Source organism: Chiloscyllium punctatum, chromosome 6, assembly GCF_047496795.1.
Source record: "Chiloscyllium punctatum isolate Juve2018m chromosome 6, sChiPun1.3, whole genome shotgun sequence".
NCBI lineage: Eukaryota > Metazoa > Chordata > Chondrichthyes > Orectolobiformes > Hemiscylliidae > Chiloscyllium > Chiloscyllium punctatum.
The window spans coordinates 51,150,002-51,692,858 of NC_092744.1; the positions used below are offsets into that span (position 1 = coordinate 51,150,002).

Here is a 542,857-nt window from a genome sequence, read left to right on the forward strand (position 1 = left end):
GTTTGAACAATTTCAATGTTCTTTATTGGAGAGGTGTGTGAGCGGTGGATGATATAAAAAAGTTAATGCAGAAGGTGATTGTGGAGCATTTCAAGGAATGTCGTGCTGAACAACTACACCATCCCTGGCAACCTCTGGTTACGTGGTGTTTTTGAAATCCTTTCTTTTCTGTTCCTTTTATACTTGTACTGATTGCCCTCATCAATTATTGTGAACTCCTCTGCCTTTCCCAGGTGCCATCATTTTTGGATCACAATATTTTTCAAGATGCAGCACTCCACCACAAGTTGTGCATTTTTCTCTGGTGTGTACTGAAGTGAACGCCTGGGTTCTCTGGACACCTTGCTTCAGGAGGCATCTGTTGTGTTCAATAATCATCCTGGATCTCCTGAGACTTGGGTTGTCCCTCAGCCAATCACACTTGTTCAGGTTAAGAAGTTCTGTGGTTATGATCATTCTTATCTCTAAGAAAACATCCCGAACATTTCTAGATGGGTGAAATATTAGTGACATAACTGACTCTCGCCTGATAAAAGAATTGAGCTAACTTTCTGCATGTGAGGGAAGTCAGCAAATGCAGTAAATTCCTGAGGCATTGAATTTTGATTGATGATGTTCATCTGGCAGGCTAATATATTCATAGGGCTTAATAAAGGGATATTGGTCCAAATCTTTTGGTCTCTGGATGATTGGAAACCAGGCATATGCCCAAAGATATGTATCAGATTTGCTTGGAAGTCCTGATACAGATTCTGTGAGAATTGCTCAATGACCCTATGTTTATGTCTCTGACACTAAGGCATGATTTGGAGATGCCGGTGTTGGACTGGGGTGTCCAAAATTAAAAACACACAAAACCAGGTTATAGTCCAACAGGCTTAATTGGAAGCACACTAGCTTTCGGAGCGTCGCTCCTTCATCAGGTGGTAGTGGAGGGGTCAATCCTAACACACAGAATTGATAGCAAAAATTTACAGTGTAATGTAACTGAAATTATACATTGAAAAATTGATTGTCTGTTAAGCCTTTCATCTGTTAGAATACTGTGATAGTTTCACTTCTTTCATGTGTAAATTACAAAATCTTTTTTAATAAGAAGTTGCATGCTGGGGTGAGCTGTTAACAATGGTGATAGTTATTCAATATGTTGAAGGTATTGGCCCCCTGTGTTCTTTGCACTTTGCTCAAAATCTGCATGCATTCATGTAGAACTCAGTTATCTCACTTTTTAGATTAGAATCAATCTAAACATCATGGCATAGACAGAGAACACAGGGGGCCAACACCTTCAACATATTGTCTAGCTATCACCATTGTTAACAGCTAACCCCCATGTACATTGGGGAAACTGAGCAAAGGCTACGGCAACAGATGAATGAGCACCGCACAACAATCAACAGACAGGAGTGTTCCCTCCCAGTTGGGGAACACTTCAGTGGTTCAGGACATTCAGCCTCGCACCTTCGGGTGACCATCCTCGGGACAGGCAGCAGAGAAAAATGGCCGAGCAGAGGCTGAAAGCTAAGTTCGGTACCCATTAGGGAGGGCCTCAACCAGGACCTTGGGTTCATGTCACATTACAGGTGACCACCATTGCACTATACACACTCACAGATAATCCCACACACACACACACACACACACTCACACACACACACACAGGCACTCCTATACACACATACACACGGACACACATATACACAGACGTGCACACAGCCACCCACATACACACACATGCACCACCTCACAGACATAAGACACTCTGCACTCACTACATACACACACATACACCTTCTCATACTCACAACCTCCAACCCAGACAGACACACACACACATGCATACGTATATTTTGTGGGGTGAATTTGTACTTTCAGGGTTACATTGTACTTTGCTCAAAACTTGCAGGCATTCATATAGAACTCTGAGCTCAAAAACTGCATGAATTCATGTAAAACTCCATTATCTCACTTTTTAGATTTGAATTAATTTAAACATCATGGCATAGACAGAGAACACAGGGGACCAAAACCTTCAACATATTGTCTAGCTATCACCATTGTTAACAGCTAACCCGAGAATGCAACCTTTTTAAAAAAAGGTTTTGTGATTTACACATGAAAGAAGTGAAACTATCACGGTATTCTAACAGATGAAAAGTTTAACAGACAATCAAATTTCCAATGTATAATTTCAGTTACGTCACACTGTAAATTTTTGCTATAAATTCTGTGTTAGGATTGAGCCCTCCACTATCACCTGATGAAGGTATGATGCTCCAAAAGCTAGTGTGCTTCCAATTAAACCTGTTGGACTATAACCTGGTGTTGTGTGATTTTTAACTTTGGACACTAAGTCAAACCCTTTAGCCATATAGCTGACTGATCCTGTTATTTGAGACCCAGTGATGTAAATCAAACAGATTACTTAGCCAAGCCTCAGAATGCATTCTTAGCTCGGAGTTCAATGATTACTTACTCAAGAGGCTTTAGATGCTTGTAGTTTCAGTTTTAATATTTTATTGGTAACTGGACATTCTTTTTACATAATAGAAAGTAATGAATAACACACTATTTTTAAATTTTATTTTTACATGACCAATTATCAGTCTATAGGCTTCATTAGTCCTGTACAATGTATAATGAAAATGGAAGTATCATAACTTGGCAAAGGGGATGTAAGAAACCATGGAGGTGGGTGAAGGGCTATAATCTGGCATAGGGGCAAATGAGATCTTGGGTGTAGATGAGCTCTATGGCCTGGAATTGGGGACATGTGGTAGTATGGATGGTGAATTGCTATTTTATGTTGTTGTTGAGAGTGTGTGAGGAGTAAGGTCTAGAGGGCCTTTGTATATTTAGATAATTGGCATGAAGTCCCACAACACTGAGATGAGCTTTTTAAGCAACCCACCTTAGTATTCAACAGTCCTGTCTCTGCCTCTCTCCTGAACTGGCTAGCCTGAGTGCTGCCTATACCTACACCAGTCTTTGCTTCCACATTCTCCCAAGGCAGGCACACAAAGCTGAGCATTATTCTGAATCCTGAACTGCTGTTGAAAATCCAAGCTAATCTTCCAAAATCTCTCCCTCAACTGATCCAATTGCTGGTGAACCTTCCTTCATCTCAGCCTTTGAATCCTGAGTTTCTTGCCTACTGATCATTTACTACTTTTCACCCATTTTGGGTGAACAGCTGACCAAGGAGTTATCTAGATTAAAAAACGTTTTATGAAAAGAACAATTCTGCAACAGCTGTTACAACAATCCTAATAGGAAAAAGCCAAATTTATATACTTATAATAGTGTTCAGTGTACTAAGTTACTATTTTTGTACATGTAATATCTTTTATTCAATTCATGTACTCAATGTTAAAAGCCCTGAATTAACCAACAGATTTCAGATTGTAGAGCAGGTTTAAGATAACAGAAGTGGTTTCACTAAACAAGACAACTATAATTTTCACAGTGTATTTTAAATGCATCACTCTCTGTAAATTTGTTTTCTGTGTGATATTTTTGGGTAATGTTTCCATCACATTTTTGAAGTGTTTTCCAGATGTGATAAAACATAACAACTTACGTATTATATGAAGAGGGAATCAGATTGCTTATTCACTGTGCAAGTAATTTACCCTTTTTAAGAAACAAAATCTCATGGTACATGCATCAGGTTATACGAAAGTTATGCTTTGTTCGACTCCCAAGAACCCTATGTTTGAAGTCCTGTGTATATGTGCGCCAAACAAATGAATGCTGGCAAGACTCACAATTGACTCAGGCTGTTCTAATAATAGAGTAACAAAGTCTAGATTCACCAATTCTATTCAAGCATTTCTGAGAATGGTGTGTGAAAAGGTAATGAAAAGCAGTCATGTTAACAGCTCAAAGGCAAAATGTCTGGATGACTGCAGAACTTCAGAACCCCTAAGGATCTACAAAGTTTTAGGTAAGGGAGAGCTTATTGTGAAAGTCTGTTTCACCTAGAGTGCAGAATACTGACCTTGTTAACTCCCACTTGCATGATCACATTATGTCAGGAAACAAAAATTACATGCCATTTTTCATTCAGCAACAGGCAGGACATTGCTAAAATGCTAAAATAGAACAAGGCATTGTGAATGCTGGAGATCCAAAACAAAAATGAGAAATTGCTGGCAAAACGCAGAATCTTCTGATGAAGATTCATTGGTCTTGAAATGTTAACTATGCTTTCTTCCTACAGATGCTCCCAGATCTGCTGAGTTTCACCAGCAATTTCTGTTTTGTTTATAGCATATCGTTGGAAATAATGTTTAGTTTTCATGATAAAGCCTTTGCTTTCAGCTCTGGTGCTGGTGTAGCTTTCTTCTTTTTACAAATGTGTAATTATTTTCCAACCATTATTCTGGTTGGTGAAAATCACAATTCCTCCTGATAATTGTAAATATTGGTAATACTGACAGAGACCAATCTTTCAGTTTCAATTCCATTTGTATCCTAATGTCTCTGATGTCCATATCAAACATTTTAGGGAAATTAGTATGATAGGAATAGATTAGATTAGATTAGATTAGATTAGATTAGATTACTTACAGCGTGGAAACAGGCCCTTCGGCCCAACAAGTCCACACCGCCCCGCCGAAGCGCAACCCACCCATACATCTACCCCTTACCTAACACTACAGGCAATTTAGCATGGCCAATTCACCTAACCTGCACATCTTTGGACTGTGGGAGGAAACCGGAGCACCCGGAGGAAACCCACGCAGACACGGGGAGAATGTGCAAACTCCACACAGTCAGTCGCCTGAGGCGGGAATTGAACCCGGGTCTCTGGCACTGTGAGGCAGCAGTGCCAGAATAATTTGATATTCTATATCTGAGTAACATTGCAGCACAAATAATCTCTGACAATGCAGACAATTGTACAATGTTTAAAGCCTGCTTGGATAATATTTAGTGAGCTCAAGTATACTGTTAAGATTGTTGCAACTTTTGACACTGACAATGATTTGATGCTTTAGAGGTATTTGAAAATTTGAACAAATGTAGATCTTTAGAGGATAATGAGTTTTAAGAATTTCATGTGGCTTAGAACATTCAAATGCAATTTCCTTTGACTATCCATGCTTTATCCAGGTCAGGTAGCAATTGTTCTCGATTTCAGAATTTTTTTATTTAGGAGAGCAGCAGGAATCAATTCATTCATTCATGGGATGAGGGCACCATTTTTTGTGTAGACTAGTTGCCCTTGAGAAAGTGGTGGTGATTATGGTGGTTAGATTGGCTCTTATTGGATATAGTCAGTCCCTGGCATTTGCGTGACACAAATGTTTCTTGTCACTTGTCACCTCAAGCCTAGATATGGTCCAGGTTGTATTGCATTTGAACATGGATTCTTCAGTAGCTGATGAATCACACATTGTTTAATCAACGGTAAATATCCCCACTTCTGACCTTATGATGGAGGGAAGGCCATTGATGAAGCAGCTGAGGATGGTTGGGCCTAGGACACTACCTAAGGAACACTGCAGAGATTTCATGGAGCTGAAATAATTGACCTCCAACAACCACAACTGTCTTCTCATATGCTGGCTATGGATCTAACCAGAGGAGCGTTCTCTCCTAATTCCCATTGACTCTGATTTTGCTATGTTTCCTTGATGCTACATTCAGTCAAGTGCAATCACTCTCACCTCAGCTCTGGAGTTCAGCTCTTTTGTTTGTGCTGGAACCAAGGCTGTACCAAACTTAGCCTCAGTGAGCAGGTTACTGCTGAGCAAATGTTGCTTGATACACGTTTGACCAGTTACATCACCTCGCTGAAGATTAATAACAGATGACTGGATGAACCTGAATGGACACTGGCATTCTGAATCTGCCCTGTTTGGTCAAGTACAGAGTCGGAATGTGGTGAAGAAGCAGGAAATGTCACCACAATTCTCTGACTGGAGGTACTGGTGCCTGACGTGGTTCAGAAGAGAGATGTCCTCTTCCTAGTGGATAGGCAGAGGTGGCACGCTGTCAGAATCTGCCAGCCTAGCCTGAGGCCACCACCTGGCTCAGTGCCATCTCCATTGTACAAAGTAATGGCCAGCAGTGCTTCGAAACCAATGAACGTCTCTGCTCAATTAGAGGTGGTGCTACAATCTGATCTCTACCACCTCCCCCTTCACTTTATTATCATGAGCACACCCATCTCCCACCAAGGCTGATGCCCTTTTACTCTCACAGTTGCATGAAACATCTTCTCTTATTTGCTCTCACCTCTAACCCCACACCTTTTGCACCACTAATGAATGAAATCTTAGTTTTGATTTGTGTTTTAAGAGTTTTCTGTTTGCTATATCTAAGGTTTTTTTTTGTTTTCATTTTTTGTTTAACAAACTTTTTTTTGTAAATATATTCAGTGGCAAAATAAATCTTTTTTGACTTTACAAAAATATTAAGTTATGAAAAATATAATAAATACCAGTATAATAAAATATGCAAATTACAATACAACTACTGTCTACTAACTACTAACCTACCCTATAAAACAAAACACAACCAAACACTGTGCAAAACAACACCAATAAATAAGTGTTTAAAAAAAAAGAATGCACAAGAACAGAAAATAACAATGTTCGGCATAAAGCTCCCAAATTAAAAATCAGAGTGTTGTACAAATACCGTATTAACTCAGGAGTCCCCCTTCCAGGGCCCAGAGCTCAGCAAATCTAACCATCCTGGTTAAACAAGTGCCCAAGTTAAGATAGCAGACAAATCTATGTCCAAATAATTCAAAAAGGGCTGCCATATCTTATAAAAAAAGGTTATTTGTGTGGTGCGCCATATTTGTGAAAAAGATCCAAGGGAATGTGCTCCATAATTAATTTCCATTATCCCAGCAAGCCGGCGCTTTCTTAGACACCCAATTCATCAGAATGTTCTTCCATGCACAGTAAGTAAGAATATAGAATAGTTTCTTCCCATGCCTACCTAAAGATGATAAATTTGGTAAACCCAGAAGGAAAGATGTCGGGTCTACTTTAAATTTGGTCCTCAATACCCTCCCCATCTCTCCCGCCATTGAGCTCCAATAAACATGGAGCCTGTGGCATGTCCAGAAGCAATGGGTAAGAGTACCTACACTTATTTATATTTGGGGTACATTGGAGAGGCCTCTTTTTAAAACCTGTGCCAAATGAACCCTGTGCAGAACTTTTAACTGCATAACCTGAGGGCACAGTTTCAGATGAAAGAAATTACCTTTTAAACTGATGTGAAGAGGAATTTTTTTTCAGTCAGAGAACGATTAATCTGTGAAAGTCATTGCCACAGAAGGCTGTGGAAGCCAAGTCATTTAAGTGTATTTAAGTAGAGATAGGTTCTTGATTAGTCGGGAGATCAAGGATTACAGGGAAGAAGGTAGGAGAATGGGGTTGACAAACAGATCATCTGTGATCGAATGGGGGAGCAGCCTCAATGGACCAAACAGTCCAATTCGGTCTCTGTATCTTTTGATATTATGATCTTATGGAAAGTCATCAGTCTTTTCCAGATATGTTGCAGTCACTTGGGCAGGACTACATAGCAGCATGAATGCAGGCAAAGGAATATTACTGCTGGTGTGATGCTGGTTAAAAAAAAATCATACAACACCAGAGTATAATTCCACAGGTTCATTTGGAAGTACAAGTTTGGAGTGCTGCTCCTTCATCAGGTACCTAGTGACAAAGGAGCAGCTCTCCAAATGCCTGTACTTCCAAATAAACCTGTTGGACTATATCCTGATGTGTAATTTTTAACTTTGTTCACCCCAGTCCCATATCAGCACCTCCACATCATGGTGTGATGCTAGGCATGTAGGCCATATGTCCCAAACAGTTTCATCTGAAAACTCGATGAATTCATGGTGATATCTGAATCTCAGTTATTGGGTTGGATCTCCAGCATCAGTATGTGGGAACTTCACTGCGGACATCTCACCACATCACTGTCAACTACTCCAAATATTAATATTTACTTTGTGCTGACAAATTACTTGTCTCTGTCTAAAATTGACCTTACATCTAAATATTTTGGCCTTTGAACCTTGTCAAGGAATCTTAGGAAGATCATACATGCTAAAGGAAAATAGAAATGCCCCTCCAGCAGTGGGGCTGCAGGTAGGAGCTACAAGACTGCAGTTGCATTGACACATGTTTTTGCACTTTTTGAAGTAACTTTACTGTTCTGTTGACACACACCATGCCTGAGGTTACAGAACTTGGTGATGTAAATGAAAAAATAATTCTCTACCCAGGGACATTATCATCTACATCAGGGAGCATAGATAGAAATGCTGGCAAACAGGTGCATGAACTAAATAAACAGAGCAGTGCTCATAATTAATTTAATCACTCAATGCTATGCCCATGAGATCAAAGTGTTGAGCTTCACCTGTTTAATCCCACGCCAATTGCTTTTTAAAAAAAAACTGCAATTAAAGGGTTATTTAACCAATTGATAGATAAAAATGTTTTATCATTGAAGGATAAAAATGCAGAATGAAGTGATTTAGAGAGAATTAAAATCTCATTGTGTAAACGTCAACTAACCTCTTGCTAACCAGTTTTGTTAATTCTAGTTAAATGTTACAGTATGCATACATTTACTTAAGGAATGCAATACACAGGTATTATCAAGGTATGACAGAACTCATTACAATGCAATAAAATGTCAGCAGTTTAAGAACAGTTGTGATTTATGCGAATTAGCACTGCATGATTCAGGTTCCAGCCCAAGCTTTGGTTCCTCTATGTGGATGATACCTTTGTCACCATGAAACGGAACAAATTAGAAGAAACCCATAAACATAAAAAAAAATTCTTGCTGGTATAAGGTTCACCAGAAAGAAAGAGAACAACAGACTCCCCTTCCTAGATGGCACAGTAGAACGAAAAGCCAATGGAGAGCTGCAGGCCAGCGTTTACAGGAATGCGACACAGACAGACCAGATACTTAACTACAGGAGCAATCATCCCAACCCACAGACGGAGCTGCATCAGGACATTATTTAAACAAGCCACAACACACTGCAGGACCCTGGAACTAAGAGAGGCTGAAGAAAACACCTCTACAACGTATTCGAGAATAATGGGTATTCAATAAGCAAAATCCACCAATTCTTAAACAGCAAACCTACCAAGAAGGCACAACATGTCCAGAGACTCTAGCCACACTACCACAAATTAAAGATGCCCCAGAGATAACGACCAGACAACTCCGGCCCCTTGGTGTAATGGTAGCCCACAAACCTACCAACACACTGAAACAGCTATTGATGAATCTAAAGGCCCTTGTACCAAAAATCAGCAGAATGAATGTCATACACAAAATATCTTGCAAGGACTGCAACAAACATTACAGACAGGCAGGAAACTAGCTACCAGGATACATGAGCACCAACTAGCCACCAAAAGACATGACCAACTATGACTAGTATCCTTACATACAGATGAAGAAGGACACCAGTTCAACGAGAGCACTACATCCATCCTGGTACAGGCTGAACAGAGACACACATGGGAATCCCTAGAGGACTGGTATTCAAACGAGAACTCCATCAACAAACATATCAACTTGGACCCCATTTGCCCAGCCTCTGAGAAAAACGACCAGAAATGGTATCACCCACCCTACCAGACCAAGACACATAAATAGAAAGCAGGACAGAACACCAGACTCACTAATGATGTTACCTAGCATGGTGATGAAACATCTGAGAACAAATCATCCAGCTCATTGAGCAAACTTACAACCTGGACCACAACCTAAGCTACAAATCTTTTAAAAAAAAAACTGCATGATTGCACTAGCATATCAGGGTTTAGATTAAAGTGGTGCTGGAAAAGCACAGCAGGTCAGGCAGCATTAGAGGAGCAGGAAGTTCAATGTTCTGATGAAGGGCTTTTGCCCGAAACGTCGATTTTCCTGCTCTGCGGATGCTGCCTGACCTGCTGTGCTTTCCCAGCACCACTCTGATCTAAACTCTGGTTTCCAGCATCTGCAGTCCTCACTTCCGCCTGCACTAGCACATCAACCATGAACACATGCAGACCAGGGGTTGCAATTGATTTTCAATACCACTTTTGTATATTCCTGGAAGACTGAAACAAAAATGTGTCTTCAGTTTGAGCCATAATCTGCCAAGGATGATTTTCTGAGAAAGGTAGTCAGCATGATAATGAGGACATATATCTTAATGACACAATTTGTTTGTAAGAAATTGGCATTTGTAAACTATCACTCTGACTTAAACTACTTATCAAAGCTTTTAATTTTTCCTTTGATTTTCAATCATTGGTGGATGTTGCCTTTCTTTATTCAGAGAAATGTATTCTTATTCATTGCCTGACACATCTGAGAAGTTTTCACAGAAGAAGCAGTATCCCTTTGTTATGTTGTACAGATATGATCCACTTTAGTTAACATTGGAACATTTAGGGGTTCTTTATATCATTGGAGATTATATTCATTTTATCCTTGGAAGTTCTTGGTCATTATCATGGTTTACGTGATTTATCTTGTTAAATACGTCATTACAGTTGATAGGTTAAAATAACTTGGAACCTGTGAGATCTTTGTCTCCTAGACGTTGATATCATAACGATATTTCATAAAAAAATGTTAGGTACACTGTTTATTTTGGAGGAGATCTTACAGTACCATTCCCTATACACTAAGCCTTCTGTTCTGAGAATGTTTACCAGCTGTTTCCCCAACTGAGAAGATCTTGACCTTATTAAACATGATTCCCAACATCAAAATTACAAGATTACATGTTAGCTGACCATTTCTGTTGATTTATTCATTTTTATTATGTTACAAGCAATTAAGATTTCTGGAACTTCTGCAGTTAATGAGGCCAACAACAAGTAATAATCCCCTTTGACAGGCATCTCTCTACTTTCCAGCGATAATCTCATCTTGATGTCTTGAACTCTGTAAGAAAATTGAGCTAGGGACTTTGAATGTCAAGATAGGCTTTGCTCATTTCCCATGCACATGCAACTCTCCCACATTGTCCAGATACCTTAGGCTGAATTTTACCAGAAATCATCTGTGTCAGATCTGGCCTGTTTAATGATGTGCTTTCGTCCTTGTGAAATAGTGATTTCTTATGTTATCTTCCCAAACTCACCTTATTACCTATGCGCAATGTCCTTATGGTGCCTCCTCATCATTTCATCCTACTTGCCACTGCCAGGCCCTACTGGGATTCCTGGTGCTGGACCCACACTAAGAGTCCTACTGGGATTCCTGGTGCTGGACCCACACTAAGAGTCCTACTGGGATTCCTGGTGCTGGACCCACACTAAGAGTCTAGCCATGCATATAGTCAAGAAATGTGTGGAGCTGCCTGCACACAGTTCCTGTCAATTGCCCCAGACATGTTGGACAAGGGGAAATTTGAAACCAGTTTTGCCAATAGGGACCTGGAGGCCATGGTAGACAGGATGTTGTAGAGGAAGGCCATTTCCTTCCATTAGGACTGGCAAAGGAGACAGCAATATCACCAGAGGTTGCCAGCCTGAGGTGAGGCTTCCATCTGGATCATTGTGGTGTCCATGGTCTGGAGAAATGCTCAGCCATGCAGGAAGTAATGACCTCCTCCACTCTGCGAGAGAAAGTGCCATTATCTCCCTTCTGCTACTTCATACACGTTATCATTTATACTGCACCCAACTCCCACCAAGGCTAACGTACAGCCATGTTCATTATTACATGCAACAGCTTTCCCCTCTTGCTCTAACTGACACAAGCCCCACACTACTAACCCTGCATGGCACTCAGGCAGTTCACCATGTTTTCCCTCTTGCAGTAGAGCGAACAGCTGTGTCAGTCACTTCCACCTCACTCAATCCCTTTCCTTGTCTCAATCGAGGAGAGAATGGTATACAACCAGGCAGTAAGAGACAATGTGTATAGTGGGGTGCCCAATATTTGGTTTCTCAACTCCTACATATAGGGGGTTCTCAACTCCAATCATCCCAACTAGCCAACTGACCAAGCCCAAGCCTAATATTGGGCTGATAATGGAGACTGACCTTGAATTACTGTGTCAGGTCCCCCTGACTGTAGAGCATGATTTGACTGAAGACTACTCCCCAGAGTTTGAGATTTGGCCATTCGGTTGAAGCTATTTAGTGCGTTTGCAAAGTTTGCTGCTGGCACATGAAGCAGGTGTGAGATTGGCATAGAACGGTGACATACAACAATATGCATTCCACAAGCTTCTGTATAGTAGACTGGTTAGTAAGGTTAGATCACATGAAATCCAGGAGGAGCTAGCCAATTGGATACAAAATTGGCTTGAAGATAGGAGGCAGATGATGGTGACAGAGGATTGCTTTTCGGGACTGGAGGCCTTCACCAGCAGTATGTTGTAAGGATCAGTGCTGGGTCCACTCCTTTTCATCATTTATATAAATGATTTGGGTGTAAAAATAGGAGGTTTAGCTAGTAAGTTTGGGAATGACACCAAAATTGGTCATGTAGTGGCTAGAAGGTTATCTACAACGGGACCTTGATCAGACAGGCCAATGGGCCGAGGAATGGCAGATAGAGTTTAATTTAGATAAAGGTGAGGTATTGCATTTTGGTAAGGCAAATTAGGGCAGGATTTACATAGTTAATGGCAGGGACCTGGGGAGTTTTGCCGAACAAAGAGACCTAAGGGGTGTAGGTACATCGTTCCTTGAAAGTGGAGTCACAGGTAGAGAGGGTGGTGAAGAAGGTGTTAGGTATGCTTGCCTTCATTAGTCAGTGCATTAAGTATAGGAATTGGGAGATCATGGTGCAGCTGTACAGGACATTGGTTAGGACATTTTTAGAATCTTGCGTTGAATTTTGATCTCTCTGCTATAGGAAGCATGTTGTGAAACTTGAAATGGTTCAGAAAAGATTTACAGGGACTTGAAAGATTTGTGAAGGTTTGTAGCTCAGGTTGAGGTTTAGAGTGTAGGTTTGCTCACTGAGCTGTAGGTTTAATATCCAGACGTTTCATTATCTGGCTAGATAACATCAGCAGTGGCAACCTCCAAGTGAAGCGAAGCTGTTGTCTCCTGTTTTCTATTTATATCTTTCTCCTGGATGGGGCTCCTGGGGTTTGTGGTGATGTGATTTCCTGTTCGTTTTCTGAGGGGTTGATAGATGGTATCTAGATCTATGCATTTGTTTATGGCACTCCAACCATAACGCCATAAACAAACACATAGATCTAGATGCCATCGATCAACCCCTCAGAAAACGAACAGGAAATGACGTCACTACAAACCCCAGGAACCCCATCCAGGAGAAAGATATAAGTAGAAAGCAGGAGACAACAGCTTCGCTTCACTTGGAGGTCGCCACTGATGATGTTACCTAGCCAGGTAATGAAACGTCTGGATATCAAACCTACAGCTCAGCGACCAAACCTACACCCTAAATTTACAGGGACATTGACAGGGTTGGAGGGTGGAGCTACAGGGAGAGACTGAATAGGCTGGGGCTGTTTTCATTGGAGTGTCGGAGGCTGAGGGGTGACCTTATAAGCGATTTATAAAATCATGAAGGGTATGGGCAAGGTGAATAGTCAAAGTCCTTTTCCCACAGTAGGGGAGTCCAAAGCTAGAGGGCATAGGTTTAAGGTGAGAAGGGAACCATTCAAAAGGGATCTGAGGGGCAACTTTTTCACACACTTTTTCATGGAATGAGCTGCCACAGAAAGTGATGGAGGCCAGCACAATTACAACATTTACAATACATCTGGATGGGTATATGAATAGGAGGGTTTTAAAAGGATATGGGCCAAATGCTGTTAAATGAGACTAGATCAGTTTAGGATATCTGGTCGGTGCAGACAAGTTGGACTGAAGGGTTTGTTTCTGAGCTGTATAACTTCATGACTCTATAACATGTCCACCCTCTTGACTGATAACTACTGACAACCAGAAGAAGCTGCCTGGCTCTGTGTTTGCATTAAAAGGCAAATTGAGAGAGAGGTAATGTGCACATGTTAGCTCTGAGTGAGGCAAGGCAAATGAGGGTGCTATTAGCATCCAAATGAGCACATAGTGGGTGAGCACTAACAGAGCAAGTGATGATCCATGAGCCTGGTTCAATTGATGAGGTTTATTTCTGTCCTTGTAACCAGTGTCCTGGCAGCAAAATTATAATGAAAGATACTGGCATGCCTTAAAGTGCAGCATTGAGGAACAGAGCCATTGCACATGGATTGGAGATGTACCATGAGGGTGCAGTGAAGATGGTATATATCCAATGCCAATGTACATGGATGGGAAGTGCATTTGGTCACTGCCCATGGAGTGTCACCTGAGATGTTGCTGACTAGTGTTTAAGTTGGAAAGCTGAAGGATCAAACAATGAATAGGAATCAACTGGGAGAAAGTGAGGAGTGCAGATGCTGGAGACCAGAGCTTAAAAATGTGTTGCTGGAAAAGCGCAGCAGGTCAGGCAGCATCAAAGGAACAGAAGAATCGACGTTTTGGGCATAAACTCTTCTTCAGGAATCTTAATGAGTAGGAATCGCCAGGTACTTGGTCTTACTTCCATGTTGAGAATTGTCGCTGGCTAGTTTCTAACTGGTTAGTGGGAGAATGTGAAACTGCATTTAAATTAGGTTACATCAGCCAAAAATGAGAAGTTAGTATATGCTAATAAGTGTAAATATGCCACTCTCTATGAGAATCTTGTTTTGCCATTTAACACTCTTGGTGAAAAATGTGACTTTACTGGTCTTGATGTTGGAAATCACCTCAATGCTGATCTCACATGATTTTTCTCACTTTCTCACCAATGCCTCTTGTCATCTGCACATGGTCTTCTGACTTTGCCATCTATAATTTCAGCACAAGATATGTATAGAGCTGCTACAAGTACACTTGCAATAAAACTCCATAGTTCAACACTCTGAGAATAATTCCAACTTTGTTTATTATGGTTGGATAAATTTGTTTAAGAACTGATGCACATATCTGCCTTATATATTCTTCACCAGGCACACACACTGTCACAATAAATTGGTCCTCTGTGCGTTCCATAAAGCTCAGTTTGATAAGGTTGTCACATTGCGTCTTTCAAAATATTACATATCTGCCACATCAAAGAGCTTCTTTCTTTTTCTATGTTTCAATAGCACACATAGCTGAAATCACACAGCACACTAGCATACACTCCTGAAAAACAAGTCATGCTCTTCGTTAATATTCATACTCTTTGATGCAGGCAGCTATCTGGATCAGCATTGGCTTTGATGTGACAGACGGCAACTATGTATATACAGGAAGTACACTCTCTGCAGCAACAACTTTACTACACTGTGTGTTCTGGAACAGACAGAGGGACAGTTTATTGTGACACTGTGTGTGCATTGTAACAAATATATAACGAGATGTGTGTAAGCTTTTTCAACAAATGTACCCTACTATAATAAATAAATTTTGAATTATTCTCAGACTGTTAAATTATGGAGATTTAAATCAAGACATTTTTATATGACTATCAATTGTTAACAGTGGACCTGTTTCTGAATTTTTTTAGGGGCGTTAAATAATATTATATAGCAGCACAGTGGCTCAATGATTAGTATTGCTGTTCACTGCATCAGGGACCCAGGTTCGATTCCAATCTTGGTGACTGTGTGGAGTTTGCACATTCTCTGTGTCTGTGTGGATTTCCTCCTGGTACTCTGGTTTCCTCCCACAGTCCATTGACATGCGGAGGATTCGCATGGTGGATTCGCCATGGGAAGTGCAGGATTACAGGTATAGGGCAGTGGGGATGCTCTTCAGAGGGCTGGTGTGGACTTGATAGGCCAAATGGCCTGCTTTCACACTTTAGGGAATGTATGAATATGAATGCTTCTGAAATTTTTTTAGATTAGATTACTTACAGTGTGGAAACATGCCCTTCGGCCCAACAGGCCCTCCAAAGAGCAACCCACCCAGACCCATTCCTCTACATTTACCCCTTCACCTAACACTATGGGCAATTTTTTTTAGCATGGCCAATTCACCTAAGCTGTACAGTTTTGGACTGTGGGAGGAAACCGGAGGACCCGGAGGAAACCTACACAGACACGGGGAGAATGTGCAAACTCCACACAGTTGCCTGAGGTGGGAATTGAACCCGGGTCTCTGGCGCTGTGAGGCAGCAGTGCCAACCACTGTGCCACCATGCTGCCCACAAAATGTGGGCTGATGAACCATGTTGCTCAGTTCAGCCCCTCAATCACACAATGTGCGCCACCCAGTGGAATTTTGGAACTATTTTAACTATTGATTCCTACAGTCACCTATATCAGAGCAGGACTTCAGACTTTTGGAATAGCCCATGCAGCCACTCATCAATCAAAAATTTCCAGGTAGATTAACCTAATTAACAACAGCACCAGTGATCAGGATGGTATTACCAGTGACGTTTGTTGTTAAGAAAACATAAAAGTTAATCTGAAATAAATAAAGGTGTGGGTAAAGTTGCCACAGTCCCAGGGGACACCAGGCTGCTCTTCCATTCGTGAGAGATGAGTGGTGATGGTTTTAACCTGAGGTTCACCACTCCCCAGGTGAGAGGGGAGGTGGCGAAGGTGGGACCTTCATAATAACCTCAGCTGGTACTGCAATTGAACCTGCGTTGTTGTGTCACTCAGAAAAAAAAGCCATATTTTTTAGCATTACACATGCATGGTTCTTGTTTCGTTCCTACTGTTGACAGAAACAATGACTGCAGCAACTGCTGAGTGTGCAGGTAAATAGGATCACTAACTGTGGTTGCTATTTTAAGATAGTGATAGGTCATATTTCATTTATTTTGTAACATGTCTTTTTTGGCATAGGCTTTCTGTTAATCGGCAAGATTAGAGATGTATTTGAAGGTGTGCAATTACTTGTTGTATATAAATTTCAAATTACCAAATCATAAATGTTGTTAGTGAATCAACTACAAACATAAACATAAAAATTGCAGTATTAAAAGAGGGACTGGGCTTGAAAACCAAGTACAATAATCACCCTATGAATAACTTGTGTATTTAAGGAAAGCTCCACTGCTCTGTGACCAGTCATCACAGCAATACAAGACACTTTGCAGAAGTTGAAGTTGCTTTGTGCCTTTTCTAATCTTCCAAACCAGGTCAGCACTGAGTGGAAATAATGCAGGGCATTATGCCAACATACTACCAGACAACACAAAGTTAGTGTCTGAATTTATTTTGCAACAAAGTTCTGACAGAGAGACCTGAAAGTCACATTTGAAGAATATGGCACAAGAGCTGAATGGAAATAGAAGGAGCAGAACACCTTGGTGATTCTTTTGGGAACACATTCTCTCAGGTTTTATTTCCTAATTTAAAGAATTAGTCTGCCATGATCTACCTGCAAGATAATTCACACTGAGATTATTGTCTGAATTGCAAAACTATTCAGAACCTATTCAAATCTTCAAATGATTTGTGAAATCAGTGGATCCAAGAAAAGTTACATCTGTATTACTGTTTCACTGAAAGGTATTAAGAGGAACTTTATATTTATTCAAATCTTGCCTATCTGTGACATTTGCAGATAAATGTGGCACCAACCTAAATCCCTGTAACAAATTATTTGAAAGGGAAGATTATTGGATAGGCACTATTGCTCTTGACAAGTAGCACAAAAAGACAGTTCTGACTTGTCAGTTCTGAAGATGAGTAATATTTAATTAGAAGAAGAGGTGAAGGTGAAAAGATGTGAAGGAGAACAGAACAGGAGAACAGAACAGGAGAAATACAAGTGAAAGGAGCAAAGCTACTACAAAAGTAAAAATCTGTATATATAGGAAATCGAAACTAAATATAGTAAATGCTAGAAATCCTCAGGAGGTCTCATAATGGAGAGAGGAACAAAGTTGACACTTCAGATTAATACCCTTTCTGATAAATGTTATCCTAGGCAAAGCAACTAGCTAACCTAGTGATTAGGATAGGCCAGATAGTGACAGGTTTGTATTGTTGATGCTTTTATTTTATGTGAACGATTGCAGTCCAGATAAGTTTAACATCTTGAAAATTTATCAATGAGTGACATCATTAAAACATTGGCCACCATTAGCTAATTTTCATGGTGACATAGATATGCCTCACTGGATGCAGATATGTCATGAAGAATTAATGATTTCACAGGTACAATGGCAGATACAATGACCTTCTCTGAATTCCATTGTGAATTGAGAGCAGTGTTTAAAGTCAACGTTAAAACATTGCACTGGAGATGGAAAAGCTGTATTCAATTAAATTTGGATCATATTAATATGAACATAATGCTGTCAGGTTCTGTTGTGACGTATAACAGTGGGTTTGGAACATATATCTAGTGGATATTTTATAATCATAATGCTGCCATTCCAGATGATTCAAGTATGACGTTCTTGGAATTGGAATTTATTGCATTGTGCTGGTTTAATATTATTCATATGTCTAATTTTAATTTATTAGTTTAAGAATTCATAATTTTCTATTGTGCTTCCAGTCTACCAAGTAGAAGAGCAGATCATAGGCAAATTCATCAAAATAAAAAGTTTGTGACTTATTATTTACTATTTAATATGAGCTAGTAACCTGAGCAAGATTGTCAAGAAAGTAGAACAAATATGCTGAAAATAGATAATGTTCTGTTTGTGGCACATCTTGAATACCGAACAAATATAATTGAACTTTAAAACTGTTAATTGTACAACACAGTTAGAGGATACCTTGTTGAATAGTGAAATGATTATAAGTGAAGCACACCATAAAGACACCAGAAACATTGGCTGGGCTACATTGGAAAGTCTCTGACTTAATATGATGTTAAAATTACTTCTCAAACATGTGTATTTGAGGATCCACCCCCCCTGCTAATTTAAACACAACACGCAGAGGAGCTCACCTTGGGCCGTAGTCTGTTAAATTTCAAAAGGCAAAGAACTATCTCAGAGGTCACTATTTAAAGAAAAAACTAACAATTTTATTCTTTGAGTCCAGCAGAGAACATTAAAACAATAGCTATTTACACCTCATTTCTCTTAAACCTATCTTTTACTTCCCACTCTACAATACTGGTCTGATAAAAAAAACAGATTAAGATTTACAAAAAAAAGTTTCAAAACCAGCCAGATTTGTCAATTCTCCTTTGTAGATTTCACTCTGTAGATTTTTCTCTGGGTTTTTCTAGGTTGTCTCTTCTTCAGTCTTTTGCCACACAATTTTTCTTATGGAGAGGTACCTTCCAGAGAGCTATTTGGTTAGCAGTCTATATTGTTGGTTTCTTGGCAGTTCTCCCCCTAACTGTTCAAAAATGTCTGCTTTTATACCCCAAAACATCGGATAATTTCATTGGTTTGATGTCATAAAACACTATCTTGGGGCATAATTTAAACTGATTGGCCAAATTTGAATTTGTTGTGTTTTATGACATCTCAACAAATTGAGATGGTTTCACAGTCAAATATTACATTTTAAATTCTTTCAGCACACTCTGTGCCTCTCTAAGTCTGTGCCAGCTTCCAGTCTGTCCCAAAGATACAGTACTCACTTACACCTTCACAACAGTAGTAAATAGTGGGATTATTACAGACTGCTCTAAATTAAAGGCAACATACCAATGCCAGGAGAAAGTGAGCTCAACTCTGTGGAGAAAAGTCAAACAAATTGTTGACATTTGTACACATTGAAAAGAAGCCCTTTTAGTTTGTATGTACGAGAGTAAATAAGTGTTATACATATGAAATGAATGAACTGAATTCGTGAAATACATGAAGTGGGAAATCTAATAGTTGAAAGAATCTTAGAGCCTTCTTCGTTTAGACAATAGACAATAGGTGCAGGAGTAGGCTATACTGCCCTTCGAGCCTGCACCACCATTCAATATGATCATGGCTGATCATCCTTAATCAGTATCCTGTTCCTGCCTTATCTCCATAACCCTTGATTCCACTATCCTTGAGAGCTCTATCCAACTCTTTCTCAAATGAATCCAGAGACTGGGCCTCCACTGCCCTCTGGGGCAGAGCATTCCACACAGCCACCACTCTCTGGGTGAAGATGTTTCTCCTCATCTCTGTCCTAAATGGTCTCCCCATATTTTTAAGCAGTGTCCTCTGGTTCGGCACTCACCCATCAGTGGAAACATGTTTCCTGCCTCCAGAGTGTCCAATCCTTTAATAATCTTATACGTCACAATCAGATCCCCTCTCAGTCTTCTGAACTCAGGGTACACAAGCCCAGTCGCTCCAGTCTTCCAGCGTAAGGTAGTCCCGCCATTCCAGGAATCTCACTTGTCTCAGGGAAAGTAATGCTTGTTATTGTAGACAAGGTATCACCCAACTGTTTTATGCAACAATGCACTGCAGGGATGACAATTTGACATGGTCTAGTTCTAATCCATGAATAAGTTTATTATGTGAGGAGGAGTGGTTAGGATTTCTCACTGACAGAAATACTTCCAGAAAATATTTCAACACAGGAGTTGAATGCATCTTTATTTATTTCCACTTAGCTAGTACCAACTTGCATTTGAGAGCCACATTGTCTTCACGAAAATGGTAATAAGATTTCTTTGTTTCGATATTAAGAAATTCAGTTTTATCACAATTATTATGTGCGTAGTGATTCCATCATGTTATAACATTATATGAAAGAAAGAGAGATGCTGGAGATCAGAGACAAAAAAAGTGTGGCCCTGATGAAGGGCTTATACCTGAAATGTTGAATCTCCTGCCCCTCAGATGCTGTCTGGCCTGCTGTGCTTTTCTAGTGCTACACTTTTTGACTTATAACATTGTATGTCTATCACTTACATGCAAATGAAACATAAGTTGACCACCACACTCCGAAGGGTAGTGCCTCTTCAAGTTCAGAGGTAGTTATTGAGTTGTAATATATGCCAAAAACAGTATACCAATTTTTCTTGACTCATTAACTACATTTATAATGCTGACCATTTTTGAGCTCTGACAGTCCGACATAGCAGGAAAAAAATGTTCTGCATAAAGCAGAATAATAAAATGTTTACTTAAAACAGTTACATCATGGTCTGTTAAATTAAATCATTTAAAATTTTATGATTGTACCATGGTAGAAGTCTGACAACCAGACAGTCGGAGAGCTTGTACCATATCTCTATGTGTAGAACTATATGGTGTCTGGGTGATTTATGCTTGCTTATTATTCAAGTGTAAAAAATGTGATACTAGGAATTGTAACCTTGTTCCAATACTAACAGTTTCCTTGAAATATTTGTTTCCAAGGAGTTTAGTGATAAATCAATATAACAGTGTTATGAAGATGTGGGTATACTGTATCTTCAAGAGAGTTAAAAGCTAGCACCAAGTGTTCTCAATAAGATACGAGTAAACATGTGGTCCAGCTGCTGGGGTAGCTAGGGTAGTTAGTTGCCTGGAGACAAAAACAGATTTAGAATTAGGCCAATCAATTTAAATATATCCCAAAACAAATACCAAACTCCAATCCAGTTTGGATTTAATATATTAACAATCTTAAAAACCAATGACACAAGCCAATGCTTTGGGGGGTATAAGAACGGAGAAAATTGAACAGTTGAGAGAAGAACTGCCAAGCCAATGACATCTCCACACTGTCCAGAGAATACCTCTCGTAAAAAGGTACCTTTATCGATCAGTAACCTATGAAGCAGAATCCCCAAGAAGAAGAAAAGAAGATAGGAATACAGAGAAAACTGAAAGCTGCCTAGTTTTGAGAAGTTTTGTATTGAAAATCTTAATCGTGGGTTTTATGGGACTAGTATTGTAGAAGGGGAAGGTAAAAGATAGATTAGAGGGAGGAGTTGTAAATAGTTGTTAGTTAATTATTCTCTGTTATACTTTAAGAAATAAAATTGTTAATTTTTACTTTAAATAGTTCTTGGCCTCTCGAATTTTCATAGATTACTGCATGGGATAAATCTTTTCTGTGTTGCTGATTTAAATTAAATCAATGGCACTGAATGACATAGGGTCAGATGATGTGGAGTCTGTGTGGGTGGAGTTGAGGAACCACAAAGGCAAAAAAAAATCAGAACCAGGGATGAAGATGTACCAGGAAATAAATAGGGCATGTCAGAAAGGCAAGGTCAAGGTGATAATGGGGAACTTCAATATGCAGGTGAACTGGGTGAATAATGTTGCCGGTGGATCCAAAGAAAGGGAATTCATGGAATGCTTACAGGATGGCTTTTTGGAACATTTTGTGATGGAGCCCACAAGGGAGCAGGCTATTCTGAACTTAGTTCTATGTAATGAGCCAGACTTTATAAAAGATTTTAAAGTAAGGGAATACTTAGGAGGCAGTAATCATGACATGGTAAAGTTCAGACTGCAGTTTGAAAGAGAGAAGGCAAAATCGGACGTAATGGTGTTACAGTTAAATAAAGGCAATTACAGGGGCATGAGAGAGGAATTGACGAAAATTGACTGGAAGCAGAGCCTAGTGGGGAAGACAGTAGAGCAACAATGGCAGGGATTTCTGGGTGTAACTGAGGACACAGTACAGAGGTTCATCCCAAAGAAAAGAAAGATTATCCGGGGATGGGTTAGACAGCCGTGGCTGACAAAGGAAGTCAGGAAATGTATCAAAGAAAAAGAGAGAGCCTATAAAGTGGCCAAGAGCACTGGGAAATCAGAAGATTGGGAAGACTACAGAAATAGAGGATAACAAAGAGGGAACTAAAGAAGGAGAGGATCAAATATGAAGGTATGCTAGTCAGTAATATTAGAAATGATAGTAAGAGTTTTTTCCATACATAAGAAATAAATGAGAGGCAAAAATAGAAATTGGGCTGTTCCAAATTGATGCAGGAAGGCTAGTGCTGGGAGATAAGGAAATAGCTGAAGAGATTAATTAATACTTTGTGTCAATGTTCACAGTGGAAGACATGAGTAATATCCCAACAATTAAGGAGAGTCAGTGGCAGAGTGGAGTATGGTAAGCCATTACAAAAGAGAAAGTGCTAAAAAAATTAAAAAGGTCTAAAAGTCGATAAATCTCCTGTGCCGATTGGCTACATCCCAGAGTTCTGAGAAAGAGGTGGCTGAGGAAAGAGCAGAGGCACTGTCTGTGATCTTTCAAAAGTTACTGGAGTCAGGGAAAGTCCCAGATGATTGGCAAATCGCTGTCGTAACCTCCTTGTTCAAGAAAGGATCAAAACAAAAGATAGAGAATTATAGGCCAATTAGCCTAACCTTGGTTTTAGGTAAAACTCTAGCATTCATCATTAAGGATGAGATTTCTAATTTCTTGGAAGTGCAGGATTGGATTAGGACAAGTCAGCATGGATTTAGTAAGGGGGGGTCGTGCCTGACAAACTTGTTAGAATTCTTTGAAGAGGTAACAAATATGTTAGACCAAGGAAACACAGTGGATGTTATCTATCTAGACTTTCAAAAGGCCTCTGATAAGGTGCCTCACGGGAGGCTGCTGAGTAAGGTGAGGGCCCATGGTGTTCAAGCTGAGCTCCTGGCATGGATTGAGCATTAGCTGTCTGACAGAAGGCAGAGGGTTTGGATAAAAGGTTCTTTTTCAGAATGGCAGATAGTGACAAGTGGGGTTCTGCAGAGTTCAGTGTTAGGGCTGCAGCTGTTCACTTTATACATTAATGATCTGGATGAAGGGACTGGGGGCATTCTGGTGAAGTTTGCTGATGATACAAAGTTAGATAGACAGACAGGTAGTTCTGAGGAGGTGAGAAGGCTGCAGAAAGATTTGGTCAGTTTAGCAGAGTGGTCTAGGAAATGGCTGGTGAAATTCAACATGAGCAGGTGTGAGGTCTTGCACTTTGGAAAAAAGAATACAGGCATGGACTTTTTTTTTAATGGTGAGAAAATTCATAAAGCCAAAGTACAAAGGGTTCTGGGAGTGCTAGTCCAGGAGTCTCGAAAGGTTAATTTGCAGATTGAGTCCGTGATTAAGAAAAGCAAATGTAATGTTGTCATTTATCTCAAGAGGGTTGGAATATAAAAGCAGTGATGTGCTACTGAGACTCTATAAAGCTCTAGTTAGACCCCATTTAGAATACTGTGTCCAATGTTGGCCCCACACCAGGAAGGACATACTGGCACTGAAGTGTGTCCAGTGGAGATTCACACAGATGATCCCTGGAATGGTAGGCCTAACATATGATGATCGGCTGAGGATCCTGGGATTGTATTCATTAGAGTTCAGAAGGTTGAGGTGAGATCTAATAGAAACTTACAAGAAAATGCATGGCTTAGAAAGGGTGGATGCTGGGAAGTTGATTCCGTTAGGCAGGGAGACTAGGCACAGCCTTAAAATTAGAGGGTGTCAACTTAGAATGGAAATGAGGAGACATTTCTTCAGCCAGAGAGCAGTGGGCCTGTGGAATTCATTGTCACGGAGCGCAGTGGAGACTGGGATGTTGCATATCTTCAAGGCAGAGATTGATAAATTCTTGATCTCGCAAGGAATTAAGGGAAACAGAGAGAGAGTGTGGGTAAGTGGAATTAAAACACCCATCAGCCATGATTAAATGGCGGAGTGGATTCAATGGGCCGAATGGCCTTGCTTCCCTATGTCTTATGGTCTTACGGTTTAAAGGGATTCCTCACTTCATACTTACATTGGAATTTCGGATTTCCTGCTAAGATAAGGACCTCTATTCCTGATACTCATTTATCTGTACCATTCATTTCACTGAAAACCTATTCTACTACTACTGTAGGTGCTTTTTCAATATTCGACATTCAGGAACCATAACCTAGTGAAGGTCAATGACCTTGGGAGAGGAGAGGAATAAATTTTAAGACGCAAAGACAGACATTACAATGCATTCTGTCAATATTGGACAAAGAATTTATACAAACGCAAGATACTCTTTATTTAAATAATTTATGACAGATTAGCATTTTAGTACATGTATCCCCCTTTTCAATGTTATGTTGAATTTTCCAGATACAGCTTTTCAAAGGCTGGGTAGGGGAACTTAAATTGAATGGGAGACAAAAAATTCAGTTTCTCCTGTAGTGGATTGTGTGATGGTGTTTAGGTTTCAAATCCTTTTAGGCAAATCACCTTTCTTAACATTATAGTTAGAAACCTCATATGCATTCATTGACATGTTCTTCTGGAACTATGTTCTTGCATACAACCTTGGGAAGCAAAGTGGGAAACTGTCATGTTCATAAACCTGACAATGTATCAGATCAAAGCTCTGCTGTTCTGCCAAATGCAGTCAGGTATGGTGGTAGACAATTAAACAACAAATAGAATAAAAGCTCCACAAATATCTCCATTGTCAATGCTGAGTGAGGGAGCACATCAGTAGAAAAGAAAAGGCTGAAGAATTTGCACCCATCTTCAACCAGAAGTGCTGACTCATTAAGCCACTTTGGCCATCTCCAGGATCATAAATGTTAATCTTCAATCATAGAGTCATAGAGATGTACAGCACAGATGTACAGACGCCTTGGTCCAACTCGTCCATGCTGACCAGATATCCCAACCTAATCTAGTCCCATTTGCCAGCACTGGCAGATATCCCTTGAAACCCTTCCTAATCATATACCAATCCAGATGCCTTTTAAATGTTACAATTGTACCTGCCTTCATCACTTCCTCTGGCAGCCCATGCCATACACACACCATCCTCAGCATGAAAATGTTGCCCCTTAGATCCCTTTTAAATTTTCACCTCTCACCCTAAGCCTATACCCTCTAGTTCTGGACTCCCCTATGCCATGGAAAATACCTTGTCTATTTACCCTATCCTTGCCCCTCATGATTTCATAAACCTCTACAAGGTCACACCTCAGTCTCAGACGTTCCAGGGAAACAGCCTCAGCCTATTCAGCGTCTCCAACCCAGGCAACATTCTTGTAAATCTTTTCTGAACCCTTTCAAGTTTCACAACATCCTTCCAATAGGAGGAAGACCAGAATTACACACAATATTCCAACAATGGCCTAACCAATGTCGTGTACAGCCGCAACACGACCTCCCAACTGCTATACTCAATGCTCAATCTAATTTATTAACATCAGCTGGGATCATAACAATTGAGGTTCAACAGAGATTTATATTCACTAGATGTCAGAAGGATCTGTGCCTTTCCTTTTAAAAGAATGGATATGTGATGGTTCTGGACATAATATAAATGCATTGTGGAAGTTTATTGCATTGAATTTGAAGATGGCTTTGAATGTTGCTAAGAATTTTCTGGAAGTGGAAGATATAACATTGGATTATTTGAAAAAAGATACTAAAGCTAAACTGAAATAATTCAAAACTCTTGTAGAAGTTTATGTTGGCCAGAATGTGAAATTTTGAGGCAAAAACTCAAAGATTTGTTATATCGCAAGCAGAGACCATTACCTAAAGTTTTGTCAGTAAGTTGATGCTTTATGTACAGCTGGGAATAGTAAATTGGAGGCTTTCTTATTAAATGGCTTTTGACATTTAATTCCCCCTTCAGCATATGCTCCCTTGCAGTGTGTTCCTTGAAGAGGAACAGGGGTATTAGGATCAGGCATAACTAAGAGATTTTAAAATATAAACAAAGCGTGGCCACGAACAGTCAGTCTTCATTACCTAGTACATTCACCCTGGCAATAGAATTACTAATCAGAGTTCACCTACCAGCCAATCAGCACTCTCCTATTTACTATTATGTCATAATCCCCTTGCAATAAAGTTCAACATACTATTTGCCCTCCAACTTGATTGTTGCACCAGCATTTTAAAGTTATGAACAATGACAACAGGTCCCTTTGGACATCAACATTTCCAAACCTCTCATCATTGAAGAAACGTTCTATATTTCTGTTTTACCTACCAAGGTAGCTAAACTTAGATTTATCCACATTAGTTCCACCTGCCACATTCTTACTCACTTATTTGCCCTGTCTAAATCCTCTTAAAACACATTTGCATCTTTGTCACAAGTTTCATTTCCACTAAGCTTTGGGTCATCAGCAAATCAGTAAAGATTACATTGGTCCACATGATTTGATTTGATTTGATTTGACTAACTGGGGTCCAAGCACTGATCCATTAATCATAACCTATATGAGAATGATCTGATAATGCTGACTCATTGTTTTCTTCTTTACACCCTCAAAAATCTTCACAGGTTCTTAAATAGCCTGCCAGAATACAGACTCAAGTTAGCAAGAGTCCCACTAGGCCTGAATTGAGGAGGAGAACTCATAGGCCAGTAGCCAGAAAAGTGCACACCCTGAAAAATCAAGCTACAGCTGGTTTGGAACAATTAAATTGCAGAGCAACATCCAAATCAGAACCAATCAAAATAAGCATCAGGTTAAATAGTCACCCAGTTCTAATAGAGGTTGATACTAACACAGCTGTATCAGTGATTATGGAACCAGTCTTTACCAAAATTTGCTCTGGACTCCAATCCTTAAGCTTGAGTAAGACCTTGGCCAGGCTGAGAACCAATACTAGAACTGGTGATTAATAATTATATCCCAAAATCTATTACAATGTTCAATCTTTGCAAAGAAAAATTCTAAAATGAAATATTTTGGTTGATTTTGTTAAAATAAATCATTATTTGCAAAACTACTAATGGCACAAATTCCAAGTGTGGTATACTTGCAAAAGTGCTGTTACAGATACCTCTGATGAAGGCTACAGCTTCTCCTTCTATTTGAGGCATGATTATCCACCTATCTTGTTACATTTGTGGCACAGGTTAGGTTATAAGGGGAGAACTGAGTAGCCCAGTCACTTTAAACTATTTTACGACTATGCCATTTTACTAAATGGTGCTGTCTTCTCTAGGCTTAATTCAGGCAAAATGCTGGCAGCACGAACTGGATCTTCAGGAATCCAACTTGATGAAATCTCCAAATTAAGAAAATATTCCATTAATTCTTTGAACAAGGAAAGGCAGAAGTTTTCTCAGGACAGTCGAAATAGTACAGCAATCCAAACGTGGCAGAGGTTTCAAAAATTGGCTATTATACGTGCATCTGAAATGAACTGGTACCTGAAAGTATATGATTTATCATTAGAAGATACTGTGGCCTATCAGACTCGAATGATTTACAGGTGAGAGAAGTTTTCATTAAACAAATACTCTCAAAATGAGTGGCTTGTTTAAAATTAAGGGAAACCAGAACTGGTCTTGTCTAAAACTTTTAAATATAGACAATGGAACAATTGTTACAATTTAGTTTTGGAAAATGAGGTCCATATATTTTTAATTTAATGCTGCAAGTCTAATTGTTTGTGCAGGGGCACCTTACTTGATGCTGACAATATGGTATTATAACTTGTTCATTAGATTCCTTCTGTACAGAGATGAAATACCAGATTATAGTATGTTAAGATGTGAAAATATGCTAATGCAAGTTGAATCAATTGTTTAAAATATGAATGTTTCTCTAAAGTAACTGGTTGGACTGAAGAAGCCATTGTGAATTGGTGCTTTATTTTCTACCTAATCAGAAAAGGTTGATTAGATATGTTTAGTGCAATGTATTTCTAAATTATTGTTCTTGGTAGTGAAGAACTGAGAGATTACTATGAATTCTTTTGGTAAAGTGAGTATTCCTGCTCCATAGACCCAACTTGCACTGCTGCTTTTGTTCTGTTGCTCATAAGGACTGATAACTTTTAAAAGCAAGAACGTGAATTTCCAGTGATCAATGCAAATAATCAAACAAGATTTCATGTTTTAATATTTTTTCCATAACAAACTAAAATCAACATCAGTAGACAACAAATGTACCAACCTACAGAAAAGGTATCCCTTGTTAACTTTATTGAAAACCTCACAGCACGTTTATATATTACACTGCACTCAGATTTAGGGTTGGATGTTTAGACTCCTCCAGGAGTTAGAATGGAAATGGGTGGAGGCAGAATTCCACTTTGTGCAGCTGATGTGTCGGTTCCTCAGGTCTATGCTACTCCTAGGTTTCTTTTTCTAGACAGAACCTATTTGGGTGGCAAAGCAGTGGCTGCTAACTTACCTGGTTAATGGCTATTTAATGGCAATTGTCAGAAACCAGTTAAGATCTTTTCACATAGACAGCAAAGGGAGGATAGTTTTCATGTCAGGAGGTGACCACCCAGCATCAAAATAAATTGAGTGTTTATGCTCTATCCAATAATTTATAAACTTATGGAAAATCACCGGTGAGTGCCAGTACCTGATACTAACTGGAGCCAAGAAATTCCTGTTCCGTGTTTACATGGTGACCAAATTTGGGAAATACATTTTGCAAGATACAAACTACTTCAAAAACTATAGGTTGTAAGAAAAAAATAAGCATAGTAATCCTGATCATTGATGACAGAAGGAACCAAAAGAGAAAATGCTGGAAAATCTCAGCAGGTCTGGCAGCATCTGTAAGGAGAGAAAAGAGCTGACGTTTCAAGTCTAACTGACCCTTTGTCAAAGCTGAAAAAAGGGAGAAATAGGGAGGTATTTATACTAGGCTGTGAGAAGGTGAAAGTGAGGACTGCAGATGCTGGAGATCAGAGCTGAAAATGTGTTGCTGGAAAAGCGCAGCAGGTCAGGCAGCATCAAAGGAGCAGGAGAATCGACGTGTTGGGCATGAGCCCTTCTTCTCACCTTGTGAGGTGAGTCATGGCTCCAGAAGCAAAGGTAGAAATAAAGAGGTGGTAATGACAGTGCATTGAGAGATTATAGGGAGGTAGGAGCTGTGAATGACCAAGGCTGAAGCCAGTGCTGTGTGACAAAATATGTGGGGGATGGGTGAAGCAGAGGCAAAATGGAAAACAGGGGCGAAGGGTAGCAATGGGGGAAGAGGAGAAGAAAAAGGTGATGAGTGTGGGGAACGAGAGAATGAGAGACAATCAAGAAATAAGAGTTACAGAACAATGAAAAAAATTTTAAAAAATAAATGAAATAATTTTATGGAGCAGAATAAAAACAGAGAGGTTGAGATGGGATAATCATCTGAAGTTGTTGAATTGAATGTTGAGACCGGCAGGCTGTAATGTGCCTAGTCAGAAGGTGAGATGCTGTTCCTCCAGTTTGCATTGAGTTTCACTGGAACATTACAGCAGGCCAAGGACAGACATGTGGGCATGGGAGCAGGATTGTGTGTTGAAGTGGCAAGCCACGGGAAGGTCCGGAACCTGATTACGTACAGACCGAAGGTGCTCAGCAAAGCAATCACCCAGTCAGCGTTTTGCCTCTCTGATAAAGAGGAGACCACATTGGGAGCAATGAATGCAATAGACCAAATTGTAAGAGGTACAAGTGAAACGCTGCTTAATCTGAAATGAGTGTTTGGGGTCTTGGATGGTGAGCATGAAGAGGTAAAGGGACAGGTGTTGCACCTTCTGCGATTGCATGGGAAGGTGCTATATGTGTGATGGGAGAAGTGTTAGGTGTGATGGAGGAATGGACTAGGTTGTCCTGGAGGGAACGATCTCTGCGGAATGCAGACAGGGAGGGAAGGGAAGATGTGTTTAGTGGTGGCGTCATGTTGGAGTTGGCAAAAATGGCGGAGGATTATTCTTTGCATGTGAAGGCTGGTGGGGTGAAAGGTGAGAACAAGAGGGACCCTATCTTTGTTCTGGGAGGGGGTGAGGGTCGTGGCACAGGAGATGGATCGCACGCTGTCGAGAGCCCTGTCAACAACTGTAGGTGGGAAGCCACGGTTGGAGAAAAAGGAGCACATATTAATAGCACCACTTTGGAAAGTGGCCTCATTGGAACAAATGCGGCGGAGGCGAAGGAACTGAGAGAAAGGGATAAAGTCCTTACAGGATGTAGGGTGAGAAGAGCTGTAGTCCAGGTAGCTGTGGGAGTCAGTGGGCTTGTAATGGATATTAGTGGATAGACTATTGCCGGAAATGGAGACAAAGGTCAAGGAAAGGAAGGCAAGTGTCTGAGATGGACCAGGTGATGGAGGAATGGAAACTGGAAGCGAAGCTTATGAATTTTTCCAGGTCAGGATGAGAGCATGAAGCCACACTGAAATAGCAGAAGAACAATGGTAAGAAAGGACCTTGGCTTACCAGATGAAAAACTTGAATCAGAATGAATTGAAATTATGAATAACAAGGGTCATAAAAAGCTGATGGAAGTAATTTATAGGATCCCTTGAGAATAGTTATGTTGTTGGACAGAATATTAAGAAAGAAATAATTAAAGTTTGTAACAAAATAATACAGAAAGCATGAAGGGCTTTGGTTTTCTGATGCAGTCAACAAATTACATTGTTTGTAGAATATGGAAGTAACTAGGGATTTATTTGAAATCTAGAACTGTGTAATTGTTGGGTTATTAGAAATATCCTGGCAAAAGATTCTCTGTGGAAAAGATATGATAACACAATTGAATTTCATATTAGGTTTGAGAGTTACTTGTTCAAAACAAGAATCTTAAATTTAAACAAAGCCAATTACCTCAGTATGATGAGAGAACTATCTAAACTGATGATAGATAAACAGGAGAAAACATTTAAAGAAAAACTTAAAGAACTCAAAAATCTATTCTAATTTTTAAAATCCAGTGAGTAAAATCTGTCTGTGCCTTACTTGAGAACTTAAGGATCACATTCCATTAAAAAAGGCTCATTATTAGTCATTAAAACTGAAGATTCAGGAGGCTTTATAAATCAGTAAAAGGAAAAGTATAGAATATAATAGGAAACTAGCAATGTAAAAATGTATTGCAATAGTTTTTTAAAAGTACACAGAAAAACAGGAGATTAATTTAAATAAAAGGTCCTTTAGAGGCAGTGGAAGGAGAAATTATCATTAGGATTAAGAATATGACAGGTGTTGAAGAAATATTTTTCATCAGTACTCCCAATAAAAGATACAATTTGCATGTCAGAAATAGAGGGTAATTCAGGAGCTAATAAGAAAAAGGAACTTCATATATGATCATTAATTAAGGGACACAAAGCAAAGCCTAAAGAAGGCTTTGTTCAATTTGGCAGGGTTGGCATTCCTGATGAAGGGCTTTTGCCCAAAACATTGATTTTACTGCCCCTCTGATGCTGCCTGAACTGCTGTGCTTTTCCAGCACCTTTTAATCCAGAATCTGGTTTCCAGCATCTGCAGTCATTGTTTTTACCTAGTTGATTTTAACCCCACTGTGAATCCTCTTGCAAGGATGCCTGCCTTGAAGTTTTCCTCCTCTCTCTACAAGAATCTCAGGGAGTCCCTCTCCCACTGCAATTCCCAGGTCATTTCCTCTGCCCTGAAGTTCTTCAACCATGTCCTGAAACAGACTCGCTGCTGCAGCCACATTTGCTTCCTCAGTGCCTGCCTCCATAACCAACTCATCCCACACTGACTCCGGATCACCTTTATATCAGCAGAGTTCGGAATCGAACAGGACAAACAGTACAGACTACAGAGGCATTCCTGATGAAGGGCTTTTGCCGAAACGTCGATCTTACTGCCCCTCGGATGCTGCCTGAACTGCTGTGCTTTTCCAGCACCACTAATCCAGAATCTGGTTTCCAGCATCTGCAGTCATTGTTTTTACTTAGGTTGTAAATAGTGAAGAACTGCAAGGATCAGCACTGGAACCTCTGTCATTTACAATCGATATTAATGACTTGAATGAAAAGACTGGGATAAATAGATACAAATTAGTTGACCATACAATTGTTGTGACCCACTTAGAAAAGTGTGTTGGTTTTCCAGCCACATTACTCCTGGGGTCACCATAAAAGTTAATGATCTAATTAATGTCCTACCATCATAAATTTACCTGGCTGATGGATTCAATTAAACAGAAAACAATGACCAGGTTCCTGTACTTAAACACTAACGTTTATTACAAACAAATAAGTTCTATCTATAGGTAAACAAACTGTGAATTGTCAACATGTAACTCAATAACTGTGTTGCTGATTTTCCCTGTATCCTTTTTCTCTTTCAGCCCATATCCTTTTTAACTGCAAGTGCTATAGCCAACTCCTTTTTTTAAATCATACAATGTTTTGGCCTTAACTCTTCCTATGGTAGTAAATTCCATAGACCCACCACTTTCAAGGTGAAGAAATTTCTTACATCTCCGTCATCAATGTATCATTCACTGTAACTGCTGGTTCTGTACTCCACCATCATCAGGTGCATCCTTCCCTGTCCAGTTCTGTTAGGGTTTTATAACTTTTGTATGAGACTCCCCTCTCATTCTTTTTGAACTACAGTGAATATAATCTTAAATGATTCAACCTCTCCTCATATGACAGATCTGCCATTGCAGGAATCAGTCTGGTTGCTTGACTCCATGTGTAGCAAGAATTGTCTTTGTCAGATAAGGAAGCCAAAACTCTGCACAATATTCCAATATTCTCACCAACACACTCTATAACTGCAGCAAGACACCCCAGGACCTCCAGTTGAATCCTCTCATTATAAAGGTCAACATATCATTTACCTCTTTTTTTTTTTACTGCCTGCTGCACCTGCATGTTTACCTTCAGCTACTGGTGTGTGAGAACACTTACATCTCATTGCGCTTTCATTTTATACCTATTTAATCTGTCTTACTGGTTTTGCTCCCAAAGTAAATAATCTCACATCTATCCATATTATACCGCTTCTGCGATGCATTTGGCTACTCACTCAGCCTGTCCAAAACACACTATAACATTTCTGCATCCCCCTCATGGCTCACCCTGCCACCCAGCTTTGTGTCATCTGCAAATCTGAAGATATTACATATAGTTCACAACTGTATTAATGACTTTAATTAGGGAATAACTGGGACCCTAGCACTGATCACTGTGGTATCCCTCTAGTCACTATCTGCCAGTTGGCAAAAGGCCTGTTTATCCCTACTGTTTATTTCCTGTCTGCCAACTAGTTTTCTATCCATCTCAGTACAGAACTTCCTGTCCCGTGTGCTTTAATTTTATATGCTAATGTCTTACGTGGGAATTTGTTGTAAGTCTTCTGAAAATTCAAATAAACAACATTTACTGGCACCCCCTCATTAACTCTACTAGTTCCATCCTTGAAGAATTTCAGAAGATTTGTTAAGTATAATTTTCCTCTGGTAAATCCATGCTGACTCTGTCCAATCCGGCCACTGTTTCGCTATTTAAATCTTTTTTTTATTGGACTTTAGTATTTTCCCACCTACCAATGGTCGGCACTGTGGCTCAGTGGTTAGCATTGCTGCCTCAGTGCCAAGGACCCAGGTTCAATTCCAGTCTTGGGTGACTGTCTGTGTGGAGTTTGTATGTTCTCCCTGTGTCTGTGTGGGTTTCTTCCCATAATCCAAAGATGTGTAGGTCAGGTGAATTGGCCATAATAATTTGCCCATAGTGTTAGGTGCATTAGTCAGAGGGAAATTGGTCTTGGTGGGTTACTCTTCAGAGGGTCGGTGTGGACTTGTTGGGCCGAAGGGCCTGTTTCCACATTGTAGGGAATCTAATCAATTACAGGCTAACTGGTCTATGCTTCCTAAGTTTCCCTCTACATCCATCATTAAATAGAGGGGGACATTTTCTATCTTCCAGTCCATAGGAACTGTTCTACAGTCTATAGAATCTTGAAAGGTGACCACCAATGCATCCAATATATCTGGGGTCACTCCCTTTAGTATATTGGAATGTAGACTATTGGGCTCTGGGGATTTATTGGCTTTTAATGCCGTCAATTTCCCCAATGCCATTTCTCTACTAATACTGATTTCTTTCATTTTCTTCCTCTCACTGGATCCTGTGTACTCCTACATTTCTGGTATGTTATTTGTGTCCTCCCTTGTGAACACAGAACCAATGTATGTATTTAGTTGGTCAGCCATTTCTTTGCTTCCCATGATGAATTTCATGCTAAATGGTATGAATAAAAGGAAACTATAGCACCAAGGAAGAAAATGTGAAAAACATTCTGGTGACCCAGAAGTTTTCAAAAGAAGCATATGACTGATAACAGTGAATCCCACAAAACCCATGACAACACTCCGTACAGAACTTTCTTCAGAGAATGGGACAGAAACATTTGAGCTGACTAGATATTCAGGACCAGGAAGAATTTGTAGCTCTGTGAGAGACTGTTTTCAGGAGTGTTCCTGAGGTAAAGTTCAGTAGTTTCCCAAACAGACATCATGGTCTGCATGATGTAAAGTGAAAACAGATTTGTATAAAAGGCAACATATCAAATTGTGCAGTAATTCAGGCTGAAAGGGGAGTAATTTCTTTTTTTAAAAAAACTTCCAATCAGGTGTCACTGCTCTAGTTTGTGGATATCATGAGGAAGTACTGGGAAAATTAAACTGCAGGCCACAAGAGAAATCTCATTCTGGGAGTGGAGAGCCAGGGAAATGACTGAACAAGTCACTCAAAGATTTTTTTTTTTTTTTATTTCAAAAATATACTTTATTCATAAATGATTTGATGGTCTGTACATTGGATCATGCCATAGATATGTCCATATTTACAAACACAGATTCGACTTTATTCTTGTCCTTTACAATCCTGTGCATTTTTTCAATCTTGTATATATACATATATTTGGCTGAGGCATCAGCAGAGCCCAAAAAAACATCTGTATGGGCCCCCTGTTCTTCTTTCGGCAGGCCGATCTTACACAGTGGTCTTTCCCCACCGCGCCTTGGCGGCAGCTGCCCCAAGCTTCAGCGCGTCCCTCAACACGTAGTCTTGGACCTTGGAATGTGCCAGTCTGCAACACTCGGTCGGGGTCAACTCCTTCAGCTGGAAGATCAACAGGTTTCGGACCGCCCAGAGAGCGTCCTTCACCGAGTTGATGATCCTCCAGGCGCAGTTAATGTTCGTCTCGGTGTGAGTCCCGGGGAACAGGCCGTAGAGCACGGAGTCCCGCGTCACGGCGCTGCTCGGGACGAACCTCGACAAGCACCACTGCATTCCTCTCCAGACTTCCTCTGCATAGGCACATTCCAGAAGGAGGTGTGTGACAGTCTCGTCCCCCCCGCAGCCACTTCGAGGGCAGCGTGCGGTGCGGCAGAGAGTCCGGGCGTGCATAAAGGATCTCACAGGCAGAGCCCTTCTCACCACCAGCCAAGCCACGTCTTGGTGCTTGTTGGAAAGTTCTGGCGATGAGGCATTCTGCCAAATGGCTTTGACAGTCTGCTCAGGGAACCGCTCGACAGGATCCGCCCTCTCCTTTTCCCGAAGGGTCTCAAGGACGCTACGTGCTGACCACTTCACTCAAAGATAAGCATTGAGTAACTTAGAGGCATGACATTCTGGAATAACACTCACATTTTTGTGAGAAGACAAGGTGCAAGTGTTGTGGTTGATAACACTTTTTAGTAATGACCAGGAGATGCCGTGAATTCCTTAAGGTGATAAGCCTTTATTTGCAAACAACAGCTGTGGCCATCAGAGCAGACAACCCTGAAAGCCCATGAGCAGCATGAGTACTCTAACGTTTTTGTTCTAAAGGCCATGCCTTATCCCTGTCACATTAGCATAACCAGTTGCACTAAGCCTACATTATATCACCTTAACCAATCAGACACTGCCTGGGAGACTATAACCTGGTGGTGCGATTTTTAACTTTGTACACCCCAGTCCAACACCACCGGTATCTCCAAATAAAGACTCTGCCACAATTGTCTTCTGGACTGCTGCAGACCATTATGTTGTGCTGTGGTCATCTTTCTTCACCTTTTGTCACCTGACAGACTACAGTCACGCAAGGCTGACTTGAGCACATAACCCAGACTTTACACTTGCGCAACATCCCAACCTGCATTACTTTGCAGTTATATATTCCTATCTAATCTAAATGCCTCCCTTTGAGATCTATTGGTCTCACACAAAGAAAGAACACAATGAGACTAGATCTTCAGAACCCAATTCATATCGCTGCAGGCCCGAAAGTGGGCAGAAGAAAATTGAGATTCAGTCCTCAAAGGGCTCTTCCTCTATTCCTGGAGTATCTGGGCCAAAAATCCATCCCCCATTGTCTAGAACAGGAAAAAAATACCCAGACACCTTTACGGACTAAATTTAAGGAAAAAAGAAACCAAAAACAAATTCAAAAACTCGTGTCCCCACATGCTATCTGCACTTCAGTGGACAGTGGGTCAAAATTATAGAGCGCTGGAACCTTTTCTGCAATGGGAGATGACTCAGGACAGACTGGCACGACTGGCTGTGTTTACATCTGTATGCTGTGCCTGGTATGCTGTTATCAGTTTCTCTCAGTCTTACCTGAAAAGTTTTAAAATTTCTGTCTCCTGTTCCCTTTTCTGATTCCTCTTATTAGAATGATCTTTTGGTTTGTGGCTTTTAATTAATCATTCCATTTCATCAGACACATTTATAACAAAGGTACCTGATTTTGGCCACTTAGTTACTTAGTTCATTCTTGCCATTTCTCTGAGATCCTCACTATGTCACACTTTGAAACAGGGAATTTTTTACCCAATATTTCAACTGCTTTCCTTTGTTTAGCTGAACTGAAATTTATGTCAGGATAATCTATTGCCTCTGTTCTCACGGTCCACTCCCCTTTGCCTTAAGAGTCCAGTAGCACCTCATCAATTATGAGTATTCCCTAACTCTACAGTTTGTAATCATCCCTTATCAATCTATTAGTCCCTAAACATTCTTGATTTCAACTAATTAATAATGACTATCTATTTGCGGTATGAGGCAGGAACTTTCAAAAGCTGACTGGGAGCAGGCGTTTGCAGTTAAAGGGGTGGCTGGAAAATGAGAAGCCTTCAGAAATGAGATGACAAGAATCCAGAGAAAGTATCATCCTGTTAGGATGAAAGGGAAGGCTGGTAGGTATAGGAAATGCTGGATGATTAAAGAAATTGAGGGTTTGGTTAAGAAAAAGAAGGAAGCATATGTCAGGTACAGACAGGATAGATCGAGTGAATCCTTAAGAGTATAAAGGCAGTAGGAGTATACTTAAGAGGGAAATCAGGAGGGCAAAAAGGGGACATGAAATGGCTTTGGCAAATACAGTTAAGAAGGATCCAAAGGGTTTTTACAAATGCATTAAGGACAAAAAGGTAACTAGGGAGAAAATAAGGCCCTTCAAGGATTAGTAAGGTGATCTTTGTGTGGAGCCACAGGAGATGGGGGAGATACTAAATGCGTATTTTGCATTAGTGTTTACTGTGGAAAAGAACATGGAAGATATAGAATGTAGGGAAATAGATGGTGACATCTTGAAAAATGTCCATATTACAGAGGAGGAAGTACTGGATGTCTTGAAATGCATAAAAGTAGATAAATCCCAGGACGTGATCAGGTGTGGGAGGCTAGGGAAGTGATTGCTGGGCCTGTTACTGAAATATTTGTATCCTCAATAGTCACATGTCAGGTGCCGGAAGACTGGAGGTTGGCTAACGTGGTGGCACTGTTTAAGAAAGGTGGTAAGGACAAGCCAGAGAACTATAGACCATGAGCCTGATGTCAGTGGTGGGCAAGTTGTTGAAGGGAATCCTGAGGGACAGGATGGACATGTATTTGGAAAGGCAAGAACTGATTAGGGATAGTCAAAATGGCTTTATGCATGGTAAATCATGTCTTACAAACTTGATAGAGTTTTCTGAAGAAGTGACAAAGAGGATTGACGAGGGCAAAGTGGTAGATGTGATCTATATGGACTTCAGTAAGGTGTTAGACAAAGTTCCCCATGGGAGACTGATTAGCAAGATTAGATCTCATGGAATACAGGGAGAACTAGCCATTTGGATACAGAACTGGCTCAAAGGTAGAAGACAGGGTGGTGGAGGGGGGTTGTTTTTCAGACTGGAGGCCTATGACCACTATTCATCATTTATCTAAATGGTTTGGATGCGAGCATAAGAGGTATAATTAGTAAATTTGCAGATGACACCAAAATTGGAGGTGTAGTGGACAGTGAAGAATGTTACCTCCGATTACAACAGGATCTTGACCAGATGGGCCAATAGGCTGAGACGTGGCAGATGGAGTTTAATTCTGCTAAATGCGAGGTTCTGCGTTTTAGGAAAGCTAACCTTAGCAGGACTTATATACTTAATGGTCAGGTCCTAAGGAGTGTTGCTGAACAAAGAGACCTTGGAGTGTGGGTTCATAGCTCCTTGAAAGTGGAGTCGCAGGTAGACAGGATAGTGAAGAAGGCAATTGGTATGCTTGCCTTTATTGGTCAGAGTATTGAGGACAGGAGTTGAGAGGTCATGTTGCGGCTGTACAGGGCATTGGTTAGGCCACTGTTGGAGTATAGTGTACAATTCTGGTCTCCTTCCTATTGGAAAGATCTTGTGAAACTTGAAAGGGTTCAGAAAAGAGTTGCACGATGTTGCCAGGGTTGGAGGATTTGAGCTATGGGGAGAGGTTGAATAGGCTAGGGCTGTTTTCCCTGGAGTGTCAGAGGCTGAGGGGTGACCTTATAGAAGTTTATAAAATCAAGAGGGAAATGGATAGGATAAATAGACAAAGTCTTTTCCCTGGGGTCAGGGAGTCCAGAACTAGAGGGCAGAGATTTAGGGTGAGCGGGGAAAGACTAAAAGAGACCTAAGGGGCAACTTTTTGATGCAGAGGGTGGTAAGTGTATAGAATGAGCTGCCAGAGGAAGTGGTGGAGGCTGGTACAATTGCAACATTTAAGAGGCATTTGGATGGGTATATGAATAGGAAGGTTTTGGAGGGATATGGGCCGGGTGCTGGCAGGTGGGACTAGGTTACTCTCTCGCTCGCTCTACTCTCTCTTGACACATGAACATTTCTGCAAGCAGCTGGGAACTCAGCGCTCTCTCTCACTCCAGAGCCCTGCCTGTGCAGGCCCTCACTGCCGGTGAGGCACAAGGACTCACTAACCCCACATGGAATTTTTGACAGACAATTTCTACTTTCTCTTTTTTTTTAAGATTAGGTTACTTAGTGTGGAAACAGTCCCTTTGGCCCAACAAGTCCACACCGACCCGCCACAGCGCAACCCACCCAGACCCATTCCTCTACATTTATCCCTTCACCTAACACCACGGGCAATGTATCATGGCCAATTCACCTAACCTGCACATTTTTGGACTGTGGGAGGAAACCCACGCAGATACTGGGAGAATGTGAAACTCCACACAGTCAGTCGCCTGAGGTGGGAATTGTACCCGGGTCTCTGGCGCTGTGAGGCAGCAGTGCTAACCACTGTGTCACTGTGCCGTCCACACTATTCTCACTCATTGCACAGCGCAGTGACCTTGACCAATCCTCTCGGTCTCCTAAAATCTCAATTTATTACTGGACTCTTTTGATTCTTTGGACCAGAGAGAACTTTCAGCAGCTTTTCTGCACTTCTGCTTCCCCGAGGACCTCCTTCACTCAACAGAATTCAATCCAAATTGTAAGCAAAACACTGATCTCTTTTTGTGGGTGGCCAGTCTTTATTCTGTCAGGCTCAGGGGCATCCCTGATGGACCAGGAAGCTCCCTCAGGCTGCCGCCTGCTTTATGTCGGTCTCTTTCCCACCTGGTTCACAACGCCAAATTCTGTTGTGGTAGCACCTTTTTGGGAATGACCAGGCGATGCAGCAAATTCCTCAAGGTGATGAGCCCTTATTTGCAAACAAGAGCTGTGGCCATCAAAGCAGACAATCCTGAAAGCCCACAAACAGTAAGAGTAGTCTTATGTTAACTTTAACAATTAGCCTGAGAATATAACTTTTTAAAAAAAAAAGTTTTGTGATTTACATATGAAAGAAGTGAAATTAACATGGTAGTTCTAACAGATAAGAGATTTAACAAACAATCAAGGTATTTTTCAATGTATAATTTCAACTACATCTCACTGTAAAATTTTGCTTGTAAGTTCTGTGTCTTATAATTGTGTACTCCACAACCACTTGATGAAGGAGCAGTGCTCTGAAAGCTAGTGCTTCCATTTAAACCTGTTGGACTATAACCTGGTGTTGTGTGGTTTTTAACTTTGTACACCCCAGTCCAACACTGGCATCTCCAAATCACGACACTGCCACAATTGTCTTCTGGATTGCTGCAGACCATCATGTTGTGCCATGGTCACCTTTCTTCACCTTTTGTCACCTGACAGGTTGCAATCATGCAAGACTGATTCGAGCACGCATCCCAGACCTTACACTTACGTAATATCCCAACATGCATTATTTTGTAATTATATATTCATATTTACTATAAAATCAGCATGAATCATAGCAAACTACATTCCAAACTGTACGGTGTCTGCTCATACGATCCAAGGACTTCAGCAAGTTAAGAAGGCAGCTCACCACCACTTTTCAAAGGCAATTAGGACTGGGCAATCAATCCTGGCCAGGTTAGTGGTGCTCGCAACCTGTGGTTGAGTTTTAAAAATAAAAGGAGTAATCAAATGATACTGTTGTCTGCCAAGGAGTTAATGAAACATCACACAATTTCAAAGAGTTATGGAAAGTCGTTGACAATTATTTCAACCTCAGAACCAATAATTCTGAAAAGGGCAATATTCAACACAAGACTGTAACATTTAGGTAAATCAATAGATGGTTTTATTAATGGTCAATAGAGGATGGAAGAGTGATGCAACTATGGGGACAAAGTCAGATTCATAACTGACCAAGTTACTGTAGGCGTTGCAGAGGAGTCTGTTTGATACATAATGGTCCAAAGAAGACCTAACTCTAAAGAAAAGCATTTGATATCGAATGAAGCAGAGCTCTGGAAACAAAACTGGTCTATCCTTAGAGTAAATATAACTTGGCACAGAAGATCTATAGAATCTATTTATTTCTTTCAGGTGCCAACTACAAAAGACAGACTAGATAAGCCATTGCCTTGGGGAGATTAGAGATGAGACTCTAAAAGTCCTCCCAATGCTGTGGAGCAAAGAAACCTCCCATGCATGAATACTTCCCAGCTTTAAAAACTGAATACTATTATTGTGAAACAGTAGATCAATTTCAAATAATGTATCAAAGTAGCATCTAGGCAGAGAAAAGTAAAGGACTGAAAAGTGACCAAAATATAGAGATAAAGTAGATTTCTAGTAGAAGACAAACCTAAAGTTTTCCGAAGGGAAATTAATAACCAAGTTGAAGCAATTTGATATCTGTGTTTGACTCAATGAGCATCTCATGAATTTCAAATTTAAAGTGTTACAGTATTATCTTCTTAGTGAATTCAGATTGACAAAACATTAGTTTTGACAAAGGTTCACATACATGGTCTAAGGGGCATTGCATTTCGTGTTCAAGTTATGTTAGAAGCAAATCTCCAAAATGCCAAAATATTAGTAAACCTCTATGTTGCATTGTCCCAATCTCATTCAAAATGTGGTAGAGATTACCACAGAAACAGAAACCACAATGTTCTTTTGAAAACAAATTCCCCAAGTTTTTCAAAGTAAGGTTGAAAAATCAAATACAGCACTATATTGAAGAAAGATTCCAAACTACTACAGCCAGGAAAATACTGCATCCCTCAACAAAACAATCTCCAAATCAAGAGATGACCAGAATAGGAAACATTTCCCTCCTCATGAAGCAAGTCGAATGATGTTAGAGCCTGATACTCAAGTCAAAAGGTGCAATTTGAATTTCTGTTGACATCACACAATTCAACAAGGAGGTATCAAGAAAAAAATTACCCTCTGTTCAAACTTGAAATTCCAGCTAAAATATCCAACAGCACAGTTTTTTAAATATAGGTCACATCCCAGAGGTAACTATAAATCAGAAAATGGAAAGTAGTGAGGAACTGAGAAAAATCACAATCAGTAGAAAAATGGTACTGTGAAAATTGTTGGAGCTGCAGGCTAACAATGCTTGGGTCCTGATGGATTTCAACTGAGGGAATGGAATGAAGAGTTTGTGTGATGGTTGATGCATTGGTTTTGTCTTTCTCACATTCCCTTTATTCTGGAAAAGTTCCATTAAATTGGAAAGCGGTAAAGGTTATTCAAAGATATTTATTTACTCAAAAAGAGAGGGAAGCAAGCAAGCAAGAAAAAAAAGTCACTTAGCTTAATATTTATCATTGAAAATTTTGGTAACTATTATTAATAAATTATATGAGAGCACTTATTTCAATTCAAGGTAATCAGGCAGAATCGACATAATTTTGTGGAAGGAGAAATCATGTTTAATCTATCAGAGTTATTTGAGCAAGTAACATGAGGGTGTATGTATTCTCTTGTTGATTCCTTGGTGGCCAACACACCGGTGAAGTGAAGTGATGGCACCATTGGTATGGAGCTCCAAGAGCATCTTAAAGCATTTAATAATTCCTCCAATTCTGGACTTCCTGCTCCTCAAGGAAATTCGGACTGCAATATGGCTTGGAGCACCCTTTCCCTAGCACTGATAGCAAGTTACTACTCCTTTTTGCTCAGGTATGTTTTAAAAAAAAACTCTGCAGCTTTTACAGTTTTGCCACTGAAGGTGGAAAAAATCCAATTGTCTCCTTTCATTTCCTCAACAGCAGGGAATGGAAAATACACGGCCATTTGATTCGCCGGTAATTCAAAGTTACAGATTTGTTGATTTTTAAAACCTTTTTATTTCTTCCCTCCTGTTTCTTTCAGTAGCTGGCTCTTGCATAGTTCTGAAAATACACAACTTTCTCAGCAGCACCACCCCGACAGCATTTTTTAAGTGACTGCCCCACATTGCATACAAAAGTACTTCCCAAAGGAAAAACCAGGAAAACCTACAAATGATCTAAATGATTCAACATGTGTTGTATATCTCAGAACAATGTTCCAGTGCACACAATATATTTATTTCCAGGTATCGCATCTTTTTAAAATTGTTTATTCCATCTGGGTTGCAGCCCAGGCAGAGGTTACATAACTATAGCAATCCAGCCATATCTTAAACACTGTTCTATTTCTCAAGCAAGTGTCTGCTCAGTTGCAAACTCCCTGGGGTCATTCAATTCAGTTAAGTTTACAGATTTAGCTCCATTTGCCTGAGAATCTCTGAAGAGTTGGTTTAGATTCATTAAGAAGGCAGAGGTGGAGTCATACCATCTCTTGCAAACTGATGTGCAAGTTAGATGTTATGGCAGGAATGTACGTGTCAGCAACAGTTCGGGTTACCACTGCTCTGAGTGTTTCTGCCTCCGCTTCCTTTCAAACTACGAAAGAAAACATTTATAATATCTGTCCACGTGGTGCAGGGAATAAATGTAAGCCTCAGATGCTTATCGTCCAAACATTATCCTCATGGGGTAAAGTTTAGCAGGATGAATTCACATCTTTTCATATTGCAAGATTCCCCAAGCTCTAAGGGGTTACTGCTGGAAGCTACATAGCCACCTGGGCCCAGTTCAAATGAAAATTGGGCCAGTTCTATGCTAGGATGGTGATTTTAAGTACGAGCTTAGTGCCTCTTTGGCTCTCAACAGAATTTTATAACATTAAATTCAAAGACAACTGTGTTATAGCTCTGAATGAATCTGAGCAATTTCAGCTCATTGTTCTTTGCTAGATTGAAGTATTAGAAGTAAAATGCATAGAGATTTCAATTCAGGACAAATGATATTTCACAATTAAATTCAGTGCATGCTGCAATTTCAATTTCATAGTTATATCACTCTCTCTAGCATATTTCTGAAATTGAACCAAACTGAGGATTGCATCGACAATAAATTCTGTTGGTTGTGAATCCTATCAGATCAAATGGATTGGTGGGAGAGACAGTTAGAGGCAATGAGGAATTTACAAGAGCAAGGGGGATGTGATGGGTGACAGTTATAGGAAGGGGGAAAAGTTGCATGGTTAGTCGTAGTTAGAGGCATGGATAGGAACATGGGACTGGGATATCTTAGCAATTACAAAAACATGGCTCAGGGATGGACAGGACTGGCAGCTTAATGTTACAGGATGCAAATGCTACAGGAAGGACAAAGGGAGGCAAGAGAGGAGGGGGAGTGGTGTTTTTGATAAGGGTTAGCACTACAGCTGTACAGAGGGAGGATATTCCTGGAAATACATCCAAGGAAGTTATTTGGGTGGAACTGAGAAATATGAAAGTGATGATCACCTTATTGGGATTGTATTAAGAACTCCTATTAGTCAGAAGGAAATAGGGTGGTTATGGTAGGGGATTTTAACTCTCCAAACATAGACTGGATTGTCATATGTTAAGGGTTTAGATGGAGAGGAATTTGTTAAATGTGTACAAGAAAATTTTATGATTCAGTATGTGGATGTAGCTACTAGAGAAGGTGACCTACTCTTGGGAAATAAAGCAGGGCAGGTGGATGAGGTGTCAGTGGAGGGGGTGGGAGGGGGCACTTTGGGGCCAGTGACCATAATTTTATTAGCTTTAAAATAGTGATTGAAAAGGATAGACCAGATCGAAAAGTTGAAGTTCTAAATCGGAGAAAGGCCAATTTTGACAGTATTAGGCAAGAACTTTCAAAAGTTGATTGGGGTCAGATGTTTGCAGGTAAAGGGATGGCTGGAAAATGGGAAGCCTTCAGACATGAGATAAATGGAATCCAGAGACAGTATATTCCTGTTAGTGTGAAAGGAAAAAAACTGGTAGGTATAGGGAATGTTGGATGACTAGAGAAATTAAGGGTTTGGTTAAGATAAAGAAGGAAGCATATGTCAGGTACAGACAGGACAAGTCAAGTGAATCCTTAGAGTATAAAAGCAGTAGGAGTATGCTTAAGGGGGAAATCGGGAGGGCAAAAGGGAGACATGAGATAGCTTTGGCAAATAGGGTTGAGGAGAATCCAAAGAGTTTTTACAAATACATTTAAGGACAAAAGGCTAACTAGGGAGAGAATAGGGCCCCTCAAAGATCAGTAAGGTGGCCTTTGTGTGGAGCCGCAGGAGATGGGGCAGATACTAAATGAGTATTTTGCATCAGTATTTACTGTGAAAAAGGATATGGAAGATATAGAATATAGGGAAATAGATAGTGACACATTGAAAAATGTTCATATTACAGAGGAGGAAGTGCTGGATGCCTTGAAACAGGTAAAGGTGGATAAATCCCCAGGACCTTATCAGGTGTACCTGAGAACTTGGCGGGAAACTAGGGAAGTGATTGCTGGGCCTATTACTGAGATATTTGTATCACTGATAGTCACAGGTGAGGTGTCAGAAGACTGGAGGTTGGCTACCATGGGGGCACTGTTTAAGAAGGGTGGTAAGGACAAGCCAGGGAACTATAGACCATGAGCCTGATGTAGGTGGTGGGCAAGTTGTTGAAGGGAATCCTGAGGGACAGGATGTACATGCATTTGGAAAGGCAAGGACTGATTAGCGATAGTCAATATAGCTTTGTGTGTGGGAAATCATGTCTCACAAACTTAATTGAGTTTTTTTTTGAAGAAATAACGAAGATGATTGATGAGGGCAGGGGAGTAGAAGTGATTTTTATGGACTTCAGTAAGACGTTCGACAAGGTTCCCCATGGGAGACTGGTTAGCAAAGTTAAATCTCATGGAATACAGGGGGAACTAGCCATTTGGATACAGAACTGGCTCAAAGGTAGAAGGCAGAGGGTGGTGGAGGAGGGTTGTTTTTCAGACTGGAGGCCTGTGACCAGTGGTGCCACAAGGATTGGTGCTGGGTTCACTACTTTTCTTCATTTTATGTAAATGATTTGGATGTGACAGTAGGAGGTACAGTTAGTAAGTTTGCAAATGACACCAAAATTGGAGATTTAGTGGACAGCGAAGAAGGTTACCTCAGATTACATTAGGATCTTGATCAGATAGGCTAATGGGCTGAGAAGTGGCAGATGGAGTTTAATTTAGATAAATGCGAGGTGCTGCATTGTAGGAAATCAAATCTCAGTAGGACTTTTACACTTAATGGTAAGGTCCTAGGGAGTGTTGCTGAACAAAGAGACCTTGGAGTGCAGGTTCATAGCTCCTTGAAAGTGGAGTCGCAGGTAGATAGGATAGTGAGCAAGGCATTTGGTATGCTTTCGTTCATTTATCAGAGTATTGAGTACAGGAGTTGGGAGGTAATGTTTTGGCTGTACAGGGCATTGGTTGGGCTACTGTTGGAATATTGCGTGTAATTCTGGTCTTTTTCCTATCGGAAAGATGTTGTGAAACTTGAAAGGGTTCAGAAAAGATTTACAAGGATGTTGCCAGGGTTGGAGGATCTGAGCTGGAGGGAGAGACTGAACAGGTTGGGGCTATTTAGGGTTTCAGGTGAGAGGGGAAAGATATAAAAGAGACCTAAGCGGCAACTTTTTCACGCAGAGGGTGGTACATGTATGGAATGAGCTGCCAGAGGAAGTGGTAGAAGCTAGTACAATTGCAACATTTAAAAGGCATCTGGATGGGTTTATGAATATGAAGGGTTTGGAGGGACATGGGCCGGGTGCTGGCAGGTGGGACTAGGTTGGGTTGGGATACCTGGTTGGCATGGTCAAGTTGGACTGAAGGGTCTGTTTCCATGCTGTGCATCTCTAGGACTCTATGCTTCAGCTGATCTTCTGCCGGAATCCTCACCATTGCTTTGTGCTTCTAGACCTAACTATTTCAACATATCCATGGTCAGCCTTCAATTTCACCCTCTGCAAACTGAAGTTTATTCAAAATTCTGCTGGCCACATCCTTATTTGCACCAAGTGCTTTTCATGCATCACCCCTCCATTCACTGACCTATGATGTCCCCAGGTCATGGAACCTTGCCAATAAGGTTCTTATCCTTGTCTTCAAGTCTCTTCATGGTCTCACTGTTCATTATCATTGTGTTGTCCTCCACCTTCTGAATCATAGAACAGAATCCCTACAGTGTGGAAACAGACCATTCAGCCCATAGAATTCATACTGACCCTCTGAAGAGCATCCCACCCAATCCCTGTATTTCCCATAGTTAATCACCTGGCCTGTACATCCCCTTGACACTATGGGCAATTTAGCATGGCTAATTCATCTTCGGATGATGGGAGGAAACCAGAGTAACCCAGGGAAATCCACGCAAAGACAGGGAGAATGTGCAAGCCCCACAAAGACAGACCCCTGCGGCTGGAATTGAACCTGGGTCCCTGGCACTGTGAGGCAGTCGTGCTAACCACTGAGCCACCATGCTGCCCCACTATGCCCCTGTTTTGAGATACCCACAATTCTCTAATTCTAATATCTTGAGTGTCCAAAGTTCAGTTATTCCATTAGTGGCAGCACCCTCTGTTGCCAATGCACTAAGGTCTGAAATTCTCTCCCTATACGTCATCTCCTTTCGACCAAACCTTTCACCTTAATACTCACAAGATACACCTTAAAACCAAACTGATTGGCCATGCTGTTTACCATTTGCCTTAATTAATACATCTTTGTGACTCAGTGTCTGAATTTGTCTTACAATACTCTTGTTCAGTGCCTTAAGATATTTTATATTTTGTAGATTTCACACTGGAGAAGACAAGGCACTGTTGTCTCTCGAAGTTGTGACCAATATTCATGAACAGAAAGAGGGATTCAGTCTGTAATACTTTTGCCATCGACTCGGAGTATGAAGAAAATTTTAATATTTATGCAAATATCTGCACTTCCTGTAATTACTAACTGTACCATGATGAATTTGTAAAAATGTATTTGGGATGATTTGATTGCCTATATTCCCAAACGAGAGTTAGAGAAAGATCCTGATTGATTCACTTAATTATAACAGAGCCCTTAAGAACTGTTCCAGCCAACGGGAAAGCTTCACACCAAGCTAAAAGATTTTCAACAAGGTATTTCTTAAAAACAATTTGATTCATTCCTGTTTCTTAATCTTCAAACAGCACTAAAACATTTCCACCTACACCTGAATGTCCCACTGACTTGGTACTTTCCAAGTTGATTCCATAATACATGTGTTAGAGAGAATTCTAACCTGATTGGAAACTCACAATTGTCAAATGCACTAAGACATTAGAACTATTGTTGTAAAGTATCAAATCCTAAACTAGAAAAAAGATGAAAAAGTACAATTTAATTAAAGAATAGCTATTGTGCGATAATACTACGTACAAAGCCAATTTAATTGTTATTTTATCTGTTCCTTAGTACAAACAATTACTATTTTAACATTAAATAATTTCATTTTTTGATCATTTGGCATTCTGATTTAGAAACACTTAAAATGTAGATAAAATGTTGATTTTTAAAAATTTTTTTGCAATCTGTTGAGAAATTCCATAAAATTTGTTCAAGGAATGTCCATAAAATAATTCAAGAAAACAATAAGAATATTATTGGCCATGGGGAGCTAGTAGGAGACTGGGATTGCTGATATGGAGAAAAGCAACATTGATGTGCTATGTGGCATGAGTGGTGTTGTATTATTTTATGATTCTGTTTGTTGGGCTCTTCAGCAATAAGAACAGAAAATTCTGTCAATTTACATAATGTCCATCAGCATCTGGATAACATTGTGGGTATGAACTTGTTTTTTGCAGAACTGATTAGTAATGTATTTAAAACTCTTTGTCTCTCCATGGCCTTACCCATCCCTCTGTGTAATCTCTATCCCCACAACCCTCTGAGATAGAAACATACGTAGAAGCATAAACATCTCTCTTTAACAAGCATCACATTTTTAGTGACTCCAATGACCACTTTCTGGATATCACAGACAAGTGTCATCTCATCTGCTCTTATCTGATTTACAGTATCAGATCAATGACTGTCTTTCTGTTTCTGTTTCCAACAAGTGCTTTATGAAGCACTTCTAGCAGTCTTACTTCTATTCCAATTAATTAATTGAGTGCTTAAACTCAGGACCTGACTACTTTATACCATATAGTCCAGTGTCCCAACTTAATCATAGATCCACTTTGTTGCAATTTCATCTTTCAATTAGTCTGGGTTTGAGATGGAGTGCATATTTAATGTTACTGGACCGGCATGAATTCTGATGTAATGTTGAGCAATTTGTGGAACTCATGCTGGATATTTAATTTTTCATGCAAATATAGTGTCCCTATTTCTAATCTGACAAAATACTTGAAAATAAATGAATTTAATCAGAGGCAAATGTAATTAGTCTTTATTCACAATATCTCTCCGTATTCATGAAGAAGGACAATCTTACAGTTCTTGTGTAATGTGGGCAAAGCATCTATAAATCATTTTTATGAAGGACTATTTTTAAATGTACTTATCTGAAATTAAGCACTGTTACAAAACAACATTGGTGTGAAGTGCTTTTTATTAATTCAGTGTGGAAACCAAATTAATTTTTCACAAAGGAAAACAGGTGAACTCATTAAATCCTCAAGTTGTCTTGCATAATGAAGTACTTTACCTGTTTTTTTTTCCATATGCCTTTTTTACAGCATCAATGCAAAACCAAAGTATTTCAAGTGAACTTTTAATTGCTTTACTCAATGCTAATAAATGCAAAACAAAAAAAACTTAACCAGTTAAATGAACAAATTAATTGAACAAACTTATTAAAATGATTGATTCTCTGGGTACCTTCTCAGTGATCCTGTTCTACTAACACTAACCGGAAACATAACCTAATCAAAGGATTAAGTTATATTTTATATTATGATTTAGAACATAGAATACAATGAAGGGGCACATATGTCTGTGATAGATATTGGTATAAATTGTACATAATCTTAAATTGATTATGATGAATAATATTCTCACTGTCCAGTAGCAGAATAGTTTCTAGCCAATGCATGATTCGTTCCTTCCATAGTTGTGCTTCTTTTATCAACCTCCATTAAAATGAGGATCTGCTCCAAATAGAATGTGTATTCAAAATGGTATTATATTGCTGAGAAAATATTTATGGATGAATTAAAATGTTGATTTCATTGTCCAGACCATAAAAACACATACATGATTTTTAACTCTTCAAATTCTACAAACAAGTACCATTTTGCTAAAGTTTGTGTTGCCTCAGCCTTTGTATAGAGCATGGAAAATACATTTCTACATCTAAAATATTTTTAAAAATCAATTTAACATCATATTCTTGTTATTGGAGACTCTTTACATTGACTTAGTTAAGAGGTTTGCTTCCACCATATCACAGTGCTTACATGTGGATTCATGTTAATATGTTTCAAACACAATCACAATAATATTGTCCCTGGGAATTAAAACTAAACGTGTTTACTGTGAAAATAATGCTTTATGTGAATTTTGTACATGTAATATGACAAGTTAGGGTAAACTTTATGTAAGACTGAGAAGCTATTTCAAGGAGATCATCAACTCCTGGTCAAAATGGCTGCAGAATCAACCCAGCCATTTCAGAAGTTGAGATCACATTAAACATAGTCACATTAAAATGCTAGCTTAAATTGAATATAGTCAGTGAAGGTGTTAGGCGGGTAGTCTGTTCCAGCTCACAAATTTTGGAAGGTTAGGAATTGTTATAGCTCCCACATTGATTCAGGCAACATTTGGATTTGGAAAAGAAGGAGGTGTTGCCATAAGGTGCCCAATATTGGGACACAGATTTTAGTGGTTTGAGAAGGAGTACTCTTTCTATACCCTGCACCAGAAAAAAATTTCCAAAATATTTTTCAGGCTTTATGTGCCACTACCAATGATCTTTTATAATGGCCACTGGCTAAGCAGGTCACCACATATTAAAACTTGGTTTGTACTACCTACTTGCAATTTAATAATGCGTAATCCTCAGTTCACAAGTATAAGCACTTTCTACCAAAAAAACAGGTGTACATGCTACTTTTTTCCTTTTTAGACCTATCTGGAATTTGGACATTGAGCTTTTTGTTCAATGCATTAATAGTTTCCAACTGCACTGCTTTACACGCCACCCATACTCGCTTCTGACCACACCTCTCCACAACCCCCCCCTCCCACCCCCCCAGCCTTTCCTCACCCCCACTCCCTATTTCATGCCTTGCCCTTCTAAGTGTCTAATTCTCACCTGCAAGTAGCTGGCTTTTCAGTTGAAAGTGGCCCCCATTGTGTTTATCTTTTGTCTGACATGAATGAAACCTACCGTTTTGAAGGGTGTTCTGGGCTTACTGAAATCTATATGGGAAACAGTCATAACCATGGTATTAACTAGCTGCTAATTACACCAGAAGAATTTGATGTCCATTGGTCAGAGAGCTTTGCTTCAACGCGAGTCTATTTAAATGCTTGCTAAATTATGTTAGAGCACTCAAAGACAATTATGAATTGAATTTCTAATAAGTTGCAGTGACATTATTGTACTGATAATCAAAACTAACTTGTGCCTAATTATATATAGATCAATAGACTTCAGGCATTTCCAATAAGCATTGGTTGAGAAACTTGCAAAAGCCATCTGAACCCTGACATTGAATTATAACCTTCAATTTTATGAGTGTTATGTTTATCATTACACTAACCAGAAGAGTTCAACATTGCTTTAGTGTCCAAAATAGTACTCAGCCTTTACTCCTGAAAACAGAATTGTGATCTTCATTCAACTAAATCTAAAGATTCGTAACTTATGTGCACATAGTTTCCATATGGTGGAAGTTTTAACATATTTTAGTTCTCTTCTGTATGAACATTGGGAATTTTGGCACTGAAATTGAAAGTGACTGCTTCAGGTTGCAGCTTCTCTCAGTTTGCAATGAGAGACTGGTATAGGTTAAAATAATCGTCAATAATCATCATTGCATTTCTAAACACTACCAACTTGAATTTGTTATAGACCCTTTAACATAGTAAAATATCTCAAGGTGCTTTACAGGAGCATTATCCAATAAAATTTGATATTAGGCCACACAAAGAAATTAAGGCAGATTGTTTATTAATCACTCTTTGACCTGTTTAGTCCAGAATTTGAAATATTAAATTTTATCGACTGGAGTTTTCCTTATTATTGCAGATGTATACATTTCAGGCCATGGAGAAAAAAAATCCTGCATGAATACAGCCTGTCAGCATACTTTCCTTCCCTACCACATTTATTCATGTTGCTGGATGTTGCTAGCCTAAGAATGAATATTTTAGAGGCCACTTGAAACATTAGCAATTGACTGGCCTCCATGATTGCTCCACCAGCACTTCAAAGGTACTTGTAGCATATACATAAAGACAGCAATCGTTTCTACCAATAGAGACCGAAAGTACTGTTTCAAATATCAAGGTCTACATTTTTGTTGAAGCGGGAAACTCTCCATCTTAGTGAAGTTGGCAACGAAGGCACATATCTGGAAGTCCAGTCCCCAAATCACTTTTTACATTTCACTTCAGTTAGCTCTGCTTTTGTTGTCTCATAATTGCCTTTATTTAAGTTTAGAATAATAGCCTTAAATACAGTCTTCTCTCCCTCAATTTATTATGATCGCTACTACATAAGCGTGCTTTCATTATAGGTTTGTTAATTAACCCTAGCTCATTAAACAATTTTGTACATCTTGCTGTTCAGTTGAGCTCACAATAAACTGTTCATAGAAACTATTCTGAATGTATTGTATGAACTCTTCATCTAGGTTACCTTTGCCCATCTGATTTTTGCAGTCTACATCTGAATTAAAATGATACCATAATTATCAGCCACTGGTTCCTGCTATTTCTTCCTTTTATACTCAATCATACCTTTATGGTTACAGTTAGAGGGCATGCGCACAAATCTCATAAATGGTTCATCTTTTTTTTTTCTCCTCTCTAATCAAACAACTTTGACATTCTGTGTTTTGAACTTAAAGCTCCCTATTATACAAATAATATCACTAATTATTAGAGCAACCTTTCCGTGTTTTCCTGGTTTCCTGTACACCTTGAATGTTAAGGACCCTTCATTATTCAGCTCCATTATATGTCATCCTACAGTCATGTCTCTATAATGGCTAGCAGATTGTATCATATATTTCTATTTGCATTATCAGTTACCTCTAGTTTTGAGTGCAATGTGCATCTAAATAAGTCTTTAAGTTTATCCTTTTATTATTTTTACAACTTCTGGCTTTATTTATTGATTCACTCTTAGATTTGTACTCTCTATATCTTCCTGTTATGGTCTGTCTTTCATTTCCCATACTAATAACATTTTCTCTTGCCTTGTTTCTACTCTTTAACTTACCGAATGTTCTCAAATTTGATCCCTTGCCTCCACTCTTTTAGTTTCCTGTGTTTCATAATTATTTGAACCCCAAGGACACTGGTCTCTTTCCTCAGTACTGGCATCAGTGCTCTAGGAATTGAAATTTATTCTTTCCACATCAATCCTTGGGCACACATTCACGGAAATGAGGAGAGATTTATTCAGCTAGCGAGATGGGCCTGTGGAATTCATTGCCACGGAGTGCAGTGGAGGCCGGGACGTTAAATGTCTTCAAAGCAGAGATTGATAACTTCTTGACCCCTCAATGAATTAAGGACTACGGGGACAGTGCGGGTAAGTGGCTTTGAAATGCCCATCAGCCAGGATTGAATGCTGGAGTGGACTCGATGGGCTGAATGGCCTTACTTCCACTCCTATGTCTTATCTCTAAAATTCTGAGACTCAGCTTGCCAACTAATTATTACGATCAGCTTATACATTATAAATTTGATTTTCCCAACACTTTGGTATTTCTTGTAAGTTGCCCTGATGAGTGCAAGACAGAAAGTTTCATCAACACATGTTTTGTTCAGTGAGATGTTCAGCTCTGTATTAAAATGACAATTTTATTTACTCTGTCAATTTGCTCGTGATTCAGGTAATAATATAGAGATTATTCCTCTTGAGGGTCTGCTTTTTTAAATTTAGTCCCTAGCAGCTCACTTTCTCTCTGTAGAATATCCTTTCTGGTTCCACCTATGTCATTTGTATCTACACAACTAATGGAAGTTCCCATTCCCAATGCAAGTTCCTTTCCAGTTCATAGCAGGTGCCCGAATTTGGCACAAAGGGTAAGCTTTTGAGGATGTGTGTCAAGAATGAGGTAAAATATATTAGCGTAGATGGTGCATGGGGTATTTGTTGGAATGTGAAAGACATAAAAGGTGAGTACTGAAGGCTTTTCTGTTTAATTTTTTTCACAGCTGCAAAAAGTACTGGAGAGCTGAGGCCAGCCTTTTGCCCGGCTTGCCTTTGAACCAGCAGCCCCTGAACTCCTCTCAGGTACAGTGGCTATGACTCCTATAAAACCCAATTTCTCCACGACCAAAACCCAACTATTGGGATGGTTTTCTTGGGGCATGGTAAGGCCCACACCTGGAATATTGTATGCAGTTCTGGTCTCCTTGCCTGAGGGAAAATATTCTGGCTGTGGAGAGAATGCAACAAAGGTTTACTGAACTGAATTCTGGGATGGAGAGATACTGGATCTCAGTAATCTACAAAATAGAAACTTGACAGGATAAATGCAGGAAAGATATTGCCGATGACTGGAGCATCCAGAACCATGAATCACAGTCGAAGGATATGGGGTAGACCATTCAGGACTGCGATAAGGAGAAATTTATTCACCGAGCAAGTGGTGAGTCTGTCACAGAAAGCAGTTGAGGACAAGACGTTGCATGTTTTCCAGAAGGTGCTAGATCTAGTTCTTAGGGTGACACTGATCAAAAGGTATGGGGTGAAAGCTGAAAATTGGTCCTGAGTTGGATGAGCAGACATAATGATATTGAAAAGTGGGGTAGGTGCAAAGGGATAAATGACCTATTCCTATTTCTGTTTTTCTATGTTTCTATGTTGATTTGTGTAGACAGGGTTTGTCCAAATTCTGCACTCCCAACCAGGAGCAAAAATTCAGGTCCCAGTCTTTGTACGTGCATGTTTTTAGAATAAAGTATTTCAGAGGTGCCCAATCCCATGGGACAAACTCAGCATTGCTTGCATCAAATCTGCATTTGTGACTTGATATAATATTGATTTGTACTGTTTTCTTCTATAATTGTGAAGGAATGTTAGCACACACTGTGAGTGGTACTTTCCCTTTAAACATTTCAGTGCAATTCCAGATTGTGGCATATATTGTGTAAACTCTTGAAGGGTAGGAGATTTGTTGCAGAATATAGTGAACTTTAGAAACATCTTATATCATACTCCCTATACCTAACTTCATTTGGTAAAATGAAAATCAGAGAAATAGACCAAAATTGCATTTCATTTTTAGTGCCTCATTTTAAAATCCTATGCCCTTAAATTAGTGACACTGAACCTGATGTCTACTTTTCCATTTGGAACTCTGACTAATTTCAACTCAGAATCTTTTCAAAATGTATATTTATGGTGTACATCACAGGAACTGAGAGCCTCAATGATAAACATTTTAATCGGCAAGATTAGGATTTAATGGATTCCATTTTATTTAGTTTACTTTTACAATAGGAATAGCCATAAGTAATATCTATTTTATCAGTATTTGATTATCCAGGTATGGATTTATGTTGAAGAAAAAGGTAGCTGTTGAGTAGACTTTTTCTAATATATTTCTGTTTGGAGGAGTTCTTACACTATGATTGCTTGTTTTTATGTTCTCATGGATTTTTGGTGAATTCTTGCTGACAATTCACATTTTATTCTATGACCAGTCTGCACATTTTACATTATTCCAACATATTTTAATTTAACATTTTACAGATTTTAAATTAACACCATCCATCACCACTCTTCTCACCCCTCCACCTCATTGATGTTTGGTCAAGAACTACTCATTATCAGTGAGGTAGAAACTTAAATTGATTCCAATAATACTCTATCTCATATTTTTAAACACTGTATGTCTAAACTGGTGTTTTTGTTTTTCCTTTGTAAAATAAATGCTCAGTTACAAGGTTGCCAAAGAATTTTTGTTACAGACGGTGTTCCGCAAGGATCTGTTTTGGGACCATTGCTGTTTGTCATTTTTATAAATGACCTGGAGGAAGGGTTAGAAGGTTGGGTGAGCAAGTTTGCGGATGATACGAAAGTCGGAGGAGTTGTAGACATTGAGGAAGGATATGGCAGGTTACAGCGGGATATAGAGAAGCTGCAGAGCTGGGCAGAAAGGTGGCAAATGGAGTTCAATGTAGCTAAGTGTGAAGTGATTCACTTTGGTAAGAGTAATAAAAAGATGGATTACTGGGCTAATGGTAGACTACTTGGTAGTGTGGAAGAGCAGAGGGATCTTGGTGTCCATGTACACAGATCTCTGAAAGTTGCCACCCAGGTAAATAGTGCAGTGAAGAAGGCATATGGCGTACTGGCTTTTATTGGTAGAGGAATTGAGTTCCGGAATCCTGAGGTCATGCTGCAGTTGTATAAGACTCTGGTGCGGCCGCATCTGGAATATTTGTGCAGTTTTGGTCGCCATACTATAGGAAGGATGTGGAGGCACTGGAACGGGTGCAGAGGAAGTTTACCAGGATGTTGCCTGGTATGGTAGGAAGATCCTATGAGGAAAGGCTGAGGCACTTGGGGTTGTTTTCATTGGAGAAAAGAAGGTTTAGGGGTGACTTGATAGTGGTGTACAAGATGATTAGGGGGTTAGATAGGGTTGACAGTGAGAACCTTTTTCCACGTATGGAGTCAGCTATTACAAGGGGGCATAGCTTTAAATTAAGGGGGGGTAGATATAGGACTGATGTTAGGGGTAGGTTCTTCACTCAGCGAGTCGTAAGTTCATGGAATGCCCTGCCAGTAGCAGTAGTGGACTCTCCCTCTTTATGGGTATTTAAGCGGGCATTGGATAGGTATATGGAGGATAGTGGGTTAGTGTAGGTTAGGTGGGCTTTGATCGGCGCAACATCGAGGGCCGAAGGGCCTGTACTGCGCTGTATTCTTCTATGTTCTATGTTCTATATGGAAATTTGATGATTACAGAGATTTTGGGCACATTAATAATGTACTGTGATAAACCACCAGTTTCGGTGTATGTATATAATTTCTGATCATTACAATGCTGGTGCATTGGTTAATATTTAATATTAAACAAAATGCTTAAAGAGGTATGAGGAGTTTATACATGGATGGAATTACACTCTCTAAGACCTGTTTAATGGTTACTTTCCACAATGCAGTCTGTTTCAGATATATGTACTGATGGAGGTAATGAACATGTTTTTGAAACAATCGAGAAGGTGACGTCTCTGGGCATGATCCATATTTAGGCACTATTGCATTTTAAAAAAAATTGAATACATTTTCCAGCACCAATGGATCTGAACAAAAGTCATGGAAAAGTATTGTTGAGACATATTCAGTAAAACAAAACTAATAATATTGAGACATTTATACTGTTAAGGGCAATTGTGACATGACTATTAGTTATATTTTTATATACATTAAAGATCATTTTGATACTTCACATGTATTCCAGTTGAATAGGTAGTCATCCAATCATTTAAAAAAAAAATGTTTTGTATATGGTAGTTGTCCAGGCTCCCAGTATTTCTATGCCTATCAACTGAATTGGGTTTCTCTGATTCTATTTGGGTGTATGGTAGGATTAGGCCTTCATGTTTGATAATGTAATGTAGCCTATCATCCTATCACCCCTGAAGTAATCTATAATGAATAATCCAAAACTCGCTTGCCTGACCATACTTATTGCTTGAATTTTCTGATTAAAGTCAGTATCATTCATGCTGATAATTATACAATAAACATCAAAGTGGTCTCACAAAATGCACACAGGCCACCAACTCAGTGAAGACCGCCTCCATGTCATTGGCTCTGTGTCTCAATAACAAGCCAGTGGGCAGGAAAAGACACATCTCTGATCCAAATGATCTGTGCAACAAGGTTTCCCCTCTACTCGATGGTAGTATACCTGATTTGTTTCCCCAAAATTATTTAATTTTACACATCCAAGAGTGCCTCCCTGTGGAGGAGACTTTGCAATGCCCAACTCTCCCAGTGCTACCATCATCCCAGAGCTGCTACTCTTGTGATTGAAGTGGCATCATCAAGAGCCATCCCTCTGCCCATAACAGGAAAGCATTCAGTGGGAGCAAGATTTTACCACTTGTCTCACTCCCAGTCAATATGGGCTCAGGACCCCCACTTTGTAGTGGGGTTTGGGTCCCAACACTAATGGGAAATGTCCATTAAGTTGTACTGTTTCATCCAGATGTGAAATCACTTATCTTCTGTGGAAACACTAGTTGACTAATTGTGTCAACTCAACTATTTTACAACCATGTATGAAAGCTTATTACATTCAGGAACTATTTTTGTCAAAAAATTCCAGTCAAAAGTCAGGATGCTGTGATAATTTATTTGGTTTCTTTTATCTGGTGGGATAATTAGCACTTGCCAACTGGGAAAATAAGCTAATTTCTCCAAAGAACAAAAAGGTTCTTCAGAAATCTAAAACTTGCAACATTTATTAAATGTAAGTATTCAACATGATACCATGTTGTCAACACATGGATTTCTTTTGTATGAAATTTCTAATTTTAAGTAATTTTTAAGGCCTTGATTTGAACATTTTTAAATTTGTTCCATACTAATAGTGGCAAAGAAATCTAAGTAATCCTTAAACAAACCAGCAGGCGGAGCCATTCACTTATAGTGCAGCAATGGTCATATAAAAATTTATTTCAGTCTAATCCAACCATAAATTTACAGCCTTATGTTTTAATTGACTAAATCATAATTTCTTCACAGCAATCTCATCTCTGAATTCCCTTAGCATTGGCAATAGTGTAAATGGAATCAGAGTGTGGTGCTGGAAAAGCACAGCAGTCAGGCAGCATTCAAGGAACAGGAGAATGAAGGGCTTGTGCCTGAAACATCGATTTCCCCTGCTCCTCGGATGCTACCTGACCAACTATGTTTTTCCAGCACCATACTCTTGATTCTGATGTCCAGCATCTGCAGTCCTCACTTTCTCCTCCTTAAAGAATGGGAAGCAGATACTGATAATAAGAAATGTTTGAATTTAAAATATCTTTGAACTTTTTTGAAATACTTGGTTAATTCTGATAACCTGTAGGAAGCTGTACCACTTTGACATAAACAACAATAAACAAATCTTACCATATATTTTCAATTTCAATTTCTCAAGAGCTTATTTCACTCCTTCCATTTCAACTAGAATGCTACCTTTCCTTCTGATCATATTTAAGCCAGAAGGGTCTGTTTTCATGCTGCATAACTTTGATTCTATATTAAAAGCTTAGTTTTGTTGAGGTTGTGAATGTAGATATTAGCACACTTAGGATTGTGCAGCAGGTGCCACCCCATCATGGAATAATATGCAGATGATTTGTAATTGCAAGCTGGTTGAGTGAGGTCAATAGTCTTTCAATTATGAAGGACCAGAGAAATATATTTTGATTTGATCAGCTTATTGTTCAGACATATGGTCCATTTTTCTGGCGGTGCCTCAGCAAATCACAGATGATTTGCTAACTAATCTGCACCCATTTTCTTCAGCACTATAAATTATGATTGTTTCAAATTTTGGCAATCTTGTTTGTCCTGATGAGTGCACGACAAAAAGTTTCACCAACATGTCTCTCTTTTCAACAATATTCATGTTTGTACGACCAAGCAACAATTTCAAAGTGTCTAGAAGTATTGTCAAGCATTGGGTTCCTGGATTTGACAAGGATTGTTATTGTGCCCTCTTAGAGGAGGCAGAACTATGGAGGGCAGCAGTTGCACAGACTCTTAATCTATAGTGTGATCGGGAGATGCAACAGAGGCTGTCGAGAACGTGAATTCTGCATCACTGCTTATTGGAAACTGGACTCCATTGTGTTGACTGTAATGGTAACAGAATTATGCCTGTTAGGGCAATCAATGTACCCAGCATCTCAATGTTTGCATCAATTGACATTTTCCTCATCTAAGTTTTCTAACTGGTCTATGATTCCTCGCTACAGTGTTTAACAAACTTTACCTTTACCCCTGGCCTGCTGCAGTCCATGCTTTTCTGTATGACCCATCAAATATGGGTCCCAATTCAATTCTTGTCTCCAAGTTACATAGTGCCAATACCTTAGCTGGAACAGTGAGGGTCAAATTAAATGACAGGGCTGTTATCATTAATATTGTCCTGTCACTCATTCCTTCTCGTGGGACAGCTGTGATCGGAGCGGCAGCAGTTCTCAGATGCCTGAAAACAGGAACCCAGTAGGACGATGCTGCTATGAGGAAAGGCGGGAAGCAAGAGATCCATGCTCTCTCAATCAGCAACTTGCCAGATAGTAGATTGAGGATGAGGTGGTAGTTGAGAAAGGGCATAAAGCAGGAACATTCCACTGTTGAAAATATTCTCAGTGACATTGGTTGTCATGGCTTGTCATTATAATAGCAAACATGACTATCAATATTCAAAGTTCATCATATGATTTCAACACTCTAAGACCATTATGGACTAGAGTGATTTTCAAAAATGACAAATGCTGACCTAAAATGGCTGCTATGATCACCTGACCACAGATGGAGACAAACCCAGAAACTCCACATGGAATACACTAAACTGGTGGTACAGAAATTACTATTTCATCCAAGGACATGAATCGTTATCAAGAAATTCTTAGCACCCTTCAAAAAGATACTGTTTTCAGGATTGTAAAAATTAGCTCATTTGAGGTGCTGAGACCATACTATTATTTTAAAGATCACTAAAGGAACACAGTGGGACTTAAAAAAAAACTTCCTTACAATTAGATGTCTTCAACTAACTGTTGGAGTTGTCAGAAATCACATGCCTGTGTTTATGGCTGACAAGAGTATGGGCTTTTTAATATTGTTTTGGAGTTCAGTATGGTGGAGTCTGTGAAGTGGTAGGATCCCTAGCTCAACCATTGTCAGGTATTTAAAATTAGAAAGAGTTTTTGTGGGGTAAATAAAATGAAATTGCCTCCACTAGCGGAAAAGAGTTTACACAAGTTGTCATCTGGAATTCACAGCTTGAAAGGACACGCTTCTAATAACAATACTCAAAAGGGAATATGACATGTACTTACAAAAGAAAAACTGCAGAGGATAAACAAATGGGTTTTGGGGAAACTAATAGGGTAGTGTTTTACAGAGATATATTTTATTTATCTTTCGGTTTGAGATGAAAATCCTCTTTCTCCTTTCCAACCAATGCTGCCGTTTAAGATTAATAGGACAGCAGATTTTGAAATAGTACCCTGTTATATCACTCTACTTTGTGGAAGATTAGCCGGATGGAAAATAACAAAAAAATCCAAACTCTGCAGCTTACATATGCAACTCTAGTCATTGTTAAGAAACTACTTTACTGTATATTATCATTAAGATGGATTAAACCCTAAAGACCCTGAACTGACAAATCTTATGCATTGCGTCAGTAGCTTTCTAACAGAAATCCATTTATTTGTGGAAATGGGTCACAGTGTAAAGTTATATATACATTTAGGAACCATTTCAACTGTGAGCACAAAAAAAATCATGTGGCATTGTATTGACTTATTGCTTTTTTGGAACACAATAATGTGCCATTCTGCTCAAAAATAGACTGCAGTGTTGCAATCAGTAAATTATGCTGTTATTGTTTTTCAGTAGAAACCACTTAGGAACTGACAGATAAGGAATAAATTGGTGCAAATTCAAAGAAGCGAGAATACAAGTAAAAATTCCAAAGCTCAGAGTCTTTGGTTTTTTTTTGTGTTTGAGGTAATGCATGTGCTGAGTAATGTTTATTGATTTGTAGTTGTTTTGTTGACTTGATTTGAAATTACACATATTTTAATAATTGCAGATATTCAATCGTCATGATGCCTCTGAAGGAATTTTGTTTAATTTTTTTTGAGCAACAACCGGGATACAAACAAACTTGTTTGATCATTTTCTTCCCACATTCATTCCGTCCAATTGAAATCAGCATTAATGTTGTGATATTGGTATCTATAAGTGATGTTATAGCATGGCAAGCTTTGAAGAGGCAAAAAGCCAGGGGGTATTTTGTTGAATGAAACACCGCCTTGCAGTACATACATGACTACCTGCATGCTTGGGCAGATGGAAAAATGAGGCAGTCCACTAAGTTAGAAAGCATTAGGGCCAGACCATTTTATTTTGTGAATGCCCAAATGCAGTATTACTACTGCAGCTGTCAGCCAGTTAAATCTTGGCAAAGAACTGTGCGTTCAAAAGCTATGATTAATTGGGGATGCAATCCGTAAAGTGTGATATCTCTTGGAAGTAGATGTGAAAATGGTAAGTAAGAAAAGGTATGAAGTTATTGCCAGCTTTCCAAGGAATGTTCAAAATGCATAGTGATGCAATCAGTTTTGATCTAACTCTTCTTCCAGAAAAAATAAATGGGAAGTTGGATCCCATTTAGTATTTACTACAAACAGAGCTAATAGAACCTTCTAAGATGCACATAAAATAGTATACCTGTTTGAAACATATATTGCATACATGGCATGCATTTCCAACTTGTCATTAGAGTCCAAAACTACCGTTATACATAGTTGCCGATTCCTGACTCTGGTAAGACTTGTTCTGCCATCATAAACGGATTTTGAGATGACCTGTTGTCTCCATAATGTTTTGTCAAAATCTTGTACTATTTTATTTGTAATTTAAACAAAATGAATGACCACAGCCTTCACTGTGATTTTAATTTTTTAAATTTAACCTATTTTTATGATCAACCTGTTCAGAGAAGTAAATCCACATCTCTGGAGCAGGTGGGGCTTGAACCCAAGCCGCCCAGTCCAGGGAAGAATGAGAAATTGACATGAAACTGAACATCAAGATAAAAGATAATTAACAGGGGTTTAGTGCAGTAGAGGAGATAGTGGCAGTTGAAGGGTTAGGTCATGGGAGAGAGGCAGGAAGAAGTCTGGGTGGGGCGAGGCAGTGGGGTGGGGGCTAGAGCAGTAGGAGCAGGAGAGGGAGGGAGGTAGTACAGATGGGAAAGGTCACAGGGGACGAAGTGTGGGAGGGGGAGACCATAGGGGAGGTCATTGGTGTTGTGAACGGTTTTAGGGGTGGGTACATTAGCACTGCACCACAAAAAAGCCCTTTACGTAGGAATGCATCGCCTCATATTTTATGTGAAAATGCACCTTCAAAGTTAACCCTTTCAAGCCAACTGTCTTACACAACAGGGGAATGAAACACAGAATTGTCCAATCATCTCTGTATGCAAGGATCAGTTCATTACTACAAGGAATTGGACCTTCTCCTTTATGGTTATGTCTACTGTAATAAGTGTGTTAAAGTCAGCTTTAATTAATTCTATATTTTGGACTTCAATGTCTGATTATCATCAGTGAGCATGTTTGTGACAGAGAGCTTGAGCGATAATCATCTGTATGCCTGAGATCTGCTTGCAGGTGCCACTGATGCACAACAGACATTCTGTTGAATGGTTTTACACAACCGGATGGTAGAATTTGTAACATTTACTAAGAATACTTCCATTCTGATTTGAGAGAAGGTATGTGCTATGCTCACCATCTAACACAGCTTAAATACAATAACTTGCAGTAATGGTGGCAAAATAAGTTTTTTTTTAATTTTACAGCTTTTCCCTAACATGCAGAAACAGAAAATGACTCACTAGCCATGGGCTCATGGTTATGCAATTTCTTTTCCAAATTTCCATTTATCTTTTTTCAGCTGTGATCGACTCTGTAACCCCTTCTTAAGGTCACGAATAACTTCTGACAGATGCATTTCTAAACTGGTGTCTGTTACATTATGGCTACAATGTAAAGTGTTGAAATGATTACTAGCATTTTAACTGCTGCCTTCCCCACTTAGCTTCCATCTTATCTGTAAAATTTAGGATGTTGCATTATGAATATTACACAATTTGATGCTGTACTAACAGTAAGTAATATTTTATACAATAGAGATTAACATTGCAGTTAACCTGGTGAAAATGCCATTCATTGGCACAAGCTGTGCACAAACCAAGAGAATAGCCAACTTTGGGAACTTGAGCATTCCTTAGAATTGCACCACTTATACTGAGCTTCTTACCTGAAGAAGAAATCACCTGTCAAAAGCAATTTTTGTGCAAAAGTAAGATTTGTATTGTATCAGAGAAAATTCTGCAGTATGTATATTCATGGGCAAAATAACATAAAATACTTTATTGGCTAAACATTAAAGAGCAGATCCTAATGGTGTTCATTATCTCTCCTTGGTGCTGTACTACACAGTATTGATGGACTAATTTGATTTAAATCCTTTTAAAAACACTTTGAACTTATTCAAGCAATAACACCTGACCCTAAAATGTAGGGAGTTATATGCTTTGCAATTGTGCTGATTTATTTTAATTCAATTGATTTACAAAGTCATTGTAAAAGATTGTGGGATTTTGAGCACAGATTCTGCTCAGAGCAAATGGAGTTTCACTATTGGTCCTTTTTCTTTGCTGGATGTTGTTTACTTTGCAATATTTATATTGTAGCAAGATTGTTGAGTGCAGCTTTTTAAAGAAACAGGCTCCATTTAAGAAGACAGTGAGGACTGCAGATGCTGGAGGGTCAGTTGAAAAGAGTGCCGGTGGAAAAACGCAGCAGGTCAGGCAGCATCCGAGGAGCTGGGGAATCGATGTTTCGAGCATAACTCCTTCATCAAGAATGTAGTGGGGGAGGGGGCTGAAAGATAAATAGGGTAGGGGTGGGGGAAAGGTAGCTGGGAAGGTGATAGGTGGATGCAGGTGGTGGGGGGGGGGGGGATAGAGTGGAGTGGGAAGGAAGATAGACAGATAGGACAGTTCAAGAGTGCAGTGCAGAGTTGGAGGATTGGATCTGGGATGAGGTGGGGATGATAATGGGAGATTTGGAAGCTGATGTTGATGTGATGTGGTTAAAGGGTCCCAAAGCAGAAGATGAGGTGTTCTTCTTCCAGTTTCCACTAGTTTCCAAATCTGCCTTGCCCCTCCAGCTCCAGCTCCAGCTCCAGCCCCAGCCTCAACACTACCATCCCCTCCCTCCCACACCCCCTCCTCCCATTCCTGATGAAGTGTTTATGCCCAAAACATTGACTCTCCTGCTCCTCGGAAGCTGCCTGACCGTCTATGCTTTTCCAGCGACACACGTTTCGACTCCCCTGAAGAAGAGTTAGGCTGACTGTGCCATTTTCTTTGTGAACAATCCTTCTGGGTCCTCCTACAGAAAGGATGCGAACAATGTTTAACAGTAGTCAACAGCCTGACAGTTACTTGGGTCAATACCACATCATGAAGCTTGCATACTTGGATCTGAACAACCATGGCCAGATCATAGATTCTGATCAGGAGAATGTGAGGACTGCAAATGCTGGAGGTCAGAGTTGAGAGTGTGGTGCTGGAAAAGCACAGCAGGTCAGGCAGCATCCAAGGAGCAGGAGAATCGACATTTTGGGCATAAGCTCTTCATCAGGAATGGATGATGATCCTGTCCCCCATGTCCAGAAAGAGTGGCTAACCGATTTATTATTGCTTCATTTTTACAAATAGAAATACAGAATTCAAAAACAGTGGTAATGCTTATTCAAAATCATTAATTAGAATATTGTTGGGGGGTGTGTGTAGAATGGGGGCAGGTGTAGAACATTTTCCAGGCACCTGCTAACAGAGTAATCTTGCCTGGTTAATATTTTCGATGTTTTTCAATGAAAAGACACTACTGAGAACAGTCTTCAAAGCTACTAAATCTGCTTAATTGAAAGGCCTAAATCTAATAGCAGAAAACTACAACTCAAATATTGAAATCTGTTTCATAAGGAAGCACTCCTGGCATTTGCCGTTATTTGGTAGAAGTCCAGTTTGGGATCTCTGCTCAAGTGTACACTTTGCCTTCTTTATTGAGTGAGGCTCTGCACAAGTAAACTCTAAATTGTAAAATCAATCCTCATCTAATGTAGTTTGGAGTGAAGAATATTTTATACAAATTGAAAGAAATATTGACAATTTAACCAAGGAGCAAAGAGAGATTTCAATGTTTGTTATTCTATGGTGAAAGGATTAGTTCCAACTAAGATGCAAAGGGCATGCTGTAATAACTGGCATGCTTTTTCCCCAATTCAAATAAAAGATTAAATTAAATATGAAGTGATTTTAAAATAAATGACAAATGAATAGATTTGGAATAAAGATTTGAGAAATCAATGTATTTAGTATTTCAAATGTGATAATTCTCCTGTGAATCTTTGGCACCATATCATAAATATCTCAATTAAGGAGCGATTCTGTAATAAACTCTTATAAATGTCCACCAACAAATCATCTGAAGGTCTGTATTAAAAATATGAAAAATTTGTATCAAGGGTAACTCCTGTGACAGCTGGTGAATGAAACATAACTGTTTTAATAGACCTGTAACATTGATCTGTTTTTTAAGGGAGAGTGTGAGGGTTAAACTGAATAGCCCTGTTAACAGATGCAGGAATCACAACACATTAAACATGTGACTATTGTTCAACACAGGCAGCAAGCCAACATTGTGCTGCCTATTCATTTGAATAATATCTGCACCCAGCCAGCCTTCACAGCAGTGACCTTTGGCTGGACAGACGGAGGAATAGTAACATGAATGGCAACTAACAGTTAATTCTCTCCTCTGCCTCTTAAACAGAGAGTGCATTGTGGCTGAATCAGTTGCTGGGAGTCATAATTGAAGAGTATTAGCTCTTGAGAAAGAGTGAGGAATGGAACAACATAGGAGAGAGTGGGTTCTAAAGTTTTCCGGTGCAGCAATAGAGTCCTTGGTGAAGGAGGTGGAAAGATGGAGGAATGTTTTTGAATATAATTCAAGGAAGGAGGCCCTTCAATACACAGTTAAAGACAGCTGGAGCAAATGGCCTTTGCAACCAGGGTAGGGGAGTCCAAAACTAGAAAGCATAGGTTTAAGGTGAGAGGGGAAAGACTTTAAAAGGGATCTAAGGGGCAACATTTTCATGCAGAGGGTGGTGCATGTATGGAATGAACTGTCAGAGGAAGTGGTGGAGGCTTGGTACCATTACCACATTTATGAAGGTATTTGAATAAGAAGGATTTAGAGGAATATGGGTCAAATGCTGGCAAATAGGATGAGATTACTTTAGGATATCTGGTCAGCATAGTCGAGTTGGACCAAAGATACTGTATATGTCTATGACTCTATAATTCTAGCTGTGTCCAATAGGTTATCAACTGCAAATCCCCATTGGTAGAGTCATAGAGATGCACAGCATGGAAACAGACCCTTTGATCCAACTCATCCATGCCGACCAAATAGCCTAACCTGATGCCCAAGATCTCGTTCTTTCCATGTGTTCATTCGGTTCTGAAGAAAGGTCACTGGACCCAAAATGTTGACTCTGCTTTGTCTTTTTAGAATGCTGCCAGACCGGCTGAATTTCTCCAGTAATTTCTGCTCTTGTTTCTTTGTTATGCAGCAATGTCTTAAAAAAGAGGCTGATGCTGGCCAAAAATGATCCATTATTTCTGCAACTTCCAAGGGTATTGTGGGAGGAGTGGGCTATCATCTGTCATGCGAGTTGAACGATGGTCTGTAGCGAATACAGTAATACATTTCATGGTTGATGTAGGTCTGGGATTCTGGGATGGAAAGGGGCAGCAGACATTCCCTTTTGATATCATGTACTGGTCACTCAGTCAGCATGACACCTTCACCAAATTGATGTCTATCCTTTGGCTGAAACTGAACTAATGATAGAAACCTAGCCTTCACTATTGGGCATTGCACATCTCACTGTATGGAGAAGTGTGCTTAGTCCCCATTTGCAGGGTATACCACCAATGACTCTTTTGAGACCTAAGGATCTCTTTCACTCTTTCTCTTCCCAATGTAGATCATCTCTACCAAGATTTCTGTGCCCTGCAGATGGTGACTACCTTCTTAAGGAGGTGAAAGTGCATGCAGGAGGTCCAGGGCTGACCACAAGTTCAGGAACAATCACAGGCTGCTGCAGAGGACAAGGACCACCCAGCTCAGGGAAATGTCACAGTCACAGGGCCCATTAGGATATGTGAGTTTTACAGGCAGCCCAGACCTTTTTTAGCCCCATTTCCTAGGAATGAGTGCATTTCAATGCCAGTGTAGGCTCCATACATATTAGGTGCTAGAACAGGAACGGATGGCCATAGGAGTGAGAGGCCATCCTCTCCCACTGGCTGTGAAGGAGACAGATGCTTTGGATTTCTATAATCATGACTACTTCCAAGGAGTGATGTGTGATGGTGGGGTCTCTCAGCTGTGCACAGACAAATAACTAATGCCATCTGTGTAACATTCCACTGCTTAATTTCTCTTTCCCCATGATGAGGTAATTGCTGCAGACTTGGGTAGTAAGATTCAGAAACATAGTGGGGTACTCCGTGGTTCAGAGTGCTATTGCCCATACACCCATTGAGAGGGAAGTAGTCAACACTGTGGACCTCATCCTCAGGAGGGGGCTCCATTTGATTAATGTTCAAGGAACCTGTGATCACCAATACCACTTCCGAAAGGTATGTGCCTGGTCCTCTGGCAGCTGCTATGATTCCTGCATCCAGGAGTACTCTTGCGTATCTGATGGGTTTGAGGAACTAGGATCCTTAGAAGGGAGATAAGGGATAACCACTGCAAACTTGGCTCATGACACCAGAGCACAATGCCCCCCCCACTCCCACCTGATTGATGCAAACACAGGTACAATACTGCTCATGCCTCAACTAAGGACCATGCAGAACAGAATATAAGGATGTTGAAGATGCTGATCTGTACCTTGGACTGGTTTAAGGGGCCATCCAGTTGTTGCCCGATAGTATGTATGTTGTATCATCCTGGCGTGTTGTGCATTGCCTGCTCCAATTGTGCAATGAGATGACCTGCTGGATGCTGAGGAACTGAAGGAGCAGGGGCAAGGATATTGGAAACAGATCTAATGTTACTCAGAGTAGAGGTCAGCTGTGTCAGATGCTACTAGGCCAGACAGAATCTCATTGAGACCGGTTCCAATGGATAAGAGTTTGGAGTAGTAGACCGTCATGGAATGTAAATGGTCATTGGTCATAATGTGAGCATTTGGTTTGTATTGTAGGGACAATTGTGTTCCCTTTTACTGGCTGTAAATAAAAGTTCATGCTTGAATTTGCCTGTGCGGTGTTCCCCTATTGGACAATGGCAAGATTTGGGTCTACAGTCAAAACTGAAGAAGATTCACATCAGACTCCAAACTTAAACTCTCGTTCTCTCTCCACAGATGCTGCCAGACCTGCTGAATTTTTCCAGCACTTTTTAAAATATAGTTAATAAGGTGAGTTTTTGAGGTGAGGGATCCTGCTAGCCTCCTGGTGAAAAGCCCTCAAAATCCAACACGTTTAGCCAAAAGAACATAAGTTTCAGCCTTAATACCCTTGTATTATAGCTAGGAGAATCCATTTAGAGAATAGGAGCAGTTTTATTAGTGGCTGTAAATTTTCTAGTTATATTGAGCTTATATGTCACAAGCAAAGCTCCTTTCAAGCAGCCATGGAAATCTTCGTTACATCAACAAATCTTCAGTGTGCACTTGAGATATGCAAGTCACTGATGTTTTATTTGCCACAGTCCTTTTTCTAAGCAGCTACCACTCACTGAGTATTGATGAATTCTCATCATTTCATTAGTTCATTGGCATCCTTCATCCTACAGCAGTCAGTAAAAGATCACTGACAGTTGGGGGAAAGGTTGTGAGGAGAATCAAGGAGACCCACAGTAATTGATTATAACATTGCAAACTTCAAGGTTAATAAAACATCTGAGATGCAATACAATGTGCTGCATGTTTTCATCAAGGTCTTGTCTGATGTACAATGTTAGCATTCTTAAACAGTGAATCAATTTTAGGATAGTTGTTAGAACATTGTACCTGACCAAGGTCTCAGCTTTTGTCGTGGTTTAGTACTTTTTCAATTCAGTGTTACATAATAGCCATAGAAAATGGAGGCAAAGGGAGCTCTTGATGAAATGCTTTATCTTGTGCTTTAAGTCAAAATTGTTATGTACACATTGAGGTATTGACTGAAATATCTTGGATTGTGGTTGCCTGCATGTATACTGTTCCTGAGGCTGCTTGCCCCTCATTATCATGATCCTTGTGTAGTGTAACACTTTTTTTTTAACATCTATATCCAATAGGTTATCAAATGCAACTCCTTTGCAATGTCCCAAATATGGCGCTCTGTCTGTCTGTGTCTCTCTCTCTCTCTCTCTCTGTGTCTCTCTCTCTCTGTGTCTCTCTCTCTCTCTGTGTCTCTCTCTCTCTCTGTCTCTCTGTACCTGTCTCTCTGTACCTGTCTCTCTCTCTGTCTGTCTCTCTAATCTTCGTTCAGTTCTGAATAAGGGTCACTGGACCCAAAACATTAACTTTTCTTGCTCTCCACAGTGTGTTGCCAAACCTGCTGAGTTTCTCCAGTAATTTCTGTTCATGTTTCAGATTTCCAGCATCCATAGTTCTTTGCTGATGGTATTATACTGTGGCTGGAGTTGTATGCTCTGTTCACCATTTAATGCAGGATGGGCATGATTGTCCAATATCTGGTATTAATCAGCCTCTCTCATCTCATGACTCCAGTGAGATCAATACCTTCCTGTTCTTTCTGAATGTCGATTCAGATTTTCTGATAGTATAAGATCTCTGTTGTTCCGTTTGTCTGATGTCTGTAGCTTCTGGCTTCACATCCTTCAACCAGACTCTCTGCACTGGCTTTAAGGTTGACAGGGTTTCCACTCTGAATACGAAAGGAAGCTAGCAGAAAGCATCAGCACAAATACCGAAACCTTTTTTTAAGTATATAAAAAGGAAGAGAAAGCTGAAAGGATTCTCTCCTTTGAGGATAAAAATGATAAGGTAGTAATGGGAAACTCAGAAATGTCAGAGGAACTAAACCAACATTTTGCCTGTTTTTGTAGTGGAATATAATAACGTCTTCCCAAAAACTGTAGTTACTACAGAGGGATAAAGTATTAAGTAAACTAATGGGATTAAAGGCAGAGAAGTGCCTGGGGCCTGATGGCTTGCTAGAAGCTGGCAGTAGAGATAATGGATGCATTCGTTAAGATTTTTCAAAATTCCCTCGATTATCAAAAGGTACCAGTAGTTTGGAAACATGCTAATGTGATGCCCTTTTCAAAAAGCAAGATAGGCAAAAGTGGGAAAATATAGACCAGCAGGTTTGACTTGTGGAATGGGAAAATTGCTGGAATCAATAATAAAGGAGAAGATAACTTGGAAAAACAAAGCTCAATTCACCAATGTTAGCACGGTTGCATGAAGGACAAGTTGTGCTTAACAAACACGCTGAAGTTCTTTGAGGATGTAATTTGCACAGTGGTTATTGGAGAACTGGGAGATGTGGTATATCTAGACTTCCAGAAAACACTTGACATGGCCAGAAGAATGAAAGGTTTAATTATTTTTAAAATTGAAAACAGAATCAAAATGCATCAGTGTAGAGAGATCTGGACATTTCTGTCCATAAATTGTAGAAAGTGGGTATACAGGCGAAGCATATAATAAGACAGGCAAATGGAGTCTTGGCATTTATTGCAAAAGGACGGGTTTATAAAAATAAAGAAGTATTATTGCAATTATATATGGCATTAGTGAGATCACACCTGGTGAATTGCATCCAGTTTTGGTCTCCTTACTTGAGGAAGGATGTGGTGGTACTGTTCAGAGGAGGTTCACCAGGTTGATTCCAGTAATGAGAGAGCTGTTATATGAGGAGTGGTTGATTAGTTTGGGCTCGTTCTCACTTGAAATCAGAAGAATGAGGGGGAAATTTGTTGACATTTATGAAATAGTCAAGGGGATTCCCAACATCGACATTGAATAGATGTTTCCCTTTTGTGGGGAGCGAGGGTCAAAAGAGGTGAGGAGAAACTACTTCCCTCAAAGGGTTGTAAATCTGTGAAACTCACTGCCTCAGAGTACAGTGGAGGCAGAATCAATCAACAGATTCAAGAAAGAAACTTATGTTTCTGATGAAAAGCAGGATAAAGGACCGTGGAGAGCAGGCAGGAAAGTGGAATTGAGATCAGGAAAAGATCAGCCATGATCATAAATGGTGGAACAGGTTTAAAGGGCTGAATTGCCTACTCCTACTCCCAATTCCTATGTTCCTGTGAGTAAGTTTGAGATTTATTTTGATCCCAATGATATTACCTAAATCTTGAGATCTATCTCAATTAGGAATTTCAGCCCACTGAGATAGTCTGTGAACCTTTTACATTTCCTTCCCTATGGTTGCATACTTCTGTCAGTCTTCATCAAAGTACTCAATGCAAAATAGATTGGCTTCTGTGTTCCATTAGTTTGCATTTGAATAAGGACTGTTTTTAATCTTCTGAGTGATGCATCTGCAGCTACTGTAATGAATAAGTTTGGATTATGATGTGCTGAAATATCAGTAGAAAGTAAATTCTCTTTAATCTTTTCAACAACTACACTCTGCTTCTGTCTCAATTACGATCAAAGTCTAAAAATTAGAATCAATACTCTAATACCTTATGGGCTGAATAAGTGTGGGTAAGTTGGAGATAAACTTTCCCACTTGATTCATCAAGCCTAAGAAGTGCTGTTCAGCCTTATGCACTTGGGTATCTTCCTTGGATCCACTGTGATATATTTATTTTTAGGCAACATGATCTAGACATGCAATTCTTATTTTAGAGAATTGACATTCTGTACTGCCTTTACAAATTCTTGATCATGTTCCTTCTTTGTTTTACTATGCACTAAGATGTAATCTAAATGGCAAATTATTCCAGGATTTTAGATATTGCTCTTTGGAAGATACCTGGAGCAAAGGAGATCACAATTGGCAGATGATTATAGCAATGCCTTCTGACTTGTGCAAAACATCTCGAGGTAGAAGGGCAGAAGATCCGTGGGACCAGCACCATTTGCAGGTTCTTCAAGTCACTCACCATCCTGACCTGTAAATATATTGCTGTTCAGTTATTGTCATTGAGTCAAGATCCTGGAATTCCCTCCCTAACAACTTTGTGGGTCCATCTGCATCAGATGCACTGCAGTGGTTCTGGAAGGTAACTGACCATCACCTTCTCAAGGGCAATTGGGAATGGATGATAGATGCTGGTCCAGCCAAAGAAGTCCACATCCCATGTGTGAGTGATTTTTTTAAAAAAGTATCCAACAATCTTGATCTGAGTCTGAAGAATTCTGAGAGACCCATTGTTGGCACCCAGGTTTGTGAAAAAAACTTGTTTGCTGTTGTTGACAGGTAAAATTTGGTGGATTTCCCTCCTATTCTTTGTTCAACTGAATGAGATCCACATATAATCTTAGTTGTCTATTTGTCTTGGGAACTGTTACTAATCCTTAGCACCACTGTGCCAGCTCTGATTCTGGCATTATGACCCTGTTTTCAACTATGTTGTCCAACTGAGATTTTACTTTTCCCATCTGAAGATGAGGAATTTTCCTGGAAGTGTACAAGCAAGTGGCTTTATCATCTTCATACAATGTGACTTGATAATCTTTCTAAACCTTTGAAAAGCTTTACAAATAATTCTTTTCCATCTTGAATGAAATATTGCATCCACCCTAAGACTCCCAAACAAATTGCAAGCATTTTTGCTCAGCAGTGAGGTATTCTGATTCATATTGTGTTTCATTGATGTTTCTCCATATGATTTGCCAACATGCCTGAAGATCAATGCGTCTGGTGCTTATAGACTCTCAGACATTTACAGAACAGAAGAGGGCCATTTGGCCCATTGTTTCCACACTGGTCAACAAAGATCTAACTACACTAACTGCATTTTTCACCTTTGGCCCCTAGTTCTGGAGGTGAGAACAATGCAAATAAATGTCTAAATGCTGCGTCAGTAGTACAAGAGTAAATATTACAAGAGTAATGAGAATTTCAAGTAGTTAGCTAGTCTGACTCTCGCAGACTTCAACCATGAAATCTCAAATGGAAAGACTAAAAAGGAAGAGAAAATGGCAAGCTGAGTACCAAACTCTCTCTTCCCCTCCACCACCCCCCACCCCCACAAACCCCCCCCCCCCCCCATTAACTAAAGACTTGTTTGTGCACATTTTTCTGAAAAAAAAACAGATTATTTCTCTCCACAATATGTCCGATGACAGGGCCTCCAATCGTTTATTTTGCCTTAAGTGCAGGTCAATTTGAAGGGATGAATAACAAGTCTTTGAGACCACTTAATACTCAATATTCTCCTCATGAGCATGTGGAGCTCCTGGTGCAGCATGCATTGATTGACCAGAATGTCCAATATCTATTCTAATGAGCTGCCATAACATCATAGCATGAGGTCAGCTGGATGCACTACATAATGCACTGAGCCAAATGAGAAGCAAGCTGGGAGCACTATCTATCTTCTTGCTTATTCATATTCAATCTCAGTGCAAAGAACTTAATGTACAACAGGAAAAGATTGTTTTCAGTGCCCTATGGTCAAAATCAACAGCAATTACCCAGAACTGACAATATTAAAGTTAATAAAAACTAGAATGTTAGAGATCAGTGAAATTTGTGTTCCACAGTAATGCTTTGGTCACCTCACTGGTCAGAAACTGCAATGCTGTTCCCAAAACTTGTGGGACAATTTGAACTTTTCTTTTTGCAGGTAACAAATGGACAATATTGAATAGATCACTTGTTTTGTGTGGTGAAGGAGGGAGAAAATGAGATACAGTGTACACATTACTCGCATATCCTTTGTATAATTCTTAATGAGTATTTGATGTGAAAAGTATTGTAAGTATATAATGTATTACTGCATTTGGAAAATACAGCATTATGGTACATAGCATATACAGATGATACACCAAAATATGTTCCATCGATTAGCAGAAATCGCAAATAAGTAACAGGCCCCTCATCTATTATACCCGTGCAAAGACTATCTTTTCAACTGTACCTATATACGCTATTCTCATTCTCTGTTATTTGTTCATCTGGTTTTAATTTTTTTTATTAACCCCCACACTACTGCCTAACTGCAGTAGTGCTTATTTTTCCCCAGCACCCATGGTGTGTGTGTGCAGGTGTGAGACACAGTGAGAGACACAAGGTGCACGAATCTTTATTCAATTTCCACCACCAGGAAGATAGGAAAACACCTGAGTGGCCGGTGACATCATATGGTTTTATATACTTCCATTATTATATTAATTGATTTGTACTGATTTGTATGTGGGGCGGGTTCGGGTGGGGTGAGGTAACGGAGTTGGGAGGGAGTTGGTTTGTGGCAGATTACCTCAATTGATCAGTGACTAGAGTGTGATGCAGAATAAAAGCCAACAATGCAGATTTAATCCCTGCACCAGCTGTGGTAGTTCAGAGGCTAGCCTCCTCCCCTTCCCCCATGCTTGTGGACTGGTTACCCTTCAGCTTATAAAACCAGTTGTTTCTTTCTAATGGAGAGTGATGCCAAATAGCCCATTTGGGACTATGGCTTTTTATAAATAGTAGCCCATTCAGTATGAATAAGAGGAGCTAATTCCAGCTGATAAATACTCAAATAAATGTCCTAAAGCTCTCATTCACAGAGTAAACCAGCTGGGCAGATATTAGTAGTTTCACTGTTACAGTTATCTAAGTATGAACCAGTTTCAGAAGTAGCAGTATATCTCAGGACCTGGATGTCAGTGTGAGAACTCTTGACAAACCAAAGTCAAATGTTCAAAGATGTCTTTTGAAACCATCTTACAATGGTTTTCAATGTTATACATTTAATTTTAGAAAAAAAATGTTTGTTTCTATTCTAATGATAGAGATTAATTATCCAGAAAATTCAGGAATAAGAGTGGACTATGCAGCCATGCAAGTCTATTCTGTTGTTCTGTGTTCCTCAACTCCCTCCGGAACACCTGTTAACCTTTGCCACCAATCAGAAGAATCTCTTTACCTAGCTGCTCTTGTTCTAAATCCCAATTTTTCCCTACAAACATGTCTTTGTCTTTGTCTTGAAAATTCCAATTAACAAAACATGCTCAGCCTTTGTTAGAAGTTTCCAGATTGCCACTCCACTTTGTGAAATGGTCAAGTTCCCTTTTGCTTTGGGTTCTTAATCGCTTTAAGGAAGTGAATGACACTTCAACATTCTCAACTCAAGGAATTCTAAGTCAACTTTTATGGAGCCTTTCTAAATAATTTAACGAGTCTTGGTTTTATTTTAAGGAACCTGTTTACATTGTTCAAGACTTAAAAAGTATCCTATCTGACGTTTGATGCTGAAAATGAATGCAGTACTTTAAATGGGGTCAGACCAAGTTGCTGAAAACCTAGGAATATTTTTTCTACTTTCAAATTCTAATTCCATTGAGACAAAAATCAACATTTCATGAGCCTTCTCAATCACACTTACCTGTGCACCAGCTTGCATTATATTTAGGTGTAGAAGTATACTAGCATATAGATAAAAAGCTCTTTGTTCTTCTTTAGCATACTGTTAAGAAAGTACTTTGAATTGACTTGCTTAGATGCAATATTTTTCCACATAGAACTGTATCTGCCACAATTTTGTCCACATACCTAAACATTGATGCACTTTTGTAACTTTTTAATCTCATTCAAATCAATTAATGTGCCTCCTAACAAATGTCACTTCCGAGTTTGAAGAATGAATTCTATTCTTTTATTAATATTTATTGTGAAATGGTGAAGCCCAGTTACAGATCCCTAGGGAACACCAGTTTACACTTGCCACCAATAAGAGAACAATCCTTTATTTTGACTTTCCATCTACTCCTGATAATTTACTGTTTTCCCATGTCATAAGATTACATCCAACTGTATTCAATTTCATTTCTGCTAGTAAGCTCTTGTGCTTACCAATTTGTCTGGAAATCTTTATAGACAACATTCACAATCACTCATTATTCGCTATGCTCAAAATATTTGACAGAGTTTACTCAGATATAAGCTGCCCATCACAGATCGATGTTGACTTTCTTTATTCAGCTGATGCTTATCTAAATGCTCAGGCACTCTGTCTCTGATAAAGAATTCCAATAACTACTCCACCACTGATATGAAATTGACATATCTGTAGTTTCCTCCTTTATTTCTATGGAGTGACATAAAATTTTCCACAAGGAACAAGAAAGGCAGAATTTATTAATCAATACTGCCTTGGAAAAAAAACTGTTCATTTCTTTCAAATATCCTTGTGTGGAAAGCTGCTTGTTATGTGTTGTCCTTTTCCTTGATGATGAAAATGTATCCAAAATATTTAACTAAAAGGTCTGTCATCATTTTATTGTCCCATTATAGTCTCATCTATACCCATCTTTATTGGGTCTTTTACCGCTTTCTTTAAATATAATTTTAGTACAGTTTTATAAAGCTTTCTCATTTACATTTGTTATGACCCCAGTGCAGGCCGATTAGAATTTAATTTTAAAAATTAACTTCTAGTTAGCAGAAAGAATGGCAGATCAATATTTTATGTTTTAAGATATTTACTAAAACAAGTGTCTGAAAATGCTATTAACTAAACATTATATTTGTGGACATTTTATATTTGAAACCATATAATGGAATATCCATTTTCTGACTCTTGGCCCAGTCAATAAAACACTTTACTCATTCTAGTAATTGTAATTTAGAACTGTCTGTCAAAGTGAAGTTTTCTTTTCCTGGAGACACTCTCTCTAGCCCAAGATAGGTAGTTCTCCCAACCTTGTTTCAACTTACAATGGATTTTATCTTTTGAACCTGAATTTAACTCTCACCCATAAGTACTCCCAGCATACTTAAGGACATGGCCCTGGAAGTGTTGGATACATTAGTGGTCATCTATCAAGATTCTGTAGACTCTGGGACAGTTCCTATGGATTGGAGGTAGCTAATGTGACTGTGTTTTGTTTAAAGAAAGAAGTTTGAATAAAAAAACATGGAGTTATAACCTGGTATCAGTAGCGAATCAGTCGGAAAGAGGCCATTCAGGACATCGTATCTACACTGAACCTCCAAAAAATATGCCACCCAACCAGCCCACCCATCCCCATAACCCTGCATCTAGTTTAGATTCCCCACAGTATGGAAACAGGCCCTTGGACCCAACAGGTCCATACCGATCCTCCGAAGAGTAACCCATCCAGACCTATTCTCCTTACTAATGCATCTAACCTGCACATCTTTGGATTGTGTGAAGAAACCCACGCAGAATGTGCAAACTCCACACACAGTCACCAGAGGCTCAAATCAAACTCAGGTCCCTGGCGCTGTGAGGCAGCAGTGCTAACCACTGAGCCACCATGCCACCTGAATCTACCATGGCGAAACCACCTAACCTGCAGGTCTTTGGACTGTGGGAGGAAACCAGAGTACCCAACAGAAGCCCACACAGACATGGTAAGAATGTGCAAACTCCACACACAGTCAATAACAGCTGGAATCAAACCCGCGTCCCTGGCACTGAGGCACCATGCTGCCTACAGAAAGAGGAGGAAATGATCCGGTTGATGATGAAATATTTAATTGGGGAGCACTTGGCAAAAATATGCAGCATCAGAGAGAATCAGCATGGATTCAGGAAATGACAAATCTACTAGAATCTTTTGAGGACACAATTAATACTGTTGATGAGGGAGAATCAATGGATGTGGTTTACTTGGACTTCCAGAAGGCTTTGATAAGGTCCCGCATAAGGAATTAACATGTAAAATTAAAGGGGAAATGTACTGACATGGATAAAGAACTGGTTAACAGACAGGAAGCAAAGAGTAGCAATAAAAGAATTATTTACTGAGTGGCTGGCAATGACTAGTGGGGTACTGCAGAGAGCAGTGCTTGAATCCTACCTATTCACAATATGTATTAATGATTTGGATGAGGCAAAAAATGTAATATCTCCAAGTTTGTGGGAGGGTGACCTGTGAGGATGATGCAGAGATGTTAAGTATGATTTGGAAAAGTTGCTTGAGTGTGCACAGGCATGGTAAATGAAGTGTATTTTAAATAAATGTAAGGTTATTCACTTTGGTAGCAAAATCAGGAAGGCATGTTATTTTCTGAATGGCAATACATTGGGAAAGGAGACAGTGCAAAGAGATCTTGTATACCAGTCACTAAAAGTAAGTGTGCAGGTGCAGGAAGTAGTGAAGGCAGCAAATGGTTAGCCTTCAGAGCGGAAGGACTCGAGCATTGGAATCAAAGGGATACAGAGAAAGTGGGAACACGATATTGAGTTGGATGGCCAGCCATGATCATATTGAATGGCAGAACAAGCTTGAAGTCCTACCTCTGCTTCTATTTTTCTGTTTCTATATTCCTATGGAACACATAGTAGTGGCATATTTAGTCTCTGGCTGCTTCCTCTGTCCCAAATACAGGCAAGCTTGAAACACTTTGAGATATTCCGTGATATTTAAGTAGTCCTGCAACCCAATCTTTACAATGTTTTCCACTATACCCTTCACCATGGCAATGGGAATCACTTGGGCCCTGTATCTTGGTGAAACTGTGAATTGCTATCCTTTTGACAGCTGTTTCCATGACCTGGAGGAATGCCCAGCAATGCTCTGCATACCTTCTGTATTCTGTGAGGGAATGTGCCACCATCATCTTGCTGTAACCTTCTATTCACTCCAACTCTGCTATTGCACCCATCTCCCACCTAGGCTCATGGTCTACTACTCTTACTATTGCATACAATATCTTTCTTCACACTCACCCCTCAATCCACTCCCAGTACTATCTCTGCATGGACTCTGCACCTCCTACTTATTGACTTGAGACACTTCACACCTATTTCCCACTTTCACCAGCACGAACATCTGTGCCACCTTCTTTCATCTCACTCAATTTCTCCTTTTGTCTCATTCCAGGAGAAAACAGTCACAATAGGGCAGGAAGGGAAACACTAGGAGAGGGTGCTTGACCTAGCTGGTGAGAACCATAGTTGTGGTGATGCTGAAACTTCCACATCATGGCAATCAAGGATCATTGTCCATTATTATTCTACTCTCCTTAGTAGTCCTAACATGCCCAGTGGTCTACCTACCTCTATTTTATTATGTGTCCTCTTTGTCTCCTGCACAGTCTCTGCCATCAGACAATGGCTCTGTAAGACATTCCCTCCTTACCCATGATGCCACTCAGAAGATGCATTGGCAAAGCTGTCGCTTAAATGCTCTGCCAGCTCAGACACTGACACCTTGGTGGGTATTTGCTCTCGATTAGAATTGGGAACACATGCTAGTTAGTGCATTGCTGCCACATTTCCTCAGGTAATTGAGGAAGAAATGGCCTGGGTCACTAGCACCTATGGGAGACTGTCGGAGACTAGGCCCATACTCAACTGAAAAGCAACATGAGGTGAGGGACTTTGCAATTTGGGTGACTTTCCTCACAAGCATATAGGGTGGTGCTAGTAGGCACCCAGCAGCAGGAGGAGGATAGACTGGTCTCCCAGCAATCTCCTCTTACAGTGCACCTTAAGTAGCTGGATTTTCACCTCTACCTTGCCTGCTATCCTCAGATCTATGGGAAGACAAGCCGAGATAAATGAATATGCCTCTGTGGAGGAAAAGATCAGAACATCTGGGCCCTTTAGCCACAAACACCCAGAGCCACCAACGAACTCCAAGACAATAAGAGGGCATGCTGTCTCCACCCTAGCTGCAGACCTCAGGAGTGCACCAAGACACTGTGGGAGAGAAATGAAAAAGATAACACTTCATTGTAAATATGTTTCCACCTTTGTAAATATATATTCACTTTTTTCCACCATTAGCTGCGAGAGCAAATGTCATTCTCCCTACAACTGCAAAAATAAAGCCAAGGAACTGTTCTGAATGCTACATAAGGAATAAAGTGAGTTACTCCTGAACCATGTGCAGGTATTGGGACCCTTAGAAGATGGTTGTTACTTTGGAAACCAGGGTGAATCTTTCTATGCCATAATACCATTATGGCCATTAGTAGCCAGTGCAGGATATAGTACTTGGGGCCAGAAGTTCAACTCCACAAATTAGGTCAATGTAGAATGTTCACACAGCATTTTGTGATCACTGATGTCTTTCGCTTGTCTTGTGTGAGTGTCTGTTTAATGCTATTGCCCTTTAAAGACATCACGAAGCATAGATATGGAGCCCCCTCCCTCACAGAATGAAATTTTTCCTCTGCCCACTCTGGTTACCATAGCAGCCATTTACATCTCCACTGTGCACTTGTTATTTGGATGATGATGGAAGGAAAATGCAGTCGTACCTCATGGAGTGAGTCACAGATTCAGCCTCAGTCCAGATGAATGCCCAAATTTCCCTATTCTCTTCTCAATTACCTTCTCAGTTAGTTGCATTGACATTGTTCTCCCCCCTCTGTTCCCACCTAGGGTATTTATTTAACTGTTCATCTTCCAAGATTATCCCTGAACCCCAGCATACAGTATCATCATGCCACACACACACTAATCCAATATCCTCTCATTAAAGCCAGTGTGATCTTGATTGTCACTGACTCCTTCCCCCTTTCCCTTTCATGTTTTTTAGTTTCCCCTCATAAATATAGCTTACACCCTGTGCGACATAACCTGTATGCCGTCTAAGTTGCTTTTTCATTCAATGATCTGTATGTCTTTGCTTACTGTGATCTGTCTATACTGCTTGTAAACAAAGCTTTTCACTGTATTTAGGTCACTTGGCAATAAATAAAATATATATTGCATTGTCCCCTTCACAGTTGTTATCATCTTTGCATCCCAATATGCTGCTCAGATCCCCACAACTGAGTCTCACAGCTTTGCTTCCAGAGCAGAAGCCTCTGATATTTGCCATAACCTTTAATGCACAGACATCCAGGACTAACTGTGGCCTACCTCATTGGCTAAATTAAATGACAACCCTACTGATGACTGACCAGACCCTTGATTGATCTCTCTGCTGCTCGAGTGACTGGTTGAGCTTGGCCCACTTCTTGGACTGCAGAGGTATGGATCTACTGACCCTAACAAAATCAGGCAGCTGATGGACCCTGTCCCAGTTCCTGGACTGATATCAGAGACTGACCTTGACCTGCTGTGCTTAGACAACCTGATTGAAAACTATCTTCTTGGATTTGATTGAAAACTGCTCCCCTTAGAGTTTGGGACATCGCCATTTGGTTGAGTCTCATGCAGTGTGTTTGTTGTGTCCCCTGCTGGCATATAGCACCTTGACATAGCATGGTGCTGTACAGCAACACATCCAATCCCCTGACAGATGAGTGCTGACAAGCTGACTGGTTTTGTCTGCCCTAAAAGGCAAGAGAAGGCAGAGCTACTATAAGTCTTCAAATTCTGGCTGAGGTGACAAATCACTAAAATACAATGCAAAGGAAGAGAGAGATGCTGTGAACATCAAAGGAGGTACAAAGTGAGTGAAAGCTAAGAGAGCAAGTGAGGACTGCTGACCTCCATGTTAACCGAAACCATGAGATAGGCATATGTCCCTGCATGAAGAGTGTCATAGCAACAGCATTACAACGAATAGTGCCAGTGCGTTCCAAAATACACCATTGAAGTGTGGAACTTTCTTGCAGATAGATTGGAAATGGAAAATGCAGTGAAATTAGTACACAGTGATGTCAACATCAATGGATAGGTGTGTGGGCAGTCACTGCCCATGGATAGTGTTCTAAGGTGTTAGTGATAAAAGATGGAGGCCACAAGGAGCAAGTAGTGAGCTGGAATTGCCAGGTAATCTCCCTGACTTTCATGTTTGGAAATGCTCCATCTGGTTCTGGTTTTTTTTTCAAGTGTGTAGGAAATGGGAAACTACATATACATGAAATAGGATTAGGGAAAAATGACGTATGCAAATATATGCAAATCGCCTTCTCACCACTCACCAGCGAGATTCTTGTCTTGTTTTTCAACATTTGGTTGGAAGATAGAAAGTTTTGATCTTGGCGCTGAGAATATCATTACTGTCAAACTTCCCTATATTCTCCACTTCCTCGCCAATGCCTATATCTTTCAGGGTCAAAGATCACACAACACCAGGCTATTGTCCAAAGGGTATATTTGCAAACACTAGCTTTCAGAGTGCTGCTCCTTCAACAGGCACTCCTAAAGCTAGTGTTTTCAAATTAAACCCGCTGGACTAAAACCTGGTATTGTATGCTTTTTGACCTTGTCCAATCCAGTCCAATACCAGCACCTCCACTAAATTGGTTAGGACTTGGGAAGATGCTGCCTTCAAAATCAGCCGTTAGTAAAGAGGCTGGTACCATTATCTTCGAGTGTAATTACATAGCAGTGGGTTCAAGAGTGTGATACTGGAAAAGCACAGCCAGTTAGGCAGCAGGAGAGTTGATGTTTCGAGCATAGGTTCTTCTCTGGAATGTGAAGGGCTCAATCCCGAAATGTCAACTCTCCTGCCCCTCAAATGCTGCCTGACCTGCTGTGCTTTTCCAGTGCTGCACGGTTTGACTCTGATCTCCAGCATCTGCAGTCTTCACTTTCTCTGCATTGAGTATAAGAGTTGGGAGGTCATGTTGCTTCTGTACAGGACAGTGGTTAGGCCACTTTTGGAAACTGCATGCAATTCTAGTCTCCCTGTTATAGGAAGGATGTTGTGAAACCTGAAAGGGTTCAGAAAGGAGTTACAAGGATGTTGCCAGGGTTGGAAGGTTTGAGCTATAGAAAGAGACTGGATAGGCTGGGGCTGTTTTCCCTGGAGTGTCGGAGGCTGCGGGGTGACCTTCTAGCGATTTATAAAACCAAAAGGGACACGGATAGGGTGAATAGCCAAGATCTTTTCCCTAAAGTGGGGGAGTCCAAAACTAGAGGGCATGGGTTTAATGTGAAAGGGAAAAGATTTAAAAGGCACCTTAGGTGCAACGTATTCACACAGAGGGTGGGGCTGGTATGGAATGAGCTGCCAGAGGAAGTTGTGGAGGCTGGTACAATTACAACATTTAAAAGGCATCTGAATCGGTATTTGAGAATGGAGGGTTTGGAGAGATATAGGCCAAATTCTGGCAAATGGGACTAGATTTATTGCGGATATCTGGCCAACATGGACGAGTTGGAGCGAAGGGTCTGTTTCTGTGCTGTACAACTCTATGACTCTATTTTTACCTGCTCTGGCCGATAATTGGTTCCAGACCTGTAGAAATGTGGTTGATTCTTAACTGCCCTCTGGGATGGGCAAATAATGCTGGACTAGCCAGTGACACACTCATCACGTGAATTAATTTTAAAAAGTGAATTGCGGATTATCAAATCAACTATGATATCATTGAGTGGTGGAGAGGACTCAAATCACCAAAGAGCCTACTTCTTTTCCTACCACTTATGTTCTTTCTTCCCAGTAAAAAGCTGACACCTTCCTTTGATTATGAACAATCATACCACAGAGACTTATTGTCAGCAGACTTTAGAACAGGTCACAGGATCACCTTCATTGTGCCCTAAATTTACAGTCCCAAAAAGTAACCCTTTTATCAACCTCATAATTTTAACACTCCTAAAACGTTTTCAAATTCTCTTCATATTCTCTTCACTTATTATTTCCTTTATATTTCTATATTGCTTTTACAGCTTTTTCTTACCTGCAGTATCTTTTATATTTATTTAAGCCTGCATCTTCAGTTTGATAGAGAGCGTTTCTTATTGGTTCATAATGTTTGCTTATTGCACCAGTGAAGTTTTTGCCTTGGAGTATATGCTGGTTTTGTATCATGCCAAATTCTTCCTTCAACACTTTTCCCATTACCAGTTCAGTCCAATTTAGCGTGGTCATCACACTTCCGATTCTTCGAAATTTGCCTGATTTAAAATTTACACATTGTTTTGTGACTCTCCCTTTGCCCCCTGAACTGTTGTATTAAATTCACATACACAGTTCAGACCTGTATGCTGTTCCTTGCCATCAGATTGTAGACTAATTCTGGATCCTTGGTTATCTGTAAGTTAAATACAACATGTCCCTTGTTGATTCCAAAATACATTGTTCCAGTAAGTTGTCCCAAATCCATTCCAGAAATTAACTCAATTTATTGGCCTTTATTGCAAGATGATTTGAATACAGGAGTAAAGGTGACTTGCTGCAATTTTTAAGAGCTTTAGTGAGGTTGCACCTGATTACGCTCCTTTCCTAAGGAATGATCTATTTGCTGTAGAAGCAGTGCAATGGTCATTCACCAAACTAATTCTTGGGAAGCTGGGATTCTGTAACAAAGAGAGATTGAGAAAATTGGGACTTAGTTCTCCAAAACTTTACAAAATGAAATGTGATCTGATTGAAACTTAAACGACATGACAGGATATATAAATAGGATGTGACTGTGTCCCTTGGTTATACAATGTCCCAATAAGAAGTAGCCTATTTAAGACAGAGATTAGGAGAAATGTTATCCCTCAGTAGCTGTTGAACCTTTTGACTTCTCTGCCCAAGAGACCTGTGAAAAATCAAATATTCAATAGGTTCAAGATTGGAAATTTTAGATATTTGAAGACTAATAACATCAAGAGTTCCGAAGATAGTGAGAAAATTGCTTTGAGGAAGATGATCAGCCATGATCTAGTGAATTGGCACAGTAGACTTGAACAGGTTGAATGCCTATTCCTGTTCCTATGTTTTTTACCATGTGATCTGTTATGCTCCTAGTTTGTGTGGACACTAAAAGGTCTCATTGTATTACCTTGCTTCATCATATCCTTTCCTAATATATGTATTTATACATTTATTTTCACATCAGTACTATCAGAAAATCTACCATTTTGTGAGAGGCAGCGCCTCGAAAGCTAACACTTCCACATACACCTGTTGGACTATAACCAGGAGTTGTGTGATTTTTAACTAAATATGTGAGATGGCTTAGTGGTTAGGACTGCTACCTCACAGTGCCAGGGAGCCAGGTTTGATTCCATTCTCACGCAACTGTCTATGTGGAGTTTGCACATCCCCCCCCTCCCCCTCCCCCCCCCCCCCCCCCCCCCCCTTGTCTGTGTGGGTTTCCTCTGAGTGCTCCAGTTTCCTCCCACAGTCCAAAGATGTACATGTTAGGTGGATTGGGTGTATTAAATTGCCCATAGTGTCTGGGGGTATGCAGGCTAGATTGGTTAACCATTTAAAAATGTAGGGTTATAGGGATGCGGGGGTGCTGGTGGGTCTGAGTGGGATGCTTTTTGGAGGGTCGGTGTTGATTCAGTGGGCCAAATGTACTTCTAACTGTAGGGTTTCTATGTATGACTCTTTGCAGACTTTCATCTGAGACTGATAGCTGCTCAATAACTGAACTGAGACCTGCATTTTCATTTGTCAGCCGACGATATAGTGTTTCCTACACTGATAACTTTGAGGTCAAAGGTTTCAGATTAGTTGATCTTTTAAAAATTCATTCAGAGGAGGCGGATATTGCCAGAAAAGCTAATATTTATTGCCCTTTCCATTGCAAACGAATGCCTTGTTTGGCTACTTCAGTGGGCAGTTGAGGGTGAATCATATTGCATCCACAGAACAAAAGTTTCTGTTTTAATTCCATTTCAATTTGCTGCTATCCTAAGAAAGGATGTAGTGAATATCCCTAAGAAAACAGTACTCCTCTGTGCATGAATATCATAAAACCAAAATCACACCTATTGCAGAGATTTCCCAAAGCCATGTTACCGTGGAAACCGTCAACTCTTGTGATATAATTCACAAGAAATTTTGCTCCTACAAAATTAGAATTTAATAGTAAATACACTGGTTCAAGTAATTATTCTTAATTTGAATAATGAATAGGTTACCTCAGTTACAACATATATTATTTTCTTCTACTCAAAAGATAGAAACTTCCTTGTTCACCTTTATTTGGTGCTTTGGAGATTTAGATCTTTATCTTCATTGAATAGATTGCTACCTGATTTATTAAGTCTTTGGTAGGAAGTATCGTGAATGGGTCAGCATTATTGAGATAGCCTAACTGCACCAGTAATGGATGATGATCAATGCAGGTATTACCAAAGTTATGAAGGATACTAAGAATCTAGGTTAATAAGTGAGGAACATTTGGATCAGACATGACATAGAAGCATAATGAATGAAGATGACAGCTGCGCCGAGGTGGCAAAAGTTAGAATTTTTTCCTAGTTTATGTATTGGATGTGGGCATTGCTGACTGGGCTAGTATTTATTCACTATCCTTAAAAGCCACGTGAACTGACTGACTTGTTCAGGCCAGTTACAGCCAGCCATTTTTTCCTGTGGGTCTGGGATCATATGGAAGGCAGACCAGGAAAGGATAACAGATTTATTCCCTTAAAGGCATTAGTGAAACAGATGGATATTTAAAATGCTTAACAATGGTTACAAGGTCATCATTAGGTCAGCTTTCAATTCCAGACTTTTAATTTTTTTTCAAATTTCACCATTTGCTATGTTGGAATTCAAAACCACATTATCAAGAGCATTAACCTGGATCTCTGGAGTACTTAGGAAAAAGTGAGGACTGCAGATATTGGAAATCAGAGTCTCGATTAGAGTGATGCTGGAAAAGCACAGCAAGTCAGGCTGCATCTGGGGAGCAGGAAAATCGATGTTTCGGGCAAAAGTCCTCCTTCGGGAATGAAGTCAGGGAACCTCTGGGGTGGAGGCATAAATGGGAGTGGCGTGGAACTGGGAAGAAGGTAGCCAAGAGTAATTTAGGTGGATGGAGGCAGGGATGAAGGTGATAGGTCAGAGAGGAGGGTGGAGTGGATAGGTGGGAAGGAAGATAGGCAGGTAGGACAAGTCATGGGGATGGTGCTGAGCTAGAAGGTTGGAACTGGGGTAAGGTTGGAGGAGGGGAAATGAGGAACTGGTGAAGTCCACATTGATGCCCTGGGGTTGGAGGGTCCTGAGGCAGAAGATGAGGCTTTCTTCCTCCAGGCTTTGGGTGGTGAGGGAGTGGTGGTGGAGGAGGTACGTCCTTGGCAGAGTGGGAGGGGGAGTTGAAATGTTGGGCCATAGGACAGTGCGGTTGATCGGTGTGGGAAATGTTCCCTAAAGCGTTCTGCATGAAGGCGTCTAGTCTCCCAAATGTACAGGAGACCGCATCGGGAGCAATGGATAAAATAAATGAGATTGGATGTGCAGGTGAAACTTTGGATGTGGAAGGCTCCTTTGGGGCCTTGGATGGTGGTGAAGGGGGAGGTGTGGGTGCAGGTTTTGCAATTCCTCCGGTGGCAGGGGAAGGGGCCAGGAGGGAGGATGGGTTGTTGGGGGCGTGGACCTAATCAGGTAGTCACAGAGGGAATGGTCTTTGCGGAAGGCGGTGGGGAGGGAAATATACCCCTGGTGGTGGGGTCTGTTTGGAGGTGGCAGAAATGTCAGCAGATGATGCAGTTGATTACTTGTCCACTGACAGTATCACTATACTGCCACCTTACCATGTGATAATTAGCATTTACCAGAAGGGACAAGATATTGACTGCACAATTAAATTGAGAATTGAAGCAAAGATTAGTGAGGAACTTTAATTTACATTTGATATGATGCATTGTGCTGTGCTGTGCAGCAACGATAACACTGAGGAAATAGGAGATCTGGAATCTGTGCTATAAATTCAGTGTAATTATATGTAACCTAGAAAGCGTTGAGATGCAAGTTTGGAGATTTACGAGTGAAATAAAGTGGATAGACAACAAAAGTAAGAGTTGATAATGATATTGAATGTTCAATGCATATAATTTTAAAGCAGAAACAGATAAATTAATGTTTCAGGCATAAATCCTTCTTCGTCAGGAATGAGGCTTGTGGGCCAGGGGACTGAGAGATAAATGGGTGGGGGGGTGGGGTTTTGGGGAAGGTAGCTGAAAATACAATAGTTAGATGAAAGTGGGGATGATGGTGATAGGTCAGAGAGGAGGGTGGAGCGGATGGATGGCAAAGGTGATGGACAGGACAAGAGAGCGGTGCAGAGTTAGAGGCTTAGGGCTGGGATAATGTTGGGGAGAGGAAATTATGAAACTGGTGAAATCCGCATTGATTCTGTGTGGTTGCAGGGTCCCAATGCAGAAAATGAGGTGTTCTTCCTCCAGGCTTCAAGTAGTAAGGATTTGGCGATGGAGGAGGCCCAGGACCTGCATGTCCTTGCCAGAGTGGGAGGGCGAGTTGAAATGTCCAGCCACGCGGTGGTGGGGTTGGTTGGTGTGGGTGTCCCAGAGATATTCTCTGAAACAATCTGCAAGTTGGCATCCTGTCTCCCCAATGTAGAGGAGACCACATCGGGTGCAATGGATACAGTAGATGACACTGGTGGAGGCAGAGGTAAATTTTTTGTCAGATGTGGAAGGATCCTTTGGGGCCTTGGACGGAGGTGAGGGGGGAGGTGTGGCGCAGGTTTTACATGTCCTGTAGTGGCAGGGAAAGGTGCCAGGAGTGGAGTGTGGGCTGGTGAAGGGGTGTGGATCTGACGAGGGAGTCGTGGAAGGAATGGTCTCTCTGGAAAACTGATAGCGGTGGGGTGGGAAATATATCTCTTGTCGTGAGGTGCATTTGTAGGTGGCGGATGTAGTGGAAGATGATGTGATGTATATGGAGGTTGGTGGGGTGGATGGTGAGGACCAGGGGGGTTCTGTCCCTGAATTAGAATTAGAATTAGAACCATGGAAGCAGCAATGGGACATTGAACTTGTTAAATCCTTATTAGAACCTAATCTAATCTACCTGTCTCTGCCTTCAATCCTGTAAGACCCTGTGTTTGATTTTACCTTTTTTGCCAAGGGGTGTTTATGAGGATTGTTGCAAGTATTTGGATCAGCACCATTAAGTTGGGATGATCTGTTGCGTCTTCAGAGTGCTTAAGTTTTAGGGAGGTTTTGAGAAGATTTATAGCTCAGGTTGTGATCACGGAGTTGGAAGGTTCATTTTCAGATGTTTTGTCATCACATCATCAGTGAACCTCCGGTGAATTGCTGGTTTTATATCCTGCTTTCTATTTGTGTTTAGGTTTCCTTGGGTTGACGATGTCATTTCCGGTTCTTTTTCTCAGAGGATGGGAGATTGGGTCCAAATCGATGTGTTTGTTGATAGAGTTCCAGATGGAATGCCATTTTTCTAGGGATTCTTGTGCATGTCTCTATTTGGCTTGTCATAGAGTGGATGTGTTGTCCCGGTCATAGAGTCATAGAGATGTACACCACGGAAACAGATCCTTCGGTCCAACCCGCCCATGCCAACCAGATATCCCAACCCAATGTAGTCCCACCTGCCAGGACCCGGTCAATATCCTTTCAACCCTTCCTATTCATTATACCCATCCAGATGCCTTTTAAATGTTGCAATTGTACCAATCTCCACCACTTCTCCTGGCAGCTCATTCCATTCACGTACCACCCTCTGTGTGAAAACATTGTCCCTTAGGTCTCTTTTACATCTTTCCCCTCTCACCCTAAACCTATGCCCTCTAGTTCTAGACTCCCCGACCCCAGGGAAAATACTTTGTCTATTTATCCTATCCATGCCCTTCATGATATTATAAATGTCGATAAGGTCACCCCTCAGCCTTTGTTGCACTAGGGAAAACAGCCCTAGCCTATTTAACCTTTTCCTATAGCTCAAATCTCCAACTGTGGCAACATCCTTGTAGGTCCTTTCTGAACCCTTTCAAGTTTTGCAACATCTTTCCTATAGGAAGGAGACCAGTATTGCATGCAAAATTCCAACAATGGCCTAACCAATGTCCTGTACAGCCACAACATGACCTCCCAACTCCTGTACTCAATACTCTGACCAATAAAGGAAAGCATACCAAACGCCGCCTTCGCTATCCTATCTACCTGCGACTCCACTTTCAAGGAGCTATGAGCCTGCACTCCAAGGTCTCTTTGTTCCGCAACACTCCCTAGGACCTTACCATTAAGTGTATTAGTCCTGCTAAGATTTACTTTCCAGAATGTAATGCACAGAATACTTTGATCTACTTCCAGCTGGAATACAGAATGAATATATAACAAAATGACTTCAGTTCTTTCCTAGAGTTGGTCCCAATTCATTTGTTAAAACATGCCTTAGTTTGACTGGAGCTTTGGTTGTAACCTGATGGGTCAGAATCATTGGGTAATAATGATAGTGGTCAATTATTTCCCAGCAGGAATCTCATGTGGAAAAATAGGTCAGGCGTCCGATGTTAACTAATGGCTCTTGATTAAATGCCACTGGCAAGAAATTTAACTTGGGTGGGAAACAAAAAACCAAGTTGTCCAGAAGTTGACCCAAGGTGTTAGAATTAAGTCTGTCAGCAACATTACAAATCTGGTAATGCTAATTGTGGGGAAGGGCCTTTGAAGGGTCTCAGGCTGGAGAGGGGAAGAGAATGTGGAAAAGCAGGGGCCTGGATGTTATTTGTGGTTTACAGATATGAATCTTATATTTTAATTTTCCTCATTCACTAACAGGGGCACTCATGATGAGCTCTTTACTCAGTGGCCAGCCATAATTCAAAAGGGGTATCCTACGTATTAAGGGACACAATCTATTTTGTACTATGATCCCTACCAGAGTCTGGTGTGAACCAGGATCATTAATGTTATACATATAAATCAGCAATAATGGATGGGAGAAGAATGCTTCCTGATAATGGTTTCATTCAATCTTTCTTTCCAGATTTTTTTATTGGATGTAAATTTCACCATCGGGACATGGCAAGATTTGAACCCAGGTACCCAAAGCATTACCTAGGTTTCCAAATCACTGGTCTAGGAATAATACCACTAGGCCATTGCCTCCCCTGTCACTATGCTACTACAAATTAGGGGGATTAAAATCGCGTCCATCGCTTCTGCAGTTGAAGTTTATACAGTGCTTGTTGGTAACTAGTGGAAGCTCTTCTACTCAGCGAGCGAACTTTGCATTACTGTTTTGTTATTTAAAAACACAGTCCACTGATGCTGCACCACTTTGACTTCAATTTGGCACAGTTCCAAGTATGCATTAATGTGAAAGTGGTATTAAATTTTAAGAGGTAAGCTCTGGTCTGTCTTCTATCAGCAGTAAAATTACGCAATGTGGCAATTCATCACGAGGTCATCTCATAGCACTTTGCATCAGCCACAATATGATTTCATCCCAGTAGAATTGTATTTTAAGTGCCCAAGCAGTTTGTTGACACTCTTAGCAATTTTCAAAACTTTGTATGGATTCTTTCTAATCTTATTCCTGTTAGAACTTTCTAAACAAGAAAAGTTTACTGCCTGCGAACAGGTTTTCACACTTGCAATGAACCATTCATGCTCAATGGTTCTTTGTTGTCAACTTTAGTACAACGGGCAGCAATGTACAACCAGCTTTACAACTCCACTTTGTTGATATCACATCTTATTGCATGGTTATCTCTCTGAGAGTTGTAAATGCAAATAATTTTAGCTTCAAAGGAGAGTGTTACATTTAAAATATTAGCTTGATGGCCCCTTTTATTATTTTAAATGTTCATTGTAAATCAAAGACTGCATTTCAAATACTGCTGCCTTGTTTTTTTTTGCATGAACGTTGACGTAATTAAGTGACAAAATTCTAACATTAACCAATCCATAAGAAAAATCATTTCACCTAATTTAATCTATCCAGAACAATCATGTATTTTCTGCATTTCACCATTTGTTCCTGAACATGATTTCAGTTCTTTGTCTCCACCACCATGAAAGTCTTTTCAAAGTGTCCATCGTTGTGAAATAAAAACTCCTGACATAGGTTCTAAAGTTTTTTTTTGTATTCATTTGAATCTGTGACCCTTATTTGAATAGTTGAAAATGTGACTTCTCATCATATAATTTACAATAGCTTTTGTATGACCTTTTCTCATACTGTTACAATTTTGTGCGATTCTATAGGATCGCCTCCAATAACTTTCTGCTAATTCACAGGTAGTTCTCTTAGAAGCTATAGTTATCTTCCAGCGAAACCTCACTTAATAGAAGATTATATAATATAAATAATGGAGCCGCTGGGTTTGGGGCAGACCAGCACAAAATATCACTTATAATCACTCAAAAATCACCCAAACGTTGAGCATAAAGTATAGCACAGCATGAATGAACGTATAAATCATACTTATCAATGAAACAAAAGTAAATTTAACACTATACATTAAAAATATCGTTAATGCAGGAATAGAGGGTCTTCATGCTGCATAAGGTAGACTCCCTCATTCCTGTTAGGCGAGCTATATCTCGTATCCTCTCCTTACACTCCAAATGCTTATAATATCTGGCTTCTTTTTCAGTGTTATAGCCTAACTTTAGTGTTCACCCCCAACAATTTTATCACCAGGAAGCTTCTTGCTAACATTCTTGTCATTTTGCCCCTCCATTTCTTTTTTTAAAAAAGGGATAATCTAGGAGTAGTGTATCTTTCACAGGAAGCTGCTCAATATGTCTCTCACAGAAAGCTGCTCTCTCTACAGTATCTCTCACAGGAGGCTGCTCTGTCAGCAGCTGATATCAGTGCATGTGCAGAATGGTACGGACATCAGTGTATATGCAGAACAAAGTGCAAAAAACCATTACTGCTGGAATCGCACTGTTGCAAACAGAGGTAAGCGTTCTCGAAAATGTCGTTCCTTAATTCCTCAGCGACGTTAATAAGCAAATTGCGCTGCCAGAATGTGCATCATCCAAGAACTATCTGTACAAATTTTATTTAGCATTTTCTGTTAATTTTAGATAATGCTCTTTAATATTAATTGGAAACAGCAGTGATTCTAAAACTGAGCTCTGGGTTACTATGCTCAGTACCACGACACTACAACCTAAAATTAATCCTCTAACCACAACCTGCCATTTTTTGATCCTCAACAAATTCTTATCCATATGTGATTTGTATCCTGAAGCCACACATCTTTGAGTTTGCCAAATAGCATTTTATGTGAAACATTATCAAAGTATTTTTAGAAGACTAAATGCAATACCCTGTAGATACTTCAGGGATGTAGTCTCATAAGTTATCACTCAACTTCATCATTCTCTGATGATTGGTGCTCTTGTTAAATGAAAGAGAGAATGCACTTCAGGTGAATTGGCCATGCTAAATTGCCCATAGTGTCAGGTGCATTAGTCAGGGGTAAATAGGGTAGGGAATGGGTATGGGTGAATTACTCTTTGCAGAGTCGGTGTGGAGTTGGGCCGAAGTGGCGGTTTGCAAACTGTAGGGAATCTAATCTAATCACATTGTAAAGCAGAACGCCACATGTCGGCATTCAATACTCTGATTTATTTCGTTGGCAAGTAAGTGTTGGGTTTTTTTCATTTCTACTCAAAGAGTAGAAAAGTAGTACTGCAGTAAAATAAATCTATAGCAACACGACTCTTGCACTGAAGCACTATTACAGCTTCAGTTGTTGGAAAGAATCTGCCAAAGCAAAGGCACACACACACAAGGCTTTATTTTTGAGGCAAGCAATTTATTTTTTCTTCCTATGGAGCGGACCCTGGCAATGCAGAGACCAGGTGACTGTCGCATCACGTACATATAGACTCTATCACCTATTTTTCTAACCATTAGCTAATATCTAACTTACAACCAAAATCCCATCATCCAATTGTATGGATATTGTGTATGACAGCATTCGATTATTTAGGTGTCAGATCTTATGACTCTTGCAGCACTTACTTTTGGCTATGTGCCTCTCCTTATTAGGGAAGTCATCTTTGAGCTCTAGGTCAGTCTACCAAGAAATCATAGTGTTCCTTTAGAGAGGCATCTATCATGTTTCTCAGGGTTAACAACTCTTCTTTATGTTTTGTTTATTCACCCCTGAGTCATGGATGTTGCTGGCTGGTCATCCCTAGCTACCCTTGAGAAGGTGGTGGTGATCTACTTTTTTGAATCGCTGCAATCCATGTGCTGTAGATTGACCCATGTAGGGAGGGAATTCAGGATTTTGACCCATGTGTTTATAACATTCCAAACAGAAGCAACCTTGGTGCAGGTAGTTCTATTTAGTTCAGTGTCTCTGCCTATAAGTGTCTAATGTTCATCTTCAGTCTGCTGTCTGGATTCTATTGATCCTTTTCCAGCCTAAATTATGAATGCAATTTAATTATCTTAGTCCAGCTTGTCCATCTCCCATGTTTATTTCAGCAACATCATCAAGACTAATTATAATAATAACTCCAATAGGGTTAAAGGCATACTGCAATATGAATAGGAAATTAACTGAGGGAAAGAAAGAATAAAGTTATGGTGAATCATTGTTTTACCAACTGAAGAGAACAATACAACAGTGATCCCTAGGAACAGGTAATAAGAGCATTCTCCTTTCTGATATACTGTATATTAATGATTTGAGTATATAGGGCATAATTTCATTTTTGCAAGTGACATGGAATTCAGAAATGTAGTAAACAATGATGGAAATAGTAACAAATTCTTATCCATATGTAATTTGTATCCTGAAGCCCCACATCTTTGAGTTTGCCAAATAGCATTTCATGTGAAACATTATCAAAGTCTTTTTGGATGACTAAATGCAGAAGAAGGGAAGTGAACATTGAAATGTGCAGATTCTTGACCGATCAAATTTTATGCAGAGACCCATGAAGTGAAACATTTTGATGAGAAGAATGAGGTAAAATAAAGTAAATGCTAAATTTTCAAAAGTGTGAAAATGTGATACTTGAGCTATATATTCACAAAGCTTTGAACATAGCAGGACAAGTTGCGAAGGCTGTTAAAAAAGCAAATAGGATCTTTGAATTTATTAACAAAAATCAAAGTAAAAAAAAAATGTGTTTAACCTTAAAAAACACTGGTTAGGACTCAACTACATATTGAGTTCAATTTTACTCAATATTTTAGGATGTCAAAGTCTTAAAAGAAGACATTTATTCGACTGGTATCAGTGATGAAGGGCTGAAAATATGTTGCTGGAAAAGCACAGCAGGTCAGGCAGCATCCAAGGAACAGGAGAATCGACGTTTTGGGCATAAGCCCTTCTTCAGGAATCAGCTTCAGGAAGGGCTTATGCCCGAAACGTCGATTCTCCTGTTCCTTGGATGCTGCCTGACCTGCTGCGTTTTTCCAGCAACACATTTTCAGCTCTGATCTCCAGCATCTGCAGTCCTCACTTTCTCCTCAGTGATGAAGGGATAAGGGATGAGGGACTTCTGGAATGTGGAAAGACAGGAGAAGCTTTAAAACAGTGTTCAGAAGGAGAAACTGTGTTTAATATGTGAAAGGTCAATGACCAGAGGACACAAGATTAAAGTGATTGATAGAAGGACCAAAGGCAGCTGGGGAAAATTAGAGTCATAGAGATATATGACACAGAAACAGACTGTTCACTCCAACTTGTCCATGCTGAGCAGATAGCTTATATAAATCCAACTCTATTTGCCAGCATTTGGCCCATATCCCTCCAAACTCGTCCCATTCATATACCTATCCAGATGCCTTTTACATGTTGTAATTGTACTAGCCTCCACCACTTCCTCTAGCAGCTCATTCCATACATGCACCACCCTCTGTGTGAAAAGGTTGCCCCTTAGATCCCTTTTCAGAACTATGAACCTGCACTCCAATATCTTTGTTCAGTAACATTCCCCAGGGCCTTACCATTAAGTGTATAAGTCTTGCTCTGACTTGCTTTCCCAAAATGCAGCACCTCCTTTTTATCTAAGTTAAACTCTATCTGCCACTGCTCGGCCCATTGGCCCATCTGATCAAGATACCATTGTATGTGGAAACCACCTTCGCTGTCCACTACACCTCCAATTTTAGTGTCATCTGCAAACTTACTAAGTACACCTCCTATGTTCACATCCAAATCATTTATATTAATGACAAAAAGCGGTGGACCCAGCATCAATCCTTGTGGCACACCGCTGGTAACAGGCCTTCAGTCTGAAAAGCAATCCTCCACCGTTTCCCTCTGTCTTCTACTTTCAAGCCAGTTCTACATCCAAAGAGCTGGTTCTCCCTGGATTCCATGTGATCTAATGTTGCTAACCTGTCTATCTTGAGAAACCTTGTTGAACGCCTTACTGAAGTCCACACAGATCACGTCCACCGCTCTGCCCTCATCAGTTCTCTTCATTACTTCTTCAAGAAACTCAATAAAATTCGTGAGATCTGATTTCCCACGCACGAAGCCATGTTGACTATCCCTAATCAGTCCTGCCTTTCCAAATATATGTAAATCCTATCCCTCAGGATTCCCTCCAATAAGTTGCCCACCACCAATGTCAGGCTCATCAGTCTATAGTTCCCTGGATTTTCATTACCACCTTTCTTAAATAGTGGCACAACATTAGCCAACCTCCAGTCTTCAGGCACCTCACCTGTGGCTATCGATGATACAAATATCTCAGCAAAATGCCCAGCAATTTCTTCCCTCACTTCTCACGGGCTTTTAGGGTACACCAGATCAGGTCCTGGGGATTTATCCACCTTTATGCATTTTAAGATGTCCAGCACCTCCTTTTCTTTAATATGGGCATTTTTCAAGATGTAGTTATTTATTTCCACACATTCTCTATCTTCCCCACAGTAAACACTGATGCAAAATATTTGTGTAGCATCTCCTACAGTTCCAAATGTAGGCTGTCTTGCTGATCTTTTAGGGGTCCTATTCTCTTTCTAGTTACTCTTTTGTCCTTAATGTATTTGTAGAATCCTTTTGGATTGTCCTTAACTCTATTTGCCAAAACTATCTCACGTCCCCTTTTTGTCCTCCTGATTTCCCTCTTAAGTATACTCAGATTGCCTTTAGGGAGTTACTCGATCTCTGCTGTCTATACCTGACATATGCTTCCTTTTTCTTGACCAAAACCTCAATTTCTCTCCTCGTCCAGCATTCCCTACATATACTAGTCTTGCCCTTCACCCTAACAGGAACATACCGTCTCTGGACTCTTGTTATCACATTTTTGAAGACTTTCCATTTTCCGGATGTCCCTTTACCTGCGAACATCTACCTCCAATCAACCTTTGAAGTTCTTGCCTAAAGACAGTCAAAATTGGCCTCCCTCCAATTTAGAACTTCAACTTTTAGATCTGGTCGATCTTTTTCAATCATTATTTTAAAACTAATAGAATTATGGTCACTAGCCCCAAAGTGCTCCCCCACTGACACTTCAGTCACCTGCCCTTGCCTTATTTCCCAAGAGTAGGTCAAGTTTTGCACTTTCAGTATGTGGATGTACCTACTAGGGAATCAGAAAATTGTCTAGTACACATTCCTCTCCATCTAAAACTTTGTCACTATGGCAGTCCCAGTCGATGTCTGGAAAGTTAAAATCCCCTACCATAACTACCCTATTATTCTTACAGATAGCTGAGATCTCCTTACTATACCAGTTGTAATCAAGAAGGCAGCCCAGAGAGGAGTAGTGGAAGCAGATTGAATAGTGTCTAAAGTCAAGTCTTATATTTGAAAGGAGAAAACAAAGCTGTGTGAACAGAACAGGGAGATGGACTAATCAGATTTACCAAAGAGCAAGTTTAGACAGGATGGGGCGAAATGACCCACTTCCGAGCCAACTCCACTGTTCTCACCCTGAACATGGATTGTTTCACTGCTGCTTTACTCCAAATGTACATGACATTGAAGAGCGGAGTGGTGATGCCCACATACCACAGCCCTCTGGCAAACCTCCCCTGTTTATTGCTTTCTAATAACGATGCAATCTGTCAAGAAATCCTGAAGTATGTCAGCTTTCTATTGTTTCTCATTGCCGGAGGTCCCACATCATAACAGGCAGCTAAACGCGTTAGCAAATCCTGATCTGTCTTTCGTGGGCTATTATTTTGACCGACCGTTAGACTCCCTGTTTGTTTCGTGTAGAGCGTTACATAACTTATCTGCTTAGCAGTTACAGCTAAGGAGTTAAGTGCGTGTCAAAGCAGTGCAACCTCCTGATGCCGGGGAGAACGTGAGCGAGCCGGGGACTTGGCGGATAGGAGGAGCACACTCTCATTGTGCAAAATCTGCAGCCAACCAAAGAGAGAGCATTGCCAAATTCACGCTGCATAACGTTCAAGTGCTGAGTTTGTTTTCTTCAGCAAAGAGTTAAATCACTGCAGATTTGGCGGAAGGAGGAAACTGTGGAATGAATAGGAGACCTTTGTGCAGTGTGAGAAGGGTTCAATGTTTTGTGTGAGCACAGTGTCATTCGCTGTGCTGCATCAATCTTGGCTTCATTCACTGGCACTTATCTGGACTGAGTAGCACTCCAGTACCTGTGATATGCGATGTTTTGCTAATTACTGCCTCTCGAGATTAAACCAACAGCTCTCTTTGCTGCCCCGTAAGTGTTGTACTAGTGAAAAGCAGCTGCTTTGTTGACGTGAGGTGAGCGTTTTGATTCGGCACCATTAACGAAAAAAAATGCAAGTCTCAATTGCTTGTACCGATCATAATTTGAAGGCACGGAACAATGACGAGAGGCATAAGCAGAACCCCAGTAGCCCGAAATTAGGCAATGGAGCCCGTGCAAAATTCCGGACGGTTGCTATCATTGCCCGAAGTCTGGGACACTTCATACCTCAGCATCACATCTCTCTGAAGGAGTCAACAGCTAAACAGACAGGAATGAAATATAGGTACGAGAAAGCTGCTTCTTTTACTTTTATAGCTTCCTGATTTGTTCCATTGTCTAATCCAGATAAAGAGTTCAAAACCAAAACAATTATGTTATTTATACTGATATGCAGAGTACTGTATAGTGTACTGCTTGTAACATTCAAATACATTTATGCTAGTTTGATCTCAGTAGATCCAGTAAAGTAAAATGTGACTTCTAATCACAGCTCTGCTAAAAGCTTCAAAGTATCTTGTTCAGCATAAGAATCATAGTTGCAACATTTAAAGGTTCTTTAACGGTTCATAGATTTAGCACTTGGTAGAATGTTGATGTATTACTATCTTGACGACAAGTGGTGGAAATATTTTTCAGATTAGTTTAAGATGTAACACATACTGTAACTTTATTTACATGCTATCCTCATTTATGTAGTAAATACTTGTTACTAATGGTGACGAGCAAACATCAATCCTCCATAGAAATTGACTGCAGCGACGAACAAATATTAATTGTGTATGAAAAGAGCTTTAAGTTTGTGACGTTTTGTGCTGATTTTGAATCATGTAGGTTGTTTTAAGTATTAATTTGATTATTGGATACACTTTTGTTTGAATGCATACTGTTCTAGTATAGTAATTTACTGTAGTGTTGAAACACAGATTCAGAATATTTTTATTCATCTAGTACAAAAATCCAATGGTATATTTTGTGTTATTGCAAGTTCCTTTTAACAGCTAAATGTGTAATTTGATTTCGTTCAGTCGGACAATAAATAGTGAGCTTTGATGTGTGGTGACATCCGATTCAGCTTTCTTTCAGAAACCTGCTTGAGGATAAGAAAAAAACTTAGGTGCAAAATCTGAGTTAGTAGAACTCCACAAAGACACAGTCATTTATAAGAAACATAGTGAGAACCTTTTTTAAAAAAAGAAACAGAATGAAATTGTAAGTGTTGCCGAAAATTCAAAATATTCTTGGATTATATTCACATCTTTACATGAGTGCTTTGATTAAGTGGTTCATTGTAAGTCTTTGAGTAGATGCAGACACTTCCCAGGGAAAGATTGCAATAGGCACTCTTTCAAACAAAATAGCTTCATAGGCAGATTATTAATCAAAAGTGGGCCAGCTGCATACAGACTGCTACTATAGTTTCTATTTCAATAACCAGAGCCTGAAGAGATCCTAAATATTACATTTAAATTATCACAAGGTGAACTTGTGTGTGGCACAGTGGTTAGCACTGCTGCCTCACTGCATCAGGGTCCCAGGTTTGATTCCAGCCTCGGGCAACTGTCTGTGTGGAGTTTGCACATTCTCCCCGTGTCTGCATAGGTTTCCTCTGGATGCTCCAGTTTCCTCCCACATTCCAAAGATGTGCAGGTTAGGTGAATTGGCCATGCTAAATTGCCCATAGTGCTAGGTACACAGGTCAGAGGGAAATGGGTCTGGGTGGGTTACTCTTCGGAGGGTTAGTGTGGACTTGTTGGGCCTAAGGGCCTGTTTCCACACTGTAGGTAGTCTAATCTAAACTCTTTAACCCTACTGTTTTAAAATCGGTTGAGTTTCCAGCCACACTCTATTTTTTATCATTTGAGTCACTGATTTAGTGACTGAATACATCAAATTGTGCTTTCATGGAATCATGCAATATTAGTGGTTAGGAAATTAAATTCTGTGATTGCATTTGTTTATAACTTAGGACTATGGATTTCTGTAGCAATTTTTTTTCTAATCTATTGATTCTTGCCTAGTTGATACTCTGTTACCTTCCAGCTTTATTTGCTTGCCTCTCATAACTCCAGGGTTGGATCCTCTCCAGTGTGGCCTCTGCCTTCTCAAAATCAATGTGGCTCAAGTTAAATTGCCGCACCATGCTTTTGAGTTTAATTGTCATACATTATTCCTCCTTATCCTTCCTGATTGCACCACCAAGTCTCATCTGAGAGCTGTCATCCAGTGAAAGCTATTAAAACGTAGATCCTCTATATAGTTATCTTTCCTATCAACTGTAACGGTAATTCCATTGAAATCTGTTTTCAGTCTCGGTAACAAACCATACTGTTATTTCCCCACTATCATCACTGTTGCAGAATGAAACTAAAATGTATGCAACCTTGAAGGTCTCTTAAATTTTGAGTTTAGTTTCAGACTTCATATTGTCTCCCAAGGATTGCTCACTTCCAATTGCACTACATGGCCCAATTCCACCTTTACCTTTTGAGCACCACTGACATTCTCTAGCATGCCTTTGCCACCAATTGACTCAGTCACACCAACTTTGATTCTGGACTTCCATTTAGAAACTGCACCTTGAATAAAGCTATGTTGTGCATATCCGGTGTTACGTTAGAACCTAACCAGCCATCATCTTTGTCCTTGCTAAACAACATTAGATCCCTGACCCCAGCCCATTAACTTTAAATTTCTATTCCTGATTTTTAAATATATTTTCAGCCTATTTCTCCCTATCCTCTAGCTTTTTACACTTTCCTTGCCAAAATTATCTGACTACTTCCCTTTTGCTCATCCCTTCAGTCCTGCTTCTGAACATTTGTTGGTTGCACTTCCACCAATTATGTCCTAGTTTCTGGAATTCTCCTCATGTTTTGTAATTTTTATAAGATGATTTTTCAAAACCTTTCACTTCCATCAATATTTCAGCTATTTCTTTGGATATTTTTATGTTGAGTCTCTTTTTATGTACATCTTCGGCAGTTTAAAATATATTAAAATTGGAACAATACAGAGAAGATTAACATGGACCGTGCATAAAGAGGACACGCAAATTTGTGAAGCGTTCCATATTTGGGCATGCTTGTGGTGCACTGGTAGTGTCTGTACCCCTGGACCGGGAGGCCCAGATTCATGTCCTATCTGGTCCTGAGGTGTGTTATAACATCTCTGAATGGGGTGATTAGAAAACTAAGTTAATTTTTAAAAAAAATGTGAACTATAAAAGAATATTCTTTGTTAAAGGCTAAGTAAAGATGATTTTCCTGGTGCATGCCTTTTTATTCATGGTACATGGGCTAACATTTATTATCCATCACCAGTTAGAGTCATAATCATAGAGACGTACAGCATGGAAACAGACCCTTCGGTCCAACCCGTCCATGCTGACCGGATATCCCAACCCAATCTAGTCCCATTTGTTCTTGAAAATGTGAGGTTGACCTGCTGCCTTGAACTGTTGTAATCCATTTTGTGTAGATACACTCAATGCTGTGAGAGAGGGAGATCCAGGACTTTGATACAACAACATTGTAGGAATGGAAATATTTTTCCAAGTCAGGATGGTGAGTGGGAATTTACAAATGGTGATGTCCCATGTATCTGCTGCTTCTGTTCTTCTTGATGGTAGTGGTCATAGGTTTGGAAGATGCAACCTAAGAAATCTTCATGAGTTTTTGCAGTGTATTGTGTAGATGATACATAATGATTTTAGAGTTTATTGGTGGTGGAGGAAGTGAATATTTTGAGGATTTGATATAAACAAATAGGCTGCTTTTGTCCTGGATGGTGTCGGGTTTCATGAGTGCTGTTTCTAATCTATTGATTCTTGCCTAGTTGATACTCTGTTACCTTCCAGACAAGTGCAGAGTATTCTACCACACTCCTGACTAGTGCCTTGTCGATGTGGATAGGTTTTGGGGAGTCAGGAGGTGAGTTATTGCTGCAGGATTTCTAGCCTCTGACCAACACTCCTGACCAACACTCCTGACCACTGTATTTATATGGCTAACCCAGTTCCATTTCTATGGTAAATCACTAGGATATTGGTCGTGGGGTATTCAGTGATGGTAAAGCCAACTGGACATTGAGGGACACCAATGAGTTATCAATGGGTGATGCATGTTTGAAAAGTTACCAAAAGTAAAATACATTTTATTTTATTTTACTATAGTAATTTTTAAAAATAAGTTCTACCACCATTTCTGGGGATCACATTTTGTAATTCTACCAAGTTTTCAGTAAAAAAACAAAAACCAGTACTTTTACTGAGTTCATTATTCACCATCATGACCATTATGCATTGGTCAAATATCCTTTTTAGAAAGTGATGAAGGTTTCTTGAACTGCAACAACTGCATGTACAGAAATAATACCCAACTTTGTCCTACTTGTCAAATACTTAGTTTTTATAAACCAAGGGCTATAATCCTATGTCATATGGAGCCCTGTGAAGAATTAATATTGTACTAGAACAGCAATACCCTAGATTGTCAAATTAAAACAAGGTATTGCGGATATTGAAAATCTGACGTAAAACCAGAAAGGAGTGGCGAAACCCAGCAAGTCTGGCAGCATATGTGGAAAGAGAAAGAGTCCACATTTTGAGTCCAATTGACTATCTTTTTTGGAACTGGAACGGCTGATTTTATTTCTTTGTCTACAAATGCTGCCTGATCTACTGAGTTTCTTCTGCATTTTCTGCTTTTATTTAATATTCTAGACTGTGCCCAGCATCATAGACGGATGGAATTTATGCATCACTTTTCACCAATACAGTTAGAAACATGACCATCCATACTTATAAATTCATTAATTTTAACTTGGTAACAAAGGTTAATTGTAGTAATCAGTTTCTGTCATCAATTTCTTTGAAGCTTTAAGCATGTGTGGATATTGTGGCATTACTGATTTGAAACAGTTAACATCACTGCATAACTTTCTATCTGCCATTTGTAGCGTTCTTTAGTTTAAATTCAACTTCTTTTCCCAAATCTATTTAGCCCATTTAGACAGGTCACATGCTTTTGGCATGTTTAATATCTTGCACTAATTAATGTACAACTTGTACTTAATAAACATTTATCATCATTCTATTAATCATTAACGGATAGTAATGCTTTTTTAATGTTATTAATAGAATAAATGTTTTGAACTCTTTCCTGACTTGTCAGATGTATAATTTGAGGAGTTTGAGGTAGTTCACCCATGATTGTTCTTAGTTAGATCTATGAGGACAAGCTGGAATAGTTCTCAACTTCAGTTTATATCCTTATAAGAATTCACGTAGCAGACAAGCTGAACATTGTATTTTTCACACCTTAGTGATACAATATAAAATCATATTGTGACACAATCACAATACTTTATTCGTCACTGTGTAAGAATGTTCTGATTTTGGTATTTTATAATGACTTTTGAAGGAAGGCTGTTTCTTCACAAAAACTCTCAACAGAATGCTCATTCTCATGAGGCAATGCAGCTTTGTCTTGGGGATAATCTTCTTTTCTGGAGAAGGTCAGGGCAGGACCAGAAATGAGTGTCACTTTTGCTTGTGGGTGAGATGACTTTTCTTGTACTATCAGATATGCATGTGTGAGGAGTGAGGTGAATCTTGTGGGGACAGGAAGGAAGTTAATGCCCTTGCCATTGCCTCATGAGGTCAAACATCTGAGTGCTGTATTCAGAGGGCACCAAGATATGCATGCACATCTGTTAAGCCAGGAGCTTCATTCTCACTGTCTGAAGAATATTTGGGATCTGCAACTGCTATCACTCCGTCTCTATCTATTGACTGTGATCAATGTTGAAGTACAGATAATGAGTGGCCATATGGTTCAGTGATGCCTTGCTGTAGGCTCTCCTCCAGAGTGGCCCTGTTTCCTGGTGATGGCAGCATGAGACCTTCCCATCTGACCAAGGTACCCTGGACAGAGGTCACAGTGAGGCTTAGTTCCAGTGGGCCGACTCGAGAACCTGGTTGAAATGCTGAAAGAAGATGAATTGCCAGCTGCAAGGTGGGAATCCGTTTAGCTCAATTGACTGGATTGTTGGTTTGCAAGGCAGTATGATGCCAACAGCGTGGGTTCAATTCCTATCACTGGTTTGAGGTTACCATGAAGGACTTTCTTTCTAACCTCTTTCCTCACCTGAGGTCTGGTGGGCCTTAGGTTAAATCATCACCAGTTACTTCTCTCTAATGAGAGAGCAACCCCTGTGGTCTGTTAAGACTAAGGTGACGCAACAACTCTGCAAGGTTCAGTGACACAGCGTAGTCACTAGAAAATGACACTCGTGAATGTATTAAACAGTGTAAATGTGCAAGTGCAGAGGATTTCAGATGTGAGTTTGTATTACAATTTCCAGCAGCAGATGGAGCATCTGAATTGAATGTATGGAAGTCACCTCATTACTTGACATTTGGGCCTCAGTTACTTTCTACCAAGGGCAAAGAAGCTGCCATAGGTATGTGAGCTTATCAAGTGGTTATGCACCCACTGGGAATACACTCAATTATTGTCTATCTGCAGGAGAAGAACACTCATAATTCCAGGGAATGCAATATGACTGGGAGAAGTCCTTTACATTAGAATCCTCATCCCTTTTTGAGGAGGAAGCCATTGAAAATACTGTGGAAGAATGGGACCAACACTGCATGGGCAGAGAGACCAGGGTCTCTCAGGAATCCAGTAGGAATAATGATTATCTGATGTTGATCAATAGACATGCATCACTGATGCTTGAAACATTGCCAAGGAGAGGGATTGTGCATAACCATCAACCAATTCTCTTTGTTCTTCAATATAGGCTCTGGCAGCAAGTCCAGGAAGAGCGGACAGCTGACCCACAGTTCCACCTCCAGCACTACCTTGAACATGACCTCCTGAGGATGGTGACTCCAAATCCTCAGATGATACACCTGCATAACTTTCCCTTGCACTCTCCACCAGCTCAGACATTGTCCTCGGTGGGTACACATTCTCGATTAGGCTTGGGGTTACAATCTAGTGAGCACACCATAAACACATTCCTGAAGCTAATCTTGGATGTGAGAGCTAAAATCTCAGACAGTGGAGGACAGCTGGAGACTAGATACTCACTGAGCCCTGTGCAGATGGCTAGCTTCTGGATTCAGTTCTAAGATACCTTACAGAGAAAACCAAGAGAACATGAAGAGATGCAAGAGGCTATGAGCGGACTTGAGCAAAGGCTGGAGAAATTTGTTTGCATAAATTCACAAACCTAACTACCCGGTCAACCCATCGGCTCCACCTGCTTCTGCCCCACAGAACTTATCTCTGAATATCTTGAGACCATCCTGTCCCCCTTGGTCCAGCACTCCCTACATACATTTGAGACCTCACTCACGCCCTCCACTTCCTCCATGACTTTTATTCCAATGGCCCCAATGCCTCATCTTCAGCATGGACATCTAATCCCTGAACATGTCTATCCCCCATGGTGAAAGCCTCCAAACCCTCCATTTCTCCTCTCCCACCAACCCAACCAGTATCCCTCCACTGACACACTCGTTCAATTGGCCTAACTGGTCACCACCCTCAACAACTTCTACTTCGAAACCTTCCACTTCCTTCTGGTAGCAATGGGCACCCGCATTGTTACCAGCAATGCCTGCCTGTTCATCAGGTACATGGAACAGTCCATCTTCCGCAGTTGCACTGACATCATTCCCCACCTTTTCCTCTGTTACATTGATGACCCTGACCTAAAGTTCACCTGTACCATCTCAGACACCTCCCTCCACTTTCCGGATCTCTCCATCTCCAGGGACCAACTCAACATAGACATCTACTTCAAACCCACCGACCCCCACAGCTACCTGGACTACATCACCTCCCATCCCCCCCTCCTGTAAAAACACAATCTCTTACCTCCTAATTCCTCCACAGTATCTGCTCCCAAGTGAACCAATTCCACTTCAGGACATCCCAGATGACCTCCTATTTCAAGGAACGCAGTTTCTCCTCTCGCACGGTCAACAATGCCCTCTAGTACATCTTCTCCATTTCCCAAACCTCCACTCTTGAACCCCCCCCCCCGACACCTGTTACTCACCATACACGCAGCTAAACTGCAGATACAATGCATCATCCTCCATCATTTCTATCACCTACAAACAAACCCCACCACTGGAGATATATTTCCCTCCCCACCCCTATCCGCATTCTGCAGAGACCACTCCCTCCATGACTCACTTGTTAGATCCACACCCCCACCAACCCATCCTACACTCCTGGCACCTTTCCTTATAAAACCTGCGCCTACACCTCCCACCTCACTTCCATCCAAAGCCCCAAAGGATCCTTCCACACCTGGCCGAGATTATCCTGCACATTCAAACACCTTATCACCTGTGTCCATTGCTCTCAATGTGGTCTCCTCTACTTTGGGAGGACAGGATGCCAACTTGCGGAAGATTTCAGAGAACAACTCCAGGATATGCACCAAACAGCCTCACTGCCCTCTGATCTACTTCAACTCCCCCTCCCACTCCACCAAGGGCATGCAAGTCTTTGGCCTCCTCCACTGCCAAATCCAAGCCACCTGACACCTGGAAGAAGAATGCCTCATCTTTCATCTCTGGTCCCTCTAACCATACTGGCATCAATGTCGATTTCACTAGTTTCCTCATCTCCCCTCCGCCCACCTCATCCCAGATCTGAACCTCCAACTCATCAACACCCTCTTGAATCTTCTGACCTGTCCATCTTCCTTCCCATCTGTCCATTCCACCATGACCCCCACCTCCATCTACCTATTGCCTTCTCAGCTACCTTTCCCCAAGCTGCACCCCCATCCACATTCCTATTTATCTCTCAGCTCCCTTTTCCCCTGCTCCCCCATTTCTGATGAAGGGCTTATGCCTGAAACGTCAATTCTCCTGCTCCTCGGATGCTGCCTGACCTGCCGTGCTTTTTCTGAGACCACACTTTATTGACTCTGATCTCCAGCATCTGCAGTCCTCACTTCCTCCACTGTTGTGCCTCTGCCAAGTGAGCTTCTGGCCTCGTCCATGGTGAGAGCGAGATCCAGCAGGCCATTCAGAGCTGGGATCTGAACTCCTCATGCTAAGCAGAAATGCAGTGCAACAATGGCTGACCAAGATGGGTATAAGGCACCATAACCTCTTTCCAGGTGCACCTTCTCATGAAGGAGTTAGGGATGTGCCATTGTGCACTCATAGGGATTCATCCCAGTATGCTGGGATGCCCTGCATGTCCACATCACTTTATCAGTGACCCCATAGACTTGATAAGGTCAGACCAATGAAGTGCAGCTACGTATACCTTTGCAAGAGACCCTCCATAGTCTGAAGCACACTCAGTCTTGTGTCATCAGAGGATGACTATTAAGATCATCACTGGCAACCAGCATAGCAGGCAGCAGGAAGCCACCACCTCAGCTGTTGGTGTGGGACTGTAACCAAGAATAATGGTAGGAAAACTAAATTTACAAGGGCACAAAATATGTGTAATCATTGTTTATATGTAAATATATGAAAAATACATGATTGAATTACAATTAAACATGTATGTTGCATCTTCATTTACCACTTACTGCAATGATGACATGATATTTAAATTTTGTTGTTATTCAGTCTCCTTGAATGAAGGAATTTGTATACATCTATTGTATCACTTTGTCAGTAGTGTCACTTCTAACTGTACTGACCAATGTAAGATTGAACCTCCGGCATCATTATTGAAGTTGAGGGCCTAGAATGCAATGTCAACCCATCAGTTTCCACCAAACAATCTTCGGAGGCTGTTACTTGAGCCGCTTCTGTAGCTGTGTTATTGCATGGCCACAGGACAAGCGTTCATTGTGAGGCATGATGGCCTTTTAGAGAATGTGCCCATGAGTGCACGCTGCCATACTGAGGCTGCATGTGACATTCAATTTAGCAGCATATGGACTTGATGGTGCCATGGGCCTGTGGCATCCTTCATTCTGTATCAAATTGAAAGAAGAAACATGCAATGTGGCAAAGAATAATGGTAAATTAGAGGGCTGAGCAAGTCTGAAAAATAGTTTGGTCAACTGTCCTCCCTATGTTCCTTCTGATGAGTGATCATTGTGCTGCCAACTCTATCCACCACCACCACCCCCCTTCCTATATGCCCTAGTCATCTGTTGCTGCCTGTCAGGGTGTACTACCTTCCAGCTCTTGAGCTTCTGTGATCTTGCTGGAAGGAGATCTATGGGTGAGCTCTCGATACTACTAGCTCAGATAGTGACCATGACACACTGAGGACTGGTTCTCATTCAATTGACTTATGAACATTAAGGGTGTCCTTTTGTTTGGTCAATTCAACCCCCTCTAAATTCATCCATCTTAAAAACCCTTCCTCTAGGTTTGACAGATCTCATTTTCAAATCAGCAGCTGCGTGGAAAGTACAAAAATGGTGCACCTCACTTTCCACACAGGCTCATCCACTTTCTATGCTCCTTTTGATTTTAACCAAGTTGCTTCTCCACCACCAGCACCCGCACCACCTTCCCCCCCCCCCCCCCCCCCACCCCCCCACAACCGTTTCCATAACCAAGTATAATAATTTTCTCCTCCACTGTCACACCTCACCCCCTCACCCTATCACCCTTGGCCCCTACATACCTCTGTGCCCTCAGAGCTTAGAGTCCTTACCATTCTCATGTCCACTCTGATCCTGATCCTCCCATTATTCCCCAGTCCCTGTTTATTTATTTCTATGCCTGCCCAAAACCCTCACCATGAGACCACTTGCTACCTGGAGATGACACTGTAATTGCCACCCTACCACATCCCACTCTGACTTTCACAGCCTAGATACTGCCAAATCATTGAGCCTAAATGCAACCCTCCCAAAGATGCATTCCAAGCACACACACCTCCACTCCCTGCAGTGCCTGCACCCTTGCCTTTTCTCCCTGTCCCAGATCCTTCCCTCCTTTGGAGAGCTCCCTTCCCATGCCCCTTAAACTTCACTCAGTCTCAATCATTGTGTCATTGAACAGTTTCTACAAAGAGGGAAAGAGAAATGAAACAAAAACAGAAATTGTTAGAGAAACTCAGCAGATCTGACACCATCTGTGGAGAGAAAGCAGAGATAACACTTTGGGTCCAATGACTCTCTTTCTGAAAACTGTGACTATTGCTACTCACTCCAACTCTGTGAGTACCCTATCCCATCTAGTAAATGCCATATTTGTAATCAGAATCTGAAAATATATATTGGCTTGTTTGCAGATAATTATTTGGGACAAAGAACTTAATTCTGCTGAGTTTACCTTTTAATGAGCATATATTACTTGCTTATATATGCAAATAACTTACCAACACTTGTGAAGTTCAGACTGTTTGAAAATGTTGCTTAATTTCATCCAGTGTCAGGAGGCTGACTTGTGGTTTCTTTAATTAGGTCACTCTACCTGCCTTGACTCCTGTTCTTGGGAGCAGCACATAATCCCATCTTTTGTCTCTAACTAGGGATTTAAACATTTTATTAATTCCCTCATACCTGGACTGGATACTGATTTATTGGAGTTAAACTCAAACTCAAAGTGGTAAAATTAGACTGTACTCGGAATATATATGATGATCAAACTCTCTCAAGACTTGCATGGTTATTTGAACTGTTAGAATGAAATGTACATCCAAACCATCAGATTTACCCTTCATGACTGTTCATGTTTCATTCAAATCAATATATGGATTTATTATCGAATCATTAGAGTATTAAGTTTTCATTGTTCTTAGATACATGGACCTGACGTCTGTGTAAATAAGTAATTCACTGCACTCCTTTTATTATTTTGTTGTCTTTTCAAGGTTGACATATTTCACATAATATCATAAGACAACATTTATGTTAATATCAAGGAAAAATAAATAAATCTGTGTTTTACACAATATATACTCGGAGATTGAAACTGAAAGCATGGGTAAATATTCCGATGGTGCAGTTTTCTTTCTAAAATGGGTTCAGCTCGTCAGAATGTTTTTGAAATTAATGCAGAAGTAGGACTTAACTACATTCATATCTGATGACTAATGGAATAATTCTCAGAACTGAAAATGAATTCTTTTGTTGTATAAGTACATTTCTCCAAATGTCACTCTTCAGGAGTACTTATGCTTTTGCAGTAACCAGTGATATTTGTGGAAACAATTTTGATTGCGTCATTAAATAATAGATCAGTTTTTTTTAGTTTTTCATGTCTGGTCAACAATTTGTTATATAATCATTCCTGTATTAAGTACATATTAGAAAAATGGAGTTAAGGTATTTGACATGATTCCTATGGCTTCAGCATGTTATTAGGAAAATGTGCAGGCAGATAACAAAAACTGCATCCTAAAATAGAGATTTAAAATAAGTTCTGATAGCTTTCAGTTATAACAATATTTATATATTATTAATCAAATTGAAGTATTACAAAGTTCCTTATACAGATTTAGGCCTGAATTTTTCAAAAGCTGGAAAGACTCCTCTACCTTAACCAATATGAGACTCTACTCCAGAAGTCTCATCCCCAAATCTGGCACTCACTCTTTATATTGCATTTTGAGGGAGCAATGGGTTTTGATTGGCACGTTATAATTCAGAGGCAACTGCATGTTGAAGACTGCTTTCAAACAAATACATTTTTGATAATGGCATGTCCAAAACCTGACTTGTGGCTTTACACTTTTCAAGAGAAAATATAAACCAACCAAAGTTATTTGGAAGGCGCAAGTATCCCTTTAGAGAGAAAAGGTATTCTTTTGGAGGTGTCAAGCGATATTGTTTGGAAGAGTTGAGATGCCCTGTGGGAGAAGTCATGTGTCCTTTTCAGTTGTTAAAAATAGGAAAGAATGTGCATTAGAAGTAGATAAATCCATTGGAACCGTTAAGCTATGAAGGGAACTTTCTGGCCACTTAAATTTCCTAGCCGTTAATTTAGAAAGATAAACTGTTTACAGCTTATTCTATTTCACTCTGTTTGTTCTCACAAACCTGAAGATTATTATTATACCTTTTTGAGCTGAATGACCAATTTCATACCTTATATTGCAAAGGAATACTTGTCAGTTCACAGTTGCCAACTCCAAGTGGTTTTTGTATGGGGCACTGAATACAAATGGTGACATATACAAGGGATTAAGAGGTTGAAGGAATTTAAATGTAGTGAATAAGATTCTTTTTATAAGTATGACTTTCTTTCTTGAAGATGGTCACAATTATAACTTTTTCAAAGGAGGAAAGCATGCTAGAAGATCTCAGAGATATCATAATTGTGAACATCTTCAAGAAAGATGAGAAGACCAATTATAGGAAAGAGATAGAGAGAGAGGTATCCCTACTGTTCGCCATTTGGAAGGTTTTTGCAAGGATTCTCTTCCCCCAAGGCTGAAAAACTTGACTACAGTCGCAATGCAGTTTCTGTCCACCAAGGGACACCGTGGACATGACTTTCAAAGCAAGACAAGGCTAAGGCATATGCAGAGAACAGTAGCGATCTTTATGCAAGGCCTTCTTTGATTCCACAAAGGCCTTCAACTCCTCAACTTCAATTAGCCACAAATGTTCATTACCATCCTGCTCTATTCAAGCAGCGATCATCACCAATGGATTAACCCAATATGAGTTCAAGGAAGATTGTCATTGCATCAACACTCATTTATATCTTCTTGATTGCAACTCTCCATCCCATGTCCATGAAGCTCCCCAACAGAGTGTAGATATTTTATAGGACAAGCAGAAATTGTTCAACCTGTATTAGCTCCAGTTCAGAATCAAGAATACTTCAAGTTCTGTTATTGAGCTGCAATAACACAAATGATGCTTGCATGTGCAAGCTTCAAATAATCATTACTGAATTCAGGAGAATTATGAAAGAATGGGCCTGAGGTGAAACGTTAGGAGAAAAGGTCCTTGACCTACTTGCTCCCGTCATGCAACACTGGTCCCTGGCTATTGGGATCCTACTTCAAGCTTCATTATGGAACTCAGTTACCAGAGAACAGAGGAAATGTTTCAAGTATATTTTTAAAGTTCCCTGAAAAGAATTGCAAAATATTCCCAACAACTTGAGGGAATTCTAACTCTGGTGCAAACCGGAGAATAAGTATCACAAAGGTAGCAACTACTTTGAGCATCTCCCACAGGCCCAGATGGAGGCCAAGTGCAGGTGTCAATAGCAGGTTCTGAAAATGCAATCATTCCACCCAACAGCCTTAGAAACACCATCTCCCCCATTTATGGAGAATCCAGTATTGGATTATTTTGTCATCTTAGGACCTGCTAATCTGGAGTGGAAGAAAGTCATCCTCTGAAGGGACTGCCTAGGAAGATAAAGGTCAACGTGAGTGTTTTTAAGCATGGTCAGTTAGGATTCAACATTGAAGGGCGAAGTTTCTTAGATCAGGGACAAGGGTTGGCATGAATAGGCACTAAATTCCTTAGGGGCTATGAAGGTCTCTGGAATGGATTGGGGCATAGCTTGGCATGATGAAAATGATGGCACATGGGATGGTATGGGGGAATGATGTAGCATGGAGCGTATGAGGGGCCATGGGGGTCTCGTGGATAGGCATATGGAAGGGGAATAAGGAGGGTGTGAGTGGTATGGAGCTGTGAAACTGTCAGCGCAAGGCGGTTGTGTTTTTGTTTTCTTTATTTTATTTTACAGCTGGTACAATATGCCAGCGTACTGGGGCTGAGCTTAAAAGAAAGCTGCAGTTGCTGGAATCCTAAGTTGATAAGTAGGAAGCTGGAAGAACACAGAAAGCCAGGCAGTGTCAGAATATGGAGAAGTCAACATTTCCGGTATAACCCTTCTTCAGGAATGGGGCAGGGTTATACCTGACATGTTGACTTTTCCACCTTCTGATGCAGCCTGGCTTGCTGTGTTCTTCCAGCCTCCTGTTTGTCTACAGAGTACTGAGATTGGCCTTTTCAGCCCAGCTCTGCACTGAACAGAAAGTGTCCTGTGGGCCCTTTGAACACTTTTTGATTTGTAAGTTAGGTGGAAAAGAATTCGGTCCTGAAGAGAAAGTGAAGAATTTGCTGACCTTTTAAAAAGAAACCTGTCATGGGGTCAATGCTGATTAATTTTTTGGAGTCTCCTGGTTTTATTCCCTATTCCAGATCCAGATGATAAATTCTCAAGGTGAAACTAGCCTGAAAAGGTTAGACTTATGACATCTCCTGGGAACTTTCTGGAGGCAGTAGGTTTGACTCCTCCTGTTAAAACACACCTCTTCCCTCAAGTCCCCAACCCTGGGTGGCATAGTGGCACAGTGGTTAGCACTGCTGCCTCACAGCACCAGAGACCCGAGTTCAATTCCCGCCTCAGGCAACTCTCTGTATGGAGTTTTGCACATTCTCCCAGTGTCTGCATGGGTTTCCTCTGGGTGCTCCAGTTTCCTCCCACAGTCCAAAGGTGTGCAGGTCAGGTGAATTGGCCATGCTAAATTGCTTGTAGTGTCAGGTGAAGGAGTAAATGTGGGGAGTGGGGCTGGGTGGGTTGCTCTTCAGAGTGTCGGTATGGACTTGTTAGGCCGAGGGGCCTGTTTTCACACTGTAAGTAATCTAAACTATCTGGACGACTTTCTTCAGAAAGTGTGGTTTGGAGAACCAGGAATTTTCCCAACTGGCAAGTAAAATTCAGTTTTTTTATTCCCTACAGTGCAGAAACAGGCCCTTCAGCCCAAACAGTCCACACCAAACCTCTGAAGAATTACTCACCCACAGTGAGTAAAACCTGCGCCCACACCTCCTCCCTCACCTCTATCCAAGGCCCTAAAGGAGCCTTCCACATCCATCCACCCAGACCCATTTCCCTCTGACTAATGTACGTAACACTACATGGCCAATTCACCTGATCTGTACATCTTTGGACTGTGGGAAGAAACCGGAGCACCCAGAGAAAACCCACGCAGACACGGGGAGAATGTGCAAACTCCACACAGACAGTCACCCGAGGCTGGAATCGAACCTGGGATCCTGGTGCTGTGAGACAGCAGTGCTAACCACTGAGCCACCGTGCCACCCTTCAGTTTCTTGAAGCACAGTGAGCACTTTGGAGACAAAAACAGGAACTGCTGAGCACCTGTAGCATCTCAGCCAATCTGTTTTTTCATTTTCTGCAGGAGTAACTTTGGCCAGGACAGCAACTCTCTTTAAATAATCTTGTGAAATTTTTCAACACGATATGCAGACAGTGGGTGTGGATATCCAATCCCTCTACACCTCCATCCGCCATGACCAGGGCCTCCAAGCCCTCCCTTTTTTCCTCTCCAGACGTCCCCAACAGTACCCTTCCACCGACACTCTCATTCGTTTGGCCGAACTGGTCCTCACCCTTAACAATTTCTCCTTTGAATCCTCCCACTTCCTCCAGACCAAAGGGGTAGCCATGGGCACACGTTTGGGCCCCAGCTATGCATGTCTCTTTGTTGGCTACGTAGAGCAGTTGATCTTCCGTAATTACACCGGCACCACTCCCCACCTCTTCCTCTGCTACATTGATGACTGCATTGGCGCCACCTCGTGCTCCCGCGAGGAGGTTGAGCAATTCATCAACTTCACCAACACATTCCACCCTGACCTTAAATTTACCTGGACCATCTCTGACACCTCCCTCCCCTTCCTGGACCTCTCCATCTCCATTAATGATGACCAACTTGACACTGACATTTTTTACAAACACACCGACTCCCACAGCGACCTGGATTACACCTCTTCCCACCCTACCTCTTGCAAAAATGCCACCCCGTATTCCCAATTCCTCCGCCTCCGCCGGATCTGCTCCCAGGAGGACCAGTTCCACCATAGGACACACCAGATGGCCTCCTTCTTTAGAGACCGCAATTTCCCTTCCCACATAGTTAAAGATGCCCTCCAACGCATCTCGTCTACTTCCTGCACCTCCGCCCTCAGACCCCACCCCTCCAACCATAACAAGGACAGAACGCTCCTCGTGCTCACCTTGCACTCTACCAACCTTCGCATAAACCAAATCATCCGCCGACATTTCCGCCACCTCCAAACAGACCCGACTACCAGGGATATATTTCCCTCCCCACCCCTTTCCGCCTTCTGCAAAGACCGTTCCCTCCACGACTACCTGGTCAGGTCCACGCCCCCAAACAACCCACCCTCCAATCTTGGCACTTTCCCCTGCCACCGCAGGAGCTGTAAAACCTATGCCCACACCTCCTCCCTCACCTCTATCCAAGGCCCTAAAGGAGCCTTCCACATCCATCAGAGTTTTACTTGCACATCCACTAGTATCATTTATTGTATCCGTTGCTTCCGATGCGGTCTCCTCTACATTGGGGAGACTGGGCGCCTCCTAGCAGAGCGCTTTAGGGAACATCTCCGGGACACCTGCACCAATCAACCACACCGCCCCGTGGCCCAACATTTCAACTCCCCCTCCCACTCTGCCGAGGACATGGAGGTCCTGGGCCTCCTTCACCGCCGCTCCCTCACCACCAGACGCCTGGAGGAAGAACGCCTCATTTTCCGCCTTGGAACACTTCAACCCCAAGACATCAATGTGGACTTCAACAGTTTCCTAATTTCCCCTTCCCCCACCTCACCCTAGGTCTAAACTTCCAGCTCAGCACTGTCCCCATGACTTGTCCGGACTTGTCCTACCTGCCTATCTTTCTTTTCCACCCATCCACTCCACCCTCTCCTCCTTGACCTATCACCTTCATCCCCTCCCCCACTCACCCATTGTACTCTGCTACTTTCTCCCCACCCCCACCCTCCTCTAGCTTATCTCTCCACGCTTTGGGCTCACTGCCTTTATTCCTGATGAAGGGCTTTTGCCCGAAACGTCGATTTCGAAGCTACTCGGATGCTGCCTGAACTGCTGTGCTCTTCCAGCCCCACTAATCCAGAATCTGGTTTCCAGCGTCTGCAGTCATTGTTTTTACCGAACTTGAGCAATCCAACTTGGGCTGAACATGGTTTAGAAAAGTTGGAAGAGTGATTTTATCTCTCCACCAGAGATGGAAATTGATACATGGACACTTGGAATATGGTCGAACATCTAGCAGATCATTCTATCAACTATATTTAATGTTGTTTTCTGACTTGGCCATGAAACCACCAGTCTAAAGCCAGGAGATGGTTTATTAAGTATGCAGGTCAATGTCAGATAAGTTTATCACACTCCATTGTGGTCTCAACTCTGACCTAACTTGTGAGCCAGGAGGAAGAGGGTTGGGTCCCGAAGCGCAAGAAGAATTTGTTAAGCTTTTAAAAAGAAGCCTGTTGTGGAGTCAATGGTGATTAATTTTCTGGAGACTCCTGTTTTTTTCCCTATTCCAGATCCAGGCGATAAATGGTTAGTGAATTCCCAGAGTCAAACTAGCCTGAGAAGGTTATGACATCTCCTCGGAATTCTCAAATATAAAGTGCATAGTGGTTATATAATTGGACATCGATTTAAAATCACAGTATAATTCACGGCTGGGGAATTTTAAATTTGTTTGTTTAAATAAATCTAGAATGGAAGCTGAACTAACAGCTTGATTTGGCATAATTGTGAATTCTTCTGTACCATAGCTATCTTCTTATGTCAGTCCATTGGTTGGTTAAATCTACTTGACAGGGGCAATTTAATGGTCTCCCACATTGAAGGAGAATCTATTAACACCCACTGGATATGTTTATTCTGTCTGCCTGACTTCAAGCTAAAATTCAAAGCTTTCACTTTGATCCTTCACTTCCAAAACAACTGTTGTTGTTTTGAACCTTTTACTTTCTGAGTTAGAGGTACAATGGTAACACTGAGCTAAAGATTTGCTACTGTTTACTCATTATAGCAGCATTATAAATCATTTAAGGATCAAGCAGACAAGATGGATAGACAATCCAGCAAAACTCTTTGGATGGTTTTAATGACCAGTAAGTGGCTGATCTATGCACTGAGCAAATATCCTAAGCCATTGAGTAATGCTTAAGGTTTATCCTGAGGGTTAAAATAGTTTGAACTATCCTTCTGTTTTCTCCTAAATTCATTTGACATTTTCTTGTATTGCAATTCTATTGAATATTCATAACAACTGCTTATTCGTTGAATCTGTGAATTGGCACTCTAGAGTCAAGCTGAGGGGAGCACATGGGATCTTTGTCTTTGAAGTGTAAGGGCAAATTTATGCAGTGTTCTTTGAAGTGCATTATTTACAAATTCTGACGAAGCACAGCTTGAGTTTATGTGTTATGTGTCTGCAACTGCACTGTAGGACTGTGATTGGGTGCTTTTCATGAAGTTTGTTTTGTTTTGCAATTGTGGAACATTTCCCATTTGTCTTGTTCGTGTTTTCCTTGGTTGACTTTGTATTTGGTATTGATTGCGCAGGCTATTGCAGTGGAAAAAAAAGGACTGCCTCAACAAGATGCTCAATAAAATCCAAAGGCAAACTTGATCCAGTTTTGTGGTTTTGCTTTTGAGGTTCAATGTGCTGGCTCCAGTTCTAACTGGATTGATGCAGTGAGAAATTCTCTCTGTGGAAATGTATATAATATGGAGAAGGTGCAGTTAAATTTTAAAAGTGCATACATTTCAAGAAAGTCAGTTATTGCAATTATTTTCCATTTGGATTATCATTTCTGGACAACAGCTATCTTCTTAAGTTTGGTTTCTGTGGCTTCAAATTAAAATTGGTTTATTTCAGCACAGACAGCAAGCAAAGTCTTACCACTTTGGCTATTGCATGAAGATGATGATTTCTAAAGATTATGTAGAAAGACGTCGATCATCTGAATAAAAATATAACTATTAAAAATCATGCAACTTTACCAGAATTCAATCCTATTTCTTCACCTTTGACTGCTGGAGGGAGAAAATTATAGATTTCATCTGCACTATAGTCAGTCAACAGCAATTTTATGTTAAATATGCCATTTTCTTTAAAGCTTGGGTTTGGATTTTTTTCATACCTTTGGGTTATGGGACCACTGTGCATTTTCCAATCACAAGTGGATTGGGAAGTTGCCCATTTTCTGAGGTAAAATTCCTAGTGGGTTTGAGTCTGCTCCCAGTCTTTTCAGTTTTGATGAAAATATAAACAATCATTGCTCAGATATTGGGCTTTCCCTTGGATAGAATAATGCATTGAATTTATAGGAATCACCAAGGCATCATTCATGTCCTGTGTCTGGATTCCATGGGAGGATTGTTGAACAAATGCCAACGTTCTTTTTGAAGGCAACTCAAGAAGCATCTGTGCTAAACCCTTACAAAAGCAAGGTTAAACGATTGGACACTGTCCAGATGTCAGAAAAGTGTCTCCTTCCTCAATTTGCAGCTTTTCTTGAAAAATTGCAACTTTGATATTAATGACTGGGAAGAGTCTCCTGTTCATTCAAAATGGAGACAAATTATCCATCAAGCAGCATCATACTTTGAGTCATGATATTGTAATGATGTGGCATAGTGATAGCAGCGAAACAAAGAAAATGAAACAAACTCTGTTCCCACTACCCCATGGAACATCCTGCCCTATGTGCTCAAAGACTTCTGGCTCAAGAATTGGCCTGTTCAGTGTCACAGACCAACTGCATGTGCATCTTTCCTTTCCATGATTAGTACTCTTTGAGGTGAAAGAGGATGTTGTTTTCTTCTTCTGAGTGTGCGCCAGGGTTAAATAATTTCAGCAGGCTTTTCTGATTAAATATCATACAGTAAAATAAAGAATGTTATTGAACCTCTCAAACAGAAGTCAGATTTAAAACATCTTACCTCTCACATTGTTTCCTCACACCAGGATTAGATACAAGTGACGGTAATAGACCATTACAAGTTACAGTTAGCTCTGCATCTGGTTTACAGATTCTGTATCCCTCGTGGCAAGTAGTTTTTTTTTGGATGTGTTCAATGTTTTTGAAGTGAGGGTTCTTGCAATGTGAAAGACTCTGACAAGGCTGCAAGGTGTCTTGTAGTTGAGTTTCTAGAAAGTTAATTCTCAGGTGAACAATAAATTGAACAGGTAGTGGAGGTGAACATTAACTTGAATAGGTAGTGTAGTTCACCCTGATGAGGCCTCCCATTTTCAAGGTTTTGCTGTTAGTTAACCTGGCTGCTTGGTTGGTTGGAATGCTTGCAAACAGCTTTTTAAAAGCAGTCAACAGATCAGATAAAATCCTTCAAGTAGACAGGCACAAAGTAGACAGGCAGAAATTGTTCCAGTTTGTAGGAAGGTCAAGAACCAGAGGGAAAGTATTGAAAGTATTTTGCAAAAGAAGGAAATATGATGAAGTGAGGTGAACTCATGCAGTAAATCTGGAAGAATGGTTGAAGGCAGGTTAAACTAAGGTAATTGAGGGCAAGAATAAGGTTTATTTTTTTAAATAAGAGGGTGGGGGTGTTTATTTTAATTACACATCCTGCAATGTCTAACACATTGAGAGTTTCACACACACTGTGTGGGCAGAATCTTACCAGGCTTTCAGTGACATGGGTATGACAAAATGCGAAGTAGAATTGGATGAGATGTCTCAATGTTAAAATTATACTCTTCTATACTTGTTACAGTCCAATACATCACAAGGTATGATCTTACCAAACTTGCAATACAAATTAACCATTGAAATGCTCAACATGGAAACAAGAGATCAACTTGGTGAGATCAACTCACTGCCTGCTTCAAAATACCTCCCACTGGAAACAACAAATGCTGGAGATCACAGCGGGTCAGTCAGCATCCATGGAGAGAAAGCAAGCTAATGTTTTGAGTCTAGATGACTCTCCGTTAGAACTGAAGTGAAGTGTGGAGGGAAAAGCATTTATCCTATAATTTGTGGAGGGCTGATGGGTGTAGGGCGTAGGTGGAGAAAAGATGTTAATAGTTCAGATAAAGTGATCAGAATGTGAGAATGGCAGAAGAATGGTGTCTCTCCTGCCAGACTTGAAAGGACAGACAGCCCCCTGGGGTGCGGGGTGGGAGGGAGAGAAGAAATGATAACAGAATATAACAAGCTAAAAGAAAAGGAAGAAATGGTTCACAATATGCTGAACTCCATATTAAGACTAGAAGGCTGTAAAGTGCCAAGTCGGAAGATGAAATGTTGTTCCTCCAGTTGTGATTCACTGAAACAATGCAGCATGTTGAGGACAGGCATATGGGCATGAGAGCAAGACACTGTTGAAATGTCTGGCTATGGGAAGGTCAGGGTCATATTGCACACAGATGGAGGTGTTTGGAGGTTTCTCCAAATTCAGACTGTGACCACTTTGCGGAAGATCTCCGTTCTGTGTGCAAATATGACCCCGACCTTCCCACAGCCAGTCATTTTAACATAGCATCCTGCTCTCAGCTGATATGTCTGTCCTCGACATGCTGCAGTGTTTCAGTGAATCACAGCACAAGCTGGAGGAGCAACATCTCATCTTCAGACTATCAGTATTTACTGTGGAAAAGGACAGGATGTTCATGTATTTGGAAAGGCAAGGACCAGTTAGGGATAGCCAACACGGCTTTGTGCGTGGGAAATCATATCTCACAAACTTGATTGAGTTTTCTGAAGAAGTAACAAACAGGATTGATAAGGGCAGAGTGGTGGATGTGATCTAGAAAGATTTTAGTAAGGCATTCGAGAAGATTCCCCATGGGAGACTGGTTACCAAGGTTAGATCTCACGGAATACAGGGAGAATTAGTAATTGGATACAAAACTGGCTCAAAGGCAGAAGATAGAAGGTAGTGGTGGAGTGTTGTTTTTCAGACTAGAGGCCTGTGATGAGTGGAGTGCCACAAGGATCGGTGCTGGGTCCACTAGTTTTGTCATTTATATAAATGATTTGGAAGCGAGCATAAGAGGTACAGTTAGTAAGTTTGCAGGTGACACCAAATTTGGAGGTGTAGTGGACTGCGAAGAAGGTTACCTCCGATTACAACAGGATCTGGACCAGATGGGCCAACGGGCTGAGAAGTGGCTGATGGAGTTTAATTCAGATAAATGTGAGGTGCTACATTTTGGGAAAGCAAATTTTAGCTGGACTTGACCACTTAATGGTAAGGTCCTCGAGAATGTTGCTGAACAAAGAGACCTTGGAGTGGAGGTTCATAGCTCCTTGAAAGTGGAGTCACAGGTAGATAGGATAGTGAAGAAGGTATTTGGTATGCTTTCCTTTATTGGTCAGAGTATTGAGTACAGAAGTTAGGAGGTCATGTTGCGGCTGTACAGGACATTGGTTAAGGCACTGTTGGAATATTGTGTGCCATTCTGGTCTCCTTCCTATCGGAAAGATGTTGTGAAACTTGAAAGGGTTTAGAAAAGATTTACAAGGATATTGCCAGGTTTGGAGGATTTGAGCTATGGGAAGAGGCTGAATGGGCTGGGGCTGTTTTGCCTGGAGTGTCAGAGGCTGAGGGGTGACGTTATAGAGGTGCCCTATGTGAGGCTGTCTGTCCCCCATAGTTCAGACTGATTTTATTTCTTAAAAAAGGGATTACAGAATCTTACATGGATTCATTGAAGGCATCTCACATTTTCAATGCATTATTTGAGCTGCCATGGCACCTCTTGTTAAAGTTCACTTGAGAATGTAACTTTAAAAAAAAGTTCTGGGATTTATATATGAAAGTACTGAAACCAACATGGTCATTCTAAAAGATGAGAGATTTAACAAACAATCAAGATCTTTCCCAATATATAATTTCAGTTGCATCACACTGTAATGTTTTGCTATAAATTTTGTGTCTTATGATCTTGTAATCCACAACCACTTGATGAGGGAGCAGCACTCCGAAAGCTAATGCTTTCAATTAAACCTGTTGGACTATAACCTGGTGTTGTGATTTTTTATCCTCAGACTAGGCACTTTATAGCCTTCTGGACTTAATATTGAGTTCAACACCTTCAAATTGTGAACCATTTCTTCCCTTTCTTTTAGTTTGTTACATTCTATTATCATGTCCTCTCTACTTCTCCCATCCCCGGAGGACTGTCTGTCCTTTCCTGCCTGACAGTTAGACACACCATTCTTCTGCCATTCTCACATTCTGATCGCTTAATCTGAACTATTAACATCTTTTCTCCACCAGCACCCTACACCTACCAGCCCTCCCCAAACTATTGGATAAATGCTGCCCCCTCCACATTTCACTTCAGCTCTAATGAAGAGCTCTAGACTTGAAACATTAGCTTGCTTTCTCTCTATGGGTGCTGTCTGACTTGCTGTGTTCAGGCATCTGAGGAGCAGGACAATCGATGTTTTGGGCCGGAGCCCTTCATGAGGAATTCCTGAAACGTCCAATCCTCCTGCTCCTTGGATGCTGCCTGACCTGTGTTTTTCCAGCAACACACTCTTGACTCTGATCTCCAGTATCTGCATACCTCTCTTTGTCCCTCCTGACTCGCTGTGATCATCAGCATTTGTTGTTTTCGGTACAGGTTCCAGCATCTGCAGTAATTTGCTCTGACCATTTTGTCAAAATACCTCCATGTTGGACACCAAGCACCAACAACATAAGCATGCACCCCACATGTATAACCTTGGCATTCAATACCTAGCTTCTCTGAGCGCACATGATATATCTCTCATCCATTTATAGGATGCTTCAGTGTTTCACCTTGGGCTGTGCCAGCAACTATCATTGCAATTCTGCTGCAAGGCTATTGTATACGCCCAGACATTAAACCCAGCTTATAGACAGGACCAGGCTCCATCTCCCTATCATAACATTCATTCACTCTGAGCCTACCTGGATTCCTTGCATTTTTATGCTTTGCCCCTTCAATCAGAAATACCTGGCTCACATTACTGCTGCCACTTAGTACAGGAAGTCAGGATGTTTGCCATAGTTTGTCAGCAGGCCTCAGTCTATTTAAGGAGGGGCTTGTAAAAACTGAAAGGACTGTGGATGCTGTAAATCAGAAACAAAAACAGAAGTTGCTGGAAAATCTCAGCAGGTCTGGCAGCGTCAGTGAAGAGAAATCAAAGTTAACGTTTCAGGTCTGGTGACCCTTCCTCAGAATCTGCTGAGCTTTTCCAGCAACTTCTGTTTTGGTAAGGGGGCATTGTCTTTGTCTTTGTTCAGGGACTCTGGCAGTGTAAGTTAGGAGTTGCTTCCAATATCAGTCCAGGCCCTGTTCAGAGAGGTCAGCATCAGGATTCTGCCCTGAAGGGACTGAGGAGACAAAACTCAATGGCACACCGCCTGCTTTGACTCTTTTTGCCCTCCTTTGATCTGTCTCGATTCTGGAATGAGAGGCGGGTATTATAGAAGATGAAAATGGATGGCACAAACTATCACCATTGGTGCAGATGGGGAGGTTGCCTGAGCAAGTGGGTAGGCAATGCAGAGGACACACAGGGCTGGTGGTGTCAGAGGTAGGGGTGGGTGAGGGCAAGTGGGGAAAGGGTTGCATATGTATTAGTAACAGGGGCACAGCATGTGTCTTGCTGAGTGCTATAGCAGAAGTAGAGCGAATATAGATTATTGGAGAGATCAAGGCAGCACTTACATTGCCTAGTCTAGGGTAAATGTGAGGAAACCCTGGGCAGATATCTTTTCCAGCCTTTTGTATTTAAAAAATGTTAAAATTGATGGAAAGTTCATAACATGACAGATATCGATCACGTGAAGAGTCATGACAGAAACTCATGACCCGGAATGAACATCATCCTTGAATCGAGGGACAGTGGAAGAGGCTGCTTTGTGGGGGAGGAGATTTGGGAGTGTCTGTGTTAAAGTGGGCAGATGAAGACTTGGATTAGGTGTAAACTTGGGCAAGTGCAGACCCTTTGTAGTCAATTGGGAGAGCTACCGAGAAAATGATAGTTATTTTTGGGAGTTCATTAAGATGAAGAGGTGGATCTTGAAACTCACTCATTGCTTGAGGTGTAACTGGATATTGCCTTCCATCATGCTACAAATAATAAGTGTATAATAGAGATGAAAATGGCTGTGACCACACTTAACAACCCCTCCCCCAAGTGTTCCCCCAAACTAAGTGCTTCATGCTGACGGAAGGAATTTCAACTGCTAGCAAAGTTGAGGCCCTTCAAGCCCCATTATACACACACCCATTTAGTACAGATGAAACACACCTCATACGTATTTTGTGAACCTTAGACATTGGTCGAAAGCCTTGCCCTAAGTTCCCTTGACAGTATCATGATAAATTACAACTGACACCATTTGCCTCCCCCACACCTTGTGAGGAAGGGCCACCCAAGTGAGTTCAGAGCCCCTCATCTCCCTGTTGTTTTGTCATTGGTACTGAGCACCAATGGTTAGCATGATGGAGTGTAGATCTCACCATTTATCCAGCAGACTCTGATATGACTAGACATGGCTGTCTCTGGCAGCCACCAATTGTCCATGGAGGAAGCCAGGCACACTCATGCCTCAGACACTGGGATCCAAACTATCTCCAATGGCCCGCTGGTGTGTGGCAAAGTTGTTTGCGCTGGTTCTTTACATTGCAAGCTCCTGACTGGGTGCAAAATAGACCTGTTAAATAAGGTCCTAAATAGTGGGTGGCATGGTGGCACAGTGGTTAGCACTGCTGCCTCACAGCGCCAGAGACCCGGGTTCAATTCCCTCCTCAGGCGACTGACCGTGAGGAGTTTACACATTCTCCCCGTGTCTTCCTGGGTTTCCTCCGGGTGCCACAATCCAAAAATATGCAGATTAGGTGAATTGACCACGCTAAATTGCGCATAGTATTAGGGGCAGGGGTAGATGTCGGGGAATGGGTCTGGGTGGGTTGTGCTTCGACCGGGTTGGTGTGGACTTGTTGGGCTGAAGGGCCTGTTTCCCCACTGTAAGTAATCTAGTCTAAACGAGGGATACTGCTAAGTCCTGAGATATCTCTGTAATAGTGAGTATTTATGACTATAGTGTGAGGGAGAATTGAGCTAGCATCAGATGGAAGGGCACATGAGGTGAGTTAGTTAGTTAAGCAAGTGAACTTGGAACAACTGCTCGAGAAAATCTGTGCAGTCTCGCAGTGAGAAAGCCTTCGTGAAATTTGACCAAAATGACTCCGTGAAAAATGGTAAGATTAAATATCAGTCTTTTTTATTCTCAGTCTCTCAGTTCTATCTTGCTTTCCCTTAGCTGAATGCTTTCAATATTGTTTACCACAACTTTAAGGAAGTGGTGTCAGTTAGGCAGCCCAGAGAAATGCTGTTGTTGATGTCAATAGACATCTGAAGGGCAGACCAATAGCAGCAGTATCCACTGAGTAGTTGATACATTCCATTTGACTGCAGAATATCAGAGTCTATAGCTAGAACCTTACACACATTTGTACTGGCCATCTCTGCACTCCCTGAAACTGGTGCACAAACTCCTTGACAGACAGTCCAAAACCTTGCAGGATCCATGGTGTACAGAAAATGACTTTGTTTTGTGTTTGTATCTTGGGTTGAAAAGGCACCCAAAGTGCGTTTGCTATGTTTTGAGTCACCGCTAATAGCTATTCAAATCGGTACCTTGCACCAGAATAGTTATTGGGGTTTTGATGTTGCATGATACACTCTGTAATAAAGGCATATTGAGAGAACAGCAGCAGCAACTGTAGACAAGGGGGAAGTAGAGGCTGGTAAAGGTGTTGAGTGAATGAAGTAAGAATTGAGGTTTGTTTTGAAGAAGCAGCTTGGGAAGATGGAAGCAAAAGATTGATAGTCCTGAAGCTCAAATAACCTAGTACAAGGCTGTGCATAAAGATTAGAGAGATGCAATGGGGAGCTTTTTTTGTCAGTCCCATTGATCGGTTTTCCTTTCTGCACTGCAGCCAGGTCCTGGGGTCAGTTCATTGCTATTTGCCTGCTTTACCATGTTATTACATTGCTATTGAAATGTCTGTAAAAGTATCCATTGTCACTTGAGGCAAGAGGACCTTTCACTTCTTTCTGATTTACTCTCTAGCACATCCACACTCGATCAAGCCTCTGGGCCCTTTAGTCAATTCTGCGCAGGCCAATTTTCACGTTGGGTGATGGTGAATAGCTCCAAAACATTGACATCCAATCATAATGGATCATCCTTACCACTGAAGTTGCCATCACTGCTAAAAGTGAAGTTCTTTCCTATATTGATTGACCAAGAATATTGTTGTTCAACAGCTACTTCAAATACTGCATCTTCTTTTAAGCACTGTGATGAATGCAGCTAGTGTTTAAATTAGGCCTGGCCATAAAAATAACCCAATATGCTGCTGACTATGTTGGGTGGAAAGGGAGCACGAGTTTGATATATGCTCCATATGAAAACCTGAACCTAGCTCCTCCAACAATGCTGTTTCATAACTCTACTGAAGTCTCTGTTAAATGATGTGCCCAGGTCCTGCACTCAATTTAAACTCAAAGGACAGGCTTCTTGCCACTAAGACAAGTAACTCGAATCAGGAAATTACCCAAGTTGTCAGACCTCTGTCCATTTAAAAGATTACTTTAGACCAAACATTTACTCTGGAGAGATGGGGACAGGATTCGATCAGACCCACTGACCCTAGGTCCTAGGTAGTTATAGAAGTGGTTGAATGTTTAGGCACACTGGTCAGAAGTTCCACCTCAGTTGTCTGGGACATTAACCCAGTTCTTTTAGAGGCTGTTAGACCAACTCCCCCTTGTCTCACTCCCTCACAGTCCACACCTGTTGCTCCTATGGCACTTCTATACAAGTTTAGTCCTTCAGAATATGGGTGTGATTTTCAAGGTTGCTGTGGACCATGATCGTAAGACCTTGATGTGGAAGTTCTGTCCACATTTCTGACAGATCTCATTTTTTCAGTGTGTAATAATCACACTGAAGGGAAATGCAAAATCAGCTGTTTCATTTTGAACTAACATTTTGTCTAGTCCAGAGCCTTAAAGCATCATGTGGAAGTTACGAATACATGTAGTCATTGTAAATGTTCTTGAAGGATGGATAATGTTGTTTAACTGTCCTGATCTGAATGTATTCAAAATTCCCCTGTTCTTTAAACTCTGAACAAGCATATTTAAACTGTCAGCAATCATTTAAAATGAACTGTCTGTTGGATTGCTTTCATTGACAGGCCATCTGATGTAGATTAGAAAAAGAAAGGTGATCTGGTTGTATAGTTTCAGTAAGTTCATCATTGACATTTCCTTAAAGCCTATTATTGTGCTGTTACGAATGTTTGTAACATATGCAAAGATGAAATGATCTCAGCATGGCGTTCTAAGTGCATAGTTACTTGACAGTTTAAAGAAGTTACTAAGGGTGTGGCCATCTCTGATTCTGGGGGCTCAATAGATATGTATTTGTTTTTCTTAGTGATTAATTACATGAGAAATTTTTGTTTTGAATAGGTTTCATGAATAGGAGTTTTTCCACCAATAGGTGTGTTATGATCTGGTGAGGAGGATTCATTTGGCTCCCCTCTTTTTCCGACCCAAATAAGGTTTTTATTGAAATGGGCATGTATGCTAATTCAGCAAATGTTTTAACTGCTTATGCATTGTGATCATAAAGGACACAATCAGACAGGTTTCCTTTGTACTTTGACAAAGTAAGAATGATACATTCTATGTCTTTTCAACAAAATACTCTCAGAATTTTACATCATAAACACTCAATTTCTCTGTCTCTCACAGTGAGGAATGATTGACTTTCAACAGGCTAGACTCCAGTCTCATTGAAGGGGTGTACCATTTATGGAGGTTGGTGACTTGGCTGGTTTCAGCATTCCTGCTTTTGCTCAGTCCGATGCTTCCAGCGTTGAGTTAATTTAAGGATGCAGGTGAAAGACTGATCTGTTCTTCTTGAGAAAATGTGTAAAGTTGAATTCTTTCAACAAAGCTCTCCCTGTGGAACTTGGAGTAATCACGATCGTATGTTATTCAAAAAACTTTAGAAAGCTCTGTTCTCAAACAACTACTGGAATTCCCAGATAACTATGCAGATCTGTAACCAGCTTGCCCACTCACATGGCTTTTTAAAATCTATTTCCAGGGAATGACAGCCCAGCTCCAACTTGCCTTGCCTCCAGAGAGCAACATTTGGATTGAGTGTGATCCTGTAAACTGCAAAGGAACTGCTAAATCAAGAGACTTAGTAGGAAAACCCCATGACATGTTTATCTCCCCTTCAAAAGCATTTCCATCTACTGCATCAATTTGTGATTCCATACTGCAGGTTAGGGTCCTTGGGAACAGCCAAAATAATGTGCTTTTGAACTCTGCATTAAGTTAAATCGGTCCTGGAGTGTTCAGGTTTCAATGCTCTATGAATCACAATCCGTTCCCTTCAACCCTGTCAACAAAAATTCAATCCAAATTTGCTTTTAACACAAAGTTAGGTGGCATTATAAACCAGCGTAGATAATAGCATAAAATTACAAAAAAGATATTGATAGACTAAGTAAATTGGCAAAACTGTGGCAGATTAGTTCAGTATAAGCAAGTATGAGCTTTATCCATGCAGGACTTAGGCATCTGCTTTATGTCTGCCATTTTAATGAATTCAGAACTCTGAAAATTTGGCCCATAAATTTGGAGTTGTACTTAAGGATGCTCTCAACTTATAAAAACAGATTGGCTGTTTATCTAAGACATCACAGAATGATTAATCAATGTATGATGTGGGGTGTATTTGCACTCCGTTCTGTGCATCATTTCAAAATGAAAGTAGACCAATACATTTATCCTTTGTCTTCCTTGCCTTGCCCTATATTAATTCTGTACACATAATGCCCTGGTTCTAGTTGGCAGACCCAGCATTCAATCTTTTCCTAAACCTATGCTAATGCCATCATGTATTTTTTTCACCAGAAAGTGTGAAACAAATTTTCCAATATTATCTCTTCACTGCAGGGAACAGTAACACGTCTGAATAATTTCTTCTTCCATTTCCCTTATCCTCCAGCTCCCCTAGAGAGTGAAGTACGCTATGACTGAGTTGGACAACAATAAATTGTGGCAATTCCTTGTCTGGATTGATTCAGATTGACCAACATTTAGTTACTATCTTCAGTCAATTCACTTTTAGTGTATGTTTTGTTTTCCCTTGTGATGTACTTTAGGATATTATAGAACATTCTCTTAAGAGCCTGGATACATTTCACCTTCTGAGACTGAGTTTCTGATGGTTTAATTTACTTTAATCATTTGTGGTCTGATTAATCCGCAAGGTAATGTATATGAGGAAAGTAAATCTTGAAATGTTTGTGTAAAGTTAAACAGAATTAAGCCAAAGCAATCAAAAGAAAATGCCCAATAAAAGGTTTCCCCTGAAGCTTGCCTTGATTATATTATTGTCAAAGTCTGACAGATGCATAAACAAAAATATTGAAAATGTATTTTATATTTCCTTTTAAATTCATTTAATTGGTTCTCAAGTTGGTAATAAAGCATATGCAATTCCAGTTCTCAAGCCCGAATGTATTTATTCCTGTTTGCTTGCAACCTCTATTAGACATTTAGTTTAAAACAATTACTTTTTATTCCTCAGCAAAAGACAGACCTCCTTCACCCTGTTCACTATACCGTGATCATAGCTATGTGCTGCTACTTTGGATTGTTTCTTTTAATTGTTAGTTTCCTTAAGGACAGAATCCCAGAAAAGAGATTGTCATTCAGAATTTCCAACTATGAATCTGTTATGATGCAAATAGGGAGAAATCATAAACAGGGAGGCACAGTGATATTTTGGATGATATAATGGGCCAAAGTAAGTTGCCAAAATGATGGTAAGGATTTTTAAAAATTTATGGCATGTGTGCAATGCTGTATGGTCCAGCATTGATTGTATTTGTAATTGTCCTAGAGAAGGCATTGGTGAGTTGCAGCCTTAAAATACTGAGTCCTTGGAGTTAGAGCCATCCACAATACTGTTAGGAAGGGGAGTTCCAGGACTGAACCAGTTTGGCTGATGTGTAGCTTAGAGGGAAACTTGCAGGTAATTGTATTGATATGTACCTGCTACTCTTATACTTTTAGATAGTAGTGGTCATGGGTTTGGATGGCTTTTATAGAGGAGCCTTGGTGAGTTAATGCTATGTCTCTTTTTAGATGATATAAATTGCTGCAAATGTGCATTGGTGGTGGACGGAGTGGATGTTTGGATGTGGTCCCAAGCAAGTACGCTGCTTTGTCCTGGATGTTGTCAAGTTCCTTGAATGTTGAAGGGGCTGCACTCATCCAGGCAAGTGGAGAATATTTTATTATACTCCTAACTTGTGTCTTCTATATGATGAATCAGGCATTTAGTTAATAAATGCAGCATTCCTAGCCTCTGACCTGGTCTTTCAGCCACAGTGTTTATGTGGTTGGTCCAGTTCAATTTCTGATCAAAGGTAACACTAGGATGTTGCCAGTCATGGATTCAGCAGTGGTAATGCCATCGAACATCAAGGAGTAGTAGTTATGTTTTCTCTTGTTGGAAAAGGTGTTTGTTACTTGGCACTTATCAGCTGGATGTTGTCCAAGTCTTGCTGCAAATGGTCACGATCTGCTTCAATGTCTGAGGGGTTGGAAATTGTGCTACACATTCGGCAATCATCAGTGAACATCCCCACCTCTGACCATATGATATAGGGCAAGCCATTAATGAAGCTGTGGAAGGTGGTTGGATATATGACAATTAATCTGTGCCACAGCCTCAGAGTAAAGGGAAGACTTTTTAGAATGGAGATAAGGAGAAACTTCTTCAGCCAGAGAGTGGTGAATCTATGGAATTCATTGCCACAGAAAGCTGTGGAGGCCAGGTCATTGAGTATATTTAAGACTGAGATGGATAGGTTCTTGAATATAAAGGGGACCAAGGGTTACAGGGAGAAAGCAAGAGAATGGGGTTGAGAAAGCCATGATTGAATGGCAGGGCAGACTTGATGGGCTGAATGTTTAGATCAGAGTGGTCCTGGAAAAGCACAGCAGGTCAAGCAGCATCTGAGGAGCAGGAAAATCGACGTTTCGGGCAAAAGCCTTTCACCAGGAATAGAGGCAGGAAGCCTCCAGGGTGGAGAGATAAATGGGTGGAGAGATAAGCTGGGGAGAAGGTAGCAAAGAGTACAATAGGTGAATGGGGGTGGGGATGGAGGTGATAGGTCAGAGGAGAGGGTGGAGCAGATAGGTGGGAAGGGAGATTGGCAGGTAGGACCGGTCATGAGGACAGTGCTGAGCTAGAAGGTTGGAACTGAGGTAAGATGGGAGGAGGGGAAATGAGGAAACTGGTGGAGTCCACATTGATGCCCTGGGGTTGAAGTATTCCGAGGTGGAAGATGAGGCGTTCTTCCTCCAGGCGTCGGGTGGTGAGAGAGCAGCGGTGGAGGAGGCCCAAGACCTGCATGTCCTCGGCAGAGTGGGAGGGGGAGTTGAAATGTTGGGCCAAGGGGCAGTGGGGTTGATTGGTGCGGGTGTCCCGGAGATATTCCCTGAAGCCTCTGAAGAGGCGTCCAGTCTCCCCAATGTAGAGGAGACCGCATCGGGAGCAACGGATACAATACATGACATTGGTGGATGTGCAGGTGATGGGCTGAATGGTCTAATTTCTGCTTCTCTATCTTCTGGTCTTATGGAATATCTTCGCAGATTTCTTGGGGCTGAGATGGTTGGCTTTAAAAACCACAACCGTCTTCCTTAATGCTAGATATGACTCCAAGCAGTGGAGGGCCTCCCCTGATTCCCATTGACTCCAGTTTTGTTAAACTTCCTTGTTGCCACACCCAGTCAAACACTGCCTTGATATAAAGGACAGTGCCTCTCACCTCTGTTGAGCTCTTTTTGTCTATGTTTAGATCACACTTGTAGTGAGGTCAAGAATAAAGTGGATTCCATGGAACCCAAAATGAGTGTTAGTGAGCAGTTTATTCCTTTGCAAGTCCTACTTACCATGGTCTTTGCAATACCCAGTGCCTTCAGCTGTTTCTCTATATCATATGGTGTGAATTGAATTATTTGCAGACTGACATCTGTGGATGCTCAGGACCTCTGGAGGCCAAGATGGATCAGCATTTCTGGGTGAAGATATTCATATTTCAGCTTTGTCTTTCCAAAGATTCCAAAGATTACTTAGTGTGGAAACAGGCCCTTCGGCCCAATAAGTCACAATTGGATGTGTTGGACTACAGAGTTTAGATCTTATTTTTGGTTATTGGATTGCTTAGCTTTGTCTATTTCTACTTAGCATAGAAATAGTCCTGTGTTGTAGTTTCACTAGATTGACATCTCACTTTTAGGTATGTCTGCTGCTGCTCCTGGCCTGCCTTCTTACTCCATGTTGAACCATTGTTGATCTCCTTGGTTTAGCAATGGTAGAGTAGGGGATGTTCTAGTGAATAACATTGTTTTATGCATGAATAGTAAACAACACCATGAGCAGATTTGCAAATGTTCAGAAGTTGCTTTGTGAGTCACACTGCTTTGCTGAAAACTTTGTGAAAACAGCATCTCACTGCCTAATATTAATATATATTGTTTTATAGCAGGATGCTGTTGTCCATTAGCTTTCTAGTGCAAATTTAATTTTAATCTATGTCTTTGTAGCTTTTTAATAATGAAAGCTGCTAATTACTGGTAATTAATCATTCTGGGACTGAAAATTAATTATTACAAATGTCAAGTGTTATTCTTTCAGATTCTATTTGGAGAAATGAGAATTGTAAAATTTATAATTGTTTTTAGCTTTCGATTTGTCTTTGTTTCTCAGTCCATTTCTTCTTTGATTCTATTTATCATCTTTAATTTCATCCATTTTTATTCACCCTATTTCTCAGTTCTTCTGCTGTTTATTTCACAGGCTGATTGGTTGATTGCCTTGTTCACTGAGGTTTGGAGGTTGCAGATGCCCTGATTTCCTCAGCATTTCCTTGTACTTCGGAAATTGGTAACACTAAAAAAACTAAAATTCTGGCATGCAAGGGCAAGTCCAACTAATGGCAGAGCCTTTGAAATGCCCTGTTTCAGCAAATTATACCCCAATGATTACAACATAGCACTGCAGCAGTAGGCCTTTTCAGAGCAGGCTGTTCTTGAGTATTCCAGCAGCTGAATCTATCTGAAATTACCCACGTGATGTGACACTGACCCCATAAATTAGCACAGCTCATGATTAATTATGATTTCAAACTTGTTTGCTGCCAAGCTGTTAATATTGTAGAATTAGCTCTAATGTTGTTCTTCACATTAAAATTAATGAAAACATGAAATTGACAATGAAAAATGGAAATACCAGTTATGTAGTACACCTACGCACTTTATAATTGCTGTTGCAAATGCTACTTTATGGTGATATTTTATTTTGTATTTCCTGAAAGAGATCCAGTGAGTGGTTTGCCACAACACTATTATGGATGAGTAGTGTTGAATAATTACCTCCAAAATCTCAATGCCTTAAATTCATGATTTAAATTTTAAACGAGTGGACTTCATGCTTAAGTAAGCTTGTTGAGTGGCTCTTATGATTGAGTTGAGTGGGTTCTTTGTGACGCACAAGCTTTAGGCGTGTTGGTCATCTAAGTATTGTGGCAAATGACCTTGCCTTATTAAAGATTTTTTTGAGTTAAATGTACTTATTGTTCAGTTGATTGTGCTTAACATTTGGAATGTGCTGATTTACTTTATTGCATATGGTTTTAAATCTTTTCTAACCTTATTTGGGACTATTTTGGCTCTCAAGTTTTGAATCACTTTTGAGAGACTGTTACAGCATTTAAGAGTCTACCTTGCTTTTTGACATAGGTTGGCATTTGGTAAAGTGCCCATGATCATTGATTTCAGCTATAGAATTAATGCCTCTCTTAATCTCACTTCTGTATTCAAAATGACAACTTATTACAGCAGACAGTTAAGGTATAAGCAAATTTATTTTACTTTATCTGTTTGTTCATCTTTTGTCAGAGTTGTATAACAAGTTTATAGTAAAATTCTTTTTACTAACTCTTTTGACTCAACGACACAATAGAGCTCCATTGTGACTAACTAAATTTAAAAAAAAATCTTTTCAGAAATTTCCCATTTTTAGTTCATGTTTTGTTGACTGACTGAGATCCATGGTACCTGGTCCGCAATGGCTCTCACTAAATCATCCCCTCTCAACCTCACTAAATATGCAACCAGTCTCTTTGGCACCTTTCTCTCGCAGGTGTGGCTGGAGAGGCGAAGTGCTCACCACAGTTAGAACAGCCCAATGTTTGTGCCACTGATGCCATATATAAAGCATAGCTGCACACCTATTCAGGTTGTGCAATCCAGGAACTGGCCCTTGCATTATTGTGCTCAAGCCTCTACATCTAGCATATGTCCCAGGAAAGAAACACGTACTGCCTGCTTCGCAAACAGGGAGCTGAAGGTGTGTTTATGAATGGGTTGGTGGAGAGCAAAGCAGTCCTTTTTCCAGCTGACTGTCTGCCTCAATGGGCCATGTCACCAGAGCAAGCTGGATCCAAATTGTAGCTTGGTCAGTGCTGACCCCTGAGTGAATAGGGATATCCAGCAGCAGATAAATGATCATCAGCGTTTCACCAGGTTAAGTGCCCCCATCTTGTCAGGCCATGACTCATTTTAACTCTGCATCTACACACATGTTCATGGACTACAACGTCTGTTATTGTGTATAGCATGTCTACTCAGTGGTTCTCACCCACCTCAATCTCCCAAACTATGACCCTTCTTGACCTCTCTGCTTCCTACTTACACACTGGAAGCACCTCAGCAGCTCACCTGCTTGTGCCTCACCACTAGCTGCTTTCACATCCACCTCTATAGTACTCAATTTCTTCCTTTAGTCTCATTGTAAGAAAAACTGGCTCAACCCTCCCCTACCCCACCTCAAGGTTGTCTTCAAAGCACCTTGACTGACCTACCTATGAACCCTGGCCTGGTTACATTTGACCTGCAGGACTAACTGTGGACCAATCCCTGTACACTAGTAGAACTAAATGACTGACTGACTGACCATGGCCATTTTCCTGGACTGGAATTAGATGAGCCCCTTCCCTGACTATGGTCCCTTCACTTCACTAAGGACTGCTGCCCTTTGATTTTCACACATGGCAATATTGCAGGTGTGAAATTGATTGTAGTAATGTGCTGCGCAGTGACATGTTCATCTTATGATAGCTCAGTCCTCACTCCCTTTTCCTGTAACAAACTGCCTGCGTCTCCTTCTGTGCTAAAAAGCAAGGCAAGCCACAGAAGCTGGTAGCCTGTAACTGAGCACTAAAGACTCCATGGGCTAGGAATGTTCTGTGACCCAGTCAGGCTAGCAGCCCATAAATCCATGCTGAGATCAATGAGTGGATCCTATAAAAGCAATGCAAAGTATACAGAGACTGGCTTTCTCCCAGTAAGTGCAATGTTACTGCATACTGTGGAGATTCATGAAGTGTGTGTGTTCCTGCATGTAAAGTGACCATAAGCATGCAAGTCATAAGTATTGCTGCGTATCAAAGGCAAGTGTTGAAGTGCTGAAGAGGTGTCTGAATTAGCTTGACAACAAAGGCTGGAAGTTGGCTGATGCCAATTTGTGTGAAAGATGGCTCAGGGAGGATAGTGGCCAGGGAGGATTCAGGGACATTGTAGTGAAAATACAGTTGGATGATGACCATACAAGCATTCAGTAATCACAGATACTGAGTACCTACATATCAGAAATCTGCATTGTAGTCTGCTTTCATGGAAAGGGAGTGGAGAATTGGAACCACCACATAAATAAGGTAAGTTGGTGCTTTAATGAGATGTGAATGCACAGAAATAAAGTATTTGCTGCTCAAAGGTGAAAATCTGAAATTGCCATTAAGATTTGAGGGTATGTTTGAAAAAAAAGTCTGTTCTCAATGTTGAGATTCTGATTATTTTGCTACATTTTCACACTTGCCTTTGCTTACACCACACCAAGGAGGGGAAAATTATGCTAATTATTTTTCTTAAAGCTAAATGAAATAGGCCAGCACTGGCTCCTTCTTTTTAGATTAGATTCCCTACAGAGTGGAAACGGGCCATTTGGCCCAACAAGTCCACACCAACCACTTGAAGGGTAACCCACCCAGACCCATTTCTCTCTGACTAATGCACCTAACACGATGGGCAGTTTAGCATGGCCAATTCACCTGACTTGGACTGTGGGAGGAAACCAGAGCACCCGAAGGAACCCCATGCAGACACACAAAGAATGTGCAAACTCCACACAGACAGTCACCTGAGGCTGGAATCGAACCCGGGTCCCTATCGCTGTGAGGCAGTATATTCCCAAATTAAGCTGCACACACAGTGACAATTGACATGCTCTTGAAACATGGCAGCCATTGACAGAAATGCCTTCCACTTCTTCTATGTTCAGATGGTCAAAATAAATGCAGAACTGTCATGAATGCCTACTCACCAGGAGGAAATCACATTTCTTTGCACCATTTAACCATACATAGTTTGAAGAAAAGGCAGACTTTGAGGATAGTTCAATATACATGGAAACGTTCCACTGTTGCTTTGGCTAATGGTCTGTCTTGTATCTTTCATCATCCACATCCCTTCAACTTCTTCTAGGTCCCCATCTCTTGGAAGACACCAGGCTCCAGTTAAGATAAAGTTCACATTATTACTGCTAAAACATTCTCATACAGCATTGATAACAATCACAGAATCAACAACCAACTCTGCCACATGGTGTTAAGTAAACTGTTGTGTTCAGGCCTACGTTCAGCAGAACCTTCCTGATGCTCAGTTACATTGTTCTAAAGAGGCAACCTAAATAATTCCATGTTCCAACTTCATTAATATTAAGTCAAAAACCCAGTCAAAGAGTTTATGTGTAAAATTTCCAAAGAAGAGGCTTCTTTGAATGATACAAACTTCAATATATTCATCTGATATGATTCTTGAATTTTAATTTTACAACGTCAACCACTTAACCACAGAACAGCATTAATGACTGTGAATGCATTCAAGGGAGCATGATCCCATTGTTTTGCATCAGGATCAACAATAGCTGGGAATTAAAGCTGGCAGATAACCAAGAAATAAGTGATATCCCCTTTCTTCCCTTTTCTGTACTACTCCTCAATCTTGGAGAAAGTGAGGATTACAGATACTGGAGGTCAGAGTTGAGAGTGTGTTGCTGGGAAAGCCAAGTCAGACAGCGTCCAAGGACCAGGAGAATTGATGTTTTGGGCATAAACGCTTCATCAGGAATCTGTTGATTCTCTTGCTCCTCGGATGCTGCTTGACCTGCTGTGCTTTCCCAGCAACACACTCTTGACTACTCCTCAATCTTCCCTCACAGAAGTGGAAAAAAACCTGAAGTGAAATTGATAAAATGTTGATGAAAAATATTTGTAGCTCATTAACACCCAAGTGATGAACTTTTGATGTTAGAGAGAGATGGGGGAAATTTGAAATGATCAGTTAACAATTAGCTCACCTAGTCAGCTGGAGTTAATTCAATGATGGCACAACTCAACAGTTTAATAAAACATTTGCTCAACATGAATTTTTCTGCAATGGTTAAATGAGCTGCTTCAGTGTCAACATCAACAGGAGAGGATTGTTGAAGAGCTCAGTCTCTGCTAGAGGCTAAGCCCTCATCAATTATGACTCCACCTATTATTGCAGTCATCATGAGCACTTTAAGGAAATGAGAAATGAACTGTGCCAAAGTGCTGTATATTTCATTATTTTTCATGGAATAAATCATTGTAATGACAAGGGACAGCAGTACTGACTAAGACATGCATTCAAATATTTTTGAAACCACCTACACAAGCAAGTGATTCAGACATTTTTTACTTGGGATTGATTGCATGTAGCTGAAAATGTGTTGCTGGAAAAGTGCAGCAGATCAGGCAGCATCCAAGGAGCAGGAGAATTGATGATTCGGGCATGAGCCTTTCTTCAGGAATCATTGATTGCATGTACAAAAGCAATGGATTTCTTTGTCAGTCTTTTTAAAATGATAATGTTAATGATATATAAATTCATTGTTCTGCTTAATATTCCCACTCTTGAGAACTCTGCGAACATCCACATCTGATAATTGACCACTGAAAGATAAACCACCCATAAAACAGAAATAAATCCAATCTCAGATAAGTGTCTGTAAATGAAGTTCCATGCAAAATTTTTGCCCAGTGGGAAATTAAATTAATTTGAGGATGATGAAATTGAAACCTGATTTCATGAAGTTCAAAACCCCTCCAAAGCTATCTGCAGATTTTGTATTCTGGCGTAAATGTGCACCATTAATCCAAAGGTGCCTATTTTTCCTGAGCTGCTCTTGTTCAGTCATTGTAACTTAATCTGAGGTGGAGTGTGAAGGAGAATCAGGCGAAGTATGTTTGTAGAATGAATTTACTTTCACCTGCTTGCAGATCCTAATTTGAAGTTCATCTGCAGAGTGTCTGAAACATTTTCTTGTCTGTTGAGTGCATCATAAAAGCATTTTAAAAGAAATTTGTAGAACAACAATCTATATACACAGTGCCTTTAACATATTAAAACATGTAAAGGTGCATGAAGGAGTATTATAAATTTAAATACAACACAAAGTCATAGAAGATAATAGTAAGCTGACCAAAAGCTTATTCAAAAGGTAGGTGTTAAGGAGCACCTTAAAGGAAAAAAGTGAGTTTTGAGGAGTTTTGGGGCCGAGGGCCTATGAAATTCCAGCAAAAGCCTTCGGTGATGGAACAATTCAAATCAGGTATACTCAAACATAGAAACATCGAAAATAGGAACTGGGTAGGCCATTCAGCCCTTTTGAGCCTGCTCCATAATTCAATGTGATCATGGCTGATCATCCAACTCAGTACCGTCTTCCTGCTGTCTCCTCAGACCCTCATACCCCATTAACCCTGAGAACTATATCTAATGGTTTTTCAAAAGAATTCCATGTTTTGTCCTCAACTACTTTTTGTGGGGCTGAGAGTTCCACTCTTTGGATGAAGAAGTTTCTCCTCATCTCCATCCTTAATGGCTACCCCATATCCTTAGTCAGTGACACACATTTCTGGACTAGCCAGTCATCTGGAATATTCTTCTGCATTTATCCTGTCTTGTCTTATTAAAATTTGATAGGCTTCCAAAAGATTCCCCCATCATTCTTCTAAGCTCTAGTGAAAACAGTCCTAAACGATTCATTAATTAGTTTTGCCATTTCCAGAAATCAGGAGGGAATGTGTGGTAAACCTTTCTTACACTCCCTCATAGCCAAAACATCCATCCTCCGCTAAGGAAACAAAAACTGCACAGAAAGCTCCAGGTGTGATCTCTGTAAAGCCCTGAGAAATTAAAGCAAGACATTCTTACTCCTGAAGGCCAACATACCATTTGCTTTCTTCACTGCCTGCTACAGCTGCATGTTTATTTTCTTTGGCTGGTGTACAAGGGGACTTGGGTCTCATTGTGCCTTTCCCTTTCACAATCTAACACCACTCGGATAATCTGCCTTCCTGTTTTTGCTACCAAGGTGGATAACCTCCCTTTTTTCTACACTATGGTTAATCTCTCAATCACTTACTCATTCACTCAACTTGTCCAGATCACACTGAAGCATCTCTGCATCCTCCTTACAATTCTATCATCCACCCAGCTTTGTGCCATCTGCAAATGTGGAAATGCTACATGAGCATTTCTCATCTAAATTATTAGATGTGACTAGCAGGAACCAACCACTGATTGCTGTAGTACTCCACTACTCACTGCCTGCCACTCAAAAATGACCTATTTATTCCAACACTTTGCTTCCTGCCTGCCAACCAGCTCTGTACCCATATCAGTAGACTTCTCCAATCCTACGTGCTTTAAGTTTAAATGCTAATCTTTCATCTGAGACGTTATCAAAAGCCTTCTGAAAGACCAAGTGAACTGCAGACTCCCCTTTATCAACTCCATCATTTACACAAAAAACAGAAATTGTGGGAGAAATTTAGCAGGTCTGGCAATGTCTGTGGAGAGAAAGCAGAGTCAACCTTTTGGGTCCAGTGACCCATTGCTGCCTTTCTCCGTCTACTTCTGTTTTTGTTTCAGATTTCCAGCGCCTGCAGTTCTTTATTTTGTGATCAGTGACACTTTCTGCTTAGTTCGAACAGATCACATATGGACTGTTCCACAGATCTTAACCCACAATGTGGAAGACTTGAATTGTTAGAGAGACATGCATGCTGATAAAAGGAGGATAAGGTATGTCGAACAATCATGCTGCCAAGTTATGTAAATCCTCAATGATTCAAAAGTAAAGTTAACAGCCTCCCTGTGTCCCTGAAAGTGGCTTTGTGTCTGCATTCAATACAAGGCAGCAACAAGAGGGATGTGTTAGTCTCTGGCTTAGATGGCAAAGAGCAAAAAGATATGACAATGCAAGGTTGGGATGCTGTGAGCAACCAGGGTGGATTAAAGAGAGTGAATGCTATGACAGTGAGCAAAGAATGCACAGTTGAAGCCTGGCCCAGTCCATGAGTTGGTTGCATGCTTCAGAGTGCACTGTGTCCTTGCTACAGCATTACAATGATAGTTGCTGGAGCAGCTAAGAAGTGCAGAAGTGAATTGGAGATGTGCCATGAAGCTTTATAGAGGCTAGTGCATGTCAGATGCCAATGTCTGTAGATGTGGGGTATATATGGCTGGTGCTCAAGGAGCGTGCCGTTAGATGTTTATGCCTGGTTTCCAAAAAAGAGGAAACTGAGAGCATGCAGCAACCTGAATCCACTATGGTTTGGAGGGGTATGGGCCAGGTACTGGCAGGTGGGGCTAGATTGGGTTGGGATATCTGGTCGGCATGGACCGAAGGGTCTGTTTCCATGCTGTACATCTCTATGACTCTATGTACTCATTCTCTGATTTCCTTCTCACATTTTTCTAAACTCTAGCTTGTTTGGTGAATTTGCTGTGTTGGGAGTCTGAATTATAATGAAATGGTTTGTGGTATTAAGATGTTTAACAATCAAGCATGTGTCAATTGGTGTCCCTCCACTGCCTAGTGAGAATTTTGCTCACACCCCTTGTGAAAAGCATGAATAATGCAGCAAAATGATCTTGACATTAAGATGGACCGAGGTTCTCTTGTTGCCTAATTCTCCTAAACACCTCATCACAGGCCATATTTCTCCAGGCCTCTCTAAAATTCTACCCATAACAGTTTACTCAGAAACCCATGAGAGACCGTTAATCCTTGAAAAACCTACCAAAATTGCCAATAAAAATGTGAATTCACCTGTTGAGGGAATTTTTTTAAGGTTTTAAAATGTCACTAAATTGGCAAAACAATCCTTTTGGAAATATCTGCCACAACGTCTATTGATACTGTTGAAAAAGATCATTTTTTATAAGTTACACCAGCTGGCCTATCAATTAAAGAACTGCTGTATCTTTTTTTTTAAAGTTTTAAAGGGCTGAAGATTTAGCTTTAAGAACACAATGCCTAGATATTCTTCATTTATCCTTCAAAATTGTTTACATCTCCCCCATAAATGTGTGGCTCCCACACCAATCATAGAACAGCAAAATGTGGTCTGTTTGAATTTGGCACTAATTTCAAATAGTCCTGTTGAGTTCAGCTTGCCTGTCACTGTCCCTGCCCCCTTTCCCTCTGCTGGCAAAATTTGGATCCATTGGAAATAAGGGTGGGACTTCTGTATTGCGTTTCTACATCCATTTTAAAAGCCTCCAGAGTCGGTCCAACTTTACAAAAATCCAGATTCTGGATTAGTGGTGCTGGAAGAGCTCTGCAGTTCAGGCAGCATCCAAGGAACTTCGAAATCGACGTTTCGGGCAAAAGCTCTTCATCAGGAATAAAGACAGAGAGCCTGAAGGGTGGAGAGATAACCTAGAGGAGGGTGGGGGTGGGGAGAAAGTAGCAAAGAGTACAATAGGTGAGTGGGGGAGGGGATGAAGGTGATAGGTCAGGGAGGAGGGTGGAGTGGATAGGTGGAAAAGAAGATAGGCAGGTAGGACAAGTCATGGGGACAGTGCTGAGCTGGAAGTTTGGAACTAGGGTGAGGTGGGGAAGGGGAAATTAGGAAACTGTTGAAGTCCACATTGCCCTGGGGTTGAAGTGTTCCGAGGCGGATGATGAGGCGTTCTTCCTCCAGGCGTCTGGTGGTGAGGGAGCGGCGGTGAAGGAGACCCAGGACCTCCATGTCCTCGGCAGAGTTGGAGGGGGATTTGAAATGTTGGGCCACGGGGCGGTGTGGCTGATTGGTGCGGGTGTCCCAGAGATGATCCCTAAAGCGCTCTGCTAGGAGGTTACTGTCACAAATCTTGAAAGGAAATATGATGCTAAAGTGAGATTAAAAGTGAACAAGATTCAATGGTAAATCACTGTAGGGTATAACATGGAACTTCCTTTGTAAACAGGGGAACTGTAGCATGTAAATAGTGTTGAAACACACACTTTCCCATTTATACTGTAGCTTGTCAATGTAGAGGAGACCGCATTGGGAGCAACGGATGCAATAAATGATGTTGGTGGGTGTGCAGGTAAAACTTTGGATGTGGAAGGCTCCTTTAGGGCCTTGGATGGAGGTGAGGGAGGAGGTGTGGGCACAGTTTTGCAGTTCCTGCAGTGGCAGGGGAAGGTGCCAGGATTGGAGGGTGGGTTGTGGGGGGGGGGGGGGGGGGAGGGTGGAGGGGGGCGTGGACCTGACCAGGTAGTCACGGAGGGAACGGTCTTTGCGGAAGGTGGAAAGGGGTGGGGAGGGAAATATATCCCTGGTGGTGGGGTCTTTTTGGAGGTGGCGGAAATGTCGGCGGATGATTTGGTTTATGCGAAGGTTGGTAGGGTGGAAGGTGAGCACCAGGGGCGTTCTGTCCTTATTACGGTTGGAGGGGTGGAATCTGAGGGTGGAGGTGCGGGATGTGGACGAGATGTGTTGGAGGGCATCTTTAACCACGTGGGAAGGGAAATTGCGGTCTCTAAAAAAGGAGGCCATCTGGTGTGTTCTGTGGTGGAACTGGTCCTCCTGGGAGCAGATATGGAAGAGGCGGGTGAATTGGGAATACGGGATGGCATTTTTGCAAGAGGTAGGGTGGGAAGAGGTGTAATACAGGTAGCTGTGGGAGTCGGTGGTTTTGTAAAAAATGTCAGTGTCAAGTCGGTCATCATTAATGGAGATGGAGAGGTCCAGGAAGGGGAGGGAGGTGTCAGAGATGGTCCAGGTAAATTTAAGGTCAAGGTGGAATGTGTTGGTGAAGTTGATGAATTGCTCAACCTCCTCGCGGGAGCATGAGGTGGCGCCAATGCAGTCATCAATGTAGCGGAGGAAGAGGTGGGGAGTGGTGCTGGTGTAATTACAGAAGATCAACTGCTCTACGTAGCCAACAAAGAGACAGGCATAGCTGGGGTCCATACGTGTGTGCCCATGGCTACCCCTTTGGTCTGGAGGAAGTGGGAGGATTCGAAGGAGAAATTGTTAAGGGTGAGGACCAGTTCGGCCAAACGAATGAGAGTGTCGGTGGAAGGGTACCGTTGGGGACGTCTGGAGAGGAAAAAACAGGGCTTGGAGGCCCTGGTCATGGCGGATGGAGGTGTAGAGGGATTGGATAAGCTCACAAACAAGTTACTGTCACAAATCTTGAAAGGAAATATGATGCTAAAGTGAGATTAAAAGTGAACAAGATTCAATGTTATATCACTGTAGGGTATAACATGGAACTTCCTTTGTAAACAGGGTAACTGTAGCATGTAAATAGTGTTGAAACACACGCTTTCCCATTTATACTGTAGCTTCAATATGTAGCTTCAATCCACATTATTAGCCAGAGTCCCTTTCCATAATAGAGAGGAGGCGATTTGTAATATGCAATGTACAGTCCTATGACACACGATCCATATTGTAATTTTGAGCTGCATAGAAATGGAAGGTGTGTTTCAAAATTGTCAAACAAGGTATTGTTAGAGGTAGGTGCATTCGACTGCTTGCTACCCAGCTGTAATAAGATCCAAAATTATTCACTTTGTTTACAGAGCTGGAATATTTTCACTCATTTGATTTCACTTCATCACAAAATCACTGTTCTTACTCATTTATTTTTCTATCCGTTGACATTTCAAACTGCCAACTTTTGCTTTTCATTGTCCTGACAGTCATCCTTTTGACCTTTCATTGTCACCTTCAATAACGAGAATTCAATAATGGTTGCTGACTTCTGCAGAGATAGTGTTGATCTTAGGTCAGTACGGTTTTTAAAGTGGGAGTGCAATGACCAACGTTAACTTCCACTTCCAAATGGAATAACATGCTGACAAAGGTAATCTAATCTGGACTTGAAAACATTTGTTCAACAGAAGCAAGCTCATCTAATAGGAACACTGACAGTAAATTTAACAGCTGAGTCAATCAACTCTCACCATGGCCTTTGACAAGTTTTGCTCTACTACTGCACCTTTTGCTGCCATGGAATTCCGTACTTTATTGGTAGTGATGCTGAAATGGTATAGAACCCTGAATCACTAAGACAGTATTTGTTATTTTCATTGTACCTGTTTTTCATTAGAATCAAATCTTAAAATGCACAATGACTCATACAGGAGTGTCAGTTACTTTTGGCCAAGTCATTTTCAATTGCAACACACTGAGTACTTAGAATAATTACACTTTTAATTTACATTTACAAATTCTATCATGTGTGCTTTGGTGACACTCGTTTACTTTGATCTTGCAAACTGGAGCGTTTATGGTACAAAACTAACCCATGGTCTATTGTGTTGAGTGATAGCTCACTTAATATAATTTAATTGTATAAAAGCGGTTATGCTGCAAACTGGCGGTTGTATGACAAAATAAATATCATTGTATTTTATTTGAGAAATGCATTTTCCCTAAGGCTGATAGCCTGTAACAGTTCATGGAAGGGTTGAAGGACAGTGTTCATGTAAACTGTATCTGCATGCAGCCTTATAGTTCCTGTTAATTTAATTACATTAAATCATAAATCAGTGGCTCTATTATATGATGTCAACTAATAACAGCAGTCACATTTAGACCCTAGGCAGTATGTTACCAAAAAGCTTTCAAAGGTTAGTCCACCATTGTCCAATCTACTCAATCTCTGGTAAGCAAGGTTTATGTTCAGAAGTAAAGACTATAAGTTCTTTGTGTCAGTGAGGTTTCTTTGACAGCAGCGCAACCCATCATTTCATATGGAATTTATAGAAAGAGGCTGTGTTTAAAACTGACAGTACATATTCACCCTGGAGATGCACGTTCCATGCATCAATTATTGCAATTAGAACTGTTTCTACTGAGATTTACATAAATTCTGCATAAATATTAAGATTTTGTATTAGAGTGATGGAATCTAATATAATTTAGTATAAAACTAAGTCATTTTGAAAACTTTTAACTTGTTTCATTTTTAAAATCAATAATGGTTGTCTTAATTAATTGGATGAAAGTACAAATTGATAGAAAATTGTCATTTTATACATTTCTAGTTGAAGCTGGGAAGTTAGGAAAGATGTACAAAGGGCTGTCAATTTGATATTGGTTTTATACGCCTTCCATACTGAAAATTAACTAATTGAAGCTCATTATGTGATTTTTCACTTGACAATTCACAGCTATTCCATGCCATTAATTTTCATATAATCTTTACAGTTGTGCTCATCTGCATAGCAATTTCCAATTTTAGTTTAGATTGATGTAAATAAGCAAATGAGCCAATTTGCAGTAAATGAGAAAATCATCTGGTGCATCAAAATGAACCAATCTAAATTTTCTAGCCATGCCAATGTTGAGTAAAACCCATGTAATGCTTGGTCTCTCGATCCTTTGCTATTTAATTGTGATGGATTTTTGCATCCTTCCATCATTAAAAGCATCAATGTGTTGATTGTTTAGAGAAATAAAGCAGTATTTATTTCAGGACTTTTGTCTCTAAATTAGGAACAGAATTTTATACTTCCCTGGAGGTGGGTTTGCACTTGGGAGGAGAGTTTGAGCTCTTTCCTCTGCCTACCCACTCACCCCTATCCCTGCCACAATGTTAAACATTGTTAGGGGTGGGGAGGAACGTTGTTTCATGTAGCTTGCCCACTCTGTGTCAATGGTTAAATAATGGCCGCTTCCCACCTCCATTACCATTCCACTGGCACTAATCAGGCTTCAGGAGGAAACACAAGTGGTCTCTTTTAGGACCTGAACTTCTGAAGGAGGAACAGATTATGCCTGCTTCTGAATTCACCCAGGGCCTCTCACTTGCTAGACATAAAGTCCAGCCTGTGAAGAAATGATCACAAATTCATCACATTTTAAATCAGAAAAAAGATTGTCAAGGGGACAGTATACCCGCCCTTAAAGCTAAAAGTAAAAGTTTTGAGGATGCTGCAGTTGAGGTCATGGGATACATTGGGATGTCAGCCAATTGTAACTGGCCACCTGGCATCAGTCCCTTTTGGTTGCTGAGAAACAAGTTAGTGTGACAGTGCCAGCAGATGAGGCACCAAATTTCCAAGGACTGACTCAGTTCGACTGAAAATCTGAACAAAGGCAAGGCAATCGATGAAATAGCCCATTTTTATTGCAAAAAAAGGAGAAATCTTCACTCTTGCACCTTCGTGGCAAGTTCTGATTAACACACCAAACAAGCTCCTCACCACCTTTTGTTCGACAAGGTACAGAAGCTTATTAATTTGACAAACCTGACAATTGGATTTGCCCAATCCCATGAGGGTAGTAAAAGCAATCAATCGAATTTTTTTAAAATGCAAGTTACATTTATAAATGCATCATAAATAAAAATGTAGTACAGTACATGATTTGCCAATAACTTGGTATCGGGGTTATTTGTTATTTTGCCAGTTTTATTCTTAACTGTTTCATTCTAGATCATTCTTGTGGATTTTGGCCTATGGGGTCTATTTTGCTTTAACTTTGCCTAATCATTGTAATCAGATTTATCTTTGAGTATCTTCCCAAACAGCTTCACCTACAATGCAGTTTAATTACTATAAATTGCTTTTGTTGATACTTCTCTGGTGATCATGCCGTTAGCTTAATTGGAATTCTGTTTCAAAGGGTTTAATTTGTGATCACAGTATTCTGTACTAGGTGCTGCTAACTATGATTTTGAGGCAGGCTATTGTTGGAAATGCCTGATGCAGAGTCTCTTAAAAAACTGACCCTATATTACCTGAAATATGTAGATATTTCCTAATCAACCTGTTCACAGATATCTGTTACTCACCACCTGGAGCAGGTGAGCCTTGAAGTAAGACCTTCTGGCTCAGAGTTAGAGAACATTACCACATATCTTCCATCCCCCATTCAAGTCATTCACATAAACAGAGAACAATTGAGATCCCAGGTCTGTTCCCTGTGGCAAACTGGTCATTGCATTTTGCTAACCAAAAAAATTACTCATTTATGCTGATGTTAGTCAATGTGCTACCGTACACCATGGGCTTTTTTTCTTGCAACAACCTTTGATGTAGTACTTTATCAAATGCCTTCTAGAAATGTAAATATACCATGTCCACTGCTTCCCTTGATCTACAGCATATTACTTCAAAAAATTTCAATAAATTGGTTAAATATCATTTACCTTTCACAAAACCACATTAATCCTATCCAGTTATCTTGAATATTTTCATAATTGCCCTGTCATAATTGTCTTTATGTAAGTGCTAGTTCTGAGATTTAAGAAGAATAATTTTTCAGAAAGATGCTTATGAAATTTTAATAAAGTAAAATAAATAATTTTCAAATGATTATTTGGAAAGTTTTATTCTATTTATGGAATGTGCCACCAGACGGTCACTGCAAGAAGAGAGATGATGGTGTGTTTGCTGCTGCTCAGGGGTCAATTCCTTCTCACTCAGCAGCTGCTGCGTCATTGACAGTAGCCATCTGGGAGAGCAGGACATATATGGATTGTACACAATTCAAATGAAAAACACATATCAAAAATACCATACATACCACATACAAGCACTTATTGATTTTTCTACAAATTCTTCTGTAAACTTAATCAACCAACCTGTCATTTTATGTTGACGGATTGCTTAACATACAAAATTCACAACCATCAACTTGTAGTGTTTTTCATGGCTGAAGAGACAATAGCAAAATGGGCTCCTGAACATGTGCACATAACTCCCCCATTGCATTGGGTGTTTAAATTGTGCCACATCTGGGAATTTATTTTAATAATTTCACCTCGCAAACTATAATTAAAACATCACCAATATAAGTAAACTAGAATAAAAGCAAAATTGGTATGTTTACACCTTCTTTGTGATTGCAGAATTAGGTCCATGGAAATGGAAACCACATTTTAAGTAGCAGTATTTACATCATGGTTTTTAATGGAATTATCTGTTATTATTTTCTTGGTCCCGATTAGAATTTATTCAGTATAAATGCAGTGCACCTCAAGGTATTTGACCAAGAGTCAAAGCTGTTTATAAACTCACTGATGTAGACTATATTTAGAATACTGTACATTGCAAATTCAGGGGGTCATGCTGTGCTGGAGAGATCAGAAAACACTGATAAGGAGAATTATGCAGCCATAGTGTTTTGAATTTTTTTAACATTGATGCTCATTTGCTTTATATTGTATTTTATGTCTCCAAAATTCTTCTCCCATGATGAATGGTACATTTAGCAAGTACAGACAGCTAAGCATGGTTCACTGGATCTGTCACTATCCAAACCACACAACACCAATGCTGAAAGCACCTTGCATTATGGAGAATGATAGAACTCAGCTTATTTTCTCAGTCCATCTTATTTTATTCTCCAATGCAATAAGAAACATGAATAATGTAGATAGGATCAAATCAGTTAATTTGTACTATTAAAGAAGAATTTAAAGGTTATAGGCAAAGTTAGTTAAAATGAAGCAAGAAAGATGATTACATGAAAATATTGTTTTCCCATGCAGCAGAAGATTATGGAGTTGGCTTCTAGTACTTGCATTCCTATATTATTATCATTACAACTATATTGTTATATTTATTTTATTATTCTTATTCTTAGTACTTAGTCCTAGTGCAATTACATATTCTTTATAAAACAGGTGGAAAATATTTGGCTAAAAGACTAAATGCACTCATGGTGTAACAAACCCAGTGGAACAGGTTTAGCAACAAGAGTAATGACAAGGCTAACAGTGCTTGCCATTTATGGTGAGGCTAACTTGGACAGAAACTTCTAGCATCTGCAGTCAACAGTAACAAATGGGCAAATTATAAACAAAAGTAGGCAACTGAGCCCTTTGGGCTTGAGCCATTAACTAATAAGATCATGGTCAATTCTATTGCGGCCTCGTGTCTCCTTTCCTTGTCTATCCCCATAACCATTTCGTCTTTGTTGATGAACAATGCATCTCACTCTAAATATTCAGTGACAGCCTCTGTTGTGCTCTGGAGAAGAAAATCAGGCATTCAAATGACCCTGTTAGAGGAGAAAAAAGCCCTCCTCATCTCTATCCTATTTGGGAAAATCTTTGTTTTTAAACTGTGCCTCCTAAATTACACGAGGTAAAAACAATGACTGCAGATGCTGGAAACCAGATTCTGGATTAGTGGTGCTGGAAGAGCACAGCAGTTCAGACAGCATCCTAAATTACAGCCTCTCCCATAAGGGGAAACCATCCACCTTGAATTCTGTCAAGTCTTGTATGTTTCAGTATGATCACTTCTCATTCCTCTGAACTCCATTGGATTCAAATCTAACCAGTCAAACATTTCCTCATTAGATGATCCTTTCATCCCAGGAATCAGTTGAGTGAGCTTTCCCTCGAATATTTCTAATGTAATAAGGAGGCCAAAACTGCACAGTACCCCAGATGCGGTCTCAGAAACATCTTGTACATCTGTAGCAAAGTTTCCTTAATTTGTTATTAAATTCCCCTTGTAATAACAACATTTCATTGGTCTTCCTAAACTTGTTGGACCTTTTGAACTCCATGTACCAGGACAACCAAGTCTTCCTGTGCCATTGAGTTTTGCAATCACCCTTCACCCTCTTTTAATTCTCCTGGCCAAAGAACTGAAGTTCACCTTATACTTTATCTGTCCAATTTTTGTCCACTCAATTAACCTATCTCTATCTCTTTGCCAACTTCTTATGTCCACTTCTCAAAATATTCTCCTAAGGATCTTCATATTATCAGTAAAATGGGCAACAATTCTTCTTTTGTACCCTATATCCAGACCTTTAGCATAGTTGAAGCCCCAGCACTAGGCTCTCAGGCACTCAACTGATTAAAAATTGCCAAACCGCTCCCCAAAAAAGACTAATTTATCCATAATATCTGTCACCTCTTATCTAACTATCCCATATCCATGCTAATATGTTGCCCCAAGACCATTGTTACTTTGTTTTGTAGTAACCTTTGATGTAGTGTCAAATGCCTTTGGAAATTGAAGAACACCACATCTACAGAGATCCTAAAATTTCTGTCAAAGATATTCATTTACTTTTCAGGATATGCTGTCCAGTCCTCACTCACAGACTCCGCACTGAAGTGTGAACCTAATGTGCTTGTCCTTTAGCTCTCAGCTAATGATGGTAGAGAAAATGCTAATGTAGATAGGAAGGAGTTCTTGACAATATTGTAAGTGACAATTACTGCCAGACAACTACCTTGGCCCTGAAATGTTAATTTTACAAATGTTGCGTTGCATTCCTTCAGAAAAAGATTTTTGTTGGAAATTTGAAGTAACTCGTATTTACATTACTTACAGTGTGGAAACAGACCCTTTGGCCCAACAAGTCCACACCGACCCGCTGAAGCGCAACCCACCCATACCCCTACATCTAACACTATGGGCAATTTAGCATGGCCAATTCACTTGACCTGCACATCTTTGTACTGTGAGAGGAAGTCAGAGCACCCAGAGGAAACCCACGCAGACACTCCACACAGTCAATTGCCTGAGGTGGGAATTGAACCTGGGTCTCTGGAGCTGTGAGGCAGCAGTGCTAACCACTGTGCCACCGTGCTGCCCACTAACATTAAAAGAATATTTATTTTTCTGTATGCTTTGTCTCTCTGTTAACCCCATCTGTACTTTCCAATTTTCACTTCTGTATATGACAAACAAAATCTAATTTAAACTTCCTAATATGGACTCTGTGTCTTAGTCAGGATTCCTCAATCTGATTGGTCAAAGAGACTTGCTAATTTTTGTCCTAGTGACACATGCTGCAGATGCCCTCTTGAAGGGTTTCTCTCTGATGAGATCAGGATTAGTGCAAGTCTGCTGTCTAAAGAATGCAAACCTTTGTGGGAAGCTGTCAATGTGGTGAATGATTCCTTTACCATAGATCTCAGAATATAGTTCAGTGGTTCCTTTGCTGCTGGAATTAATTTTGCCTCTGGAATGTACTTGATCAGGTTTGCATTAAATAATTTGTCAAGCTATATTAATGTCCTGAAATAATCATTATTGTTTGATTACCTTGAAGAATTAAATAACTGCATCATGTAACTCTGTCTTAAGAGTGTATTTGCTTTTGATCACTTAGAGAGAAAATGTGGAAGTGAGGGTCTCTGATGCAAATGTGAATTCTATATGGTTTCTAGGAGAAATAGATTTGTTTTGTTTTTATTTCTTACATTCCAACATGTTATTCCCATGAGCCAATATTTTTCTGTGCCTAACATGAAGCATGAGAAATCAGGTTTACAGAACAGTTGTCCTAAGATTGGTATTTGTTTATTATGATATAAAAAATATTGAGGCATGAACTATCTTTTCAATTTTATTCTCTTTCATAGGTCATTTTCATAAAGCCTGCTGGCAGTAATGGGAGAGATCTCAGAAGGATGAAAACTTCTCATTTTTTAAATTCAAAAGAACTTAGTCTTTGCAGTTTCCTTATTTCTTGGATGTTAAGCTGAGCATTGCCTTCAGCAATTAACCTTCCTTTTGGGACAGATTGTCTTCACTTTTTCCCAGCGGAAATAACCTTTCTCTCGCATGCCTGCTCCTCAGGGTTACAGACTGGCACTGACTTGGCAGTGGACTCGAAGCAGGCTGCTTGTTCTCATTGCTGAATAATGGTCTGTGTCAAAGGTGAGAAAATAGCTTCAGTGACTGAAGGGGAAAAAAGATGTGATTTAACCTTATTGTCTATTTTGGAAGTCTAAGGTTGAACATATTCCTTAGGATCCAAGAAAGGGATTGTTCGTCTGACCTGCCTGCCAGCGACTTGCTGTTGGGAGCTGAACCTTTTGAAGTTTTTAACCTGAAGGGCTAATATTGTTACTTACTTAAACATTTTTTTTTACCAATGCAGGTTGGATTGGAATGTCACCCAGACTTAACTTCAGTTTAAGCTTGGCAGTAATGTTTTCCTTACCTGATGATAGCAAGGGAATACGTCAGACCCAGAGGAGGCAAGAATGAATTAGTTTTTAAATATTCCTTTTGAGGGACCATAGGAGCAGGTTGGCTCTCCTGAACACCATAAGGAAAGCTTGTCATGAAGTCGAATTCCTTACAAATCCCAATTACCTTAAACCTCACTCGCCTCCGGATTGAGCCTCCCCACAGATAATCAGTCAGTTGATGTCTGTGAATTGTTTTTATGGCAGTTAAAATTGAGACCCAGGAAACTAAAGCACAACAATTATACAATAATGCCACAATATGAGGCATAATACTTTTCACTAGTTTGTAGAAGAGTTTGTAAAATCTAGGTTGTAACTAACATTTTGTTTACTTCTTTACAGTTTGAAGGGGGATTGCGATTCTCTAGGATTTACTGTAATGTTTGCATAACACTTCAAATGGATTGCATTTTTTTCTCAAAAAAAAACCAATTAATGGAAAGATGGGTGATAACTTGTGAACTACATGTGGGGAATATATCGAGAAAAACTGCTTATTACTATCCCTGCTCTTACAGATACCAAGTAAACATTCTCCTCTGATGAGCATGTGAGGCTGAGCTCAGTCCCCTGATACAGATCCATAGATGCACCTCTAATGATCCCAGATAATAAATAATGTTATCTCCCACACATTATGCTTCCTTCCTATACTGTTATATGCTGTCATAGAATGCTTGTTTATTAATGTACTATTGATTAATTATAGGATCTTGCCATTAGATATTACCTTGAATTGCTTACAGCATTGATATTTTAAGAAAGCTTCTTTTGGTTCAGTTACCAAAGGAACATTCTAAAAAATAACTTGAGCAACTAAATATTCATCAAGCACTTGATTGATTGATGCACCACTTGCCATTTTACAGAGCTATACAGATTAGGAAGATTTTGAGTTTAGTCTTTGGTCTATGCTAAATAAGATGGTCCTGATTTTAGTGACAATGTTGCAACTGTGACAGGAGGGATGCATTAGTACTCTAGCTCCACTGCTCCATCATTAGTATAAATGTATTAATTCAATCACAAATTGTCAATTGATTCCTTTGTACTTCAATCTGGAATAAAATACACTTTTCACCAGGCAACTTTAATGAACTTTCAATATTATCACATTAATTTTATTCTTGCAACATGTGACAAAGATACTAGTTAATACCTAAACTACAATCCAGAAACTATCTCCCTTTAATCCCGAACTTGGACATACTCCCACAACACAAAAAGGTAATCCCTGCAGAGCTGGTATTTAAAAGAAAAACGTGCCTATTGGCAAAGAATTTGGAAACTGATATAGAATGTGATAGCTTCTAGCAGGACACTGCGTTTCTTGATGATGAAATTGAACTGCTGACAGCCTTTAATGGAAAAGCTTCAGTTAGAATGACATCAAACTGGATCAAAATCTTAGGACAGTGGACACCGTTTAGCTTTTCATGGTTTACAAGGTGGTCAATAATACAGATTTTTGGAAACTTTATCAGATTCCCAGAAGTCTCGACTAAGAGAAGGGGAGAGAGCCTTGCAGCTCCTGGGGTTTCTTCTTACTGACCACTTCGGCCTGTAAAGTAGAAAACTATGTCCAGAAACAGTTGTTAGGCAGCCAACTGCACAGAGGCCCCCAAAGGCTTTTCAAAGCCAGGCTTTTTCAGCATTTAAGGTTCATAAACCCACCTCTTATTGCCTTGAAATTTTTATTTATCTTTGCTTCAAAGTCACTTGACTTTCTGTAAACAGCTAGTACAACACACAATAAACCAAAACAGAAATTCTGCAAAGCATTTGCCCAATGTGTTTTAGCTCCCCAGTGTAGAGGAGACCACATTGTGAGCAGCAAATACAATAGACTAGATTGAGTCAAAAAGTATGGCGCTGGAAAATCAGTCAGTCAGTCAGCATCCGAGGAGCAGGAGAGTCGATGTTTTGACCATAAGTTCTTCAATGGAATGGGGGGGGGGGGGGTGGCCCAAGGGGGCTGAGAGATAAATGGGAGAGGGGGGGGGGGGTGGCCCAAGGGGGCTGAGAGATAAATGGGAGAGGGGGGGGGGGTGGCCCAAGGGGGCTGAGAGATAAATGGGAGAGGGGGGGGGGGGGGGGGGGTGGTGGCCCAAGGGGGCTGAGAGATAAATGGGAGAGGGGTGGGGCTGGGGGAAGGTAGCTGGGAATGCAATAAATAGATGAAGTTGGGATTGAAGGTGATAGGTCGGAGTGGAGAGTGGAGGAGATAAGTAGGAAGGAAGGTGAACAGGTGGGACAGTTCAAGAGGACGATGCAGAGTTGGAGGGTTGGATCGAGGATAAGCTGGGGAAAGGGGGAATGAGGAAACTAGTGAAATCAACATTGATCCCATGTGATTGCAGCGTCCCAAGGTGGAAGATGGGACGTTCTTCCTCCTGGTGTCGGGTGGCTAGGATTTGACAGTAGAGGAAGCCTAGGACTTGCATGTGCTTGGCGGAGTGGGAGGGGGAGTTGAAGTGTTCGGCCACAGGGCAGTGGGGTTGTTTAGTGCGTGTGTCCCAGAGACATTCTCTGAAACATTCTGCAAGTTGGCGTTCTGTCTCCCCAATGTAGTAGAGACCACATCAAGAACAAAGGGCGGCACGGTGGCACAGTGGTTAGCACTGCTGCCTCACAGCACCAGAGACCCGGGTTCAATTCCTGCCTCAGGCGACTGACTGTGTGAAGTTTGCACGTTCTCCCCGTGTCTGCGTGGGTTTCCTCCGGGTGCTCCGGTTTCCTCCCACAGTCACAAAGATGTGCAGGTCAGGTGAATTGGCCATGCTAAATTGCCCGTAGTGTTAGGTAAGGGGTAAATGTAGGGGTATGGGTGGGTTGCACTTCGGCGGGGCGGTGTGGACTTGTTGGGCCGAAGGGCCTGTTTCCACACTGTAATGTAATCTAATCTAAATCAAAGAACACAATAGATTATGTGTGTGGAGGTGTAGGAAGATGTCTGTTAGCTGTGGTAAGAACCTTTGGGGCTTTGGATGGAAGTGAGGGGGATGCAGGTGCAGGTTTTGCACCTCTTGTGGTGGTAAGGGAAGGTGCCGGGAGTGGAGGGTATTTGGTGGGGGATGTGAACCTAATGGGAGAGTTGCAGAGGGTGTGGTCTCTGCAGAATGCTGATAGGGGTGGGGAGGGAAATATATCTCTGGGGGTGGGGTCTGCTTGTAGGTGGCAGAAGTGGCAGAGGATGATGCATTGTATCTGGAGATTGGTAGAGTGGAAGGTGAAGACCAGGGAGGTTCTGTCCTTGTTACAATTAGAGGGGTGGGGTTCAAGGGCGGAGGTGTGGAGAGTGGGGGAGATATGCTGGAGGAAATTGTTGACCATATGGGAGGGGAAATTGCAGTCCTCGAAGGAGGAGGCAATCTGGGATGTCCTGGAGTGGAATTGCTCCTCCTGGGAGCAGATACGGTCGAGGAATTGGGAGTAAGGGATTGTGTTTTTACAGGAGGGGGAGCTGGGAGGAGGTGTAGTCCAGGTAGCTGTGGGAGTCATTGGGTTTGAAGCAGATGTCTATGTTGGGTCGGTCGCCGGAAATGGAAATGAGGATGGAGAGGACCATGAATGGGAGGGAGGTGACTGAGATTGTCCATGTGAACGTGAGGTCAGGGTGGAAGGCTTTCATGAAGATGAAACATTGTTTCAATTGGAAGGTGTGTCTGGGACCTTGGATTGTGATGAGGGAGAAAATAAATGGGCAGGTATTACACCTTCTGTGATTTGCAGGGGAAAGTGCAATGGGAATGTGGGGAGGTGATGGGAGTGGAGAAGTGGGCCAAGGTGTCCTGGAGGGAAAGGTCCCTGCAGAAGGCTGACAAGGAAGGGAAGGGGAATATGTGTCTGGTGGTGGTATCAGAGCTGTGGGGAGGAATCGAATCAAAGGTGTGCTATGGGTACACGTGTAGACCCAGTTAAGGCTTCTCTTTTTGGGGTATATGGAACATTTCTTGTTCCAATCCTACCTGGGTACTTCCCAACAACACTTTCCCTGGTAAATTGATGACATTATCAGTGCTTCTTCCCCCTCTCTTGTGGAATTGGAAACGTTTATCAATTTTGTTTCCAGTTTCCACCCCACATTCATCTTCACCATCTCTGACTTCCTCCCTTCCCTTCCCTGACGTCTCTGTTTCCATTTCTGGAGATGGGCTGGACACTGATATCCATGGCAAACCCACGAACTCTCACAGTTACCTTGACTATACATCCTCACCCCCTGCTTCATGTAAAGATTTCTATTCTTCCAGTTTCTCTGTCTCTGTCGCATCTGTTCTGATGATGCCAGCTTCCACCTCTGAAATGTGTGTCATATTATGTAGCCATTACCTATCAGACATCAGACAATTTGTGTGGTTAAAGATTGTATGGTAATATTATCAAAACTGACTTGAAATGATAAATCTTATAATTGCAAGGATGGGTCAATCTCTGACACTCAGGGCAGACAGATCATCACTTGGCAAGAAAAGGGCGGTGCCTAAATAGACTGTCCAAAAGGGACAATTTGGTTTTCACCTGGAAGATTATATTTCTTAAGAGATGCTCAGCCATTATTTCATGTGAAGACCCAGAAACATCGCAAGTCCAATTGTCTTCAAAGAACCAGGAGAGAGAAACCTATTAGACATGAAACATTTCCATCTTAAAAGACTGATTGAAGACACAGGATTTGTTTCTTGTTATTCAGCAAATGATCTGAGTGCATACATTATCTGTAGAACATAATCTTTTTTGTGTGTATGTGTCTGTTTGTGATGAATGTTTTATTTTGTTCATGTTTTAGATGTTGTGCAAATAAACTAGAATTTATTCTTTCCTTTGATTTAAACTTACGAAAAAATCTGTTTGTGTCTATCCCTTTAAGTATACAGATTCAAAGTTAAAAACACTCCTTTTGAACATACATTTTGTTGCCATCCATTGAGAAGTGATGGAAGTGGGGGAAAACAATAACCAAGCACTTTTCCCCATTAGTTATACCCTTGCCTCCAGGAACATTTATGTCCGAACCCTGCCGTTTTCAAGCCATGTCTCTAAAATTGTCACAGCAGCATATTTTCATCTGGAATATTGCACTGGCAACTTGACAATTTTGTTATCGCATTCTTTGAATTCATGTATGTGCACAGTAACTCTAATTTAGCTTTTTTTATCTTCCCCCTTTAAGCTGAACTCAGCTTCCACTTTACTGTTTGCTTCTCTGGCTACTTTCAATATTCTGTACATCTTGATATTCCTCTCTTCTATTTGCCTCTGGTTTCCACTCCTGCCAAGTTATTTTAAATCCTTCTTAATAATGCTAGCAAATCTTTCTGGAAGTCAATTAGTCCTGACTCTGTTTAGGCATATATAGTATCTGACCCGTACAGGTCCCAACTCTCCCAGAACTATTCCCAACATTCCAAAAATCTAATGTCCTTCCTCCTGCACCATCTTCCCAGTCATGCATTCATTAGCTTTATCTTTCCATTTATGTACTCATCTACGCATGGCATGCGGGAAGGGTGCCTGCTGGAGTCATGGAGTCTCAGTGCACTGGAGAAATACCAATCGGGTCTTTGCAAGGTCCTTCAAATCTGGAGGCAAGAAACATGGCCTAGTGTCACTGTTCCATCACAAACCTTATATCGAGAATCCAAATCACTTATAACTAACTCTTCTGTGTGGGACTTGTCATTCTAAGCATCTCCAAAGAAATTGTTCTACTGCAATTCTGTTGTGGAAGGTGGTTAAAAGAAAAGGAGAAAATTGCATGGACTATGACTATTTTTCAATTCCTCCTGATGATAGGAGTGGTGCCTGAGGATTTATTAGCCAAGTCACTTCAGTTGTGGAAACATTACTGGATTCAATTTTAAGGACGGTATGAACCATCATTTGGAAAGGCACAGTATAATAAAAAGAATGTTGGCATGGGTATGTTAAGGGAGGGTCACATCTGCCTAACTTGGTTAATTGTTTTAAAGTTTAGACGGTGACAGCAAGGGTAGATGAGGATGGATGCTGTCTGTATAGATTTTAGCAAGGCTTTTCAAAGTTCCACATGGCAGACTGGTCAATCGGTTAAAAATCCTTGAAATCTAAATAAAAGTTGCAATTTGGAGGCCAGATCAGTTTAATTTCAGAAAGCAAAGGGTAATGCTTACAGGATGTTTGCAAATGATACAAAAATTGGCCACAGATTTGGCAGTGAGGAGGTAAGCTTTAGACTTCAGAAGAACGTAGATGGTTCAGTCACTTATGCGGAAAAGTAGAAAATGCAATACAATCTGGAGAAGGCTGAGATAATACAATTGGGAGGTGCAATAAGGCACAATAAATGGGAGTGTACTGAGTAGTGTGGAGGCACTGGAGTGTCTTGAGTGTCTTGATTGACTTGGAGTGTCTGTCCACTAACCTTTAAGGAATCTGGGCAAGTTGATAAAGTTGTTAAGAGAGAATATGACATGCTTTCCTGAATTAGTGGAAAAATAAAATGTAAGGGTAAGGAAATTAAGCCAGAATAGTAAACAACAGTACTTGGACTATAGCTTGAGTACTGTGTACAATTCTGGTCACCAGAGCACAGGAAATATATGATGGTGCAGAATTGGTGAGGAAATTGCAAAGGACTGGAAAGCTTTTAACTGAAGAAAGATTGGATAGGTTGCTACAACAAAAAGCATGTAAAAATCAATTGGTTTTTAGTTAGCTAAATACAAATTAGCGATTTATCTTAGAAGAGTAGTAAAAAGCAACATGTGTAGATTCAACGTACCACATAGAAGTATAAGAGGGAGATGAAGAAACATTTTTCACATGTAAGGACCTGGAATTTACTGCCTGAAAGGGAGTTAGAGGTGGAAGCATTAAAAGTACCTTGGTGTCTGCTGGAAGAGCCCTGTTGTGAAAGGTTAGCGACCAAGTACCGGCTGATGGCTTTAGGCTAGTGGAGCTCTTTTTCAGTTGACATGGACATGATGGATTGATTAGTCGTCTTTAATTTCTGATTTTTTTTCCAAGCTTTGGAGTTTCCTGGGTTTGCTCTGGGTGCATCTCTTATTCATTAGGACTTTTCTATTGTAATGTCCACTGCTTTAAGTGATGGTGAATTGGTTATTGATGATTCCTAATCACCCGTTTAAGGATTTATTACATACCACTACAGCAGGTAAGACTTGAACGGAGACCTCCTGGATCAGAGGTAGGGACACCATTACAATGCATTGGTTATTAACTGCATTTAATCTAGGCTAGCATTGTGTTACCAGTAATTATATTTTGAATCATTTTTTTCTAAATACAAGCTTAATTGGTCTAATATAACTATGTTTTTGAATAGTAACTCAAGAAAATATGTATTAAACAACCCACATAATAAATAATCTTGGTGCGATTTTAAAATATTTTCTAGCATTATGACTGTCAGTGAGTGCGAGGTGTGTAGTTTACAATAATGTCCATTGGCCTAAACAGTAAACTTTGATTCACCAAGCTGTCAATCAACCCCAAGGAACGTGCATCAAACCAGTGATGTGTTTAAAGATAATAAAGGTAGCGTTGCTTTGAAGTACTCAGCGTCTGTTCTCTCTCGCTCTCTCTCTTGCTCTCTCTCTCTCTTGCTCTCTCTAAGGGCACATTCAAATAAAAGAGCATTCTTGCATCGAGAATAGATTTATTGGGAAGATATAACAAACAAAAAATCATGGCAAGAATCTCTGATAACAAAGAAGTTTCTCAACTTAATTTCACAGTGTTGAATTCTATCGAAGTGATGATGACTGGATTTGTCATTCCTGATCCGTCTCTTTAGTGCAAACAGCAACCCCAGATATGGACTTTTTGTAAAAAAGCGTAACTTGTGTCAAAAGATTCAGATTTTGGCAGTACTGCCTCCTTCCCTGTTTTCCAGTTAATGTGGCATAGAGAAGTAGATCAGCAGAAGTGAGGAAATCTGAACCTTGAAGGAGCTAGAACTCTTAGTATAGAAATCAGAATTGATATGGAGATGGATTCCCTGCTTGATTTGAAACTACTGAGGGTAGGAATGGTGGCAGGTTAGATGAGATGGATCACTGATTTCAACTCTCACTCTGGCAGCCAGCACTGAGACTGCTAATGGTCTTAAAGACACAAGCGGCTGATTTGTGCTAAAGCCTTTGATGGGATCACAGGGAAGCGAGATGTCACAGGTGAGTTGGAGGTGAGATACCCAGAAGCAGGGTGAGGAGAACATGAACACCATACTATTTAATGTTGAACAATCTAATGTGTTCTAGAAAGGTGAGTGCAACCCTGATTATATCGACAGTTCTCTGACTTGTAGCTTTTCTGGCTGAAAAGGTTGATGTGGAGACCTGGAGCATGTTTTAATAAAACACGATTAGCTGTCTACTTGAAGAGCCATGATCTGGTGCAACAGACAGAGCAACCACATCACCCAAGGAAGCTACGGGCACATGAACGTGGTTGGGATGTGGGATGCGTGGTGCAGCCAAATTACTAACTCCTCTGACTCTAAGCCACCGTGCTGGGGAAAAGCTTTCAGTACTAAGATGTGTGGTTCCAAATGACATTGAACCTGTGACAGCAATGTCTCTTATTTCCTTCTAGCAGAGGAAATTGGGACAGGAAATGGTTGATATGAAGAGCAGTCCATTTTTCTATCGTATTGCCTTGATGGAGCAGATGGGGCGGAGGTAACCAAATTAATGGAAAAAGAGGCATTCAGTCCTGGCAACATGGGAGCTCATAATGGACTAGTAATGACAGAGGACAAAATTACCAATAATTGTCTGTCTGATAGTGTATCATGCATGAAATAGCATTTGGTGACAGCTTCAACATAGCCACAAATTTGGTTTCCCAGGTTAGTTTTCATCCTTTGTGTGTCTCCCACAGCACCAGATATCCAACCCATGGTACACATAAAGTCACTCACTCACTCACTCACTCACACTCTCTCTCACACGTACACACGCACACACACACAGTCACACTTTCAGGGTGCATGTTCCCTTAGTGCAGCTGTATTCGCTAGATACATGGTCCTGACATGTATCTAGAGGGTGGCATAGGCTGAGGTCCACAGCCTTTGTGGGCAGGAAAAGAGAACAAATGTAGAGGGACTTGGAGGATGGAGGCCAGACACCGCACAGCTCAGTTGGACAGATGTAAGGCCATAGAAAGCGTGAGAAAGGAAGCTTAACCTGACCAACTGTAGATGATGTACTAAGCATTCACTGAGTCAGTATGGTGTCATCGGCAGAGACTGAAGGAGTCATTTAGCTCATGTGTCCCATTGTAGTTAAGGACCTTGAGTATTTGAGCTATTCTCTAGACAAACTGGTCAACTTTGTGGAGAGTGACATGCAATGTGCATGCAGGAACTATGCAATGACATCCAGTGGATGTATGAGCTGTGATGTATTGTGGAATGGTCAGTATTTTCAGTAGTACAGAGATCTTTTGGGTGCAAGCTGTTCCCCAGCCATTATTGCCCAGTAAGGGCTGAGGGTGAGATGGATGAGGTCCACCCTGCTAGGGCACTCTCCTCATCCTTCTCCTCCTTAGCCTCTCTGAGGTTCCATCTGAGCATCAGTGTTCAATAATAGAGAGTGTTCCTGCAATGCCTACTCTGACGTGTCCTGACAAAGCTGACCACCTTGTTCAAATCCACCACAAGCTGAGACAAATTAGCTGGTTGCCTCCATACCCTTGAATTACACAAGGGCAGCCCAGCACATGAGTGGACGTGCGGGCCTTTGGTCTTGCATGGAGCACTGAGTCAGTCCCTGGGGTATGTTCTTCCAGTCTTTGCCTACTTGCTTCTACCCTTCCTCTAATGAGCTATTTCATTTCTGGTTCTCAAGATCCACACCTCTTTGAAAGGAAGTGACTTGGAGATCATTGCAGACCACCGCCATGATGAAAACTCTTGGTGGAGGGCACTGGATGCTGTTACTCAACTGATCCAGGCGCTGGAATTGCAGCTTCAGAAGCTCAATAATTTGTTGAGGGTTGTCTTGCTGTATAGATAGCTTTGGTTCTATTGCCTCTATGTCTCAGTTTCTAGCTCTTGGATATGGGTGAGTAGGCAGCTCTTCAAAACATTTCTCTCGTCCTCTGGTATCCATTTGTGAATTTTGGAGGTTAAGGCTAAGTTGTTCGGTCTGAACTGCTGCAGGATGAAGGAGTCTTGCCAGCTGCCAGGAAAGCACCTGTGCATTTATTTGCAAGGAACTCTTATTTTGATCACAGACCAGTTGCAAGTTAAGGGAATGGAAGCTCTCCTGCTCATTGATCTGAGAGGTGGTTACAGGGTGCTTTGATAGTCTGGTGGGTGTAATATATGATGCTCTGAATGTCCAAGGTTTCAGCAATAGATCAAACCCACTTCCCTCTGTCACTGTGTTTGTCACCAAATGAATGTCCTGTTCCACAATTGTAAAGAGGTCATCAATAACCAGTGAGATGTCATGGTGTGTAACCATGTTGAGATGCTACAGATGATTCTTCGACAGAGACAGAAGTGAAGAGGATGCAGTGACTTTAACAGCTCCTTGCAGGGTATGGTGAGTAATGTTCTGAAGTGAGACTTTTGTGACCATGTTCCTGAAAAGTCTCCATCTTTGTGGCTCTCTGTTTCAGTCATCGCCAGATAGATTCCGTTTCTGTGGTAGATTCTGTCTTAGGGGTACCACCTCATTGCTCTCCTGACTACCTCCTTAGTGTAGCAGGATCGCTAAGAGAAGCGGAGTTCATTCTGCTTTACTTAAGGAAGTGTTACCCGTCAGTACTGCTAAGTCCAAAATTCGACAGCCATGCCCATAATTACCAGCTGCACCTTCCTCTAGGTGAGTTGCTGCCCAATTGTGGTTGGCAGCCTTTCCCTGAGGATACGATGATGTTATTGATTGATTGCCCAAGTGCTGACTGACTCCCCCCCCCCCCCCCCTCCAAAATCCTGTGTAACATCAAGCTCACCTCCTTATCAAGTCCGCTTTGCCTTGCTGTGGGGTATGGGTAATTCTCTGGGATGTCCTGACTGAATTCCCACTCCGTACCCTTTTCCCTTCAGCTGCTTAGCAACAGACCACAAACTATACCCCCATCATCCCCTATGAACCCTTTAACAGATCCCTTTATCGAGCCCATGTTGAACTCTTAAATAACTTTAATTAGCCTTAATCAGGAAGTGGATATAATTGTTGTGCTGGGTCCACTACTTTTCATCACTTACATAAATGATTTGGATGTGAGCATGAGAGGTATAGTTAGTAAGTTTGCAGATGACACTAAAATTGGAGGTGTAGTGGACAGCGAAGAAAGTTACCTCGGATTACAATGCGATATTGATCAGATGGGCCAATGGGCTGAGATTTGGCAGATGGAGTTTAACTCAGATAAATGCGAGGTGCTGCATTTTGGGAAAGCAAATCTTAGCAGGACTTCTACACTTAATGGTAAGGTCCTAGGGAGTGTTGCTGAACAGAGAGACCTTGGAGGGCAGGTTTATAGCTCCTTGAAAGTAGAGTTGTAGGTAGATAGGATAGTGAAGAATGCATTAGGTATGCTTTCGTTTATTGATCAGAGTATTGACTATAGGAGTTGGGAGGTCATGTTGCAGCTGTACAGGACATTGGTTAGACCATTTTTGAGATATTGCGTGAAATTCTATCAGAAAGATGCTGTGAAACTTGAAAGGGTTCAGAAAAGATTTGCAAGGATGTGGCCAGAGTTGGAGGATTTCAGCTATAGGGAAAGGTTGAATAGGCTAGAGCTGTTTTCTTATAGAGGTTTACAAAATCATGAGGGACATGGATAAGATAAATAGACAAAGGCTCTTCCCTGGGGTGGGCGAGTCCAGAACTAGAGGGCATAGGTTTAGGGTGAGAGGGGAAAGATATAAAAGAGACCTAAGGGACAACTCTTTCACGCAGAGGTTATTACATGTATGGACTGAGCTGCCAAAGGAAGTGGTGGAGGCTAGTACAATTGCAACATTTAAAAGGCATCTGGACGGGTATATGAATAGGAAGGGTTTGGAGGGATATGGGCCAGGTGCTGGCAGTGGAACTAGATTTGGTTGGGATATCTGGTTGGCATGGACAAGTTGGACCGGAAGGGTTTGTTTCACTGTTGTAAATCTCTATAACTTTATATGAAGCAGAGGAATATGCAGAATTATGAAGGCAGAGAATTGCATTGGAGTTGGTCTTCAATTTCTCTAGCCAAGAACCAGCACAGACAAGACTGGCTGGAAATTCTACATCTTCTCAAAATGGGTAGAGTCAGTGATGCAGTTGTGCCACCCATCCCATGCCAGCAGCAGGAAGCTACAGTGCCAATGAATGCTACAATGAACTATGGATACTAAGTGGGCCCTTGTTGTAGCGAAGTCAATGTTTCAAGTCCAATATGATTCTCCTTCAGAAGAACCATATTAGATTGAAAAGGCTAACTCTCTGTTCCTCTCCCCACCAAATGCTGCCAGATCTGCTGAGTTTCTCCAGCACTTTTTCTATTTATTTCAGACTGCCAGCATCTGTGCAATTTTGCTTTAATTACTCTGTAGCCTGCGTATGGTAGGAGGTTGGGAAATATGCATGGTGTGAGGAACTATCACAGGCAAGCTTGTGGGTGGCGGGGGAGGAAGAAGGGCTCAGTATGGGCTGACAGCAGTTTGCAGGACTTTCATTTGTCAATGAATAATCCCTTTTAAAAAAAGTTTTTGAATAACCATGGGCTGAATACATTTCACCAACCTAATTATTACTAACTGGGTTCTACAATTGGCCTTTTACTATTGGACCTTGCAAATTTAGGCAACCATGTTCCCAAGACTGTTGTAGGAACATACAAAAATTTGAATCAGTGGGCATCAGTGCAGTGGTTGAAATGTCAATTCCACCCCCTCCCGTCCATCTTCATTTGGGGCAAATAGGCAAACCAGCATTTGGAAATATCTCTCCATGTTTTATTGGTTTTCTTTGCTGTGACAAGTGAAGGTTGCAGAAGAATGTACCAGGTACAGTACCAAGCATTTCAAAAAATAAAGTATCACCCTAATGACGCTACAACACAGGAATACTTTCATGACAAGCAGCAGACCGGGCCAAGCATCCTGTAACCAACAAGTTAAATCTAGACTCTGTAATCCAGCCACATCCAACCACATCCAGTCATGAAAAGTGATGGACAATCAACAGGAGGGGGAGCTTCCACAAATATCCTCCTCTCAATGACAATGGGAGCTCATCAAAGTAAAAAGCTGAAGTATTTGCATTCATTGTAAGCCAGAAGTGTTGAGTGAATGATCCATGGCAACTTCCTCCAGAGGTCCCCAGAATCATTGATGCTAGTCTTCAAACAATTTGATTAATTCCAAAAATGGTTGGGGGCACCAGATACTGCAATGGTTATATGCCGTGACAACAATCTGGCAATAGTACTGAAAACCTGTGCTGTAGGACTAACCACATCCCTAGCCAAGTTGTTCCAGAACAACTACAACACTAGCATCTATATGACAATATGGAAAATTGTCGAGATATGTCCTGGATACAAAAAGAAGGACACATTCAACACTCTTGAAGGTACAAACCTCTTGATCATTGATAAAGTTGGGAAAGGATTTGTCTACAGTGCTTTCTAGTAGCAGTTCCAAAGAAATCACCTATGCACTGATGCACAATTTGGGTTCAGCAGGGCCAATCACATCCTGACCTCATTACAGCTTTGGTCCAAACATGTCCAAGCCAAAGAGCTGAATTCTAGAGGTGAGGTGAGAGTAACTGCCCTTAACATCAAGGCCACATCTGACTGAGTGTAGCAATAAGGAGCCCTATAAAAACTGGCATCAAAGGGAAGCAGGAGAAAAGTTCTGTGCAGGTTGGTGTCATACCTGACACATAGGAAGATAGTTGTGGTTTTTGGAGGTTGATCAACTCAGTCCTGACCCCTTCTCAAGGAAGTATCCTACACCAAACCATCCTCAGTTGCTTCATCAATGACCTTTCCTCCATTACAAGAAGTGGGGATGTTTGTTAATGATTGTACAATGTTCAGCACCATTTGTGCCTCCTGAGATACTGAAACAATTCCTATCCAAATGCAATGAGACCTGATAAATCAATATCTAGGCTTAGCCTGATAAATAGCGACTAATATTTATGACATTCAAGGGTTGCCAGTGACCATATCCAATAGGGGGTTTCAGGGAATTACCATTGCAACATCTCCCATTTTCTGTATCTTAAGGATTACTATGACCTGGATACTTAACAGACCAGCTATATAAATATCGTGGCTACAGCAGCTCGGAGGGAGGAATTTTGCAGCGAGTAGCATGTCTCCTGATTCTCTAATGCCTGTCTACAATCTCCAAGGCACAATTAAGAATGGAATAGAATATTCTCCATTGTCTGGAATAAATGCAGCTCTAAAAAGTTGAAGAAAGTTGACTCTGTCCAGGACAGAGCTACTTGTTTGGCTTCCCATCCAAGCATTCACTCTGTCCACTCACGACTGTACAGTGACCAGCAGTAAGTATCCTATACAAAACACTCCTCTGCAACAATACCTTCCAGTCCTATAACCTCTAGCATTTAGAAGGACGAGTAGCAGATGCAGGTTCCCCTCTGAGCCACTTGCCTGGGAGCTATATTGGCAACACTTCACTGTCACTGAGTCAAACTTCTGGAAGCTTCTTCCTAAGACTTCCCCAGGTTGACCCTCACCTCACACGCTGCTGTGATACACAAAGGAGATACACTACCACCTTTTCCATGGCAATTAGAGATAGATAACTGATGCTGATCTGTCAGTGATGCTTCATTAAAGAATAAGTAAAGATAAACTATGATTTGGTAGTTTAATAATTTTAATAGTAATAGTTCTCTCTAGAGAAGGAGTAGAGATTATTCTGCAAAGTGGCTGAAGGTGAAGAAAGATTTGCACACAGAGTCTGAATCTTCACTACTTTAATCAGCAAGGTCTTGCAATGAAGTTCAAAGACAAACCTTTAGTCTGAGAATGGGGCTGAGTTTGAAATGATAGCTAAACCATCACTCATCATACTTGAATCACCTGCATTAGTGATGCTATTTTAGCAAAATTGGAATAGTTTATGCTTCAATTTGGAAACTACCTTCATATTTTATTTGAGAATTGATGATTGGAGACAACCTTGGGTCAAACAATAAGACACAAATTCAGCATGTTATTGTAAATAGAATTCCAGTGGTTTGAACATGTCTTCCATAGCTAATACACAAAGTGTTAAATAACGGAAACACGAGAAAAATTTAGTGTAATATTTGGAATGATTTAATATTAGAGTGTAAAGTTTTTTGTATTTCCTTTTCAACTGTAACATTTAAACCGAATTTTCTATTTAACTGGGATAAAATGTGTGATAAAAATCAAGTTGTGATCACAAACTGTTTTCAATTTAAAATGTATGAAAAAAATGCAGATTTCTTCTATACAGGAGGATCTTCCAGTTAACCTCATGAATTTATGTTTCAGGATGGATTGTACTGCTTGGAGCAATAAATATAAGAGCATTTTTAATATTTTCTTTTGATGAATTGTAGCACTCAATGGAATGCTTAAGAAAAATAAACTGAAGCATTGCAAGAAGTGCTTCTATTTGAATCTGCCTGAGGTGCTGATGTATCAGTTTGACGGTGGATGATTAGGCATATGCCATCTGTTCATTGATAAACAGAGCACATATTGACTGACTGCTAATGCAGACATTTTTCAATTATTTTAGGAACCCATTGAAGGGTCCATGATTAATAGTATCTACTTCAGCACAAAAACAGATTGCCAATTTAGAGTAAGAGTTTTGTGCCAGAGATTGGAACCAACTTAGCATTGACTTCAGACTGTCTTTAAATTCAGTATTAGGATCAACACAGTCAACAGAAAGAAGGAACGTTCATCCATGCACTGTTAAAATCCAAGTCCTGAGGTAAAAGTATAGTATTCTAATCCCATTGCTGTAGCCTATCCCACAGAATGTTAAATCCTAAAATGGCATAATTGATAGGTGATATAAACATGAATCTATTTATACAAACCCTAAAGTGTAGAATGTCCATGTAGAATTGTTGCTCTTTGGATTTCCTGAGACAAATTAATTCCTCAAAAATCCAAATATCCTTCTTTTTAACATTTTCTGGAATTTTGTAATTGTAAGTCTCCAAGTGATTTATGGAAATTTGAAATGAATAACAAAATGTACATGTTCCCACTGCTTTAGTTATTGATTAGTTCAAAGGACAAGTGTCAGCAAGTTGCTTAATGGTTCTTGGCTTAGGTTATATTTCAGAGATTGCTAATGAAGATCAGAATACGTAAACTACCTTATTCCTCACTCCACATTTACATTATGCAGGTTTATCACAGGAGTCAGCTATATTGTGCATACCATTTGCCATTACCATAAGAGTTAAAAAGTATTAAACATGCTGACTACAGTAGTTTGAAAACTCAATCAGTATTTATGCTGATTTGATTTTGGCCAGGACGAAGTCTTCAAGCATTGAGAAAGGTTATAAATGAAATTTGTTATCAAAGCAATGAGACAGATCCAATTGAAAACATGGGGAGAAATTTATTTTTACTTTATAAACAATAGGTCTGCAAATGTAGTTGTGCATCACGCTGCTTCTGTCTCCAAATAATTTGCTCTTTTTTGGTATGTGTATGTGTGACTAGAACATGAGCTGTTTCTGGTACAAAGTATATGTTATGCCATACAATTTTAAAATTGTGTCGAATGATTTTTATTTCATCTTGACATGCAAGCACCTGAAAGCAAGTTAGGAACTGGTCTGTCATGTCAGTGCGTTTTGTTCAATAACTTATCCAGGAGGTTAGAATGGCTGAACTGTACTTTGATTCTTGCACCTTCAATAACCATAGGAATAGGTAACAGGCATGTAAGTCTAAACATCAGTGAATATCCTCACTTCTGACCTTATGATGGAGGGAAGGTCAATGATGAAGAAGTTGAAAATGGTCGATCTGAGGATGTTCTTGCAATGAGATGATTGGCCTCCAAAAACCACATCCATTTGCTTTTGACTCCACCGAACAGAGGATTTACATTGACTCTATTTTGTTTGGACGTTTTGATATCGTATCCTTGATGTTGTGACAGTATTATGGCTTTAAAAAGTATATTATCTCTCTTTTTGTTTTGTGAAGAGAAGTTGAATCGGGATGACAGTCTTCCTCAAGCCAATAAAGTAAACGGCTTGTAAGGTCTTGATTTTTTAAATTAAATGTAGGAAGAATAGAAGCAGCATGAGGGGGTGGTGCCAAGGTCAAACAGAACCAAGACTTTAATAGTTCCTGGGATCTTGAAGCTGGATGTGGAAGCTGTTATTCCCCTCTTGCCTACAACTAGGCCTACAACTAGGCACGGTGGCACAGTGGTTAGCACTGCTGCCTCACAGCGCCAGAGACCTGGGTTCAATTCCTGCCTCAGGCGACTGACTGTGTGGAGTTTGCACATTCTCCCCGTGTCTGCGTGGGTTTCCTCCGGGTGCTCCGGTTTCCTCCCACAGTCCAAAGATGTGCAGGTCAGGTGAATTGGCCATGCTAAATTGCCCGTAGTGTTCGGTTAGGGGTATGGGTGGGTTGCGCTTCGGCGGGGCGGTGTGGACTTGTTGGGCCGAAGGGCCTGTTTCCACACTGTAAGTAATCTAATCTAATCTAAAAAAAACTAAAAGTCTGGGTTCTCTTCCTACTGCTAGAATTGCATCTATTTTACTGAATTTGCTTTTGCCAAGGGTCTGTTTATTTATGATACTATATTGGAAAGGTTGCTGTTTAGTAGTTAAATGATCTATTATGCTGCTAAGTTTAGCAAGAGTTAATTTATTCCAATTCTGCTTTCTTTTGTTTGTAACTTAGCTAAAGTGTAAGAATAAAGTGTGGTCATTTTGAATTGCACCCTGGAACACAACGTCTTACATTTGCCTTTAAAAATAAAAAAAGGTTGGAATCTAGAATTCCTTCTTCATATATTTTGAAGGAGTTGGTCTGGTCCATAACAATGTCAAAGGCAGTCATTCTCACCTCGTGACTGGAATTCAGCTTTGTCCATGTTTGGACTGATGCTGTAAGAAGTCAACCCTGCCAGAACCCAGATTGAGCATCAATGAGTAGGTTATTGCTGTGCATGCGCCACCTGCTAGCACTGTTGATGGCACCTTCCATCACTTCTTATCGAAAGTCAAGAATACACAGCAAAGTCTGTAATTGATTATGTTTGATTTGTCCTGCTTTACGTACACAGGACCTACTTGGTTAATTTTCCAAATTGTTGGGTAAATATCATGCTGCAATTGCGTTGGAGCAGCTTGATTCGAGATGCAACTAGTTCTGGAGCACATCTTTGGTACTATTGCAAATCTAGCTTCTGCAGTATCCAGCACTTATTATAGTTTTCTTATATCGTATGGAGTGAATTGAATTGATTGGCTCCCCCAAAGTCTCCAGCAGCACAAAGGTGGATCATCCACTCATCACAGCTGGCTGAAAACGAATACAAGTGCTTCACCCTTGTCTTTTTGCACTTGGCTGCCTCATCTTTGAGCTGGGGATATTTATGGAGCCTTCTCCTCCTTTACTCATTTATTTATCCACCACCATTCATAACAAATGTCACACAATTGCAGAATTTAGATCTAATCCATTGGTTGTGGAATTGCTTAGTCCTGTTTAATTCTGTAACTTCAGGAGATTGACACCTCACTTTCAGCAAAGTGTGGTGCTGCTCCTAACATGCCGTCTTGCACTCTATCGTTGAAGTAGGTTGATCACCTGGCTGTATGGTAGTGGTAGAATGGGGTATAGACCAGGCCATGAGGTTACAGATTGTGGATGAATATATTTCTGCTGCTCCTGATGGCCCAAAGCATCTGGTGGGTGCCCAGGTGTGAATTGCTAGATCTATTTGAAGCCTATCCTATGTAGCAGTGTGGTAGTGCTGCAAATTACAATGAAGGTATCCACACTGTGAAGGTAGGATTTTGTTTCCACAATGACGATGCAGTGGTCACTCTTTCCTGTTGTTGGCATGTCAGTGTTATAATGAAGCTCAATGTAAGCGAAAGGGACACTATCTCATTTTTCAATTAGAAACTTTATAACCTTCTGAACATTAAGTTTGAGCATTTCAGGTTGCAACTTTTGGCTTCAAATTATTTCCATTTATTTGTGACATTTGGTTTTACTCATATTTTTCCATTATTTTTGCCTTTGAATAGCAACTGTTCATCAGTTTATTAATCACACCTCCTCAAGTCACATCTTTTCTTTCTTTGCACCTTCCATCACCATTGCTTTTGGACTTGGAGTCTTAATGTTTTCGTTATTTAAACTTCCTTGTCTTCCCTCCTATCAGACACTTTCCTTCAGTTCTGTTCTCATGCTACTCCTTTCACGTTCTCAAAACCTATTTCATATCTAACTTCTCCCATTTCAAATGAAAAAGAATTGACTTGAAATATTAACTTTCTTTTTCACAAATGCTACCTGAGTTATTCAGTATCCCCAGCAATCTTTTTTTCTGATTCCAGTGTCTGTAGTATTTTGCTTTCATATGAACATGTTTTCTAAAAATTAGCTTTTATTTTTAAAAATAAGTTACACACAGTTTTACCTTCACTGAATATAATTTGATGCAAGGGATTTATAGCTGCAATAAATCATTGCCTAAACAGCTGTCAACAATGAAATAACAATGATGATTAATGGCCAACTCAAATTAGCTGAGTGATGAATCTGAAGTATTAACCCAAAATTGCTGTTAAATTAAGAGTGAGATGAATAGCCCTCATCATTATTTATGTGCAAATTTCATACCATTAGTTTTCCTTGCCATCCATTATGTCTACCATCTCTGCTTCTGCTAAAGTCAACTTCTTATTTTGTAAACAGTAGTAAAAAGTATCCGCTCAGTATTCCAGGTTTGCTCTGCATCTCAAGCAGATACCATCTCTTTTGTCGAAACAGGCCCAAAAACATCTCTTGCTACTTCATTAATATTAAGAAGCCAGAAGAAATTTTTTTGGGTTCCTTTTTAGTTTGATTGGCAATGTATTCCAGTACTCTGTTTTTGTCAGTTTGATTTTCACCTTCACTTCCCTTCTCAGCTTCTTGTAATTAGCCTTGTTCTCACTTGAAAAATTAACTTGGAGTGCACCATAAACCTAATTTTTATATTTCATCAATTCGCTACCTTCCTAGTTTTCCTAAGAGCATTGGTTTTAGTCTCCTTGTTCTTGCTGAAAAGGGCTAACTGACTACCTGGAGCATCTCCTTAAAGATCACCCATTGTTCTGTTACAGTTTTTCCCAGTAATCCTTGATTCCATTTTAACCTGGCTAGATATCTAGTCACATTGATGATTGCTCACTTCCAGTTAAAGTTTTTACCTTGGATTGTTCTCTCTTCTTCATTCCTAATCTAAACCTTGTGATCATTCTTACCCAATGTTGCCTCAAAGACAGTTGGTTTCTTTGGTCAACCACATTTCCTAGCTCCGGAACCAGCAATGCTTCCTATCTACTCTCTATTTTTAAGTAACTAATTGGAATGTGAGCGTTGTTGGTTGGGCCAACATTTATTGCGCATCCCTGGTTGCCTTTGAGAAGATAATGGTGAGTTGCTACCTTGAACTGCTTCAGGTAGCTCCAAAATGCCATTAGAATGAAGGTTCCAGGATCTTGACCCAGTGACACTGAAGGAAGGATGATGTTTTTCCATGTCAGGATGATGAGTGGCTTGGAAGGGAACTTGCAGGTGACATGTTCCCATTTATCTGCTGCCCTTGTCATAAGTTTGGAAGGTACTGTGTAAGGAGCCTTGGTGAATTTCAGCAGTGCATCTTGTAGATTGCTGTGTCGATGCTAGATGAATTGGATGCTTGTGGATTTGGCACTGATTGAGCTGGCTGCTTTGGCTTTCTTGCACCTGCTCTTATGTGCTCTCTGAGATAGAATTATCAACCCTTTTTACTTGCTTCTTTATAGCCAAATAGATTCTGTCTCAGACTGTGCTCTACAATAGGGAGATGAAACACAGATTGGATGATTATGTTCTGTGTGCAAAAATGAACCTGACCAATATTTCTCAAGCTTGCTGCAGTGGACCAGTGAAGTTCAGTGCAAGGTGGAAGATCACTTCACTTCAGGATTCAATATCCAGTTCAATAATTTTAGGGCCTTCTCCTTTTGTCTTTACCCCAAGCCCCATACACCAGAGCTTGTCATCACTTGGACTGCTAACACAAACAACTATTTTCAGCCACTGATGGTCCCCATTGATTCTATTGATTCTCCCAGAGTGACCTTTACCCATTGCTTTGTCTGTTCAACTGTAGCTCTCTTTCTCTGGGTGCCACCTCTAACTAATGATCACTCCTTTCTCTTTTCTCCCCCCCCCCCCCCACCCCCCAACCCCAGTCTTCAACGTGTATACCACCTCTTCCTAGCTCCAATTAGTTCTGAAGAAGGGTCAACAAGACCAAATCATTAACTCTGATTTCTCTCCACTGACACTGTCAGACCTGCTGAGTTTCTCCAGCCAATTATAATTTTATTTTAAATACAGTGCTTGTTGTATGGTGTTGTTGTGGATGTTGATTTATGGAAAAATATTGACAAAGTATAACAAGGTAAATATTGAAGGAATTTAAGGAATATAAATTAGGAATGTGGAGTAACTTGAGTTAAAAACTGGTCAGAAGATAGAAAACAATAAGAATTGAGAATCATTTTGGAGATTACTTTATTGCACCTTCTCTCTGAGATAGAATTATCAACTCTTTTTAATTGCTTCTTTATAGCCAAATCGATTCTGTCTCAGACTGTGCTCTACAATAGGGAGATGAAACAGATTGGATGATTACGTTCTGTCTTGGAGGTTGCAGTATTGTAGGGTTCTTTCTTAACATTGCTACTGTTCACTGTGTGTATCAATAGTATGATGCAATACTGGAGTAAGTGTCCAAATATATAGACTGCATTAACATAGGGATTAAATCAATATGCAGAGCAAAGGATATTAATGAAGGGGATAGTCATCAGGTGGTGGATTCAGCAAAAGTATGGTATTGATCTTAAAAGTGTTAGTGAGAGTGCCACACATTTTTGTTTCAAAGACAAGTTAAAAGTTAACATCTCCATTTGAGGTGGCTGGCAGAAGGATTGGGCTTCAGGATCAAAAGACAAGAATTTCTTTCCATTAGTTTGGAATAGAATAGTTGAACTGTAAAGTGAATTTGTAGGAAACTTCAGTAACATACCAATTAAAATAAAGGTGCAATTTTACATTTTCAGAAGGATGTTGAAAGGGTATGGTATGGATTTATAGGATGTTGCTTGGCTTGAGGGCATTCAAAGAAACCAATAAAAAATTGGACTGCTTTTTGTTCAAACAAAGGGAATTACTTGAAGGTTTCAAAGAGGTGTTAAAAATTATGAAGGGAAGCGAAAGAGTGGAGAGAAGTGAAGTTTTCAGTAATTGCAGGGCGTAGAACAAAGGAACTTCATGGAAGTTGGGGATGTTTAATACACATTAGAAGATATAATTTTACACACAGAGTTGTGAAGATTGCAGTACTAGTATTAGAGATTGATAGCATTTTACAATAGATTAGCTAGACAATTAAAGGAAAAGAAAGGTATTTAGAAAAACAGAATTTATGTGAAATTAGGACAACTGGTACGAATGGTGGTCATTAAAATTGAACGAGTTTGCTACATTTCTGTTCAAATGTAACCTGTTCAAAATATCTAGTATTTTCTACCTGTTGTTAGGGTTAGGGTTTCTGGAAGGATTCATTACATTCTAAGTACCATGTTCTGATAATGTTGTTATTTTAAGCCACAATACAAAAATGCCATGCATCCAAATGTCTTACATCATTAATAACCTGGATATCAGTCAGCAAATTTAGTTGTACTTGCAAAGCGAGTTCCTTTATATCTAATTGCTGCTGAAATGTTAAATGAAAACTTTGCCACTAATCACTGTCACTTTCAGAGTTCTTATTAAACGACAGGAGATGAAGCTTCTTGTAAACTGTCATATCAAAGTGCCGACCACACATTCGTCAGCAATGTGATTTGTTTTTTTTCTAGCATTACTAAATTATGAAATGATACCCCAAACATAAATTATGGCAGTATTCTGAGCAGGCTCTTGATAGTGTGTAAAGTTTGATTTGATCAGAAAAAGTGAATTAAATTCATCTTAAAATCTGATTTTCTATTTTTCATGTAAATTCATTTAATGTTAAGTTTAAATCATCACTATTGTACAACTGAATAAAACATGTCAGACACAACATAAATGGAAACAGAGAAAAAAATTTCCCCAACAGAAATGGAGATTAATGGGACAGGAAACATAAAAATTTAAGTAATCAAAGAAGGCAAGAAGTGAGTAGGAGAACAAGAATTATGAGGGATTTCAGAATGATAGTGGGAACGTTGGGCAGGCTGGTTAGGGTGTACGTATTGCCAGTAGGGAAGCTGCATGAATAGAGGTAGGAGGAAAAGCATGTCCATGTTACTTCCTAAGTAGTTTCTACAGACCTGATTGCTAATTTTGTATTCATAGGACTTCAGCGAGTAACATCACTTTTCCTTGACATTGAACACCTTGGCCATTGGGATCTGTGATGACAGCTGCTGTTGTCCGTTCATGAAACACCCCATGAACTGTAAAATGTTATCCCAACATGATAACCACTCTGCAGTTTCATTCTGGAGATCTCTCGTGACTGTTTGAGTCTAATTGATTTATTCTATAACAGCTTACAGATTCCTCCAGCTGTTTTGTTAACAAATGGTCAGTCGCTAACAAGTGGTTTTGACAGGTTTAACTTAAAAATATGTAGCATATCTCTCAGAAAAATAAAATAAAGGCATAATATTATTTTAAAAACTTTTTTGGATTTCCAAGAGTTAATATGAAATAAATAGCAAAAATCGTATTTTGATTATGATTACTATTGTGCTTAATAATCTTGCATAATGGACAAAAATAATACTGTTTAAACAATCAACTGAGATGATGTACTTTATTGTTGTGGGTTCATTCACTATAAACATTGGTTTATAGATAATATATCTTTTAACTTTTGCTGCTATTAATCTTTACCATATGTTCTTGCTTACATATTCAGACAGAAGCATTGTAAATTTTTAACATTCAAAGAACAAAGCAAGGGAAAAAAAAACTTGCAGCCAAGGAACAGGCTCTTCGGCCCTCTAAGCCTGAGCTGATCCAAATGTACTTTCTAAACCTGTCGCCCAATTCTTAAGCACCTTGTATTCCTCTGCTCCCCACCTACTCATGCATCTGTCCAGATGCATCTTAAGTGAATCTACTGTACCTGCCTCTATTACCTCTGCTGGCAACGCATTCCAGACACCCACCACCCTCTGCTTAAAGCACTTGCCACGTATATTCCCTTAAATTTTTCACCTCTCACCTTGAAAGCGTGATCTCTCGTTACTGAATCCTTCACCCTGGGAAAAAGCTTATCTCTATTTACCCTGTCTATACCCTTCATGATTTTATAAACCTCAATCAGGTCCCTCTTAAATCTCCTTTTTTCTAGTGAAAACAAACCTAACCTACCCATAGCTAGCACCTTCCATACAGGCAACACCCTTGTAAACCTTCTCTGCACCCTCTCTAAAGCCTCCACCTCCTTTTGGCAATGTGGTGACCAGAACTGTACACAGTATTCTAAATGCGGCCGAACCAATATCGTGTACAATTATAGCCTGACCTGCCAGCTCTTATACTCAATACCCCGTCCAATGAAGGTAAGCACACCATATGCCGCCTTGACCACTCTATTCACCTGTGCAGCAACCTTCAGGGGACAATGAATCTGCACTCCCAGATCTCTCTGCTCATTAACTTTTTTCAAGGCTTCTGTTCACTCTATAATTCCCAAAATGCATTATTTCACATTTGCCTGGATTGAACTCCATCTGCCACTTTTCCGCCCAACTCTCCAGTCTATCTATATCCTCCTGTATTCTTTGACAGTCCCTTATGCTTTCTGCTACTGCACCAATCTTCGTGTCAACTGCAAACTTGCTGAGCATACCAACAGTGCCCTTTTCCAGATCATTTATGTATATCACAAACAACAGTGGCCCCAGCACTGATCCCTGTGGAACACCACTGGTCACATTTCTCCATTTTGAGAAAATCCCTTCAACTACTACCTTCTGTCTCCTATTGCTCAACCAGTTCTTTATCATCTAGCTAGAACACCCTGCACACCATGTGACTTCACTTTCTCTATTAGTTTACCATGGGGAACCTTATCAAACATCTTATTAAAGTCCATGTATATGACATCAACAGCCCTTCCTTCATCTATCAACTTGAACACTTCTTCAAATAACTCTATTAAGTTGGTAAGGCACAATCTCCCCTTTACAAAACCATGTTGCCCATCACTGATAAGCCCATTCTTTTCTAAATATAAATACATCCTATCTCTCAGTACCTTCTCCAGCAACTTTCCTAACACTGATGTCAGGCTCACTGGGTCTGTAGTTACCTGGAATTTCCCTACTAGTCTTCTTGTACTGGGGGACAACATAAGCAACCCTCCAATCCTCCGGCACCTCACCTGTGTTTAAGGATGCCACCAAGATATACATCAGGTCCCCAGCTATTCCCTCTCTTGTCTCCCTCAGCAAACTGGGATAGATCCCATCCGGTCCTGGGGATTTGTCCACCTTAATAACCTCTAGCCTACCCAACACATCTTCCCTTCTTATGACAACATAATCCAGACTAATCAAACTTCTATCTCTAATAGTCAAAGAAAAGTTTCTTAATTTCTTTCTCTGCTGACCTTCATCTATAACTTATGTTTTTGGCTATTGATTTGAATTATTTGTTTTCACCTAATCTTGAGTAAAATAACCTGTTTAAGCACAAAAACAGAAATTGTTCGAAATGTTCAGCAGTTCTGGTAGCATCTACAGAGAGAAATCAGCATTAATGTTTTGGGACCAGTGACCCTTCTTCAGAACTACTTTTGTTTCTGATCTCCAGGATCTGCAATTCTTTTGGTTTTTGATCTCCTTAAGTAGTTTGCTATGACACTAATAATTTGACATAAGTGATCCCTTGGCAATGAAATGATGTTGGATTTTGTTTGTATCAGCAGCAAAGAAAATAATTTAAAAACATTGCATGAATCTCGCAGCATAATGTTGTTAATCAAATAGGAAATGTTGAAAATCTTCTGTATTTCCTGTGCAGTTATATTCCATTGTAACATTGTTTGCTTGCTAATCTCTACCAAACAGATTTCTGAGCAGAAACATTCAGAAGATATTTGCTTTTGCCAATCAATCTACTTAGCTTTAATGTTGATTTGAGACAAATTGACTTTCAGAAGTATTTTGATAAAATTGATGATAGCGTTATAAAATTATTTATGGGACCCTATACATGTTAAAAATCAATACTCAATGCGTGATAAAATTTTAATCTGTATTTATACATTTATCAGAGAATGTGAGTATCACTGGTAAGTGCAGCATTAATGCCCATCCCATTACAATCGAATATCTTGCAAGGTCATTTCAGAGTATAGTGAACTACATTGTTGTCCTCTAGAGATGCTGAAAGGCCAGACAAAACAAATACACAAAATCTCCTTCCCTAAAGGATCTTAGCAAATGAAATTAGTTTTATACTGGTCACTATTACTGACTCTCGCTTCTTATTGCAGATTTATGTAATTAAATCCAGTTTAAATTCCCCCATCTGCCACAGTGGGATTTGAAATAATGTCTAAGAGTCATTAATCCATGCTTCTGGACTATTAGTCCATAACCTAAAAGCCATGAAATATTTGCTGTCATTACTTATTGTACAAAAATATTTTGGAGAATGATAAATTGGCTGGGAGGGTTGAGGGGAGGGAGTTTGGAAATGGAATCATAATTTACAATGGCAGACTGATAAAGCATTTTAAATATAAATTGTAATGTAACACTTTCGTTATTCCTTTAATTTGTACAGGATATTTTTGAGTTTGCAAAACCTGCACTTTAAGACATCATTGAGATAAGTTATGAATATTTGATTTGTACAGCATTTTCCCTAATACAGAAAACACTTTTCAAATCACTGAAATATTATCAAAAACAACAAGGTGGTTCTTTTAATTCTGCACATTTTCTTGTGCACTGATGTGTGTGTTATTTACCAATGATGAGCAGGTTCATGTGAGGAAGGATTAGCATTCAAAGTGTGGCATCAATGAAATCTTGTGGGTGGTTAAGCAAAGGAACACAAAAATAGATTTTACATTATATAAACAATGTATGTCACTATAAGTAGTATAATGTATGCAAAAGTAATCTTATCTCTGAGCTCACAGGAGCATTCTCAATCAATTCAGCACATATGTTTCTGCAATAAAGCTCATAATATTGATACTTGCAGCACAAATAAAAAGGTTGTGTGGTGCCTGTGTGCATCTGATATGCTGGTTTCAGTACTGGATTACCGCAAGTTCAGTAGATTAACTGTCCATAACGATTTCCTACACTAAACAGTAACTGCACTGTAAAACATACTTCATGGGTTGTAAAATGCTTTAGGATATCCTGATGTTGTGAAAGGCGCCAGCTAAACAAAAGGTTTTTATTTTACTTCACTAGGAGATGAAGTATTGATACATTTATTTAGTGTTCTGAGTGCTAATTTTTCACAAACATCATGGATTTTTATATTGTGCATGTGATTTGATAGGTTGATGAATGAAAAATGGATAGTTATGAAGAATTAATCTATATGCTATAAAGCTTCAGGTTTTAACTTTCCAATTACTTTATCTATACTCTGGCAAATAACATTTTCTACATGACAACACATTTAACAATTTCAAAAATTGGTACAAGGTGACTTGCTCAAAATTATACGACTGGTTTAAGGAGCATTGTTGTCATGGCAATGATCTAGCAACTAAGAGGTCTAAAGATCATTCCAGAGACATGAATTCAAATCCCATAACAGCAGCTGGCAAATTTAAATCCGGTTCATTAGGTACATTTGGACTATATAATGAGCAACTTTGTAACTATTCAATGACCATATCATATCTACTATGTTCACTATTATCCTTTTAGGGAAGGGAATTTGCTATCCTCATCCTGTTTTGCCTATGTGCAACTCTAGATCCAACTACCTCAGCCTTGGAAATACTTGGTGACTGAGTCTCTCTAGCCCACTGTGGTAAAGAATTTCACAGGTGTTCGAGCCTCTGAGAGAAGTAATTCCTCCTCATCTTTGTCCTAATTGCATGACGCCTTACTCCAAGATTCTGCCTTCTGGAACATCTCCCACAAAGGGAACCTTTCCAGTCTACCCTGTCAAGCCCTCGAAGAATCGTATATGCTTCAATAAGATCACCTTCTATTTTTCTAAACTCTGAGTAAAGACGCAATCTTCTCAACTCATTATTGTCAGCAATTATTCACTAACAAGTTTCATTGTTTACAATTTCAACTTCAGGAATAATCTCATCCTCTATCAGGACATATAGGATGAGGCTTCGTAACAAAAGAACTGCAGGAGAATATTAAGCTTCTCAAATTCATTCATCCATTAAATTTGGTTATAGTTAGTCTGCATTTCTGCTCCATTTACTCAATTTGTGGATATCTTGATATTCTGACATAACAAATCTAACAGTCTCAGTCAGAAAAATCATCATGTCATCTAGAATTCACATCCTTTTTTTGGAGTGAGTTCCAGATTTCTACCATTTTTTTGTGACATGGGGACAACAGTTTCAAATTATTATTAACAGTGGATTTGTATCAGAAGAGTGCATCTCCCAAGGGTTGGACTGGCAATGATTGTCACTTTTGTTTGAATGTTAGGAATCATCACACCCATACACATACATTTACAATGCAATTGGAAAGTATGAGGGGTGAGCAAATATTATATTTTATTTATTTGTGGGATGTGGGCCTTGCTGGCTAGTCCAGCACTTATTGTCCGTCCCTAGTTGTCCTTTAAGTTTAGAAGGTACTGTCCGATGATCTTTGAATTTCTGCTGTGCGTGTTGTAGATAAGGGTCAGTAGCAGTAGTGTGTACTGTGGTGGAAGGAGTCGATGCTTGTGGATGTGGTGTTGTGTGTATGCTGCTCCTTTAAAAAGGTTGTGTTGTCATTGGCTTTTTTTTCCAAAAGTGTTTTTTGAGACTCAGATTCTGAAATATCTGGCTTGATCTACCTGAAGAAGCCTTTAAGTTTTATTTAAAAAAAACACTTGTATAATGGAAGGGGAGTGACCAGTTCTCCCAGCTCAGCTTTTCTCCAGTTTGGATTGGTTTAGTTTTAGCAGTCTGGCTGTTCAGAGAAAGCAGTCAGTTGTTCTGAGGCTGCTGGTCAAAGAAACGTGGAAGAAGGTGTTCCATGCTGATTCTCTCTAACGTCTCTCTCTCTCTCCCTCTCTGACATGTCTCCTGTAAGACTATGTATTTGATTTTACCTTTTTTACCAAGGTGTGTTTATGGGGGATTGTTGCAAGCATTCGGAACAGCATCATTAAATTGGGATAGTTTGTTGGCTTTTTAAGTAGTTAAGTCATTCTGTATTCTGTTCTCTTGTGTATTAATTTCATTCAGTAATCTTGCAAATAAGTTCTGTTTTGTTTAAAACTAAATGGCTGGGACAGAAGTCAGGGTCTGGATTATCTTCTTGAAATGTTTTGAGGGGGGTCTGGCCTGGTCCATAACAGTGTCAATCAAGCAGGCTGCTTTGTCCTGGATAGTATTAAGCTTCTTGAGTGTTGTTTGAGCTGCACACATTCAGGCAAATGGTGAGTATTCCATCACAGCTCAGGCTGATAAGTAACACTTGTACCATACAAATGCCAGGCAATGACAATTTCCAATATGAAACGAGCTAATCACTACCCTTGACATTCAATGGTGCTGCCATCACTGAATAGTGTCTTCTAGATGATTGACAGGCTTTGGAGAGTCAGGACGTGAGTTACTCACTGCAGTATTCTTAACCTTTGACCTGGTCTTGTAGCCATTTTGCTTATATGATTGAATTTCTGGTCAATGGTAATCCCAAGGATGGTGATAGTGGAGGATTCCATGATGGCAACAGTGAAGAAGATTGATGTAGTTCTTGGGGTTAAAGGGAGAAGTCTGGCTCAATGAAATGTGACAATGCAGGTGGAAGCAGTGTGATAGTGGAAAAGTTATGATTCAGATCTTAGATTTCAAGAAGATCCCATGTGTAGTGACACATGAGGCAAACAAAGCACATATTCCATTTGATTCCATAATTACTGTTTTGTTGAACAGACCACCATCACAAGAAGGTGTCACTTGAGGGGTGTTCCTCCTCACCTAGCATAATTGGCCAGGAGACTGTCCTATTCTCCTATAGAATTGGAAAGATTTGCAGGTTGATAATCACAGGTTGATAACCTATTTTGGCCGTATCACGACAGTCTGTTCAGTCTGTGAAAATACAATGCCTCACATGTAACTTGAGTTGAGAGGTGCAGGAATGGAAGACGCAGGCAGAGTGGAGTCCTGAACAGGTAATAGTCCAACAGGTTTATTTGGAAGTACTAGCTTTTGGAGCACTACTCCTTCAGGTAGCTTCCAAATAAATCTGTTGGACTATAACCTGATATGTGATTTTTAACTTTGTCCACCCCAGTCCAAAACCAGCACCTCCACATCCTGAACGGGGAAGACTATTCCTTCCTCAAAGGGTCTGGATGAGCTTTTCTGTTGCTCATAAGAAACAGAAATAAAAGCTATACAACTCATCTCTTTGGGTCTTTTATGATCCAGGCTTCTCTTACTACTAAGCAAGAGTGCATAACCCTGAAGCCTCTGAAAATGTGCCTATAGCATTTGTATTTCTTATTTAAGTTTTCATATCCTTTTAATTTTCCTCCAGTCTAAGCAAAGGAATATCGTATATACTCAAGCTTAAGTTATAAACTGATTGCTTAGATGTGAGATGCAGATGTGTCTGAGCCATCGGCTTTTTCTGAAGCTGTGGGTCAGCCTTTCCTGACTTTCTAGAATGCAAAGTTCCTCACTGATCAGACAGATAGGGTTACAGTTTGTGTGAAAGGAAAATGGTCAAAGGGCAGAGTTGCCTTATTGCCTTGGAAACGACTTTCAGTGGGTGCTGCTTTCCTCTCCTTCCTTTGAAACACAAAAGAATAGACACAAATAATAATTCTGACAGATTTCAATAGACAAATTTGTCATTAATTTATATCTATTAGAAATCTTCTTGTTGGGGTAAAAAGTTCTATTCTTTGATATCTCATGAAAATATCCATCAATCATGCTGAAACCTCGACATATTCATTTCAGGAAAGTATTAAAGCAATGGAGGTGATGGGATATTTCCAACCAAGGATGCTTGATTGTCATCAGTCATGTAATTCCTGGGTGCTATTCAACTCCTTAATTCTGGTGGCAATGCTTTTTATTTCCAGTGCTACTGATCAGCAGAAATCAGCCAAGCCACATAAAAGATCAAAGAAATCAAAACATAAATTGTATGTAATACAATTCTATGATCTGCTGGATTAGTTTAAAAACATTGCACTAGAAGATGGCCAGCCCACAAAGCTGACCATGCCCCAGATTAAATTAATCACCAGTGGGAATTTCCATTAATTCTGCTTATGGCAAGACTTTAAGGATGCTTTAAATATAGTCTGCTTGGGTGCAAGGGAACCAGTCAACATGCTTTGAAAGCTTTTGAGTTGTTTTTCTTTTATTTACTGATATGTGACTACTGACTACATATGCTACCAATATCTATGATTTTTAAAAAATGCCTTTTTCTGTTTTTTTTTTGGTGATAATTGCACCGTGCATAAGGAAATGAACAACTTATAAAGTAAAGCTTCTAAAATATTCTGAAATACTACACAAATGTATGGTTTCAGGATAGATTTTATGGTGGTGGAAAAGCCAACACTTTTCAACAGAAAAATAAAAAATAAATTCTCAAAACAAATGCAATTTCAGGCATAATTGTGATCATAATACTGATTATGTCCAAGAAGACTGCATCAAGTTCCACCTGGTTAATTGTAGCATCCGATCAATGGAAGCTAATAATAAGAAGCTGAGTACTTAATCCCTGTCAACCCACTGGCTGAATTTTTAAAATTACTCTCTTTCTCTTAAAAACTTTGTTCATTCAGGCTTAAGAAACAAATTCAAATCATTCTTTTGTTGTCAAGATCGACAACTTGTGTAACTGTGACAATATGGAGAGTCAATAAACTACTGCACTGACAGAAAACTTCTAAAAGTAAATGAGATCCAGTTATACCAAACAGAATACTTATTCAAACATGCTGCTATGTGTGTGGATTCTGATGTGTGTGGCTGAATAACATATTGGTGTTGCTTTGCCCGTGTTTCTGTATCAAATGAATCACTAAGTGCTAAAAACCACCTCTGATCTCCTAAAAAGGTGAATTCCCAACCTTGGCTCAGTTGTTAGATTGGGGCACAGGTCAAACTTGTTTTTTAAATTTGATTTATTATTGCCTAGGGACAGTGAAAAGTTCTGTTTTGCATGCAGTAAAGGCAGATGATAATGTACAAAATGCATTAGAGTAGTAGAACAGAGCGAGAAATACAAAGTTACAACTGGAGAGAAGGTACACAAAGCAAGATCAACATTAAATTTAAAAGTTGTGAGGTCCTTTCAGAAGTCTAATAACAGTAGGGAAGAAGATGTTCTTGAATCTGTTGGTATGTGTGTTTAAGCTTTTGTGTTTTCTGCATAGCAGAAGAGGTTGGAAGAGATTATAACTGGGATGGGAGGGGTCCTTGATTATGCTGACTGCCTTCCCAAGGCAGCAAGAAGTGTAGATGGAGTTAATGAAAGTAAACCAGCTAATTGCATTGGAAGTAAGCAGAAGCAAGCACAGAAGTCGTTCTATTAAAATAGGAAAATTAAAAAAGCTAGATTAGGAAAAATTGCGTTAAGGCACCAAAAGATAATGCTGTTGCATCACCCCTGCTTTAATAAATGATTGGAATTCTGCCTACAAGAGATGAGATTCCAGGTGACAACCGTATTTGATGCTCTGACAAAACAAACTATGTATGAGAAAGAATTAAAATGATGCAGTGGCTCAGGAGATTGTTTAGTTTCTTGTCCTGCCATGTGACAATTGTCATGTATGTTAAGGGCAGGGATAGTGAATACAGCACAAGAACCTATAAACTGTTGACTCGATATACAGTGGAACTTTATCTTTATAGTGTGCATGTTTTGTGACCAATAGTTTCCTCTTTCAGAAACTACCTGATTGACAGGTTTGGTTTCAAATAGTAAACAGCCTTAAGAAGTCCACAGGATCAGGTTAGTTCAATAACTCAGAGTTTCACAAGATGTTTGCAAATAAGCATTTTTTTTCTCTTCACACCCCACCTCCACTCCTACCTTTCATCATTACTACCAACAAACCCCACCCTCACCTACCCCACCAACCCATCTGCAAGTTTGTAACACTATGTAACTGTAAATTTGTGATTAACTTAAAATAGAACTGTTAATACCTTTCAATAAATATATATATTTAAAAAAAGGATAGAACTGTTAGAACCCATGTGCTGTCTTTGCCAAAGGACCTGGAGAGCTCAGCCATATCTTTTCCCCATCACTGAAACATTGATTAGTCCATTGATTGTTCTACAGACAATTTCAAACAGTCCCGTTTTAGGATTGATCATTTGGTTTCATTGTATATAAAACTAACACTGATTGAACTGTAATACTGAGTAAGAATAGATATGAAAATCAGGAAAACTGTACTTAAGGGCTGACATGGTGGCTTAGTGGTTAGCACTGTTGCCTCATAGCACCAGGGACCCGGATTCGATTCCAGCCTCTGGCGATTGTCCTTGTGGAGTCTGTACATTCTCCCTGTGTCTGTGTGGGCTTCCTCCCACAGTCAAGGGACGTTTAGGCTAGGTGGATTGGCCTTGGGAAATGCAAGGTTACAGGGTAGGGCGGTGAGTCCGGGTGGGATGTTCTTTGGAGAGTCGGTATGGATTTGATGGGCCAAATGGCCTGCTTCCATATTAAAGGGTGGTACGGTGGTTCAGTAGTTAGCACTGTTGCCTCACAGTGTCAAGGATTTGGATTTAATTCCAACCTCATGCGACTGTCTGTGTAGAGTTTGCACGTTTCCTTTTGGGTGCTCCGGTTTCCTCTCTCAGTCCAGAGATGTGCAGGTTAGGCAGATTGGCCATGGTAAATTGCCCATAGTGTCCAGGAATGTGTAGGTTAGGTGGATTAGCCATGTGAAATGTAGGTTTACAGGAATTGGGTAGGGGGGTGAGTCTGGGTGGGATGCTCTTCAGAGAATCACTGTGGACTTGTTAGACAGACCTACTTACTGACGCTAAGGCTCAGCAATACTCTCCAGAAAGGAAATATTCATGAAATATCCTGGAGTATTTTAATCTTTCATGATTCAAGTTGCTATGAATGTGATTATTCAACAGAAATTTAAATTGATATAATGAACTTCCACTTTTTGGTGTAGATTCAAAATTATATGTAATTTATGCCCACCCCTAGATGCCATTCTGGGAAGGTGGTGGTACAACAAAGTGGCTTGGTAGAACACTTCAGAGGGCAGCTAATTATTAACAATGTTGATGCAGATCTGGACTCAGATTAGTCCACAGTGGTCAAGCTCATCATATTTCTTGCCCTAAATGTGTTGGTTAGATTTTCAACAGCAATCTAACAGCTTTGCTTTTCCTAACATCAGGTATTCATCTCTTGATATTTTTACTAAAATCAAACTCATGGCGGGATGTGTGTTCATATTCCCTAAATTATTAATTCAGTCCTTTTGGATCACTCTCTTAGTTACATAATTACTATCCTGACAGTGGTGCACAGAACATAATATTAAATCACATCAGTGAGGTAATCCTAGATGTAGCTAATTTAACAGTTTTGAGTCTGTATGAATTGCAGCTTTGAAGCAATATAGGAATTGTTGTTTTGCAATGCTACATTACAAAAATTAGTTTCTGAGACTCATTTATGTCATCCCTTTGAATCTGATCTGCAAGCAACTTAAATACAGTTTACTGTACACAACATCTGTTTTGCCTTTCGCATCATGAGTCTAACCTTTGGAAGATATTGGAGCAAACTGAATAATTTAAATGTACATCAAGAACTGCAAAAAATAGACTTCATGGGCTCAGGTGCAACCTGCATGGCTCTAACATTATGCAACCATGTGTACATGTTTCACACTGAGGTTGAACGCATGTACAACATTTTAATGATTTATCTGCAAAAACAAAACAGCACTGCACAAAAAGATTGTGGCCACAAATTTATCTTACTGATAAGTTCACCATGAATTTATAAGCTGTTTACACAATAATGCCAAAGCAACATTCTGATATTGTTATGAACTACCAGTACTGAGTGACTGGACTAGTTTTGGCAATGGTAAGGTGACAAAACCATCAGCATTCACCACCATAGTGAATGCATTGATTGTAATATTCCAAACTTCAAGATTCTGGAAAGTGGATTGGAAAACCACTAACGTAACATCTCTAATTCAAGAAAGGACACTAAGTAAGAAAGCATAGATCATAGTCTAACATCTGTCATTGCTAGAATCCATTATTAAGGATGTAATAGCAGGACATTTTGAAAATCATAATCCAATCAAGCAGAATCAACATGGCCTTGTGAAAGGGAAATCATGTTTGACCAATGTATTACAGCAAGTTGAGGATGTAGCACACAGAGTAGTTAAAGGGGGAGTGTATTTACATTTTCAGAAATAATTCAATAAGGTTCCACATGAAAAGTTAAAAGTTCAATTTATTGGAAATAATATACAAGCATAGGTAGTAGATTAGTTACCTAACAGGAAACAGAGTCGGGATAAATTAACTTGACAAACAAATGCTAGTGAAATGATGGGAATCTCAAATATTTATTATCTATGTGAATGACTTCATGAAGGGTCCAACAGTATTGTAGCTAAGAATTTGCTAACAACATACAAATTGCAGGAAAGCAAATGTAAAGAATGCAAAGAATCTTTAAAATGATCTGGATAGGTTAAATGAGTGAGTAAACATTTGGCAGGTTGAGTACAATTTGGGAATATGTGAGGTTATTCATTTTGGCAGGATGAACTGAACAGCATTGTATGATTTAAATGGAGACACTCTGCAAAATGCTGCAGGACAGAGGGATCAATGTGTCTCAAAAACTTGGCACGCAGGTATAGCAAGAAATTAAGATGGCAAATGGAATGTTGACATTTATTTCAAGAGGAAATAGAGTAGAAAAGTAGGTAAGTCTTGCTCTAACTGTAAAGAGCATTGGTGAGGCCACACCTAAAATACTATGTAGTTTTCACCTCCTTCTTTAAGGAGTAATACATTTGCATTGGAAGTAGTTTATAGAGTTCGTGATAATACTACTAAAATCTGATGTAATAGCAAAACCTGAAGCACCTGCATGATTCTGGTTCCATTGCTGTAACTCCATCGCCTGCTTAGCATGGGTATCCCCTTCCCGATCCCTTCCTGGAGTTACCTATAAAATTGCACCCTGCACAAATCTAAAAGAGCAAGGGGAGCTGACCACTGTCTCACACACTTGCTAGTGAATAACATCTCTAAGGACATCAGTTGTACATTTGAATCAACTTGTTATGATACCGAATGCAGACCCAACACTGACAGTATAGGAAACCTCCAATTATACGATTGACCTTTTCAAAGTAATTCAGCAAATGTCTTGATTTTGCATGTATGGGAGGACCACTTGAGGCTATATGGCCAGCAATGTCTTACAGATTGGCAGTATGAAAGTGGATACAAAGAAGGTGAAGGTGAGGCCGAATCTGGTGCATGTTCGTTTTATTCCTCCCCTTCATCAGAACTGGAGTCAGTAGTTGACACTATTGACTTTGTCTTTCTCTTATTTTGGTCATTTCCTTGGTATTGAATGTGTCTTTATCCTGCATAACAATCTGGAGAGTTATCAGCTTGTCAAGAGATAGCTAACTCCCTTCTCCCCATGCCTCCCTTAAACCACATAAATACATTCAATTGCTCCCAAATTTTCTTATGTATAATTGTCACATGCTCTGGCTGCTTTGTTCATATCATACCAATAACAAGCGTGTTTTTCCCAGGCCGGCCTCTTTAACTGCTTGCGTTTTATAGTTTTCCTTTTACTCTCCACTTCAATGAAATCATTTTTTGATTAATTTATTCTCCATGGTTGTCATCCAGTGCTTCTCCCTATTCAATCCTACTTCAGAGTCCTCTTGCTGATGTGTTAGCCTATGTCCTCTCAGCAACATTGCTGTTGTCATTGGAAAGCATTGTGTTGTCTCTGTACTGCATTTGATTTATCATGAAAGTTCCTCTCAAATAGGTGACGTGGTTATAGTCCCTGTCAATAGGGTTAGAAGAAGCATTGTAGGAGAACAGGTGGTGGAAAGTAGCTGGATGTAGACAGAACAAGAGCTAGGAGAGTTTGTCAGCAAATTGAGAGGCCTAAATATCGAACAGATAGCTTGTCTATTTTTTATTATTCCTGATTCATATAACTTCACAAAGTCTCACAGTTTAACTTTGGACAGCTTCAAACTATGCTTCTAATTCTTATTTTATAGGCAGGAATTGGATTCTTGTCTGCTATCCTGTGCAAAATTACTTCCCTTTTTATGCTAGTCGTAAACACATTTGAGGGTGCTGCTCCAAACTTGAGTTCATAATTTCTCTCCATTTTCTAAGTTGTAACCTTTTTCTCCCATTGCCTTTTGTTTCTGTCATCCAGCTGTACTATCTTTTTGTTTCATCCTTCTTGTATACTGCGCACTAAATCTGTTCTCTATCTGCACACTCCTTGCTGGATACAATTTCCTACCACAAACCATTGCCACATATTACTTTTCTGCTCTATTGCCGTGGCTCCAGGCTTAAATCCTCATTTATTTAGTCTAGAGTTTTCTATTGCACAGTTTACCACTGCCTCCTTAAAAACAGCAACCCAACTGCTCTACCATGCCATCCCTCTTGTGTAGCCTGGCTGCGACGAGCTAACTTACCTATTTCATTTCTACTCATTCACTTACCAAGGACAGGCAGCTAGGACTCTGTCAGTTGATTGATTAACAATATCCATTGTTACAAAAACTGAATTTATCATGATTCTGGGCAGAGACACTCAAGTCTAATTCCTGTTATGCCCTGGGAGATCTGACACAGCGCAAGTCAGGCTGTGTGTATTTGGTCCAGCCTTCTGGTTTTGGCTTTAGGCAGTTGCACACAGCAATGTGACTGCAAGATTATCGAGTGCATAAGAAGGAGATCACAGAGTCACGACCAGGTGAGGAGGGGTGAATCGGCTCCATTCTCTTTAACACCCTAATTTTGCTCAACGAATATTTTTGCTACTTTTTATCATGCAGCTGTATCACACCTCAATTTAAATGTAGTACTCATCAATTTACAACATTTTCTTTCATGAAAACAATTATTACGTTTAACCCCAAGAGAAATAAGAACATGACATTAATCTCACATACAAATATTATTTAAAAGGAGAGAATGTCTAGATCAAAACTAGGTAGTTTATAAAGTCTTTAGAATCCTTAAAATGATGGACTTCAGCCAGAGGCCTTGGTTGTTTAATTGATGTTTTGAGTCCTCAGGAGTAGTAAAATTTGTAGCTGCCTTTGAGTGGATGTTTCTCCAGTTTGTTTTATCATGGGGTGTTGCTCCTCCAGAGATGGACAGAAGCAGAGAGAAAAGAAAGAGAGGAAGACTTCCAGTTGTGCTATCACACATCCATTTTGTTCTCTCTCCGTCCTCAAGCTGTTATCTAAAATACAGTTCCTTTCTGTATTCCCAAGTCTGGCTTTGTTTTCATTTGTTTCTCGATTTGTTAATCTGCGTGAGAATAGAAACAAAACACTATGAATGCTGAAGTTCATAAACAAATGTAGAAATGCTGTAAAAAGTCAGCAGATTTGGCAGTATCTGTGGAGAGAAAAACAGTGTTAACTAGTTCTGGAGAAGTGTCGTTGGATACAATACTTTAATTCTAATCTGTGACTTTCATCCCAATATATTACACACCTCCAGGATTGTATCAACTAAGCAGGAGATACAAATCTAAGTGACAGGGGTTTCAGTCATTTTGATGACATGTAAATTTCAGTTTGCTCTAGTTCTTTATTAATGGTTTCATAAACTGCTTCAATTTTTTGTCAAGTGATCACTGTGGCTATCTGAAGTTGGTGGGCTTTTTTAAAAAAGCATTGTAATCCATGAAAACCTTGAATAATAAAAGACAGTCTATTTTTTCCAAAGTCCTAAAAATGGGCTTTGAAAGGATGCAAAAAGTAAATCCGGAAGTTGCAGTCTCTCTGAGAGAGGCTCAATACTCGAAACATGCTGCTGTACCTGTCTCTGGGTAGTTATGGCTCAGGAAAAGCCATCCTTACATTTGCCTTTCCACTTATGTACATTCATTTTCCTAGACCTTATCTCCTACTCAATTGTCAGTGAACTGGCAGAACAGGAGATCTTGAGATTCACATATATTTTGGCGAAATTTTAAATTGAGAGTTGACTTAGAATTAACCAAACATTCTTGGCAATTTCATTTACATTCCACATTTCATTGACTGTCATTATTAAATTTAATTTCTGTTTCAGGTGAGTTTATAAAATGGAAAATTGTAACGCACATTAGTAATTCAGCCACCTAATCTTATTTACTTGGCTGCCCTGACCGTAGTACTATATTGCCAGAAGGGGAAGTTAACTTGACTGTTCTGTAATTATGATTATCAAGTAAAAATCAGTTCCAACATAATCTCACCATTCAGGGCAACTTGAACAACAGAAACTTTGGAAAGTTTAATGTTTCTAATTTTCTCTTCCACATGACCCTCAAAAAACCATGCCATATATTAGGTGGTCCTGCAATTCATAATTATGAAAGGGGACTTAGCAGAGTGTCTGCTTTATAACTTGGTTCAGATCCAAATTTTGAGTTTGGCTTTACTGATATGATTCAATCTTCATCCATCACAAGACATCACACAGACATTGTAAACTGTAGTGCCACAGCTGTCAAAATTCCATACAGGGTTATGTAAAATCTTTATCTTTTAAAATCATCTTGTGAAAAAGCATATGTATTTCCAAGGGGCTGTTAATGTCATTTGATAATAATTTACCACTGTTCTGCCTTGAAGAAGCTCTGTTGAATAAGCAGTCAGCTGTCAGCGTCGCAAAATTTCTGGTGTGGATTAATATATCAGACTTTATATGGAATGATTTCTATAACTGTTTATAACAAATCATCTTTTTGGTTAAATTATGGTGACAGCAATATATCTAATAGAGTCTAAACATGTCGATGAAAGTGTAAAAGCTCTTTTGGAGATACCGTACAAGTAAAAAATATGTAATAAATACTTTTTTGCAGAAAGAAATGTTGTATGATAAGGTTTAATCAAATGTAGCTGAAATTTTAAGAGCTAATATTTGCTTTACTAATCAAAAGTGATAATTAGCTATTTATAAAAATAAAGTATCAGGAATAGTTAGCCAGATTGCATGGGTTGAGGTAGAAAGTATCCTTTAAATGGTAATGCTTGTGGGTGGCATGGTGGCTCAGCAGTTAGCACTGCTGCTGCACAGTGCCAGGAACCCAGGTTCGATTCCAACGTCAGGTGATTATCTGTGTGGAGTTTGCACATTCTCCCTGTGTCTGCATCGGTTTCCTCTGGGTGCTCTGGTTTCTTCCCATAGTCTGAAGATGTGCAGGTTAGGAGAATTGGCTACACTAAATTGCCCCCACACTGCTCAGGGATGTGTAGCTTAGGTGCATTAGTCAGGGTCGATGTAAAGTAATAGGGTAGGGAATGAGTCTGCGTGGGTTATTGTTTGGAGTGGACTTGTTGGGCAAAAGGGCGTATCTCCACACTGTAGGGATTCTTTAAAAGCCTGTATTTTTATTATTTTGCTTCTTCTATGTTGACAGTCCCAGGGACTGAGGATTTCTTTCTTCCACTAAATAAAAACTGAAAGAACTACGGATGCCGTAAATCTGAAACAAAAACAGAAGTTGCTGGAAAAGCTCAGCAGGTCTGGCATCATGTGTGAAGAGGAATCAGAGTTAATGTTTTTGGTCTGATGACCCTCTCTCAGAATTGATGGTAGCCAGGAAAATGTCAGTTTATATGCAGAAGATAGGAGAGGGGAGGGGGTAAGGAATAAATGATAGGCCAGGATAGAACGCAGAGAGAAAGGTGAGTAGTTGGACAGATGAAGGAGTGGATAACGATCTGGCTAGGAGAGTGAATAGCTGTTAATGGAGACCGTTAGTGGCTAACAATAGGTAATGTGTAATTGGAGATTGTGATAACAAAGCCTGGTGTGTGGGGTAGGGGGCTAGGACATGGGGGAGTTCAGGCCCTAAAATTATTGAAATCTATATCGAGTCCGGAGGGGTGCAGGGTCCCCAAGTGGAAAATGAGGTGGTGTTCTTCCAGCTTGCATTGAGGTTCGCTGGAACACAGCAGCAAACCTGAAATAGAGATGACGGCCAGGGAAGAGGGTGGTGTGTTAAAGTGGCAGGCAATTGGAAACTTGGGGTTATTTTTGCAGATGTTGTGCAAAGTGGTCACCCAATCTACGATTCAATTCCCCAATGTAGAGGAGACCATATTGTGAGCAGCAAATGCAGTAGACTAGATTGTGTGAAGTGCAGGTAAAGAGATGCTTCACCTGGAAGGTGTGTTGGGGCCCTTGGATACTGAGGAGAGAGGTGGTAAATGGGCAGGTGTTACACCTTTGGCAGTTGCAGGTGAAGTGTCATAGGATTGTGAGGGGGTATTGGGAGTGAACGAAAATGGACCAGGGTGCTCTAGGGGGAATGGTTCCTGCGATTTGTGGACAAAAGTTCCAGCAAAGCCCAGTTTGAGATGGAAGAACAACACCTCATTTTCTGCTTGTGGACCCAGCAGCCATTCAGACTCAATATCAAGTTCAATAATTTTACGGCCTGAACTTTGCCATGTCCTTGGCCTTGGTATCACATAATCTGTCATTACAGACCATCTATTGTTAACCACTAACAGACTCCATGAACAGCTATTCACCCACCTAATCAGATTGTTGTCCATTCTTTTGTCTGCCAACTGCTCTTCTCTCTCTTTGGGCTCTATCCCCACCTATTGTTTATTCCTTATCCTCTCTCCCACCCTAGCTTCTGCACATAAACCAACATTTTCCTAGCTACCATTAGTTCAGAGAAAGGATCACCAGATCCGAAGTGTTACCTCTGATTTCTCTTCACAGAAGCTGCCAGACCTGCTGAGCTTTTCCGGCAACTTCTGTTTTTGTTTCTATCTTTCACACCTGTTTTCTGGCTCCTGTACTGACTAATCTGTCCAATGCTGGATCAATAAGCCCTGCAACAGGTGGGGTAGGTGATGTGTGCTGAAGCTGATAGGTGGAACGCTTTTGCAAGCTCCTTCTGCTATTTGTGTTTGGTCTCTACGTGGACCTACTGGAGATGCTCAGAAGGATTGCTCCTTCGCGGTTACGTCTTCTCCAAATTGAGTGACCTTGGGCTAGAGAAAGGTGATGGTGATATTGCATTTACTCAGGGAGACTTTGAGGACATCCTTAAAGTGATTCTTCTGCTGACCTAGTGACCTAGTAACTGGTTGCAGTGACAAATTTTAGAACAGAGAGCTTGTAAATCTTCTAGGGAATCTTATATCAGGTATGCCCAATGCAGCTGATTGATTGTAACCAGTGCCTCATTGCTGAGGAAGTTGGCTTGAGAACGAACGCTGACAATGGAACCTATCCTGCCAACAAATTTGCAGAAGTGTAGCTGGTAATATTTCTCAAATTATTTGAGATATCTACTGTATACTATCTATTTCTGTGATGTATACAAGGGGGTTGGTAACACTACTTCCGTGTAGGCCTTAAGCTTAGTTTTCTGGAATACAAAAGTCTGAAGTAACAGCTGTAAGAGTGTCAAACTGATTTTGGGCTGCTATCATGTTGGGTGTGCAATGTACAAACACTCGCAATTTAGGACTAAACGAACATTCTATTTTTAAGAATGAGATTGTTTGTTTACTGCCTTTCAGTAATAGATCTGAAGCAGTAATCTGGAGAAAGCATTGGCTGAATCTTACATAGAATTGACACTTCAAAACAATCAGTTGTCTGGTTAACCCAACTGGACCAGCATGCCCAGCACTGGTGCCATCTTTAAACTGCATTTTGCACTCAGACAGGTACCATCAGGCAGGAGCTGTTCTGCATGTTTCCAGATATTGGCCCCACATAGGCAGACAAGGGAGACTTGGTGCTCCACTTTGGATTCAGGGACCTGGCAGTCCTGGTGGATGGGATACAGAAGAGACGGGACATCTGCAACCTGTAGGACTAGCAGTGGAGGCCATGACACTAGACCATGCCAACTTGGTCCAAGGTTGTGACCTAGGTCAGTGGAGTTTGTGGTATCTGGAGTTACGTACAGCAATGTAGGAAGAAGATCAATGACTTTCTCTAGTTGACCAGTATAACTTAATAGTAAGGTCCTAGGAAGTGTTGCTGAACCAAGAGACCTTGGAGTGCAGGTTCATAGCTCCTTGAAAGTGGAGTCACTGGTAGATAGGATAGTGAAGAAGGCATTTGGTATGCTTTCCTTTATTGGTCAGAGTATTGAGTACAGGAGTTGGGAAGTCATGTTGAGGCTGTACAGGACATTGGTTTGGCCACTGTTGGAATATTGCGTGCAATTCTGGTCTCCTTCCTATCAAAAAGATGTTGTGAAACTTGAAAGGGTTCAGAAAAGATTTATAAGGATGTTGCAAGGGTTGGAGGATTTTAGCTATAGGAGGAGGCTAAACAGGCTGGGGCTGTTTTCCCTGGAGTGTCAGAGGTTGAGGGGTGACCTTATAGAGGTTTACAAGATTGAAGGGCACAGATAGGATAAATAGACAAATTCTTTTCTCTGGGGTCGGGGAGTCCAGAACTAGAGGGTATAGGTTTAGGGTGAGAGTGGAAAGATATAAAAGAGACCTAAGGGGCATCTTTTTCACACAGAGGATGATATGTGTATGGAATGAGCTGCCAGAGTAAGTGGTGGAGGCCAGTACAATTGCAACATTTAAGGGCCATTTGGATGGATATATGAATAGGAAGGGTTTGGAGGGATGTGGGCGGGTACTGGCAGGTGGGACTAGATTGGGTTGGGATATCTAGTCCACGTTGACGGGTTGGACTGAAGGATCTGTTTCCATACTGTACATCTCTATGACTCTATAACTGACACCATTTTTCTTCTGATACTTCACACTCCCTCTACATCTACCATTGTACCCATGTCCCATCAAAGCTCATGCTTTTCACTCTTCCTGTTGTTTACAACATCTTGCTCACTTGCTATCATTCATCTCTACCCTGACAGCGTTAACCCTGCCGGCCCTCTGTGCTGCCAACTCGCTTGAATACCTCATCCCTTGAATGGAAAGTCATAGCTGTGCTACGCAGTTTCATCCTTCCTGGTGAAGGGCTTATGCCTAAAATGTTGATTCTCCTGCTCCTCAGATGTTGCCTGACCGGCTGTGCTTTTCCAGCACCACATTCTCGACTCTGATTTCCAGCATCTGCAGTCCTCACTTTCTCCTACCCTTTTTGAAAAGAGGATCTGACAACTGCCTGTATCGAAGCCTCTTGACCTACTGTGCTGGGAGACTCTGAGTGCAGGCTATCAGACTCTATGACATGACTTAGGCCTGCTGACAATCATTACCAGCTTCCTGGCTTTGAATCTGCTCTAAGTGGCACAACAATAGAGCAGTACTGAGAGTGTGGTATCTCAGGCTGAGTTGCAAGGCACAAAAAGGCAAGACTGAGATGCTGTAAGCATCCAGGTAGGCTCAAAGTGAATGAGTGCTGAGAGAGCAAGTGAGCGGCCTGAGCCCCTGAATGCAAAGTATCCTTGCAACAGCACTACCATGATATTAGCCAATGCAGCCTGAGGTTCAGCACTGAAATGCAGATGCATAGATCTATAAGTGATTCAGAGATAGGCCACCAGAGATTTTAGACAGTGGGACATGTCTGCTGCCAATATCGGTGGAGTGAGGTTCACGTAGCTGGTGCCCATTGAGTCAGCCCTGAGATGTTAATGCATGATGTCCTACATGGAGATCCTTAGGAGCATGTGTTGAGCTGAGGTGGCCAGGTACCTGCTCTGATTTCCATATCAAGTCGTCTAGGCATCCAGTTTACTTGCAGTGGATCGACCATAGAAAGCTGCATATTAATGAGGTGAGATCTGCAGTGATTAAGGTCCTTAAGAAACAATAACCCCGCCTCAATTGACAACTTGCCACTGCCTGGTAGGAATTTCATCTTGATGCTTTGAACCTCACTAAAAGATACAGCAAGTCATTCCCGATGTTGAGAGAGGCCTATCTGATTTGACACGTGCTTCTGCCACATTTCTTGCCATAACTGACATCATTCCAGTCCTGAAAGTTTACTTGTGTTTACTGTCCCAAATAATGTAATGATTTAAAGCAACAACTGACTCCAATGCCTACACCAAACTTTCCATGACCAAGAATGGAATAATTATATGAAGATCATTTTACATCATAATCTCAGTGCATCAGCTACAATAGTATAAAATGTTCCAGTTTCACCCCTTATACCCCATGGTTGCTCTAAAGAGATGCAGTATGCAATCAAATGTGCTGTAAATGCACCATCTCTTTGAACTGAATTGTATAACCCAAATTTCTTTCAACACAGCATTATAATAGACCAAAGATTCACAGAAAATTCAAAATGTTCGTGCAGTATTGTCATTGCTAGAATAAAATATTAGGCAAAATGCTGTATAAAACTTCAACTCAATAATTATGCTGAAGGCAAGAAAAAATACAGCCATTAAAAATTATGAATTGACATTCAAATCTGATCCAAAGATTCACAAAATGATACTGAAGTCAGAGCTCTCATTTTACAAAGATCAATACCAATAATTTCCTTCCATTTCCTCCCTTCATATTGAAGTCCTAAAGATAAGTTTATGAATCAGAAAAAGCTAAGAAGAGCAAGCATCACAGGAAATTAATACCAAGATAATATATCTCACGATACTAGCACTTTTTCTGATTACTTCAGAAGGACAAAGCTGAATTTATTTTTTTCTGTTTTATTCTTATAATTAGAAATTTGATGCAACACCCTATCCCCAGCCTCACTTTACCCGCTAAAACCATAATCATCTTTCCTACAGCATTCCAGTCAGATTTCTGCCCTTGCTACTGTATCTAAAATGGCTTATATCAAAGTCACATTTGACATCCTGTGTGATTGTGCCAAAGGTAATCCATTCCTCCTTATTCTGCTGGATCTTCATGCAGCCTTTAACAATGTTGCCTCTCCTATCCACTTCCACTGCTTCCTCACTGTCATCCACCTGTGCTCACATGGTTCCACACTTCTCTGTCCAAGTGTAACCAAGGAATTGTCTGCAATTCCTGTGCCTTGTATTCTGCACCATTACCTCTTGCATCCCCCATTAGAGATCAATTTCTTCCATCTTCCTATTCCTCACCTACATGCTATCCTTTGACATCATCCAAGAATACATGGTCAGTTTCCACAACTTTGTCAGTTTCTTTTGATGACACCCAGCTCCAAATCACCATCACACCCGATCGACTTCCCATTGTGTTCAGATTTTCAGACTGCTTGTTTTTTGACATTCGGTACTAGATGAGCAGAAATTTCCTTGAATGAAAGGCTAAGCTAATCAAAGCCTTTGTCTTTGATCATCTCAACAAATTTTATACATTTTAATCCAACCCACCCCTCACTGACAACTTCCTAATGCTGTACTGGAAGGCTGGTATTTAAAACGTGAGATGAGATGCCAACCATATTCCTGCCATCACTAAAACAATCTATTTCCACTTTCGTAACATCACCTTGTTCCACCTCTTCCCAAGGTGATCCATGGCTTAAATCTTCATCCAGGTTTTTATTCACTATTCCAAAGCATATCTGGCCTATATTCAACCCTACAGGTCTTTACTGTCATGTCCTGGTTACCCATCATCTCTGTAATCACTGACCTATAACGGCTACCAGTTAAGCAATGCCTTGATTTTAACATTCTCAACTTTGATTTCAAATCCTATACGGCCCTGCCTGTTCAATCTTCTCTTTAATCTTCTCTGCCCCTACAACCATTTCAGATATCTCTACTCCTCCAATTCTGGGCTCTTCAGTATCTTCAATTTCGATTGCTTCATCAAAGGTTTTTCAAGAATTTAGTTGCCAACATGCTAAGCTCTCGCATAACAGTCCTATTATCCTTAACCATCTTCCTCTTAAGATGCTCCCCATTTACATGTTTGTCCAAGGTCATGTGCACTAATCTCTCCTTATGTAACTTGGTAACATTTTAATTAGTTTGTTTTACCGAATTAAAGATATATTGTAAAAACCAGTTGTCATTATTTGTCACTTGTATATCTTGACGCATTTCTAGATCATAAACAGATGTAGTGACCCCTTGCATGTAGGACTCATTATTGATTTTTTTTAAGTTCATGGATTGTCAAGGCCACTATTCATGGCACCCCAACTGCCTTCTTGAACTGCTACTGTCAATGAATTATACATCTTCAGTGTAATTTGATAGGGAGGTCCAGGATTTTTGACATAAGAATGAAAGGTTGATGCCAATATAATTCCAAGTCAGGATGATATGCAACTTGGAGGGAAACTTGAAGGTGATATTTCCTGCATCTACTGTTCTGTGGTTTTTTTCTAAATTGTAATGGTCCAGGGTTTGGAAGGTGCTGTTGAAGAAATGTTGGCAATTTGATGCAGTACATCTTGTGAATGGCATTCACTGTTGTGACAATGCTGTTACTTTAAAAAGGTTATTTTATCCTTGGATTTTTTTTTCAAGAGAGGTCATAAAGGCAGAGGTACCGAAATGTCTACTTTAACAATGGCAGGAGTGGCCAGTTCTCCCGTTTCAGGTTGATTTGTTGCCACAGTGAGAAGCTGCTGCAGTTCAGAGAGAGGTTCCAAGCTTCAGCAGATGATTCCTAGCTGAATTTTCTCTCTGAAATCTCTCCTTCCTGTAAGAACCTGTATTTGAATTTACCTTCTGCCAAGGAGTGTGTTTAGGGATGTTACAAGAATTGGAACAGCTCCTTAGTTGAGTTGCTGTTGTCGAGTCAGTTAAGTTTTCTAATAGTAAAGTTATTCTAAATTCCCTTTTGTTTCTGTTTCAACTCTTGTGTTTAACTAAATTGTTTTGCTCAAAACTGAGTGGTTTGACCAGGTGCACCACACCTGGAATATCCACTCTACAACTATCTTTAAAATAAGAAAATGTTAGAGTTGAGGCTACCTTCTTAAAGTATTTTGATGCGGTCTGGTCTGGTCCAGTCCATAACACTCTTGCTACTGTGCACCTGAGGTGGAAGGAGTGAAGGACTGATTTAACCTAAGCTTAAGCTTCTCATGTGTTGTTGAGCTGCAGTCATCCTGCCAAGTGGATAGGATTGTATTTCTTTAGACTCCTGACTTGGTGGCTTGTAGATGGAGGACAGGCTTTCAGAATCAGGAGATGATTTAGTCATCACAGAATTTCCAACCTTTGATCTACTTTTGTAGCATAGTATATATGTGACTGCTGAAAATGTGTTGCTGGAAAAGCGCAGCAGGTCAGGCAGCATCCAAGGAGTAGGAGAATCCACGCAGGAATGAAGAAGGGCTCATGCCTGAAACGTGGATTCTCCTGCTCCTTGGATACTGCCTGACCTGCTGTGCTTTTCCAGCAACACATTTCCAGCTCTGATCTCCAGCATCTGCAGTCCTCACTTTCTCCTCCTATATATGTGACTGGTCCACTTCAGCTTTTGGTCAATAGCAACCCCCAGCATGTTGATATTAGTGGGATAGTTAATGATGGTAATGCAAAGGGGAGATTGTTAGGTTCTCTCTTGTTGGAGATGGTCATTGCCTGGCACTTTTGTGGCATGAATTTGCTACCTAAGCCTGGATGTTGTCCTTGTTTCACTGTATGCTGGCATGGACAACTTCAGCCTTTGAGAAGTTGCTAATGCGCTGACCATGTCTGAAGACCAGGACCAAGTGAAAGATTGTTTAGTTTTTTTTAGTTGGGGGGTGGAAACATGGCAGGGAGGAGGGGATGTTGTGGGGGTGGGGTAGGAGGGCACCTTGATTTGCATCAGCCATCTCCCAAAGCCCCTGCCCACGCCATCAATGCCCTTAACTACCCAAGATTGGGGCAAATGGAGCCTCCTCCCAATCCAGCATGTTCCTCCGGGTTGGACCAATAAAGCTGGTGGTAGGTTGAGGCCCTTAAGTGGTTGTTAATTGGCAATAGTCTTTATTGCTGCTCAGAAAATCAGTGCTGAGATGGTGGGAAGGGGCTAGGTGTCTCTTTGATGCAAATCCACCAGATTTCTTGCCCTTCTCACCACCTTCCAAACCACTTCCAGGGGAGAAAAGTCCCATCTACTGCCTTTGGGAGGAATATATATAGGACCTCCTTGATTAATAGACTCTCTTCTGCAAGTACTTCAGGTGGTATCTTCATACATGATGTCAGAATCTCAGGATATATCTTTGTTTTGCTCCCTGTTCTTAACTTTTGCTCAACTGCATAGGAGCATTGATATTTGTAAGAAAAAATTCCAAAGTCATTCTGGTTATAAATTCTATAGAAATAACAAAAACCACCTTTCAATCCTGAATACTATGGTATTTTACAAGTCAGTTCCAGACTTTTGGAAGTCTGTAAGTGTACTGTAGTCAGTATTTTCTAATGCTTGTGAAGTTTTCTCAGCTTTGGGACAATAACTCTGGATCAAACACTATTTTGTACAGAAGGTACATATAATTCATTACAATTAACAGATGTCATGATTACATCTGTTTATAAAAACCATTGGCAGCTTATTAAATTTTTAAAATGCTATTAAAACTGCATAGGGTAAAGTGTGATACAGTATGACAAAATTAGCTGACTCAGGAAATATTTTGCATTATAATCGTGTATTTGATTTTAAATTTGCAAATGGAAATCCTGACTACTTGACATGAGATTGAGATTCTTGTATGAACGTGCTGGGAGGCACATGAGCTGGATAAGAAGAACAACTTGCTGTTGTGGTTGTGCCTCTGCCAAACCAGACTGTTGAATTTTAATGAACCTTTCTGCCTTAAAATTGTAGCCTTGACCTTGATACTCCTTTAGACTGAATGAAAGAATTTTTATCACTTCTAGGAGAAAACTCCAAATAAGCAACTAAACTTCACCCTGCCTCCCATTAGTACTTTTTAATGTTACCAGCCAAAGACAAATATGATCACAGTTGCAGAATACTGGATAGGTCTTCACAAAGCCAAGTAAAGATTCACTTTGTGCATTCAACCATATCATTGTTTTCACATGATTTGTACCTTCCTCAACCATAATGTACAATCAATGCAGCACTCTAAAGTCTGTAGCCTGCCACTGCTTTAAATTACAAGTTTTATAGAGTTTAAACTCCATTGCAACAAACTTTATTCATTCACACATTCCAGAAAAACTGGCGTGTGTGCTGCCTTCAAAGCAACCATTCAGAAATCTGGCCTTCTGCTGCCCTATCAGTCTTCTTTCAATCACTACCAAATGATGGAAGGAGTCATTGACCATGCTGTCAAGCAAAACTTGCAGGAAATAATCTGCTCACTGATGCTCAGTTTGGGTTCCGCCAGGGCCACTGAACTCCTGACCTATTACAGTCTTGCTCCAAATTGTTGAACAAAAGATCTGAATTTTCCAGAAGTGAGGTGACAGTGACTATTGTTGACATTGAGGCTGGGTGTGACTGAGCATGGTTACAAGGAGCCCTAGCAAAACTGGAGTCTGTGGGAATCAGGAAAAATCACTCCACTGATTGGAGCCATATCTAACACAAAAGAAGATTGACTTCAAAAATCATGGCAATCTTCTCAGTCCCAGGACATTGCTGCAAGATTCATAAGATCAGAGTTGGAATAGTTACTGATAATTAAGTATGTTCAGCAAATTTTGGCTCCTCAGATCACTGAAGCAGTCCCTGTCCAAATGTAGAAAAACTGGACTGGCCATATAAATACTGGGCTTTTTATACACAAGCAGGTTAGAAGCTAGGAATTATGTGCCATGTAACTCATCTGCTAACTCGCCAAAGTCTGTTTACCTTCTACAAGTCACATGTTGGGAATGTGTTGACATGATCTCTACTCAGATGGATGAGTGCAGCTCCAACAACAATCAAGAAATTTGAAACCGTCCAAAACAAAGCTGCTGCTTACTTGATTGGCACCCATCCCTATTGATATATAGTGGCAGATTCCGATTGATCTTTCAGAAACATCTTCTAAACCTGCAACCTACTCCCTGGAAGGACAAGAGCACGCATGCATGCAAACACCATCAGCTGCAAGATCTTCTCCAAGCTGCTTAATTATCAAAAGTCATGGTTTCCAACACTAGTGGGTTATGCAATCATAGAGTCATACAATTGTGCAGAACAGAAAGAGCCCCATTAAGTCTGTGTTGGCTCTTTCATAAAACAATCCAGTTACAGTCAAGCCCCTGTTTTCTCCAAATATCTCTGCAACTTTTCCACCTTTTAAGTGAAACAATGGCCTGAACTGAGACAACAAGCAGTCACCAGATTCTACATCCGAGAGCGATCATATCATATTATCATGTCAAAATAAGTTTTTGTTCATGGTCAATAGTGCACAGATTTGCAGATAGATGATGTAGATTGAAGTATTGCTTCTGAGCTTCCAGAGGTAAAATATTTTCTAGTCAAGTCACTTCAAACAATAATGTTTACAGATCCAACTAAAACCATTCTTGATGCATCAAGAGTCTCCTCTCGTTATTTGGCTCTATGGGTTCTATGCAACTTTAAGCAGTCTCAATTTCTTATGGATGATGGGGCTACAGTACAAAATGGCTGCTAAATTGACAGTCATTGTTTGAAAAACAATAGTGTTCAATATGGGGAAAGTGAAAAGACTCATCTGGGTGAGAGGGAACTTTGACAATTAAAAGCTTTGTCCTTTCCCAATTTTAGTCCTTGTTTCCTTCATAAAATTTCCCCGTCATTACCTTTCAATTGTATTTCGTTGCTCCTGTTGCATAACCACCTTGATATGCCCTCCATGAACATTAATTTATTGTGAAGCTGTTACTTTTAATTTGCACCCATGCAGATTGTAACAGTGAAAGAAATGAACTCTCATGGGTTTTGTGTACCTTTGGCCTTTGCAGGAGACTGCAGTTTGTAATAATGAAATGCTGACATGGTTTTCTCCAGTCATGATTTGAAAGCTATCTTCTCCCCAGTCCCCAACATAGGATTGAATTCAAAACTGTTTGTTTTTTTCTATTTCAAAATATTCAGAAGATGAATAAAATTGAATTTTTCTTTGCTTTCATGTAAACTAATTTTCCTAACTTTTATTCTCCTTTATTTAAAGGAACCTGGGAAAATCAGGACTTCGAGTATCTTGCTTAGGACTTGGTAAGTAAAGATATTTAGCAATACAATGACATTGTAATAAAATGGGTTTTGCAAGACAGACTTGCTGGTACAGAGCCTTGGTTATGGTGAGTGTGAGGCAGAGAGTCTGGTTGGTGTGTTATTTTCAACCTGCTCTCTGATCTCATCAGGATCAGTACCAATGCTGACATCTCCTAAATTTACTACTTGTACAATTTTTTCATACATATACCACACTATGAACATGAAATATATAAACTCATACTTTTAAATTGCTGTTATATTGTAATCTTGGCAAAGTGCATTTGGCAACACACTGATTTGAAAAGTGGCAGCATACCAACAGTATTTGGTCAAGAGTTGCCACATTGGAATTCAAAAGGCTAAGCTGTGTGTCTCCCCCAAGTGGTTATTCTTCACTGGTGACACAAGCCAGTATCAAATTATGATTTCAAATGATGTGCAAGCTGATCAAAGGGTGGCATGGTGGCACCCTTTAGTACTTTAGATGGAGCAGTTTTTGTCCAATGTGTGTTGGTCAGAGTATTGATGTAGGAGTTGGGAAGTCATGTTGCGGCTGCACAGGACATTGGTTAGGCCTCTTTTGGAATATTATGTTTAATTCTGGTCTCCTTATTGGAAGGATGTTGTGAAACTTGAAAAGGTTCACGAAGGATCTACAAGGATGTTGCCAGGGTCAGAGGATTTGAGCTACAGGGAGAGGTTGAATAGGCTGGGGCTGTTTTCCCTGGAGTGTCAGAGGCTGAGGGGTGACCTTATAGAGATTTATAAAATCATGAGGGGCATGGATAGGATGAATAGACAAAGTCTTTTCCCTGAGGTTGGGGAGTCCAGAACTAGAGGGCATAGGTTTAGGGTGGGAGGGGAAAGACATAAAAGAGACATAAGAGCAACCTCTTCACATAGAGGGTGGGATTGCAACATTTAAAAGGCATTTGGATGGGTATGTGAGTAGGAAGTGTTTGGAGGGATATGGGCCGGGTGCTGGCAGGTGGGACAAGATTGGGTTGGGATTATTGGTCCACATGGACGAGTTGGACTGAAGGGTCTGTTTCCATGCTATATATGTCTGTGACTCTAATAGAAATTCTGTTCATAGCATTATCCTGCTTTAGACTATGCAATTTCGCACGGAGGATTACATCATATTTCCTCTGTGTTCTGTACATCAGCTGTTGACTACCTTAAGCAACTGGGTCAGTATGGAAGCTGGTGTTGGTCACAACGATAATGATCGTGATAATGTTGGTGCTGACCATCATTGCTCCACTGAAACTAATACTACTTTTGAAGTTTGACCATGTAGCGTTCAATGTGGAAATCCAAAAGTTTCTCTATGTTTTTATATTACTTCATGCAATCTGCAATCTATTAGAAATTACTAAACTGATGAGATCATCCCCTATTACATTGCAATATTGTGGTTAAAAACCACTATATAACTACACCTTACTAATGAGCAGTAACTAGGTAAATAAATGGTGGATATAGCCATACCAGATGAAAAACCTCTCTGTACTTGGAATATTTGTTTTTCCATTTTGATTATAAATTTCACATTTTCAGTAGAATGGTTAATTGAGTAAATACAAAGCTTCACTTGCAGCTGATATATTTGATCCATGTCTTTTTCCTTTATGTTACGGTGTTGCTTGGCCAGCTCATCAGGCAATAGTAGGCACATGGCAGTTAGGATCTCTGAAGAGTTGATGGTGTGCTGTGTTTATTCTGAAGGGCCAGACAGGAAACTTCACTAGTGGTGTGCTCTACAATACAATTCACAGAAGAGTGTGTGATTCTCGTGGCCATGGAGATGATGGTGCCCATCACTTTGTAGATGTAGATGCATTAGCTCCTTTTTTGACCTGCTCAGTCTCTTGTTGGCCAAGGTTTCTTGGCATTGTTATTGGGAGCTGTTCACTCGTCCTCAGCCACTTTGAACTCCATTCCAGAAATAGAAATTACATTAATCAAACATTTTATCATCCACCCAAAGCATTATCATGTGCACTGGATAATCCATGTCATGTGCTCAAGCTCAGTTATGATATTTCACCTTCTGCTTTAATCATGTAAATTTATCATAGTAATAGGAACTCTGACCGAGCAGGAAGAATGTGTAGTAATTTTGACCATTCATTTTGACCATTCCTCGATGCCAGAAAATAATGATGTGAAAGAGAGTCTGGCAGCCTTACTTTTAAATACAAGTGGACATAATATTCTTTAGAGTTATTGCTTCAGAATAATGGAATATAACTCCTATTAATATCATCTACAGAGAATAACTCATTGCCTAAACACAAACTTCTGCGTTTTTCATTAATATTTAAAATTCTTTAAACTTCTGACTGTATTTCTGTCCATTATATAGTCCCCCAAAACAGTAAAACAACTGTACAATGTACTGAGGTATGATGGGTTACTTATTTACCATATGCAGAAAAAATGCTCATATTAACACTAGAGAGGTCATTGCCTCAAGGCATTGGTGCTCAGCAGCTCTGCAGTTGATTCTTAGAGCCTGTAGCAGCAGCATGGCCACCTCAATTATCGTACAGTTGCCTGCAGCAGTATTATAATGACACAGAACCTCGATACTGGGCATGGCCCATAATCATCATCTAGAGTGGATGGTGAAAATCAGTATAATAGAAATTAGAATAATAGGAGTTTTTTTTTTTGTTCAGCCATTATCTATCAATCATTTTCACTACAACGCTTTTAATGGCAGTTGGAACCCATGAGGCTAAAAATCAGCTTGTGCAGATTTTTGGACAGGAGTTGCAATGGTTAAAATATACAACATGCCTTTTCAATAAAAAATATATTTTAATTAAAAAAAATACAACAAGCCTGAACCCATGCAAATCAAGATATCAACCATGAAGGTTTCATGCTACAATCATACAGATGAAGATACATTGGCACTTACAGTTAGCACAGTACTTCGAGTCCTCCAAACTGCCTATGGTCTCTGTACATAGCAGGGGCCCCTGACAGTCCTGTTTTCTGATCATATGGTAAAGCCTGCCTACTTTCTTAAATGCAGGCTGTATCTTAAAGGCAACCTGCACAAGCAATATTGCTGCAATATAAATTATTGCAAATTAAACAGTGGGGTAGACAGAGATTTACACAATGATAGATGCAGCACTGGAAGCATTAGTCATAAGCAGGAGGTGAGAAACTCAGGAATTGCATCTTCACAGAATAACTCCAACTAATCACATCCACAGATTTTTCGTACTGTTTAATTCATGATCCCTATATTTACCCAGGAGCATTCCGTGACAATTGGGTCTCACAGCTAACATGCAGAAACCCCACCACACCCGTACACACTTAACAATGTCACCAACCTTGCACCCACCTCTCATTGCATTCACATTACCCCCCACTCATGCTTCCTTGATGGATGGTATACAGGTGATTTCTGATGGACATGCACACTGAGTCCATTGGCCAACCTACCAGATTGTCATTGTCAAAGTGCATGGACTAAGCTGACCACTGTTTGACCGAGGGTATCACTCAGAAGTTGCCCTATTTGCAGCCTCTATTCCTACTTTCTCTTTATTGTGTATTACTCCCAGAGGCATTGCCTCTGCTAGTCCCATGTATCACAGTCTTGGTGTGGAAAATGCTTCTGGCCTCTTCTATAATAAAGCAGCAACTCACTGCTAAATCCAGGAACTCACCAAAATACTTTGCAAAGTGCTGTAGAAAATCTCCAGATAGTTTGCAATAGAAAAAAAACTAAATCAGCTTGGGCTGAATTTTCTCATTTGTGGTGACAGTGTGGTGGCAAGTGAGTTTCATGACACCCAGTCTGCCATGGTCCAGGGTATGGAGGGATACTTTAGACAATAGGTGCAGGAGTAGGCCATTCTGCCCTTTGAGCCTGTACCACCACTCAATATGATCATGGCTGATCATCCTTAATCAGTATCCTGTTCCTGCCTAATCTCCATAACCCTTGATTCCACTATCCTTGAGAGCTCTATCCAACTCTTTCTCAAATGAATCCAGAGACTGGGCCTCCACTGCCCTCTGGGGCAGAGTATTCCACACAGCCACCACTCTCTGGGTGAAGACGTTTCTCCTCATCTCTGTCCTAAATGGTCTACCCTGAATTTTTAAGCTCTGTCCTCTGGTTCGGCACTCACCCATCAGCGGAAACATGTTTCCTGCCTCCAGAGTGTCCAATCCTTTAATAATCTTTTATGTCTCAATCAGATCCCCTCTCAGTCTTCTAAACTCAGGGGTATACAAGCCCAGTCGCTCCAGTCTTTCAGCGTAAGGTAGTCCCGCCATTCCAGGAATTGACCTCGTGAACCTATGCTGCACTCCCTCAATAGCCAGAATGTCTTTCCTCAAATTTGGAGACCAGAACTGCACACAGTACTCAAGGTGTAGTCTCACCAGGGCCCTGTACAGCTGCAGAAGAACCTCTTTGCTTCTATGCTCAATCCCTTTTGTTATGAAGGCCAGCATGCTATTAGCCTTCTTCACTACCTGCTGTACCTGCATGCTTACCTTCATTGACTGGTGTACAAGAACAGCCAGATCTCTTTGTACTGCCCCTTTACCTAAATTGATTCCACTTAGGTAGTAATCTGCCTTCCTGTTCTTGCCACCAAAGTGGATAACCATACATTTTTCCACATTAAACTACATCTGCCATGCATCTGATCACTCACCTAACCTGTCCAGGTCACCTTGTAATCTCCTAACATCCTCCTCACATTTCACCCTGCCACCCAGCTTAGTATCATCAGAAAATTTTCTAATATTATTACTAACACCATTTTCTATATCATTAACGTATATTGTAAAAGGCTGCGGTCCCAGCACTGATCCCTGCTGTACTCCACTGGTCACTGCCTGCCATTCCAAAATGGAGCCATTTATCACGACTCTTTATTTCCTACCAGCCAACCAACTTTCAATCCAAGTTAGTACTTTGCCCCCAATACCATGCGCCCTAATTTTGCTCACTAACCTCCTATGTGGGACTTTATCAAAAGCTTTCTGAAAGACCAGGTACACTACATCTACTGGATCTCCCTCGTCCATCTTCAGAGTTACATCCTCAAAAAATTCCAGAAGATTAATCAAGCATGATTTCCCCTTCATAAATCCATGCTGACTCTGACCTATCCTGTTACTACTATCCAGATGTGTCGTAATTTCATTCTTTATAATAGACTCCAGCATCTTTCCCACCACTGAGGTCAGACTAACTGGTCTATAATTTCCTATTTTCTCTCTCCCACCTTTATTAAAAAGTGGTACAACATTAGCCACCCTCCAATCCGCAGGAACTGATCCCGAATCTATCGAACTCTGGAAAAAAATCACTAATGCATCCATGATTTTTCGAGCCACCTCCTTCAGTACCCTGGGATGTAGACCATCAGGCCCCGGGGACTTATCAACCTTCAGACCTAACAGTCTCTCTAACACCAATTCCTGGCAAATATAAATTCCCTTAAGTTCAGGTCCTTCAGCCACTGTTACCTCAGGGAGATTGCTTGTGTCTTCTCCAGTGAACACAGATCTGAAGTACCAATTCAATTTTTCTGCCATTTCTTTGTTCCCTGTAGTATATTCCCCTGTTTCTGTCTTCAAGGGCTCAATTTTAGTCTTAACCATTTTTTTGTCTTTCACATACCTAAAAAAGCTTTTACTATCCTCCTTTATATTTTTGGCCAGTTTACCTTCGTACCTCATTTTTTTCTCTGTGTATTTCCTTCTTAGTAATCCTCTGTTGTTCTTTAAAAGCTTCCCAGTCCTCCGTTTTCCCACTTACCTTTGCTATGTTATACTTTTTCTCTTTTAACTTTATATTTTTCTTAACTTCCCTCATCAGCCACGGCACCCATGCCTCCTCCTAGAATCTATCTTCCTTTTTGGAATGAACTGATCCTGTATCTTCTGCATTATACACAGAAATATCCGCCATTGTTCCTCCACTGTCATCCCTGCTAAGGTATTGCATCATTGAACTTTGGCCAGCTCCTCCCTCAAAGCTCCATAGTTCCCTTTATTCAACAGAAATATTGTCACTTCCGACTGTACCCTCTCCCTCTCAAATTGCAGATTGAAGCTTATTGTATTATGGTCACTACTTCCCAATGGCTCCTTCACGTCGAGGTCCCTGATCAATTCTGGTTCGTTGCACAATACCAGATCGAGAAATGCCTTCTCCCTGGTCGGCTCCAGCACCAGCTGTTCTAAGAATCCATCTTGGAGGCACTCCACAAAGTCTCCTTCTTGAGGTCCAATACCATCCTGATTCTCCCAGTCTACCTGCATGTTGAAATCCCCCATAACAACTGCAGTAACATCTTTGCGACAGGCCAATTTCAGCTCCTGATTCAACTTACATCCGACATCCAGACTACTGTTTGGGGGCCTGTAGATAACTCCCAAGAGGGTCTTTTTACCCTTAGATTTTCTCAGCTCTATCCACACTGACTCTACATCCCCTGATTCTAGGACCCCTGCGCAAGGGACTGAATATCATCCCTTACTAATATGGCCACCCCACCCCCTCTGCCCATCAGTCTGTCCTTACGAAAGCACGTGTAGCCTTGAATATTCATTTCCCAGGCCCTGTCCACTTGAAGCCACGTCTCAGTTATCCCCACAATATCGTATCTGCCAGTTTCCAAAAGAGCCTCAAGCTCATCCATCTTATTTCTAATGCTTCGTGCATTCATATATAGTATTTTTAATTTGTTACTGCCCTCACCCTTCCCATCAACTCCTATTTCACTCAACCTTCCAGCATGATCCCTTTGAGTTTTCTGCCTCATTGATACAATTGTCTTTCTTGACTTCCCTTGTTCTAACTTTCTCTTCAATTTCCTTCTTAAGCATCCAGTTTGTCCCCTCCCCCCGCTACTTAGTTTAAATGTAGTTGTGTTGCAGTAGCAAACCTGCCTGCCAGAATGCTGGTCCCTAACCTATTAAGGTGCAAACCGTCTCTCTTGTATAATTTATGCTTACCACAAAACATAACCCAGTGATTCAAGAATTTAAATCCTTGCTTCCTGCACCAGTTCCCCAGCCACACGTTCAAGTCCATTATCTCCCTGTTTCTGGCCTCACCAGCCTGAGGAACTGGAAGCAAACCGGAGATAACCACCTTGGACGTCCTGCTTTTCAGCCTTCTTCCTAGTTCTCCAAAGTCCCGCTGTAGTATGTTCCTCCTCTTCTTCCCGACATCATTTGTGCCGACATGTACCACCACCTCTGGCTCTTCACCTTCGTCCTTGAGGATTTCCTGCCCTCTGTCTGTGATGTCTTTAACCCTGGCACCAGGAAGGCAACACACCATCCTTAAGTCCCGTCTGCTGCCACAAAAGCCCCGGTCAGTTCCTCTCACTATAGAGTCCCCTATTACCACGGCTCTGTGTGATGTCCAACTCTTCCGCTCTGCCTCCGCGCCAACTTTTGATTGACAGACCTGGCCGCCTCGCGGACTGGTGATGTCATCTATCTCTACTGTTTCCAAAAGATTCAATTTGTTCCTGACAGGTACTTCCCCCGGCATCTCTTGCACCTGTCTCCTCTCTGCCTTCCTCATTGTCTGCTCTCTTCTGGTATGGTTGGTGTAATAACCTCGCTGAAGGTCTTGTCCAGAAAGGTCTCGTTCTCTCGGATGAGCCTAAGGTCTTTGAGTTTTTTCATCAGTGCTGCAATATGCTCTGTCAGTAGCTGAACGTGCACACACTTGCCATACTTTTATGAGCCAGACACACCAAAGAACACACCCACTCAAATAACAATCACTTACCTTCCCGACCAGCTTTGTGCTCCAACTTTACTTGCGTCCAGCTCTCGCCACTCTTTGTTGCAAATCTCACACAATCTTCTGCTTTTCACCTTATTTATTGTTTTGATCCTAGCTGTTGGCTGCAGTTTTAGATTAGATTAGATTACATTACATTACAGTATGGAAACAGGCCCTTCAGCCCAACAAGTCCACACCGACCCGCCAAAGCGCAACCCACCCATACCCCTACATTTACCCCTTACCTAACACTACGGGCAATTTAGCATGGCCAATTCACCTGACCTGCACATCTTTGGACTGTGGGAGGAAACCGGAGAACCCAGAGGAAACCCATGCAGACACGGGGAGAATGTGCAAACTCCACACAGACAGTCGCCAGAGGGACTGGTAGTAATAGAGTGCAGTCTTGGGGAACTGCATGGGCAGAAGATGGACTTACTCACCATTGAGGAGATTTTCCAATTTTCAATTGCTGTGGGTGTGAATGAAAGGCCTAGCAACTCACCACTTCAGAAAGGACAAGCCAGCAGCTGGCCAGAAATGATGTCTCAAAAGGAAAGGAAAGCTAGCTTCCAACTTTCAGGACATGGGTCTGGGATGTGCTGGAGGGTGGAGTGGTGAAGATTGCAGCTCTTTTCCCTGCTGCCTACCGAAAGAGAGCTATTAACAGACCCAGCCAGCCTAGACCCAGATAGGTGTGAAAGTTGACATCCCAACTGTATAGGAAGAAGGTTAATATTCTTCCGCGTTCTGCAAGAGCAAGTTCAAGCATCTTCTTACCTCAAAGTCACTCAGGTAGCACTGACTCTAACTCCACCATTGCATACATATCTCACAAATAATCAGAGATTACAACTCTAGCTATTGTGTGCATCATTTCCACTTAGCAGATTACAAATTAGTGACTGTTACTTCCTTCTGCACATCCTACTCACTCACTGAGCACATCTCCACATTTCTTGCATGGTACCTAACTGCTCTTGCATCCACTTCCACTGCACACAATTCTTCCCTTTGTTGCATTGCAAGAGAAACTGGCCCATAACTGGGTTGAGGGATTAAAGACGAAGAGGGGTGGTTGTGGATGTGAGGCTCTTTGCAAGGATAGAGTAATAGATCTAGCCAGAGAAAAACAGGGCTGTCATGTTGGAATAGGCAAACCTCCAATACAACCAACTCACTAAGCTTCATAGTGCTGTACCATATTGCTCTCTATTACTACCAGTGTTCACCAGTCCTCAATCTGCATAGCTTTTATGCATCTTCCACAGCTACTTCCCTCCATTTGCATGCAAATAGTAGTGGTTATCAGTAAACTGCCCACAAAAAGGTCATGCAATAGACCTTGATCTGCACTTCCATCTCTGAAAGGGAAAGCAGGAAATCCTCGGAGGATGCACTGACAAATCTTTCAGCCACACCTTTCACCAGCACACAGCCTTTCACCTGGCTGACTAATCTCTCTAGATTAAACACAGGACCACAGTCTGGTGCAGACATCATACACACATCTCCATCACTGGTTGAAGTAGAAATGCTTCATGTATTTGGACTACAGAGGACTGCTGGAGATCGGGTACCTAACCATGCAGAAGATAATTCCATATTCATGGTCAGTAATGGCTTGAAAACCTGCAGAGACCGCCACAAGAAAGTCAGGCAGTTTTGCCAGAGGCAGTCACTAAGGTGGAATGAAGGATGAGAAGAGTACAGTGTGTTATTGGCACTGTACTGGCTCCAGCATGGGGGTACCTGGTTTTCTCAAGGAACAGGTCAGCATGGGTATGGCAGAATACAAAGTAGCTGCTGAATATATGCACATTGACTCCTTGGCACAGTGGCTCAGAGATTGGCACTGCTGCCTCACAGCGCCAGGGACCTGGGTTTGATTCCAGCCTCGGGTGACTGACTATGTGGAGTTTAGATGTTCTCCCTGTATCTGTGTGGGTTTCCTCCGGGTGCTCCGATTTCCTGCCACAGTCCAAAGATGTGCAGGTCAGGTGAATTGGCCATGTTAAATTGTCCATAGTGTTCAGGAATGTGTAGGTTAAGTGCATTAGTTAGTGGAAATGTAGGGGAATGGGTCTGAATGGATTACTCTTCAGGGGCTCAGTGTGGACTTGAGCTGAATGACCTGTTTCCACCTGGAGGGACTCTATGAGATGCACTCCATCACTTTAGCCATGGGCGATCAGCATCAATGTCAAGACCACAAGGAGACAAAGGATATGGACTTCACTTCTTTTGCCTCTTCCTGTCAGAGACTGAGTGGTTCAGCGTGCACCACAGGAAGAGGATGGACAGACAGAGCCCCCATACATTTCTTCACTGTACACTCCAGATGTCTCCAGTCCCTCCATCTCACCCGTCTGTGATTCTAAAACATATAGCTGTTCAAACCGAAGAATGGGAACCTGTCAGTAGGCACTTGCCTTCTCGGCACTAGGGGATGACAAAGTCAACAGGGCTAACCACTCAGCAGCGTGCTTCCACCACAGATTTTATTCTTTCGGGGATGAGAGTTTCTCTGGCTAGGCCAACATTTGCTGTCCATCAGGAGTTTTCTCAAAGAAGATGATGGGGAGCTGCCTTGTTGTTGTCTAGCTAGTGGACCTCGTTCCAGTCGCCACATCACAGGTCATTGGTTTGGAAGGTGCTGTCCAAAGAGACTTGGTGAATTTCTGCTGCCCATCTTGTAGATGGAACACACTATTGTGAGATGGTAGTGGAAGAAGTGAACTTGGATGTAGTGCCAATCATGCAGGCACATATCCTCTATGGTATCAAGCTTCTTGAATGTTATTGGAGCTGTACTTCTCTGGGCAAGTGTTGAGTGATCCATCACATTCCTGACTTGGGCCTTGTAGATAATGGACAAGATTTGGAATGATGGGAGGTGAGTTACTCACTGCAGGGTTCCTAATCTACTCTTCAAGTCATTGTATTTAAATGGCGAGTACAGTTCATTTTCTGGTCAATGGTAACCTTATGCCCAAAACATCGACTCTGCTCCTCAATGTTGTCTGACCTGCTGTGCCTTTCCAGTGCCACACCTTTCAACTCTGATCTCCAGCACCTGCAGTTCTCACTTTCTCTCAGTCACTGTAACCTCCAAGATGTTGATTGTGGGAATTCAGTGATGATAGCACTATTGAATGGCAAGGGATGATGGTTAGATTCCCTCTTATTCTAGGTAGTCATTCATGCCACACAAATAGCAGCAATGTTAGTCATCACTTGTCATGCCAAATGTAGATATAGTCCAGGTCTTATTGCATTTGAACATGGACTGCTTCAGCATCTGAGGAGTTGTGCATATCCCTGAAAATAATGCAGTCATCAACAAACATCCCCTTCTGACCTTATGATGGAGGGAATGTCACTGATGAAGTATCTGAAGATAGTTGGGTCTAGGAACTACCTTCAAACCTCCCATAGAGATGTCCTGGAGCTGAAATTACTGACCTCCAATGACCACAACCATCTTCGTTTGTTCCACGTTATGACCCCAATCAGTGGAGAGTTTTTCCTTTAATTTTTTATTGACTCCAATTTTGGCCAGGCTCCTTGATGCCACACTCAGTCAAATGTGGCCTTGATATCAAGGGCAGTCATTCTCACCACTGAAATTGAGCTTTTTTGAGCCAAGGCTGTAATGAGATCAAGAGTTGAGTGTTGATGACACCTTCCATCACTTTACTGATGATCGCGATTAGTAGGACAGGAATTGACTGAGTTGGATTCGTCCTGATTGTGTACAGAACATACCTGGGCATTTTCCCACATTGTCAGGTAGATGCCATGATTGTAGCTGTACAAGAGCAACTTGGCTAGGGGTGCAGCAAGTTCGAGAGCATGTCCTCAGTATAATTGCTGTAATATTGTTAGGGCTAATAGCCTTTGCAGCATTTCTTTATTCTCTTGTGGGACAAGGGCATTGCTGGCTAGGCCAGCATTTATTACCATTCCAAGTTACCCTTGAGGAGGGAGTGATGAACTACCTACTTGAGCCCTGCAGTCTGTGCTGCAGGTAGACCCAGGACGCATTAGGAAAAAGTGAGGACTGCAGATGCTGGAGATCAGAGCTGAAAATGTGTTGTTGGAAAGGTGCAGTAGATCAGGCAGCATCCAAGGAGCAGGAGAATCGACGTTTCGGGCATGAGCCCTGAAGATAGTTCCTGAAGAAGGGCTCATGCCCAAAACGTCGATTCTCCTGCTCCTTGGATGCTGCCTGATCTGCTGTGCCTTTCCAGCAACACATTTTCAGTCCAGGACGCATTAGGGATGAGTTCTAACCCAGATTTTGACCCAGTTACACTGAAGGAATGGCTATTCATTCCAGGTCAGGGTGGTGTGAGTGGCTTGCACTCTGGAACATTGAAAAGTTGCCATTGATCAAAGGATGAAAAGAAAGTTCCTTAGGATTCCTGTAAAGCTGCTGACTATAATGATGGACTTCCCTGTGTAACACTCAAGTATGATATCCTGATCGATACCTTGAGCTACATAACCACCGTATCATAGGATATGAGGACTTGTAAGGTGTTAATACTTTATTTTAAAATGGGATTATGTGAAGATATCAAGCATACAATTGGATTGACAACAAGTATGTATTGAGCAACAGAAAAGGTCAAGATACTAAAATAACAAGCTCTGCAAATAGATCAAGATCCAATGTCCTTTGTGCGAGGCAGGGGATGGTTGAAAGATTAGCAACAGAATCTGAAATAGTTAAACAAAGTTGTCATTAGGTTGTCTCTGGTCTTCCAGCCTCTGATTAATTGTTCTGTCTTGTTGCCTTGGACTGCCCTCCTGCTTCAGTGAGTTCTTCACCAGCCTCATCTTCACCCTCAGAAGATTGTCTTCATTCCCCTATTTTGTCTGCATTCAGAACATAGTCTTGCAAGTTCCTGCCAGAGTGATCCATCAAAATGTCACCTTAAAGAGGCACTTGTGGCCTTGAACAAAGCATGAGCAGCATTGTACCCTGGTTCTGTGTCAGCCTGAGGGTTTGTAAAGGTTTCATGCACCGTCTTTCCCAGCAGCCTCTTGAATAACCTTGGAAGGTGAAAGGAAGCATTGAGTCCTTTCATGAGGAAGTCATGACAGCTCTCAGAATATCTGACATGGATCCCCAGAAGTTTGCACTGACGGCCAAATATAATTTGGCAATTTCAGTTTTTCACCTGGTGGCAACTATTTTGTTTCCATACATTGCTATCTCATTAAAAACCCCACTTGCCCTCTTTAACATGCCATTTTCATTTTCCTCTCCCTGCGAAGAAACCAGACAGTGTAAATCCCTGCCATGTAAATCAGAGTGGATACTTGGTGGCTGCAGCTGAACAAACTGCATCATCTGAGCATGCTCTTTACCACCAAGCTTCTTGACCCCACGTACATAAAACTTGGTATCAGCAAACCACCTCCTCCTCATAAACAAAGACAGAATGTTGGAGAAACACAGCGTCTGTGAAGAGAGAAATGGAGTTAACATTTTGAGTGTGCTATGACTTCTCCTCTGTTTCTAGAATATTTCCTGTACTTTGCTATGCAGCAAAGATTAAAACGAATGGCTGCTCCATTCACCCTCCATGCCACTGCTGCTTACCCTTTTAAATCCAAAAAGGTGGAATCTAACTACCATCCATGATCTACTCAGTTGTACGTTTACTCACTGAGCTGGTAGATTTGTTCACAGACGTTTTGTCACCATGCTTGGTAACATCATCAGTGAGCCTCCAATGAAACACTGGTGTTCTGTCCCATTTGCTATTTATGTGTCTTGGTCTGTTGTGGTGAGTGATATCACTTCCAATTTGTTTTCTGAAAGGTTGGTAAATGGGGTCCAAATCAATACGTTTGTTAACCAAGTTCCAGTTTGAATACCAGGCCCCTAGGAATTCTCGTGCGTATCTTTGTTTGGCCTGTCCCAGGATGGATGTATTGGCCTAGTTGAACTGGTGTCTCTCTTTGTCTGTGTGTATGGATACTAGTCATAGTTGGTCATGACTTTTGGTGGCTAGTTGGTGCTCATGTATCCTGGTGACTAGTTTCCTGCGCATTTGTCCAATGTAATGTTTGTTGCAGTTCTTGCAAGGTATTTTGTATATGACGTATGTCCTGCTGGTTGTTGGTACAGGGTCCTTTAAATTAATCAGGATCTGTTTCAGTGTGGTGGTAGGTTTGTGGGCTATCATGGTGCCTACGGGTCAGAGTAGTCTGGTCATCATCTTAGAGACATCTTTCATGTATGGCAGGTTGGCTAGAGTAAAAACAAGGGCTGCAGATGCTGGAAACCAGATTCTAGATTCGAGTGGTGCTGGAAAAGCACTGCAGTTCAGGCAGCATCCGAGAAGCAGAAAAATCGACGTTTCGGACAAAAGCCCTTCATCAGGAATAGAGGCAGAGTGCCTGCAGGGTGGGGTGATAAATGAGAGGAGGGTGGGGTTGGGGGGTGGGAACAAAGTAGCATAGAGTACAATAGGTGAATGGGGGTGGGGATGGAGGTGATAGGTAAGGGAGGAGGGTGGGGGAAGGTAGCAAAGAGTACAGTGGGTGAATGGGGGTGGGGATGAAGGTGATAGGTCAGAGAGGAGGGTGGAGTGGACAGGTGGAAAGGAAAATAGGCAGGTATGACAAGTCATGGGGACAGTGCTGAGCTGGAAGTTTGGAGCTGGGATGAGGTGGGGGAAGGGGAAATGAGGAAACTGGTGAAGTCCACATTGATGCCCTGGGGTTGAAGTGTTCCGAGGCAGAAGATAAAGAGCTTCAGGGCAGAGGAAATGACCTGGGAGTTGCAGTGGGAGAGGGACTGGCTAGAGTCTCTGGGCATGTTGTGTCTTCTTGTTTAGGTCTATCGTGTAGGAATTGGTGGACTACCTTATTGGGTACCTGTTGTATAGGTGTTTTTTTCTCTGCTTCTCGCAGTTCCTCAGTGCTGCAGTGTGTTATAGCTCATTTAAATAACATCCTGATACAGCTCCGAGACTCTAGCCACCCTGCCATACATGAAAGACACCTCGGAGGAAACACCAGGATACATGAGCACCAAGAAGCCACCAAATGACATGACCAACTATCACTAGTATCCATAAACACAGATGAAGAGGGACACCAGTTCAATTGGGACAGGCTAAACAAGGAAAATCACAGGAATTCCTGGAGGCCTGAACTGGAACTCCATTAACAAACATATTGATTTGGACCCCATACCAACTTCTCAGAAGAAGAACCAGAAGTGATATCACCCACCATACAGACCAAGATACATAAATAGAAAGCAGGACAGAACACCAGTGCTTCAATGGAGGCTCACTGATGATGTTACCGAGCATGGTGACAAAACATCTGAGAACAAACCTACCAGCTCACCTAGCAAACTTACAAATATTCTCCAAAACTGTAAACTCAGTATTCAGTTTCAAGACTCTATCAATTAAATGGTAATAAAGCAAAAAAGAAAAGTCTTGTAATATATAGTGCCTATTGAGGCCACAGGGTATGCAAAATGCTTTACAGCCAATCAAGTACTGGAAATGTGTAGTCACTGTTATTAAGGAGGACACAGCAGCACATTTCAACAAATGCCTGAAAAGAGCACTGTGATAATCATTAGGTAATCTGTTTTATTAGTTGAGGGATAAATATTGACCAAGACACTTGGGAAATCTACCCTGCTTTTCTTCAAAATACATTGCGCAAGGATAATGAATACAAATGCTCAAGGACATGAGGGTTTTGGTAGTACTCATGCTGATTATTATTAGAACATAAATATAGAACATGGAACAGTACAGGCCCTTCAGCCCTTGATGTTGTGCCGACCTTTTATGCTATTCTAAGATTGAACTAACCGATATACCCTTCATTTTACTATCATCCATATTCCTATCCAAAGGTCAGTTAAATGTCCCTAAACGTATCTGACTCTATTACCACTGCTGGCAGTGCATTCCATGCGTCCACCACTCTCCGTGTAAAGAAGCAACCTCTGTCATCTCCCCTAAACCCTCCTCTAATCAAAGTCTCTGACTTTTTACTGTATCTATGCCCCTCATCATCTTGTACACCTGTCAAGTCACCTCTCATCCTTCTTCACTCTAATGAGAAAAGCTCTTACTCCCTCAACTTTGCTTCAGAAGACATGCCCCCCAGCCCAGGTAGCAACCTGGTAAATCTTCTCTGTATCTTCTCTAAAGCTTCCACATCTTTCCTATAATGAGGTGAGCAGAACTGAACACAATATACCAAGTATGGTCTAATCAAGGCTCTATAGAGATGCAGCATGACCTCACGACTCTTAAACTCAATCCCCCTGCGAATGAAAGGCAACACAACATACGCCTTCTTGACAAACCTGTCATGTTGGGTGGCAACTTTGAGGGATCTATGAACATGGACTCCAAGATCCCTCTGTTCCTTCACATTGCCAAGAATCCTACATTTAACCTTGTATTCTGTATTCAAATTCAATCTTCCAAAATGACTCACTCCACACTTTTCCAGGTTGAACTCCACCTGCCACTTATTCAGTTCTTTATCCTGTAAATATCCCATTGCAACCTCCAACAGCCCTCCACACTATCCACTACTCTACCAACCTTTATGTCATTGGTAAACTTACTAATCCACCCTTCCACTTCCTCATTCAGGTCATTTATAAAAATCACAAAGAGCAGAAGACTCAGAACAGATCCCAGAACACCACTGGTCACCGAGCTCCAGGCTGAATACTTTCCATCTACTATTATCCTCTGTCTTCTATGGGCGGGCCAATTCTATATACAGTTTCCCTGTATCCCAGGCCGCCTCACTTTTGGAATGGGCATACCATGCGGAACCTTTCAATTGCCTTGCTAGAATCCACGTACACCACATCCACCACTCTACCTTCATCAACTTGTTTTGTCACATCCTCAAAGAATTCAGTGAAGCTCGTGAGGCATGACCTGTGCTTCACAAAGCTATGCTGTCTACGTCTAATCAAACTATGGTTTTCCAAGTAATTATAAATCCTTTCTCTCAGAATCGTCTCCAATAATTTGCCCACCACAGATGTAAGACTGGTCTGTAATTCCCAGGATTATCCCTATTCCCTTTCCTGAACAAGGAAATAACATTTACTACCCTCCAATCATCTGGCACTACTCGAATGGACAGTGAGGACACAAAGATCATTGTCAAAGGCACCCTAGTCTCTTCCCTTACTTCTCATAGTAACCTTGGATATATCTCATCTGGCGTAGGCAATTTATTTATCCTTATGTTTTTCAAAATTTTCAGCACATCCTCCTTCTTAACATCGACCTGTTCAAGCATATTAGCCTGTTTTACACTGTCCTCACAAACAACAAGGTCCCTTGCACTAGTGAATACTGAAGCAACGTATTCATTAAGGACCTTGCCTACCTTCTCCTTCTCTAGGCACAAGGTCCCTCCACTAGCCCTGATTGGCCCTACCCTCACTCTGTCTATCCTTTTGTTCCTCACATAAGAAAAACCTCAAGGTATTCTACACTTAATTCTACTCGCTAAATCTTTATCATGCCCTCTTCTAGCTCTCCCAAGTCCAATTTTCAGTTCCTTATCGGCTACCTTGTAACCTTCTAGCGCCCTGTATGATCCTTGCTTCCTCAATCTTAAGTAAGCTTCCTTCTTCCTCTTGACTAGATGTTCCATATCTCTTCTCACCCTAGGTTCCTTCACCCAACTATCCCTTGTCTCAGTGGGACAAACCTGTCCAGCACTATCAGCAAGTACTCCGTAAATAACCTCCACATTTGTTGTGCATTTCTTTGAGAACATCTGTTCCCAATTTAGGCATCCCAGTTCCTGCCTAATAGCATTGTAATTCCCCCTCCCTCAATTAAATACTTTCCAATCCCATCTGCTCCTATCATTCTCCATGACTATAGTAAAGGTCAGAGAGTTGTGATCACTATCACCAAAATGCTGAGAGATCGGACACCTGGCCTAGTTCATTGCCAAGCACCAAATCCAATATGGTCTCCCCTCTTGTCAGCCTATCTACATATTGAGTCAGGAACTGTTACTGGGCACATCTGACAAAACTGCTCCATCCAAACTTGGAGGAGGTTACAATCAATATTAGGGAAGTCAAAGTCACCATGACAACAACCCTGTTACTTCTGCAATCTTTCCAAAACCTGCCTCCTAATCTTCTCCTCTGTGTCTCTGTTACTATTGGGAAGAGGGTGTGGTTCTGTAGAAAACTCCTAATAAAGTGATTGCTCCTTTCCTGTTTCTCACTTCCATCCATACTGACTCTGTAGACAAACCCTGCTCGATAATCTCCCTTTCTGCAGCTGTGATACTATCCCTGATTAGCAACACCACTCCCCCACCTCTTTTACCTTCCCCTCTACTCCTTTTGAAATATCTAAACCCTGCCCCTGTGGTATACAAATCTCTGTGGTGGCCACAACAACACTGTTCCAAGTACTGATCCATGCTGTAACTTCATCACCCTTAATCCTGATACAAATTATTATTTGTATTATTGTTATGTAAATTATTATAACATTTGCAATACCATTTTACATAGCCTTCTCCTAATACTTCCTGCTTCTCCAGTTCTCAGTGAAAAATCAAGCAAAGTGAAAACTGTTCATTATCATCAATTTCCCACCTAATGATAAATGTTTAAGAGAATTATTTTGATGAAAGACTTCAAACGGGCACTAAGAATTGTTTTGCTATTAACAAATATTTGTTTGAAAGTCTGGTTTAAATATGTAATTTTGAGCCTAATTGTTGATTATGTAATTTGAACTTGCCTTACCATATTAAAATAGCCCACCTGGAGGTTCAGTGCTCAAGAACTGATGAGATGTAGTTTTGTGGAGTATTGTTTGTGACTCCACATAACCTCTTCTATTGAAGATGTGGAGAATACCAGCTGACATACAATGAACTGTTTCACGATTGTTCAGGGATCAGAGGAGAGGGCAAAATCTCAGATCCAGCAATGGCGATCCAGATGGAGAAAGTTCAGAACAGAAGTGAGAAGGGAGTTAATCATTACCTGTCCCTTCTCTTCCTTTGTCCTGTGACAATTGTTGCTGCTGTGTGTGGGCTCATCTCCCTCTCCTACACTGAACGTAGATTGAAAGATCTTTGGCAAAATGCACATGACCAAGCATTTCATTTCTCCTGGTGACTACTATAACGTGAAGTAATACAGTATTTCCTCTTTTGAGATAAAATCTTCTGAGCATTTCCAGAATAAATATTTATAGAATATTGGTGTAGTCCTGACAAGTCATTCCAGAAATTTTCCTGATGTATTTCCAGATATTTTTCAAATTTCTAGCAGCAAGGGCAAATCGAAAGGGGAACATGCCTTAAATAGCACTTGTTAAAATGGACTATCAATATCCAATTTTCAACATTGATACTTGAGACTGTAATGGATTGAAAATGCTTTTGTAACCAGCACTGCTAACCTAAAATGGCTCCTGTGATCATCTGACAAGCCCAGTGAACCAAAGTATATTGTACAAAGACCAGCTACCTCAGATTTATCATTTTGAATCAAGAAGCACCGAAATGCAAAGTGTCAAGAAATTTGCATCTCTGTGGAATATTCAGCTTGGAAAAGACAACGGAGCTAGACCTGAAAAAAAGAACCATATTCCAGTGGTAACTATGAACAACAAAGGATCAAGAAAGCAACATGGACTGCTCATGAAAAGATATGGAAAGCTATTCTGTCCTTAGAGCTTCTTCATTCCTGAGGAAGCATAATAGCAGCTCAGCAATTAGGACTTGGGCTTCACCTTATGACACAAAAACACTTTTAAAAGTCTGTAAACTGCAACTACCTTTATCTTCCTGTCTTCATGAGATGGCCCTCTTTCACCAACTAAACTTGTTATTTTTTTGTTTGTTTTCACATTTTAGAACATAAAATAAAGAATAGTACAGCAAAGTACAGGCCGTTTGGCCCATGATGTTGTGCCGAGCATTTATCGTAATCTCTGATAAACCTAACCTACACACCCCTCAATTTACTGCTATCCATGTGGTTGTCCAGCAGTCACTTAAATGTCCCTAATGTCTCTGACTCTACTACCACCTCTGGCAGTACATTCCACGCACCTACCACTGTCTGCGTAAAGAACCTACCTCTGATATCTACCCTAAACCTTCCTCCGATTATGATTAAAATTATGATCCCTTGTGATAGCCATTTCTGCCGTGGGCAAAAGTCTCTATCTACTTTATCTGTGCCTCTCATTATCTTGTACATCTCTATCAAGTCACCATTCTTACTTCTTCTCTCCAGTGTGAGATGCCCGAGCTCACTCAACCTCTCTTCAAAAGACATTCCCTCCAATCTAGACAGCATCTTGGTAAATCACCTCTGCATCCTCTCTAAAGCATCCTATAATGAGATGACCAGAACTGGACACAATATTCCAAGGCCTAACCAGGATTTTATAAAGCTGCAGCAAAACCTCGTGACTCTTAAAGTCAATCCACCTGATAATGAAACTTTTAGGGATCTATGAACCCAACTTTTAGGGACCCCAAGATCCCACTGTTCCTCTACACTGCCAAGAATCCTGTCTTTAACCCTGTATTCAACATTCAAATTCAACCTTTCAAAATGGATCACTTCACATTTATCAAGGTTGAACTCCATCTCTCAGCCCAGCTCTGCATCCTGTCAATGTCATGTTGTAGCCTGCAACAGCCCTTGACACTATCTGCAACACCACTGACCTTTGTTTCATCAGCAAGCGTACTAACCCACCCTTTTGCTTCTTCATCCAAGTCATTTATAAAAACTACAAAGAGCAGAGGCCCAAGAACAGAACCCAGAAGGACAACACCGGTCACCAAGCTCCAGGTGGTACAGTGGTTAGCACTGCTGCCTCATAGCGCCAGAGACCCGGGTTCAATTCCCGCCTCAGGTGACTGACTGTGGGGAGTTTGCACATTCTCTCCGTGTCTGTGTGGGCTTCCTCCGGGTGCTCCGGTTTCCTCCCACTATCCAAAAAAATGCGAAGGTCACATGAATTGGCCATGCTAAATTGCCCGTAGTGTTAGGTGCAGGGGTAAACATAGGGGAATGGGTCTGGGTGGGTGCGCTCCTGTTTCCACACTGTAAGTAATCTAATTTCGTCCACTACCACTTACTGTCTTCTATGGGCCAGCTAATTCTGTATCCAGGCAGCCAAATTTCCCTGTATCCCATACCTCCTAACTTTCTGAATTAGTCTACTATGGAGAACCTTATCAAATGCCTTACTAAAATCTATATACACTACATCCACTGCCTGACCTTACTTTAATAATAATCCATTCTCTTTCACTTAGCATGTTGGAATTGGCTCTACTTTATGCTTGATCTGATTGACTAAGTTCAAATGAAGTTGCATGGTAAACAGCAAAATATTCAAAATATATTCCTTGTGACCGACTGGGTGTTTTTTTTTAAAGAAAAGGAAAGTCATCATTCCTCACCCTCTCGTTGCAGTTTAAGATCCCATCATAGTAACATTGGAGGCTCTTTAACACAAAAAAACTGGACCAAACTGCTCAGGAAATTTACTCCCACGAGGAATTCACCTTCAATTCTCTGTTGACTATTCCACCCTGACTTTAGCTTAGATAAACATTTTTCTACTTCCTCTTTTTAAAAAAAAAGTTATATTTATAAACTGATTTGTTCAGCGGTGCCAAAACCTCAGAGTCAGCAATACACAAGAAAGTGCGTTAAGTCTGTGGAGGATTAAGTGATGGTACATGAAGATTCTTGGCAGCACAGGTGAAAATTTTAAAAATGGGCTAGTGAGTCACATGCCCATTACCAGAAAGTCTGTTCATAATTTTAAAAAGTTACACATATTTTTTTCTCATGAAGAAAACAGGATATTGCTGTCTACCTTAATAAACACTGCTGCCCACCCAAATAAACAACAATTCGCCAGTTTAATAAAAGCCAATTCCTACCCTATAAACAGTGATTAGCTGTTCTGTCATGATGGGAATTGCTTTATTATACAGCCAATGTCCATCCTAACAAAATTACTCCTGCCCACCTTAATAAACAGCTGATTCCCACCCTAATAAACAGTTATTGCTCACCCTAATACCAGCTACTGTCCCCTTGAATAGCCAGCTGCTGTCCACATGAATTAGCAACTGAAATCAGTTCTATAAATAGCACTGTGTTCAGGTCACTTGTTCTGCAATACTGGTAAGAAAATAGAAGAGAATGAGATTTTACACAGCAGAAAATTTATGAACTACTGTATATAAACTTGTTGTTTTGCTGCCTCATGAATTCAAAAATCTTTTAAAACCAACTGATATGCATAAGAATAAAGAAATAGAAGCTGGAGTAGGCCATTCAGCCCCTCAAACCTGGTCTGCCCTAGACCTCCGCGCAACTTATATGTTGGCTCCACAAAGCTGGATTTTTGAAATATCAAGGCTTTGATGGCTATGACCTCTTCAAATCCTGTCAGTGATTCACCCCTCCCCCTCTCAGGGCCGAACATTCCAAACATTCACCACCCTTTTTGGGGAAAAAAGTCTCTTGCATCTCATTTTAAATCAGAGTCTCCTTAGGCTGTCATTCTGCCCCTAGTTCAAGATTCTTCCATGAGTAGAGGCATCATCTCAACATTTACCCTGTCAAGTCCCCTCAGAATCTTGTAAGTTTCAGTAAAATTATCTCTCATTCTCCTAAAATCTGTTCAGTTGTTCTTGATAAATCAACCCATTCATCCCAGAAATCAGCCTAATATGTCTCTTTTCAATTGCCTCGAATGTCAGTATATTCTTTCTTAAATACAGGCACCAAATCTGTATACAACTACGAACCCGCAGTCCAATGTCTCTTTTTTTTTTCAGCAACACTCCCTAGGACCTTACCATTAAATGTATAAGTCCAGCCTGATTTACCTTTCCAAAATACAGCACTTCACATTTATCTAAACTTTATGTGCCACTTTTCGGTCCATTGGTTCATCTGATCAAAATCCCGTTTTTACTCTGAGGTAATCATCTTTGCTATCCACTACACTTCCAATTCTGGTGTCTTCTGCAAACTTATTAACCATACCTCCTAGTTCACATCCAAATCGTTTATATAAATGACAAAAAGCAGTGGACCCAGCACCAATCCTTGTGGCACATTGCTGATCATAGACCTCCAGTCTGAAAAGCAACCCTCCAACACCAGCCTCTGTCTTCTACCTTTGAGCCAGTTCTGAATCCAATTAGCTAGTTCTCCCTGTAGTCCATGTGATCTAACCTTGCTAACTAGTCTACCATAACGAACCTTGTTGAACGCCTTACTAAAATCCAGGTAGATCACATCCACTGCTCTGTCCTCATCAATCCTCTTTGTTATTTCAAAACAATTAATTAAGTTTGTGAGACATGATTTCCAGGCACAAAGTCACATTGACTATCCTTAATCAATCCTTGCCTTTCCAAATACATGTAAATCCTGTCCCTCAGGATTCCCTCCAACTATTTGCCCACCACCAATGTCAGGCTCACCCAATCTTTAGTTCTCTGGCTTTCCCTTCCCACTCTTCTTAAATAGTGGCACCACATTAGTCAATCTCCAGTTTTCTGACACTTCTCCTGTGACTATCGTTGGTACAAATGGTGTAGTGTAGTTAAAAAAACAGTTCCTGTAGGACTAGTGTACTCTCTTGTAGCTAACAAGAGATTGCTTATTGCATGTTAGCAACTAGATACAAATCATACTGATACTTTATGATTGACATTATTAAAGGGACTTTGAAAAGACCCGATGTTCGGTCTCACTCCTTCAAGATACATTCAAAAATATCAATTAGGTATTAGAGTAGGCTATTCAGCCTCTCAAGTTTTCTCTTTAATAAGACCAAAGCTGTGATTGCAACCTCCAATTCACATTTCTACTAATGGCTAATAACCTTTCAAATCTTTAATTAAAAAGGATCCATCGATCTTTGCCTTAAAAATATTCAAGGACTCTGCTTCTATCATCTTTCCAGACTTTTTACGAAGTCTCAAAGTCTCACAGCACACTGAGAGAAAAAATATCTGTTCTTTCTTTTAAATGGATGACACCTGTTTTTTAAATCTTTATTTTAAATTCCTCTACAAGAGAAAAGATCTGCTCCACATCTACCCCATAAAATCACCCTCGGGATTTGAAATGTTTCAATCAAGTCCCATCTTACTCTTCTAAATTTCAACAGAACCAAGCCCAGCTTATTCAATCTTTCAAAGAACATAGAGCATTACAGCGCAGAGCAGGCCCTTCAGCATTCAATGTTGTGCCAACCTGAAGCCCATCTAATCTAAACTATACATATATCATATGATCTTCCCTCCATACCAGGCAACATCCTAGTAAATCTCTTCTGAACCCTTTCCAAAACTTTTGCATCCTTCCTAAAATGCGTTGACCAGAACTGTACGCAATACTCCAAGTACGGCCACACTTGTACAGTTTTGTACAGCTGCAGCATGACTTTGTGGTTCTGAAACTCAATCCCTCTACTAATAAAAGCTAACACACCGTATGCCGCCTTAACAATCTATCAACCTGGGTGGTAACTTTCATGGATCTATGCACATGGACCCCGATATCTCTCTGCTTACCTGCACTACCAAGAATCTTACCATTAGCCCAGTACTCTGCAATCCTGTTGCTCCTTCCAAAGTGAACCACCTCATACTTTTCCACATTAAACTCAATTTACCACCTTTCAGCCCAGCTCTGCAGCTTATCTATGTCCCTCTGTAACCTACAACATTCTTCTGCACTATCCACAACTCTACCGACCTTTGTGTCATCTGTAAATTTACTAACTCATTCTTATACAACCTCATCCAGGTCATTTATAAAAATTAAAAACAGCAGTGGACCCAAAACAGATCCTTGTGGTACACCACTAGTAACTGAACTCCAGGATGAGCATTTCCCTTCAACCACCACACTGTCTTCTTTCAGCTCGCCAATCTCTGATCCAAACCACTAAAATCATCCTCTGTTCCATGCCTCCGTATTTTGTGAAATAGCCTCTGTGTTTTCTGCAAGGGCTCTTGCCTGAAACATCGATTTTCCTGCTCCTCAGTGCCTGACCTACTGTGCTTATCCAGCACCACACTCTTGTCTCTAATCTCCAGCATCCGCAGTACTCACTTTCACTCAATCCTATCTAGTCTAGTAGCCTGTATTTCCATATTCTCCTCGACAACATTGTGTTTTTCTTGCATGAATACAGACGACAAATATTCCATTTAGGGATTCCCCTATCTCCTCTGACTCCACACAACAATTCCCACTACTGTCCTTAATTGGCCCTAATCTTACTCTAGTCATAGAAGACCTTAGGGTTTTCCTTGATCCTATCCGCCGACTTCTCATGTTCCCTCCTGACTCGTCTTGTGTCTCTCTTTAGGTCTTGCCTGGCTAACTTGTAACTCTCAAGCACCCTAGCTGAGCCTTCACATCTCATCCTAACATAAGCTTTCTTCTTCCTCTTGACAAGAGATTCAGCTTCCTTAGTAAACCATGGCTCCTGCGCTTAACAACTTCCTCCTTGTCTGACAGGTACATACTTAACAATGGCCGCATCCTCTGCAGTTTGTTTCCTCATCCTACGCATCCCAAATCTTGCCTAATTGCATCGTAATTCCCTTTCTCCCAGCTATAACTCTTGCCCTGCAGTATATACCTATCCCTTTCTATCGCTAAAATAATCATAGTTGAATTACAGTCGCTATCACCAAAGTGCTCACCAACTTCCAAATATAACACCTGGCGGTGTTACTCAGTACCAAATCCAATGTGTCCTCAGCCCTCATTGGCTTGTTTACATACTGTGTCAGCAAAACCTCCTGCACACATTGGACAAATGTTGACCCATCTAAAGTGCTTGAACTAAAGTATTTCCAGTCAATATTTGGAAAGTTAAAGCCCCCATAACAACTACCCTGTCACTCTCACTCCTATCAAGAATCTTATTTACCATCCTTTCCTCTACATCTCTGGAACTATCAGAGGCCGATAGAAAACGCCCAAGAGGGTGATCTCTCCTTTCCTGTTTCTAACCTTAGCCCACACTACCTCAGTAGACGAGTCCTCAAACATCCTTTCTGCAACCATAATACTGTCCTTGACTAACAATGTCAAACCCCCCACCCCCACCCTCCACCTTTTATCATCATCTCTGTTCTTACTGAAACATCTAAATCCCAGAATTTGCAACAACCATTCCTGACCCTGCTCCACCCATGTCTCCAAAGTGGCCACAACATCAAAATCCCAGGTACCAACCAATGCTGCAAGGTTACCCGCCTTATTCTGGATGCTCCTCCTTTCCTCAATTGATAGCTCACTCATTCCAGACATTAATCCAGTAAACATTCTTTGAACTCTCTTCAATGTGTAATACTTCCTTACTAAAAGTTTGGAATGCTTTGCACAGTATTCCAGATACAATCTCACCAATTCACTGTATGATTGAAGCATAATTTTTCTATTTTTGTACTCCATTTCCCCTCTCAATAAATAGTGACATTCTCTTAACCTTCTCGTACTAATCGTTTATGATTATGCTTGAGTACTCAGATCCCTCTGTATCTCAGTGTTCTGCAATCAATCACTACTTTGATCAATTGCTTCTTTTTTATTCTTCCTGCCAATGGACAGTTTTCTACTTTCACTACATTATACTCCATTTGACATATCTTCTCCCATTTACTTAGCCTAGGTCAATCTGTTTCGTAATTTCTTTGTGTCCTTTTAACAATCCACTTTTCTACCTCTGTCATCAGCAATTTTAGTAACCACACGTTTCCTTCCTTTCGTATAAGTCATTTGTAAAATTGTAAACAATTCAGGTCCCAGCACTGATCCCTTTGGCACACCACTTGCTACATCTTACCATGAGAGATCCTGAGCTGTTTTGCTACACAACCATCTGATGTCATCGTAAGTGAGTAGTCCATTCCAGACATTTACAGATCCATATACTATAGACATCTTGATGCTGCAAGGTTATAAGTGCCATATTTTGGATAAGTCATTAATCTGAACCTTCATCCAGGGCAATGTAACAGATTCAGTGCCTGTCTGCAAAGAACAAAAAGAGAATTTTTCTATGTCCTGTTAAGCATAAATCCTTCGAGCGGCAACCCAAAAAAACAGACTGAGGTGTCCTCATCCCATTTGTATTTGACCTTTCCAAATGAACACTGACTGCTTTCTTCATCCATAAAACAACAATGATGTTTCAAAAATGATTTATTGCCCATGAAATGTGTTTAGAATATTCTGAGTGTGTGAAAGGTGTGGTACAGATTAAAGTTCTTCTCTACCAACATTTCGTAATGTTCCATGAATAATGAACACATTGATAAGATACCTGATGATTCTGGAACTGTGACCAAGGATGCATTAGTGTGTTTTAGATAAGGGTAGAAGAAATGAGGGAAAATCTGGGCACATGGCTGTATCTGTGTTGTGCTGTGGTCCTTCTGTCATACAGATCATTTTCTGGAGTTTGCCTTGTGGCATTCTATGGCAATTCTTGCTGCCCTTAGTTATTATCCCATCCTGTCAGTCTCTTTTCCTGCTTTGCATTATTGTAGCTGAACCATTAAATCTTTCAGTAGATTAAAAATTAATGAAGAATTGACAAAAGCTAAAAAATGGTCTTCCTTTGAAGCCATACAGTCAATTACATTGCACTTTTTATTTTTGATTGAACTTTTTTTAAACAAATGTATATGTTGGAAGTTTTAACAAATGTAAATTATTAATAAATGCCAATAGGGGAAGTGATGGCCTAGTGATGTTATTGCAAGATATTATTCGTCCAGAAACTCAGCTAATGTTCTGGGAATCTGGGTTTAAGTCCCACCATGGCAAATGAATGTGAATTCAATAATTTAAAGAAAATATTTGGAATTAAGATTTGAGGGAAGATTATGAAGCTGTTGCCGATTGTCAGGAAGGATCCATCTGGCTGAGGAAAACTGGCATCCTCACCTGGTCGGGCCTACATGTGACTCCAGATCCACAGCAATGTGCTTGACTTTCAACTGGAAGCCACTCAGTTCAAGGGCTGTGAGGGAAGGCCAATCACTGTTGGCCAATTAGGAACACCGACGTTCCACAAGTAAATAAAACAAGATGTGAATAAGTTCCCATAAGACATTCCATAAGTTTCCATTTCCATAATAGACATGGGGAGGATGAACTCCATAACATGCAAACACACTGTCCTGCCAATATAAAGAATTTGAATTAAGCTTCCCCATTTCAGTCGGCAGTAAGGTATAGATGATATCCAGTGAACAGTAATTGAAGAAAGGTGTGTCTGTTTATACTGCATGGGTATATTCACAAATACAATGATGGCAGTGTTTCAATTGATATTTTGTGTTTTCATTAAAGTGATAGTGATGCTTTGGCTTATATACAGGAATAACGATCATGAGGTTGACTGGTTGGTGGTCAGACATTGGAATCTTTAATGTATTGCACTGTTGTGCTTCAACTGGCATTCAATGATCTTGAGGTAAAGAACAAAGAATAGTACAGCACAGGAACAGGCCTTTGGCCTGCCAAGACTATGCCAACACACATGCCTAATCAAAATTAAAGACCTCTTGCTTCTAAATGGTCCATATCCCTCTACTCCCTGCCTGTTCATATATCTTCAAGATGACTCTTAAACAATGCTATTGTATCCACTTCCACCACCTCCTCTGGCAGCACATTCCAGGTAAAAGCTACCCTCTGTGTAAAAAAACTTACTTCTTACATCTGCCTTAAACTTATCCCCTTTTGCACTAAACATATATCCCACATCATTGACATTTCTACTATACGAAAGACTATCTGTTCTATCTCTGCCCGTCATACTTTTCTAAACTTGTATCGGGTCGCCCCTCATCCTTCGACATTCAAGTGAAAGTAAACCAAGTTTGTCCAATCTCTCCTCATAGTCAATATCCTCCAAAGCAGATAACATCCTGGTAAACCATTTCTGTACCCTCTCCAAAGCCTCCCCATCCTTCTGGCAGTGTGGCGATCAGAGCTGTACACACGGACTAATCTTTTTGACTTTGATCCTGACCCAATGAAAAGATACACTTTTGGACTGCGTGTTTTGGAGCTTCATTGAGATGGATATCGCTATATGGGTGTAACCAAGTGCAAGTACAAAGATACTTGGCTTGCAAAAGCGAGAAAGAAGCAAGAAAGTAAGTTAATATGATTCTCTATGCCAAAATTGCAAAATCATTTTGATGATTTTCCATCACTTTGTTCATTGTTAAGACAAATGAATTTGGAAAGACTTAAACGGGCCTTACTCCGAGGGAACCAGGAACTGATGAGGCACAACACTTCTGAAATTTCAAATCTGAGCTGAATTTTTCAATGTACTTCAGCTGCTAATTGGTTGTGGCTGAGAATTTTTGTTCTTTCATGAAATATGGTTGTTGCTGTTAAGGCCGGCATCTATTGTGATCCCTCATCGTCCTTGAGGAAATGGTGCTTGGTCATTGATTGGAATAGCTACAAACCATGTGGTGCAGGTATACCCATACTCCAGTTAACCCAAGTGTACCAGTCAATACATCAACTGGTTCCAAAAAGATTTGAATAGTCACAGTTAAAGGAAATTGGGCCATTGAGGATACTAACTGGGTACCAGGTTCTCTTGGAGAATTTTGAAGGGTTACTAGTTAAACTAAAATATAGAACCTCCAAAAGTTAACATTGTTAGGGTTACTAACTGAGCCAACGGCAAACTGGCATAGGAGAAATAATGGTGTTAAATCCTGGCTTAAAGATTAACACTGCAGGAATGGGTTACAATTCTTAAAGCACCGGCATCTGTGCAGGGATAGAAAGGAGTGGCTTCAGTCAGACAGGCTTTATTTGATCCATACTGGGTTCAGTGTCCTGGCAAATCAAATAACTGGGTCTGTAGAAAGAGCTTTAAACTAATTAGATGGTGAAAGCATAGGCTTGCAGGGAAAAAGGAGAGGGTGGTACTGCACAGCAACTATTTTAACAATTAAACCCAGAGTGAAACAGAGGAGGACAGAGCATATAAACAGAAAGTAACAAATTGAGACAAAAAGGGATCAAAAACTAAAAAGGCAACACCTAAATGGCTCTTTATGTGAATGTTTACTGTAGTTAATACTGTATAAATGAATTAATGGCATAATAACAGTGAACAAGTATTATCTTATGGCTATTATGGAGACATTATTACAAGGAGATTGAAGCAGGGATCTAAATGTTTCAGGGTTATGTATCATTTTGAAAGGACAGGCATGAAGGGAAGGGTGCTGGGGGGTAGCTTTGTTAGTATGAATTTCTTAGTATTTTAGCAAGAAATAATCTTGGGTCAGAAAATATAGAATTCATATGGATGGATGTAAGGAATAGCAAAGAGAAGAACAAACTAATAAGCATTGTCCATAAACCCTCTAACAGTAGCTGTGCTATAGAACAAAGAATCTATCATGTAAAACAAATGCTTGACTTTCATCTTTATGTTGACTTAAGAGATCAAATTGATAGAGATAGCCAGGAAGAATTCAAAATATATTTGAGATGGCTTTCGCAAACAATATGTGGATTCAACTAGGTATAGGTTATTTTGGATTTGTCAATGTGTAATGAAGTAGGTTAATAAATGATTTTAGACTAAAAGATCCTCAAGGACCACAACAAAGTTTTTGAATTTAGCATCCAGTTTAAGAGTGAGAAAATTGGTTTGGAAAGAACTGTGCTAAACTTAAAAAAAGAGTAATTTCAAAGAAATGAAGGCAGAGTTAGCTGCTGTGGATTAGGGAAGGAATTCAGCAGAAAAAAATGGTTGATGAACATAGGCAGACATCTAAAAAAAGAGTCCTTGACTCAGCAAAGATATATTCTAAAGAGAAAGAAGAATTCCAGATAAATTAACTATAGTTAACCAGGGAAGTTAAAGATAGTATCAAATTGAAAGAAAACATATAATGTAGCAAAGATTTGTGGTAAATCAGCAGATAGGGAATGTTTTTTAAAAGTCAATAAAAAAAATCCAAAAAACGAGTAAGAAAATAATCTATGAGGCCAAACTAGCTAGTAACGTAAAAAAGAAGCCACCAAAGATGTGCAGGTCAGGGTGAATTGGCCATGCTAAATTGCCCATTGTGTTCAGAGATCTGTAGGTTAGGTGCATTAGTCAGCGAAAATGTAGGGTTATAGGGTAAGGAATTGGGTCTGGATGGGATACTCTTTGAAGGGTTGGTGTGGACTTGTTGGGCCAAATGGCCTGTTTCCACACTGTAGGGATTCTATGAATATTCCAAATGTGGCCCAACTAAAGTTCTGTAGAGCTGCAACATATGAGGTAATTCTAATTTTCAATGGACCTGCACAGACTGCTGCCTGTTTAATTTACTAATGAGCTGAAATTGTCATGGGACATGACTGCAATATCTTATTAATATTCTCAGTACATCCCAGGGCCTTTATTCTCATAGAATTCGAGCTAATGTAGATAAAAACAAATTGTTTTAATTTGACTGCACCTATAAATCTTGAAGCCTCAATTTCAAAATGCAAAATCAAACAAGCCTTAAATGGAGATCAAGATTGGGCAAAACAGTTTTGTGGTGAGTATATTAACAACATTTACTATAATTCCTTTCAAAAAAAGGAAAAAATCTCATCAGAAACAAGATCAAAATCTATGGTGATTAAACAAAAACAGAAATTGCTGGAAAAGTTCAGCATCTGTGAAGCAAAATCAGAGTTAACATTTTGAGTCCAGTGATCTTCCTATGGACTCAAATGATCAAATACTGTTGGAGCGACAATGGCTGTGAATTTCCTTGGATTCCTCTGTCTCTGACATTGTAATTCCATCGGAAATGTGGCTCAGAATCAGAGTTATGTCACTCCCTGCTGAGGTTATGGTGGTGGAGTAGGAGGACCTCGAAGGAAAGTCCCAGGCAGTGGCTCACGTGGTGCTAGGTCAGAGGAAGAATGTTATATGCACAAGACAGCAGGTCAGATTTGAAAGTGGATAAATATTCATGGGTTTTGTTCAATTAATATCGTAACTTGTGGTGAATAAGATATGACCTCACCTTTGGAATATTAAATAAGTGAAGCTAATCTATTAAAGTGTATGTGACTTTTTTCTAACTTGATGCTTTATGCCTTTTGGTCATCTATTTGTGCTGTTGGTGGAATACGTATGAAGGCCGTTCTTTTGGGCACAACTAAGGTTCCCTTTATTTCAAAATGTTTGTGTGGATGACTCACCTCAAAATCAATTCCAATTCAGATACTCTTAGTTTGTACAGATTCAAATATCACAAGATCAACATGAGTTAAGTGCCTTTTCAACATAAAGTCCTGGGGTAAAATTGTTCTGTAGTACTGAGTTCTAGTGCTACATAATGTTGACTCTGTTGTATTTCTTTATAAACTTTAGAACTTCATAATGTCAAATATTTATCCATAAACTTTGCTGAATTGAGTTGAGTTCCATTTATCAGACACATGAGTATCAACAGCTACTTGCATTCATATAATACCATGTCATCTTTTACAGAAAAGTAATTTAAAACTGAAGAAAAATCAGTAGAACTTCCACAAAATTGATACCAGATGAACACCTAAACCTCTGGGAATATTCTTAATTTATAGAAAGATAACTTTTAGAAATCCAAACATTTTGATTCTTTATTAATCTGTTGTATATGAGCAGCTTTTTTAAAAACTTAATTACTCTAGATTGGATTCTTCTTTGATTTATTTTTACAAGTATAATTTCTGAACATGAATATATTTCAAGAAGCGGGCATAGAGTGAGCAGGGACCAATTTGCTTATCTGAAGTCAAAAAACGGCAGTTGCTGAAATTTCATGATACTACTCTGTTACACATTGAGTAGGCTATTATGCATTACCAGACCAAAAAGAACATGCTCCAGAATATCTCTAGGCTGAATTTTACTGAGTATGGGAAGTCCCAGTGTTGGGCTGAGAGCAGAAGGCAACCCTACTTTGGCTGCCACTTGCAGGTTTTGATTGTTCAGTAACATTTTGCATGTCACTCATGTGAAATCAAGATTGAAACCTCGTTGCATCAATTTGAAAATCAACTACACAATAAGAACTGAAAACGAAATAGATGGCTCGTAAAGGGGAGGAATAAGTACTTTGTTTGCAAAGGGAGTGGAAGGTAGCACTGGAATATGAGCCCCTATGATAGGCCATTGAAATCATCATTAATCAAGTGATTGAAGAATGCCAGCTGTACATCTTCTATTAACAGTTAATCTGGAAGTTTCCTCTGGCATTTATAGTGGCCTGTCTCTGCCGCTTCCGGTTGTCAGTTCGAGCTGTCCGCTGTAGTGGCCGGTATATTTTGTCCAGGTCGATGTGTTTGTTGATAGAGTCTGTGGATGAGTGCCATGCCTCTAGGAATTCCCTGGCTGTTCTCTGTTTGGCTTGCCCTATAATGGTAGTGTTGTCCCAGTCGAATTCATGTTGCTTGTCGTTAGTGTGAAGGATATCAGTGTGAAGGATATCAGGGCACACTAACACTCTGTAATCTGTTTCAGCTTTCTCACAAGTGTCCATCTGCTGAGCACAGAATAGCCACTGCTAATCCAGTTGTTCAATGGCAATTCCAAGTCTAAGAAAGAATAGACCCAGAAGGCAGCAGAGGAGAGGTTGTGCAAGCACAGGAAGCACCGTAGGCACTACTGGATGACAATCAGCTTCCAGAGGGTGAAGGAGTAGGATAACGTCCCCTCACAAAGAAGCTGCTGAGTTCATGGTATATAACTGGCCTATAGCTATCTGCAAATGATCCCGATACAATATCAAAGGAGATTAGGAATGTCCTGACCCATTGTGAACCCACTATCTAACATCTATGACAGCTATTGGACAAGTACTTGTACTGAATAGGACATGGTGGCAATCACATCCTGCCAGCCCACAAAGGTTAGAGCTGCCTTTCATTTCTTTCCCAGCAAATCAGATCATTGAACACATGGAGACCTCTGTATCATCTCACAACCCTCACATCACTGAAGGATTGTTTGGCAGAATACAATTACATTCTGCCATTACACTGTCAGTCAAATTGTTTTCACCTTGCTTGCTTACCCTGGGCACTGGGTGCTATCAGTTGTATCCATGTATCTTTCAGTATGCCTATCATGAGCCAGCATTGCTCAAGAACAGAAAAGGTTTGCACTCCCTTAATATTCAACTGACTTCTGATCATGACAGCTGGAACTTAGAGGGCTGTCCGAGGTTTGCAGGGAGCTGTCATGACGTGTGCACATTGGAGCATTTACAGGTACCAGCCTCTTTCTAAAGCCGTCAGCCAATACATGGATGGTTGATGGGATACAAAGGCTAACATCTTCAAATCTGATGCCTTTATCAGACTGCCTCAGAGCAAAGGTACAATTCTGCTCACACTCAATCGTGACCATTGTAGAGCAGACTATAGATCTTCTTAAGATGAGATTCCTACACCTGGAATGGTTAAATTGTCCAGTTAGGAACAATCAGAGTGGTGTGCCATAATCTGAGTCACCAAAGAGGGGATGTGTTTGGATGAGGAGAAATTACAGGAGTGAATGGAATCCTCCAAGGATGAAGAATCCTGAACTCATAGAATCCCTATAGCAGGTCATTTGGCCCATTTAAAGGGGATCCCACTCTGACCCACCCTCTTACCTGATACCCATATCCTGCAGTTCCCATGGTTAATCCACCTCGCCTGTGTATTCCTGGACACTATGGGCAATTTAGCATGGCCAATCCACCTAACCTGTGCCTCTTTGGGCTGTGGGATGAAACCTGAGCACCCTAGGGAAACCCACACAGACATGGAGAGAATGTATCAAGCTTCACACAGACAGTTACCCGAGGGTGGAATCAAACCCAGTTCCCCAGTGCTGTGAAGCAGCAGTGCAAACCACTGAGCCACTGTGTTGCTCATATGGCCTATGAGAGGGTTCAAAGAGATGAAAACAGACCAGTGGTCAGGACAGAGCTCAAGAGGCCAGAAATAGCCCATCGGTATGTAGTTCCAGACTGACTAAGCAGAGCAGAGACTTTCAATATGCTAGTTGTAATATGAGTTGCTCAGCTGTCATACAGCTGGCTGCTGGGTGTCTACCACGTTTTTAGTGGCTTGAGTTATTGTTCTTGTTCTTTGCTGTATTGGATAAAAACTTCAGTTGTTGTTTCAAATATAGATCTGATATACTCACCTCTGTGAAAGGTAAAGTGATAGCACAATATTTTTCCCTTGAGCAATGTTGGTGATTAAGCAGTAGTGAAACAGTGAGCAATTCCATTAGTTTCTTCTGGTCCATGTCAATGCTAACATTGTTCATGTGCCTAAGACATGTGAATAATTTCAGGGAGTGTTCCTTATAAGTGATTGTGAATCCCCATCCCTTCAGTGCTTCATATTATAATGAGATTGCCCTGGTCTCTTTGCTATTCCTCAGCATCTGATCATGCTCAAATGGCAATTTGGACAACTCCTCACTGAAGGTCATTACTGAGTAACAATGACCACGTGAGTTGATCATTGGCCATCTCACTGATTATAATGCTACAAAATTTGTTGAGGAGGGTATGTGTAGGACAAACACTTGCCTTGTGAAACAGGTGGAAGCATCACAGATACTCCATCTCTCAAAGTGAGTGTGAGAGGCAAATTAGGAGAGAATAACCAACGTTTGGATGTTTACAACATAGCACATCCTTTTACTGATACTCCACATCTTTCCAATACTTTATCACAGATTAGTACAATGAGTGCAAGAAGACTACAGCAAATGTAAAAATAATGTAAATGAATATATTTTACAAAAATGACATGTTTGGCAATTGGTTGAACACCTGTGCCGCTGATCTGGCTTGTTAAACCTGAGCAGTTGAACCCTGGCAGTTTTCAGGTTAGGTGTCCCGGGCCCGTTTAGAGTTCTCTGCCAGATGCAGGCTCACTGTCCTTGACCTGAACTGTTACAGATGTTGACATCACAGACCTGGAGATATGGAGGGACAAGGCACCTCTAGACTGTCCTGAGAAGAAGCTTTACTCCTCCTGACGATATCTGATGGAACCACTTGAGATGAAGGGGCACCAGAAGTGAGTTGAGATCCCTTGTCTCCCTTGTTGCCCTGCCCTTGATACTAGCCTGTGTAAGGCTTGGATCTGCAAGGTGACCACTACTCTCTTTCCGGGAGACAGCCATAAGTTCACAGAGTGCTAGAGTTTAGAATGAGTAATGGCCCAGTGCATTTGTTGCAACAAAGCAGGGACAGTGCCAGATACCCTTCCAGGGTATAAGAAATCATTGATCTTGTTTCTGGCACCATTGGCTGTCGTTTTTGTGGAGGCCAGTGGAACGGAACCTGCTGTGATTCTGTGCCTGGGCTAGATGGGCTGATGACTGGCCTCCTGATTCAGTCAGCCATGAAATGGACTGATCTCCTCTCAGTGATCCTGTCTAGCATTTTCAGGCCAGTCTCGACAATACGTGAAACCATTTGGCTTTCTTTGGAGCTCATTGTTCAGGTTAACCACCACAGGGTGAGAGGTAAATCCTGGCTTGAAGTGCCTGTACTGAGGCCCGGCTGCCCTCTCAATATGTTGTGTGGGCGGCACGGTGGCACAGTGGTTAGCACTGCTGCCTCACAGTGCCAGAGACCCGGGTTCAATTCCCGACTCAGGCGACTGACTGTGTGGAGTTTGCACGTTCTCCCCGTGTCTGCGTGGGTTTCCTCCGGGTGCTCTGGTTTCCTCCCACAGTCCAAAGATGTGCAGGTCAGGTGAATTGGCCATGCTAAATTGCCCGTAGTGTTAGGTAAGGGGTAAATGTAGGGGTGTGGGTGGGTTGCGCTTCGGCGGGTCGGTGTGGACTTGTTGGGCCGAAGGGCCTGTTTCCACACTGTAAGTAATCTAATCAAACCCAGAATATCCCACCAGCGGTGAGAATTTCTGACTTAGTTGCCACAGTCCAAAGATGTCCAAATAGACAAGGTCTTTTCCCGGGGGTGGGGGAGTCCAGAGCTAGAGGGAATAGGTTTAGGTTGAGAAAGTAAAGATATAAAAGGGACCTAAGGGAAGTGGTGGAGGCTGATACAATTACAGCATTTAAAAGGCATGTGGATGGTTTTATGATTAGGAAGGGTTTGGGGGTTGTGGGCCAAGTGCTGGCAAATGGTACAAGATTAGGTTAGGTTATCTGGTTGGCATGGATGAGTTGGACCAAAGGGTCTGTTTCCATGCTGTACATCTGTATGACTCTGACTCCATGTGCAGGTTAGGTGAATTGGCCATGCTAAATTGCCCATAGTGGTCACGGATGTGCAGGCTAGGTGGGTTGGCCTTGGAAAATGCAGAGTTACAGAGAGAGAATGGGGGTGTGGGTCTAGGTGGGATGCATATGTGACATCTACTCCCTATAATAGTTGATGATCTACAATGAGAGCTGAAATGAAAACAAAATGATTAGAAATAGTTAAGGATGATTAAAAAACATGTGATATAAATGTTCAGGAAGAGTTTTTTGAAGATTAGGCTCCAGGTGGCTGCCAGTAATGACTGACTAATGGGCTGGACAGAGATATGGAGACCATTAGTGTCTGAGGCCACAGCCAAAGGCCGCAAGAGTTTGAAGAGGGAGTTTGTAAAGTTAACGTTGGCTATGGAGATGGGAAGAAGCAAGAGCAAAGAGAAATTTAAAAAGAAACATTACAGTTTAGTAATGTTCTCACTAACAGGTTGTTTTCATTGAATACATTTTAAAAATATACTGATAAACTGTTAGCCCATTTCATTTACATCGCCTCCAAGTAACATATCGTTTGACAATATATTTCTGTCTTTTCTTTCTTTCTAGGAACCTGGGTGACATTTGGAGGTCAGATTTCAGATGAGGTAGGAAGAGTTTTATTCATTTAAGAATGTGACAAAGTGATTTTTGAGGGGAAAATCATATCACATTTGAAACTAACATTTCTGAAAGAATTATAATTTAGGACAGGTTTGTATCTGTTGTGAAATGTGAAATTCCAAGTTACGGTTTCCCCTGGGTTCTGGAAGGCATCTTCCCTTTATCTGTAAATATTGAACAGAGGCAAGTACTTTGAGAGGTGGTATAGAAACAACTTCTGTGAAGGAGTTCCAGGAGATTTAATGGACTGGGAGTTAGAGGCTGAAGGTGAAAATTTTAAAAAAGAATTCCTTGATCACCTACAGAACTATAAGTGTTCTCACTAGCCAGAGTTTCTGCAGAAACTAATCAAGGCTTAAGGAAGAGCAATCCCAGGAACATGTCCATCTCTTCTAGACATCTGGGGAATTAGTGGAACGTGGTTCATGGAGTGAAGGGTAAAGGGTTCCTGGTTTTCCTCCCAACCTTTCAGAAATTTTGCAACTTTTCCCACACCAGGTATTTTCACCTTTTATTATTTTTATTATTCAGAAGCATGAGATGGAAAACATATTTAAATGATGTGTTATACTCATATAGATACAAAGTATTTTTATCCCCATTTTCCCCTCATATCCTTTGGATGCACAGAATTGGGAACTAGTCATTATAGGGTTAATGTATATAGTCGTATATAGTTTTAGCAAAACATCTTCATTTTTGTTCTCTCACTTTATTTATAGAGTCCTTTGTAAACTTAAGCTTCAGTCTGATACATTTCGTGCTTCGGTATGATACATTTTACAATCGTACTTCGTCAGGCAATTAAACAAAACTTAATTCATCATACCATGCAGCCAACTCTGCTTCTTTGAACCTGGCCCATGACAATATCTAAACTGCAACATCTCAAAGATATTAGTTTTGTAAACAACAACAAAGCACTGAGCAATAAATATTTTGAATTTAATCACACTTTCAAATACCTAGCATGGAGCATATAATTGGAGAGCAAAATAATGCAAATGGGGGGAATCTGAAATATAAACAGCAAATGCTGTAAATATTCTGCACGTCTGGCAGCATCAGTGGAGAGAGAAAATCAGTCACTATTTCAGGTCCACATCTGCAGTAGTTCTGATGAAAGGTCACTGAAACTGCCTCAGAAGATAGAACTGGACAGCACAGTACAGGCCCTTCGGCCCTCGATATTGTGCTGATCTTTTATCCTACTCCAAGATCAAACTAACCTACATACCGTTCATTTTACTATCATCCATGTGCCTATCCAAGAGCTGCTTAAACATCCTTAATGTATCTGACTCTGTTACCACCGCTGGCAGTGCATTCCACGCACCCACCACTCTGTGTAAAGAACCGACCTCTGACATCTCCCCTAAACCTTTCTCTAATCACCTTAAAATTATGCCCCCATGCGATAGCCATTCCTGCCCTGGGAAAAGATCTCTGGCTATCCATTCTACCTATACTTCTCATCACCTTGTGCACCCCTATCAAGTATCTCTCATCCTTCTTCGCTCCATTGAGAAAAACCGGAGCTCCTTCAACCTTGCTTCATAAGACATGTCCTCCGGTCCAAGCAGCATTCTGGTAAATCTCCTCTGCACCATCTTAAAGCTTCCACATCCTTTCTACAATGCAGTGACCAGAACTGAATACAGTATTCCAAGTGTAGTCTGACCAGGGCTTTATAGAGCTGCAGCATAACCTCATGGCTCTTAAACCCAATGTCCCTGCTAATGAAAGTCAATACACCATATGCCTTCTTAACAACCCTAACAACTTGGGTGGCAACTTTGAGGGGTCTATTGATGTGGACTCCAAGACCTCACTGTTCCTCCACAGTGCCAAGAACTCTGCCTTTAATCCTGTAATCTGCATTCAAATTTGACCTTCCAAAATGAATCACTTCACACTTTTCCTGGTTGAACTCCATCTGCCACTTTGCAGCCTAGCTCTGCATCCTGTCAATGTCCTGTAGCAACTTCCAACAGCCCTCCACAGTATCCACTACTCCACCAACCATCATGTCATCGTCAAACTTACTCATCCACCCTTCCACTTCCTTATCCAAGTCATTTATAAAAATCACAAAGAACAGAGGTCTCAGAACAGATCCCTGCAGAATACCACTGGTCACAGAGCTCCAGGCTGAATACTTTCCTTCTACCATGACCCTCTGTCTTCTATGGGCCAGCCAATTCTGTATTCATACAGCCAAATTTCCCCGCATTCTGTACGTCCTTACTTTCTGATTAAGCCTACCATGGGGAACCTTTTCAAACACCTTGCTAAAATCTATGTACACCACATCCAATACGCTACATGGTGTTGTGACATCCTCAAAGAATTCAGTAAGACTTGTGAGGCATGACCTGCCCCTCACAAAGCCATGCTGACTATTTCTAATTAAACTATACTTTTCTGAGTAAGCATAAATTCTGTCTCTCAGAATCCTCTCCAATAATTTGCCCACCACCAACATAAAACTGACTCATCTTTAATTCCCAGGATTATCCCTATTCCCTTTCTTGAACAAGGAAATAACATATGCTACCCTCAAATGATCTGGTACTGCTCCAGTGGACAGTGAGGACGCAAAGATCATTGCCAAAGACACAGTAACTTCTTTCCTCGCTTCCCAGAGTAACCTTGGGTATATCCCATCTGGCCCAGGGGACTTATCTATCCTCATGTGTTTCAAAATTTCCAGCACATCCTCTTCCTTAATATCAACATGTTTGAGCATATCAGCCTGTTTCATGCTGTCCTCACAAACAACAAATTCCCTCGCACTAGTGAACATCGAAGCAAAGAATTCATTAAGGAATCCTCTACCACCTCCTACTCCAGGCACAAGTTTCCTCCACTATCCGTGATTGGACCTACCCCTACTCTGGCCATCCTCTTGTTCCTGACATAACTGTAGAACACCTTAGGGTTTTCCTTAATTCTACCTGTCAAGGCTTTTTCATGCCCCCTTCTAGATCTCGTAAGTCCATTCTTCAGTTTCTTCCTGGCTACCATGTAACCCTCTAGAGACCTGTCTAATTCTTGCTTCCTCACCTTAAGTAAGCTTCCTTCTTCCTCTTGACTAGATGTTCCACATCCCTTGTCATCCCAGGTTCCTTCATCCTACCATCCCTTCCTTGCCTCAGTGGGACAAGCCTATCCAGACCTGCAGCAAGTGCTCCCTAACCAACCTCCACATTTCTGTCGTGCATTTCCCTGAGAATATTTGCTCCTAATTTATGCTCCACAGTTCCTGTATAATAGCTTTATAACTCCCCCTCCCCCAATTAAATATACTTTCCCATACCATCTGCTCCTATCCATCTCTGTGAGCATTTGCTGAGCATTCCCATTGTTTCAACTGAAGCAAAATAATCCCTTTACCAACCCAACAATAATCAGACTTTTTTGAGCCTCTTATTCTCCTTTTGTAAGATACCCATTTGCATCTGCTTGACTTCTGGTTTGGCACAATTTCAAAAAAATGTTAAGGAAACATAACCAACATGCTGAGCATTAAAAAAGTGTCAAAGCAATTTATTGGTAATGTTTAAATAAAATGAGTAATTCATAAAAAATTGTCAAAATCTGTTATGACTTCTTGCTGAAGAAGCAGAGGTAGAAGTAAAGACAGACTAGGTCCCACATCCTGGTTACCAGGGAGGGGACTAGGGCCAAGCAAAGGAGTCAGGTTGAATTTGCTTTTGCCCTGGTGGCACACATTCCAAGCTGATCTCTGCAGTAGGAAGCAAGTTGACTTTCAGCCTGGCTCTTCCTCCTATGCTGGCTAATTTCATGGATAGAGGCAAAGGATGTAGGGAGGGCTCCATGACTCTTTCTCTCACATGCTCTCATTGAAACACTCAATCTTTCACACATACGCTCTCAGTCACTCTCATACTCATTTTCTTACTCTCCCTCTCATTAATTCTCTCACTCTTTTACATTACACCTTTGGGAGGGAAAGATGCAGTTCGGGGAGTGGGGACCAGAAGTTAACTGTTCATTAAAAGGGAGATTATGATGGGAGAAGGAGTCACCATCTAATGGCAAGCATTGATGGAAGAGCCATATAAAACAGGCCATGTCACTGAGTGCACTCTCTACAGGCAACAGCTGTGGTGAACGGACACTGTCCCATTCCTGTTGCATTCATACCTCTAAGTACAACCAGGCAATGACTGCTCAAGAGACAAAAGCCATTCCCACCAACTCATTTGTTATGGAGCAAGGAGTCATCAGACAGATCATAGAGCCACCATTACTATGCTAGAATAGGGACTGGAATTTTATTAAAAGGCTTGAAAATCAGCCCCACGCTGACTGAGGCAGACAGCAAGACCTTAGGCAGAATGTTGTCAGCAATGGCCAGTGTAGAGGCCATCACTGGGATTTTCATCCAGTTCAGGGCTGTGACCCATCCCAATCAAAGAACCAGATCCTTGGCAGCCTCAAGGCATCATCAATGGAGATTGCGACAAATGAAGCTGCAAGGAGATGAAGAGGATGCTGCCAGGTTGAGACAACTCGAAGGCAAAGTAAGTATTTTTAACTGTCAGTGCCAGGTGGGCATTCCTTGGTAACCTTCTCGCAGCCAAGTTAGAGCTTTGATTTGAAGGTGCTGGTATTGGACTGGGATGTACAAAGTTAAAAACCACACAATGCCAGGTTATAGTCCAACAGATTTACTTGGAAGCCATTGCTGGCTAGTCCCCCCCTATGGGCAGTGGAGTGGCACAGTCATAAAGGTGAATCATGGCCCTCGGTAAAATACCTGTGAGATGTAAAGTTAATTTGTTAATTAGCTGTTAGCCTCTCAGCAGGCAACCACAAAGCCGACTTCCCCAACTTTGACTGTGTGCCAGGATGGCAAGAAGATGTCACACTCCATTGTCAATATCTTCTGGCATCATTTTTATAAGGCTTTCTGCATCCCCGCACTTCCCCCACCCACCCCCATCCCCAACCCCAACCCTCCCAACTACAGCAATGAGACCATGGGTGTCTTTTACCTGCAGATTGAGACTTCAGTCTCCAGATGTTGTGTCAAGATTGCACCTAGTTTTGCTATCATCCATCATTTCAGACTGGGAAGGATAGATCGAGGTCTGCATAGTGCCCGAGCTGAGCCACTTTGGGACTAGATTCCTCCATACTTCCCTACCAAGTCTGTCAATGCACTCACTGTGCCTGTATACATGCTCATTAGCTGTGGATGCACCCAACAAAGTGCTTGTCTTTGGTACTCCTCTGTGACTCCACCCTCTGGTGACTCACAAACTATCCTTACCTCCAGCCTGCTTGACGCTCACTCATATGCAGTGACTTGTGCCCTGCAAATTGCAACTCTATAATAGTTTTGCAACTTTGTAGAGTGCCACTATTCTGTGTCTGTGAGTTTCAGATTAAATGACACTGCTTCTTCAAGAGATATGTGGTGTCTTTCCTCCTTGGCTAGCCAGGTGGTATTTCTTCAGTATCTGAAAACAAAAATTCAAAAATGAAGGAAGGAATGGTCGAATGAAAAGTAAAGCAAGAGATCCAGGGACCAAAACATCTGCAATTTGTTAGGCATTCCAGAGAGCAGGATTAGAGTGCATGCTACATTGACAAGTAGTATAGACAATTTTATAAACACCACCTGGTTATTCTCCATGATGTGGGATATCACAAACCCTGTCATTGTCAGTTCCATGATCTGGACCACAGTCTCTTTGGTTAGGTTCAGGGAATGAAGGTTTGCCTGCCATCCATTTATTATCTTGTAATGAAAAGTATAATGTACACTTAGTATTTTAGAATTTGGATTCAATTGTAGAGGAAACATGGATGTTGTTTCCAGTTCTATAAGGGTGACTGAGTCTTACATAGAAAGGGTCAGCGTGTTATTTGAAACAGTGAACTAAATTCAGTATATTATTTCAATTAAATGATTTGATCAGTTACTTGGGCAGTTAACTGCTGAATGTTTAGAAAGTTGAGTTTATGATCTACGGTGAAACAGATGGCCAGGGCCAATTCCAGTTTAACATCAGAAGAAAAGTGCAGGTTTTTAAAAAAAAATTTAAGTCTTACAGATGCTTCTAGGCTGTGTGAGATTAGCTGGGATAAATATCCTGGCTGTGAGAGTTCAAAGGAAACATTTACTTGGAAAACATTGCCAGATCACCAGAGCTGAAAAGAAATCCATGAGGAGCACTGGAAAGAGTTAGTGAGTTAGTCTGTATTTAAATGTATCTGTGTGAGACAGAGAGAATTGAATTTAGTGACTGTGCGGGACATCAAGTAAGGAATGTTAAAATGAAGTTAACTCCTGGAGGTGAGTGTTAGTAAAGTATATTTCTGGGATAAGGGTTGAATCTTCATTTTTTTTCTGCTTTTAAAATAATGTTATTTTGATATGTAGCTTCTTTTTCTTTTATTTAATAAAAGTATGGTCATTTGTTATAGTATATTGACAGTCTCCTTCACACATGCTCAGTGGCTCAATACCATAGTAACCAAATTACAAAAATAAGACTAAAGATCTTTCAAGACAGATGTCCATCTGGGATCTAACTTGTGCAGTTTTGTGATCAATTTGGTATCATAACACTCTGCTAGTGCCTTCGATATTAGCTTGTCATCGATCACTTTTCTAGGTTTTATCAGGACAGGTTGAAAGTGAGCATAGAACACCACTGCATTTATCAGGAAGCAATTTAAATATTTAAATAGGCATAAGCACTACTTTAACCCTGAAATCTCATTTCACAATCAAGGCTTCTATTTCCCATTCTGTTAGCAACACACAGTGGAAGATGAAAAATTAAGAATGGAAAACATGGATATAAGGCAGACTAATCAGATCATTCATGCTGCAAAGTTCAGCTCGCTTTTATGTTTTATATTTACAGGTGGCTGAGCAGCTAATGACAATTGCCTATGAACATGGAATTAATCTCTTTGATACAGCAGAGGTGTATGCAGCTGGCAAGTAAGTGTTATTCCCTGAGTGCATAATGCTAAAGAAATGCAGCCATTGTCATTAAACTAATTGCATCAAACTCTTTCATTTGATGTTTTATAATGAAGCAGATGTTTACAACCTGGGGCAGAACTTCAAAACCTTTCTGACAGCAGAATTGTTTCACAGTTTTCCAGTTGTACAAAAACCTTTTGCATATGTTTCTGGAATTTACATCTTACTTTCAGAAGCTCATTTTCTATAAATGCAGTGTTTTAACATTTTGCACAATCTGTGCATAATTATTGAAGAAACATCCATGGCTCATTAAATCTGAACTGACTGTTTATCCCTCATCTCTCTGTGCATGAAAATTATAGAAAGCAATGGTCAAAATATTATCCTATTGATAGGATCTGTGAACGAACCATTAGCTCATGAGAAGTAACAATGGTAGGTGATTAATTCCCTGTCCTCATTGCAAAAATAGTTCAACTTTCAAAATGATCGAGGGCTTTAGTAGGTTCCAACATGATTTACAATGAATCAAACTTTCTCAGTTTCAAATGATTTCTCTGTAACCCAGGGCTGTATTGTTCTCAGATTTCTAATGCCTGCAGACTAATCATCTATTAATCTGGATTGTTCAGGCATTGGAAAGTGAATTTCATGCTAATAAACTATTAATCTCATGATCTGATTGTCTTTATTAGATGTTAATCTCAAATCGACTTATAAGAATTCAATTCAAATTTTAAATATATTATCTGGTTTTAAGTTGCCCAAGTCTGACCCATTCACTCGTGACTGCAGTAAATCCATGACAGAATTTGGATTAATGGCTCTTGAGTGTTGCTGAACAGAGACCTTAAAGTGCAGGTTCACACTTCCTTGAAAGTGGAGTTGCAGGTAGATAGGATAGTGAAAAAGTGTTTGGTATGCTTTCCTTTATTGGTTAGAGCATTGAGTACAGGAGTTGGGAGGTCATGTTGTGGCTGTACGGGACAGTGGTTAGGCCACTGTTGGAATATTGCGTGCAATTCTGGTCTCCTTCCTATCGGAAAGATGTTGTGAAACTTGAAAGGGTTCAGAAAAGACTTACAAGGATGTTGCCAGGGTTGGAGGATCTGAGCTACAGGGAGAGGCTGAACAGGCTGGGGCTGTTTTCCCTGCAGCGTCGGAGGCTGAGGGGTGACCTTATACAGGTTTACAAAATTATGAGGGGCATGGATAGGATAAATAGGCAAAGTCTTTTCCCTGGGGTCGGGGAGTCCAAAACTAGAGGGCATAGGTTTAGGGTGAGAGGGGAAAGATATAAAAGAGACCTAAGGGACAACATTTTCCTGCAGACTGTGGTACTTGTATGGAATGAGCTGCCAGAGGAAGTGGTGGAGGCTGGTACAATTGCAACATTTAAGAGGCATTTGGATGGGTATATAAATAGGAAGAGTTTGGAGGGATATGGGCTGGGTGCTGGCAGGTGGGAGTAGATTGGGTTGGGATATCTGGTCGGTATGGATGGGTTGGACTGAAGGGTCTGTTTCCATGCTGTACATCTCTATGACTCATTGACCTTTTGTTGTTTAACAACCATCCAGGTTGCATCTTAACAATTGTGGTAAGATAGAAAACCAGGTGTCTTGTAAACTGATAATCAGCACATCAAACCTTGAGGGTGGGGATGATCAGAATTGTTGCTGTGTTAAGATTGAGGAGTAATCGTTTGTTATCATGGCCTGACAGCAAGTTGGAAGTTCCTGTGAGCCCAGGCGAAAGAACATTTGCTGAGCTAATTCCAGTGGCCCCTTTATAAAACTGATTGTTATGCCACTTTATATCTGGTGCAATTGGACCAATGTACATGGGGTGTTGTGCTTTTGTGCAAAAAAAATACATCAGGGTCCTGTTTTTGAAATAAAATTCCAATTTGCGCATTTACAGAGTTTCAGGTTGGAAGCAGACTTGCCAGCCACTCATCAATACACATCAGAATTTTATAGGTTGGGCCTTGGACATCATTCAGGCAAGCAAGATATGACCTCAGTTTTTTAAAATAGAGTTTGTTGGCCCGAATAGACAGACAAAATTTGAAAATCACCTCTTCTGGTTCTCCACTATGAACAACATCCCAAATCGAACAAAATCCACTGAATCTCCTAAATGAGATGACCTGCTCTTAGAATGCTTAATTATCCTATTCTGGCTGTAAATTTCTATTGATCACTTAAACGTGATTACATATTTAACAGTCTGCCTATTTTGATTGTTTAGTGGGTTTATAGAAGGCAATTATACTACTGAGTTAATTTCCACCCACAGTCAACCTGGACTCCTTTAAACCCTGCTCACTATCTTCTTATCACCTGACCGCAAGGTATGTTTCAGGATCAGGTTCCAAGAGCTTTCTGTTATTCAAGAAGGTGGAGGTCAGGGGCAGGGGAAACCAAAGCATGCCTTTTCAGAGAAACTAACCTGGCACAACACAGGAAATTAGTGCTCTGTTTCGAGGGCTGTCCCTCTACTGTCCAGCATGGCATAAAGGGAATCTTAATAGCTCTGGTGTCTAGGCCTGAGTTAAAATTGCTTATAAGGCCTGAGAATGCCATTGGTAGCCAATATGCATATTGAACGCACTGGACGTGTGTGTGTGTGTGTGTACACACACATTCCATCTTACCATCGACCTATTGGGAAAACTTGGCAGAGTCAAATTTCCATCTTTTGACATGAGGATACACATCCAACTGAGGCAATTTGTTTGGAGGACATGGGAACCAAATTTTGGCCATTTTCTTTCCGCACTTTTAACATACTATAAACCAATTTGACAGAACAATAATTGATGAAGAGCTGGTATATTCAATATAATGGAAATGCTGTGATTAAGTCCCTAATCCAACCATGACAGATTGAGAATTTGAATTTTATTTGAAATCTCTAGAAATAAAAAGCTTGTATCAATAACATGCCAGCGTGGTAATTTTAAATAGTCATAAAACAAATCCTTTTCTTAAGAGAAAGAAACCCATTGTCCTTACTTGTGATTCCAGTTCCACAGCAATGTGGTTGACTCTCAAATTGCTTGGCAACAGTCAGTCTATCGAAGTGTTACACAGCATCCTTACCTAATAGCATTGTGGGTGTATCTTCACATTGTTAATGACACTGGTTCAAGAAAAAGGCCTGTCACAGCTTCTCATGACAGCTTCAGATCATTAATAAATGTCAGCCTTGCCTGAAATGCTAATACCCAAGATTTATTTTTTTGAATTTATTTTATTATTGTCCTGTCAAATAGAACTTACTTTAGTGATGGAATATGTTACACTGAAAGTCTGTCTCGAAAAGTGACATTCTTCTTTAAGATTTATGAACAGAAATAATTGGTGTACAAAGGTTAGATTGCGAACCAGTAGTGTTCATTAAAATAAAATCTACCCGTCACTGTGCACTATGCATGAATAACTAGGGAACAGGTTTATTCAATGCTGTACATTCCCCAAAATCTTTATTTAATGTAATCGCCTAGAACCTGACTAAAATATCATGTTTCCATCAAGGATGCTTTTCTCTGAATAGTACTAAACAATAAAAACACTGTTTCAAAAAATTCCTCTTTAGTTTACTGTTAAAGGACAACTTAAACTATAGCTGTGATCTGCAACTATCTCAACTGTACTATAACCAGTCAACTTATAAGTTTTGGCTGTGAGATTCATAGATTAGAATCCTTTTCATTGGTGCCATGAGTGCCATTTTGCCTTCATAATAGTATTTGCAGCATACACACACAATTCTGGTGCTAGCCACACCAGTTGCTGTTTTGGTAGGGAAACCAATATGTGCAGGCAGTGTCCAGCAGAACACTGCAGAGTAGGTAGGTCATGATGCCAGGACCATGTACCACTGATTTGATGCCAGCACTCTCATTTAGATGTTCATGCTTCACTTTAAGCCCTCATTAATCTCTACAAAAGAATATGCATTCAGCAACAGAAAGGAGGCAGCACTGACCCTTTTTCAGATTAGTTGTTAATTCATTTACATTGGCTGTTGCTGTCATTGTAGAAAGATTGGTAGCTTCTATAGTGGCCATTTTGAGTCAGAGTATTTAGAAAGCAGTTCTCCCACCCAAGCAGTGTGTTAGAAGTCTCTATTTTACAAAGGGTGGCCTCAACAGAATTTCACATCTGCTATAGACATAAAGCAAGATGAGGATAGCATTGCCAATGGCCATGAAAGGGGATTGAGCCAATGAATCTTTGTACATCTGAATCGTTCTGGGATAGAACAAATGATTCTCACAACACCTTCCAGTTTACTGTTGCATTAAGGAGGTTACTGAAGCTCTGTATTCCAAGAGTTCAATAAATTCATTCTCTCTTGCCTGAAAGAAACAAATTCAATTAGTATCCAACTTCATAAGGAATGCAGGTTTCTACATAATTCAGGGTACCATTGACTGCACACATGTGGCATGAGATGCTATTTCTGAGATGTAGCACAATTGAAGGGACTCCACTCTCTCAATGTCCAGCTGGTGCCCAATTAAATGCAGTATAATGTGGATAAATGCCAGATATCTTGGCAGCAGTCAAATTGTCTTTATTCCGTGGAAGTCTAGTGTGCCATCTGCATTTGAGCCAAATTACAAACCAAAGAGAGGCTACTAAGTAATAAGGACTTTCATTAACATGACTAATGACATCAGTGTACAGCCTACATAAACATGGACAGTTTCTACATAGGAAAAACTACACTCCAACAAAACAAAAGTGATTGAGGAGACCATTGTAATGCTTGAAGTATACTTGGCTACCCCAATTATTTAAGAAGGGCCACAAATTACACATCATGATTTATGATGGTCTGCCAGCTGTATGATCTCACCATCATGAGGACATAGTCCATTCCATCAGGTAAACAGTTACCTGTAGAGGAGGTGCAGGAGGACCATGAGGAAGGGTGAGGGCATTCAATACCTATTCATTTCAGGAAGCTGTGCACTGAATGATTTGAAGGCTTTGTAGTTTATAAATATTCCTGTATGATCAATGGGTGCCTTCGTTGTCACATGTGTATAGTTGATGATGTCCTGTGCACATGAAAAGCCAGTCTGAGATGCAGACCCATGCACTGGCCTGATCTATGTGGTGTTCAAATTGGAAAAGATGACATAATTGCTAGCCTTTGCAAATGAAATGTCAGTTGTTTTATACTTTGCAGGGCAGCCGATTACAAAATCTGCATATCTCTACAGCAGAGCCGATGAAAGATCCAGAAGCAAAAATGTTGAGTGTACTAGTGACTTGACAGTGTAACCATCAGGAACACTTAGCAGAGGTCTTTCTCCGGCTGGCTACAAATATCTGCCACCAGTTGTTACGACATCCTGAGCTTCCTGAGGCATTGCTGTTCCTGCATGTCGAGGAATGATACTGTCTCTTTGCATATCCAGTGAACTGGGTGTGACCTTGTGTGAGTTGCACCTCCATGCTGCTTCCCTGTTTATGTGGAGCTGCAAGCCAGTGAGCAGCATCAACACTGTTATTGGTTGCAACCTCTGCATCTGCTGATGGTTATTCTCTGAATCCTAAAAAGCACAATAGGCACAATGAGCACCAATAATGATCTGATGGATTGGAGCTCCAAAATGGCAATCAGATATCCAATGTGAAAGTGACTCTGTCAAAGCCTATAAAGTAAGCCCTAGTGCAATAACTGTGAACAAACCCTTTCTTACAGACCAGCTCTGAATATTCAGTAAATTCCCTGCCATGACTTTTGCCCCTTCAACTACATGGGTTGTTTGCCTTCTTTTCATGAATTCTAAGTTGAAGGGCAAATCCACATGAATATTTAACTAATTAAGTGATAAACATATCTACATTCACAACCTCTCTGTCTGGTGGAAGTTGTGCCCATACAGTCTAAATATTCTATTGTGAAATGTTGAGGTCAGCAAGTTGAAAACAATGTCCTGGTGCATTTGGATTTTTTTTTTCCAATTTAACCAGCATCCAAATAATTAGGCAAATCAAAATGCCACATCCCCACACACCCCAGTCACTCTCACCCCCAAACTCCATCAGGCAGAAGATGCAGGACCTTGAACACATGCACCAGCAGGTTCAGGAACAGCTTCTTCCTGGCCATTAATAGACTGATGAATGTACTCTCTAACTTCATATAATGCTGATCTTGCTAATGTTGACCTTGCCTTGTGCTGTAACGTAACCAGTATGGAGAAAGTGATGACTGTAGATGCTGGAGATCAGAGTCGAGAATGTGGTGCTGGCAAAGCACAGCAGGTCAGGCAGCATCCGAGGAGCAGGAGAACTGACGTTTCGGACATAAGCCCTTCATCAGGAATGAGGCTTGTGGGCCAAGGGACTGAGAGATAAATGGAAGGGGGGTGGGGTGGGGGGGGGGAGGGGGAAGGTAGCTGAGAATGCGATAGGTGAATGAAGGTGGAGGAGAAGATGATAGATACATCCTCCACCTCTTCCACCATCTATAAACAGACTCTGCCACCAGGGACATATTTCCCTCCCCACTCCTATCAGCATTCCAGAGACACCATTTCCTCCGTGACTCCCTAGTCAGATCCACACACCTGCACCAGCCCACATCCCACTCTCAGCACCTTCCCCTGCCAGGGCAGGAAGTGTAAAACCTGTGCCCACACCTCTTCCCCTCACCTCTGTCCAAGGTCCCAAAGGATCCTTTCACATCCAATAGAAATTTACCTGTACTTCCACCAATGTCATCGACTGTATCTGCTGCGGTGGTATCTGATGTGGTCTCCTCTACATTGGGCAGACAAGACGCCAACTTGCGGATGATTTCAGAAGCATCTCTGGGACACACGCACCAACCAACCCCACTGCCCTGTGGCTGAAAACTTCAACTCCTCCTCCCACTCCGCCAAAGACATGCAGGTCCTAGGCCTCCTCCATCGCCAAACCCTTACCACCTGATGCCTTGAGGAAGAACGTCTCATCTTCTGCCTCAAGGACCCTGCAACCACATGGGATCAATGTAAATTGCACCAGCTTCCTCAATTCCCGCCCCCCGCATTATCCCAAACCCAACCCTCCAACTCGGCACTGCCCCTTTCCCATCTATCCACCCCACCTTCCTCTCTGACCTAGCACCTCTCCCCCACCTTCATCCACCTATCGTATTCTCAGCTACCTTCTCCCCAACCCCACCCACCACCTCCCCCTCCCCCCCATTTATCTCTGTGTCCTGGTCCACAAGCCTCATTCCTGATGAAGGGCCTATGCCTGGAATGTCAATTCTCCTGCTCCTCAGATGCTGCCTGGCCTGCTGTGTCTTTCCAGCACCACACTCTCAATGCAACCCCTATGCCTCTGTTTAAGTTTGTTCCCACCCTATGACCTGTACATCCTTGCTTCTTATGATCTGCCATTACTGCTCAAAAACAAAGCTTTTCACTGTACTTCAGTATACATGACAAAAAATCAATCAATCAAACTTTGCAATACACATGGGTATTAACCCAGTTCACCTCCTGGGTAGTTAAGTCTTAGGCATCAAGGTCAAGCTTTTTTCACACCAGGTCTCATTATTACCTGATTTTACATGAATTGAAACAGACACCTGTTAAATGTAAGTGGAATTTTTCTTTAAATATGCAGTTTAGGCTCCAGTTATGTATTTGTGGTCTGTGTGTCATTTTAACCAGTGACCATAACAGAGAAGTGATTGGTTTTTTTCATTCCAGTCCAATGGGAAGAATAGTCAGGGTCAGAATATGTGATTTTTATATTTTAGGACTTTATTTGAGAAGTCACAAATGCTTATTCTGGCCCCATTGGGGGAAGTTAGGCTTTGCCAGTCCCTGAGACTCTATCTACCAAGTTTGTAATAATTTACACTTTGCCTTGGCCTCTGTCAATTTTTAAATTATAGAGCAGAACTGGGAAATGCAAACCTCCATACATTTCTGTATAAACTACTAATGAAAGTTCAAGACCCTTATTTCTCAAAAAGATTTTGTATTATTGCTGAAATGACAATCGGCACATACTGGGCAACCCTTTGAACAATTGAGGGCTTTCTGTGGAAAATAAAAATGACATTTGTACCTTTAATGTTTGTGTTAAATATTTCCTAATGAAGAGTTTAGTTGGTTAAGCATTTCTCCTGTTGCATTGTACATCAACCAGGTGGTCAAATATAACAAGTCCCATTGGTATCAATTTATATTTTTACTTTGTTTAGCCATGTGTTAGTATAATGATGACTGTTGGAAGATGTAACATTAATTCTGTTTCATTCTATATTGTTTCAGGGCAGAAGTCATACTTGGAAACATCATCAAAAAAAAGGGTTGGAGGTAATACTTTTATTATTTAGTCTGAGAGCAAAACATAGGTTTGTCTTTTTTATTTCCTCCCATTCTATCCATTTGGATCCCTCACACCTACATGTTCACACTTCTGTGTATTTTCTCTTCCCTGATAGATCACGTGGATGTTGCCAGCAGACAGGACTTGCCTCATCCTGAGCCAAGTCAACTGTAAAACTTCCTTTTTATTACTTTATAAAATATGTATATGTTTAGGTAATTAAGAACATAAATTCAATGTAATGAATTTGTAATTGAATGACAGCTTAAATTTTGTATCAGCAAGTATAGCATCAACAAATTTCACCCTAATTTTCAATCCCAGTTGAGAGTGTAGAAACAGGTCCTATCCCAGCTTTGTAAACCAAATCTGAGAAAAACTGACCTGTTGGATTTTCACTCCAGTCTGTAAGGGTTTGAATTATAAGGAGAAGCTGGATAGGCTAAGACTTTTTTCCGAGAGCATGCTGTCACAACTCTGAAACTCAATGAGTCTAGATTAGAATGGTGCTGGAAAAGCACAGCAGGTTAGGCAGCATCCGAGGAGCAGGAAAATCGACGTTTCGGGCAAAAGCCCTTCATCAGGAATAGAGGCAGGGTGCCTGCAGAGTGGAGAGATAAATGAGAGGGGGGTGGGGGCTGGGAAGCTATCAGCCGTGTACACAGGCAGGGGTCAATGCCTTCCTCTGTGCACTAGTGCTGTGTGAAAGATAAGTGCTGTAGACTCATACACCACTGAAACGGATCGCTCAGTGCAACTGATCCACACTGACCAGGTATCCCAAACTAAACTAGTCCCATTTGTCTGTGTTTGGCCTATATCCCCATAAACCTTTCCTATTCATGTACCTGTCCAAATGTCTTTTAAATGTTATAATTGTACCTGCTTCTACCACTTCCTCTGACAGCTCATTCCATACATGCACTTCCCATTTGTGAAAAAGTTGCCCTTCAGGCTCCTTAAATCTTTTCCCTCTCACTTTAAACCAGTGCCATCTAGTTTTGGATTCCTCTAACCCTGGAAAAAGACCTTGGTTATTCACTTTATCTATGCCCCTCATGATTTTATAAACCTCTGTGAGGTCACCCCTCAGTCTCCGATGCTCTCGGAAAAAAGTCTTAGCCTATCCAGCTTCTCCTTGTAATTCAAACTCTCCAGTCCCAGCAACATCCTTGTAACATTTTTCTGCACCCTTTCTAGCTTAACATCATCCTTCCTGTAGTAGTGCAACCAGAATTGCATGCAGTATTCCAAAAGTGGCCTCAACAATGTCTTGTACAGAACATGATGTCACAACTCTGAAACTCAGTGAGTCTAGATTAGAATGGTGCTGGAAAAGCACAGCAGTTCAGGCAGCATCCGAGGAGCAGGAAAATCGACGTTTCGGGCAAAAGCCCTTCATCAAGAATAGAGGCAGGGTGCCTGCAGAGTGGAGAGATAAATGAGAGGGGGGTGGGGGTGGGGAGAAAGTAGCATAGAGTACAATAGGTGAGTGGAGGTGATAGGTCAGAGAGGAGGGTGGGGGAAGGTAGCAAAGAGTACAGTGGGTGAATGGGGGTGGGGATAAAGGTGATAGGTCAGAGAGGAGGGTGGAGTGGATAGGTGGAAAGGAAGATAGGCAGGTAGGACAGGTCATGAGGGTGATGTTGAGCTGGAAGGCTGGAGCTGGGGTGAGGTGAGGGAAGGGGAAATGAGGAAACTGTTGAAATCCACATTGATGCCCTGGGGTTGAAGTGTTCTGAGCCGGAAGAGGAGGCGTTCTTCCTCTAGGCGTTGGGTGGTGAGGGAGCAGCGGTGGAGGAGGCCCAGGACCTGCATGTCCTCGGCAGCGTGGGAGGGGAAGTTGAAATTTTGGGATACAGGGCGGTGGGGTTAATTGGTACGGGTGTCCCGGAGATGTTCCCTAAAGCGCTCTGCTAGGAGGTGTCCAGTCTCCCCAATGTAGAGGAGACCGCATTGGGAGCAACGGGTACGATAAATGATATTAGTGGATGTGCAGGTAAAACTTTGATGGATGTGGAAGGCTCCTTTAGGGACTTGGATGGAGGTGAGGAGGGAGGTGTGGGCGCAGGTTTTGCAATTCCTGCAGTGGCAAGGGAGGGTGCCAGGAAGGGAGGGTGTGTTGTTGGTGGGGGGGGGGGGGGGGGGGGGGGTGGTGGCGTGGACCTGACAAGGTAGTCACTGAGGGAACGGTCTTTGCGGAAAGCGGAAATGGTTGGGGAGGGAAATATATCCCTAGTGGTGGGGTCCGTTTGGAGGTGACGGAAATGTCTTTGGATGATGTGGTTTATGCGAAGGTTGGTAGGTGGAAGGTGAGCACCAAGGGTGTTCTGTCCTTGTTACGGTTGGAGGGGTGGGGTTTGACGGCAGAAGGGCGGGATGTGGACGAGATGCATTGGAGGGCATCTTTAACCATGTGGGAAGGGAAATTGCGGTCTCTAAAGAAGGAGGCCATCTGACGTGTTCTGTAGTGGAACTGGTCCTCCTGGGAGCAGATATGGTGGAGGCGGAGGAATTGGGAATACGGGATGGCATTTTTGCAGGAGGTAGGGTGGGAAGAGGTGTAATCCAGGTAGCTGTGAGAGTCGGTGGGTTTGTAAAAAATGTCAGTGTCAAGTCGGTCGTCATTAATGGCGATGGAGAGGTCCAGATAGAGGAGGATGGTGTCACTCAATGGTCGGCCAAATAAAGGCCTTCACAAAATTAATTAAATCAAAAACAACGCACCATCTTTTATTCCTCCTTAACACGCACATTCCCCATACCCAACCAACACTACTCTCTACCACCTCATAAACCTTCTGTCCCTCTACCTAATACAATTTCATACCTGCAATGCCACCACCCCCATAGGCCCTCAGTAAGCTGAATGTCACTTAATGCCTTGTACTTACCTGCCATGATCCATCATAACCACAATGCAGACCTCTGCTCTGTACTCACCTCTAATGTTTACCCCTAATACCAAATCAGATTTTTGCCATTTTTATAGTGATAAATCTGGGCTTCTTAAGTACAATGGTCACTAAGGACAAACATTTGAGTTTATTTGTACTTAAGTTGGAACAGGTTTTAGAGAGCTTGAAATTTGAATTGAAACTTCAAAAATCTCTGAAGCGAAGGAACATAGACAAAAACGATTTTGAGTTTCTGTCTGCAGGTTAAACGGTTTGATAAATCTGCCAGTATTCAACGTGAGACTAAACTCAGACGCATGGATCCACTCCCTCCCCATGAGCTGGTGGTTGCCAGCAGGTAAAGGCTTTTGCTTTCTTTTTTAAAATTGGCCTTTATTTTGTCCTTCTGACTTTAACAACAGACATCAGGCATGTCAGCAACATCTGCTATCATGATCTGAAAAGGATTAACTTGCTTCAGCAATGATCCTCTTGCCTCTGAGGCCAAATATATTTTCAAGGGCCACACAGGTACTTAGCACACAATCTAAGCCGACTTTCTTTCCAGGAGAGATGACGTGATGTGGTGTACACTTTGAAAGTGATTGAAGAAAGCATCAAGGAATACCCATGAATTTGTTTGTGATTCAGTCAGTTGTTCTTTTATTCATTTACCTTTGCAAACCTGAGCAGTGCATTGAACATTGTTCAACATAAAAAAGGTGCCCTCGGGGTATGTAAGAACTACAATACATCAACATGCTTTCATGCTGCCTGTGCTACCAAATGTAATGGTTTTTTTTCTGATTCTCCCATCATGGGATCTTTCTGTTCTCTAATTTTAAGTGGCAGCACTTGCATGCCAAGATTTGAAAACTTGGATAGTAGTCTTCTTCCTTCCATTTTATTCCCTCTCCTCAAACTTCTCACAGCCCTTTTAGTATAGAAGTCATACCCTTGCTATGCCACCATCCTCTATTTTCCAAGGGGCAGCAGGGGTTGAATGTAAAGAAAATAGCATCTCAACCTGATTCACCTCCACTGCATCCACTCTCTGTTTTAACTATGCAGTCAAGATGGGGTGATTAATCCATTCTCAGGAGGCAGTTCACTCTTTAAATTGGACGTTTGCGTCTTCCTTAAAATATTTCCATAGAATTCCAGAACTTTACAGTACAGAAAAGGGGCATTCGACCTAATGAGTCTGTACTGGCTTTTGATGTGCATTTGATTATCAACACTTGAGAGTTGTGTTTCGTGGGTCAAGGGAATTGAGACCGTTATACTGACTTGCTCTAGATCCACCATTCCATGGTCACAACATATGTTTAAATGTTTCACTGGTTACCAATATGATCAATTACATATTTTTTCAGACAATCACCTGATGAAGGACCGTCGCTCCGAAAGCTAGTGTGCTTCCAATTAAACCTTTTGGACTATAACCTGGTGTTGTGTGATTTTTAACTTTGTACACCCCAGTCCAACACCGGCATCTCTGAATCATGAATACTTTTTTTTTATCAGCTTCAGAATATTAAAAAAATCTGGCAACTAAGTTCTTTTAATAAACATAAATGTTATTTAGATATTGAAAAAAAGAAAATTTATTCAACAAAATATAAATATGAAAATACAAATATTAACTCTTCTAAATAAACACAGGCACACACACATGATCCATAAGGTGCCTTTATAGAACTGCTGATTCTATTTACAAACCAACAAACATGTAAGATGCCCCTGTACAATGTGACTGATCTGACTGACATATTGCCATTAATCTGACATTCTAGTGAGTTGTTCTTGATGGTATCAGAACCCTGTTTACAACCCAAACTTCTAGCCTACCTTCTGACTGCTAGCCTGTCTACTATCTGGCTGGCGGCTCCTGGTAAACAGGATTTCTATTAAAGCGGATCCTGTTGTTAAATTGGGCAGGATATCCAAGAAATCTCTCTCATTCTAAAGCTTTCCTGCCTACTTGTTATTATTAAGGCCAACATATCATAGTTTGCTTTCAAGATATGGTGTTCAATAACAATAAAATTACAGGAAGTAGTCCATTACTTTCTTATCAGCCTCTTACTGCCTCTAGCAGTGGTGCAGAAATTTGGAACATATTGCCCACTGAACCTAAAGTTCTCTCTGTTTAAAAAAAATGCCTTGGAAGTGCTACTGAGCTCCCAGGGATTCAGTATGGTTATGTGAAATTGGGAAGTAAATTACATTTCTTCCGTGGCATAGTTACTCTCTTGATTTGCTGAAGGTGAAGAATAGCTCTGGCAATTACCATTTGTTTTTATTGCCAATTGGGTTTATTATGCAGAACTGTCAATTATTGCTAAAGGAACATCTAGCATCCACAAGCTCTTTACATTTTAGCATTGCTAACTTGATTTAATCATTAATTTGCTGAGTACTGATGGAGCAATTTACATCAAGTTGGTAAAAATAAGATCTATGCAAATAAAGGAGTGTTGTTCACATTAGCTTGATCAGTTTTCCCTGTCCTTCAAACCCACTGATTATTTTAATGATGATTGATATTTGTGATGCTCAGGTATCAGATGTTCTTATTGTATGTATCAAATGAGCCTGTATATGAAAGATACTATCATTCCAATGCCATTTTGACCTTTTTTCTCAATTCAAGAAAGGGCCATTACTTTTCGTGTTCACCTTGCTATTTCTGTAAGTTTTATTAAAATTTATTGATATTTAAGTTGGAAGTCTTCCTGTAATTCCACTACTCCATGCTCACAACATATATTTAAATATTTTACCAAAATACCAATATGGCCAGATGGCTTTTAGTCTGGTGTCCTGGTTCACATGAAGGCTGTCTCTAGACACTTGCAGTTGTCACTGAAATTTTGTCAGAAGCAGTTCATTTAGCAGATATCGTGAAGTTATCTTCTAGATGCTTCTCAAAGGAATGGCTGCATCAATCTTTCCAATTCTCACACTGGACTGCCAAAAAGGGTTTTTCAAATGGTGAGAAAGATAAGTTCAGTGCCTTCTCTCTTCATAGGCTGCAACACAACTGTATTTTTCAAACAGAGATCCAAAGCTCCTGACATCTGTAAGTCGAGTTTTGTGGCGGCTTTTTAATACAAGTCCAAGTAGTTCCTCAGTCTATAAATGTTTATTTAGCTTAACTGTCTCTTCCAGCAAGTATTTTTATTAAAAGTCCAAAATATCCTTTCAGTAATCTTCATGGAACAAGCCAAGTCCAGGCATCTTTGCAAAAGTACAAATTAACTAATATTCACAATTTCTTGAACGTGAATCCTCAAAAAAAAATGAATAGAATCAGATTTATAACATCTCCATCCTTGATGGAATGAAATGACAGTTAAAAATGTATTTCATTCCAAAATGTGGACTTTATAAAATAAATTATATGTGACTAATTAAACCGTGCATCCATCTTAGTATTCAGGTCATAGAATCATAGAAGATATACAGCAGGAAAACAGACCCTTCGGTCCAATTCGTCCATGCCAGCCAGGTATATTAAAATAATCTAGTCCCATTTGCCAGCACGTGAGCAATATCCCTCTAAGTTCTTCCTATTCATATACCCATCTAGATGCCTTTTAAATGTTACAATTATACCATCCTCCACCACTTCCTCTTGCAGCTTATTCCATACATGTTACTCTCTGTGTGAAAAAGTTACCCCTCAAGTCCCTTTTAAATCTTTCCCCTCTTGCCTTAAACCTATGCCCTCTAGTTTTGGACTCCCCCAAGCCAAGGGAACAATCTTGTCTATTTACCCTATCCATGCCCCTCATGATTTTATAAACCTCTATAAGGTTATCCCTTAACCTCCACTTCTCCAGGCACAACAGCCCCAGCCTGTTCAGCCTCTCCTGATAGCTCAAACTCTCCAACCCTGGCAACATGCTTGTAAATAGAGTCGTAGAGATGTATAGCATTGAAACAGACCCTTTGGTCCAACCTGTCCATGCCGACCAGCTATTCCAACCCAATCTAGTCCCACCTGCCAGCACCTGGCCCATATCCCTCCAAACCCTTCCTATTCATGTACCCATCCAAATGCCTTTTAAATGTTGCAATTGTACCAGCCTCCACCACTTCCTCTGACAGCTCATTCCATACATGGATCACCCTCTGTGCGAAAAGGTTGCCCCGTAGGTCTCTTTTATATCTTTCCCCTCTCACCCTAAACCTATGCTGTCTAGTTCTGGACTCCCCGACCCCAGTGAAAAGACTTTGTCTATTTATCCTATCCATACCCCTCATAATTTTGTAAACCTCTATAAGGTCACCCCTCAGCCTCCAACGCTCCAGGGAAAACAGCCCCAGCCTGTTCAGTCTATAGCTCAAATCTTCCAACCCTGGCAACATCCTTGTAAATCTTTTCTGAACCCTTTCAAGTTTCACAACGTCTTTCCGATAGGAAGGAGACCAGAATTGCATGCAATATTCCAACAGTGGCCTAACCAATGTCCCGTACAGCCACAACATGACCTTTCAACTCCTGTACTCAATACTCTAACCAATAAAGGAAAGCATACCAAACGCCTTTTTCACTATCCTATCTACCTGCGACTCCACTTTCAAGGAGCTATGAATCTGCACTCTAAGGTGTCTTTGTTCAGCGACACTCCCTAGGACCTTACCATTAGTTTCACAACATCCTTAGGGAGACCCAAATTATATACAATCTTCCAATAGTGGCCTAACTAATGTCATGTACAGCTCCAACATGACCTTCCAACTCTTATACTCAATGCTCTGACCAATAAAGGAAAGCATACCATCTGCCTTCTTCACTATCCTATCTATCTGTGACTTCATTTTCAAGGAGCTATGTACCTGCATACCAAGGTCTCTTTGTTCAGCAAAATTACCTAGGACTTTACCATTAAGTATTTATGTTCTTTTGCCTTTCCAAAATGCAGCACCTCACATTTATCTAAATTAAATTCCATCTGCCATTCTTCAGCCCATTGGCTCATCTGATCAAGATCCCATTGTACTCTGAGGTAACCTTCTGTACCTCCTGTGTTCACATCCAAATCATTTATATAAATGACAAAATGCAGTGGACCTTGCACCGATCCTTGTGGCACACCACCGGTCACATGCCTCCAGTCTAAAAAGCAACCCTCCACCACTATCCTCTGTCTTCTGCCTTCAAGCCAGTATTGTATCTAGTTAGTTCTGGCTAGTTCTCCTTGTATTCCATATAATCTAACCTTGCTAACCAGCCTACCATGAAGAACCTTGTTGAACACCTTAATGAAGTCCATATCGATCAAGTCCACCGCTCTGCCCTCATCAATCCTCTTTGTTACTTCTTCAAAAAACTCAATCAAGGTAATTGAAAGAAAAGTAAAATTCTAGACAACAATCTTTTTTCAGAAACGTGAATAATTTGTATGTGATAAGGCTGCATTATTAAACTCTATCAAAATAGTCAGACATGCTGTTTTAGAAAAGTATCCATTGGGTTCTCTATGCCTTACCCATCTTGTTGTAAGAGGATTGTGCCTACTCCTAACCCCAATTGTTACTTTTAAGGGTTTAGTTAAATTTGTATCAGTCAACACTGGTTCATTGATCAAAATTGTTTTTAGCCTTGCAGAAAATGCTTGGCATTCTCCTGACTACACTTTTGATATAGAGTCATAGAGTCGTAGAGATGTACAGCATGGAAACTGACCCTTCGGTCCAACCCATCCATGCCGACCAGATATCCCAACCCAATCTAGTCCCATCCTTCGTTAGCAGGCTGTATGGTGATGCTTGATATAAAGTAGTGATATTAACCAATATCCCCAAACATCTTATGACCTCTCATTCAGTCTAAGGGACAGGAAACTCCCCCATGTTTATATTTTTTCTGCTCTTGGTAACATTTATCCTTACCCTACTATATGTCCTAGATAATTACCAGTGCTGTTGAAAACTCACTTTTGGCATGGTTTATCACTTTGTCAATAGTCTCTAGAAAATCACTGGGACATTTTTAGCCTGACTGGCATCTTGTGGCATTGGAAAAGACTGTCTGGTGTGACAAAGGTCAATATTTTTTTCAGTCCAAACTACGGCACTGTGGCTCAGTGGTTAGCACTGCTGCCTCACAGCGCCAGGGACCTGGGTTCAATTCCTGCCTTGGGCAACTGCCTGTGTGGAGTTTGCACATTCTCCCCATGTCTGCGTGGGTTTCTTCCGGGTACTCCGGCTTCCTCCCACAGTTCAAAGATGTGCGGGTTAGGTGAATTGGCTGTACTAAATTGCCCATAGTGTTAGGTGCATTAGTTAGGAGAATGGGTCTGAGTGGGTTGCTCTTTGGAGGGTCGGTGTGGACTTGTTGGGCCAAAGGGCCTGTTTCCACACTGTAGAGAATCTAATCTAATCATGCATCCTGATTTGTCTGTACTCCTTTAAATTTTGTGAGCAGTGTTACAGTTCCTCATTGTTTTGTATCTAAGTATTAAAGCATAACACCTAATCCCCTAATAGTTCAGTGTTTGCTAACCAGATATGGGGAGTTTTACTTTGGGAACTTGTCTCGTTTCCTTCTGCCTCATTTTCACTATCCATTTTATCCTCTGCTATCCTTATTACCTGACATCCTTATGCTTGCTTAATTCCTTCAGTGATATTGCTTCAACATATTGATGTTACATAACTAATTCTTTTCTGGTAATCTGGGATGTCAATCAAATACTAACAAAGCATTTTGACTACTCTCTGTAAAGAGTAAAGTTGCCATTGTCTTAGCAGATCATAAGGCTGCTCTCTCACTAGAGAGAGAGAGACAACAGATGGTTTAACCTGAGGGTCACCATGCCTCAGGCAAAGGGAAAGATTGAGAAGGACAATCCACACTATTAGCATCATTCCGCATCACAAACCAGCCATCTAGCCAAATGAGCTAACCAACTATTCAGTCTGGGCCACTTTCAGTGATTAATCTTCATCATCCTCTGTTTGGAATGCTTGAGTCTTAACATGCTAGGCTGTTTGTTTCTTCGTTGTGGTGTTCCTTTTAAGCTTTTCCTGAACCACTTTGCAGAGTCTTGTAAACCAATTTCAGAAAGTAGATGCATTATCTACCAAAGAAGATTCAATCTCACTTCTAAAACTGTTCTTTCCTTAGTTTCAGAGGTCCTTTTGTTTCCTGTCCAAAAACTAATTCAAAAGGATTAAAACCAATTTGATGAATCCTAAATGGCAGACAAAAGAATGTTCAAATCATAGCAATATTCATGACAGTACTCTGTCGTCATTTGATGGTATGATGGTACACTCTTTGATTCTGTGGTTGGTATGTAACTGTGTTACACTGAGACCACTCATAACTTCCTGAAAAAGTCTAGAAATGAAATTGGAACCATGAATCTCAATCGGTAGTCTATACTGAGTGAAGCCTTGGCTTAATTTCTGTTAATCTTGGGAGAAATTTTTCTCAAGAAAATGGCCTCTGGGAACCATGTAGCCATATCCATAACAATGAGGATATACTGTCATCCTGTTTTTATTTTCGGTAAAGGTTGCACACCATCTACTGACTCCCTATTAAATGATTCCCCAAAAACTGATATGGAAATTTGAATGTTGTGATTTTCTCACAATCTGACACATACATGGCATGTTTTACAGAACTGCACCATGTCCTTGTGAATTACTAGCCAATGATAATGATGATTTATATGTGCTTGGTCTTCTGGCTCCCTGCATGCCCTGCCATAGGACCTTTATGGTCTGTCTTTAATATTTTTTGATGACATCTGAGGGGCACTGCTATGTGATGAACTGCCATTCGGTCTTTGTCCAGAGTCCTGTGAAGTGGTCTCCTTTACTCATCAGAACCATCTTTTTAATATAGAAACATTCTTGAAGTCTTTTAGCTTCAGCTTCAGTTCGAGCAGATTGTTTTACTTGACTTAACTTTGCTTTAGCTTGCTGAGCCTTAATAAGGGAAGATTTACTGAACATGTCCTTCAGATTATCCAGATTCCCAAAGAAAATTTCAGATCGTCAAATATCTGTCCACGATGCCATTTTGGCCTCTGAAGATGGGACTTGTTTAGCAATGGCTTGGATCACTACACGTGAAGGAAAAGTCTGAGAACTTTTTCTCTGACATCTTGGCCTTTTCACGGCCAATGGAGAAGCTATTATCTTTGCCAAATCATTCCTCAGGAGTAAATCAACTCTATCTATAGACAAACTATGGATAACTGTGACAGTTAGTGTTTCAAACACTAAATTACACCTCATGTGCACCTGATACAAAGGTATGACTGTACTCTCTGCCAAAACCATTTACGAACACCTTGGCATTCAGTGTTCTCTCTGTTGAAAACATTGTGCCTTTCCCTGGCAAAAGGGCTATGGTGCTCTTGTATCCCTAGATATAATAGTAGATTTACTCACTTCACTTGAGGAAAAGGAGTTATTTTCCCTTTTCATAGGAATTCCCTGTAGCTGTCAGCTACCTTGTTCACCTTACCTGCATCCACACCAGTATTCATATTTGGCCTTACAGCTAGAGTTAAAACTTAGATTGTAGTCCCTCAGTCAGGATCCTTTTATCCTCATTAACCTGGTGTACCCTAATAAATCCCATGCGTTTACCCCATAGCACTCAACAATCTGCATGAAAATGTCCTACCTTGTGACAATGTAAAAAGTTGTGTGACTTCCAGTCTCAGCAAATTCCTGTCTGAGTTGAAAAGAACATCCAGCTGTGCTCCCAGCTCTCCCTGTTTATACTTGACTTTGTGTCTTCTTTTAACCCGCCTAACTTCTAACCTTCCCAGGTTTGTGAATGTTACACAGAAAGGTTTCTGGCTTGCAGACCAGTTTATAACCCTTGCTTCCTCCCTGGCTGTTGAATCCTTCTGGTTGTCTATATGAGTTCTCACTGATGCAGGGACTGAAATTTTAAAGTCATTTAGGAACTCTATTTTTAGTGCCTATTTCCAACATCCAAAATTAAATTTCTTCAAATTCTGTAAAAATCTGCTCAGACTGTTTCTAAAAGTGCCAAAATGTCTACCTGTAAGCCTCAGACCAACTTGTCAGTAGTAAGAATAGCCATTTTTGTTCTCTTATAATCTGCAGAAGACTTATAATTGGCAAAAACTTCATGAGCTCTTCCAAACAGCTTTGCATGTCCAGGCCACTTCCATTTGATTATCTTTATCAAATTAATGATTAAATACCTCTGAGTCCTTTTTATCAGACATAGGCAGAGCCTGAACAAACATGATGTATTCTTATTTGAATGCTCACGATGGCCAGCAGTTTGTGAATGTACTGAATGGTTTTCCTCAAACTCCTGTGCATTTATAATCCCAACAAGGCCCCTCTGTTATCACATAGGTGCATACGTTTCAAAAAATAAATAAAGCCTCAACTTAAAAAATTCTCCAGCTCTTTTCTCACTTCTGTGAATGATATGAATAGTTCCTAATAAATATTATTTCTGTCTGGGCTTCAGTTGTTCTGATCCAGAACCTGTCTTTGTTAATTTTGCTGTTTCTGACCATTTGCTAGTGTGTTATATTCGATCCTGATTGTTTTAAAGCAGTTTTTCAAATGAATATCTGTTCATGTTTTCATGATTTATTTTTAAAGTTATCCCATTACTGGACTCATCAACTTTTAATGTTACATTGTTTGTTGAGTAACCAAGTATGTCTGAGTTATCTTGTTCAGTGCAGTTTCACCTTCCATTTTAGCTGTTTCTTACTTAACAAATTACATCTGCACACTAACACTAGTAATTCCCATACAAGGTATTCTTGAACTTTTGTGTAATTTTATGGAAAGGTCAAGAGGGTATGAATGTTTGTCTAAAGGTCTTTCATCATCTCCCCTTACATGATCCTGATGTCTCGGGTAATGACCTATGTATGATCAGATGCAATTACTTTGAAAGGTTCGTATCTTTCTCAGGGCGATGTTTTTATCTTTGCCAATCAGTTTATTTGTCATAGCTGTACCTTTTCAGTAGAACGTACCTTAATGCCAGACTGAGATATGCTGTTGAACTGAGATTTTCTTTTTCGAATCCCCATTTGATGGTATTATTTTCTTGTCTCTATCTCTTCATGTAAACAATTTATTCATTTTTGTCCATCCCTTTACTTACCATCCTTTCACACAAAAAACTGGAAGATGCCCAATAAAATATTCCCACATCTTTAAAACACAAATTAAATATTTCCACTGGGCTCTATGCATTACACGATAACTTGCTCAAAATAGCCTCATAAAAGCTGGCACCATCCCAAAACTGGACATTCTCAGAGTATGCCAGGGGTCTTTTAATTCTAGTTCAGTATATTAAATTTAATTTACCTGGATAATTTGAGTTGGTGCTGCAATTAACGGTTTCAAACTTGCCTGCCAGCCTACTCCTGTGCTGCAGGTGAACCTTGATCTCATTCGAACCACATTGGCACTCTATCACTGACAGTTCACAAGGTCAGATTCCCAGCCTCCGTGCCGAGGCTGCTGGCTTTGAGAGGTTGTACCTGTCAGATGTTTCATTTGCAATTTATTTCTAAAGTAAAATTATTCCACCCAATATTTCATCATATCACCATTATCTGAAATTCAAATAGCAATGTTATTCGGCCGTGACGTCCTAAGTGTTTCTCCTCAAAATAAACTTTTATATAGTGAAGAAGCAACTAGACTGCTTTTCAGTGTTTTCATTTATTTTTATTTTTAAATGAAAACTTGGTTGATTCTTGTATAGGTTTTGAAATAGCAACTCATATCAATTTATTTTATCAATTCTAATTTCAAACAATGACGCCCACACTTGATAGTTATACATAGAGTTTTTGCATCAGCACCACTACTCTTTAGAACTAGTTTAGAGGCAACTTCTGTGTTCCCTTCTTGAACATTTTGTCTCTCAAAGGACAACAAATATCCTAAATGGGTTACAGCAAGGTCTTTGGGTAAAGCCTTTAGTCCAAATCTTCACGTTGTTTTGACATTTGATGTCTGCAGATAACCTTTCAAAGGCTGAAAGCTGCTGGATCTCTCTGGAAATTATCATCCATATGTCTTTAAAAAATTCAAAGGGTCCATCATTAGCTCTTTTCAAGAGTCCAGCACGTTAATTTGTCCAGCCAAATGTGAATTGAGAAATTTATATATTGTGCATTATTAAATTTTGCACTCAGCGAAAGGAAGGATATTATTAAATTGAGAAGGTTCAGAAAAGATTTGCCAGGATGTTGCCAGGCTTGGAGGGTTTCAGTTAGAAACAGAGGTGGGAACTTTCTCCACTGGAGAGTAGGGGGTTTAAGAATGACCTTATAGAGTTTTATAAAATCATGAGGGGAATAGGTAAGAGGAATAACAAAGGTCTTTTCCCTAGGATGGGGAGGTTCAAAACTAAGGGGGCATATTTTTAAGGTGAGAGGAGAAAGGTCCCTTTTAAATCAGTGGGGAAATGTTTTCATACAGAGGGAGATTTGTATGTTGAATAATCTGTCAGAGGATGTGGTGGATGCAGGTACAGTTACAACATTTGGACAGGTTTGGACAGGTACATGAATAGGAGATGTTTAGAAGGTTATGGGTCAATTGCACGCAAGTGGGACTAGTTTATTTTGGGAAACTTGGTCAGCATGGATGAGTTGGACCAAAGGGTCTGTTTCAATGCTGAATGACTCTATGACTTTATAACTCTATTAACAGCTTTCCATTGGGACCTGGTTTGGAGACAGATCATCTATCATCTGGATATCCATTGGGATCAAGAATATTCTTTTTTTAATTCCAACATTTCAAGCTGATCTTTTTATCCTCTCTTTCTTTCTTGCAAAATAGCATCCTCACTATGCAAGTGTCAAGCAGTGTCCATCTCCAACAAAAGAGAACCTAACCATCGCTTCTTGACATTCAATGGCATGATTATCATTGAATTCCCCCACTATTAACATCCTGGCAATTATCACTGACCAGAAACTGAACTAGGCTAGCCATATGAATATTGTGGTTACAAGAATAGGTTAAAGCTAGGAATCCTGCAATAAGTAACTTGCCTCCTGAGTCTTCAAAGCATCTATAAGGCACAACTCAGTAATATGATGGAATACTCCTCACTTACCTGGATGAGTGCAGCATCAGCAACACTCAAGACATTTGGCATCATCTAGGACAAAGTGACTCACTTGATTGACACTGCAAATGTTCAGCAGCAGCAATGTTTCCCCTCTACAAGATGCACTGTTGAAATTTGCCAAAGGTCCTTAACCCATGACCATTAGTATGTAGAAGAGTGAGGGTAGCAGGTGGATTGGATCACCATGACCTGCAAGTTCCCCACCAAGCCATTCACTATCCTGACCTGGAAACATACTGCTTTTTCTTCAGTGTTGCTGGATAAAAATCCTGGGAACTCCCTCCCTGATGGCATTCCACCTATGGCACATGTTCAAGATGGCAGCTCACCACCACCTTCTCAGGGCAACTAAGGATGGGCAATAAACACTGGAGATACCCATGTCCCATGAGAGAATAAAAATAAAGCTGTCTTTCTTCTTTTTCCTTTGTAATTGTACTGTTGCTCTTGCTGTATGGCCTAAGAGGTCTAATTCTTAATCAAACTATTTAACTGTAGGTTTGTTCACTAAAGTAACATCTATTCTACTTCCAAATCCGAATCAATTGTTACATTTCAGCAAGGATTTAATTAAGCAAAGTTAACTGAAAAACCTAATGTATTGCTGTAGTACGATGATTTACGTATCTAATCAATTATTACAGTATTACAGTTATCTCATCTGACAATGACATAATCTAAGGCTAGTTACAGTGCCAACACCTTAGAATAATAATTTCACTTGCTTGAACTTCCAATGAATTAAAGTTTAAAGCAATTTCCTGTAAAGAAATACTTGCGGCATTAACTTTTCTTCTACCTATTTCAAGCTAATTCTACAAATGCGTTTTAGGAAAGTTGCTAATTTCTTTCAATACATGTCCAATGAACAACAACATATCACTTATTTTCATTGTTATTGGATCCTGACTTGTATGAATGTTAATCTCAAATTATCATTTTTTTTCAATGTGCATTCCTACTGGAATTAAATTTAGGATTCTATTCAAAAGGCACATTGCACAGCATATTATGAACATAAATGTAATGGTGCTTCTATGTAATATTTTTTAAAGTGGTGCAATGGAAGGCACAGATGCAAGTTTGGTGTTCGGACCTGTGACTGATGATTCTGTCTTGCAAGATGCCAAGCAAGAGTAAGAGGATCTTTCCTTCTGTAAATTTAATTTGAGGCCTCCATTATTCTGATGAGATTGGAAGGTCACTAAATCTCTAGGGACACATCACCTCACAGGGTCCTTATTCTTCTCCTCAGATGCTGCCTGACCGGCTGTGCTTTTCCAGCACCACATTCTCAACTCTAATGCCCAAAAACATGAATAGTAACGAGTGCCATAAATGTATCTGTGTTTGTATAGGTGTCAGATAATGAGGTCCTATTCCATTGGTTTTTTTCTCAAACATTACAGTTTGAAAGCAAGGTGAGGTATAAAAATTACAAGCAACCAGCAGGTTAGGGCCATGCAAGCAGACTGAGAGGAAGTGTTTCACAAAGTGATTACTTAGTCTGCGTTCAGTCTCCCAATCTGGAGGTGACCGTATTCTGATCAGCAAATACAGTACACTAGATTGACAGAAATGCAAATAAATTGCAGCTTCATCTGCAAGAAGTGATGGGGTCTTGGACAGTGAGGAGGTAAAAGGGCAAGTGTTGCACTTCCTACAATTGCATAGGAATGTACCATGGGAGAGGGATTCGATGTTGAAGATGATTAATAGAGAAGAGGATCCGGGTGTGATCCTTTTGGAATGATGGGATTCACAACCTCGCTACCCCACATTCAGCTGAACCACCACCCCCCCCAAACCTGGCCCTATGTTTTATTTCTTGGTTTTGCTTTCTGCTATTAAAGCTGACCATTAATACACATTGAACCTATCTCTCTTCTATACAACTATTAATCCCTTGGTCTTCTGTTTGGTTAATCCTGTGTTCTCTATTCTCCCCCACCTTTTCACATCACCTTCTATTCCACATGCCCATTTCCCAATTTTTCTACCTTGCCACCTTTCTCTTTGGTTATGAAGAAGAGCCAAACTGGCCATTAACTCTGTTTTTCTTTCCACAGATGCTGCCAGACCTGTTGAGTTTCTCCAGCACTCTGTATTTCTGATCTCCAGCATCCACCATAGTTCTCTCTTTTTTTTAGTATTAATGGCTAATTCCATTGTTCACACAGCATTGTGGTTTTTTTATATTATTCACATATGTAAGTGTTCACTGACTGTCAACAAATGTATTTATTAATTTTACGAGTACCATAATGCACCCCAAGTGAATGTCATTGGTTTTCAGATAACCACTGCCTGGACCTCAGATCATAGGTTTGAACTTCAGATGAGATCGCAAGTTCCTCCATCTCATTAGTGCAGAGATTTACCATTTGACATTAAGAAACGCTAGGTCATGGTTTTATTTGATTAACTTAAACATTTTCATTTGTTGTGGTGACTAGGCAAGTCTACTAATCAATGTTTTTCCAACATGTTAATTAACAGAATTATTAAAGTGGCTGTGACGGCATATTTAGCTCAGGTTGTCTTTTTAACCAATGACTTTAATTACAGTGAAAAGCAAAAACAAGTCACTATTTGTTGCTTTTACTACTTTTGGGATAATAAATATATTTCTTTAAGTATGGTATTAAGATAGCAGTAATTATAAGTCTGTTCTATTTAAACAGAGAGAAATACTAAACAACATAAAATGGACTAATCCACATATTTACATAAATTATCAATGTAAAGCAAATAAAGCAGGAATTTAACCCTATCCACACAATTTCTGGGAAGAAGTTAAAATGTACAGGACGTTTGCAGAAGCCCTGTCAGGAGCTGGCCATTGCTGAATCTAACTGATATTTCCTGACATCGGTTAAGCCACTTGTCCAAAGCTGGGAAGATCCTCCCTTAAATATAGAAGTTGTAATCTGATTGTGCCATTGGCTCAATCTGGTCAATACAGGTCAAACTGTAAGGGGTGCAAGACTAAAGCTCAGGGATTTGACACTTATAGAGTCCAGAAAGATCTCTGAACAGCCTTTGAGTAGAGTATCCACACAGGTAGTCTCCTGCCTCAAAAGGCTGGTCAGGGCCAACAGGAGGAGTTGAAGTGAGACAATTGATTAAAATTGATATTTAAAATCATAGAATAGACAAACCTCTTCATGAGCACTTTCTTGAAGTATGATGGGAAATGTGGATAATCCTGTAGAAATGATATCCTGTGGCTAAGAATGTAAGTTGTAAATGCAATGACTTTCACAAGAATGAATTACACTCTTCAGGTGATGAAGAAACAGAGGTGAAGGAGACATAGAGTTACAGTGATAACACCTCAGAGGGTTAATTACAATATAAAAGAGACGTATGTATACCTGATATAGCTTTGCCTATTGATAATGGTATGTGATGTAGGTGCTAAGATAATTGATGACAAGTGAACTGTATAAGTTATCATGCTGTGTTTCGTGGAGAGATTGAACAGACATCTTTAAGGCTCGGACACAGCTGTTATAGATTTTATTCAAGTATATGCTTGGATGCACATTAGGTGAAAGTCCACCAAAGTCTCTCCTCCCACATCCCCTTCCTCTCTGTTTTTTAAATCACTTTAAGGGTGTTGTTCATCCTTATGAAGACCATTGCATTTTGCAACATATTCTTACCCAAGTTTCCACAGAAATAGAAACATATCACATCAATCCTACAGTATTGGCTACATTTCCCATCATGCTTTGGGAAATTGCTCATAGCTATAATAACCTATTTTAAGTTATTATGGTCATTTACATATCAATTTTAATTAATTGTCTCACTTCACTACTAGATGAAAACTGTCAGAAAGAGTGAGAAGCAACAGATACCATTTATAGAATAATTAGTTTTACTTTGTGGAGAATTGCACTCCTGTGCTCTACAAAGCATGGCATGGCCTCCTTATCCTGAAGTTTCCACACTCCAATTCTGAGATCCAGCCTCGCCCCCATAACCCGATTGAATTCTAATACATAAACTTGCCTAAGCTGTAGCCATGGCCTTTGGCTATCTTGGGCCAAAAACCACTTTACAACTCCTATATGCTTCCAGCTAGGATCCCGATGGCAGTTAAAATCAACCCCTTGTTCGCGCCTTAATTAATTTATTATTTCTGTTGCCAATGTAGTGGAATAGGAAGTCAGTGCCATTCATGTCATCATGTGCACCTGGAGCCAGACATCAGTGCCCACTTCACCCATATATACATGCATAGTGCCCACTGGATGCTCAATGAACACTCACCCTTGCTGCCCTTATTCACCAAGTTGCTCGCTTGCTGCCCATCTCAATACTCCATTCAGGATCTATCTCACTAACCCCTTGCTGGCCCAGTCACTACCTTTCTGGCCATCCCACTCCCAATGCCTTATTTTCACCCTCCCCCTCACTAGCCTGCTCTCTCCTAGCTGGGAAATGGTAAACAGTGAGAGAGTATGATATTGAGCAGGGGTAAGGAGTGGAGGCTTGGGAGCTGGACAGCTAGGACGTTTGTGAATGAGGTTTCCAAGTATTGAGAATGGTGTAGTGAGTAAAATGTGATCCCAAAGCTTGAATTGAATTCATTTGAAACATTTGAAGAAGTGCATATTATTGTTCGTACCCTTGTTAAAACAACCTTAAATTTATCAATGTTACAGATTATCCTATTCTTTATTTGGGATGCTACCTGCAATGTTGACCAGTGACATTACAATCACTCTTTCTTATATTCACTCGTGGGATGTGGGTGTCACTGACTTGGCCAACATTTATTGCCCATTCCTAATTGCCCTTGAGAAAGTGATAGTGAGCTTCCTCCCTGAATCACTGCAGACTGCGTGCTGTGGACACATCCACAATTCCGGTGAGGAAGGAATTGCAGAATTTTGAGGCAGTGACAGTGAAGGATGGGCAGTATTTTCCAAATCGGGATGTTGAACATCTTGGAGGGGCACGTGCAGGTGGTGGTGTTCCCATCCATCTGCTGCCCTTGTCCTTCTAGATGGTAGTGGTTGTGCGTCTATACAAATAAGTATGTTCTCAACAGTTTCAGTAATATTAAACTCCACCTGATTCATTGGTCTGAATCTTCCAGTCTAGATCAGAATCCCTATTTCAGGTCAGCCCACACACCTTCTTAAGACTTTACCCTGTGGACATCTGATGTTATTGATACAGGGTCCATTATACATCCTTCATGGATACAGACCAGCAGGCTATGCAGGCTGCATTGGAATGAATTGCCATAGGAACTATGCCCATTTTTGCGGCAAAAAACTGGCGTGTTCCAGTGAATGCTTAAATTTCCAAAGCCACTTTGAAAGCTTCTGAGAGAAGCTAAATGTGTGAGGTAAGCAGGGAAAGGGGTAAGGTGGCAGGTGTTTGAGGGGTTTGAGCTGGCTGAAGGAGAAAGGTGCCAGCTAGCTGAGCGAGTAGGGCACCAAATGAATAAGTGGTCGTGTGCCATGTAACTAAGGAAGTTGGTGACCAGCTGGACATAGGGGCTCTTTGCCAGGTTGGTGAGGAGGTAGACTGGAGGGTCGATATGGGATAGAGTGCCAGCAGGTGAAGGAGTAAAAAGTCAAAGGGTAAGTGCTATATGAGATAGCAGGGCAGAAGAGCAACAGTTGAGTGGCAGGGTTGGGTAGCAGGAAAACGCATAAGGGAGAGTGTGATTTAGGAATCTGAAGAAGGGATTGGATCAGATGAGTAAGGGATGTTGGTGTCCAGGAGGAGTAGTCTGTCAGAGAGCTGGAGATTCTGTTTTCTGGCAGTGAACTTGGGTGGCCAGGTGTATTGGAGCCAGTGTCTGTGGGATGGGAGGAATTTGTGTCAGGGATGTATTCCAGAGCTGGGCTGACATCTATCTGGGTGGGCAGGAGGTAATAACAGGTGTCCAATGTCTGGGAGGTACCAGTCTCCATCGGCTGAAGTGCAGTGCTTGTGGTTGGGTAGAGGGCCAGTCATGTAGGTATGGAGGGATGGGGCAAGTCATGTTCATGGGATTCAATTTAAATGATTGATGGACACATTTGGAAGTCAGGAACTTCAGGTTATCCCAGTTATCCCAGGATTTAAGCAGATTTTAATCCCTGTAATTGTTCCTATTTAACCTTTAAGGTAGGTAAAACGAAGACCCACAAAGTCTCTGACTATGAGTCAGAGTTGGGGTCATTTTCTGAAGCCAGATAATTGCCCATTAGAAATGAACACTTTTGGGCCATTGGGACTTCTGAAACATCTCAGTGCGCATCCTCCAAGGTACCTCCGATCTCTGACTGTCTGTAGACTGCAATGTCTGGGCCAATATTTTATAGTTTGCATTTTGCTAGCTTTTTGATAAAGCTTCTGTAATGGAGGTTCATTCATAGTTCATGAGGATAGTTATGTAAGTGTTTGTAAAAATGTGTTTTTAAGCAGATGGCCTGAGTAGGTGGCACAGCACTCAATATTTTAGTGCACCACACCATGGAGAACTTGGATTCGAGCTGATAACCTTCTACATGCCAATATCTTCTATCTTGTCAGTGCCCCGAGGGGAAGGCACACAGCAGACACTGAGTGGGTGTAAGACACTCAGTTTTCAGAAGGAACAGATAAAATTCAAAAATGTAAACTTCTGAAAGAAAGGTTGAAGGGGAAAAACATTTGTGACAAATGAGCAGGATAGATAGAGCATTTGTTTCCATCAATACAAAACATAGTTTTGGTCTGAGTGCAGTGAAAAATGGAATTCTGCAGCATTTTTCTTGGGTTCACTGAAGTTGACACCCCAGTCAGTACAATTGAGGCAGTGCACTCATTTCATTCATCTGAACCTGAAGTTGCAAATACATTGCAAATAATACATCATGATTTAAATACCATATGTACTCATGTATAGGTCGAATTTTGAAGATTTCTTTTCAACTCAAATTAAGGGGTCTACTAAGGGGATGGAATTCCTGCTTAGTATGAGTCAAAAAGTGGACAGTCAAGGGTCAGATCTCCATATGAAATAATAAACAACAAAAGGAAAAATAATTATGGCCGTTATTGAATATTTATCCTCAAAGTAACTGTCTCCATCCTGCCTGCTATAGTAGAATCGCACAGTAGCCCCCTGTATCCGCAGGGGATTAGTTCCAAGACCTACTACGGAAGCATGTCTAAAGCTGTTCTGAGTATAAATTGTATTATTTATACCATGTTGAATTTTTAGAACTAGCTTGAAATGTAAGGTAATCCTCGGAACTGCCTTGATAGTTGTAGCAGATATTATTCTGCAGAAAAACTTACAATTGAATCAGTCATATGATGGTATGCTGTTCTCAAATCTCTTGTACTTTTTGTATTGTTTGAGTTTTTTGGATATTAGCAAAGTTAAACAAAATAAAAAAAGCCCCAGCTTGTACGAAGTGCTAAAACAATTATAATACTTGCATACTATATAGGTCAATATCTACGTGATGAAGAAAACAGTTTGTACTCCAGTCCTGATTGTCATTTTCGTTTCATCTTCGAGTAGTAAGTAAGTTTTTAAGTACTGGCGACAGAAAGACAATCACGAACAAGTCAATATCCATATGGTCATTTAAATGGGAAATTTACCCTCCAGGTAGCCCCCACCGTCCCTGGTTTTGGAACATTCCCTGTAATATGTTTGGGTCGCAGTAACTGAAACCGTGGAAACCAATTCCACGGATTACAGTATTTCAGAAAACCTGGAGTGGAGCATGATGGCTGTCAGACTGGAAGACCTGGAACGGAGCGATACGGCCAGCAGACTGGAATGCCAGTGCGGAACGCAACAGGCAGGCACACTGAGTCATACATGTTGATCTGTAACAATGAAGAACTAGGGTCGACTTATACATGAGATATAAGGAAAACACAATATTGTTTGGCTAAAAATAAGGGGTCGACGTATACATGAGATCAACCTATGCATGAGTATATACGGTATTCACGCAGCTGTGCCTTGGTATTTACATGGGCTGATGTGTCTTCTTATCATGATTTACAATCATTAGTTCTCATTTTATATATGAGAAGTAACAACTGGAGGTTGAAATTTGGCTCCATTTAATGTGTAGGCTGCTTTGGCTGCCCTTTTCAGAAGAGAGTACAGTCATTGAGATTTCAAATAATCGTTTCAGTTCAGTAATCAGATTACAATGGCTAGATTGTGAGAAATGACTAAGAAGCGACAGAATTGTCTGGATCGTGTGTCATTCAGCTGAAAAAGTCCTTCATGTGGAGCAAAGAGAAAAAAACTTTGTAGTCATGGTGACCAGTCTTCCCCTTCACCCCATACTATTGGCTGCTCAATTACAACTTTGAGAACTTACTTGCAACAAAGCAGACAGTCCAATATTGAATTTTTTCAAGGAGCAGGTTTCCATGGCAACATGTTTGGCAAGGACTGTGTACAGATATACAAGTTAACATCGAGACTGAGAGTAAATAATGATGCAAACACAGGGGCTGGGCAAAAGGACAGCTAGGTAGAAGACATTTTTGCTTACCATGAGGTACAGTACCTTCTGAACTGATGGCTACTGCCCAGCAGGACAAGGGCAGCAGATACATGGGAACACTATCACCTCCAAGCTCCCTTCCAAGCTATTCGCCATCTGACGTGGAAATATATCACTGTTCCTTCACTGTCACTGGGTCAAAACCTTGGAATTCCCTCCCTAATGGTATTGTGGGTCAATCCACAGCACATGGACTGCAGCAGTTAAAGAAGGCAACTCATCAACTTCTCAAGGGCAACTAGGTACAGGCAATAAATGCTGGCCAAGATGGGGAAAGAGGATGTGAGGAACAGGAGGGAGATATGGAGGAAGAAGAGAGAGAGGAAGGGGAGAGGGAAACAGGAGGAGTGGAGGAAGGGAAGGAGAAGAGAATCAAGGAAGGATGGGCATTGACGAAAGGGAGAAGAGGAGGAAAGAGAGGAGAGGAAAGGGGAGGAGTGTTGTCACGCTTGGCAGTGGTGGACTCCCTGTATCAAGCTGTGTAAGTCAAATTTCAAAATATCACTCATAGCCTGTAAATGAGTTTGATCAATACCCATTGTTCCTGATAAGGTATCGATGGCAGATCCAAATTGATAGCAATCCATGTAAGTGGAGAAAAAAGCAACCTAAATTTTGGGATCCTTTTGTTATGCACATTAATGAAATATTCTTATGTTTCTCTTTCAGACGATCAAGCTTGGTGATAACAACGAAGCTATACTGGGGAGGAAAGTAAGTTCCCATTAAAATTGTATTGAAGTAGATCTATGAGTAATAGGTAATGAAACAAAGAGAAAGCAATTTTGATTTAATTAATTTTGTTCTACCTAACTGATTTTATTAGAGTGAGCAGCAACTGTCAACTATTTAACTAATTGACTCCCTTCAGCAAATCAATTTAGTGAATGACTGAGTCATGTTAAAAAGAAGTTTCCTCATTCAATCACAATCTATATTGACATTTCTGCAATCTGTAGATGTCAGATCTCCATGTAATTACACAAGGATTTTTTTTCTCACTTTCTTTAATAACCTTTTATAAATAAAGTCAGCAATTTCAAACACTCAAATGATATCTATGCCTTATCATTGTAGCTCCCCCTCATCCTTCTAAAGATTCAAATGCTTATTTTACTGCTTCTATAACATGCTCCCTGTCAAATACAGGATTGAGAGCTGGGCAGTTGTACTGGCATCCTTTAATAACTAAAGTTAACCTTGATGGTTAAACTACTCTTCCTGCTTTTCATTCATCTTTCTTTTAAGCAAAGGAGTGTGGATGCAACCCTGAATCTGTGTGAAGAGTGTGTTACTGGAAAAGCTTAACAGGTCAGGCAGCAACCGAGGAGCAGAATGATCAACGTTTCACGCATAAGCCCTTCATCAGGAATGAGACTTGTGGCTCTGGGCTGAGAGATAAATGGAGCGGTGGGTGTTGGGGGAATGCAGCTCGGAAAGTGATAGGTGGATGAAGGTGAGGGATAAGGTGATACATCAGAGGGGGGAGTGATGGGCAGATCTGGAGGGCAGTGCCATTGGAGGCTTGGGACTGTAATAATGCGGGGGGGAGGGGGAATGAGGAAGCTGTTGAAATCCACATTTATCCCATGTTGTTGCAAGGTCCCAAGGCGGAATATGAGGCATTCTTCCTCCAGGCATCAGTGACAACAATTTGGTAGTGGAGGAGGCCCAGGATCTACAGGTCCTTGATGGAGTGGGAGGGGGAGTTGAAGTGTTCAGCCATGGGGCAGTGGGGTTGGTGGGTGCGGGTGTCCCAGAGATGTTTGTTGATGATTATGCATGTTACTTTGTCATCAGGTATCTCCTGCGCTGACATCTTTTTGGAGGGATTATGCATGGAGCATTCTATTCCTACACTGTGTTACAGATGAGTGGAAGGGATCCCTCTTGTGTCCACATTTATATAGCCAATTCCATGGCAAAAATCACCACTGGATGTACATCAGATTAATGCTCCATAATTATTGATCTCTTCAAAACAGCTAAGCAGTTCATTCCTCACTCCTTTGGAGGAGGGGGTTGCTTATCTTCCAATCCCAGCTTCTTCTGATCATTAATGCTGTTCCAACCATATAATTTCCTAATTCATTTGGGGCACTAACTGCTCCAATCTGGGGGAAATCTGACGCATGGATAATGGAGTTGCCTGTCAAGCTCACACCTTGCCCTTGCCTCAGACACCCCTGATGCTCTCTCCAATCTGTTACAGGAAATTTAGAAATTTTCCATGCTAAATCCCTCAAACAGTAGTCCTTGACCGGTTGTCTTCAGGAGCAGAAATTGCTTGCATCTGATTGGTTAGTGGCTTCTGGTGAGTCAAGGTGCCAGTGTAATGGCCTACAATAGGCCAAGAGACTTCACCCCCCCCGCCCCCCCCTCCAAATTCCTTAAAGAAAAGGGATCTTCATGTCTTAAGTGTCAGTTAAATTTAAATCTTGGGCTGAGGTTTGGGGTGCAGTAAATAGAACAATGACTGCCTCATTAAAACACTTTTCCATTTCCGTGCACAAAGTTAATACATTAGCTATGACCTCACCCATGTGCAGAGGAAGTGTTTAGAATGATGTTTTTTTTTAAATGCAGAAATGTGTGTCAGTTATTTTGAAAAATATTTTGTTGCTAACTTATGCCTGTTGTCCTGTGCCAGCTTAAGTAATGTGATATCTAGAAAATTGCTTAGTATTGTGGTTTTATGTTGAATTGAGGACATAGGTTTTTTTTTCTCTTTCTGCTTTTAATTTCTATAGCAACACAGCTACAGAAGGTTTTCATAATACATGGCTACATCACCTACTAAATTAGAAAGAATTTCAAAGGAATAAACCAAAATATAATCCTCAAGAAGAGTCCTCAACAATAAAATTATTTTATTCCCTCATGCTGCATACCTTCAAGAGGCTCCCAACCTCACACTCCATCTCAACTCTCAGTCTTTCAGTCATCAGTCGTAGTGCCCCTTTGTGCAGGTAGCACCTAGCCATATCCATAGCCCACACTTCCAAGCCTGAAATCCCCCATTGTCTCTGATTTGACAGAGCTCTTAGACAAAGCACTCTAACTACCCACTTCAAGAAGATACATCCTACAAATGGTCCATGCACCCTCCTTCCCTGTTACTGGGCTTTGGCCAGATTCTCTGCGGTGTGCAGGGCTCACAAGCAGTTAAGCTGAAGAGGATCCAGTGCTGCAATGGCCTAGGGATGACATGATAAAGATGAAAATAAAGTGTATGTGGAGGTTTCATGGGCTCTTTGACCTTGGTCACAAACCACCTCCCCGCCGTCAACTCTACTCCCCCAAGAAAACCACAAAATCTCATGGTAGCTTAATTTACTGGATGAATGAAATTGAAAAAAAGATTGATCAGTTTGAAATTGCTGAAGGGGCAAAAAAATCAGCTTGAAATTCCAAAAAGGTGTAATGATGGGAAGAAATTGAAAGAGAAGGATTGCTTCATCATTTAAAACTCATTTACAAAGATTTAGTTTAATTCTAAGAATGGAAGTCTGATTATATTGTATTATATTAATATATTTATCATGCTTTAAAATGCTGATGGTAGATATCAGTGTAGAAAGTAGAAGAGACTCTGAAACAAAAGATGGCGATAAGCAGATTGCTGCTTAAGTGAGGGAGGGAGTTAAAAAAAGCTATATTCTTAAAGCTTGTTGTTCAATGTTGCCATTCAGGTAGAATATCTTTCAAGCAACCAGAATCTTGAGGAGAATCAGATCCCCAAAATAATCCCAGCTCACAAACATTTTCTGAGTCTAACAGAAGAGGAAAAACCCTATTCCACCCCCACCCCATTTTGGTATGAATTCTGCAACAGGCTTGCCTAGATTGTTTATCACCAGTGTGAACACAGGATCCGTGTTAGTCAAACATGGCTCCTTAGTTAACCCCTATTTCTTTCCCCCTTTCTTACTGAATGACCTCTGCAGTTCTAGTTTTTAAGTGGTAAGCAAAAGTGGTGTTCTAAATTAGTTCTGTTGTTTGAAACATTTTAGTGGTCAATTTTATGAATTAGTTATTTTCTTAAATTACCAAAATGTATTTTGTTGTTTTTGCTTTATTTTGCTTAGCAATATTTTTTTATCCTGTTTTCATACCTTACTTTATTTGGAATGTATGTTTAATATTGCAAACCAAACGTGATCTCAGGTTGCTGCTCGGTTTCTTGTTGAATGGATGGAGGGAAGGCTAAAAGGGTTATTTTTACTCAATAGAAACAGAAAGTGTTGGAAATGCTGAGCATGTCTATTGGCATCTGCACAGAGATAAAGGTCACTGGCCCTTCATCACAAGTAATGAAGATTGTGTATTTGAGGCATTGACTCTTTTGTGTTTCACTACTGCCTGGCCTATGGAGTATTTCCTGGATTTTCTGTGTATATTTCAGATTTCCGCGATGTGCAGAACTTTGCTGTCCTATTATATGCTCCATGCTGGGCACTAATAAGTTTTAATTGAAATGAGAAATATTTTATCCCTCAATGAAAAGTGTAATCTACTTGATGAATTAGTTGGGGATAATTTATTGGAATATTTTGTCATTTTTACACCAGTAAAACCAGCAGTTATACGCCAATGTGAATTCAGCATGTTTTTATTTGTACGTGGGACGAGTGTTTGCACTGCTTATGAGGTTCAAGTTGGCTGGGTATTGTTGTCTGGACATTACAAAGGGCCAATTTTAAAGAAGCAGAGCTGGTTGCAGAATGAACAACTGTGTTATGTGCAATTGTCTGACAAAACTGTGTTGGCAAAGTATAACATACTGAAACCAGAGCTTTCGATGGACTTTATAAATTGAGGCTTGAAGTACCAAAGCGATTACTGAACCTATGTAAATCAGTGATTATGATTTTCAATCCTGGGCTCTAGGAGAATGAGAAAGCTTTGTAGAGGGTTCAGAAGACCGACGTTATACTTGCTATAAGGATGAAGGATTACAGGGAAGCTGAGGTTGTTCTATTTAGAGGCAAGAAATCTGCAGGGATTTGAAGGAGTTGTAAAACATTATGAAGGGTTTAGATAGCATTGGAAACAATTTCTATTTATATTAATCAGAAGTCCCAGGTTTAACTTCATTTAAATTGATTGGCAGAAGAGCCAGAGGCAACATGAGGGAAGATTTTTTTATGCCAAATGTATTTGGATTCTGGAATGCACTTTCTCCATGGTATAGTGTTGAATACATATTCAAATTAATGTTCAAAAGAAATGGATAAATACCTCAAAACTCAAAAATGTAAATATCAAGTGGAGGGGGCAGTGGTGGGACCAGCTGATTTCCTCTTCAAAAGAACTATTGCAGACTGAAGGATTGAACAACCTCCTGTACTGCACTATTTTATTCGGATAGGACTGAAAGGGTATTGCAAAAATATTCAACAAAAGTTGAGGAGGGTTAAACTTGTACACTTAATGGTAAGGTGCTGTGCAGTATTGCTCAAGAAAGAGAGCTTGGAGTGCAGTTCCTTGAAAGCAGGGTCACAAGTAGACAGGGTGATGAAGGAGGGATTTGGTATGCTTGCCTTTATTGGTCAATGCATTGAGTATAGGAATCGGGAGGTCATGTTGCGGCTATACAGCGCATTAGTTAGGTCACTTTTGGAATACTGTATGTTTATGGAAGGATGTTGTGGAATTTGAAAGGATTCAGAAAAGATTTACAAGGATGTTGATAGGGTTGGAGGGTTTGAGCTATTGGGAGAGGTTGAATAGGCTGGGGTTGTTTTCCTGGAGCTTTGGAGGCTGAAGGGTGGCCTTATAGAAGTTTATAAAACAATGAGGGGTATGCATAGGGTAAATACACAAGATCTTTTCTCTCAGGGTAGCGGAGTCTAAAACCGAAGGGTATAGGTTTAAGTGAGTCGAAAAGAATTAAATGGGATGTAGGGGGCAACCTTTTCACGTCAAGGGTGGTGCTTGTTTGGAATGAACTGCCAGAGAACATGGTGGAGGCTACAATTACAACATTTAAAAGGCATCTGGATGGGTATATGAATAGGCAGGATTTAGAGGGAGATGGGCCAAATGCTAGGTTCATTTAGGATATGTGGTTGGCATGGACGAGTTGGACTGATGGGTCTGTTTCTGTGCTGTACATCTCTATCACTCTAAAAAGTGGGTGAGGTTGCCAGGGCATGGACAGATAGGATAAGCGGTCCAGAAACAGGAGAAGGATTGGGGCTCATGAGTTGTCTTCCTGCCTCTGATTAAAAGTATTCATTAGATTCCAGATGTAAGAAGCTGAAAGCACCTTTGCAAAGAAGGAGTTTTCCTGGTGGAATGAGCAAGTCAGGAAAGAGTGCCATTAAGACCATAAAGATTATTCATGTGGGTAATTGGATGAAAGGATGATTTAATGGTAAAAGATGAATTAATTTATAATTCTGTTGGGACCAGCCCAAGAATGCCATGTTGCTATAGAGGTAGACATCTCAGGGTGATGTTTTTAAAAATGTTAGGGTTTATTTGTGTGTTTTCTCACAGAATGTCAGTTGGAGACTGGAAGCATTTCTGAGACAAACAGAGGGAGAAGTCTGCCAGTTCTGTAGGCTACTATGCAAGAAGGTAGTGAAAAGACCGTGTTTGAGTTTGGGGTGACCTGCTTAAAGAGACTGAGAAGACTGTCAAGCTGTGAATGTTAATGGAACGATACTAATTAATCCCATACCTCTGAAATAGCAGGAATATTGAGAAAAATCCTTAGAGCTTCCCACAGACAAAATGAAAGAAACTTGCAGAAACTGAAAAGTATGGAGAAAATTTAGTGAAATTAAAACAGAACAGAAAGTGTCTTTAAAGGTTTTTTGGACTTAAATAATTCCTGTTTACCAAATGGTAGCTCAGTGGTTAGCACTGCTGCCTCACAGCACCAGGGTCTCAGGTTTGAATCCAGCCTCAGGCGATTGTCTGTGTGGCGTTTGCATTCTCCCCGTGTCTGTGTGGGTTTCCTCCGGGTGCTCTGGTTTCCTCCCACATTCCAAAGATGTGCGGGTCAGGTGAATTGGCCATGCTAAATTGTCCATAATTGTTAGGTGCATTAGTCAGAGGGGGGGTGGGTGACTCTTTGGAGGGTCAGTGTGGACTTGTTGGGCCGAAGGGCCTGTTTCCACACTGTAGGGAATCTAATCTAAATCTAAATCTAATCTAAATATAGCGTTAAATTAGAAGTACTTGGTATATTTAAACCTTGCACAGTAAAATATTTTATTTGCAACATGAAACCTTGTGGCATAATTTCTTCCAGTTAATAACTGGGAATTTTAATATATTATTTTAAAAAAATGGTTTCCATTGAAATAGTAATAGTGTTACCGCTAATTCCCTAACTAGTAATGGAGAGTCTAGAGATACTATGAATTCACAGCAATTGGCGAAGGAGAGTTCATTTACTGCCAAGGATAGAAATTTACATGGAGATCGTGCCTTTATGGAGTGAAAACAGTGTCTCTTTGAAGATAAGAGATTGACAGCTGTGGTATTTTGGAAGTAATGATCTGCTTGATCTATTAGCTATGAATTAACTCAAATCAACATTCTTGTAACATTTTTCAAATTAAAAATCTCAATTATATAACCTTATAAGCATTTACAATTAGTGATATTAAGTCTTTTTAATAAAATTCAAATGGTGCCAGAGGAGACGTATCCCCAAAGGTTCAACATGAATATAAACGCAGTGGGAATTACATTTCAAAGATTGTGTGAAATTTAAATTTCCTCCACAAACATTTCTTCAGAGAAAAAGGAAAAGCTTCCAATTACAATAAAAAGATTGTAGCACTATGTCAACAGTGAAGAAAGACATAAGACATAAAGGCATAAATACATTAACGTTGACATATGATACCTCCTTTAAAACAAACCCTTTTCATGTCCTCTATTATGTTCTCACTCGGAGGGAGCTCCATGGGCAACTGTCATCACATAATATGTCTTCAAAGTTTGGATATAGTGCCAAGGAGACATCCTGTCCCAAGGAACATCACAAATGAGCCTGTCCTTTTCCACCTGATTAAGCATTGATGAGTACAATACCATTCAAGAATGGTGATGAGACTGAGAGCCCAATTATCTGCCCCTTCCTGGAGACTGCTTGCAGTATCATTACTGACATCAGATAGATCTACATACCAAGACTCTGAATTGATATTTTCATACTCTGTATGACTCAAAGGTATGAGACTCCTGATTTTTTTTTTGATTTATTATTGATGGCTCTCCATGACTCTTGTTTTACTGGCTCTCTACTAGTTTTGGGAGCATGCTAGTCTCTTTAAGAGTCAAATTCTTTGCCACCATTTACAAGACAAATTAAGGCAGAGGTGGAATAGGGTGGAGTCTCCCAGTATTGGATGTTCCTCAATCCCAAGCTTCTACAGAGTCCAGTGCAACAGGACTGAATGATAAAGAAACTCAATTCAGCCTGTTCCAAGGTAGATGTCAGTTCCACTAATAGGGTCAAGCAAGCAGCCCAGATTTCAAAAGAATCCTGCAAGTTTGTTTTGATTCCAAGTTATGTTTTCTGGGTCAGGAAGCTGACAGGTGCATAATCAAGATAAGGGATGGTGAAAAGAGCCTGGCCAAACCATCGTTATCTCCATTTGGGTAGTGACATGTGATTTTGACCTTGGGGCAAGCAGGGCCCACAATGTGCCAGAGATCACGCTTGCACCCATTTGCCCTGTGCCATCATTTTTCTTTCATTAGCAGCTCAAACATTTCAGCAGGCTCAGTTTTTCAGAGTACCAACACACATGCTCTCTTATAACCAGGAGGATCCTGTAGCAAGATAGTGTAGCCCCATACGTTCATCTCAACAATTAGGAAAGCCACGTATGTTTTCTTGTGTGGCAAGAATTTGAAAAAATCGTGGAACTGTTTTTGCATCTTTAACACTGCTCTGTTACCTTCCGAAGCAGAAGAAAATACTTCCTGTGAGGAGGTACATAATCACACATGTAACATGGCTAGTTCACATAATGCACAAGATATTCAGCTATGGTTCATTGAAAGTTGGCAGTGTTTTTGCAAATGTCTTCACTATTCATGATGTTGGTTCAAACCTCTTTTCAGACTGCATGATCCTCTTCATTTCCCTCTTTACAGCAGGAGAGGATGAGCTGGGAAATCTGGCCAGCATTAATGACAGCCTGTGATCATAAACAGAAAATGCTGAAAATAAACAGCAGCCAATCTGTGATCAGTTGGCAGGAGATCCAAGTTGAACGGCAGAGCTGGTCACTGCCATTTCCCTTCTGTATGGTGCTCCATCTGGAGTCTTTTAGAAACTAAACTCCCTTGTTTGAGGGAGTTCATCTCTGGTCCTGAGTTTAGGAGCACTGTTTCATTTACCAAGTTTAGAAGTGCATAATCAACAATCTAAATTCTTATGTTTGTGTTGCCTTGTGTTGCAGTTGAATGGAAATTAAGTTCAAAACCAAGCAATAATATGTAAATGGTTAATATCAGTTCCTGCACCTTTCCTTCTATAATGGACTCGTGTTACTGAATTTACAAACAGAAACAGCCAAAAACAATAAAAAAGAACTTGTGCATTCTGAACAGCTGTATAGAAAATGTAATTTCTTGCCAGTCAATAACTTTCCTTTGGAAGGAAGTCCCTCCAGGGTGTGATAAACTTCATCAAAAGCTTCAGCCACTAGAAATGTCAGTTTATTTCTTACCTATTCTCTGTGTCCTGTGGGAAGTATAATATATTAATGTGTCTTTGATGTCATTTACAGGGCTGAGACTGAAAGAGGCCTTTCTCGAAAACACATTATTGAAGGTATGCATCACAGTATGCGATAAAACGTTGTTCACTAAATGCATCCTTATCTTTGAGAATTTGGCTCTGAGCCCTGTAAGGCTGTTTATTCCCCATTAATTTGGATCAGGAGTTCTACTTAGCTGTCAGGTTGAAATTATACAGCTTACTGAAAAACAGGTAAAATAATATAACAAGGATTTCAAGAGATAATAATCAGTGTCATTATGTGATGGTTTTGTATCTGTATCATGGTTCCTCACATTCATGGACTGCTGGATGAGTTGTGGTCCTGACAGCTCTTTCTGTAGTATGGGCTGGTATATTCTGATTGTTTTCTTTGCAAAATACTTGTAAAGGAGAAGTATATATATATTTAACTTTTTCATTGCTTGTGAAACCCAACTGGATTCAGCAGAGTGGTTCAATCAGTCATGTCTGTAATTGAGGTAAAAACAATGACTGCAGATGCTGGAAACCAGATTCTGGCTTAGTGGTGCTGGAAAAGCACAGCAGTTCAGGCAGCATCCAAGGAGCAGCGAAATCGACGTTTCGGGCAAAAGCCCTTCATCAGGAACCAATGTCTGTAATTGAGTCAACAAGAATCATATTTATGATGACAAACAACAATACCATTTTCATTTCTTTCTTCTCTCTCGAAAAGAAGCATCCTAACACAAGAAGATGTTCAATCATTTTCAGAAATCTAGCTGCAAACTGTGAGAATAGTCTTGTCAGTAGCAATTTGGGCTAGATTACAGACAATTCAAACACTATGGCTGAAACATAACTGACCGCATGCTATGTAATGAGTAGCTCTAGACCTTAATAATTGAACAAAATGATCAATTTGCTGCTCATGGAAAACTACCTCAAATAAATAAGCCAATGGGAAAATTAAATGTAAAATTAAGCAAGCTTCACCCCCCAGTTGCAGCTTTTTACTTTGTCCTTTTAATAGTTGACAGATGCTTTATTGCATCTTAATCTAACTTACATCCTCTATTATTTCCTCAAAATGAAGCCTGAGTATTTAAATGAGACCTGTGAGGTCAAGAATGGCTGTTTACATAATTTGAAAATTCCATTCTTACCCCAGGCTTCATAAGGTTCTAATGACTCTAAAAAGCAATGGCAATTTTCAAAGAGAGGGTCGGAGACGGAGAATTGGAAAACAATGTTCCTCCAGTTGACTGGCTTGTTGATTAGGCACATTGAAGAGCTCATTAACATGTATCAGAGGAGCAGTTTGAAATTTTCAAATTGGGTGACTCCAGGAAAGTGCAATAGTTATTTTTGCTGTTTCCAATCTACAACATCATCATTCATTTTGAGACATCTTAAAGCTGCTACCAGTTGTTTCCTTGTAGGTTGAGTAGAGAGTGATGTGTGGGTAGGTTGGCCCCTCTCACCCATTCTGGCACAACACTGACAAGAGCTGTCATGCACCATAGTGATACTTTTGCACCTGTATGATAGAGATGAGCTGTATGACTTCTCCATGATGTAACTGGCCACTCTATCTGACAGTGGAAGACAAAACTATGAGTGCTGAATCTGTTCAGCTCATATGCATGCTGCTGAATTCAGTTATAAGCCTATTACCAGGATGTGTTTTGTCACAACTTTCAGATCTTATTGGCCCAGCTGAAATTTTTAAACACGATCTCCTCACCACTCTTCTACTGCTACCTCTGTAGCTACATCCATTCAGCCTCTTTCTGTGTCACTGGGTAGAGTTTTTCTACCTGATGTCAGGAACAATATATCTTGCTTCTTAGCATTGCCTCGCCAATGTCTCAAAAGGGGCATGAGGTCTCGTATGGTCACCTGCGTGTACTGTTGCCTGTACCATGTGTACTGTCCTGTGTGGATCTCTCAGTAAATGGTAAATCCGATCATGACTGTCCTTTACCTTTTCAAAAGGACCTGTAGGTTTTACTGATAGCAGTAGTATTTTTGTGAGATTATGAAGTGTGACTCTATTGAGCAATGTGCCACCCAGGTAAATAGTGCAGTGAAGAAGGCATATGGCGTACTGGCTTTTATTGGTAGAGGAATTGAGTTCCGGAGTCCTGAGGTCATGCTGCAGTTGTATAAGACTCTGGTGCGGCCGCATCTGGAATATTGTGTGCAGTTTTGGTCGCCATACTATAGGAAGGATGTGGAGGCACTGGAACGGGTGCAGAGGAAGTTTACCAGGATGTTGCCTGGTATGGTAGGAAAATCCTATGAGGAAAGGCTGAGGCACTTGGGGTTGTTTTCATTGGAGAAAAGAAGGTTTAGGGGTGATTTGATAGAGGTGTACAAGATGATTAGGGGGTTAGATAGGGTTGACAGTGAGAACCTTTTTCCACGTATGGAGTCAGCTATTACAAGGGGGCATAGCTTTAAATTAAGGGGGGGTAGATATAGGACTGATGTTAGGGGTGGGTTCTTCACTCAGCGAGTCGTAAGTTCATGGAATGCCCTGCCAGTAGCAGTAGTGGACTCTCCCTCTTTATGGGTATTTAAGCGGGCATTGGATAGGTATATGGAGGATAGTGGGTTAGTGTAGGTTAGGTGGGCTTTGATCGGCGCAACATCGAGGGCTGAAGGGCCTGTACTGCGCTGTATTCTTCTATGTTCTATGTTCTATGTTGAATAATGACTGACGTGGATTCTTGGTGGTGAATGAACAGTTAATCACAATAGTTTGTTTTATTTGCTGGTTGAATGTTTTTTCTTATATTTTAGGTTTAAAGGCCTCTCTGCAAAGAATGCAGCTTGAGTATGTTGACGTTGTGTTTGCCAATCGACCAGACACCAACACCCCAATGGAAGGTCAGTGACACTTTAGTTTGTTAAGCAAGTTCGGTTGACACAATCTGCTGCACCAGTTCCTGTATGTTGCACTTGTGACGATAATGTCACTTTAAAAACATTATTTTGCCCTGAGTTTTTTTGAACAGAGGTCATAAAGGCAGAGGTGACAAAGTAGCTACTGGAGACGGCCTAAGTAAACAACTTAGCAGGCCTTTAGTATTTTTTAAAAGGTTGGAACAATGGAAGCAGCCTAAATGGGAGTGACCAGTTCTCACAGACCAGGCTTTCTAGTTTTTTAGGCTGTAGCAGTCAGGAGCTGTTTGGGGTCCCAGAAGAATTGGAGCTTCAGTAAATGATTCCTCTCTGCTACTTTCCCTGAAAGCTCTCTCAATGTTGTTTCCTCCTGGATTGGAGAACTGCATGTAAGAATTTATCTTTTTGCCAAGAGGTGTGTTTATGGAACAGTTAATTAGTAATTGATGCTGTATCTATTATTCAGCTAAGTTTTCTAATAGTTGTTATTCTAAATTCCTCTTTCTTTTGTTTGTATTTTAACTCCAGTATTTAAATAAATTGTGTTTTGCTTAACATCAAGTAGTTTGACCAGTCGCATCACATCTGGATCGTGCACTTCACATCTACCTTTAAAATAAGAAAAAGTTAGGGTCTAGGCTACCTTAAAGTACTTTGACAGGGTCTAGTCTAGTCTAGTCCATAAAACACACATGATCACTGTCCATAAACAGTCAAAGCCATTTTTTAACATCAGAGTTATCTGCTTTGTATTAAAATATACCATCATTAGCAGGAATACTGCAACTAGCACAAACAATATTTATATAATATTAACAGCTTTTGCTGCTGTGACCTCAATTAAAATTCTGAATGAGGATGGCGTAAGGATATTTTATTTGAGATATAAAGTAGAAAATTGAAGTTTGGACTAGTGTTGTAACTCAAAGCAAAAGTGGAACTCTGTGGTTACTCATACAGTGGTCACATAACACTTCTGTAGAAGCTGGTGCTGTTAGGTTGAAAAAAAAATCCAGCAACATCTTTTCAATTGGTTTGAAGCAATTGTCACAGAACTGAGATGAGAATGGAACTCAGACCTTCCAAATTCTGCTAGCAAGCCAGATCTTTCCGTCTTACTCTCTCTCCCTCTCACTCTCTCTGAATGGAAAAGAAATAACATTGCAAAGAAAGATGTCTAACTCAAGCCGAACCCTATGTTCAACTGACTAGCTATCAAAGTGAGGATCGCCACTGTCAATAACAACATGATATTGGCCCTCAGTCCAAAAGAACCAAGAGGAAGTCACCTCATTTTCTCCTTATTGTATGGACTTTTGCTACATAGACCTGATTCCTTTTTGATTCCTATATTTTCCACACACTGTCTTACAAAACACTATCTCAGTTGTTTCATTTGTTTTACCTGTCCTGTTTGTGAATGAATATGCCTGTGTTTGGAATTAAGTTGATATAGTTTAAGTTTGCATATAACTACTAATCATTTTTTCCACGTGTTAAAGGATAAGTTGTTGTAATAAATAAGTTTTTGTTTTTTTCTTTATTAAAGAAAACTGGCGTGAGTATCTTTTATTTTAATCGGTGATAACAATGAGGTAAATGAATCATCCTACTGATTAAATTGGTCATATTTCACATTTAAGATGACTCACTGAATAGTTGTGCTTGATTTCCAGTGCATCCCTCCCTTCAGGGGATGGTAAAACCTCTAACATCCTGGTACAAATCAACTTTCTCTTATCCATTTAATTATCTTTTACTAAAAATGTGCCACTGAACTTCTAGGTATTCATTACATTAATAACGTGCCCAAATTAATTGGTTTATTTTTTATTGTCATTTGTTATTAGTCAGGCTGTCATAATAAACAAATTAAGCCTGCAGTGTGCTGGGATAATACAGCAACCCTGTTACATTTCTTTAGTGCTCCTCAACTCTGTGTTCCTGACAGCAGGGCTTGAAAATGTCACAGAGCAGCTGAAGGGCAGTGTCCTGGGGGAGGGTGATCACTGTGGTTGTGGTTCAGATTGGTACCAACAACATAGATAGAGAAGAAGGGTTAGTGGTCCTACAGTGAGAATTTAGGTAAAACAAATTAGCAAACAAGACCACAAAAGTAGTAATCTCTGGATTACTCCCAATGGCACACATACTAGTACAGAAATAAGATGATACAACAGATGAATGCATGGTTGGAAAGATGGTGCTTGAGGGAGGGCATTAGATACCTGGGGCACTGGGACTGGCCCTGGGGAGGTGGTGCCTGACCAAGCCAGATGGGCTGAACCTGAATAGAGCCAGGACTGAGTTCCTTGCAGGATGCTAAACTAGGGGAGGGTTTAAGATAATTCAGTTCAGATGTAGAACCAGGAGAGAATGTCAGTGAGGAATACTAGGGAGAGTTAGATAGCAGTAGGATAGAGAATACTAAGCAAAGAGGCAGTATTGGAATAAGGGAGAAATTAAAATATTTTAAATCAGGGTTACAGAGCACCTATTTGAATGTATTGACTGTAATAAATAACATTGATAAGTTGCAGGTGCAGATATCTACATGGAGTCTTGTAGCTATTACAGAGTCTTGGCCCAAGGAAGTGCAGGATGGGGTGTTAAGTATTCCTGAGTACATGGTGTTCAGGAAAGGTCAGGAAGGAGGCACGATAGTGGTATTGATTAAGGAGAGCCATGCAGCACCAGAGTAACAAAATGCCCTTGAGGGTTGAAGGGGACAATTGGTTTGCCTACAGCTAAGGAAGAAAAACAGTGCCATGACATTACTCATTGTAGTACATCAGCCACCAGTGGAAACGTACAGGGACAAATCTGCAAGGTGACTACAGTGCCAGGTAAGTAGGGTGCCAGTGGGATACAAGCTAAAGTGCCAGATGAGTAAGGGATGTGGTGCCAACTGGGTTAGATGTCAAAAGGGAAGGAGGTAGAGTGCCACTCATAGTTTGGGGGAAATTAAAAGTAGAACAGTGTCAGGTAAGTAGTGCAGTATGTAGGGTAGTTCAGGGAATGTGAGGGGAACCAGTTCTTGTGATCAAATCTGGGGCATTCAGATGTTCTATGTCAGCAGTGAGGGGAATGTGTGGTTGGGTCCAATGTAGGGTTATGTCAGGTTAGGTCTGGTGTGGGGTTAGGTCGGTTAGGTCTGATGTGGGGTTATGTCAGGTCAGGTCAGGTGTGGGGTTAGGTCGGTTAGGTCTGATGTGGGGTTATGTCAGGTCAGGTCTGGTGTGGGGTTAGGTCGGTCAGGTCTGATGTGGGGTTAGGTCGGTTAGGTCTGATGTGGGGTTATGTCAGGTCAGGTCTGATGTGGGGTTAGGTCCAAAGCTGGATTGGGTCAGGTCAGGTCCAGTGTGTTTAGAGTGTGGATGTGGGGTGCACTGGTCTGGTCTGGGGGTGTAAAAGAAACAAGGGATGCTAAAACTAATTGGACAGTTTTGTAAAAGGCTGCTGTATACTTATTGCAAGTACACTATAAAGTTCTGATCATACATTCATAAGTGTATGTGTGTGCACACGCAGGAGGAACCATGCAATGTTTTATTCATGTACCACTAAATGCAATAATGCAGCCCTTATTCCTGTTACATAGCTTTCTACTTGAATAGTTTCTTGTGTGGAATTTAAAATGTTACATAGAAACATTAAAAATTAAGAAAATAAATGTTAGGATATTATTACTGTGACGCACATGGATATCATCCAGAGAATTTATAGCACGTTCTGTTTTTAATCATAATGCAGAAGACAAGTTTACTGACAGATTATCATCTAACATTTCTTGGCAAGATTGCTAAAGGCCCATCACAATATCCAGTATGTACTTCCATGATTTTCTGATTGTTTAAGTTAGGCTCAGTGATGCTGTTCAGTAAGAAGCCTGTCCTCTGTCTCCCAATGGAAGTGTCATTGAACAGCCAGAAATTGTTAGATGATTATCCTCAGCATGACTGTGACAGATGTTTCTCCAGACCTTCAGGTCCAAGGAGATATTTGTGACTGGGGAAAGTTAAAACATTACGATTTGTTCAGGAATATTTCACATGCAATCTTTAGTTGGCACAATGAGTGTGCAGGCAAAGAAAAGTACCCTGCATCATTTTGAAGCAACAGAAAGACGGCACTGCTGAAGGCTCTCGGGAGTTTGCCAGTTTAGGACTTCTGGAGACTAAGACTGACTAAGCAAAGCTTCCCCTACCTGGCAATGTCTGCAGAATAGCCGTCCTCAGCTGTTCCTCCTTCACTAGGCCAGTCCTGGCACCTTGGAGATGACAATGTTGGTGACCAAGCACACCAGCTCCAAGCAGATGCCACTTTGTTCTGCAAAATACATTCAAAACACAATGATTCTTTTAAGAACCACTCATAACATATCTGAAAAAAACTGCAGCATCAGGTGGAATAAGCCATATGGGACTCAATTGACACATAGTTCCAACAGATGTGAGCTGGCTGCAGTGATCACTTATAGACTATACACTCATTGATTGAAAGGCAAGCATCCCTGTCTCTTCCCAAAAGAAGATGCAGTTTTGTTTTGCTTTTGCTGAATAGAAGTGGATGTTTTAAAATCCATTTGAAGGCTTGCCAATAAGTAATGGTCCCACTTTGAACAATGAGAAGATTGTGGTGTGTCACAAGGATCTGTTCTGGGGCCACTGCTGTTTGTCATTTTTAGAAATGATCTGGATGTGGGCATAGAAGGATGGGTTAGTAAATTTGTGGATGACACTAAGGTAGGCAAGCAAAAGTGAGGACTGTGGATGCTGGAAACCAGAGTTTAGATTAGAGTGGTGCTGGAAAAGCACAGCAGGTCAGGCAGCATCCGAGGAGCAGGAAAATCGACATTTCAAGCAAAAGCCCTTCATCAGGTCTTTTGCCCGAAACGTCGATTTTTCTGCTCCTCAGATGCTGCCTGACCTGCTGTGCTTTTCCAGCACCACTCTGATCTAAACTAAGGCAGAGTTATGGATCTTGCTGAAGGATGTTGTGGGTTACAGAGGGACATAGATAAGCTGCAGAGCTGGGCGGAGAAGTGGCAAATGGAGTTTAATGCGGAAAAGTGTGAGGTAGTTCACTTTGGAAGAAATAACTGGAATGCAGAGTACTGGGCTAATGGTAAAATTCTTGGCAGTGCAGATGAACAAAGAGGTCTCGGTGTCCGGGTGCATAAATCCCTGTAAGTTGCCACCCGTGTTGATAGGGTTATCAAGAAGGTATATGGTGTGTTGGCATTTGTTGGTAGGGGGATTGAGGTCATGCTTCAGCTGTACAAGACACTAATAAGGCCGCACCTGGAGTATTGTGTGCAGTTCTAGTCACCGTATTGTGGGAAGGGTGTGGAAGCTTTGGAAAGGGTTCAGAGGAGATTAACTAGGATGTTGCCTGGTATGAAAGGAAGGTCTTATGAGGAAAGGCTGAGGAAACTGAGGCTGTTTTCATTGAAGAGAAGAAGGTTAAGAGGTGACTTAATCGAGATGTATAAGATAATCAGAGGGTTGGATAGAGTGGACAGTGAGAGCCTTTTTTCTCGGATGGTGGAGGTTAACATAAGGGGACATAGATTTGGGACAGATATCAGGGGAGTTTCTTTACTCCGAGATTAATAGGGTTGCGGAACGGCCTGTCTGCAACAATAGTAGACTCGCCAATGTTAAGGGCATTTAAATGGGTATAGGACATACATATGGATAATAATGGAATGGTGTAGGCTAGATGGGCATCAGGTTAATTTCACAGGTCAACACAACATCGAGGGCTGAAGGGCCTGTGTACTGCACTGTAAGATTCTATGTTCCAAGATGCCAGGCTACACTGGGAGTGAGGGAAACACTAATACTCCCTTTGACAGGGTTCTTAGATGGAGTGATGCTCTTGCTGCTACAGCTGCCTTTCAAAGACCTCATAATCTGACATTCATTACTTGCATTAACTTGGGTATGACCTGGTGGTGTTAGTGCATGGATAGTCTGGAACTTGGATGAGGAATGGCTGAGGGAAGGAAATAGGCCCATTAGCAGCCTTGTCATGATCTCCCAGCTCCGGGTTGGGCAGACGTCAGCTGAGGGCTGCACATAGAACATGCATATGCACAAATGTACCTAGAAACCTATTGCAGCCAACCAACATCATGGACCACATCAGCACATGTACCAAGGCCATTTTTGCATTGTGGTTAATCACTCTGTATAAGTAGCGAACTAACGTTGTGAAATCTCAGTGGTCATATAACCCCACAAAATAGTTGCAGACATTTACCTGATCATTGCTTTTCATGGTTGCTTCAATTCAACTGAACCTTTGTAATGATCTGCTCTAATGGACTAAGCCCTTGACTTTGGTTTGTTAGTTTTACACATCATTGAAATGCCTTCATTGTTTTTTGTGCACAATTGTTATGTGGAAGTTGTAAGTTTCTAAAGAAAAAGACAGATGCCCAAGGTTCCCATGCAAAGCTCTACAAATGCTAATGGATAATTTTCTAACTTCCAGCTTCTGCCTGGTTCTTTCAGCTTGCAGCTCTAATGAAAACTTGACTGTAAAGCACACAAGATTTGTCCATCTGTTATTGAGTAGATCACATGCATACAGCCAGTCTTCTGATGTGCACTCCTGGTGAACAAGACTCACAAATTTGCCAAAGTGCAAAATATACTAAAGTGTTGATTGTGAGAAATGCAATTTCAAAAGTGGCAAGTAAACCAAAGCAGCAAATTGTGACACAGCAGTAGTGTAATGTTTTCATTCTAATAAAAACAGTTAATCAACTGTAAATATTTTTGAACCTTCAAGAATGTGGCTGTTTAACATCCATGTGGAGAAGGAGTTGCTGAGCTGCAAGGACACAGACCAGGGAGCATTCAGATCGAGATGATGGTCCGAAGAGAAAACCCAGTAAAATACTGGTAATATTTAGAAATGGACATACTGGTCATACCAGAGCTCCACTTTCAAGTGTACAAGATGAGTTGGACCAGTCTGTCTGGGTCTCCTGCATGCTTTGGGGAAGGCTCTGAGAACTAGGAGCAATCTCAGACTAAGTTTGGCAGAAAGCAGAGAATGGGGATAACTATGGGGCTGCAGTATGGCAGCCAGTGACAAGTGGTGTTCCGCAGGCTCAGTGTTGGGACCACAGCCTTTCATTTTATAGATCTAGATGAAGGGACTGAATGTATTCTGGCTATGCTTGCAGACCATCTAAAGATAGGTAGAGGGACAGGTAGTATGAGGATGTGGGGAGACTGCACAAAGATTTGGACAGGTTAGGAGAGTGGTTAAAAAAGTGGCAGATGGAGTACAACGTGGGAAAGTGTGAGGAAGAGTAGAGGCATGGATTATTTTCTCAATGGGGAGAAAATTCAGAAGTCTGAATTGCAAAGAGACTCAGGAGTTCTAGTCCAGGATTCTCTCAAACTTGCAGGTTGAGTCAGTAGTTAGGAAGACAAATGCAATGATGGCATTTATTTTGAGATGACTTGAATATGAAAGTAGAGATGTATTTCTAAGACTGTGGTCAGACTACATGTGGAGTATTATATGCAGTTTTGGGCCTCATATCGCAGGAAGGATGTATTTGCCCTGAAGCATGTTCAGAAGAGATTCACAAGAATGGTCCCAGGAATGAAAAGCTTAACATATGAGGAACATTTGAAGTTTGTAGGTTTATACTCAGTGAAGTTTACAAGGATGAATGGCCTAAACAGTGTAGATGTTGGGAAGGCATTTCCATAGGTAGGACAGACAAGGATCCGAGGGCATAGCCTTAGAGTAAAGGGAAGAACGTTTAGAATGGAGATCGGAAGAAACTTCTTCAGCCAGAGAGTGGTGAATCTATGGAGTTCATTGCTACAGAAGGCTGTGGAGGCCAGGCCATTGAGTATGTTTAAGACTGAGATAGATAGGTTCTTGAGTATCAAGGTGATCAAGGGTTACGGGGAGAAAGCAGTAGAATGGGGTTGAGAAATTTATCAGCCATGATTGAATGGTGGATCGGACTCAATGGGCTGAATGGCCTAATTTCTGCTCCTGTCTCTTATGGCCTTTGTCCTAGAAATAGGATCCTTGGGAAGGGAGGTGGTGGTGGTTTTGGGTGTGGGAGGGAGTTGGTGGGGACAGATTTGTTAAGAGCCCACCTCCCAACAAGTGCCAGTGAATTAGCAGCTGCCAATTCTGACAACCAGCAGTGCCATCGGGAAGGTGGCTGACAGGATTGCAGAACTATTCTGGGTTCTAAAGAAGAGACATATTATACTCGAAACTTTAACTGTTTCTCTCCAACAGATTCTGCCAGACATGTTGATTTTCTCCTGCATTTTCTATATTTGTTTTATCTTTAATTGCGCTATTTTCCAGGACTGCCTTTGTTAGAAATTATTCTTGGCAACGTAGAAAACATAGCATTCCTCTTTAAGGGCAAAAACCCTGTGAAAATTCAAATAATAGAACATAGAACATAGAAGAGTACAGCACAGAACAGGCCCTTAAAGTTGTACTGAGACTTAATCTTAATGTAAAATATAGTAACTTAACCTACGTACCCCTCAACTCACTGCTATCCATGTGCATGTCCAGCAGTTGCTTAAATGTCCCCAATGACTTCACTTCCACCATCTCAACTGGCAACGCATTCACAACTCTCTGTGTAAAGAACCTACCTCTGATGTCTCCTCTATACCTTCCTCCTAATATCTTCAAACTATAACTTCTCGTACCAGTCAATCCTGCCCTGGGGAAAAGTCTCTGGCTATTGACTATCTATTCCTCTCATTGTTTTGTATAGCTCAATCAGGTCTCCTCTCTTCCTCCTACTCTGCAGAGAGCTTTTTCAACCTTTCTTCATAAGGCAAGCCCTGCAGTCCAGGCAGCATCCTGGTAAACCTTCTTTGCACCCTCTCCAAAGCCTCTATATTTTTCCTATAGTAGGGCGACTAGAACTGGACACAGTATTCCAAGTGTGGTCTCACCAGGGACTTGTAGAGCTGCAGCAAAACCTTGCAGCTCTTAAACTCGATACCCCTGTTAATGAAAGCCAAAACACCATATGCTTTCTTAACAACCCTATCCACTTGGGTGGCAGCTTTGAGGGATCTATGTACTTGCACACCCAGATCCCTCTGTTTCTCCACATTGCCAAAGAATCCTGTCTTTAATCCTATATTCAGCATTCGAGTTCAACCTTCCAAAATGCATCACTTCATGTTTATCCAGGTTGAACTCCATCTGCTATTTCTCAGCCCAGCTCTGCATCCTGTCAATGTTGCGCTGCAGTCTGCAATAGCCCTCTATCGACAACACCTCCAACCTTTGTATCATCTGCAAATTTACTAACCCAACCTCCTCATCCAAGTCATTTATAAAAACTTCAAAGAGCAGAGACCCAAGAACAGAGCTCTGCGGGACCCCACTCAACACTGTCCTCCAGTCAGGATAAAGTTGTAAATGTATGATTTTCATATATTTCTCCTCTGCCCCATGAGTATGTTTGTGAGTTCCTAACTGTTCAGTTGCGCTCCTTCCTCTGTTTCATACCCAATGTGAGCTGTAGAGATCCAGATTCACTTAAGTTTTTATCCTCAGTTATCCTTAGAAGATTTTATCTTTGCTCATAAAAGAAGAAGGTGAGGGTGGGGGAGCAGATCAGCAATCATTAGGAGATTATGAAAACTTGCTGCGTTGAAGACATTATCAAAATAAAATTAATGCAGTTTAGAATTGGCTACTCATAAAAATAACAGCAAATCATGAAAACTGCAATGTACACAGGGAAGTGTTTATTTATTTACGTGATTGCAGTGGTCTGTGGCATACTTAGGCACTAAATTGTACTGTAATTTTCATCCATGAATAAACCATGTGAGAATGGTTTCAAAGTACAAACTGTACTTTTAAATTCCCCAAGCAAAGTCACTTTTGCTCCAAAAAATAACAAATTGAGTGACCTTCATAAACTCAGAGAACACAAATGAAAATATCCACAAGTCATTTCTTCTCATCCTATTGGGTTAAGCAGTGTGAACTGTGACCTTTCAAACCATAATGCAAATAACCAAAGCATCCATTATTTCTAGGGCCACTTTCTGGGGATTTGTCAGCCTTCAATCACATCAATTTGTTCAACACCATTTCTCTACTAATACAGATTTGCTTCAGTTTCTCTCTCTCACTAAACCCTGTGTTTGCCATTATTTCTGGTACATTATTCATGTCCTTCTTTGTGAAGACAGAGGCGAAGTGTGAATTTAGTTTGCCAACTGTTTCATGTTTCCCTGTTATAAATTTGACTAATTCTGACTATAAGAGATCTACATTAGTTTTCACCACTCTTTCAGTTCCAGTCACCTGACTACAGGAAAGATGTAATACCACTAGAGGGACTTACAATGGTGATTTACCCAAGATGTTGCCTGGGATGCAGCAATTGAGCTTAAGGAGAAATAAGATAGGCTTGGATTGTTTTCTGTAGAGCAGAGAAGGCTGAGGGGGGCCATGATTGATGTGTGTAAGATCATGAAAGTTATAAAGCTGTCATAAAGCCAAACTGAGACATACACAAAAATTCCTAGAAGCATGGCATTCCAACCGGAACTCTATCAACAAACACATTGACCTGGACCCCATTTACCACCCCCTGAGAAAATGAACAGTAAATGATATCACCAAAGGAAATTATGTCACCACATTAAATGACATCACCAACCCAAAGAAACCCAAACATATAAATAGAAAGCAGGAATCATCAGCAGTGCTTCATCTGGAGGCTCACTGAAGATGTTACCTAGTACGGTGATGAAACGTCTGAAAATGAACCTTCCAGCTCAGCTCAACGAGCAAACTTACATCCAGAACCTCAACCTCAGCTACAAATCTTCTCAAAACCTGCTAACCTTTAAGAACTACTTGAAGGAGCATTTGAAGTATCATAACATTCAAAAATATGGGACAAGTACAGAAAAATGGGATTAGTGCACCTTTAGTGGTAGTTATGTCAGTGCAGACTTGATGGGCTGAAGGGCCTTTTCTGCACTGTATTATGCTATGACTCCATTTATTACAGTAAAATCTCAGACTTTCCAAAATAGTTTGTTTCATTTTAAAGCTGACAGTAGTCACTCTTATATGATCGAAAAATAAGGTTGAAGTCCTCTTTCAAAAGCACAATCTGAAGGAGTGTCTCTGGCTTGACACCATGATGAGTTGGATACTTTAATAGCTGCTCAAGTTTTGTTGGGAGCTTCAACAGCACAACAACCTGGGCAGCAGAAACAATAAAGGCACACTGACCCCATCGATCCTGCAAAGACTTGTGAATTTTAGGAGAAAGTTAGAAGAGGTGTTCTTGAGCAGAAGCAATAGACTGATATATCATACACAGGATTGTACTCAAGCATAATCTTGAATGGATTGGTCTGCTGTATTCATTTCACACCATTATCATCAAGCCAGGGCATCATCAACCTTGATTCAATAAAGAGTGCTGGAGGATGTGCCAGGAGCAACACTGGGAATATCTAAAAGAAAAGGTGCCAATCTGGTCATAGAGTCCTACAGCACGAAGACAGGCTCTTTGGCCCAAACTGGTCCATACCGACCAAAATGTTAACCCCATTTCCCTGCACTTGGCCCATATCCTTCTAAATCTTTCCTATCCATGTATTTGTCCGAATGCCTTTTACATGTTGTTAATGTACCTGTTTCAATCACTTCTGCTGGCAGCTCATTCCATATGTGTACCACCCTCTATTTAAAAAAAGTTGCCCCTTAGGTTCCCTTTTATTCTTTCTCCTCTAACCTTAAGCTGATGCTCTCTGGTCCTCGATTCCCCAATCCTAGGAAAACACACTGAGTTCATTCACCCCTATCAATGCTTCTCATGATCATATACACCTCTATAAGATCCACCCTCAGTCTCCCTTACTCGAAAGAAAAAAGTCCTTGCTAGTTCAAGCTCTACCCATAACTCAGACTATTGAGTCCAGACAACATCCTTGTAAATTCTTCTGCACTCTTTCCAGTTTAATAACCTCCTTCCCGTAACAAGGTGACCAGAACTGAACACAATACTCCAAGTGCTGCTTCACCAACGTCCTGTGTAACTGCAACGTAACTTCCTAACGTCTATACTCAATGCCCTGGTGAAATGACAGCACAAGACAACATGCATGCTAAACAGCAGAAGTGGCATACATCAATAGATAGAGTAAAGCAAGAATTTGCAAAACAAGTTTACAGATGATACAAAAGTAGGTGGGAAGCCAAGTGGGAAGGATGTCTCAAAGAGTCTGCAAAGGTTGAGCAAGTGGCAAAGATTTGACAGCTGGAATATAATTAGGGAAAATGTGAAGTTATATTCTTTTGGCAGGAAGACTAGAGGGACTGAATGTTATTTAAATGGTGAAAGACTGCAATAAACTACAGAATATAGGCATTTGCGAATCCTCATCCATGAATGACAAAATGCAAGCCCCCAAGTTGAGTGGGTAATAAGGAAGGCAAAAGGATTGTTGACTTTTATCTCAAAGGTGTTGATGTACACAAGTAGGGACGTTTTGCTAAAACTATACAAGGCACTCATCATTCCACAGTTGGAACACTGAATAATTTTGGGCCCCTTATCTAAAGAAAGGTGTACTGCTTTGGAGACCGTCCAGAGAAGGTTCAGTAGGTTGATACCAGACATGAAAGAGAAGAGGTTTGAGAGGTTGAGCTAACTGATTGGAATTTAGAAGAATAAGAGGCAACCTTATTGAAACATAGAAAATGCTTAGGGAACTTGATGGGGTAGATGAACAAAAGTTGTTTTCCCTCATGGGGGAGCCCAGAACCAGAGAATTTCTTCTCACAGACAGTAGTGAACCTGTGGAATTCTTTACTGCAGAAGACTTTTGAGGATAGGTCATTTAGAATACTCAACGCTGAGATAAAGTTAAAAATCACACAACACCTGGCTATAGTCCAACAGCTTTCAAAGTACAGGGTACTAGCTTTCGCAGCGCTGCTCTTTCATCAGGTAGCTGTGGAGCAGGATTATAAGACACAGAATTTATAGGAAATGATTACAGTCTCATGCAACTGAAACAATATATTGAACAAACTTAGATTGCTGTAAAGTCTTTCATCTTTTAGAATAGATTGCAGGTTTCAATTCATTAATATGTAAATCCCAGATCTGATAGCCAAGTTCAATACACATAAGGATGACCTCAACCGGGACCTTGGGTTCATGTCACACTACAGGTGACCCCATTTGCACTGTATACACACAAGCACACACACTCCTACATGCTCACACACTCACGTAGACCTTCTGTCATACACATGTACTCTCTCACACGTACACCCAGCACATTCACGCCCACACCCATACTCTCTCAGAGGCTTATACTCCATCACACTCTCACACACACTCTACCAAGCATGCACACATGCAAAACACACACTCTAGCACGCACACTCACATGCATACACACACACTCTCTCTCCTTCGTGCACACACACAAACACATATAAGTCCACGGGGCGAATTTGCATAGAGTCATAGAGATGTACAGCATGGAAACAGACCCTTCAGTCCAAGCTATCCATGCTGACCAGATATCCCAACCCAATCTACTCCCACCTGCCAGCACCCGGCCCATATCCCTCCAAACCCTTCCTATTCATATACCCATCCAAATGCTTCTTAAATGTTGCATTTGTACCAGCCTCCACCATATCCTCTGGCAGCTCATTCCATACACGTACCACCCTCTGTGTGAAAAAGTTGCCACTTAGGTCTCTTTTATATCTTTCCCCTCTCGCCCTAAACCTATGCCCTCTAGTTTTGGACTCCCCGACCCCAGGGAAAAGACTTTGCCTATTTATCCTATCCATGCCCCTCATAATTTTGTAAACCTCTATAAGGTCACCCCTCAGCCTCCGACGCTGCAGGGAAAATAGCCCCAGCCTGTTCAGCCTCTCCCTGTAGCTCAGATCCTCCAACCCTGGCAACATCCTTGTACATCTTTTCTGAACCCTTTCAGGTTTCACAACATCTTTCCAATAGGAAGGAGACCAGAATTGCACGCAACATTCCAACAGTGGCTTAACCAATGTACTGTACAGCCGCAACATGGCCTCCTAATTCCTGTACTTATTTTCCTGAAAAAGGGCACAATTTGCAAACAGTCAATGAAGGCAGTCAATCCATGTCGCGTTTTATACATTCCTACCTTGAAAGTAGAACTACTCTGACTCAAGATCGGGATACAGACAGTGTCTAACTTCACACCTTTAATGCATTATCTGAGCTGACATGTCACTCTTTAAATAAAATATTAAGTTACCTTGAGAAGGTGACTTAAAAGAAGTTCTGGGATTTACATATTAATAAACCAAAACCTGTAATCCATTCTAAAAGATGAAAGACTTAACAGCCATCTAGATTTGTTAAATATATTGTTTCAGTTGCATGACGCTGTAATCTTTTGCTATAAATTCTGTGTCTGATAATCCAGCTCCACAACTACCTGATGAAGGAGTGGCGCTCCGGAAACTAGTACTTCGACATAAACCTGTTGGACTATAGCCTGGTTTAGTGTGATTTTTACCTTTGGCAACCATCCAACACCAGCACCTCCACATCAACACTGAGATAGACATCAGATTTCCACATTCCCCACAAAACCATGGGGAAATAAAGCACAGATGTATTTGTTTTTGAAGGAAGGTCTTAATGCATTGTCTTTGATTATTTCATCCAATGCATAGAGGTTAAGGAGAAACATACTACAACTGTGGATGAAATTATTTAAGTTTTACTTGAGGTATTTGTTACATCATGGTATCCCTGATGTAGTCAATTCAGACAGTGCATGGCTGTTTGCTTCAACTAATTTGCAACAACCAGTTCTGAATTTGAAAATGTCATTAAAAAGGTATCAGGAAGCAAACCCTGGGGTTACAACAGTTAATTTGCTCTTGAAAAATTCTGACTGCCGTATGGCACTGCTAAAGTATAGGCATACTCCATAGCAACGGTGTTCTAACAGCAGCAGAGTTGCCAATAGTCAGGAAGCTGAGGATGCAGTTCTACATCTTACCAAGAAGTTGTTTTTGCATTTATGCCTGTATGACTGTTAGGGCATATGCAATAGGACAATAAACACAAAAAGCAAAGTATGACAATAAGTGTTCCTGTATGAGTTGGTTGTCACATTTAGGACAGGGGCAATGTGTTTGGTCAGGGATCTGAACAGTAAAGGTACAGTCACCTAAAAAACTGCAGACCAGCAGAGATTGTATATTGTTCTTACTACAAAATGGGATCATATGAAGGAACTTCAGGAACCTTAGTCCATTGCAGGTAATTTGTCCATCATTGATTTATCGAGACGAACCCAATGTGGAAAGTGATAGAACAGGAAACTTCAGAAACCTCAGACAGTGAGGCAAAGAATCAAAGTCAATGGTCTTCAACCCAATAAAACACCAAGTCCAATGAGAATGCAAACTGGGAGAATAATGAAACCTCTGGATCACCTGAATGTTTAAAATCAGGGACTTAGGATATTTTTGCAATATAATTGCAATAAGGTGAGAAAAGCTTTGGGGGTTAGGAAGTGTTGAATATAGGTCTGAGAGGGTTTGAAAGGGTTAATACGGAGGAGTGCCATAAGTAACACCCACTATGATGATTTCATGTGGATTTGTAACCAAAACGCCTTGGGATTTCCAAGGATTGAAACCTAACATCTAGTTCTCCTCAATGTAACGATCTCCATCAGAACAATTTAATCTGTGACTAGTTGCTAGCGTGCAATAAACTACATTTTGTTAACTAGAAGAGACACTTCTAGTTAGACCTAGAATGTGGTTCTCCTCTCACAGTTATTCAAGTAGGCGCTGTAGATTTATACATTTAAAGAGGATGTCCATAGCAAACTTCATCATGAAGAACAGCTCATACAGTGCACTGAGCAGTGTGCACACAACATCCACATACCTGATATTCCTGTAATGGGACAGCTTTTGTACTGTTAGTAGCTGGACTCTCCAGAAAACAGCTGGTAATAGTTTTTAGCCCAGGTACATAAACTTCCTCCATCGTGGGTTGAGCATTTTTTCTGGATGAGGTGCACCTCCTAGTGGCTTTAATGGTATAGCATGCTCTGACTCATCAAATTGCAAGCGCGGATGAATCTTGCCATTTTTTTGGCAGTGTCCTTTTCATCAAATTTCATGGACGGGTTCTATCTATGAGACCCAGAGAATTTTCTCGGGTTATTGTCATAAATGTGCTTCATTAACTATCTATGCCATCCGTAAGGCTTCCTTCTTATCCAATGCTAGCCTGATTCTACTACCTGGTAAAAATAATGACTGCAGATGCTGGAAACCAGATTCTGGATTAGTGGTGCTGGAAGAGCACAGCAGTTCAGGCAGCATCCAAGGAGCAGCTAAATCGACATTTCAGGCAAAAGCCCTTAGTCAGGAATAAAGGCAGAGAGCCTGAAGCGTGGAGAGATAAGCTGCCCTACCTGGAGGGTGGGGGTGGGGAGAAAGTAGCATAGAGTACAATAGGTGAGTGGGGGAGGGGATGAAGGTGATAGTTCAGGGAGGAGAGGGTGGAGTGGATAGGTGGGAAAGGAGATAGGCAGGTAGGACAAGTCCGGACAAGTTAGGGGGACAGTGCTGAGCTGGAAGCTTGGAACTAGGGTGAGGTGGGGGAAGGGGAAATGAGGAAACTGTTGAAGTCCACATTGATGCCCTGGGGTTGAAGTGTTCCGAGACGGAAGATGAGGCATTCTTCCTCCAGGCGTCTGGTGGTGAGGGAGCGGCGGTGAAGGAGGCCCAGGACCTCCATGTCCTCGGCAGAGTGGGAGGGGGAGTTGAAATTTTGGGCCACAGGGCGGTGTGGTTGATTGGTGCGGGTGTCCCGGAGATGTTCCCTAAAACGCTCTGCTAGGAGGCGGCCAGTCTCCCCAATGTAGAGGAGACCGCATTGGGAGCAACAGATACAATAAATGATATTAGTGGATGTGCAGGTAACACTTTGATGGATGTGGAGCCTTGGATGGAGGTGAGGGAGGAGGTATGGGTGCAGGTTTTACAGTTTCTGCGGTGGCAGGGGAAGGTGCCAGGATGGGAGGGTGGGTTGTAGGGGGCATGGACCTGACCAGGTAGTCACGGAGGGAACAGTCTTTGCAGAAGGCGGAAAGGGATGGGGAGGGAAATATATCTCTGGTGGTGGGGTCTTTTTGGAGGTGGCGGAAATGTCGGCGGATGATTTGGTTTATGCGAAAGTTGGTAGGGCAGAAGGTGAGCACCAGGGGCGTTCTGTCCTTGTTGCCATAGCTGTAAGTACATTCACTGCCTGCCATCAGTTGTATTGGCACCATATCTAAAACATCATTGCACACCCAACTTTATGCTGACATTCCTGTGCTGCCCTACACGGGTGCATGCTATGTTCCTGGACATGGCAGATAAGGGCAAATTGGTGGCCAACTTTGCAGACAGGGAGCTACAGGTTTTGGTGGATAGAATGTTGCAGAGGAGACCATACCACCAGACTCTGCCAGCATGGTTTGTAGTCACCAGGGTCAATCATCCAGAACAATGCCCAACAATGCTGCAAATTATCAAGTTGTCCACTGCACCAGGGTAAGTGCCACTGTCTTCTCCCTGTGACCTCACACTCACTCTATCTACCTCCTACCAAGGCTCATGATCTACCTCTCTCAGAGTTGTGTGCAACAACTTCCCTCAATTGCTCCTATTCACCCAAACACTCCATACTATTAATGCTGTGATTTCTCTGCCTTATCATATTTCTTAGAAATCTTTCAAGGCACTTTATGCACAATTAATAGTGACTGATAACAACAAGATAACAGTGAGTAAGTAAGTTCACTGGCTTTATGGCCAGTTATTCTGTTTTTAATAACAGTTGTAGGAAGACCATTGTCCAGAACATTGGAAGAGCTCACTGCTCCTTCATACGTTTCCAGGAGACCCTTAAGGCCTACATAAAACACTGCAATAGACAGACAAGACTTCAGTTTAGTATCTCATCTGAAAAACAGACTCAATAAAATAAGTAGTTAAGTGAAAGATCAAATGTGTATTAATAAAAGAGTTTGACATAGTTTTTCACATAACTGATGTTCCATAAAAGTTATTCAGATCTTTTCATTTGGCGCTTTTTTGCTAATGTTGCATTTGAAAATATTATTTTGTTTTACCTGTTGTTCATGTTAAAATAATATAATGTATTCATTTCTAGTTCTTGAAAATATTTTAACGGTATTCACCATTTTAGACATTTTTTTTCAAACTGGGCACTTTTTTATCTTGTGTCACGTGTACAGAGCTAGGAGAAATTTTGGTTCTGCAAATCTGACCTTTAAAAATGGTTGCCTGTACTTCTGATCTTCAGACCAGTGGCTGGGCTGGATTGAGGATCAGATCTAGAGAACCAGAAAGAGCCAAGGAGACTGCCAGTTCACAAGGGGGGTGGGGGTTGCGTAAAATATTGCCTCAGGGCTCTGGCACTATGTTCAAAGTTTTTTTAAAAAGATTAATATATAACATATACCTTCTGCTTTCACTCCCTTACCCCATTTTCCATGCCTTTTCTGTGCCAACCAATTCCTATACCCACCCTCATGAACTCTTATAACCCCTGTACCACTCTATGCCCTTTTATCTAACCCTTAATACACCTCATACACCCTATTCCACTCATGATATGTAAATATTAATCTACCCATATCCCATGGATCTCATACCCCATTTACCCCAGGGCCCTTTCTAACCATATGTGAAGTCAGTGCCAACTCATACCCTTACTCACCATTATCCATGTTAATTCACCTGTTATGCACCATGAACATAAATTAGGAGGGTTCCTGATAGAAACTCAAGTTATTAGCCTATTGATGATATTACTATTGAAAATATATTGGTACAAAAATGTACAATACATTCAAATGCTTCACTGAAAACTCTTATGAAAACAACCACTTCATTGAAGTACATTGACTTATCTAAATAAAATCTATCAAGTGCTTAACCCCTTTTGTCAACAAATATTTCCCTTCATTATACAGTTGGAACTGTCCATCAACAGACAGCGCATTGGGAAAATGAAATTTTGGAAATCATTTGCCAGTACAAAAGCTGTAATTGTTTTATGTGAAATTACTAGCACCACCCTTTTTATCAGAGGGGGAAGGTTTCCTTGACAACATTGCCAGAATGATTTCATGCACTTTTTATGCTTTTTCACAACCCCAAATGATACTTTCTCCGCACCAGAAGATGCCTTATCTCCATCAAAGGTGCCTTGGATCGAAACAAGTCTGCTCTTACCTGGTTATTTAAATGACCAGCTGCTTGTATACATGTAAACTACAGCCCAGCTACATCAATCCCGCTCTAGCGAAAATTGAAATTCTAGGTTTGGGGTCAGGACTTTGAATCCCTGGCTCCATCCAGCACTGTCTATCATGGTGGTAGTATTCTCCATCATGACAAAAATCGAGACCAGGTAGTGATCTTGCAGCAGTAGCAATGATATAGGCAATAAGCATAACGTTTTGAAGGAAGTCTGTAAAAAATAGAGCACAGAAGGAGGTCATGAAGCCTGTGCTCAGATTGCTTCTTCAACTGGAGCTAAATACTTCACGAAAATCATCTGTCGATTTTCCTCTTCCTGCTGTGAATGCCATTTCAACTTAGAGCTTGTGCATTATTCAGTAGGAACAGAATTTGAACCATGTCGAAAAAAACTGGAAAATCAGAAAATTCACAAGTAGTTTCTATCTCCAGCTGTAGCCATTTCTTTTCCAGCATTATTTGTAATATACTGTTGCTCGGAAATTGATTTTTTTTCTGGTAAATTAGATATATATTCCCTTCCCTGAAAATGAGCTGTAATTTTAAATCCTAGAATATAGTATGGTAAACGAGTGTGATAGTGGTTATATTTCAACAGCATTCTATAAAGGACATGGCTGGGGAGGGGGGTGGTGGGCAAGTTTGACAGAGGCAAAATCAGCCTGGGTTATATGAAATCTGGACTTCTGACCAGATCGACCATCTATAAACCTTTGAAGCAAAGGATAAGAACAGTTCAGCATTGTCTTGAAAAGCAAAAAAATCTTCAATTTATGAAATTTATTTTGGATTTCCCATTAAGTGAAATAAACAGAATTATGAATATATGGAAAGGAAATTTAAGCCACTATGAACTCCAAAATTACATTTGTGTCAAATGTTTCATGTATTGCAAAGGATGAAGAAACTAATGTTTATTTTTTGTTTTCCTTTCACCACCATCCCCTTCCCCACCTGCAAACTTAATGTAGAGATTGTCCGAGCAATGACATATGTGATAAACCAAGGAATGACCATGTATTGGGGAACATCCCGCTGGAGTGCCATGGAGATTATGGTATCCATCTTTCTATAATTTATTAGTTTAAGCATATCGATAGTCATTTACTCTCTTCAGCAAGAAGTGACAATTCGAATTGATATGTGTGATCTAACCTGTATAAGTAGATTCTCAAATACCACTATTAAGGAGACAAATCTCCTTAAATTTTAACTGGCATTTATGTGAAGAATGCATTGGAATTATAAACTGATTTGAATGTATTTATTGATTACATTAGAAATACCTATCCTGTCACACAATTTCCTTTAGTCAGCAGGGTAAATATTTGTTGTCCATTCACACTACAGTGTTATTTCAGTATCTTGACTTTTCATTGTTTAAAATACATTATTTGGCGTGGTGGCTTAGTGGTTAGCACTGGCAGGGACCTGGGTTTGATTGTAGCCTTGGATGACTCCGTGGAGTTTGGATGTTCTCCCTGTTTCTGCATGGTTTCCAAAAGGTGCCTTGGTTTCCTCCTAAGTCCAGAGATGTGCAGGTTAGGTGGATTGTCCATGCTAAATTGCTCATTGTGTCCAGGGATGTGCAGATTAGGTGGATTGTCCATGCTAAATTGCCCATTGTGTCCAGGGATGTGCAGGTTAGGTGGATTGTCCATGCTAAATTGCTCATTGTGTCCAGGGATGTGCAGATTAGGTGGATTGTCCATGCTAAATTGCCCATTGTATCCAGAGATGTGCAGGTTAGGTGGATTGTCCATGCTAAATTGCCCATTGTGTCCAGGGATGTGCAGGTTAGGTGGATTGTCCATGCTAAATTGCCCATTGTGTCCAGGGATGTGCAGATTAGGTGGATTGTCCATGCTAAATTGCCCATTGTGTCCAGAGATGTGCAGGTTAGGTGGATTGTCCATGCTAAGTTGCCCATAGTGTCCAGGGATGTGCAGGCTAGGTAGGTTAGTTGTGGTAAATGTGGAGTTATGGGGATGGGGGTTTGCTTTGGGCGGGATGCTCTTTGGAGGTTTGGGAAAGACTTGATGGGCTGAATGTCCTCATTCTGCACTATAGGGATTTTGTGATTCTATGACCTCAATAGGTAAACAATGTAAGTGAACTCCAAACTATAAATACTCTATTGATTTATTTCTGGAGCTAGCAACTTAACCACCAAACAATGGCATGATAAAATCAAAAAATAGGATGTGTTGGTCACTTGACCAAGGTAATATTTTGTAAATAAAATTATATACAAGCAAAAGTAGAAAATTGTATAAATCTACACCCGTCTGAAAGACTAATGTAGGTTGGGAGTTTGGCTGTAATTTTCACTGGCTCTTTGATAGAATTTTGATGGAAAACTATATTTCTCTTTATATGTATCTCATCTGAAGGAGGCTGTGAACCCTGATTGCTTGTATTATTAACAACATCAATATCCATTTCTTACATTAAAATCTTTCTTCGAATACCAACTGACAAAGTCAGGAAAGGAAATGATTCCTCTTATTGATTTTAAAACCATTGATGGGAGAATAGTACCCACAAATAGTTGAAAAATATTAATGGTAATACATTGCACACAAGTGAATAATAGCATAATTTCCATTTCACTTCCCCAGCACAGCTCCATCCATTCTGATTTTTTAAAGGTTTCTGATGAAAATCATGCATTGACCAGGAGTAGTCACTTCATCTTTTGTTTCATAACAATATTACTAGATCCAGATTTTAATCTTTTTGACAGTCTATCTTTTACTGATTTTCCTCAGGAGGCCTACTCAGTAGCAAGACAGTTCAATTTGATCCCTCCAGTCTGTGAGCAAGCCGAATATCATATTTTCCAGAGAGAGAAAATTGAGGTCCAACTCCCTGAGCTTTATCACAAAATTGGTGAGTATCTCCATTATATTTAGTTTAATGAGACTGCCAGGATATAATCCATGAGTTTGAAGGTGATCAGTAAGGGAATCAAGAGTTATGGAGAAAAGGCACGGAGAGAGGATTTGAGGGTTATCAGATCAACTATTATCTCACAGAATGCCGAAACGGGCTCGATGGGCTGAATGGCCTAATTCTTCTCCTATATCTTATGGTCTAATATACGGCATTCTAAGTATTGAAGAGAGGTGTTCTGTTTCAACAGTGGCTGATTGAATAGGCAAGAATTTGATCCCAATATAGGGTCAGAATGAGACAGGTAGGCAGCTACATAATTTTAAATTGCTGGTTGGTGTGTTGCTTTGCCAAACCATGAACCATTTTGTTGGAGCCATATTAAGGGCAGGTAGGTAGTTTGCCAACATAAATAACAGGCAGTTACAGCCATGAATCAGCAATGATCAATTAGAATCTGTTTCAATTAGAATCCCTTCCTTGAATCTAATTAACTTCGCAAAATGAAAACTAAAGCACCAACTATTTCACTGGATACTTCTTTTAAGACTCAAGGATGAAATCCATTAGGACCTGAGGACTTGCAAAATCACAGTGCCAACAATTTATTTGGTACTATATCTTAGGTAACTGTAATTTTCTTGAGTTCCTCCTTCCCTTTCAATTCTTGATTTACAGTTATTTCCCAGATGCGAGCTGTCTCTTCTCCAGTGAAGGTTGATGCAATATATCTGTCTACCTTCCAATTGTTTATTATTATCATGACCACAATTGGAAGTATAAAATTGGACATTGACTTAGAAAGAAGAGAAATAAAGGTGTCTGGATGATTCCATTATCAGTATGTAAATCAACCAATTATTGGCAACAAGGAAATAATATCATATGAATTATAGATGGTCACCATTTGCACTGCTCTGTCATTAGCTTTGTGAAAATGGTATCTCACTCTTAAACTCTCTATAATTTTCATGATGTTGTTGCATTTTTATGTTATTTAAAATGTTAAGCATAATAATTAATAGAGTAAGTACACTTTTCATTCATTCTTTAATTGCCGTATGCTCTGTCTTAAGAAGTGTCTTTTGCCTATTATCTGCTCAGAATACTGCTGAGAAAGGGTCACCAGACCCAAAACGTTAACTTTGATTTCTCTTCACAGATGCTGCTAGAACTGCTGGCTTTTTCAGCAATTTTTGTTTTTGTTTAATCACCATAGAGTTTGATTTTGTTTCCGACCAGATTTTTTCCTTTTTTGGAAAGGAATTATTGCAAATGTTATTAATATACTCACCACAAAACTATTTCGTCCACTCTTGAGTTCCATTTAAGGCTTGTTTGATTTTGCATTTTGAAATTGAGGCTTCTAGATTTATAGCTGCAGTCAAATTAAAACAATTTGTTTTTATCTACATTAGTTCGAATTATATGAGAATAAAGGCCCTGAGATGTACTGAGAATATTAATAAGATTTTGCAGTTATGTCCCATGACAATTTCAGTTCATTAGTAAATAAAACGGGCTGCAGTCTGTGCAGGTCCATTGAAAATTAAAATTGCCTCATATGTTGCAGCTCTACAGAACTTTAGTTGGGCCACATTTGGAATATCGTGTACAGTTCTGATCGCCACACTGCCAGAAGGATGTGGAGGCTTTGGAGAGGGTACAGAAATGATTTACCAGGACGTTGACTGCTTCGAAGGGTATTGACTATGAGGAGAGATTGGACAAACTTGGTTTGCTTTCACTTGAATGTCAAAGGATTAGGGGCGACCCGATAGAAGTTTAGAAAAGTATGACGGGCATAGATAGAACAGATAGTCTTTCGTATGGTAGAAATGTCAATGATGTGGATAAATGTGTAGTGAAAAAGGGGATAAGTTTAAGGCAGATGTAAGAAGTAAGTTTTTTTACACAGAGGGTAGCTTTTGCCTGGAATGTGCTGCCAGAAGAGGTGGTGGAAGTGGATACAATAGCATTGTTTAAGAGTCATCTTGAAGATATATGAATAGGCAGGGAGTAGAGGAATATGGACCATTTAGAAGCAAGAAGTCTTTAGTTTTGATTAGGCATGTGTGTTGGCATAGTTTTGGCAGGCCAAGGGCCTGTTCCTGTGCTGTACTATTCTTTGTTCTTTACCTCAAGACATTGCTAAAGATCATTGAATGCCAGTTGAAGCACAACAGTGCAATACATTAAAAATTCCAATGTCTGACCACCAACCATTCAACCTCATGATCGTTATTCCTGTATATAAGCCAAAGCATCACTATCACTTTAATGAAAACACAAAATATCAATTGAAACACTGCCATCATTGTATTTGTGAATATACTCATAAACAGACACACCTTTCTTCAATTGCTGCTCACTCGAAATCATCTATACCTTACTGCCGACTGAAATGGGGAAGCTTAATTCAAATTCTTTATATTGGCAGGACAATGTGTTTGCATGTTATGGAGTTCATCCTCCCCATGTCTATTATGGAAATGGAAACTTATGGAATGTCTTATGGGAACTTATTCACATCTTGTTTTATTTACTTGTGGGATGTCAGTGTTCCTGATTGGCCGGCAGTGATTGCCCTTCCCTCACAGCCCTTGAACTGAGTGGCTTCCAGTTGAAAGTCAAGCACATTGCTGTGGATCTGGAGTCACATGTAGGCCCGACCAGGTGAGGATGCCAGATTTCTTCAGCCTGATGGGTTTTTCCTGACAATCAGCAATGGCTTCATAATCTTCCCTCAAATCTTAATTCCAAATATTTTCTTTAAATTATTGAATTCACATTCCATCATCTGCCATGGTGAGATTCAAACCCAGATTCCCAGAAAATTAGCTGAGTTTCTGGACGAATAGTCTTGCAATAATATCACTAGGCCATCACTTCCCCTATTGGCATTTATTAATAATTTACATTTGTTAAACTTTCCAACATGTACTTTTATTTAAAAAAACAGTTCAATCAAAAATAAAAAGTGCAATGTAATTGATTGTATAGCTTCAAAGAAAGACCTTTTTTTTTAGTTTTTGTCAATTCTTCATTAATTTTCAATCTAGTGAAAGATTTAATGGTTCAGCTACAATAATGCAAAGCAGGAAAAGAGACTGACAGGATGGGATAATAACTAAGGGCAGCAAGAATTGCCATAGAATGCCACAAGGCAAACTCCAGAAAATGATCTGTATGACAGAAGGACCACAGCACAACACAGATACAGCCATGTGCACAGACTTTCTCTCATTTCTTCTACTCTTGTCAAAAAGGCACTAATGCGTCCTTGGTCACAGTTCATGAATCATCAGGTATCTTACCGATGTGTTATAGAACATAGAACATAGAAGCATACAGCGCAGTACAGGCCCTTTGGCCCTTGATGTTGTGCCAATCCAAGCCCACCTAACCTACACTAGCCCACTATCCTCCATATGCCTATCCAATGCCCGCTTAAATGCCCATAAAGAGGGAGAGTCCACCACTGCTACTGGCGGGGCATTCCATGAACTCACGACTCACTGAGTAAAGAACCTACCCCTAACATCTGTCCTATACCTACCACCCCTTTATTTAAAGCTATGCCCCCTCATAATAGCTGACTCCATACGTGGAAAAAGGTTCTCATGGTCAACCCTATCTAAACCCCTAATCATCTTGTACACCTCTATCAAGTCACCCCTAAACCTTCTTTTCTCCAATGAAAACAACCCCACGTGCCTCAGCCTTTCCTCATACGATCTTCCTACCATACCAGGCAACATCCTGGTAAACCTCCTCTGCACCCGTTCCAGTGCCTCCACATCCTTCCTGTAGTATGGTGACCAAAACTGCACACAATACTCCAGATGCGGCCGCACCAGAGTCTTATACAACTGCAACATGACCTCAGGACTCCGGAACTCAATTCCTCTACCAATAAAAGCCAGTACGCCATATGCCTTCTTCACCGCACTATTTACCTGGGTGGCAACTTTCAAAGATCTGTGTACATGGACACCAAGATCCCTCTGCTCATCCACACTACCAAGTATCCGACCATTAGCCCAGTACCCCATCTTTTTGTTACTCTTACCAAAGTGAATCACCTCACACTTAGCTACATTGAACTCCATTTGCCACCTTTCTGCCCAGCTCTGCAGCTTCTCTATATCCCGCTGTAACCTGCCACATCCTTCCTCACTGTCAGCAACTCCTCCAACTTTTGTATCATCCGCAAACTTGCTCACCCAACCTTCTAACCCCTCCTCCAGGTCATTTATAAAAATGACAAACAGCAACGGTCCCAAAACAGATCCTTGCGGAACACCGCTAGTAACAGTACTCCAAGATGAACCTTTACCATCAACTACTACCCTCTGTCTTCTTCCAGCCAGCCAATTCCTAATCCAAACCTCCAACTCACCCTCAATGCCATACCTCTGTATTTTTTGCAGTAGCCTACCATGGGGAACCTTATGAAACGCCTTACTAAAATCCATATACACCACATCTACCACTTTCCCCTCGTCCACCTCCTTAGTCACTTTCTCAAAGATTATTATTCATGGAAAATTCATGAAAATTACGAAATGTTGGTAGAGAACAAATTTCATCTATACCACACCTTTCACACACTCAGAATATTCCAAACACATTTTATGGGCAATAAATCATTTTGAAACATCATTGTTGTTTTATGGATGAACAAAGCAGTCAGTGTTCATGTGGAAAGGTCAAATACCAATGGGATCAAGGACCAGTCAGTCTGTTTTTTGGGTTGCTGCTCGAAGGAATTATGCTGGACAGGGCATAGGAAAATTCTCTTTTTGTTCTTTGTAGACAGGCACTGAGTCTGTTATATCATCCTGGATGAAGGCTTAGATTAATGACTTATCCAAAATATGGCACTTATAATCTTGCAGATCGAGATGTCTATTGTATATGGATCTGTAAGTGTCTGAAATGGATCGCTCACTAATGATGACATCAAATGGTTGTGTAGCAAAACAGCTCAGAATCTCCCATGGTAAGATGTAACAAGTGGTGTGCCACAGGGATCTGAGAGAAGATGAAAATACTCCATCCTGTTGTTTGCTAAGGTTGGCGATATTGTGTTACTCTAACCATTGCTTTTACTGGCTCTCACTTCCAGTAAATAGGTGAGCAAATTATTTTCAAATTTAAAATTCGTCTAGTCAGTGAGGAATGAAAATCATTCTCAAAATCAATCCAAATTATTGCTTATTCAATCAGTTTGTAAAATAGTTAACTGGTTCTATGATTATCTATTTACAGTACTTGCTCTCCTCTAATGTAATACAGACTGTAAATATAGTTTGGATCCAGAAATGTATTTCTTTCCTGTAACAAAATCTTCTACTTATGTAAGACAAAGAACTGCTACACTGTATTACTTAGTTATGTAATGTGAAGCTTAAACAGAAAATATTCTAACTATTTAACTATTACAAAAATTACTAAGGGCTAACATGCACCTTATATATTCTTGAATTTAAAAAAAAAGATCAAGTTTGCTAATTAATCTGGAGCATACATGTTAGAAGAGTTTATATTTTAAAGTTCCAAATTCTTTGAACAACTATGTCAATACACCTGATGACCCCAGACTAATGCAGCATTGGAAGCAAAATATGTCAGGCACCCAATCAAATCTGAACTCCTCAGTCTGTATTTACCTCTTTCAAAGGAATGGAACAAGTAAAATACCAAACAAACCGTCTGTAGAACTTCACCTTGAGAGTTAATGTAATCACTTATTCCTAAGAATGCCTATTACTTTGGCGTTCACGTTTTAATTAACATCGTTGTTCCTCAATGTTTAGTCTGACAATTGTCTCCATTTTGAGGCCACATTTACAGCAACATTTTAGATATTTACCTCATTTGAGGCAATTCTTTATGTATATTCATTCATATTGAAGCAACTGCATATTCTGTTTGCCAATGGACTGTGTTGACTGATGATTTTTTTCATTTTTAGTTGTCTTTATTTTTGCAGGAGTTGGAGCAATGACCTGGTCTCCCCTTGCGTGCGGAATCATCAGTGGAAAGTATGATATTGGAGTACCTGAGAGTTCAAGGGCTTCATTAAAGGTAAAACAAATAATGGGTTTAATGGGCATCTTTTTTGAAATAGAGAGTGAAGCCTTTACTTTGCTTTTCATACATTCCTTATGTTCTCTAATGCTAGTGATGCTTTAACTGAAGATTCCAGGTAATAGCAGTGACTGTTCTTGCTATTTTTCAAATGTTCACATGATGGTATTAAGTGCTTGCCCTCTTATGAAGATATGTATGCAAGACTTTCAGATAATTAAGGCGATAGTAGTGATGTTATGGTACAGCATTTGTGGAAAGTGGAATGTAAGGGGAGTTATATAATTATTTGTTTTATGATACAAAATAACTAGTTAATGGTTCACTTCACTGTTCATTTATCATGTAAATCAAATAACTCAAGGTCATTGCTGTTCAGTGAATGAATATAATTAAAGAAATGTATTAATGGCACAAAATAAATATAGCACCCGTCACTTAAAGTCCACAAAACATGTAGCAAAACAGTGACCATTTTTATTTCAAAATCATTCTCTTACTATTTTTCCCATTCTTTGCTGCTGTCCAGAAATCAAAGGGATAATCCTGTAAGTGAGCATAGAAAATGAATTTTGCAGCCTATCTACACTCATTTCGTCAGTGCAGGCAACAAACTTCAAGCTGTGTGCTATTTAAGGGTCAATCCTATGACACTCAGCATTTACCACACTGTTGAACAGCTACACTTCTCAGCTCAGATTTATATGAGGCCAGTATCACTTAAAGTCAGACTAAAACTTTTAAAAGTGAGGTGTATTCTGTCTGAAGTGCCAAAAGAAGATTTATGAGTGGTGCAACAAGGCTGAGAGCACAAAATTCACAAACTCAGCACTGGTGCAAAGAGTGGAAGAAGAGCAGAAATGTTCTCTACACTCATGCCACTGAGAAAGCAATTGCAGCAATCACCGTCGTAGACAATGAAGACACTGTAGTCTTGAGACCTAAATACAGTGCCACAAATGTTTAATAGGCTCACAAGTGGTTGATGTCAGTGAACTCACTTTTCAACGGTATATCCTTACAACTTCCAGCTTTAAACACTCTTTAATTCGCCATTCACCTACTAATAATCTGTATCAATCATAATTCAGTTATCATATTCATAGTTTCACTTCATCTACACACACTGCTGCAAGCCTCATCTTCACTTCGGAGACACACAGTGCTGCAAGCCTCATCTCAGATGTCAGACTACCAGCTATTCAAACAAGCCAGCCACATCATCAAAACAGGTTGGACCACACTCACTAATGTACTTCCCTCTATCTTTCAGGACAAAGTGGCATAAATCTGCAAAGAGCAATATCAACACAGCTGCATATGCTTGCCTCCATGGAGGATCTGTTGCTCTCCACCATTGGTGCAGCCATGACTGAGGTAGTAGCCAGAATCAGGGTTTAAGCCATTGAAGATTGTAGTATCACCATACATAATCCATTTTCTCATACCCCATATACCCCTCTTTCTCACAATCTCTTCTGAATTGCAATCTGCACGTAGTATAAACATACATTTCTCATGCTGCCTCCTAAAACTCACATCCCTTTTCCATAACCCTCCCTTTCTCCTTTCAGATCCCCAAGAATAGCTCTCTGACCAGGCATTGGTAGATGAGCATGAGGAGGAAAAGGAAGACAGAGGAAGAGACTGTCACTTGCTCCCACATTTGCACCATTGGCTCAGATATTTATTCTGCACATGCAATACCATGTATTTATATAATGCCTCTAATGTCATGAAATGCCCCAAGGTACTTCACAGGTGCATCATAACAAAGTATGACATTGAGTCACATGAGGAGACATTATGTCACATAACCAAAAGCTTGAATAAGAAGTGTACTTTAAAAAGTGTCCTAAAGGAGGAAAGCAAGGTAGAGAGGTAAAAGAATTCCAAACCTTGGAATGAAGCAACTGAAGGCATCGCTATGTGGTGCAATTAAAATTGGAAATCCACAAACTTTCGAGATGAGATTGAAAGTGAACTCTGCCTATGGTTATACATTTGGTTACAAGTGGTCTGCAACAGGGGTACAAAGGAAGCGAAGTTGCTATCTGCCTGAGGGAGAAATATATACAGGTTCTGCTGCAGGGGGCTCTGATGAAGTGTTCAATTCAGTAGCTTATAGATGGATCTACACAATGATATGTATTGCATTGTTAAAGATGCCATTAATCTTACTGTCACTGTCAATGAGCATTGAAGAATCTGACTCCAATATTGCAGATAGTTTTTGTATAGATTTTGGACCTTTTCAGGGTACAATGTTGACCAATACAATAAGAATGTTTGCAGACGTATCCATGATGTGGTGACTGAATACTGCTGCATCGATTTCCATTGCAGCACTTGCAGCAGCTGCCAAAACCTCCAGTGGAAGATCAGGCTGAAGTCATGCAAACTCAGGTTGCAGTGATGTAAGCTCAGGCTATACACATCAAACTGGCAGGATCTCAGTTTTTTATTACTCTGTGCTCCTCCAACACCTTGCTGGGATTACTGAAGCACTAACCAAAGGGAATGGCATGGAGATAAACTTATTGTCCTCGCTCAGGGTGACATCATTCATCCTGCCATCATTATTATTCTGCCAGTGCTCTTGCTGTTAGCCAGTCAGTTCAGACTGTTGCTGCTAATGCCAGTGCAGTGCTGAATAAATCTGATCTTTGTGATCCCAAGCAGTTCAACATCATCCTCCAAGGCCTTTTACACTCTCCCACCAGGCTTTCATCAACCATTGCTGCAGCCACTTGATGAGCACTATACTGGAACACTGGGTAAGGCAGTGCCACATGGAGACAGACGATAAGAGAATGTACAACTATGAATAGTTCTGTTTTCTTGGAGCTTTAATCTTAATATTGTGCCAAGACCATTGTGATGGTTAGCAACAGAGGCAAGGCAAGATGTGGAATGGTGGTAGATTCAGAAATTGAGTGGTATTCACTAATGTCACAGTCAGCTGAAGGGATCATGGACAGTCTGGCCGGAAATCCAATTCACTGCCACAGAACAGTTCAATACTGAGGGAGTGGAATTCTTTATGTCTATGCTGAACCTTGATATAGATATATGGCAATAACACACTTTTCATGGGAAACCTGCAAATCTATGTTCTCACTTCCTCTACATCTTTCTAGCAAGAGAAAATGCAATATGTTCAACTCTCTTTGTATACTTAGTGACTCCCCCACAGAACAATGGATACCTGCCCTAGCTAGGATGGAGCTCAATACATAAAACCTCATGGCCATTATCAACATTTCCAGAATACTGCCCGGGTCCTGCTCTGTGGTGTAGCTCTTCCAGATTTAATGAGGGCAGGTGACAGGTTTAATGAAGATATCTGTAATTAAATGAAGACTTCTGAACAATTCTTCACTGTTGTGGTTGCTTTAGAAGAATTGCTTACTGAAGACTCTGGACAGGTATGACCTCTTGTTAAGAGCTCATCCTCTCCCCATCTCCTTCCAAGTCAAGCAGATGTCTGCCTTTGTTTCTTCCTCTCCGCAGAACAAGATGGTTACAACTAAGGTCCAGTGTCTGGGAACAATTGACTAAAGCTAAATCCTTACAAGTCAACAGAAACTCTATCAACTTATGCCACACAACTCATTGTAGAATAAAGCAACTTCACATGGCAGAACAAACCACCAAACAATTCTCCATACACAGTAACAGCAACTGCCCAAAACTGGCTTACATCTCTTTAGATCACATCTTTCTGCTGAATGGATATTGCTTATATACTCCCCAATGCCGTCTTGGAACCAAACAGCACACAAGCCACCAGAAATACAGGAATTATGCAAAAACATTTTGTGGTCACTGCCTCTTTGCTGATCGACAATCCTATCAGTTCTAAATGCTTTCATGTTCTTTACGCAAGTGCCTTTTACATGAGGATGCAATGTGGTATCACCATTGGACAATAATCCAAAACTCTAGGCTAGTTTTCTGGGGACAGGGATTCAAATCCCACATGGCTTTTCGTGAAATTTGAATTCAGTAAAACCAAAGCTAACCTAATGGCAATCACATCACTACTATTAGTTGTTGTAAAAATCCTGGTTCATAAATCATCTTTAGGGAAGGAAATCTCTCGTCCTTAATGGTCTGGCCTATGTTTGACTACTGACCCACAGAATTAACAGCAATCTTGGCCATTAGGATGGACAATAAATGCTGACCTAGCAAGCAACACCAACATCCCAAAGATCAAAGCTACATTTTAAAAATTTAATTGATGTTGTACTTTGTACTATATATAAGATGCACTGCAGAAATTCACCAAAGATCCTTCAACCACACCTTAGAATCATAGAATCCCTACAGTGTGGAAGTAGGCCATTCCTTCCAAACCCACACCATTACCATCCAGAAGGACAAGGACAGTGGATACATGGACACACCACCATCTTCAAGTTCCCCGTAAAGCCACTCATTATCCTAACTTGGAAATATATAGTCGTTCTTTCACTGTTGCTGGGTCAAAATCCTAGAACTCCCTCTCTAATGACATTGTGGGTCTACCTACAACACTTGGACAGCAGCAGTTCAAGAAAACAGCTAACCACCACCTTCTGAAGGACAACTAGGGAAGGGCATTAAATGCTAGCCAGGCAGTAAAGCCCACATCCCATAAAGAATTCAATATGGTGCAATGAAAGCAGTGTAATGTTGAGAGATTTGTACAAAATATATATAGATATTGTTTTTAGAATTTGGAATCAAAATAGTGTCATGTCGATGTTGGTTATTTTTTGTGAAGAATTTCTGGAAAAATAAGGTCAGGTAGTCCTTCGGAAATAGTGATTTAATTCAATATGTGTCAGAGAGCAGGAACACCTAATGTATTAATGAAAAGACATTTTGAATAACCAATCAAATTCCAGACACCAGGTTATATCTTAAACAAAGGACTTAGCAATTTATTAGCAATGTAGTAGCTTTAGCAGAGTAAAATTAAATAACATAGTAATCTAATTGATCTATGCATTAAACCCAAAAACTTTTGTTTTCAGCCCAATTCACACAAAAGACAAACAAACACAGCTAAGGAATAAACAAAAGAAAATAACAAAACTAGCCAGATTACTTAATTGGCTTTCATGATGCATTCTTCCACAGGCACCAACAATGATTTCTTGATTGACTTTCTGAAGAATGCCAATTTAGGGTCATCTCTACAGTTCATTCAATTAAAGGCAGTAGTACAATAAATTCGTGTTCTAATCTCCAAGCTTCCAGGTGCTGCTCATAGAAAGTTAGTCAGGGAGCTCTGAAATCTTCATGCTGTAGTAGCAACAGGCAGGTTCATTTTCCCACAGAAAACCCAGACTCTGACCACTTCCTGACTGAATAAACATCTCCTCCACAAGGTGCCAGTTACCATTCAAAATCTGCTTGAAGATCACGTTTTTCCAGACTTGCTTGAACCAATTCCTAGGTACTGACCTCAATAATAGCCAAGTTCTATTATGTGTTTAAACATAATACTCTTCCCTAGTGATTAAACACCTGCAGAACCCTTTAATCAGGAACTAATTCTGTGATTAACCTCTCAGCCTGGCCTCATGAATAGACAAAAGTTTGTTTGGCCTGCGTTCTGCTTAACATAAGCTGTTACTCACAATCCAAAAGTTATCTTTAGCTCACAGTTCCTAGTTCACAGCTACAAACTAAAATAGTTAAAAGAAAAAAAGAAAAATGATGAAAAATCAATGAGGGTTTTAACACCATCTTAGAGCCATGCACCATTTTTGTAGACAGTAATAATTAACCTCTTCAACTGTGTTATGTCACACCTCTGTAGTAGGTGGGACTGACCTCAGACCTTCTAGCCCAAAGATAAATCCCTGTAAACACTTTATGCATTAAAACTGCATGACTGCTGTTGATATTTTGCATTACACCTGTTTGTTAGCTTTGTGCTCTTTTTTTTCTCAACTATGTAACAGATTAGTTCCACATTGTGGTCAGTCATACTGAGCTCCTTTGCGGGTTCCTTTGTCCACTGTGTCTTTAATCATCATTCTGACTCGACCATGAGTTTACTGACAGCAGCAGTTCTATTCTTCAATTGTAACTCCCTTGATGGTTTTTATCATCTCTGCAGCTATTCTAGTAATGAAAGAGAATGTCCTTTTGATTTCATCAAGCACTTTGGGCTATCAGCTTCTGTCTCTTCAGCATGAAAGCTTCCAGCACATGATAAGTTGTTCTCTCAGAAACCTCTATTCCTTAAGATCACATTGCTGCTGTAATTCTGCAACCGACAACTCCTGCAACTAGCCAGGGGCACTTGTCCTAGTAAACAGGAATCTCACATAACTGACTGAACCCTACTCAGCAACAAACACAAATTTAGAAATGCTCCTGTTAATGGAATATTCACCATTACAGCTTCTATCGCCAACAGGAGTTTTATTCAAAACATGGGTATGAAGAAGTGCATCAGAATTTATGACAAAATGAATAATGTCATATTACCATTGAGCCAGTGAAGATTTGTTGCTGGGATGTGAAGAAATGGCATATTGCCTGGATAATATAATGATTATAAAGGGAATAGTTTGTGTTCAGGACAACAGAAAGAGATTAAAAACAGAATTTTGTAAACTTGTACCTAATATATTGTACAATATTGTATAAAATTGTTCCTATGTTCTGTAGGACATTGGCTTCAGAAATACTTGAGACCTCATGAATCATTAAAACTCTTAAAAGATCTACAGTTGACATTCAGGTGCACATATTGTTGAAATAATTTGGAAATAATATGTTAATTAAATCCTCTAAATAAGAATTTGTAGTTATTGCATTCTCAGGATATCTCTAAAAGTGCTTCAAGACTGACAGATTTCATTTGAAATGCAGTTATTCTTGCAATTAAATAAATGTTCAAATTATTGAAAAATCTTCAATTACATCATAGTGATGCTAAAATTGTGCTTTGTTTCCAGTGTTATCAATGGTTAAAGGACAAAATTATCAGTGAAGAAGGAAGAAGACAGCAGGCAAAGCTAAAGGATCTCACTCCAATTGTGGAGCGACTGAGCTGCACACTACCCCAATTAGCAATAGGTGAGAACAGTTCTACGACGTCCAGAAATAACATACTTAGTACTGTTCTGACTGAAGGTGACAAACTATAATCAGCAGTTTTGAGTGAAATCTGTAAGAGCCTGTTTGACCCCAAAACTAAGATACTACAGTTGACCGCTAAACCTCAGTTTGACTTATATTTAATTGATCAAAATAGCATACACTTTCCATTAGCCTTATACATATCAACTGTGACTGGTGTCTACAAAACTGCTGCATGTCAGTCCTTCCCACCTGATAATGCTTCCAGGTGAATCAGGTAAAAATGATGAAGGGCTTTTGCGCAAAATGTCGATTTTCCTGCTCCTCGGATGCTGCCCGAACTGCTGTGCTTTTCCAGCACCACTCTAACCTAGTTTCCAGCTGAATCAGCCTACTAAGGTTTCAGACTGGATTGCTCTATACTCATGCTCGTGCTAAAGCAGGATTAAGTAACTTCTGCAGACTGCAAGTAGAAGTTCATCAATTTCTACCCTGTGCAGCAGAAGCAACATGTAACAGATAGTGAGTCTAAGTGCAGCAGGACTTAGCAACAGGAGAGATGTGGCGCCAACAAATGATTTGGAAGATAGGGGGTACACAGATGAAAGTGAAAGAAATGGATAATAGGTGAATGGGACTAATGAATGTGAAAAGAGTGAAGTTTGGAATGGTGGTATGGGCCAGAAATAAGTAAGAAGTTTGGAATGGGGAAGGAAGAGAATGCCACCATTAAGTGAGTGCAAGTGAGGAAGAAAGTGTCAGGCTGATCTCTTAGTGTGAATGAGAGGAAAGAAACTCAGAGCTATCTTGTGGAGCAAAAAGAGACATCAACATATCTATTCTATAAAAGCATTGATGGTAAGAGGACAGTGCCTGTGTGTAGATAATAAGGGTTGCAGGACAGCATCTCCACGAAAGGATGGAGTATTCCTGTGAACATAACCCAGAAGGGGAGGTGACTTTGTGAGTTAAGTTGCGCAGTGCTTGATGTGGAAGAGTGCATGTTTACAAAACTTATGAGAAAATCCAAATGCCATTTTGCTACTTCCCTGTGTTTTTGGACAAAGAGTATATTATTTGCCAAGTACTGAAAATGATTTGGAATGTATCAAATGTAATATCAAAATCAAAAGTTTCTATCATGACTTTTCTTTTCAGTGGTAAAGTCTTGGTAAGCCAGAGGCAAGAGGTTACCAGGGAAAAAACAGAAGTATGGATTTGGGAAACAATCAGATAAGGAGAAAGTGGGGACTGCAGATGCTGGAGATCAGAGTCAAAGAGTGTAGCGCTGGAAAAGGTACAGCAGGACAGGCAGCATCCGAGGAGCAGGAGAATCCACGTTTCGGGTATTAGCCCTTCATCAGGAATGTGGGGGAGAAGGGTGTTGAGAAATAAATAGGGGGTAGGGTGGTGCTGGGGGAAAGGTAGCTGGGAAGGTGATAGGTAGATGCAGGTGGGGGTGATGGTGCACACGGTAGAGCAGATAGGTGGGAAAGAAGATGGACAGATGGGACAGTTCAAGAGGGCGGTGCCGAGTTGGAGGGTTGGATCTGAGATGAGGTGGGTGGGAAGATGAGGAAATTGGTGAAATCGACATTGATGCCATGTAGTCGAAGGGTCCCAAGGCAGACGATGAGGTGTTTTATGGAATAGAATCCCTATAGTGTGGAAACAGGCCATTCGGCTTAACAAGTTCACAGTGACACTCTGAAGAGTAACCCATCCAGACTCATTCCCCCCCAAATGCACCTAATCTACACATCCTTGAACACTATAGGCAGTGTAGCACAGCTAACTCACCTAACCTGCACATCTTTGGACTATGGGAGGAAACTGGAGCACCCGGAGTAAACCAACACAGACACGGGAAGAGTTTGCAAACTCCACACAGATAGTCACCCGAGGCTGGAATCGAACACAGGTCCATAGCACTGTGGACAGTAGTGATAATCACTGATCCACCATGCTGCCCCAGGCATTCTTCCTCCAGACATCAGGTGGCGAGGATTTGGTGGTGTGGTGGGCTAGGACTAATCAGATGAGTGGAGCGAGTCTGAGGAACTGAAAGGCTGATATATCCTGGCCCTTGTTTGTATATACATCATGGTCATATACAGTTTTGTGCCTTCAATCCTCGAAAATGTGGATCGTTTTCCATATCTTACAAACCCACTCTTGTCAAAAACAGGGAAGATTATCAAATTCATCCATGTACACAATGTAACAGATCACGTCACAAAAATAATCCTAATCTACTCAACCACTCTTCATAGCTAACACCATACATACCAGGCAAAATCCCAGTAAACCTCCTCTGCACCCTTTCCAAAGCATCCATATCCTTTTAATAATGTGGAAACCAGAACAGTATGCAGTATTCCAAATGAATACCAGAAACCAAGTCCTATACAACTGTACCATGACTTGCCAACACTTTACTCAATATCCTGTCTGATGAAGGAAAGCACGCCGTATGCCTTCTTGACCACTCCACTGACCTGCCTTGACATTTTAAGGGTACAATGGACCTGAACACCCAGATCTTTCTGTACATCAATTTTCTCCAGGACTTTTCCATTTACTCTTGAATTGGAATTTTCAAAATGCATTACCTTACATTTGCCCCGATTGAACCCCATCTGCCACTTCTCCGTCCAACTCTCCAATCTATCTATATTTTCCTGTATTCTCTGACAGTCTCCTTCACTATCTGCTACTCCACCAATCTTAGTGTCATCTACAAACTTGTTAATCAGACCACCTATACCTTCCTTCAGATCATTCATGTATATCACAAACAACAGAGACTCCCAGCACGGATCCTTGTGGAACACCACTGGTCACAGTTCTCCATTTTAAAATCCGTCAAACCAGAGTGGAAGCAACTTATGTTCTACCCAAAGGGGCACCTATGAAGGCTAATATTACAGCTCAATTCCACTTTGCTGTCCTATTCTAATACCATTGACTGCAGATTCCACAGGACTATGTCCCAGGAGCTATCATGGTCAGAATCTCAAGACAGAATCAAAGTATCCATTTGATTTTTAGTAAATGCCTCAGTTTTATCATTCACATGGGTATACTTCTTTCATGGGATGTGGGTGTTGCCGGCTGGGCCAGCATTTATTGCCCCTTCCTTGCTGCCCTTTAGAAGGATTAGGTAATAAACTTAGGTAATAAATACTGGCCCATCCAGTGACACCCTCATCCCATGAATGAATTAAAAACTAAAATAAATGCTGATGGAAATCATCAGGAAGCCTTCATATTACTCCATTAGTTCCTAACTGTCCTGACAAGGCTACGTATGAAACCAAACATAATTGGTTAATCCCCCCATTATGGGGGGAATTGGGTCAGCAAATTCAAAGCACCCAAATATGAATATCTTTGAACTCGAACTCTTACTACCAGAAATCAGACGTGTTTGCCTTATTTAGACCAAACTGCCAGGAACTGCACGTATGCTTAGAATTAGATAATGGGGAAACCAGCAGACTCGAATCCTTAGATTCCCGGGAAAAGTATACACCAACCCCTAGACTGCAGAGCCTCAGTGCATGCTCTCACATACACTGTCGAGGACCCATCCTAAGACTACCCCAGATCAGGTATGCCCATTCGGCCACTGTGAAGGATCAGTGTACACATACCCATAGATGGCCAGGTTAGTGCATGCCTCTCCCTAAACTATCAAGGATCAGTGTACACCCACCCACAGACCACTGGGAATCAAAATACACTCATCCATTGATTAGCATTCTGATCAAATACCAGAAGATGAGATGCATAGATAGAGTGGATAGTCAGAGGCATTTTCCCAGGGCGAAAATGGCTATCATGAGGGGACATAATTTTAAGGTGATTGGAGGAAGCTTTAGGGGAGATGTCAGAGGTGGTGGGTGCCCGGAATGCACTGCCAGCGGTGGTGGTAGAGTCAGAAAGGGACAATTAAGCGACTCTTGGATAGACACATGGATGATATTATAATGAAGGCTATGTAGGTTAGTTTGATCTTAGAGTAGAATAAAAGGTCGACACAACATTGAGGGCCAAGCTGTACTGTTCTATGTTCTATAAACATCCCATCCTGGACTCTGAAAGACAGTGTACATCCAACCCTAGACCAAGGAGCATCAACACACGCAGACTGAGACTGTCATGGATCAGTGTACATTCGCAGTAGCACAGTGGTTACCACTGCTGCCTCAGTGGAACTGGATTTGAGTCCAGCCTTGAAAGACTGTCTGTGGGGTTTGCACATTTTCCTTATGTCTATGTGGGTTTCCTACCAGGTGTTTTTGTTTCCTCCTACAGTTCAAACACCTGTAGGTTAGATGGATTGACAATGCAAAAAACAAAATGTTGAACCAGTGTCCAGAGATGTACATGTTTTGGGGTTGCCATGACAAAACCTCCATGCAGAGTTACAGGGATGGTGGGGACTGTTAGGATTATTCTATGATCAGTGCACATTCATTCCTAGATTGTTAGGATTTAGTGTATACAATTCTAGTCTATTAGGAATCAGTTTGTACACCTACCCCTAACTTCCTAGGATCTATGTCTACCCAGCCCTAGACTGCTGGGGATCAGTATGTATACACCACTAGATAGAGAAAGATTAGTGTATCCCTACCTATAGATGACCTGGAATCAATGTATTTCCACATCTAGATTGCTGGAATCGGTGCATACAGACCTCTAAATTTCCAGAGACATGTGTACACCCACCTCTAGCTTGTTAGGGATCAATGTATGCACAGCCTGACACTGTCAGGATCAGTGCACAGCTACCACATACCCTGAGGTATTATTAGTGTACATAGTTCAAGCCTGTCAGGGATCAATGCAGATCTATTTCTAGAACTTCAGCAATTGTATATATACCCTAGGGATAATTATTGTGGCACCAAATGTGAAAATAATCAAGACAATGCTAAGGATATCGAATTAACAAAACTACAAAAAACTGGATTTTATATTAGTCCTTTAGAGGAAAACAAAGGCTCATGGTCTCTGGCAGGTTTTCCAGAGTTATGTGAAATAGATAGTGATGTCTGCAGAATTCAGTTCAGATGCCACTTTTGTTAACTTGATACATTTGTAATTTTGAAAAAGGCAAGGGAATATGAAGGAATAATAAAATAGTTAATTCTTTAAAAGACCCAAGAAGTTCTAACAGAATACAATGCAAAATGGATTAAACAGTGGAGTACAGAATCAAATTAAGTTTGGGCTGTTATATTTTCATTTATGAAGAACAACATTAGTTTTACACTAAATGTCAATATGTTTGGTGCTGTGACAGAACAGAGGGATTGGTGTAGTAATTCCAAAGGCTGCTGAAAGGCCAGAACTGGAATATTAAATGTAAGAGATTTGGAACAGAGTATGGCAAATCATCCTTACATAATTTGGAGATGCCGGTGTTGGACTGGGTGTACAAAGTTAAAAATCACACAACACCAGGTTATAGTCCAACAGGTTTATTTGGAAGCACTAACTTTCAGAGCGCTGCTCCTTCAGGTTGTTGTGGAATATAAGATTGTAAGACACAGAATTTATAGCGAAACTTTACAGTGTGATGTAACTGAAATTATATATTGAAAAAGACCTGGATTGTTTATTAAGTCCCTCATCTTTTAGAATGAACATCTTGGTTTCAGTTCTTTCAGATGTAAATTGCAGAACATTTTTAAAGGTTACATTCTCAAGTTAACTTTTAACAATTGGTGTCATGTTGGCCCAGATAATGCATTGAAGGTGTGAGGTGCCCTGTGTGAGAAGGTCTGTGCCGCAATGGTCAGACTGATTCTCATCTAAAAAACAGACTTACAGAATCTTACATGGATTCATGCAGTTTTTGAGCAAAATAAAACATTATTCTGCAAGTACAAATTCAACCCACAAACTTATACCACATACCCTGAGGTATTGTTAGTGTACAAGTATAAGGAGTATGTGCATCCTTATATAATGCTATGAGCCTTTGAAATTCACAACCAGACCAGGGCAGGATAGTAACAATGTTATGCTCAAGGTTAGATTAAACAGTGAAAGAAGGAAAATTAGATAGAAATAATATGATTGCAGAGTAAGTAGATATGACTAGTACTATTTGCAGGATAATAACCAACATAAACTATTAGGTTAAATGGCCTGTTTCCAAATTTTAACGTATTTCAATGTATCACTAGATTGTCCAGCATCCAAGACTGTCCAACTGCTTTGGAGCAACAATTATAAACAGGAGAAAATGGTGGTCTTAACTGAGAATCTATTCAAAAGCCACTAGTATTACAGCAAAAAAGGAGCCATTTTACTTCGAACCTTTAAAGCTTAAGGATCTTTCTTATGACAAAGTGCTCCATCTAGTGCTACACAAAAAGCTAGCAGAAGGAAGAAGCCAACTTAAAGATCAGGTTCAGAGTAGGTAAGAATAGATTCCTTTGTCTAATCTCCTTTAGGGAAGGAAACCATACATCCTTATTTTGTCTAACCTATGTGACCCAGAGCAATGTGGTTAACTCTTAACTGGACTCTGATCTAACAAACCGATCAACTCAGAGGTCATGAAGAATGGGCAACAAATTCTACCTGGCGAGTGATATCAACATCCCATGAAAATGATAACTGAAATCCAATGGTATATCCAATAGTGATCCATTAGCACTATGAATACATCTTACATATAATATGAAAATATTAACTTAAGTTATAAGGTAGTTATTACTTGTGTCCTTACCATGTGATATACAATGACACTTTACTGAACATTTTGGTTAATGCAGTTTTTAACCCTCAGCAATCTTCTATCTCATTTAGCTTGGTGTTTGCGCAATGAAGGTGTTAGTTCAGTTCTCCTGGGGGCCTCCAATACAGAACAACTTACAGAAAACCTAGGTGCCATACAGGTAAGTTATTATGGAGGATTCTGATCAATCTAATTCTTGGATATAAACCTGCACCAAAAAAACCAAAACAGACAAGAAAAATTCAACAATAAATTGGGCTGCTATGATAAACTTTGCAACTAGAAATTCAGAAAACAGATAACACAACTGTCAAATAAATTATACTCATTAAAATCTTTACATTTTACAATTGTTATACTGAACATTTATTTGGAACTGATGTTCCAAATAACATCAATAAATCAACATCAATTTTGATGTGTTGATTCAAATAAATGTTATAATTTATTCCTTATTATTCTTATTTAAGATTGTTAAAGATGGAGTGCAATGACCCAACACCATATTTGACTGTCTCCAGTTCTTTAAATTAGCAATCCACAGCAGCATGGTGGCTCAGTGGTTAGCACAGCTGCCTCACAGTACCAGGGACACAAGTTCGATTCTAGCCGCGGGTGACGGTGTGGAGCTTGCACATTCTCCCTGTGTCTGCATGGGTTTCCTCTGGGTGCTCCCATTTCCTCCAACAATCTGAAAATGTGCAGGTTAGGTGAATTGCCCATAGTGTAGGTTATTAGTCAGGGGAAATGGATCTGGGTGGGATACTCTTCAGAGGGTCAGTGTGGACTTGTTGGGCTGAAGGGCCTGATTCTTCTAGTTCAATCTGTGGGCAGTACAATATGGAAGGTGGTCACTTTCAGTGATAGATAAAGAGATTCTTATCTGCAGTAAGGAACGAGGAATATTGATCTGTATTGAAACGATGGACATAAGCCTTTGCTGTAATTGTCTCTTGTACTTTGAGCCCTAAAGGCTCCCCACATATAATTTTCTTGCTACATTAAGCATAAATGATTTTCCTATGATCATAAAATATTGCTTCTTTCATTCCTCATGTTTGCAAGTTGCTCAGAGTCACACAAGCCTTACAACACAGAAGGCTATTCAACTCATTGTGCCTACACCAGCTCTTCAAATAAGTATCATTACTTACTGACAATTTCCTGCCTTTTCCATACACTCTTGCACATTATTATTGTCCAAAGAATCATCCAATATCTATTTGAATCATCGAATCACCACAGTGTGGAGACAGGCAATTCAGCCCAACAAGTCCACACCAACCTTCGAAAGAGCATCCCACCCAGATTCCTTAACCTATCCTAGCATTTGCCATGGCTCACACACCTAACCTACACATCTCTTCACACAATAGACAATTTAGCATGGCCAATCCACCTAACCTGCACATCTTTGAACTGTGGGAGGAAACCGGAGCACCCAAAGGAAACTCATGCAGACATGGGAGAACATGTAAACTTTACCCGAGGCTGGAATCAAACATGAATCCCTGACGCTGTGAGGCAGCAGCGTGAACCACTGAGCCACCCCAATGATATTGTTGAATGTACCTGCACTGTAGTTTCAGGTAAAGCATTCCACACTCTAACTACTTAGTGCGTGACAAAGTTTTATTCACGTATCACATTTACTCCAATTGCAGATCACTTTAAAATTTGCGCCCTGTGATGTAGTGATAGCATCCCTCCTCCTGGACTGGGATACCCGGGTTCAAGTCCCACCTGATCCGTAGGTGTGTAGGCTGATTAGAAAAATAGGTTAATTTTTTTAAAATTAAAAAGCAGATCTGGGAAGGGTGGTCTTCTGTGGTGCAGAGGTAGCGTTCCTTCTTCTGGACAGGGAGGCCCAAGTTAAAGTCCCACCTACTACAGACGTGTGTAATAACATTTCTGAACAGGCTGATTAGAAACGTAGGTTAAATTAAAAGAAAATCTGTGCCCCCTAGTTTGTGATGCCTTTATGGGGGCAGCACGGTGACTGTGGTTACCAATGCTGCCACACAGTGCCAGGGACCCAGGCTCAATTCCAGCCTCAGGTGTTTGTGTGAAATTTGCAAGTTCTTCCTGTGTCTGCATGGGTTTCCACCAGGTATTCCGGTTTCGTTCCACAGTCCAAAGAGGTGCAAGTTAGGTAGATTGGCCACGCTAAATTACCTGTAGTGTTCAGGGATGTGTAGGTTAGGTGTATTAGCCATGAAAAATGCAGGGTTACAGGGTGGGATGCTCTTCCAAGAGTTGGTGTGGACCTATTGGGCTGAATGACCTGTTTCCATACTGTGGGGTTTCTATGGGCCAGAACAGTTTCTTGCAATCTGCACCTTCAAGCTTACTCATGGCTTTGGAAACCTCTATTAGGTGTCCTCTCAGCCACCTGTCTCTGAGAATAGTGACAACTTCTTCAATCTACTCTCTGAACTGAAATTTCTAATCCCTGGAATCATTCTTGTAAATTTGTTTCTATATTCTGTTGAATGTGCTCACATCTTTCCTAAAATGTGGTACCCACAACCACATTTAAAACATTGTTCAATTCCAAAATTGGCCATTGCAACTGACTGATTCAATGCTAATGAAGCTTAATTCCTAACTTGTAGTAACCTAATCATTATATTGGAATAAGGAAACCCTATTCACTACCTGCACATGACAACCAAATCAAAATTCCACTTTATATATGGTAGCATATGTTTTAAATGATTTTGTTCATTTTTCTACCAATAACTTAATTTTAGGGACAGATTGCACTAGTAATGCAGTGTTAGTGACCCTACCTGTAGGCCAGAAGATTTGGGTTCAAGTCCCACTTCCCCAAGATATGTCATAGTATGTCTGAACAGGCTGATAAAAAAAAATCTACATGACAATGCAACCATAACTTTATCATTTGTTACCATTACAAGACAGAGGTGCCAACAATTCTAATTGAATTTGAGGGACTGTTGGGTAAACAATGCAAAATTAACTGCTTCAGTCTAGTCCACTTAAAATTAGATCCTGTTTATAATATTTCCCAATTATGAATGTTAAATGAAACACCTTTACGGAATTGAAAACGTGTGGAGAATCGTAGCTTGACCCATTTTGGGTCATTTACCTATGAACTGTTTGTTTAGTACTGATCAACCTTATCAGTAATACCAACTTACTTATTTTATCTATCGCAGCATGCTTTCCCTTTTCCCAGGCATGTACCTTAACCCTGATGTTACCCTTAGCTTGTTGCCACAATATTTACTTCCAGATCAGAAGGTTATGGATTCAGTCATGCACTTAGGGTCTTGAATGCAAAATCAAGACCAATACTCTAGTGTACCCTGAGGGAGAGCTACACTGTTTGAGATATCGCCTTCCAGGTGAGACGTTGAAACAAGGATTCATCTGTCCTCAGATGGATGTAAAAAATATAATTTATTTTTCAAATTAACTTGGAGAGATTTTAACTCCAGTGCCCTTGCCAATATTTATTCTTCAAGAAATAAATGACTAAAAATAATTCTGTTCAGTATTCATCGCTGTGGGCCCATAACATGTTCACATCCCCCCAAGCTCCCACTTCATGACTGTGACTGATTTTTAAAAGATGTTTCTCATCAGAATCTGAGGTTATTAAAGAAGGAGGTAATTTCTGATGTTATATAGGTAGAATTTGAAAGTCTTGTCTTGTCTCAACTGTATTGGATAAAATACTTTTCAAGATATTTTTCGTACTACTTATGAAATGTTTGGAAACTTTTCAGGTTCTCTCAAAATTGACATCCCAGATTGTGAATGAGATTGACAGCATACTTGGCAACAAACCATTAGGCAAGAAGGACTACCGATCCTAATTTAAAGATGCATGATGATGACTGAGATTGCATGATGAAAGTGGTACTCTTTACTTGCTGGACCACTGTCTGGCTGTGAATCTAAAGCTGTTTACTGTTGAATTCCCACAGGTGCATGCTTATGCAATGAGAGGTGTACCCTTAAACAGAAGCACATTCTAAAATCACCTCGATTAAGGTGGTTCCTGGAGTTTTTTTACTCACCCAACATGTACATTGACTTATTTGCTTTTAACGTAAAAATGAAACAAGCAAGTTCACAGCTTGTGTACTTCTGGAATCTGAATTCCAGTACCAAGTTTAAAGAATCATTCCTCCCAATTGAACCTCATCCAATTAATTACAGATCACAGACATGAACATATAATGGCTTGCATTATGCTGGAAATGGCTGATTATTTTAGGACTAGAGTCTGAATGTGTTTACATCAGTAAATTGGAATCCAAAGATGCATTTAGGATGCTTTATTTCAGGTTACAAAATATATTGAAAACAATTGCTCGTTTTAACCCGTTCCAGACTAATCAAGTACATTTATATAAAAGTCACTAAATACACATTAAACCATATTGCTTGCTTTGGTACACACAATTGCTGTTTGTATTTTTCAGAAAGCAGCAGTTGCTTTATGAATAGTACATAAATCTAAACTTCTGCTGTTACATAAATGGCAAATTTTAATGATTTCATTAGTTGGGAATTGAGAGAGCGCATTAGGAATAAGGGGAATGTGGTCAGATTGCCTGAATCTGACAATTTGTGTTCCCCAAGGCTAGATATCAGCATCTCAATTATTCACCATATACATCAAACTTAGAGCAGTAAAACCAGTTTGCAGAGGACACTAATTTAAAAAATACAGTGAATTGAATCAAACAAAGATGAAAGTTTAAAGTTCCATTGACAGATTAAGTGAGGAGAAACAATGATACAACCAGTGAACCATGGGAAGTGAAAGATGATGCATTTTGGATTCAAGACAGTTAAAATAAAATGTTTTCCTAATAGCTAGCTACCAGGTATTCTGAAGAAGTGAAGGTGCAGGCACATAAATCATTAAACATTAATACACAAGTGCACCTAGTGGTCAAAAAGGCTAATGGAACGTTGGCCTTTCTAACATGGGAGGTGTAATACAAAGTGGAGGTAGCAATGTACCAAACCTCTGTGTATGGCAAACAATTTTTGGCACTGTACCTCAAAGGACATTGACCTTGAGCAGGGTGTGGTGCATATTTACCAAAATGACACCAAGTCTTAAAAAGGTTTAAATTGTGAAGATAGGTTATATAAACTGATTGCAGTCATTTAATTAAAGGTTTCAGATGACTTAATTATGGTGTTAAAATGATAAAAGGATTTGACATGTGGACACAGACAAGCTGTTTCCTTTGGCAGAATCCAGAACAAGGGGGCCAAACTGAAAATTAAAACTAAGTCATTAAGGAGAAAAATCTAGAAGAAACTTTTCATCAAAAATGGCAGTGGAAATGTGGAATTCTTTTCCCAGAAAAGGTATGGATACTTAGTCAATTGAAACTCTCATTACTTAGGTAGATACACTTTATTGGGAATGAATCAATGGTGAGTTCATTACCTGAAGGAGAGTTCAACCATGATTTGATTGAATGGTTAAACAGGCACAAGAGTCTGAATGAAATACAAGAATTTCACCATTCTTATGCTCTTATGTATTGTGAAATCAGTTTAGAAGGTTTTAAAATTATTTGAGAAACTATTTAGTAGAATGTATGTCATAGTTTCTTTTGCAGAAAACATGTTTACTAAACAACTACAGGGCAGAATCGGTAACTATGAGAAGTAAATCAGAAAGTCGCTTTAATTGTAGAAAGATGATCAGGCAACACTGTTCTGTACTTCATTATCACATACTTAATTGAGTATTATGCACTTTGACCAGTTACCAGATTTAAAGTGTAAGTCATATATCATATGCTTGATGGTTTGAAAAATTACATTGCTGTATTTGATTTAATTATAAAAAATAAAATTTAGTGAAAGCATAACAGAGATTTAGTTTGTTGTATCTTGCGCACTCAAGTTATTTATTACATCACTGCTGAAAGTTTAATGAAAATTGAGAACTAATCATCAGACATAATTATGCAGTAATTTGACTTGTTAGGTAACCAATGTATTCATAGTTTAGGTTCTAACTTAGTAGGTTTTAAAATACCTCTGTAGTACAGGGTGACTCCTCTCCCTCTCCCCCCCCCCCCACCCCACCAGGTTTACTCCAATCCACGGTTTCAGGCTTTCGCGGTAGATCCTGGAAAATAACCCCCACGGGTACAGGAAGGGACTACTATGCCACATCTCAGGAAGAAATGCAAGGTGACTTCCCTCTCTACAGCTCCAATTCTTCAACTTCTTAAAACCTACATTTTAATCAACCTTATGACCATCTATGATATCACTTAGTATGGGAGGCTGATACTTTGTCACTTATAGAGCAGAAATAATTACCGAGATTTTCATAAGTTATATGAGTTTACATGCTGCAAACACCATATATACTAAAGGCCAACTCAGTGCCTTACTTTACACAAATTTTAACTTGTCATTTACAATGTCTACAGAAAAGTAGATATACTATAGGGGGTGGATGTGTGTGTCCATACAAGTTAAAGCAAAATTGCAGACTTCTAGAAATGGGCTGGCAAATAAAAAAAAAACAGTTGCAAAATGCATTCATTTTATTACATTACATCCATGACTGACAATATGGAATACAGGTGTATTGTAAAAAGAAATGCAGTTCACAGAACTGTAGTTGTCTCAGTCAAGTGACCAATTCTGTAGTTTCAGGTCTCAAGTTTACAGATTTTAAAATCGAAGTAACCTCATTAAGTACACAGACGATTCAATTCTTGACAACAGCTCATTAAGAAAACCTGAGAAAATTACTTTGAACCTGTAGAAAGAAGAGCAATCAATCCTGATGAAGCACAAATCGACAGGATGTAGTTTCTGAGAGTTCAATTAAGGAACACAAGTTTTATACAGAAACGTAACATAATTAAAAGACTGATATTTTCAGGTAAATGATGAATCAACACAAGAAAATAAATTTTGGGACCTGTATAGTTGTGTTTCCATTTTCTGGAGGATATATTGTATTTTAAAATTTGTAATAATGAATACAGTGTTGTTCAAACAGATCTAAAAGACCGATTGTGTGCATACTCAACAATATTATTTAATGTCAACAATGCAACGAATACAACACAATCTAACGTTTCAAATTTACGAATGAGGAGAGAATCTTCAGTGGCCGTAATGAAATCAGCAATATGGATTGCTGTCTAATAATGAAAATAAATGTGCACACTGTAGACTGATAAATTAATGGTCTTCCATACACTCACTGGGTTCTCAACAGGAAAGGCAAAATTGATCTTTTAATCACTTCTTCCAATAGTTTAACTCCAATCAGTAACAGGAATGCAATAAATTCTTAAAAGTGACACCAGTTTAAAACCATTAACTAATTTCTTCTCAAATGTAGATACCTGCATGGTGGTGTTATTATATCAGCACTAAAAAGGATACACTGTAGGATTGAAATTCTTCAATATAAAGAACGAAGCAATGATCACCATAACCAGAAACAGAGTGTTGTTGTAAAAGATTGAAAAGGTTGTAGCTTCATAATCAGCCACTTCATTCTTTTTCCATAGGATCCTATTATGGAGAAAAGCAAGCTTTTAGTTTCATATCTAGAAGCAAATACCACGGTTTGTGGAAATACCATACAAAGAATAAACTTTGGTTTAATAACAGAATAAATAGGTGTTCTAGCACTGGCAATAATCTGTCTGAATGGATAGGCTTGAGGTACATAAATATTGAGCCACAAACCTCTGTCAGAGAAGCAAACTACACACAATGTGCAGCTCAGTTGGATTGCGGAAAAGGTCTTCGGTGAACTCTTAAAGGAGAAATCCTGAACCAGATATTTACAGACTACCTTGGATGTAGATTTGCTCGCTGAGCTGGCAGGTTCGTTTTCAGACGTTTCATCACCATACTAGGTAGCATCTTCAGTGAGCCTCTGAATGAAGCACTAGTGGTGTAGCCCACTTTCTATTTTTATGTTTGAGTTTCCTTGGGTTCATTCAGAGGCTCACTAGTATGGTGATGTTACCTAGTATGGTGATGAAATGCCCAAAAACAAACCTTTCACTCAACGAGCAAACCGACATCCAGAACCTGAGGTACAAATCTTTTCAAAAGTTGTTAAAGACTACCTCAAGTCAGAAGCAGGCTAGCTTTTCATGAATATAGTCAATGCTGAAAAGTAAAGCTCCCTGTACCATCAACCAGCAACTGCACTAACATAAATTATTTGAAGCTTTCATACTAGTCATCTTATAATTTCCCTGCTTCTATAGGTGTGTGAAGAGAAAACAATTACTAAAGACAAATATAGGGCCTTCAGTCAAAAACAGAGGACGCTATACAGGCAACCTTGATTATCTGAACGACACGGTGGGGGGGGGGGGGGCGGGGGGAAGAGGAGGAGGAGGAGGAGGAGGAGGAGGAGGTGGAGGAGGAGTATTTTGTTCGGACAAATCGAATGTTCAGATAACACAGTTCACCTAAGCATCAGGACCTTGAGTTCTTGTTTGGATAATAGAGGTTGTACTATAATGGGAACCAGAGTTGGTAGCCAATTAAAAATATTATTTCATTCAGTCTTCAAAAAGATGGACACCAAATAACAATCCAAAAATTTGAGGATGCAGAGTCTAGAGAAAGCAAGAAATGAAGGAAGTCAGTACTAGTAGGGAAATGTTTTTTGGACAAATTGATGGGATTAAACAACTCCCATCAGCAAAAACTCCCCACAGCCTGATAATCTGTCTCCCAGAATACTTAAGGAAGTGGTCCTGGAAATAGTGGACCTATTGGTGGTTATCTTCCAAGATTCTACAGACTCGAACATTTCTTATGATTATAGGCAGCTAATAAAACCCTACTATTTGAAAAATAAATGGTATAGAGAAATAAGGGGATTTGTAGACCAATTAGCCTGACATTAGTAGTGAGGAAATGCTAGTGTCCGTTATAAATGAATTAATTGCAGTGCATTTGGCAAAAAAGATAGGATCAGGCAGAGTCAACTTGGATTTATGAAAGGGAAATCATGCTTGATACACTACTGGAATTCTAGGAGGATGGGACTAGAGGAGTTGTTAAGAGGAAGCCAAGGGATGTGGTTTGCTTGGATTTTCAATAGCCTGTCGTTAAGGTCCCACATGAGATTATCATGCAAAATTGAAGTGCCTGAGATTGGGGCTAGAGTACAGACTTGGATAAGGAATTGGTGGCTGACAGGAAACAGAGTCGGAATTAACAGCATTGTTATCTGCTTGTGCTCTCTTAATTGCAATGGTGCTTGCTTAAAAGAATCTTTGTGCTGCAACACCCAACCTCACGTTACATACATTACAAACTTACAACAAAATACTGACTTTTGCATGTTTGACATTCAGCTTTGAGGCAGTATCTCCAATACAACTTTCAAGATTTTAAGAGCACACCTTTCATCTTTTTCTTTGCGAGACATCTTCCTGTTGTCAGCTTCAGATAGTTTCCGAGTGACCTCTTTGGAAACTGCATCTTCTCTCTTCTGTGCAACCCTGGACATATGAATCTCTGTTAACAGTGTGACGTGCTGATATCATTTAATAAACTGTACAGATAATTTTACTCTAGAAATTACATACTTGTGTTTCAGGACAAACTTGACATTTTTGTAAGCAAATGCCACAAGATAGGTACTGACAAGGGTCATAACACAATACAGAACTGCAGATTGGACAAGGTCCATGTGCCAGATCCTCCAGTAGAGCCCTGGAAGACAAAATTTAGTGGTCATTGCTTATCTATTCAAATAAACAGTCCTGAAAGAGTGAAAGTTGCAAATATTCCTCAGCGTGAAGTAATATTCATAGTTCCATTTTTCTTTTTGAGTTAATCACATATCACCAAGAATGAAAAAAAGTCCAAAGAAGAATATGAAAGCATAAGTTTTAACTTTAAAGTTCTCTGATCCAAGGATGCAAAACTTGTAGATAGATGCTTAATAATACGTAAATCTGGTAACTATAATTCTAAAACAAAGACTATTGAACTTTTGCATCCATCTCCTCAGTTGGGGGAGTTGAAGAAAGGGAAATAGCACAATTTTATTTGCACAGCAACAAGATGTAGATAACCTTATTGAAAAGATTTCTGATGAAATTCACATAGCATAGAATGCATCCCTGGCCCACTGAAATTTTTGTTGTCATCCACCTCAACCATACTGCAGCCATACTCTCACCATTGTTACTTGTTCCAATATTGCCAATGCATCCTGACAAAGATCTCTCCCAACTATATCCTCGTGTACTTAGAATCCTTATAGTGTGGAAGCAGGCCATTCGGTCCATCATGTCCACACCGATCCTCTGAAGAGCATCCCATGTAAGCCCATCGCCTCTATCCTATCCCTATAACCCTGCATTTCCCACAGCTCTTCCACCAAGCCTAAACATCTTCAAACTTAGCCACCTCCTATTTATCTATATTTGGCTAGATGACCATATTGATGTTGGTATTGCACTTCCAAGCAACAACCAAATACCAAGTAACAGATACCATTGCTGGACATGTGATTCCTGTACTCATCTGTACACTTGTGCAAGTTTACTTGCCTCTCCGTGACAGTATCAGGAGCAATGATCACCACACAGTCTTTGTGGAGATGAAGTTCTGCCTTTACTTTAAGGGTGCCCTCCATCGTGTTTTGCAGCACAATGACTGTGCTAAATGGAATAGATTTTGAATGGTTCTAGCAACTCAAACTTGGGCATCCGTGAGATGCTGTGGCCCATCAGCATCTGCAGCACCATAACCAACCATAATCTTTAGCCCCCAGTATATCCTCCCCTCTATCAGCATCATCAAGATAGGGGACAATTCCTAGTTCAATCAAGAATGGAGCAGGGAATGCAACGAGTGTACCCAAAACTGAGGTGTGAGCCTAGTGAAACTGTGACATAGGATCAACTGAATGCTATGCAATGGAAGCAGCATGTCATTGACAAGAGCTAAATCGTCCCACAACCAACAAATCAGATCCAAACTCTGCAGTTCTGAATGGTGGTGGACAATTAAACAATGCAATACAGGAAGCAGCTCCAAAATATCTCCACCCTCTGCATCATGCAAAAAACAACACTCAAGCATTTTAAGCATCTTCAGCCAAAATGATAATCTCAACCTTGTTCCAAGGTTTCCAGCATCATAACTAATTTGGTTCACTGTACATAATTTTAAGAAACAGCTGAAGGCAGGCACTAGATACTGCAAAAGCTATGAGCCTGACAACATTCCAGCAATAGTAATGAAGCTTTGTTATCCAAAGCCAACATGCTCCTAACCAAGCTGTCCCAGTGCAGGTATATCACAGTATCTACCTGGCAATTTGTAAGATTATCCAGGTATGTCCTGTACCCAAGAAGTAGTTTTCATTTTTTCTCAGCCTCTCCTCGTCAGCAGCATATTCGGTAAACTCCACAACTTAGATTGCATCTTTATCCTCTCATAAATATATTTTAAACGACTTCAAACTTCTTACTATCCTCAATTTGACAAGCTTCTCCAGCTCTACGTGACATTTTGCTCTATCCTACACGAATTAATTTTATGGATAGTGATGATTTCCTCTTCCAGTTTCAATTAAAAAATCGCAGCTTTTAGCCACATTTTCCCCCAAAATACAAAACCAACTTTCAGGGCACCGAACCGACCCCCTGCTATGAAAGAGTTTGATCGTCGTGCCGTTTTAAAGACATAAAAATCCCGTGAATTCTTACGCATCAGGTAAAATGTGAGGAATTAAACCTTATCCTGATCATTGCCTACTGCACTTCCACTGGCAGCAGCGACTCCGCCATCCCACACACACTTACAGATAGGAATGGCCGACACAATGAATGCGTTTCCATAAAACAATGCAGAGGATTTGGCCGAGACATTTCGACTGAAGTCCTGCAGCAAAAGATCTTCCTCCGACTGCTGCTTGCTGCTGCCTTTAGGAGCCATCAGTCCACGTCCTCAACCCGAATCCTCCGGAAGAATCGTCAGCATTCAAAACCGGCCCACAATACCCCGCGTTCACAAACCACCCAGCAGCCCACAATGCTCTGTAGTATAGTCCTCCCAGTATCCCACAATACCCAGCGGTCACAAACCTCCCAGCAGCCCACAATGCTCTGCAGCATTGTCCCAGTGTCCCACAATACCCCGCGGTCATAGTCCTCCTAGTAGTCCACAATGCACCGTGGTCAGGCCTCCTGGCGGCCTAGAATGCTCATTGTTTGTTCAAAGGGATGTAAACAGAAATGGCGGATTTATAGTGAACAAGCACGAGATCTAAAAATGTTTACAAACGTCACGGTGCTTTACATTATAGGGTTTGGTGAAGCTAAATAAATCGCTGCCACCTTCATGACTAGGCCGACATTCAAACAATTACAGTCCAACAGGTTTATTTGAAATTGCAAGCTTTCGGAGTTCCGCTCTTTCCTCAGGTGTTGTGTGATAGAGAGGTATAAGGCAGTATTTATAAGCGAAAAGTTAACAACTTTAAACCTTTAAAGTTGAACCCTTTAAACAGGAGGAAGATTGTTGATTAAAATGCAAAATCAAGATTCCTTTCACGTCTTTGTCCCCAGATAATTAAATGTTTTATCAGTGTATCAGAAGTGATATCTCAGGTTAGACAATGCACTTTAGGTGTGAGGTCCTGTTTCAAATCTGTCTATGTTTTCAACTGAGGTCGGACTTTTTTGGTGGAATCTTGAATGAAATAATTCCCTCCTGTGTGTGAGAGTGTGTGCAAGTTTGTGTGGGGGAGAGGGTCTCTTAAGTGTGAGAGTGGGTGTGGAAGTATACAGTGTAGTGGGGTTACCTGTAAAGTAGAGTAGCTTTTTTATTTGTTAATTCTACCATACACAACAGATACAGTAAAAATACGATAGCGTTCCTCCAGAACTGAGGGTGCGACATGGACAGCACACACTACACACTCACTCGTACATAGCATAAAGTGCATAAGAAGTGCAAAACACACAAGTTACGGTGTAATAGAAGAATGATAAATAGACATTTTTCTAGCATCAATTCAAAGTTGTGCAAAGAATTTCAGATGGGAAAGAGTCTGTTCGTACTGTGTTAAGGAGTCTGATGGCTTGGAGGAGGAAACTGTTGCACATTCTGGCCGTGAGAGACCAAATGCTCTGGTATCTTCTGCCAGATGGCAGGACGGAGAAGAATTTGAATGAAGGGTGTGTGGGGACTTCCACAATGCTCTTTGCCTTTTGGATGCAGCTTGTGATGTAAACATCTGTAATAGAGGGAAGAGAGACACCGATAATTTCAGCTGACCTCACTATCTGTTTTTGGGTCTTACGATCTGAGATGGTGCAATTCCTGAACCATGCGGTAATGCAGCAGCTCAGGGTACTCTCAATGAAATCTCGTGGTGAGGATGGGTGGTGGGAGGTGGGCTTTCCTCAGCCTGCGCAGAAAGTAGAGACACTGCTAGGCTTTCTTAGCTATGGAGCTGGTGTTGAGGGTCCAGGTGAGATTCTTCACCAGGATTAACCCAAGATCAAAGTTGAGGCCATCCTCATGGGTACAGAACTTTGCTATCAGCCTCTGCAAACTGATTTTGTGTTGTTGCATATCTTGAAGTTTGCCTTGGAGGATACTCACCCAAAGATTAGCGACTGAATGTCCTGCACTGCCGAAGTAATCCCCCACTGGGAGGGAATCCTGCTCCCAGTGACTTGATCATTGTGCGGTGTCCATTCATCATTGTCATAGTGTCTGCATGGGCTTGCCAATGTATCATGCCTTGGGGCATCCTTGCCTCCATCATATAAGATAGACAATGTTGGCCAAGTCACATGCGTACCTGCCGGGTATGTGGTGGGTAGTGTTCCCAAGTGCGATGGCAGTATCCTTGTTGATAATCTGACATGTCCTGCAGAGGTTACCATGGCAGAGTTGTGTGGTTTTGTGGCTGATGTCCTGAAAGCTGGGTAGTTTGTTGCGAATAATGTTTTCAGTGGTTGTTTGAAGTTTTCGGTGGTTGTTTGAAGGCAAGAATGGAGGCGTAGGGAAGGTCATGGTGAGGTATTCATCATCATTGATGATATATTGAAGGCTGCAAAGAACATGGCATAGGTAAAAACAATGACTGCAGATGCTGGAAACCAGATTCTGGATTAGTGGTGCTGGAAGAGCACAGCAGATCAGGCAGCATCCAAGTAGCTTCGAAATCGACGTTTCGGGCAAAGGCCCTTCATCGGGAATAAAGGCATCCCTGCCTTTATTCCTGATGAAGGGCTTTTGCCCGAAACGTCGATTTCGAAGCTACTTGGATGCTGCCTGAACTGCTGTGCTATTCCAGCACCACTAATCCAAGAACATGGCATAGTTTCTCCACTCCAGGGAAGTACTGGATGACAAAGGGTACCCTAGTGGTTATATGTCTTGCCTTACGCGGAGGTCATTACGGTTTTCGCTATGGCGCGATGGAATTGGCGATTGATGAGCTGAGCATCATATCCTGTTTTTCTGACAATCTCAGGTGTCCATTGCATTCCCCCTCATCCGAGCAGATGCTACGTAGGGCTTGTCCATCGGGAATGGCTGTTTTAATATGTTGAGGGTGGGAGCTTGAGAAGTGTAGCTTGTCTACCCCAGTCCAACTCCAACATCTCCACATCCTCATTACAGGCACTTCATAAGTTTAAGAACAACAGAATATTTTTAATTTACAAAATTATTCAAAAACCATCTTCGAAGGCTAAAATAATGTATTTTAAAGCCATAATTGGAGCAAGTAACAAGTTTTTCATTACACAGACTTGTGCCTTGTAGATGGTGGACAGACATTTGGGGAAATTGGGAAGGCCAGGAATAAGCCATTTGGCCCCAGAACCTGCTTCATTCCATAATGAAATCAAAGTTTGTCTGATTGCAATCTCATATTCACATTCCTGCCTACGTCTGTTACCCTTCCACCCTCTTGCAGAGAAACCTATTCACTTCTGCTTAAAAATATTCATAGACTGTTTGCAACACTAAATCAGCAGAGTTCTATATCCCAGGAAGTTGATAGTGAAGATTCAGTGATGGGAATATCGTTGAATATCAGGGGAAAATAATTCTGTTTTGTTGGTGTTGGTCATTGCTTAGCATTTGTGTAGCACAGGTGTTACTTGCCACTTATCAGCCCAAGCCTGGATGTTTTTCAGGTCTTGCTGCATATGACCCCGTACTATTTCATTAGCGAAGAGTTGAAAATGGTGCTGAATGTTGTGCAATCATCAGGGAACATTCCCACTTCTGAATTTATGATGAAGGGAAGGTTGTTGACAAATGAGCCTCAAGATGGTTAGACCTAGGATCTAAATATTGTTGAGCCTAGCTTCTGAAGAATTTTTAAAATTGAATGCTAAGTTTAATAACCAGATTTTCAAAATGTTGGAAGTCAGAGCTTTGTGATGATTAATATGTTGGGTGACCAACAGAAGAAATGGAGAGGGGTTATCGAAGGTAGGAGGTGATGACATCCTGGAAATGCTGGATGGGGTACATCAATGTCTATCTCCAGGAATGACTCTGTAATATGACTGACCAAATTGCAAACTCTTGAAGAATTTACCTGCCAGCCTTAGAATGTGAAAGAGGTCTTTGTTGGTCTGCCTGTCATAGACACATCTGATCAGAGTGACCACCATTTAGTGCAATGTGGTCTTACAAAATGCTGTCCTACTGTCAAATTTGATACAAAATTTCCTTCATTTAGTTAACTTGTGTTCTATCTACGGGAATTCTTCACATCATTTTATATATAGCTACATTTCCAAAGCACCTTTCAACCAATTGAAGTGTAATTAATGTTGTAGTGTAGAAAATGCAGTAACCAGCTTTCATACGGAAAGCTCCCACAAAAGATACCGTGATAATGACTATTTGTTATGTATTTTATGTGATCTTGATTAAAGATAAATGTTGGGCCAGGAAGAACACTTTTGTTTGAACTGGAGTCATGAGATCTTTTGCATTCATCTGAGTAACATCTCATCTGAAGAATAACACCTCCAACAATCAATGATCGATAAATTGATGGCAAGACTGTCAAATTGTAGCAAAGTGACATAGAATCATAGAGTTTTACAGCACAGAAACAAAACCTTCGGTCCAACATGCTGACTAGAAATCCTAAAGTAATCTGGTCCCATTTGCCCCTCAGTACTATTTTGGAGTGTCAACCTTTAGTTTCATGCCCAAGTCTGAAAGTGCAACCTGAACTAGTAACGTTATAACTCAGATATGACAGTGCTCCTCAACCACAGCTATCACATTACATTGCTTGTGTCTCACCTCTGTGTCACAATTATAACCAAGCCCAATTTTTCAAAAGGGAAAGGAAATAAGTCATTGGTAATGTACACATGAATGCCTCACCAACAAAATATATCTGATTATTATCAGAGGGCAAGTTTGTAGCTCATGATTTTAAAGTATAGCAGTTACCAAAAGAGCCCAGTTTTTAGTTAACCTAAAGATCAGCTAAACTTAATCTCATACAATTCAATTCCTTGAACTAACTATTTGATTTTAACTATTTAGTCTGTTTTCAAAATGGAACAAGTTTACCCTTTCAGTAAAATAATACCATGCATTATGTGTGACAAAACTAAAACCATCCTGTCCAACTGCTGCCAGAACATCTTGTTTTAAAAGATTCCTGGGGGAAATGTGCATGTAAGTACATCAAACCTATTTCATATCTCTTATGCCATTTTGTGTTCCAGCATAGATGATAAATATGCCATGAATAAGACTATTGTAGCTCTGAGTATTATGTAATACATAACGATAATGTAATTATAAAAGCTATTTAACCTCTATCAGAACTGCTCTCTAAATAGTAATTCAGAATCAAACTGATATCTTTATAAATGATTTGGAGACACCGGTGTTGGACTGGGGTGTACAAAGTTATAAATCACACAACACCAGGTTGCCTGATACGGTGGGACGTCCTGGTGTATTGGCTTTGTGTATCTTCGGAAGGTAGTAGAAGTAGTGGGATGAATTCGTGTAGGGAACTCTGAAGAACTGGGTCCAAAGCCAATACACTAGGACGTCCAATTGTATCAGGCAATGGGATGCTGTGTGAGAACCTCTCTGGCTATGTCGAAGGCATCTTGAAACCCATTGTACAGGAGACACCCAACTTCTGTCGCAACACTAAAGATTTCTTACAGAAACTCTGCACTCACGGGCCAGTCGAACCGGGAACATTCCTCGTCACAATGGACCTTTCAGCACTCTACATCAGCATTCCCCACAATGACAGCGTCATGGCAACAGCCTCAGTACTCAACACCAACAACTGCCAATCTCTAAACACTGTCCTACAACTCATCCACTTTATCCTCAATCACAATGTCGTCACCTTTGACAAACAGTTCCTCATCCAGACACATGGAACAGCCATGGGGACCAAATCTGCACTCCAATATGCCAACATTTTCATGCACAGGTTCAAACAAGATTTCTTCTCTAAGCAGGACCTCCAACTGAAAAAAACTACACAGTGATATTAACAAGTTTCATCCCACCATCAAACTCACTATGGACTACTCTACTATCTGTCTCATTCTTGGACACATCTCCATCAAGGATGGGCTCTGCAGCACCACACTCTACCGCAAAGCCACGGATAGCCTCACGATGCTACACTTCTCCAGCTTCCACCTGAAACATTAAAATAGCCATCCTCTATGGACATGCCCTACACATACACAGGATCTGTTCAGATGAGGAGGAACGTGACGGGCACTTAGAAGTACTCAGGGATGCCCTCATAAGAACGGGGTACGATGCTCAATTCATCAACCACCAGTTCCAATGCACCACAGTGAGGAACTGTAATGACCTCCTCCAGAGACAGACACGAGCTGCAACCGACAGGGCCTTCTCCATTGTCCAGTACCTCCCAGGAGCCAAAAAAACTACGCCATGTACTTTGCAGCCTGCAACACTTTATTAATGAGGATGAGCATCTCGCCAAGACCTTCCCCACACCTCTACTTCTCGCCTTTAAATAGCCACCAAATCTCAAACAGACCATTGTTCGTAGCAAACTGCCAGTCTTTCAGGACAATACCATACAACCTTGTCATGGTAGACGCTGCAAGACATGTCAGAGTGTCGACATGGATACCACCACTACACGTGGGGACACCTCCCACCATGTACATGGCAGGTACTCGTGACTCAGCCAACGTTGTCTATCTCATATGATGCAGGCAAGGATGCCCTGAGGCATGGTGCATTCACAAGTCCAAGCAGAGGCTACGGCAACGGATGAATGGACACTCCAGAACAATCAACAAACAGGAGTGTTCCCTCCCAGTCGGAGAACACTTCAGCAGTCTGGGACATTCGACCTCGGGCTTAGGGTGACCGTCCTCCAAGGTGGACTTCAGGACAGGCAACAACGAAAAACTATGCCATATTCTTGGCAGCCTGCAACACATTTTCAATGAGGATAAGCACTTGCCTGCATCGTTGGCCGAGCAGAGCCTGATAGCCAAGTTCAGTACTCATGGAGATGGCCTCAACCACTGTCACATGACAGTGAGGAGAAAATGACATCTTCAGATGCTGGAGATCAGAGTCGAGAGAGTGTTGCTGGAAAAGCACAACAGGTCAGGCAGCATCTAAGGAGCAGGAGAATCAACGTTTCTCCTGCTCCTCGGAGGCTGCCTGACCTGCTGTGCTTTTCCAGCAACACCCTCTCCACACTACAGGTGACCCCGTTGCACTCTAGACACACACAGACAGATGGACATGCACAGACACGCCTACACACACAGACACGTACACCCTCTCTCATACACTCCCACATACACCTTCTCACAGAATTAAGCCCCATAACACTCACACTCACACATACACACACCCTCTCACAGACACTCGTAATGACCCTCCCCCCCCCACACACCCACATGCACACATACACATATAAGTTTGTGGGATAAATTTGTACTTGCAGAATTACATTTTACTTAGGTCAAAAACTGCATGAATCCATGTAAGATTCTGTAAATCCATTTTTTACATTAGAATCAGTCTGACCATTGTGGCACATTATCTGGGCTGACATGACACCAATTGGTATGGTTAACTTGAGAATGTAACTTCTAAAAAAGGTTTTGTGATACATATAGGAGAAGTGAAGCTAACGTGGTCATTGTAACAGGAGAGAGACTTAACCAATAATCAAGGTGTTTTTCAATGTATAATTTCAGTTACATAACACTGTGAACTTTTTGCTATAAATTCTGTGTTGTACAAACTTATTTGCCACAACCACCTGATGAAGGAGCAGTGCTCCGAAAGCTAGTGCTTCCAAATAAACCTGCTGGACTATAACTTGGTGTTGTGTGATTTTTATTTTTATAAATAACTTTATTAAGATAAGAGGGGAATGATTTAAAAGGGACCTTAGGCACAATTTTTACACACAGAGGATGGTGAGTGTATGGAATGAGCTACCAGAGGAAGTGGTGGAGGGTGGTACAATTACAACATTTAAAAAGACATTGATTGTTATTATATTATTTGGATAAAAATAATGTAAAGTAGGAGATTGGCAGTAGGTGATGATGCTCATTTAAGCCAATGCATGCTGGCCAAATGGCCTCCTCCTGCGCTGCAACATTTGTAAATCTGTGAATATCATGGTGTGATTTATGTTATGGCTACTTCTGTCTCTGAGACATTTACGGGTGTTCACTTGTAGTTCAACTTGTGCATTATAATAATGTGAAAAAGTCAAACTTGGAACAGGTTTTCATTCCAAATGCAAGCTTGTTTGCATCCTATATCAGTGCTGAACATACATACAGGTTATGAGGGGATCTTATAGCATAGTGGTAGTGTCCCTACCTGTTGGCTTCAAGTCTCACCTGCTCCAGATATATTCTAACACAAAGTTCAGGTTGACTAGAAATATCAACATGCAGGCTGTGATGTAAAGAATTTGGCCGTGACAAATAAATCGATAGCAAGACTGTCAAATTGTAGCAAAGTGTCATAGAATCATAGAGTTCTACAGCACAGAAACAAACTCTTAGGTCCAACTCGACTATGCTGACTAGAAATCCTAAACTAATCTAGTCCCATTTGCCAACATTTGGCCCGTAGTCCTTTAAACCCTGGTAAAAACAAGGACTGCAGATGCTGGAAACCAGATTCTAGATTAGAATGGTGCTGGAAAAGCACAGCAGTTCAGGCAAATCGACGTTTCAGGCAAAAGCCCTTCATCTGGAATAGAGGCAGAGTGCCTGCAGGGTGGAGAGATAAATGAGAGGAGGGTGGGGGTGGGAAGAAAGTAGCAAAGAGTACAATGGGTGAATGGGGGTGGGGATGAAGGTGATAGGTCAGAGAGGAGGGTGGAGTGGATAGGTGGAAAGGAAGATAGGCAGGTAGGACAAGTCATGGGGACAGTGCTAAGCTGGAAGTTTGGAACTGGGGTGAGGTGGGGGAAGGGGAAATGAGGAAACTAGTGAAGTCCACATTGATGCCCTGGGGTTGAAGTGTTCCAAGGTGGAAGATGAGGCGTTCTTCCTCCAGGTGTCGGGTGGTGAGGGAGCGGCGGTGAAGGAGGCCCAGGACCTCCATGTCCTCAGCAGAGTGGGAGGGGAAGTTGAAATGTTGGGCCACAGGATGGTGTGGTTGATTGGTGCGGGTGTCCCAGAGATGTTCCCTAAGGCGCTCTGCTAGGAGGCGTCCAGTCTCCCCAATGTAGAGGAGACCTCTTCGGGAGCAACGGATACAATAAATGATATTGGTGGATATGCAGGTAAAACTTTGATGGATGTGGAAGACTCGTTTGCGGCCTTGCATGGTGGTGAGGGAGGAGGTGTGGGCGTACGTTTTGCAATTCCTGCGGTGGCAGGGGAAAGTGCCAGGATGGGAGGGTGGATTTTTGGGGGACGTGGACCTGACAAGGTAGTCATGGAGGGAATGGCCTTTACGGAAGGCTCAAAGGGGTGGGGAGGGAAATATATCCCTGATGGTGGGGCCTGTTTGGAGGTAGCAGAAATGTCGACGGATGATTTGGTTTATGCAAAGGTTGGTAGGGTGGAAGGTGAGCACCGGGGGGTTCTGTCCTTGTTACGGTTAGAGGGGTGGGGTCTGAGGGCGGAGGTGCGGGATGTGGACGAGATGCGTTGGAGGGCATCTTTAACCATATGGGAAGGGAAGTTGCAGTCTCTAAAGAAGGAGGCCATCTGGTGTGTTCTGTGGTGGAACTTGTCTTCCTGGGAGCAGATATGGTGGAGGTGGAGGAATTGGGAATACGGGATGGCATTTTTGCAGGGGGTAGGGTGGGAAGAGAAGTAATCGAGGTAGCTGTGAGAGTCAGTGGGTTTGTAAAAAATGTCAGTGTCAAGTTGGTCGTCATTAATGGAGATGGAGAGGTCCAGGAAGGGGAGGGAGGTGTCAGAGATGGTCCAGGTAAATTTAAGGTCAGGGTGGAATGTGTTGGTGAAGTTGCTGAATTGCACAACCTCCTCGCGGGAGCACGAGGTGTCGCCAATGTAGCGGAGGAAGAGGTGGGGAGTGGTGCCGGTGTAATTACGGAAGATGGACTGTTCTACGTAGCCAACAAAGAGACAGGCATAGCTGGGACCCATACGGGTGCTCATGGCTACCCCATTGGTCTGGAGGAAGTGGGAGGATTCGAAGGAGAAATTGTTGAGGGTGAGGACCAGTTCAGCCAAACGAGTGAGAGTGTTGGTGGAAGGGTACTGTTGGGGATGTCGGGAGAGGAAGAAACGGAGGGCTTGGAGGCCCTATTCATGGCGGATGGAGGTGTGGAGGGATTGGATATCCATGGTGAAGATGAGGTGTTGGGGGCCGGGAAATGGAAATCTTGGAGGAGGTGGAGCCCTCTAAACCATTCCTCTTCATGTACCTATCTCAATGTCTTTTTAAATGTTGTAATTGTACTACCCTCCACCACTTCCTCTGGCAGCTCATTCCATACACTCACCATCCTCTGTGTGTAAAAATTGTGCCTAAGGTCCCTTTTAAATCATTCCCCTCTCATCTTAAGCCTATGCCCTCTAGTTTTAGGTTCCCCTACCCTGGGAAAAGAACCTTGGCCATTCACCCTAACATGCCCCTCTTGACCGTTATAAACCTCTATAAGGTCACCCATTGGACTCTGATGCTCCAGAGAAAATAGCCCCAGCCTATTCAACCTCTCCATTTAGCTCAGATGCTCCAATCCCAGCAACATCCACGTAAACCTTTCTGAACTCTTTCAAATTTAGCAACATCTTTCCTACACCAAGGAGACCAGAACTGAACACAGTATTCTAAAGGTGGGCTAACCAATGTCTTGTACAGCGAGAACATGACATCTCAACTCCTATACTCAATGCACTAACAAATAAAAGCAAATGTACCAAATGCCTTCTTCACTACCCTGTCCACCTGCAACTCCACTTTCAAGGAATTATGAACCTGCACCCCAAGATCTCTTTGTTTGGCAACATTCCCCAGGTCGTTATCATTAAGTCTGTTCTGCTCTAATGCTGTAATTGCATTCTCATGCGACCTTATGTAATAGAAAATTGTGTTATAGAAATAATGGGGCCTTTGGGAAAAACAGGGTTGGGATGAATCAGTAAAAATCAAAACAAAAATAATAGTCTAATATAAATGATAGCACAGCCTAAGTAAATGTTAAAACCATATATTTAAATGAAATAATACAATAAATTTAACACTTTAACAGGTTTCTGAGTTTGCTGAGTTACAGTACTGTATTAAGACAGGAACTGAGGGTCATCGTCAATGTCAGGTGCCCTTCTGGGTGCAGGGCTACAACAAAAGGAAATATTTAGTTTAAAAGTGGATGGCTGTGGTTCATCGTCCTCAGACAGTTTCCTGGGGGCTGGCTTAAAAAAGGCATCTAGTTTTGCTGCTTTGCCATCTTTCTTCTTTTATGAAGAAGATGTTCATAGGCTGCCAGATAAGACTTTATGCCACTGCTATCCTGCTTGTAGTCATTGTCTTCTAAGAACTGCAACTGCTTCTCAGCTTCCCCCAGGATAGAAGACAAAAGAGAAGTGGAACATCCTTGTGGTGCTATATCTTGGACATCATCAACTTCATCTCAAATTTCAATTTCCCCCACAGTGACAAGTCTCCACTTGATCAGTCTCCACTACTTCAAATCTAATTTGCTTTGCAGGAGCGACAAAGAGCAAATGTTCTTTGATTGCTGGAAGAAAATCATGAAGAAAATCTGGGAGACGTTTCTGTCAAACTGCATGCAAGCAGTCCATACTGACATCACCCCTCACCTCCACAATGATGTTAATAACATTCTTCTTGTTAAAGCTCTTCCAAAATTGAAGAACACTGTCCTCATTGTCCCTCTCAGTACCTGCAATCAGCTTCCTGAATGTGCGCTTTAAACAATAAGCTTGAAAAGCTGCTATTGCACCTTAGTCCATGAGTTGAATGAAAGAGGTTGTTTTTGAAGGTAGAAATAGCACTTTGATGTTTTCAGAAAGTTCACCAATGGTGGGAGGATGGCTTAGTGCATTGTCCAGAATGGGTGTAATCTTGAAATTCAAATGTTTTCTTCTGCAGTAATCTCTAAAAACATCCTTGAAAACATCAACAGTAAGGTCAGAAAAAAATTGCCCCGAAGTCAAATCTCTCTTTTGTCCTTAAGTAAATGCCTAGAATGGACTGAAGGGAAGTGGGGTTAGCATTGCGTAACAGCCAATAGGAGTTTGGATTTTAAAAAAAAGTTCCCCAATTCACCAACCACGTTACAGCCAAATCGTGTTGACAAAATGTGCGTTAAAGGAGAACAACCTGTATAAGTCCTACCCTGATTTGCCTTAACAAAGTGCAACACTTTGCACTTATCTAAATTAAACTCCATCTGTGAAGAGACTTAGTTGGCATAAATGATAACAAAATATTAAATAACACAACTTAACAGATCATCCTTACCATTTTGACTGTGAACAATGGAGCGTGCATAAACTAGCCTGGATTCATCTTGTGGACTTCTCAGAGTTTTGTAATTTTCTGTCCCCAGGTGGCAACAGTTCCTTCACTTTTGATCTTTATCCTCTCTACCACAACTAATGTGGTTTTGATCATCCTTCTGTTAGATATTTTCTAATAAACCTGCAGAGATTCTATTACACACCTCAGCAGCAGGTAGGACTTGAACCTGGGCCTCCTGGTCTAGTGATAGGGACATTACCACTGCACTACAAGAACTCCCCTTGACCTCCTTTCTGATAACCTAAACAGGTTATTAGTTAGTCCCCCTCATATACAAATTATGTGAGCCGGTTGACCAGTTATCAGGGCTTATAATTTATTTTGCCCCAGTGATGGGCGTTAGCTTCTCATCAAGAACTTTCCTAGTAAGAGGATCCTTACACATCCATTATTAGTTCAGTACAGTTCCATGTAGTTATGAACAAATGTGCAAGCTCAGCTTCACTTGCATCTCAATTATGACACTTAAGATTATATAGGTATATTAAAGCTGCAGAGTTTGAATACATTGTTTAATTCCCTTACAAAACATGACTCTAAAGCAATACTTTCTCATAGTAAGGTAAACAACAACTTGTATGCTATCAGATATGACAAGTTTAAATCATCTTGGAGGAAGATTTTGCTGTTCATGAACTACACATACTGCTGTACAATAACCCAAGAACTTATTGAATATATTAGCTGATGTCTTCTCATGTCGCATGATATTCATGTTCATTGGTCTCTTACCTCAACACAGCTGCAGATAGACAGCACTGACAATTATCTCTGTTTTGAAACCTTTTTTTTCCCCTTTGGAAGCTCATTCTCCAATTTTCTCTTTGATACTATATTCCCAATTGATAAATATTCTTTTCCAGAGTCATCTAATCACTTGTTATGCATACATTTATACTTCTCCCATGAGTCTGTCTGTTCTCTTTGAGATTTTCTCAACAAAAAACTCAGAAAATATTTATGTCAGGAATTGATTTGGGACTGTATTATGTGGGCATGAATTCAACGTGGCTAACCACATGGGTTTTTTTTAAGATTAGATTCTCTACAGTGTGGAAACAGGCCCTTCGGCCCAACAAGTCTACACTGACCCTCCGAAGAGTAACCCACCCAGCCCCATTTCCCTCTTACTAATGCACCTAACACTATGGGCAATTTAGCATGACTAATTTGCCCTAACCTGCACATCTTTGTGATGTGGGAGGAAACCAGAGCACCCGGAGGAAACCCACGCAGACACGGGGAGAATGTGCAAACTCCACACGGACAGTCACCTGAGTGCGGAATTGAACCTGGGACCCTGGTGCTGTGAGGCAGTAGTGCTAACCACTGAGCCAGTAGTGCTAACCACTGAGCCACCTTGCCAGATTGTTAAGGATTTGGCCTGTGGTGTCTCATAATTAATAAAGAACAATTTACCTATATACCCTGGCTATATTTGTGCCAATATATCACTAGAGAGGGAGTCTACAATGTCTAGAAGTATGTTTGAGGCCTTCCTAAAGTGATGTGCATCAAGGGGACAGGAGTACAGATGGACATGTTTTAATTTAATTTCTGTTTTGCTAATAAATTAGAATTTGATTATCATACCTGTTTATTTTTGTTTTTCTTTCTTGTGGACAAACACTCCCCTTTTATTTTTTTATTTTTTTTTCTTTCTTGTGGACAAACACACCCCCATTTATTTTTTTATTTTTTTTTCTTTCTTGTGGACAAACACTCCCCTTTTATTTTTTTTTTATTTTTTATTTTTTTTTATATCTTTTTTTTTCCCGAGTGGCCAGTCACAACTCCAGGGTGTTATCATACCTGTTTAAAGGGACAGTTGTTAAATCCCACTATTGATGACGATTGTTATCCTAATTGACCATTAACAAAACAAGTTAGCAAAGACCATTCATCTTGTGGTGCCACATGAGAAATGTGAACTAATATAACATGCTTTCCACCTGCAAGTTTTAATTATAAGCTGCACATCGTTATCGAAATAATTAGTTTCCTGAAGCAATGTATGATTAATTAACATGGCTATAGCTGTTCCATGTCCATTATATGAATCCATTTATGGAATGAGAGCCAGAAGTTACACTATAATAGACTTTATGAAGGAATTTCAATTCAAAGCAAGCTGCAATGAGAAAGTTAGTATAGTACAGATTGACACAATCAGATTACAGGCAGTAAAAGTGAAAGCTATAGCTAATGGTGCAAAGTGCAAGCCACAAAAGAAGGACTAAACAGAAACCCAAGACAGGATGAATAGAGGTTAAGCACTCATCTTTAGAGAAGGTAGAAAAGCTTGACAGTGAGTGTAATCTCAGTCAATTCTCTTAGTCATATCTTTGCAGCTATAAAATGTGACTTTCTATCATTCTTTGATTAGGGGAAAATCTTTTCAACTGAATACTATGCATTTATTTCAAGTAATTGTTCTATCTAAAATTTCTAATTTATTTTTCTGCTAGTTTATATTGAATCTTGATGGTTTGTAATTATCTCGTAAAAATGATAATCCAAGATATTTCTACTTATGATCCTACTGGATTTGGAGCATCACTAAAAATAAAGCAGGATTTGATACAAACAAAACAAACGAAAAGCTGTCATGACAATATCCAGGTACTCTCAGTGACTGCCATTACCCTCTCTTAATCATAGAAACATAGAAAATAGGAATAGGCCATTCAGTCCTTCAATTCTCCTCAACCATTCAATATGATCATGATTGATCATCCAACTCAGTATCTGTTCCTGCTTTCTCCCATTTCCTGTTAGCTCTAAGAACTATAACCAACTCTCTCTTGCAAACATTTAATGTTTTGGTCTCAATTGCCTTTAGTGGCAGATAATTCCGCAGACTCATCACTGTCTAGGTGAAGAGATTTCTCCTCACCTCAGTCCTAAACGGCCTACCATATCCTTAGACTGTAACCCCTGGTTCTGGATTCCTCTGCCATTGGAACAACCTCATTTCATTTACCTTATCTAGTCCAGTTGGAATCGTAATCCTCTGTTTGTTCCTGCAGCCGTCTGGAGTCTAAAGAAGACTGCAAGTCATGTGACTGCTACTGACTGAGTGTTAATTACTGCTATTATGTCTTCCTTCTTTAAAAGGGTGGAATGACTCTCAAGAAAACCAAACATTTTCAGCTTGGAGCTTAACATCATTTCAACTTCATGATCTTGCTTTTCCTTTATTTGCACTGTCACTCCCAATAGCTTTCCTGTAGTCTTTGATTGTGTTCATGTCTGTTTTCCTGAATACACCCATAAGTGAAAACACTCCAGGAAATGTATGGAAGCAATTAAGTTGCTATGGTATTTTGCTAACTGCGAAAGGAATCAAATTATTTGTTCTTTTCGTTGGCAAAGAGAGCCATCCTACTTTGAGGACATTTTTCTCAATTTCTCGTTGTCAGTATTATATACAATTTCTAGTCACGGCACGCAGAAGAGCAACATGTTTTCATGTCTTCATCGGTGTTGTTTAAAACAGACCACTAGGAGGTGCTTGAGAGCTTCCTGGATGACTGCTGGAAAAAGTCTGAAGAGTTGAGATCAGAAGTATTATTTCGGTTGAAGGTTGGGATGAAAATAATACAATCTGTCTTAAATATTAATTAGCCCAAGATGCAATTTTACCAGTGCATGTAGATTTTGCCATGATTTTAGTTTCTGGGAACACAATTTTGAGAGATAGAATCTCCACGATTTAATCAATTCAGTATTGTATTTAAAATATTGAAATGTATTTAAAATACTGAAATACAGGATGTACAGCGAGGTGGTCACTCCCCAGACACAGGATAAGGACAAATGGGTTACAATCGGGGGAAGAAATGAAACCAACGATCAGAGCAGGGATCCCCTGTGGCCGTTCCCCTCAGCAATAAGTATACTGTTTTGGATACTGCTGGTGGGGACAGCCTACCAAGGGAAAGCCATAGTTGTCAGGTCTCTGGCACTGAGCCAAGCACTGTGGCTCAGAAAGGAAGAGGAGGAAATAGAAAAGCGCTAGTGGTAGGGGATTCAATAGTTAGATGGATTGACAGGAGATTTTGTGGTCAGGATTGGGACTCCCAGAAGGTATGTTGCCTCCCTGGTGCCAGGGTCCGGGATGTCACCAATTGGGTTTACAAGATTCTGAAGGGGGAGGGTGAGCAGCCAGAAATCATGGTCCATATTGGCACCAATGATATAGCCAGGAAGGGGATTGAGGATCTGAAAAGTGACTACAGAGAGTTAGGTAGGAAGCTGAAGAGCAGGATGAGTAGAGTAGTGATCTCAGGTTTGCTACCGGTGCCACGAGATAGTGAAGTGAAGAACAGTCAGCGAATGCAGCTTAACACGTGGCTGCGAGGCTGATGCAGGAGGGAGGGCTTCAGATACCTAGACCATTGGGATACCTTCTGGCGAAGGTGGGATCTGTACATGGAGGATGGGTTGCACGTGAACTGGAGGGGCACAAATGTTCTGGGTGGGAGATTTGCTCGTGTGATTCGGGAGGGTTTAGTTTAGCAGGGGGGGTGGAAATCAGAGCCACATGTCTGAGAGGGAATCTGTTGCAGACAGAACAGTGACAGGATATATTGAATCTATCAGGAAGGTTTCTCATGCGATGGAACATAGGGATCGGTGAAAGTGTGTCAGCTTTAATGCAAGGAGTAAGAGTGACAAACTTAGAGCATGGATCAGTACTTGGGGCTATGGTATTGTGGCCATAACGGAGATGTGGGTTTCACAGGGACAGGAATGGTTGCTTGATGTTCCAGGGTTTAGAACGTACAAAAAGATCAGGGAGGGTGGAAAAAGAGAAGGGGGTGTAGCATTGCTAATCAGAGAGTGCATCACAGTTACAGAAACAAAGGTTGTTGAGGAAGGTTTGTCCACTGAGTCAGTATGGGTGGAGGTTAGGAACAGCAAGGGAACAGCCACCGCTTAGGGGGTTTTCTACAGACCACCTAATAGCAGTAGAGAGATTGAAGACCGCATTGGCAGGCAGATTCTGGAAAAATGCAAAAACAGTAGGGTTGTTGTTATGGGTGATTTCAACTTTCCCAATATCGACTGGAATCTCCTAAGTGCAGATGGTTTGGATGGAGCCGTTTTTGTCAGGTGTGTTCAGGAGGGTTTCCTTACTCAGTATGTAGACAGACCGATGAGGGGAGAGGCCATTTTGGATTTGGTGCTCGGCAACGAGTCAGGACAGGTGTCAGATCTCATGGTGGGACAGCACTTTGGTGAAAGTGATCACAACTGCCTCACATTTAGCTTAGCTTTGGAGAGTGAAAGGAGCAGTTACTGAGGGAAGATATTTAATTGGGGAAAAGGAAATTATGACACTATCAGACAGGTGTTGTGAAGTACAGCCTGAGAGCAATTGTTCCACAGAAAGGCACAGCAGACATATGGAGGATATTTAAGGAGCAGCTGTTGCGAGTGATGCACAAATTTGTTCCTCTGAGACAGGTAAAAAGGGGTAAGATAAAGGAACCTTGGATGACGAGAACAGAGGAGCTTCTCGTCAAAAGGAAGAAGGCAGCTTACGTAAGGTGGAGGAAGTAAGGATCTAGCACAGCTTTAGTGGATTACAGGCTTGCTAGAAAGGAGCACAGAAATGGACTGAGGAGAGCCAGGAGGGGGAACGAAAAAGGCTTGGCAATATGGATTAGGGAGAACCCAAAGGCGTTTTACTTATACATGAGGAATAAGAAAATGTTCAGGGAGAAGGTAGGACCGATCAGGGATAGCGGAGGGAACTTGTGCGTGGAGTCTAAGCAGATAGGGGAAGCCCTAAATGAGTTTTTTGCTTCAGTTTTCATCAAGGAAAGGGAGCTTGTTGCAAATGAAAACTTAAAGGAGCTGGGATACAGTCTTGACCAGATCAAGGTTGATGAAGTTAATATGCTGGAAACTTTGGAAAACATTAAGATTGATAAGTCTCCAGGGCCAGCCCTGATTTATCCTAGGCTGCTCCGGGAAGCGAGAAAGGAGATTGCTAAGCCGCTGGTGAGGATATTTGCCTCCTCACTCTCCATGGGAGTCGGACCAGAGGATTGGAAGGAGGTGAATGTTGTTCCACTTTTCAAGAAGGCTATTAGGGAAATCCCTGGCAATTACAGACCAGTCAGTCTTATGTCTGTGGTCAGCAAAGTTGTGGAAAGAATTCTGAGGGATAGGATTTATGACTATTTGGTAAAGCATAGTGTGATTAAAGGCAGTCAGCATGGCTTTGTGAGGGGCAGGTCATGCCTCACAAATCTTATTGAGTTCTTTGAGGAGGTGTCAAGACAGGTCGACGACGGTAGAGCAGTGGATGTGATATATATGGATTTCAGCAAGGCCTTTGATAGGGTTCCCCATGGTTGGCTCATTCATAAAGTCAGGAAGTATGGGATACAGGGAGATTTGGCTGTCTGGATTCAGAATTGGCTGGCTGACAGAAGGCAGAGAGTCATTGTAGATGGAAAATATTCTGCCTGGAGGACAATATTGAGTAGGGTCCCGCAGGGCTCTGTTCTTGGGCCTCTACTCTTTGTAGTTTTTATAAATGACTTTGATGAGGAGGTTGAGGGGTGGGTTAGTAAATTTGCAGATGACACAAAGGTTGGAGGTGTTGTTGATAGTATAGAGGGCTACTGCTGGCTGCAGCACGACATAGACAGGATGCACAGCTGGGCTGAGAAATGGCAGATGGAGTTCAACTTGGATAAATGTGAAGTGATGCATTTTGGAAGGTCAAACTCAAATGCTGAATATAGGATTAAAGACAGGATTCTGGGCAGAGTGGAGGAACAGAGGGATCTGGGTGTGCAAGTACATAGATCCCTTAAAGTTGCCACCCAAGTGGATAGGGTTGTTAAGAAAGCATATGGTGTTTTGGCTTTCATTAGCGGGGTATCGAGTTTAAGAGCTGCGAGTTTTACTACAGCTCTACAAGTCCCTGGTGAGACCACACTTGGAATATTGCGTCCAGTTCTGGTCGCCCTACTATAGGAAAGATACAGAGGCTTTGGAGAGGGTGCAAAGAAGGTTTACCAGGATGCTGCCTGGACTGGAGGGCTTGCCTTATGAAGAAAAGTTGAATAAGCTTGGACTTTTCTCTCTGGAAAGAAGGAGGAAGAGAGGAGACCTGATCGAGGTATACAAAATAATGAGAGGAATAGATGGAGTCAATAGCCAGAGACTTTTCCTCAGGGCAGGATTGACTGGTACGAGAAGCCATAGTTTGAAGATATTAGGAGGAAAGTGTAAAGGAGACATCAGAGATAGGTTCTTTATGCAGAGAGTTGTGAATGCATGGAATGCATTGCCAGTTGAAGTGGTGGAAGCGAAGTCATTGGGGACATTTAAGCGACTGCTGGACATGCACATGGATAGCAGTGAGTTGAGGGGTACGTAGGTTAAGTTACTATATTTTACATTAGGATTAAATCTCGGCACAACATCGTGGGCCTAAAGGTCTGTTCTTTGCTTACGTTTCAATGTTCTATATACAGTACATTCTAGATTAGATTCCCTACAGTGTGGAAACAGGCCCTTCAGGTCCACACCAACCACCCAGACCCTAACTAATGCACCTAACACTATGGGCAATTTAGCATGGCCAATACACCTTACCTGCACATCTTTGGACTTTGGGAGGAAACTAGAGCACACCCACATAGATACAGGGAGAATGTGCAAACTCCGCACAAACAGTCACCCAAGGCTGGGATCAAACCTGGTTCCGTAGTGCTGTGAGGCAGCATTGCTAACTACCGAGCCATTATGTCACACATTCACTGAGCATATCTATACATTTGTCTGAAAAAAACACAGATATCAGTAACTGGATAGCACAGTGGATTTGTATGTTATTCTTCCAGCTATAATTTTTTTTCTTTTTTTTAAGGCATTCAAATCTTGTCTGACATGAAGTTAGTGATAAGCAATAAAATTATTCAAAAAGATCTTTATTGTTCTGTTCCAAATCTGGAGTATGTCAGCTTTCAAAGTCAACTGCAGGTGTTAAACATATTTTCCTGGTATATTTCCTCAGTACCCAGCTCCTCCAATTCCTGTTTGATTCTCAGAGTCAGTGTTCTCATTCCTCTCTATGCCTGCTGCTTTGATCCATGTTCATTATCCTCATTCAGCATTCCTCCTCAATTCACTGTGTCAGAATTCTGTGTTCATTTTCCCTGCACTTATCACCTCCCTCAGTATCTCTGTTCAGAATGGGCTTCTTTATACCAAAAATTATCCTATGCATGATGAAATTATTAGAAACGTAGCATTGTCTCTCATGCTGGAGCAGGTTCATGGCTGCCAGTTAGCCTTTATTATTTTGCTTAACAGATTCTTCCTATTAGGAGAAAGTGAGGACTGCAGAATCTTTCTATTATATGAGAGTAGGTTGAGGTTCTCTGACAATCCTTCCCACCACCATAATTTCACAGGCAATATAAAATTACAGATTCATTGGCTATGATTTTCTATCTATTTATATCAATAATTGCAAATAGGGCAGAATGCACCAACAATTTTCTGTTGAGCTACCCAAATCTCTGCCCCTAAGTATCAGCTGGCTATGCAATTGGTGGTGGCATTGCTCCTGAAACTTAACTTACTCTGAACATGTTATTAATGCATAAAATGTTGATATATTCATGGCATCTTCCTTTGCTAATTTATGAAACATTATATTGGATACACAAAATAATGATTCCCATTAAGTAAATACTCTTATTATTGAACTCACTTTGAAAATGGAGTATTGGAAAATTACATATCAAAATTGCACTCTTCAGTAGAATGGTCTGCAACTTCGATTTGTCTTCAGTACATAGGAACCATTCACAGTCTTATAAACATTTAAATCTTCATTTGATGAGTGAATTGCTGAATTTCAATGTGGAACTGGTCAACCACAACAGTTGGTAGTGATGAACTGTATGGACTGAAACGGTTGTCTTGATTTTCAGAATGCATGAGCTTTGGGTTGCCAGTCAAACAAAGTTTCATGAGAATCAATTGTACTCTGATTGTTGTTTCAGACATATATGATTGTCACGGTGTTTGATCTTATGTTTTAACAGGAAAATCTAGAGATTCTATCAGAACATTAGGTTATTCCTCATGTGAGCATGTTGTTTCCATTCATAACATAATCTTAGAATTATGCAGTACATAAGCAGGCCAAAATTGAATAATACACTATGTTAATATTGAATATTGCTGGTGACATTTTACTTCTGATATACTTCTGTAAGAGTTTTAATCTTAATGGCACCTACACTTACTTAAACGTGGAGTGGGATAACTGTTTCAGCGTAATGTGATGTTCATAAATTTACATGTGTAAACAGGACTATGATTGCCTTGCCAGGATTAGCTAGTTATGTTCCAAAATGCAGTAACACCTCCTAACAATAAATTATGCCTCAACCTAAAAGCCAACAAAATAACCTGCTTCAAGGTTCATTCAGTGTTACTCTGAGCCAAGCAAATATCTGCCAATATCTCCCCTCGTTGGAAAGTATCCAATCTCCACCTGAAGATTAGAGCTGGAAACCAATGCCTTCTGTCGTTTTAGTTTACTGGAGCAGCAGTCACAAAATTATAATGTTCACCAATAACACTTCTGTGAAATATATTTAACTATGGGCACCTACCTAGAAATAGACTTAAAGGTTGTGAATTATTGATGGTGGAAATCAAGGGAGATTTCTTTTGATCACTATAGGCAACAATATCAACAGTGTATCAGAAAGATTTCATCTGACCACCAATTCTATTAAATTCAGCAACATATTCAATTATAATATTGTTCTAATTTTACTAAAAATGTATACAATAGGTTTCCAATTGCAGAGACCAGAGAAAATATTTGACCTAAAATTCACCATTCTATCTCTGATTACGACTATTGATTCCAATTATTCACTCTATTCACTATTATACTCCACAACCAATATCTGTAGGGATCAATTTCAAACGCACCATAAGGGTATAAAACTAGCATTGTAGGTTACTCGATGATTTTCACTTCCTTTAAAATGAATGGAAGTAAAATTGGTCAGCTTCTAGAATGAATGATCAACCCTGAATGCCAGTAAAAATGACAAAATATGCCCAATAAATGAAACAATTTATGTGACAGTGGGCATCAGTACAATTCTAAGAGATGTTTTTACCTTATAATGTTGAAATTAGCTTTGCACAAGAGAAGAAAGTCAAGCTGTTCTTGGATATATGTCTAGATAAACATCTGTGGTTGCATGCGTAGGCTAATTGAGTACAGTACATTGGTAACATACCTTCAAATTTTCAGTAAAATAAAAAAAACTCATAATATTCTAGAAAAATGCATTGGACCCCTGCCACTGTTATCATTGTATCAACTGCCTTGTAATGATTTAATAGAAATCAGTTGATTAAAAACTGCAGAATATTTACTTGTTGAAATTAGAATATGATTTATCTATAACCTTCTTCTGTAAAGTTCAGCATGTCCTTGTTCTTATCTCTTCAGACAGTTCATTAGGACAATTATTATTCTCACCTCCATTTCTACTGTGATTTAAGAAATTATAGAATACGTTCTGTACAGAGTGACTGGACTGATTCCATTATGAAAATAGAGGGATCCTTATTATATCATTATCAGATATTATTTAAGTATCCAGCTCAAATCTATCTTTTGTTGCTAATTTCTTGTAGAATCACAGAATATTTACAGCATAGAAGACATTCTGCTTGTAATGTCTGGGTAAATCACCTGGTGCCACTCCAATGTGCTTTCCTCATAACACTTCAGTTTATTTCCATTCAGATAATAGTCCATATCCCTCTCCATTTCAATTTACACTGCCTCCATCACAATTTCAGTCAATGCACTCCAGATTCTAACATTTGCTGTGGGAAGAAATTGATCCTCAAGTAGCTTTTACTTCCCGTGCAAATGACCTTAAGTCTGTGCCTTCTTCTCAGAACTTTTCTCAATCTTCTCTTCCCCAAGGGAAATGCCTCAATTTCTTCAATGAAAAGAAAAATCTGTTAAATTTTACCCCTTATAATTTTGTTTTCTAAGAACAGGGAGATAAATGAAAAATGTTACGATATACAAACGTGCATAAAGCTGTGATAACAACAATGTCATTTTTCTAATTTTAGCAGAATGCAATTAAAAATTAGGTCTTAAAATAAGTCATGAGAAAAATTGCTGCTTTCACAGTAAGAAAACATAGGTTATCTTTGTCTAATAACAGATGAGGCAGACAAAGCACATGCTTATGGCTGTTTTCATCTCTAATGTTTTGTGGAAATGTCACTTGCCTTCACCCAAGGCTGTAAGATTGAGAGACGTCATTCCACATCAAGGATAGCTGATCAGGTTCCTCTGCCAGCCACAAGCATGTTGCAAGGATTTGCCTCATTATAAATGTGCCTTCTAGGTCCATCACGTCCTCCAATGAGACACAAACCTGAATAGAGGCACTTTAATTCAGAAGATAGACAATTGTGTCTGCCATGGCTGCTCAATTAAGTTAATTTTATAAGAATATAATGATTTCACAGAACAGTATGCATTTATTTCTGTGGGATTTCTGGTCCATCATGCACCATTCAAACATTATTGGACAATAATTTCTTCTTGTCCTAGTGCTATATACATGAGCAAAACATGTTTTGAATTTAGTTCATGAACATAGTGTATTATTTTTGACACTACTGTATTGTTAGTTGTGGGTCAGATGGTAGCACCCGTGCCTGAGTCACAGTGTTCCAGGTTCAAATCTCAGTCCAGAGTTTAAGCACAAAACTCTATGTTGGTCCTTTCATCAAGCACTGAGGAAGTACTGCACTATTGGAACTGGGTTCTTTTTTCAGTTGGTAAAATAAAACTGAAGTTCATCTGCCTGTTTGGGTGTTTTTAAAAAATCTTTCATAGGGTGTTAGCATCCCAGGTCAGGACAGCATTTATCCTTTCTTTGTTGTCCGTGGAGCAGTGAATATGTCAAAACATTTATGGCACTATTTTGAAGAACAACAGGAAAACTTGTTGATATTGATCCCTTAATCAACATCAGGAAAACAGATTATCTAGTCGTGATCACTTTGCTGATTGTGGTAGTTGGTTGTATATAAATTGATTGCTGTATTTGCTCTGTTACATTTCAGAATGTTTCAATTGGTTGTCAACTGCTCAGGAACATCCAGTGAAAATGCATGTGTATCTTTTCTTCACTATGGACGAGCTGTCTTAGGGAGTTACTTCACACTCTGTGGCATAGCCCCGGATTGTCTTATAAAGTCTCTGAGGTGAGTTTCTGAAATACTGTAGTAAACATACAGTCATGGAGTTAACAATTCTGTTTGAACAGAGTCTGGGAGGCTTCACCACAGGACCTCCCACTGCCAAAATCCTCACTATAATGCACTGCCATTGGTAAGCCTCACACATCCTTCCTCTCAATGCAACACTTTCTCAAGCCCATTGGAAGGTAAGCAGGCTCTTCCTTAGCCAATTGGATGACTGACTGTCAATTAAAGAGCATTTCCCCATCTCTCTCCAAATAGTTATGAAACTGATAAAAAAATCTTCAAATCAAGTAAAAGTTGTTAAAATTATTTTCTCCCATGTACTTTGAGACACACTCCCCACCCTCAATGGTAGAGAATGGAGCAGCAGTAAATGTTATGTTTCTCATAACATATCTTGTATACAATAGGAATTTAGGGCAACTACAGAGTGTTCTAAAAATGTTAATAATTTCGTAAATTTCATTAATCTTTTTCCTCTACCTGATTCTCACTTCTCCTCGGAGTGTTGACTCCTCTTTGACTAATGCTATTGGCTGCTGGGTGCAGTATTCTACCCATCTACCCATTTGTTTGTGATGAAATTTGCAAGCCCAATCCCACTCTTATACAACATCTTCACATGGGCACTTCGAGCAGGAACTCTCAGGATAGTGGATTTTCTCATCATCCCTAGGCCATTGAGATCAACCTCAGGTTTCTGCTCAGAATGCAAATATTTCAGTGCAGACAAGGACTTTTAGTTCCCAGTGAATTTTGGGCAGGTGAAGAACAGAACACTTTCAAATCTGAAATTCAAACCCAGGCTATTTAACCCAGGACTCATTTGCATCGTGGCAGTGAGTTGGCCATCCAGAATAAGCAACTTTGTTTTTACTTGATTTATTATTGTCACACTGTACCTAGGTACAGTGAAAAGTTTTGTTTTGCATGCAGTGCAGGCAGATCATACTGTACAAAGTGTGTAGGGTAATAGAACAGAATGAAAAATATAATAAATATTTTAAAATATAAATAAATAACAGTAAGCCAGCAAGCAGCAAGAGAGCCAGAGACCCCCAGTTTGCATGAAAGTAGGTCTTGCCTGATTGTAGGTAAATAATGGTTTAGGGTGTTTGCCATTTCTGACGCACAAAGGAAAAAATTCCACTTGTTTTGCATGACATAACAGAAAGGGTTGAGAATAGTGGTGTTACTAATTTTGTGTATATAGACTTACAAAAGGTGCTTCCAAAATTTAAACCCATGAGAATTCTGGGGCAGTAGTTACATGGATATAAAACTGTTCAACCTGTAAAATGCAGATAGTTGTAGGGAATGCTGTTTCTCTGACTAAAGTGACTAAAGTCCTTTGAAACTGATGTTTGAAACACTCCTTTCTCTAATATAAATTATTGACCTGAAATTATCATACAGGGCATTATTTTGAAGTTTGCAAATTATATGAAATTTGGAAGTGTAATAAACATTGAAGAGGCTAGTAACAAATTTAAGATGGCGATAGATTGGCGGAGTGGGCAAAGTCAAGTTATTAACACAGATAAAAGTGATGTGATTTTTGATCTAATAATGTATAATGAGGTAGGTTTAATAAATAATGAAAGAGCAAAAGATCCCTTAGAACAGTGACCATAACCTGGTAAAATTTAGCATTCGGTTTGAGAGTGAGAAACCCTGGTTGAAAATAACAATGCTAAACCTAAATACAAGTAAGGGTAATTACATGGGGTGAGACCAAAGTTAGGTGGAGGTCACAAGAAACCAACTTTAGCTGAAAAGAAAATAAGGAACAATTGCAGATTTAAAAAAAAATTCATGTCTCACAGCAAAGATATATCTCAGTGAGAAAGAGGATTCAAGGAAGGGGACAGACTGACCATGGTTAACTAAAGAAGTTAAAGATAGTATCAAATGGAAATAAAAAATATGTGACGTGACCAAGATTAGGAATAAACCAGAGGTTTGAGTAAATTTTAAAAGGCAATAAAAGATGATGGAAAGGAAAGATGGGAAAAAAGTGAGGGCAAGTAATATAAAAAACCAGACAGCAAGATCTTCCTTAAATATATAAAAAAGAAGAGAGAGGTCTAAGTGAAAATAGGTCCTTTAGATAACAAAGTGACAGAAATTGTATAGGAAACCAGGAAATGGTGGAGGAGTTCAATAAATACTTGCACCATTCTTCATGGCAGAGGATATAAACACAACAACTCTCCTAAAACTATACAATAAGGCACTAGTCAGACGATACCCGGAATACTGTAACAATTTTGGTCCCCTTATCAAAGGAAAGATATCCTGGCACAGTTCACTAGGTTGATATGGAGGGGTAGTTTTATGAGGAGAGATTGAGTAGAAGGGGCCTGTCCTAATTAGAGTTCAGAAGAACAAGGAAAACATATGGAAACATACAAGATTCTTGAAGGTTAGATGCAGATAGATTATTCCCATTATGGAGCGTGTAGGAGAAACGATTGCCCATTTAAAACAGAGATGAGGAGGAATTTCACCTTTCAAACGGTAAGGAATCTGTGGAATTCTTTACCTTAGAAGGTTGTCCAGGCTTGGTCATTAATTGTATTCAAGGCTGAGATAGACAGATTTTTAGTCATTAAAGGAGTCAAGAGTAATGGAAAAAAGGCAGGCAAGTGAAGTTGAGGATTTCACTGAATGATGGAGCAGACTCAATGGGCTGTGTGGCCTACTTCTGCTGCCATGTCCCATGTTCTTATGGGGCTGAATTATGTTTTTTTCTGGCTAATGCAAGTTGTGTCAAGTGTTTTTCAGGGTTTGCTGTGTGTGAGGCCTAGGTCTGTTGGAACCTTTCAAAATTTTGGAAATTTTGGTGGAGTAACTTCGAAGATGCTTTTTGTAGTGGCAGAATCAGTAACTCAGATATCACTGATTTAACGGCATTGAATCAGAAGTGTCATGTAGGAATGTTTTCATATACAGTGATTCTTTCATAATCTGGAGAAAAAACCCTACTAAAGACTGATGGGAAGTAATTTTGAGAATAGCTTTCCAAAAGGAATTGGATCCATTCCATCAATATTGCTCATTGATGTCATTAAAAAAGGGCCAGTTTGCCTTCAAGAAGAGCAGCTGACTACAGCACAGTATCACGGTTTATAATATGGGTTAACCCTCATTGAACACAGTAGCAAGAGACAACATGAAGAAGAAGGAAGTGGTGAGATATCAATTCTGCCTCATACTACAATCATGCCCATAATGTGGATGTGCCAAAATTGTGTGCTATCTACCTTATTAGGATATGGAGTGGGAATCTCACAAATCATATCACTCAATGACTAAAATGTGCCATTGCAGAAAAGGTATCTTTTGCTTGTGTACGTTTTCTCCCTTGTTCCCTGAAATGCTTGATTCATGCTAGGGTACAATGGTGTTCAGAATGTTTAGCTAGTGTAGACAGTGCTTGACTGGGGTACACATTTTTTAGCTGGTGTACACTTCTACAGATGTCAACAGCATCTCAAATAGCCATTCTTCATGGTGATCTTAGACACTGTGAATTGAGAAATCATTAGACCAATGTCCACATGAGCAACAATTCTAGAGGAAATCAATAAAGAAAGAGCTAGGCCAGAAAAGGCCAGAAATCCTTATCACATTTTCTTCTCTGCAAGTTTGACATAATGGCACTCCAATTTTCTCCTGTGAAGATTACCAAAATTAGCGCAAATCAAAAGTCAAATCTTCTATTTACATTTGTATAACTCACCCTCATTAATATTCACTGCCCAAAGTGCTAAAAATGTTCTAATACCAAGATTCTAAACTTATCACAACAAACTAAATGGCCCAAAAATTCAATGCATGCTAAACAACTAAAAAACAATGAATGTTAAGGTTTATATCATCTTCTTAACATTAGACCTACATCCATGTATGCTTAGAATGTAAAAAAGGCCTGTTAATATCAGATGTTCCCACAGTACAAATAAATGATAGCATAACACTTAGATAGGATTAGATAGGGTGGACAGTGAGAGTCTTTTTCCTAGGATGATGATGTTGGCTTGTATGAGGGGGCACAGCTGCAACTTGAGGAGTGATAGATTTAAGACAGATGTCAGAAGCAGGTTCTTTACTCAGAGAGTAGTAAGGGCATGGAATGCCCTGCCTGCCAATGTAGTTAACTCAACCACATTAGGGGCATTTTAACAGTCCTTGGATAAGCATATGGATGATGATGGGATATTGTAGGGGGATGGGCTTAGAATAATTAAGAGGTCAGCGCAACATTGATGGCCGAAGTGCCTGTTCTGTGCTGTATTGTTCTATGTTCTATAAGGAGTTTTAAAAATTACATTCTCTGTAAAATCCCTAAAGGAATCAAGGAGGGCTGGCAAGTAGAATCTTTTTATTCTAGTTACATGCAAGCCGTGACTGTTCTAGTTTTTGCAACAGTTATACATATTACCCTTTAAATATCAAAGAAGAACCAAAATCAATTAGAGTTCATACATTTTAGAAAAATATGAGACAATAGATTAAACGACATAAAATCTGATAATGGTATCTGCTGTCAATCACCAGCTTTAATAATATTACAATATGATCTTAGCTGAGGTTGACAGAATATGGAGAAGGTGAAGAGTGTACAGTCATTTGGAATTTGTGATTAATACTGCATTGCCAGAAAAATACTATCACATCTACTATTGCTGTTCATCCACACTTGGCTGATCTTAAATGTTTAATACATGTCACCAGATGGGAGCTGAACACATGTTGCCAGATGTGATAGAAGAATTGCAATTTATTATCCATTTTTTCAACTTTACTTAACATTTAAAAAGTCAATTGAAGGGATTGTTTACTTTTATGTAAAGTACATATTTTAATCAAGCTTAACTTATTTGAAACTGCTTTAGCTTTATAATAAGTATGGGGCTATGGCAGATAAAGGTCATGTTGCTGTACTAGTGAACCCAAGAAGGTGAGACTACATCTCATCATGCAAAAACTGTAATAAAATAAGTAAAAAGCTGATATCAGAATAAAAATGATGAAGCTAATGATTCCTATTGTTATGATCCCCATCGGTATCAATACTCTTAAAAGAAATTTGGATTTTCAGTTAATAGCTAAACAGGTAACAAAATATGATTTCACGTTTTAAGACTTTTACTGTAACTGAGCTTCAGGTAAGGATTTTAGGAAAAACTGTCATCCAATTTCACAAAGACATTCTAAAGATTCTTCACCACAAAGACCCACTCTCCAGGACAAAACCACATGGACCTTGGATCCAGGGGGAGAAACACAGATTAGCAGTTATTTGAATTGAAACTCTGAAATATCATGGAAGTATTAGACAATTTAAATCATAAATCTTTACAACCTGACATTCTTCACAACTTCCTGAGTCTTTGGAGAATAGCAGTGTAATCACTATTAAAAAAACATGCTGCTGCCATTGTGTCCAAATGTGAACACCTTTCAACATCTTTCAAGCAAAATAACAGATCAATGTTTAATCATTAACAGCCATGTCACTCAGGCCTGTTACTAGGCAGACTTCAGAAAATATCACATTCCTCTCTCATTTTACTCTAAGACAAAGACCCAAAACATAACACTCTTAGAAATCTCTTTTTTACATTGGTAACAATCAAACTAATTCATTAGTGATTTTTATGGAAAGAAACTCATCAATCTTTACTCAGTTTAATCTATATCTGACTTCAGCCCAGCACTGACGTGAATGAAACACAAACAGAAATTGCTGGAGAAACTCAGCAGATTTTCCAGCATCCATGGAAAGAAAGTAGAGTTAACATTTCAGGTCTAGTGATCCTTCTTCAGATTTCTGATTTCCAGCTTCTGCAATTCTTTTGCTTTGTTCCCCACAATTCTTTTGTGGTTTTAAACAGTGTGAATGAGTCTGAATTGACCTAGTGAGCCCCTCTAATGTATCAAACACAGAACACTAGAGATGGGCAATATGTATCCACTTTGCCACATTCTGAGAACGCTTTTTTAAAAGTTACAAACTAAATCAAGTTGCTTTAATTGTCATTTTCCTGTAATTGTCATTTTACAAGCTTAAATCCTGAGAAATGCTTTTCAACAGAAGGTTAGAGACAAAAAAACTGCAGATGCTAGAATCTAAAGTAGAAAGGCAGGAGGCTGGAAGAACACAGCACGCCAGGCAGCATCAGGAGGTGCAGAAGTCAACGGTTCAGGAATCTTGAAGAAGGGTTACACCCGAAATGTCCTTCCTGATGCTGCCTGACTTGCTGTGTTCTTCCAGGCTCTTGCCTGTCTACATTCAATGCAAAGTGCCATATAAGCATAACTAGATTTTGCAGGTACTACTCAAAGGTCAACATGACAGAGAATGTTCCCCAAAACCATGGACAACAATAAAACGTTTGGTGAAATTGTGGAAACTATCTCAAAGGAAGCCTAATAACTAATTGATGGTGTATGTCTTATTCTGCTGCAAAGCAACTGAAAACACTTGAAAGAACTACAGTACATATAAAAATGGCAGAGAGAAAATACACAACATAATATAGATGGACACAACTGAACAACTTTCCTCAAGTTTTATTTAAAGTCTTTACAGGAACATTCCTGTTGCAGATTTAGCATGAGTGCTAATTGATTTCACTTCACACTGACGTGAGAACAGTTCAAATACAAAGCAAGTCTAATGTTGCTTCACTTCAGAATTAGTTTGATTGTTCACACCCAATTTATACTTCACACTTAGCACTGGTGTGAACTTGTTTGCTGTGAATACATCATTCGAAGAATTCATGTGTCATACAGTAAATATTTAAAAAGGTGTTTAGAAATAAAGAGCAGTGCAGAAAGCATTTCCTACAGTCTAAAACATGTCGTTTACTTTAAGCACAGACAAACCTGACACTAATTGGATTTTTCTTAATTTAAGTAGCATGAAGCAACTTACAAATAAAGAGTGTTTTCTGAAACATATATCAGAAATCTGACCCTGGTGATTAAGATCAGGAAAGTAACAAATCAATGTTATATCATGGTCAAGTTTGTAAACTTTACTTCAGAAACCCTGCTGTTTTGTGAGAGTTCGACTAACAGAAAAACCTGTGGGAAGCTTTACTTGCCAGTATTCCAGCAAGGCCTTTTAGATTAGTAGAGGGTATTAACACACACTTACAAAAGCACTCGCATTTCTCTCATAACAGGGGAAGTTCAAGGACGAGCGGACCCTTGAAGATAATCTCAACAGCCCAGTTTTAATATTCCTTTTTCACTACAGAGTGTAGAATGGAGACAGTCATCCCTATTAATCATAATGTTCATTAATTTTCAGAATTAGAATCTCAGAGTATAGGACCTTTACTAATATAAGTGAGGAAAATGGCAGCATGCCAGTAGATTTGATGCACTGTATGATGGGTTCTAATTTGAAAATGGCAATGAGCTTTTTCCAAATTCCACTAGGTGGTGTTAAAGATTAAAATCAACAAATTTAAACATTGATGTAAGTTGCGTGAGCGATAAAAATGCTTGGATCACTATGTCTCCATTTATCAGCATGACCCCTTAGTGAACAATACAAAATAGAAGCACTAGTAGTTTCTGTTTATACACAAATGTACAATTACTTTTGAAAGGATTACAGATACTTGGAACTTGGAACAAAAATGTTCTCTCCCGTCATACTTGAGTGAGTAGAACTAGTTCTCTCCAAATGGGTCTTAATGAATTGTAAGGCTGTGACAGACAGAAACTAGTTTATACTCACAGGGCCTTTCGAACAGGGTGGAGCTTAATGAGGAAATACAACAGCTGTACAGACTAGTTGAACAGAACATATGTTGGGACTTGTACAATAGTCCTTGATGTCATTTAGTAAAATATAAAATAATGACACAGACAAAATATTATACAAATAACAATTTTTTTCTGTAATTATTGATTAGAAAAGAAAATTCTTATGCTCCCTTATTGTCAAGAAAGTGGGGCAGAATTTCAATGTCCTCACTGGGTGAGAACAGGCCAGTAATACTGAAAATAAGGAAAACAAACAGTAAAACTTCTAAATGGTATATAAATCTTAGTCATTTTGTATATTTAGAGTCACAGAATCATAGATTGATACAGCATGGAAACAAACTCTTCACTCAACTGGTTCACACTGACTATGTTCCCAAACTAAACTAGTCCCATTTGTCTGTGTTTGGCCCATATCACAGCGCCTGAGACCCGGGTTCAATTCCCGCCTCAGGCGACTGACTGTGTGGAGTTTGCACGTTCTCCCCGTGTCTGCGTGGGTTTCCTCCGGGTGCTCCGGTTTCCTCCCACAGTCCAAAGATGTGCAGGCCAGGTGAATTGGCAATGCTAAATTGCCCATAGTGTTAGGTAAGGGGTAAATGTAGATGTAGGGGTATGGGTGGGTTACGCTTCGGCGGGGCGGTGTGGACTTGTTGGGCCGAAGGGCCTGTTTCCACACTGTAAAGAAATCTAATCCCTCCAAAGCTTTCCTATCAAGTATAACCAGTACGCTCATTTCTAAGTATCATTGGTTTTCCCTCAAGGGCTAAACTTTGATCCTGGGCAACTAAAGTAACTGCTTGTTTCAAATAGATGCCTTATTACCTATGCAAATCAGGGAGAAACATATTATTTCAGATTCAAAGTACCATTCAAGCTGTGCACTTCTTCTCTTAAGCAGTCCTAAGAGAAATCCACTTCAGTTCGATGCTTTCTCCAATGTTTTGTAACTCTAATGCATGATATGCGGGCTCTACCACATATGGACACAAAGAGTTTTGAACTCCAGATGTGGAAGTCAGAAACAGAAATTGCTGCAGAAACTCAGCAGGTCTGTGAAAAGAAAGCAGAGTTAACAATTTGGGGCTGGGACCCTTGTTCAGAAGTGATTGTTGCTGGGGAAAGGTTGTTATGTGTGTTGGAGACGGGGTGGGGAGAGGGGATGAGCAGTAAACAATAGGTGGAAATGGAGCCCAGAGAGAGTGAGAATGAGAAAGAATAGGTAAAGGTCAGTCTGGAAGATTGAACAGCTATCAATGGCACATGTGGGGCAGGTAGTGCTTGAATGCTGTGATGAATGAATTGCTAGGAGGTCTGTATGCTTTCTGTGATACCTAATTTCACCTCTGCATGTTCCCAGCAAAGTCATTTGAAGCGGTCAGTGTTTTCCTGAATGACATTCACCATTTTAGTTGGTCACAAGCTGGGGATTGCCATGATTTGTCAAGGGTGTTTGATCTTTTCAGGGCTGCTTCAAGGACATCCTAAACCATTTCCTGGAAGCCTCCTGGAAGTCTCCTGCATAACTGGTTTGAGTCATGCCTCAGTGCTGCGCATGTGGACTGTCTTTCCTGTCACTGTTTTTGGAGGATCTTATGATGGCACCATACCAACATACCTAGCATCTAGCCAATATCATAACTGGAATAGCTAGCAGGCAGTCCTTAAAGACTGACCACAAGGCAGAAAAGATAGGAATGTTATAAAAAGAATTCTATGTGGCCAGGAGCTGCATGGAAATTCCTCCTGCCAACTGTTGCTTTTGTTTTAATCCCTAACATTGAGCTCAGCTATGCAAAGGTGCTGTCAGATCACAACCAATGGGTGAGAGACAGAAAACCCCCATTTGCCCTAGCATTTCTCATGTTTCTAGGTCCCTAATCGCATCTGTAACTACCACCCTCCCATTCCACTGCCCCCCCCCCCCACACCAGCCATCCACCACCGTAACCTTACCTTTGAATCACACTCACTCTCTTTCCCCATTTCAGGATCCACCTATCCATTTTATTAAACTTACGCACTTTATACTGTTATGAGGTTGAAGGCGTGTACTGTACCTTTAAGAGAGAGTGAAAGCTGGCAAGCCCCTGCCATGTGACTGACTAGCAGTCATAGAGTGTGCTGGAAAATTGAAAGATGTAACATTTGACTGTAACCGAGATACCTTTGTTGTTTTCACAGGAGTTCAAATTTAACTAATCAGTTAGAATTATGCCCCAAGTTACTAAAATCCAATCAAATTTGAACTTTACTGTCTTGACAACATTGAACCAATGAGACAATCCGATGTTTGAGGTATAAGAAAAAGCAAGCATTTTGTACAGTTAGCCAGAAAGAACACCAACTGCCATTGAAAGATTGCTATTCACCACACTCTCTGTCAAAGGTACCTTCTTCATATGAAACATCTTTGCAGCAGAAGGCTGAAGACGACCCAGGGAGATCTACAAACAGAGGAAGACTGATAACAGAGTCGACGGCTGCTGTCTGGTTTTGAAAATTAAGTTGCTGTAAATTTAATAGGGGCTTTTATTGGTTCAGTATATTGTTGTAGAGTGGGAGGTAGATAACAAACCTTGAAAATAAAGGAGGCTCAGAGTTGTAAATAGTTGTTGTTTAATGTTCACTTTGAGTGTTAAAGAATAAATTGATATTTTTTGTTAAATAGTGGAATTTAGGAGCTCTCTGTCACTCATATTTTTAACAGATTAAGAGCCAGGATGAGCTTTTCTGTGTGTTTGATTTAATTAGCAGAAGGGCTTGCTGCCGTGTTGTAACAGTTTGGGGGCTTGGGTCTGTAATTTGGACAAGTTTAGACAGATCCAGTCTGAAATTTGGACAAATTTGAACAGACTTGGGGTATGAAAGATCCCAGCAGATTTAATTTCAGCAGAAACAATTTGATTAATTTTGGTTATTTGTGGTTGGTTAAAGTAGAAGTGAAAGAAATGTCTCTTAAAATTGCTAAAGAGGTTCTGGGGTTTGAAGATGATTCCCAAATTTGCCAAGAAAGTTTAGAAAGAAAAGAAAAGACCATATTTTTAGAATTATCAAAGAGTATGGGTGGCACGGTGGTTCAGTGGTTAGCACTGCAGCCTCAGCGCACCAGGATCCCAGGTTCGATTCCAGCCTCGGGTGACTGTCTGTGTGGAGTTTGCACGTTCTCCCTGTGTGTGTGCATGGGTTTCCTCTGGGTGCTCTGGTTTCTTCCCGCAATCCAAAATTGTGCAGGTCAGGTGAATTGGCCATGCTAAATCGCCCATAGTGTTAGGTGCAACATTCAAAGGGAAATGGGTCTGGGTGGGTTACTCTTCGGAGGGTCGGTGTGGACTGGTTGGGCCAAACGATCTGTTTCCACACTGTAGGGAATCTAATCAGGTTAGAATTGGGTTTAGCCAAGGACAAGAGTAAAGCTGAAATTGTAAGGGTGTTACTGGGGCACATAGGCGTGTCAGCGAAAGAAGTGCAGTACAGTTAGAAAAACTTAAATTACAATTGAGGAAAATAGAGTTAGAAGATGAACAAAGGGAGAGAGAAGAAAGAAAGAGAGAAGGTTCTTAGCTGAACAAAGGGAGATAGAACAAAGACAGAGAGAGAGAAAAAAGAAAGAGAGAAGGTTCTTAGCTGAGCAAAGAGAGGGAAAAGAAGGGGAAAGAGAAATGGAGACAGAGTTTGAACTTCAGAAGTTGCGATTTAGTCAGCAAAGTCAAGTTAACAGCATGGAGATGAAGACAGAAGGTGGTGATATATACAAATATGTTAAAACACTGCCACATTTTGATGAGAAAGATGTTGAATCCTTCTTTATTTCATTTGAAAAATTAGCTGGGCAGATGGAGTGGTCAGAGGACTTGTGGGTAATGCTAGTTCAGACTAAGCTGGTAGGCAGAGCTAGTGAGGTATTTGCAGTGCTGTCAGATGAGGGATCAAGAGATTATGAAGATGTCAAACAAGCTATTTTGAGTGCTTATGAATTGGGACCAGAAACATATAAACAGTGGTTCAGAAAACAAAAAAGGTACCAGGTTAAATTTACGCTGAGTTCAAAAAAAATTAAACATAGTAATTTTGATAGATGGATGCGTACCTTAAAAATAGATAAAATCTATGAGGCTCTAAGAGAGATTATTCCGCAGGAGAAGTTTAAAAACTCGGTTCCAGAGATGATAAGAATTCATGTGGATGAACAGAAAGTTCAAGAAGTGAGAAGAGCAGCAGAGATTGCAGATGAATATACATTGGTGCATATTGCAAAGTTTAGCTTCCAGCAACAATTACATCCTGCGAGGGATAGAAACTGGGAGAAGGGGAGATCCTACCTATAAAACAAAGAGTAGAGCACACTGGTAATAGTTTACCACAGGTTAGCAAAGAAGCCCAAGAGAGTGGAAAGGAGATAAAGGCCTGAGGTGTTTCTACTGTGGTAAAATGGGACATGTAAAGTCACTATGCTGGTCAGTAAAGAAATGCACTGTGGGAAAAGATGTGGGAAAAGAAGCTAAGCCAGTGGCATTAGTGAAAGTAGTAAAGGAAACTCCACAAAAATTTGAGGAGCTACAGGAAAGTGCACAGCCTCGGCAAGGGCTTCGTATGGAGTCAGTGCCTGATCTCTTTAAAGAATTCACCTCTGTGGGTCAGGTTTACTCAGAAAAAACATGGGAGAAGGGAAAGAAGTTATAATTTTGAGAGCTACTTGATCTAACCAGTCTCCAATAGTAAGCAAAGAACTCACTTGCACTCTGTCTGAACTATTACCTGAGAGAGTGGTCATTTATGGGATAGATGGTCAGAAATTTAGTGTTCCCCTATGTAAGATCAGGTTGGTGTGCCAACTCGACTGGGGAAGTAACAGTGGGAGTGATTGACAGTGTCAGTTCCAGGAATATATTTTGTTCTTGGGAATGATTTAACAGGATCCAAGGTGGGAGTGACACCCCTTGTTGTGCAGAAGCCCAAGGAAGACCAGGGAACTGAGGAGTGAAAAGAAAAATATCCTGGAATTTTCTCCGACTGTGTAGTATCAATATCCCACTATCATAACTCACAGCATGATGTGAAAAGTAAAGAGAAAGATGAAGGAGTTGAAGTTCAGTTAGCGGACACTCTGTTTGACAAAATAGTGCAGGAGAAACCTGAACAGGCAGAGGGTCAGGCAGAAGTGTCTAGTCCTGAAAGATAATGGACTTAAAACAGAAAGATGAGACAATAAAAGATATATATATATGTTGATGCATACTCAGAAAAAGAGTCTGAGAATATTCCTGAGTGTTATTATCCTAAAGATAGAATCCTAAGATGGAAATGGAAACCACGGCAAGTTAGTGCAGAGGAGAAATGGGCAGTAGTGCACCAGATTGTGTTGCCGGTAGCATATAGACAGGCAGTACTACAGGTAGCACATGAATTACCAGTAGGATGTCATCTAGTTGTACGGAAGACTCTGGCTAAGGTACAAAAATATTTTTATTGGCCTGGAATACACAAGGATGTGGTTAACCTTTGCCGTACATGTCATACATGTCAAATGGTAGGGAAGCCACAGGCAGTAATAAAACCAGCACCTTTGTTGCCAATTCCTGCATTCGAAGAACCTTTCATGTGGATTATAATTGACTGTGTGGGTCCCCTCCCGAGAACTAAAAGTGGGAACCAGTACTTGCTAACCATAATGGATGTGTCTACTTGATTTCTGGAGGCAATTCCATTACAGACTATTAAGGCAAAAAGGTTGTAGAAGAGTTAGTAGCTTTATTTACCCGGTATGGTCTACCCAGAGAGATTCAGTCAGACCAAGGGTCTAATTTTACTGCTAGGCTGTTTAAGGAAGTCATGGATTGCTAAGGCATATAGCACTTTTAATCAAGCACAGATCACCCTGAATCCCAGGGAGCTTTAGAAACATGGCATCAGATGCGAAGACCATGTTAAGAGCGTAATGTCAGGATTACCCAAATGATTGAGATAAAGATATCCCATTCATATTGTTTGCTATTAGAGATCCCATATGAACCTATTCAGTTCATTCCCTATAAGTTAATACTCGGACATGAAGTGAGAGGCCCTTTGAAATTAATAAAAGAGAAATTGACAGGACCGAAGTCAGAGATCACACACAGATTACGTATTGGAGGTAAGGGAGAGAGTAAATCGGGTAGGTGAGTTAGCTAAACAGCACCTGAAGAGGGCACAGCATTGAATGAGCAAGTGGCAGATAAAAACTCTGAAATTCTGACATTTTCCCATGGGGATGACATATTAGTATTGTTAATAGTAGTAGAAGATGCTTTCAAAGCCAGGTTTAGTGGTCCCTATCAAATTGAGAATAAGTTGAGTCAGGTAAACTATCTGGTAAAGATGCCAGATAGGAAAATACTGTATCGCACATATCATGTGAATATGTTGAAAGCTTTTCATAATAGAGAGAAGGAACTAGAGAAACAGGTATTACTTACTGCCCCACAGAGTGAGGATGTTGTGGAGTTTGATGTGCCTCAAAATATGTTAAACAATGAGGAAGTCCTTGAGGAGTGGGATAGGTTAATGAACTATCTGTCTCAGGAGCAAAGAACATAGTTGAAAGGTTTCTTGCAGCAATATTAGGACATATGTAGGGATAAGATGGGGAGGACTAATGCTATTATGCATAAGGTAGACGTAGGGAATGCTGTTCCAATAAAACAACACCTCGACAGGCTTAATCCTTTCAAAGCCACACAGGTCCAGATGGAAGCGGATGCAATGCTCAACAAAGATATCATCAGAGCAAGTGGAGTTCACCACTGGTGTTAGTTCCCAAACCTAATGGGACGCAATGATTTTCTGTGGATTATCGGAAGGTCAATGCGAAACATAATCAGACCCATACCCACTACCAGGATTGGAGGACTTTATAGAGGAAGTTGGACAAGCCAGTTACATCACAAATTAGACTTAATGCATGGTTATTGGCAGGTACCTTTATCAGAGAAAGCAAAAGAAAGTTCTGCATTTGTAACCCCAAATGGGCTTTATCAATTCAAAGTGATGCTCTTTGGAATGAAGAACGCACCAGCCACATTCCAAAGTCTAAAAAAAAATGTTGGGTTGGGCTAACAAACTGCAGTCTATCTGGATGATGGAGTGATCTTTAGTGAGTCCTGGAAAGATCACATGGCACAGCTGGCAGAGCTCTTTGAACGATTAGAGAAATAAAACTGGTAAAAAACTTAAAGAAAACAGAATTCACGAAAGCAGAGGTGATGTTCTTGAGACATCATGGAAGGTTGACCCCAAGCAACGCAAAGACTAAGGCCATTGAGGAACTTCCATGACCAACCTCGAAGAAAGAGGTGCTTCGATTTTTGGAACTAAGTGGATTCTACTGGAAGGTTGTTCCAATCTTCAGCAGCGCAGCGGCACAGTTAACAGATTTGCTGAAGAAGAACATAAAGTTTCAATGGACAGAACAATACAAGGAGGCATTTGATAATTTAAAAGCAGTATTAACCAGCGCACCAGTTTTAGCTACACCAAACTTTTGAAACCTTTCAAAGTTGCAATTGATGCTAGCAACATAGGAGATGGAGCTGTACTGCAACAGGATGATGATGATGGAATTGAACTGCCAGTTGGTTACTTTTCAAAGAAACCCAACACCCACCAGAGAAATTACTCTTCAACTGAGTTTGATACTGGCCTTACAACATTTTAATGTGTATGTGACGAACAATGTATCGGAGACAGTTGTGTACACGGATCACAATCATCTTACATTCTTGGAAAGATTTAAAGTCTCATTTAAAGAATATGAGACTATTTCACTGGAGTTTCATGTTACAGACTTTTAATTTACAAATTGTACATGTTGTGGGTCGTAAGAATGTGATAGCAGATGCGTTATAGCGGATTTAACAGGTAAAGCATAGATAAGATTGAATATTTACAAATGTTATATCTGTGTGTGCAGAGGTTAATATGAACTTTTTAGGTTAGATTAGATTCCCTACAGTGTGGAAACAGGCCCTTCGACATAACAAGTCCACACCAACCCTCCAAAGAGTAACCCACCCAGACCCATTTCCCTCTGACTAATACACCTAACACAATGGGCAATTTAGCATGGCCAATTCACCTGACCTGCACACCTGAAACATCCTTGCAGCAGAAGGGTTGAAGATAACCCAGGGAGATCTACAAACAGAGGAAGACTGATAACAGACATGACAGCTGCTGTCTGGTTTTGAGAATTAAGTTGCTGTAAATCTAATAGGGGCTTTTATTGACTCAGTACATTGTTATAGAGTGGGGGGTAGATAAAAATCTTTCAGAGAAAGGAGGCTCAGAGTTGTAAATAGTTTGTTGTTTAATGTTCACTTTTAGAGTTAAAGAATAAGTTGATTTTATAGGTTGAATCGTGGCATTTGGGTAGTTCTCTGTCACTCATACTTTAACAGATAACGAGGCGAGGTGGGCTTTTCTGTGTGTTTGATTTAATTAGCAGAAATATAACAGAATTGAAATATAACAGCCATGTTTTTCAATGGTTTACAATTTTCCTTCAACCATAACAATAATCATGCTAGTGTGACCTGATTTTTATGATGAAAAGTGAGCCTGCTGTTTAATGGCTTTTTAAAATTATTTGTATCTGAGAAGGCCACACTTATTGTGAATGCCACCATCAGCTGGGGCACACAAGTGTTTTCTTATAGTCTAATGTTGCAGAAGTGAAGAAGGATATGCACTGCCAAAAGAGTATATAATGTGAATGACTGCATGGAGGATGAACAACAGTGGTCAAAGGGAACAGTTGCAGCAGCAGTCCTGGCCCCTAGGTATGGACCCCTGGCTTTAGGTAAGGCCGATACCCAGGTAGGCTGAGATGACAGCTAGACAGGGCACAGGTTTAGCCCCTGCTCCCACTTTTGGCTTCTACTCCCACTTCTGACCTTTGTACAAGTCCAGCTCCATCTTGTCACCCTGACCTTACTTTAGTGGCTCGTGTGCTGACTATGTCACTGCACATGGAATGTACTGATGTAATAGAAATGTTTGTGTTTGCTGAGACCAGTCTTATTGTGGCTTGGTAATTTCACTGGCAGATAACTTACATTATGTATTATTACTCCAATCTAACAAACTAATCACGATAAAAATTCATAGAGGACAAATTAAAATTGGGCAATTTTATTTGAAAATAAAATACAGCTTTCAATATTTGGGAATAAAGCAGAGATAGCAGGATTAAAGTTAAAATATTAAATTAAAATTAAACTAAATATGAATCAAGATTATCTAACGGAAATGTCATTTCTCATGGCAACAAACTAATAACTTCATAAAAATTATTATTTCTTCCTCTCAATACTTACATTTGCTACAACAGTTAATTAATTGTCAGCATGAAACAGAAATCTGATTAACTTTTAGGTAAAACTATTTTTTCAGAATGGAGAAGTTTTTCACAAGTGTCCAATCTCTTTGCCCATTTTTATCTTCACCATAGATATTGCCTCACCTGCTGAGAATTTTTTTGCATTAGATATTTATCAAGAGTAATTGCTTGTTCTCAAAGACTGGTGTTTCAATTAGAGTAAATTGAAGCGGAAAATATTAGAAGTGATTCTAACATGCTTCAAATTTATTCAAATTACCACTAATAGCAAGTTATTATCAAGAAGACTAAAGGTAGCTATACACTCTGACTCCCATACTGCGGACAAGTTCATTGAATAGCAAAGCCTGAGAGAGTATGAATGTTTGCTTTATAAGTTTTTCATCATTAAATAGCAAATTGAAGTACACAAATCTTAAGCAAACTTTACCGAATATAAACCAGAAGCTAAATCATAAATTGTGCTCTGAGGAAATTTGAGTGCATATTCTCAAAAGGATCTTGACATTTGTAAACTGCTTTCACATTATGCCCATTGATTGTCATCTTGCTCACACCTCTAAAGCTGCCTTACCTTCACTTCACTCCAGTAATTAATTTCCATACCTTCATTCAAGAACACATTTGTCCTTGACTATGATGACCTTGTCACAATAAGTCACTGCATATAATAGTGATTTTCAATTGCTTCTTGTTTGTGTTTATATACCCTTCTAAAGCATAAAATGTAATTTTGCCATCAAGTGCTTTAAAACCATAAGACAAAGGAGCAGAAGTTAGGCCATTCAGTCCATCGAGTCTGTTCCGTCATTCAATCATGGCTGATAAGTATCTTAACCCCATTCTCCAGCTTTCTCCCTGTAACCCTTGAACCTCATGATACTCAACAACCTATCCATCCTGTTCTTAAATATACTCAATGACCTGGCATCCACAGCCTTCTGTAGCAATGAATTCCATAAATTCACCACTCTCCTTATCTTCATTCTAAAAAGTCTTTCCTTTACTCTAAGGTTGTGCCTTCAGGTCCTAGTCTTTCATACCAATGGAATCATCTTCCCTACATCTATTCTGTCCAGGCCATTCAGTATTCTGTATATTTCAATTAGATTCACCCTCATCCTCCCAGACTAATCCTTCTAAACCCAGAGCCATCAAACATTCCTCATACATTAAGCTTTTCATTTCTGGGACCATTCTCATGAACTTCCTCTGAACACACTCCAGGGCCAGTACATCCTTCTTGAGATATGGGGCCCAAAACTGCACACAATACTGCAATGTGGTCTGACCAAAGCCTTATAGATTGTCAGAAGTACATCCCTGCTTTATATTCAAGTCCTCTCAAAATAAATCCCATCATTGCATTTGCCTTCCTAGCTACTGACTCAACCTGCAAGTTTACTTTGAGAGCATCCTGGACTAGAACTCCCAAGTCTCTTTCACTTCACAGTTATGAATTTTCTCCCCATTTAGAAAATAGGTCATGCCATATTTTTCCGACCAAAGTGCATGACTTCACACTTCCCCACATTGTATTCCATCTGCCACTTCTCTGTTCACTCTCCTAACCTGTTCAAATCTTCCTGCAGCCTCCCCGCCTCCTCAATGCCACCTGTCCCTTTACCTATCTTTGTATCATCTGCAAACATAGCCAGAGTTCCCTCCGTTCTTTCATCTAGATTGTTGATGTATAAAGTGAAAGATGGTGGTCCCAACACTGAGCCTTATGACACACCACGTGTCACCAGCTGCCATCCTGAGAAGGAGCCTTTTATCCCCACTCTCTGCTTTCTGCCAGACAGACAAGCTTTTATCCATGCTAGCACCTTGCCTCTGATGCCATGGGCCCTTGCCTTACTCAGAGGCCTCCTGTCAAAGGCCTTCTTGAAGTCCAGGTAGATAACATTCATTGGCTGTCCTTGATCTAACCTGCTCGTTATTTCCTCAAAGAACTCTAGCAGATTTGTCAGGTATGACCTCCCCTTGATGAAACCATCCTGACTTTGCCCCGTTTCACCATAAACTTCCCAAGTATTCAGAAATCTTAAACTTCACAACAGATTCCAGGATCTTCCCCATGACCAAGGTTAGGCTAATTGGTTTATAATTTTCCATCTTTTGCCTTGCTCCCTTTTTAAATAGGGGTGTCATATTAGTGATTTTCCAGTCCTCTGGGACCATCCCTGACTCTAGCAATTTCTGAATGATCTTCACTAATGTCTCCACTTCCTCTTTGGCTATCTCCCTTAGGATCTGGGGTCTAGTCCATCTGGTCCAGGTGATTTAACCACCTCCAGGCCATTCAGTTTTTCTAGCACCTTTTCCTTGGTGATAACCACTATACTCAGCTCTGCCCCCTCACTCTCTCAGATCGTTGTGATATTATTTTTGTCTTCCACCATGAAGACTGACATGAAGTATTTCTTCAATTCCTAAGCCATTTCCTTGTTCCCCAATACTATCTCTCCAGTTTCACTTTCCAGCAGCCCAATGTCCACTTTTGACTCTCTTTTGCCCTTTATATATCTAAAGAAACTCTTACAGTCTTCCTTTAGCCTATTGGCTAGCTTACCCTCATATGCAATCTTCTCACTCCTTATTTCTTTTTTTGTTGCCCTATGTTGGGCTTTGTCATCTTCTCAATCCTCTGGTTTCCCATGCTCCTTTGCCATACTATATGCTTTCTCTTTTGCTTTTATGCTGTCCCTGACTTCCCTGATCAGCCATGATTGCCTCATCCTCCCAATGCCATTCTTCTTTTTCCTCTGGATAAATGTGTGCTGTGTCTCTTGAATTACTCCCAGAAACTCCTGCCATTGCTGTTCCACTGTCTTTCCTGCTAGGCTCCTCTCCCAGTCAATTCTACCCAGCTCCTCCCTCATGCCTCTATACTTGCCTTTTCTGCAGCTGTAATACCATTACTTCTAATTCTATCTTCTCCATGTGATATGACTTGAGTCTTGTCCTTTTAGTGGTCCTGTGCTCTCAAAGCAGGATAACACCACAGCCAGGGTTTGTCAACATCACCCAGAATCTACACTTTCAAACAAAATGGCCACATAAACTCAGACTCCCACTCCAGGATAATATGTTGGACCAAATGGTGGAATGGAGTGAAAACTGGCTGTTGCAGGAGAGCCAAAGTTGAAATGACACTCGCCCATAAACACACATACACCGACATACACACACATACCCTTTTCCATCTTGTGCACCTGCTTCTCCTGATTTCTGACTGCTACCCTCTGTGCCATCCACTTCTCCATTGAACAACGCAAAATACCACACAGACCACACTAGGTCCATCTAAATTATATCTGTCCATGAAGACAGCTCAGGTCTCCACTATTTTTAATTGAGAGATGCAGCCATGTTGCATACTTGCTTGCTGGTGATCATAAAAAAGATTTATGTCAGCAACAGTGCATCTGTACAAAATCTGAGAGTTTTAGATGTATTTGACTATAGAGCTCAATGAACTGCAGGCATTGCAGTATTTATGATGACAGTGTAATATAGAAGAACAAATGCCGTCAGCCAATCTGAATTTTATTTGCCCCTCCTTCTCAAAATTCCATTTCCAGCTGCTTCCCATGAGACAAACGTTCCTCTGACAGCTCCATTAGTGGCATCCAATGATGTAGGTTTGCTTTGCTGCCACCACTGCATAATTATTGCCCCAGATTTTCCAACATCTGGGATCTTGATGACAAATCTCCTAAATTAGAGCACTATGCATCCCCATCATCTGGTGGCAGATTACTGCTACATTTTCGTAGACATATGATTTGATCTGTGGCAATGTGAGGTTGTAGTAATTTAGAAATGGTGCAACCAAAGGGATACAATTTTAATGAAAAAAAAATACAGGTTGTCTTAATTGTGCTGCATATAAAATTGATACTGCCGTTAAAAAACCCTAAGTGCATAATTGTGTTGAACGAAAACCAGAACATACAGGTTGACACTGAAAGTTGAACAAATTCATTGCCAACTTCATTTATTTGAATGTAATTGCTTTAAATTGTAATTTTTATTAAATTGCTTCAGCTAAATGTTAAAATATTGAACTTTGCTAAGGCTGCAAACATTTATTTAGTCTTTTTTAATTACACAGTCTATACATTTCACCAGAGAGGTTTATTAAAATACTTTTCTTTAAAAGATCTTCTTAAGAATAGCCAATAAACTCTGAAATTAGTTTGAACTTTAAAAGAGTTGATGCAAGTACAGAAGTGGAGGTTTTGGTTGATATTTTTTAACATGCTGAAACATCTTTTTTGCTATATCACAGATTGCTGTCATTGAATTTTGAAAACAAACAGCAGAAAATAATTTTCAACACTATTTAAAATAACATTTCAACAATACCGTTTATTGCCAGACCATTACCTCAATTTTTGAAAACAGGCTTAAATGTTGGAACATGCTAACCATCATTGATTTCAATAAGCCATGATATTTATTTTCTAAGTATTTGCAGTGATAAACTGAGTAGCAAAAACATTCAGTTGAATATAAAGGACAACAAAGACCTTGTCTCTTACCCTATCAATGCCTCTCATGATTTTATAAACCTCTGTGAGATCACTCTTCAGCCTTCGATGCTGCAGGGAAAACAGTCTCAGCCAAGTTAGCATCTCCCTATAGCTTAAACCTTCAAACCTAGCATCATCCTTGTAAATCTTTCTGAACCCTTTCAAGTTTCACAACATTCTTCCTATTGGAAGGAAACCAGAATTGCACATAATATTCCAAAAGTGGCCTAACCAATATCCTGAAAAGCGCACCATGACCTCCCAACTCCTATACTCAATGTTCTGACCAATAAAGGCAAGCATGGCAAATGCTTCACTATCCCCTCTACCTGTGACTCCACTTTCAAGGAACTATGCACCTACACTGCAAGATCTCTTTGTTCAGCAACACTACCCAAGACCTCACAATTAAGTGTACAAGTCCTGCTCTGATTTGCCTTTCCAAAATGCAGCACCTCAAACTTATCTAAATTAAACTCCATCTGCCACTTCTTGGCCCATTGGCCCATCTGATCAAGACCCCATTGTATACTGAGGGAACCTTCTTCACTGTCCACTACACCTCCAATTTTTGTGTCACCTGCAAACTTACTAACTATATCTCCTATGTTCATGGAGGAGTGACCTTATGGAGGCTTATAAAATCATGAGGGGCATGGATAGGGTAGATAGACAAGCTCTTTTGCCTGAGGAGGGGGAATCCAGAACTCGAGGTCATAGGTTTAAGGTGAGAGGGAAAGATTTAAAAGGGACCTAAGGGGCAACTTTTTCACACAGGTGGTGTGTGTATGGAATGAGTTGCCAGAGGAAGTGGTGGAGGCTAATACAATTACAACATTTGAACATTTAAAAGGCATTTGGATAGATATATGAACAGGAAGAGTTTAGAAGGATATGAGCCAAGTGCTGGCAAATTTAGGATATCTGGATTGCCTGCACGAGTTGGATCAAAGATCTGTTTCCGTGCTGTGTATCTCTATGACTCTGTGACTCTATGACTAATGTGGTAGATTACTGCTGAACACTATACATTGGTCTTTGTGCCATACATGCTCAATTATAATTCTGTATGTCTTCAAGAAAATCTGGGCCATTACTTCAATTTATTCAGTTGTCTAGATTACTCTGTGCCTCAGTTCTTGTTTCAGAAAGACAGAAGAATTTTACAACTCTTCTGCCAGCAGAAAGGGTTTTGAAGTACTGTTACAACTTCCTTGGTGTGGACGGTCCAATTTATGGTTAAAAACCAAATAAGGTGTGAACATGTTCCTTATTCTAGTCTCAGTTGTGCTGTCAGAAACCACAGAACAAAATATAATGTTTCTTCAGTGAGAAATGGAGAATCAGTAAATGCATTTCCCAGGCCAGCTGCCCATGAAACAGTAATAGACTCTTCCAATACAGAAATTCTGTGGCTGAAAGGATAGATTAAAACAAATAACTTGAATTTGAAAGGAATGTTAGGGATAGAAGTTAGGCCACAGTTTTTAACAATCTAGTTAGACCACATCTGGAGTGCTGATTAGTCAGGGCACTGAAACTTAGGACGGAAACAATAAAATTCAGCCAATTTCATTAAAAAGCATCCAGATTCAGGACTGTTGCATGTGCTCTTAAACACTGGGCCTTTTATTGCTATCACTTTCTAATAGACTTCCTCTAGTGATTGAACAGACTTAAACTAAAAATCATTCAACTGAAAGGTGGGGCTCAATTTGCTGACAGGAATATTTCTGTTCCTATGGAAGATTACACATGAATCCTTTCATCCTTTAGCCACTGACAATTCGTCAGTTATATTAATTCTCTTCACTCAGCATTCTGTTGTGAAAAACGGTGGGAAAATTTGACAAAGCCGATCAGCAGACATAGACATTGCAATTCATTAGTATTAGTACAATTGCAGCATGAAATACAAAGCTGACTGCCTGCCTGCTGAGCTTAGGGAGGAGGGAATTGGGCTAGTGCACTTGCGTGTCTATATGGTATGATGTACTGGTAGCCTGCATCTCTTAAAGGCAGTTCAGCCTTCTTAATGGAGCAGCATGCTCAACTTCCAGTAGCAAGTAGAACAGTCCCAGAGAGCCACAGGGCTGTTCTATTGTTAGACAGAGACAACTGGTGGTGAGTTTAACCTGAGCGTCTCCACATCTCAGGTGGGGGATAAAATTGAGAAGGTGGGATCCTCATGGTGGCCTCAGCCAGTATAGGAATTGATGCTGTGCTGCTGCCGTTAATCTGCAGTGCAAACCAGCCACTCAGCAAACTGACTAACCAACCTCCCTTGGAAAGGCTTTTATGGAAAAACAAGCATTGCTAATGGAGCAACAGGACACAATGAGGACTCCCTGATGCAGTGCTAAATGACGCACCAAATTCAGAATAAGAAAGAGACCATGTACAGAATTTTGCACAGAGACAGTGGCCTCTGGGCTCATAACAAGGGGTATCTCAGGCCCCACTAACTGGTGCCCTGGGCTCTAGGGGAGCTGTTGTGGTAAGGTTGACCATGGCCCACTGTACTGTAGTTAGGGGTGAGGCCCTGTAATTAGGTCAGGGGCAGTGGACCTAGGCCAGGAGAACTGTCTGTGTGGAGTTCACACATTCTCCCCGTGTCTGCATGGGTTACCTCCGGGTGCTCCGGTTTCCTCCTACGATCCAAAGATGAGCAGGTTAGGTGAATTGGCCATAATGAATTGTAGTGTTCGGTGTAGGGGAATGGGTCTGGGTGGGTTGCTTTTCGGAGGTTCGGTGTGGACTTGGGCTGAAGGGCCTGTTTCCACACTGTAAGAAATCTAATCGAATCTAATCAAATCACTACGGCCTGAGTGACAACACCTTCTTTCCCCACAATCCCAATTCCCCCAATACCATCTAAAATATAGGATGGTGGCTGAGTTACCCCGATCAAATGGTCAGCAATTCTCCAGTCACAGCAGACTGTCCCAACATTGAACATAACTGGAGCCAGATGAGAAGATAAATTGTGGTCTTTCACTGGGGTCGGTCTGACAGGGAGAGTAATGAGCATAGTTAGGGGTTGTGGAAAGGGGGATGGTTGGGTCCAGACGATTCCTCTGCACACAGGGCACTCAAAACTGATGGACCCCACCCATCTGCAAAACAGGTCACTGAGTGTAACTGGAGCTGCACCTGTGGCATGGACAGCAGATACAGTGGCAGTGAGACGAGTCCCACACGGACCTCAGAAGGCACCTGGGGAGGTGGGCTACATGACACGTTTCACCCCTGCTTCTGTTAAATTACCACTGGAGCCAAGTAGGTGATGAACACACAATTTTACTGCCCCTGCCTGCTAGCCCATTCCTAGAGGGCTGAAAAATTCCACATAATTTCACAGGAGGCTATCTGACCCTTAAGGCTTATCCTGTGGAAGGATTTGGGGCAGTTAAACAGGGAAATAAGTTCTTGGAGTCTGGCTCCAAGGATCTTTCAGCAGTGCTGGTCCAGGTCGTCTAACCCCCTCAGTGAATACAGCTTCAAATTACATCACCTTTCAACCAGTCTGTCACGCTATTCAATCTGCCAATCTACTCTCCCCTCAGTAATAAGGACTCATGCTCAATATTTAAATATTCCATCTCACCCTCACTTACTTCCTTCGTTGCAAGTCTCGCACATCCTGAGCCCTTTGGAGCAAACTCTGTTCTGCATCATGATGCAGGTCTGCGAGAGTACATTGTGTTCAGTGTCACAGGAACATTAAGGGCTCACACCTCACCCTGATCCCACGTTCTGGGGTGGTGCCAACTGCAGATGGAATGGCCATGGATATCTTCCTTTCCATTCTAATACCATTCCCTAACCCTAACCCTTTTGCAATTTTGCTTTCAGGTACTCAAAGACAGGTACCTGGCCAGCCAGTACAGCCTCCCCATAAAGGAGTTGATTATGAGCAAACCTCTAATGAAGTGCTATCACTTGATATGACACATGCAACTCCTCCAGGACAGTACCTGTGCATCCAGCGATGATGCAGCATCTTAGGGCTGATGTCTCAGCTCCTCTTGAGCACAGGCAGAAGTCACTTCACATCTGTGGGCTGTATGGGAATTCAGATTGTAGTCTTGAAACTCATGTTTACTCCACTGTCATCACAATGATGCCAATACACAAAGGAGCTTTCAGGGTCTCAAACTTGTCCAGCCATCTGTCTTCCAGGAGATTGCTAAGGTTCTGAATGTGCCATCTGGAGGAACGTCAATAGTTCTGAGCAAAACCGGTGTCCTCTTTCAGGAAGGCAGCATTCAAGCCCCCTAGTATATCTACCTTAAATAGTCCTTGTTATTACAGTTACCATGCTAAGGTGGCCCAGGCAGAATCAAGACCACAGATTGCTCAAGATCACCTTGAAAGGCCATCTGCGTCTCCACCAGTAAAAATCAACAGCCTCTCCCCAGTTTGATAGCCACTGAATTAGCAGAGAGCAGGAGCCCTAGCCTCAGGTCAGGGCACTGCAATAAAATCTCTAAGGATATGTACAAGTTTGAATAGTCCAGTTTTGTGTTTGTTACCAGGAACATTGCTGGACTATGTTACAGAATGGATTTTTGCGAGTGAATTTTAAAACAGGATTTTGGCCAAGGTGACGGACACTATGATTGTGTATAGCAGATTAGTGGAAGAATGAGTTATTTTGCAGCAACATAATGTGGAGAGGAATTTTCAGGGGAACTGGAACCTGCATGTCTGCACTCCACATCCAGAGGGAAAGGATCCTGGATCCATCTTTTTTTTTCTTCTCCTCATCTTCATTTTTTTCCTGATGTATGAAAGCAGGATTCCAAACAACACATACTTTTAAGACAGTTACATGACATGTCACTACTGTGACATTCAAGCATAAAAATACCCAACTTACCTTCAGTCATTCTTTCAGTGTAATGGAGCCAGTCAGTTACCTGTGTGCGCAATGTACAGTAACACAAGCAAACATAGAACTCACAGACTTACAGACTTGTCAGCGAGTCTGTGATAGTGTAGCCTTGTGAATAGTTAGTGCCGTAAATAAATTTCAGGTAACTGTCTCAAAAAGAACCCCACTACCTGTGGTGTACCTTATATGGACCAACTTATATAGCAAATCACAAATGGCATTCATGTCCTCCAAGTGCCTATGGCAAGGTTATGTGGAGCAAGGAACAGATCATCACAAACAAGGAGTCACATTCCAATGGGCACAGGCAGGTTCCCCTAGTACAAGTCTCCTAAGCCTATGCAGTGTAATTTTAACTAGTTTCAAATTTCATGCTTTTTGGTGGACCTCAGGCTATTTCAGATGCAGTATTTGATGTGGGCTTATGCTGTGCATTAATTTGCTTGGTCAGTTTCAGTATCATTAACATTTTTCCTTGTGTTTTTGGTCTATTGACTCCTTCGCTAAGACAATAAAAAACACAAGTGTAGGGACCTTTGATTTATAACAAAACATCCAAGGAACTTACCAGTATTGAGAAATAAAAGAATGATCAGCGTAATTATTTCAAAACCAAGCAGTTTGTTTGGATTCAATCACACTTCCTTAAAGTACTTTTTCAACTGCAACTGGTTACTTCATTTTGAACTGTAAATATTTTCTGTTGGCCAATCCACAGTACGGAAATTCTTTCCATCTGTATTAAATGTAATTCTATATTCACACCACATTTAAAAAGTGAAGTTATGTTCTGCTTTGTTTATACTGAGTCCTGAGGTTCTTAATTTCCTCTTTATCTCTTGAGTGGAGTTGCTGCCCATTTATGTTGTTGCCATTATCTTGTAACAGGAAGTAATCAATGAAATTTCTTTTGTCCAGCAAAGAATGTAGTTAAACATTGGAGAAACAAGAAAGTGTGTGGCTTCCCCAATGTATGGTCAGTTCTTGCTTCCACTCGCTCCTGCCTCTATCTATATGTCAGCATAAAGCCTGTTAACAACCTAAAGTGTATTATCCTGTACAATGACCTATCCCGGGGCAGACCTCCTTCACAATACGGCATTTCAAGATTAGAATTGGATGATGTTCTGTTGATAACTAGAAGTCTGTTGAGTGCGAAACCTCAGCTACCTCTTTAAACCTAGATGGGTATGTTATTAATTCATACAGAATGCCCTTCCTTAAAGGGGCAACAATAACTTTCACAAAAATGAAAAGAAAGCTCAGCACATTGATATAAAATGTTATTCCAATTATCCATGAAGCACTCCAACCCCATCAAACCCTGATGTCCAGTGACTGCAAAAGAGACACCTGGTTAGGTCTGATCGTAAACCTAAATAAGGTATTAGATAATTACAGAGGTGTGAGTAACTCAAAGCAGCTGCAGTTCTTCAAAATAACCTTCTTTGACAGAACTTAAAAAGCATTCAATCACTGAAATTCTGAAGAAGCTGCTAAAAATAATCAACAACAGAACTTGATTTGATTGGGTACAGTTGTACTCCAGTTGTGATGCTGTTAACAAAGGCACCCAAATTAGTCCCTTATTTGGGTTTCCTTACAACCATTGCACATTATTTACTTTGCACAGTAATACAAGCAATAGTGAAATGGAAGTACATTGTGGGCACATCACTACTGACATGTGCTGTATTTAAAGAAGTTTGCACATTGTTTTGAAATCCATCAACAAGAGTGTGATGGTAGTAATTTGATTTTTAAATATATATGTATATTTATGAAAACCTGTATCAGAACTCTGAAGGATTCCCAATTTCTTCATGTAATTCTGATGTTTTGTTTTACTTCTCAATTTTCTCACTTGGTCTTCTAGCACTGTTTTATATTTGGTGGGCTCAGTTCTTAGCTCGCCAACAGTCTTCTTGCACCTTACCCAAAAGGCCATTCTTCAAGTGTGAACTAAAGGTAGTTAGCTAAATTAGAGCAGATTCTTATCCACTAATGGAAAGTTAGGGTCCCCCCATCTTTGATCTTCATCTTTTCTTCTGGGCAGACAGCTAAATCTCAATATTGAACAGCACAGCCAAGTTGTATACTTGTTCAGTTTGCATGAAGTGTTCATAAGAGAGATAGAACCAAATTGAATAGTAGATTTTGCAGTGCTGAGAAGACTTCAGTCTGTCCAGCTGAAAGAAGCTATGTGAATTTATTTGGGTTACCTACATGTTGAACACTCAGTCAGACAGTATAAGATGCTTATGTGTATTGCATAAGGGTCTGAACAGTGCCTTAAGGACCACCCACAATAATGATGTCATATGGATCTGGGGAATGCTGGGGAAAAGGTTTTAAGATGTTGAAGGGAGTGAAACTATCACCTGGGTCTTAACGGTTGTCTCTATAACAATGTCTTTCATATTCTTGTAACTTGGAATAGCATTTTATATCAATGTGCTGAGCTTCCTTTTCATTTTTATGGAAGTTATTGTTGCCTCTTTAAAAAGGAGATTGTGTCTGAATTAATAACATATTTAAATAAAAGAGGTAGATGAGGTTTCTGCACTCAACCTCCTCTAGTTATCATCATTGCTGTCATGAAATAAACTGTATCTTGCTTAAGACAAGGGTCTCTTCTCATTAGAATACCAAGTGGTTTTCCTCCATCACACTTAACCAAGCAGGCCCTAGACGTCCTTACAGGAAAGAAGTTAAAAGCAGTGAACCTACCAGATGACTCATTTCTTCAGACACAGCTCGAAGAAGGTTACTCATGCAGTCAGCATCTAAAGAAATATTCCGGAACACTGTAAAAGTAGACCTTGTGGCAAGATACAACATGGCAGAATCTACAGTTGATGATAAAAAGCATTCAGTCCTAGTAACAGACGTGCAAAAGTGAGATGAGAATGCCGTGGGGCTGAAGCACGAGATGCTGCAAGACAGGTACAGATTGCATGAGGTGCCAATTATCTGTAGGAGTTCTCCAAAAGCAACACTCCACCAGACAGCAAATATACATTGGAGGTTATGTTCGTAGAGTTGAAATCCTGGTAGGTAAGGGAAAACTTTATAAAATGGCACAGTTTACTGGCTGTGTCCTTACATAATCTACATAATTTATAGCTTAGATTGAGTTTTACAACTATAGTGTGGGGCTTCAAAAACCACAGTTACAACAAAGGAAATTAGGGACCACAGAAACAAGTAGTTATGAGTCTGCATATCCAGGAATGTCACAGTGCCAGAATTAAGGAGATATTCTGGCCATTTAGAAGTCATGCAGACAAAGCGTAATGAAAGAAGGGAGTTAACAGCCTAATGAGGCTGCAGAAAAGTCAAAAGATCTATTCTTTCAATTATGGTAAAAGTCAAAAGCATTTTTTAAATTGCAGACTCATGAAAACAACTGGGATTATGAGTTGGGAGTGCAGACAATGAAAATCATCTGGGAAAAAAAACCTGAATCAGAATTCATCTTAGTTGCAGAGAATGGGATTTGTTAAAGTCACAGGCAGCATGATTAATTCTGTTAAGCTATTAGGAAAACAGAAATTGCCTATTAGCTGAATTCACTTAGGAAAGATGTAGAAAATGTGAAAATTACACATTTACTCACATAAGGTGGATCCATTTATTTTACTTGCAGAAGCTGAATGGACATCTATAATGACAAACAAATTCTGCAAGGAAACAATCTACTTCTAAGGACACATTGTCTCATATCACAAGAGTGAGAATTCTTTATTGTGATGTATGTGTAATTTCCAACACTCCTTATGTTGCAGAGTTGTTTGTAGCATACTTTTAATCCTGGATGCTATACCTCCTACACCATGTATTTGCAAGCTTTGAACTGTGTTTCTTCATCCATGCTACACCACCTAATGGTATAATGATACTCACCCGTGTGTTGTCTTAAAATTAGCCAGATGCCCATTGACATAAATATTGTCTTGTTAAAAAACTAGGTTTGGAAAATCATTTCTTGAGAATAACTTTGGCTTTTCTTCTGTTGTACCTCATGCTTGTTGTACCTCATGAACTTCTTTGTGTGAAAACATATGGGACTTCTTGTCATCCCAGCTGATGTTATTACCAGACATGAAAGATTCAAGGCAGAATCCTGACTTCACAGTTCATATTTTGATTTGTTTTAGTTTTAATAAACTGGTTTCTCATTGAAATTCTGCAAATTTAGCTTTGATAACAAAATAGAAATTGATTAATAAGAGAAATGAAGTTTAAGTATTAAACTCAAACACTACTTTAGAAATTGAAAAGAAACAAGATAAACTTTGTAAGTCAGTCAAAGCACACCCATGGTACAGTATCTAAAATACCACTCTTACAATATTCACACCAGAGTCCCTGCATTCAACACCTCGGTTGTTTAAGCCTCTTGTGACTTCACCTTTTAGACTGGGATTACAGATAGCTTCATCCTGAAGCTATTATACATCTGAGCCTCAATGTGCTGCATTTTACCATAATTTACCTTGCTAAGTTTCAAAACAATCCAAGGTGAACTGTGATAACCGGTGTGGTGCACAAAAACTATTCACTCTAAATACAAACCCCAAAACTATTTTAAAAGAAATCATCATTGCTGCTGGAATAGTATTATTATAAATATTATAACACAAATATAATTATACAATTAAATATAACTATCAACTTCAGAAACAAAAAACTCCACCCATTAATAACTCCGAAACATAAAACCCACTTACAATAAATAAATATTATATTCCATTGTTAACATGTCAATCAACAGTGATAATGGCAGACCAATAGAAAACAAAGGCTATTAAAGAGTTTCCCACTCTCATCAGTTTGTGATTTGCAGAGATTTTTAGGGATGGTAAACCAACTGCCAAAACTTTTGTCTCACTTGGCAACTGTGACAGAAACCACAAGACAACTCCTCAAGAAGATGCAAGGAGGGTTTTGGATCTAATCATGAGAATGCAATTCAAAAGAATAAGAAAATGCTGATGTCCACAGATGTCCTCGTGCTCTCCAGTTCATCCTGCTCAACCATTGTAACTGATAATGCTTCAATTGAAGGTTTGAGAGGTTTGTTCTTTCAAGAGTGGCAAGATGGGTGTCAGTTATCAGTGTACAATGGAGAATAGGTAATATCTGACACAGAGGGCTGAATCTTTAATAGACAATAGACAATAGGTGCAGGAGTAGGCCATTCTGCCTTTCGAGCCTGCACCACCATTCAATATGATCATGGCTGATCATCCTTAATCAGTATCCTGTTCCTGCCTTATCTCCATAACCCTTGATTCCACAATCCTTGAGAGCTCTATCCAACTCTTTCTTAAATGAATCCAGAGACTGGGCCTCCACTGCCCTCTAGGGCAGAGCATTCCACACAGCCACCATTCTCTGGCAGAAGAAGTTTCTCCTCATCTCTGTCCTAAATGGTCTACCCAGTATTCTACCCAGTGTCCTCTGGTTCGGCACTCACCCATCAGCGGAAACATGTTTCCTGCCTCCAGAGTGTCCAATCCTTTAATAATCTTATATGTCTCAATCAGATCCCCTCTCAGTCTTCTAAACTCAAGGGTAGACAAGCCCAGACACTCCAGTCTTTCAGTGTAAGGTAATCTGCCATTCCAGGAATTGACCTCGTGAACCTACGCTGCACTCCCTCAATAGCCAGAATGTCTTTCCTCAAATTTGGAGACCAGAACTGCACACAGTACTCCAGGTGTGGTCTCACCAGGGCCCTGTACAGCTGCAGAAGAACCTCTTTGCTTCTATACACAATCCCTCTTGTTATGAAGGTCAGCCTTCTTCACTACCTGTTGTACCTGCATACTTACCTTCATTGACTGGTGTACAAGAACAGCCAGATCTCTTTGTACTGCCCCTTTACCTAAATTGATTCCATTTAGGTAGTAATCTGCCTTCCTGTTCTTGCCACCAAAGTGGATAACCATACATTTATCCATATTAAACTGCATCTGCCATGCATCTGACCACTCACCTAACTTGTCCAAGTCACCCTGTAATCTCCTAACATTCTCATCACATTTCACCCTGCCACCCAGCTTAGTATCATCAGCAAATTTGCCAATGTTATTGCTAATACCATCTTCTATATCAATAACATATATTGTAAAAAGATGCGGTCCCAGCACAGATCCCTGCAGTACCCCACTGGTCACTGCCTGCCATTCCGAAATGGAGCAGTTTATCACTACTCTTTGTTTCCTATCAGCCAACCAACTTTCAATCCAAGTTAGTACTTTGCACTCAATACCATGCGCTCTAATTTTGCTCACTAACCTCCTATGTGGGACTTTATCAAAAGCTTTCTGAAAGTCCGGGTACACTACATCTACTGGATCTCCCTCGTCCATCTTCAGAGTTACATCCTCAAAAATTCCAGAAGATTAATCAAGCATGATTTCCCCTTCATACATCCATGCTGACTCTGACCTATCCTGTTACTACTATCCAGATGTGTCGTAATTTCATCCTTTATAATAGACTCCAGCATCTTTCCCACCATTGAGGTCAGACTAACTGGTCTATAATTTCCTGTTTTCTCTCTTCCACCTTTATTAAAAAGTGGTACAACATTAGCCACCCTCCGATTCGCAGGAACTGATCCTGAATCTACCGTACTCTGGAAAATAATCACCAACGCATCCACGATTTCTCGAGCCATCTCCTTCAGTACCCTGGGATGTAGACCATCAGGCCCCGGGGACTTATCAACCTTCAGACCTAACAGTCTCTCCAACACCAATTCCTGGCAAATATAAATTCCCTTAAGTTCAGGTCCTTCAGCCACTGTTACCTCAGGGAGATTGCTTGTGTCTTCCCCAGTGAACACAGATCTGAAGTACCTATTCAATTCTTCTGCCATTTCTTTGTTTCCCATAATATATTCCCCTGTTTCTGTCTTCAAGGGCCGAATTTTAGTCTTAACCATTTTTTTTCCTTTCACATACCTAAAAAAACTTTTACTATCCTCCTTTATATTATTGGCCATGTTACCTTCGTACCTCATTTTTTCTCTGCGTATTTCCTTCTTAGTAATCCTCTGTTGTTCTTTAAAAGCTTCCCAGTCCTCCGTTTTCCCATCTATCTTTGCTATGTTATACTTTTTCTCTTTTAACTTTATATGTTTTTTAACTTCCCTCATCAGCCACAGCCACCCATGCCTTCTCCTAGGATCTTTCTTCCTTTTTGGAATGATCTGATCCTGCAACTTCTGCATTATACACAGAAATATCCGCCATTGTTCCTCCACTGCCATCCCTGCTAAGGCATTGCACCATTGAACTTTGGCCAACTCCTCCCTCATAGCTCCATAGTTCCCTTTATTCAACAGAAATATTGTCACTTCCGATTGTACCCTCTCCCTTTGAAATTGCTCATTGTATTATGGTCACTACTTCCCAATGGCTTCTTCACTTCGAGGTCCCTGACCAATTCTGGTTCGTTGCACAATACCAGATCCAGAATTGCCTTCTCCCTGGTCGGCTCCAGCACCAGCTGTTCTAAGAATCCATCTCGGAGGCACTCCACAAAGTCTCTTTCTTGAGGTCCAATACCATCCTGATTCTCCCAGTCTACCTGCATGTTGAAATCCCCCATAACAACTGTAGTAACATCTTTGCGACAGGCCAATTTCAGCTCCTGATTCAACTTACATCCAACATCCAGACTACTGATTGGGGGCCTGTTGATAACTCCCAAGAGGGTCTTTTTACCCTTAGAATTTCTCAGCTCTATCCACACTGACTCTACATCCCCTGATTCTAGGTCCCCCCCGTGCAAGGGACTGAATATCATCCCTTACCAACATGGCCACCCCACCCCCTCTGCCTGTCAGTCTGTCCTTACGATAGCACGTGTAGCCTTGAGTATTCATTTCCCAGGCCCTGTCCACTTAAAGCCACGTCTCCGTTATCCCCACAATATCGTATCTGCCAATTTCCAAAAGAACCTTATTTCTAATGTTTTGTGCATTCATATATAGTATTTTTAATTTGTTACTGCCCTCACCATTCCCATCAACTCCTATTTCACTCAACCTTCCAGCATGATCCCTTTCTGAGTTTTCTGCCTCATTGATACAGTTGTCTTTCTTGACTTCACTTGTTCTAACTTTCCCTCCAATTTCCTTCTTAAACATCCAGTTTGTCCCCTCCCCCCTGCTACTTAGTTTAAACGTAGCTGTGTTGCAGTAGCAAACCTGCCTGCCAGAATGCTGGTCCCTAACCTATTAAGGTGCAGACCGTCTCTCTTGTAGAATTTATGCTTACCACAAAACATACCCCAGTGATTCAAGAATTTAAATCCTTGCTTCCTGCACCAGTTCCCCAGCCACACGTTCAAGTCCATTATCTCCCTGTTTCTGGCCTCACCAGCCCGAGGAACTGGAAGCAAACGGAGATAACCACCTTGGACATCCTGCTTTTCAGCCTTTTTCCTAGTTCTCCAAAGTCCTGCTGTACTATGTCCTCCTCCTCTTCCCGACAGCATTTGTGCCAACATGTACCACCACCTCTGGCTCTTCACCTTCGTCTTTGAGGATTTCATGCCCTCTGTCTGTGATGTCTTTAAGGAGAAAGTGAGGACTGCAGATGCTGGAGATCAGCGCTGTAAATGTGTTGCTGGAAAAGCGCAGCAGGTCAGGCAGCATCCAAGGAGCAGGAGAATCGACGTTTCGGGCATGAGCCCTTCTTCAGGAACCTGAACACACCCACTGAAATAACACTCATTTACCTTCCCGACCAGCTTTGCGCTCTGCCTTCACTTCCACCCAGCTCCCACTGCTCTCTGATTTGGCGATTTAATATTTTGGCGAAGTGTCAGTTTTGCTGAGTTTCATGACAGGATTCTCTCTGTGATGTCTAGTGGGATTTTTCATATTGTCTTACCATACTCGCCTTATTAGATAACTGCAACTCCCTTCTGGTGTCTCTCGAAAGTGATGCTAGCCTGATTCTCCCACTCAATATAGTTGAAATTACCTAGATATTCCAGGTTCCCTGGCACAGTAACCATCTTTAAAAGTCTATTGTGAACCCAGGCCAGCAGTATTAGTTCAGAGAAGCCATGTATAGTTCCCAGCATTTGCTCCAGACATGACAGAGAAGATTTTGAACCCCACTCCCATCCCTTGTAGATAGACATCTGGAGGTCTGAGTGAAAGGGAAGGACATCATCTTCCCCCAAACTGCCAGAGAAGGCCATGACACCTGACACCAGCCTGGTCTGACATTGACACCTGAGTCAGTTGGTATCAATGCCAGCAGTGTAGGAAAAATGTTAATGACCGTTTCTGCGCTGACAGAGTAAGCATCACCATTTTTTCTCCACTATTTCACACACATTTTATCTCTGCTGCTACACCCATCTCCTACAAAAGCTTTTGTTTTATCACTGTAACCATTAAATGCTGCATGTTCCTCACTTGCACTCATCCACCTCAACCCCACACCACTGTTTATTATTTATTAATTTACAGGCCAGCTATGAATGCTAGGCCAGCATTCATCGCCCATTCCTAATTGTGCAGACAGCAGTTGAGAGTCAACTACATTGCTGTGGGTCTGGAGTTATACAAAGGCCAGACCAGGTAAGGATAGCAGGTTTCCTTCCCTGAATCACATTAGTGAACCAAATGGATTTTTCTGACAATTTGCAATGGTTTCATAGTCATCAGAATCTTAATTCCAGATTTTTTGGAATTCATATTGCACCAACTGCTGTGGTGGGATTTGGACCTGGATATCCAGAACATTAGCTGAGTTTCTGGTATAATAGTCAGCAATCATACCACTAGGCCATTGCCTCCCCCATGCATACCCTCTGCTCTCCCTACTCCTTTTCTCAGGATGCCTCAGCTCCTTTGCCCCACCTGCACCAACAATAACAGTTATGCCACACACTTACATCTCCCTGAATATACCAATTTCTCTCACTCCTGGAGAAAACAGCCTACAAAAGAGCAGAAAGAGCCAACGTGGGTGGTGGGCCCACTGATATTTGTCTTCCTACCTCTTATGAGGTGCAGATCTCGACCACACCAGCAGATACTGATCATCTCCAGGCTCAGGCTGGGATTGGATGCTGCCCTTGACTTACTATAATGGGACTCCAAGCTAAAGGGTGTCTCCCTTTACGTGACTGAGCACTGCTGACAACCATGACAAGCTTCCTGGCTTTGTGTCCATGTTAAACAACAAGGTAATACAGTACAGTCAGCCTGACAGCTCTGGCTGAGGGGGCAAAGTACAAAAACACAAGGTAAGGCAGGGGTGCAGGGATGTGAGCATTCAGTAGATTCAAACTGAGTTGTTCCTTGAAAATGGAGTTGCAGGTAGACAGGGTGCTAAAAAGGCATTTGCTATGCTTGCCTTCATTGGTCAGAGCATTGAGTATAGGAGTTGGGATTTCATATTGTGGCTGTACATTGGTGAGGCGTACAATTCTGGTTGCCGTGCTACAGGAAGGATTTTGTTAAACTTGAGAGATCTGGAAACAATTTACAAGCATTAGAGGATTTCAGTTAGAGGGAGAGGCTGAATAGGCTGAGGCATTTGTTGCTGCCGTGTCAGAGGCTGATGGGTGACCTTATAGAGGTTTATAAATTCATGAAGGGCATGAATAGGGTAAATTGACAATGTCTTTTTCCCAAAGTTGGGGAGTCCAGAACTAGAAGTCGTAGGTTTAAGGTGACAGGGGAAAGATTTAAAAGTGACCTGAGGAATAACATTTTCACGCAGAGGGTGGTGCATGTGTGGAACGTGCTGCCAGAGGAAGTCGTGGAGATGGGTACAATTACAACATTTAAAAGGCATCTGAGTGTGTAAATGAATAGGAAGGGTTTAGAAGGAAATGGGTCAAATGCTGACAAATGAGACTAGTTCAGATTGGGATGTCTGGTCAGCATAGATGATTTGGGCCGAAGGGTTTATTTTTGTGAATCAATGAGTGAGTGTTGAGATACAGCCTGGCTCAATCTGGGTTCTTATCCCTATGATAAAAGTGTCCTTGCAGTAGCATTTTATGTGCATCGGGAATGTGCCATGAAAATGAAGAAAGGCTGGCACATGTCAGATGCCAGCATATATAGACAAGGGATGCATATGGTTGGTGTCCATGGAGCATGCCCTGAGATATTCCTGCTGGGTGGTCAAGGTGGAGGATGACGCAGTGATGACACAAGATACCCGCTCAGGCTTTTATATCAGGAATTGTCATTGTCTAGTTTCCTCAGCCTGGTGGTAGGAGAGGGAGCTGCATATTAATGAGGAGAGATTTTTAGTGCATGAGACTGATAACAAACAATAATTCCTCTTAATAGGCATCTCACTGCTCACTAGTGAGAATCTCATCTCAAAGTCAGGAACTGTGACTGAAAATGCACTGAATTGTTTCCAACGTTGAGGAAGACCTCACATGGCTTCTCACCCGATTCTCCCAGACTTCTAGCCATTACTCACACTGTTCCGAACCCTATAAGGCACATTGCGTCTTCACAGAGAGGGAGAGTCTCTAGGCTACATGGACTTGCGAAAGAATTTCAAACTACATCTTTGGGCTGAAAGTACTCATAGAGACACACAGAAACCACTGATCTCTCTGCTGTATGAAAGAGTTAGCAACGGTGTCTCCAAGCATACAGGGATTCTAATGGCACCTTCTGAGGTTTACCTATGAGAAAGTATATGCACAGGAGAAACTGCAAATTAAAGTAGATGCACTCTCCGAAGCAATAATCAACAGCCTTATCTGGCATGATGTTGAGCTTGTTTTGAAAATGGAATCAAATACCCTGTCCATGATGGCACAGTGGCCATCAAGCCAGAATAGGTTTGATCAAATATGACAGGAGCAAAAGAGAAATCGGGAATAAGTCAGCACTGAGAAAAGCAATGGAAAATTACACAATGGATCTCAGCAATGTCCGACAAGAGCCTATGCCATGTCTACAGATGATGTAACGTGAAGCTTTTTATAGGAAAGGAAAAGGAAGCAGCTAAGGATAAACGTTTGGATGACTCCAACAGTAATAGTGTTGGAAAGGGAATGGTAGTTAATAAATATTACTGGCTGCATCTGCATTGGAGGGAGCAGAAACCATAGGGGCACAGCCTAGAGTTAACCAATAGGGGACAGGCAGTAGAGGAAAATGGCATAATCAGCCATGCTTAATATTTCAGGAGGTTAAAGAATGCATAACTTGCAATATAATCCACAGGACAGCTTGCAAAGCAATGTCATCAAAACTCTCTGTTTGGAAAATATTATCCAGTAAGTATAAAGTTCAGTGTTGTGGTTCAGTGATTACTGAACTACTGGCAGAACTGGTTACTTCACCTCCCACACCCCCAAAACATTTTTGACTATGAAATTACAACAAAATGCTTCAATAGTTTTCTTGTGTCTAATGCAAATCATTTGTTTCTACAAATTAGCTTGTGTTTTCTCCAAACCAAACTTTAACCTTATTCTGGGAAGCAAACTAAAGTTTTGAAGATAAATTATTTTGGTTTTAAACAACACTCTGGGAATAATCTGGAGAACACTGTTCTTAGGTCTCTCTGGTTCAGGAGTCAATAAAAAAAGAACCGATAGCCTAAATGAGAGGAATCCACTCTTGGTCTTTCTCACCATGATCCACTGACCCCTCTTAATTCTCCAAACAAACGATCACTTTAAGCTTCTTGTTATCACCCTCGCAACTGACGACCTGCTAAAAAGTGACCCCATCAATTGGTCATTTCCTCTTGTGATTTACAATTCATAATCTCTTCTGACCTGCAGTCTCTTAAACCACTGCTCCAAGCAGTCACCTTCCAAAGCTGACCATGCTGTCTGAGGCCAGCAGCTTCTGTTAACTGACAATTGGAATAAAGTATTAAAGTAGCTGTTAAATTCAGCAAGACCTCCACATTTTCCACATTTCAGATTCACTACTTTACAGAACTTTATTAAAATTGCTGTCCCGAGGACAGAAATTACATTGCCCCTTTTAGAGAACTGGGTATAGAGTCATAAAGTCAGAGTCATACAGCATGGAAACAGAGCCTTTGGTCCAACCCATCCACAACTATCAGACATCCCTTTCTGACCTAGTGTCATTTGCCAGCATTTGGCCCATATCCCTCTAAACCTTTCCTATTCATGCGCCCATCCTGATACCTTATAAATTTTGTAACTCTCCTCCACCACTTTCTCTGGCACTAACACCCACTAACCTCTGCTCGAAAAAGTTACCCCTTGGGTTCTTTTTAAATCCTTCCCCTGTCACCTTAAATCCATGCTCTCTGGTTTTTGACTCCCCCCGCCCACCCCCCAAGAAAAACACACTGAAGAAAACAGATTGAGAAAAAAGAAGTGAGACAGAAAATGGGATAGGAATTAAATTCCCATGTGAAATATTGTGATGGATAATGCTCTGCTGTGGAGGACAGCAAGAATTCAGAGCAATGCAGTCTCAAAAAATCTTGATGTCCTCCAGACCAGTGATCATATTTGTACCCTTTAGTACAAAACAGAGACTTTGCTGGTCTTGATCAAGGAGATATTGTGAAGTATATTAATGCAGGCTGGCCAAAAATGTCTATGATTACTTGGCAAGTGGGAAAAGATTTCATCACCTCTATCACCTGGCATGCAGGTGTTATCTACAGTACCAGCTGCAGGATATGGGACCAGACAAATCCATTTTATTCCCACCTTCCAGAACGCACTCTCCATCTGTGTTATTTTAATAACAAAGCTACCAGATACTCTACAATTTTGAACCCAAGGAAATTAAATCTTGCTCACCAAAGGTGTTAGCTTTGTCCAGGAACCATTGTTGATTGGTGGACATGGGTGATTTTTCAATTAATTTTAAAGTGTTTGCAGAGAATTCATTGAAAGTTTCAAAAGTTGTCAGAAGGACCAAGTTAGCAATGTCAGAAATGAAGCCAATTCTGGATTAGTGTAGATGCTCTGCTGCCTGTATCCACAGGGCTTGTCTGGGATAGAGGAGTGAAGAAGGATACAAAGCTATGGGGTCTATTGTCTGGGATCTGAAGGAATAATTGTGCTGAATGAGAACAGGGCATCTAGGGGTCCAGTCCTATAACATGGATTTCCAAATGCTTCAACAGTCTCCTGAATATATTATTGCCACTTTACAAAGACCATAGAACAGTACAGCACAGTATAGGCCCTGCAGCCCTCGATGTAATGCGGATATTTTATCCTATTCTAAGATCAACCTAACCTACATACCCTTACTTTTACTATTATCCTTGTGCCTATCGAAGAGTTGCTTAAATGTCCCTAATGTCTCTGACTCTACCACGACTGCTGTGCATTCCACCCATCCATCACTCTCTGTGTAAAGAAGCTATCTCTGACATCTCCCCATAACTTTCCTTCAATCACTTTAAAATTATGCCCCCTCGCGATAGCCGTTTCCGCCCTGGGAAAAAGTCTCTGGCTATCCACTCTATCTATTCCTCTCATTACTTTGTACACTTCTATTAAGTCACCTGTCATCCTTCCTCACTCCAATGAGAAAAGCCCTCGGTCCATCAACCTTTCTTCATAAGACATGTCCCATAAAGGGACTAAGAAGCATGTGCGCACATTGATTCGAGGAAATTTTTATCCTCTTCCCCCAGAGCTGGTAATCAATGATAAAAGTAAAGGATTGCCTGAACATTAGGCACTTTATTTGTATCTCAATGTCCGTGGGCACTCACATAGATTTGTAACTTGACTTTGATCTTGAACCCACTTCACCTGATGAAGGAGCAACGCTTTGAAAGCTTGTGGTTTCAAATAAACCTCTTGCACTATGACCTGGTGTCATATGACTTTTGACTTTGTCCATGCCAGTCCAACATTAGACTCGAGTAATATCTCAAAAATTCAAGAGTGAAGGGGCAGAGTTGAATATGATAGCCATCATCAAAAGAGGGTGCTAGAAAAACTGAATGGCCTGAAAGTGGATAAATCATCTGGACCAGATGGACTACACCTCAGAGTTCTAAAGGAGATGGCTGAAAGATAGTGGAGGCACTAGTGATGATCATTCAGGAATCGCTAGAGTCAGGAAGGTCCTAGAGAACTGGAAAATTGCTAATGTGACACCCCTGTTTAAAAAGGGAGTAAAGCAGAAAAATGGAAACTTCCACATCAAGTAGCCTAACCTCGGTTGTGGGTAAGATCCTGGAATCCGTTGTGAAGGATAAGGTTTCTGAATACTTGGAAGCGTATAGTAAAATAGGGCAAAGTCAACATGGTTTCATCAAGGGCAGGTCATACCTGACAAATATGCTAGAATTCTTTGAGGAAGTAATGAGCAGGTTATACCAAGGAGAGCCAATAGACGTTATCTACCTGGGCTTCAAGAAGGCCTTTAACAAAGCTTCGCACAGGAGGCTACTGAGTAAGATAAGGGCCGATGGTGTCAGAGACAAGATGCTAGCATAGATAGAAGCTTGTCTGTCTGGCAGAAAACAAAGATTGGGGATAAAGCATCTTTCTCAAAATGGCAGCCAGTGACAAGTGGTGTTCTGCAAGGCTTGGTGTTGGTACCACAATGCTTCACTTTGTACATTAATGATCTAGATAAAGGAACTGAGGGCATTTTGGCTAAGTTTGCAGACAATACAAAGATAAAGTTAAAAATCACACAACACCAGGTTATAGTCCAACAGGTTTATTTGAAAACACTAGCTCTTGGAGCCCTGCTCCTTCAACAGGTGGTTGTGGAGTACAAGATCATAAGACACAGAATTTATAGCAAAACATTACAGTGTCATGCAACTGAAATGATATATTGAACAAACCTGGATTGTTAAGTCCTTCATCTTTTAGAATGGGATGCAGGTTTCGGTTCATTAATATGTAAATCCCAGAACTTCTTTTAAGTCACATTCTCAAGATATCTTAAGGTTTTATAACAAAAGCTCACATCTCAACTCAGATAATGCATTAAAGGTGTGAGGTTAAAGTCTGTCTGTATCCCAATCTTGAGTCAGACTGGTTCTAATTCCATAGTGGAATTTACAAAATATTACATGGATTGACTGCTTATATTGATTGCCTGCAGATTGTGCATTTTTGAGCAAAATAGAATGTATCTGCAAATATAATTCTGCAAATTCGAATTCACCCCATAGACTTATATGTGCATGTGCACGCATGAGAGAGAGAGTGTGTGTGTGTGTGTATGTGAGTGTGAGTGCACGTGAGACAGTGTGTTTGTGTGTGTGAAAGCTTGGTAAAGTGTGTGTGTGGGTGTGATAGAGCATAAGTCTGTGAAAGGGTGTGCATGGGTGTGAGTGTGGGGTGGGTGTATGTATGTGTTTGTGTGTATGAGACAGAGCATGTGTGTGTATGTGTGTGAGTGTATTGTATAGTGTGGTCACCTGTAGTTTGGCATGAACCTAAGGTCCCAGTTGAGGCCATCCTCATGGGTACTGAACTTGGCTATCAGCCTCTGCTTGGCGGCTTTGCATGGTTGCCTATCCACTGAAGTGGTCCCCGACTGGGAAGGAACACCACTGTCTGGTGACTGTTGTGCGGTGTCTATTCAGCCGTTGTCATACTGTCTGCTTGGTCTCGCCAATATACCATGCCTCAGGGCACCCTTACCTGCAGCCTTTGAGGACTCTGGGTCTATACTCAATGGAGTTTAGAAGGATGAGGGGGATCTAATTGAAACTTATTAAATATTGGACAGAGTAGATGTTGGCAAGATGTTTCCATTGGGAGGAAAGACTAGGACTTAAGGGCACAGCTTGAGTAAAGGGAAGATCTTTTAGAGTGGAGATAAGGAGAAAGTTCTTCAGCCAGAGAAGGCTGTGGAGAACAGATCATTGAATATATTGAAGACGGAGATAAATAGGTTCTCGAGTATCAAGGGATAAAGTGAGGACTGCAGATGCTAGAGATCAGAGTTGAAGAGTGTGTGCTGGAAAAGCACAGCGGGTCCAGGCAGCATCCAAGGAGCAGGAGAGTCGATGTTTCGGGCATAGGTTCTTATAATTATCTCTCAGCCCCCTGGCCCACAAGCCTCATTCCTGATGAAGGGATTATGCCTGAAATGTCAACTCTCCTGCTCCTCGGATGCTACCTGACCGGCTGTCCTTTTCCAGCACCACACTTTTTGTGTATCAAGGGATCAAGGGTTACGGACAGAAAGGGGGAGAATGGGAATGAGAAACACATCAGCCATGATTGAATGAGACTTGATGGGCTGAATGGCCTAATTTCTGCTCCTCTGTCTTAGTTTTGAGTAGGCATCAATGACAGAGGATTCATGAAATCAGATTTCCACAGAGATCCACTAGTGCCAGTTTGTTACCTGACTGGTGAAGCAGAATACATGGTATTGGCAATAGATATCGACCTCTTTACACTGAAGTTTATATTGAGTTAAGAGAGATAATGGGAGCTAACACTGCACATGAAATGTTAAAAGGCAGGCAAACACTCTGACAGGTTTTCATGCTGCTGTGTTTGTACCACTGGAACAGCATTTCTCACAGGTTTGATCATTATTTCTGCTCTACCCCACTCTCTCCTGGCAACATTTCAAGGGGTCGGTCTCATGTGTGTAAGTAATGACGCAACACCTCACGTATCAGAGATCTGCGCCATGTGATGTTGTGAAGCTGTTCTACACTGATGACTCCTGCTGAAAACAGGTAGTAAATAAGTTTAAAATGTTTGAGAAGAAATAAATCTTCCTCTATAGTGTATGTAAAGAATATCGTTATGACCCATATTTATTTAAAAGACATTACTCATATCATTGCCATAACAACTATCCTGTGCCCACATAAACACTGGTTTTCTGTATAGACAAAAATTAACAACAAACAGAAGGATACTAAAGTTGGTTTCAAATCTTTGGAAGTATTTAAGCTTTAAATAAGTTACTGAAAGTTAAGGATGAGCCTCACTCAAATATGTTTTTTGACATGAATAGAATTATTTATTCTATAGTGATTGTGAATGTAAACCTAAAGATAATACAGAGAGTATTCTCCTGTAACAATTAGAAAAGGGACTGGCTTGCATATTATGTTCTCGGTTTCTAGCCTGTTTTAACAAACTAGGGTAATAATGTACAGTCCTGACAAGAAAGAACACCTTAAAACACGATTATGGTAGGTACAGAACTAAATGATATTCAGAGTCCTGTACTTTTTAAAAGCACAAGAAGTACTCTAGACCTGTGTGCACTTGTCACATGGAACTCACTCAGAAACTGAAAAGTACAAGTTTAGAAGGATCACAATGAAAGATCACTCCCTTTGATTTTGTGAAAAATCCTTGAACAGTTGAATTCCTTCCTTAATATCAAATATAACCATTCTTAGCTGACATATATTTAATGTTTATTTTTAAAAATAGAATTTATAAACAATGCCAAGTATTTCTTTTAGTCATCCAATACAATAAATTGCTGCCAATTTTTCTGGACTCAGTGAAAAATTGAACTTATATAAATGGTTAAAAAAATTCAATAATTATCATTACCTTTATAAAGATTTTACATTGTAAACTGATTTTAGAATTTGATAGGATAGAACCATATTATCTCTGTATTACTTTCCTATGTGCGCGGGGAATATTCAATTCATAAAGGCAAAGGGGTGAAGGAGACAGAAACCTGTCACAGTTTGTTCCCGATGATTTCTGTGGTTTGGGTGAGTTAATGGTTATGATGGTGGTGGTGTTGCTAGTGGGGGGTGGTGGCTGCATTGTGGTGGTGGAATGTGGTAGCTGCGTTATGGTGTGGTGTGGTGGCTGTGTTGTGGGGTGGTGGTGGTACTGGGGTGTGGTGGCTGCGTTGTGGTCGTGGTGGTAGTAGGGGGTGATGGCTGCGTTGTGGTGGTGGTGGTAGTGGGGGTGGTGGTTGTGTTGTGGTGGTGGTAGTGGGGGGTGGTGGCTGCGTTGTGGTGGTGGTAGTGGGGTTGGCGGCTGAGTTGTGGAGGTGGTAGTGGGGGGTGGTGGCTGTGCTGTGGTGGTGGTAGTGGGGGTGGTGGCTGCGTTGTGGTGGTGGTAGTAGGTAATAGACAATAGACAATAGACAATAGACAATAGACAATAGATGCAGGAGTAGGCCATTCTGCCCTTCGAGCCTGCACCGCCATTCAATATGATCATGGCTGATCATTCCTAATCAGTATCCTGTTCCAGCCTTATCTCCATACCCCTTGACTCCACTATCTTTAAGAGCTCTATCCAATTCTTTCTTAAATGAATCCAGAGACTGGGCCTCCACTGCCCTCTGGGGCAGAGCATTCCACACAGGTGGCTGTGTTCTGGTGGTGGTGGTAGTAGGGGGTGGTGGCTGCATTGTGGTGGTGGTGGTAGTGGGGAATGGTGGCTGCGTTGTGGTCGTTGTGATAGTGGGGATGGTGGCTGCATTGTGGTGGTGGTAGTGGAGGATGGTGACTGCGTTGTGGTGGTGGTGGTGGTGGGGAATGGTGGCTGTGTTGTGGTGGTGGTAGTGGGGGGGTAGTGGCTGCATAGTGGTGGTGTGGTGGTAGTGGAGGATGGTGACTGCGTTGTGGTGGTGGTGGTGGTGGGGAATGGTGGCTGCGTTGTGGTGGTGGTAGTGGGGGATGGTGGCTGCATAGTGGTGGTGGTGGTAGAGGGGAATGGTGGCTGCGTTGTGGTGGTAGTGGGGGTGGTGGCTGCGTTATGGTGGTGGTGGTAGTGGGGGTGGTGGCTATGTTGTGGCGGTGGTAGTGATGGTGGGGTATGGTGGCTACATTGTGGTGGTGATGGCGGTAGTGGGGGATGGTGACTGCGTTGTGGTGGTGGTAGTGATGGTGAGTTGTGGTGGCTGTGTTATGGTGGTGGTGCTGCTGGTGTAGTAGCTGCATTGTGGTAGTGGTGGTGGTAGTGGGGGTAGTGGCTGCATTGTTGTGGTGGTGGTAGTGGGAGCTGGTGGCTGCTTTGTGGTGGTGATAGCTATGTTGTGGTGGCGTATTGATGATGGGGGTTGGTGACTGCATTGTGATGATGGCGAGAAGGGGAGTAATGATGCTTACAATAGGAGCAATAAGTGCTCTCATTCTGCTCAAACTTTGCCAGAATGATGCCCCTGTATGGGTATATCTAAAGAAGCTGGCTTTGGACCTCATTGTGCTTTTCAGCTTTGGATTTGAGCAGTAAAGGTGGAGAACTAAAAAGCATAGGTTTCTTATAGCAAGGGATCCTTGCTAAAACGCATGAATCCTGGATTATCAAAGAATAAATCTCTGAGAAAAGGACTGTTATTGTACCCCAAAAGGAGTGGAAATCTTTAATTATTAGAATCATGTACGTTTCCACTTCAAACATTTAGGTGCTCAGCAGGTAAAATGTCATTCGTGTCCCATCAACATCAAAGCACCATAATGTGTAGGTATTAATGAGCCTCTTGCCTGAACAAGATGGGTCTCTTCAATACTCAGAAAAAGTGTCTAAGAGCAGAAACAGAGTGGCAATGAAGCAGTAAGTTCCAGTCAATTTTAACTAATGTTCCCACTGGCGCCGTTGACTTCATCCTAGTTGTTTTGCTAAATATTATATCCTCTTATCCACATCCCTTACCCATATCACTCTCTGACCACTTGCCATGTGCATACCTGTCAACTCAAATCTCCACAAACACCCCTGGCCCTTTTTGACCTTATCTCAACTTCATCCCAACTCATGATTCCTGACATACCACTACAGCCCTTGTGCCAACTTATACAAGACCATGCCTCCATCCACATCCTTGACCCCTCATAGCACCTATACTAAGTGCTAACATGTCAATTCATGATCACCTCACGTATCCCCATTGCCTCATATAGCCCACATGCCAACTTAGTACCAACTCAGGGCTCATTGCTCTTTGCTCTTACACCTTCCATGCCAATTCATTGTCTACCATCAGCTATGTGACTATCCATTCGATCCACGTTTCTCATAATTTTGTAAACTTCTATTAAGTTGCCCCTCATCCTTCAACTTCAAGTGAAAACAAGTTTTTCCCAATCTCTCCTCACAGCTAATACCGTCCAAACCAGGCAACATCCTGGTAAAACATTTCTGTACCCTCTCCAAAGCCTCCACATCCTTCTGATAGTTTGGCGACCAGAACTGTGAACCATAATAAGGTTCTTGTTCCAGTGCAAATGAGATCTGTTTGAACTTTGCACTGAAACTAGGCATGAGAAACTGAAGACCACTGGAGAGTCCGAAAGCCTTCGGAGGCAGGGGGCCCAGTGGCTGACAGCTAGCTGCCTAATGACATTTAATCCTATTTGGGCTTCTGCAAATAGCCATAGTGGGCTGTCCTCAGTTTCTAGATAAGAGATGAGTTGACCATCATAATCATTAGATTCATTCTTTGAATCTGCCTCCCCTTATCATAGGGCCTTCTCTGATTTGTTATACTCCTCATAAGTCTCTGCCCCTTTATAGTTTTGTTGTAAACACTGGAAAGTCAGGACAAAGGGCACACTATCACCGTTCTGGGAAGGTGAAGAATCCACGTGGGTAGCAGTATAGGAAATAGAATGAATTAGAAACAGGGCCTTTTCAACTACAATAGAAAGTGGTGCTCTGCTAAGTAAAAAAAGGAAGCTGTTTTAGAAGCTCTGGTGTAAAGGGTAATATTGTTGGAACAGAGTCTTCGCAAAAGATGGGGATTGAGAAAATATAATCAAGAACTTCTGAGAATCAACTAGCTTGCAGCTGACAATGATGGTCAACCTATCCCACTAACTGAGAAAGAGAAATTGAGGAATGTTGAGGAGGAATCAGAAATGAGCAATGTGAAGGTGAGGAAGTTATACACAAATTTGTTGAAATTATCCTGTTCAGAGCATAATCAGACTGCAGCTCAGACACTGTCATCAACACAAGAGATAAAGAAGTCAGGGAAGAAAACCGAAGAGGGATGGAACAAAAAAACATTCCACCACTTCAGGCCAGCCTCTTGAAATAACACTATCTATACGTAATAGTCATTGTTGAAGTATAGAATCAGCAGCTGATATCTTGTTAAACTTGACTGTATTTATTGAACATCAAGGAACATTAATAAGCAAGATGCTCACAGTTAAATCCCATCCTATCTATTTTCAATATATGTACATTATCTAGATAAGTGTCTGGATAGTGATCAAGAACTTGGTACCTTCAAAATTTGGAAAGATTGATGATAATTGTTGTGATCCAGTGTTACTCCAGCTGAGAGCACAAGGTAAGGATTGAATTGTGCACATTTGTCATCTGTAAGGCTCACTATTACATGTGGCCGGCAACCTAAAGAAACAGCGTGACAGCTCATTTCTTGACAAACCCACAGGTGGTTCTGTCACATAACTGATGCTACAGCATGGACATGATTAATAGTGCAGAATGGACTTGTCATACTGAGAGCCATCCACAGCAAAATCAAATCCAAAAAGTCACACTCAAAAGGGATCAAAGCATTAGTGACTAAAGTACAATCTGTCACCAGTCAGACCTCTACAATTGGTTTCAGTGCCCGTTGGCTAAGGATAGGCAAGTTAGAGAGATTACTGATTCCTGTTTGCTATTTATTGATATTTTGTCATTAATTTTAATTTTAAAAGATCACTCATAGACAATACATTTTTTAACAATGTAACTGAAAGATTGTATTTTCTCAAAATGACATAAAAGGCTCTAGTCTCCAGACCCTACTACAAGTTGTGTTTCCTTACAACTAACTACATCTTCTTCCCTCACCACTTTCTGATTGTGAACCAATCTTGTTTTGATACATTTCTGCCATATTGAACTACCACCAGGTATCTGTCCAAGAAGCAATAGTGTAATGGGGCAGTAACAATGGTACTGTTACTGAACTAGTAACCAAGAAACGCACATAATGGCAGATGATAGAACTTGAATTAAAAACAAATTTGAAATTAAAACATTAGAACATTAGTGAACCAGTTGGGTTTTACCACAATTGATAATGACATAAAAACCATTATCAATTGTAGTAAAATCCAGCTGGTTCACCAATGTTCTTTAGGGAAAGAAATCTGCAATTATTGCCTGGTCCAGTTGACTCTACACCCACTGCAATTGGTCGTCTCTTAACTGTCATCTGAAAATGCCTAGTAAATTAGTAAATTGTATCACATAAATAAAAAGTCTCTAAGCCGCAGATTGCGGTAGTTCACAGACTCCCAGCCCAACTGCTTGTTCTGTGGTGCTGTGGAGTCCATGCACCATGTATATATTGGGTGTGGGTGTTTGCACTCCCTTTTTGATTTCTCAAAAACCTCTTCCTCTGCTTTTGGTTGCACTTCAGTCCCACGCTCCTGATCTTCGGGCACCCGGGACGGAGGGGAGAGGGCAGGTCTGAGGACCTCCTCGTGGGTCTGCTCCTGGGCCTGGCCCAAACTGGCCATAAACAAGTCAAGGCAGCGGGTCATGGAGGGGGTCATTAGGGCCGACTGCCTGTCCCTCTTCCGCGGTTACGTTAGAGCCCGGGTGTCCTTGGAGAAGGAGCACGCGGTGTCCACCAACACCCTGGAGTTGTTCAGGGAGAGGTGGGCACCACAGGGAGTGGAGTGCATTATTTCCCCCTCCAACTCTATTTTGATTTAATCCCTGCCCTGCCCTTCATTATTTGATCATGCAGCATTGCCCTTCGATGTGAAGGGCACTGCTTGTCACTGGCCACGTGGGTGTTTCCTTTCTTCCTGGTGATGGAAATTTGAATAAAGATTCATGCACCTTGTGTCTTTCACTGTTCCTCACACCTGCACACACACAACATGGGTGCTGGGGAAAAAATAAGCACTACCGCAGTCAGGCGGTAGTGTGGGGGTAAATTAAAAGAAGGAGAAAGAAAAGTCTCTACGCCGCAGATTGCGGTAGTTCACGGTCTCCCAGCCCAACTGCTTGTTCTGTGGTGCTATGGAGTCCGTGGACCATGTATATATTGGGTGTGGCCGCTTGCACTCCTTTTTTGATTTTCTTAAAGACCGACTTCTCTGTTTGTGGTTGCATTTTAATCCCACGCTCCTGATCTCGGGCACCCGGTACAGAGGGGGGAGGGCAGGTCTGAGGACCTCCTCGTGGGTCTGCTCCTGGGCCTGGCCAAACTGGCCATAAACAGGTCCAGGCAGCGGGCCGTGGAGGGGGTTGTTAGGGCCGATTGCCAGTCCCTCTTCCGCGGTTATGTTACAGCCCAAGTATCCCTGGAGAGGGAGCACGCGGTGTCCACCAACACCCTTGAACTATTCAGGGAGATGTGGGCGCTGCAGGGAGTGGAGTGCATTATTTCCCCCTCCAACTCTATTTTAATTTAATCCCTGCCCTGCCCTTCACTGTTTGATCACACAGCATTGCCCTTTGATGTGAAGGGCACTGCTTGTCACTGGCCACTTAGGTGTTTCTTTTCTTCCTGGTGGTGGAAATTGAATAAAGATTTGTGCATCTTGTGTCTTTCACTGTTTCTCACACCTGCACACACGCAAAAAACGTCTCTAAGGAATAAAACCAGACAGACTACCTAGCATTAATCTAGGTACTAGAAATAACCACAGCAAAAACAGCTGTTCTGGCCTGCAAAGTCTCCCTAGCTAACATCTGGGGGCTAGTACCAAAATTGGGAGAGCTATCTCACAGACTAATCAACAAATGCCTGACATGGTTACACTCATGGAATTGTACCTTATACACCATGTCCCAGACAACACCATCATCATTCCTGGTTATGTCCTGAACCACTGGCAGGACCGACCATACAGGTGGTGGCATGGTTGTGTACAATCAGGGAAGAAGTTGCCCTAGTAATCCTTGACATTGACTCTGGATCCCAGGAAGTCTCGTGGCATCAGGTCAAACATGGACAAAGAAACATCCTGCCACTTACCACCATTGGCCCCTTCAGCTGATGAATCAGTAATTTTACATGTTGAATATCAGTTGGAAGAAGCACTGAGGATAGCAAGGACAGGGAAGGTATTCTGGGTGAGGGAAAACATACTTGACCTTATTGTCCCTAGTCTGCCTGCTTCAGTTTCTTCTGTTGCTTTTAAAAAATTCATTCATGGGATGTTGACATCATTGGATGTGTCAGTATTTATTGTCCATCTCTAGACTTCTTGAAGCACTACTCTAGGCAGACCCCTAATACCATAAAAGAGGGGTTTGTATGATTTTGATTTAGCGATGCTGAAGGAAAACCAACGTATTTCCAAGTCAGGATGGTGAATGGTTGGGAGGGCAACTTGCAGGTGGTGGTAGGTGGTGATTTTTTTTCTCTGTATCTGCTGCCATTTTCCTTCTAGATCGTCATGGTTGTCTGTCTATCCATGATAGTTTCAACAGGAGTGACCACTTTATTGTCTTTTTTGAGATAAAATCCCATCTTACTTTAAGGATACCCTCCATTGTGTTATATGGCTGTGCTAAATGGGATAGATTTGAAACAGATCTAGCAACTCAAGACAGGCATGAGGCACTTGGGCAATCAGCAGCAGATATATATTCATCTCAATCTGTAATCCCATGGCCTGGCATATCCCCCACTCTGTCAATGTAATCAGGGAGTCAACCTTGTTTCAATGAAGTATGCAGGAAGCCATGCCGGGAGCAGCAACAGGCAAATCTAAAAATGAGATGTGAACCTGGTGAAACTATAACACAGGGCTACTAAGGTGCCAAATAGCAGAAACAGCAATGGGCATATCAAAGCGATTTCACTTGAAGCTCTGCAATCCTGCCATGTCAAGTTGTGAATTATGTAATATAATTAAACAATTCACTCATTGGAAGAGGAGGGTCTGGAAATGTCCCCATTGTCAATAATGGAGAAGCTCAACACATCAGGACAAAATATATGGCTGACACATCTGCAACAGTTTTCAGCCAGAAGTGCCAAGTGGATGATCCATTTTGGCCTCCAGCAGAGAGCCCTAGCATTACAGATGCCACTCTTCATTTGATTTAGAGTCATAGAGATGTACAGCACGGAAACAGAGTCTTCGGTCCAACTCATCTGTGCCGACCAGATATCCCAACCCAATTTAGTCCCACCTGCCAGCACCTGATCCAGATCCCTCCAAACTCTTCCTATTCATATACCCATCCAGGTGCCTTTTAAATGTTGCAATTATACTAGCCTCCACCTCTACTCATGCCCTCTAGTTCTGGACTCCCCCACCCCAGGGAAAATATTTTGTCTATTTATCCTATCCATGCCCCTCATAATTTTATAAACCTCTGTAAGGTCACCCCTCAGCCTCCAACACTCCAGGAAAAACAGCCAAAGCCTATTCAACATTTCCTTATAGCTCAAATCCTCCAAACCTGGCAACATCCTTTCAAATCTTTTCTGAACCCTTTCAAGTTTCACAACATCTTTCAGATAGGAAGGAGACCAGAATTGCACACAATATTCCAAAAGTGGCCTAACCAATGGCTGCAACATGACCTCCCAACTCCTGTTCTCAATACTCTGACAAATAAAGGAAAGCGTACCAAATGCCTTCTTCACTATCCTATCTACCTGCGACTCCATTTTCAAGGAACTATGAACCTGCACTCCAAAGTCTCTTTGTTCAGCAACACTCCCAATGCTAAGATTTGCTTTCCCAAAATGCAGCACCTCACATCTATCTAGATTAAACTCCATCTGCCACTTCTCAGCCCATTGGCCCATCTGATGAAAATCCTGTTGTAATCTAAGGTGACCTTCTTCGTTGTCCACATCACCTCCAACTTTGGTGTCATCAGCAAACTTACTAACAATACCTATTATGCTCACATCCAAATCATTTATGTAAATGATGAAAAGTAGTTGACCCAGCTCCAATCCTTGTGGCACTCCACTGGTCACAGGCCTCCAGTCTGAAAAACAACCCTCCACCACCACCTTCTGTCTTCTACCTTTGAGCCAGTTCTGTTTTCAAATGGCGAGTTCTTCCTGTATTCCATGCGATCTAACCTTGCTCACCAATCTCCCAAGGGGAACCTTGTTGAATGCCTTACTGAAGTCCATATAGATCAAATCTACCGCTCTGCCCTCATCAATCCTTTTTGTTACTTCTTCAAAAAACTCAATCAACTTTGTGAGTCATGATTTCCCATTCACAAAGCCATGTTGAATATCCCTAATCAGGCCTTGCCTTTCCAAATACATGTACATCTTGTCCCTCAGGGTTCCCTCCAACAACTTGCCCACCACTGAGGTCAGGCTCACTGGTCTATAGTTCCCAGGCTTGTCCTTACCACCCTTCTTAAACAGTGGCTCCACTTTAACCAACCTCCAGTCTTCCACCACCTCACCTGTGACTATCGATGATACAAATATCTCAGCAAGAGGCCCAGCAATCACTTCTCTCACTTCCCATGGAGTTCTAGGGTACACCTGATCAGTCCTGGAGATTCATCGACTTTTATGAATTTCAAGACATCCAGCACTTCTTCCTCTGTAACATGGACATTTTTCAAGATGTCACCATCTATTTCCCTACAGTCTATATCTTCCATATCCTTTTGCACAGTAAATACTGATGCAAAATACTCATTTCTGCCCCATCACCTGCAGCTCCACACAATGGCTACCTTGCTGGTCTTTGAGGGGCCCTATTCCCTCCCTTGTTACCCTTTTGTCCTTAATGTATTTGTAAAATCCCTTTGGATTCTCCTTCATTCTATTTGACAAAGCTATCCCATGTCCCCTTGATTCACTTCACGAGATATCAAGAAGGTTGAAGGCACTGGTAACTGCGAAGGCTATGGCCCTTGACAATATTCCATCAAATACTAAAGATTTGTGCTGCATAACCTGCTGCAACCTCAGCCAAGCTGTTCTAGAATAGATTCATTTATTTATCCAAGTGTCTGTCCTGCAAAAAGCAGGACAAATTCAACCCAGCCAATTACTCCACCATTAGTCAAATTCCAATCAGTAGTAAAGTGATCATCAATAAAGCTGTCAAGCAGCACTTGCTTTGTCATGAGTTAAAAATCACACAACACCAGGTTACAGTCCAACAGGTGTATTTGAAAGTACTTGCTTTTGGAGCACAACTCCTTCATCAGGTGGTAAGGAGCAGCGCTCCGAAAGCTAGTGCTTCCAAATAAACCTGTTGGACTATAACCTAGTGTTGTGTGATTTTTAACTTTGTACACCCCAGTCCAACACTGGCTTCTCCACATCATTGCTTTGTATTAACCTGCTGGGTGATGCTCAGTTTGGGTTTTGCCAGGGCTACTCAACTCGTGAACTCATTACTGCTTTGATCCAATCACGGACAAAAAAGCTGAAATCCAGAGATGAAGAAAGAGTGGCTACCTTGACACCAAGGCTGCATTTGACTGAGTGAGGCATCAAAACTGGAGTCAATCAGAATTGGGGAAAATTCTCAGCTGGTTGAAATCATACTTTGCACAAAGGAGAATGTTTGTAGTTGTTGAAGGTCAATCATTTCAGCCAGAGGACATGTCTGCAGGATTTCCTCAGGATAATTTGCATCCCTCCAGTATAAGCTCAGAAATGGGGATGCACAATCCTCAGATACTGAAGCAGTCCATTTCAAAAAGCAGCAAGACCCGAACAAATCCGGGCTTGGCCTGACAAGTGGCAAGTAACATTTGCACTACACAAGTGCCAGGCTATGATCATCTCCAACAAGAGAATCTAACCAATGTTCCTTGACATTCAGTGGCATTACCATCACTGAGTCCCCCATTATCAATATTGTGCAGATTACCACTGCAAAGAAACTGAACTAGATTAGCCCTGGAGACATAGTAATTAAAACAGCAGGTCAGAGTCTAGCAATCCTGCAGCAAGTAACTCATCTTCTCCCTTCCCAAAGATTGCTACCATGTACAAATCAAGAGTGTAATGGAAAACTGCCCACTTGCCTGGATGAGTGCAGCTCCTACAATAGGCAAGAAGTCAACACCAAGATATTTTACTGGCACCACACTGACAACTGTTCACTTCATCCACCAGTGACACATAGTAGATCCAGTATGTATGTACCATCTATAAAATACACCACAGGAATTTACTAAAGTTCCTGAGAAAGCACTTTCCAAATCCACCACTACTATCATTTAGAATGGCAAGGGCAGCGGATACACAGGAACACTGCTATCTGCATGTTCCTCTCCAAGGTACTCACCATCCTGATTTGGAAATATTCACTGTTACTGGGTCAAAATCCCTCCCTATCAGCATTGTAGGTGAACACATACCAAATGGACTGCAGCAGTTCAAGGGCAATTTGGGATGGATAACAAATACTTAAATGCTGGCATGGCTACTAAAGCCCACTGCCTGAATGAATTTTTAAAAAGTACCAATGTCACCTGATTGAATCTCTGAAATATCACCTGACCACGCTACATCCTCAATACATCAGCTGATGAAACTGTTGTTTCCGCTCATCATGACTGTTCCAGTACATGTCTGACTGGCCTCTCATATTCTAGGTCCATAAAAGTGAGGTCATCAGACTTCTGCTACCCATGTCCTTACTCACACTGTTTACCTATCACACTATGTTCTGATCTACATTGCCTCCTGCTCAAGCAGCACCTCAATTTTAAAATTCTCAAACTTGTTTTCAAATCCAAGGTCTCACCTCTCTCTTCATCTTTATGATTTCCTCCAGAGCTACAATTTTTCAAGAGATCTGTACTCTTCAAATTCTGGTCCTTGAGTATGCCCAATTTTAATCACTCCATCATTAGTGGCTATGCTTCAATTGTCTGGAATTCCAGCCCTAAACACTTTTGCTTCTCTATCCCTTTCTCTTCCTTTAAGGTGCTCCTTAAAACCCATCTCTTTGACCAACCTTGCTGGGAGTTGCCCTAATATCGCCTCATGTGGTTAGGTGTCATTTATTTTGATGAGAGTTCTATGAAGTCCCTTGCAATCATTTCCCAATATTAAATGCATTATATAAGTTCACATTGGCATTTTTGTTTGGTAGACTTGCAGAAGTTTTAAATTCACAAGGATCGCCCAAGATAGTTCAAGTTATGATGTTCCTGTGAGTCTGCTTTGTAATGCTAGATCAATGTGGATATTAAGTAGATCATACAATGGTATGGATAAATATTAGCATCAGGACATATAAGAAATTATCTCAAATTGACTGAGTTAGCTTAAAAGCATTTAAAACTATTTCCTCTCTTTCTTTGTTCCCTTGTCTTTCCATTTGATCTTATTATAACGATGTATTTAAAATTATGGTTCTTGTTGCTTTGTTGTGTTTCACTTTGTTCTCTGTCTGTCTCCCCTTTTGTTCTTTCTCTAGACTGATTTAGTTCTGTTCAAGCAGTTTTTCATTAAGTTCTCCCTGTTCTGCTTCAGTACAAATGCACTGCATGAACCATTAGTTCAGCAGACGTATTCACCAAGTCAGCATGGATATTTTCTGAGCCCAGTAATGATTTAACTTGGCAGCACTATTGCAGCACTGTTCAACCACAGAGGATTCAGTGTGCAAGTTGTTGTTGTTTACTGGCTTAGTTGTCTCTTTCTCTTTTAGTAGCTCAATGTCTTATGAAACATGGATGAGAAAGGGAAAGACAATTCATCATATATCCTTCATTAACTGTTATTATTGGCAGCCAGACATGCTGACTTTAGGCCTTGAAATGGGAAATTTCTATGTAGAATAATATTGCCCTTACTTAAAGGAGTTGAAATTATTCAAAGAATAATTTGTTTGACATTATTGGCATAGAGAGAAATACACATTGTATTGTCATACACTCAAGATAATGGATGGCTGACAGTGAGATACAGACAAAAAACTCAATCTAGTGTTCCAATGATGTTATAAACAAGTCGAGTAAAAATCAAAGCAGTATTTGTACACCAGAAGAACTGACAGATTGAATTAAGGCATTAAACTTGTGCCAAGAGAATTGTTATATAGTTAAATGTTAAGCTTAAAACAATGCCCTTTAAAACACAAGGGTCTGTTAGGATCACACCAGCCATACCCAATGTAGAAGACCCTACCGGAGTATGTTAGGACAATGAGAAATGCAACTCAGTTACTCTACACAATTGGAAAATCTAATTACTGCACACAAGCCTCTGTTAATGTGTCACAAATCCTTTGAACCACATGAATGGGAGCTCCCACCATGATGGTTCCCAATCTTAGACAGAAGTGGTCTCGTGAATAACAGTTGGATGCTTTGACCCTTTCAGGGGTGACCAAGAAACTGCACAGCTGGCAGGGAGGGAACTGGCACACCTGAGTCTTAGCCTTTATCTGGGAGATTTCATTGAACCCCTTCTAGAGTTATGACCGACATCCTGTAGAAAATTCATTATTATTTCTGAATACATTCTTGATCGGATAGACTGAGGAGTGGCAGATAGAGTTCAATTTAGTTACTGTATATACTCATGTATAGGTCAAGTTTGAGGACTTTTTTAAAGCTGAAGTTAGGAGGTCGACTAATACACAAGGTATTGTTTTCAAGGGGATGAAATTCATGCTTGGTATGAGTCAAAAAATGGACAAGCAAGAGCCAGATCTCCATATAAAATAATAAACAACAAAAGGAAAAAGAATTATGGCTATTATTGAATATTTATCTACAAAGTAACTGTCTCTGTCCTGCCTGCTATGGTAGAATGGTACAATAGTCCCCTGTACCCACGGGGGATAAGTTTCAAGACCTACTACGGAAGTATATCTAAAGCTGTTCCGTGTATAAGCTGTATAATTTATACCATGTTGAATTTTTAGAACTAGCTTGAAATGTAGGGTAATCCTAGGAATTGCCTTGATAGTTGTAGCAGATATTATTCGTCAAAAAGACTTGCAACTGAATCAGTCATATGATGGTATGCTGTTCTCAAATCTCTTGTACATTTTGTATCGTTTGTGTTTCTTGGATATTAGCAAAGTTAAAAAAGAGTAAAAATGGCCTCAGCTTGTACAAAGTGCTGAAACAATTATAATACTTTCATACTATATAGGTCAATATCTACAGTGGCTGAGTATAGGACACATAGTGAAGAAAACAGTTTGTACTCAAGTCCTGATTGTCATTTGAGTTTCATCTTCGAGTAGTAAGTAAGTTTTTAAGTACTGGCGACAGAAAGACAATCACAAACAAGTCAATATCCATATGGTCATTTAAATGGGAAATTTACCCTCCAGGTAGCCCCCACCGTCCCTGGTTTTGGAACATTCCCTGTAATATGTTTGGGTCGCAGTAACTGAAACCGTGGAAACCAACTCCGTGGATTACAGTATTTCAGAAAACCTGGAGTGGAGCATGATGGCTGTCAGACTGGAAGACCTGGAACGGAGCGATACGGCCAGCAGACTGGAATGCCAGTGCGGAACGCAACAGGCAGGCACACTGAGTCATACATGTTGATCTGTAACAATGAAGAACTAGGGTCGACTTATACATGAGATATATGGAAAATACAAGATTTTTTGGCCAAAATAAGGTGTCAACTTATACATGAGATCAACCTATACATGAGTATATAAGTACATGTGAGGTGTTGCATTTTGGGAAGGTAAATCAGGGTAGGACTTATACACTTAATGGTAGGGTTTTGGGCAGTGTTGCTGAACAAAGAGATCTTGGGGTGCAGGATCATAGCTCCTTGAAAGCAGAGTCACAGGCAGATATGGTAGTGAGAAACTCATTTGGCAAGCTTGCCTACATTGGTCAATATATTAAGTATAGGAGTTGGGATGTCATGTTCTGGCTGTACAGAACATTAGTTAAACCACTTTTAGAATACTGCATTCAATAAGGGTTCAGAAAACATTTCCAAGGATGTTGTGGGGTTGGAGAGTTTGAGCTATGGGGAGAGAGTGAATAGGCTAGGGCTATTTTCTCTGGAATGTCGGAGGCTAAGGGGTGACCTTATAGAGGTTTATAAATCATGAGGGGCATGTATAGGGTGAATAACTCCTAGTGTCTTTTTCCCAGAGTAGTGGAGTCCAAAACTAGAGGGCATAGGTTTAAGGTGAGAGGGGAAAGATTTAAAAGGGACCTAAGAGGCAACTTTCTCATGCAGTGGGTGGTGTATGGAATGAGCTGCCAGAGGAAGTGGTGGAGGCTGGTACAATTACAACATTTAAGAGGCATCTGAATGGATACATGAACAGGAAATGTTTAGAGGGATATGGGCCAAATGCTGGCAAATGAGACTATATTAATTTAGGATATCTGGTTGGTATAGATGAGTTGGATGATGGGTCTGTTTCCCTGCTGTACAACTCTGTGACTTTATTACTGTACTTAATAGATTTCAAAGACTCAATAATAATTCAATATAACTTTAAAGAATGGAATATTTTTCATGTTATGACCCATCTATTTTTTAAAATCACTTGTTCAAGTAGACATGAATAAACAGAAAATCAGGAGTGGTGGTAACAAGTAATAATAATTTTCCATTGATCAGTAATATTAATCTGTTTCTTTCTCTTGTCAGGAAATTAACTACTAGGAGAGACAGAAAAGAAAATTCAGTTCTTAAGTAATATGAAGGTGTCATTTAAAGCCAGTTCCTGGACATCTGGGAATAACTGTGTTATATGTGTCCCTTGCATTTAAGCAATTCAGCTTTAAGGATTTCATGTAGTGTGTGAACAATCTTGTGCCTCTTCCCTGTTGTTTTGTCTTCTGTGAGTGTCCCAGTGGCACAAGAGAAATCAGCTGGACTGCTGTAATGTCTGTTTCATAAATTATAATGTGTTCTACTGTTTTTAGTAATCCCACAGAGTTAATCAATTTCTGGTGGGCAATTGATTATTAGACCATTATCATTAACATGATGTAATGAACAGGAGTAGAAAAAGTCATGTCAATGAGGCCTCTCAAGCTTGCTACAGGTGAAACACATGAGACAATCCTCAATGTCTTTGTTCACTGCAGCTCAGAAAGTGTTGAAAAATACGTTTTCTGGAAAGTAGATGAATCTCAATTGAGAGACCAGTTATTGAGAGATCAGAAATAAAAGTGATCAATTTGTGTGCTGGACAGATATCAAGCAAGGAAAGGTCAAAGGCATATTATAAAAATGTTTAATTTCCTAGTTTACACTGGGACATAACAGACCTCCTAACAGAACTTAAAGTGTTTAAACAACACTCAGAGCTAAGGTTTCTAAATTTGGTTGTGTCCAAGGCAGAAAGGCAAAGTGTTGAAATTTGCTTAACAATTGGATACAAAGCTCTGCAGAAAAGCTAAAATGATCATCAAAAGATACCAATCACTTTAGAAGACCAATTCAGAGTCAGATGAAACTTCTGCATTCATTGACGAGAATTAATGTCATTTAGACAGAAGCTTACAGAATTTATAGATCAATTCATGAGCAGATGCAGAGAAAAGGGCTCATTATGTTATTGTTCAGACTGGAGTAAGCAAACAGATGGTGGAACTGTTGATTGTATTCACCCAACATAGAGCTTTTCCAGACAGACCTGTTAGACAAACTGAAGGCATATAATGTAGTAGAGCCACTGAAGGATTGACATGAGTACAAAGTAATCCTTTCCAATTGATGAAGTTTACAGGCCCTGGGTATAAACTTGACAACTGACACAATCAATAGAACACCCAAGAATAGCAAGATGCATAAGAAGTGGCCTTCTGCATTCATGAAGGAAATGCCCAGTTTTCAAACAATTTTGCAAATGCCCCCATCGGCCTGAAAGAAAACACTAAAGCAAAGGCTTTAGAAGAGGTGGGCACCAACCCAAACAGACTGTGCTCAAGATGTATCTTCAAACCACAACAATGATCATCAGGTATCCCACCTGTGACGCAAACATCAAGTGATCAATGAAACAGAATCTGACAATGTATAAAGCAAGATTGTTTCATAGTCTTAATCTTCATACTCATCACACTGTCAGAGGTGCTTGAAAAAAGCCTATGAATGTTGTAGGTGCCACTTCTAGGTGAAGAGACCCTCTATGCAATTATGAAGCAATGGAAAGTAGCAGAGTCAGTCTCTGGAAGTCTGTTGGAGGGTTTTGTTGGAAGTGTGATCCAGGACTCAGGGAGATGGATTCATAAAGAAAGGTGGATCTTTGAGAGTAGTTCTTGATCCATGATACCTACATGCAGCTTTAATACCAGTGCCCTTATAAAATATCCAACTTGGAGGAGGTCAATTTGCAGGTGCAAAATTCTACTCAAAACTTCATGCCAAACATGGAACAGTAAATCTTGAGGAGGAATCCTAAGAGCTCACAAAAATGAATGAAGAGATGGAAGAGAAAATTGAAGCAGGATGAACTACAAGCTTTGTTTCATTAATCCAGTAAAATAATTGATTTTTAGTAACAGGGCTGAAGGAATTTAGATGTAGAATAGATCAGGCTTAGCAGGAGCAATTATAGAAATATCAGAATGAGCTGAAAGCAATCTTGGGGAAAATTATGTTCAAAAACAGGTGAGGATGCACAGTGCACACAAAAAGAAGCTGCAAATCACTTATGAAATAATCTTTTCAGAAATAAATGCCAGCAATAATGCTCTGTGGAAGAACTCAGACAGGACGTAGAGTAAACCAACAACCACTGGAGCAGCAAGTTTAAAAGGTCCTGCCTTCAAAGAAAATGAAAATAATATTGGAAAGGCTGGATACCTATTGGAGCTGGTTATGAAGCATAAAATATACTTGGATTACAGAAGGTTAAAACCTTGATAAAAACTAGAAACTTCAAAATGAGCTGCAAGCTCTTAAAGAGCCAATCAGTAAATGTCAAGGAAGTTTGAACAACTTAAAACAGTTTAAAGACAATAGCAATAGCATATCCAGAGAATAAGCAGAATTGCGGGATCAAGATGTATCAGCAAATTAAGAATACACTATCAAGACTCATGGAATGCTTGTTATTGTTAATAGTTAAACTTGCTTTTAGAAAGGAGCTAATCATTTCACGATGTATCATGCTTTTAAGACAGTACGCATTTAAGGACTTCATGTGATGTGTTTATATAACATTGCATCTCTGCTTAACATTTATTATTTTGTAGGGATGTAAAATACACAGATACATACCAGTTGGTTTGTTGTCATGTCTGTTTCATAACTTGTAATGTGTTTTGCTGTTTTAAATAAATGAACCATTAATTCCTAATGAGCAATTAATTTTGAGGCCATTATCAAAAATCTGTTGGGAGGATGTAAAAGAAAAGTGGATTCTGAGACAATACTTAATGATTAGTATTAGCTGAAGAAAATATTTCAGATGAAGATCTGAAATTCTCACAACTGCACTCACTGAGTGATCACAATACACAGGATTTCTTAGTAACAGGATTTGTTTAATAGTTATCTTCAAGCTTTGTTTTGTCCAACAATAGTAAGAGGACGAGATATTGCAGAAGTGTAGAGTGTATTGCAGCAGAATTTATCAAAGCATAGTTCTAGTGTACTTGAAATAGTTCCCTATGCATGGTGGAAGACAAGTATAATGCTGAAGTTCAGTAAGATCATAAATGGAACTGACAAGATAGACCACAATGGTTGGTTCCAGTCTTCCAAATCTTATAAGTACAAAGCACAGCATGATCCTTTAAGGAGGTAACTGAAGCCCTATATTTTACCATATCTTTACATATATTTTAGTAGCACTTACCAACAGCAGCAGGAGTCGAAGCAACATCTTTTGTTCGTTTTCCATTTTGGCTTAATACAGGGCTGTCACGGTAGTCATTGACACACCTAACAACAACCAAATGGCCAATCTAAAGAATGAATTACCATTCCATTAATATCAGAAAATGATATGTCAATGAATGCTCCTTAAGGAAAATGCTACTGTTCAGCCTTTTTCCCCAATTCTTTATCTTGTGTTCATGGTGAATTGGCAAGTGCCATAAATACATTCAGTCATATATGATTGAAAACCTGTACCCTTACAAGTGTTATATATGGATTACTAGGTTCCTGTTGAACAACATATGAATTAGGAGCAGGAGTAGGCAAATCAGCCTCTTACACTTCTTTGCCATTCAATAAGGTCATGGCTGATCTGACTACTCTACATTCTTCCATATCCTCGATAATCTTTCCTAGCTTCCAGAGGTATCAGCTGTGGCTCAGTTGGCAACACTCTTACTTCTGACATACAAGATTCTAGGTTCAAATGTCAGTCTAGGACTTGGTCACAGAAATGAAGGATAGCATTCTAGTGGATGACTACGGATGATGTAGAACATACCTGACCCATGGAAGTTGGATTGCATTCTGAAGCTGAATAATCAGAACTATGTCTTTTAGAATATCTAAACATCAGGGCAGAATATCTGTCCTGCTTCACTCATTGCATTTACATGAATCAAACATCTCAGAATTAAACAGTTCTGATGTTGTTAGTTTAAATGATAGGGGATATTATGGGGAAATGAGACAGGAGTTTTTTCAAAATGGAATGCTCAGCCTTACCGCCTAGTGCCAGAAGAAATCATGTTGACTACCACTTTAAAGAGGAGTCCCAATTCAATGACTGAGGCACCTCCCAAAATGAGAAAAGATATCTTCAAGTCAGAGTCTCATTACATCAACGAGCCCCTGATGGATTTTAACTTGGACTTGAGTGGGAAAACCCAGATGCCAGAAGAATGCAGAACAGCAGCTGTGGAGAGGATAAAGAAGCCCACCATGAAAAGTGAAAATACTTCCTTTCTGTGTCCTGAAGGAGCAGAAATGTTTTTATGAGTCCCGGTTTTCACCTCTTTTCTAGGCTCCCTTTTCTCTGCTTTGAGAATGTTCTGAAAACCTCTCATATGTTGGTAAGTATACTGCTGATGCTGGCCAGCAGCCAAGGTTTTGTCCTTCCCACCACTAAGCTGTCCCTTTCTGCTGGTTTTGAATTGGCAAATTAGATCCCAGAAATGATTAAATGCATCTCAAACCTGCAAGGAGTTAAAATTGACACCATAATGTCATCCCATTCATGACTTCTATATATTATCCCTTCATGACTCAGCTTTAGAATAAACTATCTCACTGCCAATTGTTGTAGCATTCAAGGTAAACTGTCTGGCCAACAAAAAGTTTTTTGACTTATGGGTTTAATTTTTATGAAAGTTTTTAAACATTGTTAGGGAAAGCTTTGGTATAGTACACCAGACACATGGTGAAAGTGAGGACTGCAGATGCTGGACAGTCAAAGTTGAAAAGTTTTGCACTAGAAAAGCACAGTGGGTCAGGCAGCATCCGAGGAGCAGGAGATTTGATGTTTTGGGCATAAGCCCTTTATCAGGAACACATGCTGGTTCTAAGGACGTAAATTAGCATTGTGTTTTCCTGGGGCTCTTATTACCATAGAGAATGCAGATGTTGTTAGATGAGCTCTGCTGAATATTGTGAATGCTGTGAGAGGAAGACCTGGTAGCATCAGGGCCTTCAAAGGGCAGGGAAACTTAAAGCCTCAAAAGATCTTCATTGTGTAAAATAAGGGGTCAAGATTCTGTCGTGTCAGAATTTAATAAGTTGCATTTTTTTTGTGCCGGCAGGTATGATTCTCATGTTGAGAGTCTTCCCATTCATATAAAGGTTCTATCCCTAGTGAATGGGATGAACTAGAACATGACAAGCTGTAGTCCAGCATGTATGCAGTTTGCTTTGCAGGAATCTGGTGAAAGTGGGGTCATCTTTGTGGCAAGTGGTAAGTGGAAGAACAGAGAGAAAAAAAGTGTTAACTGTGGAGACTGATGGTACATGAAAAGGTGTTGGTTGAATGGGGAGACTTCACCTTTTGTTATTTCAAATGGCATGGAGCAGGTGTAAGGTCAAGGACTAGGGCAATTACTGTTTTGTTGTAGAGAAACAAGTAATACCATATGGTACAGGAAGAGGATATTTTAACTGTCATATTTGCAATGCAGTAGCAAATAACTGACTGCAACTCCCATGTTTTCTTCACATAGCCCTGCATATTCTTTCTTTCCAGATAAAATTCTAATTCCCTCTTAAATGCCTCAATTGATCCTGTTTCTATCACATTCTCAGACAGTTCATTCAGAATCCCAACCACTCCGCCATGAGAAATTATTTTTTCTCAAGTTGCCATTACTTCTCTTGCCAATTATCTCAAATCTGTACCATCTTAATTTTGAAACTTCCACTGATGGGAACAGTTTCTGGCTATCTTCTCTGCCAGATGCCTCAATGACTTTGAATAGCTCTATCATGCCGCACCCCCCACCTCCATAAACTTTCTGAACTCCAAAGAAAACACTCACAACTTCTCTAATCTATCTAGAATCATAGAATCCCAGAAGTCCAGATAAGAAGCCATTCATCCCATCAGGTCTGCCCTGACCCTCTGAACAGCATCCCACCCAGACCACTATCCCCATAACCCTGCATTTCCCATGGCCTATCCACCTTGTCTACACATCCCTGGATGCTATGGGGCAATTTAGCATGGCCAATCCACCTAACCTGCACATCTCTGGTCTGTGGGAGGAAACTGGAGCACCCACCAGAAACCCATGCAGACACTGAGAAAATGTGCAAACACTACAGAGACAGTCACCAAGGTTGGAATCAAACCTGGGTCCTTTGTGCTCTGAGACAGCAGTGCTAACCACTGCGCACCCTGCCACCTTCATCTACAAAACTGAAATTCCTCATCTCGGGATCATTCTTGTGAATACAACTCTCCCTGATACCTTCACATCTTTCTTAAAGTGTGCTATCTAGAACTGGATGTAATGTTCCAATTGATCCAAAACTAATAATCTCTTCAAGTTGAATGTTACTTCCTTGTGAGTAGTTCAAATAATTTACTTCATCGACTACCAAATAGATTTCTAGTTGTTTTCCATCATATTGTTGTATATAAGGTGTAGTGCTAAATGATTGGCACATATTAAAATTCTGGTACAATCACAGAAAAAGCTTCTAGTGGATTTTTTTTTCTGAGGCATTCATTGTATCACAAATTATTGAATCATATAGAATCTCAACAAAAGCTCAGCTAAAAACACTTAAAAACTCTGGGCATCAATAGACCTTAGTTACCAGGGCAAAATATGATGGAAATCCTGGAGCTGAGAGAGTGAACTGTGAACTGTCAATTACATATGGACCTTTTGGTGATTTTGTATTCTTGACAGTTGAGTGCTTGCGGGTTCTGCAGCAATTTCCAACCATTGCATCTTTGAAGCTTCATGCCATTAGCTTGAAGTAAAAACATGTATTAACTTCTTTGTAAGCTCTACAGTGTGAGAAGTTCATTTTTTCAGTTGGTGATCTATTCAATCTTTGTTGGCCAGATGTGACTGAGCATCATTTTCAAAGCTTCAGACTACACAGCATTGACTATTCTACAGATCTTGCCTGGTATGCACTGGAGTGAGGATTCAAGCTGTGAAGTGTTTTCATTCAAAACAAAAATGTCATCCTTGTAACTCTGCCATAAGGCCTCCTCCATAAAAAAACAAAAGTTCTGCCACCTGATTGAATGGGTGTTCTCTGGCATTCCCATGCAGAGGGCAGAAGCAAATAGAACATAACTTGAGACATTATATACAAAGCCACACGCCCAATTTATAAGAAAACAGAGCAGAAAAGTGCTAACTGCTTTGAGGCAGACACCTCTGTAATGGAACTTCTCATTGAAGCCAAGCAGTCTGCCTTCATTAATTACAAGAGAGATCCAAGTGAGAAGACTCAGCATGCACTAAGTGCCACTTTAAGTAAAGTCCAAGTAAATGCTTTCTGATGCATCAATGACTATTGGTTAAAACTCTTGCAGAATATCCAGGTGTCTTTTGGCAGAGGGAATGTTAGAATCATGTATGAAAGGATTCAAAGCAAATAGGTCCAGTAGCAAAGAAAATCATTGATTTAAAGTAGAGGAGGGGAGATTTGCACCAACTGTGAATGACAGTTGGAGTTGTGGTTGGAACAATACCCTCAACTATACTCTCGGGAGAACACTGTCACTGAGGAAGCTAATCAATGCCACCGAAAGTCTGTCATGACAAAGCTGTAGACGAAACCTCAGTATTGATGTGCTGGCTTTGGCAAAGCTCTAGTCAGAGATGCCACACCATCTGAGGGTGTCAGGCACAAGAAGCATACTCTCTGACAGCATCTGTGCAAACTTCTGTGTCTCTGCTGGAAGGAGGGGTCAATGTCCAGGATCTGCATGATGTAAAGATGGTCCCACTGTGCAAGATCAAGGATACCCACAGACATAACAAAAACTATCAAGGCATCTCCAGACTGAACATCATAAAAAAGTATTTTTTAATGTTGCCCTTGTCAAACTGCAGACCTTGACTGAACCCATCTATCGCGAATCTCAGTGTGGGTTCAGATGGAAGATCTACATTTCACATCGTCACATCAGTCTAGCAGCTGCAAAGGAAATGCCATGAACAGAGGAGAAATATGTGGTTTTCATCACTGTCAACAAGGCATTTGAGCATGCGAACAGTGGCAGTCTATTTCAGCTGCAGGAGAAAATTGACTGTCCACTGAAGCTGCTCAATGTGATCTCCTCATTTCATGAAAACTTGAGAGGAAAGATCAGTTTTGAAAGCAGAAAATCACAACCCTCAGAGATCTATAGTGCGATCAAATAGAGTTGTATTCTGGCACCAACATTGTTTGGCATATTCTTCTTTCTGCTTTGCTATGTTTTCAGGTCATTTACAGAGTGCGTTTACTTACATATGAAAACCGACAGAAAACTGTTCAGCCTTGCATGCCAAGTCCTCATCAGAGAGTTGCTCTATGAAGACAGTGCTGCACTAACATACTGTACAGAAGAACAACAGCAACAGCAAGTGGACATACTCTGTCACATCTGTAAAGGATTTGGTTCATCCATCAGCATCAACAACAAAAATGTCACGGTGCAAGGTTCAATCACTATTTATTGGCATTGACAATGTGATATAGGAAAATATTGATAGCTTTACACACCTAAGCTATTTAATCACCAGCAATCTCTTATTTGATGCTGAAATCAAAAGATAAATCACTGGAGCTGCAGCTATTATTTCCAAGCTGGGTAAGAATATGTAGTGAATAATGACCTGATTGAAAGTACCTAACTGTAGGCCTACCAATCCCCTGTGCCCTTAGTCCACTCTTCTACAGGGTTGAGAGTGGACAAATTATGTAACTAAGCAAGAGAAAGGGCTGAAGAGCTTCATCTTTGCCGTCCCAGACATTTGCTTGGCAAACAAAAAAATCTGGTTCACTAATGGCCTTTAGAGAAGGAAATCTGCTATTCCTACCTGGTCTAGCTTACATGTGACTCCAGACCTACAGCAATGTGGTTGATTCTTAACTATCCTCTGGGCAGTTAGGGATGGGTAATATATGCTGGCTTAGCCAGTGAGGTCCACGTCCTGAGAAAGAGTTTTCAAAATTTTTTGTAGGACAAGGCCACCCATAACTTTGAACCAAACTCTTTACAGATGTGACAGAGTCAGACTATTTTCCATTTTGGTATGTTGTGATAGTGGGAGGGTTAAACACTTGAAAGGTAATAAAAATTGAAGCACCAACTGATAATATCTGATTATTTCAATAGCAATGATATTTCTAAAGTGACCCAGATATCACCCATGATTTTGTCACCTGTGGCTCTCAGGTTATTTAATAACAGAAATTTGCAAATTTTTCAAAAATCTGTAAAAAGAATTGCTGGAAAGACAAAGCAGGAGAGCCTGCCAAATACGATTTGCTGAACATTAATGTGCCTTTTCCACAGATGTTGACTGACTGTGTATTTTGAGATTTACTGTTTTGGCTTTCAGGAAATATGTTGTTCCATTTGTCTATGAGCTTTCAACCATAGCCTATCAGCTCTGGAATGTTGCTGGGGCCAGGACAAACAGACAGATAGATATTAGGACTATGACTGTCGATAAAATGTTTATTCGTAACCCTGCACCATAATTTTAATAATGTTTTTTTCCTGGCAGAAGGTTACCAGGAAGTGACTTTACATTGGTTTAGTTTTACATTCTTGCATTAAGCTAAACTTATTTCTAGCATTACAGGCTGATGAGATGAAGAAGAAAATTTACACTAATATAGTAAATACCTTCCTTTATCTTAATTGACCTCCTAATCCAGCAAAAAAAAGCTGTGTCAATTTTGGTTATTTATTTATTGGTATAGTTCAGTGGTACAGTATGTCCCTTAATTGTTTTTTCTTCCTTTTTTGTGTGTAGGTTGTTCGTGTTGTAACAGCTCAATACCTTCATTTACCTGGGGGCCTGTCAAAGAACATAATGATCTAAGAGGAAGGTACTTGTCCTGGCTTGTCATGTTGTAAGAAATATCCTACTTCTTCTTTATGAGAGAGACATTTTTCAACTGGGAGTTTTCTCTTGACAATACCTTATCTCATTTTCTTTGTCTTTTGAGAATAAATGTACTAATTGATGGTGCTATGCATTACATGTTCTTTTTGTCTACTTTATACCACTTTTTTAGTTGCTTTGTATCCCTTAAATACATTGAACTATTTGATCATTGTTTTCTGATCTATCCTCTAAAGTATTTTTTTTCCTCATTTGCCTGTATTTGTCTTCAATTTTTGAAAATATTTAACTTGCCTATTTAGAGCTTCAGAATAATCAGAAATAAAGATTCCTCACTACTTCTATCACACATGAAACCACATGGGTCCATTAATCCACTCTTGTGGGAGTACAGACTTACTCACTTTGCAGACACAAAAGACAGAAAGCAGGGTCAAAGAACTCCCAAGCCCCCACTAATAATGTGTCTTCATTATGTTGCCAAGAAAATCACCAAAAAGGTAGAATTCTTATCTCTGCAAACAAATGGGAGCTTTACAAATAAACTTGGAAAATCTAAGTATCCTCCACCCTGTTTTGCTGCAGGATGGGAAGGCATTGAGATGCAGATCTGGTTGAAATTGGCAATATATCTTATGTTTAGCCACCATTTCAGATCAAAGGATCTAAGAAGGATGGATAACAAAGCCAGAGAGACTGAAAAAGACCAGGGCCATTTTATCGTCCAAATGATAAAATTAATCATTGGGACTGAAAACTGTTTTGTTACTGTGCTTTAATGAGAATCAGAAGGTTCTTTAGCTAATGGCTATTTCCAAAAACCTTATGATCTCATGATTGCTCCAAGTTTTTTGGTCATTCTGAATATGACGAATATTTGTCCTTTGTGAAAGTCTTGATTTTTAAACTGCAATTTCACACCTTTATTTCGCAACTTCTTTCTCATCTCTTGGAAGACATTAAGTACGATGCTCCTGGAATAGCAATTCTCTCATAGCTTGTCCAAACATATTTTCAGGATGATAATAAGACATATTTGGTATTTGGTTTCCATTCTAAACACATGCCAAAAAGAGAGCCGCAGTGACAAATTTACAATCAATTCTACTGATTGACTAATTGTTAATCTCACTGGAACTTCTGGCACTTAGTTCACTCAACATTTTCTACTGAGGTAACAGTGTGAGCGGGATGATGTTGCCGTCATAGGGGTATGGTTTTAAAAACTGTATAAAATTGACAGAATAACCTAGACAGGGTGGTATGGCTTTAAGAAATTTTCAATTAAGTTCAGTCAAGTTGGTGGCATTTCAATGTACTGCAGGCTACCAGTCAGAGTGCAGCACAGAATGTTTGGCAGGAGAAAGAAATGCATGTTACTCCAGAGAGAAATACCCAGAGGAGATGACTGTTAGAGGTTATTTGCTTCATTTTCAGAAGCATCTGAAACTGATTACAATTTGGATTAGTCATTTAGTCTTTGTTTTGTATCATCTTCTATCTAAATGTATCTACATGATGCATGTTCATGCAATTGCATCAACCATGTGTTGCAGGATACAATTGACATCAGAATTGTTCTACTGTTGATTGTGTTTTGAATTCATCTCACTTCACAGGATCGCACACAGCCCTATCCAAGGAGATAGAGCACTACCTCAAACCAATGGATACACACACACACACACACACACACATATCATTCAATGTTAACATTGAACAATATTTTAATAGAATTTTTGTTCAGTTAGATTGAAAATTAAACCTGCTGCGCCAATACATTTTCAAGGAATGGTTTATGTCGTTCATATCGATAGTTGAATAGATATATTACTTTTGGCATTCTGGGGAATTATGGCACCTCAAAGGAATACAGAACTCTTTGATACTACTGCTGGTTATCCTTGGAGATTGTGATAAACTAGTTTGTTATTATAAACAATGTAACTGTCATTTACTTACCATACCTGTGTATGATTAACTAAGGACAATAGTACATTGATCTTAATAGCCAGTAACACTGCACAGTAGTGAATAATCTTAGTCTATCTTTAAAATCTTCCTTTACCTTGAAGTAAGGATGGCACAAATGATTGCTTTTAAAAGAAAACCTCAGTACTGTGGATACTAATCTGCATGATTCACTCAGCACCCTGTACCAGAAGCACATACAATGTATTGGGCCTTGGAACATGATAATACAAATATAATTTGTGACAAAATAATATAGTTGACTATTATCCAGTCCAAATTAGATGAAATCCAAATGAAGCAAGGATACAGCTCATATCCAGTCCATGACTCCTTACAGCACAATCCTAGTAATTTTAGGGCTATAAAATTTCAATCTGTGATCTCCTTGCCGTGATTCTATCATAAATTATTGATATTAAAATAACTTTATTTGCTGGTTTCGGACTTAAAAACAAATGCGCAACAGCATTGCAAGTTTTAATTTCCAAAATCTACTCTTGATCTACACAATTCAAACAGAATAAGTCAGCAAATAAGGAAAATTCATGTGGGGTTATCTTTGATCCAGGGCCCAGATTTCCAAGACTTGGAGTCACACACAGCCCTCACTCCATTGGTTTGCTACACCTACTCCAATGAGTCAAGAAGAATAACATGGCTACTATTATCCTAAATCTTATTCCAGGCAAGATTCTCATCATTACCTGCCTGGAGTATTCTGTCTGTCTATTCATTCTAATTTCAATTTAAGTCCAATTTAATCTCCAAATGAAAAAGTGAAAACTAACCTTTTGCTCAAGATATATACATATGTGCATGTCATGTACAGGTCCTTGTGCAGATATTTTAAAATTACTTATCTATTGATCTTATTTTCTAATAAGTTTATCCTGAGAGAAGTAGAAATGGCAGCCATGATTACCAACACTAAAACAACTGGAGCTGGATGGAAAAGAAATGAAGCAGTGGTGAGCAGGTTGTTTCAGAAGGTGGATTTCAGCTGTAAAATCCATCTATGCTTTCCAGCATATATTTATATTTAAAGGTCCTTGATTTAGAAGTAATGTTGAAGAAGCCTTGATAAATCACTGCATTATATCTTGTAGCTGATACAGACTATGGTGTAGCTGTGACACCATAAATCTTCAAGGTGGTGGATGCTGTACCAATCAAGCTTTCTTTGGGTAGTGTAGAGCTTTGTGGTTGTTATTTGAGCTGCACTTATCCAGTCAAGAAGAATAGATTCCATCACATTCTTGTATTTTTATAGATATGGGTTTTCAGAAATGAGTCACTTCCTGCAGAATACTCACTTTATAATCAGTTCTTGTAGCTACAGTATTTATGGCACTTGTCATGTTTCTGGTGTATGATAAACCCCTGAGATGTTGATAGTGAGGAATTCAGCAATGCCATTGAATGTCAAAGCTAGGTAATTACTTTCTCTTGATTCACTGTCTGTCATTAGTGTAATCTGATATTATTTCCCTAACATTATTTGGTCTTCATTGCAGGCATGGACTGCTTCCTTCTATGATGACAGTGATCATCTGTAAGCATCAACATGTATGATGAAGACAAGGTCAGTGATGACCACTACTGGGCCTAGCGCATTGCTCTGAGAAACTCTTGTAGTGAAGACCAGGCTGACATGACTGGACTCTAATAACCTCAACCATCTTCTTTTGTACTATATAGTGCTCTAGTTTTCTTCCCTTGACTTTACATTTGCCTAGCTTTGTGAGAACGTACTTGATCAAAGAATGCCTTGATGTCAAGTCAAGTCATTCTAACATAACTTCACATTTGGAATTCAGCATTTTTGTGTAGCTTTGAAACATGCTATATTGAGGTCTGGAACCTAATGCTCCCAATGGAACACAAACTAAGCATCAGCAAACAGGTTACTCATAAGGACTGTTTGATAGTATTATCATCAATGCCTTTTATCATTTCTCAATGATTGGAACTGATGGGATTGTAATTGGCTAGACTCGACTTGCCCTGAATTTTGAAGCTAACCTGGGTAATTTTCCATTATGTTAGTCAGATTCCAGGGTTGCAAATGAATGGATAATCTTGACTCAGGGGTGCAACTAGGGCTGGAGCATGCCTTCAATAATATTGCTGGTATTGCCAGGATCCATAGATTTTGTTGTACTCAGTGCTATCAGTAATTTCTTGACTTCATACTGAGTGAATCAAGTTGATAACCTGTGAACCACAACCATTGACCAAAGTGGATCTCTGAGAATCCTCTTCCCATTGTTTGTGTAATTGTCCACAGTCATACCATGATTGGATGCGAGAGGACTGCAGAACATTGATCTCATCCTTCTTATGGAATCCCTTATTTCCACATTTAGCATGCTGGCTCCACTGTTTAGCACATGTGCTGTAGCCTCACCAGATCAGCACCTCATTTTTAGGTTCACTGGTGCTACTCCTGGCATGCCCACCTGCACTTCACATTGAACCAGGATTAGTCCACTAACTTGATGGTACTGGTAAGGTTGTGGATATACTGTGCCATAAGGTTACAGATTGTGGCAGAATCCCAGTCTACTATTGATGATAATGCACAGCAACTCATGCACACCCAATTTGAGCTGTTCTCAGACTATCCTATTTAGCAAGGTAGTGCTGCCACAAATCTGAATGGAAGGTATCCTTGGTAAGAAGATAGGACTTTGCCTGTATAAGGGTTGTGCAGTGGTCAGTCCTCAGTACTGTCACAGACACATGCAGCTGTCACATGTAAATTATGGTCAAGTACAATTTTCACTTATATTGGTTCTCTCATCACAGTCACAGACCCAGTCAGACAACGCTATTCTGCAGAATTCAACCAGTCTATTCAGTGTTACTGAGCTAATCTTGCTGATGGATAATGAAATCACCCACATGACATTGATATGATTTCTCTCCCACCCAAGGGCCATACCCTGTGCCTTTGCAACTTCCAGTGTTCTTCCAGTACATAGAAGTGCACACTGTTTGGTCATCAACTGAGATAGACAGATGGGTGATAATCAGCAGGAGGATTTCTTGACCATGTTTGAACTCATGAGACTTTATGGGAACTGCATTAAATACTGAGCACTTCTATTACCAACTCCTTCTGACTATATACCACCATGCTACCACCTCTGCTAAGCCTGTCATAGCACATATATACTCAGGGAAGTTATGAATGAGTCTTGCAGATTGACTGAGAAGTATGATTCCATGAGTATTGCCATGTCAGGTTGTGGGACATCTCTTCCAATCTTGGCACATGTCCCCAGGTGTTTATGAAGGTGGACTTTGTAAGGTTGATTGGCTGGATGTGTTTTTAGTATTCTGAAAAAACACATTGATGCCTGGTAGATCATCTACTTTTATTTCTATTGTGGTTTTGCAGAAATTTGGCACAACTGAGTCATTACAAGTCCCTTTCAGTATGCTATTCAGAGTCAACTAAGTTTGTCTAGAGTCACATAAAGGCAAACCAGTAAGATTGGCAGACTTTATACCCTATTAGTGAAGCAGATGGGTTTTTAGAACAATCTAATCATTTTATGGTCATCTTGACTAGCTCTATATTGCAGATGTATTTCATTAACTGAGATTTAACTCCCCAGCTGCCATACTGGAATTTCAACTCCTGTTTCTGAATTAGGCCTTTGTATTACTAGTCCAGTAACATAACCATAATGCTACTGTACACAATTTTAAAGTCAACATGCTGGTATAGCACTACAGCCTCCAATTATCATGTTGCCAACTTTTGTGCAGGATCTTTTGTTTCAGGATAGGGACCCCCATTGCAGTCATATCTGTTTCCTGTTTATGAACAAATGCCAATGTTAAACTGGGTCTGATCATCCTATTTTGGGGACATGATGCAATATAAACAGAATGAGGTTGTATTTCATCTGTGCTAATGTACTTTCAATTCAATCTGTTCATTTACTAAATGCCTGATTTTATTGGTACACGAAAGTTGTTCAGTCCAGGTATTTTAAAGTTAATCAGTAGTTGAAAGCATGTACACTGCAGGATAAAGATAAGAATATGCCAGTGGATGACATCAAGTACTGCTGATGTCACTTTGTTAATATCTCTGTTCCTAGGCAACAGCAATGCCTGTTTGTGAATCCAGACTGTAACCCAGAGACTATAAGCCAAGCTGACATTAAATTCACCTCGTCAGAGCAGATTGCACAGTGAATCAAGGCAGGAAATGCAACACTTCAAATTTGACTTAATCTTTGAATCCATATCCATGACGTTATACTTGTATTTTGGGCAGACACAGAGGACTGAAATCTTGGAAGAATCTGTTAAGTATAACATAATGCTCTGTAAAAGAATAATATCAGGTTATTTCAGAGATCTAAATTATCATCCTTCTCATTATCACTATTTGCAAATACAGTTATTGCTTTTCTGATTTCCTCTTCCTTCTCATCATGCAAATGTAATATCCCATTAATTCTATGATAGTGTCTCAGTCACTAACTGTGGAATCCCTCGTATTATAAACAAGATGCAATCACAGTGCCTTAACAATTGGTTCAGTATGGCCTCTGGAGGTATTACACTGGGATTGCTGCTACGCACACCAAATGCACAAGCACTTGCTTTTGGTCTGGATAACTTAAATCTCAGTCCACCATACAGGCTGGTAAAATGCTTTCACATTGCTGGCCTTTCCAGATTTACCACAGATCTATGAAAAGATAAAGTAGAAGAAATGACTTTTGGACATCAAAGTATGCACAAGATTCAGCATGAGAAAGCACTTTAAATCTTGCAGTTGCATTACTATTACCATTGATACCTGCTATCTACCCCACAATAAACAAAACCCTGCATCTGTGTGACTTTCCTCACATGCAGCAAAGTGTTTCAAATTATTTCATGTTAAGAGAAAGTGCCAGTCACTAAGCAGGAGTTTAAAAAGATAAAAATTAATGAACTTGGATAGGTGTTTATAAGGGTAAAAGTAAATAAAGCAAACTTCAATATAAATTGGGCGTGCAAGAGAAAGCTGAGGTGAGGGTTGAGCAGTCCATTCTGGCTTCGCCTGTAGATGATAAGTTTAAGTAAGAGATGGATTATTGGATGTAATCTTGCCATTGAGGATAGTAAACCGAAGAAGGACAAGGGTAAAACGCGATACAGAAATTATCGCTGAGTGAGTGAAGAATAGTTTTCATTCTGTAGATAGAAAGTAACAGTCGAGAGATTTGGGAGTAGAAAGGGAGAAATTCAGAAAAATTGAAATGAGGATGGGATGCGGTGGGAGAGAATACAGGCAACTTTCAGAGTGTCACAGATCTCAGAGTCAAGGCTTGGGGAAATTGCTCCACAAATGAAGATAATTAGGGTTTTCAAGGACTAGAGTCAGGTGTGATTAGGACTTGGTGGAGGATAGAAAATAGCCAGTAGCATTTTGGATAATTTTATGGTAATAGAGGTTGCAAAAAGAAAGGTTGGCTGAGAGGATTTGGAATAATCAAGTCTGGAGATGACAAATGCAGAATGAAGATTTTTATGGCAGAATTCCTAAATTGAAATGAAAGATGTTACAAAGCTGACAATGATGAAAAAAGGCCCAATATGATGTCCAATTGAAAGAAATGAAATGACTCTGGTAGAGTGTATGGAAAAACAGACATATTTTGCTAGTCCTGTCAGCACGAACAATGTGAGAACTGATTCAGGTAGAAGTTATGGAATTGGCAGAACTGGGGGTTTGGTACAGTGGTTAGAATATGACCAGCCTTTATGATTGAATAAATCTAGGAATCTTAGAAATTTATAATATCTTGTATCTTCACTATGTTGAGCAATCAGTTCTGTCAATGGAAACTTTCATAACATGCATTTTGCATTTTTGACATAGTTTTATGAAAAATGCTGTACAATGCTATCTGGAATTTGTGTTGTAATGCTATCATCATATTTCTGGCTTCATCTATATACCCTCCTCTTTGTGTAAATATGATGAAGCAAATTACAAAACAATACCATAACATCATTCCTTACCAAGAGGTTTTCTTTTAAAGGTTTGATACGTTTCCTGGACTAAGAAATGGTTCGGGTTGCTGAATTTTCCATGTTGGAAATCTAGACCTTTCCCCCATGAAATGGATCACTGAAGTACTCAAAGTTTCCTTTGATTTCATCTTAATCTGCTAGAAAACTTGTAGGATGTCACCATTACTGAAAAGTGAAAAAGCAGAAAAAGTGAGATTAGTGTTTACTAAGCCAACTGTCTGCTGCCTGTTGAGCTGTTTTTTACAGTTGAGTAACCTGTTTGAATGTCACATTCACATAAGGAAAAAGATAAGCCACACCCAGTAAGTGATGCACGCATAATACCTGATGTATTTTGTTTCCTCACATCTGTTGAACCAGTTTTTCAGAAAGTACATTGACTTGTCATGAAGCTTTTTCTTCAGAATATTGTCTTTTGCCAGAGGCTGGCATCAAACACAGCAAGGGAACTAACTTCAGATAAAATATATTCTTGTTTTTTAATCAACTGCCCCATTTAAAATGTATAGCATTTCTCGCTCAGTGACATAGAAAGAATATGGATTCAGGCCAGATCATTTTTAAAGAAATGGGAAGCATTCTATTTGTTCTGGATATAAACGTCAGAATGAAAACAATTAACAACACCCATGCCCATTGGAAATGTCAAAGAATACTGGTTTAAAAAATGTCAAATTGAAGTTGAACAATTCCTTGTTTTCAGGCTGCAATACTTCTAATTCTTGGCAGCATGAAGCAAATTTCTAGATTGAGCTAAGAAATTTTACTCTGAGTTAAAATCTATTTTGATTATATTTACTTATTTATGCTGGATCATTCAAAATGCCATGTTAATTTGACCATGTAAATTAGGCATGAAGCCAGAGCTCCAGCTCTATGAATGAGCTCATTACTTTAGCACTAACACTTAAAGGGGAGAAATTCAATGTTGTCTTGTCACTTTTCTGGTTGTAGAAGGAAGGATGGGATGCACACTTCAAAGTGCAAACTCTTGCAGCTGAAGTCTCCAGAAATGCACCAACTGTCAAATTGAGCATCCACCTGAAGCAACTATTAGTAAACTTACACAATATGAGACAAGATCCTATGACAATTAAAGAGTCTTGATTGAAATTTGTGCACAAATGTGCAGAGATTCAACTGTGCATGCTTCAGCCACTCTGTCTAACAAGTAGACTTTAAATAGTTCTCCGAAAGGCCCTCAAACAAGGCCAGAAGACATTTTACAAGTTACATCCCTATAGAGCTAGGAATAGCAGAGAGTCTCCTCCTGGCTCCATAAAATACTGTTGCTTCCACTGGCAATTGGGAGGTCATGTTGCGGCTGTACAGGACATTAGTTAGGCCACTTTTGGAATACTGTGTGAAATTCCGGTCTCCCTTTTAGCGGAAGGATATTGTGAAACGTGAAAGGGTTCAGTAAAGATATACAAGGATATTGCCAGGGTTGGAGGACTTGAGCTACAGGAAGAGGCTGAATAGGCTGGGGCTATTTTCCCTGGAGCATCAGAGGCTGAGGGGTGACCTCATAGAGAATTATAAAATCATGAGGGGCAAGGTTAGGGTAAAATGACAAGATCTTTTCCCTGGTGTGGGGGAGTTCAAAACTGGAAGGCGTAGGTTTAGGGTCAGAGGGGAAAAATTTAAAAGGGACCTAAGAGACTATCATTTCAAACAGAGCATGGAACGTGTATGGAATGAGCTGCCAGAGGAAGTGGTGGAGGCTGGTACAATTACAACATTTAAAAGATATCTGGATGGGTATATGAATAGGAATGGTTTAGAGGGATATGGGCCAAGTGTTGGTAAATGGGACTAGATTAGGTTAAGATATCTGGTCAGCATGGACGAGTTGAACTGAAGGGTCTGTTTCCGTGCTGTACATCTCTATGACTCTATGACCAGTGCAGTATGATGACTCAATGGTTAGCATTGCTGACTCACAGTACAAGGGACGTCAGTTCAATTCCACCCTCAGGTGACTGTGTGGAGTTTGCACATTCTCCCCGTGTCTGCACGGGTTTCCTCGGGGTGCTCTGGTTTCCTCCCACAGTCCAAAGATGTGCAGGTTAGGAGGATTAACAATGCTGAAATCATTTGTCATGTTCAGGGATGTGTAGACTAGGTAGAACAGCCATCGGAAACGTGGGGTTACAGGGATACAGTCAGCGTGGAATGCTCTTTGGTGGACCAATCTGGACTCGATGGACTGAATGGCCCCTTCCACACTACAAGGATTCTATGATTCTAATTCATTTGTGAATGCGATTTTTGAGAAGATTTGTAGCTCAGGTTGAGGTTCACATAAGTTTGCTCACTGAGTTGGCAGATTTGTTCTCAGAGGTTTTGTCACCAGGCTCGGCCACATCATCAGTGATCCTCTGGTGAAGCATAGTATTCTGTCCCACTTTCTATTTGTGTGTCTGATTTGTGTTACTGATTGAGGATGATCATAATGAATGGTGGTGCAGGCTCGAAGAGCAGAATGGCCTACTCCTGCACCTATTGTCTATTGTTTATTGTCTTGGTCTGTTACAGTGGATGATATCATTTCCGTTTCTTTTTCTCAAAGATTGGTAAATGGGGTCCAAATAAATGTATTAATTGGTGGAGTTCCGGTTTGAATGCCAGGCCTCTAGGAATTCCCATGCATGAAACTGCTTAGCCCGTCCGAGGATGAATGTGTTGTCTCAGTCAAAGTGGTATCCTTCTTCGCCAGTGTGTAAGGATAGTAGTGATAGTTGGTCATGTCTTTTAGTGGCTAGTTGGTGCTCATGTATCCAGAAATTCTAGCCACACTACTATACATCAAAGACATCTCAGAGATGACTACCAAACTACTCCAACCCCTTGGCATTATGGTAGCTACAAACCCATCAATACACTGAAACAGCTACTGATGAACCTAAAGGACCTTTTACCAAAAACCAGCAAAACAAATGTCATTTACAAAATACCCTGCAAGGACTGCAAAAAACACTACATCAGACTGAGGCAGGAAACTATCCACCAGGATACACGAGCACCAACTAGCCACCAACAGACATAACCAACTATCACTAGTATCTGTACACACAGATGGTGAAGAACACCTCTTCAACTGGGACAACACATTCATCCGAGAACAGGCTAAACAGAGACAGACACAGGAATTTCTAGAGGCCTGGCATTCAAACCGGAACTTGATCAATAAACACATTGATTTGGACCCCATTTACCAGCCTCTGAGAAAAAGAACCGGAAATGATATCACCCACCGTAACAGACCAAGGCAGACAAATAGAAAGCAGGATAGAACACCAGTGCTTCACCGGAGGCTCACTGATAACATTACCGAGCATGATGACAAAATCTCTGAGAACAAACCTCCCAGCTCAGCCCAAACTTACACCCTCAATTGTAAATGCAAATGAGGACCAAGGTTGAATGTTGATTGGGCCTCAGGATATTGATGCACAGAGGCAGCACTTTGGTGAATTGCCACCAATGTTGGATGTGGAACTGATGTCTTGGCCATAATTCTGTGAAGACCACTCAATTGATTAGATTGGCATGAGATATTAAAACATTAGTTAGTTCACTGATCTTGGGATGACAGAATCACACATTCTTCTGGCATAGAAAGGGCCATTTGAATAATTGTACCTGTGCCAGCACTCTGAAAGGGCTATTTGCTCATCCCCATGATCTCTCGATACTGTTGGTGATGATCTTACATTTATATATTGTATTTATTGACTGACTGACGAGTGAAAATTGTTATTGTGTTTGCATTATCAATCCCCTTTAATTTGAAAGTCTCGATTAGATCAGTTAACCGTTTATATTCTATCAAGGACTTCATTATTTCTAACCTTTTCTTCTCATTACAGGAATCATTTTAATGTCTCGTTTGCACTCTTTGCCCTCTATTATAAACGTGTCTTTATAAAAAAAATAGGCTTACAAATGCTTATGTTTTTACAGCTTTGCTAAAATTTATAGCTTTGCTATTTATAAGATTTATGTGGATCTAAGTTAATCGTTTTTAAACTCGCACTATTTATCTCTTATAATTGTCGGCATTAGACTTTTCCTGGTTTCTATTTGCCCGCATTTACTCCTCTATATTTTCATGTTGTGCCTTACAGTCCTCTTAACCATTAACCTTGTTCCCTATACTCAAGTACAGGGTTATCTCCGGAGAAAAGGTGGTCCTGACTCTGTGCCGAAAATTGCATCGCCTGAATCACGGCTAACTTATCTTGTATTACCTTTAACGAGCATGTTTTACCGCGGAATATAAATACGAAATAAGTTTCTTCACGTTTTCCTGGTAGATGTCAATTTCAAGATGGCACTCCACAACCATCTGAAAGCTTATCAACGCTCCGAAAGCTAGTGCTTCCAATTAAACCTGTTGGACTATAACCTGGTGTTGTGTGATTTTTAGCTTTGTACACCCCAGTCCAACACCGGCATCTCCAAATCAATTTCAAGAGATTGCGATTGACACACTACATTCTACTGACCTCCTGTTCCTTCTCCAGCGCAGCGTCGCGGTCAGAGACGAACATATAACAAGAAAAACTCACGCTCCTAAAATCGACCACAGAGTCCTTATTTCACGAACAATTGCTACAAGGAACAACTTTCCGTTTTGCGGCGAAGAACAGATAAGCTTCCTGAGCTCGATGTGAGTGGTTGTGGGTTGGGGGGAGGGGGGAGATAAAGTGTGTTGTCACGTTTCACTGGACCTACCGGAGAACTGTGGTGGAGTTGAATTTGTGTGAAGTAAACTCCGCTTCGTTCTATCTGTTGTAGATAGGGCCATTCCTCAGAGAGCAAGTGCTAACATTATTAAACTTATTTTTTTAAAAAGCAGTAGTGTAAACAAAAGAGTCAAAGCACATTTTATTTATAGTTCAGTTTTACACTTGCAGCAACAGCTTAGAGGCAGAATAAATAAGCAGCAGCCTTGTGCTATTTCCTGCTAAGTTAAGAGTTGGAGATGAAAGTCCTACGCACGGTTTAGCTTTACCAGGCACTGAGAGACTCCGCCCAGCCTCCGAGTGACGAAACCCCGCGGTCGCTACTTAAAGGGACGGCAGCTCGGCGGCGGGAGGTGAACACTGTCCTTCCCTGGCTCTGCTTAAAGTGGAGCCCAGCTCATTCTCCCCGCTCCAACACAGCGCCTGATGAGAGCGGCGGACCTCACTCCCATTTGCAAGGCCGAAGTGAACGGCCCCTCGCTCCATGCTCTCACCGGCGGCGTCTCCCAGCTCCCCCCAGCCTGACGCTCAACTGGTCGGGGGCCAAGGTAGGGCTCAGCTCAGTCACTTCCAACAAACTGCTCAGGTGAACTTCGTGGGAAAATCCTTAGTCCTGGAGTTATTAAACACCCCTGCAGTGCCGGAGGATTTTTGTTTGGGGGAGATTTGAAGTCTGTCACCCTTCCTGGTCATTGCGGTCATTGGTGCTAAACATTTATATTTAACATTTCTAAAATCAGACTGGGATTCCTGTCGATGGACGTGTTTAGAATCTGTGTGCTGCATATATTGTTTGTGTTTTTAAATTTAATCAGCGCTCGACCGAGTCGTACTTCCAGCAGCGGTTCGTTAGCTGTTGGGTCTGTTTAGTTTTGTGTGTTTTTTTTTTGCTGAATCAAGCTCTTGTTGCGGGGAAGTTCAGGGCGATTTGCCGTGAAGTTGCTGAACTGGACTTGTGTGAGTAACCGCCCAATTCCTGTACCGCCCCGAACTCCCTTCAGCAGTGCCCGCCCGCCCGCCCGCAGCTCCTGGGAACATCCCATTCTGCACGTCCGAGGTTTGGGATTAATTATCCTGAGCATTGTTGGGAGCTCGCCCTACGTGCCTGAGGGGAATGGGGGTGGGGGAACAGGTCCTGGGGAGGGAGAGAGAGAGAGGGGAGGAGTTGAGAGATTCCAGTCTTTAGTTGAGCTGAACACTATTTAATCGAGAGAGAGGCGGAGAAGGAGGAAGAGGAGGGGGGGAATTTAAAAGAAAAGCCAAACTTGTTGAATGACTGACGGTGGGTCTTTCTGTCAGCAGGTCAGTGAGTCCGGGGTCGTGCACAGTGACCGCAGTATGGAGAAGAGTTTACATGTGTGTGGCTCACGGCCGGCCGGCTCCAGGCTGCCTCTCCCTGAGCTGGAGTGCTCCAGAGCGGCAGCGGGGACGTGCCCCTCGGAGCTGCCCCTCTCCTGCAGAGTGCCGCCGCTCCTCAATACTTTCCTCAAGAAGAAACACGCGCAGAGGAAGTTGGAGGTGAGGAATCTCCGAGCGCTGGGGTTAATCCTCACCAGCTTGTTACGGTCGGACAAACTGAGCGACGGGGTGTTCCTGTGCGGCAGCTGTGTGGAAAATCGGACCGGTTTGTTTGAACCTTTGAAAAAGGATTCGAAGGAAACTCGAGCGTGCCCGATGTCAGGAAATGATGTTTCCACACTGATGCCATCTGCGGGAAGTCCTGGCCAGATGCAGCCGCTGCCGGCTCTGGAACACGATGGCCAGGAAACTGGGCTCCCAGCTGATCGATCCTTTGCCACAGAAGCATCAGCTATTATCTCCACGGCTGCAAACTTGCTGTTCCAGAACCCAACTTGCTATTCCGCCCAAGATGCTATCACCACAGAGCGCTGTAACAACACAGCCCAGCCGCATGTCAACAACTTCTGTCAGAGCTCCCCCTCTCTCGATCTACTGCCCAATGTGAAGGCCGAGAAAGATGTAAAGACTGGCATTTTTCAGGATAAGAGCGAGGAGGCATCCATTGACCTTGTCTTTGATCTTTTGACTCAGTTACAGTATCATACCCATCAGGAAGATGGAATAGAGATATGTGACGAATTTTTGCAGGGGATTTGTGTTTATGGGAATGACTGTCTGAAACATCACACAGTTCTACCTTATCACTGGCAGCTGAGAAATATAGTAACTCAGACTTGGCAGGCCCTGTCTGATGATGCACAAGAACATTTAGAAAGACTGTACTGTAATCCTGAAAATGACCAAGTCAAACTTCAATACCAGTAAGTAACACAGGCAGGGTACTTTTTTTTTGTTTATCTTGTTTTGAAAAGTTCCTCTAATGTTCAAAATTTTAAAGTGCTGAAATCAGCAATAAAAAAGTCTTTATTTGAATTTGATGATTTCCATGGAAAAGGTAGCTGTAAAGCTGTCTGAGTAAAGACAATTTAAAAAAAAAGCTTTTTGATAAAGGTGAGGCACCCATAAGGGAGCTGGCTTGAATGTCTGTTGAATTTCAGTGGGAAGAGAAGCCCAGTTCTATTATGATGTTGTGTTTCCCTAGTAACAAGATGCAGATAACAGCATGCTGCGCCCTTCCAAAATACTTGTAAACAAGTTAGTGCTGCATATTGCTTGCATGGTTACCACACTATTGGTTAGTGCTGTTAATCATTTGTGGGTAACCTAGCTTTAATGAAAATTTGTTTGAACACAGGAAATTGCCTGTTCAGCACCTCCCTTGCAGGAAGGTTGAGTGCAACCCAGCAGTAGTCAACTGATTAGACATGTCTGCATAACTCGAACATGTACCTGTAGATTACCTAACTGTCATAGTTCTGACCTTCAGCAAGTGTATAAAAATAAGATCAACGTATCATTCTTGTACAGAAATGGCTTAAAAGTGATGGTATGCAACATACAGTGATGCATTCCAGATTTAAAATTCTAGAATGTAATGTGCTGGCTTGGACAGCTGTCAGTACTATACCAGCACATACCATTCTACTTTGAACCTTGTTCATATATCATATCTTGTTAGTAACTGAGTGGCTTGTAATGACCCTTCTGAGCACTAGAGAATAATTTTGGAATTTTTTGCTCACTGCTATTAGAAGGCTAAAGTGAAGCTTTTGTTTGAACTCCAAAGTTGCTGAAAAAGCTCAGCAGGTCTGGCAGCATCTGTGAGGAGAAATAATCAGACTTAATGTTTTGAGTTCGGTGACCCTTCCTCAGACCCAGACCTGACTCTGTTTTCTCTTTACAGAGATTGCTGCACCTGCTGAGCTTTTCCAGCAATTTCTGTTTTTGTTCCTGTTTTACAGCATCTGCATATCTTTTTTTTAAAATTTTGTGTTTCTTCTTATCTCAAAATTGTTCACTGAGAGGGACGCACCTGACTTGCTCCTAGGTCTCTGTCAAAATTGCTTTTATTCTGGCTACTTGTATCCATGAAGAGCAGTTGGGATAATTCAATATCTCACACCCTATTCCCCTTCTGCCATGTCATGAAGCAGCTCCAGAAGAATGAGTTTGTAATAAATCATGTGTAGTTACTGGGGGCACATTTACTTTCTATCACTTTGTGGTAGATATAAATGTAACAAGACTATAATCCACAGGCCACAGTAATTGTTTAGTATGGTGCGTGTAAGAAATGTGAGCCTCCTTAGATTGATTAATTCAGTGACAATTTTGTGATTAATATTGATACTTAAGTATTTTGGGGATAGTTGGATGGTCTTCAGTTATGACTGGACAATCATATTTCCTTGTGTGTATTGTAATGAAAACTGAAACTACAAGTATTTCTCGATTATTGAGATTCTTGCATAAACTAATGGCACAATAGATGCAATGCAATTTTTTTTTTGCAGGAAAAATATTTGTTGATCTATAATGTGTCTAATATGAACTACAGGATTACTATTTTAAGAGTGACCTGAATTGCACTTTTAGAATTCTTCAGTTATCAGTTGGCTTTAATTGTAAATAGATATTGCCACATATCTGCTTGCATTGTAATTTTTATATATTGGGAAGACTCGACATGCTGTGATTTAGCATTAGAGATAGTGTATTCTAATCAGTACAGTATTAAATCGATTGTGTTCCAGTCATGCCTTGTCATTGATCCTAATTTTGGATAAATTAGTTTTTAAAAACACAGAAATAGTTTGTAACTTTTCAAAAGTTAACATTTTTTTGAGATGCTTGTCTTTGGAAAAGCTAAAGGGTGAGGTAAGATCTTGCATGAAATTTCCTTTCTTACAGGTGGAATTTGTAGGATGTAAAATCAACTCTTCAATTCTACAATGTGATGCATTGGTGGTTGCTGGTGACCAGTTTAAAATACTAATACAGTCATTTCTAAATACTGCTAATACTAGTTGAGTATTATACATACATTGGAGTTTTTTTATTTTTGAGCCTTTTCTGAAAAATGGTGCATGTTAATGACAATTATTTTTGAATAAACACCTGGACCAGAACATTTTTTTTTTGGATTGTGTGTTCACTGCAATATAAGATTACCTTAACGTGACATGGAAATTATACAAAACATTCCACCAATATTCTTGAGCCTGATGTAGTACAAATATCTTAACCCTTACTGTACCAGTCACATTTTCTCTATCTATATGCAACTTGTGTTTGGTTAAAAGGATAATGAATGAGGACTCTTAGCAGATCCTAACTTTTAAAAAGACCAGTATTTATGGAATGTATCTGTACTGATCTTTATGTAGATTTGCTAAGTTTGTTTTCAGTTTTGCTTGTTAAAAAGAAAAACATTTTTAATGGAAGCCTGTTTTCACAATTGCCACATGGATTAGTGCTGTAGGCAGCAACAAAACAATATTCAGGACACAACTGAGCAGTATGAATCACTAGTCTCATCAATTGCTCGTCTCTAACCAATTAGAATTCTGACAGTTATCTTTGTGTCGGGCTCAATAGGACATCTGAGAATGGCTCTGAGCCATTTCAGAAGATCAAATATAAGCTGAGGTAGAAGTGAATTCCTGCTATAATTTTAGAAATTTTAGTATGGCATAAAGTAGAAAGTATAATTAAACTACAGAGGCATATATGAACAAAGGAGTCAACACTACTTTGCAATAAGCTGTACTGTTGAAAAAGTAACTGAGCATTCACTATAATATTGATATGCTGTACACCAAACTGACCCATCATAAGCAACATTTGTTTTTATTTGGGGGATTTAACATGAAAATTTCTCAGTACTTAACATAATTATTTTCTTGCAAATATACAAAGTTGGCATAAGGGAAAGACCAAGCTTACTTGAGCTCTCATTTTAAATTCAATATAGTCTTAAGGTCATCCAAAATCTATTACCTCTTCTAATTCATACCAAGCCATGCTCACTCAAACCTATGATCAGTAGTATACAATAGTTCCCAGTTAAATAACACCTCTGCTCTAAATTTCCACCATTAATTTAAAATTCCTTAGTTGACTTGCCTGTTGTTAAATCTCTAATCATCTTCAGCCCCAACCCTCCAATCTACCTGTGTTGCTTAACTCTGACCTCTTTAGCATTTCTGGTATAATTGCCAGACGACTGGCAGTACACATTCAGTTACTAAGGCTGTAAACTCTTGAATTCTCTCCCTAAATCTCTGCAGTTTTCTTCCTGCATTTTCACCTAAAGACACTCCTTAATCAAACAGTTTGCCCTAACATACCTTTGTATATGGCTGGTTATCAATTTGTTTTCTACTATCTCTGAAGCACCTTGGAAACTCTTGCTATACTAAAGACACTATATAAGTATTTATTGTTACATGGTTGAACAAGCCTTCCACATGCTGATGCATCCGGTTTAGACCCTTGCTAGCCCACTACCTACGAGGAGCCATATGGGGGAAGGCAAAAGCGTTAAAGCCCCACAGCCATTTTGGAAGATGAGGGGGTTGGAGTTGGTGATGGGGATGTATAGAGAATATTTCTCTGCTACACGTTTAGATGAGGAAAACCTATTCAGGAGATCAGACTGACTACTCTTTATTACTTGATTATCTATCTATCTATCTATCTCTTAAGATGTGGCCTGTCCTTGTCCAGGAAATGGTTCAGCTTTGTTTATTGAATGTATGCAGAGAATCAGCATTCATTGATTTGGCAGCTTGTCCATAGATCTACTTTTCTCTGTTAAAATAATGGACCCAATGTCTAAGCTTGCTGCACCTTTTGTGATTTATACATAAGAATCTTGTCATCCACAGTGCATCATCTGAAAGAGAATTAAGCCCTTTTAACTGTTGCATTTATCTCATTCAAATCTGGTTGAAATTGCATGTTTCAAACAAATACAACTTACTAAGCTTATCTGAGTAAGTAAGATTCTTTAAGCTGGAAATCTTTATTTAAGCCATGCTCTGAACCTTTTCCATTATCTTTATACCACCCACTGAGTCTGAGGACAAAAGCTGAATGCAGTGTTTTAATTTTTTTATATAAAGCACAATGACAACATAGCAGCCACTTGCTCCACAAATGAACTTTGAAACGAATGATCAGTTCGTGCTTGACTGAGAAATGTTGGATATAACACTGGAAGAACTTCTTTGTTGTTCTTGTAGTGCCACAAGGACTTTTAGTATTCATCAAAACAGACAGCCAGAACCATGATTTATTCTCTAATCTAAGAAACAATAATCTGTCATTATGCCATACCCTCAGAGGTGTCACTGAAGGCTCCACATTGTCATTTCTGACCAGAATGTGGAGCTTGAGCCTGCAACCAACCTTCTGGCCCAGGTTTGAGATTTTGATCAATTAGGCAATCTTAATTAATGATGGCAGTTGCATGGAAAATGAGGAAGCAGGGAGAATGTTGTCGCTAAATATTTCAAACAAACTGAGATTTTACCATAATCATAGTGTCTGTTTTACATCCTTCCTTCTGAGAAGGAACTGTACCATTACCTCAAGCAGAAAGGGTGATTGCAAAACAACTGTTCTATATGCAATCCTAGTATTTCTACAGTTTTAAATGAGCTAACATAAATACTTCTATGTGAAGCCTACTTTTGAATTTTGCGGCGAAATATGCATGATCTACAACAACTTTTTTTTTGCTTGACTGAACTGGCTGCTTTCTAATGGTGCATGTAGTGGTAATGTCATCAGGTTGACAATGTCACAATGGCTGAATGGTTATGTAAATAGAATTTGTTTGGTTAGAAACAGCTGAGAACACAAGACTTAAAGTTTCTATTGTTTCTCAGGAATAGCAATAACCTTGAGACACCTCAGCTAGAAACAATAAAATGCTGACTATGCAGCTGTCATGATCTGTCAAAACTGAAATGAGCTAATTTGAAATTAGACTTGTAGGTGTTTTTTAAAAATTGTGGTATCATTTTATTATGTTCATTTCCTCACATCCCTTCTGACTTTTTTCCTCCAGTTTTCTCCCAGCAACAAGACACTTGAATCATCTTCCAGCAATTGTTCTCTGTTCATTACCCAATGCCTCCATCATTGGGATTTATTCATTTAATGAGTATTTGTCACATACTCTACAAAGAAAAAGCACCAAACAACTAATTTTCCCATCATATGATGTCTTTATGTGCAACAAATCCTATTGATGGTCATTGGATAATGCTTAAGAGTGAGGAACTAGGCTAATTCTCTCATTCCTTAGTCTAGATTGACAGTACTTGTGATGCCCTGGCTGAGAGAGTGCACCGTACACCATAAATGGAATGCCTTACATTCCTGGCTTCTTTGGTTACTTCCATTATGGGAAATATCTTCACTAACTGAGTTCAGTGTGGGGCTTTTCTTATGTCAGATATCTGTTAGAATTCTCTAAATTCATTAAGATTAAATTTGTCAGTATCCAAGTTTTAAAAATTATTTATTTCCGTTTCTTTGCCATAAAATGACAAGTTTATCCTAATTCCCTGTTAGTAGACATTTTTTATTTGTGTAATCAATATCCAGAATAAAGACTTCAACCATAAATAAGAGCAGAATTCAGTAAAAGTCAACACGTTCTGTTCTCAGTAATGGTTCAAGCAGCTATCAGTTGATAATTTATCCTCCTATTTCTCCCAATATTGTTGCAATAGAGCTGAAAAGTCTTGACTCATGTAAGATTTGTTAAATCCAAGTTTAAAGAGGGTTTCTTGGAAATTGCTCATCAGGGTTGAAATGAGATCAGTTGTTTTTTTACAAATGTAACAAATCATCATTTTAGAAGACACTCTGGTGAGATTGTTGATGTTACAGTTTTTATTTGTGTTTCTGAGAATCCAGCAAGCTTGAAGCAGTGGCTGTAAATATGATTAAAGGAGATTGCAGCACTTTACAGCACTATTTTGAAATAACTATGACTTGCCTTTAAGAAAAATGCAACATCACTTTTAAAATCAATAGTCTTGTGATGATGGGGATGTCTGTAGTGTGGAAAATACTATAAGCTTTCAAGTCTTTACATGCTTAAGTGAACTTTCACCCAATTCTATAGCTGTGGTTGAAGGGGTGTTGCCTCCACTGGGGTGTTTAATTAGGTGAAGTTTCTGGAACAGGCATGAATTCTGAACTAGTATCCTAATAGCCATAAAAGCAAGCTTGCAATTTTCAAGTTGTTTTTCTTCAAGATTCCTCAAAGACATTACTTGCTCTGGTGGAAATCACTTTATTGGCCAATGATCTGTTTCAGATAAAGCAAATTTTATTGGGAGCTCAATATCCCATGATTTCTTTTCTGTCTTATACCTCAACATTAACAACTTGCTCCATATTTTTCCCAATGAAAATATTCCTAAACTTGCTGAGCTGATACATCAGTTGGGATATTGGTGAGAATTCTACACCAGGATTATTATTTTTAGACCTGAGTATGAATTTGTGAAATTTTTCATTAGAAAACAGTGGAATCTCATTTTTGCCATTTACTATATTACCAAAGTGGGTGGATGAAAATTTGCCTCTATTACAACTAAAGAGCAGGAGTAGGAAAACTTCCTTGGAAGCCATTCTGATCCAGGTTGCTTTGCTTAAGTGAAATAAATGTCGATCACGTGAAATACAAACACATGATTTGGCCCCTTGTCTACTGACCATATGGCTGATCTGATTGTGGCCTCATATTCACAACTGTCTCCCTCTGATATCCTTTAATTCCCTTGTTTTAAATGTGAATCTGTTACCTCTGCCTTTTTTTAAAAAAAAAATCTCAAGGATTCTGTCTCCACTGTTCTGTGGGAGTTTCACATACTCTTGACCCTCTGAGAAAAAAGTCTCCTCACTTCATCCTGCATGGGAGAGCCCTTTTTAGAATAGCAGAATACTGTTAGCTCCCATAGAGGAAATCATCCTTTCAGCATCTAGCTTGTCAGGTCTCCTCAGAATCTTGTATGTTTCAAGAATACCTCTCATTCTTAACTTCAGTTGATGCAGACCCAACCTATCATAAGATAATTCTCTTCCAGGAGTCAGTTAAGTGAGCCTTGTCTAAATGACAAGGAGACCAAAACTTTGCACAGTACTCTAAGTACCCTAATACTCTAAATTTTACCAATGCCCAAATGAATATTGTATATTCCATGTTTCTAATAAACAAATGTTTAAAATTTGAATTCCTAGTCACTTGCTTTTATGTACAGGATACCCAGATTCTTGTGCACCTCAAAGTGCTACAATGTCTTGATTTTTAAATTATATGCATTTTTCTATTCTTCCTGCCAAAGTGGACAATTTCACACTTTTCCATCTCCATATGACTAACTCCATCTGCCAAAGCTATGCATTCTACATTGATGTAGATTGTAAATAGTTGCGGGCACAGCACTGATCTCTGTCTTAGTTCACTCACTGCATCTTGTCAACCTGAAAATGAGCCATTTATACCTACAGTTTCCTATTTGCTAATTAATCCTTTTCCCATGCTAGTGTGTTCAGCCTTACACCATAAACTTCAATTGCCTGGTTTTATTGATAAATTGCTTTCTAAAGTTGTAGTTTTCTCGAGTCAGTTTTTTGTGTGTATTTTGTTCAGCACTTGTGCCTTGCCTAATGGTTAGATAAGATCTTTACAGGCAATCATTGCAAAATCAATTCACTGCCTGTTCAGACATGGATGGAAGCACTTCATTCACTTAATATGGTGACCATGCTCTTTTTGATTACCTCTACCTCTTAAATCTCCTTGAAATACTTTGACTTCATGTACTATTACACATATTGTTATTCTGCTATGTGCAAATGTAGTTTTACAACATTCAGTGCTCAGGAACAGAACAGCAATTGTTAACAAGCTTAGTTCTAATGAAAAGTGGTTTTCCCGGCATGCTTTCCTGAGCCAGGATGAACTCCAGGCATCCTCTCATTTCATGGCCAAGAATAGTTGATACTTAGTATTGGGATGTGTGAATGGTTTCTTCCAGACATAGTCGTTTCAACATTTTTTCACAGGACCAGATCCAACCTGCTGAATCAGCTAGGTGGTAAAACACCCATTCAAAGAACCAGTCTATCCTGTATGCAATAGAATGTGGACAGTAAAGTTACTAACTTGTTAGTAGTGAAAAGTGACTAATTTTCCATTTGTAGACAAATTATTAGCAGTAGGAGCACACCAACCCAAATTAAAACCTGGGGAAGATGAGATTTGGTTCATTCCAATCTATTCTAAAAGGATAAAATTTGAGCTCCTTCCCATGACAAATTTCACCCCCAATGTTTCCTTGATGGCATCAATAGTGAAAACAGAGATTGAGTTTCATCTAACTTTAACATTCATAAATAGTTTTACTTTGAACTTAATCTAATTTTTTTTCTGGATTTACAGTTTCAACTTTCTGAAAATCTTGATAGAAACGATAAGCAAATTTTTAATATATTCAGCAGTTAGTAGCTTGTATTTCATACAGTATAGTCACAGCTTATTGCTAGCAGATTTTATCATCTGTTGAACATTTGTACTGCAGATGGTTATGGGTTTTGCATTTTGCAGCTTACCAATACTGAAAAAATGGCTGCCTGGTTCAAACTGCTGCCCATCTTTCAACTTACATATGCAACTATTTAGAATTGAATTCAGGACATCAAAGGTATGACTTAACTATACAAGTATGTATGTTTGGTTGTCAAAGAATCCAAAGTCTGGAATCCAAAGTCTACAGCTCTATGACTTAAGACAGCTGGATGATACCATTTTTGTCTGAAGATTTTATTTATTGTCTTGCATTGCAATTATTTCATGTAGCCTAATGAATGATACTAAATCAATCATGCTCTTTAATAGTTGCATTTTATACAACATTAGATTGTTTATGGAACTTTTTGCATTAGAAGAGAAAATCTGCATTTGTAGGCTGGATTTCTTTTCTAATGAACTTTGTTAAGATCACTGGCATGAAAAGTATTCTCTTTTACAAATTTTGCAAAGATTTTGATTTTAATCTTGTTTCTAATTTTTAATGATTAGACAAAATGTAGCATTCCCAGGAATGGTAATTCATATTTTATTGCTTTCTCAGGGGTCGTGTTTTCTCACTGGATTTTAACTTGATGACAGTTTATGATGCAGAATTCAACCAAGTGAGGAGATTGTCCACTGTTTCCTTGGCAAGTTCCAACTCTCAATTCCACACAGTTTGGAAGTACTATTGCAGGGAACACTTTGGCTGGAGAGAGTATTCTGAGGTAATATCAAATGGCTGTCATGCTAGCCAATTGCTGTAATGCAGATTGTCTAGGGATCAAATTCCTGAAAATTGTAATTCTTACATCATTTAAATGACAACATTAAAATGTTTGCATTGTAGCAAACTCTACGTTCTATTCCTATGTGTGAAAGTAAATTGTGCTAAAAGAGCAATTGAAAGGTCATGATATTTCTTTCTTTTATGTATTTTATTGTATGAAGATGTTAACCTTTGCTTAAAATTGTAAATGGAGAAAGACCACAAAACAGCAGTTGTTTCTATAAGCCTAACAGTAAAGTAGGTGAGACAACAAGCCTTCACTCAAAAGCTTATATTGTGATATAAAAAGCTGTCAAGAAAGAGATACACATATTACAAAATCAAAGTATCAGCAGTTCAGTGCGTAACTGATATTAAAATCTGAGCACTTTTTTTCAAAGTTAAAACTAGTGTTCAGTACAGAAAATGATTTCTATCTCCGTGTTCGTAACATTGTTTCTCATTCTTAAAAAATGTATTAATTTGTAATTTTTAGGCCGTCGTTCAGTGTATTGAGGAAGCCTCATCCCGCGGAATGAGTGAGATCTGCTTCGTTATGCAGCAAAATAGATATATTCTGAATTTAATGGAGGGCTTTCAGCAGAATGCTGTATTTGGCACTCGGCAACGAATCACTCGGCGACCCTTGTTTCGCTCTCGTGTACTGCTGTTACCTTGTCTACAGTAAGTTGAGCACTGAGTTTACTTGACAGAACAAAATAGTGTCTGACTGGGTTAGTTAGTGACCTAAATTATATATTCCAATGGAAACATTTTTTTAAAAAGACACAAATTTATCTTGCTTGAGGAACTTTCGTCTTCCTAAAGTAATCCATTTGGTGACTTCAAACAGTGGCTATATGACTCCTCATATGAATTGGCACAATTTCAATATTCTATCAAATTTACTGGCTACTGATGTGTAAATCATTAGTATGCACTTGTACTGTAGATGTGTTACCAAAAGTTAAAACCATTCTAACAAAATTTCTCCAGTGACAGCTGTATTTTAGAGGCAAATTCGTATTATAGAATTGTGAAGTTTGCAAAATATTCAACAAGGTTATGTAAATAACTTGAATGACAACCAGATATGTTTTAGTAGCCTTTACCTCAAATATCGCTGAAGTTTTATTCAGTAGTGGTAAATTGTGGTTATTTTCTATCCCTTTATGGAACTAAGTTTGATCTGTTTTGACATTATCTCTGGATATATGCAGTGCTCAAACATTTTATTTAAAATTGTCAAATGCCAACAAGTGGAATAATAGTTGAAGGAGTCTATAGAGCACAGTACACAACCCCCAGCTGGATGCATCTGATATAAATCTAAATAATAATTACATTCACAGCATCCTTTCACAGAAAATGTAATTACAGGAAATTGTGATTTTTTTTTTAAAAAAACTGTTTGGAGAAGGTATAATATTCATTGTATAAGATACTTTTCCAGTTATCTTTAAATGCTGTTTGCTTTCTCTCGCACTTTCTTTCTGTGTGTGTGCACAAAATGGCACCTCTGTTCACCACCTTTTATAACCTCCAGACAGTCTAAAACAAAGTGATTGATTTGCTCTGAAAATTTAGCAGAAGCAATGCTTACCTCCAGCATTAACATAGGGTCTCCAGCCTCATGTGTATCATTTAAATGTTTTATTTCTTACTTCTCCTCTCTCAGTATCCTGAAACATGGTTCCTGGAGCCATTATTGTTTACATATATAATAGCTGTCATTACAGTATTTCAAAAAAGTAAGTCATTGGTTGTGAAGTGTTTTCACACATCCTTATTGGCATTGTTACAAAAACAACCTGTAGGCTCCAAACAGATTTTCTTTAACCTGGATGAACACTACCTTTGATCTGTCATGTGTGCCTTTCAGGCAAAAAGAGAAACCATCATGATGACATAATGTCTCCAAACAGGATTACTTGTTTTTGAAGAAGGTAAACTATGCAGAGAAAGTGAGGGTAGAGGACTGACTGCATTGCTGTAAAGAGAGCAGGCATGGACTTGATGGGCTAAATGGGCTCCTTCTTTGCTGTTTTGGCTACCTGACTCTTGTCTGCTTTTACAAGTTTTTGACAGCTGCCAAAACCTCTGGCCCTCATTGGCATGCAGAGCTATAAGTAATACTAGTTATACTGGTCCAGATGCCATTCTGGAATGACAATTGAGAGAGTTTCATAAATTCTGTAAAAGTAGGCAACCAAATAGCCAAATAATTGAGGTTTGAATTTCCTGAATCAATACTATGTTTAAGTATATGCATGCATTGGGAGGGGAGAACAACTGTCAGGGTTTCCAGTTTAACTAACTGGTGCTGTGCTGCCATCTGTGGGTCAGCCATGAGTCAGGGGTAGCAAGCACTCCTGCTGATAAGTCAAAATTTTATGGAATCTAGTTGAGACTATGCAGTCCATGTAATTGATGTTGACATTCTGCAATAGTACTGTGAGGTTACTGCATTATCCAAGGCAATATCGTTCAGATGGAATTTATACAGAGGCTCGGTCTGCCTTCAGGTGGAGGTAAAAGGTCCCATAGACCATGTTGAAGCAGAGTAACAGCCTTTTCTCAGTATCCTGTTTAATATCTTTCCATTAACTAACAGAACTTCAAAACAAATTGGTCACAGTCACATCACTATAAATGGGAACATTCTGTGTGCAAAGTGACTGCCAATACAACAGTGACTACACCTCAAAATACCTCCTTAACTGTCAAGCAGTTGCCACATCATGAGGTTGTGAAAGGTGCTATAAACCTAGTTGGGATAACGCATGAAGTTAGATTAAATCTTCAGGGGAATGTGCCTTTCTTGTTAGTCTGAGAGCTACAAAGGTAGTGATCAGGATGCAGAATGATGGTTTCAATATTAGGGAATCAATTCTTCTACTTAAGTATTAAACATTACACAATGGTAATAAAACTGACCGCCTGTTTAAGAATTCCAGTGTTACAATTTAGAGATTAGTCAAATATTAGCATTACAGTATACATTGTCTCACATTCATCAACTTTCTAAATACTATATGGATGATTTTTAAAGTTTTGTAAATATTGAATATATAGCATGTACTATTAACTTATGGTTTCTTGTTTTTATGCATCAAAACATACTGCAATGAGCTGCCTTTCTACTTTCACTGGAAAGAGCAGTACTGGGGTACTCTTAACTTCATGGCTACTGCATGCCAGTCCATTTGTATAGTGCTTCATGCATGAGCCAGTTTTTCTTTTTGAAGAGTGGCAATTGTTATTACATGTGTAGATCAAAGAACAATTCTGCATCAGTATCCCAATAATCAGTATCATATGAATACTAGCCTAATATTGTGTCATTGTGAGAAAAAATTAATTGTCTTCAGGTAATACCAGGGAATCTTTAAAGTCCACTTGAGCCATCAAAGGTTACAAAAGGGCCCTCTTTTTAACATCTCTACAACAATGCTGCACACTTTTAGAACTACAATTGAGTATGAGCTGAGAATCTGAATTGAAATCCAGAATGATAGTTTTTTTTTTGGAATTATAACAGAGTTTCATTCTGAGAGCCCCTAAAGACAGCCGATGTGACAGATGGGAACATTTCAGCTTAAACCAGTTTTTTTTTCATGCTGGACACAATTTAAAATTTTTGAGTAACGTACAAGTAATTATATTCCCCATCTAGCTTTTCAAAGTGCTTTATGATTCCATGTGTAACTATTTTATGCTGCCACTAGAGAGTTAACAGTTTTTATTATTTTCTTATTAGGACTCTAGCTGGTACATTAGGCGGTCTTGCAAAACTACCAGATGGATCAGTTGCTCGACAAGCCAGCTTTCCTGCTGTCTCTTCCCATGCAAAACTCTATCCTGAAACATGGATTTCGATGGAACTATCAGAAGATTTTATTCAAGTGCCTGTTTCCATAGAAGACAAAAGCTATAGAACTGTATATAATCTTTTCCACAAAACAATACCAGAAACTAAATTTAGAATTTTAAATATACTGAGGGTACAAAATCCGTATCTTTGGGAAAAATATAAAAGGTAAGAAATTGATTGAAACAAAAATGTTTTATCCAGTCACTAAACTTGCATTTGAACTGTGAATACTAGTCCCTGTTATGAGTATAGAACATAACTCAGCATTTGTTATGATGTGCAGTGTTTGACCTGTGACCTGTTCTATTACAAGTCGATTTGTACATTTCAATTTTTGTGGTAGAGATACTATAAACAAACCTTTTTTGGCTCTCGCAAAAGTAGTTCATATACTAGCAGTACACATTTCAGTCTTTTTTAAACAATACCCAATCTATTCAGTGGAAGATGAAAGATTGACCCTGAGTCAAACTGCTTGTCTTTTGGTTGAAGAAGTTAATTGCATTTTTAAGTAGCAAAAATTATTTAAAATTGTGATGTTTCTAAACGTATGAGTGAATCGCTGAGGTGGCTTGATTTACCTTTTTTATGCTAATTGCAGCTTACTTCTGAGTTGCTTTGTTCCAAGTTACACTGTTGACTCACTGCAATATCTGATTGTACTGCAGTATTTGCAGTTGGCTTATTATGAATAATGTTTTGAATTTCCACTCGGCAGAGATACTTGCCTGTTCACTGCTAATGGTATGATGTCAGAAAATTAGTCTTGTAGTGTTAGATAGTAATGGAATAGAGCAGAAGATTTTAACCCAGGCCATAAAGGTGCCCAAACATTAAAGCGAAAAATGGGTATGATAGCGTACATTGGTATTCTCCATCTGCTGCTTAGCTGTAAAACTGCCATAGTAGATTGGTCGCCCATTATAGAAACTACCAAGCTTTCATTTTGAATTGAAATCCAATAAAAATGAAAACTGGGCGGATGATCTGTTATGCTATATTTAAACAATGTTACAGCATTACTGATGGAAACACATTTCAAGTGAAAATCGGGCTTCACTTTAAAACTGAATTATGTGCCCAGGCCTTTAATCTACTAACTAAATATGGATCAAAAACCACAGATGAATCTTTGTCAAAACTTTAGTATAAATTGGGGAAGTTGGGAAGAACCAGCTGTTATCTGAAACAGTGAATGCTGGACAATTGAAGCTGGTAAAAATGGTAGTAAGCTTTGTGTCAGCTAGATCACAATGCTTCCTAAATGCTGACAAATTCTGAATGGAGGTCTGAAATGACGTGTCACATTCAGATGTGATGGATAGGTAAAACATATATCTAAAAGGCTGGCCTTTTTTAATTTGAAGAACTGAAATACAAAGGTTTGTAGTCAAGTTGCAGCTATGTAGGAAGCTACAGTTACACCACACTTGAAGCACTGTTTTCCAGTCTGGGCCCTATATTTTGAAACATATTTTGGCATTGGGGAATGCAAAGTAGATTTACTCAAATTAAACCTGGATCCCAAATTTCGAGGAGACACTATATAAGCTAGGTTGCATTATCCACTTTATAAAGGATTTGATTAGAGTTTAAAACATTCAGGGGAACTGATAGGATTGATTTAAAAATCTACATCCAGGGGACATGGCCTAAAAATTGGGCTTTTTCAGGAGGTTACACAAAGGATGGTATATTTGGACTTCTCCTGTGTAAACAACAGTTAATCCTGGGTCAGTAGTTAAGTTTTTAAAGCTGGGATTGATCAATTTCTGTTATTGAAAGGTATTAGCGATATGGGTAAATACAAGATAAGCAGTTAGGACAGATCACTTGTGATTGGTGCTGTATTGAAAAGCTTAAAAAGGCTTACATCAGTTCCAGCAGGTTGGTTCCAATTGTATGCATTTAGCAGTTAGAGTTTCTTCTGCCTTAGTTGTTAAAATGCACCCTGGAAAGTGAAGAGAATTTGTTGAATGATGCATTGCAGTGTGGAACCATTCTAAATCCTTTTTTATTTTGTTTCACTATCCTGTTGAAAAGTGCTGTATCAAGTAGAATGTGCACCACAGGTTTTATCCAATGTGATTGGTTTTGCCTATGGAATTTGTACATAGATGCACTAGTTATTCTTCTCTGGCTTTTCTTTTTTCTTTTTAGAAGGTAAACTTCACATGTCATACAGTAAATTTTATCTTTTTTGTTTTTGCTACAGGAAAAAGGAGTACATGTCACGAAAGATGTCCGAAATGGACAAGATCCTTAACGAAAGACATCTGTTTCATGGAACCTCCCAGGATGTGGTTGATGCCATCTGTAAACATAATTTTGACCCCAGGGTGTGTGGAAAACATGCCACCATGTTTGGACAGGGCAGCTATTTTGCCAGAAAGGCAAGCTATTCTCACAACTTCTCAAAGAAGTCACAAGAAGGTGTTCATTATATGTTCTTAGCAAAAGTCCTTATAGGGAAGTACACATTGGGCAAGCCTTCGATGCGAAGACCACCACCACAATCTCCTATTGACCCTTCCAGTGATTTGTATGATTCATGTGTGGATAATCTGCTGGAACCTCAGATTTTTGTCATCTTTAATGATGACCAAAGCTTCCCCTACTTCATTATTCAGTATGAAGATGTTGGAAGTACAGTCACTGTTTGATGAACTATGATTAACAGTAATTATAAAGAAAGACTGGAGTTACTAAAATGAACTCCTCTACACACTATAGACTTTGAGGTCTTTATAAATAGATTTACAGGTAAACTACATGACTCTCACAAATGACCACCTGATGTGAGACTACTGTATTTGCAATTCCTTGACCAGTGTAAATAGCATAATATGTTGCCTTGAAAATGTTCAGATGTTAATGTGCCTCTGTTTGTGAATGAGTGAGTGTGTATTTATATTAGAAAACATGTTGCCCATTTTTAATTCTGAAGTATTTGAGAAAGTTGTATACTTGACCTGAATACGGCAGTTTTATTCTTGAATTGTCAGAAGCTGAAGTTGTGAAATTAAATGTTGAGCACTTTTTTTAAGCCAAAGTTTTATACTGAAAGACATTATTTGTGATCTCAATGAGGTGAAGCAACTGCCACAAATACAAGGGAAAAGTGCATTATGCTTACCTTACTTGCAGTAGATAAAATTTGCCACAACAGTCATGTCATTCACCACAAGAAAGGAAGTCCTTACCGTGAGAAAGAACCAACTGGGCCTTTCTCAGAGCTGTAAATTGTGGTGACTGCGCTCCTGATCTCACTGTCGCATTCTTCACTTCTCAATCTTCTAAAATAATTTTCTTGGTTCAATTTTCCTCTCCACCAATAAATTGAGACCAACATATTGTAGTGTAAGAAAGACCGGAACTGTACAGATACATTGTGTAATACATTATTTGTAAATCAAGAGGAAATAAAAGGTTTAAAAGTGAAAACATCCATTAGTGAGTACCAAATATCATTTTATATTCCTAGTCTCTCAAATCTTATTACTACTCTCTTCACAGTAAAAGAATGGTAATGAAAACTGCACAACCTTTCAAATAACAATGCTGACCTGCAGTGATGGTTTGGAGATGCCAGTGTTAATGTTTGTGAGGTTTTTCATGTAAAATTGAAAGCAAAGATTTGGAAGATCAACATATCAATCATTTGGCTGAGATTCTCCATACTCCTTGCTTTGTTGACCAGATTTAAGGGAAAATTTGCTTCAGTTATTGAAAGTTGGGTCAGGTGAGCCTTGAAAACAACACTTACATTGCATTGTGGGAGCAACTGTTGGTAGGGAAACCAGTTTCACTACTTCAATTAGTTTATTCAGGATGTGGAGGAGCCAGTGTTGGACTGGGGTTGACAAGTTTAAAAATTGCACAATGCCAGGTTATAGTCCAACCGGTTTATTTGGAGGTACTAGCTTTCAGAGCACTGCTCCTATATCAGGTAGCTGTGGAGTATGTTCGTAAGACTCAGAATTTATAGCATGAGAACAGTGTCATACAATTAAAATGATATATTGAACAAACCTAGATTGCTGATCAATCTTTCATCTTGTGGAATGGCTGCAAGTGGTTTTAAGAGATGAAAGACTCAACAGCAATCTAGGTTTGTTCAATATCACTTTAATTGCATGACACTGATCTTTTACAATAAATTCTGTGTCTTATGATCGTACTCCACGGCTACCTGATGAAGGAACAGTGCTCTGAAAGCTAGTACTTCCAAATAACCCTGTTGGACTGCAACCTGGTGTTGTGATTTTAAATTAAATTTATTTGAGGCAGTGACATCTGGTTATTACACCTTCCCAAAACTATATGCAAAAATGTTAGGCTAGCAACAATTTGAGTTTTGATGGGATCTACCTGTCCCTAATGCAATACTGTCTCCCATTAATTATTTCACTTTATTCAAATATTGCTGACTATTGTAAGTCATGAAGCCATTAAATTGTAGCTGCTTTAAAATATTTTTGAAAAAAGATAGTGATCTGGGTAGACATGCCAGTATTATTGACTATCCCAGGACTACTGACAATAAAAACAGGAGGAAACTGTTGAACACATTCCTTTATAGGCACTTTTACACAGGGTGAACAGCAATGACTAATAAAGACTAAAGCCACAATTTAATTACTATTATTTAAGAGTTAGAATTCGTTAACAATTCCTTTTATAAACTTGAAAAATAAAGGCACCCATAAGTCAATGAGGAGCTATTGCTCTCATGGTAAAGTTTCATCTCTCCACTTTTAAGTCAGAACTCTATTATGCATTCTCAACTTAAAGTATCTAATTTTTTATTAGAATTTTAATCTCTTTTCTTCTTTGCCAGTGTTTCGTGTTGTCTTTTCAATGAACTGTGTGCTTATACCATTGAACTCACCTGTCCTGCTTTTTAGTGATGTTTGCAAGCTATTTGGCCATACTTTCTAATGCTATTCAGATATGCTTGATGTGGTAAAACATTTTAGAAGCCCCTCTGCTAGCCACCACTTTTATTCTTCCATTCATATCTAATCATCCATGTTGGGACAAACCAGGTATTCATGTCAATAATGTTGTAATGAATGTGTGCAAGGCCAGCACAGAATTGCACAAAAATGAAGAGGATAATACATCATGATATAGCAACGACCTGTGTTTGTTACCCTCTTTTACCATGGCATTTTGCAGAGATCAGTATACAAAAAGTATTTCAACAAGGAAGCAAAGTGGGCAGCTTTGGAAAAAATGAAGCTTGAGTGGAATTTAGAGTTTGATCACAGGAAGTTTGACAACATGCAGCTGGTCACTTCCCTAACAGATATTATTGAATGAGTGAGCATAAGAGGGACAGTTAGTAAGTTTGCAGATGACCCCAAAATTGGAGGTGTAGTGGACAGCAAAGAGGGTTACCTCCGATTACAACAGAATCTGGACCAGATGGGCCAATGGGCTGAGAAGTGGCAGATGGAGTTTAATTCAGATAAATGAGAGGTGCTGCATTTTGGGAAAGCAAATCTTAGCAGGACTTATACACTTAAGGGTAAGGTCCTAGGGAGTATTGCTGAACAAAGAGACCTTGGAGTGCAGGTTCATAGCTTCTTGAAAGTGGAGTTGCAGATAGATAGGATAGTGAAGAAGGCGTTTGGTATGCTTTCCTTTATTGGTCAGTGTATTGAGTACAGGAGCTGGGAGGTCATGTTACGGCTGTACAGGACATTGGCTAGGCCACTGTTAGAATATTGCGTGCAATTCTGGTCTCCTTCCTATAAGAAAGATGTTGTGAAACTTGAAAGGGTTCAGAAAAGATTTGCAAGGATGTTGCCAGGGTTGGAAGATCTGAGCTACATGGAGAGGCTTAAACAGGCTGGGGCTGTTTTCCCTGGAGCGTCGGAGGCTGAGGGGTGACCTTATAGAGGTTTACAAAATTGTGAGGGGCATGGATAGGATAAATAGACAAAGTCTTTTCCCTGGGGTCGGGGAGCCCAGAACTAGAGGGCATAGGTTTAGGGTGAGAGGGGAAAGATATAAAAGAGACCTAAGGGGCAATTTTTTCACGCAGAGGGTGGTATGTGTATGGAAGTAGCTGCCAAAGGATGTGGTGGAGGCTGGTACAATTGCAACATTTACGATGAATTTGGATGGGTATATGATTAGGAAGGGTTTGGAGGGATATGGGCCGGGCGCTGGCAGGTGGGACTATATTGGGTTGGGATATCTGGTCGGCATGGACGTGTTGGACCGAAGGGTTTGTTTCCATGCTCTACATCTCTATGACTCTTAAGTGTTAAGAACAGCATTCCTGTTTTTTATTCCCTAGTAATAGTCTACAAATCGCTAAGCTTACTGAATAGGGCCTTTTATTTCATGATAATTAGGTTGTCTGTGCAATGCCGTAATCCTTACACTATCAGACTCTTTACCTCTGCAGCCCTACCATCTCCCAAATACTGTGACACTGCCTGTAGTACATAAAGCCACAAATGAGTCATTTTTAAATTAACACCAAACAGAAACCATCTCAAACTGCATTGGAGAATGTGGTGGTGAGCTCCCTTCTTTCACTGCTGCGGTACAGGCGATGCAGCTACATTGATGGTGCCCTTAGCCAGGGAAATCCAGGGTTTTGACCCTATGATAGTGAGGGATTAGTGATACGTTTCCAAGTCAGGTTTGTGGTGAACTCATGGTCCTGCTGCCCTTCTTCTAGAAGGTAAAGTTTATGGTTCGTCCTGTCAAAGGAAGTTGCCAAGTTGCTGTTATGTATAAGTGTACATCTGTGATTCTTACCACAAACTCTGTTCGCTTGTCACAGACTCCACCCTCTCCCAATGCATTCATTTTTGCTGAAACAGAGCATGAAAGATCTTGGTATCTTGCTTGACCGACAACTGAACTTCAAACTCAGAATTGTACTTGCTTCCACTATGGAGGACAAAGAAGGGTTGCTGGGAAAGTTTAAGTGTAGATATTATTCTTGAAGATGAACATTTCTTTGATACAGATGGCGAAGAGGAATTCAGTATATTGCTTGGGAAGGTGGCTGATAGCAAATTTGAGTAACATGAGATAAATGGAACATACTGAGTTTCTTAAAAAGCAAGTCGATTCAATAAAAATGGGGTGGAAGTTCAAATGGGCCTTGCAATAGCAGTTTGGGTCAGTCAAATGACTAAATATACAACAGGGTTCAGGAGGAATAAATGCAACTCATGTTAGGATGCTAATACATACACTCACAATGAGGACATAGGCAACCAGGGCTTTACATGGAAACAAAATGTATGCTTATATAAGGATAAAGTCTGGTCCTTCTGCCATGACAATAATTCATGGATGAGCACTATTTTCTGCAACTAAATGTCAGAAAACAAAAGTCAGTTTTGACTAAACTCTTGCTATCGATTCAAGTTCCCTTTCAAGTTATTCATGCAGACTGAATCGTAGATTATCCGTATGCCATGGAGATGGGATTAGATCTGGCAGAGTGACCAGGAAAACTGCAGGAAGCTATGTTGGGATGGTTCTTGATGTACTCCAGCTAGTGGGAAGCTTTCTATTGGAACGTTCTGAAAAGGGTTGGCTGCTCATACTAGAGTGGTGGGTAGCTAATTCAAAAGATTATGATCCTAATTAGATCTGAATTTGTGGCCTTCTTTATTTTTTGCTCCTGGTATTGGCAGGCCACCAAATGCAGAGGCTGCCAGCTCCATGGATATATCCTCACTACAACAGGGCGGAGGCCATCAGGTTAGAAGCTTGACCACCTTGAAAGGCCATAGTAATTGCTTTTCCAGAAGAGTTTACCTTCAATCCTGATGGTTCTGATGACTTTGATCTTTTAATTTCTGCTCTGGTTATGTGATCCTCAACCTGCCTCAGCTGATCCCACCTCTCGTTTTGGGCTCCTGAGCTGTCATGGAAGAGATTGAGCTGATAGCAACAAGAGCTGATCCAGTTAGGAAAACAACTCATGGAAGATTGCTCAGCCAATCTCACTGCCAGCAAACATGTTTCTGGACATTCTTTTGGACCTGATGTTGTGTTTCAGAAGTCCACTGGAAAATTCAGCCCAGACTGTGCACAACTTCAGTTTTCCAGTTAGTAAAGAGCTCTGTTCAAGTCTTATTATCCTATCCCTGATCAAGACTTCTTTTACTTCTGGCCTTTACTCAACCTCACAACAACCAAGGCTCATTCCTAATACCTTTGGCATCTTGATGCTTGGTTTTAATCATGTCTTCTTCTTTGCCCTACTTTCCTTCACCCTCCATTCATTCAAAATTATTTAAACACTAAACATTTCTGTTCAGCCATATTGGTACGATTGAACTAGCATTGTAGCTGTTTGCACGACAGCTATGGTACAACATACAATTTGGATTCTGCTTTTGTTTTAACTGCGAAACTGTAAAAAACTGTTTGGGAATTCCATTATTCAACACATCAATTTGGAACCAATTTACCAACCTCTAAGAAAAAGAACCAAAAATGATATCACCCACCTTAAGCGACCAAGACACATAAATAGAAAGTGAGATATAACACCAGTGCTTCATCAGAGTCTCACTGTTACAGCTGTATTTAGGGAGGATATTCCCAGAAATACATCCAGGGAGGTTATTTGGGTGGAACTGAGAAATAAGAAAGGAATGATCACCTTACTGGGATTGTATTATAGACCCCCTAATGGTCAGAGGGAAATTGAGAAACAAATTTGTAAGGAGATCTCAGTTATCTGTAAGAATAATAGGTGGTTATGGTAGGAGATTTTAACTTTCTAAACACAGACTGGGACTGGAATAGTGTTAAAGGTTTAGATAGAGAGAAATTTGTTAAGTGTGTACAAGAATATTTTTTGATTCAGTATGTGGATGTACCTGCCAGAAAAGGTGCAAAACTTGACCTACTCTTCGGAAATAAGGCAGGGCAGGTGACTGAGGTGTCAGTGGGGAGCACTTTGGGGCCAGTGACCATAATTCAATTAGTTTTAAAAACGTGATGGAAAAGAATAGACCAGATCTAAAAGTTGAAGTTCTAAATCGGAGGAAGGCCAATTTTGACAGTATTAGGCAAGAACTTTCAAAAGCTGATTGGGGGCAGATGTTCGCAGGTAAAGGGACGGCTGGAAAATGGGAAGCCTTCAGAAATGAGATAATGAGAGTATATTCCTGTTAAGGTGAAAGGAAAGGTTGGTAGGTATAGGGAATGCTGGATGACTAAAGAAATTGAGGGTTTGGTTAAGAAAAAGAAGGAAGCATATGTGAGGTATAGACAGGATAAATCAAGTGAATGCTAAGAAGAGTATAAAGGCAATATGAGTATACTGGATTAGTGGTGCTGGAAGAGCACAGCAGTTCAGGCAGCATCCGAGGAACAGTAAAATCGACGTTTTGGGCAAAAACCCTTCATCATGTGTTGGCTTTTGTCCGAAACGTCGATTTTACTGCTCCTCGGATGCTGTCTGAACTGCTGTGCTCTTCCAGCACCACTAATCCAGAATCTGATTTCCAGCATCTGCAGTCATTGTTTTTACCTAGTAGGAGTATACATAAGAGAGAAATCAGGAGGGCAGAAAGGGGAAATAAGATATCTTTGGCAAATAGAGTTAAGGAGAATCCAAAGAGTTTTTACAAATGCATTAAGGACAAAAGGGTAACTAGGGAGAGAATAGGGCCCCTCAAAGATCAGCTATTGTGTGGAGCAGCAGGAGATGGGGCAAATACTAAATGAGTATTTTGCGTCAGTATTTATTGTGGGAAAGGACATGGAAGATATAGAATGTAGGGAAATAGATGGTGACATCTTGAAAGTGTCCATATTACAGAGGAGGAAGTGCTGGACGTCTTGAAAAGCATAAAAGTGGATAAATCCCCAGGACCTGATCAGGTGTACCCGAGAACTCTGTAAAAAGCTAGGGAAGTGATTGATGGGCCTCTTACTGAGATATTTGTATCATCAATAGTCACAGGTGTGCTGCCGGAAGACTGGAGGTTGTCTAACGTGGTGCCACTATTTAAGAAAGGTGGCATGGACAAGCCAGGGAACTATAGACCAGTGAGCCTGATGTCGGTGGTGGGAAAGTTGTTGGAGGGAATCCTAAGGGACAGGATGTACATGTATTTGGAAAGGCAAGGACTGATTAGGGATAGTCAACATGGCTTTATGTGTGGGAAATCATGTCTCACAAAATTGATTGAGTTTTTAGAAGAAGTAACAAAGAGGATTGATGAGGACAGAGCAGTAGATATGATCTATATGGACTTCAGTAAGGTGTTCAACAAGGTTCCCCATGGGAGACTGGTAAGCAAGGTTAAATCTCATGGAATACAGGGAGAACTTGCCATTTGGATGCAGAACTGGCTTAAAGGTAAAAGACAGAGGGTGGTGGTAGAGGGTTGTTTTTCAGACTGGAGGCCTGTTACCAGTGGAGTGCCACAAATATCGATGCTGGGTTCACTAATTTTCATCATTTATATAAATGATTTAAATATGAGCATAAGAGGCATAGTCTGTAAGATTGCTGATTATGCCAACATTGGAGGTGTAGTGGACAGCAAAGAAGGTGACCTCAGATTACAACAGGATCTTGATCAGGTGGACCAATGGGCTGAGAAGTGGCAGATGGAGTTTAATTTAGATAAATGTGAGGTGATGCATTTTTGGAAAGCAAATCTTAGTAGGAAGTATAAACTTAATGGTAAGGTCCTAGGGAGTGTTACTGAACAAAGAGACCTTGGGGTGCAGGTTCATAGCTCCTTAAAAGTGGAGTCACAGGTAAATAGGATAGTGAAGAAGGAGTTTGGTATACTTTCCTTTCTTGTTCAGAGTATTGAGTACAGGAGTTGGGAGGTCATGTTGCAGCTGTACGGGCCATTGGTTAGGCTACTTTTGGAATACTGTGTACAATTCTGGTCTCTTTCCTATTGAAAAGATGTTGTGAAACTTGAAAAGGTTCAGAAAAGATTTACAAGGATGTTGCCAGGGTTGGAGGATTTGAGCTATAGGGAGAGGTTGAATAGGTTGGGGCTGTTTTCCCTGGAGCATCGGAGGTTGAAGGGTGACCTTATAGAGGTTTATAAAGTCATGAAGGGCATGGATAGGATAAATAGACAAAGTCTTTCCCCTGGGGTGGGGGAGTTCAGAACTAGAGGGCATTGGTTTAGGATGAGAGGGGAAAGATTTAAAAGAGACCTAAGGGGCAACTTTTTCAGACAGTGGATGGTGCGTGTATTGAATGATTTGCTAGAGGAAGTGGTGGAGGCTGGTACAATTACAACATTTAAAAGACATCTGGATGGGTATATGAATAGGAAGGGTTTGGAGGGATATGGGCCAGGTGCTGGCAGGTGGGACTAGATTAGGTTGGGATCTGGTCGGCATGGACGGGTTGGACCGAAGGGACTGTTTCTGTGCTGTACATCTCTATGACTCTATGATGATGTTACCTCATATGGTGCTGAAACATCTGAAAATAAACCTTCCAGCTCAGCGAGCAAACTTACAACCTGAACCTCAACATGAGCTGCAAATTTCCTCAAACATCGCAAATAACATGGTCATCAGGTTGAAGCAGAAAAGAGAACAAGTTTCAACAGATGAAAATTTACATGTGATAAATAAATCAATTTGTTTCTGATAAAATGACTCCTCCACTTCATTCCTTATCATTCATAGGGAAACATGGAAGTTTACATCTTGGCCACCATCCTTCTCTAAATTAATATTGCAAAAACATATTAATTGGTTATTTATCTTATTGCTATTCCTAAAAAGTTATTGTGTGAAAATTGGTTATTGCATATTTGTGCAATGCAATGGCAATTAAACCTTAAAATACTTTATTAGCTGCAAAATGTTTTAGGACATTTCAGGTCATTAAAAATACTATATAAATGTCAATTTAATAATCTCTTCCCGTGATTTAAGGTACTTGTTAACACTGCATTCATATTAATTCAAGCAACAGCCTAGACATTCCTAAATATATACCAAGAGAAGAGGTGTATCTTAAACCAGAGTTCACATTATGGCAATGTCACTCTAGCACAAAGAAAGTAATAGAAAAAAATGTTTGCATTAATGGTGTATTGGGCCTAGCCTTCAATTTATCCTTGACAAATGTAACATTTCTTTTCTTTCAATACACATACAGTATATACTTGTGAACAGATGATTTGAACTGAAGAGGAATTTTTATTTTTTTCTATAGTTTAACATTATATGGTCATCTTAAAATATCGGGTACTTGAGAATTTTACACATCAGAAGATACTGATGTAATATAAGATCAGCTCATCCATTCTAGTTTCAATACAAATTAGCTGTCTCAGGATTCTCATACTATCCATGCTTCTGATCTACCTGATAACTTTCCATAATGTTATCCATTTCCATTTTGCTTAACTCTCTATTATGATGACAAATTGTCTATTCTCCATACGATGGCTGAATGCTGCTTAGGTGACTCAGCTTTATACATAAGATCTAAATATTACATACTGCATAATAATTAATCAATCATAATTATATTTGTATAGCACCTTTCACAGAGAAACTGCTCAAAATGATATTACACACTTGCAATTTGAAGTACAGTGCCTTTTATGATAACAGCAATTCTGCACAATGAAATGAATTTAAGTTCATTAAAATTGATTTAAGGAGAAATGTTCCCCAGAACATTGCAATAATCTTTCCTCTGCAACTTTCACAACTGGCTCCTTCCTACAGTCCTGTCGCAACACCGTGGTTAAATTTGATTTAATATCTCGGTTATGCATTATGATAGGCAGAGCTTCCATTCTATCACATTTTTATAAGTAGCACACATTTCAATAATTGTCACAGAGTCACAGTCATAGAGATGTACAGGACGTAAACAGATCCATCGGTCCAACTTGTCCATGCTGACCAGATATCCTAACCTAATCTAGTCCCATTTGCCAGCACTTGGCCCATATTCCCCTAAACCCTTCCTATTCATTTACTCATCCAAATGCCTTTTAAATATTGTAATTGTACCAGCCTCTACCACTTCCTCTGGCAGCTCATTCTACATATGCACCACCCTCTGCATGAAAAGGTTGCACTTAGGTCCCTTTTAAATTTTTCCTCACTCACGCTAAACCTATGCCCTCTAGTTTTGGATTCCCCAACTCAGGGAAAAGATCTTGTCTACTTATCCTATCCATGCCCCTCATGATTTTATAAACCTCTATGAGGTCGCCCCTCAGCCTTCGACACTCCAGGGAAAACAGCCCCAGCCTATTCAACTTCTCCCTCTAGCTCAAATCCTCGAGCCCTGACAACATCCTTGTAAATCTTTTCTGAATCCTCTCAAGTTTCACAACATCATTCCTTTGGGAGGGAGACCAGAATTACACACAATATTCCAAAACTGGCCGAACCAATGTCCTTTACAGCCGCAACATGACCTCCCAACTCTTATACTCAATACACTGACTAATAAAGGCAAGCATACCAAATGCCTTCTTCACTATCCTATCTACCTACGACTCTACTTTCAAGGAACTACGAGCCTGCACTCCAAGGTCGCTTTGTCCAGCAACACACCTCAGGACCTTACCATTAAACATATAAGACATGCTCTGATCTGCCTTTTCAAAATGCAGCACCTCACATTTATCTAAATTAAACTCCATCTGCCAGTCCTCGGCCCATTGGCACATCTGATCATGATCCTGTTGTATTATGAGGTAGCCTTTTTCGCTGTCCACTGCACCTCCAATTTTGGTGTCAGCTGCAAACTTACAAATTGTCTTTACTTAGTATTTTGGCCAGTGTTGTTTGTGTTACTTTCTAGGCCATGAGAATATTTCAGGAAGTGATTTTCTGAAAAAGCAGGCTGAACGTGCATTTTTATTCCATAGAATAAACTCTGTACCAATTATTTATGTAAGGTAAATGAGTGAAATAACAAGGATTGCAGCCCAACAAAATAAACTTTTCCCTTTTGATTCTTAAAATTGATAAAATTGCCCATCGTTTATGCTTTAATGTAGACTTCAAAGAAATATTTACCTGCTGTAACCTCAGTAAAATGTTTTAAAGCCTAATTTTCATGGGTGAGGTTGCATTGAATTGGTCTTTGAAACAATAGGAAAAGAAGTTTTTCTTACATGCTGGCGATATGATTATTTGGCGACATGGTCTAGATCAGGGTGGTACTAGAAAAGCATAGCAGGTTAGGCAGCATCCGAGGAGCAGGAAAATTGACATTTCAGGCAAAAGCCCTTCATTAGGATTGAAGGCAGGGAGCCTCCGGGGTGGAGAGATAAATGGGACCCTCCACTCTGGAGGCTCCCTGCCTTCACTCATGATGAAGGGCTTTTGCCTGAAACATTGATTTTCCTGCTCCTCAGATGCTGCCTGACCTGCTGTGCTTTTCCAGTCCCACTCTAATCTAGACTCTGATCTCCAGCATCTACAATCCTCAATTTTGCCTTACATTAGACACAGATAAGCAGCCTGAGCAGAAAACATGGTAGAACATATTTTCACTGAGTATTAACCTATCAATTTCCAGACTAAATAAAAATTTGGAAGAAGTAGATCTAAAGATAAAAAAAAGTTTATATTTTATGTACATGGATTTCATGATAAGCACAAATCAACAAATAAGGCCTGGATGTTTCAAAACTAATAGGAATAAATTTAAGCAAGATGGATGAACTAATAGCGCAAAAAAAAAGTCCAGTCTGGTGACTATAACAGAGCCAACAGTGGAAGATATTTAAGGGGGCATTTCAGAATGGACAGATTGGATACATTCTAACAAGAAAAAAAACTGGGAGAGGACCCACCATCCTGGTTAACTAAAGGTATTAAAGATGATATCAAACTTAAAGAAAATACATATAAGTATGCAATTATGGACAGAAAACTGAAAAGAACATAAAAACAATAAATACTACTAAAAGATTCATAAGGACAGAAAAATCAGGGTATGACAGAAAGCTAGACAGAAATATAAAGAGAATTGATTTTTTTAAAAGTCTCTTTTGATACTTAAAACAGAGTTAACAAAGTGAACATTGGTCCCTTTAAAAAGTGAAACTTGGATATTAATGTTTAAAATAAGGAGATGGTGGATGAATTGAACAGATATTTTGCATTGGTCTTCACTTCAGAGGATATAAGTGACATTCTAGAAATAACTGTAAATCAGGAAATGGAAGATAAGGAGAAAACTGGAGAAAATTACAATCACTTGTGAACTGGTAGTGAGCAAATTATTGGCACTGGGTCTGGCAAGCCCTCTGGTTATGATGGTCTTCATCCTAAGGTTTAAAAAGAAATGGCTAGTAAGACAGTGCATCAGTTTTAATTTTGGAAAATTCGCTGGATGCAGGGAAGATTCCATTAGGTTGGAAAATAGCAAATGTAACTCTTTTATTCAAAAGGAGTGAGAGAAAGCAGGAACGTGTAGGCTAATTAGCTTAACCAATGTCATAACAAAAATGTTAGAAATTATTCTTAAAGAAGCCACAGCAGGCTACTTAAATAAATTCAAGATAATCAGGCCAAGTTAATATGGCTTTGTAAAAGGGATGTCACATTTAGCTAATTTATTGGAATTCTCTTTGAAGAAGTAACATACGCTATCAATGAGGGAGACCCAGTGGATGTATTGTACTTAGATTTCCAGAAGTTGTTTGATAACGTGCCATATTAAAATCACTGTGGAAACTAAAAATTCATGGTGTAGCGGGGATCATATTGATACAAATAGAAAATTGGCTAACTAACAGAAAACAGACATTTGGCATCATGGGACCTTCCTTGAGTTGGCAAAATGTGCCACAGGGATCAGTGCTGGGGGCTTGAATTTTTACAAAATTTATAAATGACTTAAATGAAGGGACAAAAGATACAATTGCTAAATTTGACAATGATGGCAACATAGTTATCAATTTAAATTGTGAAGAGGACATAAGAAGACTACAAAAGGTATAGAGAGGTTAAATGAATGAGCAAAGACTTGGCAAATGGAGTATAATATGAGAAAATGTGAAATTGTCCACTGGACAGGAAAAATAAGAAACATATTATCAAAATGGTGAGAGATTGCAGAGCATTAAGATGTGTGCTAATTCATGAATCACAAAATATTAGTATACAGGTACAGTAAGTAATTAGAAAAGCTAAGAAAATGTTTGTCACAATGGCAATTGAATGCAAAATCAGGAAGGCCATGCTTTAAACAAAAAACTGAAAGAACTGCTGGAAATCAGAAACAAAAATAGAAATTGCTGGAAAAAATCAGCAGGTCTCACAACATCCGTGCAGAAAAATCATAGTTAACATTTTGGGACCAGTTACCCTTCGTCAAAACTGAGGTTATGCTTTAGTTTCATAGGGTGCTGGTCAGACCACATTGACTCCTTATTTACGTTAAGATGTAAGTGCACTGGAGGCAATTCAAAGAAGCTTTACTAAACTATGTATGGAAGTAGGCAGGATGTCTTATGAAGTAAGTGTGAACAGGCTAGGTTTTAATAATTGCCGTTTGGAAGAGTAAGCGGTGACTTGATTGAAACATCTAAGATCCTGAGGGATCTTGACAGGGTGGATATGTTTCTGCTTATGGGAGAATCTAGAAGTCGGTGTCACAGTTTGAAAATAAGAAGTCTCCCAGTGAAGACAGAGAAGAGGAGAATTTTTTTCTCACAGAAGGTTGAGTGACTTGGGAGGACTCTTCCTCAAGGATGGTGAAAGCAGATGTTTTGAACATTTTTCAGACAGATAGATACATTTTTGATAAGCAAGAGGGTGAAATCTTGTTTGGGTTAGTTAGGAATGTATAGGAATCAGATCAGCCATTGAATGGTGCAGCAAGCTTGAGGGGCTGAGTGGTCTCGTCCTGTTTCTAATTTCTACATTTGTATAACATAGGCCTGATCATATAAATGTACATTCCTGGCAGGCAAAGCTTCATGTCACAAGCATGTATCAATACGTTTATATCTTATACATTCACTATTTTATTACAAATGAAATGGCCAGATCATCATTCTACCTTGCCGTCATGTTCTAGCTACCCAGGCTTGACTAATTCAGCTGGGCCACTCCCCGTCAACTTGCCTGGAGGTATGCCTGAACATTGTGGTTACAGGTCAATACTCTATTGCCAAATCTTTTTGAGGGAAGACTAAATGGCAAAGGTCAAATTAAAATCTTTTTTAAAGGGTAACCAAGCTTTGCAAGGAATATTCTGCAATGACCAAGCAGTGTAAATCAAAGCAGTGAAATCACTTGCTATTTATTTTATTTAAGGTCAATATGTAATAATTTTATTTCTGGAGGATTTCATAATCATTTCCAAGAAAGCACAGGGTCGTTTGATAGTGCTATGTGTTATTGCAGTTCCATATTGTTTTATTTGTGCATTCATTGAATGTTGTCCAAGGCTTTTTGGAACAGGCATGAAATTATAATGCTGAAACCGGAAGTATAATTTTTCGAAAGCTTCTATTTTTACTGAGACTGCTTTATGCTGTCATAGGCTAATTTGTATAAGAATTTCTGGGACTACTGATTTGCATATCAATATAATGTAAATTTGAATGAATAGAGTCACTGTAGATTGTTACGCTATTTATGTTTAATGTTCATAAGCGCAAACTTTAATATTCTATTCTGTGCCATAGTATTTTACTAGCTAATCCTACGGTAAGACACTTTATGTATAAGATATGATTTGCATGACGTTTTTGCCTACATCCAGTGATAATGAAACTTCATCCCAAGGATGCAACAATCTGATTCAATTTGCTTTATTGCACATACTAAGCTGAATTGAATTACTATCAAGTTCATTTGCTCTCCTTTCAATGTATTACACAACAAAACAGTCACTTGAAAGTTATTGCCAATGGTACACTGCATGGAATTGTGCTGTTTTTAAAACGTAAAGCTAAATGGTGCGTTGTGAATGTTTCTGCAGCTGCACTTGCATGACTGTCGACATGGATATTTGATATTTGCATATCTTGTAAATTCCATGTCAGCTTCTGCCTGCACTGTGGTGTATCTAGTGAATTGTTTGCACAAGGTCAACAGCTAAGGTTAATTTACATGCCTCTACCAGTCATTTAAACAACAGAATTTGAAGTTCCCTGCAGGCCAATGTGCCATCAGAGGCTGCAGGATGGGACTTCCAGCTGCTAGTCTTGGGTGAAGAATAAATGGTATATATTATCACAGAGGAGAAATCCAAAGGTGTTATAAAATGTTTTGTTTGCCTAAGGGGACTAATGGAGACCTTGATTTAACATTACATCTAAAAGACATTACCTGTGTTAGTGAGGTTACAATCTCCTCTCTCTCCTTTCAGTAGGATACTTGATGGTGGTGCTGAAATACACATATTCTGTGCAAAAATGCACACGACTGGAAGAAACAGGACAGAGGGTTGCAGCATTGTGCTGTGTAGACTGCAGGTATATGAGTTCTGAAACTTGCAAAAATGCTGCACCAAGTCATACAAATATCACCTATATGATTGACTACGGAGATGTGGAGTGCAAAATCATTTCTTTCAAATCAATATATTAAAGAATATGCTGTAAAAAGCTGGATATCATTATATTTAGCACTTCTGAACATTAAACAGAAATAAAGGATGTGTACAATCAGAATTTAATGAGCTTGGTTTAGCAAATGACAATACTATAACTGAAACTCAAACAAACTGCAATCTGGGAACTGGCAGGAGAATAAGAAATGGCATTAAGAAAGAGTTTGCATGTGCACAGATTTTGGAAACACCCTCTTTCACAACAGAGAGAAGTAAATAGCAAATCAAAAAAGACAAAATCTAGGTTGCACGAATGTTTCATAATTAAAGTACAGGAAGTTAGCACACCCTAAGCAATGATTCTGCATAGGTGGGGCACGGTGCAAAGCAATTATTACCCCTCATTCATTTAAAATTTCCCTCAAGTGGGTGTGAGGAATGTTAGCCCACTTACATGGGTTTGAACATGCTTACACATCAAGTTATCTGGATTGGTGCCCAGGGCTGAGTAAAGCAGATGCTGGAAATGTTTTAACTCTTTCAAGTCTGCAGATTTTTTTTCATTAAAGCTGCTAATTCTTTGTGAATCTCTAATCTTGCTTTGCAAAGCACGGGACAGATTTTTCTTCCTGTGGTGGCATGAACAGTGGCAATGAAGGTGGTAAAATACAGAGAGAATGAACTAAATCAAAATCTCTACGCCAAAAAAGAATTTTGTGATTCCCCCCTCACGCCTTAAATAGTGACTTCAGAATCTCATTATTTAGCTGCAAGTATCTTATTAGAAACTATTGTTTTTAGGCAGGTTCAGAGTGTGGTTCACCATGGCCCATGTTGCCTTTTTGCACGCAATTATCTACTCTACAGCTCATTAATTATGCAACCTTTGGGATTGCCCCATTACTGATAGCTCTGAGGAACCAGATATTCAGATCTAGAAATTGAAATGGGCAGCAATTCAGCAAGAAATTGCACTGTTTAAAATAGATAAATTAATAATGATGTATAGTTCAGCGTTCATAAACCAGAAAGGTTTTCACTTTTTTCAAAATGTGTAATACAGAACAACCTCAGTTATCTGAACATCAATTATCCGAATTTTGGATTATCTGAGCAAGATCTCAGGGCCCCGATGCTTGGGTAATTTGTATTATCCAAACATTCAATTATCTGAATAAAATACTCCCCACCCGTGTCGGTTTGGATAATCGAGGTTGCCCTGTATTGGTTTTTGTGAATGCAATACTATATCAGTTTGAGTATATCAGCTTACAAATGTTTTTCTAAGTGCCCATATTTAATTAACTAATTGGTTAAATTTAAATTGAAGGAGTTATTTTGAAAATGAAGCTTATAAACAGAATTAAAGCCATTAATTATGAAACCATAATAAATAACAGGTTGAATTTTATCAGAAATTGGCTAGTGTCAGTTGTCGGCGATTTTCATGTTAGATTTCTCATAGTGAAGTCTAAAGAAATTTCTCATGCTATTTGTCTGAAATTTGCCTCATTACCTATATACACATCAAGTTATTACCATATCTCTGTGGTGCCCCACTAGCCCTATCCTCCCTCTTGCCAGAGGAGGAAATATTGCCACTGCTGAGACATCCTGGAAATGGCAAATGCCGTTTCTAAAACTCAGCTGTGCACCCAGTCAAGTGCTGCCATGCAGAGACAGCCTTTCACTTTGCACATAATAGGAGAGGAACTAAAAATAAATATTTCTCATGTTATACGTGGTATGGCTGACATTTCATTGCAAAAACAAGTACACAATTGTAAATTTATTGTTATTTAGGGACCAAATTACACAGGTCACTAATCTTTAGCTGTCTTAGAAAACTATCTTAGGGAGGTTTTCTCATTTTCCTGTGCCCACTTTTGCATATAAGAGGATGTTGGTGAATAGTTACAGGTAAGACAAAATCAGTTCTAAGCCCTCATGTATCCTTTGAGATCTAGAATTGTCTTTATGTGAATTGTGACTTGCAGGCGTCATTTCTGAAGTTGAATGTGAACATGTCTGCTTCACGGAATTTACTTCCTTTAATCTGCAATGGCCACTGCAGCTTGTTTGGAGGCAGGATTTGTATCCCACACAGTTGCACAGTGTATGCATTTCACATGGTAGCTACTATGATCATAGTAATACGAAAACAGAGATTAGGAGCAGGAGTAGGTAATTCAGCCCTTTGAATCCACTCTGCCATTTAATATGCTTATGGCTGATTTTATCCTAATCGCAAATTCACTTTCCTGCCTGCACCCCATAGCCCTTTATCCCATTTTCATCAGAATCATATCAATTTCTTTCTTGAATCTGTTGGTTGATTCTGCCTCTACTGCACTCTGGGGTATTGAGTTCCACAGATTCACAACCCTCTGAGAGAAGTAGTTTCTCCTTATCTCAGTATTGAACCTACCTCCTCTCACTCTATAAAGAGTCATGGAGTCATAGAGGTGTACAGCATGGAAACAGACCCTTCGGTCCAACCTACCCATGCCGACCAGATATCCCAACCCAATCTAGTCCCACCTGCCAGCACCCGGCCCATATCCCTCCAAACCCTTCCTATTCATATACCCATCCAAATGCTTCTTAAATGTTGCAATTGTACCAGCCTCCGCCACATCCTCTGGCAGCTACTTCCATACACGTACCACTTTCTGCATGAAAACGTTGCCCCTTAGGTCTCTTTTATATCTTTCCCCTCTCACCCTAAACCTATGCCCTCCAGTTCTGGACTCCCCGACCCCAGGGAAAAGACTTTGTCTATTTATCCTATCCATGCCCCACATAATTTTATAAACCTCTATAAGGTCACCCCTCAGCCTCCAACGCTCCAGGGAAAACAGCCCCAGCCTGTTCAGCCTCTTCCTGTAGCTCAGATCCTCCAACCCTGGCAACATCCTTGTAAATCTTTTCTGAACTCTTTCAAGTTTCACAACATCTTTCTGATAGGAAGGAGACCGGAATTGCACACAATATTCCAACAGTGGCCTAACCATTGTCCTGTACAGCCGCAACATGACCTCCCAGCTCCTGTACTCAATACTCTGACCAATAAAGGAAAGCATACCAAACGCCTTCTTCACTATCCTATCTACCTGCAACTCTACTTTCAAGGAGCTATGAACCTGCACTCCAAGGTCTCTTTGTTCAGCAACACTCCCTAGGACCTTACCATTAAGTGTATAAGTCCTGCTAAGATTTGCTTTCCCAAAATACAGGACCTCGCATTTATCTGAATTAAACTCCATCTGCCAATTCTCAGCCCATTGGCCCATCTGGTCCAGATCCTGTTGTAATCTGAGGTAACCCTCTTTGCTGTCCACTACACCTCCAATTTTGGTGTCATCTGCAAACTTACTAACTGTACCTCTTATGCTCGCATTCAAATCGTTTATGTAAATGTCAAAAAGTAGAGGGCCCAGCACCGATCCTTGTGGCACTCCACTGGTCACAGGCCTCCAGTCTGAAAAACAACCCCCCACCACCACCCTCTGCCTTTGACCTTTGAGCCAGTTCTGTATCCAAATGGCTAGTTCTCCCTGTATTCCACGAGATCTAAACTTGCTAATCAGTCTCCCATGGGGAACCTTGTTGAACGTCTTACTGAAGTCCATATAGATCACATTACTGCTCTGCCCTCATCTACCCTCTTTGTTACTTCTTCAAAAAACTCAAAACTTCTTCAAAAAACTCAATCAAGTTTGTGAGACATGATTTCCCATGCACAAAGCCATGTTGACTATCCCGAATCAGTCCTTGCCTTTCCAAATACATGTACATCCTGTCCCTCAGGATTCCCTCCAACAACTTGCCCACCACCGAGGTCAGGCTCACCAGTCTATAGTTCCCTGGTTTGTCTTTACTGCCCTTCTTAAACAGTGGCACCATGTTAGCCAACCTCCTGTCTTCCGGCACCTCACCTGTGACTATCGATGATACAAGTATCTCAGCAAGAGTCCCAGCAATCACTTCTCTAGCTTCCCACAGAGTTCTAGGGTACACCTGATCAGGTCCATATCTCCGACTTCTTGTTCAAGACTGTCCTATAAAAGGGATCATCTATTCAACGTCCACCTTATCAATGCCCTTTAGCATTTTATATACCTAAATTAGATCCCCCCTTTAAATTTTGTGAACTTCTGCAAATATAAGCCCAAGCTATTCCATCTTTCCTCATGTGGCAGCCCATTCATCCCTGGAATCAACCTGGTGAACCTCCTCTGAACATCCTCCAATGTCACCACATCCTTCATCAAGTAAAGAGACCAAAACTGGACACAATATCCCAGGTGGCTGACACTTAAATAATTGTAACTACACATCTTTTCTTTTATAATCCAGTCTGTTTGCAATAAATTACAGGATTACATTTGCCTTTCTTATTATATGCTGCATCTACATATCCATTTTCTGTGATTCATGCACAAAGACATCCGGATCTCTCTGTACTTCTGGAAATCCAGATAGGCCACATCCACTGGATTCCCCATTATTCGTTTTGCTGGTTATATCTGCAAAGAACTCTAGAAAGTTTGTTAAGCACGACTTGTCTGTTATGAAGCCGTGCTGGCATTGGTGAATTGAGGTTTGTTTTACCAAGTGTTCAGTATTCTTCTCCTTTATGACTGACTGCAGCAATTTTCCCACTACACAGGTCAAACTAACTGGTCTATAGTTTCCCACTTACCTCCTTTTTTGAATAAGGGTGTCACATTAGCTTGTTTCCAATACACTGTACCTTTCCAGAATGCAGGGAATTTTGGGACATCATAACTAACATATCCACTATCTCTGTTACCACCTCATTTAATACCCTAGGTGAGACTACAACCTGCACTGTGAAAGTTCCTTGAGAATGTCATGTCACTCACAAGTAGAGATTGCATGCACAAACAAAAGAGAAATGCTTACTCTGCCCACTCCGGATGTGATTGCAGCCATTTTCAGTTTCCAACATGTTTTGACAAGTCATGCAAATATGGAAGGTAACGTAAATTGCACTTGGCACAGCAACTCCTAGGCTCAGCTTGGTTATCAAGTGGTCCCACAGTACAACTGTTGAGCCATCAGTTCTGAGTTTCAGCATATTCACACACATCACTCTGAATTATGATTCCATTTCCCAATATTAACTTCTAAGCCCTGAACCCCAGCTTAGTCATGTCACTGTCCCTTTATGGAAGCCAGGGTGGTAATGACCATCAATCACCACCCCCCACCATTCCACCAACCCCACTACCTGCAGTAACTTAAATCCTCCAATGCAATATCATCTCCCACCTTGATTTATTGTCCTTTTTGCATCCCAGCAAGCTGCCTGCAATCCTCAGAATTGGCTTTTCCAAATTTATCAGTGACCCCCTGATGAACTCTACTGATTTTCACTGAGCTGACCTCAGGCCCACTGTGCCTTAATGACAGACCAACTTGAGGGACAGCCTGACTGATAAGTGACCCGACACAGAATTGCAGACCCCCAACTGTCTTATTACAATTCCACAAACTGGTAGTGCTGCATCAGACTGACATGATATGGATCTCCTTCCCCTGATTCCCCCAAAAGACTGACTGACTCTGTCCAAGTTCCTGGACTGATACTGGAGTCAGCTCTTGACTAGATGTGCCTGTACCCCTGACAGAAGGATGTCTCTCTTGACTTGAGGATTACTTCCCTTAGTTTTTGAGACACAGGCAATCGGTTAATGAGCATGAACAGATTTGCCATGTATGCTGCAGGCACATAATACAGGTGTGAGACTAATGTTACATGATGCTGGAACACAAATTCACCCTCTTGTCTGATGACTGCTGACAATCATGACCGGCTGCTTAGTTTTGTGCCTGCACTAAACAGCAAGTCAAGACAGACGTTCTGTGTGCCATTCAGCCTTAACTGAGCGGGCAAAGTGCGAAAAGGCAAGGCAATGCAAGGCAGAAATGCTGTGAGCATTCAATTTGATGTAAAGTGAATGAGCGCTAAAACAGCAAGCAAGATGCACTCTGGGTGAGTTTATGAATTGAATGCAAGTCCTGGCAGCAGATTTCCAATGAAAAATGCTACTGTGCTCTGAAGTATAGCATTGAAGTACAGAACCATATCATACATGGATTGGAGATGTGCCATGAGGGCGCAGTTAGGCTAGTACATATCTAATGCCAACGTCTGTAGACAAGGCACTCAGGTGGTTGCTAACAATGAATTGCACCTTGATTTTAGTGAACCTCACCTTATTTTCCTGACTGATTTGCCAATGCTCACATTGTCCAGGGACTGGGAAGATTCCCAATATTGGAATACAAAAAAAAATACAAATAAATATAAATAATATATAAAAAGATTGGAAAATAAACAACTAAAAGGTGACCTTATCAACTGGTATAAGATCCTTAGATGGGTAGCTGCTGAGAGACGGCTTCCCTTTCTGGGAGAGTCCAGGAACAGAGGGCATAGCCTCACATCTGAGTTAAGACAGGTGAGGATTCCCCTCTGACTGAGGAATGCATCTATGGAATTCTTCACTACAGGTGGCTGTGGAGGCCGTGTTATTAATATTCAAAGTTGAGACAGACCAGTTTTTAATCAGTAAGGGAATCAAAGGTCATAGTAAAAACATAGGAAGATGCGTTTTGTTAACTTCAAGAGATGGGTGCGCAAAGTGATTTGGCAGCAGTTTTCCAATGATAGGCATCAGTATTCTCCAAAGTACTGCATTGAAGTGTAGAACTGCCCTACAAGTGAATCAGACATGTGGAAAGAGACTAAAACATATCAGTTACAAAGATCTGTGAAAGGGTCGCTGACCATAGACTGCATCCTGAGATGTTGATGACCAGTGTCCAAGATGAAGGGTTGGAGGAATGATTGGCAAACTGGAGTAGCTGGGTAACAGCTTTGACTATTATGTCAGGAACCATCACCATCTATATTCTATCCAGAGAATTGGAAACTGTGTATAAATAAGGTAGGTTAACTAATAATGAGACGTTAATGCACATTACTGCTTGCAAATAGGCCTCTCACCGTTCCCTATTAAGGATCTTGTCTCCCTGTTTGACACTTGGTTGAAAAATTGGATGGCTGTTAATGGGGGCTGTTAGTGGCTGATAATGCTTCGTATGCAGTACCAGCCCCTGTGATGACAAGGCCTGGTGTGCGAGTTGGGTAAGGACATAGGGGAAGGTGCTTAAGCCCTAAGATTATTGAACAATACTTAGTCCAGAAGGGTGTGGATTCCCAAGTGGAAAATCAGATGCTGTTCTTCCAGCTTACACTGAGCTTCGCTAGAACACTGTAGCAAACCCAAAACAGAGAGATTGGCAAGAGAACATCTTGGTATTGAAACGTAAGGCAACTGGAAGCTCAGGGTCAACTTTGTGGACAGAATGTGGGTGTTCTTTTTGCCAAAGCATTTGCAGGTGTTTGGATGGAAAGTCACCCCTTGTACACATTTGATTTGTCATGATGTTTCAAAGGCAGCTGTCATAATAGATTGTCAAAGAATGACGGCATTATTGTTTAGAGGGATGTGGGCCAAACACAGGCAAACGGGACTAGTTCAGTTTTGGAAACCTAGTCAGCATGGTTGAAGTGGGGTGAAGTGCCTGTTTCTGCACTGTATAACTCTATGTTTGCAGCCAGGATTCAGGACATTCACATCAAGGCACTGTAAATGATCAGTTGGACATTGAAGAAGTGAAATTTCTCTCAGCTGCAGGAGAGGGCAGAGTTGATGTCTAGTACTCAAAGCAATATGTGTGCAGTTGACAACATTCTGCACCACGGTGAAGCCTGTGAACCTCATAAAGCCATATGTACACTCCGCCTGCTTCTCTCTAGCAAGAGAAGTGAATAGAGACCTCCTGTATGCAACAATGAAAGGAGAATAGAGAGATGTTGCAAATATCTCCAACTTCAGCCAGGCATATTGAAGGTCATTGTGGTCACCTTCACAATCACTGAAAATGGGGTCCTTGCCTTACGCTCAGCTTGCGTTAGTGGCTGCAGCCAGTAGCAGATTTTGAGGTGGTGATAATTTATTGTCAAACATTTATCCACATTGAGGTTCAGATATGAAGATTGCTCTAAGAAGACCATGGGTATATACGACTTCCTGATGAGAGCTTTTCTTCACCTCTTTTTTCTCCTTCTTTCAACATAAATCATGCTCTGTGTGACCTCTATTCATTCTTCAGCTCATGCTGTATCCCAAGGGGAACGTCTGTTTCTGCATGCACACTGGCTTGTGCAGAAACATTGACGTCAGTATATTTACATTCAGAACCTGCCACACCACTTTCTGTAGACTTTTCAACTTATACTACAGAAACAACTATTATTGAGGAACTGTAGCAACAGCAGAAATCATCAATTAATCTAAAAGTAATTGATGATTCCTCCATGTAACACTAGTGTAGGGTGCATACTGATGTTGAACTCACGTTTCAATGTGTAAGGTTAAAAGAGAATGCTAGCTGCAAGACAGATCTGTAAAAATGGCACCACTAGCACCAACAGAATGGTTTCATACTGATTGATGACATATTCCCCCCCCCCATCCCCCGCCCCCGCCATTCTGCAGGACATTTCCTGCATGTGTGTGTACTAATGTCTGCCCCCAAAGTGATGTCTGGTGTGATTTATTTCACAAACGACATGTGCTTTAGTGATGCTATTTCAAAATTCCAAGACTTTCATTGTGTCTAAAAAAGATGGCAATTAACCCAAGTTCTTATCCATTGGTTTATAGATAAGTCAAAGGTTAGTTGACTAGTGGCTCGAGAACTCTAGAATTCTTCTAAGTAGTATATTTTCTGAGATGTGCTAATTGCAGGTTACTTGCATCTATATTTGCTACAACTTAAAAACTTTAGAGCAGTGCTCCGAAAGCTAGTGCTTCCAAATAAACCTGTTGGATTATAACTTAGTGTTGTGTGATTTCTAACTTACAACTTCAATTTTCTCCATTTGATAATCACATCTAACTCATGATGGATGACTTGATTTACATAAATGAAATTGCCAATTGATGGGAGCAATTCCTTATCTTGGCACATGGTGAAGACATCTTTATTGGAGAAACAGCAATCCTTAACATATTTTGTTTGTTTTTGAACAGTATAAGTAACTAAGACACACTTGTAAAAAAGGTTTCACATCATAATTGCTAGCATATAAGTAATGGTGAGAATAACACTCTAATTACAGTAATACAAAAAAATGGCTCATGGTAAATGTAAAAACTTATTTATAATAGCATATGAGAAAGGTAAAAATAATCTTTAAGGTATCTCAAAAGATAAAAATAATCTTTAAGCTATCCCAAATCTTTAAATTAAATCAGAAGTACTCATCATTTCCTAAATAATAAGGGATAAAATACAATTGCACATAGTGTCACTTAAGCAGATTTAATACATTAGTTTTAACTAACACTTGAATTGTTTTGGCAGTTGGAGTGTATAATAACAATGTGCATTGTGTCATGTTTCCCATTCTGTAATTTAATATTTTAAATTCCACAGTTCAGAGTTCAAGCTTTGTACCAATTCTGAAAGACTGCTGAACAGTAAATGAAAAATTGATTGTTAATGTTTTTAAGACTTTCATTTAATACTGTGGCACGGTTAAATAATTCTTAAAATATTTGTCCATGATATGTAGGCATTGATGACTGGGTTAACAGTTATTACCTAACCCTAATTGCACTCAAATTGAGTGGCTTGCTAGACCATTTCAGAGACAGTCAAGAGCCAATAACATTGCTATGAATGTGGAGTCTCAGACAGATCAGACCAGGTGAGGATGGCAGATTTCCTTCCCAAAACGACATGATTGAACCAGATGTGTAGTTACAACAATTGACACATAGTCACCATTGGACTAGCTTTTAATTCCAGACATTTTTTTATATGTTAAATGCAAGTTTTATCACCTACCATGGTGGCATTCAAAACCATGACACAGACTAGTAGTCTGGTTTACAAATTCTAATAATATCACCACTGTATCACTGCCTTTCTGGTAATGTAAATAGATGTTCCTGACAGAAAATAATATGTGAGCAATCATTCAATTATCAGACTTACCTGGGAATTATTGTTACAGATAAGATGTTAACATTTGAACGCAGGACACCTTGCATGATCTTGCAGATTGTTTCAGAGAACCTCTCTGGGACACCCACACCTACCAACCCCACCACCCTGTGGCTGAACACTTCAACTCCCCCTTCCACTCTATCAAGGACATGCAGGTCCTGGGCTTCCTCCACTGCCAAACTGTTACCACCTGACGCCTGGAGGAACAACGCCTCATATTTCACCTTGGGACCCTGCAACAACATGGGATAAATGTGGATTTCAAGTTTCCTCATTTTCCTTCCTCCCACATTATCCCAGTCTCAAGCCTCCAACTCAGCACTGTCCTCCTGACCTGTCCATCACTCCCCTCTGACCTATCATCTTCTCCCTCACCTTCATCCACCTATCGCTTTCTCAGCTACCTTCCCCCCCCAACCCCACCCCCCTCCAATTTATCTCTCAGCCCTGGCTCACACGCCTCATTCCTGATGAAGGGCTTATGCCTGAAACATCGATTCTCCTGCTCCTCGGATACTGCCTGACCTGCTGTGCTTTCCCAGCAACACACTCTCCACACATATTTGAACCCTGATTTACTAGCAGCTGCTTAATATGTGATTGTAACAAAACATACAAGTGAAAGATGCCCATGTCCATCAAGTACAGTTATCTTAAATAATAACTTGTTAAAATTTAAAGAAAAAGCTGTCAATACATGTTAGGAATGAATCATTTAAGAACTGCAAACTTTTATCATTTCTAGACAGTTAAGCTATTTTGTTATGTAATAATATAGAACAGAAAATTCTGTACAAAATTTGTATAAATCAGGATATCCTGTGTCAAGACATTTTTTTGAATACTTAACACATTTCAAAATAACTGAAAAAATCATTTTTTTCTCATATGCTTTTATTTTCAAGTTTGTTTTACAATAGAGTGCAGAAAATACTGCCTAGTGCTGTCAGAATTAAACTTCCAGCTGCCAGGTTTGTTTGGAGCCAGTATCAGTTCATGTACATCATGCAATACGTTAGGTATAACTCATTCCTTATAGAATTCAAAAGAGCTTGACTTAAATAAAATCTATTTATTGAGTTATCTAATAACCACCTTTACCCATCTACAGTTCAAAGGTTCAGACTTATTATTAAATTCTTTTTCAAATTCCTTAAATACCAGGAACATGTGGATTAGTAATTTGTAGATTTCTTGTTGGCTTTTTCAATATAATGTATTAAACAAACTGCCTGAATAGTTATTTTCCAGTTTGATTATGCATTATTCTGGGAAAATTCTCTACATGGACAGTTATGAACTCTGATTTTGCTTTAAATGTTAGAACCATCCGTTCATAATACTAGTCATCAAGACATTGAGCAAATTATTCAATTGCAAATCAAAGAATTATTTTCCAGAGTCTTAGGTTAATACCCACTGTAGTAGTGTTAAATATAAATAATTCAGCCAAAGATGATAAATCAGATTTCAGATACATTTGAAATATCTTCCATAATTCAAGACATAATCTTTGCACACATATTTATAAATACTCATGAGATATTTCATATGTAACAATATTTAGTACAAACTTATAAATTGAAATCTACACTTACTGCACATGATTAATTTATTGTAGATTCTTTTATGCTGGTATTAAAAATACTCTGCTGGAAAGTAGCAAGCTTTCAAGCAGAAATACAACCACTTTAAGAAATATTGAAGCAATCATAACTTTCACACTGTAAAAGCAATCCCATGCAGACCAGCAATGCTGGCTCAAGCTCTTATGGGCACTAAGCTTTGGATTTATGCAAGTACCTAGAGAATGGTCATCCTTCCTAGTCCACTCATCCCCAACTGCATATATTATTTTTCAGCTGATATATTTTCCAGACTTCTTTTACCAAACTGAGATTATCTTCTTTGCTCAGTTTCTGCCAATTTATATTTTGTCTTCCACGTATTGCAGGGTTTCTAAAGAACCATGGCCCATAAATTCCTGGAAAATAATGGTGAGTTCACTGCTGGACATGCACATGGATAGCAGTCAGGTGAGGGGTGTGTAGGTTGAGTTATTATTTTACATTAGGATTAAACCTTGGCCTAACATCATGGGCCAAAGGGCCTATTCTGTGCTGTACTTTTCTAAGTTCTATGTTCTATATCTGTTATCATCAGTGCATACGAAAGCTCAGAAATTCATGGCAAGCAGCCATTCTAAGAGTTCTAATGAGATAAAAATTCTGGACAACTTGTTGCCATTAAATTGCTGGCCCCAACAAAACATAAAATATCACAGTCTCACTTAAGGTTGGCACTACATTTCATATGGACGATGCAAATGTTGTGATTTACGGTCCTGACATCTCATTCAATTGCAGAGGCCAAAAAAGAAGTAATGAAACTGTGTTCTATAAGCAAGTCACAGATAGAGATATTTATAGTTAAATGGTTTACATTTTTCTCACTTTCCATTTGTACCGTTTTTCTATCTTGAATCATTTTCTTTCTGTCTCACTCTTTTTTCACTTGCTGTTTCTTTCTCCCTTTTTAAATGTAATTGATTAAGGATATCGACTGTTGGACCTAACGTTTGGCAGGTCGCAAACATCGTTGATCACGCTATGTGCTTGTTCATTTGCATTTTCAGCCATATCCTTAAAATACATGACCTAGACAGTGAGAAAAACTCCAGTTCTTGGTGATAGTTATGAAATCAGTTTTGAGGTCTACGATTTTTCCTTATCTATATCAAAGACCAACTTGGCCATGGAGGGCTGAAAATGTGTTGCTGGAAAAGCGCAGCAGGTCAGGCAGCATCCAAGGAGCAGGAGAATCGACGTTTCGGGCATAAGCCCTTCTTCAGCTCTGCTCTCCCCAGCATCTGCAGTCCTCACTTTCTCCTTGGCCATGGAGGGTACAACTTCAAAATTTGCAAATGACTAAACATGAAAGAATTGTGAACTGTCAGTTGGATAATGATAGACTTCAAGAGACATAGATTGATTGGTAGAAAGGGTTGACATGTGGCAGATGAAATTTAATGCAGGGAAATTGAAGTCATTCATTTTGAAAGGAAGGAGAAATGGAAACAGAAACAAAAGAGTACAGTTCTAAAGGGATTCAGGAGTAGGAGAATCTCAGAGCAAAAATGCACAAATTGCTGCAGGGTGGCAGAACAATTTGGGAAAATATTTAATATTAGTATAGTGGTGAAGTCACTGGACTAATAATCCAGAGGTACAGGCTAACATTCCAGGGACATGTCCAAATCCTCAGGTGGTAGCTGGTAGAATGTAAATGCTGTTAATAAATCTGGAATTGAAAGTTAGTCTCAGCAATGTAGACCATTAAACTATCATCCATTGTTAAAGAGACCTTTCTGCTTTACCAATGCCCTTCAGGGAAGAACATCTTTCATTACCTAGTGTGATTCCAAACCCAAGATATAATGGTTGACTAATAACTACCCTCTGAAATGGCGTAGCAAGCCATTCAGTCCAAGGACAATAAGCTCTGATGAAGAGTCACCTGTACTTGAAAAATTATCTTGTTCTCTCTCCACGGATGCTGCCTGATATGCTCTGATCTCCAGCATTTTTTATTTTCAGTACAGATTCCAGCATCTGCAGTAATTTGCTCCTACAGTAGAATTTGTGATGGGCAACAAATGATCACTACCAGTGACACCCACATCCCATGAATCATAGAATACCTAGCATGGAAGCAGCCCATACCAACATTCCAAAGAGCATCCCACTCAGAATACCCCCACCCCATTTCCCATATTCTGCATTTCCCATGGTTAATCCTCCTAGACTGGCATTATGGACAATTTAAACTGGCCAATCTACCTATCCTATACATTTTAGGATTGTGGAAGGAAACTAGAGCACCTGGAGAAAATCTGCAGCAAACTCCAGATAGTCACCAGAGGGTGGAATCGAACCTGGGTCATTGGAATTGTGAGGTAGCAGAGCTAACCACTGAGCCATCATGCCAACCAATGAAAGAATAAAGAAAATTGAAAGATAAAGTAATAAAAAAACTTGGTCTTTTGAAGTAAAAAGTATAGAAAATAAAAACAAGAAAACTATGATGAATTTTCATCAGTAAAGATCTGGCTCTAACAAGGGTAATGTCTCCAAATCAGTGCTCTGCTTTTTAGGAATGATCAGGTGCAAGATCGATTTGGGACTTCAAATGGATTTGGGAAGCTGGAGTTGCTTTCTTTCGGAAAAATTACAACTGAATGGAGCTTTGACGGAGATGTTCAAGATAATTTTTTTTTCTTTATTCATTCACAGGATGAGGGCATTGCTGGCTGGGCAGATTTTATTGCACACCCATGATGGCCCAGAGGAAGGTTAAGAATCAATCACATTGCTGTGGGTCTGGAGTCATATGACCAAAATGGCAGCTTCCTTCCGTGGTAGGACATTAGTCATCCAGATGGGTTTTCAAACAATCAACAAAAGATTCACAGTCATCATTAGACTCTCAATTCCAGACTTTTTAAAAATTGAATTCAAATTCCACTGCCTGCCATTGGCAGCATTCAAACCTGGGTCCCCAGAACATTATCTGTGTCTCTGGATTAACAGTCCAGGGATAACACCACGAACCCATCATCTGGAGAATAGGGACAACCAAAAGAAGAGCAACATGAGAATTTTATTTTGTAAGCAGAGTATGATTGAATGCACTGCCCAACAGTGATGGAAGCAGACCCAATTCTGGCTTTCAAACGGGAACTGCTTCATTAAGGGAGGGTGTAGTTAACTCTGTCTTGCTGTTGAGGGCCATGACCGCCTCAGTGGCTTCTGTCTCTGTTGTAGTCATTCTATGGACGGTTCCAGACCACGGTTTATGCAGGCGTTAACACGGGCCAGCTCACAGCTGCGTGTTCGTGAAAATGACTGCTGCATGTGGTTGGAGTGCCCTGTGACCTGAGAACCTGCAAGGTCTTTGATCGTTCCCGTTCCTCTCCCCCGCCTCCATCTGCAGGCGCTGCGTCAGTTCCCTGATTCATGCGGTTATTTTTGAACGCCAGTTCTTGAAAAGCTGTCACGACATTAAGTGCAGTGGCGTGCGAATCGTCAAGGCTAATCGCCGCAGTGAGCCGCCATATGGTTTTTGTAATTGGAGAGATGAGCTGCTACATAAACGCGATCGTTTTCACCCGCGGAGCCCCACAGACGCACATTCACCGGATTTTGTACGTGGGCAGCTCATCGTCCCCGCGCCCAATTACTGCGGGAAACCACTCTGTTTGTACCTGCACTCGCTTCTCAACCACTCGTTGTGAACTTATTTAACACATATCTCATGTTTCAAATGTTGAATCTGGTCAGCAGTCATTCCTATCCTTTTGAACGGTCGCTGGCGTTTGGTTTTATATTTGTTTTAAAATGTAAACAAAACAAAAATCGCAACAAATGAGAGCTAGAGAGAGAGAGCACGGTGAGCTATTTACAGAGGCTGAAGTCTGTCTTTGTGTTTACTCAGCAGTGCGTGCACGCTGCTGTTCTCCCTGTTCTGCTGCACGCAAGCCTCGTCCTATCTAAACATTACTCATTCTGTCATGCAGCTCGTACAACCCAACTCATCACAGCCCCAGTGACCTTTTTGGAGATTTCCGGTGTTTGGAGTGCGTGTATTTCTGCAATAGATGTCGTGCCCGGCAGTTTGCGGGGCTACCGAGTCTGATCTCCAGCTACAGCTTTTTCACACTTAGTCACGCAGGGCCAGAAAGTCAGGTGCGGCTGCTGAGATTATACTTCCTTATCGACACGGCTCACAGCCTCAACAGAAAATCCCAAAAGAGCAATACCCACTTTGCACGCAGATACACCAAATTTACTTTTCACACGGAAGCCAGCTCACGACACCGACGTAGCTGACATACAAATAACCAGTAATGATTTTTTTCTCTATGGATCAGGTTCCCTGTGGTACAATTCAATCGAGCTTGTTGCATGACTAACAAATGCGAATATAGTAATCTGCGTTCGTTCTGGTTTTCTTAACATGCAAAAATTAATGCTTAGGAGCAAAGCGAAGGAGGAATAAAAATCATCACAAAAGGCAATATTATTGTAGAAACTCCATGTGAAAGATGAATTTTAAATTTTGCCTTTTCGACAATTAAATATTGTGCTATATCTAATGGAATATGCAGAAGGAGTAAAAATTAAGCATAAAATGACATCTTGTCCTCAAGGACTTGCAATTTTACTCCCAATAAATATTAGGAAGACCAAAGGCATTGTCTGTTGAGCGCAGCCAAATAAACTCTGTTCCCTGAACTGGACTTGATCTCATACTCTGTCTGCATTAGTGAGACTGCCCACTCTCACCTGTATATTTTCCCTCTCCACCCAAACCCCAGGCTCATCTGTTGTTGTAATTTGCATCTGTATTTTATTAATTCCAGACTGAACAATCCCAACTCTTTCCTGATTAACCTTTCAACTTCTCCATAAAGTTGAACTCATCCAAAACTCTGCCTTTCATTATCCAAGCTCAGATCTCATTCCAGTCACACCATACCTACATGCCACATTGGCCCCTAGAACCTCAAAACAACGATTACTCGAGTTATTGCCATGTTCAATTTGTCCAATGAATTTGATACTCCTCCATTTAATACAATCATGGCTCGTGTCATCTCGACCTCAAGTACATTTGTTCTGCCCCCTCCGCATAACCCTTCAACCCATTATGAATTAAAAATTTATTTCCTCCTTAAATTTCCTCCCAGCATCCACCGCACTTTGGGGTAGTGAATTCCATAGATTTATGACCCTTTGAGAAGTAATTTCTCCTCATCTCTTTTAAATCTGCTACTCCTTATCATAAAACTCTGATCTCTCGTTTGAGATTACCTCGCTAGAGGAAATATCCTCTCAATGTCTATTTTGTCAATCCCTTTTAGCGTCTTATATATCTCAATTAAATCTTTTAGATAACAAGGCGTCATTTATTACATAATTATACACAGGTTACATTAACTCAGCCATGTTACCAGAGGGAGAGGAGACAGATCAGTCAGCATGAGGAAACTGTGCCAGACTCCAGCTGATTCTCACGCTAGAGGCTGTGCAATATTATCAGACTGGGTGGAGTGCAACAAAGCTCAACATAACTGTTTCAGAAACATCACCTTGCACAATCCCCCCCAGCATTTTCTCTTAGTTAACCCATTATATAATTGTGTGTAACCATATTACATTTGCCACTACGCCTTTTCTCCAAAAGTCTCCGAATTCACTAATTCAAATGAGCTGAAAGTTCCACAATTCTTCTAGAATACATTTGTTTCAGATTTGAAGGCCTGTACGTATTTGGTGAGAGGACTTTGATCCTTCTATCATTTCATGGAAGGACCTTTATCTCATAGGTGTCCTTTGCATAAGTAATTGATCTTTGTAAATGTTGATAGATGGCTACACTGGGAAATCAAATACTGTCTTACTTATTGTAGCTTGGATTACAAAGCAGTCAATCAGTTTATAATTGGGAGAGGTATTCTAGACATAATGACAAATCATTTTACATATGAACATAACAATTAAGAACAGAAATCAGCAATTTGGTTCTTTGAACTTGCCTCACCATTCAAAAAGATCATGACTGATCATTTATGTTACAAATTTCATATTCCCACATTCCCATTTATCCCTGATAATCTTTGATTCTAACAATAATTGATTTATCTTAAAACTATTCAATGAAACACTGTCAACACCTTCTGAGGTGAGAGTTTCAAATTTGCACAACCCTCAGAGACAAAAAAAAGCATCTTCTTGCTTCTGTCCATAAAGGGAGACCCCTAATTTGTAATTATTACCTCCTAGTTCTGAACTAACACAACAGAAGAAACATCTATTCCACATTCACCTTAACAAAACTGTTTGGGATCTTTATATACTTCAATCAAGTCATAGAATTTCTAAGGTGCAGATGGAGGTGGTACTGTTTATCAAGTCTGCAATGATCCTCTAAAGACCATCCCACCCAGATGCACACTACCTTCTCCACCCTTTCCTTGAACACTGCAGGATAATTTAGTGTGGCCAATCCACGTAATCTGCAAATTTTTGGAGTGTGGGAGGAAGCCAGAGTACCTGACAGAAACCCACAGAGAGAACATGCAAACTCCACACGGACAGCCAAGGTTACAATCAAACTCAGGCTCACTGGCTGGGAGTGACCTCTTACTCTTCCAAATTCTGAAGGAAACAGGGCCAGACTATCCACCTTTCCTGATAACATGCTCATTCAAGCCATTAATTGAACCTCCAATGAACTGCATTTACACCATTCTTTAAATAAGAAGATCAAACCTTTACAAAGTATTTAAGATATGGTCACAGCATATCCTGTATGCATATAAAATAACATAACATTTTCTTCTATAAGGATAACATTCCATTATCCTTCATTATAACTGTGTCCTAGATACGCAGCTTATCTCCCCTAAGTTGTTGACCATGCAAGACTTTCCCTTTGGCATTGTTTGACAGTTGAAGTCGGTTTTTGCAGATTCTCAATCTGTTAAATTAAAGATATAACCACTTAGCACAAACTAAGTCAGTGGCATTAAATTCTGATTTATTGCGTTCAGCAGATAATTGTGCAGTCTGGACAGCTTCAATTGAAGATCGGTCAGAGAGTCATAGAGATGTACAGCAGAAACAGATGCTTCAGTCCAACTTGTCCATGTCGACCAGATGAGTTAGTGACGCTTCACCACGGCACATTCGCTGCCGCCGATTAGGCACTGCTGGTTCGCCACCAGCGTTTCTCCACTGGAATCATTTCACCTCTGGAGACTATTCGCCACAATATATATATATGTACTGATTATTTTCCCTCCCGCCTGTTCTTTCATACTTCTCAGTCCTCTTTATTTATACAACTAAATACTATATATTGATAAAAATGAGGTGAAATAAATATCATTTTATTGGTTTATATATAAAAATGAGCCACAAACACTTGCGATGGCGAATCATCCTCAGTGGCCAATGGGCGGTGGCTAAGCGTCCTCGGCAAATGGTCCCATCCGGACCAGATATCCCAATCCAATCTAGGCTCACTTGTCAGGACCCAGCCCATATCCTTCCAAGTCCTTCCTATTCATATGCCCATCCAGATGCCTTTTAAATGTTGTAATTGTACCCACCACTTCCTCTGGCAGCCCATTCCATACACATACCACCCTCTACCTGAAAAGGTTGCCCTTTGGGTCTCTTTTATATATTTCTCCTCTCACCTTAAACCCATGCCCTCTAGTTCTGCACTCCCCCCCACCCCAGAGAAAATACCTTGTCTACTTACCATATCCATGCCCCTCATGATTTTATAAACCACTATAAGGTCACCCCTCAGCCTCCGACACTCAGGGAAAACAGCCCCAGCCTATTCAACCTCTCCCTATAGCTCAAATTCTCCAACCCTGGCAACATCCTTGTAAATTTTTTTCTGAACCCTTTAAAGTTTCACAACATCCTTCCAATAGGAAGGAGACCAGAATTACACGCAGTATTCCAAAAGTGGCCAAACCAATGTCCTGTACAGCTGCAACATGATCTCCCAACTCCTGTACTCAATACTCTGGCCATTAAAGGAAAGCACACCAAACGCCTTCTTCACTATGCTACCTACCACTGACTCTACTTTCAAGCATCCATGAATCTGCACTCCAAGGTCTCTTTGTTCAGTAACACTCTCTAGGACCTTACCATTAAGTGTATAAGTTCTGCTAATATTTGCTTTCCCAAAATGCAGCACCTCGCATTTATCTAAATTGAACTCCATCTGCCATTCCTCTGTCCATTGGCCTAACCTGTTGCAATCTGAGGTAACTTTCTTTGCTGTCCACTATACCATGAATTTTGGTGTCATCTGCAAACATACTAACTATACCTCTTAAGTGGACATCCAAATCATTTATATAAATGATAAAACGTAGTGGACCTAGCACTGATCCTTGTGGCACTCCACTGGTCACAGGCCTCCAATCTGAAAAACAACCCTCCACCACCACCCTCTGTTTTCTACCTTTGAGCCAGTTCTGTATCCAAATGGCTAGTTCTCCCTGTATTCCATGAGATCTAACTTGCTAACCAATCTCCCATGGGGAACCTTGTCGAACGCCTTACTGAAGTCCACATAGAGCAAGTCTACCACTCTGCCCTCATTAATCCTCTTCGTTACTTGTTCAAAAATGTCAGTCAATTTTGTGACACATGATTTCCCACGCACAAAGCCATGTTGACTATCCATAATCAGTCCTTGCTTTTCCAAATGTATGTACATCCTGTCCCTCAGGATTCCCTCCAACAACATGCACACCACCAACGTCAGGCTCACTGGTCTATAATTCACTGGCTTGTTCTTAACACCTTTCTCAAACAGTGGCACCATATTAGCCAACCTCCAGTCTTCCGGCACCTCACTGTGACTATCGATGATGCAAATATCTCAGCAAGGGGCCCAGCAATCACTTCCCTAGCTTCACACAGAGTTCAAGGATACACCTGATCAGATCCTGGGGATTTATTTACTTTTATGCATTTCAAGACATCAAGCACTTCCTCCTCTGTAATATGGACATTTTTCAAGATGTCACCATCTATTTCCTGACATTCTACATCTTGCATGTCCTTTTCCACAGTAAATACTGATGCAAAATACTCATTTAGTATCTCCCCATCTCCTGTGGCTCCACACAAATGCTGCCTTGCTGATCTTTGAGGGGTTCTATTCTCCCCTTAGGTACCCTTTTGTCCTTAATGTATTTGTAAAAACCCTTTGGATTCTCCTTAATTCTATTTGCCAAAGATATCTCATGTTCCCTTTTTGTCCTCCTGATTTCCCTCTTAAGTATACTCCTACTGCCTTTATACTCTTCTGAGGATTCACTCGATCTATCCTGTCTATACCTGACATAAGCTTCCACCTTTTTCTTAACCAAACCCTCAATTTCTTTAGTCATCCAGCATTCTCTTTAGCTACCAGCCTTTCCTTTCACCCTAACAGGAATATACTTTCTCTGGACTCTTGTTATCGCATTTCTGAAGGCTCCCCATTTTCTAGCCATCCCTTTACCTGCAAACATATGCCCCCAATCAACTTTTGAAGTTCTTGCCTAATTCCATCAAAATTGGCCATTCTCCACTTTAGAACTTCAACTTTTAGATCCGGTCTATCTTTTTCCATCACTATTTTAAAACTAATAGAATTACAGTTGCTGGCCCCAAAGTGCTCCCCCACTGACACTTCAGTCACTTGCCCTGCCTTATTTCCCAAGAGAAGGTCAAGTTTTGCACCTTTTCTGGTAGGTACATCCACATACTGAATCAGAAAATGTTCTTGTACATGCTTAATAAATTCCTCTCCATCTAAACCTTTAACACTTTGGCAGTCCCAATCTATGTTTGGAAAGTTAAAATCTCCTATCATAACCACCGTATTTTTCTTACAAATAACTGAGATCTCTTTACAAATTTGTTTCGCAATTTCCTGCTGACTTTTAGGGGGTCTATAATACAAGCCTAATAAAGTGATCATCCCTTTCTTATTTCTCAGTTCAACCCAAATAACTTCCCTGGATGTATTTCCGGGAATATCCTCCCTCAGCACAGCTGTAATGCTATCCCTTATCAAAAACGCCACTCTCCCTCCTCTCTTGCCTCCCTTTCTGTCCTTCCTGTAGCATTTGTATCCTGGAATATTAACTGCCAGTCCTGTCTGTCCCTGAGCCATATGTCTGTAATTGCTATGATATCGCAGCCCCATGTTCCTAACCATGCCCTGAGTTCATCTGCCTTCCCTGTTAGGTCCCTTGCATTGAAATAAATGCAGTTTAATTTATCAGTCCTACCTTGTTCTCTGCATTATCCCTACCTGCCCTAACTGTTTGACTTGCCTTTGTTGTCAACTGTACCAGTCTCAGATTGATCTGTTTCCTCACTATCTCCTTGGGTCCACCCCCACCACCACCACCACAACCTTAACTAGTTTAAATCCTCCTGAGCAGCTCTAGCAAATCCCTCTGCCAGTATATTAGTCCCTTTCCAATTCAGGTACTATCCGTCCTTTTTGTACAGGTCACTTCTACCCCAAAAGAGATTCCATTGATCCAATGATTCCCTTCTCCCATACACCAGCCCCTCAGCCATGCATTCATCTGCTCTATCCTCCTATTCCTACACTCATTAGCACATAGCACCAGGAGGAAACCAGGTATTATTACTCTTGAGGACGTCCTTATTAAATTGCTGCCTAACTCTCTATGTTCTCCCTTCGGAATCTCAACCTTTTTCCTTCCTGTGTCGTTGGTTCCAATGTGTACGATATCCTTCTGCTGGTCGCTTTCCCCTTTGAGAACACTGCACGCTCTCTGAGATATCCCTGATCCTGGCACCAGGGAGGCAACACACCATTCTGATTTTTCGCTACTGGCCAGGGAAATGTCTGTCTGTGCATCAGACTACAGAGTCCCCTAACACAATCGATCTCTTGGAACCTGATGTACCCATCATTGTATTAGAGCCCGTCTCGATACCAGAAACTTAGCTGCCTCGTGTTACATTTCCTTGAGAATCCATCACTTACTACATTTTCCAAAACAGCATATTTGTTTGAAATGGGGCTAACCACAAAAGACTCTTGCACTTCCTGCCTACCTCATTTACCTTTCCTGGGGTTAACCCATCTATGCGACTGTATCTGTGGCTTTTCTCCCTTCTTACAGCTGCCATCCATCATATTGCCTTGCTCTTGTAAATTCCTCATTGCATCTAACTGTCTCTCTAACTGATCCATTCAATTTGATAGGATTCGCAATCAATGGCATTGCAGATATAATCCTCAGTAACATGTAAACTCTCACTAAACTCCCACATCCGACAAGAAGAATGTATCACTCTACTAAAGGCCATTTTTGCTTCTTCCAATCTGCAGACCCAGAAAATGGCACTGTCTTATTCCTCTACAAAACACTGCTCCAGGCTAACTTAATGCTTATGGCTTATATTTTTCAGTTTAATCAAGAGACATATCTCAATAAAACAAACAATCAAGAAAGAACCCACTCAATTCACTACTACAGACTTACAGCAAGGCCCCAAGGCCACGCTTGAAATTATTCACTTATCTGTTTCTGTGCTGTGACATTTCCCAAACAGGTTCCTCCAAGATTAGTTGTGAAATTCACTGTTGTTAATTTTTCCAGGTACACTCTGGTGTCCATTGATGCGTGAATTAAACAGCAAAGGCAGTAACTGCGCAGGTTCTTTGTGCTCTTGGTATTTTGCAGGATTCATTTTTCTTTAAATTTCCTGAAAAAGTGGTGGAAGCCGAGTCTTTGAATATTTTTAAGTGGAAGTGGATAGATTCTCATTATGTAAAGTGGCTAAAGGTTATCAAGGGTAGGCAAAAATATGGCTTTATGGTTACAATAAGGTCAGCCATGATCTTAATAATTGGAAGAGGAGGCTTGAGTGACCAACTGGCATACTCATGCTTTTTGTTCATATGTTCATTCTCAGAGATTGTGTGAGAAAAGTCAATCTGACTGAATGCCTTCAATCGTACTCAACAAGGCACTTTGACTGAAAATGGGACAATTCTGTTCTGTTATTTTCCCATTATACTTTGACCAAAACTTTGAGAAACAGAACTAAAGAATTGCTTGAAGGACAAGTTTCTCCGCAGAACAGACTGAGGAGCTGAGGGATACAAATTTAAAATGGCAGAGAATGCCTTGAGTACATACATGAAACACAGAACATTACAGCGCATTACAGGCCCTTTAGCCCTCAATGTTGCGCCGACCTGTGGAACCAATCTGAAGCCTATCTATTCTATACTATTCCATTTTCATCCATATGTTTATCCAAGGACCATTTAAATGCCCATATGTTGGCAAGTCTACTACTGTTGCAAGCAGCGCGTTCCATGCTCCTACTACTCTTGAGTAAAGAAATCACCTCTGACATCTGTCTTATATGTATCACCCCTTAATTTAAAGCTATGTTCCCTTGTGCTAGCCATCACCATCCAAGGAAAAAGGCTCTCACTGTCCACCCTATCTAACCCTTTAACTATGTCTTATGTCTGAATTAAGTCTTCTCTCAACCTTATTCTCTAACGAAAACGGCCTCAAGTCCCTCAGCTTTTCCTCATAAGAACTTCTCTCCATACTAGGCAACATTCTCATAAATCTCTATTGAACACTTTCCAAAAGTTTCACATCCTTCCTAAAATGTGGTGACCAGAACTGTCCGCAATACTCCAAGTGCAGCCGCACCAGATTATTATACAGCTGTAGCATGACCTCTTGGCTCCAAAACGCAATCCCTCTAACAATAAAAGCTAACAAGCCATATGCCTTCTTAACAATCCTATCAATCTAGGTGACAACTTTCAGGGATTATATACCTGGACACCGAGATCTCCCTGCTCATCTACACTACCAGGAATCTTACCATAAGCCCAATACTCTTTATTCCTGTTACTCCTTCCAAAGTGAATCACCTCACACTTTTCTGCATTAAACTAAATTTGCCACCTCTTAGCCCAGCTCTGCAGCATATCTATTTCTCTCTGTAACATCCTTCAGCACCATCCACAACTCCGCCGACCTTAGTGTCATCTCGAAATTTACTAACCCATTCTTCTATGCCCTCATCTAGGTCCTTTATAAAAATGACAAACAGCAGTGGTCCCAAAACTGATCCTTTTAATACACCACTAGTAACTGAACTCCAGGATGAGCATTTTCCATCAACCACCACCCTCTGTCTTCTTTCAGCTCACCAATTTTTGATCCAAACTGCTAAATCACCCTCAATCCCATGCACCCGTTTACAGAGGACAAAATCTTATAGAGGTCTGAGTGATGTTAGCAATGTGGGTTTGTGACATAATCAGGTGAGAAGTCCAGCCAGGCCTATTTTGACATCAGGAGCAACGTGCACTGTCTTTTATGCATTTGCCAAGCGGCAAAGCAAATTTCTCAGTAGGCAACGACAATGTTGCCAATTAAGAGGTATTGTAGCTCACAAAATGCCTTATTATTACCATACTCACCTCATTAATATTCAGCTTCTATCTTATCAAATGTGCTGAACAAGTGAGACATCAAGTGTTCTCGACATGGAAGTCAGGACGGGTATCTGGCAACTCCAGCTCAATGCTGGCTTACAAGGAGTCTCATGTTACTCAGCACCAAATAGCATCTCAGGGCACAATCCATGACCACCAGCTGCATGCACCCCTCATCCACGGATATTGGCAGCTAATATTTACCAACGTCTCATGACCATCACAGCACCTCTCTGACCCACTTGCAGGCTTATGAAGCACAGACTTGCATTGCAGGGCCCTCCAGCAACTAGTCCTGCAAAGCTTCTGCGAGGCTTCTATCAGAGACTGACACACAGCTCACAGATTGGAACCATTTCAGAACTGCTCATTTACTCTCATAGCACTTTCTCACTTAACACCTACCTGTATGTTTGCAGCTTCTATGGCTTGCTTTGCCATGCTGTACTCTGCCTGTTAGCATGTCAACTCTTCAGCCAGGGCCAAAGGCTGTCAGCACTGCTACATTGACATGCGCTTTTCACAGATACATGACAGTCTATTTGTTAAGTTTGTTAATCAGGATCTGTACAGGGCTGGAGACATTTTGTTGTCTGGCACACCAAAATGTTACCCACTGAATATGCCAGCTGCCTAATTCAAGTGCTTATTCAAGCAAATGGCCATGTTGGAAACTAGATCAGGGCTAGTCCTCAGTCAAATGAAGAAAATCCATTGTCTTGCCTGGAGCGTCAGGGAGCTAGTATGCTACAGGAGTTATTGGCAGTGACCACCACTGGTATTACAGAGAGAGCAAAGAGAAGCCAGTTGGCATCATTAAAGTGTAATGATTGGATTCAGCAGGCAGTTATAGGTGTAGTTCAATGTGATGGATCTCAACATGGGGGAATTGGTGAAAATTGACTATTGGGATGGTGTGGGATTAACAGGGAATTAAGGTTTTGTGGTGGTACTTTGTGACTAAGCAGAGACTAGTGCTACTGGTGTTCCCACAAGTGGTGTTCCCTGTCATCACACACCACTCTCTAGATGTGAACACAACTGGAAAATGGCTGGGATAATGCAGAGACAGTGTTCATTTGCTGGGCAAAAGATCAGGATCCATGTCTGCTGTTCTTTTGCATTAGGGTATTTAAGGGGAAAAATATGAAGCTTGCATTTGCAAACACCACCTACAGAGGACAGAATCTTATAGAGGTCTGAGTGATGTTAGCATCACTTGCATCACTTCTTTGCCCATATACAATGCATGCAGAGCGAACATGCTGATCCAAGGCAATTTGCACCATACCATCGGTACTTTCAAGTAACATTGTCATTTCAGAAATTGCAGAAGTTGGAGGTGGGTGGGTGGGTATAATGATTTAAAAGGAAGTGAATGCTGGCCAAAAGCATCCCACAACTTATGAAACAATTAAGGGTTCTGTTGGAGGAGGAGAAGAGGAAAAGGAAGAGGTTTGGAGCACAGCACTTGCTTTTTAATGTTATGGGTTGGTCACTCAGCCGCACAGCATCTTCACTGAGTTGGTGCACACACTGTGGGGTGCGGCAGACTATAAAGCTTCTGAAGATGCAGAGAGCATCAGAGAGTCATAGAGATGTACAGTATGAAAATAGATCTTTTGGTCTAACTCGTCCATGCAGACCAGATATCCTGAACTAATCTAGTCCCATTTGCCAGCACTTAGCCCATATCCCTCTAAACTCTTCCTATTCATATACCCATCAAGATACCTTTTAAATGTTGCAAATCCTCCACTACTTCCTCTGGCAGCAAACAGCAAGAAAGTAACTGTGCAGATTCACTGCAATGTCAGTTAACTGTGGGTTTCTTTCTCTCTCTCTCTCTCTCTCTCTCTCTCTTTCCTTTTGCTGCTGGAAATGCTTTTGGGCAGAAGTTGGGAGGTGAGGCCAACAGTATAGTCCAGACAGAGTGTACGGCACCATCCTTGGTTGCTGTACACTGCACAAATGGGACAGGCAACAAAGAGATGTGATAAGTGTTGAGGAACTGGGATAATGGGAATAAATGTCTGAGGAGCAGTATGAACATCTTGATTGGAGGAAGCTCTGCTTGTGGATGACAGTTCAGCTGTGTCATGTGCTCAAGCCAAACAGGACCTGATTGTCATCTGGTTCCAGTAGATGACAGCTGGTGCAGTAACCCATCACAGACTGTGAAATAGTCATTGGCCATGATGTTAGCACTTGGCTGGCATTTGGGGGCAAAAAACAGCCTCTATTTATTCTGTTTGTGTTCACTTTTGTTGGCCATCAATAAAAGCTCATGTTTATGACTTGTCTGATTGCTCGCCTGAATGTGATTTTTCATAGAATATTATCATAGAATTCTCTACAGTGTGGAAGCAGGCCATTCAGTCCATTGAATTCACACCAACCATCTAAACTGCATCTCACTCAAATCTACCCCATCTCTGTAACTCTGTATTTCCCATGGCTAATCCACTTAACCTGCATATTATGGGCAATTTACCTTGGCCCAACTAACTTAAATATGTTTGGACTGTGGGAGGAAACCAGAGGAAACCCACGCGCACACGGGGAGAATGTGCAAACTCCACACAATTGCCCAACGGTGGAATCGAACCCAGGTCCCTGAGCCACCGTGCTGCTCCCTGTTCTCTTCCTGGACAATGATAAGCTGCAGGTGACCAGTGGGCACTGGGGTCAGAGTAGCAGTGAATTAAAGATGGGTTTAGATGGTTTGTAACTAAGGACAGGCAAAGTGACTATGTTAAGCAGTACCTAAGCTGAGAGAATGGGATTGCATGTATGAGGAAGTGTCAGCCATGCTGGCTATATGCCATGAGCAATGTGGCTTTTTGGCTGCTATGCCAATATGTTGTCATTGAAGTGCAACACCAGACTGTCAATGCTTGCCTGAGCGCACAGCAGCCTTTTAAAGATTGCACGAAACAAAAGATGTTGATCTTTCAATGGGTATACAGTGGGCAGCAAGTTGTTTTGAAAGTGTAGTGTTGAATATGAGGACACCGAAGATAGTTGATGGTACATTTGAGGATCCTGGGTAATCCAAAATGGAGGACAGGAAAAAATTCTGGCTGTAAGAGCTGCTCCTTTTTTTGAGGTATTTTAGGTGTTGGAGGTGATTTCCTCGAATTCCAGGAGCAGCAATTACTGTTTTATAAGCTGTTGCATTGCTTTGGAACCTTAGAGAAAAAAAAGTCAAAACAACAACACTTTTAAAAGGGTGAAGGATAGACAATAGGCAGCACATGGGCAGTGAAGGAGAGAGAGAGAGGAAGAAACCCACATGGATAACTGACACAGCTGTGAATCTGCACAGTTACTGCCTTGCTGTTTGAATTCATGTATAAAAGATTTATAAGGATGTTATAGAGTCATAGAGATGTACAGCATGGAAACAGACCCTTCGGTTGTCAGGGTTGGAGGATTTGAGCTATAGGCAGAGGCTGAATTGGCTGGGGCTGTTTTCCCTGGAGCACTGGAGGCTGAGGGGTAACCTGATAGAGGTTTATAAAATCATGAGGGCATGGATAAGATAAATAGAGAATGCCTTTTCCCTGGAGTGGGGGAGTCCAGAACTAGAGGGCATAGATTTATGGTAAGAGGGGAAAGATATTAAAGGGACCTAAGAGGCAACTTTTTCAAACAGAGGGTAATGCATATATAGCTGCTGGAGGAAGTGGTGGGGGCAGGTGCAATTGCAACATTTAAAAGGCATCTGGATGGTTTTATGAATAGGAAGGGTGTAGAGGGATATGGGTCAAGTGCTAGCAAATGGGACTAGATTAGGTCAGGATACCTGGTCATCATGGACAATTTGGACCAAAGGGTCTGTTTCCATCTCTATGAGTCTATGACTGTCTGTTAAGATATGGTGAAAAATCTCACTGGGTCTTATCGTGAGAATATCTCTGAAAATCGCAACCCAACTCACGCTTAACAAAAAAAAGGTTCAACCCAGAACGAATGTTTGCACCCACAATTTATACTGTTGATATGGACAGTTTGGGTGGATAAATGTTGATAGTTTGTGAGTGGAAGCATAGGATCTGTATATCGCTAGCAAATTAACTGGAGTGTGCGCATGGAGGATCAAAACCAAAAGTAGTCTTCAGATAATGCAAAATGAAAGAGATGCTGATAACTGAATTAGGAATGCACAGATATAATTTCAACTCCATGTTAAAGCCATATATTTTGTCATTGGTATGTAACAGTTGGTTTGGATTTATCTATAATACATTAAAAATGTATCTATGTGTACTTCTTGTCAACCAATTCACTGCACAGATCTTTGAAGCAATGTTTCTCATGCTACAACAGGTGAAGATACTTTCCCAATATCCTTCAGTGAAGGTATGATATGTCATGTTATTGTTTAACTGGAAGACACCTTTTAACCTTATGAATAGAGAATTCTAACGGCATGTCGGAGGCTGAAAAGAATCAATGGTTTCCTGATGTAGGAGCGATTTAACAGTGGTTGATTGATGAATATTTGAACAGATGCATCCCTGACCCTTCACTTTAACAGATGTTTGCAAGCATCTGCTTCAATCCTTCCATGCATAGTAGCAACTATTGCCTAAATGCAAAAAGAGACATTCATATCCTGCCACATTCCAAAGTCTCAACTCAGTACAGGAACATTCTCCATACAGTGTTAATATATTGCTTCTTTGATGTTACCATATACATCAACGAGCCATTTTTTCCATTACATTCTTTGCTCACTGCAATGCTGTGCAAGCTACTTGAGTGATTCCCTGAGATGAATCTGCAGTGATCGGAGAAAGTGAGGTCAAAGATTGTTAAGTGTTAATCAGTGAGAAATAATCTTGAGAGCACCTCACTACAAATGGCTTAAATTTTGCCATTGTCAGATTCTTTAGAGACAACAAACATGCAAGTGCTGGAATCCAAAGTAGACAGGCAGGAGGCTGGAAGAACAGAGCAAGCCAGGCAGCATTAGGAGGTGGAGAAGGGTCACACCTGAAACGTCGACTTCTCCACCTCCTGATGCTGCCTGGCTTGCTCTTTTCTTCCAGCCTCCTGCCTATCTACATTGTCAGATCTTTTGTCAGAGTTGACTGGTTCAATACACATTTAAGCACCCATGGTGGGGGACAGTGTATGCATGTACAACAGCAGGAATGTTATCATCCTGCGACAGAGCAATCATCCCCATTACTGGCCCTGAAACTGAACTATCACTCACCATATCCACATGTTGCCAGGAGAGCGCCAAATTAACTGAGGCCTTTCCCAACTGGTTTGAGGTGGAGGACATGGTCATGCCACAATCCTTCATAGAAACACTATGAATATCCCTGAGAGATTCTTTGATTTGCAAGCTGTCTGGATTGCTAACTCTGCATTGATGCTTAGCAGGTTAATATTAGATTAGATTAGATTACTTACAGTGTGGAAACAGCCCCTTTGGCCCAACAAGTGCACACCGACCCTCCGAAGAGCAACCCATCCAGACCCATTCCCCTACATTCACCTGATCTGCACATCTTTGGACTGTGGGAGGAAGCCGGAGTAATCATGTTTCACTTCATTAGAGATGTACTCTTCACTGTGAAAATGGCCCTTTGCACTAGATACAAAAATAATGTTTGATGGATTCTGAAGGAAATGATGGAATTAAAGAACTGGTGTGGCAATACCTTTCGAGCCCAGTGAGTCAACCGACCACTGGAATTGCACTTTGTGCTTGTTTTCTCCTATGTCGTGCAAACAAGGAGGTATTGTTAAATAGTTCACCTTTGACTTGGGCTATCAGCTGGGAAACTCATTATACCTACCATCCACTGGTTAACAGTGTCAACTTGAGTGAGTATTTGCATAGAGAATCAAAACTTTGAGGTTAATGATGAAGCAACTGACCAGCTCTGTGAATACTGCAATGACACAGTGGGGGAAGCAGCTGCTGGCAGCTTTGACAATGTGTAAGTGAAACTGTTTCTAAGTTTGGTTTCAGGCTTGAATATCTTTTTCAGGCTTTGAGACATAAAGTAGAGTGTAAGGACCAACATTGTTTTAATTGTTTCAGTCTTGCGCTGTGCTCTCATTTGGGAAAATTAAAGTGACAGTGACACTGCGTGAGAGACACAATTGTCTCTCAGACTGCGAACACAGCTGCATCCTGTGCACTCAATGGCTTCAGAAAGTTAGTTGGGCAGTCTGCACTGATTTTGATTTGATTTGTTATTGTCCTGTGTACAAAGATACAATGAAAAATATTGTTTTGCATACAAACCAGATGCATCACACCTTACATAAGTACATCAGAACAGAATGCATAATATAGGGTTACAGCTACGGAGAAGGTGCAGAGAAAAATCAACTCTAATATATGAGAGGTCCATTCATAAGTATGATAACAACAGAGAAGAAGCTGTTCATAATCCGTTCATACATGTTTTCAATCTTCTATGTCTGCCGCTTCATGGAAGAGAGTGGAAGATAGTGTAACCATGATGGCAGGGGTTTTTGATTATGTTGGGTGCTTTCCATGCGCAACGGTAAATGTAGACGGAGTCAATGGAATGAAGGCTGGTTTTCATGATGGACTGTGCTGCGTTCACAACTCTGTAATTTCTTGCACTCTTGGACAGGGCAGTTGCCATACTGATGCATACTCTGATGGATCCAAATAGGATGCTTTCTATGGTGCATCTATAAAAATCTGATTGGATGACATCAGTGAGATTTACAGGGTTAAAGAAGGACCAGACCTTTTTGATAAAGGTGTGATCCTTAGGGACTTGCATGATGTTGTTGAGATGTAATTGCATTGCTGGGAACAACATAGATACGTGACTTTGTTTTATTCCTCTTGAGAGCTGAACCCAGAGAATAATTTATTTTCATTCAAGAGAATAGTCAACAAACCAGACACATTGATTCACTACAGTTTAATATGTGTAGCTTTAGAAGATTCTTGGCTCCTGCACTGAAACTGAATGTAAAATGCCTACATCTTAAATAAAATTCCAGAAATCTTCTGTATCTTTTGGTGTTTGGAGAGAAATGGGACCCACACAAAAAAAAGTCATATTTTTAACTGAGGGAGAGATGGTGCAAGGAGCAGTTCAGTTCAGTTATGGCAAATATAGAGAAGACTGCTATAGTGCCAATACAACACCAAAGTCCCATGGATGTTGACAAACTGAAATATAAACAAATAATGCTGGAAATTGTTATTTTTGCAAGGAGTGAATTGAGTATGGTTCAGAAGGATCATAATGATCCAGTTTTATATGGAATGGTTTCTCTCAGGATGTAAATACTTTAATCTGTGTTTGCTGGCCACATACAGCCACATTGACAGGCTGTCTGGCTGTCAGATAGGAAGGCCTCTGGCACAATGTCTCAGCAGGGGAGCAGACAGGGAGGGAGAGGAATTGGAAAGGCTAGTGTCAGAGGAGAACAGAGGGTGGTATCAGAGATGTCAGATGTGTTTGCACTGCATCACTATCTGAGTAACTTTACAGACTTTGCAATAGACAGAGACTGGACTGATTTGTGTTTTCAGAATTGGCATGTTAAAAGCAGAAACCCTGTTCAAATACAGGAACGCTGCATCGTTGCTAAACTAAAAGTTCTCTCAAGAGATAAGGTCATTGCATTTTCCATGATTGAATAGAAGACATTCTGCTCAATTACGAGGTTTACAGAAACATTTCCTAGGACATTAAAGATATTGTAATTTTATTTATAGTTCTAAGAAATAAGAATCCACCTTTTGGCTTGTCAGTTATCTGCTATACCGAATTCAATCAAGCTCTTGTTGAATCAAATTATAAGTTGGTCAGTGCGACTCATGCAAATTGTCAATCACTTCTATTGTATGGCTGTCAACTATACTTTGATTAACCTAGAACATAACAACATGATAATGATCCCTTAAGACGGTAGAGAATTGTATTGTGAAGTGCTATGAATGTTAATTACTTCCACAAGATGAATCACACACAATTTTAGCTTGGGTAGAAAGAAACAATGATGTTTCTGAACACAATTTCATCGCTGATACCATCCACTCTTATTACACTAAAGCACAGCTGCTTATGTCAGGCAAATGGCACTACCCATTCGCTAACAAGTGCAGATAATTACAAAAGTGCGACTTAGACATGTAAAGCATGCCTAATATTTTGGACATCAGTGGATCTGACTTACCATCTGGTGTACATGTGTATCATACAGAAATAAGAATTATTGTTTTCTTCAGAGGTTCTATTACAGTTGAATAATGTTGTCATAAAAGTTATTTTAAATTGTGAGCAGCAACTCACCTGGGAGCAATTGATATCTTTATTGCCTCCAGCTATTCAACTAAAATTAACAGAAAAAATCCTTAATATCTTATTTTTGAAAGGACAGTTTCATTTAAAATGTCTGCCATTTCCAAATCTGGATTTATCCAAATGTAATGCTTTCCCTGCTTATGCGATTTATCATTCTTGTTGTTATAGCTCACAACGCCAATAAGATCATTGAAATTTTAAACATTGTAAGTATAAATAATGCCTACTTTTTTCACATATTGCTAGTAGAAAAATAATTAATAAAACATTTAATTGTTAGGAAAGTGGTTTATAACACCAAGAAAACTCTTCAATATCGAATCATGAAAATGATGTAAGGAAACAAAATATTCCGTAAAAGTTTTGATTTTACATTCATACAAGAAGCCTTCATGAAACTTGTGTTGGTAAACGGTTTCATAACACCTATTGAACATCTCTGCAAAGACCTATGACATGATGTCATTGGATCACATGGATTTGTAATCTTAAAGTGAAGTGTTGCAGAGCTGTCATTTCTAACTGTCTCATGTCTATAATTACCCTTAATAAAAATTATGCTGTTCACCGACATTGGATGGACTACCTTCTTTCAGCAATTCAGACCTGATATTACTACATGGTGTCAAGTAATGGCCAGAACCAAAGAATCAACAAGTGACAAGTCGAGAAACTCATCAGTAGTAAAGTGCATTGTGTGTAGAAGGAGGTCAGCCTAGAAAGCCAAACTCAAAAGTGGGTAAAAGTGTGAAGAGAGGTCCTGCAGCAGCACGGAGCATTGTGGAACAGGACTGAGGCCAATCAAATCATCAGACCACATGGAGGGAAGACCATAGCAGAAGGCAAATTCTGTGCATTGGTGAAAAAGAATAAGAAAATAAAAGAATTTCAGCTGCTATAATGCACACAGCTAAACGTACAGCAATGGAAAAACCCTTGCCTTTACAAAAGCTTGTGATCCATGTGAAGGCCCTCAACTGGATTGTATGTTGAATAAACTGACACCACCATTTTAGTCAACACCACACTGTCTCAAGCCTCCAAACTATCCAAAGATAAGGGACCTAAGGGGCGACTGTTTCACACAGAGGGTGGTGCATGTATAGAATGAGCTGCTAGAGGAAATGATGGAGGCTGGTACAGTTGCAACATTTAAAAGGCATCTGGATGGGTATATGAATAGGAAGGATTTAGAGGGATATGGGCCAAGTGCTGGCAAATGGGACTAGATTAGGTTGGGATAATCGAGTCGGCATGGACAAGTTGGACCGAAGGGTCTGTTTCCGTGCTGTACATCTCTATGACACTATGACTAGGCTAGTGTACTATTGTGTGCAATTAGTATCTGCACTGACACTTTTATTATCATACAGGACATCAGACAGAAGAAACTACACAGTAAGACAACAGCATTAAGACCTTTGACTCTTGGTTTAAAGTGTACCCATCCCCCAACACCCCCATCATAGACTGAGCAAAGTTTAACTAGCACAACTAGGAGCCCAGGGAGACTATTAACCCTTTTATAAATGATTTGTACAACCTTGCAATAACTGCCAATATGGAACATTAAGAGATTAATTCATGAGGAACACATCTTAGTGGGGTGATGGATGAAGCTCTGTCAGAATTTTTACAGTCTAAAGAGCACTATATATTAGCAAAGGCAGTGCAGTTGTCAGATGGTTGAATATTACAAGCAAAACCTGCTTCTTCTCCATGTGGAGAGATAATTTTTCTGGGGCAAGGAACTCAACTCCATTCACTTTGTAAATCAGAATGCTCCTAACATTCTTGGAAGAGTGCAGCTACAATGGGAAGTGAGTGCAGTTACCACCATTGCTTCTTGATAATGTTGCGATGGGAACTCATCAGTAGAAAACCTGCCTGGCCAGCAATGATTGATGCTACATATTCCACAGAATAGGTCATTTTAGGCTTATTTCCTTCAACATCAACATGTGATTTCTTCCTGTGGACAAACGTTAAACAAAAAAGACAATACCAATCCGTAGTTGTCCAAGAAGAAGATTCTACTGAGGAACATGGTATATTCTTCTTAGGGAAAGTGTTAGTCTCACAAGATGAGTTCTAGTATGCAAATATCATAGTCAATGTCCAGAAAACTCATTTTAAATTGGATACAGGAAGGGTTGATTAATTCTTACAGATGCATTACTGTGGTTAAAATCCTCAATTTCTCCAACCATCTATCATTAAATGTCAAAATTCAGTAAGGCAGAGAAGTTGAGGAGGACAGATAAACACAATATTTTCCCAGAATGTGTGTGAGAGGCAGATAATTGATTATTAATGTTTTGTTGTGTTAACTCCAATCAGCATTTTTCTTGATTAAATTGAGATGCTTGTGTACCTTTGAAATTTCTTGATCTATTAGTCACAGCATAACTTGAAGCATGTCTTGAAGAAACATCACCCCTAGAACCACAGGAGGAGGTTTCAGTGTTTTCCCTTTACTTTGAAGAAAGGTTAAAGATGTGGGAGCAGGATGCACCAAGAATGACAGTGACCAAATGCAGGATGACATTCTAGACTGACCTTGCTCTTCCAGAAAATAGTGGAACCATAAACAAGCATCACTTCCGACTTCACGATGCTAGAAAAATCATTGTTGAAGCATTTGAAGATGTTTGGTCCTAGTATACTTCCCTTATTAGATCCTGCAGTGAAGTCCTTGGGCTTGAATACTTGTAAGCTGATGGGTCTCCCACAAATCTAGTGTCATAGATTTTTACAGCATGGAAACAGACCCTTCGGTCCAACTCGTCCATGCTGACCAGATATCCTAAATCAATCTTGTCTCATTTGCCAGCACTTGGCCCATATCCCTCTAAACCTTTTCTATTCATATACCCATCCAGATGCCTTTTAAATATTGTAACTGTATCAGCATCCACCACTTCCTCTGGTAGTTCATTCCATACACACGCCACCCTCTGTGTGAAAACATTTCCCCTTAGGTCTCTTTTAAATCTTTCCCCTTTCACTGTAAACCTATGGCCTCTAGTTCTGGACTCCTCCTAACCAGTGAAAACACCTTGTCTATTTATCTTATCCATGCCCCTCATGATTTTATAAAGCTCTATAAGGTTACCTCTCAGCCTCCGACACACCAGGGAAAACAGCCATGGTCTATTCAGCCTCTCCTTTGTGCTAGACATGATGTTAAATAGTATACAGCTTTCCTCATGATTCCTATTTACTTTAATTTTAAACCAGAGGAAAACCAGCAACTCTTTTCACACCCCTGATGCCTTAAAGCATTTTACGGCCAAAGAGTACTTTTGAAGTGTTAATAGCTGATATGTTGCAAACAAATCTAGCATCCAATTCATCCACCCCAATTTCCCACAAACAGCAATGTGATCACGGCCAGGTAGTTTGTTTCTGTGAATGTAACTAGGGGAGAAATATTGTCTAGGACACAACTACCTGATGAAGGAGCAGTACTCCGAAAGCTAATGCTTCCAAATAATTGGACTATAACCTAGTGTTGTGTGATTTTTAACTCGAACATAGTGATAGCTTGCCTGCTCTTCTTTGAAATAGTACTAAGGAATTTGTAGCATCCATCTAACCGGATCAACAAAGCCATTTAACATTGCATTCAAAAGACATCTCTTCTGACAATTAGCAGTCCTTCAGTCATCCGATAGTCAGCCTTGAATATTGTGTTCGATTCCTAGAATATTATAAAGTAACCAAAGCTTTGTTTGTTTAGGGAGTGCCTTTTTTGTTGGAATATGCATCTGTACCTTGAACAGTAATAAAAGGCAAAGTATTGAACATGGTCCATGTTTTGTCACGCACTTAGGGTCAAACTCTGTTTAGTCTCTGAAAGTAATGCACCTCTCTGCAAGAACTCTTGCTCTGTACACACATTATGTTCACACTAGGTTAGACCTTCTGCTCCCTCCTAGCTCTCCTTTTCTGATATTATGAGTCAGCCATCATCAGCATCATCATCATTATGCATGCTTCAGATATTAATCCCATTAATCTACATCTCCCCACCAAGTACTTATTCTCCTTATATCCTAAACATCTCCTACCCAAATTGTCAGACTTCTTTGGACTGATATCTGTTGGATTTTGAACCCTGATATGCTGCTGATCTCATTTTGAGGTTTGCATTCTCCTGTCTGTCAGTATAAGTGTTCTTCTCTGGGGTTTCTTCTTCTGCTTCTTCTGAGAAACAGTTTCAAGTTTCTATTGGTTTCATGTTTGGTGATATCAATGCATTCTGATTTTTCCTTATTACCTCGTGATCCATTGCAATCATACATGATCTTAGCTGTGGTATTTTTCTATGATATCATTCTTTCTCCCTGTTGATCTCTTACCTATATTCTCTCCCTAGGGCTACTGCTCTGGTAACTCTTATGCTACATCTTTTATTACATTTTTGGGCCTGGTTGTCCTTTGTTCCTCTCTGCACTGTGTTGTGATTACTTTTAATAATAGTAGGTTGCAATTTCTGAGACAGAGATGAAAGTTGCGTTTACAATCTCCTGCCCATCAACAACTCTGATGGTGATAACCCATTCTATACTGGTGAATACTGGTAATTTAAAACACAACATCAAAATCTTAATTCCTTTTCTGTAATGTAATTGTTGCTTACATTCCTCATACAGCTTCTTCATTTCTTTCAGAATATTGAAGTGAACTGATAACATGTATAAAATCATATCTGCATGTGAATTTCTTCAACTGCTCAGTTGCAAACTGTGAACCATTATGTGATATCACATTATCCAGAATCCCATATGTTGAACAGATGTTGAGTGATTTTATTTTGTTATTTTCTCTGCGATGATATTGTGTGAGTGGTTGACTTCAACTGACTATACCAGGCTTGACACAAAGCAGTCCAGGAAGTGCAAGTTTGTGGAACTCGTTTAACCCACTTTCAGTTTTTTCAGTGACTCCATTTAAAAATTACTAGCAACATAGCTTTAGTCTAAAACAAGATAAAGATTAGTTTATTTCAACACTATTGCTTTATGTTATTTAAATAAAAATGATAAAGTTAAGAGCTAAATATATAGATAAAAAAGCTTTAACAATAGGTATGATAAATACTATTTATAAAGATGAAAGTAAGATTATCGCTGCTCTGGCTTGCTTGATGATTCCTCTTCTGAAGTGAATGGATTTAAGACTTCAAGTCAAGACTTAGCAGCCTCTAAGTAGCAGCTTCTCCAGTCAAATAGTTTGAAGTTGCTCAGAGAAGTGAATTCAGTCATTGGGAGAAAAATGAGATATCTTGTTCCTCATTGCTTTAGTGGTTATGGTACTTGCAAATTGTTGAACTCCTTTCGCACAACAGAGGAGAATTTCTGAAAACCTTTCTTCTTGTGATCCCATTGGCAAAGAACTATCTCCTTCAGGGTGTCTCTCTGAATACTTCCTGGGCTGGTTCTACCAAAATGGTGTCTTCCTGTCTGTCCTATCATATTCAAAACAAAATAGCTGCTATATTAACTTTAACGCATCAATATCCCATGAAACAAAGTTAATTATACTGTACTTGGATTTCATTAGTGTTTTTCAAGTTTCACATTTCCTCACAAGTTTTAAATTCTCACACCTTTAGAAGAACTCTATATTGTCCAAGGGACTACCTCAAGGTGGCATGGTGGCTCAGTGGTTGGCATTGCTGCCTCACAGCATCAGGGACCCAGATTCAATTCCAGCTTTGGGTGACTGTCTGTGTGGAGATTGCACATGCTCCCTGTGCCTGTGTGGGTTTTCTCTCAGGTTTCCTCCCACAGTCCAAAGATGTGCAGGTTAGGTTGGTTGGCTGTGCTAAATTGCCCATAATATCTGTGGATGTGTAGGCTAGGTGGATTAGCCATAGGAAATGCAGGGTTACAGGGATGGTGTGGGTCTGGTGGGATGCTGTTTGGAGGGGCAGTGTGGGCTGAATGACCTGCTTCCATACTGTAAGAATTCAACAATTGCCATGCATTTGCATCTTATTAAAGCCTAACTCACCTTACTTAAATGCTAATTCCAATTGTCCTCTGCTCTGCTGATAAACTCGGCAGTGCAAATTTACCACAAGTAAATTAGAGTGGGTATTTAGTATCTGCAGATCCTCAAATGTTAGTCTTGGCGATCATCCAACTCTTTCTTCTCAACAATGCTCTTGAACACTCCATGTCCATCACATTTCTCAACCCTTCATAGATACAAGTTGGCATTGGCAAAGCACGTGCCTCACTACATCATGCATACTCTCAGACCAACTCAGACACCATTTGACCCCTTTAGCACATTACTTTAAACTCACAGATACCTATGACTTGAATGATTCTGCCAGGTCACTTTGCATGCCGGGACACAAATATGACTTCATTTGCTCAGGTTCATCTTATGGCTCTGAAATTGCTCTCTTAGCACATACACAGTGTTAACTGCAAAATTACCAGCCTCTGCATACTTCACATTGCTTTCTTGGTATATTGGTATTTAGTGCTTTTTGGTGCAGAGGAAGAGATAGGCAGCTTGTAGCAGTTGAGAAGTACTCCACAATCGAGGAGATGGAAATGTTGCTGTGCAACATGGTACTATGTCAATATCAGACCAGCAGAATGTGCCATTAGTTTATGCGACAAGCAGAGTGCATGTGCTCCAAGCAAATGGCCATAAATGGGGTGATGGCAGACTGTAATAAGTCAGGGATTACTGCCACATTCACTCCAGGAGCTTGTCGAATTCCTTTTCACATAGGACACAGCTCTTGTCTAGACTACAGTTTGTGGCATGGTCTCCTATGGCAGTCAGCTGGAAAAAGGCTGCTATTCCTTCCATCAACCCAACTACCAAGAACTCTGACTCCCTGTCCATGCAGCAGAGAGCAAGCTTTACACCCCTCTGGGATATATCCTTGATAATGATCAAACACCACTGTAGTAGGGCCATTCCCTAACATATGACTTGGTCTGTAGTTGACCTTTGAATTTTGAGAAAACCAGAGGTCTTGGCAGTGACAAGCATTTCCAACTCTCTGACAGTGTGATTCACTGAGAAAGGTGCCTAATAGCCCAGTTGCATAATTAGTAAGATGAAAAGCAGAAGGTTGCATGAGGAAAATTGCTCCAAGCCATGGTGGACTGGGTATCATGAATCTCACTTGACATACTATTTTAACTGTAAATGGAAAAAAATCAGCCCAATACATCTCCTTTTGTGATTGATGGTGAGGTAAATTATTAGTCTATCAATGTTTTAGCTGCAGTGAATGAACAAGAATAGTTATATGACTTCTGGAGCCATCTTGTAAAATTCTGAGTCCCCTTTAAAAAGTCAAATTAGTCTTATTTACAAAATAGATAATATGATAATTACACAGCCATGACTGTATTGTTAATTTTCCGGTGAACACTATTCACGCTGGTGAGGTCTTTGTGTTGTTCAATGTGCTGATATAATATTAGATTATTACGTACATTGTTTGAGTACATCTTTCATCTCAATCTTGTGCTTCTTACATGTCCTGTACCTTTCTTTCATCAGGTAGGAAGAGTTTAGTACCTTCTGATGTGTAGGTTTCAAATTCTTCAATTAGGTATAATCTTCTTTTTCTGTTCTACTGAGAGTATCCTTGAAATTCTGATTGCTGTATATATTCTGTAACTGCATAATGTCATAAGTTTGAAGCTGAACAGATGAATTGTGGGTGTCAGAGTCATAATCGTAGAATTATACAGCATGGAAACCTTTGGTTCAGCTCGTCCATGCTAATCTACATTTCCAAATTTTGGCACCTGTAAAAGTACTGTTTCTAATCCAGTTGAGGTACATCAACTGCCACTGCACTATATTTGCCTCACCTCTGCAATCACTGTTGTATAAATAAGATAGCAAAGGATATTTTAAGTTGCAAAAGACCGTGGAAGAGTCGGTATGGTTAAAATCTTAATGATGTAAATCATAAATTATGTAATTGCATTTATTCAATATAGATTTATTTGCAACATGAATTATGCAATTTTATTGTATGAACATTTTTGTTCAAGCAGATAGAGTAACCAGAACAAATGTAAGTGCCCCAGCTTGTCTTTACATCATCTCCAGGAAGAAAGGTACTGTAAATAAATAACTAACAACATGCACAACCTAAAATTGCTTTTGGCTAAGTTAAATCACACTTTGGTTGTTATTGTTAGTGATCGTTGGTCTTAAAAGGCTTCAAGCAAACTGATAAACAGGGTGTAAATGTGCTTCATTGATAATTGAACTGCACTAGCACTTGAAACTTGGCTGTAAACTGAACAAGAATGGAAAATGAACACTTTGACAATATATATTCAGCTGGGATAGAGAAAATATGACAGTGACAACATTATAAAGGAGGTATTGCATGCAACAAAAGAATTGATACAGATAAAATCAACATGCTCAGAGCTCAAGCATAATAAACTATTTGTTATTGTAGACTATGCCTTAGCAATTCATTATTTCCATCTGTCAATACAGATACATTGCACATATCGTTCTTAAATTGTTCTGGTTTCTTTATTAAATTTGTTGAATACGTTGCTGTATTATACAATAAAAACAAGCCCTAGTGACATTTCTCACACAATTTTACACCGCACAACATGCACTACACTTCTGCAGAGTCACTGCTGTTCTACTTTGCACTCGGCAAGGTGAAATACTTGGCGGTGCCAGGATCGTGATGTTTATACTGGTGCCACATTTATATGCCAGCTGCACTCTATGCCAGCATGGTCAGTGCAAAGTTCATGGTCTAGAGAAACATACAGCAATGCTACAAGAAGGTTAATGACCTTCTCTAGTTCACAAAGGTATATGCACACATCTTCTTTATGCTACCTTAAAGCCACTGTAAAAAGCACCTGCGTCCCATGAAGGGTCATGGTCTATCTCTCACAATATTGCATGCAGCATCTTTTCTCAATGACCATCACCCATTCAGTCCTCTCAGACGATTAACCCTTCCTGCCCTCTGTGCTTCCTACTCACTCACTTTTGACAGCTCACCACCTTTCCTGACTGATGAATGACTCGATTCACCATAGTCCCCTTCAAGGTTCATAGCTACCAAACATGATAAGCTGCCTGTATCTGTCTGGACTAAAAGGCACGGCAAAGCAGAAATGCTCTCTGTATTGTTATGGAGTAGGCCAGACCACTCAAAACATTCTGAAGCAGGCAGCCCAGACCAAAACTTTGCAATTTGTTTCGGTAAGTGTACAGTGAAAATTACCCAGAGTAAGTTAGCTAGGTTGACTACCAGGTTTTAAAACAGACAAAGATTTATTCACAAAATTATGGAATGAAACACAATGAACAGAATAAAGAACACCTACAGAAGTCTATCCAAACTAGACTTAATTACACTATTCCAAATATGCACAACAGTTCCAATAAATAAACCCCCTTTACCACAGTAAAAATGAAACAAAGGTTTACAGGTCAAAGTTAGAGGACAGAAGGACAGAGAGTTTTGCAGCCTTTCTTCACACAGTTCATAGCTGAACTCCCTAACTAGTTCTGGATTGAACCGCTGAGCTAGAGAGCTGGCCATGCCCCCTTGACTTATACAGGTTATTTCTAAAAACATAAAAGCATTTCTAAAAACATTTGGCCTAAAGACTCATTTGTTTACATATAAACAAAAAGGCCTTTCATCTCTGTACCAAACCCAGCTGTTTTGGAGCCTGATCTGTTTACGACCCCTCTGAAAGAAACCAAGAATACAGTATCCTTGAGAAAAGGAACAGTTTTTAGAAAAAAAGGACCAGCTTTGTGACAGTATTCAAATGGGCACAAAGTGAATCAATGTTAATCGAAAAAGCAAAAAGCCTTGAGAAGCATCCTGATCTGATGCACAAGATGGGAGCTTGGCCCTGTGCACAAAGCAGCCTGGCAGCAGCATTGCGATGTAAGTTGGCAGTGAGCTCCAAAATGCAGTGTTGAAGTGTTGAACTGTTTTAAAAATGCGTTTCAAATGGACCCTGATGATGGAGTGAATGTTGGTGTATTGGTGCCATTTTGTGGATGGAGAAACAGGCAGTCACTACCCATGGGATCATGTCTTGAAATGTTGGGGAATGTTAGCAAAGATGGAAACCTGGAGAAGGTGTCAGTGACTATGTAGCCACTATGTACCTGCTCAGACTTGCTTATCAGGGGATTTGCTGTCATCTAGTTTATCTCCATTGCCTGAGAAAATAGCAAACTGCATGTACATGAAATGAGGGTAGGTAATAATTAGGTATTAATGCATGCAAGTAGAACTCTTGCTGCTCACTAATGAGATTCTCATCTTGCTATACAAACCTTGGGTGAAACATTGGACATTTTTTTCTCAACATTGTGAATCTCATCTCTTTGTTCTCACCATATTTTATGAACTGCTTTTCTGTGGCCTACACTGGACAGGAACTTGGAAAATTCCACCCAAAACATTTACTAATGAGATAATAGATTTGGTAGATAGGGAAAATGTAGTGAATGGAATTTAAGAAAGTTTATAATACAGCTACAGATGGGAGAGAAAGTAAAAGCTAGGCACAAAGTGAATTAATAGAAAAAACAAAAAGCCCTGAGAAGCACCCTGATCTGATGCACGAGCTAGGAGCTTGGCCCTGTGCACAAAGATGAAAAGGTCATCCTCAGTTGCTAGACACTGCCTGTAAATAAAAGATCATACAGCACTCTTCAGTCCAATTCCTAGTGGCATTGTGTTATGCTTATCCACTGATGGGATCAATTCTGGCACTTTCTTATGGAGATTATTTCCTGATAAACCTAAAAGTTTCAGGCAACAATTTTAGGACTAGGTAGTAAGGGGAAGATAGAATTCAATCTTTGCAGTCTTCAAATGTTTCATATCAACATTCGTAAGCAGTGTTTGTACAGTAAATGATCCATGCTTAACATTTTTGTTTTGCATGGTTGCCTAGTTCACTTTCTGCTTATTCTATATGCACTGAGAGAGCAAGCTATGCGGAAATGTATTTACATAGACGCAACTTCCAACTCATGTAATTGTCAAGCAATACCTTGGAACAATTTTATTTTAACACATTAAGTCAATAACCGTTGAAGTTATTATTGTAATAAAGAAAGTAACTAGCCTGACAATTGTCAAACAAGACAAGGATAGAAAACCATAAGACCATAAGACCATAAGACGTAGGAGTGGAAGTAAGGCCATTCGGCCCATCGAGTCCACTCTGCCATTCAATCATGGCTGATGGGCATTTCAACTCCACTTACCCGCATTCTCCCCGTGGCCCTTAATTCCTTGTGACATCAAGAATTTATCAATTTCTGCCTTGAAGACATTTAGCGTCCCAGCCTCCACTGCACTCTGCGGCAATGAATTCCACAGGCCCACCACTCTCTGGCTGAAGAAATGTCTCCGCATTTCTGTTCTGAATTTACCCCCTCTAATTCCAATTCTAAAATCAACTGACTAAACAAAACAAAACTAAACTAAACTAAAAGTTCATTGACATCATATAATTCAGGGGAGACAGAACAGCAATGTCAATTAGATGTTCGACAATTCAAAGGTACTTTTTAATTGCTGAGAGAAACACAATTCTCTATTTTCATTGACAGGAAAGATGAATAACAGCAAAAGCAAAAATTGGCAAGGTGATCAGAGGAATCAGCTTTGAATCACATGAGAAGACTAAATTATAATAGAAAGACTAAAGCAATCTGAAGTGCTCAATAAATAAAAGAAGATTATGTGTGAAGTCAAATTTGATGTGAAGCAGGAGGGAAAACAGAAACATATTGATATGCAATTCCATGAGAAGATATTGATAACAGAAGAGTTGATAAGAATCACTCATAAGACATTAAAAAGACATATTAAGGAGGCAACAGTAACTAATTGAATTTATATCGTACATTTTAGTAATGAAAGATAGAAGAAAGCTAAGGATTGAGACTTGTGTAAATCTAAAGGTAAATAATGTTGGAAGTGAGGCCATTTTAGACTTTTTTTTGACTATTACATTATAGATCGTAATGGGATGAAATGAGAACAAATGTACTCAATAAAAAGATGCTGGACAAATATGGTGTAGCCAACTCTATCAAAAATTGCAGACAGATCAAGAAAAGTCAGGAGCAATATCTTCATGGAGCTCATCCGTTCCAATTATTTCTTTTTTCTTTCTCTTCTGTTTTCTCCTCCTTTTCATGTGATTCCTCGTTCATTCTTCTTGCCTCCCATCCTTGAGCCTTGAGTGAAGTCATTGTGGACTCCCAGCCTCAACATGGACTCCTGGCCCTGACAGCATCAAACTGAAGCCAGTGTGGACTCCATGCCTCTGTGCAGAGTCCTCATCTCAGTGCACATTGCCAGCCTTAACGTGGACTCCTGGTCTTGAGGTGAATCCAGAGCAGCCCCCATCACTCTGGCCTTGAGAGCCAGGTGCGGACAAGTGGCTAGGTGCCAGTGTGGTCTGGGTTGGAAGGACTGTTATTTTGAACATTTCAATTTTTTATATTTCTCATTTATTTCTATGATTTTGTACTTTTGTCCCTAAGGTGACACAAAGGACTTTTTATTTATTTTTCTAATTTTTCCCTAAGAATTTGTACTCACGAATCTGTACCCATGTACCTTTGTCCCTCAGATGGTACCAAAAATGGTGACAGGTAAACTTTTCACTGTCGTTACAGAAGTACAGGTGACAATAAAGCTAATTCTAATTATCGTGCTCACACAGGATGACATTGGTGACTTTGATGGGGGCTGTTTATAAGTACAGACAGTTAGGATGAAATCTTAGAGGAAGTTTGATTTGTTTTCTGAGTGAAGGAATAGAGAGAGAGAGAGAGAGAGAGAGAGAGAGAGAGAGCCTTTGCTGTTTGAATTCATGAATCACTAGACATCGGAGTGCATCTGGGAAAATTAACAAACAGTGAAATTCACAACTGATCTTGGAGGAACTGTTGGGTGAAGTTCACAGCACAGAATCAGATAAGCTAATTGTTGTTTTAAGTGTGGCCTACAGAGAATCTGCAGGAGTGAGTGGAGTGGGTTATTTCTTGATTATATGTTTTTGGAGATATGTCTCTTGATTAAACTTAAAATATAAGCCATAACTATTAATTTAACCTGGGGCAGGGTTTGTAGAGGAATAAGACAGTGTTATTTTCTGGGTCTGTAGATGGTGAAGGAGCAAAAATGGCCTTTAATAGAGTGATATGTACTTCTTGTCAGATGTGGGAGTTTAAAGAGAGTTTAAGGGTTACTGCGGATTATATCTGCCATAAATACTGTTGGCTGCGAATCTTATCAGATCAAATGGATTGGATAGAGAGACAGTAAGAAGCAATGAGGAATTTGCAACAGCAACAGTATGTGATGGATGACAGTATAAGGGGTGAAAGTCTCAGATACAGTCACATAGATGGGTTAACTCCAGGAAAGGTAAGAGAGGTAGGCAGGTAGTACAGGAGTCTTTTGTGGATATACCCATTTCAAACAGGTATGCTGTTTTGGAAAATGTAGGGGGTGACGGGTTCTCAGGGGAATGTAGCACGAACAGCCAAGTTTCTAGTATTGAGACTGGCTCTAATGCAACGAGGGGTACGTTGGGTTCCAAGAGATCAATTGTGTCAGGGGATTCTGTAGACAGAGGTACAGACAGATGTTTCTGTAGCCAGTAGTGATAAAGCAGAATGGTGTGTTGCTTTCCTGGTGCCAGGATCAAGGATGTCTCCAAGAGGGTGCAGAATATTCTCACGGAGGAGAGGGGCCAGCAAGAGGTCATTGTCCACATTGGAACCAACAACATTGGAAGGGAAAAAGTTGAGATTCTGAAGGGAGATTACAGAAAGTTAGGCAGAAATTTATAAAGGAGGTCCTCAAGAGTAATAATATCTGGATCACTCCCGGTACTACGAGCTAGTGAGGGCAGGAATAGGAGGATAGAGCAAATGAATGCATGGCTGAGGAGCTGGTGTATGGGAGAAGGATTCACATTTTTGGAACATTGGAATCTCTTGTGGGGTAGAAGTATCTTGTACAAGAAGGACAGATTGTACCTAAATTGGAAGGGGACTAATATACTGGCAGAGAAATTTGCTAGAGCTGCTCGGGAGAATTTAAACTAGTAAGCTGGGGTGGGGATACAGCTGTGCTGAGGGAGGATATTCCCAGAAATATTCCAGGGACATTATTTGGGTGGAACAGAGAAATAAGAAAGGGATGATAACCTTAGTGGGATTGTATTATAGACCCCCTAATAGTCAGAGGGAAATTGAGCAACAAATTTGTATGGAGATCTCAGCTATCTGTAAGGATAATAGGGTGGTTACCATAGAGGATTTTAACTTTCCAAATATAAACTGAGACTGCCATAGTGTTAAGGGTTGAGATGGAGAGGAATTTGTTAAGTGTGTACAAGACAATTTTCTGATTCAGTATGTGGATGTATCTATTAGAGAATGTGCAAAACTTGACCTACTCTTGGGAAATAAGGCAGGGCAGGTGACTGAAGTGTCAGTGGGGGAGTACTTTGGGGCTAGCGACCATAATTCTGTTAGATTTAAAATAATGATGGAAAAGGATAGACCGGATCTAAAAGTTGAAGTTATAAATTGGAGAAAGGCCAATTTTGACGTTATTAGGCAAGAACTTTCGATAGCTGACTGGGGGCAGATGTTCGCAGGTAAAGGGACAGCCTTCAGACATGAGATAACAAGAATCTAGAGAAAGTATATTCCTGTTAGGGTGAAAGGAAAGGCTGGTAGATATAGGGAATGCTGGATGTCTAAAGAAATTGAGGGTTTGGTTAAGAAAAAGAAGGAAGCATATGTCAGGTATAATAGACAGGATAGATCGAGTGAATCCTTAGAAGGGTATAAAGGGAGTAGGAGTATACTTAAGAGGGAAATCAGGAGGGCAAAAAGGGGACATGAGATAGCTTTGGAAAATAGAATTAAGGAGAATCCAAAGAGTTTTTACAAATACATAAAGGACAAAATGGTAACTAGGAAGAGAATAGGGCCCCTCAAAGATCAGCAAGGCAGCCTTTGTGTGGAGCCGCAGAAAATGGGGGAGATACTAAATGAGTATTTTGCAGCACAATTTACTGTGGAAAAGGATATGGAAGAAATAGACTGTAGGGAAATAGATGGTGACATCTTACAAAATGTCCAGATTACAGAGGAGGAAGTGCTGGACGTCTTGAAACGGGTAAAGGTGGATAAATCCCCAGGACCTGATCAGCTGTACTCTAGAGCTCCATGGGAAGCTAGAGAAGTGATTGCTGGGCCTCTTGCTGAGATATCTGTATCATCGATAGTCACAGGTGAGGTGCCGGAAGACTGGAGGTTGGCTAACGTGATGCCACTGTTTAAGAAGGGCGGTAAAGACAAGTCATGGAACTATAGACCGGTGAGCCTGACCTCGGTGGTGGGCAAGTTGTTGGATGGAATCCTGAGGGACAGGATGTAAATGTATTTGGAAAGGCAAAAGGACTGATTCGGGATAGTCAACATGGTTTTGTGCATGGGAAATCATGTCTCACAAACTTGACTGAAATTTTTGAGGAAGTAACAAAGAGGATTGATGAGGGCACAGCGGTCGATGTGATCTATATGGACTTCAGTAAGGCGTTCATCAAGGTTCCCCATGGGAGACTGATTAGCAAGGTTAGATCTCATGGAATACAGGGAGAACTTGCCATTTGGATACAGAACTGGCTCAAAGGTAGAAGACAGAGGGTGGTGGTGGAGGGTTGCCTTTCAGACTGGAGGCCTGTGACCAGTGGAATGCCACAAGAATCGGTCCTGGGTCCTCTACTTTTTGTCATTGACATAAATGATTTGGATACGAGCATAAGAATTACAGTTAGTAAGTTTGCAGATGACACCAAAATTGGAGGTGTAGTGGACAGCGAAGAGGATTACCTCAGATTAAAACAGGATCTTGACCAGATAGGCCAATGGACTGAGAAGTGGCAGATGGAGTTTAATTCAGATAAATGCAAGGTGCTGCATTTTGCGAAAGCAAATCTTAGCAAGACTTATACACTTAAAGGTAAGGTCCTAGGGAGTGTTGCTGAACAAAGAGACCTTGGAGTGCAGGTTCATAGCTCCTTGAAAATGAAGTCACAGGTAGTGAAGAAAGTGTTTGGTATGCTTTCCTTTATTGGTCAGAGTATTGTGTACAGGAATTGAGAGGTCATATTGCGGCTGTACAGGACATTGGTTGGGCCACTGTTGGACTATTGCGTGCAATTCTGTCTCCTTCCTATCGGAAAGATGTTGTGAAACTTGAAAGGGTTCAGAAAAGATTTACAAGGATGTTGCCAGGATTGGAAGATTTGAGCTATAGGAAGAGGCTGAACAGGCTGGGGCTGTTTTCCCTGGACCGTCGGAGGCTGAGGAGTGACCTTATAGAGGTTTACAAATTCTGGTCTCCTTCCTATCGGAAAGATGTTGTGAAACTTGAAAGGGTTCAGAAAAGATTTACAAGGATGTTGCCAGGATTGGAAGGTTTGAGCTATAGGAAGAGGCTGAACAGGCTGGGGCTGTTTTCCCTGGAGCGTCGGAGGCTGAGGGGTGACCTTATAGAGGTTTACAAAATTGTGAGGGGCATGGATAGGGTAAATAGGCAAAGTCTTTTCCCTGGGGTCGAGGAGTCCAGAACTAGAGGGCATAGGTTTGGGGTGAGAGGGGAAAGATATAAAAGAGACCTATGGGGCAACATTTTCACACAGAGGGTGGTACATGTATGGAATGAGCTGCAGAGGAAGTGGTGGAGGCTGGTACAATTGCACTAATCAAGAGGCATTGGATGGGTATATGAATAGGAAGGGTTTGGAGGGATATGAGCCGGGTGCTGGAAGGTGGGACTAGATTGGGTTGGGATATCTGGTTGGCATGGACAGGTTGGACCAAAGGGTCTGTTTCTGTGGTGTACATCTCTATGACTCTATGTCTAAAGCTATCTGTATTTATTTTTGGTGGTGAGGATATGGTTAGATTACTTACAGTGTGGAAATACGCCCTTCGGCCCAACAAGTCCACACTGACCCTCCGAAGAGCAACCCACCCAAACCAATTACCCTACATTTACCCCTTCACCTAACACTATGGGTGATTTAGCATGGCCAATTCACCTAACCTGCACATCTTTGGACTGTGGGAGGACATCGGAGCAAACCCACACAGATACAGGGAGAATGTGAAAACTCCATACAGACACTTGCCCAAGGCAGGAATTGAGCCCGGGCCTCTGGCGCTGTGAGGCAGCAGTGTTAACCACTGTGCCACTGTACCGCTGGGCCACCCATAGTGGTGTTGGGGGAGAGAAATTTAAAAAGAAAGTTTCTTCAGGTGTACACCTTCTTGCATTCCAGGATGATCCTGGAATAGTGGACAGTTTTGGCGCAGGAGATACAGGTTTTGCAGTTCAACCAGATCTGGTGTTGAGTATTTAAATCAGTTGTTCACCAATAATGTTACACTGTCTTGCTTGAGATGGGGGTGAGGGCCGTTATAGGGGAACAATCAGCATATGTGGGTGCGCGCACGTGTGCGAGAGA

General features: G+C 40.4%; 3 protein-coding genes, 1 long non-coding RNA gene and 1 pseudogene across 6 annotated transcripts; 3 read left to right on the forward strand and 2 right to left on the reverse strand.

The window, feature by feature from the left end:
* Nucleotides 1–99,471: 99,471 nt before the first annotated feature.
* kcnab1a (potassium voltage-gated channel subfamily A regulatory beta subunit 1a) lies at nucleotides 99,472–344,977 on the forward strand. The gene is made up of 14 exons (XM_072572651.1): nucleotides 99,472–100,181; nucleotides 206,895–206,938; nucleotides 244,706–244,743; nucleotides 251,668–251,747; nucleotides 260,038–260,082; nucleotides 284,338–284,382; nucleotides 293,433–293,476; nucleotides 296,192–296,278; nucleotides 316,651–316,736; nucleotides 318,451–318,571; nucleotides 324,573–324,667; nucleotides 331,636–331,756; nucleotides 338,591–338,679; nucleotides 342,278–344,977. The coding sequence occupies exons 1-14, from the start codon at nucleotides 99,967–99,969 to the stop codon at nucleotides 342,365–342,367; spliced, it is 1,200 nt and encodes a 399-aa protein (XP_072428752.1). The 5' UTR covers nucleotides 99,472–99,966; the 3' UTR covers nucleotides 342,368–344,977.
* LOC140479220 (U6 spliceosomal RNA) lies at nucleotides 102,860–102,974 on the forward strand (annotated as a pseudogene).
* Nucleotides 344,978–345,067: 90 nt separating the features above from the next.
* Nucleotides 345,068–350,548, reverse strand: ssr3 (signal sequence receptor, gamma). The gene is made up of 5 exons (XM_072572652.1): nucleotides 350,354–350,548; nucleotides 348,122–348,248; nucleotides 347,936–348,034; nucleotides 345,942–346,073; nucleotides 345,068–345,359 (listed from the first exon to the last, which is right to left on the reverse strand). Exons 1-5 carry the CDS (start codon nucleotides 350,484–350,486, stop codon nucleotides 345,293–345,295), a joined length of 558 nt encoding a protein of 185 aa, XP_072428753.1. The 5' UTR covers nucleotides 350,487–350,548; the 3' UTR covers nucleotides 345,068–345,292.
* Nucleotides 350,549–450,148: 99,600 nt separating this feature from the next.
* LOC140478958 (uncharacterized) lies at nucleotides 450,149–457,546 on the reverse strand. Its single transcript, XR_011960909.1, has 3 exons — nucleotides 457,347–457,546; nucleotides 452,824–453,000; nucleotides 450,149–451,131 (listed from the first exon to the last, which is right to left on the reverse strand). It is a non-coding gene; the product is annotated as an uncharacterized lncRNA (long non-coding RNA).
* Nucleotides 457,547–457,900: 354 nt separating this feature from the next.
* On the forward strand, nucleotides 457,901–476,633 carry tiparp (TCDD-inducible poly(ADP-ribose) polymerase). 3 transcript variants are annotated; one of them, XM_072572656.1, is made up of 6 exons: nucleotides 457,901–458,134; nucleotides 458,886–459,868; nucleotides 469,109–469,274; nucleotides 469,812–469,999; nucleotides 473,076–473,354; nucleotides 475,405–476,633. In XM_072572656.1, exons 2-6 carry the CDS (start codon nucleotides 458,925–458,927, stop codon nucleotides 475,850–475,852), a joined length of 2,025 nt encoding a protein of 674 aa, XP_072428757.1. In that variant the 5' UTR covers nucleotides 457,901–458,134; nucleotides 458,886–458,924; the 3' UTR covers nucleotides 475,853–476,633. The 3 variants fall into 3 exon arrangements, with proteins under 3 accessions (XP_072428757.1, XP_072428756.1, XP_072428754.1); XM_072572655.1 differs by having other exon boundaries at nucleotides 457,902–458,134; nucleotides 458,889–459,868; XM_072572653.1 differs by lacking the exon at nucleotides 457,901–458,134 and having other exon boundaries at nucleotides 458,844–459,868.
* The last annotated feature ends 66,224 nt before the right edge of the window (nucleotides 476,634–542,857 follow it).

Coding starts and splice junctions, on each gene's coding strand:
- kcnab1a (XM_072572651.1), top strand. CDS start 99,967: ATGCAAGTCTCAATTGCTTGTACCGATCATAATTTGAAGGCACGGAAC. Junction 316,737..318,450: donor GGAGTGCCATGGAGATTATG/GTATCCATCTTT, acceptor GATTTTCCTCAG/GAGGCCTACTCAGTAGCAAG. Junction 338,680..342,277: donor AAAACCTAGGTGCCATACAG/GTAAGTTATTAT, acceptor GAAACTTTTCAG/GTTCTCTCAAAATTGACATC.
- ssr3 (XM_072572652.1), bottom strand. CDS start 350,486: ATGGCTCCTAAAGGCAGCAGCAAGCAGCAGTCGGAGGAAGATCTTTTG. Junction 348,249..350,353: donor TGTGTCGGCCATTCCTATCT/GTAAGTGTGTGT, acceptor TTTGTCTTCCAG/GGCTCTACTGGAGGATCTGG. Junction 345,360..345,941: donor AAGAATTTCAATCCTACAGT/GTATCCTTTTTA, acceptor TTGAACTCTCAG/AAACTACATCCTGTCGATTT.
- tiparp (XM_072572653.1), top strand. CDS start 458,859: ATGACTGACGGTGGGTCTTTCTGTCAGCAGGTCAGTGAGTCCGGGGTC. Junction 459,869..469,108: donor CAAGTCAAACTTCAATACCA/GTAAGTAACACA, acceptor TTGCTTTCTCAG/GGGTCGTGTTTTCTCACTGG. Junction 473,355..475,404: donor CTTTGGGAAAAATATAAAAG/GTAAGAAATTGA, acceptor TTTTTGCTACAG/GAAAAAGGAGTACATGTCAC.